The sequence below is a fragment of the Daphnia pulex genome, chromosome 5, assembly GCF_021134715.1.
Source record: "Daphnia pulex isolate KAP4 chromosome 5, ASM2113471v1".
Taxonomy (NCBI): Eukaryota; Metazoa; Arthropoda; class Branchiopoda; order Diplostraca; family Daphniidae; genus Daphnia; species Daphnia pulex.
Window position 1 is genome coordinate 307913 of NC_060021.1, and position 547917 is coordinate 855829.

The 547917-nt window shown below is 40.3% G+C and overlaps 64 protein-coding genes, 21 long non-coding RNA genes and 2 other non-coding genes across 167 annotated transcripts; 45 read left to right on the plus strand and 42 right to left on the minus strand.

The window, feature by feature from the left end:
- Positions 1-5295: 5295 nt before the first annotated feature.
- LOC124193846 (titin-like) lies at positions 5296-10215 on the minus strand. Its single transcript, XM_046587823.1, has one exon. It carries the CDS (start codon positions 10213-10215, stop codon positions 5296-5298), a length of 4920 nt encoding a protein of 1639 aa, XP_046443779.1.
- A 6180-nt stretch (positions 10216-16395) lies between these two features.
- On the minus strand, positions 16396-21315 carry LOC124193847. The gene has a single exon (XM_046587825.1). The coding sequence runs from the start codon at positions 21313-21315 to the stop codon at positions 16396-16398; it is 4920 nt and encodes a 1639-aa protein (XP_046443781.1).
- A 6710-nt stretch (positions 21316-28025) lies between these two features.
- LOC124193916 lies at positions 28026-30060 on the plus strand. The gene is made up of 3 exons (XR_006874537.1): positions 28026-28972; positions 29194-29481; positions 29568-30060. It is a non-coding gene; the product is annotated as an uncharacterized LOC124193916 (long non-coding RNA).
- A 399-nt stretch (positions 30061-30459) lies between these two features.
- On the plus strand, positions 30460-32658 carry LOC124193902 (beta-1,3-galactosyltransferase 1-like). The gene is made up of 2 exons (XM_046587892.1): positions 30460-32192; positions 32275-32658. The coding sequence occupies exons 1-2, from the start codon at positions 30982-30984 to the stop codon at positions 32474-32476; spliced, it is 1413 nt and encodes a 470-aa protein (XP_046443848.1). The 5' UTR covers positions 30460-30981; the 3' UTR covers positions 32477-32658.
- An 800-nt stretch (positions 32659-33458) lies between these two features.
- On the plus strand, positions 33459-36061 carry LOC124193913. The gene is made up of 7 exons (XR_006874532.1): positions 33459-33707; positions 33774-33862; positions 34327-34404; positions 34467-34963; positions 35025-35103; positions 35157-35436; positions 35806-36061. It is a non-coding gene; the product is annotated as an uncharacterized LOC124193913 (long non-coding RNA).
- A 272-nt stretch (positions 36062-36333) lies between these two features.
- Positions 36334-40994, plus strand: LOC124193910. 2 transcript variants are annotated; one of them, XR_006874527.1, is made up of 9 exons: positions 36334-36386; positions 36451-36530; positions 38016-38179; positions 38282-38750; positions 38823-38978; positions 39151-39396; positions 39461-39605; positions 39770-39952; positions 40050-40994. It is a non-coding gene; the product is annotated as an uncharacterized LOC124193910 (long non-coding RNA). The 2 variants fall into 2 exon arrangements; XR_006874528.1 differs by having other exon boundaries at positions 38829-38978; positions 40050-40431.
- On the plus strand, positions 36551-37899 carry LOC124193906. Its single transcript, XM_046587897.1, has 2 exons — positions 36551-37639; positions 37706-37899. The coding sequence occupies exons 1-2, from the start codon at positions 36575-36577 to the stop codon at positions 37724-37726; spliced, it is 1086 nt and encodes a 361-aa protein (XP_046443853.1). The 5' UTR covers positions 36551-36574; the 3' UTR covers positions 37727-37899.
- A 1855-nt stretch (positions 40995-42849) lies between the features above and the next one.
- On the minus strand, positions 42850-43701 carry LOC124193919. The gene is made up of 4 exons (XR_006874540.1): positions 43465-43701; positions 43249-43399; positions 42969-43185; positions 42850-42907 (listed from the first exon to the last, which is right to left on the minus strand). It is a non-coding gene; the product is annotated as an uncharacterized LOC124193919 (long non-coding RNA).
- A 1656-nt stretch (positions 43702-45357) lies between these two features.
- On the plus strand, positions 45358-46332 carry LOC124193917. The gene is made up of 4 exons (XR_006874538.1): positions 45358-45717; positions 45783-45933; positions 45997-46213; positions 46275-46332. It is a non-coding gene; the product is annotated as an uncharacterized LOC124193917 (long non-coding RNA).
- A 1855-nt stretch (positions 46333-48187) lies between these two features.
- LOC124193911 lies at positions 48188-51470 on the minus strand. Of its 2 annotated transcripts, none has more exons than XR_006874529.1 (9): positions 51418-51470; positions 51274-51353; positions 51003-51166; positions 50432-50900; positions 50204-50359; positions 49786-50031; positions 49577-49721; positions 49230-49412; positions 48188-49132 (listed from the first exon to the last, which is right to left on the minus strand). It is a non-coding gene; the product is annotated as an uncharacterized LOC124193911 (long non-coding RNA). The 2 variants fall into 2 exon arrangements; XR_006874530.1 differs by having other exon boundaries at positions 48748-49132; positions 50204-50353.
- A 272-nt stretch (positions 51471-51742) lies between these two features.
- Positions 51743-54344, minus strand: LOC124193912. Its single transcript, XR_006874531.1, has 7 exons — positions 54097-54344; positions 53942-54030; positions 53400-53477; positions 52841-53337; positions 52701-52779; positions 52368-52647; positions 51743-51998 (listed from the first exon to the last, which is right to left on the minus strand). It is a non-coding gene; the product is annotated as an uncharacterized LOC124193912 (long non-coding RNA).
- Positions 54345-55145: 801 nt separating this feature from the next.
- Positions 55146-71396, minus strand: LOC124193901 (beta-1,3-galactosyltransferase 1-like). Of its 2 annotated transcripts, XM_046587890.1 has the most exons (7): positions 71144-71396; positions 70974-71070; positions 70187-70289; positions 63689-63922; positions 58323-58610; positions 55612-58236; positions 55146-55529 (listed from the first exon to the last, which is right to left on the minus strand). In XM_046587890.1, exons 6-7 carry the CDS (start codon positions 56820-56822, stop codon positions 55328-55330), a joined length of 1413 nt encoding a protein of 470 aa, XP_046443846.1. In that variant the 5' UTR covers positions 56823-58236; positions 58323-58610; positions 63689-63922; positions 70187-70289; positions 70974-71070; positions 71144-71396; the 3' UTR covers positions 55146-55327. The 2 variants fall into 2 exon arrangements, with proteins under 2 accessions (XP_046443846.1, XP_046443847.1); XM_046587891.1 differs by lacking the exons at positions 63689-63922; positions 70187-70289; positions 70974-71070; positions 71144-71396 and adding an exon at positions 58832-59786.
- Positions 71397-80802: 9406 nt separating this feature from the next.
- On the minus strand, positions 80803-81109 carry LOC124193920. Its single transcript, XR_006874541.1, has 3 exons — positions 81026-81109; positions 80929-80954; positions 80803-80866 (listed from the first exon to the last, which is right to left on the minus strand). It is a non-coding gene; the product is annotated as an uncharacterized LOC124193920 (long non-coding RNA).
- A 573-nt stretch (positions 81110-81682) lies between these two features.
- Positions 81683-84610, minus strand: LOC124193900 (importin subunit alpha-5-like). Of its 4 annotated transcripts, XM_046587888.1 has the most exons (9): positions 84502-84584; positions 84253-84339; positions 84109-84189; positions 83667-83846; positions 83454-83601; positions 83137-83392; positions 82525-83077; positions 82181-82461; positions 81683-82012 (listed from the first exon to the last, which is right to left on the minus strand). In XM_046587888.1, the coding sequence occupies exons 4-9, from the start codon at positions 83821-83823 to the stop codon at positions 81923-81925; spliced, it is 1485 nt and encodes a 494-aa protein (XP_046443844.1). In that variant the 5' UTR covers positions 83824-83846; positions 84109-84189; positions 84253-84339; positions 84502-84584; the 3' UTR covers positions 81683-81922. The 4 variants fall into 4 exon arrangements, with proteins under 4 accessions (XP_046443844.1, XP_046443845.1, XP_046443841.1 ...); XM_046587889.1 differs by lacking the exon at positions 84109-84189 and having other exon boundaries at positions 82093-82461; positions 84502-84602; XM_046587885.1 differs by lacking the exon at positions 84109-84189 and having other exon boundaries at positions 84502-84587.
- A 1660-nt stretch (positions 84611-86270) lies between these two features.
- LOC124193905 (galactoside alpha-(1,2)-fucosyltransferase 2-like) lies at positions 86271-88100 on the minus strand. The gene is made up of 4 exons (XM_046587896.1): positions 87826-88100; positions 86991-87765; positions 86898-86922; positions 86271-86827 (listed from the first exon to the last, which is right to left on the minus strand). The coding sequence occupies exons 2-4, from the start codon at positions 87687-87689 to the stop codon at positions 86433-86435; spliced, it is 1119 nt and encodes a 372-aa protein (XP_046443852.1). The 5' UTR covers positions 87690-87765; positions 87826-88100; the 3' UTR covers positions 86271-86432.
- Positions 88101-88113: 13 nt separating this feature from the next.
- LOC124193903 (NADH-ubiquinone oxidoreductase 49 kDa subunit-like) lies at positions 88114-90205 on the plus strand. Its single transcript, XM_046587893.1, has 8 exons — positions 88114-88316; positions 88456-88681; positions 88756-88957; positions 89036-89223; positions 89291-89574; positions 89634-89860; positions 89923-90063; positions 90132-90205. Exons 1-8 carry the CDS (start codon positions 88213-88215, stop codon positions 90167-90169), a joined length of 1410 nt encoding a protein of 469 aa, XP_046443849.1. The 5' UTR covers positions 88114-88212; the 3' UTR covers positions 90170-90205.
- An 18090-nt stretch (positions 90206-108295) lies between these two features.
- On the plus strand, positions 108296-166773 carry LOC124193899 (protein sax-3-like). Its single transcript, XM_046587884.1, has 10 exons — positions 108296-108316; positions 142155-143063; positions 149271-149612; positions 159357-159534; positions 160881-161011; positions 161670-161956; positions 162108-163599; positions 163674-163789; positions 163862-165025; positions 165100-166773. The coding sequence occupies exons 2-10, from the start codon at positions 142889-142891 to the stop codon at positions 165709-165711; spliced, it is 4497 nt and encodes a 1498-aa protein (XP_046443840.1). The 5' UTR covers positions 108296-108316; positions 142155-142888; the 3' UTR covers positions 165712-166773.
- Positions 166774-166964: 191 nt separating this feature from the next.
- On the plus strand, positions 166965-170160 carry LOC124193307. Of its 13 annotated transcripts, none has more exons than XR_006874150.1 (11): positions 166965-167069; positions 167135-167265; positions 167330-167471; positions 167534-167645; positions 167827-167980; positions 168043-168176; positions 168231-168449; positions 168845-169143; positions 169206-169298; positions 169361-169640; positions 170009-170160. It is a non-coding gene; the product is annotated as an uncharacterized LOC124193307 (long non-coding RNA). The 13 variants fall into 13 exon arrangements; XR_006874149.1 differs by having other exon boundaries at positions 169361-169595; XR_006874155.1 differs by lacking the exon at positions 170009-170160 and having other exon boundaries at positions 168845-168964; positions 169024-169143; positions 169361-169986.
- Positions 170161-170544: 384 nt separating this feature from the next.
- On the plus strand, positions 170545-174176 carry LOC124193310 (apoptosis-inducing factor 1, mitochondrial-like). 4 transcript variants are annotated; one of them, XR_006874161.1, is made up of 8 exons: positions 170545-170597; positions 170664-171013; positions 171121-171587; positions 171666-171815; positions 171991-172236; positions 172298-172445; positions 172600-172782; positions 172880-174176. XR_006874161.1 is itself a non-coding variant. In XM_046587069.1 (6 exons), exons 3-6 carry the CDS (start codon positions 171774-171776, stop codon positions 172895-172897), a joined length of 489 nt encoding a protein of 162 aa, XP_046443025.1. In that variant the 5' UTR covers positions 170857-171013; positions 171121-171587; positions 171666-171773; the 3' UTR covers positions 172898-174176. The 4 variants fall into 4 exon arrangements, 1 of the variants encoding a protein (XP_046443025.1); XR_006874160.1 differs by having other exon boundaries at positions 172301-172445; XR_006874162.1 differs by lacking the exon at positions 171666-171815 and having other exon boundaries at positions 171121-171591; positions 172301-172445.
- A 3669-nt stretch (positions 174177-177845) lies between these two features.
- LOC124193309 lies at positions 177846-184575 on the plus strand. The gene is made up of 2 exons (XM_046587068.1): positions 177846-182983; positions 183044-184575. Exons 1-2 carry the CDS (start codon positions 178202-178204, stop codon positions 184475-184477), a joined length of 6216 nt encoding a protein of 2071 aa, XP_046443024.1. The 5' UTR covers positions 177846-178201; the 3' UTR covers positions 184478-184575.
- A 629-nt stretch (positions 184576-185204) lies between these two features.
- On the plus strand, positions 185205-185770 carry LOC124193311. 2 transcript variants are annotated; one of them, XR_006874163.1, is made up of 3 exons: positions 185205-185422; positions 185488-185638; positions 185731-185770. It is a non-coding gene; the product is annotated as an uncharacterized LOC124193311 (long non-coding RNA). The 2 variants fall into 2 exon arrangements; XR_006874164.1 differs by having other exon boundaries at positions 185698-185738.
- Positions 185771-187297: 1527 nt separating this feature from the next.
- LOC124193312 (apoptosis-inducing factor 1, mitochondrial-like) lies at positions 187298-190929 on the minus strand. 5 transcript variants are annotated; one of them, XR_006874165.1, is made up of 9 exons: positions 190877-190929; positions 190731-190810; positions 190461-190624; positions 189886-190352; positions 189658-189807; positions 189237-189482; positions 189028-189172; positions 188691-188873; positions 187298-188593 (listed from the first exon to the last, which is right to left on the minus strand). XR_006874165.1 is itself a non-coding variant. In XM_046587071.1 (6 exons), exons 3-6 carry the CDS (start codon positions 189697-189699, stop codon positions 188576-188578), a joined length of 489 nt encoding a protein of 162 aa, XP_046443027.1. In that variant the 5' UTR covers positions 189700-189807; positions 189886-190352; positions 190461-190566; the 3' UTR covers positions 188153-188575. The 5 variants fall into 5 exon arrangements, 2 of the variants coding, with proteins under 2 accessions (XP_046443027.1, XP_046443026.1); XR_006874166.1 differs by having other exon boundaries at positions 188153-188593; positions 189028-189175; XR_006874167.1 differs by lacking the exon at positions 189658-189807 and having other exon boundaries at positions 188153-188593; positions 189882-190352.
- A 436-nt stretch (positions 190930-191365) lies between these two features.
- LOC124193315 lies at positions 191366-205474 on the minus strand. 10 transcript variants are annotated; one of them, XR_006874171.1, is made up of 11 exons: positions 205266-205474; positions 204246-205073; positions 203918-204180; positions 203712-203801; positions 203438-203587; positions 193301-193434; positions 193028-193246; positions 192332-192630; positions 192177-192269; positions 191834-192114; positions 191366-191465 (listed from the first exon to the last, which is right to left on the minus strand). It is a non-coding gene; the product is annotated as an uncharacterized LOC124193315 (long non-coding RNA). The 10 variants fall into 10 exon arrangements; XR_006874177.1 differs by lacking the exon at positions 191366-191465 and having other exon boundaries at positions 191484-192114; positions 204246-204293; positions 204978-205073; XR_006874176.1 differs by lacking the exon at positions 191366-191465 and having other exon boundaries at positions 191484-192114; positions 204246-204409; positions 204978-205073.
- LOC124193316 lies at positions 194462-199662 on the minus strand. Its single transcript, XR_006874178.1, has 6 exons — positions 199451-199662; positions 198409-199259; positions 198122-198343; positions 197809-197898; positions 195589-195635; positions 194462-195515 (listed from the first exon to the last, which is right to left on the minus strand). It is a non-coding gene; the product is annotated as an uncharacterized LOC124193316 (long non-coding RNA).
- LOC124193314 lies at positions 200200-201676 on the plus strand. The gene is made up of 4 exons (XM_046587072.1): positions 200200-200392; positions 200796-201028; positions 201096-201263; positions 201322-201676. The coding sequence occupies exons 2-4, from the start codon at positions 200801-200803 to the stop codon at positions 201625-201627; spliced, it is 702 nt and encodes a 233-aa protein (XP_046443028.1). The 5' UTR covers positions 200200-200392; positions 200796-200800; the 3' UTR covers positions 201628-201676.
- A 2996-nt stretch (positions 205475-208470) lies between the features above and the next one.
- Positions 208471-235446, plus strand: LOC124194096 (protein sax-3-like). Of its 2 annotated transcripts, XM_046588130.1 has the most exons (10): positions 208471-208544; positions 208710-208806; positions 209005-209215; positions 220057-220422; positions 229352-229520; positions 229658-229788; positions 231238-233019; positions 233092-233207; positions 233279-234385; positions 234457-235446. In XM_046588130.1, the coding sequence occupies exons 3-10, from the start codon at positions 209083-209085 to the stop codon at positions 235252-235254; spliced, it is 4602 nt and encodes a 1533-aa protein (XP_046444086.1). In that variant the 5' UTR covers positions 208471-208544; positions 208710-208806; positions 209005-209082; the 3' UTR covers positions 235255-235446. The 2 variants fall into 2 exon arrangements, with proteins under 2 accessions (XP_046444086.1, XP_046444087.1); XM_046588131.1 differs by lacking the exons at positions 208471-208544; positions 208710-208806; positions 209005-209215 and adding an exon at positions 210234-210648.
- A 45-nt stretch (positions 235447-235491) lies between these two features.
- Positions 235492-237921, minus strand: LOC124194098 (F-box/WD repeat-containing protein 11-like). Its single transcript, XM_046588135.1, has 9 exons — positions 237589-237921; positions 237384-237523; positions 237176-237307; positions 236928-237116; positions 236702-236845; positions 236505-236630; positions 236124-236440; positions 235988-236056; positions 235492-235916 (listed from the first exon to the last, which is right to left on the minus strand). Exons 1-9 carry the CDS (start codon positions 237620-237622, stop codon positions 235655-235657), a joined length of 1413 nt encoding a protein of 470 aa, XP_046444091.1. The 5' UTR covers positions 237623-237921; the 3' UTR covers positions 235492-235654.
- Positions 237922-238581: 660 nt separating this feature from the next.
- On the plus strand, positions 238582-246591 carry LOC124194097 (UDP-N-acetylglucosamine--peptide N-acetylglucosaminyltransferase 110 kDa subunit-like). 3 transcript variants are annotated; one of them, XM_046588132.1, is made up of 26 exons: positions 238582-238801; positions 239033-239183; positions 239242-239264; positions 239336-239365; positions 239431-239621; positions 239682-239750; positions 240555-240615; positions 240694-240780; positions 240847-240895; positions 242366-242453; positions 242535-242601; positions 242665-242711; positions 243081-243316; positions 243385-243538; positions 243638-243710; positions 243779-243987; positions 244110-244355; positions 244442-244523; positions 244590-244684; positions 244757-244846; positions 244919-245059; positions 245129-245182; positions 245243-245515; positions 245587-245839; positions 245945-246068; positions 246128-246591. In XM_046588132.1, the coding sequence occupies exons 1-26, from the start codon at positions 238729-238731 to the stop codon at positions 246291-246293; spliced, it is 3132 nt and encodes a 1043-aa protein (XP_046444088.1). In that variant the 5' UTR covers positions 238582-238728; the 3' UTR covers positions 246294-246591. The 3 variants fall into 3 exon arrangements, with proteins under 3 accessions (XP_046444088.1, XP_046444089.1, XP_046444090.1); XM_046588133.1 differs by having other exon boundaries at positions 238582-238762; XM_046588134.1 differs by lacking the exons at positions 238582-238801; positions 239033-239183; positions 239242-239264; ... (4 more) ...; positions 240694-240780; positions 240847-240895 and adding an exon at positions 241542-241948.
- Positions 246592-248919: 2328 nt separating this feature from the next.
- LOC124193599 (alpha-soluble NSF attachment protein-like) lies at positions 248920-250892 on the plus strand. Its single transcript, XM_046587506.1, has 6 exons — positions 248920-249056; positions 249124-249229; positions 249290-249486; positions 249552-249716; positions 249770-250017; positions 250109-250892. The coding sequence occupies exons 2-6, from the start codon at positions 249135-249137 to the stop codon at positions 250283-250285; spliced, it is 882 nt and encodes a 293-aa protein (XP_046443462.1). The 5' UTR covers positions 248920-249056; positions 249124-249134; the 3' UTR covers positions 250286-250892.
- Positions 250893-253285: 2393 nt separating this feature from the next.
- Positions 253286-257239, plus strand: LOC124193506 (4-coumarate--CoA ligase 3-like). The gene is made up of 9 exons (XM_046587362.1): positions 253286-253664; positions 254028-254317; positions 254624-255031; positions 255098-255138; positions 255200-255309; positions 255375-255541; positions 255606-255783; positions 255849-256177; positions 256240-257239. Exons 2-9 carry the CDS (start codon positions 254036-254038, stop codon positions 256528-256530), a joined length of 1806 nt encoding a protein of 601 aa, XP_046443318.1. The 5' UTR covers positions 253286-253664; positions 254028-254035; the 3' UTR covers positions 256531-257239.
- Positions 257240-257529: 290 nt separating this feature from the next.
- On the plus strand, positions 257530-261569 carry LOC124193505 (DNA mismatch repair protein Mlh3-like). 3 transcript variants are annotated; one of them, XM_046587358.1, is made up of 12 exons: positions 257536-257679; positions 257799-258172; positions 258229-258356; positions 258417-259026; positions 259102-259222; positions 259298-259425; positions 259497-259776; positions 259855-259995; positions 260057-260356; positions 260441-260652; positions 260721-260868; positions 260935-261569. In XM_046587358.1, exons 2-12 carry the CDS (start codon positions 258131-258133, stop codon positions 261153-261155), a joined length of 2331 nt encoding a protein of 776 aa, XP_046443314.1. In that variant the 5' UTR covers positions 257536-257679; positions 257799-258130; the 3' UTR covers positions 261156-261569. The 3 variants fall into 3 exon arrangements, with proteins under 3 accessions (XP_046443316.1, XP_046443317.1, XP_046443314.1); XM_046587360.1 differs by having other exon boundaries at positions 257530-257922; XM_046587361.1 differs by having other exon boundaries at positions 257530-257898.
- LOC124193507 (endochitinase-like) lies at positions 261352-266393 on the minus strand. The gene is made up of 18 exons (XM_046587363.1): positions 266210-266393; positions 264348-265997; positions 264162-264279; positions 263884-264083; positions 263648-263813; positions 263386-263552; positions 263264-263319; positions 263047-263173; positions 262915-262962; positions 262776-262846; positions 262635-262710; positions 262491-262572; positions 262318-262415; positions 262189-262242; positions 262046-262111; positions 261764-261955; positions 261650-261686; positions 261352-261564 (listed from the first exon to the last, which is right to left on the minus strand). Exons 3-18 carry the CDS (start codon positions 264232-264234, stop codon positions 261479-261481), a joined length of 1599 nt encoding a protein of 532 aa, XP_046443319.1. The 5' UTR covers positions 264235-264279; positions 264348-265997; positions 266210-266393; the 3' UTR covers positions 261352-261478.
- A 1101-nt stretch (positions 266394-267494) lies between these two features.
- LOC124193504 (arginine-glutamic acid dipeptide repeats protein-like) lies at positions 267495-278600 on the minus strand. The gene is made up of 9 exons (XM_046587357.1): positions 278423-278600; positions 277563-278361; positions 268923-269746; positions 268708-268862; positions 268483-268648; positions 268241-268382; positions 268073-268168; positions 267902-267997; positions 267495-267835 (listed from the first exon to the last, which is right to left on the minus strand). Exons 2-9 carry the CDS (start codon positions 278358-278360, stop codon positions 267719-267721), a joined length of 2394 nt encoding a protein of 797 aa, XP_046443313.1. The 5' UTR covers position 278361; positions 278423-278600; the 3' UTR covers positions 267495-267718.
- Positions 278601-279448: 848 nt separating this feature from the next.
- LOC124193508 (bone morphogenetic protein 7-like) lies at positions 279449-281469 on the minus strand. 2 transcript variants are annotated; one of them, XM_046587365.1, is made up of 5 exons: positions 280951-281469; positions 280516-280887; positions 280178-280456; positions 280039-280109; positions 279449-279878 (listed from the first exon to the last, which is right to left on the minus strand). In XM_046587365.1, the coding sequence occupies exons 1-5, from the start codon at positions 281339-281341 to the stop codon at positions 279618-279620; spliced, it is 1374 nt and encodes a 457-aa protein (XP_046443321.1). In that variant the 5' UTR covers positions 281342-281469; the 3' UTR covers positions 279449-279617. The 2 variants fall into 2 exon arrangements, with proteins under 2 accessions (XP_046443321.1, XP_046443320.1); XM_046587364.1 differs by having other exon boundaries at positions 280039-280115; positions 280951-281466.
- A 271-nt stretch (positions 281470-281740) lies between these two features.
- On the plus strand, positions 281741-284676 carry LOC124193509 (endoplasmic reticulum-Golgi intermediate compartment protein 3-like). 2 transcript variants are annotated; one of them, XM_046587366.1, is made up of 10 exons: positions 281741-282149; positions 282307-282332; positions 282391-282523; positions 282608-282858; positions 282923-283097; positions 283168-283296; positions 284001-284040; positions 284236-284302; positions 284361-284455; positions 284518-284676. In XM_046587366.1, the coding sequence occupies exons 1-10, from the start codon at positions 282056-282058 to the stop codon at positions 284651-284653; spliced, it is 1146 nt and encodes a 381-aa protein (XP_046443322.1). In that variant the 5' UTR covers positions 281741-282055; the 3' UTR covers positions 284654-284676. The 2 variants fall into 2 exon arrangements, with proteins under 2 accessions (XP_046443322.1, XP_046443323.1); XM_046587367.1 differs by having other exon boundaries at positions 282129-282243.
- On the minus strand, positions 283389-283891 carry LOC124193511 (reactive oxygen species modulator 1-like). Its single transcript, XM_046587370.1, has 2 exons — positions 283634-283891; positions 283389-283565 (listed from the first exon to the last, which is right to left on the minus strand). Exons 1-2 carry the CDS (start codon positions 283768-283770, stop codon positions 283457-283459), a joined length of 246 nt encoding a protein of 81 aa, XP_046443326.1. The 5' UTR covers positions 283771-283891; the 3' UTR covers positions 283389-283456.
- A 70-nt stretch (positions 284677-284746) lies between the features above and the next one.
- On the minus strand, positions 284747-286265 carry LOC124193510 (transcription termination factor 3, mitochondrial-like). The gene is made up of 4 exons (XM_046587369.1): positions 285465-286265; positions 285281-285404; positions 285129-285219; positions 284747-285064 (listed from the first exon to the last, which is right to left on the minus strand). The coding sequence occupies exons 1-4, from the start codon at positions 286049-286051 to the stop codon at positions 284787-284789; spliced, it is 1080 nt and encodes a 359-aa protein (XP_046443325.1). The 5' UTR covers positions 286052-286265; the 3' UTR covers positions 284747-284786.
- LOC124193503 (phosphatidylinositol 4-kinase beta-like) lies at positions 286221-297588 on the plus strand. Of its 2 annotated transcripts, none has more exons than XM_046587356.1 (12): positions 286221-286420; positions 292341-292568; positions 292642-292875; positions 292965-293396; positions 293466-293733; positions 293818-294105; positions 294182-294416; positions 294513-294908; positions 294981-295099; positions 295168-295338; positions 295425-295618; positions 295691-297588. In XM_046587356.1, exons 2-12 carry the CDS (start codon positions 292357-292359, stop codon positions 296346-296348), a joined length of 3207 nt encoding a protein of 1068 aa, XP_046443312.1. In that variant the 5' UTR covers positions 286221-286420; positions 292341-292356; the 3' UTR covers positions 296349-297588. The 2 variants fall into 2 exon arrangements, with proteins under 2 accessions (XP_046443312.1, XP_046443311.1); XM_046587355.1 differs by lacking the exon at positions 286221-286420 and adding an exon at positions 287613-289061.
- Positions 297589-298986: 1398 nt separating this feature from the next.
- LOC124193514 lies at positions 298987-301938 on the plus strand. The gene is made up of 4 exons (XR_006874295.1): positions 298987-299621; positions 299737-299778; positions 299842-299979; positions 300052-301938. It is a non-coding gene; the product is annotated as an uncharacterized LOC124193514 (long non-coding RNA).
- Positions 300192-303874, minus strand: LOC124193512. 6 transcript variants are annotated; one of them, XR_006874288.1, is made up of 10 exons: positions 303789-303874; positions 303561-303733; positions 303217-303495; positions 302533-302632; positions 301434-301690; positions 301178-301370; positions 300967-301112; positions 300830-300870; positions 300595-300764; positions 300192-300522 (listed from the first exon to the last, which is right to left on the minus strand). It is a non-coding gene; the product is annotated as an uncharacterized LOC124193512 (long non-coding RNA). The 6 variants fall into 6 exon arrangements; XR_006874289.1 differs by having other exon boundaries at positions 302533-303152; XR_006874287.1 differs by having other exon boundaries at positions 301238-301370; positions 302533-303495.
- Positions 303875-303958: 84 nt separating this feature from the next.
- Positions 303959-305811, minus strand: LOC124193513. Of its 3 annotated transcripts, none has more exons than XR_006874292.1 (6): positions 305720-305811; positions 305287-305411; positions 304614-304876; positions 304418-304519; positions 304095-304335; positions 303959-304028 (listed from the first exon to the last, which is right to left on the minus strand). It is a non-coding gene; the product is annotated as an uncharacterized LOC124193513 (long non-coding RNA). The 3 variants fall into 3 exon arrangements; XR_006874293.1 differs by having other exon boundaries at positions 305099-305411; XR_006874294.1 differs by having other exon boundaries at positions 303961-304005.
- Positions 305812-306111: 300 nt separating this feature from the next.
- Positions 306112-308256, minus strand: LOC124193518. Of its 2 annotated transcripts, none has more exons than XM_046587376.1 (5): positions 307170-308256; positions 306909-307088; positions 306569-306724; positions 306346-306457; positions 306112-306276 (listed from the first exon to the last, which is right to left on the minus strand). In XM_046587376.1, the coding sequence occupies exons 2-5, from the start codon at positions 307036-307038 to the stop codon at positions 306240-306242; spliced, it is 435 nt and encodes a 144-aa protein (XP_046443332.1). In that variant the 5' UTR covers positions 307039-307088; positions 307170-308256; the 3' UTR covers positions 306112-306239. The 2 variants fall into 2 exon arrangements, with proteins under 2 accessions (XP_046443332.1, XP_046443333.1); XM_046587377.1 differs by having other exon boundaries at positions 306590-306724; positions 307170-307307.
- A 137-nt stretch (positions 308257-308393) lies between these two features.
- LOC124193515 (mediator of RNA polymerase II transcription subunit 16-like) lies at positions 308394-313136 on the minus strand. Its single transcript, XM_046587372.1, has 13 exons — positions 312886-313136; positions 312646-312801; positions 312383-312581; positions 312067-312307; positions 311848-312012; positions 311429-311772; positions 311195-311351; positions 310916-311123; positions 310713-310855; positions 310448-310647; positions 310187-310379; positions 308816-308922; positions 308394-308742 (listed from the first exon to the last, which is right to left on the minus strand). The coding sequence occupies exons 1-13, from the start codon at positions 312975-312977 to the stop codon at positions 308482-308484; spliced, it is 2466 nt and encodes an 821-aa protein (XP_046443328.1). The 5' UTR covers positions 312978-313136; the 3' UTR covers positions 308394-308481.
- Positions 313137-313351: 215 nt separating this feature from the next.
- LOC124193517 (delta-aminolevulinic acid dehydratase-like) lies at positions 313352-315434 on the plus strand. The gene is made up of 5 exons (XM_046587375.1): positions 313352-313569; positions 313640-313886; positions 314500-314620; positions 314692-315041; positions 315108-315434. The coding sequence occupies exons 1-5, from the start codon at positions 313448-313450 to the stop codon at positions 315264-315266; spliced, it is 999 nt and encodes a 332-aa protein (XP_046443331.1). The 5' UTR covers positions 313352-313447; the 3' UTR covers positions 315267-315434.
- A 446-nt stretch (positions 315435-315880) lies between these two features.
- LOC124193516 lies at positions 315881-318206 on the plus strand. Of its 2 annotated transcripts, none has more exons than XM_046587374.1 (7): positions 315881-316087; positions 316337-316620; positions 316690-316744; positions 316838-316948; positions 317080-317225; positions 317349-317549; positions 317648-318206. In XM_046587374.1, exons 2-7 carry the CDS (start codon positions 316342-316344, stop codon positions 317972-317974), a joined length of 1119 nt encoding a protein of 372 aa, XP_046443330.1. In that variant the 5' UTR covers positions 315881-316087; positions 316337-316341; the 3' UTR covers positions 317975-318206. The 2 variants fall into 2 exon arrangements, with proteins under 2 accessions (XP_046443330.1, XP_046443329.1); XM_046587373.1 differs by having other exon boundaries at positions 315881-316079.
- LOC124193519 lies at positions 316615-318410 on the minus strand. Of its 3 annotated transcripts, XR_006874296.1 has the most exons (4): positions 317626-317742; positions 317298-317537; positions 317073-317232; positions 316615-317007 (listed from the first exon to the last, which is right to left on the minus strand). It is a non-coding gene; the product is annotated as an uncharacterized LOC124193519 (long non-coding RNA). The 3 variants fall into 3 exon arrangements; XR_006874298.1 differs by lacking the exons at positions 317298-317537; positions 317626-317742 and adding an exon at positions 318310-318410; XR_006874297.1 differs by lacking the exon at positions 317298-317537 and having other exon boundaries at positions 317626-317756.
- An 8654-nt stretch (positions 318411-327064) lies between these two features.
- Positions 327065-331234, minus strand: LOC124194100 (vacuolar protein sorting-associated protein 51 homolog). Of its 3 annotated transcripts, none has more exons than XM_046588140.1 (14): positions 331038-331234; positions 330114-330344; positions 329804-330040; positions 329620-329739; positions 329416-329556; positions 329043-329314; positions 328921-328970; positions 328528-328853; positions 328239-328463; positions 328023-328172; positions 327768-327949; positions 327513-327681; positions 327341-327453; positions 327065-327268 (listed from the first exon to the last, which is right to left on the minus strand). In XM_046588140.1, the coding sequence occupies exons 2-14, from the start codon at positions 330279-330281 to the stop codon at positions 327163-327165; spliced, it is 2259 nt and encodes a 752-aa protein (XP_046444096.1). In that variant the 5' UTR covers positions 330282-330344; positions 331038-331234; the 3' UTR covers positions 327065-327162. The 3 variants fall into 3 exon arrangements, with proteins under 3 accessions (XP_046444096.1, XP_046444095.1, XP_046444094.1); XM_046588139.1 differs by having other exon boundaries at positions 327513-327684; positions 331038-331233; XM_046588138.1 differs by having other exon boundaries at positions 327513-327684; positions 328023-328463.
- Positions 331235-331340: 106 nt separating this feature from the next.
- LOC124194099 (cap-specific mRNA (nucleoside-2'-O-)-methyltransferase 1-like) lies at positions 331341-335697 on the plus strand. Its single transcript, XM_046588136.1, has 19 exons — positions 331341-331545; positions 331634-331716; positions 331871-332181; positions 332246-332401; positions 332460-332627; positions 332696-332863; positions 332927-333119; positions 333211-333326; positions 333393-333489; positions 333549-333681; positions 333770-333960; positions 334026-334167; positions 334231-334277; positions 334353-334481; positions 334541-334760; positions 334857-334973; positions 335038-335156; positions 335263-335371; positions 335552-335697. The coding sequence occupies exons 2-19, from the start codon at positions 331683-331685 to the stop codon at positions 335676-335678; spliced, it is 2577 nt and encodes an 858-aa protein (XP_046444092.1). The 5' UTR covers positions 331341-331545; positions 331634-331682; the 3' UTR covers positions 335679-335697.
- Positions 335698-336065: 368 nt separating this feature from the next.
- LOC124194101 (integral membrane protein GPR180-like) lies at positions 336066-338383 on the plus strand. Its single transcript, XM_046588141.1, has 6 exons — positions 336066-337050; positions 337123-337385; positions 337462-337545; positions 337608-337703; positions 337774-337913; positions 338009-338383. Exons 1-6 carry the CDS (start codon positions 336288-336290, stop codon positions 338190-338192), a joined length of 1530 nt encoding a protein of 509 aa, XP_046444097.1. The 5' UTR covers positions 336066-336287; the 3' UTR covers positions 338193-338383.
- A 20-nt stretch (positions 338384-338403) lies between these two features.
- Positions 338404-339173, minus strand: LOC124193849 (peptidyl-tRNA hydrolase 2, mitochondrial-like). Its single transcript, XM_046587827.1, has 3 exons — positions 339060-339173; positions 338888-338994; positions 338404-338776 (listed from the first exon to the last, which is right to left on the minus strand). The coding sequence occupies exons 1-3, from the start codon at positions 339171-339173 to the stop codon at positions 338404-338406; spliced, it is 594 nt and encodes a 197-aa protein (XP_046443783.1).
- Positions 339174-343968: 4795 nt separating this feature from the next.
- Positions 343969-345662, minus strand: LOC124193850 (dystrophin-like). Its single transcript, XM_046587828.1, has 5 exons — positions 345647-345662; positions 345401-345564; positions 345129-345330; positions 344989-345068; positions 343969-344929 (listed from the first exon to the last, which is right to left on the minus strand). Exons 1-5 carry the CDS (start codon positions 345660-345662, stop codon positions 344225-344227), a joined length of 1167 nt encoding a protein of 388 aa, XP_046443784.1. The 3' UTR covers positions 343969-344224.
- Positions 345663-347433: 1771 nt separating this feature from the next.
- Positions 347434-347675, minus strand: LOC124194102. The gene is made up of 2 exons (XR_006874596.1): positions 347538-347675; positions 347434-347467 (listed from the first exon to the last, which is right to left on the minus strand). It is a non-coding gene; the product is annotated as an uncharacterized LOC124194102 (long non-coding RNA).
- A 7253-nt stretch (positions 347676-354928) lies between these two features.
- On the minus strand, positions 354929-357653 carry LOC124194104 (dystrobrevin alpha-like). Its single transcript, XM_046588143.1, has 7 exons — positions 357137-357653; positions 356817-357066; positions 356593-356704; positions 356361-356527; positions 356089-356290; positions 355949-356028; positions 354929-355889 (listed from the first exon to the last, which is right to left on the minus strand). Exons 1-7 carry the CDS (start codon positions 357466-357468, stop codon positions 355185-355187), a joined length of 1848 nt encoding a protein of 615 aa, XP_046444099.1. The 5' UTR covers positions 357469-357653; the 3' UTR covers positions 354929-355184.
- A 190-nt stretch (positions 357654-357843) lies between these two features.
- Positions 357844-358985, plus strand: LOC124194105 (sorting nexin-12-like). The gene is made up of 5 exons (XM_046588145.1): positions 357844-357991; positions 358070-358231; positions 358343-358438; positions 358503-358627; positions 358687-358985. The coding sequence occupies exons 2-5, from the start codon at positions 358073-358075 to the stop codon at positions 358790-358792; spliced, it is 486 nt and encodes a 161-aa protein (XP_046444101.1). The 5' UTR covers positions 357844-357991; positions 358070-358072; the 3' UTR covers positions 358793-358985.
- LOC124194103 (cullin-5-like) lies at positions 358979-362890 on the minus strand. Its single transcript, XM_046588142.1, has 16 exons — positions 362736-362890; positions 362356-362565; positions 362084-362272; positions 361875-362016; positions 361599-361813; positions 361439-361532; positions 361229-361359; positions 360996-361163; positions 360752-360901; positions 360533-360657; positions 360343-360473; positions 360106-360278; positions 359804-359965; positions 359597-359715; positions 359407-359530; positions 358979-359340 (listed from the first exon to the last, which is right to left on the minus strand). The coding sequence occupies exons 1-16, from the start codon at positions 362754-362756 to the stop codon at positions 359146-359148; spliced, it is 2349 nt and encodes a 782-aa protein (XP_046444098.1). The 5' UTR covers positions 362757-362890; the 3' UTR covers positions 358979-359145.
- Positions 362891-364509: 1619 nt separating this feature from the next.
- Positions 364510-382405, plus strand: LOC124194930 (glycosyltransferase 25 family member-like). The gene is made up of 10 exons (XM_046589330.1): positions 364510-364958; positions 365436-365664; positions 365749-366091; positions 366156-366275; positions 366339-366528; positions 379909-379983; positions 380056-380113; positions 380616-380743; positions 381157-381400; positions 381473-382405. Exons 1-10 carry the CDS (start codon positions 364765-364767, stop codon positions 381758-381760), a joined length of 1869 nt encoding a protein of 622 aa, XP_046445286.1. The 5' UTR covers positions 364510-364764; the 3' UTR covers positions 381761-382405.
- Positions 366135-370832, minus strand: LOC124194931 (5-hydroxytryptamine receptor 1B-like). The gene is made up of 5 exons (XM_046589331.1): positions 370249-370832; positions 368437-368600; positions 368057-368163; positions 367568-367984; positions 366135-367490 (listed from the first exon to the last, which is right to left on the minus strand). The coding sequence occupies exons 1-5, from the start codon at positions 370623-370625 to the stop codon at positions 366951-366953; spliced, it is 1605 nt and encodes a 534-aa protein (XP_046445287.1). The 5' UTR covers positions 370626-370832; the 3' UTR covers positions 366135-366950.
- On the minus strand, positions 382345-386367 carry LOC124194934 (adenylate kinase isoenzyme 1-like). Its single transcript, XM_046589335.1, has 9 exons — positions 386108-386367; positions 385802-385877; positions 385555-385625; positions 385329-385421; positions 383396-383464; positions 383089-383209; positions 382903-383015; positions 382727-382754; positions 382345-382609 (listed from the first exon to the last, which is right to left on the minus strand). Exons 1-9 carry the CDS (start codon positions 386108-386110, stop codon positions 382569-382571), a joined length of 615 nt encoding a protein of 204 aa, XP_046445291.1. The 5' UTR covers positions 386111-386367; the 3' UTR covers positions 382345-382568.
- On the plus strand, positions 384490-392904 carry LOC124194935. The gene is made up of 6 exons (XR_006875086.1): positions 384490-384940; positions 391112-391348; positions 391724-391866; positions 391935-392040; positions 392291-392378; positions 392438-392904. It is a non-coding gene; the product is annotated as an uncharacterized LOC124194935 (long non-coding RNA).
- LOC124194933 lies at positions 386671-390163 on the minus strand. Its single transcript, XM_046589334.1, has 6 exons — positions 389887-390163; positions 389450-389746; positions 389234-389344; positions 388974-389116; positions 388683-388865; positions 386671-388620 (listed from the first exon to the last, which is right to left on the minus strand). Exons 1-6 carry the CDS (start codon positions 389906-389908, stop codon positions 388276-388278), a joined length of 1101 nt encoding a protein of 366 aa, XP_046445290.1. The 5' UTR covers positions 389909-390163; the 3' UTR covers positions 386671-388275.
- Positions 392905-393317: 413 nt separating the features above from the next.
- LOC124194932 (pre-mRNA-splicing factor Slu7-like) lies at positions 393318-397125 on the minus strand. Its single transcript, XM_046589333.1, is given in 10 exon segments — positions 393318-393543; positions 393607-393685; positions 394185-394269; positions 394337-394639; positions 394823-395285; positions 395352-395539; positions 395605-395999; positions 396063-396078; positions 396080-396720; positions 396779-397125. Coding segments are annotated over 5 exon segments (1299 nt in total). The 5' UTR covers positions 396942-397125; the 3' UTR covers positions 393318-393543; positions 393607-393685; positions 394185-394269; positions 394337-394639; positions 394823-395285; positions 395352-395455.
- Positions 397126-397618: 493 nt separating this feature from the next.
- LOC124193865 (cuticle protein 3-like) lies at positions 397619-399554 on the minus strand. Its single transcript, XM_046587852.1, has 4 exons — positions 399388-399554; positions 398348-398569; positions 398091-398281; positions 397619-398020 (listed from the first exon to the last, which is right to left on the minus strand). Exons 2-4 carry the CDS (start codon positions 398432-398434, stop codon positions 397681-397683), a joined length of 618 nt encoding a protein of 205 aa, XP_046443808.1. The 5' UTR covers positions 398435-398569; positions 399388-399554; the 3' UTR covers positions 397619-397680.
- Positions 399555-401529: 1975 nt separating this feature from the next.
- LOC124193644 lies at positions 401530-406750 on the minus strand. Of its 2 annotated transcripts, XM_046587568.1 has the most exons (6): positions 406539-406750; positions 406408-406474; positions 405975-406263; positions 405643-405913; positions 404038-405579; positions 401530-403960 (listed from the first exon to the last, which is right to left on the minus strand). In XM_046587568.1, the coding sequence occupies exons 3-6, from the start codon at positions 406224-406226 to the stop codon at positions 401655-401657; spliced, it is 4371 nt and encodes a 1456-aa protein (XP_046443524.1). In that variant the 5' UTR covers positions 406227-406263; positions 406408-406474; positions 406539-406750; the 3' UTR covers positions 401530-401654. The 2 variants fall into 2 exon arrangements, with proteins under 2 accessions (XP_046443524.1, XP_046443523.1); XM_046587567.1 differs by lacking the exon at positions 406408-406474 and having other exon boundaries at positions 406539-406710.
- A 396-nt stretch (positions 406751-407146) lies between these two features.
- LOC124193754 lies at positions 407147-410976 on the minus strand. Of its 3 annotated transcripts, none has more exons than XM_046587718.1 (5): positions 410171-410976; positions 408241-408704; positions 407853-408167; positions 407688-407779; positions 407147-407613 (listed from the first exon to the last, which is right to left on the minus strand). In XM_046587718.1, exons 2-5 carry the CDS (start codon positions 408559-408561, stop codon positions 407436-407438), a joined length of 906 nt encoding a protein of 301 aa, XP_046443674.1. In that variant the 5' UTR covers positions 408562-408704; positions 410171-410976; the 3' UTR covers positions 407147-407435. The 3 variants fall into 3 exon arrangements, with proteins under 3 accessions (XP_046443674.1, XP_046443675.1, XP_046443676.1); XM_046587719.1 differs by lacking the exon at positions 410171-410976 and adding an exon at positions 409290-410023; XM_046587720.1 differs by lacking the exon at positions 408241-408704.
- Positions 410977-414665: 3689 nt separating this feature from the next.
- Positions 414666-440084, minus strand: LOC124194962 (epidermal growth factor receptor-like). 2 transcript variants are annotated; one of them, XM_046589372.1, is made up of 11 exons: positions 425075-425333; positions 421192-421427; positions 420511-420846; positions 419982-420307; positions 418553-419421; positions 418207-418486; positions 417962-418123; positions 416402-417823; positions 415850-416315; positions 415586-415777; positions 414666-415490 (listed from the first exon to the last, which is right to left on the minus strand). In XM_046589372.1, exons 2-11 carry the CDS (start codon positions 421373-421375, stop codon positions 414985-414987), a joined length of 4743 nt encoding a protein of 1580 aa, XP_046445328.1. In that variant the 5' UTR covers positions 421376-421427; positions 425075-425333; the 3' UTR covers positions 414666-414984. The 2 variants fall into 2 exon arrangements, with proteins under 2 accessions (XP_046445328.1, XP_046445329.1); XM_046589373.1 differs by lacking the exons at positions 421192-421427; positions 425075-425333 and adding an exon at positions 439389-440084.
- A 3061-nt stretch (positions 440085-443145) lies between these two features.
- On the plus strand, positions 443146-443712 carry LOC124193615. Its single transcript, XM_046587527.1, has 2 exons — positions 443146-443476; positions 443545-443712. Exons 1-2 carry the CDS (start codon positions 443165-443167, stop codon positions 443614-443616), a joined length of 384 nt encoding a protein of 127 aa, XP_046443483.1. The 5' UTR covers positions 443146-443164; the 3' UTR covers positions 443617-443712.
- A 5528-nt stretch (positions 443713-449240) lies between these two features.
- On the plus strand, positions 449241-451792 carry LOC124194084 (nudC domain-containing protein 1-like). Its single transcript, XM_046588115.1, has 8 exons — positions 449241-449714; positions 449777-449962; positions 450033-450159; positions 450226-450501; positions 450573-450928; positions 451018-451143; positions 451213-451426; positions 451492-451792. Exons 1-8 carry the CDS (start codon positions 449445-449447, stop codon positions 451734-451736), a joined length of 1800 nt encoding a protein of 599 aa, XP_046444071.1. The 5' UTR covers positions 449241-449444; the 3' UTR covers positions 451737-451792.
- Positions 451793-453029: 1237 nt separating this feature from the next.
- Positions 453030-456816, plus strand: LOC124194083 (nucleolar protein dao-5-like). 4 transcript variants are annotated; one of them, XM_046588114.1, is made up of 6 exons: positions 453030-454030; positions 454154-455043; positions 455108-455359; positions 455444-455821; positions 456034-456195; positions 456357-456816. In XM_046588114.1, exons 1-6 carry the CDS (start codon positions 453266-453268, stop codon positions 456376-456378), a joined length of 2469 nt encoding a protein of 822 aa, XP_046444070.1. In that variant the 5' UTR covers positions 453030-453265; the 3' UTR covers positions 456379-456816. The 4 variants fall into 4 exon arrangements, with proteins under 4 accessions (XP_046444070.1, XP_046444069.1, XP_046444067.1 ...); XM_046588113.1 differs by having other exon boundaries at positions 453038-454030; positions 456031-456195; XM_046588111.1 differs by having other exon boundaries at positions 453038-454030; positions 456031-456816.
- Positions 456817-457304: 488 nt separating this feature from the next.
- Positions 457305-465069, plus strand: LOC124194088. Of its 3 annotated transcripts, XR_006874593.1 has the most exons (7): positions 457305-457735; positions 457815-458395; positions 460989-462017; positions 462109-462175; positions 462311-462598; positions 462785-462924; positions 463023-463116. XR_006874593.1 is itself a non-coding variant. In XM_046588119.1 (5 exons), exons 3-5 carry the CDS (start codon positions 463777-463779, stop codon positions 465055-465057), a joined length of 1140 nt encoding a protein of 379 aa, XP_046444075.1. In that variant the 5' UTR covers positions 462451-462598; positions 462785-462924; positions 463604-463776; the 3' UTR covers positions 465058-465069. The 3 variants fall into 3 exon arrangements, 2 of the variants coding, with proteins under 2 accessions (XP_046444076.1, XP_046444075.1); XM_046588119.1 differs by lacking the exons at positions 457305-457735; positions 457815-458395; positions 460989-462017; positions 462109-462175; positions 463023-463116 and adding exons at positions 463604-464050; positions 464130-464920; positions 464983-465069 and having other exon boundaries at positions 462451-462598; XM_046588120.1 differs by lacking the exons at positions 457815-458395; positions 460989-462017; positions 462109-462175; ... (1 more) ...; positions 462785-462924; positions 463023-463116 and adding exons at positions 464130-464920; positions 464983-465069.
- A 1550-nt stretch (positions 465070-466619) lies between these two features.
- On the plus strand, positions 466620-469217 carry LOC124194085 (adenosine deaminase 2-like). Its single transcript, XM_046588116.1, has 10 exons — positions 466620-467023; positions 467133-467170; positions 467260-467476; positions 467563-467732; positions 467832-468014; positions 468159-468275; positions 468341-468523; positions 468601-468690; positions 468775-468887; positions 468976-469217. Exons 1-10 carry the CDS (start codon positions 466702-466704, stop codon positions 469091-469093), a joined length of 1551 nt encoding a protein of 516 aa, XP_046444072.1. The 5' UTR covers positions 466620-466701; the 3' UTR covers positions 469094-469217.
- Positions 469054-471607, minus strand: LOC124194086 (polyglutamylase complex subunit TTLL1-like). 2 transcript variants are annotated; one of them, XM_046588117.1, is made up of 10 exons: positions 471300-471607; positions 471020-471085; positions 470676-470940; positions 470314-470604; positions 470200-470250; positions 470005-470125; positions 469872-469908; positions 469733-469805; positions 469540-469649; positions 469054-469452 (listed from the first exon to the last, which is right to left on the minus strand). In XM_046588117.1, the coding sequence occupies exons 1-10, from the start codon at positions 471407-471409 to the stop codon at positions 469302-469304; spliced, it is 1275 nt and encodes a 424-aa protein (XP_046444073.1). In that variant the 5' UTR covers positions 471410-471607; the 3' UTR covers positions 469054-469301. The 2 variants fall into 2 exon arrangements, with proteins under 2 accessions (XP_046444073.1, XP_046444074.1); XM_046588118.1 differs by lacking the exon at positions 471020-471085 and having other exon boundaries at positions 471300-471380.
- Trnat-agu lies at positions 471601-471673 on the plus strand. Its single transcript has one exon. It is a non-coding gene; the product is annotated as a tRNA-Thr (tRNA).
- Positions 471674-472053: 380 nt separating this feature from the next.
- LOC124194082 (AP-3 complex subunit delta-1-like) lies at positions 472054-478026 on the plus strand. The gene is made up of 20 exons (XM_046588110.1): positions 472054-472396; positions 472468-472563; positions 472638-472766; positions 472842-472982; positions 473054-473183; positions 473242-473381; positions 473713-473786; positions 473945-474044; positions 474128-474322; positions 474387-474535; positions 474606-474851; positions 474912-475074; positions 475147-475364; positions 475432-475913; positions 475993-476146; positions 476248-476758; positions 476826-477098; positions 477175-477342; positions 477417-477542; positions 477614-478026. The coding sequence occupies exons 1-20, from the start codon at positions 472301-472303 to the stop codon at positions 477701-477703; spliced, it is 3681 nt and encodes a 1226-aa protein (XP_046444066.1). The 5' UTR covers positions 472054-472300; the 3' UTR covers positions 477704-478026.
- On the minus strand, positions 478020-480750 carry LOC124194089. The gene is made up of 3 exons (XM_046588122.1): positions 479730-480750; positions 478432-478542; positions 478020-478371 (listed from the first exon to the last, which is right to left on the minus strand). The coding sequence occupies exons 1-3, from the start codon at positions 480438-480440 to the stop codon at positions 478213-478215; spliced, it is 981 nt and encodes a 326-aa protein (XP_046444078.1). The 5' UTR covers positions 480441-480750; the 3' UTR covers positions 478020-478212.
- A 1082-nt stretch (positions 480751-481832) lies between these two features.
- Positions 481833-482692, plus strand: LOC124193746. The gene is made up of 3 exons (XR_006874440.1): positions 481833-482142; positions 482239-482369; positions 482434-482692. It is a non-coding gene; the product is annotated as an uncharacterized LOC124193746 (long non-coding RNA).
- An 835-nt stretch (positions 482693-483527) lies between these two features.
- On the minus strand, positions 483528-484579 carry LOC124193745 (TM2 domain-containing protein CG10795-like). The gene is made up of 4 exons (XM_046587712.1): positions 484299-484579; positions 484006-484087; positions 483783-483913; positions 483528-483726 (listed from the first exon to the last, which is right to left on the minus strand). Exons 1-4 carry the CDS (start codon positions 484504-484506, stop codon positions 483572-483574), a joined length of 576 nt encoding a protein of 191 aa, XP_046443668.1. The 5' UTR covers positions 484507-484579; the 3' UTR covers positions 483528-483571.
- Positions 484580-485779: 1200 nt separating this feature from the next.
- Positions 485780-490807, plus strand: LOC124194977. The gene is made up of 5 exons (XM_046589395.1): positions 485780-485795; positions 486135-486421; positions 486483-486753; positions 486817-488325; positions 488403-490807. The coding sequence occupies exons 2-5, from the start codon at positions 486170-486172 to the stop codon at positions 490679-490681; spliced, it is 4311 nt and encodes a 1436-aa protein (XP_046445351.1). The 5' UTR covers positions 485780-485795; positions 486135-486169; the 3' UTR covers positions 490682-490807.
- Positions 490808-491182: 375 nt separating this feature from the next.
- Positions 491183-496392, plus strand: LOC124194976. 3 transcript variants are annotated; one of them, XM_046589392.1, is made up of 5 exons: positions 491183-491277; positions 491615-491901; positions 491967-492237; positions 492301-493905; positions 493969-496392. In XM_046589392.1, exons 2-5 carry the CDS (start codon positions 491650-491652, stop codon positions 496269-496271), a joined length of 4431 nt encoding a protein of 1476 aa, XP_046445348.1. In that variant the 5' UTR covers positions 491183-491277; positions 491615-491649; the 3' UTR covers positions 496272-496392. The 3 variants fall into 3 exon arrangements, with proteins under 3 accessions (XP_046445348.1, XP_046445349.1, XP_046445350.1); XM_046589393.1 differs by having other exon boundaries at positions 491237-491340; XM_046589394.1 differs by lacking the exon at positions 491183-491277 and adding an exon at positions 491441-491459.
- Positions 496393-496904: 512 nt separating this feature from the next.
- On the plus strand, positions 496905-501721 carry LOC124194978. Of its 2 annotated transcripts, none has more exons than XM_046589397.1 (5): positions 496905-497030; positions 497181-497458; positions 497519-497789; positions 497853-499352; positions 499416-501721. In XM_046589397.1, the coding sequence occupies exons 2-5, from the start codon at positions 497210-497212 to the stop codon at positions 501692-501694; spliced, it is 4299 nt and encodes a 1432-aa protein (XP_046445353.1). In that variant the 5' UTR covers positions 496905-497030; positions 497181-497209; the 3' UTR covers positions 501695-501721. The 2 variants fall into 2 exon arrangements, with proteins under 2 accessions (XP_046445353.1, XP_046445352.1); XM_046589396.1 differs by having other exon boundaries at positions 496933-497057.
- Positions 501722-502120: 399 nt separating this feature from the next.
- On the minus strand, positions 502121-502204 carry Trnal-cag. The gene has a single exon. It is a non-coding gene; the product is annotated as a tRNA-Leu (tRNA).
- A 1305-nt stretch (positions 502205-503509) lies between these two features.
- LOC124195131 lies at positions 503510-505313 on the plus strand. The gene is made up of 3 exons (XR_006875142.1): positions 503510-503717; positions 503873-503997; positions 504244-505313. It is a non-coding gene; the product is annotated as an uncharacterized LOC124195131 (long non-coding RNA).
- Positions 505314-510646: 5333 nt separating this feature from the next.
- On the plus strand, positions 510647-514715 carry LOC124195130 (aquaporin AQPAe.a-like). Its single transcript, XM_046589641.1, has 5 exons — positions 510647-511412; positions 512432-512575; positions 512821-513030; positions 513696-513776; positions 514367-514715. The coding sequence occupies exons 1-5, from the start codon at positions 511197-511199 to the stop codon at positions 514532-514534; spliced, it is 819 nt and encodes a 272-aa protein (XP_046445597.1). The 5' UTR covers positions 510647-511196; the 3' UTR covers positions 514535-514715.
- A 5595-nt stretch (positions 514716-520310) lies between these two features.
- LOC124195120 (Y+L amino acid transporter 2-like) lies at positions 520311-523062 on the plus strand. Its single transcript, XM_046589625.1, has 7 exons — positions 520311-520776; positions 520857-521613; positions 521680-521848; positions 521936-522136; positions 522220-522369; positions 522448-522625; positions 522703-523062. Exons 2-7 carry the CDS (start codon positions 520877-520879, stop codon positions 522771-522773), a joined length of 1506 nt encoding a protein of 501 aa, XP_046445581.1. The 5' UTR covers positions 520311-520776; positions 520857-520876; the 3' UTR covers positions 522774-523062.
- Positions 523063-523445: 383 nt separating this feature from the next.
- On the plus strand, positions 523446-525629 carry LOC124195123 (FK506-binding protein 2-like). Of its 4 annotated transcripts, none has more exons than XM_046589631.1 (6): positions 523446-524012; positions 524084-524150; positions 524211-524307; positions 524367-524479; positions 524627-524857; positions 524965-525121. In XM_046589631.1, the coding sequence occupies exons 1-5, from the start codon at positions 523840-523842 to the stop codon at positions 524813-524815; spliced, it is 639 nt and encodes a 212-aa protein (XP_046445587.1). In that variant the 5' UTR covers positions 523446-523839; the 3' UTR covers positions 524816-524857; positions 524965-525121. The 4 variants fall into 4 exon arrangements, with proteins under 4 accessions (XP_046445587.1, XP_046445589.1, XP_046445586.1 ...); XM_046589633.1 differs by lacking the exon at positions 524965-525121 and adding an exon at positions 525273-525388 and having other exon boundaries at positions 523688-524012; XM_046589630.1 differs by having other exon boundaries at positions 523688-524012; positions 525048-525121.
- Positions 525630-525760: 131 nt separating this feature from the next.
- LOC124195121 (Y+L amino acid transporter 2-like) lies at positions 525761-528814 on the minus strand. Of its 4 annotated transcripts, XM_046589629.1 has the most exons (11): positions 528412-528814; positions 528084-528341; positions 527894-528000; positions 527451-527669; positions 527143-527371; positions 527020-527064; positions 526843-526966; positions 526565-526765; positions 526359-526508; positions 526115-526292; positions 525780-526045 (listed from the first exon to the last, which is right to left on the minus strand). In XM_046589629.1, the coding sequence occupies exons 2-11, from the start codon at positions 528101-528103 to the stop codon at positions 525975-525977; spliced, it is 1344 nt and encodes a 447-aa protein (XP_046445585.1). In that variant the 5' UTR covers positions 528104-528341; positions 528412-528814; the 3' UTR covers positions 525780-525974. The 4 variants fall into 4 exon arrangements, with proteins under 4 accessions (XP_046445583.1, XP_046445585.1, XP_046445584.1 ...); XM_046589628.1 differs by having other exon boundaries at positions 525796-526045; positions 527894-528330; positions 528412-528522; XM_046589626.1 differs by having other exon boundaries at positions 525796-526045; positions 527894-528341; positions 528412-528520.
- Positions 526597-527104, plus strand: LOC124195124. Of its 2 annotated transcripts, none has more exons than XR_006875140.1 (2): positions 526597-526733; positions 526798-527104. It is a non-coding gene; the product is annotated as an uncharacterized LOC124195124 (long non-coding RNA). The 2 variants fall into 2 exon arrangements; XR_006875141.1 differs by having other exon boundaries at positions 526621-526733; positions 526806-527104.
- Positions 528815-529169: 355 nt separating the features above from the next.
- On the plus strand, positions 529170-533744 carry LOC124193575 (extensin-like). 5 transcript variants are annotated; one of them, XM_046587473.1, is made up of 10 exons: positions 529170-529328; positions 529520-529709; positions 530069-530272; positions 530584-530817; positions 531111-531341; positions 531490-531633; positions 531688-531765; positions 531885-532924; positions 533137-533233; positions 533481-533744. In XM_046587473.1, exons 1-8 carry the CDS (start codon positions 529305-529307, stop codon positions 532046-532048), a joined length of 1269 nt encoding a protein of 422 aa, XP_046443429.1. In that variant the 5' UTR covers positions 529170-529304; the 3' UTR covers positions 532049-532924; positions 533137-533233; positions 533481-533744. The 5 variants fall into 5 exon arrangements, with proteins under 5 accessions (XP_046443429.1, XP_046443428.1, XP_046443430.1 ...); XM_046587472.1 differs by having other exon boundaries at positions 531490-531504; positions 531538-531765; XM_046587474.1 differs by having other exon boundaries at positions 531490-531504; positions 531571-531765.
- The last annotated feature ends 14173 nt before the right edge of the window (positions 533745-547917 follow it).

Here is a 547917-nt window from a genome sequence, read left to right on the forward strand (position 1 = left end):
TGCTTCTTTGTTCCCTTTATCGAATTCAAGTTCAAGACGAATTCAAGATCTCCACCTCAAGATAAGCTTTGCCGATAGGATAGAAATTGTTTTTGAACAGTTGCAGTTTATAGACTTGATTTACTTCCAAGGCGGAGACGTAAATTCTGACGGAGCCGACCGTGGACGTCTTCAAACCCAATTTCGATGACTTTTTCAGTTTAATTGTTATTAGGCACGCTTCCGGATTGAGAGTCTTGATGGGAAAGTCTTGATTCCATTCCGGCTGGCTGCCGCGGATCGTTTTGGTTTTGCTGACTTTCTTGTTGTTCTTGTCCTGTTCGCGAATCTTGCCGTCCCATTCCTGGACCCGCGTGGAAACTGAAAGGTAATATTTGTCAGAATCCTTTTCCTTGGCTTCTGGAAGGTTTACTCCTCTCAGAACTCTGACATTGAAATACTTTGGTGTCTGGTCTCCTTCCTCGCATTCAGACTTTTCGGGATTTGGGGGCAATGAATGGGGATCTCCACGATTATCACGATATTGATCTTTTTGTAGAAGTGACCACGGATAGAGGAGTTCTTGTGGAATTTTCTCATCCGATAGATTAGCCATGGCTACTTCTTCAGTTTATTTGATTCGTCAAGCCTTGAAAATGGAAATCACAGACTAAAAGACGATATAACTGCAGACCAACTGTCAACCCCCTTTATACCTTCGGAACAGATTGTTGACGCGGCAGCTATTGGAAATTCACTTTTTGTTAGGCATTTCATAATTTAGAATTGCCAAATCTTGTTATTTTGATTGAATTCCATCTTTTTTTATATTTCGAAAAATGTTCAAAAAGAAATTTCGGTTTAATTCTATTATCTTTTTTTTACGTTGATTTGAATGTAGATGATGGGCCAAGACTTGGGTTAGATTGTAGAGGTTGCGAAATCAAGGTTGCGAAATATTATTTCAAAAATGGTTCATAGATGGCTGCTCGAAAAATATCAACTTTCATGAAAATTAATTAATTAAAAATTAAGCCTCTTACCTCATAGTTCGATAAACTATGTTATTCCCCGTATGAAGCTTAATTTTCAATAATCTTTATAACCAAATCTCTGCAAATAGAAATTGTGAGTTCATGTTTGGATGTCAGAACTAGAAAAATTGTGAATTAAGATGGAGCAAAGGCAAACTACTCATCAATTGTGTCTCCTTTTAATTAATTAATTGGCTCACTAAATTTCCTCCTGCAGGCCTACCACAAACAACAAAGTGCTGCTGTTGAATTCAATGCAAGAGGGCTGACTTGAAATGCTGTGCAACTGTCGTCAACAGCTTTTTCGACTCTTTGTGGCAACCCAACTTGGGTAAGCCAAAATGTTGGAATCATTTTGTTTTTAGTATCTCCAAAGATTTTGTATCTGCTAGCGAATTTCATTAAACCTTTTAAAATATCTTAAAATGTAAGCTAATTGTTTGCTTATATAATGACAATAGTTTAGTTGGGAATCAGGGATGAAATTAGCAGCTCTATTTCGATGGCCATTTTGGCATCGACTCGAGCCTTCATTCTTCTCGGGACTCCCTGAACAAATTGACATCGCAAATCAGCATCGCAAATTGCCAAGTCGGCCGCCGGAGAAAATCATATCGCCACAAATCTGGATTATTTTCTCGGAAACCTTTGACGATCATGAAGTTCGCGGACACAACTGGGCTCAACATTTACCTCGCGTCCAAGGGCGGAAAAAATACCAAAGCAAGTCCCGGCCTTTACTAGTTCAGTCCAGCGGCCATTCTGGACAGCTCCAGCATCACCCAGTGGTACAGCGGAGTCAACAGCCAGCACTATTTCGGCTTCCGCGTTCAAATGTACGAGACGATCTAGCAAGCTGTCTAAATCTATCTAATCTAAACCCATCTGACGCAGGTAACAGGTTAAGAAGGTCTGAACATATACCAGGTCCAGTCGATCCCGTTTGACCGTGTCATTCTGACCAGATCAAGCGACGGAGAAAAGGACGAACGTTACCACATTATATACATACGTAATTATACAAAACGTTTCCATTACTATATATTGGGCCGGTCTTAAAGTAATAATCTCTGCACGGGTTTCGTGCAAATTTTATTTGTATTTTTATCTTGAATGTGGTAGGGGGGCTCAGTGTAACTTGTTGAGATGACAATCAATAATTAGATACGTAAATAATCCCATTCATTTTTGATTTGTTTGTTTAATCAGGATCAGGAGAGCTGGAAAGGGGTCGATTGTTTTTTCTATCGATATCTTATTTAGAAAATGAAAGTGTCGTCTGCTTTCAATTTGTTGAAAGTTTCAGTGATTCATTTTTTAAGTTTTGGAGAAAAGTCAGAAGACTTAAGAGAGATGAAGTATGATTTCAAAGCAATTGAAACGATATGTGGCTGCACGAAAAATAGCAGTTCACATCAAATTTAAAAAAAATGTGTTCGTCGAGTAAACTTTGTGTCGTGGCTCTTTAATAGAATCGCCTAAATCACACTCCATGCTTTTTAGCGGGTAAATAAGATAAAGTTTACATAAAAGAATGTTCATGGGAGCTTAAGTAAAACAGTTAAGCCTGTTACAAAGTTGAGAAATGTATTTCCTGTGACTAGCCTTTAACTGCATTTAACTAGCATTCGTGATGTAAGCCTTCTGTCAATGCATGGCAGTTTGTTCACACTGTCTAACCTTTTTCTTTGTGCAGATTTGAGTACTGAACCATGCACAGCCATCGTGACAACAAGATATTCCAGTTTTGCTTCTGCTGGATCTGTCATCTCAGCAACAACCTCAGCATCATCATTTGGGTAAATAATTTTCAATACTTTTATTCCTGTGACTTGCCAGTTAATGTTTCATTTTCAACTTTGCCTTACTTGTTGTCCAAATATTTTTCGTGACTAAATTTTTATTTATTTAGATAAACAGCATCCCTGTTGATTGGAGATTCTAACCATGGCCGAGCTACGTATCTCTTCCTTCGTCTCCCTTTCTTAAAATGTCCTCATGTACACTTCATGTGAATGTGGGTGTATTCACGAGGACTCCCTTTTCTCCCTATCCCGCCTGGTGGACTCAACTTTTCAGCGGATGGATGGATCACTTGTGGAAGGATACCTGGCTGAATTTCCAAAGTTCAAAAGTAGGAAAAACATTTATCTCTATTCCTCTTTCTGGCTTGAGGCTTGAGTGGGCGTTGATTATGAATCGTAACCGAGTACGATTATTTCTGATCTATATGCGGTTATTGACTGGAACTGTTATCTCTTGCCGTTTTCGTCGACTTGTTCTGGGTTCATTAAATAGCTCATAGTACGACAACAGATCAGGCTTGTTTTTTCCAAAATATTTCAAACTTGAATTCAATCAAAGTTCAACTAGGAGATTTTATTGAGCGAGAGGGGGACCTGCCGCCACACTGCGTTCAACTCCTTGTTTACAGATGCTGGTCGGTCATTGTCGGTTTACCGGTTTTGATTGCAGTTACTTTTTTTCGGTTCATCTTTCCGGGAAAGGAGAATAGAACAAATGAACATTGTACTGCGCACACGTTGATTGTTTGCGCTGCAATCGATCGGTCGTTAGTTTTTTCGTTTGAACAGGAAAGAGATGAGACACAAATATCTACAGCACAATTTGGGACCATCGTGATGGGACTTTTGGTGCCATTATGGTACGGTACGGATCATCCACACTAGACTTTTTCTTTCTTTTTTTTCCCGTTTTTTTCGGGAAAGAATAAAAGGGTACCGTGAATTTTTGATTCTTTTTTTTTTTCTCTGTGTGTGTGTGTGTACTGAAATACCGGTTTTTTATTTTGGCGGCGTGTTGCTTTTGTGGCGTCCTGTTTTTCCCTGCGTTTCTTTCATTTCTCTCCTCCATTCTCGCTGTTCCATCAAAGGATGTGATGATGATGACTTGTCGACTGATGAATGATGATCGAGTGGCTAAGCATTACAGGGTCACGAGCTCATCGGTTGGGCTTCTGGAACTTGCTGGCCGACATTTAAAAAAAATGAGAAATAACAGCTGTTTTCTTATTTTTATTTTTTACCCCTCTGGCGGTGTATATACCAATATGCACGGAAGATTATATGCTTTTATAAAATGTTGACGGTATGGCATCTGTTGTTTTAGCTGCTGCCAGTTGCTCTGATTCGATTACGTATTAGGCGGGGGGGTCCTGTATATTTCACTTTTGCCTTGTATAACTTAATGAGAATAGATTGCCTTTTACCACCCAACGAATACGGTACCTGCTATAGACCTGATCAGTCTGATGCCACGAAACGGCAATCATGAAAGGCCATGGCTTGATATGAAGATGCCGTACTCATTAAAGCAGCCGGCCAGCCGGTATAAAGGAAAGGTAGGTAATGGAGAGTGGGGGTTAAAATTGTTTAAAATTTGAAGTTTCAAAGCTAGAAAAGAGAAAAAAGGTATAAATAGTAGAAAAGAAATTGGGTCGGAATTACTAACACGTTCACCCAACAAAACTTAATAATTCGACACCAATTATTCGACGCTTCAACAACAAGCAAAGCAACTACATTTCCGCAATGGTGTGAAAATATTTCGACAACGGATGTAGCGTACAAATACTTTGACCTAACCTAACTTAAACTTAACTTAACTAACTTAACCTAATCTTAAAAAGAATTGTCAAAGTACTTTTGCTACACTGTGTCGACGTATTTTGTCACCAGTCGAAATGCAGTTGCCTTATAATGTTGAAGGTAACATCAAATGGAAGGTGTCGAATTAAAGTTTGGTCGGATGAAACTTGCAATATCTGACCCAATTATGAAAGAAGATGATGAAAAAGATAAAAAGAAATGATGAAGGAAAAGTATTAATGGGTAGAAAAAGAATAAGAAAGAAAGAATACACGGGTCATCAATTTTCTCATCTTCCGGTCATCCACCCGTCCTGTCTACTTCCGGTCATCCACCTGTCCTGTCTACTTCCGGTCATTCACCTGTCCTGTCTAATTCCGGTTTCCACCTTCCCTTCATTTCTCAGATCCTCAATTCTCTTTTCTTTCAGTTCCTTCCCATCCACTCTCGATCTCAACTTCCTCATCTCTTCTTCTCTTGGCTCCTGGTCCAATCCGCCCTCTCTCCGCCCACCCTCTACCTACTCTCCTCCCATCCGGTACCCAACTGGACGAAACCTAAAAGTTTACCCTGAAATCAATCGAACAATGGCCCTGTAGATTTGTACTGCCGACGCGTGTAACGACCATCTGGGTATCAGATCGGTATCAGATTCTCCACTGTTGGAGCAGTCGTCATTTCGCCTTCCTTGTGAGCTTTTGCCTTTTGACCTCTGCCGGTCTATGAATCTCCACCTCAAGACAAGCGTCGCCCACCCGATTTTTGGACTTGTCGTACAGTTGCAGCTGAGTGAGGCCTTCGTCACAGGTGGACATTCTAAGTTTAACGAAGCCGACCGTGGACTTCCTTAAACCAAAATTCGACAACTTTTTTACTTTGGCGATCAATTTAAACCTATACTGATATCTAGTCTTTATGATATAATCTTCGTTCCATTCCGGCTGGCTACCACGGATGGTTTCGGTTTTTATTTTCTTGAACAGGGTGGGGAACAGGCCGTGCCATTCCTCGACCCGTATGGAAACGTAATATTCGTCTGAATCCTTTGCATCCGGAAAGTTGACTCCTCTCACAACTTTGATTTGGAAATTCTTAGGTGCTGTCCGGTTTCCTTCCTCGCAATCAGGATGGCCGCATACTGATTGCTTTGGTGCTGCTTCCGGTTTCTCATCCGTTGCCCGATTCTGTAGAAGCTGAGATTTTTCGCGATTTGGGGGCAATACGTGTAGGTCTTTTGTTATATGACCAAATTGATTATCAGTGGTATTGGATTGAGCCTTTGATGGCTGTTCCTCAACTTGTTCACTTTCCTCAGGTATAATCGTCTCTTCGGCTATTTCAAGTAGATCAGTTTCACCCAGCATCGGAGTGTCCTTGTGTTCAGAAACGATCTCTGGTCTTGAAATAACTTCCGTCAGCGGGTACTTTATCTTTATCTCCAGCTCAACACAAGATTTACCCACTGGATTGTCAGACTCGTCGTAGAGTTGCAGCGTATTGACTTGATTTTTCATCAAGTTGGACACTTTAAATACGGCGGAACCGACCGTGGACGTTTTCAAACCCAATATCGACTTTTTCAGTTTAATTGTGAACATCCAATTTTCCGGATACTGAGTATGAGCGATGATCATTTTTTTATTCCACTGTGGCTGGCTGCCGTGGATGGTTTTAGTTCTGAATTTCCTGGACTGGACGTGTCTCAAACCGAACCATGATTCGGTTGCCTCGGCACGCAACGAAACGTAATAATTGTCCTTCGCTTCCGGAAGGTTTACTCCACCGATAACTCTGATTTTGATCTCCTTATAAGGGTTCCGGGGTTCGCAATCGCACTTTCCGGGATGCCAATCAGACTTTTCGGGATTTGGGGGCGATGCGTGTGGGTCTTTTGGTACATGGCGGGGCTGATTGTCCTTCTTGTTGAACAAATTAGATTTTTCGGAATTTGAGGGCAGTACCTGTCGATCTCCAGGCTTATTTCGGAATTGATTATCAGCGCTCTTATTGGATTTAGCTTTTGATGGCTGTTCCTCAACTTGTTCACTTTTCTCAGGTATAATTGTCTCTTTGGCGATTTCAAGTAGTTTAGTTTCAACCACCGGATCTTCGTTTGTCACATTTCCGGTGTCGTCAATCGTCTGCTGCAAATTATCGGACAGACTCTCCGGTTCCGGCCTTTTCTCGTCTATTTCAAATCGTTCGTTAGACGAAGGTATTTCAGCCGAAGTCTCCTTGGGTTTAGAAACGATAACTGGGCTTGGAATGACTACCGGCAGCAGGTACTCGATCTCCACTTCAAGACAAGCTTTGCCCACTGGATTGTAAGACTTGTCGTACAGTTGCAGCTTATTAAGGCCGTCGTCCAAGCTGGATAAGTCAAGTTTAACGAATCCGACCGTGGACGTCTTCAAACCCAATATCGACGACTTTTTTACTTTGATGGTCATTCGACACTCTTCCGGATTATGAGTCTTGATGGTAAAGTCTTTGTTCCATTCCGGCTGGCTACCGCGGATGGTTTTAGTTTTAATTTTATTGTCCTGGACGCGGTTCATGCTGCGGCATTGCTCGACCCGCATGGAAACGTAATATTGGTCAGAATCCTTTGCTTTCGGAAGGTTATCTCCTCTCAGAAATCTGATTTTGAAATGCTTCAAAGGCTTCTGGTTTCCTTCCTCGCAAACAGGCAGCGGCTGTGGTACTTCCCGTTTCTCATCCATTGCCCCATTCTGTTTCTGTGGAAGTTGAGATTTTTCGGAATTTGAGGGCAGTACCTGTCGATCTCCAGGCTTATTTCGGAATTGATTATCAGCGCTCTTATTGGATTTAGCCTTCGATGGTTGTTCCTCAACTTGTTCAATTTCCTCAGGTATAATCGTCTCTTCGGCGATTTCAAGCAGTCTAGTTTCAACCACCGGATCTTCTTTTGTCACATTTCTGGTGTCGTCAATCGTCTGCTGCAAATTCTCGTTCAAACTCTCCGGTTCCGGCCTTTTCTCGTCCGTTTCAAATTGTTCGTTAGACGCAGGTTCTACAGCTTCAGGCGTGTCCTTGGGCTTAGAAACGATCTCTGGGCTGGGTTCTTCCGGTTTCTCATCCATTGTCTGATCATTAAGAAGTTCTGGTTTTTCAGGAATTTGGGACTGCACCTGTGGATCTCCATAATTATCACGGAATTGAGCCTTTGATGGCTGTTCCTCAACTTGTTCACTTTCCTCTAATATCGTCTCTTTGGCTTTTTCAAGTAATTCAGTGTCACCTACCGCATCTTCATTAGTCACATTTTTGCCGTCGTCTATCGTCTGCTGCAAATTCTCGGTCGGATTCTTCGGTTCAGGATTTTTCTCATCCGTTTCAAGTTCATGTTCATTAGACGGAGGTACTTCAGCGGGAGTCTCCTTGGGTTCAGAAACGATCTTTGAGCTGGGAATGACTTCTGGCAGGTAGTCGATCTTGTACTCAACCTCAAGACAAGCATGTCCCACTGGAGAATAACAGTCGTACAGTTTCAGCCTATTGATTTCATTGACTTTCAATTGGGATACGCAAATAACGAATGAAAAGACCGTGATTGACGTCTTCAAACCCCATTTCGACAACTTTTTGAGTTTAATGACCAACACCCACTTTTCCGGATTTCGAGTCTTGATGGTAAAGTTTTGATTCCACTGTGGCTGGCTACCGCGGATGATTTTGGTTTTGATTTTCTTGAATTGGACGCGGTTCATGCCGTGCCATTCCTCTAACCGCATGGAAACGTAGTAGTACTTGTCAGAATCCTTTGCTTCCGGAAAGTTTACTCCTCTCACAACTTTGATTTGGAAATGCTTGGGCGTCCTTTTTCCTTGCTTGCAATCACGCAGCGGCTCTGGTGCTTCCGCTTTCTCATCCATTGCCCCATTCTGTTTCTGTGGAAGTTGAGATTTTTCGGGATTTGAAGGTAATGCGTGTGAGTCTTTTGGTACTTGGCGGGGCTGATTATCAGTGGTCTTGGATTGAGCCTTTGATGGCTGTTTCTCAACTTGTTCACTTTCCGCAGGTACAATCGTCTCTTCGGCCATTTCAAGTAGTTCAGTTTCACCTAGCACCGGATCTTTGTTAGACATATTTTTTCCGTCGTCAATAGTCTTCTGCAAATTCTCGTTCAGACTCTTCGGTTCCGGCTTTTTCTCGTCCGTTTCAAGTTGTTCGTTAGACGGAGGTACTTCAGCCCGAGTTACCTTGGGTTTAGAAACGATCTCTGGGCTGGGTTCTTCCGGTTTCTCATCCAATGTCTGATCATTTAGAAGTTCAGGTTTTTCAGGAATTTGGGACTGTACCTGTGGATTTTCAGGCTTATGAAGGAATTGATTATCAGTGCTCTTATTGGATTGAGCCTTTGATGACTGTTCTTCAACTTGTTCACTTTCCTCATTTATAATCGTCTCTTCGGTGATTTCAGTTAGTTCAGTTTTACCCAGCACCGGATCTTTGTTAGACATATTTTCGATATCGTCAATGATCTCGGGCAAACTCTCCGGTTTCGGCTTTTTCTCGTCCATTTCAAGTTGTTGGTTGGATGGACGTTCTTCAACCGGAATGTCTTTGGGTTTAGAAACTGGCTCTTCTGGCGCTTCCAGTTCCTGATTCTCGGCTTGCATTTCGTTGGATAAACTCTCGGTGGCGTAAATAGCTTCCCGTGTTTGAAAGTTGAGACTCTTCGGGTTGTTTTGGAGCATTTCAAATTGTTCTTTCACCAGCTCATTTGGTTTTTCGACTTTAATGCCGACTTCCTCGCCATTCCTCGGGGTCAGACTACTCATTTGATCTCCCAGTTGCTCGATTGTGTCGGTCTGGTTGTTAAGGGATGCTCGTAGTTCTTCCACTTCCGCCTTACTGGATAGAAGAAGACGATTGGTATCTTCCATTTTTCGCCTCAATTGTGAATCGTTTTCGGCCAAACTGCGATTTTTCCTTTCAAGTTCAGAAATGGTTCTACTCTTTAACTCAAGCTCACGTGTAGCCACGGCCAACTCGCGCGTGTCTAATTGTTGTTCGGCAAGGCAAACGCGGAGATTTTCCAATTCCGCCCGACTGGATGCGATAAGGTTATCCTTGTCTTTTATTTCTCGCCTTAGCTGCGAATGCTCATTTGTCAAGCGGAGATTTATCTCTTTTATGTCAGAAATTTCTCGTTTATTTTCTTCGAGTTCGCTCTTGGTAGTTGCCAACTCGTCGTGTACGTTCTGAAACATTTGCAGCTTTGATGAGGAGTCTGTCAGTTTGGATTGAAGCAGACTCAACTCATTCTCCAAGCGTTCATTTTCCAATACAGTCTGGTTTTTATCATCGTCTTTCGCCATCAAAGGAAGACAACTTTGTTGGTTCAAGTCATCTCCGCTGGGAGTCGAAAGACCTTTGTCAATTGCAAGTTTGGTTGCGCATAAAACGTCAGGTTCAATCATCTTCAGGTTAACAGCCGAAAGCCGAGTTTGTGATTCGGTCGATCGACTGAATAAATCCATCAAGTTGCAATCTCTGCCTATATCCCAGCAGACATAAGCAAAAAGCAAAGCCAATATAGTGACTGCCAAAATGTCTATAACGATCATTTTCACCACTGGTAGTTAGGGTGTTTGCAATTGAAAACTGCTGTGTCTGCTATTGCTGTTGGGGTTGCCTATATAGACTTGCCAGGGGAATCCCTTTTCGCACTGTCTATTTCCACTGTTTTTATCAGATTTCTAATTACGAAAATGGTTTTTAACTTTTCGTATTGAATTGTATTCATACAGTAAGGGCTAACGCACATTGTTCAATTAGTTTAAAATGTATTGCAATTCATTTTAATCTTTTAATTGGATTTTGAAATGAAAGTTTTCGGAATTCCGGTTGGGATTCAAATGTTGCCGGTCTGGACATGTCTGGGAAACGACAGGGCGCCCGTAGCGGTAAGTCCACCAACTAAGAAGAATAAAAGTTAAAGGAATCATTTTTCATTGAATTGAGATTCTACACGGCAATTATTTTGTTTCTAGTTGGGTTTGCCCTAAAAAACCGATAACGAAATGATAAATGAAGTTACATGAATACATGACCCCAAGAAGTCGTTAATTTAATCGTCTGCGTGTTGTCTAGCCTAATGGAAGTGTGTAACGAGGTAGGCCTAAGCCGTGTTAAGCTCGTTAGGGCGTTAAGATCGTTCAGGTTATATTTTAAGAATTCAAATTTCAGTTACTCCATACTCCACTCGATGAGAGACGACGTGAAACTTTTGATACCATATCTGACCAAATATTGTTTGACAACCGTTTTCCCGTAAACTAAAATCAGTAACAAAACTCGTTAACGTTAATCACTTTTTCTTTTAATTGGTTTATTTCGAGATCTTTTTGGTGTTTGTTTTATAATGGAAATAATTGGACATTATCATGAAAAAAGTACCTTCCGTATAATCAATGAATATTGCAAAAGTTGCCGGGAATATGCGTGTTAGTTGCTTCTTTGTTCCCTTTATCGAATTCAAGTTCAAGACGAATTCAAGATCTCCACCTCAAGATAAGCTTTGCCGATAGGATAGAAATTGTTTTTGAACAGTTGCAGTTTATAGACTTGATTTACTTCCAAGGCGGAGACGTAAATTCTGACGGAGCCGACCGTGGACGTCTTCAAACCCAATTTCGATGACTTTTTCAGTTTAATTGTTATTAGGCACGCTTCCGGATTGAGAGTCTTGATGGGAAAGTCTTGATTCCATTCCGGCTGGCTGCCGCGGATCGTTTTGGTTTTGCTGACTTTCTTGTTGTTCTTGTCCTGTTCGCGAATCTTGCCGTCCCATTCCTGGACCCGCGTGGAAACTGAAAGGTAATATTTGTCAGAATCCTTTTCCTTGGCTTCTGGAAGGTTTACTCCTCTCAGAACTCTGACATTGAAATACTTTGGTGTCTGGTCTCCTTCCTCGCATTCAGACTTTTCGGGATTTGGGGGCAATGAATGGGGATCTCCACGATTATCACGATATTGATCTTTTTGTAGAAGTGACCACGGATAGAGGAGTTCTTGTGGAATTTTCTCATCCGATAGATTAGCCATGGCTACTTCTTCAGTTAATTTTATTCGTCAAGCCTTGAAAATGGAAATCACAGACTAAAAGACGATATAACTGCAGACCAACTGTCAACCCCCTTTATACCTTCGGAACAGATTGTTGACGCGGCAGCTATTGGAAATTCACTTTTTGTTAGGCATTTCATAATTTAGAATTGCCAAATCTTGTTATTTTGATTGAATTCCATCTTTTTTTATATTTCGAAAAATGTTCAAAAAGAAATTTCGGTTTAATTCTATTATCTTTTTTTTACGTTGATTTGAATGTAGATGATGGGCCAAGACTTGGGTTAGATTGTAGAGGTTGCGAAATCAAGGTTGCGAAATATTATTTCAAAAATGGTTCATAGATGGCTGCTCGAAAAATATCAACTTTCATGAAAATTAATTAATTAAAAATTAAGCCTCTTACCTCATAGTTCGATAAACTATGTTATTCCCCGTATGAAGCTTAATTTTCAATAATCTTTATAACCAAATCTCTGCAAATAGAAATTGTGAGTTCATGTTTGGATGTCAGAACTAGAAAAATTGTGAATTAAGATGGAGCAAAGGCAAACTACTCATCAATTGTGTCTCCTTTTAATTAATTAATTGGCTCACTAAATTTCCTCCTGCAGGCCTACCACAAACAACAAAGTGCTGCTGTTGAATTCAATGCAAGAGGGCTGACTTGAAATGCTGTGCAACTGTCGTCAACAGCTTTTTCGACTCTTTGTGGCAACCCAACTTGGGTAAGCCAAAATGTTGGAATCATTTTGTTTTTAGTATCTCCAAAGATTTTGTATCTGCTAGCGAATTTCATTAAACCTTTTAAAATATCTTAAAATGTAAGCTAATTGTTTGCTTATATAATGACAATAGTTTAGTTGGGAATCAGGGATGAAATTAGCAGCTCTATTTCGATGGCCATTTTGGCATCGACTCGAGCCTTCATTCTTCTCGGGACTCCCTGAACAAATTGACATCGCAAATCAGCATCGCAAATTGCCAAGTCGGCCGCCGGAGAAAATCATATCGCCACAAATCTGGATTATTTTCTCGGAAACCTTTGACGATCATGAAGTTCGCGGACACAACTGGGCTCAACATTTACCTCGCGTCCAAGGGCGGAAAAAATACCAAAGCAAGTCCCGGCCTTTACTAGTTCAGTCCAGCGGCCATTCTGGACAGCTCCAGCATCACCCAGTGGTACAGCGGAGTCAACAGCCAGCACTATTTCGGCTTCCGCGTTCAAATGTACGAGACGATCTAGCAAGCTGTCTAAATCTATCTAATCTAAACCCATCTGACGCAGGTAACAGGTTAAGAAGGTCTGAACATATACCAGGTCCAGTCGATCCCGTTTGACCGTGTCATTCTGACCAGATCAAGCGACGGAGAAAAGGACGAACGTTACCACATTATATACATACGTAATTATACAAAACGTTTCCATTACTATATATTGGGCCGGTCTTAAAGTAATAATCTCTGCACGGGTTTCGTGCAAATTTTATTTGTATTTTTATCTTGAATGTGGTAGGGGGGCTCAGTGTAACTTGTTGAGATGACAATCAATAATTAGATACGTAAATAATCCCATTCATTTTTGATTTGTTTGTTTAATCAGGATCAGGAGAGCTGGAAAGGGGTCGATTGTTTTTTCTATCGATATCTTATTTAGAAAATGAAAGTGTCGTCTGCTTTCAATTTGTTGAAAGTTTCAGTGATTCATTTTTTAAGTTTTGGAGAAAAGTCAGAAGACTTAAGAGAGATGAAGTATGATTTCAAAGCAATTGAAACGATATGTGGCTGCACGAAAAATAGCAGTTCACATCAAATTTAAAAAAAATGTGTTCGTCGAGTAAACTTTGTGTCGTGGCTCTTTAATAGAATCGCCTAAATCACACTCCATGCTTTTTAGCGGGTAAATAAGATAAAGTTTACATAAAAGAATGTTCATGGGAGCTTAAGTAAAACAGTTAAGCCTGTTACAAAGTTGAGAAATGTATTTCCTGTGACTAGCCTTTAACTGCATTTAACTAGCATTCGTGATGTAAGCCTTCTGTCAATGCATGGCAGTTTGTTCACACTGTCTAACCTTTTTCTTTGTGCAGATTTGAGTACTGAACCATGCACAGCCATCGTGACAACAAGATATTCCAGTTTTGCTTCTGCTGGATCTGTCATCTCAGCAACAACCTCAGCATCATCATTTGGGTAAATAATTTTCAATACTTTTATTCCTGTGACTTGCCAGTTAATGTTTCATTTTCAACTTTGCCTTACTTGTTGTCCAAATATTTTTCGTGACTAAATTTTTATTTATTTAGATAAACAGCATCCCTGTTGATTGGAGATTCTAACCATGGCCGAGCTACGTATCTCTTCCTTCGTCTCCCTTTCTTAAAATGTCCTCATGTACACTTCATGTGAATGTGGGTGTATTCACGAGGACTCCCTTTTCTCCCTATCCCGCCTGGTGGACTCAACTTTTCAGCGGATGGATGGATCACTTGTGGAAGGATACCTGGCTGAATTTCCAAAGTTCAAAAGTAGGAAAAACATTTATCTCTATTCCTCTTTCTGGCTTGAGGCTTGAGTGGGCGTTGATTATGAATCGTAACCGAGTACGATTATTTCTGATCTATATGCGGTTATTGACTGGAACTGTTATCTCTTGCCGTTTTCGTCGACTTGTTCTGGGTTCATTAAATAGCTCATAGTACGACAACAGATCAGGCTTGTTTTTTCCAAAATATTTCAAACTTGAATTCAATCAAAGTTCAACTAGGAGATTTTATTGAGCGAGAGGGGGACCTGCCGCCACACTGCGTTCAACTCCTTGTTTACAGATGCTGGTCGGTCATTGTCGGTTTACCGGTTTTGATTGCAGTTACTTTTTTTCGGTTCATCTTTCCGGGAAAGGAGAATAGAACAAATGAACATTGTACTGCGCACACGTTGATTGTTTGCGCTGCAATCGATCGGTCGTTAGTTTTTTCGTTTGAACAGGAAAGAGATGAGACACAAATATCTACAGCACAATTTGGGACCATCGTGATGGGACTTTTGGTGCCATTATGGTACGGTACGGATCATCCACACTAGACTTTTTCTTTCTTTTTTTTCCCGTTTTTTTCGGGAAAGAATAAAAGGGTACCGTGAATTTTTGATTCTTTTTTTTTTTCTCTGTGTGTGTGTGTGTACTGAAATACCGGTTTTTTATTTTGGCGGCGTGTTGCTTTTGTGGCGTCCTGTTTTTCCCTGCGTTTCTTTCATTTCTCTCCTCCATTCTCGCTGTTCCATCAAAGGATGTGATGATGATGACTTGTCGACTGATGAATGATGATCGAGTGGCTAAGCATTACAGGGTCACGAGCTCATCGGTTGGGCTTCTGGAACTTGCTGGCCGACATTTAAAAAAAATGAGAAATAACAGCTGTTTTCTTATTTTTATTTTTTACCCCTCTGGCGGTGTATATACCAATATGCACGGAAGATTATATGCTTTTATAAAATGTTGACGGTATGGCATCTGTTGTTTTAGCTGCTGCCAGTTGCTCTGATTCGATTACGTATTAGGCGGGGGGGTCCTGTATATTTCACTTTTGCCTTGTATAACTTAATGAGAATAGATTGCCTTTTACCACCCAACGAATACGGTACCTGCTATAGACCTGATCAGTCTGATGCCACGAAACGGCAATCATGAAAGGCCATGGCTTGATATGAAGATGCCGTACTCATTAAAGCAGCCGGCCAGCCGGTATAAAGGAAAGGTAGGTAATGGAGAGTGGGGGTTAAAATTGTTTAAAATTTGAAGTTTCAAAGCTAGAAAAGAGAAAAAAGGTATAAATAGTAGAAAAGAAATTGGGTCGGAATTACTAACACGTTCACCCAACAAAACTTAATAATTCGACACCAATTATTCGACGCTTCAACAACAAGCAAAGCAACTACATTTCCGCAATGGTGTGAAAATATTTCGACAACGGATGTAGCGTACAAATACTTTGACCTAACCTAACTTAAACTTAACTTAACTAACTTAACCTAATCTTAAAAAGAATTGTCAAAGTACTTTTGCTACACTGTGTCGACGTATTTTGTCACCAGTCGAAATGCAGTTGCCTTATAATGTTGAAGGTAACATCAAATGGAAGGTGTCGAATTAAAGTTTGGTCGGATGAAACTTGCAATATCTGACCCAATTATGAAAGAAGATGATGAAAAAGATAAAAAGAAATGATGAAGGAAAAGTATTAATGGGTAGAAAAAGAATAAGAAAGAAAGAATACACGGGTCATCAATTTTCTCATCTTCCGGTCATCCACCCGTCCTGTCTACTTCCGGTCATCCACCTGTCCTGTCTACTTCCGGTCATTCACCTGTCCTGTCTAATTCCGGTTTCCACCTTCCCTTCATTTCTCAGATCCTCAATTCTCTTTTCTTTCAGTTCCTTCCCATCCACTCTCGATCTCAACTTCCTCATCTCTTCTTCTCTTGGCTCCTGGTCCAATCCGCCCTCTCTCCGCCCACCCTCTACCCACTCTCCTCCCATCCGGTACCCAACTGGACGAAACCTAAAAGTTTACCCTGAAATCAATCGAACAATGGCCCTGTAGATTTGTACTGCCGACGCGTGTAACGACCATCTGGGTATCAGATCGGTATCAGATTCTCCACTGTTGGAGCAGTCGTCATTTCGCCTTCCTTGTGAGCTTTTGCCTTTTGACCTCTGCCGGTCTATGAATCTCCACCTCAAGACAAGCGTCGCCCACCCGATTTTTGGACTTGTCGTACAGTTGCAGCTGAGTGAGGCCTTCGTCACAGGTGGACATTCTAAGTTTAACGAAGCCGACCGTGGACTTCCTTAAACCAAAATTCGACAACTTTTTTACTTTGGCGATCAATTTAAACCTATACTGATATCTAGTCTTTATGATATAATCTTCGTTCCATTCCGGCTGGCTACCACGGATGGTTTCGGTTTTTATTTTCTTGAACAGGGTGGGGAACAGGCCGTGCCATTCCTCGACCCGTATGGAAACGTAATATTCGTCTGAATCCTTTGCATCCGGAAAGTTGACTCCTCTCACAACTTTGATTTGGAAATTCTTAGGTGCTGTCCGGTTTCCTTCCTCGCAATCAGGATGGCCGCATACTGATTGCTTTGGTGCTGCTTCCGGTTTCTCATCCGTTGCCCGATTCTGTAGAAGCTGAGATTTTTCGCGATTTGGGGGCAATACGTGTAGGTCTTTTGTTATATGACCAAATTGATTATCAGTGGTATTGGATTGAGCCTTTGATGGCTGTTCCTCAACTTGTTCACTTTCCTCAGGTATAATCGTCTCTTCGGCTATTTCAAGTAGATCAGTTTCACCCAGCATCGGAGTGTCCTTGTGTTCAGAAACGATCTCTGGTCTTGAAATAACTTCCGTCAGCGGGTACTTTATCTTTATCTCCAGCTCAACACAAGATTTACCCACTGGATTGTCAGACTCGTCGTAGAGTTGCAGCGTATTGACTTGATTTTTCATCAAGTTGGACACTTTAAATACGGCGGAACCGACCGTGGACGTTTTCAAACCCAATATCGACTTTTTCAGTTTAATTGTGAACATCCAATTTTCCGGATACTGAGTATGAGCGATGATCATTTTTTTATTCCACTGTGGCTGGCTGCCGTGGATGGTTTTAGTTCTGAATTTCCTGGACTGGACGTGTCTCAAACCGAGCCATGATTCGGTTGCCTCGGCACGCAACGAAACGTAATAATTGTCCTTCGCTTCCGGAAGGTTTACTCCACCGATAACTCTGATTTTGATCTCCTTATAAGGGTTCCGGGGTTCGCAATCGCACTTTCCGGGATGGCAATCAGACTTTTCGGGATTTGGGGGCGATGCGTGTGGGTCTTTTGGTACATGGCGGGGCTGATTGTCCTTCTTGTTGAACAAATTAGATTTTTCGGAATTTGAGGGCAGTACCTGTCGATCTCCAGGCTTATTTCGGAATTGATTATCAGCGCTCTTATTGGATTTAGCCTTTGATGGCTGTTCCTCAACTTGTTCACTTTTCTCAGGTATAATTGTCTCTTTGGCGATTTCAAGTAGTTTAGTTTCAACCACCGGATCTTCGTTTGTCACATTTCCGGTGTCGTCAATCGTCTGCTGCAAATTATCGGACAGACTCTCCGGTTCCGGCCTTTTCTCGTCTATTTCAAATCGTTCGTTAGACGAAGGTATTTCAGCCGAAGTCTCCTTGGGTTTAGAAACGATAACTGGGCTTGGAATGACTACCGGCAGCAGGTACTCGATCTCCACTTCAAGACAAGCTTTGCCCACTGGATTGTAAGACTTGTCGTACAGTTGCAGCTTATTAAGGCCGTCGTCCAAGCTGGACAAGTCAAGTTTAACGAATCCGACCGTGGACGTCTTCAAACCCAATATCGACGACTTTTTTACTTTGATGGTCATTCGACACTCTTCCGGATTATGAGTCTTGATGGTAAAGTCTTTGTTCCATTCCGGCTGGCTACCGCGGATGGTTTTAGTTTTAATTTTATTGTCCTGGACGCGGTTCATGCTGCGGCATTGCTCGACCCGCATGGAAACGTAATATTGGTCAGAATCCTTTGCTTTCGGAAGGTTATCTCCTCTCAGAAATCTGATTTTGAAATGCTTCAAAGGCTTCTGGTTTCCTTCCTCGCAAACAGGCAGCGGCTGTGGTACTTCCCGTTTCTCATCCATTGCCCCATTCTGTTTCTGTGGAAGTTGAGATTTTTCGGAATTTGAGGGCAGTACCTGTCGATCTCCAGGCTTATTTCGGAATTGATTATCAGCGCTCTTATTGGATTTAGCCTTCGATGGTTGTTCCTCAACTTGTTCAATTTCCTCAGGTATAATCGTCTCTTCGGCGATTTCAAGCAGTCTAGTTTCAACCACCGGATCTTCTTTTGTCACATTTCTGGTGTCGTCAATCGTCTGCTGCAAATTCTCGTTCAAACTTTCCGGTTCCGGCCTTTTCTCGTCCGTTTCAAATTGTTCGTTAGACGCAGGTTCTACAGCTTCAGGCGTGTCCTTGGGCTTAGAAACGATCTCTGGGCTGGGTTCTTCCGGTTTCTCATCCATTGTCTGATCATTAAGAAGTTCTGGTTTTTCAGGAATTTGGGACTGCACCTGTGGATCTCCATAATTATCACGGAATTGAGCCTTTGATGGCTGTTCCTCAACTTGTTCAATTTCCTCTAATATCGTCTCTTTGGCTTTTTCAAGTAATTCAGTGTCACCTACCGCATCTTCATTAGTCACATTTTTGCCGTCGTCTATCGTCTGCTGCAAATTCTCGGTCGGATTCTTCGGTTCAGGATTTTTCTCATCCGTTTCAAGTTCATGTTCATTAGACGGAGGTACTTCAGCGGGAGTCTCCTTGGGTTCAGAAACGATCTTTGAGCTGGGAATGACTTCTGGCAGGTAGTCGATCTTGTACTCAACCTCAAGACAAGCATGTCCCACTGGAGAATAACAGTCGTACAGTTTCAGCCTATTGATTTCATTGACTTTCAATTGGGATACGCAAATAACGAATGAAAAGACCGTGATTGACGTCTTCAAACCCCATTTCGACAACTTTTTGAGTTTAATGACCAACACCCACTTTTCCGGATTTCGAGTCTTGATGGTAAAGTTTTGATTCCACTGTGGCTGGCTACCGTGGATGATTTTGGTTTTTATTTTCTTGAATTGGACGCGGTTCATGCCGTGCCATTCCTCTAACCGCATGGAAACGTAGTAGTACTTGTCAGAATACTTTGCTTCCGGAAAGTTTACTCCTCTCACAACTTTGATTTGGAAATGCTTGGGCGTCCTTTTTCCTTGCTTGCAATCACGCAGCGGCTCTGGTGCTTTCGCTTTCTCATCCATTGCCCCATTCTGTTTCTGTGGAAGTTGAGATTTTTCGGGATTTGAAGGTAATGCGTGTGAGTCTTTTGGTACTTGGCGGGGCTGATTATCAGTGGTCTTGGATTGAGCCTTTGATGGCTGTTTCTCAACTTGTTCACTTTCCGCAGGTACAATCGTCTCTTCGGCCATTTCAAGTAGTTCAGTTTCACCTAGCACCGGATCTTTGTTAGACATATTTTTTCCGTCGTCAATAGTCTTCTGCAAATTCTCGTTCAGACTCTTCGGTTCCGGCTTTTTCTCGTCCGTTTCAAGTTGTTCGTTAGACGGAGGTACTTCAGCCCGAGTTACCTTGGGTTTAGAAACGATCTCTGGGCTGGGTTCTTCCGGTTTCTCATCCAATGTCTGATCATTTAGAAGTTCAGGTTTTTCAGGAATTTGGGACTGTACCTGTGGATTTTCAGGCTTATGAAGGAATTGATTATCAGTGCTCTTATTGGATTGAGCCTTTGATGACTGTTCTTCAACTTGTTCACTTTCCTCATTTATAATCGTCTCTTCGGTGATTTCAGTTAGTTCAGTTTTACCCAGCACCGGATCTTTGTTAGACATATTTTCGATATCGTCAATGATCTCGGGCAAACTCTCCGGTTTCGGCTTTTTCTCGTCCATTTCAAGTTGTTGGTTGGATGGACCTTCTTCAACCGGAATGTCTTTGGGTTTAGAAACTGGCTCTTCTGGCGCTTCCAGTTCCTGATTCTCGGCTTGCATTTCGTTGGATAAACTCTCGGTGGCGTAAATAGCTTCCCGTGTTTGAAAGTTGAGACTCTTCGGGTTGTTTTGGAGCATTTCAAATTGTTCTTTCACCAGCTCATTTGGTTTTTCGACTTTAATGCCGACTTCCTCGCCATTCCTCGGGGTCAGACTACTCATTTGATCTCCCAGTTGCTCGATTGTGTCGGTCTGGTTGTTAAGGGATGCTCGTAGTTCTTCCACTTCCGCCTTACTGGATAGAAGAAGACGATTGGTATCTTCCATTTTTCGCCTCATCTGTGAATCGTTTTCGGCCAAACGGAGATTTTTCGTTTCAAGTTCAGAAATGGTTCTACTCTTTGACTCAAGTTCACGTGTAGCCACGGCCAACTCGCGCGTGTCTAATTGTTGTTCGGCAAGGCAAACGCGGAGATTTTCCAATTCCGCCCGACTGGATGCGATAAGGTTATCCTTGTCTTTTATTTCTCGCCTTAGCTGCGAATCGTCATTTTTCAAGCGGAGATTTATCTCTTTTATGTCAGAAATTTCACGTTTCTTTTCTTCCAGTTCACTTTTGGTAGTTGCCAACTCGTCGTGTACGTTCTGAAACATTTGCAGCTTTGATGAGGAGTCTGTCAGTTTGGATTGAAGCAGACTCAACTCATTCTCCAAGCGTTCATTTTCCAATACAGTCTGGTTTTTATCATCGTCTTTCGCCATCAAAGGAAGACAACTTTGTTGGTTCAAGTCATCTCCGCTGGGAGTCGAAAGACCTTTGTCAATTGCAAGTTTGGTTGCGCATAAAACGTCAGGTTCAATCATCTTCAGGTTAACAGCCGAAAGCCGAGTTTGTGATTCGGTCGATCGACTGAATAAATCCATCAAGTTGCAATCTCTGCCTATATCCCAGCAGACATAAGCAAAAAGCAAAGCCAATATAGTGACTGCCAAAATGTCTATAACGATCATTTTCACCACTGGTAGTTAGGGTGTTTGCAATTGAAAACTGCTGTGTCTGCTATTGCTGTTGGGGTTGCCTATATAGACTTGCCAGGGGAATCCCTTTTCGCACTGTCTATTTCCACTGTTTTTATCAGGTTTCTAATTACGAAAATGGTTTTTAACTTTTCGTATTGAATTGTATTCATACAGTAAGGGCTAACGCACATTGTTCAATTAGTTTAAAATGTATTGCAATTCATTTTAATCTTTTAATTGGATTTTGAAATGAAAGTTTTCGGAATTCCGGTTGGGATTCAAATGTTGCCGGTCTGGACATGTCTGGGAAACGACAGGGCGCCCGTAGCGGTAAGTCCACCAACTAAGAAGAATAAAAGTTAAAGGAATCATTTTTCATTGAATTGAGATTCTACACGGCAATTATTTTGTTTCTAGTTGGGTTTGCCCTAAAAAACCGATAACGAAATGATAAATGAAGTTACATGAATACATGACCCCAAGAAGTCGTTAATTTAATCGTCTGCGTGTTGTCTAGCCTAATGTAAGTGTGTAACGAGGTAAGCCGTGTTAAGCTCGTTAGGGCGTTAAGATCGTTCAGGTTATATTTTAAGAATTCAAATTTCAGTTACTCCATACTCCACTCGATGAGAGACGACGTGAAACTTTTGATACCATATCTGACCAAATATTGTTTGACAACCGTTTTCCCGTAAACTAAAATCAGTAACAAAACTCGTTAACGTTAATCACTTTTTCTTTTAATTGGTTTATTTCGAAATCTTTTTGGTGTTTGTTTTATAATGGAAATAATTGGACATTATCATGAAAAAAGTACCTTCCGTATAATCAATGAATATTGCAAAAGTTGCCGGGAATTCAAGTTCAAGACGAATTCAAGATCTCTACCTCAAGACAAGCTTTGCCGATTGGATAGAAATTGTTTTTGAACAGTTGCAGCTTATAGACTTGATTTACTTCCAAGGCAGACACGTAAATTCTGACGGAGCCGACCGTGAACGTCTTTAAACCCAATTTCGATGACTTTTTCAGTTTAATTGTTATTAGGCTCGCTTCCGGATTGAGAGTCTTGATGGGAAAGTCTTGATTCCATTCCGGCTGGCTGCTGCGGATCGTTTTGGTTTTGCTGACTTTCTTGTTGTTCTTGTCCTGTTCGCGAATCTTGCCGTCCCATTCCTGGACCCGCGTGGAAACCGAAAGGTAATATTTGTCAGAATCCTTTTCCTTGGCTTCTGGAAGGTTTACTCCTCTCAGAACTCTGACATTGAAATGCTTTGGTGTCTGGTTTCCTGTGTTGCAATCAGACTTTTCGGGATTTGGGGGCAATGAATGGGGATCTCCAGGATTTTCACGGAATTGATATTTTTGTAGAAGTGACCACGGATAGAGGAGTTCTTGTGGAATTTTCTCATCTGATAGATTTGCCATGGCTACTTCTTCAGTTAATTTTATTCGTCAAGCCTTGAAAATGGAAATCACAGACTAAAAGACGATATAACTGCAGACCAACTGTCAACCCCCTTTATACCTTCGGAACAGATTGTTGACGCGGCAGCTATTGGAAAGTCACTTTTTGTTAGGCATTTCATAATTTAGAATAGCCAAATCTTGTTATTTTGATTGAATTCCAATTTATTTAAATATTTCGAAAAATGTTCAAAAAGAAATTTTGTTTAATTCTATTATCTTTATTTTTCCCCTTTATTTTGGCCGGTCTTAAAGTAATTATCTCTGCACGGGTTTCGTGCAAATTTTATTTGTATTTTTATCTTGAATGTGGTAGGGGGGCTCAGTGTAACTTGTTGAGATGACAATCAATAATTAGATACGTAAATAATCCCATTCATTTTTGATTTGTTTGTTTAATCAGGATCAGAGGAGAGCTGGAAAGGGGTCGATTGTTTTTTCTATCGATATCTTTAGAAAATGAAAGTGTCGTCTGCTTTCAATTTGTTGAAAGTTTCAGTGATTCATTTTTTAAGTTTTGGAGAAAAGTCAGAAGACTAAAGAGAGATGAAGTATGATTTCAAAGCAATTGAAACGATATGTGGCTGCACGAAAAATAGCAGTTCACATCAAATTACAAAAAAATGTGTTCGTCGAGTAAACTTTGTGTCGTGGCTCTTTAATAGAATCGCCTAAATCACACTCCATGCTTTTTAGCGGGTAAATAAGATAAAGTTTACATAAAAGAATGTTTATGGGAGCTTAAGTAAAACAGTTAAGCCTGTTACAAAGTTGAGAAATGTATTTCCTGTGACTAGCCTTTAACTGCATTTAACTAGCATTCGTGATGTAAGCCTTCTGTCAATGCATGGCAGTTTGTTCGCACTGTCTAACCTTTTTCTTTCAAGTGCAGATTTGAGTACTGAACCATGCACAGCCATCGTGACAACAAGATATTCCAGTTTTGCTTCTGCTGGATCTGTCATCTCAGCAACAACCTCAGCATCATCATTTGGGTAAATGACTTTCAATACTTTTATTCCTGTGACTTGCCAGTTAATGTTTCATTTTCAACTTTGCCTTACTTGTTGTCCAAATATTTTTCGTGACTAAATTTTTATTTTTGATTTAGATAAACAAACAGCATCCCTGTTGATTGGAGATTCTACCTGATGGCCGAGTTATGTATCTCTTCCTTAACGTCCCACTTTCTTAAAATGTCCTCGTGTACACTTCATGTGAATGTGGGTGTATTCACGAGGACCCCCTTTTCTCCCTATCCCGACTGGTGAATTCAACTTTTCAGCGGATGGATGGAGCACTTGTGGAAGGATACCTGGCTGAATTTAACAAGTTCAAAAGTAGGAAAAACATTTATCTCTATTCTTCCTATTTGAGTATTGAGTGGGCGTTGATTATGAATCGTTACCGAGTACTATTACTCCTGATCTATATGCGGTTATTGACTGGAACTGTTATCTCTTGCCGTTTTCGTCGACTCGTTCAGGGTTCATTAAACAGCTCAAAGGACGACTACAGATCAGACATTTTTTTTCCCCCAAAATATTTCAAACTTGAATTGTTTGCGCTGCACTGATGATCCGCAATCGATCGGTCGTTAGTTTTTTCGTTTGAACAGGAAAGAGATGAGACACAAATATCTACAGCACAATGGGACTTTTGGTGCCATTGTGGTACGGTACGGATCATCCACACTAGATTTTTTCTGAATTTCCACCATCTAAAATCTCTGCCAACGTTTTGTACATAGATAAAAGCAAAACGTGAATGCCAACCCCCTGTAAAATGAATGCGATGGAGAAGAAATGCCATCTGTTGCTTGGCTACCGTCGTCTTATAGATCGAGCGATTTGGACAAGTGGTTTTGGGGTCCCCAGATTTCTTGTTTAAAAGAATAATCCAACGGCAGCAGCAGCTCCTTGGCGCACATGCAACGGGTGCATGTGCGTGTCACCAATTGGCCCAATAGGCAACACAACGACGAGGGGACTCGGGAGAAATTCCGATTGCATTAGAGAGAGAGAGAGCGACTTGTTATTATTCGTTGGCTGGCCGCTGCTGGTTGGCGTGTCTGTGTGTGTTTGTCCGTTTTGTTCTTTTGATTCCTTTTACGTGCACCGGAGTTGCGGGTTTTTCTGGTGTGCCGTTGTTGGTCGGTCGGTTGGTTGGGCCATTTTGTTTCTCTGCTGCTGTTTCTTTCTGCTGTGAATAATGCGATCGAGTTGAACACATGTTAGCATACAAACAACTAGCCCTTTTTCTCTTTTCTTTTCTTTCTTTTCTTTTTCTTTTCTTTTTCTTTTATATTGGCTGGTTGTGGCTGCGATCCGTCCGCTACAGCTGCCCGCTTCTACGCTGCCTCATGTTTAGATTAATGACAGGCCAGTCAGGCCACACAGCATCGGCTTGCCAGCAGTTGAACTCGCCGGGGTTCAAGAGGTCGGACCTCACAGCACCAACACCCAAAAAAGAAGCTTTTCAAGTCCCGAGGCTGTGCTGAATAAATGGAGACATTGATCAAGAGAGTCTCGGCTGTTGTGTATGGAGCAGCCCATGGATGATGCAGCAAAACGTCTTTGTCTGGCCACACATTGCCCAGTGATTTTGACTCTGCTGTGGCCGTCTATCACTTATAATATTCTTTTGGCTGGCGTTGTTGGCTGTGTGTGTGTGTGTGGGAGCCTCTGATGTTTTTTCCGAGGGGGGAGCGCCGTTCTTATATTTAGTTAGCTTTACAAAATATGAATGTGCGGTGTATACTCCCCTCCTTGTGCTATGGGTTTTAATTTTCCAACAATCAACACGGAATGAAATGGAATCAAACATCAGGAATGGCCAGCCAAAGAGAGGGAAAAAAACAAATAGCTGTCGAGAGTTTGGCTGGGCAACACCTTGAGTCAATTTGTTCGTTCCTTTTTTTATTTTATTATAAGAACCAAGACGCAAACATTTCAGGAGAAGAAAACAAACAATTGGGACGAACTTGACGGACATTCACGACTGACATAACCACAAATGCGACCGTCGTCATTTCGTTTGTCGTTTATTTTTTTATTTTTATGGTCCAAGTCCAAATTGGCACGTTAATTTCCACACACTTGATTGTCCCATTATTTCGTTGAATCGACACTGCCTAGATCTATTTAGCCATTGACAGTTTCATATATAAACAATGGCAACCGTATAGCGATTGGGCCAATTTTTTTTTTTCTAAATGGGAAACCACTGGACTTTCTTCGGGGCTGGACTTTCAGCTATGGGCTTTCTGTTGGAATTTTTGGGTTTTCTTTTTTGGGCGGCCAGCAGCACTATGTGGTGGATAGGCGACGATGGCAAATTTTTTTTCTTCTTTTTTCCGTTGCTTTTTTCCAGGTGTGTGCCCGGCGCCCCGGTGGAATCTAATTGACCGACGGGCGATCCATCCAATAATAATTTTACATTTTCTATATCCCCCCCCTCCCCACTACTCTCTCTCTTTTCTCTTTCTTGCGCCATTTTAGTTGAGATCCACGAGTCCGATACGGCACATACAAATATGTGTGTCCATTGCGTCACATCTGACAACTGCGCACGAGTCGATGCGTTCAACTCCCGAGGGTCTAATTAAAGTGACACATGTGAAGATGTTGCAGACCCAAATTCAGACCAAATAGGCAACAACACGAAATAGCCTAACAGTTTAGACAATTTCCAAATGGGAATCTCTCTCGTCTCCATGGACAAACAATACGTAAATCTTTTTCTTTCTTTTTCTTTCTTTCTATTTCTTTCTTTATGCACATTCCCGGATAAGTAGAATACGCCACCGCCGTCCGGGTATTTAAATCGCATCGTATATAAACAGGAAGAAGAAAAGGCTCCTAAAACAAAAGGAAAGTATTTCCGAGTATATCTGCTGTGTTATGGGCATTCCGTTGTGGATCTACCCCGAGCACGTCTGAATGCCGATCAAAAGAGAGAAAAAGTCGAAAATGTTTCAGGCACGACAACTGGGCGCAACATTAAAAACGGGAAATAAAATTAATGAGTTTTTCTCTGCTCCTGCTGGATGGAGCTCCTTTTTGTTTTAACTACAGGCTCAACAGTCTTATCGGTGGGATTCCTCTTGTTCCTCTTACCCTCTTTGCGAAATAGAGAGAAAAGCAAACAAAATAACAAGCTGTCGCGTGTGTGGATGTAGGGAGGACGGACTTGTTGGTGCTGTGTCCTTATGATCGTTGGCGGCGTTGGCGGACTATAGAGATGGTCTGTGCGCGGGTTTGTCCGTTCCCTCCTTGTTTATTCATCCGAGTGAGACAAATGACATACAAACAGCAGCAGCAGAAGAGCTCACAGTCGAGAACATGAGAATATGAAAAAAGGCCAAGTCTCCTGAGACGGGGGGAGAATAAGAAGAGCCGAGGTCTTTTTAGCCACCCTCCCAAAAAGAAGAAGAAGTTGATCATCCACAAGAGTTTTCTCTCTTAAGTAAGTCCTTCTTTGTTTTGACTGGGGAGATATGGGAGGCCGAGGTACTGGAACGAGAGACAAACCAAAAAAGGGCCAGCAGACGAATTGAGAGGCGGCTGTGCGTTGGCCATCAAACGACAACCGGAAGGAAGTGACCCTGTCCAGTTAGCGCTAAAAAAGAAAACCCACAATCTTTTTTCTTTGTGATTTTTCCCTCAGTCAAGTCAAAGAAAAAAGAATAGACAGCGGCGCAAACAGCGTCGAAATGTCTCGCGGGAGACAAACACAGGCGCGGATGTCTTGTAGCTTCCGAAAATGGACTTAACAGTCACGTCAGTTGTTCTACTTTTGTGTGTGTGTATTGGGCCAATACAGTCCAAAGTACTTTACTCTTTTCCTCCTTTTTTCAGACTTTTTCTCTTGTGGGGGTCGAACAAAGGCAGGATACATCATCTGGCTGCTGCTGCTATGCATAACCCAAAAGCAGACGCCGATGCAAAACCTTAAAGAAATAATAAAAGACGACGAGTATAGTCATATAGAGGGGGGAAAAACGTGACGCATTTCGGTGGCGGTGGCATTTCATTCTTCTCTCCCCCCTCCTCTTCTTGTGTTCCTTGTGCCGAGTCGCCGACCGTCGCCACCGCCGCCGATCTGAAAAGGAGTGGCACAGATGCCATCAAGTTCGCCGAGGTTATCTTCTTTTCTTTCGACGCCATAGACTCCCCAGTAATCCACCCCCCACTCCCGTGTATATACCTCATCACACTACTACACCCTATACTTCTCTTAAGCTGTTGTCGTACGCTCTTTTTATCAGCTGCCATCCACTTGGCTGCCGTCGCCACCGCCGCCGCCGCCAACATATCGATCAGCGTCTTGTTTCTTTTTTCGCGGGGGGTTTTCATCAACTGATTTTGAATTGACCGCCACCGTCGAAATACCTTTTTTCAATTGCCAAGTACAATTTAGGAATTTCTTTTCTATTCTTTTTTCATTTATTGAATAGCAACAGAATTAAAAAGGCAATGTATCAACGGAATTTTAAAGAATGGTCATTTTTGAAGCGCTTCAATTTCAATTTTTTTCCGCAATCAATATTCCACTCTTTGTTGGCAATAACAAAAATCTGTTTTTCATTAAATTGAGAAAAACGAAAAATTAGTTTAAAAGCTATTAAAACAATACCTGTCAACTATGACTTGGTTGATTATTCGACCATTAAATCATTTTTCAAAAATATCACACCAAAAGATTTCTGCCAGAAAATCGAGACGTAAATAGAACGCGTACAGCAAATTTTTATTGACGTGACGTTAAATTTTGATTTAATTGTTAATGCACTGCCGAATTCCGTTATTATTACGACGTGGTATGGAAAAAGAAACCATCAATTTAGAAAGGTGATCTGCTGTTATTTGAGGAGTTGCCACTTTTGGAAAGGGTCGCATGGGTATTCTATGGAAATCATGATATCATCATGCACGCTTGCAAATTTGCAATGCAACTATTTCTAGTTCTCTGATACACATTCCCCCCCCCCCACATAGCCCATGCTAATACTTTTCCCAATAGAGACGGCATTGAATTGGTTGAGCCAATTACAGAGCAACACGTCGATAAAGAACTGTGCTACCTGATCTTTTGACTCCACCCAGCACAATCGCCTCGATTGGGCTACAACTCACATTTTTTTTAGTGAATAGTATTCTGGTGGCTTCGGTCTTGAAAGGTAAGAATTCCAATGCTAATAAAATATACTGTTTGCGCTTATTGGGTTTACTGTTTTAAAAGGGTTTAAACAAACTGAAGGTTTGTAACCTTCAGTCGAAAACCCAAAATTTTGGTTTATTCATTTACTTATACCCTACGTTAAATTGCTAAACAATCGCCTGTGATACGAAAAAGAATCCCACCTTAATCTATCGTTTTGTTTTTATAATAACATTTCAGAACGTTAGGCCTTACTACATTACCGGTATTCTTGGCATTAGTACAACTGCTGTCGGCCAGCTTTTCATCTCCAGTTGACCTCGGCGCTTAAAATGAAGCTTTCGAAAAGAAAAGAAATTGGTTGAATGGCACTTGAAAAACATAGACAATCATCAACGAGAACATAAATGTTATGTTGGGAGTAGAAAAGAGAATCGATCCCGTTCGAGGACGTCTTCCTAACTGGAATGTGTTAAAAAAGGGGAACAGCCTAGGTCAAGAAGCAATATTCTACACAGGCACTCACAGGTTTTTATTTTATTTTCTATCCATCAATCCCCAAAATAACTATTTAATTTTCTTGTAAAAACATTATTATTTATTTTTGTCTCAAGTGTCTTTTATCGTCCTCTGCCAACCGTTCCGCCTCCGTGTGATTTGCGAAAATTCGTCGGGTGGCCGACCGACAATCAATCAAAGACAATAAAGAAGACAGTCAGCACCTGTGCGTGCTTGTGTAGAATATTGCTTCTTGACTTTGGCTTTTTCCCTTTTTTTACACATTCCAGTTAGGAAGACGTCCTCGAACGGGATCGATTCTCTTTTCTACTCCCAACATAACATTTATGTTTTCGTTGATGATTCTATGTATTTTTCAAGTGCCTTTCGACGATTTTCTTTTCTTTTCGAAAGCTTCATTTTACGCGCTCTTGTTTCCCCCCCCCCCCCCATTTCTCTATGAAGAGCACTTTGCTATTTCAACATCAGTATTTTTGGCCGGTCATCGATAATTCCAAGGAGATGATTTTTTGTTTCACTGTGTTCATCGGATTTGTTTTTTCTCTTTTGGGAGATCATGTGGAGATGACATATACAGATTTGAAATTATTTGATTCCTTTTTATTCTTGGTGAAACAAACGCAATTGAATGTAGATACGGTGGCTCCATTCATTCATTGAATGGATGACATCACCACAGGATTCCACTTGCATATTGACAATAACAAAAATCTGTTTTTCATTTAATTGAGAAAAACGAATAGGTAATTAATTAAAAAGCTATTAAATACCCGCCAACTATGACTTGGTTGATTACTCGACCAATAAATTATTTTTCAAAAATTTCACGCATAATGATTTCTGCAAAAAATTCGAAACGTAAATAGAACGCGTATTACAGCAAATTTTTATTGACGTTAAATTTTGATTTATTGTAATACTCAACATGTATTCAGAAAAAGTAAAGTGCTGAATACTGTTGTTATTATACGACGCGGTCTGAAAAAGAAACCAACAATTTAGAAAGGTGATCTGCTGTTATTTGAGCAGTTGCCAATTCTGGAAAAGGTCGTATGAGTATTGTGTGGAAATCATGATATCATCATGCAAGCTTGCAAAACACATCCCCCACATAGCCCATGCTAATACTTTTCCCAATAGAGACGGCATTGAATTGGTTGAGCCAATTACAGAGCAACACGTTGATAAAGAACTATAGGCTACCTGATCTTTTGACTCCACCCCACACCTGTGCAATGACGCAATCTGTACATGAATCGAATCGAATTGGGCTACAACTCACATTATTATTTTAGTTAAAAGTATTGTGATGGCATCGTTCTTGAAAGGTAAGAAAAGAATCCCAATGCTAATAAAATATACTGTTTTCGTTTTTTGGGGGGTTTACAAATACTGTTAAAAAGGTTTCTCCATTGCCAAACAATCGCCTGTTATGCGTAATAGAATTCCACCTTAATATAGTTTTGTTTTTCAAATAACATTCCAGAACGTTTTATTGATAGAAGAAACATGATTGGTAAATTCATTTTTGTATCGTTATGCCTAACTGTATTCGTACAACTGCTGTTGGCCAGCGGTTCATCTACATGCAAAGAACAAATTCCTGCTGTCGGACAAAAGTTGTTTGGGCTCGGGTGTCATAATGAGAAAAAACGAATCGATCAACTTGTTGGAACTATCGATGCCTTAAAAAAGGTCCCGGCCAAAGACACTATTGCTGATGTGGAAAATTCTCTTCGTAGAGAAAGAGCAAATAATCAAGAGCTTCAAGTTTTGGTACAGAAATTAATTAAAAAATTAGAATTGTGCGACGACAAACGTAAAATGTTTAATAACTACGTGCTAGAGTCTTTTTTACGCAATTCGCCTTTTTCTGGAGTAGACAATTACACTCGGTACACAGTGGCTCGATTGGGGATGTTGCCAATCAAAAATGCCAAACCTTTGATACCCAAATTCGGAACAGTCATCAACGACGTTCTTTCTTTTCGATATCCCATCAACATTCCGTCGTGTCCAGCAGCAGAAATAACAAATAACACTTGGTCGAACCCAAGTGTTTTCATAGCGATTATATCGGCTCCGGAACATTTCAAAGAGCGAAATAACATCAGAGAAACTTGGCTGATACACCTCAAAAGTGCCCTGGAAAAAAATCTGCTGGGCATTAGCACCCGATTCGGTTTCTTTCTCGGTCAGACTCGAAACGATTCGATTCAAAAGCGAATCGAAGAAGAGAATCAGAAACACGGGGACATCGTCCAAATCGAAATGGACGATTCGTACCACAATTTGACGCTGAAAGGCATCGCCATGCTCAACTGGGTGCGGCAACAATGCGCCAGCAAGGTCGACCTCGTTTTCAAAGTGGACGACGACGTCTACGTAAACGTGCACAATCTCGTTCATTTCGTCCGGTCCAACTATCAATCGAACAACAGTTTGTTTGGCTACGGCAATTTCGGCTTCTACCCAATCAGGATGGAGCTGGGATACGCGAAAGACTACGCCAAATGGGACATGACTTTCAAAGAGTATCCGTGGAGTCATTATCCCAATTACGTCAACGGTCCGGCCTATTTCATGCACTCAAGCGTCGTTATTCCGTTATTGGCTGCCAGTCAGACCACTCCTTTGATCCCGTTCGAGGACGTTTTCCTGACCGGAATGTGCACGGAAAAAGCCGGTGTCAAGATGCGATATTCCGCAGGCACTCACAGGTTTTTATTTTCTATCTATCAATCCCCAAAATGACTATTCCATTTTCTTGTATTTAAACATTATTTATTTTCTATCCATCAGTGTCTTTTATCGTCCTCTGCCAACCGCTCCGCCGCCGTGTGATTTGCGAAAATTCGTCGGGTGGCCGACCGACAATCAATTCGTCACCCACTCGGCCGTCGACGATTTTTATCGGAACAAGACCCAGTGCGTCGTCACCGAATCGGATGGAACCAAAAAGACAATCGACTTCACCGCCCCCGTTGTCTTCAAGTTCACTTAGTCTGTTAGACAAGACAATGAAGACAAGATTAAATCCCTTTTGGAAATAACGCTGAAAAATCGACATACATTGGCCTAATATATTAGCAACAACAATTCGGCGCTTGATTTAAACTAACATTATTAATCATTTGTCATGTACAAGAGAACACTAATAGTAAAATAGACTTGCTTTATCCGGTATTAATTGTTGTTCATTATTTTATTTTTAACATCCTGGGCGATCCTGGGGTCAGGGGTGCAAGTCTATCTCAGTCGTACGCTCTTTTTATCAGCTGCGATCCAAATATTTTAAATAATTTTCAAAAATTTATTTGTATGCGAGTATTGGACAGTAGAACTCCAGTGACAGTAGAACTCCAAAGACATAAGAACACCTTTTTTTTAAGTATTATTAAAAATACCCGACAATAGAACACCAGTGCCCGACAGTAGAACTCCACTACTTTGTCGAACATGAAAATACGTGAAAATAATTAAAGAATTCATTGGAGTTCTATTATCGTGTAGTGGAATTCTACTGTCGTCAACGGTCCAGCGCAGAAATCATTCGTTGTTTTTTCTGAGAAGGAAAAAAAAAACGACCAAAAAGGAGCTTGTATGGAAATGAATTTCGTTTCGTTTCGGTACAGAAGTCGGGGGCAGTAGGATATGCACTATGCAGACAGGATCGGATGATGGATCCATGACGCGATTAATGGGCGGCCATCCGCCATCCCATCACATCCAATAGATATCTTAATAGCTTTAATAAAAAAGCTATTTGTAGATTGAATATAATTTTTTTCCAAACTTTTATAGTTCATATGCTATTTTGATTTTTTAAATAGGAAAACTAATCACAAACATCCTTTCGGTACCTTGCTAACGCAGGTAGCTGATAATATTTTAACGTGAATGTTTTATTTGTCCCTAGATGGCGCATGGCGAATAAGTTTCAGCCATTGAGCAGACGCCAGACAGCATTTTACACGTCATTTTGTTCTGGATAGAAGGAATTGAGTTTTCCAGAAATCAAAAAATCATCGTTCGGCTTTATTTAACGCGAAGCTATTAAAGAATACTCCAGACGATACAGAGTTCAATCAAAACTACGTAAGGAGGAAGGAGAGAAAAGAAAACTCAAGTCAAGTGTGGCAAGATAGAAACGAAACAATGTTGGGAGGGTCGAGAATCTGTGGAGATATTACTAATGAACTTAACACTATGAACAGGCTGAAATTCTCTAAATTGTAAGTTGTGTGACATTTTTTGCATAGAAATTAAGCAATAATGGTAAAGTCTTTGTATTCTCTTAGTATCGCTCATTGGCCTACATGCAACAAGGCAACATCTGATGATTCTGATCTTGCATGAATGGAAGAGAACATTTGGCACTCATAATTTGGTAATATGATTTGATAAATTAATTGATTCCTTGTTTTTTGTTGCCATTTCTCCTTGACTCCTAATAATCCAGCTGTTAGTCATGCTTCCACTGTGATAACCCGGATGGGAGGGTTTTAGTTTATTCAGGGAATTTTTGCCGTTAAAAATTGGCACTCCTTTCAATTTGTTTCTGAATCTTTAAGTCTGTGCTGGATTCAAATTTTTAACACTGGTCAAGAGAGTAGTTTCTCCGTTTCATATAGAATATTAAAATGAAACGAGAACATTTAGTTTAGTTTTTAAAATTTTTATTTACTGTCTTTATTGTTGTACCAAAAATGTTTTAGCTTCACCACACACTTAAAATTCTTTTTAATTTTATAATATATTTTGAATAAAGTTGCAGATGTCCTTCATAAGTGATGGAAATGGTATTGTGTTATTGTCATTGTGATCTAATGAGAATATTTATTTTTATTTCAGGTTAACTTTTGAAGAGAAAGTGAGGAGAAAATACTCCAAGGATCTCATTCCTCCAACAACTATGGCAGATTGTTCCCGGTATATTCCCCTGATTTTATTTATTTACTGCATTCGTAATTGATCTCATATTCTCTTTTCAGGTTTACCCTCGCCGCTGTTCGATAGACATTATCAATTGGTGGAAAATGACAAGTGGTCGGCCGCGCTGAAATTCAAGATCGATAAATTATATCGATGTTTAGAAATTACAAGTGCATATCTGGGCTCCCTTCTCAGTGGCCCCGTTTCCCTAATTAACCACTAACCAACGCCCACCGGTGGTCACTCACTCGCTGCGACAACCAGGAGGAAGGGAGTAGACTGGTCGAACGGGGACTTGCAAGGCGCATGATTCGATGAAATCTGTTGGAGGGTCATGAGTCTAAGCCGGAAGCCTACTAAGATTAATCGCTCTCGTAATAACTGTTCCTCGGCTCTCTTCGCTCTTTTTCCGGTTTCTCTTAACCATGGCCCGGTAATCTCCCTGGTCGAGTCAGTGCGGGCAATAAGAATTTTAAGCTGGAACAACGCCTCCTTTGAGCGGTCCGGACAATCCTGAATCCTTTAGGGTTGCCATTCCATCGAGGCTTAAACGAGGGTACGTAATTACACGTTAGTCAATTGCTAAAGCTACAAATACGATTGTTTGTATTACCCAGATGACGCGGAGGTGTTGCCCATTGAGTGGTTTTTGTGACAAGGAGTCACTGAACGAAACGCTAAACCCAATGAAAAAAGGTAATGACATGAAGCTTTTGCTTTCGCAGAAAATAATGTGAATTTGTTTGCAGCCAACCATCCTTTATATATCCGAGCCGAGTCCTTTCCGTCTACATTCGGTGTGAAGAGCAAAACCCAAATTTCAACACATTTTACTGCTTAGCAACGAAAACAAAGCGAGTGTCAAAACATTGTTTTACTTGCGCATACTTTATTGTGGCAGAAACGCGTTGGTCATGTAACAGGGTGGAATTTTTTTCCCTTTTGTTCATGCAGCATCAAACGACACGCGATAGGTTCCGGCGGTAATCAACTATTCAAGATGGTAGACATGTCAATGTAAAAGACAGGGTAAGGGTAGCTCCTGTAAATGTTATTCATTTATGTTAAATAGCTGCTAGTAGGATCTCATTGTTGATTTGCGGTTACAAAATCCATAGCCCTAGAGTTCAGGTATTGTCAATCAATCATTTGATTTGCGTTTTAAATCCTCCTAAATCAGTTGTGGAAATACGATTCCCCCCGCTTCTCCTGGGTGGTTACTTAGGATCATTTAAGTTCATTTTTGAGTTATTCGTTGTGAACGTAGCGGACGAACTCTGACAGTCTATCGAGCTTTAGCAATTGCGTCTAATTTCTTATTTTATTCAACCGTTCTATGAGAAGCTTTGATTTCTATTTTTTATATTAATAGTTTACCTTTTTTTTATCTTTTTTTAGATTTTCTTCTCCGACCGCAGGTGCAAGGAATATGTTTGAAACTTAGAAAAGTTTGCAGTAGAATATTTAAAAAAAAGTCAACTGTCCTTCAAACGGTTCGAAATGGAAGATTTATTCATTTGACACCGAAGAAACGAGTCAAATGTCAAATGTGGTATTTTTAAAGTGACTAAAATTTAAGCCATTATCATTTATGATTTGATATTTATTTTGATAGTGGTTTTTGTTGACCCATCCCCAGCAACGTCAACCTGCAGAAAGAAAAAGGCCAGTTTCTATGACCTTGACGCTCGAAGGTCACGGAGATCATTACGTAAAACGTGTCATGCAGTGGTGTAGAGGATGGGTGAGAATGACACGTGTTGCTTCATTATCAAAAAGGTACAATAGCCGCAAGTGTAAGCTTTTTGGTATTCATTTTGATATTGGTTATTGTAGACCCATCCCCGGCAAAGTCACCTGCAGAAGGAAAGGCCAGTTTGCATTTCAATCGAAGGTCATGGAGATCATTACGTAAAAGGTGTCAGGCATTGGTGTAGAGGTTGGGTGAGAACGGGACGTTTTGCTTCATTATCAAGAAGGTAAAATAGCCATTAGGCTTAAGAGGAGGGGTGAGAAAAAATTGTATAAAAGGCGAGAGAAAAGTTGACAGGGATCAGTCGAGTGAGCATCTCCGACACGGCAATAACTCCATATTTCGTCGTAATAACAGTTTGCAATCATGGGTAAATCAACGGCAACAGAGGCCCTGCTACGAGAGACGGGCGAAATGCCCTTGCACCTTAGGAGAAATCTCGCCAGCGTCAAACATTATTTAAGGTGCTACGAGGTGAAGTCTGACCTGCTAGCAGAAAAAGAAGAGTGGTTCAAAAACGCCGAGCAGTGTTTTCTCTCCAGAGTCGAGTCCGTTACAAACACCTTGGACCATCATCCTAAATCAGTCGAGAAATTATCCATCAGCAAGCACCCGCCATGGCAGGCTTTGCTTCCGGAAGTCACGACGTACACACCAAACGACCTGAAATGGCAAAATGTGGTCCACATTTACACAGACGCAGCAAAATCAAAAGACGGGCGATGTGCTGTTGCCTTTGTGGTACCAGAGAAAGTCATCGTTGAGCAGAAGCGTCTGGTGGACGGTTTGGCGACAGCAAAGTGTGAACTCGTAGCAATACACCTGGCAGTAAAGTGGGCAGAAGCACACGCAACACTGGGGAGCTTTGTTATCCTAACAGACTCAAAAAAGGCATTGCAAATACTCCACTCAAGTAGTGAAAACAACAGTGTCAAAACAAGCACCGTGGACACCTGGCGAGCACTCTCCAGAGCTGGCACAACTGTCAGTTTTTCGTGGGTAAAAGGACACAGTGGAATATCCGGTAACGAGCAAGCTGATCGTGCTGCCAAAAATGGGCTGGAGCTAAAACCCAGCCTCAGCTGCAGAAGAGACACAAACGACATCCGTGAAAACGTTGAAGACCTCCTCCTGAAAAAATGGCAAGGCCTCTGGGACAAGCCGAAAACGGAAAGTGGACGTTTCACCCACAGACACAGTCCAGTCGTGTCAAGAATCGCCTCCCTGTTCGGCCAGTCAAGAAGTGAGCAAGTGTTCTTATCGCAGATTCGCCTCGACATGCTGCCGCTAAACTATCGTCTGTTCAAACGCAAAAAACATCCGACCGGTCTCTGCTGCAACTGCGACGCCGAAGAAAAAGAAAATGTCGAACATGTACTGCTGGCCTGCCCGGCGTACGCAAAGGAGCGAGAAGAAATGGTGTACGTAGTGAGCGAAAACACTCCCACACTGCAAGAGCTGCTAAATTTCAACGACGAGGTAACTCTCAAAGCCGTTTTGGACTTCTTTAATGCCATAGGCATCAAAGCCCGAATCGGTTTCTAGCAAGAGAAACCAAAAACCTAAAGCCGGTGCCCAGCTTTCTCCCTAAAACGCATGTGCAAGTGGCGTAAATAGGCCTGCCGGCCTGGAAACGTCAAACCCCCATCCCCAAAAAACCAACCAACCAACCGACAGGGATCAGTCGAGTGAGCATCTCCGACACGGCAAACTCCATATTTCGTCGTAATAACAGTTCGCAATCATGGGTAAATGTTCATTTTTATTTCGAGTTGTAAATCTATTCTATCTTGTTATTAGTTGTTGATACGACTAGTTAACTTCGAAAACTAATTTCCCGTTGTTTATTGCATAGTTAATTATGGCATTGTGTTGCTGTTGGGTGTTGTATCGTTGATGTCGACCACGAGAGAAAATCTTTTAAAAGGAAAGAGAAAAGGCAACAGAAGTCAATCGAGTGAGCATCTCCGACCCGGCAACAACTTCATTCTTCGTCGTATTACCAGGTCGCAATCACGGGTAAATAATCTGTATTTCTACGTGGAATTTTGTATCAATTTTCATTTTTTTTTTCTATTTGATAATATGTCCGTTATATTGTTGAAATTTAATATTGTCTAGTTAACAATGCCGTCATGCTGCTATTGCTTGTTGTATCGTCGATGGCTGGGTCGATCACTGGTGTACCAACGTATCCTGGTTAAGGCGGATACCAAACCGCAACGCAACCGCCTTACTAAACAACATACGCAATGACCAGATACTACACCGAGGTTGCACTGTTGGGTTTACAGTTAAACCACCAAGGATCCAGATGATTACACCACAACTTGTGCTGCTCCTCGAGCTACACTACCAAAGCGCTACAGTACTACACCGAGGCACCTACTGAGACTACGCAACTACGTATGCTGCCCCAACCTACGACACCGAGGCTCCAGCGTATTACATCACCAAGGCTGTCGAATTCTACACTGGAGCGCCCAAGTACGACAGAAATCAGTCAAGTGAGCTTCTCCGACACCCAACACGGCAACCCCGAAGTTTCGAATTAACTTCGTTTCAAACAGTGGAACGGCAAAGAGTGAAGGTGAGTTCTTTATTATTGTAATTTTGTGCAACATGTACTAATGACTTGTTTTCCTTCCTTGTCTGTCTTTAGAACAAGACGAATTCGACTGCAATCGCGTCGAATTGAATAGTAAAGATAACATATTCGTACGTGTACACCGCGCCGTTAAACTTGACATTTTCGGTCGGCAAGCCGCACTTGACGATGGCCGTACCATCACCTACGACAAGTGCGTTATTGCCACAGGTAAACATTTTATGCCAAACGAAATTATGGAATGCTGAATAACTTTGATAATCTTCCTGCTCGATAGTATCTAAGAGTCTATTTAAATTGCTAGCAATTTATTTCTGTGAATTAGTTCTACGAATAGAATTAGTTCTACGAATTCCTCTAAAAATGGCCTTTATTTTGTTAGGTGTTAAACGAAAATCTTTTCCAATCCCTGAGCGGTGCCCTAAAAGATGCCCACGAGCACGTAGCGCTGTTCCGCAACATCGATGGCGGTAACATAGGTCCAGTTCCCCGTTCTCCTAAATATTTGAGCCAATGGACAACCGAGAAGGTGAAAGCGGAAAGTGTTAATGTTTTGCCCAAAACTAATGTTGAGGGTGTAATTTTGGAAGACTACAAGGTCGCATTGACCTTAAACAATGGTCAAAAGGTAAACAGTTATTTCTGTACATGTTTTAGCGATGTTAATTAAAATCTAAAAATTATTTCAGCAGATTTAAACTGACAATGTCGTCGCTGCTGTCGGTTGGGACGCAAACACGGATTTGGCTGTTGCTTTTGGTTTGGAAATAGAGGAGAGGAGATTTTGGTGGTTATCGAGTGAATACCGAGCTTGAAGCATGATCGAACGTTTGTTTGGTACGGTTTCGTAAGAATCCTTGAACATTTTATTTCATATTAATTGTGCTTTTGTGATTAAAACTTGACCAACATTGACTGCTCTAATGTTGTTGTTAGATAGTATATGAAGTTCTTGTTAAATTAGATTCTAATTATTGGGTTTGGACTTTATTTTTTATTAGACTGGAGATGTTACGTTCTTTTGTGATATCAAATTGGGTCGCTGTTGTATGGAACATGTTCACCATGCTGTTGTATCTGGGCGATTGGCTGGAGAGAACAATACTGGCAAAGAAACATGGATGAAAAACTGCAGTGCACTGTTACCGAGTGCATTCTTCGTCGTATTATCAGTACGCAATCGGGTAAATATTCTGTTTCACGGAGTTTTTATAAATTATTTGTTTTCTATCTGTTTGTGTACCATATTGAATATTAATGTTCAAATTATTTACCGCACAGTTGATGTGATGTCGTGATGTTGCCGTTTGCCGTATCGTTGAAGGCTGGGTCGATCACTGGTGTACCGATGTCTCCTGGGTATGGCGGATACCAAAGCACCACGCCGCCGCCTTGCTACACAACGACAACATTCGCAAAAACCGGTTACTACACTGAGGCACACTATTACTACACCACCAAGGCTCCAGAGTATTACACCGAAGCTGATGCTGCCCCGAGTTACAACATCAAACGTACTACACCGAGGCTCCAAAGTACTAAAACCACCAAGTCACCGGAGAATTACACGTATGTTGCCCCAGCTTGCTGCACCGAGGCTCCCAAGTATTACCTAGTTCCTAGGTACTACACCGAGGCTCCAACTTATTACACCACCAAAGCGGCTGAATACTACACCGAGCCGCCCAAGTACTACACCAACAAGGCTCCAGAGTATTACACCACAACTTGTGCTTCCCTGAGCCTCTACACCGAAGCCCCGAAGTATTACTCTGCCCTAAGCTACACAACTACAACTGAGCCCCAACTTACTACACAGCGGCTGCTCCTTCGTACTACGTTGAATCGGAATACTACACCTAGGCTTCAGTTTACTACACCACAACCTATGCTACACCGAGGCCCCTATGTACTACACTACCAAGGCACCTGAGTATTATAACACTACTTACGCTGCTCCGACCAACTACACCGAAGCTCCGAAGTATTACTCTATCCCGAGTTACTACACCACTAAGGCACCTGAATATTACACCACACCTTACGCTTCTCCAACTTACTACAGGGACGCTCCTAAATATTATAAGTATGTTCAGATTTGTCGGTCATATCTTAATAGTTTCTAGTCACTGGGAATTGTTGATCTTTAATAGGGAAATAATTTTTTTAAAACCTGGGTTATCATTGTGTACGACTTCTCTTGCCACCTAAAAGCCTTAAGACATTGCGACGTTTTCTTATTTTGGTTGGGTCTTTCCTATTTCGTATGTTGGAGGTGATTATTGCTCTAGTCTCTCCGCATTCCGACATATTCTAGTGTTTAGACAACTTTCATTTACAGGGCAAGTTACGAAAGAGACGTACTGTGTGGTGTTTACTAAAATTGATTGATGTTGACAGCTCTCTTTTTAACTTAAGTTGGTGTAACAAAAGAGTTTGAGATAATGTGTGGTTTATCATAGAAGTTTATTTGAAGAATGTGGAGTTTATCAGTTGCTTGCCTATATCTTATGTAAAACTTGAAAGTTGTAAAAAATACATAAAGTTGTAAACTAAACATTTTTTTATTACAAGTTATGAAAAATAGCAAACAAAAACATTAAAAGGAATTGCTTTATTGTCCCACCTCCACCCACAATTCCACCACATTTTACAATCACATACATACAAGTTAACCCGTTGGCTGCCACGCCATACAACCCGTAGGTTGCTCTCTACTACTCTACGCGCCACGTCTGAAGGATCTATGACCAAGGTGGAACTTGCCATTGCTGACAAGTCCGGGCTGACACGGTGACAGAAGAATCCATCACCGCATCGACAAAGGGGAACTAGGTATGGTGCATTGCCTAATAGGCGCCTTGCGGCAAGTTTTGGGCTGGTGCGACTTCCCGACCCCTCGGCATGAAAACCACGAGGCCGAACAGCGCACGCAGCCCGTGCTAAGGAGCAGGGGAGAACAAAGGCGTGGCAACCAACAAGTTAACTAACACTAACACATATTACCAACAACAAATAATGATCCGCGCTGACACTTTGGAGATACCGGCGATGTTTTGGTGTCAATCTTCTCGACGTCTCCTCTGCATCATCTGAAGAAAGAGAAAAAATTCTTATTAGAGTGACATGCCAATAAAAGTTACATAATACATGTAGGTACATCGATCTGTTATTTTTGGCTCAAAACTTAAAAGGCACGCTTTCAATTTCTTAAAATCTAGCTAACAATATTGAAAACTGTACACATAACAAAGCTCACTTGCTAGTCTTTAAAAAAAATTCCGGAAGTCAACCGGAAGTAGCCACAGCTCCTCAACCATTGAGCTGTTGTCAAATTAAACCACATATTCGTGATCTCCATGAAATTTGGGGTCGATTAAGTGTGATTTAAACGAAATCCAAAATTTGGCCAAAATCGAGAATTTTCCTGAACTATAGTTCAGGAAAATTTTCAAAGCCGGAAGTACGAAAACGTACAAAACGAAACATGAACTTTACCACAAATTCGACGAGGATCACGAATATGTGGTTCTTTTGTGCGTCAGATGAATATTTACTGAACTACTGACTGAAAAGAGTAAACCGGAAGTAGAAAAAAAAAGCAATTTTCGAAAATTTAACAAGTGAGCTTTGTTGGGGGAATAATAATCGTCAGTTATCACTAAATATTTCAACAAAATAACTGTCGATAAATGTTTAAAGAGATGTTCAAAGTAACAGAAACTGACTGTTTTGACAGCTGTTTAGACTGCAAATTATCAAAAAGCCATCTAGCGTTAGAAAATAGAAACGTCCAAGTAAACTGTTTGCGCGCAAGAAGGGCCTAATTTTGGAAACTATTACACAGACACAGTCTAACGCAACTAGACTATTGGTAGATAACCTAAGAAATTAAGTCAATTGTCGGTACCTAGGCATAATCCCGTGGTGAGTGACTGCAGGTGTGTAACAGCTGACGGAAGCGATCTTGAAGTGGTCCAGAAACTCGCCAAGTCGTCAGTGAAGTAAAACAAATCTTGCTTAAAAGCAGTGAAGCTAGATGAGCGTGCGTCGCGAAGATAAGGATGGAGAAGAATGTTGTTGAAAATCCTTCTTCCGTCATGGACAAAGGTCAGCATTGGCAAAAGAATCTCCGTGCTCTGTAAAACAAATTTTTACATTATTGAAAATATAACAATGAATAAAGCATTTACCATTTACCTTTTTTTAAGAAGCACACTGAAATGCTCACGATGAAAAAACTGTAAAAATTGAATTCACAGCAACAAACAGCATTACTCCTTAGGTTGATGTAAATTTCCTGATGTCAAAGAAAGTGTCATGAAGTATTGCAGTAGCATCCATAACAACAAACATGGTGTTGCAGGGTGCGTCACAAAAATTGCAAGATTCAGAAAAGTCTTATGGTTTAGGATACCTATGCAATAAATAATAAGAAAATATGAATTGTAATGGTCTGGTAGCAGTAATGGGGAAATACCTTATCTCGGCAGATTTGTATTCCACTACATGTGATCTTCAAACATGATTTTTAGGCTTTTGACAGCATGATGGGCCTAATGGATGGAAATTGACTGAGCGCTAAGTCAACTTGTTGGAATGACTGACACTGACAGTATGCATCTAGAAGACTAGAATTTGAAGAAATAAGTTGGTACAGTATAAAAATAAGGAAACTAGGTCAAGATAAACCTACATATGATACGAAATTCAATTTGGTAATTGAAATCACAGGAATATCAGTATAAATTAGCTACAGTTTGGTTTCGCCCTTTTCGGCTTCGCCTCGTTTGTAACAAGCTAACAACAACAAAGGCGACACTGGCGACATCTTGAGTTTTGAATCCTAAGTTGGTTGCACAGTCGCAGTTCAAATTATCGGAGTTCTACTGTCTCCGTGTCTCGTAGTGGAGTTCTACTGTCGAGCACTGGAGTTCTATTGTCGGGTATTTTAAGATAAAATATTGGGGTTCTATTGTCGGTGGAGTTCTATTATCGGGTATCTTTAATAATATTGCAACCAACTTAGGATTCAAAACTCATTACCAGATGTCGCTAGTGTCGCCTTGTTGTGTTTACATCGTGAAACCAGGAAAAAAGGGGTGAAACAATTGGATGCGAATTAATACTTATATTCCTGTGATTTCATATACCAAATTGAACTTCGTAACTTGTGTAGGTTTAACTTGACCTACTTTACTTATTTTTATACTATACCAACTTATATCTTCAAATTTTAGATGCAGTTGGTCTGCAGTTATATCGTCTTTTAGTCTGTGATTTCCATTTTCAAGGCTTGACGAATAAAATTAACTGAAGAAGTAGCCATGGCAAATCTATCGGATGAGAAAATTCCACAAGAACTCCTCTATCCGTGGTCACTTCTACAAAAAGATCAATATCGTGATAATCGTGGAGATCCCCATTCATTGCCCCCAAATCCCGAAAAGTCTGAATGCGAGGAAGGAGACCAGACACCAAAGTATTTCAATGTCAGAGTTCTGAGAGGATACCTTCCGGAAGCCAAGGATTCTGACAAATATTACCTTTCAGTTTCCACGCGGGTCCAGGAATGGGACGGCAAGATTCGCGAACAGGACAAGAACAACAAGAAAGTCAGCAAAACCAAAACGATCCGCGGCAGCCAGCCGGAATGGAATCAAGACTTTCCCATCAAGACTCTCAATCCGGAAGCGTGCCTAATAACAATTAAACTGAAAAAGTCATCGAAATTGGGTTTGAAGACGTCCACGGTCGGCTCCGTCAGAATTTACGTCTCCGCCTTGGAAGTAAATCAAGTCTATAAACTGCAACTGTTCAAAAACAATTTCTATCCTATCGGCAAAGCTTATCTTGAGGTGGAGATCTTGAATTCGTCTTGAACTTGAATTCGATAAAGGGAACAAAGAAGCAACTAACACGCATATTCCCGGCAACTTTTGCAATATTCGTTGATTATACGGAAGGTACTTTTTTCATGATAATGTCCAATTATTTCCATTATAAAACAAACACCAAAAAGATTTCGAAATAAACCAATTAAAAGAAAAAGTGATTAACGTTAACGAGTTTTGTTACTGATTTTAGTTTACGGGAAAACGGTTGTCAAACAATATTTGGTCAGATATGGTATCAAAAGTTTCACGTCGTCTCTCATCGAGTGGAGTATGGAGTAACTGAAATTTGAATTCTTAAAATATAACCTGAACGATCTTAGTTAGTAAGGCATTAGACGTGGTGTGGTTGGTGTAGTAGCAGTAAGAGGGAAATACCTTGTCCCTGCACATTTGTATTCCACAATATGTGAGCTTCACACATGAGTTTTAGGCTTTTGACAACATGATGGGTATATTGGATGGAAAGTGAGCGCTAAGTCAACTTTTTGGAATGACTGACAGTATGCATCTAAAATTTGAAGATATAAGTTGGTATAGTATAAAAATAAGTAAAGTAGGTCAAGTTAAACCTACACAAGTTACGAAGTTCAATTTGGTATATGAAATCACAGGAATATAAGTATTAATTCGCATCCAATTGTTTCACCCCTTTTTTCCTGGTTTCACGATGTAAACACAACAAGGCGACACTAGCGACATCTGGTAATGAGTTTTGAATCCTAAGTTGGTTGCAATATTATTAAAGATACCCGATAATAGAACTCCACCGACAATAGAACCCCAATATTTTATTTTAAAATACCCGACAATAGAACTCCAGTGCTCGACAGTAGAACTCCACTACGAGACACGGAGACAGTAGAACTCCGATAATTTGAACTGCGACTGTGCAACCAACTTAGGATTCAAAACTCAAGATGTCGCCAGTGTCGCCTTTGTTGTTGTTAGCTTGTTACAAACGAGGCGAAGCCGAAAAGGGCGAAACCAAACTGTAGCTAATTTATACTTATATTCCTGTGATTTCAATTACCAAATTGAATTTCGTATCATATGTAGGTTTATCTTGACCTAGTTTCCTTATTTTTATACTGTACCAACTTATTTCTTCAAATTCTAGTCTTCTAGATGCATACTGTCAGTGTCAGTCATTCCAACAAGTTGACTTAGCGCTCAGTCAATTTCCATCCATTAGGCCCATCATGCTGTCAAAAGCCTAAAAATCATGTTTGAAGATCACATGTAGTGGAATACAAATCTGCCGAGATAAGGTATTTCCCCATTACTGCTACCAGACCATTACAATTCATATTTTCTTATTATTTATTGCATAGGTATCCTAAACCATAAGACTTTTCTGAATCTTGCAATTTTTGTGACGCACCCTGCAACACCATGTTTGTTGTTATGGATGCTACTGCAATACTTCATGACACTTTCTTTGACATCAGGAAATTTACATCAACCTAAGGAGTAATGCTGTTTGTTGCTGTGAATTCAATTTTTACAGTTTTTTCATCGTGAGCATTTCAGTGTGCTTCTTAAAAAAAGGTAAATGGTAAATGCTTTATTCATTGTTATATTTTCAATAATGTAAAAATTTGTTTTACAGAGCACGGAGATTCTTTTGCCAATGCTGACCTTTGTCCATGACGGAAGAAGGATTTTCAACAACATTCTTCTCCATCCTTATCTTCGCGACGCACGCTCATCTAGCTTCACTGCTTTTAAGCAAGATTTGTTTTACTTCACTGACGACTTGGCGAGTTTCTGGACCACTTCAAGATCGCTTCCGTCAGCTGTTACACACCTGCAGTCACTCACCACGGGATTATGCCTAGGTACCGACAATTGACTTAATTTCTTAGGTTATCTACCAATAGTCTAGTTGCGTTAGACTGTGTCTGTGTAATAGTTTCCAAAATTAGGCCCTTCTTGCGCGCAAACAGTTTACTTGGACGTTTCTATTTTCTAACGCTAGATGGCTTTTTGATAATTTGCAGTCTAAACAGCTGTCAAAACAGTCAGTTTCTGTTACTTTGAACATCTCTTTAAACATTTATCGACAGTTATTTTGTTGAAATATTTAGTGATAACTGACGATTATTATTCCCCCAACAAAGCTCACTTGTTAAATTTTCGAAAATTGCTTTTTTTTTCTACTTCCGGTTTACTCTTTTCAGTCAGTAGTTCAGTAAATATTCATCTGACGCACAAAAGAACCACATATTCGTGATCCTCGTCGAATTTGTGGTAAAGTTCATGTTTCGTTTTGTACGTTTTCGTACTTCCGGCTTTGAAAATTTTCCTGAACTATAGTTCAGGAAAATTCTCGATTTTGGCCAAATTTTGGATTTCGTTTAAATCACACTTAATCGACCCCAAATTTCATGGAGATCACGAATATGTGGTTTAATTTGACAACAGCTCAATGGTTGAGGAGCTGTGGCTACTTCCGGTTGACTTCCGGAATTTTTTTTAAAGACTAGCAAGTGAGCTTTGTTATGTGTACAGTTTTCAATATTGTTAGCTAGATTTTAAGAAATTGAAAGCGTGCCTTTTAAGTTTTGAGCCAAAAATAACAGATCGATGTACCTACATGTATTATGTAACTTTTATTGGCATGTCACTCTAATAAGAATTTTTTCTCTTTCTTCAGATGATGCAGAGGAGACGTCGAGAAGATTGACACCAAAACATCGCCGGTATCTCCAAAGTGTCAGCGCGGATCATTATTTGTTGTTGGTAATATGTGTTAGTGTTAGTTAACTTGTTGGTTGCCACGCCTTTGTTCTCCCCTGCTCCTTAGCACGGGCTGCGTGCGCTGTTCGGCCTCGTGGTTTTCATGCCGAGGGGTCGGAAAGTCGCACCAGCCCAAAACTTGCCGCAAGGCGCCTATTAGGCAATGCACCATACCTAGTTCCCCTTTGTCGATGCGGTGATGGATTCTTCTGTCACCGTGTCAGCCCGGACTTGTCAGCAATGGCAAGTTCCACCTTGGTCATAGATCCTTCAGACGTGGCGCGTAGAGTAGTAGAGAGCAACCTACGGGTTGTATGGCGTGGCAGCCAACGGGTTAACTTGTATGTATGTGATTGTAAAATGTGGTGGAATTGTGGGTGGAGGTGGGACAATAAAGCAATTCCTTTTAATGTTTTTGTTTGCTATTTTTCATAACTTGTAATAAAAAAATGTTTAGTTTACAACTTTATGTATTTTTTACAACTTTCAAGTTTTACATAAGATATAGGCAAGCAACTGATAAACTCCACATTCTTCAAATAAACTTCTATGATAAACCACACATTATCTCAAACTCTTTTGTTACACCAACTTAAGTTAAAAAGAGAGCTGTCAACATCAATCAATTTTAGTAAACACCACACAGTACGTCTCTTTCGTAACTTGCCCTGTAAATGAAAGTTGTCTAAACACTAGAATATGTCGGAATGCGGAGAGACTAGAGCAATAATCACCTCCAACATACGAAATAGGAAAGACCCAACCAAAATAAGAAAACGTCGCAATGTCTTAAGGCTTTTAGGTGGCAAGAGAAGTCGTACACAATGATAACCCAGGTTTTAAAAAAATTATTTCCCTATTAAAGATCAACAATTCCCAGTGACTAGAAACTATTAAGATATGACCGACAAATCTGAACATACTTATAATATTTAGGAGCGTCCCTGTAGTAAGTTGGAGAAGCGTAAGGTGTGGTGTAATATTCAGGTGCCTTAGTGGTGTAGTAACTCGGGATAGAGTAATACTTCGGAGCTTCGGTGTAGTTGGTCGGAGCAGCGTAAGTAGTGTTATAATACTCAGGTGCCTTGGTAGTGTAGTACATAGGGGCCTCGGTGTAGCATAGGTTGTGGTGTAGTAAACTGAAGCCTAGGTGTAGTATTCCGATTCAACGTAGTACGAAGGAGCAGCCGCTGTGTAGTAAGTTGGGGCTCAGTTGTAGTTGTGTAGCTTAGGGCAGAGTAATACTTCGGGGCTTCGGTGTAGAGGCTCAGGGAAGCACAAGTTGTGGTGTAATACTCTGGAGCCTTGTTGGTGTAGTACTTGGGCGGCTCGGTGTAGTATTCAGCCGCTTTGGTGGTGTAATAAGTTGGAGCCTCGGTGTAGTACCTAGGAACTAGGTAATACTTGGGAGCCTCGGTGCAGCAAGCTGGGGCAACATACGTGTAATTCTCCGGTGACTTGGTGGTTTTAGTACTTTGGAGCCTCGGTGTAGTACGTTTGATGTTGTAACTCGGGGCAGCATCAGCTTCGGTGTAATACTCTGGAGCCTTGGTGGTGTAGTAATAGTGTGCCTCAGTGTAGTAACCGGTTTTTGCGAATGTTGTCGTTGTGTAGCAAGGCGGCGGCGTGGTGCTTTGGTATCCGCCATACCCAGGAGACATCGGTACACCAGTGATCGACCCAGCCTTCAACGATACGGCAAACGGCAACATCACGACATCACATCAACTGTGCGGTAAATAATTTGAACATTAATATTCAATATGGTACACAAACAGATAGAAAACAAATAATTTATAAAAACTCCGTGAAACAGAATATTTACCCGATTGCGTACTGATAATACGACGAAGAATGCACTCGGTAACAGTGCACTGCAGTTTTTCATCCATGTTTCTTTGCCAGTATTGTTCTCTCCAGCCAATCGCCCAGATACAACAGCATGGTGAACATGTTCCATACAACAGCGACCCAATTTGATATCACAAAAGAACGTAACATCTCCAGTCTAATAAAAAATAAAGTCCAAACCCAATAATTAGAATCTAATTTAACAAGAACTTCATATACTATCTAACAACAACATTAGAGCAGTCAATGTTGGTCAAGTTTTAATCACAAAAGCACAATTAATATGAAATAAAATGTTCAAGGATTCTTACGAAACCGTACCAAACAAACGTTCGATCATGCTTCAAGCTCGGTATTCACTCGATAACCACCAAAATCTCCTCTCCTCTATTTCCAAACCAAAAGCAACAGCCAAATCCGTGTTTGCGTCCCAACCGACAGCAGCGACGACATTGTCAGTTTAAATCTGCTGAAATAATTTTTAGATTTTAATTAACATCGCTAAAACATGTACAGAAATAACTGTTTACCTTTTGACCATTGTTTAAGGTCAATGCGACCTTGTAGTCTTCCAAAATTACACCCTCAACATTAGTTTTGGGCAAAACATTAACACTTTCCGCTTTCACCTTCTCGGTTGTCCATTGGCTCAAATATTTAGGAGAACGGGGAACTGGACCTATGTTACCGCCATCGATGTTGCGGAACAGCGCTACGTGCTCGTGGGCATCTTTTAGGGCACCGCTCAGGGATTGGAAAAGATTTTCGTTTAACACCTAACAAAATAAAGGCCATTTTTAGAGGAATTCGTAGAACTAATTCTATTCGTAGAACTAATTCACAGAAATAAATTGCTAGCAATTTAAATAGACTCTTAGATACTATCGAGCAGGAAGATTATCAAAGTTATTCAGCATTCCATAATTTCGTTTGGCATAAAATGTTTACCTGTGGCAATAACGCACTTGTCGTAGGTGATGGTACGGCCATCGTCAAGTGCGGCTTGCCGACCGAAAATGTCAAGTTTAACGGCGCGGTGTACACGTACGAATATGTTATCTTTACTATTCAATTCGACGCGATTGCAGTCGAATTCGTCTTGTTCTAAAGACAGACAAGGAAGGAAAACAAGTCATTAGTACATGTTGCACAAAATTACAATAATAAAGAACTCACCTTCACTCTTTGCCGTTCCACTGTTTGAAACGAAGTTAATTCGAAACTTCGGGGTTGCCGTGTTGGGTGTCGGAGAAGCTCACTTGACTGATTTCTGTCGTACTTGGGCGCTCCAGTGTAGAATTCGACAGCCTTGGTGATGTAATACGCTGGAGCCTCGGTGTCGTAGGTTGGGGCAGCATACGTAGTTGCGTAGTCTCAGTAGGTGCCTCGGTGTAGTACTGTAGCGCTTTGGTAGTGTAGCTCGAGGAGCAGCACAAGTTGTGGTGTAATCATCTGGATCCTTGGTGGTTTAACTGTAAACCCAACAGTGCAACCTCGGTGTAGTATCTGGTCATTGCGTATGTTGTTTAGTAAGGCGGTTGCGTTGCGGTTTGGTATCCGCCTTAACCAGGATACGTTGGTACACCAGTGATCGACCCAGCCATCGACGATACAACAAGCAATAGCAGCATGACGGCATTGTTAACTAGACAATATTAAATTTCAACAATATAACGGACATATTATCAAATAGAAAAAAAAAATGAAAATTGATACAAAATTCCACGTAGAAATACAGATTATTTACCCGTGATTGCGACCTGGTAATACGACGAAGAATGAAGTTGTTGCCGGGTCGGAGATGCTCACTCGATTGACTTCTGTTGCCTTTTCTCTTTCCTTTTAAAAGATTTTCTCTCGTGGTCGACATCAACGATACAACACCCAACAGCAACACAATGCCATAATTAACTATGCAATAAACAACGGGAAATTAGTTTTCGAAGGTAACTAGTCGTACCAACAACTAATAACAAGATGGAATAGATTTACAACTTGAAATAAAAATGAACATTTACCCATGATTGCAAACTGTTATTACGACGAAATATGGAGTTATTGCCGTGTCGGAGATGCTCACTCGACTGATCCCTGTCAACTTTTCTCTCGCCTTTTATACAATTTTTTCTCACCCCTCCTCTTAAGCCTAATGGCTATTTTACCTTCTTGATAATGAAGCAAAACGTCCCGTTCTCACCCAACCTCTACACCAATGCCTGACACCTTTTACGTAATGATCTCCATGACCTTCGATTGAAATGCAAACTGGCCTTTCCTTCTGCAGGTGACTTTGCCGGGGATGGGTCTACAATAACCAATATCAAAATGAATACCAAAAAGCTTACACTTGCGGCTATTGTACCTTTTTGATAATGAAGCAACACGTGTCATTCTCACCCATCCTCTACACCACTGCATGACACGTTTTACGTAATGATCTCCGTGACCTTCGAGCGTCAAGGTCATAGAAACTGGCCTTTTTCTTTCTGCAGGTTGACGTTGCTGGGGATGGGTCAACAAAAACCACTATCAAAATAAATATCAAATCATAAATGATAATGGCTTAAATTTTAGTCACTTTAAAAATACCACATTTGACATTTGACTCGTTTCTTCGGTGTCAAATGAATAAATCTTCCATTTCGAACCGTTTGAAGGACAGTTGACTTTTTTTTAAATATTCTACTGCAAACTTTTCTAAGTTTCAAACATATTCCTTGCACCTGCGGTCGGAGAAGAAAATCTAAAAAAAGATAAAAAAAAGGTAAACTATTAATATAAAAAATAGAAATCAAAGCTTCTCATAGAACGGTTGAATAAAATAAGAAATTAGACGCAATTGCTAAAGCTCGATAGACTGTCAGAGTTCGTCCGCTACGTTCACAACGAATAACTCAAAAATGAACTTAAATGATCCTAAGTAACCACCCAGGAGAAGCGGGGGGAATCGTATTTCCACAACTGATTTAGGAGGATTTAAAACGCAAATCAAATGATTGATTGACAATACCTGAACTCTAGGGCTATGGATTTTGTAACCGCAAATCAACAATGAGATCCTACTAGCAGCTATTTAACATAAATGAATAACATTTACAGGAGCTACCCTTACCCTGTCTTTTACATTGACATGTCTACCATCTTGAATAGTTGATTACCGCCGGAACCTATCGCGTGTCGTTTGATGCTGCATGAACAAAAGGGAAAAAAATTCCACCCTGTTACATGACCAACGCGTTTCTGCCACAATAAAGTATGCGCAAGTAAAACAATGTTTTGACACTCGCTTTGTTTTCGTTGCTAAGCAGTAAAATGTGTTGAAATTTGGGTTTTGCTCTTCACACCGAATGTAGACGGAAAGGACTCGGCTCGGATATATAAAGGATGGTTGGCTGCAAACAAATTCACATTATTTTCTGCGAAAGCAAAAGCTTCATGTCATTACCTTTTTTCATTGGGTTTAGCGTTTCGTTCAGTGACTCCTTGTCACAAAAACCACTCAATGGGCAACACCTCCGCGTCATCTGGGTAATACAAACAATCGTATTTGTAGCTTTAGCAATTGACTAACGTGTAATTACGTACCCTCGTTTAAGCCTCGATGGAATGGCAACCCTAAAGGATTCAGGATTGTCCGGACCGCTCAAAGGAGGCGTTGTTCCAGCTTAAAATTCTTATTGCCCGCACTGACTCGACCAGGGAGATTACCGGGCCATGGTTAAGAGAAACCGGAAAAAGAGCGAAGAGAGCCGAGGAACAGTTATTACGAGAGCGATTAATCTTAGTAGGCTTCCGGCTTAGACTCATGACCCTCCAACAGATTTCATCGAATCATGCGCCTTGCAAGTCCCCGTTCGACCAGTCTACTCCCTTCCTCCTGGTTGTCGCAGCGAGTGAGTGACCACCGGTGGGCGTTGGTTAGTGGTTAATTAGGGAAACGGGGCCACTGAGAAGGGAGCCCAGATATGCACTTGTAATTTCTAAACATCGATATAATTTATCGATCTTGAATTTCAGCGCGGCCGACCACTTGTCATTTTCCACCAATTGATAATGTCTATCGAACAGCGGCGAGGGTAAACCTGAAAAGAGAATATGAGATCAATTACGAATGCAGTAAATAAATAAAATCAGGGGAATATACCGGGAACAATCTGCCATAGTTGTTGGAGGAATGAGATCCTTGGAGTATTTTCTCCTCACTTTCTCTTCAAAAGTTAACCTGAAATAAAAATAAATATTCTCATTAGATCACAATGACAATAACACAATACCATTTCCATCACTTATGAAGGACATCTGCAACTTTATTCAAAATATATTATAAAATTAAAAAGAATTTTAAGTGTGTGGTGAAGCTAAAACATTTTTGGTACAACAATAAAGACAGTAAATAAAAATTTTAAAAACTAAACTAAATGTTCTCGTTTCATTTTAATATTCTATATGAAACGGAGAAACTACTCTCTTGACCAGTGTTAAAAATTTGAATCCAGCACAGACTTAAAGATTCAGAAACAAATTGAAAGGAGTGCCAATTTTTAACGGCAAAAATTCCCTGAATAAACTAAAACCCTCCCATCCGGGTTATCACAGTGGAAGCATGACTAACAGCTGGATTATTAGGAGTCAAGGAGAAATGGCAACAAAAAACAAGGAATCAATTAATTTATCAAATCATATTACCAAATTATGAGTGCCAAATGTTCTCTTCCATTCATGCAAGATCAGAATCATCAGATGTTGCCTTGTTGCATGTAGGCCAATGAGCGATACTAAGAGAATACAAAGACTTTACCATTATTGCTTAATTTCTATGCAAAAAATGTCACACAACTTACAATTTAGAGAATTTCAGCCTGTTCATAGTGTTAAGTTCATTAGTAATATCTCCACAGATTCTCGACCCTCCCAACATTGTTTCGTTTCTATCTTGCCACACTTGACTTGAGTTTTCTTTTCTCTCCTTCCTCCTTACGTAGTTTTGATTGAACTCTGTATCGTCTGGAGTATTCTTTAATAGCTTCGCGTTAAATAAAGCCGAACGATGATTTTTTGATTTCTGGAAAACTCAATTCCTTCTATCCAGAACAAAATGACGTGTAAAATGCTGTCTGGCGTCTGCTCAATGGCTGAAACTTATTCGCCATGCGCCATCTAGGGACAAATAAAACATTCACGTTAAAATATTATCAGCTACCTGCGTTAGCAAGGTACCGAAAGGATGTTTGTGATTAGTTTTCCTATTTAAAAAATCAAAATAGCATATGAACTATAAAAGTTTGGAAAAAAATTATATTCAATCTACAAATAGCTTTTTTATTAAAGCTATTAAGATATCTATTGGATGTGATGGGATGGCGGATGGCCGCCCATTAATCGCGTCATGGATCCATCATCCGATCCTGTCTGCATAGTGCATATCCTACTGCCCCCGACTTCTGTACCGAAACGAAACGAAATTCATTTCCATACAAGCTCCTTTTTGGTCGTTTTTTTTTTCCTTCTCAGAAAAAACAACGAATGATTTCTGCGCTGGACCGTTGACGACAGTAGAATTCCACTACACGATAATAGAACTCCAATGAATTCTTTAATTATTTTCACGTATTTTCATGTTCGACAAAGTAGTGGAGTTCTACTGTCGGGCACTGGTGTTCTATTGTCGGGTATTTTTAATAATACTTAAAAAAAAGGTGTTCTTATGTCTTTGGAGTTCTACTGTCACTGGAGTTCTACTGTCCAATACTCGCATACAAATAAATTTTTGAAAATTATTTAAAATATTTGGATCGCAGCTGATAAAAAGAGCGTACGACTGAGATAGACTTGCACCCCTGACCCCAGGATCGCCCAGGATGTTAAAAATAAAATAATGAACAACAATTAATACCGGATAAAGCAAGTCTATTTTACTATTAGTGTTCTCTTGTACATGACAAATGATTAATAATGTTAGTTTAAATCAAGCGCCGAATTGTTGTTGCTAATATATTAGGCCAATGTATGTCGATTTTTCAGCGTTATTTCCAAAAGGGATTTAATCTTGTCTTCATTGTCTTGTCTAACAGACTAAGTGAACTTGAAGACAACGGGGGCGGTGAAGTCGATTGTCTTTTTGGTTCCATCCGATTCGGTGACGACGCACTGGGTCTTGTTCCGATAAAAATCGTCGACGGCCGAGTGGGTGACGAATTGATTGTCGGTCGGCCACCCGACGAATTTTCGCAAATCACACGGCGGCGGAGCGGTTGGCAGAGGACGATAAAAGACACTGATGGATAGAAAATAAATAATGTTTAAATACAAGAAAATGGAATAGTCATTTTGGGGATTGATAGATAGAAAATAAAAACCTGTGAGTGCCTGCGGAATATCGCATCTTGACACCGGCTTTTTCCGTGCACATTCCGGTCAGGAAAACGTCCTCGAACGGGATCAAAGGAGTGGTCTGACTGGCAGCCAATAACGGAATAACGACGCTTGAGTGCATGAAATAGGCCGGACCGTTGACGTAATTGGGATAATGACTCCACGGATACTCTTTGAAAGTCATGTCCCATTTGGCGTAGTCTTTCGCGTATCCCAGCTCCATCCTGATTGGGTAGAAGCCGAAATTGCCGTAGCCAAACAAACTGTTGTTCGATTGATAGTTGGACCGGACGAAATGAACGAGATTGTGCACGTTTACGTAGACGTCGTCGTCCACTTTGAAAACGAGGTCGACCTTGCTGGCGCATTGTTGCCGCACCCAGTTGAGCATGGCGATGCCTTTCAGCGTCAAATTGTGGTACGAATCGTCCATTTCGATTTGGACGATGTCCCCGTGTTTCTGATTCTCTTCTTCGATTCGCTTTTGAATCGAATCGTTTCGAGTCTGACCGAGAAAGAAACCGAATCGGGTGCTAATGCCCAGCAGATTTTTTTCCAGGGCACTTTTGAGGTGTATCAGCCAAGTTTCTCTGATGTTATTTCGCTCTTTGAAATGTTCCGGAGCCGATATAATCGCTATGAAAACACTTGGGTTCGACCAAGTGTTATTTGTTATTTCTGCTGCTGGACACGACGGAATGTTGATGGGATATCGAAAAGAAAGAACGTCGTTGATGACTGTTCCGAATTTGGGTATCAAAGGTTTCGCATTTTTGATTGGCAACATCCCCAATCGAGCCACTGTGTACCGAGTGTAATTGTCTACTCCAGAAAAAGGCGAATTGCGTAAAAAAGACTCTAGCACGTAGTTATTAAACATTTTACGTTTGTCGTCGCACAATTCTAATTTTTTAATTAATTTCTGTACCAAAACTTGAAGCTCTTGATTATTTGCTCTTTCTCTACGAAGAGAATTTTCCACATCAGCAATAGTGTCTTTGGCCGGGACCTTTTTTAAGGCATCGATAGTTCCAACAAGTTGATCGATTCGTTTTTTCTCATTATGACACCCGAGCCCAAACAACTTTTGTCCGACAGCAGGAATTTGTTCTTTGCATGTAGATGAACCGCTGGCCAACAGCAGTTGTACGAATACAGTTAGGCATAACGATACAAAAATGAATTTACCAATCATGTTTCTTCTATCAATAAAACGTTCTGGAATGTTATTTGAAAAACAAAACTATATTAAGGTGGAATTCTATTACGCATAACAGGCGATTGTTTGGCAATGGAGAAACCTTTTTAACAGTATTTGTAAACCCCCCAAAAAACGAAAACAGTATATTTTATTAGCATTGGGATTCTTTTCTTACCTTTCAAGAACGATGCCATCACAATACTTTTAACTAAAATAATAATGTGAGTTGTAGCCCAATTCGATTCGATTCATGTACAGATTGCGTCATTGCACAGGTGTGGGGTGGAGTCAAAAGATCAGGTAGCCTATAGTTCTTTATCAACGTGTTGCTCTGTAATTGGCTCAACCAATTCAATGCCGTCTCTATTGGGAAAAGTATTAGCATGGGCTATGTGGGGGATGTGTTTTGCAAGCTTGCATGATGATATCATGATTTCCACACAATACTCATACGACCTTTTCCAGAATTGGCAACTGCTCAAATAACAGCAGATCACCTTTCTAAATTGTTGGTTTCTTTTTCAGACCGCGTCGTATAATAACAACAGTATTCAGCACTTTACTTTTTCTGAATACATGTTGAGTATTACAATAAATCAAAATTTAACGTCAATAAAAATTTGCTGTAATACGCGTTCTATTTACGTTTCGAATTTTTTGCAGAAATCATTATGCGTGAAATTTTTGAAAAATAATTTATTGGTCGAGTAATCAACCAAGTCATAGTTGGCGGGTATTTAATAGCTTTTTAATTAATTACCTATTCGTTTTTCTCAATTAAATGAAAAACAGATTTTTGTTATTGTCAATATGCAAGTGGAATCCTGTGGTGATGTCATCCATTCAATGAATGAATGGAGCCACCGTATCTACATTCAATTGCGTTTGTTTCACCAAGAATAAAAAGGAATCAAATAATTTCAAATCTGTATATGTCATCTCCACATGATCTCCCAAAAGAGAAAAAACAAATCCGATGAACACAGTGAAACAAAAAATCATCTCCTTGGAATTATCGATGACCGGCCAAAAATACTGATGTTGAAATAGCAAAGTGCTCTTCATAGAGAAATGGGGGGGGGGGGGGGAACAAGAGCGCGTAAAATGAAGCTTTCGAAAAGAAAAGAAAATCGTCGAAAGGCACTTGAAAAATACATAGAATCATCAACGAAAACATAAATGTTATGTTGGGAGTAGAAAAGAGAATCGATCCCGTTCGAGGACGTCTTCCTAACTGGAATGTGTAAAAAAAGGGAAAAAGCCAAAGTCAAGAAGCAATATTCTACACAAGCACGCACAGGTGCTGACTGTCTTCTTTATTGTCTTTGATTGATTGTCGGTCGGCCACCCGACGAATTTTCGCAAATCACACGGAGGCGGAACGGTTGGCAGAGGACGATAAAAGACACTTGAGACAAAAATAAATAATAATGTTTTTACAAGAAAATTAAATAGTTATTTTGGGGATTGATGGATAGAAAATAAAATAAAAACCTGTGAGTGCCTGTGTAGAATATTGCTTCTTGACCTAGGCTGTTCCCCTTTTTTAACACATTCCAGTTAGGAAGACGTCCTCGAACGGGATCGATTCTCTTTTCTACTCCCAACATAACATTTATGTTCTCGTTGATGATTGTCTATGTTTTTCAAGTGCCATTCAACCAATTTCTTTTCTTTTCGAAAGCTTCATTTTAAGCGCCGAGGTCAACTGGAGATGAAAAGCTGGCCGACAGCAGTTGTACTAATGCCAAGAATACCGGTAATGTAGTAAGGCCTAACGTTCTGAAATGTTATTATAAAAACAAAACGATAGATTAAGGTGGGATTCTTTTTCGTATCACAGGCGATTGTTTAGCAATTTAACGTAGGGTATAAGTAAATGAATAAACCAAAATTTTGGGTTTTCGACTGAAGGTTACAAACCTTCAGTTTGTTTAAACCCTTTTAAAACAGTAAACCCAATAAGCGCAAACAGTATATTTTATTAGCATTGGAATTCTTACCTTTCAAGACCGAAGCCACCAGAATACTATTCACTAAAAAAAATGTGAGTTGTAGCCCAATCGAGGCGATTGTGCTGGGTGGAGTCAAAAGATCAGGTAGCACAGTTCTTTATCGACGTGTTGCTCTGTAATTGGCTCAACCAATTCAATGCCGTCTCTATTGGGAAAAGTATTAGCATGGGCTATGTGGGGGGGGGGGAATGTGTATCAGAGAACTAGAAATAGTTGCATTGCAAATTTGCAAGCGTGCATGATGATATCATGATTTCCATAGAATACCCATGCGACCCTTTCCAAAAGTGGCAACTCCTCAAATAACAGCAGATCACCTTTCTAAATTGATGGTTTCTTTTTCCATACCACGTCGTAATAATAACGGAATTCGGCAGTGCATTAACAATTAAATCAAAATTTAACGTCACGTCAATAAAAATTTGCTGTACGCGTTCTATTTACGTCTCGATTTTCTGGCAGAAATCTTTTGGTGTGATATTTTTGAAAAATGATTTAATGGTCGAATAATCAACCAAGTCATAGTTGACAGGTATTGTTTTAATAGCTTTTAAACTAATTTTTCGTTTTTCTCAATTTAATGAAAAACAGATTTTTGTTATTGCCAACAAAGAGTGGAATATTGATTGCGGAAAAAAATTGAAATTGAAGCGCTTCAAAAATGACCATTCTTTAAAATTCCGTTGATACATTGCCTTTTTAATTCTGTTGCTATTCAATAAATGAAAAAAGAATAGAAAAGAAATTCCTAAATTGTACTTGGCAATTGAAAAAAGGTATTTCGACGGTGGCGGTCAATTCAAAATCAGTTGATGAAAACCCCCCGCGAAAAAAGAAACAAGACGCTGATCGATATGTTGGCGGCGGCGGCGGTGGCGACGGCAGCCAAGTGGATGGCAGCTGATAAAAAGAGCGTACGACAACAGCTTAAGAGAAGTATAGGGTGTAGTAGTGTGATGAGGTATATACACGGGAGTGGGGGGTGGATTACTGGGGAGTCTATGGCGTCGAAAGAAAAGAAGATAACCTCGGCGAACTTGATGGCATCTGTGCCACTCCTTTTCAGATCGGCGGCGGTGGCGACGGTCGGCGACTCGGCACAAGGAACACAAGAAGAGGAGGGGGGAGAGAAGAATGAAATGCCACCGCCACCGAAATGCGTCACGTTTTTCCCCCCTCTATATGACTATACTCGTCGTCTTTTATTATTTCTTTAAGGTTTTGCATCGGCGTCTGCTTTTGGGTTATGCATAGCAGCAGCAGCCAGATGATGTATCCTGCCTTTGTTCGACCCCCACAAGAGAAAAAGTCTGAAAAAAGGAGGAAAAGAGTAAAGTACTTTGGACTGTATTGGCCCAATACACACACACAAAAGTAGAACAACTGACGTGACTGTTAAGTCCATTTTCGGAAGCTACAAGACATCCGCGCCTGTGTATGTCTCCCGCGAGACATTTCGACGCTGTTTGCGCCGCTGTCTATTCTTTTTTCTTTGACTTGACTGAGGGAAAAATCACAAAGAAAAAAGATTGTGGGTTTTCTTTTTTAGCGCTAACTGGACAGGGTCACTTCCTTCCGGTTGTCGTTTGATGGCCAACGCACAGCCGCCTCTCAATTCGTCTGCTGGCCCTTTTTTGGTTTGTCTCTCGTTCCAGTACCTCGGCCTCCCATATCTCCCCAGTCAAAACAAAGAAGGACTTACTTAAGAGAGAAAACTCTTGTGGATGATCAACTTCTTCTTCTTTTTGGGAGGGTGGCTAAAAAGACCTCGGCTCTTCTTATTCTCCCCCCGTCTCAGGAGACTTGGCCTTTTTTCATATTCTCATGTTCTCGACTGTGAGCTCTTCTGCTGCTGCTGTTTGTATGTCATTTGTCTCACTCGGATGAATAAACAAGGAGGGAACGGACAAACCCGCGCACAGACCATCTCTATAGTCCGCCAACGCCGCCAACGATCATAAGGACACAGCACCAACAAGTCCGTCCTCCCTACATCCACACACGCGACAGCTTGTTATTTTGTTTGCTTTTCTCTCTATTTCGCAAAGAGGGTAAGAGGAACAAGAGGAATCCCACCGATAAGACTGTTGAGCCTGTAGTTAAAACAAAAAGGAGCTCCATCCAGCAGGAGCAGAGAAAAACTCATTAATTTTATTTCCCGTTTTTAATGTTGCGCCCAGTTGTCGTGCCTGAAACATTTTCGACTTTTTCTCTCTTTTGATCGGCATTCAGACGTGCTCGGGGTAGATCCACAACGGAATGCCCATAACACAGCAGATATACTCGGAAATACTTTCCTTTTGTTTTAGGAGCCTTTTCTTCTTCCTGTTTATATACGATGCGATTTAAATACCCGGACGGCGGTGGCGTATTCTACTTATCCGGGAATGTGCATAAAGAAAGAAATAGAAAGAAAGAAAAAGAAAGAAAAAGATTTACGTATTGTTTGTCCATGGAGACGAGAGAGATTCCCATTTGGAAATTGTCTAAACTGTTAGGCTATTTCGTGTTGTTGCCTATTTGGTCTGAATTCGGGTCTGCAACATCTTCACATGTGTCACTTTAATTAGACCCTCGGGAGTTGAACGCATCGACTCGTGCGCAGTTGTCAGATGTGACGCAATGGACACACATATTTGTGTGTGCCGTATCGGACTCGTGGATCTCAACTAAAATGGCGCAAGAAAGAGAAAAGAGAGAGAGTAGTGGGGAGGGGGGGGGATATAGAAAATGTAAAATTATTATTGGATGGATCGCCCGTCGGTCAATTAGATTCCACCGGGGCGCCGGGCACACACCTGGAAAAAAGCAACGGAAAAAAGAAGAAAAAAAATTTGCCATCGTCGCCTATCCACCACATAGTGCTGCTGGCCGCCCAAAAAAGAAAACCCAAAAATTCCAACAGAAAGCCCATAGCTGAAAGTCCAGCCCCGAAGAAAGTCCAGTGGTTTCCCATTTAGAAAAAAAAAAATTGGCCCAATCGCTATACGGTTGCCATTGTTTATATATGAAACTGTCAATGGCTAAATAGATCTAGGCAGTGTCGATTCAACGAAATAATGGGACAATCAAGTGTGTGGAAATTAACGTGCCAATTTGGACTTGGACCATAAAAATAAAAAAATAAACGACAAACGAAATGACGACGGTCGCATTTGTGGTTATGTCAGTCGTGAATGTCCGTCAAGTTCGTCCCAATTGCTTGTTTTCTTCTCCTGAAATGTTTGCGTCTTGGTTCTTATAATAAAATAAAAAAAAGGAACGAACAAATTGACTCAAGGTGTTGCCCAGCCAAACTCTCGACAGCTATTTGTTTTTTTCCCTCTCTTTGGCTGGCCATTCCTGATGTTTGATTCCATTTCATTCCGTGTTGATTGTTGGAAAATTAAAACCCACAGCACAAGGAGGGGAGTATACACCGCACATTCATATTTTGTAAAGCTAACTAAATATAAGAACGGCGCTCCCCCCTCGGAAAAAACATCAGAGGCTCCCACACACACACCCACAGCCAACAACGCCAGCCAAAAGAATATTATAAGTGATAGACGGCCACAGCAGAGTCAAAATCACTGGGCAATGTGTGGCCAGACAAAGACGTTTTGCTGCATCATCCATGGGCTGCTCCATACACAACAGCCGAGACTCTCTTGATCAATGTCTCCATTTATTCAGCACAGCCTCGGGACTTGAAAAGCTTCTTTTTTGGGTGTTGGTGCTGTGAGGTCCGACCTCTTGAACCCCGGCGAGTTCAACTGCTGGCAAGCCGATGCTGTGTGGCCTGACTGGCCTGTCATTAATCTAAACATGAGGCAGCGTAGAAGCGGGCAGCTGTAGCGGACGGATCGCAGCCACAACCAGCCAATATAAAAGAAAAAGAAAAGAAAAAGAAAAGAAAGAAAAGAAAAGAGAAAAAGGGCTAGTTGTTTGTATGCTAACATGTGTTCAACTCGATCGCATTATTCACAGCAGAAAGAAACAGCAGCAGAGAAACAAAATGGCCCAACCAACCGACCGACCAACAACGGCACACCAGAAAAACCCGCAACTCCGGTGCACGTAAAAGGAATCAAAAGAACAAAACGGACAAACACACAGACACGCCAACCAGCAGCGGCCAGCCAACGAATAATAATAACAAGTCTCTCTCTTTCTAATGCAATCGGAATTTCTCCCGAGTCCCCTCGTCGTTGTTGCCGGTTGTTGCCTATTGGGCCAATTGGTGACACGCACATGCACCCGTTGCATGTGCGCCAAGGAGCTGCTGCTGCTGCCGTTGGATTTTTCTTTTAAAAAGAAATCTGAGGACCCCAAAAACCACTTGCCCAAATCGCTCGATCTATATAAGACGACGGTAGCCAAGCAACAGATGGCATTTTCTCTCCATTGCATTCATTTTACAGGGGGTTGGCATTCACGTTACCTTTCATCAATACACAAAACGTTGGCAGAGATTTTAGATGTTGGAAATTCAGAAAAAATCTAGTGTGGATGATCCGTACCGTACCACAATGGCACCAAAAGTCCCATTGTGCTGTAGATATTTGTGTCTCATCTCTTTCCTGTTCAAACGAAAAAACTAACGACCGATCGATTGCGGATCATCAGTGCAGCGCAAACAATTCAGGTTTGAAATATTTTGGGGGGAAAAAACAAGTCTGATCTGTAGTCGTCCTTTGAGCTGTTTAATGAACCCTGAACGAGTCGACGAAAACGGCAAGAGATAACAGTTCCAGTCAATAACCGCATATAGATCAGAAATAATCGTACTCGGTAACGATTCATAATCAACGCCCACTCAAGCCTCAAGCCAGAAAGAGGAATAGAGATAAATGTTTTTCCTACCTTTGAGCCTGGGAAATTCAGCCAGGCACCACATCCACCAAGATCCAGGAAGTGCTCCATCCATCCGCCGAAAAGTTGAATTCACCAGTCGGGATAGGGAGAAAAGGGAGTCCTCGTGAATACACCCACATTCACATGAAGTGTACATGAGGACATTTAAAGAAATGGGAGGGAAGGAAGAGATACGTAGCTCGGCCATGGTTAGAATCTCCAATCAACAGGGATGCTGTTTATCTACTGTAAATCAAAAATAAAAATTGAGTCACGAAAAATATTTAGACAACAAGTAAGGCAAAGTTGAAAATGACACATTAACTGGCAAGTCACAGGAATAAAAGTATTGAAAGTCATTTACCCAAATGATGATGCTGAGGTTGTTGCTGAGATGACAGATCCAGCAAAACTGGAATATCTTGTTGTCACGATGGCTGTGCATGGTTCAGGACTCAAATCTGCACAGAGAAAAAGGTTAGACAGTGCGAACAAACTGCCATGCATTGACAGGAGGATTACATCATGAATGCTATTCAAATGCAGTTACAGGCTAGTCAGAAACTAACTATTCAAAAATTTGTAACAGGCTTAACTGTTTTACTTAAGCTCCCATGAACATTCTTTTATGTAAACTTTATCTTATTTACCCACTAAAAAGCATGGAGTGTGATTTAGGCGATTCTATTAAAGAGCCACGACACAAAGTTTACTCGAAGAAACACATTTTTTTGTAATTTGATGTGAACTCACTGCTATTTTTCGTGCAGCCCACGTATCGTTTCATTTAATTTGAAATCTTAAACTTTGACTCTTTTAGTCTTTTTCGAAACCGAAACTGTTGGTAAACTTGCAACAAAATGACTGAGAGCAGACGACACTAATATTCTAATCAGCTTAAGATATCGATAGCAATTGTTAGAAATCGACCTTCTCCTAATCAAACAAACCAATCAAAAAAGATCAAACCTTTTTTCTCAGTTTAGCTCTCGACATCCTCGACAGCTGAACGGATTGGGATTATTTTAGTATCTAATAGTTCGTGAACAAGTTACACTGAGCCCCCCTACCATAGTCCAGATAAAAATACAAATACAAATTGGCACGAAACCCGTGCAGAGATTATTACTTTAAGACCGACCCAAAATATAGTAATGGAAACGTTTTGTATAATTACGTATGTATCATATGGAAACGTTCGTCCTCTTCTCCGTCGCTGGATGCCTGGATCTGGCCAGGATGACCGATGACCCGGTCGAACGGGATCGACTTAACCTGGTAGGTTCGTAGTCTTCGGACCTTCTTACCGGTTACCCGTCTGAGATGGGTAGCGACAGCTTGCTTGTGTGTGCTGGCTGTTGACTCCGCTGTACCACTGGGTGATGCTAGAGCTGTTCAGAATGACCGCTGGACTGAATAACTGGTAAAGGGACTTGCTGTGGTAGTTTTTCCGCCCCTGGACGCGGTAAATGTTGAGCCCAGTTGTGTCGGCGAACGACATGACCGTCAAAGGTTTTCCGAGCAAATAATCCAGATTTTTCCAAATTTAAACCAAATTTGTAATTTAAAGAATTGAATTGAATAGATATTATTCAAATTTTGTACATATTTTTTACACCATATTTCATACAACACCACCAGCCGGTATGATGCATGATGCATTCGACTCTATGAGACAACAATCATGAGCTAGTCTCCCAAATCTTCATCGTTTATCCGGGAATTAACACAGTTATCGAACTAGGAGGTAAGAGGCTTAATTTTTAATTTATTCATTTTCATGAAAGTTGATATTTTTCGAGCAGCCATCTATGAACCATTTTTGAAATAATATTTCGCAACCTTGATTTCGCAACCTCTACAATCTAACCCAAGTCTTGGCCCATCATCTACATTCAAATTGACGTAAAAAATAAAGATAATAGAATTAAACAAAATTTCTTTTTGAACATTTTTCGAAATATAAAACTAAGTTGGAATTCAATCAAAATAACAAGATTTGGCTATTCTAAATTATGAAATGCCTAACAAAAAGTGACTTTCCAATAGCTGCCGCGTCAACAATCTGTTCCAAAGGTATAAAGGGGGTTGACAGTTGGTCTGCAGTTATATCGTCTTTTAGTCTGTGATTTCCATTTTCAAGGCTTGACGAATAAAATTAACTGAAGAAGTAGCCATGGCAAACCTATCGGATGAGAAAATTCCACAAGAACTCTATCCGTGGTCACTTCTACAAAAAGTTAGATCAAACTTTGAGTCTCAAACGAAACCATGTTTGAGTGACCAGAGTTTTCTGGTACCATCCAGTCCAGAACAACCTGATTTGGCGGTAGGCTTACAGGCAGATAATCAATTCCGGCCTGAAGATCTACCGGTATTGCCCCAAATTCCCGAAAAATCTGAACTTCTAAATGATCAGACAGTGGATGAGAAACCGGAAGGACCCAGCCCAGAGATCGTTTCTAAACACAAGGAAACTCCGGCTGAAGTACCTCCGTCTAACGGACATGAACTTGAAACGGACGAGAAAAGGCTGGAACCGGAGAGTTCGCCCGAGATCATTAACGATATCGAAAATATGACTAACAAAGATCAGCAGGTGCTGGGTGAAACTAAACTACTTGAAATCGCCAAAGAGACAATTATACCTGAGAAAAGTGAACAAGTTGAGGAACAGCCATCAAAGGCTAAATCCAATAAGAGCGCTGATAATCAATTCCGAAATAAGCCTGGAGATCGACAGGTACTGCCCTCAAATTCCGAAAAATCTAATTTGTTCAACAAGAAGGACAATCAGCCCCGCCATGTACCAAAAGACCCACACGCATCGCCCCCAAATCCCGAAAAGTCTGATTGCCATCCCGGAAAGTGCGATTGCGAACCCCGGAACCCTTATAAGGAGATCAAAATCAGAGTTATCGGTGGAGTAAACCTTCCGGAAGCGAAGGACAATTATTACGTTTCGTTGCGTGCCGAGGCAACCGAATCATGGCTCGGTTTGAGACACGTCCAGTCCAGGAAATTCAGAACTAAAACCATCCACGGCAGCCAGCCACAGTGGAATAAAAAAATGATCATCGCTCATACTCAGTATCCGGAAAATTGGATGTTCACAATTAAACTGAAAAAGTCGATATTGGGTTTGAAAACGTCCACGGTCGGTTCCGCCGTATTTAAAGTGTCCAACTTGATGAAAAATCAAGTCAATACGCTGCAACTCTACGACGAGTCTGACAATCCAGTGGGTAAATCTTGTGTTGAGCTGGAGATAAAGATAAAGTACCCGCTGACGGAAGTTATTTCAAGACCAGAGATCGTTTCTGAACACAAGGACACTCCGATGCTGGGTGAAACTGATCTACTTGAAATAGCCGAAGAGACGATTATACCTGAGGAAAGTGAACAAGTTGAGGAACAGCCATCAAAGGCTCAATCCAATACCACTGATAATCAATTTGGTCATATAACAAAAGACCTACACGTATTGCCCCCAAATCGCGAAAAATCTCAGCTTCTACAGAATCGGGCAACGGATGAGAAACCGGAAGCAGCACCAAAGCAATCAGTATGCGGCCATCCTGATTGCGAGGAAGGAAACCGGACAGCACCTAAGAATTTCCAAATCAAAGTTGTGAGAGGAGTCAACTTTCCGGATGCAAAGGATTCAGACGAATATTACGTTTCCATACGGGTCGAGGAATGGCACGGCCTGTTCCCCACCCTGTTCAAGAAAATAAAAACCGAAACCATCCGTGGTAGCCAGCCGGAATGGAACGAAGATTATATCATAAAGACTAGATATCAGTATAGGTTTAAATTGATCGCCAAAGTAAAAAAGTTGTCGAATTTTGGTTTAAGGAAGTCCACGGTCGGCTTCGTTAAACTTAGAATGTCCACCTGTGACGAAGGCCTCACTCAGCTGCAACTGTACGACAAGTCCAAAAATCGGGTGGGCGACGCTTGTCTTGAGGTGGAGATTCATAGACCGGCAGAGGTCAAAAGGCAAAAGCTCACAAGGAAGGCGAAATGACGACTGCTCCAACAGTGGAGAATCTGATACCGATCTGATACCCAGATGGTCGTTACACGCGTCGGCAGTACAAATCTACAGGGCCATTGTTCGATTGATTTCAGGGTAAACTTTTAGGTTTCGTCCAGTTGGGTACCGGATGGGAGGAGAGTGGGTAGAGGGTGGGCGGAGAGAGGGCGGATTGGACCAGGAGCCAAGAGAAGAAGAGATGAGGAAGTTGAGATCGAGAGTGGATGGGAAGGAACTGAAAGAAAAGAGAATTGAGGATCTGAGAAATGAAGGGAAGGTGGAAACCGGAATTAGACAGGACAGGTGAATGACCGGAAGTAGACAGGACAGGTGGATGACCGGAAGTAGACAGGACGGGTGGATGACCGGAAGATGAGAAAATTGATGACCCGTGTATTCTTTCTTTCTTATTCTTTTTCTACCCATTAATACTTTTCCTTCATCATTTCTTTTTATCTTTTTCATCATCTTCTTTCATAATTGGGTCAGATATTGCAAGTTTCATCCGACCAAACTTTAATTCGACACCTTCCATTTGATGTTACCTTCAACATTTTAAGGCAACTGCATTTCGACTGGTGACAAAATACGTCGACACAGTGTAGCAAAAGTACTTTGACAATTCGTTTTTAAGATTAGGTTAAGTTAGTTAAGTTAAGTTTAAGTTAGGTTAGGTCAAAGTATTTGTACGCTACATCCGTTGTCGAAATATTTTCACACCATTGCGGAAATGTAGTTGCTTTGCTTGTTGTTGAAGCGTCGAATAATTGGTGTCGAATTATTAAGTTTTGTTGGGTGAACGTGTTAGTAATTCCGACCCAATTTCTTTTCTACTATTTATACCTTTTTTCTCTTTTCTAGCTTTGAAACTTCAAATTTTAAACAATTTTAACCCCCACTCTCCATTACCTAACCTTTCCTTTATACCGGCTGGTCGGTTGCTTTAATGAGAACGGCATCTTCATATCAAGCCATGGCCTTTCATGATTGCCGTTTCGTGGCATCAGACTGATCAGGTCTATAGCAGGTACCGTATTCGTTGGGTGGTAAAAGGCAATCTATTCTCATTAAGTTATACAAGGCAAAAGTGAAATATACAGGACCCCCCCGCCTAATACGTAATCGAATCAGAGCAACTGGCAGCTAAAACAACAGATGCCATACCGTCAACATTTTATAAAAGCATATAATCTTCCGTGCATATTGGTATATACACCGCCAGAGGGGTAAAAAATAAAAATAAGAAAACAGCTGTTATTTCTCATTTTTTTTAAATGTCGGCCAGCAAGTTCCAGAAGCCCAACCGATGAGCTCGTGACCCTGTAATGCTTAGCCACTCGATCATCATTCATCAGTCGACAAGTCATCATCATCACATCCTTTGATGGAACAGCGAGAATGGAGGAGAGAAATGAAAGAAACGCAGGGAAAAACAGGACGCCACAAAAGCAACACGCCGCCAAAATAAAAAACCGGTATTTCAGTACACACACACACACAGAGAGAAAAAAAAAAGAATCAAAAATTCACGGTACCCTTTTATTCTTTCCCGAAAAAAACGGGAAAAAAAAGAAAGAAAAAGTCTAGTGTGGATGATCCGTACTGGCACCAAAAGTCCCATCACGATGGTCCCATTGTGCTGTAGATATTTGTGTCTCATCTCTTTCCTGTTCAAACGAAAAAACTAACGACCGATCGATTGCAGCGCAAACAATCAACGTGTGCGCAGTACAATGTTCATTTGTTCTATTCTCCTTTCCCGGAAAGATGAACCGAAAAAAAGTAACTGCAATCAAAACCGGTAAACCGACAATGACCGACCAGCATCTATATACAAGGAGGTGCACGCAGTGTGGCGGAAGGTCCCCCTCAAGGTCGATAAAATCTCCTAGTTGCACTTTGATTGAATTCAAGTTTGAAATATTTTGGACAAAACAAGCCTGATCTGTTGTCGTACTATGAGCTATTTAATGAGCCCTGACCGAGTCAACAAAAACGACAAGAGAAATCAGTTCCAGTCAATAACTGTCTATAGCTCAGGAGTAATAGTACTCGGTAACAATTTACAATCAACGCCCACTCAATACTCAAATAGGAAGAATAGAGATAAATGTTTTTCCTACTTTTGAACTTTGGAAATTCAGCCAGGTATCCTTCCACAAGTGATCCATCCATCCGCTGAAAAGTTGAATTCACCAGGCGGGATAGGGAGAAAAGGGAGTCCTCGTGAATACACCCACATTCACATGAAGTGTACACGAGGACATTTTAAGAAAGTGGGACGTTAAGGAAGAGATACATAACTCGGCCATCAGGTAGCATCTCCAATCAACAGGGATGCTGTTTGTTTATCTAAATCAAAAATAAAAATTTAGTCACGAAAAATATTTGGACAACAAGTAAGGCAAAGTTGAAAATGAAACATTAACTGGCAAGTCACAGGAATAAAAGTATTGAAAATTATTTACCCAAATGATGATGCTGAGGTTGTTGCTGAGATGACAGATCCAGCAGAAGCAAAACTGGAATATCTTGTTGTCACGATGGCTGTGCATGGTTCAGTACTCAAATCTGCACAAAGAAAAAGGTTAGACAGTGCGAACAAACTGCCATGCATTGACAGAAGGCTTACATCACGAATGCTAGTTAAATGCAGTTAAAGGCTAGTCACAGGAAATACATTTCTCAACTTTGTAACAGGCTTAACTGTTTTACTTAAGCTCCCATAAACATTCTTTTATGTAAACTTTATCTTATTTACCCACTAAAAAGCATGGAGTGTGATTTAGGCGATTCTATTAAAGAGCCACGACACAAAGTTTACTCGACGAACACATTTTTTGGTAATTTGATGTGAACTGCTATTTTTCGTGCAGCCACATATCGTTACAATTGCTTTGAAATCATACTTCATCTCTCTTTAGTCTTCTGACTTTTCTCCAAAACTTAAAAAATGAATCACTGAAACTTTCAACAAATTGAAAGCAGACGACACTTTCATTTTCTAAAGATATCGATAGAAAAAACAATCGACCCCTTTCCAGCTCTCCTCTGATCCTGATTAAACAAACAAATCAAAAATGAATGGGATTATTTACGTATCTAATTATTGATTGTCATCTCAACAAGTTACACTGAGCCCCCCTACCACATTCAAGATAAAAATACAAATACAAATTTGCACGAAACCCGTGCAGAGATTATTACTTTAAGACCGGCCCAATATATAGTAATGGAAACGTTATGTATAATTACGTATGTATAATGTGGTAACGTTCGTCCTCTTCTCCGTCGCTTGATCTGGTCAGAATGACACCATGATGATGACACGGTCGAACGGGATCGACTGGACCTGGTATAAGTTCAGACCTTCTTAACCTACCCGCGTCAGATGGGTGGCAACAGCTGGCTAGATCGTCTCGTACATTTGAACGCGGAAGCCGAAATAGTGCTGGCTGTTGACTCCGCTGTACCACTGGGTGATGCTGGAGCTGTCCAGAATGGCCGCTGGACTGAACTAGTAAAGGCCGGGACTTGCTGTGGTATTTTTTCCGCCCTTGGACGCGCGGCAAATGTTGAGCTCAGTTGTGTCCGCGAACTTCATGATCGTCAAAGGTTTCCGAGCAAATAATCCAGATTTGTGGCGATATGATTTTCTCCGGCGGCCGACTTGGCAATTTGCGATGCTGATTTGTTCAGGGAGTCCTGTTGAGGTTTGTGTTGAACTCATTCAGCACTAGATGGCAGTGTTTGTGTTTTACTGAGAAAACATTGAAGACAACGTCGGTGGAATGACGCTGTGGCTCTCGACGTTGATTCAGAGAAGTTGAAAGATACTTCCTTCTCTTTCTGTGTGGATCGTGTGACAAAGAACAAGTGTGTTGAAGTACTGTGTGAATTGAATTGATGTATTTGGTAAGACTGATATACAACTTATCTCCTATGCTAATCAGGAGTCTAAATATACACTCTACGCGAGTATTCAAACTGACAAAACTCTTCTCTGATAATTTGTGTTTTAACAAGTCCCGAGAAGAATGAAGGCTCGAGTCGATGCCAAAATGGCCATCGAAATAGAGCTGCTAATTTCATCCCTGATTCCCAACTAAACTATTGACATTATATAAGCAAACAATTAGCTTACATTTTAAGATATTTTAAAAGGTTTAATGAAATTCGCTAGCAGATACAAAATCTTTGGAGATACTAAAGACAAAATGATTCCAACATTTTGGCTTACCCAAGTTGGGTTGCCACAAAGAGTCGAAAAAGCTGTTGACGACAGTTGCACAGCATTTCAAGTCAGCCCTCTTGCATTGAATTCAACAGCAGCACTTTTTTGTTTGTGGTAGGCCTGCAGGAGGAAATTTAGTGATCCAATTAATTAATTAAAAGGAGACACAATTGATGAGTAGTTTGCCTTTGCTCCATCTTGATTCACAATTTTTCTAGTTCTGACATCCAAATATGAACTCACAATTTCTATTTGCAGAGATTTGGTCATAAAGATTATTGAAAATTAAGCTTCATACGGGGAATAACATAGTTTATCGAACTATGAGGTAAGAGGCTTAATTTTTAATTAATTAATTTTCATGAAAGTTGATATTTTTCGAGCAGCCATCTATGAACCATTTTTGAAATAACATTTCGCAACCTTGATTTCGCAACCTCTACAATCTAACCCAAGTCTTGGCCCATCATCTACATTCAAATCGACGTAAAAAATAAAGATAATTGAATTAAACGAAATTTCTTTTTGAACATTTTTAAATATAAAACTAAGTTGGAATTCAATCAAAATAACAAGATTTGGCTATTCTAAATTATTAAATGCCTAACAAAAAGTGACTTTCCAATAGCTGCCGCGTCAACAATCTGTTCCAAAGGTATAAAGGGGGTTGACAGTTGGTCTGCAGTTATATCGTCTTTTAGTCTGTGATTTCCATTTTCAAGGCTTGACGAATAAAATTAACTGAAGAAGTAGCCATGGCAAATCTATCCGATGAGAAAATTCCACAAGAACTCCTCTATCCGTGGTCACTTCTACAAAAAGATCAATATCGTGATAATCGTGGAGATCCCCATTCATTGCCCCCAAATCCCGAAAAGTCTGAATGCGAGGAAGGAGACCAGACACCAAAGCATTTCAATGTCAGAGTTCTGAGAGGAGTAAACCTTCCAGAAGCCAAGGAAAAGGATTCTGACAAATATTACCTTTCAGTTTCCACGCGGGTCCAGGAATGGGGCGGCAAGATTCGCGAACAGGACAAGAACAACAAGAAAGTCAGCAAAACCAAAACGATCCGCAGCAGCCAGCCGGAATGGAATCAAGACTTTCCCATCAAGACTCTCAATCCGGAAGCGTGCCTAATAACAATTAAACTGAAAAAGTCATCGAAATTGGGTTTAAAGACGTTCACGGTCGGCTCCGTCAGAATTTACGTGTCTGCCTTGGAAGTAAATCAAGTCTATAAGCTGCAACTGTTCAAAAACAATTTCTATCCAATCGGCAAAGCTTGTCTTGAGGTAGAGATCTTGAATTCGTCTTGAACTTGAATTCCCGGCAACTTTTGCAATATTCATTGATTATACGGAAGGTACTTTTTTCATGATAATGTCCAATTATTTCCATTATAAAACAAACACCAAAAAGATTTCGAAATAAACCAATTAAAAGAAAAAGTGATTAACGTTAACGAGTTTTGTTACTGATTTTAGTTTACGGGAAAACGGTTGTCAAACAATATTTGGTCAGATATGGTATCAAAAGTTTCACGTCGTCTCCCATCGAGTGGAGTATGGAGTAACTGAAATTTGAATTCTTAAAATATAACCTGAACGATCTTAACGCCCTAACGAGCTTAACACGGCTTACCTCGTTACACACTTGCATTAGGCTAAACAACACGCAGACGATTCAATTAACGACTTGACGGGTCCCTGTAACCTAATTTATCATTTCGTAAATATCGGTTTTATAGCAACAGCAACTCGTCAACCTTTTTGAAAATCCAAATAAAACCAAAATAATGCTCCAGAAAAACACGGAAATGATTGCCTTAGAATCTTAATTCAATGAAAAATTAAAGGTAATTCTTAAACTTTTATTCTTCTTAGTTGGTGAATTCACCGCTACGGGCGCCCTGTCGTTTCCCAGACATGTCCAGACCGGCAACATTTGAATCCAAACCGGAATTCCGAATAAACTTCATTTCAAAAATGCAATTAAAATATTTAAATGAATTGCAATAAATTTTAAACTAATTGAACAATGTTCGTTACACCTTAAAGTATGATTACAATTTAATACAAAAAGTAAAATAGTATAAACATAAGTAGAAATCTGATGAAAACGGTGGAAATAGACAGTGCGAAAAGGGATTCCCCTGGCAAGTCTATAAAGGCAACCCCAACGGCAATAGTCAACATCGCAGTTTTCAATTGCAAACAAACCATCTAACAGCAGTGAAAATGATCATCCTTTTGGCAGTCACTATATTGGCTTTCCTTTCGCTTATGGCTGCACTGTATATCATCTTGGAGCTCATATGGACAGTGAATGCACTGTATACCTTCATCATCAATGCACTGTCCCTTACGGAAAAATCTCATCAAACTATATGAGAAATCATATGTTTATTAATGACATCAATGATTTTTTAATAATTTTTGATGATCTCATATATTTCTCATTAAATTGATGAGAATTTTCACCCTCATATTTATCATTAAAAGTGTTTAAAATATTTTTGTCTCATTTTATATGAGATATAACCCAATCCGTAGTAAGAAATCAGAAAGAAATCATATAAATTTCATGATTTTACCACAGACTTTTCGCATGAGAAATATGCAAGAAACTGGTGATAATTAACCATAAATATCATGATATTTTCTTAAAATAAATCAGTAATATATCATGTATTCTCAGTTTTTAATCATTAATTTCTATTGGTATTTTGTAATGAGATACTTGTATAAAATCATGTGGAAATCAATAAAATGTCATGATTTTCCCGCAGTTTTTTTCGCATGAAAAATCTGCAAAAAATCAGTGATTATTAAGCGGGAATATCATGATATATTCTTATAATCAATAAGTAATTTGTCATAAATTCTGAGTTATTAATCATTAATTTCTATTGATGTTTTGTCAAGAGATTCTTGTATAAATTTATGTGAAAATCAATAAAATCTCATGATTTTTCCGCAGTTTTTTCGCATGAAAAATCTGCAAAAAATCAGTGATTATTAAGCAGGAATATCATGATATTTTCTTATAATCAATAAGTAATTTGTCATAAATTCTGAGTTATTAATCATTAATTTCTATTGATGTTTTGTCAAGAGATTCTTGTATAAATTCATGTGAAAATCAATAAAATCTCATGATTTTTCCGCAGTTTTTTCGCATGAAAAATCTGCAAAAAAACAGTGATTATTAAGCGGGAATATCATGATATATTCTTATAACAAATAAATATTTTATCATATATTCTGAGTTATCAATCATTAATTTCTATTGATGTTTTGTATTGAGATACTTGTATAAAATCATGTGAAAATCAATTTTACCTATGACATTATACGATTTTTTTGGTTTTCTTTTATACAGTTTTTTGGCTTAAAAATCATGAAATTTATTATTAAATGTCTATCAGAAATCAGGTAGATTTAGGTGTGAGATCATGATATTTAATTATAATTATTTTGTATATTATCATTTATTAAGAGCTTTTTATCAATAATTTCTCTAATGCTTTATAGTGAGATTTTTCATTAAAATCATGTGAAAATCAGTTCCCACTAAGGAATCAAAAGATTTTTTGGTATTATTTTCACCCAATTTTGGGCTTTAAAATCTTCAAATTCATAACAAAAAGTCAGTAATAATCAGCTACAATTCAACAGCAGATCAGATGTGAAATTATAACTATTTAATCGTCAATATTTTCTTATGTTTTGTAATGATGTGTGAAAAATCAAGGGAAAATTTCTACATATATGACATCAAAATATTTTCTTGTATTCTTTTAATACAATCCTAAAAATATCCGTTAAAATCAGCAAATAAGTATATAGGCCTACCTGGAATGAAATATTCTGACTTTAAATTCTTTTTGGACTTTTACATTTTTTATTTTTTACCTTTCGTAAATATATGGTAGCTATCTAATTCTCACAAAAATTACACGATGTTTTTATAATCACAAGATAGGCTGGGATAACTATTTTTTTTAACGCGCTAAGTAAATTTGAGTGAAAGTTCTATTTTACTCTGGTGTGTTTTTTTGTGTGTGAATTATTCTAAGTCCCGAAATCTGGCTTTTATCTAACTAAACTAACCAATTGATTATATGGTATGTCAAAACGCATCATAGAAATTTTTACTAAGTTTTTTCACGCGCTAAGTAAATTTGAGTGCAATTTCTATTTGACTCTGGTATGTGTTTTTTGTGTAAATTATTCTAAGTCCCATAACCCTGTTGTTATATCACTAAACTAACCAATTTATTAATTTCCACGTTAAAAAGCTTCAATTATAACATCAATTGGTGGTGTAGTGGTTAGCAGATTGGCAAGCCACCCTGGAAGTCGAGGTTCGATTCCTGGTCAGGGCAATTCTTTTTTCAATTTATATAATTAAAATCTCATTTAAAAGCGCTCAAATTCTCATTCAAATTTTAGTGAGAAAATCATTAACATTTTTGTGGAAAAAGAGAAATTAAGCGAGATTACAGTAAACCCTCAGTCAGAAATCATTATATTTACGCGACTAATCATTTATATTTAGATGAGAAATAACATAATTCTCACTTTGTTCACATGAAATTAATGATTAACGGCTGATTTTAAACTTGAAAATGTCCCAAATTCTCATCAAAAGTCATCAAATAAATGATATTTTGCTGTTAATCTCACCAAAATATCACGACAAAATGAATGAGAATTAAGGTTATTCTCATGTATTTCTTTATGAGTTTTAATGAGATTTTTCCGTAAGGGGTGTGCCTTCATCATCAGTCGACAGACCGAATCACCAACTCGGCATTCGGCTGATAACCTGAATATGATTGAACCTGACTTTGCATGCACTAACCAGCATGCACTTCCCCGACCTGTAATTAACGATGGATTTTCGACTCCCAGCGGAGAAGACTTGAACAACCAAAGTTTTCTTCGTTTGATGGCAGAAAACCACCTGATCGTATTGGAAAATGAACGCCTGGAGAATGAGTTGAGTCTAGTTCAATCCCAACTGACAGACTCCTCATCAAAGCTGCAAATGTTTCAGAACGTACACGACGAGTTGGCAACTACCAAAAGCGAACTCGAAGAAAAAAAAATTGAAATGACTGACATGACAGAGAAAAATCTTCGCTTGGCAAATTATGATTCGCGTCTAAGACGAAAAATTGAAGACAGGGATAGACTGATCGCATCCAGTCGGGCGGAATTGGAAAATCTTCGCGTTTGCCTTGCCGAACAACAATTAGACACGCGCGAGTTGGCCGTGAATACACGTGAGCTTGAGTCAAAGAATAAAACCATTTCTGAACTCGAAGCGAAAAATCTCACCTTGGACGAAAACGATTCACAACTGAGGCGAATTGAAGAGCCCAGCACTCCAGTCATTGAAATCCCCGAAATCGAAACTGCATGTTTAGCATCCAGTCCCATCGCATCCAGTCGAGCGATTGAGAATAATCTATTTGTTTTGGATAAAGAACGTTTGGAGAATGAGTTGAGTCTACTTCAATCACAATTGACAGACTCCTCATCAAAGCTGCAACAGTACCAAAATGTACAAGACGAGTTGGCAACCACCAAAAACGAACTCGAAGAAAAGAAACGTGAAATTACTGACATTACAGAAGCAAATTTCCATTTGACAAAAGAGAATTCGGGGCTAATGCGAAAAATTGAAGCCAAGGACCGACTTATCGCATATAAACGAACGAAATTGCAGGAACTTCATAATTGTTATGAAGAAAAAAAATTGCACAAGGTACACAATGAGCTAGCTTCAAGTCAACGTGCTCTGGTATCCAAAAACAGAGCCATTATTAAACTTCAAGAGCAAAATCAAGAAAGTCGAGTAGAATTGGAGAAACTGCGGACTTGCCTAAGTGAACAACAATTAGACACCTCGCAGTTGACCGTGGCTACACGAGAGCTGGAGTCAAAGAGTAGAACCATTTCTGAACTCGAAGCAAACAATCTCCGTTTATCCGAAAATGATTCACAGCTGAGGCGAAAAATAGAAGAAACCGATCGTCTTCTTTTATCCAGTAAAGCGGAAGTGGATGAACTACGAGTATCCCTTACCAACCAGACAGACACAATGAAGCAACTACTGGATCAAGTAAAAAGTCTAGAAAAGGAAAAACACGAGGCCCTCCAGAAGTTGGCAGAAATGGAAAATAATCAGAAAGAAATGAAACCAAAATTGACAGTGGACGTTGGATGCAGCACCGATGAGGAGGTATTCAACCAACTCCAAATCGAAGAGACCATCATCCCTCCAGACACAGAAATTACTGAAATCTTAACGCCATTCTTAGCTTGTAATTCCACTGCAGTTCAAGCTAAATCACCAGTGGCCGAACCACAGCCTCTAGTAACTGACGCAATGGAGAATACCCCGGCCAACACCTTTAATGAAAAGAAAGCCGTCAAGCAGTGCACTAAACAACCGCAGGCTTCATTACCCGAATTTTCCATCACAACCACTATAGAAAAAGAAGTCTACGTCGATCGAATTGTCGTGACTGGAATATCGAATAAGGATTGCGGGCGAGTTATTGGACGCCATGGAACAAATGTAAAAAGGCTAGAAAATGAATATTGGGTAAGTGTCTACTTTATCAATGGGAATCTTTTCATAACCGGCGGAGATGCTGAAAGCCGACTGGCCGCTTGCTCCGACGTTATCGACAACCTGCCAGTCACCATCGAGTGTCCTACAATCAATTTGAGAAGAAACATCTTTTCCGAGGATTATTTGTTGAGCGAATTAGCGTTTAATCATAATGTACAGATTTATCGTCCGGGTCGAGAAAATAAGTACGTCACGATCTGGGGTGCACTAGCCAATTGCAAAAGAGTGTACGCAATTCTTCAAAACGGAACTCGCTAGTTTTTGATAATTTTTTTTTCTTAAATTAAAGTTAAGTTACAATTGAAGCTGGACGTCAGTTTTACCTATCAGAATAGTTGTTATCTTGCGATGACGTTACCTCCTCTCTCGACAATCCAAAGGGATTGGCGGATGAACCCGTCGACGGAGTTGATGAGCTGTCGCTGGTGTGATGTAATTGAAGACTTTCCAAAATTCCCGACACTTGTGTACGAGTTGAGTTATCATGACTTCTCTATACACGGTGAAAGGAATTAGATCATCTTCACTCGCACGCCAGTGTACAGTTGACTAACACCTTGACGGGGGGGTTTCAGTAACCTCAAACGAGTCCATCAGTTTCTAATGTGCGTTTCGGGTGGAGGTAGCCGAGCAAGATGACGACTATATCGATGGTAGGGCTGGTCCAGTAGTTTCTTTTGTTTACCCTTTGATTTTGTTTTTCTTTCTTTTTCGACCCAAATAAAATTTCATTTTTAAATTTCAAATCTTTTAGTTTCGTTGTGTCATTCATTTTACTAGACCAAGGGGAAAAAGAAAAAACAGATTCCTAGCTGATTTTATGTTTAATATTAAACGAAAATGGTAAAAAGGAGAAAACGTCAACACGAGGTTGTCGTATTTGCAATGTCTAGATTTTTTTTCCATCAAAGCGAATATTGAGGAGGAATAAAAAAGTCAAGAAGCAGAGTCACAAGATCTTGACGAAAAGATGAAACGATTTACTTTTGATTAAAAACAAAGAACAAAAAAAGGTCTTCGTCTTGTGCTGTTCGGCTATTGCACGACAATGTGGAAGGCTAGTTTCGGGCAATTCGACAATAAAACTGTTATGAAAATGGCGATATTGAGCTGTCAACAATTTACAATTTGTGATGGAACGCCATCAACAGAAAACCTTGGGGAGCAACGTCGAAATTCCCGACACGGAATTGATTGGCGATTATTCCTCTTTTGAAAATCGGCAAGGTTTATTCGTGCCATAAAGTGACACAATGAAGAAAAGATAATTAAAGAGCAAAGTTTTTTCCCCCCAGCAGCGCCAAACCTTTTCCAAGAACGAAAGACAACCAGAACGCAAATAAGTCCTTTCAAGAACGTGGACAAGAAAATCAATTCAATTATATAGGGAATAGGGATGGAACCTTCCACCAAAATGGCGAAAAAGCTATACACATTATCCTCGTGTCACGGCAAATCGTTATTGCTTTTGATCAATGACTGATTTCCTGAGTTTTAAAGTCTACACAAAAAGGCGCTATATTACGCAACGATCAACGAGAACGGCCACGGTGAAAAAATTGCCAATTTGTTGAAAGAGAAAAGCGCAACGGAAAAAGAGAAAACAAACCGGCGAATGCGATGGTAATAATGAGAGTCTACAATAAACGTCCTACGATAAACGTTCGTCAACAAATTCAACTGGGAGCCGACCCCGGCATTGTTAACAAAAATGGATTCATCACCTTTCTTGGCATGGCAACGTCTATATGCAAACATTGAACTTTGAATTTCCAGGGCAATTAACTAAATAATGTTACAATAGATGACCTGTTTTCGCTTTTCAAAACCAAAGTCATACAAAAGTGTCTGTGTCATCGAACAACTAGGAGTAACATGCACCAGAAGTAAATAAACTGTTTTCACCTGAACAAAGGTATAGTGGCGGTGTGTATCAATCACAGATTTCGTGGTCGAGGAGCACAGGCGGGAACACAACAAGTTGAAGAAAACACAGGGCGGAATCAGAAGTTGAGGTCGGGATGAATATTTCCTGGAATGAATTGTCGTTGTTAATATTAGGGCATTGAACACAATATCCTATCAAGAATAAAACGCAATCGTGTTAAACAAAGTTCCATCTTGATTTAAACTGGATAGAATTCAACCAACAAAAAAGTATAGCCGGCAAACCAACGAAAAGAGCTCTAATAATACCTCAGAGAGTCCCGATCCGTCGTCCGGACAACTTAAAATAATCCTAGCACAATGGTGAAGGGTGAACCTGAAATTGGATAAAAAGACTAATTAAGAGTGCAGTAAAAAAAAAAGATAACGAGAAGATACCTCGAACAAGTTCAGCATCTCCTGGTCTATGGAACAGCAACAACCCAACAATTTCCGAAATCAATTGATAAAAATTGAACTTTAATACTTACATTACCGAAGCGAAAAAATAGGACAAATCTGCCCGAAATCCCATATTTTGACAAAACTGGATCACCAGTTGCGCAACCTGTGATATCTGGATGGGTGATTGGGGAAATTGAGTGAATGGGTTGGATGGGGATGCTGGAAAAGGAACCGATCCCACCATACGCGACGAGAATGGAATCCCTCCGTTTCATTTGCAAGTGGCAACGACACGAAAAAAGATTTCGAGATTCTCTACTTAAATAATTCTAGCAAACGAAGTTGACATCAAAGACGGTGGCAAATCTGAATTGACTGTCCTTCATTTGGCTACAGGTCGTGACACGCAGTCGAAAAAGTTTTCCTCCCAGTTGTTGCATTTTTTATTTTTCCTGGTTAATGAGTCCAACAGAAGGACTGTAGGAACTGCCGTAAGGATCGATAACTACTTGATGCTCAACTTCAGAAAGGAAATGAAAGTCCCTAGTCCAGTAAAATATTAGCAAACACTTTTATAACAAACGTCGAAAAATTAATTTGACTTTAGTTGGTAGGCCTAATAAGCGTCCAGACGTGGCAAGATAATTCCTGAATTCGATTGCAACATCAGATGAAATGACTTCCCCAAAAGATTGGGACACAAAACAACTTGCAACATCAAACGACCCCAATGCAAAGTTGATCCATGTTTGATTGAGTTGTTTTGTATTGCTCTTTTGTCGCGCATTCAGAAAGAGGAAAGAAGACATCGTGCATAAACAGAAATGAAAGCAAATGGAAACTTTAAATTTAAATAAATTTTGAAATCTTAAAAAAAGGCCAAAACTAGTTAGGAATTAGGATAGCGTGGAAAGAAGTGAAAAAAATATTTACCGTTGTAAAAGCAGAAAAAAAGAATTTTGGATGACAAAATTTAGAATTATAAACCTCATTCGGGGGCTTTTAGAGATGGATGGTTGTTGAATTCGCAATGGGCACTCTGCGATGGAGATAACGCCAACTCGGAATCTTCATCCCTCTGTCGAAATAAAAAACAAAAATATTACATAAAAATGAAGGGGATTTCAAAATAAAAATAATTTTTGAAAATCTCAGTACATGGTGAAGTTGTCAGCACAAACACTCTGAATGTGAACAGTTGTGATAATCATTGAAATAAAACCCAAAAGAAAAAAGAATAATTTACTTCAGTTGAGAAGTACTGCTCCAGAATGTCCAGAAACTTGTGATAGATTTCAACATTGTCGTGGCTTTCCAGAGCTTCGATGCGATCCAAGCCACCACACTCTTCGACGTGAAGGGTAACTTTCTCCAGTTCGCCCATTTTCTCGGCAGCGGCCAAAATATTAGCCAAGCCATCCAAAACGACCAAGATAGTCTTGCTATCTTCCTTGGCCTCTAGCAAAGCGCACAGCGGAGCGATGACACCAAACTGGCGCAACAAAGCGATCTGCTCCACATTGCCACCTGAAATTATAAAGAAAAAGTTTAAAAATATCAATCAGCACCAGTTAAACTGAAATGTTTTACCCAAGGTAATGTTGGTGATGGCCCAAGCTGCTTCCTTTTGGCATTTGAAGTCACCTTTGCCCAGCACGTCCACCAACGGACGAACAACGTTGTTGGTGAAGAGAGCCTGAATCTGGATGGCATTGCCGGCAGCAATGTAAGACACGGCCAAGGCAGCTTCCTTGACGATGTTCATCTGTGAATTATTAAGCAACTTGGCCAGCAACGGGCAGGCACCAGCAGCCATGACGGAATCGATTTGGGAATCACTTCCTGCAACGATGTTGCTGATAGTCCTTAGAGTGGGGATGACGACGGCCAATTCATTATGGTCCAACAAAGCGACAAGCCGAGGGACGACTCCGGCGTTGACTATTTCTTGAATCCGTTCGTTCGGGCCAACGGTGAGGTACGACAGAGCCCAGCAAGCGTCGGCTAGGATCTCTTTGTCGTTCTTGTGGATAAGCTGGGATAGAGCGGGAAGAATCTGCCGGACTGCATGGACACTGGGTGGAAATATCTTGTAGCAACACAAGTTGGACAAAGTCCAAGCGACATTACGCAATAATGTATACTAATAATAAAATAACTTATTAAATGTTCACATGTATTTAATTTTAAAACTGAACTTACTGGAGAACCGGGTTTTATTAAGGTGATCAAAGGCTTAATAATGCCTAGCTCGATGACGTGATCTCGAAGCTCTGGTCCGTCTCCGGCGATGTTACTGAGAGCCCAGACAGCTTGCTCGGCCAGAACTGAATGAGGTGAACCCATTAAAGAAATGAAACCAGCAACAGCCCCAGCACTGACGACAACTTTAGTCTGATCAGATGTGCCGGACGCAATGCTGGTGAGAGCCCAGGCCGACTCAAACTGAAGGTCTGGGCTAAGACATAAAAGCATCATGATGAAATGTTCAGAAACCAAGTTATAAAGACACAACATACTGTTTGACACGACTGAGAAACTCCACCAGCTTGGGAATGACATTGGCATCGATGAAGATGTCAATTGGTGGGTTACGTTCCTTGCTGAGGATTTGACGTGCAGCGTGTGTTGCAGTAATTTCCATTTTTTCATCACCACTATGGATACCTACGTGATATAGAAAAATATGAGAAAATAGGCTTAACAGAAAAAAAAAGCTGCCACAAACATACCATTAACTATGTCCTCAATACTCATATGGGCTGCAGTCACACGATTTGTGTTTTCAAGAGGGCTGAGGGGCTCATCATCGATTTCAATGTTGCGTCGCTTTAGGTGGTCTTCCTTCTTTGATTTCCGCAACTCAACATTCACCTCAGTACGTCTCATTTCCTTTACACAAAATGAACAGTCTGTCCATAGATTTAAAAATATATGTTAAAACATATGGTATCAAATCGTCATTTCCAACCTAAGAATGCCCTATCTTTCAACTACTAATTCAGCCCCTACCACAAAAAGAAGGGAAAAGGTAGAGAGAAAAAATTGAGAAGGAAGTCGGGAGCTAACCAGCACAAAAAGAAAACATTTCCCTACTGATCTACAGCGTTGGTTTAGGTCTAGTATTACAAAAACCAAAATATCCTACGCAAAACTGTCCTGGTTCTTGTGTACCTGGAAAATGAATAACTCAACACCAAAAACCCATCCCGATAACTTGAAATCAAGGCTGAATCACCTGAATTCTGTTGGCATCTTTGGTAAATAGTGAAAAATGGAATGAAATTAACTTGACAGTCAGTTATGTCATGTGAATACCTAACATGGGAACACCAAAACAGAAAACCTTGCAAACTTTGGCATAAAATTAGTTTCCTCGTGTTCTAGGCATCAGTCATATCTGAACTGTTAATACAAAGGAAGTTGAACAGGTGTTAATAACTGGGAAGCGAGCAACGTTTGATGTGGGAATTGAAAACGTCATAATTCACAAAGGACATTAGAGAATTTGACTATGTGAACAATCTTTTAACAGCTGAGAATTCGATAAAAATAAAAAAATATTACCTGTTTAACGAGAAAATCGTCAGTTTACCACACCCAACGAGGAACAAAGGAACAAACTCGAGACTTCACACCCGAGTAGTTTCAAAAAAATGCAGCAGACTGCAGACGACACGAGTCACGATTCCTGATCGTAGCCATCTGGCGCTAAAAACTACATCAATCGCAAATTAATCGACGGCAATCTTAGAAATTAAGAATCAAGCTTAAGCGATTATTATATCGGCGATATAATAATCAAAAATTAACTTTAACGCAATAATTTCTTTTGAACATTGATCGTAAAATTCTGCTGATTACATTCAGAAAAAAATTTTGAAGTAATTACATAGAAAATTGAAATATTGAACAAAAATACGAAAATTCCTATCGTGCTCTCCATTGTCGGCCAGAGTCTATAATGAAGAGTCAAAAGCTGTAGGCTAATATAGCTAACTAACTAGAAGTACTATACTACAAACAATTCGTATTTTGAAAAAATGGCTCTTTTAGTATTCGTTTGCGCAACCATATTTGCTTGGGTCTGGTTTCTACTGGTCAAAAATTCTGAATCAGATACCACAACTGAAACCAGACCAGAACCTAATCCGGAATCTTGTCACAATCAAGTTCCGACAACCAAAGTGCAAGAGGCAACCAGCCGGACCCACATAACACCCCAACTACCTGTTATGTGGAAACCGATTATTGAAAATTAAGCTTCATCCGGGGATTAACACAGTTTATCGAACTATGAAATAGCCTAAGATGCTTAATTTTTTAATTAAACTTTAATTTAATGAAAGTTGAGATTTTTCGAAAATTCCAGGCCGACTTTTGACTTCTTTTTCGAGCAGCCATCTATGAACCATTTTTTGAAATAAGATTTCGCAGATGGCGCGGAACCTTGATTTCGCAACCTCTACAATCTAAATCAGTTTGTTCTGGCTCTCACAAAACCTAATCGTTATCTATTTAAAGTCTAATTTAAATTTAAAGTCTAATTTAAATAACGGTTTAAATTTTAGTTATTAAATTTCAGGCAGACTATGCTTTTTTAATGCAGCGTTTCATATATTATACATTTCATATATTTCTCTCTACAAAGTACAAACCCTTTATAATGTGCTTCGCTTCACTTTCAAAATTTGGTGCGCGACTTTTCATACTCAAAGCAAAGAGAAATAGGATAAAAGTAAAAAAGTTGGGTGTTTCGTCACGGAACTTCCTCGATTCCCCTTTTTTGTGGAACGTTCTGCATTTTGTATTTTAATATCTCCTTTAAATGATTTTTGAGAAGAAATATAACGGTAACTATTGGGGGTAACGGAAGAGCAAAACCAGTAAACAAATATAGATTGGACCAGAATTCTCGACGAAATTACTGGCGGCGTCATACCGTGCGTTTACACAACTCACATGAGCAGCCCACAGACAGTTCCGGTTTCATAAACGAAAGAGCCTCGTCTCATTGGCACATTGGAACAATTACCAGAAAAAGACTGTATGTGCACTACGAAAGGTGAAATAACAAGAAAAAATAATATGACAGTAGAAGACAAGGCAGAAGGCACATAGAAAACAAAACTGTCAACGTAAACCTGTAACAATGCAATGATCCCAAATTTTACTATCTAGGATATTATTTGTTTCTGCCCTACCGTACGCCCATTTTTCAACAATTGTTTTCTAAAGAATAAAAAGTTAACTATGTCAACTAAATTGTGAGGCGGCTGATCGATAGTGATAAATACTAGGGCTTTCGACCTTTCTCGAAGCGCATATCAGCTACATTCGATTTTAGTTGTGTATACGCGTTTCATCTCATACAGTCTCATCAGATTTAAAGGCAATGCGAGTATTGAATAGTGATATTAGTAATACGTGTGCTAATGAAAAAAATCTTTAAAATGAGCACCAAGCGACATTTAACTGTTATTAAGATTCAAGCAAAATTAGAATCCAGGAAAGAATTGCCAATTGGAGATATTAGCTGAACGAATGGAATGTTGAAGTTCTGTCGGGACACTAGAGATGTTACCGGCTAATACGACCTCTCCTCCACCCAAATACGCACTCCAGAATCCAAAGTTGCCGTAGGATATGATGGTGTGGTTGCAGGCTGCTAGTAATGCCATATCCTCGGCCGGATTTTCAGTATTTCGGTTCCCAGCGAATACGACATCGTTGTTGATCGGTTTCAGATGACTTCGACACCAATCCATATCATCGCTGGCGACGACAAACAAGCTTGAAGGAAACTTTTTTCGAAAATAATCCATGGCACGTGTGAAGTAGACTTCTCCGACTAGTTGCGCTTGGAAACGCCCTTTTAGGAACTGGCTGTAATCTACGTAATTGAAAAGAAAAATGGCACATTTATTTCCGATGTTTCATCATGAAAAATTATAAAAACTCACCTGTTCGGCGGACGTGCACTCCTACCTTGAATATTATAAAACAATTAATAGATTTGAAAAAAAAAATCTTTTCGATAAATTTAAATAACTTACAAAAACAACGTTTTGGCGATTTTCTCTGAGTCGATATAATTCTGCTTGTGCTCGTTCAACGAACTGCTTCTTAAATCGAAATTCCTTCATGATTTCATTCCGATGACGATGAAAAAGAGACACCGATGTAGGATAACCATCAATGTAGATGCCTTCTTCAGCAATTTTCGAGCGCTCACCCTTGTTCAATTTGTTGTAGACATGTAAATTCATAGAGTTCCACACGAGTGAACAATTTAGGTTGACAATTGTGGGAATTGAAGTTTCAAGGAAGTATTTGGTCAATGTGGTATAAGTTCGATGCTGCAAAATGGGGAAAAGGCCATCTCTCTTAGCTAATGCCCACAGTGTGGCATATTCTCCCATAAGATTTCCTAGGCGGCCTCCAGATTTGACTGTCAAAATACCACCTTTCCCACAAATGAAAGTTGAATTCTGGAAGTGCAATTGATGATTAAGGCTGGGATTGTTTGAAGTTAAAAGATTTTTGTGGGGTAATTTAATGACTGGCTTGACGTGGAATGATTGATTATTTGAGATTTCGTTGATTGGTGCGACAAGTTTGACATCCTTTTCTTTTTTTAGCTTCCATGGATCTTGAGTGAGAAAATTACTTGTTCGACAAGAGAGTATCAGAAAGAAAGCGAATCCAATCAGGAGTAGAGAAAACACTGTCCGTTTTATGTTGCATCTAGGCATTCTTCTTCCATTATTTTAATTGCATTAGAAAAATTGTTAATGAGTATGATATCATTTGTAAACAAATCGCGGATGCCTGAAAATACAAGGAATGTTATGATTACAACTGCATAGGGAAATTTAAAAAACTGTTTACCTTATTTTCTGAAAGAGATGACGACAAATATTAAAACAGTTGTTGAAATCATTGCAATTTCCTGTGCGTATCTTCTGTAACTCCTAGTTTTGTTTTTAGTTTTTTTACATGAAATAATTAGGGGGTGGATACCACCGGAAGACTTGACTAACAAAGTCTCGACTCGACTTTGACTGGACTGTAAACCGGATGGCTGAGAGCCAGATCAGCCAGACAAAAAAAGAAATGATTGTTCACAGCACATGCTGTCTGATGCGCGGAAAGACAAAAGTAGCTAGTTACCAATTGTACTCCTAGGTATCGCTGTTCGGTAAATGTGCTACTTCAGAGCCATCTAGCAACTAAATGTTACATTCGGGAATTTTTTGTGTATTTCTCTGAAGAAAAATGTCTGCCGTTATTGGACTTGGGTTGAAAAAGGGAACTATTTCCCTAATTAATTCTGCACCAAAGTCTCTGTTACCCCATTTTTCCTTAGGATTCTTTGCCAAGTAAGATTTGTGTTTAATTTATTTTAAATGGTCTGCTCAGCAACTTTATTTACATGAACCTAAACCCTTACATAATTTCTTGTAGGTAGTGGGTTATTCTTTCTTTCGTGTCGGTAAATGATTTTGTTTTCTTTTGCAGCCCACGGCGACATGGGGCAACATGGAATCCTGATATGGAATATTACAAACAATATGATATGCCATGTCTAATTCCGCAAACCAAAGCAAATGTATGGAAAATGCCTCCTTTAAACCACTATGAAGCTCCAGTAGAGAAATCGGTCACCAATATCAACCTTAATTTTGGTCCACAACATCCAGCTGCCCATGGTGTATTACGTTTAGTCTTGGAACTTGATGGAGAAGTAAAAACCGATTTTTTCTCTTTTTAGTGTGACTGCCTTTGTATTCACATTACCATTACTTTTTCATTTGATAGACTGTTGTCAGAGCTGATCCTCATATCGGCTTGCTGCACAGAGGTACAGAAAAGCTGATTGAGTACAAAACTTACACTCAAGCTCTTCCCTACTTTGACCGTTTGGACTATGTTTCGATGATGGGAAATGAGCAATGCTATTCACTGGCTGTTGAAAAATTGTTAAACATTGACGTCCCACTAAGAGCCAAATATATTCGAGGTGAGGAGTTATTTTTATCGCAATTCTAAATATCATATGACTAATGACATTTTTAAAAAATATTTCTCAATTATTTAGTGCTCTTTGCCGAACTTACGCGCATTCTAAATCACTTGATGCAAATCGGTACTCACGCCTTGGATATCGGTGCTTTGACGCCCTTCTTTTGGCTGTTCGAAGAGCGTGAGAAGATGATGGAATTCTACGAACGTGTATCAGGAGCTCGCATGCACGCTGCCTATGTTCGCCCAGGAGGAGTGGCTCTGGTAGAATTTTCTTTTCAAATGTCCACTAAAAACATTTCTCTTATCGCCAACGTTTTGATCTTGACAGGACCTCCCGTTGGGTCTCATGGATGACATCTACGAGTTTTCCAGCAAATTCGGAGAACGTATCGATGAAATGGAAGACGTTTTGACTGCCAACCGCATTTGGAAACAGCGAACCGTCGACATTGGTATCGTTTCCGCCGAAGACGCACTTAATTACGGTTTCAGTGGTGTCATGTTGCGCGGATCTGGAATCAAGTGGGACCTGAGGAAAACTCAACCTTACGACGCCTATGATTTGGTTGAATTTGACGTTCCCGTGGGACTAAAAGGCGACTGCTATGACAGGTAATGTCACATCACCTCGTCTTCGCAGCACAAGATAATAAATTTCATAATTTTCTTAGATACCTGTGCCGTGTTGAAGAGATGCGGGAATCTCTCCGCATCATCGAGCAATGCCTGAATAAAATGCCGGTGGGTGAGGTCCGTGTTGACGATGCCAAAATCATGGCGCCCAAGCGATCCGAAATGAAAACGTCGATGGAAGCTCTCATTCACCATTTCAAGTTGTTCACACAGGGCTATAACGTTCCTCCAGGAGCCACTTACACGGCTGTAGAGAATCCCAAAGGTATCTTGTTATTATCTATTGGCTTAAACCAAATTTCAATCTAATTCGTTGTTGATTTCCAGGTGAATTTGGTGTGTATCTCGTTTCTGACGGTTCTTCACGCCCATATCGCTGCAAAATCAAGGCGCCAGGTTTCGCCCATCTGGCCGCGTTGGAGAAAGTCGGCCGCAACCACATGCTCGCCGATATTGTCGCCATCATTGGTTCGTTTTTAATTATATGCAGATTTCGTCCTGGAATATATGACCGTCTAATTAAATTTGATTCGCAGGTACACTGGATGTGGTTTTTGGAGAAATTGATCGCTGAATGTGTTCCACGCCCTCTTTATCTCCACACCGGTGACTTGAATAACTGGAAATGGAGTTTGTATATGTAAAGCCGAGTTGAATTAGGTGATTATATAATACACATACAGTGGTTGAAATGTGTATGGGAAAATTTAATTCAACCTCTACCATGAAACTCTTGACTTTAGTTGACGTAAAATGCTATTCATGTTCAAGTTTTAAGCAGAAATGGTTCGAAAATGTATTCATTTTCCTCCTGGTTTCGTGTTGTGATGACTTAGAAACACGATCATTGGATATTAGAGAACCCCAGTCAAAGTAATTCGTGGGCGGATAGGTATATTCAGCCTTTTTATTATTTCTTCAAGGAAATAAAAGTAGATTTTCTGTTTTCTTTTAATTATTTTTCTTATTCAGAAAATCTTTGGGTTTTCCTCCTTTTTGGCGCTTTCTTTAATAGGGTCGAGGCGTAATCTCGGTAATGGTGCCTTTTAGCTTTTTCGTACACGCGAGAGTCATGTGCATTTGAGCTCCATTACTTGGTTGCATGACACCATTAATGCAGTTGGCTACTGCTTCCATTGCAACGACGACGACGCTGTCACTGGATCGAATGTAATCTTGACATTGAGGTGTAAGCTCTTTCTTAGATATATATTTTTCCTTACTCCTTTTATCTGAACCGGAGAAGGAGAGTGGGCTGCGCTGGTTCTTCTTTAGCTCGGCACTGTTCAACTAGCATTCAGGAATCGATTCACAATGTTTGGATCGCTGCTGGTGTAGTAGACTCGATGGCGTGGTTCGGTGGACTCGGGAAAAAAAGGTGAGCTAGGATCCACTAGGCACTAGTGTAGGCAGTAGGAGTATCAAGGAGGATCCTGTGATCTATCCGTAGGGGGGAAAGACGAGCGTCAGTGCCCGAGGGAACGCGCTCGTGTTCACGAGATCAATACTCGACGGCCGGGCCGCCGCCGCCGCCGCCAACCCACGCCAAGCCCCACTCCTAATCATTCCACCCACCGTCTTTTGATTTAAATGCATCGAATCGCATGGAATTTGGGCCTAATCTAATGCAATATCATTCATTTCTTTTGACTCGAATCAACAAATGGAACAGCCCAAGAAATAAAAGATTTGTGAAAGAATTTGTTTTTGACATGTCCAATAATTACAGCTCGTCTATTATAATACAGAAGGTATAGGAAAAACCAATTGGGATTTAAGTTGTTGGCTTTTGGGGTTGTATATCTATAAAACTGCTGGCAGTCGAGTAATATATGTCGACCGTACGTCGGTGTAGTTCTATTCAGTTGGTTTGTCTTGAAAAGGACGTGGTGGTAGAGTATCGATTTTTCGGCTGCAATGAAGGGGGCGGACAACACTGTACGAGTGGTGTATAGGTGGGAGGTTTTCGGACGTGAAGCTGTACCCCACCATCTTTGATGAGATATATCGCATGTAACCCATGCATGCCCATACACAGCAGCCGAATAGACGCGGGGGGACCTTATGGCGGGGTGGTGGGCGAGAGTAACTGTAATGACTATTGCCGGGCATATGTAGAAGAGATGGGGGGGACGGACACGTCAGACCCGATATCACCGCGCACACAAGAAAGATGGTTAAAGCATATCGTCCTTTTTTCTTTCTTCTTTTGTTGTGGCGCACACACGCAAGAGATAATACCAGCAAGCCCCTCCTGTGAGCTTGTAAATTGTGGTGACTCTTTTCATTATCGTTTCTTCTGAGACGTCTAAGCGGTTGGACGTTTGATGGGTCGGTCGGGCGTGGTGGTAGCGGGGGGTTGTTTCATTTCTAAGGCCCGGTTATCGCGAGGAGAAGACGGCCTGGCCGGCGTGATTTAACGATATGGAGGCGGTTGCTCTTGTGCACGGCATCTAATAGTACCCGCAACACCAATTTATGCAACGACCATATAGTCTGCCAAGCATGAAATTTTCCCTTCTTCTTTTCATCACTTTTTCTTTTGGGTGATGGTTGTTGTTGTTGTTCATGGCCGTCGTTGTTATCGTACACGCACTTGAACGTCTGCTGCACCGCGTTCTATAGACAATCTATCCGCCACGTCTATTGGCTGTTTTTTATTTTTTTTCTTGTGTCCAACAAAAGAAAAATCTGGGAACGTTTTCCTGGTGATTTTTCATGAAAAATTGCCGAATGTACGTACCATAAGCCAGCGGACAGAAATAATAAAATAAAAGTAGCCATTGTCGTGAGATGGTTCTGATAAAAATTTGGCCAGTCGCATTTCCTTTTAAGGTGCTGGTTCCACAAATGTTTTTTGTTAAATATTTTTAACGTCTGCCAACAAGGGTTCATGCCAACTTGACGCCCAGAGCGCCAAAATCGTAATATTTAAAAAAACTTGTTTTGATTATACATTGCTCGATTTATGTACCTCAGACGCACAGACAGGAGAAACATCCAACACCTTCACACAATAAATTCGGCGGTGCGGACGAGAGAGAAAAGATTATCTGTTGTAATAATGTGGCGTCTCTGCTCTGGGGATTGTATACAACTGTCGGGGCTCGACGATGGAATTGTGCTCATAGTTACTATAGGGTCTCTCAACAGCAACCATATCTTCCGTCTGTACTCTTCTTCGGCGAAACAAATAAAGAAGGGGAGCATATCCAATATTATTAGATATAACTCTATATTCTATCCTGCTATGTAGACGTGTACACGTGTGTGTGTTCTCTCTCCCTGGCATCTTGCGCCGAGTTGATTCGATTGCCCTGGCATCTCTCCGTCTTGTCTCTTGTATTCCCGTTTCTAAATAATAATAATAAAAGGACAGCGACACGGACGTTCTTGTAATTGTTTATCGTCTCGATTGTATCAAACGAAACGTTCCGGTTATTGCGGAAGCGTGCTCCATTTTCATCCATCTGATGCGGTTGTTTGGTCGTCAATTGTTTTCCCGTTGAAAGCCAGCAGTTGCTGCTGGATCGGATTTTCCGTTTTACTTTCAATCCTTGTCGTCACGTAGATATTATATAAAATGGTACATGGGTATAGGCTCCTACGGAATGATTACTGGACGCAACCTTGATGGCCAGACACATTTACAGCTCCTTATTCTTCGGCCAATGAAAAGCCGATGCTGCTGCTGCTGCTGCTGCTGCAGCACTGCTGGGTCTGTAATCTTCTTTGGGGTCTAATCTTTTGGATATAGTAGAGGGCCGGGTGCTGATAGCTCTTGCTACTACTACTAGCCTACTATAGACTTGTCTCCTCTGCCCGTTTAGGCCGCGCTTTTGTATCGCTATCCACTTGAAATTGCTGTTGTTGTTTCTTTTCTTATTATTGGACGAGTATCGCCCAGCTGTGGCCCGCGTCTTATATAACGCGCACCCGGAGCATTGGCTGTGTATATAAGAGGCCAGACGTTGAGCTACGGCCTCGTCTATACACAGCAAGAGAGCCCAGCAGTCTAATACAATAGCCGGCAATAGATCCCTGTAGCTTATATAGACGGGCCCAGCAGCACATATAACTGTCCGAGTGCTGAATGAAAGTGTTGCTGCTGCTGCTGCCCGTTCCGGCATCAGCTCATATAATCGCCTGCTTGCCTTTTGCAACGCCGCCGAACTTGAGAGAGAAGAATAAGCTGCCGGCCTATGCCCGCCTACTTCCTTCGTGTAATAAATCAGCTCCCAAGACAACGCCTAGAGACAATTGGCTTTGGGGTAGTACATCGCCAAAGAGGCGCAAGAGCTTTTCATCGCGCTTATATCTTTGATTGCCCCTTGCAGCAGCATCAGGCCGGCAGCTCTCTCTCTTTGATATTTATTCGCCCGTCTATACCCCCTGCAGGCATCGCTAAGAGTCTCGCTGTTAAACGTCCTCCTATATAGACGAGAGAGATAACATTTCATGTTCCGCATCTTATACATTTATCTAGAAAACGCTGGAGCGTTTAGATAGTACAAGACTAGACACACCTCGTAGCCATTTTGCCATAGAACCCTATAGACACACTATATCGCAACTCTATTGCGGATAGACTCCTTTTGAAGACTGCTGGGGCCCCCCTCCAAACTAGATATTATACCAGTGCTGTAGACGCGTGAATAGAATACCAAATGGCCATCAGACCACTATACAGCTATACCATCATATGCCTATAAACTAGGCGAGTCGCGGTGTATTGGTTTTTCCTTTGGCGTAGTAGTAGAGAAATGCTGTCGTCCTTTTTTATTTTTCTCTTCATTATTCCGCGAGCTGGATATCAACTCTTGGGGTTTAGGGTTACACACGGATGGAGTTACGGCGGGTCTTGTCGACCGAGTTAATATCGGAGATTCGGTATAGTACCAGACTCCCCGCGCTCGAGTGCTCCTCCGTATTTTGCCATGGATTATAGGCAAGCGCAGCACGTGACCAGTATTATATATTGTGCAGTCGTTCTGTCGAGAAAGCGACCGACTTGATGATATTCTACAGGATAGAAGAAGATGTTTTGATGGATCGACCGGAGCATCAACTAATATTACGGAATCATCATCGCTCACGCTGCTCATCCAGGCGTATAAGGCAGCACTCTCGACTACTATGTGATGGCACATGTATAAGCGCTAAGTATATTCGAGAGTCGACTGTCAATTCAATCGAATCAATCATAATACTATACACCGCAGTCTTGCACGTTCTTCGGTGATTTCAAATCAATTTTATTTGCGGCGAATATTGCTGTGCCGTTTCAAAAGTCAACATTCCAATCTCGACAATAGTACATAGTCAAGAATGTGCATTATTAAACAGTTGAATATATAAAGTATTGGAAATGTCGACGCAAGAAATTTTATTTCATCCCTCCCTATACCCCCCATAGTTTGTATGGGGAAAGATATGAATATAAGAAGAAGAAGAGTGCTAGAAGAGACGGCCAGCTTCCTGTTTTGGCCGTCTATAAGCCAACTCTCGGCGGGGATTTTTCTCCCCCATGAAAACGATGGGGTCTCCCTCCATATAGTTTTGAATAAGACGAGTTGTATGTCAAAAACCACAGCACGACAGAGAGGCTCATGCCGGACGAGTATAGTAGGTAGTGCTGCCACTGTATATGGATTGAGCTGGCCAGCAGCAGGAAAAGCAAAAGAGCTTTTTCCCTTTTGCTGTTTTAAGGCGTTACGCCATCACAGCGCTCCTCAAAAAGTCTATTTTCTTTTCCAAACTGCTGGCACGGGCGCTGTCGCCTCTGAAAGCATTATCAGATGCTTGTTATTGGAAGCAGAGACTATGGGGATTGTCAAAGTTTATTCAAAAAACGCCAGGGCCCACATCAGCGTCTATGCACCATCCATTCAAAGTGCTGGTGGCGCTCCTGTTCTTGTCTAAACACAAAAATCTTTTTTGTTTAGACGACACGCTAAATGGCATGGCAAACAACACACAGACCACATGCGGAGCTAGAAAAATAAGAGGGTGGAATTTTTATGGATTATTATACAGAGAGTTGTAAACGATGGAAACATTTATTTATTCTTGTAGATTTGAAATCAACGGTGGAAAAAAACGGAAATAGTTGACTGATGTAGGCCTTTGATATACATGGTGACGGGTGCTATAATATACTGGCGTTTTGTGTATAGATGTGACGATTGGTGATGAATGTCGGGGGGTTGACACAATGGAGCGTGCTGCTGAGTGTCGGAAGACAATCGGCCGCCGGATGTGTCGGATGAGGTGGAGGAATAAAGATTGTAGGGAGGAAATCATCCATTGATTCACACACAGCAATAGTGAACGTGTGTATATAGATTAAAGGGATATATCGCGGGTGAGAGAAAGGGGTTGTGTATAAGGGGGAAGTGTGAAAAGCAGGAGAGATCAAAAATCTAAAAAGATTCTTTGATTAGAAACGCGTGAAAGGAGGGGCTGCTGGATATGATGGCAACCGCACCAGCACCAACAAGAACAAGAAGTCAGTGGGGTGTGTGGATGGAGGAGGAGGGTGGCAGCAGCAGCAGCGACGTTATAGACTTTGATCACAATTTCCCAACAAAGACTCTGAACGCTCCAAAAGTCGCAGAATGAATGGCACCAGCTTCTATAAAAGATAAAGGGACTCTATATTCCTTCTTTTCACCATATGGATTTGTAACGGCAACGGCCAGCAGTAGAGAGGGTGGCTGGCCAGAATGGGCCGCGTAATTGAATCGACTAATGGAGGTCACCCTCCGCCTATACACACTGCGGTAGAAGAGAACACGACCAGCAGGAGAGAGAACAGGAAAAAAGTGAACTGTATACTATCAACTTATATACATCAAGTCTATATAGCTCCTATATACTCTTTTATATAGTGAAACGTATATATCCGGCGCACGGTCCTATACATGTATTATAAGACCCAGCACAGCACAGCTGTCGAGAGATCAGCCAAGAGAGGGAGGGAGGACCTATATAGCACCGCCGTCCAATTAATGAAACGAAATACAACCCTCCCGCACCATCGTCGTCGCTTATATTTCCTGCAGCAGGTTTGGATTTCATCTCTCTGGCTCCTTGATTTTTTGTCGAGCGGATCTAGATCAATTTAATTCTGATTTATATCTCTCTGTTTTAATTTTCTTTGATTATTTCTTTCTAGCTGCTGCTGTATATATTCCCCATTGTGTTTTACATTAATTTTGGGGGTTTGGCCGGGGTTGCTGGTATATAAGAAGCTGGATGAGAGCGAGAGAGAAAAAGAAAAATCTGTGATGGATGGGAGGTTGATAGATTCATCACCCGGTGCGCACGACGCGCGGTCTTTGGGTTGACGTGCAAGAATGAGGAAGTTAGACCTTCCTCCTTCTCTTTTAGCTCAGCTCCGGCCATGTTGTATATGGCTTGTGGGTTTTAATAGGCCATAGCATGTACAAGGACGTCTCTCTTTCTATTTCCCAGCAGCTATAGTGCATGAACAGGGACGATATACTCTACTACAACATGCTGTATTGGATACAAGTTGCACAAGAGCAGAACCGTCATGGAGCCGCGGGTCTGAGGACCGCGTGCTGATGCAAGAGACGTCTCATTGTCGGTAATGGGTCCATTGATGGATAACAAAACGAGAAAGAAGAAGAAGAAAAAGGAATTGACACTGAACATGCACACGTGACCGTCAACAAAGTGCTAATAACTATAGAGCTATGCAGCATATGTAGAGAGACGCCCTTCCGGAAATACATTGACGTCATCAGTGCTCTCCATATCATTTGCTATTTACGCCGAATTTGTAATTATAGTTGACTTTTGTGCTATTATATTAATTCTGGACAAGAGCAAATAACACGTGAATTTCAATTACAACAGCCTCAGCCAACATTTGAAATGTCTGTAATTATTGGACAGAGTCTACTCTGTTTGTGCTGTTTTCTCTGCAACACTCGTCCCGGCTGATGTTGCGTAACACGAACCAAATTTAGACGCAACGAGCCGGGCCGAATAATATTAATCGGATGCGCACGATTCTTATTCCACTTTTGAAATGAGCGCGCGTGGGCCCGCGCGCGCTCTGAAATGTTTCATCTCGTCTCCTTGCTGCGTGTTTAATTGGATTTGGACTCGCTCAGCCAAAATCCTGCACAGCAAACACAAAAAACAACAGACCTCCTATGTATAAATTCAAAATGATGAGACATAATATAATAAAATGAATCCAAAGATAATAAATCCAACCAAGGGCATTAGATTTTTCTATTCTTTTTCATTGTTGGTTGTGTGGCGCAACTGAGACGTGAACACGCAGGAGAGGTGAAATTACAGACGGACCAGTAGCAGTAGCAACATGGCGGGCTTCTCTCTCTGCTAGGCAAGGGCTATACCAACTACGCGGACGCGGATGAATTGTTTGCGGCTGACCGAACGCTTTGGTTTCTTTTAATATCAAATCTACTACATCGAAAACATCTTCCACTACAGCAAGAGCCCACAATCCAAAAGGGGTTTATATATTTACGAGGAATAATAATCATCCAACATTCTCTGTTCGTGGTGGATCATGTTTTTGTCGCTCTGATCCGCGCGGCCCAGCAATGCTGCTGGGCATATATGTCTCCCCCTCTCTCTTGCTTCTTTTCTTATGTAGACTGTGCACAAGAGCAGAGCAGCAGAGAGTCTATTATAAATGTATAAGGCGCGGACAGCAGCAGCGATGCGATCATATTTCCTGGTAGAATTACTCCCGCTGAGAGCAGATTGGATTGGAGGTCGTCGTCTTGGGTGGGAGCGCATGTGGGAAATAAATAGACACAAAGCAGCACAACATCTATACAAAGCGTCCGATATATATAGAAGCCAGTGATGTGCACGTCATACGGTGACTTATTCGAAAATTTGACGTTACGTCGTACGTTACGTCAATTTTCCTTGTTTTTGAAGTTTACGGTGACTTCTACGTAAGTGAAAAAAAATACTGACTTTTTACGTATACTTTTGACGTGTAAAAAATCCAGTAATGAGTTATTACCGTAAAAGTCAAGAAACAATTTTAAAAATTTGGCAACATTTGCTTTGCGAAAATTCGTCTGCCATTTTAAATTTTTTAAATTTTAATTCTTCTAAAAATAGCCCTCCATGTTTAATTTTCATTCTTATTTTTTACAAATGCAATCTGTGTATATTATGGGCAATAGCAATAAATAATGTAATGATGTATATGTGACGTAACGTCATACGTTTGAAGTATGAAAAAATTTACGTTACGTTGACGTTTTTTTTTTGACTTATTACGTAGCACTTTTAAAATACGTATGACTTCTACGTTTTTTTGATACGTCAACAAATCCCGTTGACGTGCACATCACTGATAGAAGCAGATCTATATACTATAAAGCAAGAAAAAAGGATCTAGAAAATAACGCTGGAGTGAATTGAAAAAATGCATCTCTCAGAAACTGCTGGCCAGGAGGGAGACCAACAACATGTATTAGAAGACGGCCAGCCGGACATACAAGTTTGTTTTTTTCTTCTTTTTTATGGATCTATATCGAATAAGAAGGGCGAATGCTTATATATAGAGATAGAAAATAGACGACGGACCTCTCTCTAGACTGAATGGACGGCCATCAAGGGCCGCCGAGAGTGACCATCAATAGACTCTTCTTTAGCCCCGGCCAGCCGCACTGTGTGTGTCTCTTTTTTCTTTCCCATCACTATATACTACAGTATATGCACTTTGGTACACTCCTCTATAATATTATGAGGGGCGGAAGAGACTCCATCAAACGCAGAGACGAATGTACATAGTCCCTTTTTTTTACTTATTCCTTTCCCTCCTGGATGCGCTGGACCTTCTCTCACAGGACTAGTGTGTATGTGCTGGACGTCAAAGCCGATTTGCTATAAAAGACTTATTCATTGGAGCGCAGTAGAGACGTGCGTACACGTTTTAGCGCGGCCAGCAGATGTTCATCGTTGACGGACGTGTGGGCTGTTTGGAATTCAATTCCAGCACAGCAGCAAAACTCCCGGCGAAAGAAAAAAAAGGAAAACCGATGCATTTCCACCACGAATTTCATCGATATTATTACACATCTATTTCCAAGAGGAGTAGATATCAACAGCTCGATTGAGATTTTGATGTGGCCGGCCTGATATGCCAGCGGCTTCTTTAGTCGCCACTTGTTCCCAGCAGAAACTTTATCGGAGAAAGTTGCTGCTGCGCTGGAATCGAATTTGATCGCTGTATAGTGCTGCACTCAAAGCCGCACCGCTCGCCGACGACCGTCGACTATGCCAATCAGCTAATTAAAAGAAACGTTGAAAGCTATTCCCCCCGATGGCTGTTGGTATAAGTCGGAAAGTCTATCGAGCAGGGTCTTGACGTCGTTTGCTGCTTATGGCTGGGAGATAGAAAACGAGGTTGGCAAAAGAGCTCAAGGGGCCACCGCGCCGCCGACACTGCTATATGCTCCCACCGGCTCCTGTGTGTGTGAAGGTGCCAAGTTATAATATTACTTTGTCGGGTTTTGAGATTTCCCCCCTAGACGAGTTGGCTGACAGCAAAGTGTACGCAGAAATATAAAAGAGAAAATGTTGTCTGATGATATTGGGCGCTCATCATCACGCGTTTGCTGGAGTAGTGCGCGTAAATCAACAACCTGGGCGCCAAAGTCCAGCAGCAGTCGCCGGACAAGTTTCCATCTGATACGCCCTGCTGTCGACAACCGTAAGAAGTTGAGAGACCTGGATGCTGTGCACCCGGACGTCGTCGTGTTGCTGTTCGAACGCAAAAGCCTAGCGATGTGCTGTGGGGATATCAACTCCCACGAGAGGGACTGTCAAGAGCATAACGTTGCGCAGCTCTCGGTTGATCGGAGATGTTGTGCTGCTCGTCGGAGGACCTCTCCCTCCCACCGCCGATGGACGGAACTGAGCGCAACTCGCAATAGACAATACCAAAGAGGATATACTAGTATTACCTTATGAAAGTTGAAACTCGACTGTTAAGTGAAGAGTTCCATATGTCCATATCAAGATTTCTAGTATATAGAGCAGTAGTTATTCGGTAGGCTATATAGGTCATAACTTGATGTGCCTGTATAGAACTTAGGTGAAATAAATAGGCCTACATGGCTGCTTCTATAATAAGAGCCAAAACAAGTCGATCTCTCCCCAGCAGCACTTTTCATTTTGAAACTTTAGCTCGTCGTCCTTATATTCTCTTTTAACCTTTATAAATGCGCCTGTTGGAGCGCTACATAAATGAGCAATGATTCCAAAGTACTAAATAACAAATCAGGATGAGAAATGCTACCAGAGAACTGTTGGCTTCTATTGCGTATAAATATAGTTCATCTAGTTCCTACGCTATTTCCCGGTTGCTGCTGTGTCTATAGCCGAAGCGAGTGGATGTATAAACTTTATACTTCAAAAATGCATCGACGCTGGCAAAACTTTATATAGACGACGCTCGCTCAGCCAAACTGTGTACCTACTAAGCTCAAAGTGAAAGGTTAGATTTCCGGCGAGCGAGGAGCTTTTCAGCTATTCACGTCATGATTTCATCATGGCTGGGGATATTCATGACTTTCCAAACAAGCAAACGCGCGATAGGATTGACGGAGATATATACCAACATGGGCGTAGGCCGTCTTCATTGCACCGACTCTTTTCTTTCTCTACATGTGAGGCTGCTGGTGGATGCTGTGGAATATTATATAAAGGCATCAGCCAATCATTAATATAGCTCCGCTGTGGGTCTCGCTATAGACTTGTATACCATAGACATGGGCGCACAGCGGCGGTAAAGTACTTAATTGGGGTACTAAAACGGGGGCCAGGAAGTACTTAATTTTTTGGGTACTTAAATTTTGAAATTTCAGATAATTTAAGTATGTTGTTTTGTGAGTAATATTTGCATACTGAATAGTATCAGCGTACTTAAACTAAAATTTATACTTACATTTTTTCCTACTTAAAATACTTATTTTCAAAATAACAGCCAAGACTTTTTTGGGTATTGAACACGGGACTCCCGGGTCACAGTCGGATGCTCATCCGCTGTGCCATTCTATTTGTTTAGATCAAACTTCACAATTGAATGGTTTTACACGACGGGCCTTGGGACTTTGATTGGAATTTTTCCAAATGTTCAAAGTTCTCTTCCAATTCGCTTCCTACCAGCTACTACCACCCTCTTTTTGCACTGAACATTTTTAGTACGTGTTTTAGGGTACTGAAAAGGAGAATTTTTGCACTTAGCCTAATGTAAAAGTTTGACACTTTATATGGAGAACATACTTCAATAATCTTAAAATAAGTGTCCTTTAAAACAATTAAGTACTTAAAAAAATTTAAGTACTCTTTGGCAGTATACTTAATAAGTCTTTACATACTTAATAAGTTTTTTCAATGGATTTAAGTACCTTACCTAGTACGTTAAGGAGGAAAAGGTACTTAAATCCATTGGGCACTTATTTAAAAAACTTATTAAGTATGCAAATTAAATTAAGTACATTGCCAAAGAGTACTTAAATTTTTTAAAGTACTTAATTGTTTTAAAAGACACTCATTTTAAGATTATTTAAGTATGTTCTCCATATTAAGTGTAAAATTTTTACATTAAGTGCAAAAATTCTCCTTTTCAGTACCCTAAAACACGTACTAATAATGTTCAGTGCAAAAAGAGTACTTAAAACACCCGAATTAAGTACTCTACCGCCGCTGTGCGGGATCACAACAACAACAACACAGCTCGAGAGTTGTTTATATTCGTGAAAGAAATCATTCAAAAAGAGCACAGTGGAAAATAAATGGCTTTGTGGTTTTGGCTATGTGATTACACGATGTGAAACAAATGGCTCGTCCATTTTATTTTTCTTTCTACGGGATCAATCATATCGGACCGAATACTCACGGCGCAGCGCAGTCGTGATGCTTTTTATATTCTCATTCCGAAATTGCCTGGTTTTTTCTTTTATATATTCCTTATTCGGTTGTTGTGTTGTGTACAAATATTTGACAGTAAAAAAAAAGGCTTATACAAGTACTTGTTTGCTTCTATATACAACGGGGAAGAAAAACAGGTTGGTGGGCTCCCGGCACACAGCGGGAGTGATGCCGCCGATGTGCGTTTTGTTTCTGGGTGTCAATCGCTCCACCTTTTTTCGACCCTTTTTAGACATTTTTTTGTTTTCCTGTTTTTCTTCTTTTGTTTTTTTTACTTTTTTAGGGTTGGGGCTGGGCGCGTCATGTGTGTGGTTCTCGGACCGCACACGTCGAAAAAAAATCCCTTTCGCTATGTATATTATTTTTCAATTTGGGTTCGTCTGTGTTTGTGCTAGCTGTCTGTAGTTTGTGTTGTTGTTGTTGTTTCATCATTTTCCCATGTCTTTCCTTCTTTCGCTAGAATAACCAAAGATTTTTTTTTTTTAAGTTATTCTGTTTCTTGTTTCTTGTTGAAGGGAAAATGAAGACTAACGAGAAGGGAATGAAGCTAGCCAGGCAATAATCTACTGTACAATGATACACGGCGGCGGCAATCACAGCAGCGGACCTGAGTATACTGATGCCGAGTGTATGACTTGGAACGGGTCCAGCCGCCGCCTCGTCATTTGGCTATTTCATCGTGAACATAACCCAAAAGAAGAAGAAAATCAAGAAAAAGAAATAAGATGAAACGATATATTCGTCGGGGCCTCGCCGTGTATGGCTCGAATCGCACAAGCATATAGACACATTGAATCAATCACTGCTGCGACGGCCAACAAATAACCATCCCAGCACCGTCGCTATACACAGCAGCAGCGCATTGGGTTATTTTTCTCCGGTTGTGTGTATAAACATAATAAGTTTCCGTATCGCGGATCACGTCCGCGCCAGCTCCCTGCGAGAGCTTGGCGCCACCAGCCAAAACAGAAAAGAAAAAGAGTCTAAACGGCCGCGTGCGCATATCTAAATAAGGGAATCGAGAACGACTATACAGAGCAGCATAACCCATTCGTCTCATTCCAGTTTGTTGTTGTAATACAAGAGATGAGAGACGTGTCTGTGTGTGTATAGTCGGCGCTTCTATAATAAGAATCACAAAGTTTATGCACCGGAAAAAATCTCTTTGGGTGGTGGTGGTGGTGATGTTCATCTTTCCTATTCTTCTTTTTGCTTCGCTTATTTTTCTTTTCTTTTCATCGTCAAAAGAATAAAACTAGAACTGGCTACAGGGTTGCAGGATCATATCTATTTGATTATATAGCTATGTTTCATATGAATTCCGTATTTTATATTACAGCCATCATCACGCTGCTGCTTGGCTCTGAAGGTTATTTGTCGCGACTCGCGACGGCACGAGTTGTCCCATTTTTCGCCAAAAAATCGCAACTGTAGAAATAAATGAGTTTTAAAAATTTGTATCCTGAATCGCTGCCGTCAGTTGGCCTGGCTCGTTGCCAACACGGAGGGAATATAAACACACAAACGAAAGCAACATGCTCTCTCGAATATAGAACTGCAAGTGATTCGTCTTGTATAGACTCATTCATCAGCGTAAGAAAGAGTAGCAAGTGTATAGCTACAAGTCGAGCAGAGTATATATAGTCTACTTTTACTATAGCACAGATATCTAACTTTTCGGGAAACAGATGCTTGATTGGAAAGTTTCTCTCGTCGACAAGTTCTTCATTCGCCCCGGCAAATGAAATATGTACGAGAGAAGAGAACGACGAGTTTCTCCCGACATTCCCCCCTCCAATCCCTGGCGCTATATAACTGATGCTTTCAGTAAATATATATCAATTGAGCTCCAACTTACTGCAGATCTCCAGGCACTCTAATACACAACAACATCTCTACCGGGATGTATATCTGATATAGATTATACAACAGGTACCTCTAAAAAAAGTAGAAAAAAAGCAACGACTATGTCGACCTTTTGAAAATGTCGCCAACTATATCCAATAATATCAGCTTAATCGATATACACTCTTGGCACATAAAGATATGTTTCCGCTCCATAACTAGATCTAGGATAGAGTTCACTGCACAGATTTAGAACGTAGATAGTAGTTGCCTATGTATACGTGACTCATTTGTCCACAGACACGAGCCGGAGGGGGGAATAGCATTGTATAAACTTGTGGGTTTACAATCCAACGACGACGCTCCTTTAATGAGTTGCCATCAAACTGCATGTGCTGCGTCTATAAACTGCACATACAAGGGCGCCCGTGCCGTGCCGTACTGGGAGGACTATAATACAAGGGGGGCGATGTGTCGCCCAGTCAAGTGACGCAAACACACAGCACTAGCTTGTGCAGACTTGGATGACTTGCTGTGCGCTGCTGTGACTAGTATTTAGCGCTGCTTATTAGTTGCTTGAAGATGAACAGGCCTCGGAGCGCGCAGGGGTCGATGCATATAATAATAACATCGGCGACTCCTTCCCCAACTCGAATATGCATAGATATACGCGCAATCCGCGTATGCTAATTGGATGTCAGCTGACATCTATAAAGGCGTTTTCCTAATGAACAGTTTCGTCAACAAGAGGAATTTCAGGATCCAATCCTGCTCTATAGGCTATACAATATAACCTACGATGTTCATTGTCCATAAGTCACGGAGACAATGTTTTTGTTTGCCCCGGCGCAGCATGTTTGAATGCCCCGGGTCGTTGTGTGTGTGTGTTCAACTGCTGATATGTGTTTCTCTCTTGTCTCTATAGCTATAGACTGTGTGCTCAAATAGCACAAGTATAGCACATTTATTATAGAGGCTGATATTTGTACTACTATACACTTTTGTGCGATATAGAGTTACTAGTTGGGAGCAAATAGACAACATTATCGGGCGATGTGTATACAAGAGTCGTTCAATTTTCTCTCTTGTATAATATAAAGAGATATAGAGAGAGGCCAGGTCACCGGTAGATAGAATTAGCAGGGGTGTGTAAGAGAAATCGACATGCTGGCTCCATGACTCGAGCGATAGATCGTCTCCCAATGTGCTGTTGGATGCTGTTGTGACGAGGCGTTTTCTTCGATATCCCCCAAAGATACTACGGTATATTCCCGCTGCTCTTTCACGATAGAGCCATGCACAGCTCATGCATATTTCCTACATCCACGTCGATGCTGACTAGGCGATATACGTCGAAGGCCCTCGTCTATTTTCCCTTTTCTTTTTCTCTCTCTCTGCTGCTGCGGTTATTTCTTCTATTTTCCTGTTGCTGAGCGCGTCAATGCCTCGCCAGTTTTTGAATCTTTGTCACCGTTTTTAAATAGACATGTTGTCTTGTTCGACAGTCGCAGACTCTTGTGTGTGTGTACACCTACACATTCTTCGACTCCATCAGGCTCTCTTGTATATAAAGAATGAGACGGGCCTTCTGCCTTTTCTATGTCCATTGCGTGATGGAGAGACGTGAGCGTTCCAGAATGCGGCGTCTATTATACCAAGCATCTCCTCGACTAGACCTAGTGGCGCATTATTCAACTCGAAAAAAATATAACTTTGATAGAATGCGCTACATGTAGAAATCAAGAGACCCTTTAATTTGTTCAAATTCAAATTTATTTTTATAATTTTATTTTGTCTCGTTGCAATATCAAAAGGACATTTTTAATGACCCTCTTTTCTACGCAATACTAGCCGTAATATACACGACTCTTTGAGTGCGAGCATATTATATCCTCCCCCTCCTCTGAACCCTATAAATAAACCTTATACCAATACGAAGCTATTTCCGTCATTTGAAAAATCTGATTAAATTGCTCGCTCAACACGCCAACCAGTTTTACAAATACTCGAGTGGAGAAACCCCAGTGACACTCGTTTGATTGGTTGATAGTTGCTCGGCATATCGAGTGGTTGAACTCGAAATTATAATGGCGAAAATATATATAAGAAATGTCTGCGTCTATTTATAGTCTAGAACTTGAGTAATGATTTAGCTGAAAGAAATGAAATCAAAAGGGTATGAAGAACAAACTCCATTTTTATATGTAAATAAGATATATTATACAAGTATTGATCCGACTCTGGCTGATGTGTTTAATGAACTCGGACTGCACGGCACGTCTATTTGATTTGTTCAATGATGAAGAATCTGTTACGAATGAGATCAGTGAATGGCCTCGACTCGGAACTCCGTCACTATGGATGCTGTTGCTGCGCCGTGTAATTCCAATAAGTTAACCGTTTGCCAGCAGATTGGGGGTCCATCACTTTCTTAATTGGAAAGAGAACTGTTCAAATAAAGTTGGCAGTTGTCGTCGTCGCTGCTGTGTATAGGAAAGCCTATTGAACCAGAATCCGGAAATTATAATGAAGGAAGGCAAGCGCATTCGTTATATTTGTTCGTGGGAAATTGTAAATCAGCTTGAAAATTTAGCCGGGAAATCCCCCTTCTCTTGTATCCAGTTAATTGCCTATTTATTTGACATTTTCAATTACACGTACGGTGAATGCGGGGTTTTAATTGTAGTACTCAAATGATGTATTATATGTGATTCAAAGTTATACGCCGCTCGTATTTTTGTTTACCGATGTAACCCAATATCACCTGCTTGCCGATGCACAGCCACAAATATTTATTTGTTCCCTCTTGGATTCCCAAGAGGGTCCTGGGGGGTCTTATTATTGGGCCGGTTTCTTACCAAACGGTTTTGTGGACATTTTAAATTTTAGCTCATTGCAGCAACTTGTTGAGAAAAACTATTAAATACTAAATAATCCCAATCCATTCAGTCGAGAGTTAAACTGAGAAAAAAAGGTTTGATCATTTTTGATTGGTTGGTTTAATTAGAAGAGGGTCGATTTTTTAAATTGCTATCGATATCTTAAGCTAATTAAAATATTAGTGTCGTCTGCTCTCATTTGTTGCAACTTGCAAGTTTACCAGCAGCAGTTTCGGTTCCGAAAAAGACTAAAAGAGACAAAGTTTAAGATTCCAAAGCAAATAAAACGTTACGTGGCTGCACGAAAATTAGCAGTTCAAATCAAATTACAAAAAATTGATCGTCGTGTAAACTCTGGTGTCGTGGCTCTTAGAAATACAATCGCCTAATACACACTGCAACGACTTCATGCTGTTTGGCGGGAAAATAAAATGAAGTTGACAAAAAGAATGATGATGGGAGAAAAGGTAAAAGAGTTAAGCCTGTTCCAAATTTATGAATAGTTAGTTTCTGACTAGCCTTTAACTGCATTTAACTATCATGTATGCTGTAAGCCTTTTGTCAATGCATGTGGCAGTTTTTTCGCACTGTCTAACCTTTTTCTTTGTGCAGATTTGATTTCTGAGTTAGCCAACGTAACAACAAGATATTCCAGTTTTGCTTCTGCTGGACCTGTCATCACAGCAACAATCTCAGCATCATCGCTTGGGTAAATAATTTTCAGTACTTTTATTCCTGTGACCTGATAGATTTTCAACTTTGCCTTACTTGATGTCCAAATATTTTTCGTAACTCAATTTTTATTTTTGATTTAGATAAACAGCATCCCTGTTGATTGGAGATTCTAACCATGGCCGAGCTACGTATCTCTTCCTCCCCCCTTTCTTTAAATGTCCAAGTGTATGCCCATGCGAGTGTGGGTGTATTCACGAGGACCCCCTTTTTTCCCTATCCCGCCTGCTGGACTCAACTTTTCAGCGGATGGATGGAGCCCTCTTTGGAAGGATGCCTGGCTGAATTTCCCAGGCTCAAAGGTAGGGAAAATCTATACTCTATCTTTCCTTTTTGACTATTGAGTGGGCGTCGATTCTAAATTGTTACGAGTACAACTACGAGTACGATTACTCCTGAGATATAGGCAGTTATTGACTGGAACTGTTTTCTTTTGCCCTTGACTCGGTCAGGGTTCATTAAAAAACTCATAGGACGACTACAGATCAGGCTTGTTTTGTTTTTTTACCTTACAACTTTTTCTGCTTGTAAGAAATCAAATTTCAAATTACTTGAACTTGAACACTTTGAGCAGAGTGGAAATTTGGTGGACAATAGTATCCTGCCGTTACACGGGCGCACCTCCTCGTCCAATACTTTAGTTCCTTTTAAAAGATGGTCCCCAACTCAACCCAACTCAAAAGCGAAGAAAATGTCACAGCTGCATTGGAATAGACATTAGACATTCGTCAATGATGGAGATAGCACGCCAAGTATTTCCCCTGTTGGCCGCAGCATCAGTTTTTCAGCTCTCTCGCGAGACTCGTCGTCGTCCATCACGCATGTTTCAGTCCCGTGTATTTACGTAAGAAACAATAGGCTGTTATGTGTGTGTGGGTAGAGAAAACAGGTTTTCTTATTTTTCTTCTTTTTTTGGGGTCCTTTCTCAAAGATTCATCGATCCACTGTGACATATCTTACAACTTTGTGCCTTCAATTCGTTGACAAGGGGACAAACGCTGGGGCCTGGGGATTACTGGGAATGCCTGGAACGTTAAATCCGTGACCGAAAACAAAACGCGCTTTCTCCTCTCTCTCTCTCACTGCCTTTTTTCGATCTTGGCAGTTGTCGACGATGAATGATTCAAAGCCAAAAGACGAAGAAAAACGTGTAGATATTTGCTGTGCTATACAGACACCCCCACACGTATGTATTAATATACATATGCACTATGCCTGGTATTAGATATACCTACGCACTTACCAACTTTTGGGAAGACATAAGCTATATCGTCTATTATGTATATAGACGTGCTTGATGGTGAGGAGGAGGAGGACTGATTTTCTATTTCTTGCGGAGAAAGTCTCAGCCACCGTGAGATTGCGCCCAGTCACAAATCACGTCGCCGAGTCCTTCATGTGCTGTGTGTGCGTTGGAAATCATTATGAATCACCCGCCCTATGGCGAATCATATTTCCAAATCATTTTCGATATGAACATTTGACGTCATCCCTCCCCCCTCCCCCCATTCACCCACAACAATCAGCCATAGAAACCTTTAACCTAAAACCTTTTTTGAAAAACAACCTTTTTGACTGCGGGATAGATGCATTACATATGGGTAGAGAGTTGACTTTGAACATTTTATGATGGGGAGAGAAAAATATGAATAGCCACAAAACAAAACAAAAAGGAGGAGGAAAGAATGACACGGGACTTTATCAAACTCTCCAGCTAGAAATAAAACAATATTCCCTTTTTTCTATAGAGAGAAGAATGTTTTATTCCCTTTTTCGTTCTTTTTTGACAAACATAAAAATGATAGAGTTGTCAATAATGACGTAGAGGAATCACCATCACCGCAGTAATGCATGTCCACCCTCGTGACTTGTTTGTCAAAAAGCGGTATCAAACTGTCTACACTTTGATTTCCCACTAAAAAAACGAATCGCTAAATTCCTAAACTCTTTCGTTTATAATATCGCCCCCCAAACGCTCTTGTCGATACGCCATTTCAGTGTATCATAAACCTTGACGTGTTTTTTTTGTTTTTAAACGTTAAAGTATCAAAGGCAAATCCTGATTTATAGCCCAAAAAAGGTTTCAACATGCTGATCTCGATAATCTGGAAGGAGATCGACAAGCATCTCTCGGCCGCGATCGATCCATACACATCCGCACATGTCTTTTGGCATGGAACGACACTGTGTTGGGTCTCTTGATACCTGCGTTTCTCTAGCGCTGTATATCTAAGTCTTATATAATCGAAAAAAGCTTTTGGGGGGAGAGGAAATGCTGTACGCTCGGTATAAATGGGACCATTATTCATGATGAGGTGATTTCTAGACGGGCGGGGATCTAATACAGCGAAGGCAGGAAGAAGAAGAAGAAGAGCCGTTTGTTTCGACTATCTGCAGTCACCGAATAATCCGCTCCTTCTCTTTTTCGTATGGCGATTCGGTGCGTGATAAGAGGGTAGGGGGGAAAACCTTGTCGTTGATGAGGGGACACAACCAGTGAGGGGGTGGAATGGGGAGGAAAAAAATATAGCTTTTTTTTTCTCCCGTCGCCTCTTATGTGAAAGAGCTTCCAGTTGGCAAAACCATCAGGAAAGATAAAAAGAAACGAAAGAGGAGAGAAAATCATAAAAATATAAGAGTCTGGTGTATAGTATTATAGAGGGTGAGGAGAGCTATTATATATACAACGCTGGGAGTATGAAAGGATATAGATATACAGCAGCAGCACACTTGCCGGTGGGGGTAAAGTCTAAAAATGTTACGCTATATAATATCCACGTATGTTTTCGGTCCAAAAAGCCGATAGCGCTCACGCAACAGAATGATTCATCAAAGCTTATATTTTACACCGAAAGTCTAACCACTCGACGCTTGATTCCATTTAAGAATATAAGGGTGTGCGATCTTTATACATTATATTCCCTGTTGAATTGGGTTCCATCAAAACCTCTCTGCTCTAATATTCCAGTTAGATTGTGCGCGCGGAGATTCTCGAAAGGAAAAAAAACAGACAAGATAAGACAACGAGGATTGGATGAGTATTTGATTCCGGCCCAAGTCGACGAGAGATGCCTGAAAGCAGAGGGAAACTCTCTGGTGCTTGATGTGCAAAGCTGAGGCTGCTGCTGCTGCTGGCAACAGTGCTAGGGATTTCCCTATATAGCTTCCATTTGAAAAGCCTCTCCTTCTTTAGTCATACGTGTGTCTATCTCTCTCTCTCCAGTATCTCTCTCCCCTCATTCTTACTGTCCTTCCAATTTGAGCGTAGGAGGACTGGGCCGGAATAGACAATGAACTGGATTACATGACCCCCCTCTATCTCTCTATGTATGCTCTTCGGCGTCTGTATGTGTACTATCATGCACTACATCTCTCTCTATACCTTGATGCTCTTGGCCGCACCTCACGCCTTAGATTCTCCGCCTTACATTTATCCGAATCTCGCCTGTGCGCCAGCTTGTTTCTAGAGAGAAAGAAAAAGAGTCTACAAAGCTTTTCGGATATCTCTTTTTTCTTTCTCCCTCTGCTCTCTTTTCTTCTTCAAAGGGATCGACAGGATATGTCGTCGTCGTCGCAGCCGAGAATATAATGCAGCGCGCCAGTGCTGGCATAATATATCTACACATATACATTCTGATTTGGACGGCATGAAACATTCATGCAGCACTCGGCACACACAGCGCAGCGCATACGCCGACGAATCACCAAATAGATGTGACTTGAATCGTTACAGATTTTTCAGTGGCTCAGCTAGGAGAATTGAGGTTTATTCAGTCTGGAATAAAAGATGCTCGATGCGAATCATTTCCCTTTTTTTGCTAGAAATTTCCCGCAAAAATTGGTCAACGTCATTTTTCATCTTTTCGGCGTCGTCCTAAATAGATCAATGCGCTATAACATCTAGCTTAGACATTATGATTGTGATTTAATATTTTTGGGAAGCTTGTAGCTATGGATACATTTTTGGAAAAAAAGAAGAATGTCAATTAAGTTGCCTTGGAGAGAGTAGATAGACAGTGATTCAAGGGAAGCTAAAGTTGATAATGGAGCCCAGGATTTTTTTCTCTCTAATGAAAACGGCAATCTTGAGTGTGTACTAGACGATGGGAGCGCGCGTTCCTGGCTAATTTCCAAGTTTGCCGGTACTACTACCATGTAGAATAGAGGGGACGACGGGTGTGTGTGTACAGCTCGATGGATGAGAGAACACCAAGAAGACGAAAAAGTAAAAGAAAAAGAATCTGGGCGATGGCGGAAGGAATGGAGGTGGAATAGGGAAAAAAGAAAGAAGAGCTCGTTATCTCTTATACATTTTAGGTTGCAGCTAAGGGATCGAAAATCTAAACGAAGGGAAATTCACTGGCGCGCGCGAGTATATTTCGTCGTCGTCGTCGTGAAACAAATTCAAGAGATTCTTTAAATACATCTCCCAGCGTTCAAGACGTACTATATACCCCTCGTCGCTACGGGAAAAGTAATGTTGTTAAAGGAAGAAATATAATGGGACAAGGCTAAGAGGATTCAATCAAGGCGTCAAAAATAATGGCAACTCTCTTTTGATCCGGTTTCTCTCTCAAGAGTGCATCTCTTATATACCAATTTCTATTACGTATAAGGGGGGTTAAACAAGAAAACAAAAAGATGGATGAAGAACTATCGTCGTAACTCATATTCTCGTCGGTATTTAGAAGGAAACAACCGCACGGAATGAGAACTAGAAGCTTAGACGAGCTGCTAGCCTAATTGAATGAGTCGCAAGCCTACTTGTTACTGCGCTGTGGCTAACGAGAAGACAACTCTTATATAGATAGACTAGACTATAATACATCCACTTCTGCTGCTGCTGCTACTGCCTATTTCCCGAGCCAAGATTCCTGCGCTTCAGCTTTCCCGAAACATTGATTCGAAATGACGTGATTAGAGTTGGGAGTCGTCGAATTTTTGTTAGCGTTTAGTTCACAAGTCTATAAATATAATCATCACCCGTGTGTGTCTATAGATTGGGTCTCCTGTCTGCTGGAAAAGGAAATTTGTCTGATTATTATATAAGACGAAATATACATAACGAATATAGATTTCTATAGACAGTGGTTTGATTAGTCTAGAATTTAGGGACGACTGACCGAGTTGCGCTTGGTTGCGCTGGACACTGCTGACATGTGGTAGACCAGCCAGTTTGATTGATCACCCAAAAAGTCTGGGAAAAAATAAAACTAAAATAAAAAATCAAGGCAACTAATTTTTTTTTCCGTCAGCGCCAAGTAGCCATCACTTGGTCCATTATCGAACACGAAAGAGAAAAAGGCGAAAAATAGATGGTGGTTGCTGATTACAAGACAAAACTTGTTATACACAGACAGCAGCAGCAGTGAAGAAACAAAACAAAAGGAACTTTTCGGTTGAGAAAAAGAAAGTGAAAAATCGTGATGTGACGACTCTGATAAAATAATGGTCGATCTAAACCAGTCCCTCTTGTTAGGAGAGATTGTCACTTTTATTTCCCCCCCCTCAACCTTGTTAGTACTCTGATCGTATAAGACGCTCACGAACATCTCAAACTCGGGATTTTTTTCTTCTTTTTTCCTTGAGCCAATTGCTGTGGAGACACAAGTACTAGATGGACGTGAGTTCACTGTTTGATCTGGTCTATAACTTTTATAGTTTCTTCTTTCATTTTCTAGTTTTCTGATTTTATTTTTTTTTCTATTTGCTTGATTTTTCCTCTTCAGAATTTGAGAGTTTTATATCTACTACCAGTGGCGAAGGCACCAGTATGTGTGTGCCGTCCGTTGCTATCAATTATGTAAATTCTCCGATTCCCCTCTCTATACTCCCAACTAGTTCTCTGAGATCCATCCAGTTTCTCTCTCTCCCCCGCTCCGTTTCGCTTCCAGTCTCTTGATTTTTCAAAAAGTAGATTGACTCACCCTCCTCACTCTTTTCCCCATTGCTGCTAGGGGGGAGATATCTGTTAGGTAAGAAAAATGATGATTGCTACTCCGGATGGAATCGAGTGACTATAGCCCACCCCAAACGACGACAGCATCAAACACCATTTCAATTCCTAATTGGGTTTGTCGATTTCTTTTCATTCCTCCCCCTCACTTTTTTCCTCTCTCTCCTCTCATTTCGTGTTATTTTTATTTCTGGGTCCTTGTATGCCTTCGAATTGATGGCTGAAGAACTTGCGCGTCATAATAAGATGAGCTCGACAATAGGGCAACAACTGCGCACGCTGTGATGGTGCGGAGAGATCAGATGGCAATCAGTTGATGGTGTACGGGTCAAACATGTACTTTGACGTCCACTTCTTACGTGTGTTTATGTTTATATTCCCCATCGCGATGGAGACAAGAGTCTTTCGGAGAATGTTATGTCCCCCCTTTTCGTCTATGTGATAGCGCCGCTCGTTTTTAATTAAAAAGAGAGAGACGATACCTTCATCATCATCGTAGCAAAAACATCCAAAACTGCGCTGTGTCTATCGATCGGATATAGGTATGGGTCGCCCAGGATATAATTTAGCGTTAGGGGTATTTTATTTGATGGTTATGTCATATCGTATAGAGAGACGATTATTCAACAACATGAAAATAAAGTTGGTGTTTTTTAAATATTCATGGACGAAATTGAAAAAGAAAATGAACGACTCGTAATAACCGGTTATATAGTGATCCTTAATCTTTTGACGATCATCATCTTCTACCTAAATTATTCATTGGGATATTTCGTGAGAGTTGATAAACAAAAGGAAATGACGCTGTTCTCTTTGTTGGTTGTTTTTTCAAATATTTATTTTGATCCCCCAATAGCAGATGAGATGGATGTCGTCATCCAGCAGCATCAGTCGGAACAACCAATAAGCGATTAAATTTGTTATATAGCCAATCTCTGTTTGATTTGATATGGCAGAGTGACTCTTGAGCCACAAAACATCAATGCATTTTCAATGAAATTCAGTCGGATGTCGGAGCTTACCGAGTTTGCCTTATATATCTACGACTTCCAGTAGAATGCTTGACTTGTCTATATCTCTTCTTTTGTGATTCGGCGGCTTGTTTCTTATATTATATGAAATGTATATATTGTTCTTCCCCTCGTTCACCCTCAAGGGTCGATTTGATGTATTTTATTCCTCGGCGATCTATTTCTCTCTCTCGAAAAAACCACCGAATTTCCCTGTGTGATGTTTTGACGAGATCAGCCGCCGAATCTTGTCGTGATGCCGGCTACCGTACATATCATATAATATAATAACACCCCTTGAAGTTATACTACATCTGTGTTATATTTAAGGCTCTTTTTTACAATTCTTTTTCTACCCGCCTGCCATATACAAATTGTTTCATGCCAGCGCCTCAAAGGGTCTCGTCTATATCATATAAGAAGGGAGGGTATACTTCATAGACCCAACCCAAAAAAAAGTTGAAGAGGGTCGAAATCATAACCGTGGAGAGAATAAACTTTAACATCTCTCTTATTCTCTGATGGCCATAGATTTTACAGTAAGAAATTTGGAACGCCCGACTTTCGCTGTGGGGGTTGAAGGGAGATTCCATAAAACAAGGTCGAGGGGGTTATTATATTTATTATTGGACGTGTATAGCGATAGGCATTGCGCAGTTGTACTCTGCTGGGCAGAGATCAGTTCGATGATGGCAATAATAGCAGACAATAGAAAACCTTGTGTAGTACAACAGCGCGGTTGATTATTATACGTATCCTATAGGCCTATTGAAAGAGATGCTGTCGGCTATTATGTACACACACAAATGGAGAGAATTGCGCAGGAGGATGGAGGGGAATAAGAGATCAAGGGGGAAAAATAAAGGCCTGGTTCGACTGTGGGTTCGACTGAAGGGGGAAAATGGAACTACCAGGTGCTGTGCTCTTGTGAGACGAGCTGTGTGGCCAGGGTTGCGGCTGTGGCTGCTGCTGGAGGGTTTTCTCATTTTCCCTTTTTGCTTGGTCATTGATGACACAGTGAGCTGGACTCTGTGCTGTGTGTGTGCAGGAGTCTCTTTTTCAATCTCTTCTTCTTTCTTTTTGTTTTCTTTTCCTCTGTGTGTGACGTGAACTATGCACAGAGCATTTCTGCTTCCATTTTCTGCTGCGTCGACTTGGCATATAGGAAAAGGGGCGACTGGAGCTGTCGCTCGCCTCTTCTGTTGACTCTTTTCTTTCTTTCCTTTTTCCCCTCTCCAATATTTGGTAAAAGCCGGACGCACCCGAGCCATCAAATGATGAGCTATAGGCCGGTCCGTGCTGGGCTCACTCTCCCCCCGTGGCCACAGCATCTGAGCCACCGGAAAAACTCAAAAAAAGTGATGCCACAGTTGAAGGCGGGTGGGCAAAAGAAGAAGAAGAGTCTATACACAAGGGTCGGTGCAATCCGATCTGATTTTGTCTTGTTGACTTTTCACGAGTTCATCAAAACGAAAACGGTCGTCGTCGTCGTCGTCGTCGGAAGAAGAAAAACATTACGGAGAACCAAGCAATCCAACGACATGCCAACGATATTGACTCGGCCATAGACTTGAGAAATCAATGGTCCTCCCAAGTGCTCTGGCCGTCGTTGCTGGAAGTTGTGTTGTCTAGTCTCTCCAACTTTTGAATAAGCCCCGGTCGTATTATATTTATATCAAATCGACGACGTATTTTTACCTCGACACCGATCCATCTTTCGCCCTGTGCTATAGTTGACGAGTCAAAGAAAATAACTTGAAAGTGTATGTACATTTTAACCCTGGCAGAAAAATTGGACAGCAAATAGAAATGCATTTTACGACGAGATTTATGCTACTGGTCTTTTGTGTCGCATTGATATAATGAACTGGAGAAGAGCGTCGAGGAGACACACACACACACGGCCTCTGGCTGGTATATAATTAATAACAAGTCGCAGACAAATGATGAACGCGTTCGCTTTCTCCTTTTTCGCCCCCGTGTTGACTCTCTCTGAAATACAAGGAGCTTCTCTCTATAATTCTCGACGCTTTTGACAAGAACATAAATAACAACTATAGTCAGCTTCTTTTAAAAACTAAAGAATTCTTTTTTTAGATTGGGTTTTTTAAATACGTCCTCATTCTATTCGATTGAGTGTCTTTCAGCAGTTTCACGTCAACTGCTGAGATGTTCCTATAACGCAATAAGGCGACCCCGCCCAACTGCATGTCGTCGCGATATCGCGCAAGGAGACGCTCGCCATCGTCCGGCTATTATATGGGAATTTCTCTATAAAAATCTATGCGTCAATGCCTTTCAACCGGGTGAAGACTATGTGGACCTGTTGATGACGCGGTCGTATTATCTGAGGCTTTCCATCAGGACAAATCACACGCCCACCATTTCGGAAGCGAATAACCAAAACAAGAAGCCCCAACAAGAAAATAATCCAAGGGGCCACCACCGGTTTGTTAATGCGTTAGAGCTGGCCCACCGCGCGTGTGTATTATATAAGATCGGCTTTTCTCATCATTCATGCAACTTTATTCAGAAAATAAAAAAAGAAGCGGTTGCTGGCGCCAATCTATATAAACCTTGTGATGCGGTGAACTCTCTCTCTCTCTCTAGTAGACGTTAGATATTTTCTCCCACGAAAATGTTCCGTGTGGCCTCCTCCCGTATTAGGCAATTGATTGAAAGGTGTATATAGGCAGCAGATAAAGGCGTTGTCGATTTTAGACGGAGCTATAGGGGGAAAACAAAATAAATCCTTGGAGAGTCGCAACATTTCGCCGCCTGCCTGAAACCCCAAAACATCCTCAACTCTTTTTTAAAAAATTTCTGCGGTTAGCGTGAATATGGAACTAATATTTACTACTGTGTAACATCATTTTCCATTTCCTGTTGTCGTATATTTCTCTCTATATTTCTCTTTCTATGATGCGCCGGGTGAAGAAGCAAATAACTTAACGCCAACGTGATGGAAAAGTGGTGGAATAAATCACTATTCAATCAACTCGAATGTGCCAAAAGCCCATTATAATGATGAAAAATGTCGTTGACGTCAGAATTTCAAGAGTTAAGGGAAGGAAAATCCAAATGGGAAGAAGAAGAGATGAAAATAGGAAGGGGGGGACCGTTCAAAAACAGCTGCGTTATTTACCGTCGAAAAATGACATTGGCATTTGCTTTTCCCTCCCCCCTCCATACGTACACATAGAAGAGATGCGGTGCAATATTCTCTGTTGCTGCAAAAAAGGCCTCGCAACAGCTGCGCCATGGATTTTTATATCCACGGCCATTGTTGCTGCTGCTGGATCCGCGAGCGCAAATGAAGCCGCCGCCGCTGCCGTTCAACTTGTGCGCCGACGAGCGCATCTCTCCTGGTTTTTCCACCAACAGCGTCAACAAAAGCCAAGGGGACCCAAAAAAGAGTTAGCTTCTGCTGCTGCTGCGCTTGTTGCAACTTGATTGTGTGTCATAAATTGTTGGGTCGTCCCTTTACCGAGAAAGAAGAAGAAAACGAGTTGAGCAGAACTCAACGACGGCGGTGGCGGCCGAAGGAGATGGTTTTGGGTTGAGAGTGTCGAGGGCCCCTTCTTGTTGGCGTGTCTGGCGTTGCTGTCCAAACCATCAGGACCCCAGCAAGACTCTCTCTCTCACAGCAGCCGAGCTCTTTTTAAGAGAGAGATGGAGAGGTTAGAACCCTCTTGGCTTGACTTACGGTATATAGAGCTGACATTTATTCTACATGGGCCTTTTTTTCTTCCCTTATATGACACCCCACCTTCTTTCTTGTTTCTGGCTTAAATGCTCTGTGCACTCTGCAATCTTCCAGCACATGAAATCGGACACCGAAATGTAAAATAGGGGGGAGCCACACGACTCATTGACAAATTGACATTCATCCAGTTTGGGGAAAACGAATCTGGTTAGTTATCTGGCAAAAGAATGAATGACAGCTACAGCAGCTCTCCTATTTTAGATCCTTTTAGATCCTTGCTAACTATTTCTGCATAGTTGTAAAGTCGATTCCGATGCGTTGCTAATTGACAAGTTAAATGCCAAAGCCTTTTTGTGTCATTATTACATGTAGAAAATGAAAGTTGGATATTTTTATATTTAAAAAAAAAGAGAGAAAAGTGGAGGATAGATATAGAACAGCATTGTGTTGCAGCCACATCAAGATCTAATCGGGGGAAAAAGTCGAGCTGTTTTGAATCAACAAGTAGACACGACGAGAGAAAAAGGAGGGTGGGAGAGTGCGTGCGTAAATGTGCTCTGCGTGTCTCTATTTAAAAAAGGGAAGCGTAAAATCAACACGAGCTTAGTGCATAAACAACGTCAGGCTGTTTGTCAGCCATTCGCTTTGACTCTCGACATCATTTCAACTTGTTTGACTTATTCTTTTTATTTTATTTTTATTTTTTACATGAAAACATTACATCGCCAATTAAGGGCGATGCAGCTTTTCTTTTCCTATAGTTTATTTTTCGAATCAATTGAATAAGATTGCAATATTCAATGGTTGGGGGTAAAAAAAGATGACGTGATTGACGGAACTGAATTATCGACGGAAAATTCCCCTGTGAGCTGAAGCGACAGCCAAATATCGGCAGCTGCTGTTGCCTACAAACATTTACAAGAATGGCGGGGCTGTGCAGATACACCACCACCATCCCAATCGATTGAAAACGAAAAAAAATCTCCTAACCAGAGTTTATTTGAAAAGAAAAAAAGAAATGAAAAACCGTTGGCCGTGAATGATCAACAAATAATGATCGTTTGCTGATTCTTATTTGCTGTGATGATTGCGGCTGAGATATTTGACGCGCATTGTAGTTTGGTGAGTTCGTTATCAGTATATAGTTCCCCGCATCTCCTTCAATCATAATTCTTCGCAAGGCCCCCCACCACGTCTATATTATAGTTGAAGCTTTTTTAGAGATAATATAAAGGAGAAGCGCTGACAAACTGTTCCCAGTTTGTCTCTTTGAACCGGGAAAAGCTACCTGGAAAAGCCACTCATGTCTCGTGGTATATTGCAAGTAGTTGCTGCTGCTAGCTAGCTGCTCCGCTGTTATAGAAAACGCTCCAAATTATTCCGACGACCGATTTCGTCTATATTCCATCTACCGGGAACTCTCTCTCTCTTCTATATACTTGCATGGCTCTTTATATTCCTTAAGGGCGCGGGAGAAACAAACTTTTTTTCTTTCCTTCTTTTTGTCTGATTGGTGAGAACGTGACTGTCTGCCGAAACGACCAACATCCACTCGTACAATTATGGGCTCGGAGAATGTCAAGTTTCCTCGGCGGAACACGAAGCGGCAAGGCAGCAAGGAGCAAGTCTATCCGCAACAGAAGAAGAAGAAGAAAACAAAAGAAAAGGAAAGAAAGAAAGAAAGAAGAGGTGCGGAGCTCTAGCGCATACACAAAAAAGACTTAATATTCCAAGATAGAGAGAATGAGCTGACGAAAAATAAAATAAAAAAAGAAGGATGTGCAGGGGGGTAAAAGATCAATATTGAGGCTCTTGCTTTATACATATGGAGGAACGCGCTCGAGTCCAAAAAGAAGGAAAAATAAGAAGAACTAGATAAAAAGAGGATATGGAAATGTATGGATAAATATGCGACCGAGCTAGAGAACCCCGCGATATCACGATCTGATTTCCAGACCCCGCCGGCCGGTGGCTGCTGTTGGGGAAAAAGTTTACAGACCTCCGACAGATTGTGCGGCGGGATTTATTTTTTATTCTGTGAGAGAGTAATCAATGAAACTACACACGTCGTTACACACACACTCTGTACACTGTTATTTATCGATAGACACGATGAAATGATGATGGGACAGCGTTTGACGTTTTGATTTGAAATCGAAATGATTGATCAACACATTTAAGACTCGCCTGTCCAGATTGGGTTATTGCGTCACTGATAACACGGCGCATTTCCGCTTCTCTCTTGTCAAGCGCAATTTACCGCTGGCCACAAAACGAGCGGCAAAATTATTTTTATTTGATCATAAATAATATTCTTTTTCGACTATGATCGAGTCAGCTCCTCCTCATCTCCGGCCATGTTTGTGCTGACGCCATTACCATTGATGGGCCATTTCCCCCCTTCTTTCTTCGACAAAATTGAGTGCATACACTTCATTCGGTAAAAAAACTCCCGACTGCGGTTATTATTGCGTCATTCCCGCCGCCGCCGCCGTCATTCTAAACGTTCATTTATGGGCATATTGACTCAAGAGACGCTCAACGTCTTTCACCTGTTTTACGCGTGTGCTGCAGAAAAATCTTTGGGTCGGGGTTTGTATAATAATAAACGGATGGAGGAACATGTTTCTCTTCAACAAAAATGGTGAAATAAAAATTCAAAATCTTCCACCCACCCAAAAATAAATTTAAAAGGCGATAGTTGCGAAGAAAGACTCAAGTATCTAAGAAGAAATTACCGTCTAACATGTCGTGTTTTTCATGTTCATTATACGACGAGGTTTAGGTATATCCCATCCTTTTGATATGCAAACAGTTTAGCGATATGTTGTTCCTGCCGAGCCCTTTTTCCGCCTCATACGTGCACGAGAGAAGAAATTTACGACCAGTGCTGTTGTTATTATATTCATATATTTTTTGGGGGCTCTGTTGTTGTTGTGGTTATTTGTGCTGTTGTCTGCGCCCCCAAAATTTTAACCTATTTAAATAGTTGGATGGCTCTTTTGTGCCATGAGGAAAATGTTCGATTGGGAAAAAAAAGGTGGAAGATCTCTCCAGCAACAGGCCCCAATGGCCCCATAGAAACGGCGTGTTTATGTTAAAACGCTCGGCTGCATTCAGCATCTCAGAGAGCCGACGATAGGAATAAGAAATCATAAGAACTACAGCACACAACACGTTGTGGGTTTATTGCGAGTTTGAGAATGTGCTGGGAAAAAAGGCGCAACGAAAAGAATGAAAGAAACATTTCGGTAAAATGAGAAATAAAATAAAATAAAAACTAAAAGAGTCGACGCTGTTTTTTTCGGCCGACTGCGGGAGTTTTCTTGGGGTTCTTTTGTTCAAATCAACAGGGAATAACATCGTTTCGTCTACGGCAGCGGATTCTGATGCTGAGATGATTGTACATAGTACAGCCATCTGTAGCCCATGGCGTCACGGTCGTCGTCGTCGCGTGGGAGAAATCCAAAAAGAAAGAAACGGGACGGGTATATACTATCACGAAATGAAATCAAAAGTGCACGCGGGAATCATCCAACAGTCGCACTTTTTTTTTCTCGACTGTGCTGTTGCTGCTGGATGTAATATCGACGAATTCAATTGCCTCTCCCAACCGATTGCATTTCCTGTTTTGTATAGCGGGGCTGTCTGGGTTATTATTATTGTGTTTGTTGCCAGTTCAGTAGATTTAATCCGAGTCTAATATACCCTCTCACAATAAGTCACATGTTTTCTCAGCTATTTGAAATGCATACTGATTTAACAGATTACCCCTGCGCCTACATATACTGGGTCCGTCCAAAGTATGGGACCGTAAGTTTACTGAAGCCCTAATGTAGCAAAAGGGCCGCTTTTCCCTGTGTGTGCGGTTTTTCTTATTTTAACAAGACGAGGAAATACACAATGACGATCTGATATTCCGGCCACTCTTCAATGAACACGCCGCCGAAGCCACAGCACAGAGAAACGAGTTAGGCAATTTTTATGACTAGACTATAGAGACCCAAGCGGCTGCAGATTATTACAGGACGTCTGTGCCTTGAACGGCCTAAAAACCCATGTAACATTGTGTGTCTGTGTCTGTTAAAAGATTTAGCATATAACTATAGAGACAAGCGTGCTGCTGCACCGGCGTAACATCACAAAGAAACGCACTCATCAGGTACGGCTTATAGATTGCACAATAACAGCATATTGATGGCCCAGCAGCGATCGCTAACGAGTCTCGACTATATTATATACAGCCGGGCCAGCAGTCACCTCTTTTAGCATAGCTAATGACTATAGCTTTTCATGGCTTTTGTTTTTAGAGTGCTGAGCGAGCCATGGACCATCTTTTTTGACTCTCCTAGACAATCATTTTTTTTCTTATTTTTCTTTCTCAAATCAAAAAGTCGAGAGAATCGTGAAAGCTTAATTGAATAGGTAACGAAAACGCTGGCAGTTTCTGGCAGTCGCCAAAGTTGGAAAACTGAGACTGAAGTGGAGGGAAATGAGATTGCCATCAGCTGATAAATGCCAACATGTCACTCTCATAAGAAATAGACTGGGTAATCGGGTCAAATTCTCACCGGTTTATTCTGCGCGCCATAATAGAAGCGAAAAAAGTAAAATGTCATTGAATGTCACGGCGCACGGCTGCTGGCATCTACCTTGATTATCTAATGGGAAAAAACGAACTGCTGAACACTGCTGTTGTGTGCCCTGCTGCCTAATCATGAAGTGCATTGCATTAGTCGGCCCGACATTTCGTAATAGAGCTTGTCTCCGCCGTGTCTATAGCCTCTCTCTCTATGAGCTATTATAAACAAACACACAGGGAAAAAAGAAGGAGAAGCTACACGAATCTATACGAATTCCCATTTGTGAGAGTGTCTACTACTACTACTAGTATAGCTCTATACTACACAGCCGATGGTCTTTACGTGTTGGGACGTCAGTGAAATCCCGCAAGAGGGGGGTATTGACGCTGTATATATTTCCTTTTTTGTTCACCAACAGCAGCAGCGCCTGTTGTTTATACATCTAGACGTGAAGCTATTCAGGTGGATGAGCATCATCACCGGCAACACGCGCGTGCGGCAGAAAGTAGGAAATAAAAGAAAAGAGCGAGAGAGGTGGATATATATAACTGATCAATATTAAAGGCGCCTTTGTCGATGTGCAGCACGCAATAGACATTCAAGGCGACTACACATATCTAATACGCTATACGTTGTGTATGAGAGAGACAGAAGAAAAGCTCCAAGTTGCCGGGCCGGGCCGGCCGGGAGGTGCGCTGAGACCGTCGAAAAATGGGGAGAAAAAAAGGAACTTGAGTGGCCACTGAATAATGAATGACAAAAGCCGGTGAGGACGACGTGAGGCAGTAGAAGAAGAAGAAGATGCGGAGCCCGCCATGAAAGCGCATCAGAGAGTCTATATTCGCCCCCTCCATCCACCGAATATTCCGTCGCAACCAGTATAATAAAAGCAATAATGAAACGAGCTTTCGCCCCATAGTGTCTACCATCTCCGCTTCTGCTGCCTTATATTCCATCCATGAGAGATATATTACCGCACGGCGCTTTATACATGCATCGCGTATGTTGCGGGACCCCCCCCCCTCCCGTATATGGACTTTAGACGACAAGATGGATATTGTAGAATGCTACATATACATCTAGAAATACGCAATTCTTAAGCCTCATCTCGTTCTCTCCTCCTCGGCGCCCTCCCGAACCAACGGATTTGATTACACAGTACGGCAACTTATGCTGCTATTTTACGTTAGTTCCTTCTATAGAGATGAGAGTACACACAAATCCGGCAGCACAGTCAATAATTACACAATTTCATTTCGACAAGCAGAATTCAAATTTTAAAGCTCCTGCTGCTGCACACATCATATTGTCGTATTTCAACCGGTATAGGATGGTTATTCCCTCTTGGAAGCCCTGAGAGTCGTATGAAGGGTCTTATTATATTGGGCCGGTCTTAAAGTAATTATCTTTGCACGGGTTTCGTGCCAATTTGTATTTGTATTTTTATCTTGAATGTGGTAGGGGGGCTCAGTGTAACTTGTTCACGAACTATTAGATTAGATACTTAAATAATCCTAATACGTTCAGCTGTCGAGGATGTCTAGAGCTAATCTGGAAAAAAAAGGTTTGATCGATTTTTGATTGGTTTGTTTAATTGGGAAAAGGGTCGATTTTTAAAATTGCTATCGATATCTTAAGCTAATTAGAATATTAGTGTCGTCTGCTTCCATTGTGTTAAAAGTTTCATTCATGGTGTGCTATGGTTTCTGTGGTTTCAGCATGGTTTCAGTTTTGGCTAATAAAGACTAAGAGACAAAGTTTAAGATTTCAAAGCAAATGAAACGTTACGTGGCTGCACGAAAAATAGCAGTACAAATCAAATTACAAAAATGTGATCGTCGAGTAAACTCTAGTGTCATGGCTCTGTAAAAGAATCGCCAAAATCACACTCCATGCTTTTTGGCGGGTAAATAAAATGAAGTTTACAAAAAGAATGATGATGGGAGCTTAAGTAAAAGAGTTAAACCTGTTCCAAATTTTTGAATAGTTACTTTCTGACTAGTTTTTACTGCATTTAACTATCATTCATGACGTAAGCCTTCTGTCAATTCATGTGGCAGCGTTTTTTCACATTGTCTAACCTTTTTCTTTGTGCAGATTTGAGTCCTGAACCACAGCCAACGTAACAACAAGATATTCCAGTTTTGCTTCTGCTGCACCTGTCATCACAGCAACAATCACAGCATCACCACTTGGGTAAATGACTTTCAGTACTTTTATTCCTGCGACTTGCTGGTTAATTTCTCATTTTCAACTTTGCCTTACTTGTTGTCTCAAAATTTTTCGTAACCCAATTTTTATTTTTGATTTAGATAAACAAACAGCATCCCTGTTGATTGGAGATTCTATCCATGGCCGAGCTACGTATCTCTTCCTTCCTCCCCCTTTCTTAAAATGTCCTCGTGTACACTTCATGTGAGTGTGGGTGTATTCACGAGGACCCCCTTTTCTCCCTATCCCGACTGGTGAATTCAACTTTTCAGCGGATGGATGGAGCACTTGTGGTTGTGGTGCCTGGCTGAATTTCCCAGGCTCAAAGGTAGGAAAAATCTATACTCTATCTTTCCTTTTTGACTTTTGAGTGGGCGTTGATTATAAATCGTTACCGAGTACGATTACTCCTGAACTATAGGCAGTTATTGGCTGGAACTGTTTTTTTCTTGCCGTTTTCGTTGACATTAAATAGCTCAGAATACGTAGAATAACTGAGATCAGGGCCATCAGGCTTGTTTTTTTCCCCAAAAATATTTCCAATTTGAATTGTTCAATCAAAGTGCAACTAGGAGATTTTATTGAGTGAGAGGGGGACCTTCCGCCATACTGCGTGCAACTCCTTGTATACAGATGCTGGGCGCATTGTCGGTTTACCGGTTTTGATTGCAGTTACTTTTTTTTTCGGTTCTTCTTCCCGGAAAAGGAGAATAGAACAAATGAACAATGTACTGCGCACACGTTGATTGTTTGCGCTGCACTGATGATCCGCAATCGATCGGTCGTTAGTTTTTTCGTTTGAAAAGGAAAGAGATGAGACACAAATATCTACAGCACAATGGGACTTTTGGTGCCATTGTGGTACGGTACGGATCATCCACACTAGACTTTTTCTTTCTTTTTCTTTCGGGAAAGAATAAAAGGGTACCTCGTGAATTTTTGATTCTTTTTTTTCCCTCTCTGTTTGTACTGAAATACCGGTTTATTTTGGCGGCGTGTTTTGTTGCTTTTGTGGCGTCCTGTTTATTTCCCTGCGTTTCTTTCATTTCTCTCCTCCATTCTCGCTGTTCCATCAAAGGATGTGATGATGATGACTTGTCGACTGATGAATGATGATCGAGTGGCTAAGCATTACAGGGTCACGAGCTCATCGGTTCGGCTTCTGGAACTCGAAACTTGCTGGCCGACATTAAAAAAAAATGAGAAATAACAGCTGTTTTCTTATATTTTTTTAAAACCCCGTTGGCGGTGTGTATACCTATATGCACGGAGAGTATTATGCTTTTATAAAATGTTGACGGTATGGCATCTGTTGTTTTAGCTCCTGCCAGTTGCTCTGATTGGATTACGTATTAGGCGGGGGGGTCCTGTATATTTCACTTTTGCCTTGTATAACTTAATGAGAATAGATTGCCTTTTACCACCCGACGAATACGGTACCTGCTATAGACCTGATCAGTCTGATGCCACGAAACGGCAATCATGAAAGGCCATGGCTTGATATGAAGATGCCGTTCTCATTAAAGCAACCGACCAGCCAGTCTCCCGGTTGCAATAACCCCCAACTCCCAACTCATCTTCACAACCCCACCCTAGTATAAGATCTCTATCGTCGTCGTCTTGGCCGGGCATGATGTAGATCGGGGGCGAGCATTCACGCACAAGTTGATGGCCCAGCCCAGCACACCAATAACATCGGCCTGTAAACTTGTGCGCAACGGTAATCAGCAGCCCAAGTGAATTGATTGAGGAATTTTCCCGAGAAATTCGTGGGGGGATTCCGTTCAAGTTGAACAATTTCCGCATCTCTCAAGTCGTACGTTTACGATTCTTCCTGTCTAACATCCATGTCGGAAAAGATGATGGCAATCACACACAAAGCTCTATGACTTTAGCCTGTAGGTAGGTGCCTTGTAAGGGCATCTGAATAACTTGAAGACGACGGGCAGCGCTTTCAAATAAATACAAAGACAAAAACCCTCCGCTTTGTCTTTCAACAGTTTCCGATGACGCCAGGGAAAAGTAAAAAAAAACTCCCGGAGCTTGTGGAAATAATCACATGCTGATGTGAGGAGACCCATTGACACGCCACATTTTTTGGGGGGTGTTTTTTTTTAATATTTTTTCTCCCTGGAATAAAATTCAAAAGGTTTTTTATTTTAAAAAGGACGATCGTGAATCGGAGTAGAGGGTTAAAAACTGTATAAAGAAAATATTTATTGACATCTCTAGTCGTATTCGTTTTATTTTTATGGTTGACCGTTGACAGTTTACCTGTTGGCCGCGGTCCTTTTTCTGATACTTTTTTCGGTTGTTTTCTCTAGTCTCATTTGATTCTCTTTTTAGTGGCGTTTCACGACCCGTCTAGAGTGTCAGACCGCGGTGTGAACCTTTTTTCTTCTCTCCCCTCTGCATCTCTCTTCACTTTTGTGTTTTTCTTTTTTCCCGTTTTTTCCACCGGAAACAACCCAATACATAAAAATAACAAAAAGAAAAAGAAAAAAACCGCGATGGAAAATGGTGGAAACTTGTTTCCTAGTCTGACGCCATTTCCATATTTCTATTTGTTACTGCGTATAAATGCAAAGCCAAAAAGACACAGGAGAAAGGAGACAATGTTTCAAGTAATTCAATCGTCTTGCCGTCAATTCCCATGTAGTACTTCCGTTCAAAAAACCCGAATCGAAATGTACATTACCACATCTTACGAAAAGCTTTTTCAAATTGCATCAGATTAGACCAGGTGTACATATACAAACACTCGAATCTTTGACATGTTCACTCCCTTTCTGTAATACTTGAAAGAGTTTAGGTCTAATCCCCTGCGTGAGTAGGGATGTATTTTTCCCGAATGTGGGTCATTTGAGAGTCGCCCGGTTGTACGACGCCGGTGGTAAGGCGATACGCCCGGAGCCCCGGGAAAAAAGAAAAAAAAAACGAAGGCGTAATCAAATCTACTGGCGGAAAAATGTGAAGCAACCAGGTGTGAATAATTCCAGGAGGGATGAGGAATAAGAAAATAATTTAATCTCCTATACGCTGTTGTTGTGTGTACACCGCAAGTAAAAAAGAAAACAGGAATCTCTTTTTCTTCTTTTCGGAATGAATTTCTCATCGTCTTTCCGTTTCATTCGAAAGTTGTCTGTTGTGTGTGTACACGCTCACGTCCGTCAATCTGTCTTGCTTATAATCCGCGCCGTCTAGTATAGTACTAGACACATCCGAGTGTGCTGTGTATGTTTTTCAATCAATTAAGCGCAGCTCAACCGTGCGCTAATGGATCGATTTGGCGGATTGTTTCCTTTGGCTGGATGGCCCTGCTGGATTGTTCTTTTGACTTTTATTTTCTGTCTACGGTGGCCTTTTCTCATAACTTTGATGTATAAGTTGGACCGAAATGTTCACGTCTCTCATCCCCTGTCTCTTTATCAAGGGGGAAAAAACCCAAATAGTTTCGGCGTGTCAAACTTTTTCTTTTTGTGGCCTCTCTCTTGAGCCCATCCGACTTTTGTCAGTTCAGCCAATCTTTTGTTTCCATCACGCCCTCAAACCGGCCCATATTGTTCTCGGTCTAATCTGTCGGGTCAGGGACAATTTTTCCCTCCCCCCTTTTTTGGGTTGGTGGGTGGGTGAGGATCGAAGACGTTCATCAATAAATTTTAATCTGATTGGAGACGCTATCAGATCGGGGGGATATTTGAAATGTTCTTTCTCGGCTTATTCAATTGATGGGGGACGCGATACGACAGACAACCCGATTGTTTTCTATGGAATTTTTATCTATCGATTTCTACTGGCCCTTGGGATGAATGTTGTGCAGAAATTGTTGACACAGGGAAATCGACACAAGCCAATCAATTAGCGCAAGTGAGAAACATGGATAAATCGATAATATTGGCAATGGAGTAGAGAGAGGTCTGGCGTCAGACGCTATTCCAGACCAGACGACCATGATGAATGGATGGCAACGCGTGTTTTCATAAAGTGCTATACATATGTTAAAGTAATGGGATGATGAATGCATTGGGAAATTTGCCAATATGCAAGTCGCCCCCCGTATATCCTGTCTGCTGCTTTTATATAAACAACTTGTTTATTATATCTGACGACTGAATGACTTGTTGACTTTTGATATCCGATCTATCCCGTATAAAGTGGACTTGCACTTCGATTTATATAACCGCGGGAGTGGCTGGCGGGCGGGTGGGTGGGTGGGTGCTTGGTTATCGCTCAATTTTACAGTTCACCCGTCTTGAAATTTCATGCTCCAACTGATTCATGCTCAACGGGTAATTCACCCAAAAAGCATCAGTGAATATTCCCACAAATTCTTCTAATAACTTTATGGAGACGATAATATGTGGCGCAGGTATAATATAATATGGGGGATAGAACGACCTGATTTTGGCCGACTGAATTTCCACCATCCGAAATCTCCGCCAACGTTTTGTACATAGATAAAAGCAAAACGTGAATACCAACCCCCCTGTAAAATGAATGCGATGGAGAAGAAATGCCATCTGTTGCTTGGCTACCGTCGTCTTATAGATCGAGCGATTTGGGCAAGTGGTTTTTGGGGTCCCCAGATTTCTTTTTAAAAGAATAATCCAACGGCAGCAGCAGCTCCTTGGCGCACATGCAACGGGTGCATGTGCGTGTCACCAATCGGCCCAATAGGCAACAACCAGCAACGACGACGAGGGGACTCGGGAGAAATTCCGATTGCATTAGAGAGAGAGAGACTTGTTATTATTATTCGTTGGCTGGCCGCGGCTGGTTGGCGTGTCTGTGTGTTTTTCTTGTGTTTTTCCGTTTTGTTCTTTTGATTCCTTTTACGTGCACCGGAGTTGCGGGTTTTTCTGGTGTGCCGTTGTTGGTCGGTCGGTTGGTTGGGCCCTTTTGTTTCTCTGCTGCTGCTGTCTCTTTCTGCTGTGAATAATGCGATCGAGTTGAACACATGTTAGCATACAAACAACTAGCTCTTTTTCTCTTTTCTTTTCTTTTTCTTTTATATTGGCTGTTGTGGCTGCGATCCGTCCGCTACGGCTGCCCGCTTCTACACTGCCTCATGTTTAGATTAATGACAGGCCAGTCAGGCCACACAGCATCGGCTTGCCAGCAGTCGAACTCGCTGGGGTTCAAGAGGTCGGACCTCACAGCACCAACACCCAAAAAAGAAGCTTTTCAAGTCCCGGGGCTACGTGCTGAATGGAGACATTGATCAAGAGAGTCTCGGCTGTTGTGTATGGAGCAGCCCATGGATGATGCAGCAAAACGTCTTTGTCTGGCCACGCATTGCCCAATGATTTTGACTCTGCTGTGGCCGTCTATCACTTATAATATTCTTATGGCTGGCGTTGTTGGATGTGTGTGTGTGTGTGGGAGCGTCTGATGTTTTTTCCGAGGGGGCAGCAGAGCGCCGTTCTTATATTTAGTTAGCTCTACAAAATATGAATGTGCGGTGTATACTCCCCTCTTTGTGCTATGGATTTTAATTTTAAAACAATCAACGCGAAATGAAATGGAATCAAACATCAGGAATGGCCAGCCAAAAGAGGGAAAAACAAATAGCTGTCGAGAGTTTGGCTGAGCAACACCTTGAGTCAATTTGTTTTTCGTTCCTTTTTTTATTTTATTATATAAGAACCAAGACGCAAACATTTCAGGAGAAGAAGACAAACAATTGGGACGGACTTGACGGACATTCACGACTGACATAACCAACAAATGCGACCGTCGTCGTTTTTATTTTTTTGTTTTTATGGTCCAAGTCCAAATTGGCGCGTTAATTTCCACACACTTGATTACCCCATTATTTCGTTGAATCGACACTGCCGTACGGTATATCTATTTAGCCACTAACAGTTTCATATGTAATCATTGATTACTAATCAATGGCAACTGTATAGCGGCTGGAGTCAAATTCCAAATGGGAAACCACTGGACTTTTGGCTACGGGCTTTCTGTTGGAATTGTTGGGTATAGGGCGGTCAGCAGCACTATGTGGTGGATAGGCGACGATGGCACACTTTTTTTTTCTTTTTTCCGTTGCTTCTTTCCAGGTGTGTGCCCGGTGCAATCTGATTGACCGACGGGCGATCCATCCATTATTATTTGATATTTTCTATATCCCCCCAATCACTCTCTATCTTTTCTCTTTCTTGCGCCATTTAAGTTGAGATCCACGAGTCCGATACGGCACATACAAATATGTGCGTCCATTGCGTCACATCTGACAACTGCGCAGGAGTCGATGCGTTCAACTCCCAATAGTCTAATTAAAGTGACACACATGAAGATGTTGCAGATTCGATAAGAGACTCGCTCCACTCGGACCCGGTTGTATAACCAATGGCTTTGCGCTTGGAGACGAAATTGGCACCGAATTTGGACAATTTGATTAAGAGATTCAGCGACGTCATCGACACGCAGGATCACGGTCGTCTGTGCGTAACGAGTTGTCTGTAGATCTCTTCCATATCCAGAGATGCCATGCAACTAACTCGATAGGGACACACGACACGCACATGGACAAACCCGAATTCAGACCTAATAGGCAACAACACGAAATCTAACAGTTTAGAAAATTTCCAAATGGGAATCTCTCTCGTTTCCATGGACAAACAGTATGTAAATCTTTTCTTTTTTCTTTCTTTCTATTTCTTTCTTTTCCTATGCACATTCCCGGAAAAGTAGTATAAGCCACCGCCGTCCGGGTATTTAAATACGCATCGTATATAAATAGGAAGAAAAACAGGCTCCTAAAACAAAAGGAAAGTATATCCGAGTATATCTGCTGTATTATATGGGCATTCCGTTGTGGAACTACCCCGAGCACGTCTGAATGCCGATCAAAAGAGAGAAAAGAAAAAGTCGAAAATGTTTCAGGAACGACAACTGGGCGCAAAATTAAAAACGGGAAATAAAATTAATGAGTTTTTCTCTGCTCCTGCTGGATGGAGCTCCTTTTTGTTTTAACTACAGGCTCAACAGTCTTATCGGTGGGCTTCCTCTTGTTCTTCTTCTTCTTACCCTCTTTGCGAAATAGAGAGAAAAGCAAACAAAATAACAAGCTGTCGCGTGTGTGGATGTAGGAAGGACGGACTTGTTGTTGCTGTGTCCTAAGTGTCGTTGACGGCGTTGGCGGACTATAGTCTATAGAGATGGTCTGTGCTCGGGTTTGTCCGTCCCCTACTTGTTTATTCATCCGAGTGAGACAAATGACATACAGACAGCAGCAGCAGCGGAGCTCACAGTCGAGAAGATGAGTATATGAAAAAAGGCCAAGTCTCCTGAGACGGGGGGAGAATAAGAAGAGCCGAGGTCTTTTTAGCCACCCTCCCAAAAAGAAGAAGAAGAAGTTGATCATCCACAAGAGTTTTCTCTCTGAAGTCTTAAGTAAGTCCTTTCCTTGTTTTGACTGGGAGGCCGAGGTACTGGAACGAGTGACAAACCAAAAAAGGGCCAGCAGACGAATTGAGGCGGCTGTGCGTTGGCCATCAAACGACAACCGGAAGGAAGTGACCCTGTCCAGTTAGCGCTAAAAAAGAAAAGAGAAAATCCACAATCTTTTTTCTTTGCGATTTTTCCCTCAATCAAGTCGAGAAAAAAGAATAGACAGCGGCGCAAACAACCGCAAACAGCGTCGAAATGTCTCGCGAGAGACAAACACAGGCGCGGATGTCTAGTAGCTTCCGAATAATGGACTTAACAGTCACGTCAGTTGTTCTACTTTTGTGTGTGTGTATAGGGCCAACACAGTCAAAAGTACGGTACACTACTCTTTCTCAGACTTTTTCTCTTTTGGGGGTTGAACAAAGGCAGGATACATCATCTGGCTGCTGCCGCCGCTGCTGTGCATAACCCAAAAGCAGACGCCGATGCAAAACCTTAAAGAAAGAATAAAAGACGACGAGTATATAGTAATATAGAGGGGGAAAAAACGTGACGCATTTCGGTGGCGATGGCATTTCATTCTTCTCTCTCCCCCTCCGCTTCTTGTGTTCCTTGTGCCGAGACGCCGCGACCGTCGCCACCGCCGCCGATCTGAAAACGGAGGGGAATAGTAGACGGACGCCATCAAGTTCGCCGAGGTTATCTTCTTTTCTTTCGACGCCATAGATTCCCCAGCACCCTACCCCACCCCACCGCCGTGTATATACCTCATCACACTACTACACCCTATACTTCTCTTAAGTTGTTGTCGTACGCTCTTTTTATCAGCTGCGATCCACTTGGCTGCCGTCGCCACCGCCGCCGCTGCCAACGTATCGATCAGCGTCTTGTTTCTTTTTTCGCCGGGGGTTTTCTTCAACTGATTTTGAATTGACCGCCACCGTCGAAATACCTTTTTTCAATTGCCAAGTACAATTCAGGAATTTCTTTTCTATTCTTTTTTCATTTATTGAATAGCAACAGAATTAAAAAGGGAATGTATCAACGGAATTTTAAAGGATGGTCATTTTTGAAGCGCTTCGAATTCAATTTTTTTTTTGCAATCAATTAATTCCACTCGTATGTTGACAATAACAAAAATCTGTTTTTCATTTAGTTGAATTAATTAAAGCTATTAAATATCTGTCAACTATAACTTGATTATTCCATTCGACTAATAAATTATTTTTCAAAAATATCACGCCAAAAGATTTCTGCCAGAAATTCGAAACGTAAATAGAACGCGTACAGTAAATTTTTATTGAAGTGGCGTTAATTTTTGATTTTTTGTTAATGCGCAATATATATTCAGAAGAGGTAAAATGCCGAATTATGTTTTTATTACGACGTGATCTGAAAAAGAAACCAAGATTATATTCAGGAAGGTGATCTACTGTTATTTGAGACTAACGCTGCAGTTAAGCCTAAATGAATTTGCATATGTTTTTTCTATTGATAAAACGTTTTGAAATGTAATTTGAAAAATAAAATTTATTTTCCCGTTCTGGCGATTACTAATATTTTCACAATATTTTATGCATATTTTTCAACTAGCCAAAAATGAATGGCAAATCATGGACTAAATTACAGGTTAAGAGTAGTTTCGCTAATTTGATATAAAAGCCTATTTCTACTTTATTTGCAAAAACATATCTCTTCTTTTTATTCATAAATAAAAACATTCAAAAAAAGAAGGTTCCTTTACTTTACTACACTTTACTTTACACAAAAAAAAGAAGAAAGACTATTCATGAAATAAAACTAAAGGTTAAAACCAAAGGTATTAACATGTAAATTCCTTTAAATGGAAAACCCTTTTTAACAGTGTTTTGTAACCCCCCAAAAACCACAAACAGTATTTTATTAGCATTGAGATTCTTACCTTTCAAGACCGAAGCCAACAGTATACTATTAACTAATAATGTGAGTTGTAGCCCAATTCGATTCGATTCATGTACAGATTGCGTCATATTATACAGATTATTCCATCAAGTTCATATTCTTTTTTTACATGTTCGAGAATTGCTTTTTTGAGCTCTTGACTTTTTTTCCATTTTGCTTTTTCAACATCAGTATTTTTGGCCGGGTTCTTTTGTAGGTTTCGATAACTGTAAGGAGTTGATTGATAGTTCATTTTGTTGATTTCATTGGGCTTTTTTTCGTTTTGGGGCACCCGAGCCCATGTGGAGTTGAAATATACATATTTCAAATTATTTTCTTTCTTTTTATTTTTGGCGAAACGAGCGCAATTGAATATATATACGGTGGCTCCATTCATTCCCATTGAATGGATGACATCATCTCAGGGAAGTGTGGTGTACACTATAAACTGCGGTTGTTATTATTGCTGGATAGTGATGTGTGTACGATTTATGCGCCATGACCTAATCGAGATGAGAAAAGAAAAAAAGGGAACAAGACGGACGGACGAGATGTGAAATGCCTCATTTAGGGATAGAGCTGACAAGTCGCCATATTCCTTTTTATGGCGTTTGCTGGATGTTATACATATCTGAAAGGCATTGGCAAGTGGCAAGGAATAGCCAGCCGGCTAGCCAGACTGACTGTGCCAAAAAAGAAATAAATACAACACAGTCTATGTGGACGAAGAAAAGAAGGAGACTACGCCAATAGAGCACGTTATATCCTTTTCGATGTATACAAAAATGTTGCAATATGTTTGATAAAAGAGTCTCGCCATCCTATTGCGGGATTTGTACACTTGGAAATTTAAAGTGACTCTGTTTTTTTTAATTTTAATTTTTCTCGAGTGTCGCACTACAACCAGAAAATATTCCTATAAATTGTGCTGCATTACATTTTCTGTATATTTTTTAAATTTTGACTGGCGCTGCCATCACCTAAAATGGCAATGTCGAGAAACAAGTGCGCCGCTTGAACCCCGACAGTCCAACATTCACGTTGATATTCTGGCGACCAAGGGCGAAAGAGGTTCTTCCTCCGCACGCTCCAACGAGTCGCGTGTATCAGTTGCATTTTCCTTTTTATTTCCCTTTTATTTCTTTTTCCGGCTATTTTCAGCTAAAAAGAAAAGAAAACGGGAAAACCATAGACACTACAGCAACACCGGACTTTAGTTTTTTAATGGTCTTTTGAGCCCAGTCCATTCTCTTGTGGTGGGGTTATAGAGCGCGCGGGTGGTTTGAAACCAACCCAAGAGCGCCCAAAAAATAATAATACATTTTGTTTTTTTTTTCTTTTGGCCCCCCCTTGGCTGTTTTTCTCTATGTGCGTCTGGTATTTGGATCAATTTGCGCACAGCTCTCAAAAGGCTGTGTAGAGGAACGGCCGTTTGGTGGTGTGGCTGTTTGGCTTGGTGGGGAGGGTGTAAGTGCTGGGGAGAGAAAGAGGAAATGGGGGCTTCTAAATCGATTTCAGTTCCAAAAAAGTCACACAGCCCCTCCAAAAGAAAAGTTATAAGCGAGCAAAGTACTTGACACTAGAACGCCGACGACCAAAAGAATCTCTAAGCGCAAAAAGAGACACACAGCACAGCACAAACTAGCAGCTGACCGTTCATTCATCAGCTGACCTTTTGACAGGTATCTACGAAAGGGCGCCCTGAAACTTTTTGAGCCCCGGCTCCTGCTGGAACTGCACGCAGTGTGCGCCAAAACACCCGTTCCCCCCTTTAAAATGTTGCTGGACAGAAACAAAATTCCTCCTTTGATTTTTCTGCTTTGGTTGTTTAGTCACACTTGACTCGTATCATCTCCTGTTGTGCAGACACACAAGAAGACCAGAAGATGTTTGCCCAGTCAGAGTAAGTGAAATCGAGCCAGAAAATCGATGGCAAGAACAAATAGACGTGCTGTGCTATAGGGTCATCCCAGCAGTTTGGCGGAGTTGACCCTCTTCAACTCTTTTCCCCCCACCCGGCCCCCCTGATGAACTTTTCTGACGGGGGCTGCTGACCGTTATGGCCTCATGACGAATGGATATAAAACTGTCATTTGTCAAAATGTCTTCGTCGTGTCCTTGTGTGTTTCTTTTTGGCCAGTAGCTCCGCTGGGCCAAATCTATACACAAACGAGAATAGTCCAGCGCAGAAATCATTTCCGAGAAGGAAAAAAGAATCGACCATAAAGGAGCTTATAAGGAAATGGATTGCATTTCGTTTCGGTACAGCAGTCGGGGGGTAGGATAGGATATATGCACACGGGATCGGATGATGGATCCATGGCGCGATTAATGGGCGGCCATCACATCCAATTATCCGCGCTCAACCCCCTACCTCATCCGCATTTGAGATTGTAAAGAGCTGCTGCTGTTGCTGCTGGCCAGTGTCTGTTTCCCCCGTGATGTTGGCCGGATCGAATGCTGGTGTAGTGGCACACAGACTCTTGTCTCTCTCTAGCAAAGTCAGACACGCGCCGTGCGCATTGCACACACACGCATAGGAGCCAAAAGCCAAAACAATTAGGTATCCGAATTCAAAAGCCTCGGCGCGCGTTCGTCCGCCCAGCAGCAGAGACCAGCAGCAGAGAGAGGGGGAAGAAGAAAAGAAGAAGACGGAAAAAAGGGGGGAAGCTGCTGGTTTCATACAAAAGAATGGAAGGAAGACGTCCAAGGACTTTTTACCCTACGACTTTGAAACGCCAAGAGAGAAATAAGAAATGAGAGAAACAGAAAAAAGAAAAGAAGAAGGTAATAATCAAAAGAAGTGTGTGTGTGTTGTTCATCTCGTTAGTCGACAGCGTAGTTCGTGCCATCAATATTCAATTTCTTTTCGTAGATATTTTCTATGATGTACACTTTTGGTTTTTTTTTTTTTCATTCTTTCTTTCTCCCAACCGGAATATATACGAAACAATGGATCACGTCAACAATGCAGCCAGGAGGAGTATAGAGAGAGAGAGAAGGTGGAAGGGTGGAAGCTCGGCATTCAGCTCTCGCACAAGATGGATGGGCATTGTGGGAAAAAGGAAGCCGACCGACGACTAGGACGAACGAATAACCAGCAACCGATTCGTATATTTATGCATCTTCTTTTGTTTTGCATTTCTTTCCCGTCGACAACCGGAGGAATCAAAAGACTCGACGGCCAGCAAAAGACGAAAAAAGAGAAAAGAGAAAAACGATAGAAATGTTTGGCTGGATCAGCAGCAGCACGCACCTCTCTCTCCGAAAATAACACACGGCAGCTACTACACAACAATGGATGACCTGTTCATTTATCTCCCGACGCAAGTGTTAACTGTGTAGAGCTAGACTCTTGCGGGACAAACTTCCCGCCCGCATAGCACATCCCGCCCGTCCGTCCGCACGAAATGAAATATACGAAGGAATCAAAGAAAAGAAAAGAAAAGAAAAGAAAAGAAATATTTGAATGGAATTTTATTATTCGTATTATTTTCTTTTCTTCTTTTCTTTTTCATTTTTGGCCGTACAGAGACGACCCAGGGGTTTACCCATAAGCTGACGGTCAGCATCTGCTTTGAATTTCTATCCAACAATGTGCGCCTATATAGCTATGTACGAGAGAGACTGAATGAGAGAAACGCTCCCTCTTCATCATTGACCATAATAGGTCGTCGGAGCTCTTCCTTTTGCCAATTCCATTCCAGCTGACTAGTCACGTATGTGCCGGCATAGATCGGCAACAAGTTTTTAACCAAAAAATTCTCCCAAGTTATTTTTATACCTTTTACCCATTTTTCTATTTGACTGAACTGCCACAGATGAAAGGGGAAAAAAAATTTTTTTTGAAATAAAAGACGAGTTACAGTTAAGCACGGGCCATCTGCTTTAATGGCAAACATAACGATAAGGAACGATCCCCTTTTACAGTCTGACCTGGAACACCCACACGCTCTAGCTGCTCGTCTAAGCGACAAACGAATCGTGACCAAATGATTACAACCATTTCATCGCCGCATTCATATAATAAGAACAATCGTTTTAAAAGCCCAGAGGATATTTCACAGTCCTAGAAATAGATAAAAAATGGTTTCCCCTTTTTTGATTTGTCTTGGATTTAACGACGTTTTAGCACAGGACAGACTTTTTTTTATTTTATTTCGGGTATTATTATTATACACGACCCCTTGAGCCTATTTCATTCCATTGGCTGGTGCGATCTAGTTTTTTCGGGGGCTGCCTGGTGGGTATGGTGGGTGGGTGAGGGGTGGCTTTAAAGAAGTTTGGACGAGTCGGAAGTATAACTCTTATGTCTGCTCACGAACGATAAGTCTCTTTTCTCTCTCTCTTTTTTCGTCTACACTATTGATCTTGGGCGCTTTCAAGTTTCTCTCTCTCTCTGCTGTTCAATGTTTCCTGATAGTTAGTTTTGCGCGCAGAGAAGAAGAAAACTTTGGGGGGGAAGGGCTGCTGCCCGGCCCAGCAAAATGTTTACGATGGCCGCTTGCTGCCCTTTTGATTCGCCCGCCGGCCTTTTTTCCAGCACCAGAGTCCATCCACATATGGCCACAGCCGGATTTTTTTTTCGATTTTCATTTTTATTTCGGGGGGAAATCAAAAACTTTTATTCCAGAGTTAGTCGCCTTTACAAAATTCTTTGCTGGGCAGAAAATCTATCCCCGGTGAAATGGCGGTGCGCACCCCCCATCAATAAAAAAAAGTAAAAAATGGCTAGAAATTCCAGTTTTGTTAGTGTCAAAAAGAAATAACTAAATATGGCGGTCAACTTTTTTTATTTTTATTTTTGTGTGTGGGTCCGGTCGCCGAGGATTTTCCTCTCGGATGTTGCGCGGTTGTGGCTGCAAGAATCGTCGGTCCACGTACGTAGGTATATGTACGTGTCGACTGGCCAGGAGAACTCCTCTCCCACATCCTTGTAAGGGTCCTAATCAAATATTCCGACATCTCTCGGTTGGAACATTCTTGTTGGATATGGCGTCCGTCCTATGACTACGTTCCAGCAACACACAAACCGGACAGCGATTATTATTCATGGACCTTATGGTTTTCTCTCTCTTTCCTTTTACCCTTTTTTTCTTTTCTTTTTTACGATGCGAGCTCTAGACATGCACACTGGTAGAGAGAGTATAAAAGGGCCATATGCGAGAGTCAGAGAAGAGCGAGAGAGCAGCCAGGAGCCGAAATGAGCGAGTCAGTTGACGTATACCGCCGCGGTCGACCCACAAAACATCACAGGTCGAATTGAGATGCTTTTTCCGATCGGCTCTTACTCGTACCTCTCCATCCAGTCTAGAGCTCTTTCAAACGGCGAGGGGGGTTATATTCCAGGCTCCCAGTAAAAAAAGAAGGTTCTATGTACATGTACCGTATACTACTAACCCCCCTATAGTTATTATACGGAAACTTTTATTTTTTTATTATTATTATCCGTGGATGGATGGGGTCGGCAGCAGCACAAGCGAAAAAATAAAAAGAAGCGAGGGAGAAAAAACTGTCAGTCAGGAATCTTTTTATATTGCTGCTGCATGTTGTGTATAACCCCGTCAGTCTGTTACTTTTCTTTTTACTTGCTAATGGTCTCTATCCTCTATCCTATCCAGTGTATATTTACTATATAGTAGCTCTCTCCGATTACAATCTTCGCCCCCCCCTCTCTATTCCACCTCCCACTCTGTCCTTTTCATCTCTCCTTTTTCCAGTTGAGTTTGGTGGGGAGACTCACAAAAGTTGTTGGGTAAATGACTTGTTAGATGGGAGCACAATGTTACACCTGGTACACTATGTGTGTGCAGTTTGGTCTGTTATTATATAGAGGGGGCAAATAAAAAAGAAAATCTTTCGGTAAAAGTTTAAGACACTGACAACAATCTAACCTTTACCGGCTATTATCATCCATATCCATATCCTTTTATATATAAGTGTGCCAATAGGAGGAGGCCCCATTAAGAGCAGCGCACCTATAGAAATAGAGTAACTAATAGGCCATGTCTATTAGTTTCGATTCGCTGTGTGCAGTCGTAGAGTTTCGCAGTTGTTAATGCAATCGGCTTTCCCTCTACTATATATACGCACAGGGTCTTCTCCTTCTCCTTGTGATGTGTGCAGCGATATAAAAGCCGTAGATAATGATCTGTGTGTGCTGTACACTCAGACAGTGAGTGCGCGGTCTGCTGGCACACGGGAATCCGAGATGGTTCATATAATAAAGCTTTTCTTCTTCTTTTTCTTCTTACTCCCATTCTTTTATATCCTTTTCCTCTGGACGGGTCTCTCTTGTACGTAGGCTGGAGGAGCAGTTCCGGTGTGTAGAGATGCTGCTAGGCAAGATTGTTGTTACTAAGGTAACGAGCCGGCTCAGCTTCACAGTTCTAGTTATATTCGCCGCTGTCTAGTACTCCATTATTTGGATTCGTCGAGTACTATATGCGCCATATAAGACTTATATAGTACAGAGGGGCTGGTGTAGATATTTATACATACGCCGCTGCTGTATAGAGAGAGTTTGAGACCCATTACGTATAGTGGGTTGCTGCCGCCGTATTGTATCGTTATTCCACTGTGGCATCTCTATGGCCAGCCAGCCGGCCATTGGGTCGGTGTAGAAGAAAAAAGGGGCCAGCGGATTGCATTGAGATTCCGGCGGACATCAATCCTCACATATTGCTTCACGTCTCTGTGTGTACGGCAGAGAATGCGGAGAGAGAGAGAGAGAGCTTGACCCAATACGAACGTGTGTAGCTATAGCCCCACAATATATACCAGGCGCAGTCGGACGGGCGGGGGGATATATGAAATCAAACCAAAAGGCTCACACATGTTGGAGAAAAGGAAAAATACACAAGTGGAGGGGAAATTGGATGTGAGAAAGAGTCGCCAAAAGACGACGAATCGATAAGACCTACCCACTAAAAAAAGGAGTCGATATAAATTTATTCCCAGGATGTTTCGTCTTGTGGTGTGCACAAACACAGTCAGCCTTGTTAGCGGCGGCTTTAAAAATAAAATAAATAGCACCGAAAAGATTTCTATAGAGTAGGTCGAATGCAATATATAACTTCATTACTCATGGGCGCGTATTACGCCCACGGGGCCAGCAGCAGCAGTGTAGAGTTTTTGGTGTGTGTTCCTTTTGTCTTGGACATGTATAGTAGTGATGAATCCAAATCAAGGACTATTTAGTAATTTAATCCGAGCGAGAAAGAGTTGTTCGATTCAATTACATTAGTGTCGTCTTCATTTCCTCCGAAAATTTATTTCTCTTTTTTTTCTTATATTTAAAAGATCAATAGTGATTGACTTATTGATTAGATCATATAAACCTTGTGTGTTGTTGTATAGGCTCTGGCCGGAGAGACGGTTGCTCATTCTTACCGCCACCGGTAGAGTGGCGCTATCGTCTTGGGTGGGAGGAGCCAATCGTTTTGAGGGGGAGAAGAAGAACTGTCGGACCTTCAGTCGGCCGTCAGCCCCAGCCAAGGACATACGTCGTGTGTCGAGTTTAATCCAATCAACTGAAGAAGCAGTAGAAAGAAAAAGGCAACCAGGGACATAACAACAATTTTTCTTATTCTAATCTGCTGGACGATCGTTCGATTGTGCCAGGGGATTTTTCCGCGGATTTGCAAGTGTTGCGTGAGTGAGTGAGTGAACGAGTCGAAAGTATGACTACCTGAGTGTAATAGTTTCAGTTTGGACACGGATTTGTTTTTCTCTGTTTGTCCACACACGCGGGCTTCTTCCATTTTCAACTTATTTTGGGCTGTGTCTCTTTTAGTCGTTGAGCCGTTTGGTTTGAGCGGCTCATCATCAGTGTTGTCGATTGTGAAACAACAACAACAACTTGTCAGTTGTGTGTGTCTGTCGTGTGTGTGTCTGTGTGTTGCGTGTGCCGAGTGAAACAGGTAGTGTCTGTGTGTGTCTCAGCCCAAAAGTGCAGTTTATACCAACTAGTTGGCCATTTTCACCACTTGTGATTGTAACAAATTTTACTGGAGATTGGAATCGGCGTTCACCTGGGCTCTAGTTCATACATGACGCAACGGAGGATTTGGCACTAGACTTGGGCAGGTGATATGCATCGGACTGATGTTTTTGCTGGCAACAATCGTTCAACCGCCGCCATCGATAGGTCGAAAATGTCGCATGCACCATCATCATCATCCTGCCGACTCACGCCCGCCGGATTACTTAACCGTCTCGTCGTTTTGCTCCTCCTCCTCCATCAAATCCCGTCATCTGTCGCCAACGGTAAGGTCCCGTCTCGTCTCGTCTTGTCTTTCTTCTTCTTCTTTTTCATTTGTCTGGGCGCGTTCGGGCAAGAAAAAACACAAAACAAAATGTCTGCCCTTGAACCATCAACACAATTTTCGATCTGTCCCGACATGTCCAAAGCAGATGCTCCCCCTCCCTTCTATCCAACTTTAGTTAATGAGAAACACGAGAGAAATTTCGAATCAAAAAATGAAGAAAAGATTCAGAAATTAGGCCGCTCCAATGATGGGCATCTGATGTGGTGATGGGCCGGTTCCTCCAATCTGACGTGAGACACATGTTCACAATAATGATGGATCGATGGCCGCTAGTCTGTTGTTGTTGTTGTTGTGGCCATCTTTTTCTTTTCTTACCTCACCACCCAGGTGTGCTGCTCGGCCCCTTGGAACTTTTTTTAAAGTTCATCTTCTCTCAGGGTTGTTGTTGGTAATTCCAACGTTTCCTCCGCACGGCTCGTTCAGATGGTTGCATAATCAATAGGTAATTACACACAGGCGCAGGTAGTTTTCTTCTTTCAGATTCCGTGAGAGACGTCAGCCAGTCACAGAGATGAGTTTCTGATGGCTAAGAAAATCCAATTTCATTTCCCAGCTCGACGTCGTATAGATAAGAGCGTCTCTTTATTTTTTAAAAGCGACGGCTCTTGTATGTACCTCATACTCTTCATTAACAGTTAATTTTGGCTGATCAGTTTGTTTGTTTTTTCCCCGTTGGATCGCCCACGTTTTTTCACGAGCAGTTTCACACGCTCTCGTGAAAAATTGTTGACTCATTTTTGTTTTTCCCGTCCGATCGCCTCGATTGTTTGCCTATAAGAAACAAACGGCGTTTACATTTTTTCGACGTGCCGGGACGAGAAATGGCCGTTGGTTACCTCAGCAACGGATCCTCCTCCTCCCCCACTAACTCGGCCGCCGTGTAGAGACTTAAAGCCCCGGCTCCTCTTTTAAATGCCTCATCACGATGTCTCGTCTGCATTCACGTGATTCTTTCCCTCCACCAACCAGAAAAAGAAAGAAAAACAAAAGAATCAAAAATCAAAACAAAAGCCATCCGCATGTTTTGTGCTCCGAGGGATTTTTCTTTTTCTTCGTGAAGGAACGTTTCCGGTCACGTCTTTTTTTCGGGACTGGGTTTCGGGGATCAGATGAGAGAAGCAACCAACAAATCAGTCCGTTTCTTCTCTCTTTCCTCTTCTTCTACTTTAGCCACTTTTGTGTGTTGAGCCTCTTGTGCGCCAGCAGAGAGTCTCTCTGCCCAACGCAAGTCGTTAGCTGACACGCGACATGGTCTTCTGCATCTGAGCCAAAGTGAAGAAGTCATTAAGAACTAAACAACTTCGAAAGAAGGGTGGCGGGCCCAAAAGAAAAACGTGAACGGACCAGGGAGCTCGGGACCGCGTTTGGAATGTCAACAGCCCAAGTGAACGTACAGGGGGGCGGCCAGCCCAGCTAAAAAAAAAAATCCTTTTTCTTCCCCAATTTTTCCTGTTTGTTTTATTTTCTCTTGTCTCTTTGACGTTTTTTCGCTCTTTGTCTAGTCTCCCCTCTCCATCTTTCCTCATTTCCACACTTCGTATATTAGTCGGTCGTCCGTTTGCACGATAGTAGGGGAGAAGGTCTACGCTGGCCGTGAGCTGCTAAGCGAGTTGGGAATACAAATATGCCCAGCAGAGTGATATAATAACTCTTGTGCTATTGATATATATATCGGCGGTGGTGGAGCCGTGCCCAGCCCCTTCTCTGCTCCTGCCACCCTGTAAATGTGTCGTGACGCTCTGACGCGGAGACTCGAGGTGACAAGCGCAGAGAAACGGTCATCACTCCGTCAAACCAACTGCGACGGGTCCCCTTCTTATTATTCTTCCAACTCTTTTTCTTTCTTTTTTGGCACGGGACTATAGCAACAGTAGAACTCGACTCGATTTGGCTTCACCGATAAACTACCAAAACAATTGGCACGCGGAAATGCCTTTAGTCTTCTTCTCTGTAGGCCGAAATCAAGACGTTATTTGAGACTCTTGCTCGTACCTCACTCTTGGATATCTTTTTTCGTGAGCTGTCTGCCTCCCGTCTGATTGGGAACGAGCCGAGATTCCACGAACCTCCTCTTCTACTGTTGCTGTTGCTCCTGATTTATTGCAATTGAGAATTGGTGGGGGGTGCCTTGGCGTGAAGGAAACGGGCGGGTCTCTTATCTATGCATACTATCCCCCCTGTAGAACAAGGCTAACTCTCTACAGTCGTTTCATTTCCAATGCAAATATTCGACACTCACTCCAACCTCATCTATATGGCCGAGCGTGGCCGAGTCTCTTTTTGTTTTTCTGCAATTTGCCTATACGAAATTGTCAAGTGTTTTTTTGGGCTGGACGAATTTTGTTGGAAAGTTGCGCCACTGGGCCAACGTCTATTGTAGATATGAATCATGTGCCGACCGGATGGGCAGCAGCAGCAGCCCGGCGTGAGTTGAACGCAACTGAATAATTCATCTGCATACGGATCACACACACACACACAACAGAGTGAGAGTATGTGTGAGAGAGGGAGGGAAAGAGAGAATCTACATGTCTAGTCGATACATCCATAAATAACTCTTGTGAATAAATGTGAGCGACAGCGCTCGTCTGCTGTAAAAAAAGCAGCCAGCTGTTGGTTACGGAGGCATAGCTAATCAAAGGCACACACACATCGACATGGGCGCGTGTCTAATAGCAACAAAAAAATGCATTTTGGTGTTGGAACGACGAGCTGCGTTTTTATTTCTTTCTCTCTTTTGTGTGGTCGTGTAAAAGGTTAGACTCTGATTGCCGTATAGCTTTTTGTATACACATCGAACGACGTGCTTGTGTGGCACACGCAATAATTGCCGTGCTGTGCTACAACACAAGGGGCGTGTGTGCTGTGTGTGCTTGTGGGTTGCCTTGGAATATCAATAGCGCCGTCGTCGCGATGGTGACCGGTGGCGTTGACTTTCTGTCTCACACGTATGCACCAAATGGGGTAGTGGGTGGGGTTGGGATATTTTATACAGTATGAGCTCACGACTTGGCCCCCTCGTCTCAATAAAATGATATTTAAAAAATAAAAGAAACATGGGTCGTATAATATGTCTTCCTGTTGTCGTTATACGTCGCCCGAACAATAGACCACCGATTGTGAAATTGTTTCATTTAGAAAAAAAACGAAAATTGGCTAATATAAATGGCAGTGGCTCATTTTTCCAATTGGGTTTCAGGTCTAGTAATGACGCCATCGAATTGTCGTCTGATTTTGTTTCTTTTTATTTTTATCTGGGCGATATCGAGGAGAGAGAGGCCATTCGCACCCTTGGTCTAATGTACCGTGTACCGATTTTTTGGTCGTCCCGGATTCTCTCGAGGGAAAATTGGGTTCTATATGGCACGACATGCGCATTGGTCGCAGTCATCCGTCTACTACACATTCAAAGTACATTACCGGAAATGTGTACATGCACCGATCAACTGTCGACTGTGACTAACACGACGTGAATTGAATTGATTCCATTCCCAGCTCACGATTTCTTCGGTACATCTTCCGGTGTCGTCGTAGACCCCCCTGTAACATTCTTTTATACCAAAAGATATCTCTCTCTGCCTATTGATGTAAATATTTGATTGTTGAAACCGACTAGTTGGGTGGGTGGGTGTTGAGCGTAAGTGAGTCGAAGGAAATCGATTGCATCGCTGGGTGGGTGGGGACAGAGACACAAAGACAAAAGTGCCAAGTCGAATAGGAGAGACGAGACGAGAGAGAAACGGAGCGTCTAATTGCGCTGTCGTCGTCTGTGTCTAGTCTCTCATGTCTGTTCATCGATTCATTTATGTGTAGGAGCTAGTGGAGCGTGTTGGCATCGCCACTCGATATTATCGATCCGCTCCTACTACTCGCTCTTCCTTCAAGAAAGGGCAAAAATCGATGCAGATCATATTAGATACTGTACATATAGCGGGTAGGGGGAACTGTACTTGTATGTCGTCCGCCTCTCTCGGCCGCCCGAGTGTCACGCCGGCCAGCTCTTCTCCTTCTACTTTTGGAATTTTTGATATTTTGACACGAAAATGCAACTGTCGGAGGAACGATGATGCGAGAGATCATGGCCGTCGTCTTGTTAATGTTTCGGATCAGATCGATACATAGTAGAGCGACTGCTGGTACTGTATACAGTGCGCATTTCTTATATAAAAGCCCACCCAAGACTCTCACGACACCGTCCACTGTACAACTGCAGATGTCTCTGCCGTAGGTGCTCTGCATGTGACACGTCGAAAGATAGAGGCTACTCTCTTTCTATTATTATTGCCCAGGTGGCCGTGATCGTTTAACACCCTCGTTTACGGTTCAATGCGTTACACACATTTCGGTGTGTGTGTGCTTGGATTATATACCTGGCCTTGTATACAGCAATGAATTGCTTCATTAAAAAGAACTGGTATACTTCTTTTATTGTTAGCGAGCGCACAACCACCTTTTTAGAATAAAAAAGGTGTCTGGAAGTGAATGGGGACCATTTTCAGGTCGGAAGGAGACGGGGGGTGAAAAACTAAACGAGGGAGAGAAAGAACAACCACACGACGTAAAGAAAAAGAGACGAGTTATATAACGTGGTGGAAGCCATATAGCGGTCGTAATGTCTAGAAGAGCAAATGACGATGGAAACTGACAATCCAGCCAGCCAGCACCCCTTTCAATGGAATGCCATTCTCCAGTGCCTAGGAAAAAAGGAAAAAATCTGGAGAGTTTTTCTTTCTTTCTTTCTTGATCTTTCCTCGTGTTGAACAAGAATCGGGCGCGGACAAAAGTAAAAAAAGGTTCGAAAATGCGCAAGTTGTTCACTTCCAGGTAAAAAGGGGCCAGCAGCAGCAGCTCATTCATTCCCTTTTTCTCGTCCAGGAGTATTTTTCCTTTCCCTGGAACATATCGGACACGCACACATAGACATAAAAGAAGATAATACAAGAGAGAGTCGCGACTCTCCCGCTGGCCGAATAATACACACATGCATATCTCCCAGAGTTGTCTGAGGTGACGGCCCTCAAACGACTTTTTCCTTCTATTCTTTCCCTACAGATAGATCCCCCCTTCGATATATTTTACCTCTTGTCGAGTACCTCACCTGGAAGGAATAATAACCCACACACTCAATATCGAACTGTTATTACTAGACATTGTTATTATTACGATTTTTCTTCTTCTATTGAGAAAAAGTTGAAGTGGGGGGAGAAAGTGTGTGGGTTGGAACGAACCGGGGATGAATCGGTTTGGTCGGAGAAGAGAGAAAGAAAAACCGTCGTCGTCGTGCATTTTTACAGCTGAGAGGTGCAGGGGTGGAGGGTCTCGTGAAATCGATGACGACAAGGGAGGAGGAAGAGGAGGCAGCACAACAAGAAGAAATAGGCGCCGGTGTATATTTATACACACGGACACACACGCAACATCATCGTGTATAGCCTTGGCTGGGTCCCCCCCCCCTGTCATCGTGATGAATGAAGTCAGTTGGGACTCTTTGAGAGAAGAGAACTGGGCGACTTCTCTTGTGTGTTTGGGGTGGAGTCGACGACGACGAGGAGGGGTTCATCATCCGAGTGTATAGAGTGGGGCACAGCAGATGTTTTCAACTTGGTAATATATATGTGTACAACTACTACACTCGACAGAGGCCCCCCTTCTTATAGTTCCAAACATGTTTCGACTATTGAGTATTGAGTCGCTGGATATTCCCGACTCTCTTTTGTCCGAATCTACTATACAGGAAATAGAAAAAAAGAACTCGTACATGTAGTAACTTGTAGCTTTCATTCAATTCGATTATTGATTCAATGCCGACTAATGAAAAGTGCAGAGTACCTATAGAGAAAAGTACACATCCAATCCATCGTCGTCGTAATTTTTTTTCAATCAAGTTGATTCCGGGCTGTTGGGCCAAATAAAAAGGGGGAAAATGGCCAACTTGATCATTTTGATGGATATGAAAAAAAGGAGTTTTTTGTCAGTTAAAGATGGCGGCAATCCATCTCCATTTTGGCCGTTTCATGCGCCAGCGCGTTCGTGTTTGAATTTTATTTTTTTCTTTGGGGATTTGTGAACGATTCAAGTGGTATAACGGATAAATATCTAATCAACTTTTCTTTTTTTTACTTTTTCTTATTGTAATGGCATATAGGCGTGATGCGATCACCGCGCATCACCGAACACCCGACGGACATGACGGTGGCGCGCAACGATCCCGTGACGCTCAAGTGCTCGGCCGACGGCAGTCCGGCGCCGACCATCGAATGGTACCGCGACGGCGAGCTCATCATCAGCTCCAACGGGCAGCAGCAGCACAGCAAAAGCGGAGGTGGAGGTGGAGGCAATAGCCACCGGGTGATGCTGCCGGGCGGCGATCTCTTTTTCTTCCGTGTCGTTCACGGACGCAAGGAAAGCGACGCCGGCCTCTACTGGTGTTTGGCTCGCAACCCGCAAGGCTCGTCCCGATCACGCAACGCCACTCTCACCGTCGCATGTAAGTGCAATGTCGAATCTCATTTTCAATTTATCCTTTGTTGGTTTTTCCCCTCCTTCTTTCTTGACTTTATTCCCGCGTGCTACGATCGTGAGAAATGGGCGATTGCCCATCTGCTGCTGGACAAGCTTTTCATTGTGAATAGTAGTTGCATTTTGAGGGGGGAATGTCGGGATTCGTTAGATCAAATTTTTATTTTTTTTCGGCTCCCGAATCAAACGCAACGGGCTGCTAACCAGTTGGGTAAACTCTGTTGGTCAATTGTTGAGCACGAGTGGAGAGTGGGACGTCATTTAATGGCTGGCCAAAATGAGGAAGAGAGAGAAACGTTTGCGTGAGTAGAGATGAAGAGAAAAGATCCGGGAGCCTGATGCTGTGAAATTCGAATGAATAAATAATTGCATTTCGAGAGACAAGATGGAAGGCGAAAGAATGTCGATGGGGGGAAATCAAAAAACGCTTCTGTGCTGCTGCATGTTGCGTAATCGCTTCTTCTTCTTCCAACTGGAGGAATTTAAGGACGTTGACGCCATCCGGCGGCTGCCCGGCATGAAGAAGGGAATCCCTGGGCAGCGACGAATAACCAACTTTAATGAGACGCGATAACAATCAACTTTTTTAGACCCATCACCTCCCCTCAGCCATTTTTCAAACGTAAAAGAACCGCCGCCGATCAAGAGATTTTCCATCTTGTTTGTTCGTCTGACGTTGGTTTGTGTTGCGGATGGTCTGGCGAGAAAAGTGCCGGTATTGTTCACGTTCGAGCCGGTGGCCATAACATATTTCATTGCTGGCATCTCAACCGTATAGGCAACGCTAGCAGTCAAATTTCGTTATAGGAGAAAGTCCGGTCCGGTTATATTTATTTTTTTGCACGCGCCCAGTGTTGCCGCTTGATTTCGTCCGTAAGAAGAGAGAGAGGGAGAATGAGAGTCGACGGCCCATTAAGATCAGTGACCGCAGGGGACAGGTGCGCGTGTGTGCAACGTGTGAAATAGCCGAGCGATTTATGAGCCCGCCTCTATTCGCCCAGCTAGTGGCCAGTCGGTTAGCAATGAGAGTTCTTGATCATCCCGGCCGGCAATTAGATTTCCACGTAACATCTGAAAAGGAAAAATAAATAAAATAAAATGAAATAGTCATCCGTAGAAGAAGATAAGAAGTGAGAGGGAAAAAGAGATGCGCTCGGCCGGGTCCAGGTGAGAGAATTTTCGGGATCGGTTCCACTACGCGGACTCGGTCGTCACGCCTCTTAAATCTTCTTCTTGTACACACGCCGGCCACATCCCCCCTCCACCACCACCAGCATTTCATTTCAAAGAAGGGGGATAGACGTAGGTTTTTTACATTTTTCGGCGAGTCCATTCAGACATGGCTGTGTGGGCTCTGTGAGAAAAAAGAACTCGGTTGGCTATTTCCTTGACTTGAGCAGTTGAAACAGGGAAACAACCCAAAAATCTTTTAATAAAATCAACACTATCGTCTCCGGCGTGTTTTTCTCTCTCTCTTCTCATTTCCCTGTCCCATTTCATTTTTATTTAAAAAAAGACAATCAAAAAGGAGGACATGTAACGATCGTTATCGGTCCCCTAAACGGTAAACTCAAAGAGAAAAAATCGGAAAAAATATTTTGAAGAGAGAAACTATGGGTCTAAATAATAGGCAGAGGGTATAGAAAGAAATGTGTGTAAGGCTCGGCTGTTGATGATTTGACCCCGGTGCCCGTTTCGGTTGCAAATCATCGGGATCTTTTTTCTTTTCTTTTCTTTTCCCCCTTCACGAAACAAGCGAGAGAGGCAGAGAGATAAGTTGTTATTTCCTATCTAGCTCTTTTCTCTCTTTTGTGATGTCAGCGCCCCCTGGCCGCCCTTGTATATTGTGCCGTGTCCGCGTCTAATTTGAATGAGAGAGTTATGCAAGGGCCGGCCTATCGTTTCGACAACTGGGCGCGCGTGCGTCTATTCTTTTCCCCTTTTTCTTCATTGGATTCGTGACCTCATCTCGCCTTTTGATCACGACCGATCACGGCCCAAAAAAGAAATAAGGGGAATAGACGTGGCGACGCGGTCGACAGACAAGACATTCATCATTTGGCCCAGAGGAATGAAGGAGGAAAATATTTAAGGGGTCGGGAATGATTGGAACGGCTGGACCGCCAGCCAGGGCTCTCGCCAAAAAATGAAACTAACGGCCCCGCACAATCTCTCGTCTCTATCATCGCCCGTTTTTCCCCGTCGCGTCATCTATTATTAGAGAATATTGACCGCGCGCGTGTGCTGTGCCGACATTCATCAAACTACCGACCTGTCCGACCCTCTGATTACTCTTCTCTTTACCAACTTTCCCATTTACCGATAAAACAAAAGAGTAAAAAGTTTAAAAAGAATTTCGTTAGTCTATAGATAATGCGATTAGACCAGTACCAACAGACTTTTATGGGAGATTCGGCAATTGCAGTGCGCGCAACTCTCGACTCTTTATTTACCCCCAACTTGTGCGTGTGCCGATGGCGTCCAAAATAAAATACAAACTTTTTGGTATTTTCCGCTGAAGCCAAACTCAATCGAGACCAAGTTTTTTCCTGGCCGTTTAAATATAAAAGATCCTTTTGGGCAGCAGTTAGACGGGACTGTGATGTAGTTTGATGCGCCGGAGGGATTGGGCTTGTCGTTGCAGCAGTGCCCCTATTCCAGCCAAACAGCAATAATCTCGTCAAGGCAAAAGAAGGAAGGAAGACGAGGTGTCTGCCAAAACGTGATCATCCCCCAAACACAAGAAAAGGGAAGCGAACGAAACGAACGGGGGGCTGTCAGCCGCTTGTGACACGACCGCCCTCCTTTTTTATTTTTATTTTTCTTATTTTTCTATCCCGCGCGTGCGCTTGTTTTTCTTTCTATTTTGCCGCTCGTCTCTTAATATACAAGGTGAATACACCTGGGCAAGTGCATGTCGCTGATGGGCGCACACGATATGTACGTATGTACACCTGAGAGTTTGATTTCGTCCGCCCTAATTGCCCGCCCATCTCTTATTCTCGCCCACCCAGCAGCGCCTCGGTCGGGAGATCAAAGGTTTTCACAGAAGTTTCTCTCGACTCAAACCCAATTTAACACTTTGAAAAGACGACGGTGTCGGGTTGTCAATCACGCAAGTTTCGGGATTGACGGAACAGCTAAAGTTTTGCTCCCCCGCCACCGCCGCCGCCAACTTTCAAACGTTTCAAATTACATCGCAGGCCTCTCTTTTATATTACGTCACTGTCAAAGTGCGCCCTGAGTCATTATTTATACCGTTAATCGATTATTATCAACAAGTTTGAATGCGCAATCATCTCAAAAGTTTGGCGAATGTCAGAGGTGTGTCTGTGTGTGTGTCTGTATTTCTTGGCTGGCAATTTATGATCGCCTGGGCACCAGAATGTGTACATGTGACACGCGCACGCCAAACAAAAAAACAGCTGGCCGCCGCCGCTGCTGCTGCTGTTGTTTGGTTGCACCCGTGCACAGCGGCAGTCCAGCAACATAACCAGCCGGGATTTTCATTTGAAAGAAAAATATAGGGAAACACAGAGAGAGAGAGAGAGAGAATTATTTGGTGTGTGGGGCTCCTTCAAGTCCAGCCAAGTTGTGTCACTGGGCGTCCCTCTCTCGACTTTTACCCCCCCTTGTGGGTGTCCCCCCTCACCCGGATGAATAATTGATATGACCAAGCTGGCGCTGCTGCTGTGATTGTTTGGGGTTTGCAGATTGCAATGACACTCGCTCTCTCTGTGTACACACAAGTCTATATATTCTCAATGCAACTAATAGACATGGCCAGCAGCACACACAAAAGCCGCTTTCTCCTCTTATATACCCTCTGTGGATAAGGGGAGCAGCTCGATGATGACGATCAAGATGATGTGTACATATAATCCATTAGTATTATAATAGAAATAAATTGGCCGTATTGGTTCAGATGGTCTCTCTCGTTTCGGATGTTATTAGGGTCTCTATCGATTTGGACAACTGTCCACGACGAATCGATTCCGCACAGTTCGACGCAATGAATGACAATAATAAATATTAAGGCCCCCCCCTTTTATATCTATTATCATTAAATGTAATTTAACCAACTCGCCATTTTATTGATTGAATTTTTCCTTACCACTTTTGCTATTCTCTTCTACGCTCGAAAGAGGAAGAGAATAGAAAGTTCTGGCGCCAAGTGACGCCTCGTAAAATCCATTTGAAATGGCGCAATCGTAAATCCCGTGTGTAAACAATTCAAAACATAAATAGCGCCAAGCAGCAAGTATAATTGAATTCCCTCCCTCCCCTCATCAGCAACTCGATTGCGGTTGCATGTAGTAACATAGCCAGCCGAAAAATCTATCAGATCACAGCGCCGGGACGCATCTATTACACGCGGACGCAAATCCCCCCACCACCAATTTTATCGCGGACTTTCATGTGGCATGGCGTGGCGGATACATATTTCAACGTGTGCCGGCTCTTTTCTATACGAAAAAACAACCAAATAGTATAACTTGTGGATGGGCCGTATATATATAAAGCTGTAATGTATATTATGGTGGGGAGATTTCTTTTTATTTTATTTTATCGCTGTTGTGCTCTCCTCTATATTCTTTCTAATCTTTCATCCTCGGTTGTGTTTCATTGCCGCCAGACGCTTAAGGACATGTATCCCGAATCACATTTCCCCGATATATAAATGCTGGGCTATAGGCCGCTTTGTCCTCCTCCTCTTATCCTCTATCCGGCGTGCTGTGTGTAATATAGTGTACATTTATGTCTTTCTTTCCCCCACGATTTTATTTCGTTTGGGGTTTTTAATGGCCCTCACCATCGAATGGGCCTTTTTTTACTTTTTTCTACTGGGGACGAATGACTTTTAAAGGGCCGGCTGTGCTGTCCAGTCAAGGAAGAAGACAAAAAATAGACCCGTTTTGCAGATGGGAAAGAAACGACAAGATGCCGATCGACTCGAAGTGATCGGAATCGCTCAAGATTTATTGGCTCGATTTTGCCTTTTTTTCCCAAACGACTTTGTTATCCGCCCGTAGAGACTAGAGACAACTTTTTCTTTTTCCGGCCGTTTGTCGATTTTCTTTACTCCCAAATGAAGGGGGAAATAAAACAAAAACAGCTGTACGCCTAAATAGACAGGTGCATGTCCGTCAGCGGTAAAAAAAGAGTAAATAGAGTCAGACTACTTTTTAAAATAAGTCGCCAGTTTGTTAAACTGTGCGCAAAGGGAAAAGGGAATAGCCCAGTCGGCGATATTGTTCCAGTGGAGAAAATAACCAAGCTGGCGATGGCCTATTAACTCTTACCTCCTACAGAGACAGAGGAAGGAAGGAAGGAGAGAAAGAGGCAATAACAAAAGAAAAATTAGTCAGAAAGATAAAGAAGAAGAGAAAAGTAGCAGCCGAGTCGAGAAGAAGAAGATTGGAGAGACACCCCAGAGTACAAGTCAATTTAACGGCTGTTAATTGTCTACTAGCCAGAAGAAAAATAGGAGGCCCCATTTTCTTCTTGGAATATCATCACAACTTTTTCTTCTTCTTCTTCGAAAAAAGACCCACTCGTCTATTTACCCCCCAAAACCAACGGACTCGGCCCATTAACACCCGTCATTTGTCGGGAGAAAACGAGCGAAAATGACGGCCAGAAACATCTTGGCTAGGGGAGAAACTGTGCAACCCATCGACCGATTGCTAGAGCCCATGCCAAACGATCACCAGTTCCCCATTTTCTTTTTAAATTATATCCCGTGTATAGTCCAGCAATGCGCGTGCGCCCATCACAGGGACTTTTGCTAGTAGCCTACTAAATTATATGACGTTGGCACTAATGGTCCTCTACGTCAACTCATCAGCCGCTCCTATTTCCGTCTATAGCCTTTTTTCCTTCAAAACTGGATTAGAGAGACTTAGAGCTTCGTCGTCGTCGTTAGCGGACGTTTGACGATCAAAGGGCCCAAGATCTTTAACCGAAAATGTTGTTGTCGTTTTATTTGTTTATTATTTTTTATCTTTTTCGCGCTCTCTTGTTAATTGCCAGTCGTGTGTGTTTCAGGAAATCTCCGATTCTCTCACGTCCAGTTTCTCTCCCCAGCCGCAAAACCCCAATAATAGGAAAGATATTTAAGGTTCTATTTGGTTTTTATTTAAAAGTCATTCCCCCCTCCTTAGATATTTCGTGTGTGTCGGGCGTCGGAATGAAAAGCTCTCGCCGGCCCATCTCCGCACGTACACACATAAACATAAATACTATACGTAGATATACAAATAGACGTCGAGAGAGTAGGGACGACACACAAGTATGTACACACACGCACACAAACACACACAAACACACATAGCTAGTGGAATGGGGGCCCAGATAATGAAGGTAATCATCTCTCTAGTCCACCCTATATATTTCTTTTCTTTCTTTTCTTTCGCCCGTCCGTCCGCCCGTCTCGACTATATAGCCAAAGTTGCCAGGCACACGATGTCACGACCGACACACAATGGCACTCGAGTTGAATGTATATAGCAGACGGATCGATATACTTTCATGCTGTACGCCCGGCAGTCCTTCTATCTCTTCTCGCTTTGTTTTTTCGTTTTTCATTTCATTTTACGACGACTATTGCGTAATGGATGTGAAATTCGACGGATTTAGATGACTGCTGGGGCGCCAGGTAAAAAACGAGCGCACACGATGGATGTGTGTTATTTCTTTCTTTCTTTTTTAAATGAAAATGAAAATGCGCTTTGATGTCGTTCCAAGTCTGGTCGTCCGGCGGCGGCGGCGGCCAGTTGTGACGAGCGGCGGCAGCGTCAGTCGAAGCGCCGGCGGATGCGATGGATGGCGCTGGCCGAGAGAGAAAGAACCTTGAAACGATGGATGACGACGCTGCTGCTGCTCACATGTATATAAGCCGCCGGAATATGTGTGTGTGTCTAAATGTCTATACATCTTATAATATGGACAACCTCATTTGTCATTGTCTGGATGTGAGCCAGACGCGCCGACAGACGCGTCGCCGTATCCCCCGACGACGTCGCCCAGCGTCGCCCCCACCCAAATCTACCGACACGGCGCCGTTTCTTCCCAACTTGAGTGACTCAATCTCCCGAGACGGACAGAAGAAGAGAAGAAGAAAATGAGCTAATCGGATTAAACGGGCAAGGAGCAACTGCCGTACGTGATGGATGGGTCGTCTGCTACTGAGCTCTTCATTTATTCCCGCGTTGATTGTGAAACCTTGTTCTTTGCCAAAATAAAGCGCGCTGGCATATCGCTCATTGGAGAAGCGTGTCAGGTATTTATCTCGTCACACCGACCATCACATCGTTCAATTCCCTTGCAACTGTTGATGGCCTCGTCGTCTGGCGCTCAAGCGACGCCAGGAGAATTGCGCTCATCTCTCCCACGTGCCCACATGGATGATGATTATTACTAGTCGACAAATCCTCATGAATAATCATCTCAAGGTGCCTCTACATGTTTAGAGAGTCATGAAACGTGGGTGTATCAGTCGGGATGATCCGCCAGCAGACGAAATGCTGCGTCGTTTAGAATTGTCACAGGAAATTCCTATTCTTTTTTGAATTTATATTTTTTGCGCAATAAGCGCGTCCTATTTTCAATAAATTTGTTGGCCCATTAGGGGAGTGTACATTTTAGATACAGCCAGCTGGGGGAATTTGACTTCAAATTTTGCAATTTCCTTTTTTCTTCCCACCCTTGAATCTCTGGCGTCCAGCTGGACCAGCAGCTGGAGATTGGCACGTTGTTCTTTCTTTCGCAGTTTCCATATCTTATCTTTTGCCGGTCAGACTCTAATGAACAGAAGCGCATTGATGAGAGGCGGCAATGGCTGGTGACAAACCTTTCCGTCAACGACATTTTTTTGATTTATTTTAGAGTTGAATTTTTGTCAAATTCCTTTTTTTCTTTTTCTTTTTGGGTTGGTTGTGTGTGAGCTGTCGAATGTTTTGTCCCTTTTTGTTGGTTGTTATCTCTCTCCTGGTTGGCCATTGAAGAGACACACCGAGTCTTTTCGGGGTTTTATCTTTTCATTCCTCTGCTCTGTTGGCTGTTATCATTCTTCCTATTTTGGGCTTCTTCTTCTTCTTCTTCGTCCCTTTGGGTTGTTGCTGCAGGTATGAAGATTCGATAAGATGGGCCATGATTTATTACCACCTCATTTGGGAGTGATGGGACTAGGAAAAAAACCTGGGCTCATCAGATTAGCATCCGTCCACCTTCATTGAATTTTCGACTTGAGGAAAAAGCAGAGCAGTGCTGTTGTGTGACAAGAGGCTGTGAGATGTTGGCTCAACATGGGCAACTAACTAACCCATGTTTCATTTTTGGTTTATTTCAATCCTTTTTCTTTCTTTTATGGTGAGCCCGTCCATTTTTAAACCGAAGGCAGTGCCAGCAAAGTTTGAGCTGCAGCTGCAACTGTCATATTATATAATAATGCATGAGCAGCAGCAAGGGCCCCCACATAGAAAGAGAAGAAGAAGAGAAAAGGTTGTTGCCTCGATAATAGCCAATTGACAAATTTGACTGGCGCTCGACTCTTATGTCGCATTTTCTCTGCGGCCGTTTTTCTTTTTCTTCTTTTTTCTTATTTTCTTCTTTACGATCGGCAGTCATCGCCGCAGAGTCGTTACCGTTGACGATAAGTGCAGGGAGCCGAGCAACGACACAGTGTAGAGTTTCGCCAGTCGATGGGGGAAAGACAAAACGGTTCATCGGATGGCTAATGCAGCGAACCGCCAACGGGTTGGCCGTGCCGTGTCGGGCTGCTGTGCTCCCCGGATGGCTGAACTTGACTCTCTCGCCCGGCTAAAAAAGAAAACAACCGGGCGACCCATTACTCGACATTACTGATGTGGGGATCAAGCACACAGTCACCATCCTCCGTATGGACTATATACGGAGATATATCGCGCACACACACATAGCACTCGACGCTGTCGAAACAGCTGCCATGTTTCGATAAATATGAGACGGACCCCACAGCAGCCAGCAGCAGAGGATCCGGACGTTGTCGTCGTAAATATCCTTCCCCCGCAGCCAACTGGCTGTGTGCTGTGCTGCGCTGTGCTGGCCCATCTCTCAATCCCTTTTTCTCTCTTCTTTATTGCTCTGCCTTTATTTTAATGGATCGCCGGAGCAGACGGGCAGCATGGCGAGTGTCGTCCCCCCGTGAGTGTGTGTGCCCCCGTCTACATATCAAATGCTTGTATACGTATATATATGTGACGGCTGCTGATGATGATGACGACCATCAGGAGCTGCTGGCTGCTGGCGGGCTTAGCTTAGTGCCTTCAGCTGTGTGTGTATCGCTGCACAGGATCAAAGAACACACACACAAGACAAAACAGAACAAACAAAAGAGGATCGTTAAGTCACTTTTCTTCAGTAACAGAACCTTCGTTGGGGACATCTTTTTCCTGTCTAGTGCACAACATATCAGAGATCCTCTCACTCAATTTTGCGTCTTTCTTTCTTTTGCTTCCATCGCTCCCGGCCTATTTACCCCCCACTGGCTGCTCTCTCTCTACTTCCGGATTGACGGCGCTACTCTTCCGTATCTTTTAATGAGACTCTTATTGTCATGTTGGTTTCATCTGTTTTATTTTTGGCTTTGGTTAGCCGAATTTATTTGATCTTTTTTATTTTAGTTTGAAACAATAAATTAACCGCGCCCATTTTATTTTGTCTTGATCATTAGATTTGCATCCGGAATTCCGGACTGTTCCTTTGGCGACGCGCGGGATTATTGGCGAGCCGGCGACGTTGGAGTGCGAGCCGCCTCGCGGACATCCCGAGCCGCAGGTGCGCTGGAAAAAGAACGGCCAGCCGCTGGACAACCTCGCAGTTGGACTACCTCAGCGCGATCATTCTTCCAGGTATTTATTTATTTATTTATTTCAGTGTTGTAGACGGCCAGCTTCTTAAACTACTTTACATAACTTTTAAAAAATGACTGGCCAAAAGGATTTTTCTTTTTCCCCAGTCTGATGGGCACCAAACTGCTTCCATTAATATTTATTTCTTTCGATATACTTTGGTTCTTATTACCTCGATATCTTTCAAATGTTTCATCTTTTTCTTTTTTAAAACAAAAGATGAAGGAAAAAGTTGTTGTTATGGTTTAGCCCGTCTAGTAACTGAACACCGTGCGCCGTGCTGGGTTTGGCTTGAAAGTTTTGATCCGCATAGCTTTGCTGCACCGGATGTGGTCCGCGTTTGGTTATTCATTTTCTTTTTTCTCTTCTCTTTATATACATGTTGGATCAGAAACGGGCCGGCTGAGCCTTTCTCGCATGTTTTAAAAAATAGTCAAATAAAATAAAAAAAGGGTTCCCACCGTATTCAGGAAAAAGAATAGGATATTCTCTCTATAGTGTTGCACCTATACACGCCGACGGTGGCAGTCCTGGTGGCCGCAGCCGAGTTTCCCCATTTTATTCTTTTTTCTCAGAGGAAATTGATATGCGGTCATCCGCAAACTGTCTATGATTTCTTATTTCATGCCTTGCAACCGACACGAGACTTTTGAGAATAGAGTGAATCCCCTCGTTTGCACTGGCCATGTCCAAGCGTGAAATCGAGTCGGATGGGGGGGGGGGAAGCAATCGAAAAATGAAGTTTTTTCAATTAACCCAACTTAGACAAGTCGTTCAGAAAACTGGCGAGCGTCGGCAAACCTTTTTGACAACATCAATTCGTTCGCCTGTTATTTTTGTTTTCTGTTGTCCAAACAGGAAAGAAAAACCCAGATCTCAATGCCCAGTTCTATTTTAGTGTGTGTATGTACGGCCCAGCGATTCCCCCCTACTCCCTTTAGTAGTAGTCTAGTACAGCACATCGAAATGACCCAGCGATCAAAAGCGACCGACCGGAATTTTTATTTCAAACGGGAGAGAGAAACGGGCCCCCAAATTCTTTATTTATAGAAAAAAGGCCCAACGACTAGCTGTTAGGCGTTGACTGCATGTGTAGTAGCACAGGTCTAGAAAAATAAAACGACATATCGAGCTTTGAGTTTCTCATTCCGACTTCCGAAACACATACACACACATCTGGCTAAATCAACAAATAGAACGCGGGCCAGCGTGTTGAATCTCTCTACGATGGGACTAGATGATATTTATTTCGTGTTTGTTTGTTGTTTGTGACTTTGTTACCTATAGATGTGTTTTAACTTGTTTTAACTGTTTTGGTTGTTGTTGTTGTCTCTGCTCTATCTTAGAATCCGGATGGACGAAAATGGAAACCTGATCTTTGCCAAACTCATGTCGTCGGACGAGGGCCGTTACCAGTGCTCGGCTCAGAACGTTGTGGCCACCAGAGAAACGGCCGCCGTTCTCCTTTCGGTTCACGGTAGGTTATGCCGAGACTTTCTGCTTTTGTTGTACTGCCACCACCACCAGGGATGACACACACCAGCGTTTTGATATGATTCGTGCCGACATTCTATCGATTCCTCTATTGATCTTCTATCTATCCACATGGAAGAAGAGCCCAGCAACTCTTGTGTCTCTCCTACATGTCTGCCACCCACTGCGGATCAAGGGGAATAAAAGGAGGATGGGATGGGTGACTTTCAGCGTTCCAGGGGGACTGCCCTATAGTGGAGGGAAAAAAATGTAGAAAAATATTGAATGATGTGAGATGAATCAAATTGGATTTCTCATATTTCAATAATAATAGCAGCTCTCTCTCTCTCTCTGTGTACATACCTTGATCGCGGGAGGGGAAATATACTTGCGACTAATGCATCCGAGCGAATTGATGCAGCACAAGAGTCCACACCAATTCATATCTTTTGAACTACTCTCTCTCCAGTTCCAAATCCATTGCGCCCGGATGACGCAATGGAATGATATTGAATCTAGGCCCCTGTACCCCCCAATAGAAAAATGTCTGGCCGTTTCATCCAAATTGGACTTGAAAAATATTGCCCAGTCTTGAATCAGCCCGTCATTCAACAGTTGCGTCATGTTTTGTTATCAAATTATTTTTCTTGACCCAATTTCAGTTCGGCCGGTCATAGTTCGCCCGCCTCAAGATACGACGGCCCTGCTGGGCGGTGAAGTGAGTCTCGAGTGCGGCGTCACGGGCGATCCGCCGCCGCACGTCGAGTGGCGTCGACAGGACGGCGCCAAAATTCCCCTCAACCGGATCCGGCCGGCCTCCAACGATCAAACGCGAACCAGTTTGAGGCTGGAGCGACTGGTGGCCTCCGACGCCGGCCGTTACGTTTGCGAGGTCGAGAATTCGGTCGGCTCCAGCTCAGCCTCGGCCCAGCTGGCCATCTTAATTCCGGTATGTATACATGAATATTTCATTCCACCGGCGGAATTCATGAATGTTTCGCCCGCTTAATTTTTATATTAAAACAAAAATTATGCATTTGGTTTTATGTATTTAAATCATTCAAATGTTTTAAAATGTTTTTTCTTTATATAATTTAAAGCCCACGTGGAACAGCAGCGCCGGAATCAGCAGCAGCGGGCAGGCCTTTTTGCCGCGGGAGGTGCGCGGATTCCTGGAGCAGAGCGTCTTTTTAGATTGCCCAGTTCACGGCTCGCCGGCCCCGCTGGTCTTTTGGCAGCGGGAAGGACAAGGCCGCGATGGCGCTGGCTCGAACGTGGAGCTCCTGACATCCGACTCTTCCGGCCCCAGCGCCAGGTGGAACGTGTTCCGCAACGGAACGCTGGTCATCAACCGACTCCGGCGAGAGGATGCCGGCGGCCTGTGGTGCGGAGCCGTCAGCGAGGCCGGTGGACTGGTGGCCCGGACTCGGCTGGAGATTGTCACCGTCTCGGCTCCGCCACCGCCCGTCATCGAAGTCGGCCCGGCCAATCAGACCCTACCGCTGGGCTCGCCTGCCTCGCTGGCCTGCAGCACCACCGAGCCCAGCAGCCAAAATCTGCCGCTGCGGTGGTGGAAGGACGGCGCCCCGCTGGCCCTGTCCGTCCGCATGACCCAATCTGGCGAGACGGGCATGCTGCGCATTGAAGATCTACAGCCTTCCGACGCCGGAATTTACACCTGCTGGATCGGATCCGGAGATCAGTCGGCGGCCTGGACGGCCTCCCTGACTGTGGCCAGCCAGAGCAACTCGAACGTCGCCTTCTCGCGCAGCCCCAGCGATCCAATGGCTCTGCCCGGCTCTCCGTCCCAGCCACGGCTCCTTCACAAGACGGCCAATTCGTTGACGGTCGGCTGGCAGAGCGGATCGAGAATGGGCGCCTCGCCTCTGCTGGGCTACACGGTCGAAATCTTCAGCAGCGGTGACCCCGATTCGAATCAAGAAAACAGCTGGACGTGGGCTGGACCGACGATACCGAACCAACGGAGCTGGCGGATCATCACCCGTCGTCTCAAAGCGGATCAGCTGGTCTTGACCGACTTGCAACCCACCACGTCCTACGCGGTGCTCGTTAGAGCCGAGAACTCGCACGGCCTGTCCCTGCCCAGTCCGGTGTCTCCCTGGTTCACGACTCTGCCGTCGGGTGGATCCGTCGGCAGCGGCAGCAGTGGTGGCGGCATCCAGGAATTGGAGGAAGGTCGACAGCGGCTCTCTTCTTCTCTGGCGTGGCTCCGGCTGGAGCCCGTCCGTCCGCTCAACGCCACAACGGTCCGGTTGAGTTGGCGCTGGTTAGATGGCGCCGATGGCAGCGAACCCACCGAGTCGGCCTTCGAGGGACTTCACATTTGGTACCGGCCCATCCGCAGCTCCCGCTCCGGCTCAGAGGAGGATCAAATCCATCAAGAAAGATCCTCATCCTCGACGTTGGCTTCCTTCCGAGTGGTCACAGTGTCCCAGCCGGCCGTGTCCAGCTCAACTTACACGCTGGCCAATTTGCTGCCCTCGACGCGCTATCTCTTCTTCTTGGTCCCGTTCTATCGGAATATCGATGGCCGCCCGTCCAACAGTCAAACGCTGACGACCTTGGAAGCCGGTAAGTTCCGCATTCCTTCCAGCAATTTAAATTGAATTGATTTAATTTTCAATTTCTTGTTTGATTTTGTGCAGCTCCTGAAGGACCTCCGCGGGATCTGATTGTGCGCCAATTAAATTCCAGCAGCTGTTTGGTGAAATGGAGTGAGCCGTCGCATAACCAACGTAACGGAATCATCACCGGATATCAAGTAAATCAAATCAATTTGATCCTTTTCGTCCTTTGCCATTAATAATTTTAATTCATGTTTCTTATCTTTTAGATTTACGTGTTTATGGACGATTCGGAAACATTGTTAGCCAACATGACGTTGCCGCCGACTCCGACTTCCGTCATTATCGGCAATCTCGTGGCCGGATCGTCCTACTCGATCCGGGCAGCAGCATGGACTCTGGCGGGAGTTGGCCCGGCTTCTGAGCCCGCCTCTTTCAGCATGGAGGTGTTGAGCTTCCAGCAACATCCACAGGTCCCGGCCCTTCATGATGATTTGGACTCCGACCTGGACGATCCGTTCACTCGTTTTGACAGCGACAATCGTCCGCCCAGCGGCGAAGTCACCACGCAGATGGTCAAGGAGACGTGGTTCATTCTTGCCATCGGCGGAGTTCTTTTGGCCACGCTGTGTCTTCTGGTGGCCGCCCTGATTGTCCGTCGCCGATGGGTCCGCAACAAGGCCATGTCCTCTGTGCAGAAAGTAGAGCTAGGCAGCGGAACGGACGGCAATTTACTCCACAGCGTCTGCAGTGGCAGCGGCGGCGCCAGAGATTTGCTCTGGTCACGCGGATGGCATTCCGGCAGCACTGGCAACCACCACCACCATCCGTCGCGAACGGGGACGGTTTCGGCTTCGCAGAAAGAGGAGGAACTGGAAGCCCAGGCCTCGCTACTACCCCAACAGCCGCAGCAGTACGGCAGCAGCGGAATCGCTCCGCCGGAATACGCCGAGCTGCTCAACCAGCACGGCTCCCAGCAGCAGCAGCACCAGTCGGATCAGAGCCAACTGAGTCTCAGCTCGTTCCTGCCGCGTCGCAACAACACCAACAACATGATGCTGATGCAGGCCCAGATGCAGGCGCCTCCGTCCGCCTACGCCACCACAACTTTGGTCAATCCGTCGATGCGAGGGCAGCAGCAGATCCACGGCCCTTATTCCAGCAAGTCGTCGGGCGACTCGAGCAGTGGCAGCTACGTGGTCGAGCATCAAGATCGAATGGGCTGCGGGAGCAACAGCCGCAACAGCAACAACAACAGTCACCACAGTCGGAAGAACAGCAGCGGATTCTTGTCTAATGGCAATGGAAACGGCCATCTGCAACAGCAGCAGAGAATTCCCAACTGGGCAGAACTTTTGCCTCCGCCACCGAGACATCCGCCGCCACCTAGTCCAGCACCTAATTGCGATCGATCCACTTCCGCTTCGAAAGACGTAAGGACATTTTTTAAAATCATCATCTATTAGCGCGCGAATTTCAAATTTTAAAATCTGAACGATTATTTCAGGGATCGCTTCCGCTGCCAAATTCCGTCAAACCGTCGCTGAAATTCAGTTCGGCCAATCCCAGTCCGGCCTTGTCGAAGCGTAGTGCTCCTGCAGGATCGACTGGCATCTCCAGCACGTTCAAACCTCCATCGCCTCAGTACAATGTCAGTCTTGGAGGAGAAGAGACGGTGCCGAATGGCAACCGGAATGCAATCCGAACTGGGCGGACGAAAGCCATAAGGTCGACACCGTCCCAGAGATCCGGCACCTCCGGATCGCACACGGAACTCGATCAACCGGCTCTCAAGGGATACTCGGATTCGGGATCAGAGCGAAGTTTCCCGCCGGGCAGCTGCTACACGACGGCGCCCATGAATTACCAATCGAATCCCCTGGACAACATCACAACCCACTGGGACGACGACGTCGACGACTACAGCCGCAGCATTAGCGGCGGCCACGGAGTCGATTACAGCCATGGCGACGACGACGACAGCCATTCAGACGGCGACGACTTGGCCTCTTCCGTCTACGACAACAGTCCCGTCGTCTATCGGCCACCGTGCGGGAAACCACCGGCCCAGGCCAACGCTCCTATGCCTCGTCGGAAACAATTAATGACTTTGACTTGATGCGATCCTGGGACCCTGCCAATCTCTCCATCCTGTCTAACTAGTCACTACTGCGAATCATGCTACAACACAGTACTATAATATAATATGAAAAAAAAAAACCACACAATCGTCGCCTCCTACCGGATGGTCGTGGAAGTAATTTTTTAAACTTTTACTTGATATTATAATTGTATGAATTTATTGCCACCCTCCACTCTTTATATAAAATCTTTTAATTCTTGATGCAGATAAAAATACCGTGCTCTATTAATTCTATTTGGCGGAATAAAACAACAAAAAAAAATAAATGAATTCCGCTAATCTGTGATACCGCCATCAATTCAATTTTGCCCCATTTTTGTGTGTCAGTTCGATCCTCTTTTAATTGCGCTGCTCTCTGGTCGCGTTTCAATTTCCTTTTCTTGCAAGCTCATTTTTTGACCACTTTTGAACAGCAGGGCGTTGTATCTTATTGTTGTCTCTCCGCTTTCGTTATATTCATGTGATCCATTCGCACTTTTTGATAACAAAGCAAATCGACGAAGAGACGGAAAAAAAACTAAGGTACTTCTACACTTGGCAACACAGCACATATCTCACCTCCCTTTTTGAATTCGTGTGTATTGGTTTGTTTTTAGGGAAGACCTCCCCCCATCGCCATCTCGCCCACTGAATGTTTGTGTCAAAACTAAATGTACATTTTCATTTCGATGCTCGTTAACCGTGTATAATAATAATAATAATCTCTCGTGTTCACTTTTCGTTCGAATCCTGCGTCAAGTATTTTTGTGTGTGGTCGCCATTCTGGTTGCGGATTTTATACGTTGAATGTTGTAAAACTTGTAACATTTTTCATCATCAAACTACAGCTGAATGTAGGATATATATATATATGTGTATACATTTTATACCTGTAATATTTTCTTCTCCGTTTGAATTCGGTTTCAGTCTCGCCTATTTTTGAAGCCGATGAAGAAGGTGACAAATCTATGCCCCTCAATCTATTGATAATCCTATTATACCGTCTTCACGTGTCGTCAATGTCGATTACATTGAAACTATGCCAGCGATGGCTCGAAATGGTCTATTTTGTGGTTTATTTAATTTGGCAACATCAAACTTAATTGAAATGTTGTTGTAATTACAAAGACACTGTCGAATTTTTGACTGAGAAATAGCGAAGCCAAGCAACAGAGAAATTCGCGATTTTGACGAAATGTAAGTAGTTCCAAATGATCCCGTTAATGAACACTAGATGGTGCTTGAAATTGTCGTCTGTAATGAATGACGAAAAGTCGAACAACAAACACGTTACGTTATTAGTGTTCTTCTTTAACTTCTGTTCGTTTTTTTTAAAAGAATATTCAACTACAAATGTAAGTTTATCTGTAACTATTATATACTATATATAACACCACCATACTTAATTGCCGAACCAAAGTTAATACAGGTCAAAAACAATAATAGGTTAGTCACAGTTTTGTGAAGTTACTATTGATCTTGCTAGGCGGACATGCTTTATTTATTCTGACTGAACATGATTTTTTCTACAAATATTGCATTGACAGACAAGTATTATTCTTCCTTAACAAATTTTAAACTTTTTTGATGTTATAAACAGTGTTTTCTGTCATAGAGAAAGCTACGGGAACATAATCAAGGCCATGGGTAATCTTCAGATTTTTTGCTGCAACTTTGGGGAAGGAAGTCACACGAAAAGATTCAGGGCACGTACCAGCATGTGTTGTATTTTTCTAGATGTTTTACTCAAGCAGTATGTAGCAATTAACTTTAGTTTATTGCATTAATGTTGGAATATTTATTGGAATATTTCCTTTAGATTCAACATGACTGTTTGATGCCAAAGTTAGTCGGAACTCTAACACCGATAACCGTCGCTGCTGCTGCCTTACAGCCACAGACAGGAAAATTGTTCTTTTCTTCAGAAAATTGTAAGTTTTATTTTTTGTCTAGACCCCCCATACCACAAATCTCATCAGATTTTTTTTTGTGATGTTTATTTGTTTGATTGTTCATTTCTCGTGAGTCGTGATGTTAAGCTTCGGAAAGCAATCCTTCCGTTCCGTACAGTCAAACGTAGTAATCGTGAGGGAATCTTTTGGCTGTCGGTAGGTGGCTTAAATGGATTGTCCCCCAGCCACCAGGTGACGCGAGTGTCTTTGTGAGGACGAAATATTTGCCATTTGTTCCCGAGACGCTGACTGAAAGTGTATTCCAAATCCATTACGGAATTGCGGTGTCGATCTACATTTTCAGCCATGAAATGGTAATGCTAGTTTGGAATTCTTAAATTTAATTATTCTTAGACGTTTCTGTCTGAATTTACAGGCTATCTGGGATATAATTTCACTTGGCCATTAATAATGTGACGACTTGGGTCGAAACTGCTGTCCAATGTCGGCCATTGTTAGCTGTACGTCTTGGCTGTACGTCTCATCTTGTGCAGAAACACTTCAGACCTAGTAAAGTAATCTTGTTGATGAATTTCCCTCTTATAATACAATTTGTTTTATTAGTTGATGTTAAGGTTGGAGATAGAGATCCCTTTGCTCAACTGTTGCAGAAATTGAGAACACGACAAAGTCTGAGCTTCATGACTGTTGTATCATCAACATGGTTTTCTTGCAGCCAGCTGGTGAAATATGCGATCAAGTCAAGTTGAGCTGCAGCTGCTGCATGCAGTTTATCGAGCTGGTGTTATCCCAAGTGTCACTGAAGGAAGACTCATTGAATTGGTAATGTGATTGATGTTATAGGTTGTAACTTGGAAAGTCTTGTGTTATTTTGTTTTGTTTTTTTATATTTTGTATTCAATTGACAAGTTTAAAATTTGATTAAATTGTAGAATTGTAGAAAATTAGGGGTAATATTTCTTCCTTCCAAATAATTGTTTCCATTCAAAGATAGCCCTGTTAAGTTTTTTTAAAATTGTCTTTCAATCAATCTAGAATAAAAATTCCCACTCAGTATTACCAAGATTTGTAACATATTGGAAGTATTCTTGTTTATTTTTCAATTTTAATTTTAAAAATATTAATTTTAAATAGAAGTAAACTTTATTATTGGTACCCTTTTTCACATTTCCAAATGTTATTGCTTATTGGTTCATTAATGTTCTTTTGCTTTGTAGGAGTTAATGGTCAATTGGATGTTTGAGCTGTTTATGGTGTTGCTGTTTGGTGTACAGTGGTTTTGCAGCCCCCTTCCAATTGAGAGATGCTCTGAAATGGAGTTTGGTGCAGACTTGCAGGTCAACATCACACTTAAATCGACTTAAATGTGGATTTGCCTATGTTGGTGTCCATGCAGTATATGCAGTGTTGAACGGTTGGGTAAAATAGTTCATGCTGCCTGATGGCTGTCCAACAGTGACGGCCCGGACAATCCTGAATCCTTAAGGGTTGCCATTCCATCGAGGCTTAAACGAGGGTACGTAGTTACACGTTAGTCAAATTGTTAAAGCTACAAATTCAATTGTTTGTATTACCTAGATGATGCGGAGGTGTTGCTCATTGAGGGGTTTTGGTGACAAGGAGTCACTGAACGAAACGCTAAACCAAATGAAAAAAAAAATAATAAAAAAGGTAATGCTAGGTACGACATGAAGCTTTTTCTTTCGCAGAAAATAATGTGAATTTGTTTGCAGCCAACGATCCTTTATATATCCGAGCCGAGTCTTTTCCGTCTACATTCGGTGTGAAGAGCGAAACCCAAATTTCAACACATTTTACTGCTTAGCAACGAAAACAAAGCGAGTGTCAAAACATTGTTTTACTTGCGCATACTTTATTGGGGCAGAAACGCGTTGGTCATGTAACAGGGTGGATTTTTTTTTCACTTCTGTTCATGCAGCATCAAACGACACGCGATAGGTTCTGGCGGTAATCAACTATTCAAAATGTAGACATGTCAATGTAAAAGACAGGGTAAGAGTAGCCTTATTCATTTATGTCAAATAGCTGCTAGTAGGATCTCATTGTTGATTTGCGGTTACAAAATCCATAGCCCTAGAGTTCAGGTATTGTCAATCAATCATTTGATTTGCGTTTTAGATGCTCCTAAATCAGCTGTGGAAATACGATTCCCCCCGCTTCTCCTGGATGGTTACTTAGGATCATTTAAGTTCATTTTTGAGTTATTCGTTGTGAACGTAGCGGACGAACTCTGACAGTCTATCGAGCTTTAGCAATTGCGTCTATTTCTTATTTTATTGATTATATTCAACCGTTTTATGAGAATTTTTGATTTGTATTTTTTTATATTCATAATTTACCTTTTTTATCTTTTTTTTTAGATTTTCTTCTCCGACCGCAGGGGCAAGGATTATGTGTTTGAAACTTAGAAAAGTTTGCAGTGGAATATTAAAAAAAAAGCCGACTGTCCTTCAAACGGTTCGAAATGGAAGATTTATTCATTCACTGAAGAAACGAGTCAAATGACTCAAATGTCAAATGTGGTATTTTTAAAATGACTAAAATTTTAGCCATTATCATTTATGATTTGATATTTATTTTGATATTGGTTTTTGTTGACCCATCCCCAGCAACGTCAACCTGCAGAAAGAAAAAGGCCAGTTTCTATGACCTTGACGCTCGAAGGTCACGGAGATCATTACGTTAAACGTGTCATGCAGTGGTGTAGAGGTTGGGTGAGAATGACACGTGTTGCTTCATTATCAAAAAGGTACAATAGCCGCAAGTGTAAGCTTTTTGGTATTCATTTTGATATTGGTTATTGTAGACCCATCCCCGGCAAAGTCACCTGCAGAAGGAAAGGCCAGTTTGCATTTCAATCGAAGGTCATGGAGATCATTACGTAAAAGGTGTCAGGCATTGGTGTAGAGGTTGGGTGAGAACGGGACGTTTTGCTTCATTATCAAGAAGGTAAAATATAGCCATTAGGCTTAAGAGGAGGGGTGAGAAAAAATTGTATAAAAGGCGAGAGAAAAGTTGACAGGGATCAGTCGAGTGAGCATCTCCGACACGGCAATAACTCCATATTTCGTCGTAATAACAGTTTGCAATCATGGGTAAATGTTCATTTTTATTTCGAGTCGTAAATCTATTCTATCTTGTTATTAGTTGTTGATACGACTAGTTACCTTCGAAAACTAATTTCCCATTGTTTATTCATAGTTAATTATGGCATTGTGTTGCTGTTGGGTGTTGTATCGTTGATGTCGACCACGAGAGAAAATCTTTCAAAAGGAAAGAGAAAAGGCAACATAAGTCAATCGAGTGAGCATCTCCGACCTGGCAACAACTGGATTCTTCGTCGTATTACTAGGTCGCAATCACGGGTAAATAATCTGTATTTCTACGTGGAATTTTGTATCAATTTTCATTTTTTTTTTTTTTCTATTTGATAATATGTCCGTTATATTGTTGAATATTTAATATTGTCTAGTTAACTATGCCGTCATGCTGCTATTGGTTGTTCTATCGTCGATGGCTGGGTCGACCACTGGTGTACCGACGTCTCCTGAATAAGGCGGATATCAAACAGCAACGCCACCGCCTTACTACGCAACAATATACGCAACGACCAGATACTACACCGAGGTTGCACTGTTGGGTTTACAGTTAAACCACCAAGGATCCAGATGATTTCACCACAACTTGTGCTGCTCCTCGAGCTACACTACCAAAGCGCTAGAGTACTACACCGAGGCACCTACTGAGACTACGCAACTACGTATGCTGCCCCAACCTACGACACCGAGGCTCCAGCTTATTACATCACCAAAGCTGTCGAATTCTACACTGGAGCGCCAAAGTACGACAGAAATCAGTCAAGTGAGCTTCTCCGACACCCAACACGGCAACCCCGAAGTTTCGAATAAACTTCGTTTCAAACAGTGGCAAAAAGTGAAGGTGAGTTCTTAATTATTGTAATTTTGTGCAATATGTACTAATGACTTGTTTTCGTTCCTTGGCTGTCTTTCGAACAAGACGAATTCGACTGCAATCGCGTCGAATTGAATAGCAAAGATAACATATTCGTACGTGTACACCGCGCCGTTAAACTTGACATTGTCGGTCGGCAAGCCGCACTTGACGATGGCCGTACCATCACCTACGACAAGTGCGTTATTGCCACAGGTAAACATTTTATGCCAATCGAAATTATGGAATGCTGAATAACTTTTTAATCCTCCTGCTCGATAGTATCTAAGAGTCTATTTAAACTGCTAGCAATTTATTTTCTGTGAATTAGTTCTACGAATAGAATTAGTTTTACGAATTCCTCTAAAAATGGCCTTTATTTTCTTGTTAGGTGTTAAACGAAAATCTCTTCCAATCCCTGAGCGGTGCCCTTAAAGATGCCCACGAGCACGTAGCGCTGTTCCGCAACATCGATGGCGGTAACATAGGTCGAGTTCCCCGTTCTCCTAAATATTTGAGCCAATGGACAACCGAGAAGGTGAAAGCGGAAAGTGTTAATGGTTTGCTCAAAGCTAATGTGGAGGGTGCAATTTTCGAAGACTACAAGGTCGCATTGACCTTAAACAATGGTCAAAAGGTAAACAGTTATTTCTGTACATGATTTAGCGATGTTAATTAAAATCTAAAAATTATTTCAGCAGATTTAAACTGACCATGTCGTCGCTGCTGTCGGTTGGGACGTAAACACGGATTTGGCTGTTGCTTTTGGTTTGGAAATAGAAGAGAGGAGATTTTGGTGGTTATCGAGTGAATACCGAGCTTGAAGCACGATCGAACGTTTGGTTGGTAAGAATCCTTGAACATTTTATTTCATATTAATTGAACTACTGTGATTAAAACTTGACCAACATTGACTGCTCTAATGTTGTTGTTAGATAGTATATGAAGTTCTTGTTAAATTAGATTCTTATTATTGGGTTTGGATTTTATTTTTTATTAGGCTGGAGATGTTACGTTCTTTTGTGATATCAAATTGGGTCGCTGGTGTATGGAACATGATCACCATGCTGTTGCATCAGGGCGATTGGCTGGAGAGAACAATACTGGCAAAGAAACAAGGATAAAAAATTGCAGTGCACTGTTAACAAGTGCATTCTTCGTCGTAATATCAGTACGCAATCGGGTAAATATTCTGTTTCACGGAGTTTTTATAAATTATTTGATTTTTATCTGCTTGTGTACCATATTGAATATTAATGTTCAAATTATTTGCTGAATAGTTGATTGTGATGTCGTGATGTCGCCGTTTGCCGTATCGTTGAAGGCTGGGTCGATCACTGGTGTACCGATGTCTCCTGGGTATGGCGGATACCAAAGCACCACGCCGCCGCCTTGCTACACAACGACAACATTCGCAAGAACCGGTTACTACACTGAGGCACACTATTACTACACCACCAAGGCTCCAGAGTATTACACCGAAGCTGATGCTGCCCCGAGTTACAACATCAAACGTACTACACCGAAGCTCCCAAGTACTAAAACCACCAAGTCACCAGAGTATTACACGTATGTTGCCCCAGCTTGCTGCATCGAGGCTCCCAAGTATTACCTAGTTCCTAGCTACTACACCGAGGCTCCAAATTATTACACCACCAAAGCGGCTGAATACTACACCGAGCCGCCCAAGTACTACACCAACAAGGCTCCCACCACAACTTGTGCTTCCCTGAGCCTCTACACCGAAGCCCCGAAGTATTACTCTGCCCTAAGCTACACAACTACAACTGAGGCGGCCAAGTACTACGCAGCCCCAACTTACTACACAGCGGCTGCTCCTTCGTACTACGTTGAATCGGAATACTACACCTAGGCTTCAGTTTACTACACCACAACCTACGCTACACCTAGCTACTACACCGAGGCCCCTATGTACTACACTACCAAGGCACCTGAGTATTATAACACTACTTACGCTGCTCCGACCAACTACACCGAAGCTCCGAAGTATTACTCTATCCCGAGTTACTTCACCACTAAGGCACCTGAATATTACACCACACCTTACGCTTCTCCAACTTACTAAAGGGACGTTCCTAAATATTATAACCATGTTCACAAATTTTCGGTCATATCTTAATAGTTACTAGTCACTGGGAATTGTTGATCTTTAATAGGGAAATAATTTTTTTCAAACCTGGGTTATCATTGTGTACGACTTCTTTTGCCACCTAAAAGCATTGAGACATTGCGACGTTTATTTTGGTTGGGTCTTTTCTATTTCGCATGTTGGAGGTGATTATTGCTCTAGTCGCTCCGCATTCCGACATATTCTAGTGTTTGGACAAATTTCATTTACAGGGCAAGTTACGGAAGAGACCTACTGTGTGGTGTTTACTAAAATTGATTGATGTTGACAGCTCTCTTTTTAACTTAAGTTGGTGTAACAAAAGAGTTGGAGATAATGTGTGGTTTATCATAGAAGTTTATTTGAAGAATGTGGAGTTTATCAGTTGCTTGCCTATATCTTATGTAAAACTTGAAAGTTGTAAAAAATACACAAAGTCGTAAACTAAACATTTTTTTATTACAAGTTATGAAACATAGCAAACAAAAACATTAAAAGGAATTGCTTTATTGTCCCACCTCCACCCACAATTCCACCACATTTTACAATCACATACATACAAGTTAACCCGTTGGCTGCCACGCCATACAACCCGTAGGTTGCTCTCTACTACTCTACGCGCCACGTCTGAAGGATCTATGGCCAAGGTGGAACTTGCCATTGCTGACAAGTCCGGGCTGACACGGTGACAGAAGAATCCATCACCGCATCGACAAAGGGGAACTAGGTATGGTGCATTGCCTAATAGGCGCCTTGCGGCAAGTTTTGGGCTGGTGCGACTTTCCGACCACGAGGCCGAACAGCGCACGCAGCCCGTGCTAAGGAGCAGGGGAGAACAAAGGCGTGGCAACCAACAGGTTAACTAACACTAACACATATTACCAACAACAAATAATGATCCGCGCTGACACTTTGGAGATACCGGCGATGTTTTGGTGTCAATCTTGTCGACGTCTCCTCTGCATCATCTGAAGAAAGAGAAAAAATTCTTATTAAAGTGACATGCCAATAAAAGTTACATAATACATGTAAGTACATCGATCTGTTATTTTTGGCTCAAAACTTAAAAGGCGCGCTTTAAATTTCTTAAAATCTAGCTAACAATATTGAAAACTGTACACATAACAAAGCTCACTTGCTAGTCTTTAAAAAAAATTCCGGAAGTAAACCGGAAGTAGCCACAGCTCCTCAACCATTGAGCTGTCGTCAAATTAAACCACATATTCGTGATCTCCATGAAATGTGGGGTCGATTAGGTGTGATTTAAACGAAATCCAAAATTTGGCCAAAATCGAGAATTTTCCTGAACTATAGTTCAGGAAAATTTTCAAAGCCGGAAGTACGAAAACGTACAAAACGAAACATGAACTTTACCACAAATTCGATGAGGATCACGAATATGTGGTTCTTTTGTGCGTCAGATGAATATTTACTGAACTACTGACTGAAAAGTGTAAACCGGAAGTAGAAAAAAAAAGCAATTATCGAAAATTTAACAAGTGAGCTTTGTTGGGGGAATAATAATCGTCAGTTATCACTAAATATTTCAACAAAATAACTGTCGATAAATGTTTAAAGAGATGTTCAAAGTAACAGAAACTGACTGTTTTGACAGCTGTTTAGACTGCAAATTATCAAAAAGCCATCTAGCGTTAGAAAAAAGAAGCGTCCAAGTAAACTTTGTTTGCGCGCAAGAAGGGCCTAATTTTGGAAACTATTACATAGACACAGTCTAACGCAACTAGACTATTGGTAGATAACCTAAGAAAATAAGTCAATTGTTGGGTACCTAGGCATAATCCCGTGGTGAGTGACTGCAGGTGTGTAACAGAACAGCTGACGGAAGCGATCTTGAAGTGGTCCAGAAACTCGCCAAGTCGCCAGTGAAGTAAAACAAATCTTGTTTAAAAGCAGTGAAGCTAGATGGGCGTGCGTCGCGAAGATAAGGATGGAGAAGAATGTTGTTGAAAAATCCTTCTTCCGTCACGGACAAAGGTCAGCATTGGCAAAAGAATCTTCGTGCTCTGTAAAAACAAATTTTTACATTATTGAAAATATAACAATGAATAAAGCATTTACCATTTACCTTTTTTAAGAAGCACACTGAAATGCTCACGATGAAAAAACTGTAAAAATTGAATTCACAGCAACAAACAGCATTACTCCTTAGGTTGATGTAAATTTCCTGATGTCAAAGAAAGTGTCATAATGAAGTATTTCAGTAGCATGGTGATAGGTGGTATTGATGCTTACCTTTTGTTAGGAATATTCCATTCCAACAGACGACGACGAGATCAGGACGCCGCACAACAACACCGGCGCACCTACGCGACTATTGCCTTGGGGGCCCCCGATAGGTGGCCCCAAATTCAGTCGTTGTTACCCTACCCCCTATTGTTTATTTCCCCCCAATTTACTGTACAATATTGAGTGTGTTAAAATAGACGAGAGGTAAAAGACACGGTTTTGTTCGTGTCTAATTTATTCAACTTGGAAACTGTAAGTAAACGGCCCGACACGCCGAACATCCCTATTACATTTTCTACATGGTCCTTCGAACGGTTTTTAACCCAGTGCATAACCGTGTCCTCCCTCTCAAATCACTCAAATCAACTCACTCAAAACTCAAAATTGTGAAGCCGGTTGGGGCTACACAATTCTAGACCCCCCAAACGTTTATCTTTGTTTCTTTCTTTTGTTGTTGGGTGGTTAAAATCTGCCCAAACTAAAACTACTAAATTGTAAAAACAAAAAAGACGTAGAAAAGGGGGGAACCTATGCCCAAAAATTCCATTTTTTTTCTTTCGACTTTTTTGTGCCTTTCGTTGTCGGGCTAGCCTGAGGGGGCGGCCATTGAACACGCCGTCCCAACCTCTGGCCCATAGATCGGCCTGGGCTAAACTACTGGGATTTCGTCTCCTCTTTTCATTGCACGTGTGTCCTCCCGTATCCATTCTTCGCTTGCTGATGGTATCGAGTCAGAAATAATCTTTCTCTTTCTCTCAACATTCACAGAGGAGCCGAAAGGTCTCCAAAACAACCAGCAAAATAGGAAAACGTTCGCAAAGGATCAAGCGGTTTTGGCTGCGCAAGGCGGGTCTGGTGCCAGCGTGGGTGGAACCGCCACCGCGTCCACCACCAAGGGAGTTGATCCCGCTTGAGCAGCTGCCAGCAGGTGCCCTAGCCCCTCAGTTGGCACCGTTCTTGAATATTGCTAGGAGGTGCCTCAACGTGGAAGAACTAGCAGAGGCTCTCCGCCCGAGAGAATACGGCGACATACGCTACCGTAATCGACAGGAACCGGCCCCACAACCGGTTCCACCACCGGCTCAAGATTTACCGCCGGTCGTGATTGAAGAACCGGAAGCTGATCAGGAGCCGATCCAGGCACCTCCGCCCGACATTCAACAACGCCAAGTACGATATCGCGAGCAGCACGTTGAAAGGGGTCTACTTCGCCGAGTAGTCTTCCTTCCAGTGAGACAGGAGGAAGCAGCCGCTGCTGCAGCCCCAAACCAGCAGTCGGAAAGCGAGTCGGAGGAGGAAGCAGCCGCTGCTGCAGCCCCAAACCAGCAGTCGGAAAGCGAGTCGGAGGAGGAAGCAGCCGCTGCTGCAGCCTCAAACCAGCAACAAGGAAGTGAGTCGGAGGAGGACGAGATCCAGCTGTGCCACGAAAGCTCGTCAACGGACGACAGCTCGTCAGAAGAGTCAACAGACGAAGACAGGCGCCATTTTGAAAGAGAATTGGAGGCCAATCCGGATCTGAGAAGAGCGTACGAGAGGAGCGAAACAGCAAGGAGAGAGCGAGGCCGTTTCAACACCCGTCCGGGCCACCTCTACACAAGAAGAAATACCAGAGGAAGGGAGCAGAGGAACCCAACCAATTAAGTAAATCTAATTGTATTCTTGAACATGGCGGCTCCAACCGCTAAATACAATTATTGAATGAATATTCTCTGTCCATCTGTCCTTCCTTAAAAAAAAAAAAAAAAAAGAAAAAAAACCCTCTTACATAGGATCCCGAGACATCGGTGCATCCAAACGAAAAAAAAAAAACTATTTCTCGCTCACGCTCAGTGTAGTGGCACGCCGCAAGGGGCGCCACCAAAAAAAAAAAAAAAACTTTATTTCCTCTCTCGCAAAGTGTAGTGGCACGCCGCAAGTGGCGCCACCAACAACAGAAAAAAACCAGATTCACTTAATTGAGTCATCCAGCCCGGATTTTTGCAGGAGCCTGGGTATTACCCTAGCTCCAAATTTAAATCGATTCTTTTTCAGATACATCCAAGGGATTTCAAACAAAGTGGAAACAAAAAACGGAAACTCATCCGTTCCACGAAACCCCAAGGAAAACAGGAAAAGGAAACGGGCAAATCAGTCGATAAGTGATCGAAAAAAAAAAATTAAATTAATTCTCTATTTCATCTCCTTTTCCCCAGTCAACAGCTCTTGAAGAGCTACACAACCAGGAAGAATGGTTCAGTCAATGAAAAACACAAGGTCAGCCACCAAAGGCCACATAACAAGAGCAATAACCCGGATCAACGGATTTGCAAATCAAGTAATGGCCCAAGAAGATGTTAAAGAACTAGAAACCTTAGAAACAAGATTGAAAAGTCTCTTCGAAAGCTACCAAAGCGCAACAAAAGAAATCAAGGAGAAATTAATAGCGACCAAGGCCGCGCAGGAGGAGATTGATGGGGATCTGGACACCTTTCTCCAAGTTCAAGATGAAGTGTCTGGAGCAAGATCAATCATCAAGCAGAAGAAGCAAGAATGGTTGGACGACGTGAAAGAAAAGCAAGAGGCAAAGAAAGAAGAGGACAGAGACAAACGATTGTTAGCGCTCTTCCAACAACAGGCAACAAGCCAAGCAGCAAATCAAGCGGCAAATCAAGCAGCAAATCAAGCAACAAATCTAGCAACAAGTCAAACACAGATGGCGCAAATTATTGCCCAAATCATGGCGGCCATTCCGGCACCTCCCGCGCCAGTAATCAACGTGACGGCAGCACCAGCCCCAGCTTCAGCCGTACAGTCGATACGATTGCCGCAGCGACAAATTAAGCACTTCAAAGGAGACGTACTGGAATGGACCCAATTCTGGGAATCCTTTAACGCAGCTGTCCACTCTTCATCTCTTTCAAACGTCCAAAAATTCGATTACCTCAAGGAATATCTTAAAGGTGAGGCGTACCTGTTGGTTAACAATCTTGAATTAACAGATGCGAATTACCAAGTCGCAATCGACGAACTGAAAAGGATGTACGGGAAGACGGACGTTCTAATCGACGCGCACATTGAGAAACTGGATGCCTTGCAGCCCGTAAAGGACGGGAACGACGTTCCAGCTCTGAGGAGCTTCCAGCTGAATCTCCAATCGCACATTAGCGCGTTGGAAACGTTAGGAGTCCCCACAAGTTCCTTTGGCGGACTCCTCGGAGCAAGATTAATCAAATTAATTCCTACCAGGCTCCAACAAGAATGGGCAAAATCGCCAACAAACAAATCAACGGACATCGAGATGGTCATCAAATTCATTGGAGATCAAATCGACGCGGCCGAAAGGTTCAACCGAATCAAAGGTGTGGAAAAGGAGAAATCGTCTCCAGCTCCTAAACAGCCCAAACCGGCAAATCCACAGCCGGCAACAGCATCACAATTGGCAGTAGGAGCCAAAGCAAGTCCAGCTCCTCAGGTTAAATCCGCCTTAAAAAATAAAAACGTTAAATTTAACCCAAGTTGGATTGTGTGCGAAAGGCCCTGCATCTTCTGCAGCCAAATTCACTGGCCGACAAAATGTCCGAAAGGGCTGACGGAAAGGAAAAAGATAATCTTTGATTTGAAAAGGTGCGTCAACTGTTTTGGAGACAAACACGCGCTGAAGGATTGCACATCCGCCCGGAACTGCAACAAGTGCGGAGGGAGGCACCACACCGCTCTCTGCGACAAAGGAGACGTCAGAGTCACCAATCCCACAACAGCAGCAATAATCGTGGCCAGCGATCCAACTTTGACAACCACAGCCTGTGCAAGCAGCTTTGGACAATTGATGCTGAAAACGGCAACAGTCATCATCAGCGGCCAAAACGGTAACGAAACAAGAGCGATTTTATTTGCAGACGACGGAAGTCATCGTTCTTGGGTGCTGAAATCACTCTCATCGCAACTTAACATGAAGACAGTAGCGGTGGAAAACATCAGCACAAGAGTGTTTAAGAAAAAGGAACCCAACAAGCCCGAAATGACAAAAAACGTCGAAATGCAAGTAAGGGGCACCTGGCAAGGCGCCCCAAAAGTTACACTAATGGCTTTAGAATCGGATCACATTTCAGATACCGGCCCGTACGTAGGATCCGAATTTGCAAACAGCCTCTGGATCCAAAACGAAAAATTGGCCGACGACAGATTCGAGATGGCACACACCGAAGATCAGCCAATTGGAATTTTAGTCGGAATGGACCAGATGTTCCAGATCATGTCGAATGAAGCCGCCATACAGAGTCCATGCGGATTGCGCGCGTTTCAAACGAAACTCGGAAGAATGATTGCTGGACCATCTCAAGAAGCAAAATCGAAGACAGGAACTCAAGTAATCCAAAATTTAATTTTAACATCAAGTTACCCGATTCCACAGATTACGTCAACATTCGCGACAAGTAGCCAAAAAAGAAAAATCCTTTCAACTCAAGCAAACAAAACTCCGATGGAAAAGGAGACTGGAACGGCCAGTCCCCAAACTACGCCAATAGGAGCGTCATTCTCAGATGCCCCAATCGGATCCAGCGGAGAAGAAGATAGTAAATGGTTTGAGAAGGAAGAACAAGTTGCTGCTAATTTCGACCTTTCTCTTTTCTGGAAAATAGAAAATTTTGCGAACCTTGAAGGCGCTGATGCAGTGGAATCGGATGATCGCTTCGATTTCTTTGACGAAAAAATAACGAGATGGCCAGATGGAAGATACTGTACACCGATCCCTTGGACAACTGACAAGTGGAGACTTCAGAAAAATCTCCCGTTGGCCACCGGAAGAGTGGAGAGCACAATAACAAGATTGAGAAAAAATCCAGGAGATTTGGTGAATTACCACGCAGAAATCCAAAAGCTCATCGACAGCAAATTCGTCGAGGAGGCGAACATGGACTACGAAGAGCTTCACACCTATCTCCCACATCATCCGATCTTCAGAGGCGACAAATCAACGACGAAAATCAGACCCGTCTTTGATGGAGCAGCAAAAACGAAATTCGGCCCAAGTCTGAACGACGTGTTGGAGACCGGACCAAATCTCAATCCGGATCTCCTATCAGTGCTAATACGCTTCAGAAAGTACGAGATTGCCTGGATTGCCGACATTGAAAAGGCTTTTCTAAACATCGCCCTGCAGCCGGAAGATGCCGAAGCAATCAGGTTTTTATGGCCCAGGGATCCAGCAGTGGCTGGATCGCCTCTAATTGCCTACAAGTGGAAGAGAGTGCCCTTTGGCCTTAGTTCTAGCCCCTTTCTCCTACGTGTTACAATTAACAAACATTTCAAATCACTAAAGTCTCGTTTTCCAGAAACTATTCAACAGCTGGAAGAAAGTTTGTACGTTGACGATTACCTCGGCGGAGCAAACAATTTATCAATCGCCAAGAAAAGAGTCGATGAGACGGACGAGATCTTTAGTGACGCCCAACTCAACATGAGAAGCTGGGCAACCAACAACGAAGACCTCAAACAACACCTGAAGGAGAAAGGACTGTCGAATCAAGTCGTAGGCCTACTCTCCCCAGCCTTGGACGGCCAACAGAAGGTGTTAGGAATCCGGTGGGACACCGGATCCGATTCGTTCAAATTCGACCCAGCATCCATCATCCAAGCAGTGGAAGAAGTGGGAACGGAAATCACCAAAAGAAAGATACTCAGTATCTCGGCAAGAATTTTTGATCCAATTGGATTTTTATCTCCCACTGTACTTTTATTAAAGATTATTTACCAGAAGCTCTGGGAAAAGGAGATAGGTTGGGACCAAGCAGCTCCAGCCGATATCCAAAAATCTTGGAAGATAGTGATGACTGGTCTCGCCGATTTCACCGAACTACAAATTCCACGATGGATCGGACTATCCGAAAAAGTCACTTCTCACGAAATTCACGTCTTCGGAGACGCTTCTGAAGCAGCGTATGGAGCCGTAGCCTACGCCCGACTCCAAAAAGGACAAGAAGATCCACTCATCATCCTACTGGCCAGCAAGACGAGAGTTGCACCTCTACCTAAGAAAAAAGTAACTTTACCGCGTTTAGAATTGCTGAGCTCACTTTTAGCCGTACGTTTAGGTGAAGTCGTAAAAAATGCAATGCAAGTCCAGTATTGGAGAACTATCTACTGGTCAGACTCCTTGGTTGCACTAGGATGGATTAGAGGAGAGCCGAACAAATGGAAACCATTCGTCCGAAATCAAGTGGAAACGATTCGAAAATTTTCACAACCCGAGTGGTGGAGACACTGTCCAGGTCTCCAAAATCCGGCCGATCTTGCCTCGCGGGGAGCGCCAGCGCCAACGCTGGTAACCTCAACTCTTTGGTGGAACGGCCCGATTTGGCTCAAAGGAGAAGAAACGGAATGGCCAGATTCTCCCAACGACCAAATTCCACAAACAATCCAGTCCGAAATGGAATCGGAAGCTAGGAGTACGACGGTCAGCACAACAGCAGCCATCGCAATTCCAACAGCCTCCGTCGACTGGAATCTCGACAAAATTTCCACCTGGAATCGACTGTTAAGACGTACAGCCTGGGTCTCACGATTCCTCAGCAGGAGTCAAAAGAAGCTCAGACCTCCCGGTCCAGAACGAATGGAGTCGATAAAGGCAATTGGACCAGATGGAAAAGGAAGTGGAAAAGTTATCCGGATTACAAGATTATCCAGAGAGGAGCTGGATGAAGCGGAACTAACGATCTACAGACAGCTCCAACGAGAGCGGTATCCTAAGGCGTTTGAATCGCTACAGTTAGACAACACAATCCAGCCCAAGGAGAAAATCGCTGCACTTTTTCCAATCTGGGACGCCAGAGACCGTCTCGTTCGAATCCATGGGAGAGTATCACTTGCCCTAAGAGATAGAAACATCGATCCCCCAATTTTGCTTCCTGCATCACATATAGTAATCACTTTCTTAATTACAGACAAACACGAGTCGCTACTACATGCAGGAGCAAAGGTGACACTATCAGAGTTGAAAGAAAAATTCTGGATAGTTAAAGGACGACAGCAAGTGAAAAAGATTCTGTTTACTTGTGTGGAATGTAAAAAACTGACATCGCCACCATTCCAGGAACTAGCAGCCCCTCTTCCTTTAAACCGACTCAAACATGCGCAATCTTTTCACGTTACAGGAGTCGATTTCGCTGGACCACTGCTGTACAAACCAGCACAGCGAAGGAAGAAAAGGAAAGCTCCACCAAGCGTCCAGGATCCGACGCCAGCAGACGATCCAACTGAAGAGCGAATCGAGGAGCCACCCGCTGAAGGAGACGCTCCAATCGAAGCTCTAATCGTAGGCGAAGAGGATTCAGTCGAAGAAGATGTCGAAATCCAAGACATCTTAATAACAACAACTAAAGCTAAGAAAACGAACCATCTTAAAAGTTATGTTTGTCTTTTTACGTGTGCAGTCACTCGAGCGGTTCACTTGGAACTACTACCCGATATGACGGCGCGTTCCTTCTTACTAGCCTTTCGAAAATTCGCAGCTAGACGAGGACCCGTCTCAGTGATGTATTCGGACAACGCGCAAACGTTCCGATGTGTCGACCGATTCCTGAGAACTATTCACGCCGATCCCATCATTCAAGACTTTCTCGCGTCCAGAAAAACCCTTTGGATATTTTCCGCCAGCCTAGCGCCATGGTGGGGAGGATTCTGGGAACGGATGGTGAGGAGCGTCAAGGATCTGCTGCGACGCTCCAACGGTCGAGCCTGCCTTGACTACATGGAACTGGAAGCGAGTTTAGCAGAAATCGAGAGCGTAATCAACGCCCGCCCACTCAGCTATATTGGGGAAGGAGCTGACGATCCACTTCCGATAACTCCTAACCAATTTCTAAACAACAGACGTTCTACTCGTGCCGATCCGGAGCCAGCCGTTAACTTGCTGGATCCTACATCGACCAGCATCGTACTACAAGAGATGGACAAGAACAGGAGGGAATATGTCGCTGACATCTGTGCTAGATTCGTCGACGATTATCTACTCCAACTAGACAACTTCCACTCCAAAGGAAAATCCGGAAGGAAGATCCGCCTAGGAGAAGTCGTTGTTATCCACGACGAACACTCCAAACGACTCATGTGGTCTACCGGAGTAGTGAAGGAACTGATTCCAAGCCGCGACGGACTCATCCGTTCTGTCATGCTCAAGATTCCAAATGGTAATTTAATTAATAGAGCCATTCAATGTCTTCACCCTATAGAGCTGCGAGAAGATCTCGCCGAAGACGTCGAAATTGGAAATCCGGAACCGATCCAGGAGCCGGAAGAGGATCCAAATCCAACTCTGCCAGAACCAGAAATCGATCTCGCTATCGGAGACGCTATGCCAGCTCCCGAAGAACCGGAAGACGTCGTCGAAGATGTCGAGCCGGATGCTACGGGCTCTGGTGGGGAGTGTGTTAGGAATATTCCATTCCAACAGACGACGACGAGATCAGGACGCCGCACAACAACACCGGCGCACCTACGCGACTATTGCCTTGGGGGCCCCCGATAGGTGGCCCCAAATTCAGTCGTTGTTACCCTACCCCCTATTGTTTATTTCCCCCCAATTTACTGTACAATATTGAGTGTGTTAAAATAGACGAGAGGTAAAAGACACGGTTTTGTTCGTGTCTAATTTATTCAACTTGGAAACTGTAAGTAAACGGCCCGACACGCCGAACATCCCTATTACATTTTCTACACCTTTATCACATGGGTGAATGGTGCTGAATTTAGTATTATTAAGGCATTAGACGTTGTGTGGTTGGTGTGGTAGCAGTAATGGGGAAATACCTTGTCCCCACACATTCTATTCCACGATATGTGAGCTTCACATATAAGTTTTAGACTTTTGACAATATGATGGGTCTATTGGATGGAAAGTGACTGAGCGCTAAGTCAACTTTTTGGAATGACTGACAGTATGCATCTAAAATTTGAAGAAATAAGTTGGTATAGTATAAAAATAAGTAAAGTAGGTCAAGTTAAACCTACACAAGTTACGAAGTTCAATTTGGTATATGAAATCACAGGAATATAAGTATTAATTCGCATCCAATTGTTTCACCCCTTTTTTCCTGGTTTCACGATGTAAACACAACAAGGGCGACACTAGCGACATCTGGTAATGAGTTTTGAATCCTAAGTTGGTTGCAATATTATAAAGATGCCCTACAATAGAACTCCACCGACAATAGAATCCCAATATTTTATTTTAAAATACCCGAAAATAGAACTCCAGTGCTCGACAGTAGAATTCCACTACGAGACAATAGAACTCCGATAATTTGAGCTGCGACTGTGCAACCAACTTAGGATTCAAAACTCAAGATGTCGCCAGTGTCGCCTTTGTTGTTGTTACAAACGAGGCGAAGCCGAAAAGTGCGAAACAAAACTGTAGCTAATTTATACTGATATTCCTGTGATTTCAATTACCAAATTGAATTTCGTATCATATGTAGGTTTATCTTGACCTAGTTTCCTTATTTTTATACTGTACCAACTTATTTCTTCAAATTCTAGTCTTCTAGATGCATACTGTCAGTGTCAGTCATTCCAACAAGTTGACTTAGCGCTCAGTCAATTTCCATCCATTAGGGCCATCATGCTGTCAAAAGACTAAAACTCATGTTTGAAGATCACATGTAGTGGAAAACAAATCTGCTGAGATAAGGTATTTCCCCATTACTGCTACCAGACCATTACAATTCAGATTTTCTTATTATTACATAGGTATCCTGAACCATAAGACTTTTTTTTTTACAGAGCACGTAAAAGATCCTAATAAGCCAATGCTGACCTTTGTCCATGACGGAAGAGGGACATTCAGCAACGTTCTGCTCCATCCTTATCTTCCCGACGTTCACTCATCTAGCTTCACTGCTTTTGCTGCTACAACTTGTCTTACTTCACTGACGAGTTGGAACACTTCAGTGGTCGCTACCCCTTTGCTGTTAAACACCTGCAGTCACTCACCACGGGATTATGCCTAGGTACCCAACAATTGACTTATTTTCTTAGGTTATCTACCAATAGTCTAGTTGCGTTAGACTGTGTCTATGTAATAGTTTCCAAAATTAGGCCCTTCTTGCGCGCAAACAAAGTTTACTTGGACGCTTCTTTTTTCTAACGCTAGATGGCTTTTTGATAATTTGCAGTCTAAACAGCTGTCAAAACAGTCAGTTTCTGTTACTTTGAACATCTCTTTAAACATTTATCGACAGTTATTTTGTTGAAATATTTAGTGATAACTGACGATTATTATTCCCCCAACAAAGCTCACTTGTTAAATTTTCGATAATTGCTTTTTTTTTCTACTTCCGGTTTACACTTTTCAGTCAGTAGTTCAGTAAATATTCATCTGACGCACAAAAGAACCACATATTCGTGATCCTCGTCGAATTTGTGGTAAAGTTCATGTTTCGTTTTGTACGTTTTCGTACTTCCGGCTTTGAAAATTTTCCTGAACTATAGTTCAGGAAAATTCTCGATTTTGGCCAAATTTTGGATTTCGTTTAAATCACACCTAATCGACCCCAAATTTCATGGAGATCACGAATATGTGGTTTAATTTGACGACAGCTCAATGGTTGAGGAGCTGTGGCTACTTCCGGTTTACTTCCGGAATTTTTTTTAAAGACTAGCAAGTGAGCTTTGTTATGTGTACAGTTTTCAATATTGTTAGCTAGATTTTAAGAAATTTAAAGCGCGCCTTTTAAGTTTTGAGCCAAAAATAACAGATCGATGTACTTACATGTATTATGTAACTTTTATTGGCATGTCACTTTAATAAGAATTTTTTCTCTTTCTTCAGATGATGCAGAGGAGACGTCGACAAGATTGACACCAAAACATCGCCGGTATCTCCAAAGTGTCAGCGCGGATCATTATTTGTTGTTGGTAATATGTGTTAGTGTTAGTTAACCTGTTGGTTGCCACGCCTTTGTTCTCCCCTGCTCCTTAGCACGGGCTGCGTGCGCTGTTCGGCCTCGTGGTCGGAAAGTCGCACCAGCCCAAAACTTGCCGCAAGGCGCCTATTAGGCAATGCACCATACCTAGTTCCCCTTTGTCGATGCGGTGATGGATTCTTCTGTCACCGTGTCAGCCCGGACTTGTCAGCAATGGCAAGTTCCACCTTGGCCATAGATCCTTCAGACGTGGCGCGTAGAGTAGTAGAGAGCAACCTACGGGTTGTATGGCGTGGCAGCCAACGGGTTAACTTGTATGTATGTGATTGTAAAATGTGGTGGAATTGTGGGTGGAGGTGGGACAATAAAGCAATTCCTTTTAATGTTTTTGTTTGCTATGTTTCATAACTTGTAATAAAAAAATGTTTAGTTTACGACTTTGTGTATTTTTTACAACTTTCAAGTTTTACATAAGATATAGGCAAGCAACTGATAAACTCCACATTCTTCAAATAAACTTCTATGATAAACCACACATTATCTCCAACTCTTTTGTTACACCAACTTAAGTTAAAAAGAGAGCTGTCAACATCAATCAATTTTAGTAAACACCACACAGTAGGTCTCTTCCGTAACTTGCCCTGTAAATGAAATTTGTCCAAACACTAGAATATGTCGGAATGCGGAGCGACTAGAGCAATAATCACCTCCAACATGCGAAATAGAAAAGACCCAACCAAAATAAACGTCGCAATGTCTCAATGCTTTTAGGTGGCAAAAGAAGTCGTACACAATGATAACCCAGGTTTGAAAAAAATTATTTCCCTATTAAAGATCAACAATTCCCAGTGACTAGTAACTATTAAGATATGACCGAAAAATGTGAACATGGTTATAATATTTAGGAACGTCCCTTTAGTAAGTTGGAGAAGCGTAAGGTGTGGTGTAATATTCAGGTGCCTTAGTGGTGAAGTAACTCGGGATAGAGTAATACTTCGGAGCTTCGGTGTAGTTGGTCGGAGCAGCGTAAGTAGTGTTATAATACTCAGGTGCCTTGGTAGTGTAGTACATAGGGGCCTCGGTGTAGTAGCTAGGTGTAGCGTAGGTTGTGGTGTAGTAAACTGAAGCCTAGGTGTAGTATTCCGATTCAACGTAGTACGAAGGAGCAGCCGCTGTGTAGTAAGTTGGGGCTGCGTAGTACTTGGCCGCCTCAGTTGTAGTTGTGTAGCTTAGGGCAGAGTAATACTTCGGGGCTTCGGTGTAGAGGCTCAGGGAAGCACAAGTTGTGGTGGGAGCCTTGTTGGTGTAGTACTTGGGCGGCTCGGTGTAGTATTCAGCCGCTTTGGTGGTGTAATAATTTGGAGCCTCGGTGTAGTAGCTAGGAACTAGGTAATACTTGGGAGCCTCGATGCAGCAAGCTGGGGCAACATACGTGTAATACTCTGGTGACTTGGTGGTTTTAGTACTTGGGAGCTTCGGTGTAGTACGTTTGATGTTGTAACTCGGGGCAGCATCAGCTTCGGTGTAATACTCTGGAGCCTTGGTGGTGTAGTAATAGTGTGCCTCAGTGTAGTAACCGGTTCTTGCGAATGTTGTCGTTGTGTAGCAAGGCGGCGGCGTGGTGCTTTGGTATCCGCCATACCCAGGAGACATCGGTACACCAGTGATCGACCCAGCCTTCAACGATACGGCAAACGGCGACATCACGACATCACAATCAACTATTCAGCAAATAATTTGAACATTAATATTCAATATGGTACACAAGCAGATAAAAATCAAATAATTTATAAAAACTCCGTGAAACAGAATATTTACCCGATTGCGTACTGATATTACGACGAAGAATGCACTTGTTAACAGTGCACTGCAATTTTTTATCCTTGTTTCTTTGCCAGTATTGTTCTCTCCAGCCAATCGCCCTGATGCAACAGCATGGTGATCATGTTCCATACACCAGCGACCCAATTTGATATCACAAAAGAACGTAACATCTCCAGCCTAATAAAAAATAAAATCCAAACCCAATAATAAGAATCTAATTTAACAAGAACTTCATATACTATCTAACAACAACATTAGAGCAGTCAATGTTGGTCAAGTTTTAATCACAGTAGTTCAATTAATATGAAATAAAATGTTCAAGGATTCTTACCAACCAAACGTTCGATCGTGCTTCAAGCTCGGTATTCACTCGATAACCACCAAAATCTCCTCTCTTCTATTTCCAAACCAAAAGCAACAGCCAAATCCGTGTTTACGTCCCAACCGACAGCAGCGACGACATGGTCAGTTTAAATCTGCTGAAATAATTTTTAGATTTTAATTAACATCGCTAAATCATGTACAGAAATAACTGTTTACCTTTTGACCATTGTTTAAGGTCAATGCGACCTTGTAGTCTTCGAAAATTGCACCCTCCACATTAGCTTTGAGCAAACCATTAACACTTTCCGCTTTCACCTTCTCGGTTGTCCATTGGCTCAAATATTTAGGAGAACGGGGAACTCGACCTATGTTACCGCCATCGATGTTGCGGAACAGCGCTACGTGCTCGTGGGCATCTTTAAGGGCACCGCTCAGGGATTGGAAGAGATTTTCGTTTAACACCTAACAAGAAAATAAAGGCCATTTTTAGAGGAATTCGTAAAACTAATTCTATTCGTAGAACTAATTCACAGAAAATAAATTGCTAGCAGTTTAAATAGACTCTTAGATACTATCGAGCAGGAGGATTAAAAAGTTATTCAGCATTCCATAATTTCGATTGGCATAAAATGTTTACCTGTGGCAATAACGCACTTGTCGTAGGTGATGGTACGGCCATCGTCAAGTGCGGCTTGCCGACCGACAATGTCAAGTTTAACGGCGCGGTGTACACGTACGAATATGTTATCTTTGCTATTCAATTCGACGCGATTGCAGTCGAATTCGTCTTGTTCGAAAGACAGCCAAGGAACGAAAACAAGTCATTAGTACATATTGCACAAAATTACAATAATTAAGAACTCACCTTCACTTTTTGCCACTGTTTGAAACGAAGTTTATTCGAAACTTCGGGGTTGCCGTGTTGGGTGTCGGAGAAGCTCACTTGACTGATTTCTGTCGTACTTTGGCGCTCCAGTGTAGAATTCGACAGCTTTGGTGATGTAATAAGCTGGAGCCTCGGTGTCGTAGGTTGGGGCAGCATACGTAGTTGCGTAGTCTCAGTAGGTGCCTCGGTGTAGTACTCTAGCGCTTTGGTAGTGTAGCTCGAGGAGCAGCACAAGTTGTGGTGAAATCATCTGGATCCTTGGTGGTTTAACTGTAAACCCAACAGTGCAACCTCGGTGTAGTATCTGGTCGTTGCGTATATTGTTGCGTAGTAAGGCGGTGGCGTTGCTGTTTGATATCCGCCTTATTCAGGAGACGTCGGTACACCAGTGGTCGACCCAGCCATCGACGATAGAACAACCAATAGCAGCATGACGGCATAGTTAACTAGACAATATTAAATATTCAACAATATAACGGACATATTATCAAATAGAAAAAAAAAAAAAAATGAAAATTGATACAAAATTCCACGTAGAAATACAGATTATTTACCCGTGATTGCGACCTAGTAATACGACGAAGAATCCAGTTGTTGCCAGGTCGGAGATGCTCACTCGATTGACTTATGTTGCCTTTTCTCTTTCCTTTTGAAAGATTTTCTCTCGTGGTCGACATCAACGATACAACACCCAACAGCAACACAATGCCATAATTAACTATGAATAAACAATGGGAAATTAGTTTTCGAAGGTAACTAGTCGTATCAACAACTAATAACAAGATAGAATAGATTTACGACTCGAAATAAAAATGAACATTTACCCATGATTGCAAACTGTTATTACGACGAAATATGGAGTTATTGCCGTGTCGGAGATGCTCACTCGACTGATCCCTGTCAACTTTTCTCTCGCCTTTTATACAATTTTTTCTCACCCCTCCTCTTAAGCCTAATGGCTATATTTTACCTTCTTGATAATGAAGCAAAACGTCCCGTTCTCACCCAACCTCTACACCAATGCCTGACACCTTTTACGTAATGATCTCCATGACCTTCGATTGAAATGCAAACTGGCCTTTCCTTCTGCAGGTGACTTTGCCGGGGATGGGTCTACAATAACCAATATCAAAATGAATACCAAAAAGCTTACACTTGCGGCTATTGTACCTTTTTGATAATGAAGCAACACGTGTCATTCTCACCCAACCTCTACACCACTGCATGACACGTTTAACGTAATGATCTCCGTGACCTTCGAGCGTCAAGGTCATAGAAACTGGCCTTTTTCTTTCTGCAGGTTGACGTTGCTGGGGATGGGTCAACAAAAACCAATATCAAAATAAATATCAAATCATAAATGATAATGGCTAAAATTTTAGTCATTTTAAAAATACCACATTTGACATTTGAGTCATTTGACTCGTTTCTTCAGTGAATGAATAAATCTTTCATTTCGAACCGTTTGAAGGACAGTCGGCTTTTTTTTTAATATTCCACTGCAAACTTTTCTAAGTTTCAAACACATAATCCTTGCCCCTGCGGTCGGAGAAGAAAATCTAAAAAAAAAGATAAAAAAGGTAAATTATGAATATAAAAAAATACAAATCAAAAATTCTCATAAAACGGTTGAATATAATCAATAAAATAAGAAATAGACGCAATTGCTAAAGCTCGATAGACTGTCAGAGTTCGTCCGCTACGTTCACAACGAATAACTCAAAAATGAACTTAAATGATCCTAAGTAACCATCCAGGAGAAGCGGGGGGAATCGTATTTCCACAGCTGATTTAGGAGCATCTAAAACGCAAATCAAATGATTGATTGACAATACCTGAACTCTAGGGCTATGGATTTTGTAACCGCAAATCAACAATGAGATCCTACTAGCAGCTATTTGACATAAATGAATAAGGCTACTCTTACCCTGTCTTTTACATTGACATGTCTACATTTTGAATAGTTGATTACCGCCAGAACCTATCGCGTGTCGTTTGATGCTGCATGAACAGAAGTGAAAAAAAAAATCCACCCTGTTACATGACCAACGCGTTTCTGCCCCAATAAAGTATGCGCAAGTAAAACAATGTTTTGACACTCGCTTTGTTTTCGTTGCTAAGCAGTAAAATGTGTTGAAATTTGGGTTTCGCTCTTCACACCGAATGTAGACGGAAAAGACTCGGCTCGGATATATAAAGGATCGTTGGCTGCAAACAAATTCACATTATTTTCTGCGAAAGAAAAAGCTTCATGTCGTACCTAGCATTACCTTTTTTATTATTTTTTTTTTCATTTGGTTTAGCGTTTCGTTCAGTGACTCCTTGTCACCAAAACCCCTCAATGAGCAACACCTCCGCATCATCTAGGTAATACAAACAATTGAATTTGTAGCTTTAACAATTTGACTAACGTGTAACTACGTACCCTCGTTTAAGCCTCGATGGAATGGCAACCCTTAAGGATTCAGGATTGTCCGGGCCGTCACTGTTGGACAGCCATCAGGCAGCATGAACTATTTTACCCAACCGTTCAACACTGCATATACTGCATGGACACCAACATAGGCAAATCCACATTTAAGTCGATTTAAGTGTGATGTTGACCTGCAAGTCTGCACCAAACTCCATTTCAGAGCATCTCTCAATTGGAAGGGGGCTGCAAAACCACTGTACACCAAACAGCAACACCATAAACAGCTCAAACATCCAATTGACCATTAACTCCTACAAAGCAAAAGAACATTAATGAACCAATAAGCAATAACATTTGGAAATGTGAAAAAGGGTACCAATAATAAAATTTACTTCTATTTAAAATTAATATTTAATTAAAATTGAAAAATAAACAAGAAAGACTTCTGTACATCTACTTTCAATATGTTACAAAAACTTGGTAATACTGAGTGGGAATTTTTGTTCTAGATTGATTGAAAGACAATTAAAAAAAAACTTAACAGGGCTATCTTTGAATGGAAACAATTATTTGGAAGGAAGAAATATTACCCCTAACTTTCTACAAATTAATCAAATTTTAAACTTGTCAATTGAATACAAAATATTAAAAAACAAACAAAAAACACAAGACTTTCCAAGTTACAACCTATAACATCAATCACATTACCAATTCAATGAGTCTTCCTGCAGTGACACTTGGGATAACACCAGCTCGATAAACTGCATGCAGCAGCTGCAGCTCAACTTGACTCGATCACATCTTTCACCAGCTGGCTGCAACAAAACCATGTTGATGATACAACAGTCATGAAGCTCAGACTTTGTTGTGTTCTCAATTTCTGCGACAGTTGAGCAAAGGGATTTCTATCTCCAACCTTAACATCAACTAATAAAATAAATTGCATTATAAGAGGGAAATTCATCATCAAGATTACTTTACTAGGTCTGAAGTGTTTCTGCACAAGATGAGACGTACAGCCAAGACGTACAGCTAACAATGGCCGACATTGGACAGCAGTTTCGACCCAAGTCGTCACATTATTAATGGCCAAGTGAAATTATATCCCAGATAGCCTGTAAATTCAGACAGAAACGTCTAAGAATAATTAAATTTAAGAATTCCAAACTAGCATTACCATTTCATGGCTGAAAATGTAGATCGACACCGCAATTCCGTAATGGATTTGGAATACACTTTCAGTCAGCGTCTCGGGAACAAATGGCGAATATTTCGTCGTCACGAAGACACTCGCGTCACCTGGTGGCTGGGGGACAATCCATTTTAGCCACCTACCGACAGCCTAAAGATTCCCTCACGATTACTACGTTTGACTGTACGGAACGGAAGGATTGCTTTCTGACGTTTCTGTGAACTCTGTTTACGAAGACACGAAGCTTAACATCACGACTCACGAGAAATGAATTATTGACTTGTCAGCAACCTGCGTTCGCAAGGTACTCGAAGGGGGTACCTCCCGATGAACAATCTATTGAATGTGGTATGGCGACAGTAGATTTCGAAAGACAGAAGAACTCCACCGCCAATAGAACCACAATAGTTTAAATAATTTTTTAAAAATTCACTGTACGCGACAGTTGAACTCAAACGAAAGTAGAACTCCTTTTTAAAATGTTATTAAAAATACCCGACCATAAAACTCCAGTTCCCGACAGTAGAACTCCAATACGTGACAATAGAACTCCAATAATTAGTTTAATTATTTTCATGCCCGACAATAGAACTCCATTGAATTTTAAATGTTTTAATGTCCGACAATAGAACTCCAACAAAAATTGTTCGCATACCCGACAGTAGAACTCCACTTTTCTTAAATTATGCAGTGCGCTCTAGTGGAGTCGTTCTATTAACGGACATTTAAAATATTTAAAATTAATAGAGTTCTACTATCGGGCATGAAAATTGTAAAATCATTACTAAAAAAAACTGAAATCGAACTAAAAATAACCGTTATCGTTACCAATGCCAATACCTCGGAACAGATAAATTCATTTAGTCTGCTTAATCAGAGATTCCGATTCCAATCCAATTAATAATTATAGTTAGTCCCCCTCATACCTGTAAAGAAACACAAATTTTTACGTATATATATGAAAAAAGTTTTAATTTAAGGAATTTCAAAAATTAAACTCGGTTACTTGAGCTGTTAGCAGTAAATAGGGTATAATTTACTATAGGGAAGGAGATAAAATATTACTGTACGATTTTGATTTATTATTAACAAATCCGTTAAGTATACGATGCAAGGCCATCGTTGTTTACGAGGGATTAGGATCAGTATAAAATGCCTTTCAGAACTTATTAAATATGGTGGGCAGGTGGGTGAGTCGAACAAGGCGTCGCTTAGTGATCGGGGTATTTTGGTACCCGAGTTCGACTCTCCTTGTGAGCATTGTTGCTCCCATACCTGGGCACGCACCACAACGCATACAGACAACAAACTTCTTGGATAGGGATGTCTGCAGTAGGTCGGTCTAGTGAATAAGGTTCTATGCAATCCTCGTGACTGCATACTCTGGTTGATTCTGTTCCCAACTAAAAATCTTAGCAATGTAGGTGAAAGGACTGGATACCGGATTAACTCTGAATTTATCATATATTGGAGGAGTTCCGTCTTTTCAAATAGCCGCTTGGTTAAAAGAAATCAAGTTAACGCAGATAGGTGGAGCTAACAATAAGCCGAACGACCACAGCTCACATTCCTTCCCTATTATTATATTTTTTTTATCTCAAACATCAGTGAAGCTTCAATCCTTTTCTACGATTTCTATCTTCTACAAATGTCAAAAACTGATGTCGTCAAAAAGATAGAAATTTTCTTAATTGATTATTCTACTGTTAGCAAGACTAAAATATAATCTTCCAACCAACGGAAACTGAATTTAAAAAACCACATTTAGGTTTAAGTAGTTGTTAAGTTAGCCACATCTTAGTGCACAGCAGGTTCAATAAATATTCAACTTTTGATGATGACTGTAACAATCAAGGAAAAACCATACCTGACAAATTGTCTAGTAGTAGTAGTAGACTAGCAGTAGTACTCTAGTGAACTAAATGGCTTAAATTTGCCAGGAGTTGCCTCAGCGGCTGGTGGGCAAACTCTCAAGCCAACAGGGTGACGGGCGACCGGCGACTACTAAAAAACACAAACATAAAAAATGTAATTATCAAATTAATCAAAATTAAACAAATTCTAAAGAATTACCTACCCTGTTCCTATTATTTAAAAACATCACCAGAAAATAGTCAGTGAAACCTACAGGGAAAAAAGAATAGGTTAGCACAAGAATAGATAGATCACACGAAAAGACATCAGCGATCTAAAAAAAAAGGATGGTGTTCTGTTTCATTCATTCTTTTTTTTTAAAGAAAAATAGAATGACTAAGTACTATCAAATAATCAAATAAGTTATTAATTTATTGCTGTTTAATCATGAATTCAAGCATTCGTATGATTACCGAAAAAACACCTTTGATCGCTTCAAAGCAATTTCCACGATTCAGGCGTAAAATCGACCAAATAGGAGTATAATACATGATTAACTAGTCAGTTTCATTACAAAATGACCGTTGAATTAAATGCGTAATAATCTACTACACGAAACTGTTATTTAGATAAAAATCCGACTATAATTATGTAGCAATAATTAGCGGAAAACAGCATTGGAGCTCTTGCGAGTATGTTCCGCATGACCGATGGCACATAAATAGGGAAAATGCCGCGATTTTATCAATTAATGTCGATGATTCGCCGAATCCTTGCAATGGAGTTAAAAGGGAAATTTGATCTTGAGTTAAAAATAAATGGTCATTTGGTGAAGTTGAGATTAGATTCCGGGTGTGATAAACCCGTTATAAGCAGAAGCCTTTGGCAGGAAATTGGACAACCCAAATTGGACCAAACAACCGACATTCGCAAATGTGCCACAGGTACAATCCCGCTAAAAGGCCAGTTTATCGCAAAAGTTCAATTAGTGGGAATCGCGGGAATGGATTTCGATTGTCCGTTTCAGGTGTCGGATAATGACACGACCAGAAATTTGCTGGGACGAAGAGCATTTCCTGGTTTACTCGATTTCAACTGGGAAAAATTCTTTCAAGACGGAACTGTTATGATTGAGGGGTCTAACTTTCTTATTGAAACGAAGAGGAAACTCATGAGCGATGCTCTGCATTACAAAACACTCGCATTCCACATAGAAGTCATTGTAGACGGGCAAAAGATTCAAATGTTACTCGACACTGGGGCAACCTCCTCCATCACTGGATTAAACAAATGGAGAGAGATGGGTAGACCAGATATCCACCCGGTTGATCGTAAAATGTCCAGCACTTCTAAAGAACCTGTTCTTCTGTTAGGTGAGTGCACCATTAACATAAAATACAATGGTAAAGACGTTCATCTTCCTCTTCTTGTAGCCGACGACGTGAAAATGCCTGCAATTATAGGTGCTAACTGGTTTTCTGCTTTAAATTTCAACTTTAATGCCATATTTATCGGCATTCAATTTTGCAGACCCATCACCAAAGAAGCAACAGCTGAATCCACCAGTAAGTCACTCTCCGAAGCAGAAAAAAAATCGAAAATGAGAGCGAAAATCGTTTACGACCTGGATGACATCAAACCATCCAAAGATCTCGCTGTTCTACCAAAAAAGGACGATCCATCTCTCACAAAGTCGACGGAATCTCCGTCACCACCTTCGAAAAGAACGAAAATAGTTTTTAATCTGGAAGACAGCACCAAACCGAGCCGATCGTCACAACCTCAGAGGAAAACCTTAAGAGGCGCTAAGTGTAATACCTGGTTCAAAAAGAAATACGGATAAAATTATTGAAGACTTCTCTCTTGCCTGCCCTTTTTCAGTTTTTATCGTCCTGAATCAAATTCGTTAGTTTAAAATCAAAATCTAATAAATAAGCTTATTAATATTATGCAAAAGGTTCGATCCTGTCTGAATGGCGGATGTGGATCTTCATAAACCTGCCACCTGGCGATGAAAATATTCTGAAAAACATTACCATCAACGATGCCCCGACCCCCAGAGTCTCTAATGGGACAGGGATGTCTGCAGTAGATCGATGTAGTAAATAAGGTTAAGGCAACATGTGCAAGACGCACTGTATGAGCAAACAAGGTAATAAGCAAAAGTAATAAGCGACGAAAAAGAAGAAGAGATTCAATTGAGGAACTAACTTTCCGCCTCGGTCAACGGACCAAAAAAGGGAGCATGGGACGAATGGCCACCGGAGTAAGAAGATTCAAATTCTATACCGGGGAAGAAGATGAAAAAAAAAAGTGTGCTCCGAACAGAAAACAAGCACTTGACTCCGCGTGTCGTTAAAAGATTACATCATCAGCGTAGATGAGAGTGGTGCTAAAATTCGATGATAAAAGTAAGCTTAAAGAGCGGGAGGGTAGCACTAACCTGACTTTTAAACAAAAATTTGTTGGTCCACTTTTTGGTGGTGTTGTCCAAATGTTTTCATTATCGACATTTTAGATCCGAACAACGGATCTAAAAAAAAATCATCAATAAAAAAGAAACGAGATTAAGGAAATGTTCAATGGTATTTGGTTAGACGATAGGTCTATTCACAGTTTCCCGGCATCTGAGTGAACAACAGGAATTTTAAAATAAAAGCGCAGCTGGAAACTACTTCGATTTCAACAAGCTAACTCAAAATGTCTCCCATTTATTTTCTCGGCCTCGGGGATTCGGCCGCCAAAAATATAGTCACCTTTGATACGTGCGATGATGGCTTTGAGCAAAAACACGTGACGTTGGACGCGTGTAGCCCGGTCAGGATTTCCGCATGCATCAGCTTCTTCGACACGTCCGAAATGTAATGACATGTACAGTTGTACACTTTGCTAGTGATAACGGGCCAAGTATTGGATTGAAGATTGTCAATAGCAGAAACGAGAATAGACCAAGTCTCAGCTAAACTGCGGTTTTTCTCCTGTAATTGTAAATTAATTCATTCTAATTAGAGAAACAAGCACAATAATTGTAATCATGTCATACCAAATCGGCACGGACGAGTTCTTTTCCTACGGCCAGGATTATCGATGGCTGTCAAATAACGGATATTCGTTCAAGCACTAAAAGATAATTAGTCCATTCCACGTCATCTTTCAAAACAAATTCGGGGATTTCGTTAGGTGCCAAATCTTCTGCAATAGTACCGCCTGTCGATCCAAAAACGGCAGCCACATCAAATATTTAGATGCTAATGGGAGGTGAGCTGGTCGATCACGTGATCACGAATATTGAACATTTTCTGTGGGCAGGTGAGCGTACAAAGACTCGGTCAAAGCTGCTACACTGTTACAAGAGATACGAACACGACGAGAGCCTGCCCGGCAAAGAGGCTGGGTGAAATTTGTGATAACAATGAATGGCGCGGCTTTCACGGCGTAACTCAATAGTCGACAGCTGAATGTAGTCTCGGGCAATTTACTGCTGGGCGCTGGCACAAATCAGGATTACAGGAGCGTTTCATCCAAAACGACATCTAGCAGGAAATTCAGGAGCGGGAAAGGGAAGCACAATAGGCCATTTCTGGCCTAATTACGAAATGTCGATTTCCAAAGAATCTTCTAGGCCAAGCTAGAAGTTTCATTTGTCAGCAGATATTGGTGGAATGCTTTGGGCAGTCCAGCATGTCCAAAGTAGTCCAGATTGTCCAGTCCAAATTGGTATCTAATTCTACATCCAGATTTGTCTGCTGAATTACCAGTCGATAAAAACCATTTTCAAGTTGGCATCAAGACAGGTGCTCGTTTCACCTGAAAGCCATGGGGTGATCTGGATCTCGTCTTCTTCCACAGTCAGGGGATGTGTGCATTTCCTTAATCAAGACTTCAAGAGGGATGCTGTTTATCAAATAAAAAAAATTTGTTACAAAAAATATTTACGAGTAAATAAGGAAAAGTTGTAAATGAGAAAGTGGGAGAGCTTTCATTTTTAAATAATGGGAGAATTGAAAGGTTTAATGTAATACCCAAGTTATGTGTCATAAACATATCTAGCAGGTCACACGAAAAAAATGAAGAAAAATCATTACCTAATTGATGATTCTGAGATTGTTGCTATGATGAAGCAAAGCTTCCTTAGCCTATACAAAAATGTGCTATGATTCGGCTTCTAACTTGAAAATAAATTAATTGTCTCGTCGTTTAAGAAAGCGTTAATTGAATAATAAATTTAGTAAAACCTAGTAAAACCGATGAAAAAAGGTCGGCGCGACTAGAAAATGCAGAAGCAGACGACAACAAATGGACAAACGTTGATACGTTAACGGCATCTAGTGTTGAAATATTAAAATACGAGAAAAACTAATTTGTTTTCAGCGTAAATTTAGGACGATAATGGATAATTTCTTTCAGCAATCCTTCATAATCATAATTAAACTGAATTAACATTTAAACCATTTGCTGTCAGCGAATTCAGAATAAATAAAATTGTTTGTTTTGTTTTTTAATTTTTTCTTTTAGGCGCTAGATGCCTGTTTCTACGCGCTCCGTAGAAAATACGGATGTGATTCAATATATAAATTTATATTCTCAACTCTGTGGGCCATCGTTAAAGGGGTTCCATCATGCTCGTTGCAATTATATCGCTATTACGAAATATACCAGCAGCTTATCTTTCTCATGAACCGTCAGAAGCAAGTAATTTTCCCACGAAATAGAGGTTGATGGCGTAGCACCATTTTGTGTGCTCTCTAACTCACACATTTTTCAGTTACAACATGTGGCGCCACGTTGAACCATGGTTGTACACTTGTACTTATCCCCATAACGATGCGTACTCGAAAACATTGTGAACGCGCCCAAATTCCCAAACCCACTACCCCATCCCTATTTCTCCATTTTTCTTTTCCTCTCCTACCACCTTAGTTGGGTTTCAAGTCAGCCATTGCTAGCCTCATTGCTTCTCCCGTTTTGGTCGCGACAAGAGATACACTTGAAGAAAATTCTTCTTTCCAATTCTAATTGATCATTTTGTAAGTAAAACTGTCTCATCTGAGCAGCAATAGTTTATACAATTTTTAATAATATGTAAATTTGATTTGATGTATGTATTGCTCGCACAATGGCAGCAGTTTGTAAAAATTCTCAAGTTGCTCTCACCACAGCAACTGTTTGCCACTTTAAATGTATTTAAAAAGTGTATTATCCAGAGATGTTGCTCTTGTAGCAATTTTTTTGAAGTGTTTTATCCAGAGATGTTGCTCTTGCAGCAATTTTTTTTAAGTGTATTATCCAGAGATGTTGCTGTTGCAGCAATTTTTTTGAAAAGTGTATTATCCAGAGATGTTGCTCTTGCAGCAATTTTGTAATTTGTTTGCGCTCTCGTGGGTTTTCAAAATGTTTCAATTATTTTCAAAATCTTTCAATTATTTCTAGGAACAATGGAAGATGTCGATATGGATTCAATTGTTGAGAAAAAAGTTAGCCATAAGGAACAAGCAGAGAAAAAATATGGTCCTGAAAAAATGGCAGAATGGAGGTCAAATAAATCTCTTCGGAATCGTCGGAGAAAAATGAGAATAGAACACTCCCAGGAGATTGCGAGGCTGGAGGCGATCGATATTGGGTTGCATGGGAGGATTCGACATTTAGAAAATCGTAATCAAAATGTAATGCTAAGTTATTTTTTTTTATTTTTAAACTGCTATTGACATATGTTTGCTTTTTGTCGTGTAGCTACTCAACGAAGGTCAACAGAGAAAGCAAACTGGAAAAGGAAAGTCAGCTGCAAAGAAAAAGGTTGTGGTAGCACCCAGTGGGACCAAAAGGTTGCTGGATGGCAATTGTGAGGCATCGTGTTCGAAACGCTACAGAGAGCAGTCGGAAAGTGAACTGGCAACGAAAGTAAGTGATTCAAATTAATGTAATGTCTGCAACAATTTGTTAATTTTTATTTGTTTAGTCCTTGGCAGAGTACGAGAAAGCCAAAGCGAATCTTGAAACTCTGTTTAAAACGTGGGAGACGAAATTGTCAAAGTGTATTACATCATCAGAGCTACCAGGTCTCTCAAAGGACGCTGTTGCCATAAAGGAAGCTTTGAGGACTGTTACGAGAAAGTCAGCAGATAGGCTCACACATGCTAAAGGGCAAATGCCGAAGGTAGAAGAAGATGCTTTGAGGCAGATAGTCGCTGGTTATCAACAGAGGTATGCCATGGTTAAAGACGACTTGGAATTTGAATTCCTTTGTTCAGGATCGTACGATTAAATCATTCTGTGTCCAAAAAATTTAAAATTTTTATACGTAAAATAAAATAAAAACCATTATATTCGTTATAATTTCCCTTTATTCAATTGAATTAACTTATAAAATAAATTTAAAAACTTTATTAAACAGACCGTCTAGTCCAAACTGCTGCCAGTCAAGCAGGGGGAAACACTGCCTTACTGACTCGACCAGGGAGATTACCCGGCCATGGTTAAGAGAAACCGGAAAAAGAGCGAAGAGAGCTGAGGAGCAGTTATTATGAGAGCAGTGTATCATAGTAGGCTTCCGGCTTAGACTCATGACCCTCCAACAGATTTCATCGAATCATGCGCCTTTTAAGTCCCTGTTCGACCAAACATCTCCCTTCCTCCTGGTTGTCGCAGCGAGTGAGTGACCACCGGCGGGCGTTGGTTAGTGGTTATTTAGGGAAACGGGGCCGCAGAAAAGAAGGGAGCCCAGATATGCACTTGTAATATATCTACATAAATTATCGACGAGTCTTGAATTTCAGCAACCTCGCCTCAGTTTTGCCAATGGTTCAAGTCAATGGAACGGCAACAAACGATTTAACTGAAAAAAGAAGAGATTTTATTTTAATAAAACGTCAATAAATGAACGAAACATCAAGCATTACCTAAACGCCGATACAGGTAGCAAGAGACGACATATCGACAAAATGCCGCAAATAAAAAAAGACCGACAGCCATTGGGCAACATTGACTATTTAACCCAACTTGCATGGACACCAGAAAAACAAAAGGCACATTGAAGTGTGATGTTGAATGACAGGTCTGCATAAGCTTCATTTCAGAACAACTCTCAACTGGAAAGGGACTGCAAAACCACTGAACACCAAACAGCAACACCATGAACAGCTCAAACATCCAAGTGACCATTAACTCCTACAAAGCAAAAGAACATTAATGAACCAATAAGCAATACAATTTTGAAATGTGAAAAAGGGTATTACCAATAATAAAGTTTACTTATTTAAAATTGATGTTAAATTCAAATTGATAAAGAAACCAGGAAAGAATAATTCTGTACATCTACTTCCAAAATGTTAGAAAAACTTGGAAATTCTGAGTGGCAATTTGTGTTCTAGAGATTGATTGAAATAAAATTGGAAAAGAAACTCAGTGGAAACTGACCAACAATGGGGCCCATATGATGGGACTATCTTTGAATGGAAACAATTATTTGGAAGGAAGAAATATTACTCCTAATTTTCTACAATTTAATCAAATTTTAAACTTGTCAATTGAATTCAAAATATAAAAAAACAAACAAAAAAACACAAGACTTTCCGAGTTACAACCTATAACATCAATCACATTACCAATTCAATGAGTCTTCCTGCAGTGAAACTTGGAATAACACCAGCTCGATAAACTGCATACAGCAGCTGCAGCTCAACTTGACTCGATCACATCTTTCAAAAGCTGGCTGCAACAAAACCATGTTGATTCTACAACAACAGTCATGAAGCTCATACTTTGTCGTGTTCTCAATTTCTGCAACAGTTGAGCAAAGGGATCTCTATCTACAACCTGAACATCATATAATCAAACATATTGCATTATTGAAGGGAAATTCATCAACAACATTACTTTACTAGGTCTGAAGTGTTTCTGCACGAGATGAGACGTAAAGCCGTTTAGGTACAGCTAACAATGGCCGACATTGGACAGCAGTTTCGACCCAAGTCGTCACATTATTTGGCCAAGTGAAATTATATCCCAGATAGCCTGTAAATTCAGACAGAAACGTCTAAGATAAATTAAATTTAAGAATTCCAAACTAGTATTACCATTTCATGGCTGAAAATGTAGATCGACACCGCAATTCGTACACTTTCAGTCAGCGTCTCGGGAACAAATGGCGAATATTTCGTCGTCACGAAGACACTCGCGTCACCTGGTGGCTGGGGGACAATCCATTTTAGCCACCTACCGACAGCCTAAAGATTCCCTCACGATTACTACGTTTGACGTTTGACTGTACGGAACGGATGGATTGCTTTCCGAACTCTGTTTCTGAAGCATAATAATCTAATAACTCACGAGAAATGAATTGTAAGCTACCTGCGTTAGCAAGGTACTCTAAGGGGTACCTCCCGATGAACAATCTATTGAATGTGGTATGGCGACCGTAGAACTCCAAAGACAGTAGAACTCCACCGACAATAGAACCACAATAGTTTAAAAATAATTTTTTAAAAATTCTTTGTATGCGACAGTAGAACTCCAACGACAGTAGAACTCCTTTTTTTTAATATTAATAAAAATACCCGACAATAGAACTCCAGTGCCCGACGGTAGAACTCCACCGTCACGTGCGATGATGGCTTTAAGCAAACCAAACACGTGACGTTGGACGCGTGTAGCCCGGTCAGGATTTCCCGGGATTTCCGCATGCATCAGCTTCTTCGACACGTCCGAAATGTAATGACATGTACACTTTGCTAGTGATAAGGGGCCAAGTATTGGATTGAAGATTGTCAATAGCAGAAACGAGAACAGACCAAGCCTCAGCTAAACTGCGGTTTTTCTCCTGTAATTGTAAATTAATTCATTCTAATTAGAGAAACAAGCACAATAATTGTAATCATGTCATACCAAATCGGCAAAGACGAGTTCTTTTCCTACGGCCCGGATTATCGATGGCTGTCAAATAACAGATATTCGTTCAAGCACTAAAAGATAATTAGTCCATTCCACGTCATCTTTCAAAACAAATTCGAGGATTTCGTTAGGTGCCAAATCTTCTGCAATAGTACCGCCTGTCGATTCAAAAACGGCAGCCACATCAAATGATTAGATGCTAATTGGAGGTGAGCTGGTCGATTACGGGATCACGAATATTGAACATTTTCTGTGGGCAGGTGAGCGTACAAAGACTCGGTCAAAGCTGCTACACTGTTACAAGAGATACGAACACGACGAGAGCCTGCCCGGCAAAGAGGCTGGGTCGGGTGAAATTTGTGATAACAATGAATGGCGCGGCTTTCACGGCGTGACTCAATAATCGACAGCTGAATGTAGTCTCAGGAAATTCACTACTGGCGCAAACCAGGATTTCAGGAGCTGTTTCATCTAAAACGCCATCAAGCAGGAAATTCAGGAGCGGGAAAGGGAGGTGCAATAGGCCGTTTCTGGCGTAATTACGGAATGTCGATTTCTAAAGACTCTTCTAGGCCAAGCTAGAAGTTTCATTTGTCAGCAGGGATTGGTGGAATGCTTTGGGCAGTCCAGAAATTGGTATCCAATTCTACATCCAGATTTGTCTGCTGAATTACCAGTCGATAAAAACCATTTTCAAGTTGGTATCAAGACAGGTGCTCGTTTCACCTGAAAGCCATGGGGTGATCTGGATTTTCGTCTTCTTCCACAGTCAGGGATGTGTGCATTTCTCCAATCAAGACTTCAAGAGGGTGAAGAGGGATGCTGTTTATCAAATAAAAAAAAATTAGTTACAAAAAATATTTACGAGTAATTAAGGAAAAGTTGTAAATGAGAAAGTGAGAGAGCCTTCATTTTTAACTAATGGGAGAATTGAAAGGTTTAATGTAATACCCAAGTTATGTGTCATAAACATATCTAGCAGGTCACACAAAAAAACTGAAGAAAAATCATTACCAAATTGATGATTCTGAGATTGTTGCTACGATGAAGCAAAGCTTCCTTAGCCTAAACAAAAATGAATGTGCAATGATTCGGCTTCTAACTTGAAAATAAATTGTTGTCTCGTCGTTTAAGAAAGCGTTAATTGAATAACAAATTTAGTAAAACCTAGTAAAACCGATGAAAAAAGGTCGGCGCGACTAGAAAATGCAGAAGCAGACGACAACAAATGGACAAACGTTGATACGTTAACGGCATCTAGTGTTGAAATATTAAAATACGAGAAAAACTAATTTGTTTTCAGCGTAAATTTAGGACGATAATTTCTTTCAGCAATCCTTCATAATCATATTTAAACTGAATTGACATTTAAACCATTTGCTGTCAGCGAATTCAGAATAAATAAAATTTTTACTTTTTTCTTTTAGGCGCTAGATGTCAGTTTCTACGCGCTCCGTTCAAACTTTCTAATTTTTCTATGCTTGCAATTTAAACCGTTTTTCATTTCCAATGCGCACAGTTAAAAAAAAACGAAAATCCACCAATTGGGTGGGGGGGAAGTATTTTAGGAAATTTTATTAGATAAAACTGATTAAAAGAAACGAAATGAACCAGATGGGTTAACTTGAGCTAGCGCCCTGAAAAATCGATTGCTCCTATTCACTCTCGCTTTCCGTGTGTTTGTCTATCCTATCCAAAAGAACAGCCAGGAAAAAGTCAAACACGCATAAAACATCCTATACTTGTTACACAAGAGTGGTTTGCCAACCCAATAACAAAAATCTAATACCCAACTATTCATATAGAAAACTAAATAGTCTGACTTAATGAATCGATTATTGTTGTTGCCACAGCTGGCCGTAACATTCAAAGTGTCGACTTATACCCTCAACCCTTGACATGTACAGAATTGAACGCATGTTCTTCTTCTTCAGTCCTCGCCTCTCCCATACTATATACATACAGTTGATGGGGCTGGATGTCAATGTTTTTTACATTTTACCCTGGACGGACAGAGGGTCAGAAATGCGATGATACCAACACGACTCCTCCCAGCGATTCACATCCAAGAGCATGTGAGAAGTCATGTCTCGGAAGATGGAAGACGGAAAAACCTCCCTATATACCAGCAGCACAGCCCTTGTAGGATAGTTTGGTTTTGAAATGAAAAAGAGCCCACTTGACCTTGTCTCGGACTCTCTACACTGGAACTCTTGGAACAAGTTTCATATATATACTAAAGCACTCGTGTTGATTCTCTCAAAAAACATGCACCTCGTACACACATACTTGTATAGTATAATATACCCGTTTCTATTTTATTCTGGCGCTATAGTCCATCACAACAGACTATATAGTAAATAATAACCATAACAATCATCGTATTTCTATCTGTTTTTTCCCCCAAATACACACACAGGGCAGCAGTTTGGAGAGAATATAACTGGCGAGTCGACAAGGCGTCGCGGCCACGGGCCAACACGGATGTAGCACGGCGCTTACACCGCTGTCGACCGATCCATCATTTCTATGGATGGATATTTCCAGCAGCCATGGAAGGAAGAAAAAAAAAACTAGCCGAAACATTGAAATGCAATATACACACACAGTGGTGATGAAAATGGGAGGAAAAATAAAAATTCTGGATGGAAATTCATCTGTTTCTAGTCACCTCTTCTTTCTCTGTCTCTTATATTTTTTTAAAATTAAGTTCATTTTACCCCCATCTTTTTTGATGGCGCGCATCAAACTCTATATAGGAAATCTCAGCTGCTGTGACGTTGACTAATGACTGCTGGCCCATCATATGCCCGGCGTCGCCATCCCAGTTGCTGGCACAGTGGAAAAAAGGAGACAAAAAGGATTTTCGATACTTGTCACTCTTCCATCAAATGGCTGATTGCTCTCGCACTCTTGTCGCCCTATCGAATAACAGCTTTTCTCTTTCTTCCAAGAGAAACGCGGAACAGCAGCCGGATGGAAAGGATGAAGATGGAATTGACATGTTGCTGCTAGACTGGCCAGTTAGATGTTAAAAATTCTTATCCGAGAAGACGCGCAGCTCAGCATCGCCAGTAGAAAAGACGTACACGACGTTCAGGAACTCCCGTCACTTAGCAAGTTCATTTGACTCGTCGTTTTTATTTTCTGGCTTGACGGGCAGCATCAAAACGGTTTCGACTTACGACTGTGTGTGTGGCTATAGAAAAGTCATCGACTGGCTGGGGGACTATTATATTTTACAGCAAAAGGGAAAAAGAAGTGCTGGAAAAAAAGAGGCGGTCATCTGCAATTAGCAGTTGTACTCGTATTCGTTGGAGCGTTTCATGTTCCTAACGGCCTCGTAAACTACCGGCTCGACAGTCAACGCTTCTCTCCTATAATGCTGATTATACTTCAACTCTTTTTTCTCATATTTTTATTCGAGTTTTTGGGGTCTATATATATATAGGATGTCAGGCTTTAGTGATCGATAATGTGGACTAGAAAACCGATTAACGGGACGCAAATGTTTGTTTCATTTCTCCCAGGGGGATCGATGAATGGATGGCGCGGCGGCCCAGGATGATGAAGGGGCCAACCAAGTGCTATGCTATACAAAAAGAAGAAAAACCTGGGAATATAACCTTGATGAGTTTAGAGTTTGATTAACAACTGGCGTGATCCAGAGACGGCGTTCTATTAAAAATAAAAGAATATGTTTAAATGTATATATGCATATAGGGACGGCCGCCGCTGGGCCGCGCCGCGTGCTGATTGCAATGGCGTTTTCCATTATCATTCTCTCTTGTGGCTTCAAACGGAGTCCTGGAGGCGTTCTTATTGTGCCGCTCTTAAAGTAATTATCTGCACCCGGGTTTCGTGCAAATTTTTTACTTTCATTTTCACTGTGCGTAGGGGGTCTTAACTTGTTCACGAACTATTAGATACTGAAATAATTGCGATCCATTTCGAAGCGGATGTCGAGTGCAGGTGAGAAAACCGATTTGATCGTTTTCGCGGTTTAAATTTAGAGGAAGGGGTCGATTTTTATTCTATCGATATCTTAAAACGAGCTAATTAGAATAAAAGAATCGTCTGCTATCACTTGTTTTCATTTGGCTTAAAACGACTTTCGATATAGTTTACAAAGAAAATGAAACGATTAGCCTTCTGGAAAATTGCACGTGGCTGCACATAAAATAGCACAAGAAATAAAATGACTAAATCACGATAATGTGGTCGTCGCTCGTCGACTCGTGTCAATTTTCGTGTCGTGTGGCTCTATGCCTTCCACTCCATGCTGTTTAGCAGGTAAATATTAAAACAAAGAATACAATTAGAGAGATAATGGTAGCTTAAATAGAAGAATTGAAACTGTTCCAAATTTGTGAAATGCTAGCTATGTCTAGCAATCATGTATGCCCCCGTCTAATGCATAGCAGAATGTTCACACTGTTAATCTTTTCCTTTGTGCAGATTTGAGACCTGAGCCAGTCATCGTAACAACAAGATAAGCAAGTTTTGCTTGTGCTGGACCTTTCATCACAGCAACAATCCCAGAATCATTGTTTGGGTAATGAGTTTTCGTTACTTTCACTAACCTGTGACCTGCAAGATATTTTAATGACACATGACTTGTGTATTACATGGAAACCTTCAATTCTCCCATTTATTATACAAATTAGGGTCTACCCACTTTCTCATTTACAACTTTTCCTTACTTTGTGTCTGTAAATATTTTTCGTAACTCAATTTATTTTTTTCTATTTAGATAAACAGCATCCCTGTTGATTGGAGATTCTACCGATGGCCGAGCTACGTATCTTTTCCTTCGTCTCCCTTTCATAAAATGTCCTCGTGTACACTTCATGTGAATGTGGGTGTATTCACGAGGACCCCCTTTTCTCCCTATCCCGACTACTGGATTCAACTTTTTGACGGATGGAACGCTTATCGCCTGGCCGTATTTCCCAGGCTTCAAGGTAGGAAAATCTCCCATTCTTCCCATTTGAATGTTTGTTGGCGTTGGTTATAAATCGTTACCGAGTACGATTACTCCCAAGCTGTGCGGTTACTGACTGGAACTGTTTTCTCTTGCCGTTCTTGTTGACTCAGTCAGGGTTCATTAAATAACCCATTTGTAGAGCGACTGCTGCACTTCAGGCTTGTTTTTGTATTTCACAACATTGTCTCTGGGTAAACAATTCCAGAATATTTTAAATTTAAACACTTTGAAGCAGAGTGCAAGTAGAAAACCATCACAGGACGCCATCCTATAAAGTTGTACACAAAAGAAACGTCCCAACTTTCCTTTCTTCAATTTTCCATTTTCTTGGAGGCATTTTCGATCGTCCAAGAGTTCACGCTCAGTTGGTACACGAACAATGAGCCCTGCGGACCCTTTGGTTTTTAATCTACGCCCCTCTCTGTCGATTAACAGACCCTTCTCGACGCATATGATAATCGATAGAAATCGATTCACAGCGCCTGCTGTCCCCCCAATGACTCTCCAGACTGTAATCTCATTCGGCCGCCGGACATTTATTACACAGCCCCGTTAATTGTGGACTTATATATGCCTTTAAATGACTATATAAATCTACAGAGCCCTTCATATCAGGTAGAAAAACTATCACACCCAAACAAACGTCAAATGAAAAAGAAATATACTCTTGGCATTTAATATGGCAATACCTTTTTCAAAATATTTTGAATCCCGCGCGTTTTTTTAAAATGGAGATTTGAGCTGTACACATCAATACGAGAGGTGCGGAATGCCTTGCTACATGTATCGAATGTTGTGTCTTTGTGTGAGCCACGGGAGCAGCAGCAGCAGCAGCACTTCTTATATTCGGGTAGGAGGGAACGATAGAGGAAAGTGAGCGAGTCATTCATTGGGGGGTGGCGCTTGCGCTGGTTTCTCTTGTCGCCATGGCAACACCCTACCGACTACCCAAGGAAGAGAGACCCACCACCAAACAGCCAAAGAACCGACTCCTCAGTCTTGTAGTGCTGCCAGAAGGAGCAACTCGTATGTAACTCGCTCTCAATTTTGATTTGGTTATTCTTCTCCGCTCAGTCTGTTTCGTTGGCTGTTTTTCGTTCATTTCGCAACCGAAATTCCAATTGGGAAACCGTTTTCTTTCGATTGTTTTATTTCGTGACAAGAACATGGACAACCATTTGAAGGTGTTTTATAATTGATTTATATCAATTCCGGTTGAAACTTGGGTTGTTCTCCCATCTCTGAAAGTGGTGTAGTGCGATTCTCTTTTCTTTCTTTTAATAAAAAGAAAAAAGGAAATACACGAAGAAATAACACCGATGCGGATGACTAGGAAAACGGCGTCGGGCTGGCTCATTCGGCTGGCCCTGACGGCCGCCCTTCTTCACTGGGAATACGCCGCCGCTAATGGTACGAATATTCTTCTTCTTCTTCTTATTTAAAAAGAAACATACACAAATCTCTTTTTTTTTTCTTAACGTGTATTTTTACACGCGCATTATGCGCTTATTTGTAGATTTCTCTTTTTTTGGGTATGTGTGCATGTTTCTTTTCGTGATAAATGATCCCGAAACCGTTATCGATCGTTTAAGGCATGTTTCCGTGTGTGTACGGCTCGTTGAAACGCGCAGCATTGCCGCGGGTGGTAGTAGTGTCTTGCCATGGAGCAGCGGCCAAAAAGTCTATCGTCTATATCGGGTACTTGTGAACAGATTGTTGTTGAAGTGGATGGAACTCTGGCGACCCAAAAGAAAATGGAGAAAGGGCCGTTTTCTGTCGACGTCAGATCTATTCGGCGGCCGCCCTTCCCAGTCCCACCATTGCGCCGACATCGCGTGAAACAAGTGGAGAGGGGGGAGGAGGAACAATAATACGGGAAACGCATTACCAAAAAATAAAAGCCCGACTGTCACTAGTAGCTTTAAAGAAGAAAAACCTCAACACGCCTCTTTGATTTTTCGACATCTGTTTTGTTTTTCGGACGTTGGCCATTTTCACGTTTTCGGTTGGCGTTGCAGTTCGTTTGAACAGATGGCCCAGTAATTTAACGACGAGGTTGGATAGATGGTCATCTCTAAGACGGGAATAGGTCACGTGATTGGCAGAGGATTGCGACGTGTTATGCATTCAATGAAGAGGAACAACCCGCCGAGAGATAATCGGAATCGACGTCGTTTTGACGTGTGAGTTGTAGGGGGTCGGCCGACTCTGTGTGTCTTTCATATAGCCACCCATCATTTCCAATAGGCATAGGCATATCCCAACAACCCCAAACCCCAAAAAAAAAAGATTGTGAGTGACTTGGAACAAATGGGATTCCTACTCGGATGATGGGGCTCCTGCCCACTTAACTCGCTTTTCTTGAGACTCTTTTACATATCTTTCTCCAGAGAGAGGGCGTCTTCTCATGTCTTTTGGGAAATTTTCTCTCCCCTCTTATAGTATAACTATTTTCCCGTTCTTTTATATTTTTTATTTTCAACTCGATTGACCTTTGGGTTAGAGCCAAATCTATCCGGGCAGTGGTGTGCTGGGCAGACACACATCACCTGTCGTAAAGTGAAAGAGACAAGTGAAAGACGCGATGGTGTGTCTTATCTCTCTTGTATCATTTTTATGTTTTTTTTTTCACTCTCAATTCCGTTATGAAATTTTGGTATTGGGATGATTCTCAACTCGGATCACGACTTTTCCCGTTCTCGGACGCGGCCATCCGTCACAACTTGTCGGCGTCGAGCTATAGACTTTGAAATGACGACAATCTACACAGACCTGTTTTCCTTTTTCATTCCAAAAATAAAATCAAACGAGTCACCAACTCTTTTGATGACTTTTCCTAGAAACAAAACTTCAACTGGGCACACAATTGGATAGGAAAAAAGGCGGATGCAACCACGACAACAATTTGTTGGGAATTACATCACACAAGTGTATAAAGCGCGACAGTCGATCCGGCCATGCAGCCGTTTTTATATGGACGCTGGTGGTGTTTTATTTCTTGGTAAATTTTTATTTTTTTTTGAGTCCGAGAAGCGACACGACACCCTCCCCTCCTCGGCTGGTCCTTTTTACTAAAATAAAAAGAAGAGGAGAGTGCTTTCCCTTGTATATATTTGTGTGTATGTATATATACAAGGCCAGAGAGGCGGCTAAAGAGAGACCAGCTGTTCAATTGCCGTCGTAAAATTCTTTGGGCATAGGGAAAAAAAGTGAAGAAGAAGAAGAACCCCTTGAATTTCTTCTTTTGAGCCCATCTTCTTTTCTTGGTGTGTTGTACACCTTGTGTGATTTATGATTCAAATGACTAAGAGTCAGTGGGTCCGCCTACTACACCCGGACTCTCTTGTATTGTACATAGCTCAGCCAGCCCCAGTCTCAGCAGCACTCGTATAGAAACTGGCGCAATCATAAAAAGGAGAGAGATTGTTGTTGTACGTCTCGTATGACATCCACTGTGCCAGCCGGGCCTTCTGGTTGGTGTCCGTCCCCGATTTCCGTCCCTTTTTGGTGGTAGAAAAAATAGAAATTTTCGGTGATCGATATTGGGGAGCAGCGAGAAAAACAAGACGGTCGCAACTCTTGCGGAAACCTCGCGGAAAGTGGGTAAAGAGGGTGAGCCATCTGCTCAACCTCACACACTAAAAAACAACAACCCACAAGGCCTGGAATGAGGGAGAGATGGGCTCGTCCAGCCAAGTCATCACATGCCGCCGGGTTGGTAAAATCACAAAAAGAAAAGAAAAAAATTGTTGAGCGCTTGTTTTTCAATAAAAGTGTTACAGTTGAATAAAGACAAGGGTCTATGAACATGTGAGGTTTTTTTTGTTAGCTGGCCCGCCCGTTTCAGCGTCGGCAGATTATTTCCACAACAACAACAGGAGAAGAAGAAGCTCATTAGACGCAAGTCGAGCGACTGGGAGGCGTGTACACCACGACCGAACGAGTCTTATACAACCCGGACTACCATTTACCTTTTTGTTCTGTTCCGGAGGCGCGCGTGTAGACGTTTATATCTCCCGCGTTCTTCTACTAGTCTATAGTACGTCCCAAAAAAGGCCGACCTAAATCGGCACACGCGGGACAACGCCTCTGCAACAACACACGACCTGCATGGGCAAGGTGGAAAAAAGCGATTCGACTCTTATCTGGTCCTCCTTTTTTCTTCTCAGCTTCACTCAAAAAGAGACGAGAGTCTCATCATTGTTTCTCTCTCCCGAAATATAAAAAGGAACGTGACAAAAAAGTGTCGCTTATCACTTGTCGCCTCCATTTTCTAGATGGGCTCAGGCACTGGGAGAGACACACAAGAATTCAGAAAATAGTCGAGAAAGTGTTGAGTTGAAATTTTTCTTTATTTTTCTCTCCCCCTATCGACTGACGGCCATATTTGGGTGTGCCCAGCCGTTTTTCTTTGCCTTCGCCTTCGATCGGGCAACCCAATACATCAACAGAGAAAACAACAACAACAACAACATAGGGATATCGAGACTATTAAAAATCTAAAAAAAAGACATTTCTTCTTTAAAAAACAACACAGAGAAACTATACAGCCATCAGGGGGTGAATAGAAAATGGTGATGGATGTTTTGGATGCGACGACGACCGGATGAGTTCACTTTCCGTCCATTTTATTTTTGTTTTTTTCTCTCTTCCGACTTTTCTTATCTCCGCATACGCCTCGCTCTGTTCGTCGGCGATAAAATATAAAAAGAAAAATGGCGGGTAATGATCGCATTCTTTTTAAAAAATGGCAAAGTCCTTTTCCATGGCGTTGGTTTAAATGTTCAATACTGGCGCATTTCTTTTTTATATTTTTTAAAATTTTACATTTCGAAATGATTCCCTTAAAAGGGAATAAGGGGAGCGCCTATTTCGTCTCTGGTCGATAAGAGAAGTAACGTGTGATCCTTGGGTGATTTGACAACTTCAAGCCGGTAGCACGGTGCGTGCTGGATCTAAATTTTGATTTAAAAATAGTAAAAAGAATAAAATCTTTTTTTATTCTTTTCTCGACTCATAACAATCATCATCAGAGTAATAAAAGAAAGGGACGGAGCGTGTCTCTGATGGCTCACCTTTTAGTCTTTTTCGAGAGGGTTGGGTCTATCCATCAGCTGTTGGGCCGGGGCGAAATAACAACACGGAAATAGTGTCGCGTTCTCGGCTTCATTTGTGAACGTCAGTCCCTTCTTCTCTCAGATCCCTCCACCAACACACACAACATTTTTTCTTATTTCTCCTATAGGCAATCTGATAATTATCAGAGCTGGAAAATATATAAAAGGGGGGAGTCCCAATGATCGAATGCACCACCATCAAGGCTGCACACACCCCGAGTGGTGGTAGCAGCAGCATCAAGCCTTTTTTCTTTTATATCTTTTTGGAATAACTATTGGTGGGGGGACCTGTGGGTGGGCAGCTCTCGGTTGGCTCTCGTCCATATTTACATATACCTGAAGGGAAAGAAAAACCCTATGATTAGCATTCATCAGGCAAACACATCTCTCTCCCTTGGAAAAAAGAAAGAAAACTCGTGGGCCAACACCCTGCTGCCACTTGTGTGTGTGCAGCCCAGGTTGATTCGATTCATTATACTCGCCACGATATCTCCCAACCTTTTTTTCGTATAGGGGGGGGCCAGACTTTTTGTTCATTTTCTTTTTCTCTTCAATCGATATGGAAAAGAGACGACAACGCCTCGACGATCATTATCACCCGGCCGCTCGTTGTTTTTGTGTGTGATATAGCGGACGCCTTTTTTTCTTATTATTATTATTATTCCTTCCTTCCTCCGTATAATGGATGATGGATGGCCACGATGATGGCCCTAGTCGTGTGTACATGTTCCTATTCTATACAACGCTGCCAGTGTAACGCCAAAGTACTTTAAGAGAAAATTTCTCGTTGTAGGAAAATCAATAGGTAAACAAATGAGTGTGTATAGTTTGCCCTTTGGGAGGTTATTGCGTCTCTGCGGAAACAACTGGAGGTTCATCCGGCGTCCTCTACGTAGTAGTAGACTATGCCTTGCATATTTCAACACGTACGAAAGGAGAAGGAGAGAGGGAGAAGCGCAGGATCCATTTGATGGAGATGGATGGGAAATGGGGTGCGCAGCAGCATAACGTTAACTCAAGAAGTAGACGAAGAAGAAGGGGAGAAAAAATACGAAAGAAAGTTCAGAAAATCTTTTTTTAAAAAAGACGAGTGAGAGAGAGAGACCTTCATTTCCTCCGGCATTCCACACTTTTTCTTTCTTATTTTCATCCTCTTCTCTCGTTCGTTGTTGTTTCGCCGGCTCCCAATGGCGCTTGGCTCTAGCCCGTAGTCATTGTGTGTTAAAAACCAGTATAAATATCTCCATAGCGCAGCACAGCACACAAGAAAGAAGAAGAAGAAAAAGGGGATCGGTTGAGTTGGGTGTCCGTCTCCATCCCTCCCATGATGTGTGTATATTTATGTATCAACAAACCAACGTGCCGAGCCGAAGCCCAATAGATGACGGCCTACAGCGGAGCTCGTAGAGATGAGCGGAAATGTCAGCCGAGAGTTTCAACATTTTCTTGGCTCAGATTTTTGTGTTTAACTTCAAAAGAATAAAAAAAAGGGGGAAAATCTTGTTGTGAATGCCGTCCGTTTGTTCTAGACCATTGACCATATATACTTCCGAGTTCCTCTGTTTATGAGTGACTGGCCATCATGTCCGCGTCTATAAGCTCCATCCGAAACGGGCTACGCAGTGCTGTCGCCGTGACGACGCCAGCATCGACCCGCTACTCCGCCAAGAGCTGCAACTTCCCCCCCACACAAAGATAAACATGTCCCGAGTCGTTGCTTTTGCCGATGCCCAAGAATGTTGCTGCCGGCGCCGCCCTCTCCACTACTATTCAGAGTGCACAGCTCTTTTACAAAGACATTCTCTTTAAGAAGAGTTTCTTTCCTTTTAGCCACACAGCCCAGCAGCAAAACGACACACAACTTTTTTTAGTTTTTTATTCCTAGATTTTTCGATGGCGTCCGTCGAACACTTGACAGTTTCTCCTATAATAAGCTGCCCCTGCTGGTTTCTTCACTATTATCTTTTTGTTTTATTCGTCCTTTGGAATCATAAAATACGCCCCGACACACATCTTTTTTCGGCCCTGCCGCGCGGCTGTCAGCGCTCACGCCGCCAATTTTGTCTATTTTTTTTAACTGAAAAAGGACCCGCCGCGCTATTACGCCAAAAAAATACAAGAAAAAACAACCAAATAAAAACGTGTTTGGGAATGACGGAGATTTTTTTCCCCGATAGGCAACGCCCATCATTTGCCTATTTCACTCTGCCATGTTCGTTTTTTTTTTGGTTGTGTCTGCCAGTCGGGAGAAAAAAAATAAAACTGAACGACGAGTTTCTATTTTTTGTATTTCGGGACTTGTCTGTTTGTTGTTCACGTCGTTTGACGGACGAGTTGGAAAAAAAGAAGATGGGAGGAACGAGTACACGGTCGTCCAGCAGTTGGTGGGTGGAAAAACAGGGTTGCTCATCTGTTAGCGCACCACCCAACTAGCCGTGTGTGTCTGATGGTCTCACGACGACTAGACACACATGTGCGTGTAACTCTCTCGAGTGGCAGAGGGGAGGGGAAAAGAGCTGGAAGGGAAATACAGCGAGTACCAACTGTTGGGTAAGAACTCTGTACACCCGAGGAGGAGGAGGAATAACAACCCAAAAGCACAAAAAATTGGGCAATGAGCTGATGCTGATGGCAGTGACGAGAGAAAAGAGTCGACGACAGCCCCAAAATCAACCCCCAACAAAATTCCTCCCCACCCAAAAAATTCAAAAGGAACAAACCGGGGCATCAATCACGTAACAACAAAAAAAGGAAATATCCGTTGCCTTAATAATATTATAGGGGTCAGTCAGTCAGTCAGTCATTTCAACTGTTGAATTGATATGTTGGATGATGATCATCGATGTGACAACAGGCGATCGAGAGTCACAGGGGCCCCCCATTTTGTAAACATTTTTCCGACATCCGTCCGTCAGCAATCTCGGGGCGTGCGTGTCACCAACGCCTCATCCCCCCCCCCCCTTCCATGTCAGACCGCCAGTTGTGTGTGAACGCACCGAACGTTGCCGACTTGAAATCAATGCCGACGAACAACAATAACAATGAGCCGCCACCGGCCTAGCCCCAGCGTGTAGAGATTCGAATGGGGAGCGTCGCCCAGGAGGAGTAGTAGTAGGGAAATCACATGGCGGATGGCGCATGGCTTCGCCAATGAGACGACGTCAACCGACGCCGCGGCTATATACTTTGTGTGTGTGCTGTGCTCTTTCCCTTTCCCTCATTTCTATTTTTAGACGGGCCGAGAGCACAGAGACAATCGAATGCGCGCATACATAGCCTCCGGCGTTTGGAACATGATAATAATATGGCATTTCCATATCGGCACACACAGACACGCACACACCCGCGCATATTATAAAGATTCAATCGTGCTGCTGGACCCATTGACAAATGCAAAAGCGGAAATGTCAAAGCCCGTCTATTTTCCCCTTATCGGACCCCCCCTAACGGCGGCCCCACCCACGCCGCTGGGCATTCATTCAAAAAGTCAAAAGAGAGACGTTTCGCATTACTTGCCGTGTGTGTCTTTCCCCCCTTTCACGGATGACTTTCCGTCCACCCCTATACGTACACACACGTTGAAATGGACCGACGTCTCCATCTGGCAGCGTCGGCCACCACCGGTCCAGCACGCGCCATTTCCAGAGGATCCGGATCGTTTGCCACCGATCTGATGGATTCGCCCCAATCGTCCAAAAGTTGTTGGCAAGTTTGGCTCAATTGAAAGATATCGAAAAATCTATATCGGCCAGAGTCTATATTGATGGGTCCCTTTTTTCTTATATTTCTCTCCCCCCTTGAGCAAAGATGGATGCATCCAGCCGTGCATTATATTTGCTCTGTCTGTCTCTACTCATCCAGCATTTGCAGCTGCTCCGTCCTGGGCTCTGCCATCCCCACTTTTGTTATTAGAATAGACGTACAATCTAATCCATCCTTCCTTGTATAGATTGGCGGAGTGGGGGAGGCCGCCAACTCTTTGTCAGTTGATATGTTTTTGTTCTCCATGGGTAGAGAGTTATACTATACACCAGCAGCAGGAGCAGACGAAAGCTTTTTTCAAAAAGGTAGACACTGCTGGCACCGGGCCAGCACAGCACCAGGTTTTTCTCCTATTGAGGTTTTTCCATCCCACGGCGTTCCTTTATACTTTTGTAGAAAACCCCCTGCCCCAGTCTCTCTCTCTTATCTATCTATAACCTCCAAGGCGAAAAACTCAACGGAGAGAATACCAAGTACAGTACAACAAAAGGAAGAATATCAAAAGAGAAATGTCGAGTATATAGTATAGATGATTGTGTATAGCCGGCTGATGCCCCCACCGAGATGAATAGATTGGGGTCGGGCTGGCCTGGGGTCGGGCTGGCCTGGCCTGGCCTGGTATGGTGGAAGATATTGAACTTGGTCGATCTCTACCGACACCTGGCCATCTCAGTTTACTTATAAAGGTGGACTGTGCACAGTGTCACATTGGCAATCTCTTGGATCAACGACCCGGCCAATTTGATATCTAGCCATAAAACACACAGTCAAAAAACTAAAAGATAAAAACACACCCTGACCTTATATTGTCCATTGATCATATCAGTCGGAAAAGTCGAGGGTGTGTCAATGATTATTTAGAAATAATCATGCACCATTTTGTTGCTGACAGTCCGTGTGTCTCTCTAGAGAGTCTAGCTTGGCTCTCAAACCCCAGAGTATAAAAGCCTCTCACTCTTTAGCCTTTTTTTTCCCATTCTATTAGGTCTCTCTGCGAGTATGAGGCACCGCTGGGAGTCGTGTGGCTTTTTTCTCTCTCCCCCGTTCCATTACGTCCACGTCCCATGGCGATCAGCACAGCAGGCGATTCTTTTTTCAGCTAGGGGAATATCGAATGTTTTTCTTTTAAAAAAAAAGAGGGTGAAAACGCACAGTTGCAAGTTCAGACCATTTCTCCTTGGGTACATAATAATAACCCCCAATAGTCTAAAAGCGCTTGTTTGCTCGGCTGATTCAACTGATGTTTCATTCACTTTCCTTTTCTATTCGGCCGGGGAGATGATATCAACTGCATCATCTGCCCAATAAATTCGTAGAGATACACACCATGTGTGTGCACTGTGTGTGTGCACGTGGTGTCGAATATGGCCGAGGGAGTGTCACACACATCGGACACGGTCCGATCCAACGGCGACAATTTACGATCTAATAAAAAAAAGGCCTATTTTTCGACATCTTTCGTCGGCAAAGGGGTGAAATCAGTTTAGACTCTTTTTATTATATCTTATCTCTTATCAGATAAATATGGAGGGGAAGGTCAATAACAGACCAACTTGTATATGGCAGCAGTTTCTTTTGTCAATAGAGAGAAACCGATGCGTTTGACAGACTCGAGCCCAAATAAATCTCGAAGCAAACACCAAGTCGATTGGCAATGCAAATCACCCGTTGATGGCAGATTTGAAGTAGGGGGGGATACATCCTATTGTTGAATGGAACAAACCGACAGGGGTGGGGGAGAAGGTGAAAAGAAATGACAATAGCAGAGAGTCGATTTTTCTATTTACTTTTTTTTGCTAGCCGCATCTGTGGTTCATTATCTGTCCATTATATCCAGCCGCCATATTGACTATTCAAAAATACCCGCCAAAAAATATTTTTAAAATAAATTCAAAAATGGCACTTAATAATTGTTTTGAATTGATTTATTTCTTTTTAGTTGGTAAACCTCCGCGGATCACTGAGCATCCGTCGGACGTGACGGTGCCCCGTCACGATCCGGTGACGTTGCAATGCTCGGCCGACGGCTACCCGCCTCCAGTGATTGAGTGGTACCGCGACGGCGAGTTCATCATCAGTTCCAGCAGTTCCAGCAGCGGGGCCGTCAGCGCCACCAGCAGTTCCAGCAGCTCGTCCATGTCGTCGTCGTTGACGGGAGCCTCGCGAATTCTCCTGCCGGGCGGCGCCCTCTTCTTCCTCCGCGTCGTCCACAGCCGCAAGGAAAACGATTCCGGCGTCTACTGGTGCCTGGCCCGCAACTCGCAGGGAGTCGCCCGCTCACGCAACGCCACCCTCACCATCGCCCGTAAGTCGCGCCAAATTTAAAATTCAATTCTATAAATTAAGAAATGAAATAAAAAATGATTTCAGTTGACACAAAAGTAGGAAATTTAAACTTGAAATGATCGTCTAGACTCTGGGTCGGTTTTGTGTGTGTGTGTTGTCTATTATTGCCGCCGCCGGCGGCCTCTGCATCTCTTTGCCAGTTGTTCCGCGCCGTCTATTTCGGACTCGTGTTGCTCGAGTCACTTCCGCTCCCAAACCCAAACATTCCTTCCGCTCTTGTGCTCAGTTCCTTTTTCTCTTTTAAACGATCCATTTTAGAAGAGAAAAAAGAGACGCAATTGGTCGGCGCCTCCAACAACAACAACAACACGTCCGTTTATTGTCGTAGCCGCGCTTCTTTTGTTTTCCTTATCGACTTTTGTCTTTTTTTTTAGTTTTTTAACGTCTTGTTTTTTCTACCGAAAATAAAAATCACTTGCAGCAGCATCAGACTAACTCTCTGCACCTACTAAAATGAAAGTAGCTATACTATACAGCCGGGCGTCGTTTGATGATTTCCCGTTGTTGGCCCGCGCGTCTATAATCCGCCTCGCGTGTAAAGTCATAACAAGCGAGAAAAAAACCGTCAAACGGACCGATTCCCACACACGCCTCTCTAGACTTGCATACAGTCACGACCGTCATGAATCTCCTCCAACGGGGGGTCCCTTTTCTCTCTCTCCTCGGCCGAAAAAAGAAAAGAAAAGACTATCGCCATGTCTATAATAAAATATCGAACCGCCATTCAAACTGTGCGCGGTTGGCAGCAGCAGCAGTGGCGGCTGGTTAGTGTTGGCTAGTTGACGCTGATTTTTTTTTCGCCGTTAACCGCTGGATATGAGAGATCTAACGGGTTGTTGTTGTTGTCCTTTTTTTTATATTTTGACTGAGGAACAAGAAGAAAGAATCCCACACGTGCCATTTAAGAAATGATTGCAAGTGAACAAGCCGCTAAATGAATAGGAAACCAAACCGTGTCAAACCTTTGGCCTACATTGTCGCATTATATCTGGTACTACTCCTGTTGTCATTATATATAGAAACAGCAGACCCATTCTTTCTTTTCCCCCCGTGTCTTTTGGTTTCGGTTTTGTGCCACTCAATGAATTTGAACGACCGGAAATAACTCATCTAGCCCGAGACTTGATTTTTTAAAAAATAACCGGTGAAGTGATATAGAACATCATCAAAGGCCCAATCACGAAAAAGAAGCCGAGTCTCGCTAGCTCACTAATGCACCCGATACACCAATTCGTGTTTAGATTGCGCATCTCTCGTAATTTTCTAGTCTATAACAACCGACTTGTCGGTTTATATCGGGAGCCAGCCGGAGCTGTAGACGGTGAATGAAAGGTCTTTGGCCTCTTTTTTTATTTTATTTTAGTGCTCCCACTATATGGGGGTAGTAGCTGTGTGGGAGGGGGGGAGATGAAGAGCAGCTGCTCCATCAAAAGACTCTTACTAGATGGTAAAAGAAAAAAAGATGTTGACCAACTCGTATAGCGAATTCATCCTCATTAAGGACCTATTTAACGACACCATATAGTCATATTCAATTGCCGGCTAGATAGCACCGCATACATTCGCTTGCTGGGCGGCGTCCGTTTTTATATTGTCATTTGAGTTATACATCACATTATTCGTCGACTACCATCTGTGGGTGGGGGGGTAATTCATTTTTTTTCTCTCGTTTCTTCCTTATTTTTTGGGTTGCTGAACAACTTGAAGGCCGTGCTAACTGCCCGTCGCTATACTATACAAGGGTTCATGTCGTTCTCAACCTAATTCAATATCGTCCCCCCCTCCAGCAGCACCTTATTCTCCACTTCTACGTATATATAATCCTGCGCTGCATAATATAGAGACGAGGCGGAAACACGCTTCATGAATATTTCAAGTCTACGACGCCTCCGTCCGTCCCTCCGTCCGTGTGTGTGTCTTTGAATGAAGCGGGGGTCTTTCTTCTTAGCTATTGTTTGACACTCCCCCCCTCTCTTTTGTGTGTGTCGCCCAGTAGTAAAAATCCCATCGCCACACTTTCTTCTTCCCCAAAGTGTTTTTTCTTCTTCTTTTTCCCTTTTGGAAAAATTTCTGCTGAGATTTTTCCTCTTGCGTCAGAATAGAGAAAACGGAAGGAGAGTCTTGAGGGAGAGAGAGAGGGAAAAAAGGAGGGGGAGCGATTGAATTTCACTCTAGTCGATTGATCCACCCTCGGATGTTGTGCGCCGTGTACAACTTTTTTTGAAATAGACCCAATGCTCTCCATAGACACACACATTTCCGCATCTCTGGCGCTGGAGAGGAAACGGAAAAAATCAAATAAAATCAATACGAATTGTTCTGTTCGTCGTGTATCGAATTTCCAGCATCTTAGCAACGGCTTAGAGACGCCAACACACAAGTATATATACCTTTTGTAACTGTGGGACACTTTTATTTCACTTTTCCACCCCTGCGCATGGTCGCTAGTGTGCAGCTAGCACTCGTCAAATCATAAAATCGAGGGTTGTGTGACGTCTCAGTCGACATATAGCTCCCCCTTTATATTCCATTCTCTCTCTACATGTCAGTATTATTATATCCTCGGTGTTATTTTTCTCAGTTGGAAGAAGAAAAAATCCCAGGCGAGAGGGGGAGGAGGTACCCTGGACAAAATCCACTAGGACGACATTTTTTTATTTTTTGAAAAAGAAAAATGTTTTCAAAGCGACACCCTCGATTGCCTCCATCGCGTCAGATAAGAAAAGAGAAGAAAAACAACCCCGGAAAATTCCTTCAAGACTTTCTGCGCTTATAGACGTGCGTGGTGGGTAGTGGATGTTGCGTCGATCGAAAAATCGCTGACGCAACGATCTAGAATGGGGAAAACAAAGGGACAAAGAACAGCCCATCGCTGTTTGAATCTGTAGCACGCGCATTTGAGGTACCTAACCGAGCTGGAGTATTGGGCGCAATCTTTGAATATCTACACACTGTGCTCTTTGGCACAGCCTTTTTTGGGGACCCCACCTTTTTTGTATTTTACGACTGAGGGTATATTCGTCATCGTGTACACGCAGTTTTCAGGGGCCGCTTGGTGGTGGTGGTGGTGGCAATTGAGTGAAGCCGAATCGGATCAATACGTAAGGCCCTCGACGACATATAGCCCCAGCAGCCATTCCATTTCAGCCATCAAAATGGGGGAAACAGTTCGACTTTTGTACATTCCTAGATGACGAGGTCGAAATATCGATTGGCATCTTTTTTCTTTCTGCTGGCCATATAGTCGACTATAGTTCAGTTGCTTATTCACTGATATTTGATTTGATTTCCTTTTTCTTTTCTCCCATCGGCCAATGATTCGCAGAAGAAAGTAATGAAATACCGACGAGGGTCAACCTGGAGTTTATCGATCGTCCTCATCTATCTATCTTTTTTGCCCCCACTAGCTAGCATTCTCCCTACTACCAGCATCTATGCACATGTATTATGTATATGGCTGCTGCTGCACATAGCGCAATATCTCCAAAAGTCTGTCGAGTATCTATTCAGACTATCTGACTCAATTCGAGAGTCATCGCGGGGCAGTTGGATAAGAGAAGACCTTTCTCCTTCTAGATTTTTGTTATTAGTTTTTCTTCTTTTTATCCTCTCTCACAATATTTTGCCGACTGAAACGGATCAATCTCCATGCAGCCGCGAGCTCAGCAAACAAATGCGCTCACAGATATCCGTCAGCAGCAGAAAAAGTTCTTCTTCTCCATTTCCTTTTCATTTTCTTATATACGAGAGCGTGTTTTCTTCAAAATAACAAACATCCCGTCGTCCATCTCTCAATGTGCATCAGCAGGGCTGGGCTGCTGGGCTGGGCTGCTGGGAAAAATGGCCGGCTCATATCAGGTTGCCTTCATCGCCTTTCCCCGGCGGGTCACCCAACCCTTAATTCTTTTTATTATTTTTCTTCTTCGTCAGAACATCAGCCTTGAATTCCTCGACTCGATTCAGCTGGAATCCATTCGATTGAGGTCGATCTGATCATTTCTTCTTTTTGTATTTGGCGCCATCTTTTTTTATTTTCTTTTACTGCTGCTGCTGCGTTCGATTCTAATCATCTTGTTGGCCATGTCAAGAAGCAAATCATCTGTCCCATGTTCATGTCCCGTCAATACTATCGAGCGTAAAAACCATTGCCAGCAGCTCCATATCGATCCAATTGATCGCTCAGCAGCCCAGCTATATAGTATAGTAGTAGAGACGGACAGAGATAATGGACTGACCTCCTTACGGTTGGTCTGTTCAACTTGACGGAACCTACGCCACATCTAATGGATGCCTACACACATCCTCTCTTTCTTTCTCTCTCTGTGTGTCTCATTTCTTCTTCCACGTCCATGTAATCAGGCAAGCTGCCATCCAAGGGGGTCGTTACATGAGCCAGGCCAACTGTAACATTCACAAAGAACACTGTAACCATAGTCTGGAGCGACAAAGACTATCACAAGGCTCATCACGGCTAGTTGGGCCGCTCGCTCGACGGGAGGTCAGCTCGAATAATCTGTGCCCAGCACAACCGAAATAAGAAAAAAAAAAATGGGGAAACAGCACACATGGGTGGGGGGTTCAAAACGTGATGACGCGATCCAAAAGCCAAAAGCTGGATTTTTTCATTGTTCCGGTTGAAGAACAAATAAAAAGGGAAATAAAATAAAAGGTGGACTCGCACAAACGGTCAATGACGCCAGCAGTAGCCAGCACAGCACAGCACCAGCCACTTGTATAATTATGAAAGGGCCGTTAAAGCACCACAGCTCAGCTCAGCCAGCAGCAGAGTCGTCAACTCGTTTTTAATGATTCGGGAGGGAAGGCGGTTAAAGCGACGAGCTCATTTGGTGGGGAAAAAAAAAAAAAGAAATTTCCAAAATGTCTCAACTGTTGAAAAAGGCAAAGTTTATCGTCTCGACACCATCATCGCGCTTCCAACAGAAAAAACCGTAATGACCCCAACGACTTTTTATTTTCTTTTTTCTTTCATAAAATAAATATCGTGAGACTGTGTCTGATGATGTCTATATACTGAGTGATCGTCTCTACTGTACACACACAGCACCCGAAAGAGTGTGTCTTTGACGTCACTGGAATTATTGTGTGTCAAAACGGAATTTGGCGTGTTGGCTACACACAGCACACGTCATTTTGGTTTGTTTCACTCGGCGGATTTTTCTCCCTTTAGTGAAAACACAAGTCGACAATGCACCACAATGGGCCTCTCAGTTCTAGAGCTGGTCCGTGATAAGGGCAGACGCGCTTTCTTATGTAAGTGCACGCAAAAGGGCCACGACCCAGCGCAAGAGAGAAAAGCAGAGAGAGATAACCACGGCTCATTGATTTCACACCCAGCCGAGCTGCTGCTGCTGCTGCAACTCCCCCCTTCATTGCGGCAGCTTCTCCACACATTCCGCCATTGTGTCAGCTCCCGGCCTGCGTATACAGTCTAACTTATTCGGCCGGCAATCTGGAGGAATCCAGTCACGCTCCTTTGTCTCTTTTGTCTGCTGCTGCATGCCAGATTCTTTCACCCTCAGCACCACCACAAGTCAAGATATTCACAGCATTCATTTCTTTTTGACTATTACACAATCTATCCGGTTGCGTTTTCTTCTCTCGGTCCGGCACTTGCACACAGTTGTGTGGAAGCGCAGTAGCAGAAAAGGAGAGAAACCAGAGGGGAGAATATTTTTTGTATTTTATATTTTAAAATAAAATGAAGGCGGCGAAAGGCGAAAGAAGAAGAAGAAATGAAAAAGCTGAAAAACAAATCAAGCCAACTTGATTGATTCCGGCGTGCCATTGATGATTATTCAAATTCTCCCGCGCGCGATGTGGGATGGATCACAGCTGCTGCTGCTGGGCTGGCAAGTGATGGCGGAAAAAGGAGGGTGTTCCATCACTGTAATCAAAAAAGAAACAAAAAAATAAAAAAGTTAAAAACGAGATGAAGAAAATACCCCAGCTGTGTCTAGAGAGAGAGAGGGTATGTGGAAGTCGCTGGGAATATTTTAAGGCGGTAGCCAATCAACAGCCCTGTGGCTGATGGCACGGTCGGTCGCTTTCTTTTGTGATTAGCAGTAGGGGGTCCGTAACGAAATGATCATTTTCCCCCTTTTTCATTTTTTTAGATTCTTTTTCCTTCTTCCAAGGAAGAATTAAAATTTCTTTATTGCTATAGACTCGGCTGCTTGATTCTCTCGACATTCTTTTGTGCGCACGATATTCCGGCCGCTGACGCCGGACGAGAAGAACCAATAGAATTCTAAGAGACATTAGACTTGGTGTATTTGGTTGAATTTCCTGTTCTGTTGATTAGACGCTGGCTTTTAATCGGAACAAAGTGGTTAAATGGCACGTAAAGGTTGATTCAATTACGCTCCATTTCCGTTTTAAACGAGCGTCTCACAAAGTCAAATGACCGCAGTTGAATCACATTGAATATCATCAGCCGAGCGTGTGTGCTCAATTGAAAAGGAAGGTCATATTATCTGCAATTGCCACATATGCGGATGACGACAACGCCGCCGCGCGGTGGGTCTCGATGGCTTTTCACTCCAGCGCATTCCGGCCACCACTGAAAAAGAGATGACGCATTGAGCTTATTTTTCCAGTTCAATTTATTATTATTCCATTTGCTTGGTGGTGGTGGTGGTGTGGCGAGCCAGAGATTTCGAGTAGACAGACAGACAGGGATGACATTTTAATAGCTCGCGTGTCCTTTCAAGTGGCCGTTTCCTTGGTCAACATTATATCCAGCACGTCTAGAATGGTTATGGTGAATGCCTCCCGCTTCTTTTTGACACGAACGAACGCGCATTAAAAGACTTACCGACACTCTTAAAGACCCAATTTAAGTGTCAACGCGCTCCTATAAGGCCCACCCCGAAGAAATGAAAAACTAAACGCTGCTGTGTTGAATGTATCAACATCTTTTATAGATTCCGGAATGACTATTAACATCATCACCATTTGAGACTCGACATTTGAACGTTATAGCGGGTTATATAACGTATTATATTATTAGTTTAAATATGGCGGCCACAAGTCAAAGTCTTTTTGATGAATACCAAAAGTTGTGTTGGCTGCGCCGAGTATAGTTGTGCTTCATCTCAATTGCGGACGAGGTTTTCTGGCTGCTACTTCGTGACAAATGACCGGATGCTTGAGCCAACTTTGACCTTTACACACGTAGTAGTAGTTATACATGTACTCGCAAGTACTACCTTCCCTTTTCCGCCCATATACTATCTATTTCTTTTCTCGACCCCCCAGCTCAGTACAATCCAGATGTGTCCGCCATGCAGCCCCCAAAAATAAACCCTTAGCAGTTACGTCAAAATCATTTCGACTCTGAGAGTGACCTTTTGCCATTCGACAGGGGACTGTATAATAATAGAAAATAGACAATTGTCGCAATTGAAAAAAATATACAAGCATATAGAGTCCCTTTTATAATACTATTTGGAAAAAAACTCAAATGACTGCTTTGTTATTTATTCCCTCGTCCGACTTCCGGCACGTGCGGTTTTGGTATTATTCTATACACCGTCGAGAGTCAATATTATACCGTCTGTCATTTTTTCTCTTCTTAATTCAACTGTGTAGGGTTCCCCTTTTTATTTGTTGACGAGAAGGAAAAAGATAATTTTCTTTTACAGGAAAAAAAAGTCAAAACAGTCGAGGGAAAGTTGTCGTTTTCCTTTTTTAAAATTGACTTATCTTCCAACTAGGAACAACAATCGATATGTTAACGAACGTCTCAAAAACATTGCGTCTAAATTATTTTTTGGAGACGACAGACTTGAATGCAATCTAACAAAGGCTATGTTATAATAATGGGCTGCTGCTAACGTGATGGGGCTGGACCCGTAAAAAGAAAATGTTATCTTACCATTTCCTGCATAGTGTGTCAATGACAGCAGGGGCTCAGTATATCCGAGTTGATGGTTCAAACTGATGAAGCGAGAAATGGGCGGGGACTCTGAAGAAAATATTTCTGCCTAAGTTGCTGCTGCACGCTTGGTGACACACGCGCATCTCGTCCAACGTTTGACGTGATGAACATTGAAGAGCGTTCCGCCTCCTGTTGGTTTCGTCTTTTGAAAATTCCCGCCTCTCCCCGAGTGATTTCTGTTGACATTTTCTACGCTCTTCTCTCCCGAAAACAAGCACAGTAGCACTCACTATACAGCTATTGCCCTTTAAAGTGTAGACACATGTACACAGTTTATATTTATCCGCCTGTGTGTATATTTTCTATGGACCTGCAAACACACACACACACATGGTGTACTACAGCCAAACCCTTGGCCAAACCCTCGGCAGTATATCTCATCTTGTCAAGTGGCATTAGCTATACTCGTTCCAATAATTTATTTTTATCCCCTTAACTCTCTTCTCTCATCTCTCTTTTGGCTATTGTGTGCCGCAAAAATCTGTTTAAAAGAAAAATAACGCTCACTGGCTAAACAGAATCTTTAATGCGCAGGCTCTTCTTCAGCCATGCTGGGAAACAGCTATGTAATTTCTGTGGCTGCTGTTTTTCTCATTCGAGCGATAAATCAAAACATCAAATGCCCGGAATAATAAATAGCAGCGGGGTCGAGTTACCCAGCACTAAAGTCCAACAGTCGTCTAAGGAATCGGAATCTAGGCGACGACAAAATGGCCATTAGACTCTGCTGCTGCTTTCGCTAGTTAACAAACTCTCACTCTTATAAAATGTCCTGGTGTAGCTGTTTTTAACATGAGCACTGCAGAGTGACATCTTTGAGACGTACTGAAACCAGATAATATGCACCACACGGTTACAACTCTGAGCTAATTATTTATCTGTTTTTGATTTTATTTTTATGGTACGAATGTCGCTGATGGACGACCAGATTTACAAACCGAGTTCAGGACGACGCCGCAACCGGTGCAGGGGATCGTTGGTGATTCAGTCATCCTGGAATGTGAGCCACCTCGCGGACATCCGGAGCCGCAGATTCGCTGGAAGAAAAATGGCCAATCGCTGGAGTTGGATCTCGACCTCGGCGTCGATTCCGAGCGGTAAATACAAACAGCGCACCCAATTTGAATATACATGCAGAATAATAATCAATATTTGTTTGTTTGTTTGTTTGCTATTTATTCATGGGGGTGGTCTGGTCCGTCTACTGCGCACACCATCTTGAATAACCAAACAGGATCCGAGTGGAGGCGAGCGGCAACTTGGTCATCACCAAATTGGCGGCCAGCGACCAGGGACGATACGTTTGTGTGGCCCAGAACACGGTCGGCATCCGCGAGACCTCGCCCGTCTTGTTGACAGTCAACGGTAAGAGAGATTCTCCGAGCAGCAGCATAAAGTGCACAGCTTCTGCCCTTGCACTACGGCTCTACCCTTCCTGTTTGGGATGTTTGTCTTGGCCGCCGGCTCTCTCACTTATGATGAAAGATAACCAAGCCAACTGCGCCTTCCATTCTTCCGAAGAAAGACAACAACACACAGACACAGACAGACGGGGTGATCTCGTTTCACCGTCAAATGTGTGTCGGAGGAAACCTCTTTGTTGGTCGGGTGAACTGGGGCCGACTTTATTTTAAAAAGAAGATTCTGCGCTTGGCAGTTGGCCTTTATCTCTTTTTCTGAGAACCGACGCCGCCGTGTTTGGGTTCCAAAGATAAAACTTGAAAGTTCAAAGACAAACACACGACGACACCCCCCATATCCTCCTTGGAGGCTTTTTCCAATCGGAAAACAAGCCAACCCTCTCGCGCTAAACGAAACTAATAGAGACCAAAAACAAACAGTCGAGTTTACATTAACACACACGGCCAGTTGCGCTACGAGACATTTTGAATAAAGGAAGATGTTATCAATTAGATGTAATCAAATTCACTTCATTAAATAGCCCAAACCCTTTTTACTTTTTGTTGGTGAATAGATTTTTCGTCTGATTAAGACAAATATTCACATAACTGTCGATCAAATCATTATTGACACGCACGCCGGCCTCACGATCTTCCAAGATTACATAATAAATTGCGTGAATATTTGAATCAATAACGTCATCTCACGTTTTTTTTTTTTTGTTCGTGGTTTGGTGGGAGGGAATAAGAGCTCGTTTGGCTAGTCCAGCAGTTTCTCCTCTTTCATATGCCAACGTTCTTGATTCAAATAACATAAATAAAAAGAAACGCGTGTGTGTGTGTGCTCAGACTGATGTCCCGACCGCGCTGGATTCATGAATATTCCCCATTTCATCATGGAAATGAGACGCTGTTAGTGGAGGGAAAGTCGTCGAAAAAACACATGCATGAATTTTAATGGAAAACTTGTAGAGAGGTGCGGCCAGGATGCTACTCAACACACAATGATGCAATCGGAGAAATATAAAAGACAATCTCGAGACCCAGTAGTCTCGACTGTCGAAGGTCTGGACTTGTTCGTCCCGCTTGTTTTGGCTATAACAATATCTTCATATAATATGAATACATGAATACGGGTTGAATGGTCAACTGATGAAGAGGCACCTTGTTATCTCTCTCTCTCTGTCTGTGTGTTGGTCTAACCCAGGGAAAAAGTCATGAAACGCACAAAATAAAAACCAAATAAAAACGTGTTGTTTTTCATTTGATTTTTATGCGTTGGCTCATTATATTTCTCCCTATCCAGCTGTTGCCATGCCGACAAAGTTGAGATTCGATAATTTTTAACTCGTCATATTTTAATTTAAATAGAAATTAATTTTTTTCTTTTCAAATTTTTATTTATTTTCAACAGTTCGACCGGGAGTCATTCGCCCGCCACAAGACGTGACAGCTCTAGTGGGAAGTGACGTCAATTTCGAGTGCGGAGTGACAGGCGATCCGGCTCCCGTGGTCACTTGGCGGCGCGTTGACGGATCACCCATGCCACCCAACGGACGGACCAGGCCGGTCGACCACAACAAGTCTGGGCTACTTTCCATTCTGCGAATCGAGAGAATCAGCGCCTCGGACAGTGGCCGCTACCTGTGCAACGTTGAAAACTCCCTGGGCTCCAGTTCCGCCTGGGCACAGCTGACGGTCTTGGTGCCGCCCACCTGGGATTTCGGTGCCACCACCAGCAGCGGTAGTAACCAACCCAACAGTAATTCTCCGCTGCCAAAGGAAGCCAGGGCTCACGCTGGGCAAACAATCAGCCTGGACTGCCCAGCCGACGGATCACCCAAGCCGCTCATCTTTTGGAATCGCGAAGGCCGGACGGAACCGTTTTTCGCCAACGCTGCCGTCGACGGAGATTCCCAATCCAGCAGGTGGAGTGTCCTCAACAACGGGACTCTGGTGATCCGTGACGTGCGCCGAGAGGATGCCTCCGCATTGTGGTGCGCCGCCGTCAACGAAGCTGGAAGTTTGATGGCCCGCACACGACTGGAAGTGACGTCCATCTCGACGCCACCACCGGTCGTGATCGAAGTCGGCCCGGCTAATCAGACGCTGCCAGTCAAATCACCGGCGTCGCTTCCCTGTCAGGCAGAGGGCCAACCGGTCAAATGGACCAAAGACGGCCGACCAGTCAACGCTAGTTTGGTCCCTGAAAATGTTGGCAGTTTCCAGGCATCTTCTCGTCCACGCATCAGCCTATCCGAGTCTGGCATGTTGATGATTGAAGACTTGCAACTCAGCGACGCTGGAACCTACACGTGCGAAGTCGGCGAGGAGGATCAATTCGCAGCCTGGACGGCGTCCCTGGCAGTTGCCAGCCCGACCAACCCCAACGTGGTGTTCCACCGCAGCCCCAGCGACCCAATGGCATTGCCAGGATCGCCATCTCAGCCTCGACTTCTCCATAAATCATCGACAAGTTTGACGGTCGGATGGCAGAGTGGATCCAGGATGGGAGCCTCACCTCTTCTCGGTTACACCCTTGAAGTGTTCAGTTCAGCTGAAGACGATCAAGGTCAACCTCGGCTGGGAAGTTGGACCTGGACCGGCCCTTTTGTCCAGGTCAAACGAGCCTGGCGTATCATCACCCGTGGCTTGAAAGCCGATCAGTTCACTCTGAACGACCTCCAGCCGGCCACGTCCTACACTTTCCTGGTGCGAGCTGAAAACAATCACGGACTTTCTCTGCCCAGTCCAGTGTCGCCCTGGTTCACGACTCTGCCCGCCATGAGACACAGCGGACAAGTGCAGTGGCAATCGGCCGCCGAGTTGGAGGATGTCCGGCAAAGGCTTTCCGTCCCACGACTCCGCTTGGATCAGGCCCGCTCTCACAACTCGACCAGCGTCCGTCTCTCCTGGCAATTGCTGGATGGCGACAGCGATCCAGCCCTGGATGCCATTCACATTTGGTACCGCCGGACAGAAGCCAATCCGAATTCCGACGAAGAGGACGAAACGCCAAACGAAGAAGTCGTCATTCCCATGAACAGGATCGCGTCGATTAATCATCAAGGATCGTTTTTCCACACGCTGGGCTCACTGTCTCCTTACACGCGTTACATCTTCTTCTTGGTTCCGTCCTTCCGGAATGTTCTCGGACAGCCGTCCAACAGCAAAATGGAACGCACAATGGAAACCGGTAAGGACGACTATTAAAAATCACGAAATATATTTCTTCAAGGTAATCTGAATTTTAAATTTTAACTTTTAGTACCGGCTGGTCCACCATTGAATTTGGCTGTTCGCCAATTGAACGCCACTTCAGTTCTCGTTCAATGGCTGCCGCCACCCATCGCCTTGAGAAATGGAAACATTACTTCGTATCAGGTATTTATATACACCATCTGTCGATAAAATTCTGGCACGAATTCATCAATCATTTCATTTATTATCAACAGATAAGCGTGGCTCTGGATGGCACTCCCACCAATCCTAGGACTTTACTGGCCAATTTAACCATCCCTGCTCTACCCACGTCCGTTGTGATCGGAGGATTGGTCATGAATACAGCCTATTCAATCCAAGCGGCCGCCTGGACATTGATGGGCCTGGGACCGACAAGTTTACCGGTCGTTTATCGAATGGAGCCCGTCATCTTGGCGACCAACGTCCGTTCAGATTCATCACCTTCACTGACCAAATCGTCACTGGACGACGAGAATTCCGGAAACGGCGGATCAGATTCAGCGCCGCAAGGAGTCACGCAAGTGGTCCAGGAAACGTGGTTCATTCTTCTCCTGGGTGGAATACTCCTGGCCATTCTCGTCCTGGGCATCACTGCCATTTTCGTTCACCGGAGTTTGGCCAAGAAAAAAGCCTTGTCGGCTTTGAGCAAATCCGACCCGATTGTCGACGCCAGTTGTCACGGAATGGGCGTAGGAGTGACGGGTACCATCCGAGGTCGCGACGCCTTTTGGTCCCGCGGTTGGTCGACATCCATTGGCAACACCAAAGAAATCGATGCTCAAGCCACGCTTTTGCCTCACGGAGACGGAACGGCCGCTCTGGCCAATCGCTCACTGGTTCCACCGCCGGAATACGCCGAGCTCCTAGGTCACAGCATGATGAGTCACGACCACCTGCAGCAGCAGCCGCAACATATGCAACACCATCAGCATCCGGGTCAATTGAGTCTCAGCTCGTTTCTACCCCGCCGGAACGCGAACGTTCCGCAGCCCCACCCGGCGGCCTATGCCACCACGACGTTGGTCGCTCATCGCAACAACAACATGCAACAACAGCAGGTTGGCGGCAACCACCACGACCCTTACATGGCTTCGTGTTCGGCCTTCTCCGCCTCCGATTCGAGCGGTTACACGACGGACGAATTGGGCGAGCGCTGCCGCCGGGCCTATCCATCAGGGAAGAGCTCCAAAAGCCGACAGAGTAACAATAGTAACGGTGTGAAACTGCTGCCCAACCTGGGTGAATTATTACCTCCTCCGCCGCGTCACCCCCCACCTTCCAGCCCTTCACAGAGCGTGTTTGATCGACCGAATCACGAGGTATAGAGTATCATATTCTCACGCATACAACTATTTCATTTAATCAATTTTCTTCTTTTGGAACTTGACAGACGTTAGCCAGTCATTTCGTTTTCAAGAACGCATCTCACAATAACGGACCTTCACTGCCAGTTCACAATTCGCCAGCCCTATCCAAGCGAAACGGATTGACTCCGACGGTTACTGGAGTGAATCCAACCAGGAGGTCATCAGTCTCCCCATTGGCCAGCAACAGCAGTGCCACCGGTTCCAACGGTTCAAGATACTCCCCCGATCACTACCAAGTTGTCGCCGAGGAGGAACCAAATTCGCCGGAAGACAACGAAGAGGTCAGCGACTCTGGAAGCAACGAGTACGCTTACGCCTATCACAACCCCATAGAAAATGTAAGGCCAACTGGAGTGATGCCCCCAGTCAACCAGGATCTTTGCAATATTGCCTATCCACGGCTCAACAGCTACGTACGGCCGTTTAACTCGCATCAGAACTATCAGGGACCACCTAATAAGCATCCCAACAGCAAGTGTAGTAACTACGATCCACCTCGCAGTCTCACAAGTCATTTGCTACCCAACGGCTCCTGTTTCGTCGACCGGACAGTCCAACCCATCGAATCGCCAAGGATTGCCATGAAGAATTTCTCGACTGGCAAACATTTTTCATACGAACCTTCTCATCATTTCCCCGAACGAGGAGCCCAGTCAGAATGCAACAACTTTGGAGGGGATGGCGATGATGAGGATGACAGCGGATCTGACGATGCTGGATGCCAAATGGTTTTGCAGAACGAGAACATCGATAACGAGTCTTCGCTCTATGCAGAGGCTCACAACTACGATCTGGCTGTTCACCAGCAGGCGAGAGAATAATATCATTCAGAGCTAATTTGTGAAATTATACGCACTTTTCTTGTGAAAAAAAAAATCAATAATTAATAATGACAATGAAAAATGTTCCCTGTAAATAATCTCGTTCAATTTTAACAAGTTATTGTCTAGTCATGTGGAAGCTTGTTTGTATGATACGTGTACAGCTACAATAAACGCGGGTCATTCCATGAATGCACTAGTGATTTTTAAAAATTATAGATGATTTTACGACTTTAGTTTCTGAGTTGGAAATTCAATTTATTTGCAAGAAAATGTTAGGAATTTGGATCAATAACAAAAGTAATGACATATCTGTATTGACTGATTTTTTCATTTAGCCCGAGATGAATGAAAGCAAAGTTGAGCAACAGCTGCAACAGGAAAAATTCTGCTGTACTGACTATTTGGCAGCATCCAAAAAGTTTTTCACACTTAGACGGAATGATCGACGATCAAATTGACTAACAAGGACTATCTGAAATTCGTCAACTGCTAATGATGGGGGAAACAGTATATCCAAGTACGGTACTGGAGGAGGTGGGATTGTCTTCATTAGACATCCAGGATTGGGACTACGATTTGATTTGAGAGCAGTCTGGAGATCCCAAATTTTTATTTTACACGAATTTTCGCAGCCAACGATGTATTTATTTGAAACAAGCCTAATTGAATGAATAAATTGATTAAATATGTATCAGACATCGAATTTTATTTAATATTTAATGTAAAATACCGGATCGAAGCGAGAGTTTCACGATGGGGAATTTTGACAATACATTGTCCCGTAACTACATCCCAAATTCTATTTTAAGAAAGGGCCAAATTATTCTGGTTAATGTTTTAAAATGTATGAATTTGAACGTGGTTACCTAATCGATTTTCCCCGGTCACCAGGGCCAGTAACTACCAATCCGTTCGCATAGTGGAAGCCAGAAGGGATGTCTTTGGAATTTAACTTGATAACGGATTTTATTTCAAAAGATGTCGTACTCCGAATTTCAACAGTCACATCTTCTGATAGTGACTGATAGTGTAAAAAAAAAATTACGGTGTAGATTTCGTCCACGAAAAGTCCCCACATAATTCCGGGTCCCACAATGACTGTCCTATGTAGTATTACTACTTCTTCACCCATGAATGGTGATAAGCATCTCAAAGTGAGAATCCAAGATAGACCTATTAATGACTTTAAGAAGGAAATTTGAATTAAATTAGCTTGAGCAAGCAAAATTGCAATAACTTTTCTTTACCCTAGTGTAACAGGATAACAGAAGGTTTTTCCATAGACTCAGTCCGCATTCTGAATGATATAATGATTCTTCGTCGTTTTCTTCTTCTTCTTGAATGCCACAGGAATCCATATCTATCACGTAAAGCTAGAGAAATAAAGCATACATTTCATTAAACTTGATGAAAAAGCATTAATTTTATATTGCAAATAATATACTAGATCCCTAGTTTTCGTATCCCAGACACATATTTCCGGATGGTGAATAAATGAAGCCACAATGAAGCTGTCGTTGATTTTAACGGATTTCAAAACCGGTATAATTTCGTTGAACTGAATTTGCATGATCGGGATTTCAAGAACCTAAAATATAAAAAATTATAACACATAAATTAAAAAAAACTATCAAATACCATATTCTATGGGTCTTTAATCAGAAACATACATCTTCGATTTCAAGGGTCCATCTATTTCGTATAACAATTCTGCGATCTGGCTGTACTCTGACAATCCAATCTCCATTCAAGTCATAATAGTCTGCTGAATTATAAAAAGTTGATAAATTATGGGAAATGCATCCAAATTCACTTTTGCGTTCAGAGTATTTCATCTTCTTCCAATTTGATTCAAGCACCTATTATCAAAGAAAACTTGATAAAGATGATAAAAAGATGACAAAATAAAATGTTAGACCTGTAATTCAACTTCAATTAAACAGCAAATTTTACGATAGTATTCAGCAGAGTCATCTTGAAAATCCAAACTTTTATGCTTCATTCCTTTCAAGGCAACAAACATATCCTTCCAGCATGGAAAGAGACGCATCTGGATACATAGCAAAATTATATTATAACATGGTTTGATACAACATAATAATCACTGCCATAATAAGCCTACTTACATTTCTACCGAGTAATGTTTTCCAGATTTTCCCTTCCAACAAAGCTTCTTGCCAAACGACGGATACCAACTCAGCCCGTCGAAGACAATAATAATCCAAATATCCAAAAATTTGATCCAATATGTGCTCTAGACCTCGCCCTGGAAACGTATAATAAGAAATAATAAAGTATACGAAAATCCCATTTTGATACTGTATTGCTTACGATGAAGGTTTTCAATCAAGTCCCACTCAATCATAACTGTAACAGAGTAAATCTGATTCGAGTGAATCTGAATTTGTTTACACTAAGAAATCAGTAGCCTAACCACAAATTCACAACTAACACAAACAAGTTGTTTGAATTTTTCACACATGTGATACCATGCAAGTCGTCTGCTTTGATAGAAAGCCGGAATGCTAAGTTGCAAAACTGCTGAGAAAGAAAATTTATACGGAATATTGAAATTGAGCTAATTAAACTAATAGAGGATAAAACGAAAGTGGGAAATTTAACGATTAAACTCACTTATCCTCAGTTTTGGAACTAACCATTTTGCCAACTTCTAGATCTAGACTCCTTTGATTTAGCGCGGGCGGACGGACGGCGGCGCGGGCCCAGATCACTCAGAAATTACCTATTGTTTTCTTCTCAAAGTAACTAAGTTAATAATAAATTTATCTAACTAGATAAATATAACAAATTTGAATAAGCTAAACAACAAAGCTAGTTTTAGACCGCATCCGCCTATCCCAATTTCCCCACCTTTTTTCACAGGAAGAGTTTCAAAGCTTGGCAACTCAGCATCCGTTACCGGTCTATAACTATAAGTGTTTTTGCTGTAATTTTTTTGTTTTTTTGTTTATTATAATGTCGTTATAATTAACGGCCGAGATTTTTACTGATGTATTAGTTATTCAATTACATCAATTCATTTACCCTTTGATATAATATTGGCTGTGGAAAATGAGATGGCGGCGCCACTTGACTCGCCTATCAAGGGTTCGCTGTTTAATTAATCGAGGGAAATTTAATTTCTATTAAAATTGTTTTTCAAATTTTTTCTATTGACTATTACTAAACACTAGTTTGATGAACGATAATAGCCTCCTACTTACCACTCAAATGCTCAATCAAACATTGCTTATCAGGGGCACGGCAGATAGAAAAGAGATGCGCCCTCTGGATTAGTTTATGGCATAAAAAACGCACTAAGTCACTTGAGGCTTTGAGCAGCACATACACTTGCTTACAGTGAAGCAGTCATTCCATTGTTATCGAGTCTCTTTTCCAAACGATCTAGACTCATCGTGTAGCCATTACTTGTTCCATCTTCCCATCAGTGTCAAACTTTAACACAGGAAAATGCAGTCACTTCAAAATCAACAAATTGCAGGAGGTATTGTTCTAAAGATACCTGATCAACTTTCATCTTTCAGTAAGTTAATGTCAAAGCAAGTTTCTAGTATCTTGCCCCATTTGTTTTGGAACATTGGAAGGGCAGAGATTAGATCAAACACGCGATAACAGGATGATGTTTTTACCGTCTATTTTTTTCAATTTTTCAAAAAAGTTATACATTCATAAACACATACCAAACATTTCTGTCAAAAAATTTTATTTCAAAATTTGCATTGATAATATACTAACTTTGTTGTTCATTCTTAAGGTTTGGCTGAATTAGCCCACAGAGAATACCAGGCAGGTGATTATGAAAATGCTGAACGTCACTGTATGCAGCTGTGGCGTCAAGATCCAACAAACACTGGAGTCCTTCTACTCCTATCTTCAATACACTTCCAATGTAGACGCTACGACAAGTAATATTTTACACATTTTGTACAGATTTCAATGTTTACAATTGTATTCTCGTTTCAGGTCTGCTCAATTTTCTACATATGGTAAGGAATTAAGGATATTTTGCAGAATTAATGCTGAGTTTTGTACTAATCTAAAAGTTCTTCCCTTCTAGCAATCAAGCAAAATCCACTATTAGCTGAAGGTAGTATTAAATTGTATTTGTTTTTGGTTTATGCACAATTTCTATAACTTTTCTTCTGTTTACAGCATATTCAAATCTTGGAAATGTTTTTAAAGAACGTGGTCAATTGGCTGAAGCACTTGATAATTATCGTCATGCAGTTAGACTGAAGCCTGATTTCATAGATGGTTATATTAATCTGGCTGCTGCCTTAGTTGCTGCTGGAGATATGGAAGGAGCAGTCCAAGCATATGTCTCAGCATTGCAGTATAATCCAGTATGTTGATTACTTTTGTTTTATTGAGTGCCTTTACTTATTAAGGATCAATCTTTTTAGGATCTTTACTGTGTCCGTAGTGACCTAGGGAACTTGCTTAAAGCTCTTGGAAGATTGGATGAGGCCAAGGTAAAGAAATCCAGTAATTGATCAGAAATATGGGATGCTCAGCTCATTTGTTTAATGTTCATATACAATGTGCTTCAGATTATTATTATTGTGTAGTACTATTGTTGATAATCATCACATGATAATGGCCCCAAAGTGGAATTTTAAATTTTTAGGTGGAAAAGACTTAGGACGTAATGTCTGTGATATGTTCATCCCGACACTCCATAAACTTTCTTGATATCTATAGGAAATGTGGTGGAAAATTCTGCAGTAATCCATTCTTCTGTTCAACGATTATGTTAATAGTTTCAGTTTTCAGCATATTTTCATCGAGATTTTCACGGAGAACCAACATATCGAAAATTTGTATGTGCATCTTCTGCTCCGAGCCATTTTTCATATGCTCCTCCTAAACCTTCTGCCTACCACATAGGATATATCCATAGGTTCTATCCAGCTAGACGTCTAAATGCAGAAAGCTAACCTCGTGGTGGATTCTACTTGCTCTTTTCGGTAGGCGGTAAGTGCAGCCGCGATGAAAACAACTCTAAACGCGCTCAAGCTCCCATAGCATGCGAAATTATTCGCCGCACCAGCCGCTATCCCTTACCCATGCTCCCTTGCGATTGCGCGCGCGCGACCCTTTACCCTTGTCAGCTAACAGCAGCGCATTGCCCATGATAAGTGTAATCTCCAGTGTAAGCCACCCAGAATATGGGGCTTACTAATATTCGAAACACTGATTAATAATCATAATTTGACATTCTTCAACATTTAACTGGGAAAATAATTTTATCCGTATTTTACTTCATATGTGGAAAGGCTTGCTATTTGAAAGCAATTGAGACTCGGGGTGATTTTGCAGTGGCGTGGTCCAATCTTGGTAATGCGTTTTAGTCAATTATTCAGAAGTTGTAAAATGCTAATTATCTATGCGTGTTTGTTTTCTCACGAAACGTAGGATGTGTGTTTAACGCGCAAGGGGACATTTGGCTAGCCATTCATCATTTCGAAAAGGCTGTCACTTTGGACCCCAACTTTCTTGATGGTAAAATACTTTTAACATTTGAAAATGTGAATTTACCTCATTTAACCATCATATTTCTTTTTACAGCTTACATAAACTTGGGCAATGTTCTGAAAGAAGCTAGGATTTTCGACAGGTAAGATTTAATAATATTATGATGTCGAAGTTCTTATATCGATAGGTTAAATAGTGTGAGGGATGGAAATAGATATTTTAAGAGATGTTGTTTATGGACGAGAAAAAAGTTGTTAAGAATGTTGTTAGTTTCGGTGATTGTAAATTTCTCGTCTCGTGCGTTTGTAGCTTGCGTCATTTCGAGTTGGCTCGTATGTGCTCTTCTTTTTTTTTATTTTCCTCTCTTGGTTTGCCACTGTCTTGCGAAAAAAAAAAATGCACAGGAAACGTGCCCTCATTTCGGTAGGACCCTTCTCCTTCTCCCACCCAAACATCACCTCCGACGTATTTATTTTTTATTTCTATCATTGAGGACTCTCCAGCCAGTTTTTTATTCTGAATGATGATCATAGTATTTATGATAACGATAGCTATGTCCAAGTTTCGTATTCGCGATCAGAAAATTATTTTTTAACTTTAGCGTTAATTTTGTGTTAAATTTTCAAATTATTTGTGCTAATTCTGGTTGTGCTTTTATTTTTTAGTTTATTTTTTATTAATGGGGAGGAGGAGGGTGGTAGTTAGAGTGTTAAGGGGCGGGGTGACCAGTCTACCGTAGATGATGTGGGGAAAGTTGAGTAATCGAAGGGACTGCGCACGCTCATTCCGATCGGTTACGCTCCACTCACGGGAGGTGGGATAAAAATGGCTTGGGCATCCTTGACGAGACACCAGTTGCCTAGCTTGAATCGTTAGGTTCGTCATGAAATTTTTTACATCTCCAGACACGTTCACTTATTGTTGAAAACATTTACCTGTCAACTAATTGTTTGACCAAAGTCAGAGTCTTCTTTCTTGTGATGCCCGTGTAGTATTCCTTTAGAATTCATAGTAACTCTGTAACGTTGGGCAAAGGTCATGCCCACGTTATCCAAATGGACTACCAGTGTGTGGTTATCTACACGATTGTCAACATTTCGGCTGATGAAAGTCGTTACCACTCTCTAGCTCAATCAGTGAATGACAGTAGTCTGCGCAGTGGATGTTTGGTTTGCGTGGTTTCTCGTCTTAAACGGTATGTCGATCTATTTGATGCAGTATAGTGTTTACAACATTCGCATGCGAACGAGGAGTGTCCTCCTTGCTGTTTTCTGCGATGACAGTGAAGAGAAGGATATCTAGTATGTAGTGCTATCTCTTCTTTCAACGCACGATATCGATTGATTCGCTCGAAACAACGAGGGGTAGGACAAAGGAAGTGCGCTGGAATCTGCGCGTCTCAACACAAGCGTCGGCAGACTAACCGAGTTGACAATTTTAGCCAGTGGGCATCTAAAATAATGTTAAAAATAGCTTTAAAATAAACTCTGGCCAGTGTTGGAGACTTATTTTGCCAATGTTTATTACTTGGCTGGTTTTACTTCCCTGTCGTTTAAATATTTGTAGAAGGGATATAAGTCTTAAGGTTTTTTTTTTTTTTTTATTATTGCAGGGCCGTTGCAGCATACTTAAGGGCGCTAAATCTTAGTCCTAACCATGCCGTCGTTCACGGAAATATGGCCTGTGTGTACTACGAGCAGGTAATTGAAAACTTAAATGTGATAAAAAAATGTAAATGCCTAAAGGCTTCTTTTTACTTGCTGCTTTATGGTACACTTTAGGGTCTTATCGACCTTGCCATTGATACCTACCGACGAGCAATTGAATTGCAACCGCATTTCCCGGACGGTAACTTGAATATTAAACGTTACTCTTAAATCTGTTATCACATTTCTACGTTTTTCTTTTCAGCGTACTGTAACCTCGCTAATGCTCTCAAGGAGAAAGGACAAGTACAGGTAATGAAATGATAGTTTCCAAAAATTCGAATCATTTTCGTTTTTATTGCTTGAACTTAAAATGTCCCTATGTTGTGTAAAATGACATTTCGTGTCTTAAAAAATTCATACTCTTGTTAAATAAGTTATCATTTTAAAAAGGAAAAGTTTCTTATTCTAAACTATAGTGAATGAAAGAGGGAAAAGGTTAAACCCTTCCCAACCTCCATAGTCTATTAATATACATATTCCTTTAATGAAGTAGGACAACCAAGTTTTGGTGGGTCGTTCCTCCTAACCAAGTCTTCCTTACTCGTTTTTAGTTCTTTATTTTTTTAGTTTCACTTGCCAAGAAAGCTAAAGCGAGTTTTTTTTTCTTGACTGTAATAGGATGCCGAAGATTGTTATTCGACAGCTTTGCGTCTATGTCCAGCTCACGCGGATTCGCTAAATAACCTAGCCAACATCAAGCGGGAACAAGGATTCATTGAAGAAGCTACACGGCTTTATCTTAAAGCTCTAGATGTCTTTCCCGACTTCGCGGCAGCTCACAGTAATCTCGCTTCCGTATTACAACAACAAGGCAAACTGAACGAAGCCCTCATGCACTACAAAGAAGCAATACGGTATGATTTAAAGTTCCGTCTTGATAATTCATGTCTAGCTTACTTGAAATATGTAACTTGAAAACTAGGATTCAACCGTCATTTGCCGATGCGTATAGCAACATGGGAAACACGCTCAAAGAAATGCAGGATATCAATGGTGCTCTTCAGTGTTACACACGAGCCATTCAGATCAACCCTGCCTTTGCCGATGCTCATTCAAATTTGGCTTCCATTCACAAGGTACGGTATTCACTCCCATTGTTAAGATGCTTCTAACGCTCTCATTGTTGCTTGTGGAACACACAAAATAATTCTTCTCTTATTTTGTTTCGTTAATAGGACAGCGGACAAATTCCAGAAGCAATACAGTCCTACCGTACAGCTTTGAAACTAAAACCAGATTTCCCCGATGGTAAATTTTATAATTAAAACCATTATTTTTGAAAACTGTTACTTATTTATTTATTTACTTTAATTCAGCCTATTGCAACTTGGCCCACTGTTTGCAAATTGTCTGTGATTGGACCGATTATGAAACCCGAATGAAACGGTTAATCCATATTGTGGGAGAGCAACTCGAACGCAATCGATTGCCGTCAGTTCACCCGCATCATTCAATGCTATATCCGCTCTCTCATGAATATAGAAAAGCTATAGCTGCTCGACATGCAAATCTCTGCGTCGAAAAGGTAAATATACTTAGACAATGAATTACTAATCGCTAGCTTACCGGTTAAGCTTCAGTAATCGCCGTGAATAACATTGACTTTTGGTATTATAAATGTTTTCTTTTTTTCCTATGTATTTGAAGATCCTAATCCTTCATAAGGCAAATTTCAAATATCCCAAAGAACTTGCAACGAATGGACGTTTGCGTATCGGCTATGTCTCCTCCGACTTCGGAAACCACCCAACAAGCCACTTAATGCAATCAGTTCCAGGATTTCACGAACGCTCCCGTGTTGAAATATTTTGTTACTCTTTAAGTCCTGACGACGGAACAACTTTCCGGGCCAAAATAGCGCGCGAATCTGAACACTTTGTTGACCTATCACAGGTAAACATACAACAAGAATCGATTATATTGCTGTATTGTGTATTCCTTATTTGGGAAATAGCATTAATGTTGAATTTCATCCTTAGATAATTTGCAATGGCAAAGCAGCAGATAGAATAAATGCTGACGGCATCCATATTTTGGTGAACATGAATGGTTACACTAAAGGTAAATAGCACAGAATTCTTTTATCGAAACATCTTAATTGAATAATTCTATATTTGTTTGTTGTAGGTGCTCGCAACGAAATTTTCGCAATGCGCCCGGCTCCAATCCAAGTAATGTGGCTCGGCTATCCCGGCACGAGCGGGGCTTCCTACATGGACTATGTAAATGCTTGAAATCTTACAACAGTTGGACAAGTGCTTAAACGATTTTTTTTTTTTTTTTTTAATATTTAGATTATTACGGATCGAGTGACATCGCCTCTTGAGCTTGCTTCTCAATTTTCAGAAAAACTTGCTTACATGCCAAAAACTTTCTTCGTTGGGGTAATTTGTTGATTTCTATTACTGGAAAAAGCCGTTGATTTCATTCCAACTTCTTTCCATAATTGAACCCAGGATCATCGACAAATGTTTCCTCATCTTAAAGAAAGACTGATAATAACGTCGTCGTCGGATAAGGGTAAAGTAGCCGACAACGTGGCACTTGTGAATGGCACCGATCTCTCCCCAATTCTTGAACGTACAGAAATTAAAAAGGTTGGTTTTGATCGACTGACAAAAAATTTGCTTTTTGTTACATACTGTAATACTAACGACTTTTTGTAGGTAACAGAAGTTGTTACACCAACCACGACAACTGGATTGGATGCCCCTGTACAGGTAATTTAATGTTTTTATAGGTCATGTCATTCGCAAAAGTAATTATTTATCAATTTGTAGGTCTCTTTAACTGTAGCTCAGCTGACCACAATGGATCCTATCGAAACAATGATAGGTTCGGGGCAAGTTCAAACATCAGTAAATGGGGTTGTCGTTCAAAATGGATTAGCTACCAATCAAGCGAACACTCGCGCAGCAACAGGCGAAGAAGTACCACAGTCAATTGTTGTTACTACCCGTCAACAATACGGGCTCCCTGACGACGCTATCATTTATTGCAATTTCAATCAACTTTACAAGATTGATCCCCCTACCCTTCAAATGTGGGTCAATGTAAGTCCATCAATTAGCATTACCTTAACGTTTGTGGAGAACAGAAAGTAATATTTTCTCAATGTCCTTAGATTCTGAAACGTGTGCCAAATGCTGTTTTGTGGCTCTTGCGTTTCCCAACGGTTGGAGAAACGAATATGCTAGCAACTTCACAAGCTCTTGGTCTCGGTAGCGGGCGCATTTTATTTTCCAACGTTGCTGCCAAAGAAGAGCATGTTCGTCGTGGTCAGCTTGCTGACATTTGTTTGGACACTCCTCTTTGCAATGGGCACACTACAGGCATGGACGTCTTGTGGGCCGGCACACCAATGGTGACTCTTCCTGGTAATACTTTATGCTTTGATTTAATTTTAAAAATCCTAAAAAATAATAAATAAAATAGAAAATAAATTTCTTGTAATCTTTCTTATTTGTGTTTTTACTTTTTAGGCGAGACTCTTGCTTCTCGCGTTGCCGCTTCCCAGCTCACCACTATCGGTTGTCCGGAACTTATCGCTTCGAGCCCTCAGGAATATGAAGATATTGCAGTAAAACTTGGAACTGATTCGGAGTAGTAAGTGTTGCGTTCATCTTTGTGTTTTTTTCAGAAACTTAAATTATAATTCTTTCTAGTTTGAAAGCCATTAGAGCTAAGGTATGGATTCGTCGTTCGGATAGTCCGTTGTTCAACTGCCAAATCTACGCTCATGATATGGAACGTCTTTTTGCTCGAATGTGGCAACGCCATGCGTCAGGAGAGAAGCCTAATCACATAACACAATGGGATGATGCAGAATAAAGTTGGTCAAGACAGTACTTAAAGTTCACAATTTAGGATAGGAATCGCTAGATTCTTTTTGTAGTAGTCTTTTTATGCAGCTTATTTTTTGCAAATTTTCTTCAACATGAAAGTTTTCTACTACTTTCTAAATGTTTACTTTTTGGTTTAATATGAAACCAAATAAATGAATAAACAAATAAAATAACGAAAGCCAACACGAAGAATATTTTTGCGCGATACCCATACAATATCATTTGGAAATTTTTGTCTCTTCTTTTATTTACTGCGTGTTGCAATAAACGAATTTCAACACCGATCACAAGCAATTACAATTATGCTACCACTGACAACGGAGCCTCCGGAGACAAGAGTCGCTCGTGTCCTAATTCGGATAAACCAATGAATGCAACAACACAAAGGATCTAATCCCGCTCGTCTTTCGATATGTTGAGGTTGTTCTGTCATATCTTATTGTTCAAGTATTTTGAGTTAAGCAGGAACTAGTTAAGTGGAATCTCCTACACTATTTTTAAAGGTAGGAGAAAAAGCAAGTTGCTGTTCGAGATGCTGTGAATTTCCCTCACTGATGTGTTTCTGTTTCGTCTGAATGTCCTTTAGCTGTAGCAGATTAGGCCGTCACAATCATTTGCAATATCTGATTGTGCATTAAGGTTTATAAGTGAGTAAAGACGAGTAAAAATTCATCATGGGTTTCCTTTTCTCCAATTTTAGATACGGAAAGTCAAAAGATGTTTCATCAATCAATCCAAACAAAGTGGAAAAATCTAAATCTTAAGATTAGATATAAATTCAATCGAATTTTATTTATTTTTTGTTCTATCGCTAGGAGGGAGCGGCCAACGTGGAACAAACGGTGCCTCCTGTCGACCAAGCTACCAGTCCAACAACTGCTAGTTTTACCAAATCTGTTTTTGGTGAACTACCAGTATCTGATGCGCCGTACTTAAAGTTCACCATTTTAATAGGATAGAAAATCGCTAGATTTTTTTTGTGGTTGTCTTTTTTTATGCAGCTTACTTTTTGAACGTGGTCTTTTTCTGTGGTCACAATGGCCAGTCCTTTTCAAATGCATTACCGGATACGGATAGTCCGGATTCCGGAAGTAGGCCTACCTAAAAAAAGAGCTCGTCAGCTGTTGAGCCGACATCAAATTCGACCATTAGAATACTGTTTCTAAAATAATTGAAAATTTCTAAAAATTTATTCCACCTCACTGCCGACGCCGGACTACCTTTTGGCCTTTTTCTTGCTTTTTATAAACGAAATCGGGATACTTTATTCATCAAATTAACAGACGTAACAAAATGGTCCGTTATCACTATAAAATTACAAGAACTTTAAATTACTCCAAATGAACCTGCATTTGAAATTTTCTTGATTAGGCATTGATTTACACATGAAAAAAAGCCTAAAACTAAAATTTCTTTATTTGTTTAACAAGCGATCCACGAATCAAGTAGACCAAAATCCCGGAGCGGCTTTCCTGATCTAAATCCGGAAAAGGCATTAAAAATCTAAAAAAAATATAGCCATGTTCGTCTTCGCACGCCGGATTTACCTGCGTTTGCAGAATGACGATTTTCCCCCCCGTTTAGGAGTTATTTAGCTCTAAAGTTTGATTTTTTTGAATTTTGTCAGAAAGTGGGGGGGCTTTGACATCCATTTTGGAAAAAGTGGGGGAGCTAGGGAAAAAACTAATTTTTTGAAAAGGTTTATTGCATACTCAACCACCGAAATCCAAAAGGAATTTCCTTTCCGGATTTTATTGGTTGAGATATTACCAATTTAGTGAAAAGATAATTTAGCTGGTTTCCCTCCCTGGCTTGCAGCCATTTTTTCGTACGGTCCGCTGCGCTCCTGGTGGAAGCCAGCAGAAGGTCTTATACATCGGCCTATAAGAAACCTGGGTTCACTATATATGAAGGCCTGTATAAATGCAATGGGTCTAATGTGAAGGCCGATATATAAGACCTTTTGCTGGCTTCCACCAGGAGCGCAGCGGACCGTACGAAAAAATGGCTGCAAGCCAGGGAGGGAAACCAGCTAAATTATCTTTTCACTAAATTGGTAATATCTCAACCAATAAAATCCGGAAAGGAAATTCCTTTTGGATTTCGGTGGTTGAGTATGCAATAAACCTTTTCAAAAAATTAGTTTTTTCCCTAGCTCCCCCACTTTTTCCAAAATGGATGTCAAAGCCCCCCCACTTTCTGACAAAATTCAAAAAATCAAACTTTAGAGCTAAATAACTCCTAAACGGGGGGGAAAATCGTCATTCTGCAAACGCAGGTAAATCCGGCGTGCGAAGACGAACATGGCTATATTTTTTTTAGATTTTTAATGCCTTTTCCGGATTTAGATCAGGAAAGCCGCTCCGGGATTTTGGTCTACTTGATTCGTGGATCGCTTGTTAATACCAAAGTCCGGTTGTCAAAAATTCCATCAATCGGTGAAAATGGCGTGGTTCAATAGCGTTATGAAGTGAAGATGGCATTTGTAAGGAATCGAATTTAATTTTTTTTTTTTTTTTTAATTGGTCCGACTTCTGACAGTTTTACCGCTTTTACTGTATTAGGAGACGCCACTTTACCTATGTTGCGTTGTTGCCTTTACTATGTTGTCAGCAGGTGGCAGCACGTACTGACCAGTAAAGGACTAAACAATACTAGTTCGCCGGCCTTTGTTATGCAGAATGTCATGATCGATATACGTAATATTGTCTGACAAGAGAAGTGCAGCTGTATTCATTTGTTGCAAAATGTACGTTTATTTAACGTCTTATCATTCACATTTGTTATGTACACGCAAATAATTTTACTTACTTTAGAGTAATCCACAATGGCCGACAACGAGCAAAAAGCAGCCCAACTAATCGCCGAGGCTGAAAAGAAATTGAACTCGGGAAAGAGCTTTTTTGGTTCTCTATTTGGAGGGTAATTCATTCCAGTATGTTGCATTATCCTCCCATTCTGATTATTGAATTATTTGTGTAGAGGATCATCCAAAGTTGATGAGGCTATAGAATGCTACCAACGAGCAGCAAACTTGTATAAAATGGCAAAAAAATGGTCTCAAGCTGGTCAAGCCTTTTGTGAGGCAGCAGCTCTACATCTTAAAGCTGCTGGACGTCATGATGCAGCCACCAATTACATTGACGCAGGCAACTGTTATAAGAAATCTGAGCCCAATGGTAAACATTACATGTTATATTCTATTTTTATCTAATATCAACTAATATTTTTCTAAATTCAATAGAGGCTGTTGCTTGCCTCCTCAAAGCTATTGAAATATATACTGATATGGGAAGGTTTTCTATTGCTGCCAAACACCATCAAACCATTGCAGAGATTTACGAAACAGAATTGGCTGATCTCGAAAGAGCTGTGCAACATTATGAACAAGCAGCTGATTATTTCAAAGGTAGTAGAGTTTTTATTTTTTTAAACATTTTAATTAAAATATTGTATTCACAGGTGAGGAAAGTAATAGCTCTGCCAACAAATGCCTTTTGAAAGTGGCTCAGTATGCAGCCCAGTTGGAAAACTATCAAAAGGCGATTCAGATTTATGAGCAAGTTGCATCAGCTTCTCTGGATAATTCACTGTTGAAGTACAGTGCTAAAGAGTACTTCTTCCGGGCTGCCCTTTGCCACTTGTGCATTGATTTGTTGAATGCCCAACATGCTGCCCAGCAATATGAGAACATGTATCCAGCTTTTCAGGTATGCCATTTATTTCTGATCAACACAATGTTGATTTTCAATAACAGTTTGGATGACCTCAATTAAATAATAACTTCATTTGTTTTTATAGGATTCCCGAGAATGCAAGCTGATCAAGGCACTCATTGGTCACATGGAAGAACACAATGTAGACGGATTCACCGAAACGGTCAAGGATTATGACTCCATTTCACGGCTTGATCAATGGTACACTACAATGCTTTTGAGGATCAAGAAGCAGATGGCTGAAACACCTGACTTGTGTTAAGTCAGAAGATCCAAAACCACTCGACGATCGGAAACCTATAGGATATCGTAGCTTTTTTTGCTGGTTTATGGCACACCCTTTAATCTTGCGCATGTACACATTAGAAGCTCCCCCATACACGATTATTCTGTTGTAATATCTTTCGATTGTCTAGTTCCATACGTTTTTAGCATGATCGCGAAGTGTACTATTCTATACATTTTTCATTCCACATTAATTCTTTTGCTCTCTGTCTTACACTGTTCATTATTATTTTTTTCAAATTCGTTCTTGTCCATTGTTCTCTTACGTTACAGTGTACAGTATATGTTCATCGTTGGACTTCACTCGGTTTTTTTTCCTAATTTGGTATTTACTATATACTCCGCGATATAGTTGTTCTTTTCACCTTATATTGTCTTTATAGAGGTTGATCTTTCAACTGCAAAATGTGTTAAAAGAAAAGGCAAATTCGTTTAATTATTCGTAGATGAATAGGCAAAAAATTTCGGTACTGTTACTTTTCTTCCCTTTTTCTTGCTGTCGGATAAATTGTATGCCTCAACCAAATTTGTATTTGTGTGTATCAATGTTTGTAGTTCAGAGAAATCCAACGTGGTGAAGTTTACCTTTGCGGTTTTTTTTTGGCTAAAGTTATAAATTAGTATAGTTCTTTTAACATTTAAAATCCTTGCAGTCCTGTAACAGATTTTTAAAAGAATTAAGAATTCAAAGTTTTATTGTGTGTTGTCAAAATATAGGCTCATAAAAGCTTGATTAATGCTACAGATTTTCGATTTTACGAACATATTGCAGTATCTTTTTATCTTTCCAAAATGACAAATGTTCGCAAAGCCGTACCCTATTGAAAGATGGCGCAAGCGTCAAGGTAACTTCACTAGGGTTTTGTGGGATTAATGAACCAGAAATGGACATATTGCGAAAAAACAACTTACAAGTTTTTGGTATTTCGGTCAAGTGTTGATTCCAATTCCGTGTTGTACTAAATCGTACACAATAGCTATACATAGTAGTGCTATATTTAAAAACTAGTAGAAAAGGAATGCAGTATAGGAAGTATACTCGTATGACTGTGCTAAGTCGATTGAAAAGTAACAATTTGGCAGTTTCAGATGAAAGAGGAGACGATGAACCTTGCGTTCAAATTTTATTTTATAATTCATTTCTATTATTATTTGTGCACGGAACACAGAAGAGAATGTGTAGTACAGTACATAATGCCCCAAAGTTCAGAAGGGCCGAGCGGACTTTGTAAAATTCAAAGCGAATAATAATTGTTGCGAGTAGCGCTTGGCAGATGTTAGATTGTCTGAACACACAGAAGGTTTTCTTGAAGGCCATTAGTTATATTTTCAAACCCTTTTCGCCTTGATTTTTGCTTGTGGGGCAAGAGCAAAGGTCTTTTCCTGCTGCCCAGCATATGATTTGCTGAACCACCGTAATATCCTTGTATTTAATATCTCATACTACCGTAAGCTTTAGATCGTAACTGGCTGTTTTTTCATCTTGTTCTTTCCACTTTTCTGTGAGAAATAGCGTTTGTCAATCTGAATCTTACTGGTTCGCGGAAGCTTTATATTTCATCTCTGAATGTTGTATCGATCCAGCTAGGCAACTTCGCAGTTGACAATCGATCGTTGCTGGCTCCTTTCCCATTGAACATTTTTTTGCGTCTCAAAAGATTTAATCTAAATAGTAGTCGGAGCAGGTATATAGCGGAACTAGTCACACATTCGATTACGACATTGATAAACACAGTTAAAGAATTATAGGAAGGGCCTTGAGGTCCCGAGGTGTAACCTGATTCGCTCGGTTATCCGTAATATCAGCTGACGGTGTTCTAATTCGGTTATTAAACAAAGTCGAAATCGTAATTTTTTAAAGCTGGGTCTATATTAATCAAGTTGTAAATTCATTCCTTGCACGCCTTTGTGAAGGATCTTGCATCAAGGGTATCAAAACACGCACCGTGTGTGGATTCTACGTGTCGCAGCGTTTGTCGTGACGTAAACGCGGATAAAAAGCAAAACTAAATTCATAACATTCGTATTCTTCTCGAAGGAAGGCGTGGATCTAACTGGATTGGTCGGTTCAATATTCCAGCCTTTCGCGTGCTTTTGCCAACAACACAGGGAGGCGGAGGTCGTTGAGTTTGAGATGACGTCACGACTGCACACGACTACGATTCACGTTCATCTACCGTTTTCGCCAACTTTTATTTTTCGCCTCGCGCAGTTGCAGAACCGCATAACGGGGTGGAGCTAAACCCAAATGTTTTGGACGAATATTTCAGTGGCGAAAGTCCAAAATGAACGCAGCCACCACCATCACCTTCCTCCCGCCTCTTTTCCTTTCCATTTCGCTTTTAGCGACGATTCCATGTAAACAACAACAGAGAAAAAGTTCACAGCGAACGTTTCAGCACCATATACGGACGCCACTATATACACGTAGCCAAATTTGCATCCAACGGATATTTTTCTTTTCGCTAAATCATTATCGATAATATTTCCGGCGAATTCAATTACAATCGTAACAGCACAGCGTACTCATTATTTGATTTGAACATTGGACTTTGGACATTAGTAACACAAGAACTATGAATTGAACTAAAAGATATTTTGTTTAGCCCATATGTTTAACAAGTCTCGTCTTGTGAATTACATAAATCCTTTCTCTGTATTTTCTTAGCCACAACAAGTTTTTGTGAATCGCTTTTTTTCCAACCCACGTAACATTTTGTTTATTACAGAAGAAATTTTGCCCGCGAGCAATGAGTATACTCTGCTCAATGTAACCAACGAAAGATGACGTTTCAGATTTCAGCGTTCTTTAAACGTTTACATAAATACAGTTTAAAACTCACATGAATAATTGAAATGGTGTTGACAAATTCGACAATTGTCTGTAATTGACGTCTGTTAAGTAATATTTAGTAGTCCTAGGACTCCTAGCGGCGTAGTGACGCAGTGTGCAGAAACTCGCGTGGCCCGGGTATACTTTTGTCTATATTGAGCGAGAGAGACCTGCCTCCAGTCGACGTCATTGCGTTTCAAACGTGCTAAACTTCTTTTTTCTTTTTCTCCGTTATTTCACCACGTTTATTTTTCTTTTTTCCTGAAGGTGTGTGTACTACTAGAAGGTAGTTGTCAGTGTGTGTGTGTGTTATTAAGAATTGGGCGGGTTTTTGAGAAACTTGGTGCGATCCCAAAGACGTAAACTCGACACAGACTCAAAAATTTTCCCCTCCCCTTCCTCACCGTTAGTGGTATAGCTCAGGGCATTGGGCTGAACAGGCATCAGAGAACAACCAGCCGCCGACTAGTAAGCAACCGAAATTTCCAAGTCTCCCTTCAACTTTCCAGAACAATTATTACAGGTAAGAAATATTGTTTCACCTATTATTCTATACATGCAGGGTCAATCATTTTGATTGTTTGAAACTGTGGGGGCATATTGGGGTTGAAAGATAAGTAAATGTTTAGCACACTCCTGTCATTCTTAAGGGCATTTCAATCTTATTTATATGGGCAACGAATTTCACTACAAAAGTGGGTCATGAGTGGAAAATGTACGGTCCCTATATATTTTTCCGTCCCTTTCTCTATCCATAATCTAGCAGCCCCCTAAAACAGGGCCACGAACGTTTAAAACCTGTTATCATCTCTGTAGAATATAGGCAGCATAGTATGGGTTCTTTTTATAAAACAATTTAATGTAGTTAACCAACTATCGATTTTAGGCAAATCAATGGCTGGTTTCCGCTTGCCGTGTTTCAAATCGTTGGCCAATTTGAGTGGACTATCAGCTCGTGTTTCGACGGGCCCCCAACATCTCCAACAACTTCAAAAGCTCCAGAATTCACTCCAGTCTAGACGCAGGAGCAGCACCGCCTCGAGCGTCAACTTATCATCGGAAAGAATCAATGACAATGTCGTCTATTCCCGTCACGAGGATTGTTTTCTCCACAGTCAAACGGTGGTGCAGAGATTCTTTGACCAGGCTTCCCTATGGCCCAATCACACAGCCGTGGTAAGACAAGTTTTGATATATTTTATTCACCATTCAAATTCTCGGTAAAGGAAGTGTGTGTGTGTAAACACAAACACGTTGGCTGATTTTGTAATAATGTCCAAGGGCATTTGTTGTTACGGAGAATTAAACAATTGGTGGCCTCACGCCCATCCTCAAGGGTAAATTTGGCAAACAAACAATCCAGACGTAACCTTGTGCACGTTGCTAAACTACGAAGCGGGAAGTTGTGACATGCGCTGATCAATGTTACCTTGGCTGGTTTCCATATACATAAGCTTCATTTTCCTATTCATATATTTCCAGGAATGCGGGATAACTGGACGCAAGTATACGTACGACAAAGTGCGCATGCTTACCCGTCGTTTCGGCTCTGCCCTGGTCAGAATGGGATTCAAAAAAGGCGAAGTATTGGGATTGGTCCTGCCCAATCTGCCAGAGTTCCCGATTACTATGCTTGGAGCCGCTGGCATCGGTATGCCCGTCACTACTGTCAACCCAATCTACACTGCCGAAGAAATTGCGCGCCAGATGCAAAATTCCGGTACATCCGTCATCGTTACTATCCCACAAATGGCCGATACTATCCGTGAAGTGGCCAGCATGTGCCCGTCAATTCGTCAACTCATTGTAGTTGGCGGACCTCAAGAAGGATTTGTTTCCCTGATGGAAATGTTCCAAGATTCTGGTGATCTTTTCGATGAAAACATTGAGGTATTTCATTTGCATTAATTTGACATACTATTCATTATAATAATTGTTGCTTTTTTTCTTTGACAGCTTGATCCATTTGATGACATGTTTGTGCTGCCCTATTCAAGGTATTTTGGACTTTAATTTTCTGTCGGGTAGTGAAATAATTGCTATTTTTTAACACTTTAGTGGAACAACCGGTCTTCCGAAGGGAGTCATGCTCACCCATTCAAACATTTGCGCCAACATTCAGCAAATCATTCATCCTGGAACAGCTAGAGTTATTCCAACAACATCCAGTAGGGATTTCTTTTACCACATTTTATTTTGTTTTCGTAATTTTAATTCGTTATGTTTGCTACAGATAACGTGTCAGACTCGTTTCAAGAAGTTTACATCTGCGTTCTTCCATTTTTCCACATTTACGGAATGGTCGGCTCTATGCTCACCGGTTTGGATCACGGTGCCAAACTTGTGACCCTGCCGCGTTTCGAAAGCGAATCATTTCTCAATTGCTTGTACCAACATCACGTAAGTCGTGTTTTAAAAAACGCAAATAATCGACATTACGTGACTAGTTATATTTTGATTGTAGCCAACCATGCTGCAGCTGGTTCCCCCATTGGTTTCGTTCCTTGGACATCGCCCTGACCTGAAATTAGACGCCTTTCACAGATTGCACACAATCTTTTGTGGAGCCGCTCCATTGGGTCCTGCTGCGGCCAATAAGCTTATGGATCGATTGGGAAGACGGGATATTCTAATGCAAGAAGGTACATACAATAAATTCGAAAGTAATGTTGAAGTAGATTTTCTACATGTTGATTTGTTTATTTAGGTTACGGAATGACAGAGTCATCTCCCGTCACTCATATGAGTCCAATCATCAACAACGAAATCGGTTCATTCGGAGAGCCAGTATCACGTACCCGAGTGAAAATTATGGATCTCAATACTGGCGAATCGCTTGGACCAGGACAAGAAGGAGAGATGTGCGTTTTTGGTCCTCAAGTCATGAAAGGTTATTACAAAAACGAGAAGGCCACCGAAGAAACCATCGACAGCGCGGGATGGCTCCACACGGGAGATATCGCTTATTACAATGAACAAAACCAGTTCTTTATCGTCGATCGTCTCAAAGAGCTCATCAAGGTTAAAGGACTGCAGGTATGTTTTCCCTTATGTGGTTTTACTTAGTTTCAAATTAATAAAACAAATCTGCCCTACAGGTATCACCATCTGAACTGGAAGATGTTTTACGGCGCCACCCGGCTGTTTTGGATGTAGCTGTGATCGGTATTCCCGATGATATGTCTGGTGAACTTCCTCGCGCTTATGTCGTCAAGAAAAATGGCGTCTCTGTCACCAAGGAAGACATTGCCGAGTTTGTCGACGCCAAAGTAGCTCCTCATAAAAGACTCAAGGGTGGAGTCATGTTCATCGACGCAATCCCCAAAACGAATACAGGTAAATTACTGCGCCGCGAATTGAAAAGCATGCTATTGTCTCAGATCTCATGAGGCTAAACTCAAGTTAAAGACTATATTATTGCTTTTAAAAAAGCTGTTATACCTTGAGAAAATCACACAAATTATTTGCAGGAAATGACTGTCGTTTGAAATTTTTACCTTTCTTTGGTTATACGTATAACTCGATACTTAATATTCCATTGTAAAAGCACTTAGTGCCTTAATTTTCCCCTTTTTTTTCTGTACCGACTGGTAAGGTGAAGCTTTCACTTTTCAGTCATTCGAAACTCTTGTAAAACGGATAGTTTTCTCAAACAGCTTTTTTTCTTTTTCAATTCCTGGTGCGCGTATAATTTACTCTATATATTATTCGGGTGAATGTGTTCTCTCGTCGTCCTCGTGTGGACTGTCAAAATTACTAAATTCGAATGCAAATGCATATTCAATGCAAAGTTAATTTTGTTATGTCAGTTGTCACTCGATCGCACTATATATTTGGTACTGTTTATGTGACACAGTTTTAAGTGTTCTTGTATGTAAGCTAATTTGATGTGAAGGTTTATCATTTTAACTTGAAATAGCATTTTATTGGAAAGTTGATCGTTTGATGCGATAATTGAAATTATCCGTAATCTAGCTATTAAAATATGTGGGGAATTTAGTGAAAGGTTTTGTTGTCGGAAAGTGTCTAGAAAGGGAATGCGGGAATGCCCCTTTCCGTTGATGTCGAATGTAAATACATAATATCGGAACATCTCAACAACTTGTACAGTTTACATTCTTATTTTTTCCTCCTAAACATTTTATCGCCGTGTTCTTGTGGATTATTCGATTGACGTATCTAAATCCTCGTTACGTAAGATATTTTCGAGCAGCTGTGCGGTGTCCTTACATGGTTTCACAATATTTCACAATGAAACGCTGAAGTTGTCGTCAGATAATAGTAGACCCCTCTGATTTTTGAAGCTTTTTAGAAAAAGCTTAACTGCGGTTTATGACTGGACGGGGGGTACCAGATTACTGGTTTCCCTTTCTTTCTTTTAAGCCCTTACACTTGTTACATTCGTTTCTGAAGAGACGGTAGTTTTTCTACAAACATTGTTTATACATGCTCCTTGGGTAGCTTGCGGCTAGACTGGATCTGGGAAGGAGTTGTACGGCTGGAATCGCTGGATAAGCTGGATATGCAAAGACCTAAGGGTCGATTTTAAGCATGCGACGCCTTTTATTTATGCTACTCACACCCAGCCCCCATAGATTAAGCTCCATTTGCTTTATTTTAATGTTTTTTCCTGTTTTCGGTGAAAACCTGTTTCTAGAACTTTCCCAAAATTTGTCATGGAATTCAAAAACTGACCGTCAGATGGCGTTTCAAGCACATGTCTGGAAAAAGATTTGTTTACGTTTGAGTACTGGTTGGTACGAATTTTAAAAACTTCTAAGGTATTTTCTTCGAGATATATTCCCCATTAGTTTGTTTAATGACATTAAACTGAAGGGTGTTGCTCAATCCCGATATTTCAAGTGTAGTTTAAACAACTTTATTTGTAAGATGTGTCCAAGCAGGTAGTTGGCTAGTTGGCTTACACATTCTTGTTGGACTTGGTTATGTTCTTGGATTCTTTGTTGGAAAAATTAACCATTGGTAGAAATGTGTGAATCAATATTAACACAGAAATATGTAGAAGAACTTGTATGTATTTCAAATTACAGATTTGGATGCAGTTTATTAATTTTTCGTTTCTGTAGGTGTTAAATTCAATTCATGGTAATGCAACCTGCATCGCTGTACGCCTTGATTGGATGAGTAGATTTTTACAAGTAGTTGACAATGGAAGAGGAATTGGATCAACACAACTTCAGCTGTTATGTTCAAGGTATGTTTTTTTACTACTACAGGGACAAGTTGCTTAGTATAATTATTTTATATATTCTAGAAATAATCAAAATGTTGAAAACATGGTTGATAACAAGCATCTAGAAGAAGCATTACATTTGATTATCAAACACTGCAGTTCTCTTGAAATAGAGAGCCAAGTGAAAAACTCAAGTGTGTCGTACAAAAGACTTTACCAAAATGGAATGTGGCGCAATGTTGAGTGTGTTGGAACAAGATCTACATCAGGAACAACAGTTTCTGTGTTTGATTTTTTTAGACCACCATCATCAGAAGAGACATTTGATTTTGACTACCAATCGCTAGAGAAACTAATTGCAAGTTTCTTTTTACTGCATTCACACATATCATTCTCACTGCGAGTTGATCCTTCCAAACCCCCTTCTCTTCAAACTAAGAAAGTGAAGAACACAATGCTTGCTGCTCAACAGTTGTTTAAATCTGAGAGCATAATACCGTTTCGTGGCTCAAGTCGGCATTTCAAAGTGAAAGGTCTATTCATCAATCATCCGGGAGAAAGTTCTAGCTGGTTTATATTTGTTAACAGCCAGCTTGTCGAGTCCAAAGAAATTGTTGATTTGATCACATCGGTTTTATCGAATCTAACTTCTTCCGAAGAACAGCGTTTCGCTATAATTTTGAACATCAAGGTAAGGCATTCAGATCTTATTTATTCGCGGATCTAATCATTAAAATTTTATCCAATGTTTGCAAATTATTTCTAGTGTTCCCGAACTGTATGCAAATTTACCGTTGATTCGAACGGCAATAGAGGAGTTGCGTTCTTAAATTGGAATGAGCTGCTATCGTTGATTCAGAGTTCGCTTGATCAATTTATTTCTCATGGTATGCCTAATTTATTAAGTATATAAATGTGGCATTGCACACAAGAATCTAATTCAAATTTAATTTATATTTCAGCTCCCATAAAAAAGACAGCGTTCGTATCGCGTTGGCTTATCGCCGCTTATGGTGACGGGAATTCAACAACCTCACCTCTGACAATCAAAAGTTTAGACTTCTACCCTCCTCAACAGGAAATCAAAACAGTATGTACAATTCAGTTAAAATTATTTGCAAAGTTGTGCGTAATATCACGTGTGTTTGCGCGTTTGTACAGGAAACCTCAGAAATCTCTTCGCCATTCCGTTGTGAACAAAGCGGTTCTTCGGAGCAATCGTTTTATGGAAAAATCACTAATTCAATTCCGATTCCACTCGTGAGCCATGCACCAGAAAACCTCGAAATGCGGGTTAAAGAATCTCCAAATGTCTGTCGGGTTTCCTCGCCGCCGTTGTTACTAAGCCCAAACCACCTTGCTAGTTTATGGGAAGAGGTTGAAGAAGCGGCAGAGAATACTCAACTGGTTCAAGAACCGGAAAATGGTAACTTAGAAAATGGTATGTTAGCATTTTTAACTGACGGGAAATAAATCAACAAATGCTAAAGTAATTATTAATTATTATTTAAATATACAGGAGTTTCATTACCATCTGATATGGGAACTAGTACCTCAACTTGCAATCTGCAAGAAAAAGATACACAGATTGAAGACCATTCTTCCTTGAATTCTTCAAATCGCCTAGCGCTGAAAAGAAGATACGTCTCAACTGATAGCGGTAATTAAAAATTAACAATCAATTTTATTTTATTTAAAATTTATCTACATCATGAAAATAGACAACCGTTTCAGCTCTAAAAGAGAATTCAAAATTGGCCGAAATTATCCCACAAATGCGTTTTGGGTTCAACCGAAAATGCCACCGAATCTTGCTGTCAAGAACCTCAGTAGCCTGTTCGCATCGGCGTTGCAAAAGGAATGCACATTCACGAAATCTGTGATGGCAAACATTCACGTAGTCAGTCAAGTTGATCGAAAATTCATCTGCTGCATCACTCGGGAAGACGAAAAACGTTATCTCGTCCTCATCGATCAACATGCCGCTCATGAGCGAGTTTGCTTGGAAAGGCTTATGCAAAGTAGGTTCCTATAAATAATCCTGCCTTAGAAAATGTACTGCCTTTTCAACGAACTAAATTGATTGATGGAAATTTTCCTTTTAGTGCATTCAACCAAAAATGATGATGGCTACATTCAAGTTTTATCTTCGCCACTTCACCCGCATCTCCAGTTGACATTTCCAATCGGAGATCTGCAGTTGATTCAAAAGTTAAGCGTTGAATTTACTCGTTTCGGCTTGCACCTGCAATTCAGCGATTCGACTGTTTCAGCGACCCGTGTTCCTTCTTGTTTTTTGGCAAGAGAAATAAATGAGGTAATAGTTGCAAAATGTGTGTAAAAATTTTAAAGATAATAATTTTTTATGTCTTTTTTATTTTTAAGATCCAAAGGAAAAGAAGTTCGTTGTACAAAGACTTGGTGGTGGCCCTCATCGACGAGACTATTGCAGAATTCACAAAAACCGGAAGACTTTCCAGCTGCTTATTGCCTGCACAAATCCGGAACGTTTTAAATTCATTGGCGTGTCATGGTATCAACGAGAGAAAATTATTTTCATTTCCTTTCTAGCCATAACTTTGTTATAATGTTTTCTTAGGTGCGATCAGATTTGGTGATGAACTAACTCTGACACAATGCTCACAATTGATTAAAGCTCTTGGCCAATGTGATGTGCCATTCCAGTGCGCACATGGGCGGCCTCTCCTGGCCCCATTGCTGGAAATTGGCGACCTTAACGGACTGACCCCATCGCTAATAACTCCTGACAGTACTAAACCAAAGTACGTTCGTTTGATGGAGTATGGCGAACTGACATAACTGTTGAAAATACTGCCCTTTCATCTGTTAAGCTTCCTCAAAGTTAAGTCATCAAAATTTAATTGTTATTCCCCCTTCCTGTGCCTGGTTGAAAATCCGATTGTAAATTAACTTCCCCATTTTGTTTGAAGTTTCATCTAATTGGTTTCTTTTGAATTAAAAAAAAAATTAAGTGACGAAGTAACAGTGAACGGAGTAACAGGTAACCATCCTTTATTCATCTCTGGTTGAGAGTACGCACATCCATACAGTTCATACATTATCCGGTATAATTAGCAGTCATAATTTATTAATAGATTGAGGGTGAAAGCCGTTTCGTTAACTTAGAGTGTGCAAGTAGAAGTGTCCGTGTTCTTCGCCCAATCGCAAAAGTTTCCTACTCTATTCCAGACAGATCCGCCGGGGCATTCTAAAGAAACAATAGGCAAACACATTGAATTATTTTGTTTCGAATTTTGAACTTGTTCTATTATTTCAAGTTATGATAGTTTTACCTAGCAAACGTGGAGATCCTTGAACACACCAATAGTACTGTTTGAAAAAAATAATTCAGGAGCCATTAATACTTGATCTAATAAGAACCTATGATATTTCTGTTTTTTTCTTACCTTGGCGCATTTTTCGTGAGGCCAATAACTTTGTTTGTTACAATCTAGTCCGGCGACATCGACTGGCTGAACTGTTTCTTCTGGCTGAACTGTTTCTTCCAGCTTAACTGCTTCTTTTGGCTTTTGTGTCGTGGACGGTACCGAGTCAAGTGACTTTGTGGGATCGGGACGCCAAGGTTTCCACCATGTTACCTATTTCCAAATGAATTAAGTATTGCATTACAGAAAAAGTTAAAGTTAATGACATTTGCATCGCGTAAGGTAAATCAAATGTATACTTACAGCGGTAGTAGTTGTCATGGGAGGTGGGACTGGAACAATATAGTCTTTCATTCCATCATAAAGAACCTGAGGATTAAAAAAAAAATAATAATTAATGAAGTGACTTTTATGGGGGTTTCATAAAAAGTTTTTCGGACAATTACCTTCATCATTGAATGATGGCCCTTTCCGCAAAGGTTGTGGAAATCGTCCATGTCCTGATAAAAATTGGATTGTGTCGGTAATTAGATGATCAAAATCTAAAATGTGTAAGCACAAGTAGTTTTACTCACAATTGCCCACGTCATTGCTCCGCCGTATCCTCTAGCTCGAATAAAGTCCATTTTAATCTTTAAGGAATCTTCGTCTTCATAGCCGATCCATTGGCGATCTAAACGAAGTTGAAATTGTACATTATTAAAGAATTGAATGTCAATTAAAAATTTTATGACAATAGAAGACATACCTTTGTGAGTGAAAGGTACTTTGCCGACATCGTCGTATCGCTTAACCCATCCATCAGCTGGATCCAGATGTTTCACGCAAATCTAATTCAAAATTTTCCTAATGTTTAAATATTTCACGAAATTATCTAACTCACAAATATTACCTCGTAATGAGCCATAAATCCTGACGCATTGGTAAATGGACCAGGTTCACCGCCTCCTGCCCACTTGACGATGTATCTATTCATATTTATTAAATAGTTAGTTGTTCACCCGATTTGTTGAACAATGTAAAATGAACTTACGCTCCCAAATCGGTGCTTTTGGGGTCACCCAAAGTATACGTGCGGCCATAAAATGGAGTTCCAACGACAAGCTGATTGCGAAGAAATAAAATATTACTTTTTTAAAAAGTTCAAAATTGAACAATGAATATTAACAAACCTTATCTCTCGGGCATCCGAATTCTTCCCAGAGCAACAGGCCATCGTTCTAATTAAAATTTAAAAAAAATGTCCACTGAGTTTCTGACACAATAAAATCACATTTCTGATCCATGGCATTGTGTATAATTACCACGTTAAGTTTTTCGTATGCGTATTGATCAAGGCCAGGTCGTCGGTAGAGTTGAGAATGAACGTCAGCAAATCCTACCCAATTTCCTCGCAGATCATATGTCATAACGTGAATAGCATCAAGCAATCTAAACGGTTAATTAAAAAAAAACGAATATGAAATTCTATCGAGAACTGGAATGCAAGAAAACAATAATTAGGATAATAATTCAACTTACTGGCACAACTCTGGGACATGATATCCCTCCTGCAAACGGAACTTGGCAACTGGAACCTAATTATGAATAGCACAGTTGATTAATTCCGCTAATACTATTTTTGAATTTGCCGCGCAACTTACCGCAGCAGTCAATTCCCATCCCTTGCCAACAGCATCGAAAGCAGCACGCAATTCTCGAACAAGGGCAAGGAAGGTTTCCTTGTCGGCATAAGTGCCTCCACGGTCTGCAGCGCCGGGGTATTCCCAATCGAGATCGAATCCATCGAATCCATACTGATTCATGTACTCTATAATTCAAGCGAAAAAGAAACGAAAATTAATAAAACAAGTTACACAAAATAAACGAGAACACGTTGGATAAGAATTTAAATTATTTCTTTACCTACGACACTGCTAACAAAGGATTGACGGCGAGCCGGAACAGATGCCATTTGCGAATATTTCTTACCACCTTCACCCCATCCGCCTACTGCCAACATGGGTTTCAAGTTGGGATATTTGTTTTTCAGGGCGACAAATTTGGCATAGCCTCCATTGTCGATGTCTCGCTATTGAAATCAGGATTTTAAAACATTAGAATTCAAATTTATAAAATAAAAGTAGAAGAAAAGGCGTTACCTCTTGATCCAAAACCAGAACACCCCAGGTGACGTTACTAACGCCGCAGAAGGAATAGATGATGTGCGTACACATTTCACCGGGGATATCGTCGATGTCGTACGATCCTTTTCCAGGACGGTAGACGGCCCAGTTGCTAAAGTAACATACTCGTTTGGCCAGACGATCCGGCAATGCATTGGCCTTTATTTCATTTTCGTCTACAGAAATATGGAAAAAGAAGATTGTCAATTATTTCCGCTAAACAATATAGGATCAAATTTCAAACTGTCAATTACCTGACTCACGAGGCTGTGCTGCCAAGGTAACTTGGAGAATCAAGACGGTGACGATAAACAAAGTTTGCCACATTTTAATCAGTTTTTCACCGAATTAGAATGAGCTTATTAATCCACTCTGTTGATACAAGATATTTAAAAAAAATGTTCCTTAATTATCAAATGTATCAAATTAAATTTATTTACCGACTGCAACTGCTATCTCTCCTCGATGGCAGGACGGTCAAGCTAAGAGGTGGATGGAGCCAGAGAAGCGAACTGAGTGAGAACGGTGACCGTCCTGTCCTTTTATGCAACCCCGCGTGCACCTGCCCCCCTCCATTGCTGGACGAACTGGCTAACCTGTCCACGTGTCGCTTTTAACCCGGGAAAAACCAATACAAAAAAAAAGAATAGGGAATCGACAGACGCTCCTGTATTTCTTCTATTCTTTTTTTTTCAGCCTAATTATCTAACGTAACTGGATGGAAATATCTCAATGCAAATTAACACGAGACGTCACCGTGTGAAACTGCAATGTATGACAGTGTCTATTTGAGATCTAACGGGAAATGTGCCCTTTTGCAACGCATAGGAAATGTACGAAAAAAGCAAATAAAATCAAACTGGTCCAGCAAGTATGACATGAATTAATGAGACTGATGACCTTACGGCCAAATATTGCGGTTCTTTTATCTACGGTTGAAATGTAACACACCTAAAGCAGGATGCAGATATTTTCCAAAAATACGGTAGATGTTGGGCGAAACCAAATAAGAATTCACTGTTTTAATTTGTTTTAAAATTAATTAACAGCTTTACCTTTATATGAGCTACACATAATGCACAAACCAATTCCATAACCGAAAATAATTGTTTTATTTGAAACACGTGCCTTCGTTTAGATTTAAGCACGCATCAATCATTTTTAAGTTGTAGAATTACAGCAAGTAATGGGCTGCTGTGGATGATAGCTCAGTTTTGTGTTTATGTTCATAATCAATTAATTTATTTATAGGTGTTTATAATTGTTCGTAATGGGTTCATAATCTTTAACGAAATTGTTATTCTACACTAGAACAGGAGGAGGGTGGATATAGGAATAAAGTAGTATAAGCCCTCCCTCTGGCATGAATGATAAACAGAAGATAAACAAGATCCCGGAAACGATGGTTTCGGCGGCAGCTGACCGCTAGTGACCTAATTCTTCAACATCAGGCGACATATCATAGATCTCCACCTTTTGCTCTAAATTTTTAGGTCAATGGAACATCTTTCAAACGACTCATTTGTCTTGTGCTTCAGTTCTAGCCGGGTAGTTACAGATGCGGATGCATAACTAATAATCAGCAAATAGCAGGTCCCTCTCGGTCTTAAAGTTCTAGTTGTAGTCCTACTTTGCTTGAAGTGTGTAAAGTTAAAATATTTTGCATTTGATAGTTTACCCACAGACATAGTTGTGTGGTATAACACCGCCCTTATCTGCAGTACAAGAGTTATTTTTTAATTTAAATTTTCAATTGTAAGTTTCCCACTTCCATTGGTTATTTAATGACCCCCCTACTACCTCAGGAATAATCGAACTCTCTAACGATTTATAATCAACGCTACCCAATAGTCAAAAAGAGAAGAATAGAGATAAATGTTTCTTACCTTTTAGGCTGGAAAATTCAGCCAGGCATCCATCCACAAGTGATCCATTCCATTTGCAGAAAAGTTGAATCCACCAGACGGGATAGGGAGAAAAGGGGGTCCTCGTGAATACACCAACACACGAGGACATTTAAAGAAAGGAGAAGAAGAGTAACTCGACCGACATCATGGGTAGTTTTTCCAGTGGAACCGGATGCTGTTTATCTAAGTAAAAAATAAAAATGTGTTTACGAAAAATGTAGACAGAAATAACAACAAGCAAGGAAAAGTAACAAATGAGACAGTGGGTAAGCCATAATTTTTAATAAACAGAAGAATGAAAGGTTTTCATGTGTTACACTGCTTTCAAACAAATAATGCAACATTATTAAAATATCCCTAGCAAGACAATTAGTAAGTATTCTGGTTTTATTTACCTGTCAAACAGCAGATAGGGATCCATATTTCGAGTGTGTATGAAGCGACTCAATAAAGAGCCACGACACCCAAGAGACTCCAAGAGTTCACACGGTGATGACATTTTCGTAATTTTTGATTGCTATTTCTCTTGCAGCCACGTTTCCAAAAAAAGTTATCCTAAACTTCGTCCGTCTCTTTTTCAAAAACAAAACGAGAGCAGACGACACACAATAATTATCTAATTAATTAGTCTTGCTAAGATATCGATATAAATATTTTTAAAAAACTCTTATTCAGCACTTCAGGATTTTCTTGGAAGCCAAGAAGAAATAAAATTATTTTGGACATAAATAATTATAAGGTCATTCGTTGGAATCGGAATAAGTTATAGATGATAATCCTATCCGTTTCGCATGGCTATGAGGACGTTCCGGGAGACGGGACACAGTTAATAAATAAACGCGGTAGTCCTACGCATGATGCTTAATTTACACGAGAAAAATCGCAACATGGGCCGGTAAAACAGGAATAATTTGGCAACAAATAATTTTACCACCAGCGACGACAGGAACATTTAGGCTATCTGGGCTACCCTAATAAAAATTGTTTCTTTGGATGGAAATTGTGAAACTTGACGTGTTTTGTCTGTCGGTCATGAAAATAACTTATAATAAGTTCTACTGTCGGGCACTGGAGTTCTATTGTCGGATATTATTTTTAATAATATTTAAAAAAAGGAGTTCTTATGTCTTCAGAGTTCTACTGTCGCCATACCTTTTGCTCTCATATGTGCGTAATTAACTGTGGCAAAATGCCACTGCAATTTCGCTTTAGGCGCAGCCTTTGCTAAATAAAAACTTGTTGTTCACAGAAAACATTTAAATTTCCCTGCGTTCCTAAACTGCTGGCTGCTGAGAGCATATCGCTTGTGGGGGTTTCTTTGTTGGTTTCTTCCTCTTTTGGAATGTTACCCTCCAGAAACTCAGCATAGGTAGATCAACGTTTATTAAACAGACGTGAGTTCTCTGCAACGCCTTAAAAGGAATCAAACTCAGAGGGAAAGTCAACGGAATACACACCTTTTCAAATAACAAATGTATACTATCGTTTCTTTTTTTTAAAAAGATGCCGCTAACTGTTTACGGAGTCAACAATATCTAGGACTCACAGTTTGGGTTCGTTGCTTTTACCCCCGTTGACATAAGAAATCGGTTCACAAGAAGTTAATGCGCTCTGGATTCTTAGCATCAAATGTTTGACTTTATCCATTTCGTTATTCATAAATCAAGATTTAAAAAAAAGTTCCATTTTTATATGTATATATTTTTTTTTCACGACACGAAACAGCGGTTGATTTCTTTAATTGCCGATGTCATTGTCAAGCAAGCAGTACAACAACAACACCACATCATTGAAAAAAAACCGAAGTAAATGTGAAATGATTCAAGGCCTTATTTTTGAATATGCCTTTTTATAAACACGAAGTTATGACACGCCAATAAAAAGAAAAAGCTTCACAAATTGCATCACAAGAAACGCACACAGATCCCCGGAGTGTTATGATTAGTAATGAAATTATTGGCTCCACTGGAGGAAGAAAATCTCACAATCGCTTTACCTTCCTGTAATTTAGGATAAACCTCCTAATAAGAACACATAAAAATTCATTAGATAATTGAGCTCAGATCAATTTTTAAATAAAAACTCACTTGAACAGGACCAAACATCTGGCACAGTTTCCACACGTAATCTTCGGTAGCATTCATATTCAAATTTTCGATAGTTACGGTTTCACTGATGCGAGCCTTCAGTCACAAGAAACGTCAAATCCATTTTTATTACTGTACACTGAAATTCACAAATTTTTATTCAGAAATTACCGGAGTCTGAAGTAAAGAGGACGGGGGAGGGTGAGTCATGTGACCTAAAGGGTTGTTGTCATGATTATTGCCTGATGAGGGTTCATCAATGGGAACCTGAAATTATTTGGATTCAAACGGGATTATAATCAGTTATTTCAAAGGTTTATAGAGAATGGGTTTATTTACCCTTCTTTTTTCGAGAATTTTTCCGCTTTTATTCTTGACTATGATGATTTTATATCGTCGGTTGACTCCGACAGCAGCTTGAGGAATCGCCCGAACCGAATTTTGCACTGTCGGCGTTGGTTTAACTAAAACAGTTTTTCGTCTGTAGAATGAAAGGGAAAATAAATTGCGGTCAGATTAAACGTGTTAAAGATGCATCAATCCGTGTGATAATTGTTAAAGAAAAAAAGAAAAACATTTACAAAGTTGGTGATACACTGTTTTCCTTGACAGTAGACGATCCCGTTTGCGGGAGTGAAGAACCCCCGTCCAAGCGTGAAAACGGTGAATGATGTACATTTGTGTTGGGTGGCTTGTTAGCTTCGGGTAATCTAGACGTCGGCGACACAGTTGTAGTCGATGGATTAGCTAAATAAATTAAAATTTAATTAAATTGCCCGACAAATTGATTATTCATTTAAATTTACCAGTTCCGCTATTTCCAGGTTGTGTGGGGAAACTGGGGATTGCAATAAACTCAGCTTTGCCAGCCATCGTAGCTAATTTCTGACGTCTCCTTTCTTCTTTCATTTTTAATACTTCTTCACGTTTCTTCCGTTGTTCCTCCATCTTTTCGAGATAACTGTAAATACAACATGTTAGTTAAAATGACTTGATAGTGAATGATTCCAGTACAACTTACTCTTTCATTTCTGACGAGATATCTTCTGTGACGTTGCTGGTGCTAGCACTAGTTGATTCGGACACGATTGGTGCAGGCACCACAGAAGACTGAATTGTCGATGAAGGTGAAACCGTCGTTGGTATGACTGGTGTAGCAGAAGAATTCATTGCAGGCTTTCTGATTGGGGCTGAAAGCTGCGGAGGCCGAATGTTTGGCGGAGGAACCTGTGTGAGAGCAGCACTTCCGGGTGGTAATACATTGGTTACGGTTTTCGGAGGCGGACAGGTGAGCGAAACATTTGGGGATGCAAAGGTTCGCATAACCTGGATGTTGCCTGTCGGTCCAAGTCGCAGTTGCTTAAGAGGAGCAGTAACTGAGGCTTCAGTTGGGGCAGGTCGTTTAGATGCTGTTGAAAGTGGCGTAAGGAATCGCACGGGCTGTGAAGACGAAGGATCGTAAGAATGAGGAGGAGGAGGGTCAAACGAGTTAAACCGAAATCTTTGGGTCCGTTGTTGTTCAGGATGGTATGGGGCTCGTAATGGCCCATCGCCGAAAGGAGCTGGTAGGATCATATCCATTAAATTCTGCGGATGGGCATTCTTGAAGCGCGGGGGAGAGATTTGGTCGATGGGTCCATTCAAGCGAGGCGGAGGCAAATTGGACTGAAGGGTAAATCGCATTGGGGCAAAAGATGCAGGTCTTGGGGCATTCGCTAAATTTGGACCAGGAGGAGGACGCTGATGTCGAGCTTGAAACGCAAAACGAGGAGGAGGTGCGTTGTCAGAATGTGAGAAGTTTAACCTGGGCTCAGTTAAAGGAGTCACTCGAGTGGCGCAACCATTCTGTACTGTAGAAAATGTAATAGGGATGTTCGGCGTGTCGGGCCGTTTACTTACAGTTTCCAAGTTGAATAAATTAGACACGAACAAAACCGTGTCTTTTACCTCTCGTCTATTTTAACACACTGAATATTGTACAGTAAATTGGGGGGGGAATAAACAATAGGGGGTAGGGTAACAACGACTGAATTTGGGGCCACCTATCGGGGGCCCCCAAGGCAATAGTCGCGTAGGTGCGCCGGTGTTGTTGTGCGGCGTCCTGATCTCGTCGTCGTCTGTTGGAATGGAATATTCCTAACACACTCCCCACCAGAGCCCGTAGCATCCGGCTCGACATCTTCGACGACGTCTTCCGGTTCTTCGGGAGCTGGCATAGCGTCTCCGATAGCGAGATCGATTTCTGGTTCTGGCAGAGTTGGATTTGGATCCTCTTCCGGCTCCTGGATCGGTTCCGGATTTCCAATTTCGACGTCTTCGGCGAGATCTTCTCGCAGCTCTATAGGGTGAAGACATTGAATGGCTCTATTAATTAAATTACCATTTGGAATCTTGAGCATGACAGAACGGATGAGTCCGTCGCGGCTTGGAATCAGTTCCTTCACTACTCCGGTAGACCACATGAGTCGTTTGGAGTGTTCGTCGTGGATAACAACGACTTCTCCTAGGCGGATCTTCCTTCCGGATTTTCCTTTGGAGTGGAAGTTGTCTAGTTGGAGTAGATAATCGTCGACGAATCTAGCACAGATGTCAGCGACATATTCCCTCCTGTTCTTGTCCATCTCTTGTAGTACGATGCTGGTCGATGTAGGATCCAGCAAGTTAACGGCTGGCTCCGGATCGGCACGAGTAGAACGTCTGTTGTTTAGAAATTGGTTAGGAGTTATCGGAAGTGGATCGTCAGCTCCTTCCCCAATATAGCTGAGTGGGCGGGCGTTGATTACGCTCTCGATTTCTGCTAAACTCGCTTCCAGTTCCATGTAGTCAAGGCAGGCTCGACCGTTGGAGCGTCGCAGCAGATCCTTGACGCTCCTCACCATCCGTTCCCAGAATCCTCCCCACCATGGCGCTAGGCTGGCGGAAAATATCCAAAGGGTTTTTCTGGACGCGAGAAAGTCTTGAATGATGGGATCGGCGTGAATAGTTCTCAGGAATCGGTCGACACATCGGAACGTTTGCGCGTTGTCCGAATACATCACTGAGACGGGTCCTCGTCTAGCTGCGAATTTTCGAAAGGCTAGTAAGAAGGAACGCGCCGTCATATCGGGTAGTAGTTCCAAGTGAACCGCTCGAGTGACTGCACACGTAAAAAGACAAACATAACTTTTAAGATGGTTCGTTTTCTTAGCTTTAGTTGTTGTTATTAAGATGTCTTGGATTTCGACATCTTCTTCGACTGAATCCTCTTCGCCTACGATTAGAGCTTCGATTGGAGCGTCTCCTTCAGCGGGTGGCTCCTCGATTCGCTCTTCAGTTGGATCGTCTGCTGGCGTCGGATCCTGGACGCTTGGTGGAGCTTTCCTTTTCTTCCTTCGCTGTGCTGGTTTGTACAGCAGTGGTCCAGCGAAATCGACTCCTGTAACGTGAAAAGATTGCGCATGTTTGAGTCGGTTTAAAGGAAGAGGGGCTGCTAGTTCTTGCTGTCGTCCTTTAACTATCCAGAATTTTTCTTTTAACTCGGATAGTGTTACTTTTGCTCCTGCATGTAGTAGTGACTCGTGTTTGTCTGTAATTAAGAAAGTGATTACTATATGTGATGCAGGAAGCAAAATTGGGGGATCGATGTTTCTATCTCTTAGGGCAAGTGATACTCTCCCATGGATTCGAACGAGACGGTCTCTGGCGTCCCAGATTGGAAAAAGTGCAGCGATTTTCTCCTTGGGCTGGATTGTGTTGTCTAACTGTAGCGATTCAAACGCCTTAGGATACCGCTCTCGTTGGAGCTGTCTGTAGATCGTTAGTTCCGCTTCATCCAGCTCCTCTCTGGATAATCTTGTAATCCGGATAACTTTTCCACTTCCTTTTCCATCTGGTCCAATTGCCTTTATCGACTCCATTCGTTCTGGACCGGGAGGTCTGAGCTTCTTTTGACTCCTGCTGAGGAATCGTGAGACCCAGGCTGTACGTCTTAACAGTCGATTCCAGGTGGAAATTTTGTCGAGATTCCAGTCGACGGAGGCTGTTGGAATTGCGATGGCTGCTGTTGTGCTGACCGTCGTACTCCTAGCTTCCGATTCCATTTCGGACTGGATTGTTTGTGGAATTTGGTCGTTGGGAGAATCTGGCCATTCCGTTTCTTCTCCTTTGAGCCAAATCGGGCCGTTCCACCAAAGAGTTGAGGTTACCAGCGTTGGCGCTGGCGCTCCCCGCGAGGCAAGATCGGCCGGATTTTGGAGACCTGGACAGTGTCTCCACCACTCGGGTTGTGAAAATTTTCGTATCGTCTCCACTTGGTTTCGGACGAATGGTTTCCATTTGTTCGGCTCTCCTCTAATCCATCCTAGTGCAACCAAGGAGTCTGACCAGTAGATAGTTCTCCAATACTGGACTTGCATTGCATTTTTTACGACTTCACCTAAACGTACGGCTAAAAGTGAGCTCAGCAATTCTAAACGCGGTAAAGTTACTTTTTTCTTAGGTAGAGGTGCAACTCTCGTCTTGCTGGCCAGTAGGATGATGAGTGGATCTTCTTGTCCTTTTTGGAGTCGGGCGTAGGCTACGGCTCCATACGCTGCTTCAGAAGCGTCTCCGAAGACGTGAATTTCGTGAGAAGTGACTTTTTCGGATAGTCCGATCCATCGTGGAATTTGTAGTTCGGTGAAATCGGCGAGACCAGTCATCACTATCTTCCAAGATTTTTGGATATCGGCTGGCGCTGCTTGGTCCCAACCTATCTCTTTTTCCCAGAGCTTCTGGTAAATAATCTTCAATAAAAGTACAGTGGGAGATAAAAATCCAATTGGATCAAAAATCCTTGCCGAGATACTGAGTATCTTTCTTTTGGTGATTTCCGATCCCACTTCTTCTACTGCTTGGATGATGGATGCTGGGTTGAATTTGAACGAATCGGATCCGGTGTCCCACCGGATTCCTAACACCTTCTGTTGGCCGTCCAAGGCTGGGGAGAGTAGGCCTACGACTTGATTCGACAGTCCTTTCTCCTTCAGGTGTTGTTTGAGGTCTTCGTTGTTGGTTGCCCAGCTTCTCATGTTGAGTTGGGCGTCACTAAAGATCTCGTCCGTCTCATCGACTCTTTTCTTGGCGATTGATAAATTGTTTGCTCCGCCGAGGTAATCGTCAACGTACAAACTTTCTTCCAGCTGTTGAATAGTTTCTGGAAAACGAGACTTTAGTGATTTGAAATGTTTGTTAATTGTAACACGTAGGAGAAAGGGGCTAGAACTAAGGCCAAAGGGCACTCTCTTCCACTTGTAGGCAATAAGAGGCGATCCAGCCACTGCTGGATCCCTGGGCCATAAAAACCTGATTGCTTCAGCATCTTCCGGCTGCAGGGCGATGTTTAGAAAGGCTTTTTCTATGTCGGCGATCCAGGCAATCTCGTACTTTCTGAAGCGTAATAGCACTGATAGGAGATCGGGATTGAGATTTGGTCCGGTCTCCAACACGTCGTTCAGACTTGGTCCAAATTTCGTTTTTGCTGCTCCGTCAAAGACGGGTCTGATTTTCGTCGTTGATTTGTCGCCTCTGAAGATCGGATGATGTGGGAGATAGGTGTGAAGTTCTTCGTAGTCCATGTTCGCCTCCTCGACGAATTTGCTGTCGATGAGCTTTTGGATTTCTGCGTGGTAATTCACCAAGTCTCCTGGATTTTTTCTCAATCTTGTTATTGTGCTTTCCACTCTTCCGGTGGCCAACGGGAGATTTTTCTGAAGTCTCCACTTGTCAGTTGTCCAAGGGATCGGTGTACAGTATCTTCCATCTGGCCATCTCGTTATTTTTTCGTCAAAGAAATCGAAGCGATCATCCGATTCCACTGCATCAGCGCCTTCAAGGTTCGCAAAATTTTCTATTTTCCAGAAAAGAGAAAGGTCGAAATTAGCAGCAACTTGTTCTTCCTTCTCAAACCATTTACTATCTTCTTCTCCGCTGGATCCGATTGGGGCATCTGAGAATGACGCTCCTATTGGCGTAGTTTGGGGACTGGCCGTTCCAGTCTCCTTTTCCATCGGAGTTTTGTTTGCTTGAGTTGAAAGGATTTTTCTTTTTTGGCTACTTGTCGCGAATGTTGACGTAATCTGTGGAATCGGGTAACTTGATGTTAAAATTAAATTTTGGATTACTTGAGTTCCTGTCTTCGATTTTGCTTCTTGAGATGGTCCAGCAATCATTCTTCCGAGTTTCGTTTGAAACGCGCGCAATCCGCATGGACTCTGTATGGCGGCTTCATTCGACATGATCTGGAACATCTGGTCCATTCCGACTAAAATTCCAATTGGCTGATCTTCGGTGTGTGCCATCTCGAATCTGTCGTCGGCCAATTTTTCGTTTTGGATCCAGAGGCTGTTTGCAAATTCGGATCCTACGTACGGGCCGGTATCTGAAATGTGATCCGATTCTAAAGCCATTAGTGTAACTTTTGGGGCGCCTTGCCAGGTGCCCCTTACTTGCATTTCGACGTTTTTTGTCATTTCGGGCTTGTTGGGTTCCTTTTTCTTAAACACTCTTGTGCTGATGTTTTCCACCGCTACTGTCTTCATGTTAAGTTGCGATGAGAGTGATTTCAGCACCCAAGAACGATGACTTCCGTCGTCTGCAAATAAAATCGCTCTTGTTTCGTTACCGTTTTGGCCGCTGATGATGACTGTTGCCGTTTTCAGCATCAATTGTCCAAAGCTGCTTGCACAGGCTGTGGTTGTCAAAGTTGGATCGCTGGCCACGATTATTGCTGCTGTTGTGGGATTGGTGACTCTGACGTCTCCTTTGTCGCAGAGAGCGGTGTGGTGCCTCCCTCCGCACTTGTTGCAGTTCCGGGCGGATGTGCAATCCTTCAGCGCGTGTTTGTCTCCAAAACAGTTGACGCACCTTTTCAAATCAAAGATTATCTTTTTCCTTTCCGTCAGCCCTTTCGGACATTTTGTCGGCCAGTGAATTTGGCTGCAGAAGATGCAGGGCCTTTCGCACACAATCCAACTTGGGTTAAATTTAACGTTTTTATTTTTTAAGGCGGATTTAACCTGAGGAGCTGGACTTGCTTTGGCTCCTACTGCCAATTGTGATGCTGTTGCCGGCTGTGGATTTGCCGGTTTGGGCTGTTTAGGAGCTGGAGACGATTTCTCCTTTTCCACACCTTTGATTCGGTTGAACCTTTCGGCCGCGTCGATTTGATCTCCAATGAATTTGATGACCATCTCGATGTCCGTTGATTTGTTTGTTGGCGATTTTGCCCATTCTTGTTGGAGCCTGGTAGGAATTAATTTGATTAATCTTGCTCCGAGGAGTCCGCCAAAGGAACTTGTGGGGACTCCTAACGTTTCCAACGCGCTAATGTGCGATTGGAGATTCAGCTGGAAGCTCCTCAGAGCTGGAACGTCGTTCCCGTCCTTTACGGGCTGCAAGGCATCCAGTTTCTCAATGTGCGCGTCGATTAGAACGTCCGTCTTCCCGTACATCCTTTTCAGTTCGTCGATTGCGACTTGGTAATTCGCATCTGTTAATTCAAGATTGTTAACCAACAGGTACGCCTCACCTTTAAGATATTCCTTGAGGTAATCGAATTTTTGGACGTTTGAAAGAGATGAAGAGTGGACAGCTGCGTTAAAGGATTCCCAGAATTGGGTCCATTCCAGTACGTCTCCTTTGAAGTGCTTAATTTGTCGCTGCGGCAATCGTATCGACTGTACGGCTGAAGCTGGGGCTGGTGCTGCCGTCACGTTGATTACTGGCGCGGGAGGTGCCGGAATGGCCGCCATGATTTGGGCAATAATTTGCGCCATCTGTGCTTGACTTGTTGCTGGATTTGCTGCTTGATTTGCTGCTTGATTTGCCGCTTGATTTGCTGCTTGGCTTGTTGCCTGTTGTTGGAAGAGCGCTAACAATCGTTTGTCTCTGTCCTCTTCTTTCTTTGCCTCTTGCTTTTCTTTCACGTCGTCCAACCATTCTTGCTTCTTCTGCTTGATGATTGATCTTGCTCCAGACACTTCATCTTGAACTTGGAGAAAGGTGTCCAGATCCCCATCAATCTCCTCCTGCGCGGCCTTGGTCGCTATTAATTTCTCCTTGATTTCTTTTGTTGCGCTTTGGTAGCTTTCGAAGAGACTTTTCAATCTTGTTTCTAAGGTTTCTAGTTCTTTAACATCTTCTTGGGCCATTACTTGATTTGCAAATCCGTTGATCCGGGTTATTGCTCTTGTTATGTGGCCTTTGGTGGCTGACCTTGTGTTTTTCATTGACTGAACCATTCTTCCTGGTTGTGTAGCTCTTCAAGAGCTGTTGACTGGGGAAAAGGAGATGAAATAGAGAATTAATTTAATTTTTTTTTTTTTTTCGATCACTTATCGACTGATTTGCCCGTTTCCTTTTCCTGTTTTCCTTGGGGTTTCGTGGAACGGATGAGTTTCCGTTTTTTGTTTCCACTTTGTTTGAAATCCCTTGGATGTATCTGAAAAAGAATCGATTTAAATTTGGAGCTAGGGTAATACCCAGGCTCCTGCAAAAATCCGGGCTGGATGACTCAATTAAGTGAATCTGGTTTTTTTCTGTTGTTGGTGGCGCCACTTGCGGCGTGCCACTACACTTTGCGAGAGAGGAAATAAAGTTTTTTTTTTTTTGGTGGCGCCCCTTGCGGCGTGCCACTACACTGAGCGTGAGCGAGAAATAATTTTTTTTTTTTTTTTTTTTTTTGTTGGTGGCGCCCCTTGCGGCGTGCCACTACAGTGAGCGTGAGAGAGAAATAGTTTTTTTTTTTTTCGTTTGGATGCACCGATGTTTCGGGATCCTATGTAAGAGGGTTTTTTTTCTTTTTTTTTTTAAGGAAGGACAGATGGACAGAGAATATTCATTCAATAATTGTATTTAGCGGTTGTTTTGGAGACCTTTCGGCTCCTCTGTGAATGTTGAGAGAAAGAGAAAGATTATTTCTGACTCGATACCATCAGCAAGCGAAGAATGGATACGGGAGGACACACGTGCAATGAAAAGAGGAGACGAAATCCCAGTAGTTTAGCCCAGGCCGATCTATGGGCCAGAGGTTGGGACGGCGTGTTCAATGGCCGCCCCCTCAGGCTAGCCCGACAACGAAAGGCACAAAAAAGTCGAAAGAAAAAAAATGGAATTTTTGGGCATAGGTTCCCCCCTTTTCTACGTCTTTTTTGTTTTTACAATTTAGTAGTTTTAGTTTGGGCAGATTTTAACCACCCAACAACAAAAGAAAGAAACAAAGATAAACGTTTGGGGGGTCTAGAATTGTGTAGCCCCAACCGGCTTCACAATTTTGAGTTTTGAGTGAGTTGATTTGAGTGATTTGAGAGGGAGGACACGGTTATGCACTGGGTTAAAAACCGTTCGAAGGACCATGTAGAAAATGTAATAGGGATGTTCGGCGTGTCGGGCCGTTTACTTACAGTTTCCAAGTTGAATAAATTAGACACGAACAAAACCGTGTCTTTTACCTCTCGTCTATTTTAACACACTGAATATTGTACAGTAAATTGGGGGGGGAATAAACAATAGGGGGTAGGGTAACAACGACTGAATTTGGGGCCACCTATCGGGGGCCCCCAAGGCAATAGTCGCGTAGGTGCGCCGGTGTTGTTGTGCGGCGTCCTGATCTCGTCGTCGTCTGTTGGAATGGAATATTCCTAACATGTACTGTCACTGAACCTTGATAGTGGGGATTGATGAACAGTCGATTGATACTATTGTTTCTATCATAATCCATGAATTGGGGATGATTGACTAAGTGATGATCTTTAATGGGGAATCTTTGAAATCTTTGTGCTGGGAAACCATGATGAAAATCTTGAACGAATAATGGCTCACATCCAATCTGCATTGAATGTCTTGAAAACCCACTGCGAGCTCCATGGTAGTCCATCATTGATGGAGCTCTTCCTATCAGAGGTCTATTTGGACCATCAAAATGTGGTCTTTGATGATGAAATCCTGGAGACGTCATCCTGGAAGGAGGTGCATTACGCATCTGAACAGGGATAGGGAAATTTGGTTGGCGTTTGAAGTTGAAATTTTTGAAGGAACTGGCAGGCTGTCCACTCCTGACGCTAACATTTTTATGGGGGCTTTGAGTCGGAGCACTGTCAACAGTACCAGTTTTCTGACTGGTTGAGCATGTTTCAAGTCCTTGATTGGGTTGTGCTGACGTGTTCTTTTTCAACTCCTTGGAGGCTTCTTGTCGATTTGTGGATACTTCTTCGTATTCAATAATATCTTCATTGAGTCCCAGATCTAAAATATCCTCCTCAACTTCAGGGGCTTCGTATTCAATGTCGGAAAGGTTTTGTTCACTCTCATAGGCGAATCCATGTTTGCTCTCTGTTATTTCATTATCCTCGAGAAGCCGTTCTTCTTCTTCCTCAGCGATATCGTATTCGCTGTTCCAGTTTCCCATTTCCAGTACGTCTTTTTCCTCTAGCTGATCCTCCATTCTACAACACAAAAATGTTTTCATTCAACACACAATAAACGGATGGACGTTCGATTTGTTACCTTATTTAAAAGTGAAATATGAACTTTAGAAGGAAGTACTGGAACAAATAATGCAGAAACTATACCAAATTGTAAACTAAAAGTGTCACATAAGAAAAATGTAGCAAGATTTCTATGATATACAAGCCATTTTTTAGCGATTGAAAAATGAAACACCATACACATAGAAGGATAGTAAACAGTGGGAAGGAGCTATGGGTAAATGGAGGGAAATGTGGTGTGGAAAGATCTTTATGCTTTATTTTGTTTTGTGTTTTATTTTTAATGTTATCTAATTAGGTTGTATTCTTGTAGCCCTACCTGTTTCCAGTTTTCAAGGGATTAGAGGTAACACGCAGAATTTTTGCGGCAAAGTCTTCAAGAAACAAAAATACAAAATGAGCTTAGCTTATTACATCATACACCTAATTTGTGGGAGCCAGGTTGCTTAAAAATGTGAAAAAAACTCAACGCGTTATTTTTTTTTGTATCATCACCTTCTTAACCAAGATTTTTCTGCTTTATTAAGAAATATTTCCGTTGTGGCTTCTATGGATAGTTTATTATTATTAACATTAAATTATTCATGCCTAGTCACTAGATGCCATCGTCTGGCCATTGTGTAGACAACAAAATGACTAGGACACGCACGACGAGAATCAAGATATGCAAATTTGTATGTTATCAGAGTCGAAATAGAAGAATCTTTAAATTAACACTTTACTTACAACGCACCAGAAAAATTTCACTAATAGTCATAGGAATAATAAAAATCTTTGTTATTTTTCTGTGCCACTCAGTGCTCTTCTAACTCTTATTCTTGCCGCCAGCCTCCACATATTTTTTCATAACCTTTCACTTTATCGTTTTCAATTATACGCACGACTATTCCTGCAGAAAAAAAAAATAGATTTTTCGAGGATTTGCATATTCCAAAACTAGTCATTGAGTTCCTATTCCTATTAATGGGGTAGAAAAGTAAAAGTTTTGCTTTAATAAATAATGCCGCTCCCACACCTGGGTACGGCAATAAATAATTAAAGTGAGTTACGTAAACGAGGTGAAGCATTTATTTACGATGTTATGAAACATTATCGTTTGAAATTATTAATTGCACAGATATTTACAATGTCGTTTTTCAGCGTAAAGCACGTATGAAACAAAGATGTGCTAAATGGTAAGCTAGTTATCAGGAAAGGTAATAAAATTAGAATATTCAGTGGCAACCGCAAGATTTCACGACCATATTGCGATATTTCTTTAAAATGACATTGGAATTGTCATCGAAATAAAGTACCGAGATTGAGGACAGTTTGATCGGTGCGCAACAAGGCTTGGGAACACGATACGGATTCATTAAATGAACAAGCGTTTGAACAATGGCATGATTTGAAGCGTTCATGTGCGCGTTCAATGGAAACGAACACTCTCCATTGCAATAAGAAGCAGCATATCCATCGGGAGCAATAATCCAATCCTGGCAAGAAAAACGTTATTAAATTTAACTGATAGCCCACATGGGAACACAATAAAGCTATTTTATTTAATTATTTTAGCCGGTAATGCTTCGAAATGGTTAATAATTAATTATCGCCACCTTAAACATCTAGTTTTGTGAACTGGTTTAAAATAGTTACCTGCCATCCCAAATCACGGAAACTGACGTAGAGATTCTTTTTTTGACAGCTACGCCTCGATAGTCTGGCATCTAAATCTAGTATGGTCAATTAAAATCACAGTTGAAAATTTATTTATCTACATCTAGTTTAACATTACCTGCATATGGATTCCAACCTCCAAACTCTTCGTTATCTTTGCTGCGCTTTTTATTATTGTTTGGAGTTTGCCTTCTGATTCGGCTACTTCTCTTTGGAACTTCATCGTTTTCAAAATCTTCATCGTCAATTAGTTCTTTGGGAGGAACTGGCAATTGTTGGCCAAGCTGCTTTTGGGTTGAAGGCATCGACGATCGAAAAAATGCTACCATAAAAGGTTGAAGTTTGTCATTGCCATGAGACCCAACTAGTCCAACTTCCCTGGCAGAAATTTGTTTGCCTATAAAATAATTGTCATGAAATACTAGTTTAGCATAAAATATTTAAATTATCAACAACCTGAAGTAGATAAACGACACACCAATTGAAGCCCGAAATTTTCTTCAGGATTCACTAGCCATTTCTGAAGAGGCACAGACACATTGACTGCTACCCAACCTTCTTGATGGCTGTCAATTTCCATTGAATCAATGTAGATCAATGAATCTTCCAGTCCAATTTCATACACAGTAATAGAAAAATTTTGGCTTTTTCCTTCAGTTTCTTCTTCATCTGCTTTTTCAGTAGTATTCATATTTTCTTGAACCATTGTTAAGTTGATGTATAATCTTAGTTCAGCAGATATCACTGTTGTTTGTGCTGGAACTTCCGAAAGATCAAACCAAAATCTGCCAAAACTGTGGTGATGTCTTATTCCATGTAAGTGCTGTCCTGTTGGGAAAATACTATGTAATTAATTCAAAAATTATGTATAAATTGTAATTTGTCTGTTACCTCTGTTAACAAAGCTCATAATAATATCAGCTTCATCCATAGAGTGTACATCTGAATCGGAAACATTAAATTCCCTTTCAATCAGATCGGGAGTCAGTTTAAGTTCTCCTGAATCTTCTTCCGTAAGAGATTGGTACACATCAATAAGAAATCGAGGTGCAGAGCTAAGGCCATCATCCACCTCAAGTTTCTTTTTGGATGGTAGCATCAAAACGGGTCGAGGACGATGCTCTAAACCCAAGAGATGCAGTATTTCACTCTGCATTTCTTTTTTCTCACGTTTGTTCAAATGCTTGTGAACCACTGTTTGATCGACGCCATTGTCATAGTAAAAACCAGACAATGCAGTACACGAAGCAACGAAAAGAAAGGCAAAAACGAAATCCTTCATTATTAAATCATGCAGGTAACCGATTGAACAAAAAAGCGACGAGCAAGACAAAGCCTAATGCCGCACAGAAAGACAACTGCACATAACTGAGACGTGAAGACGAACCCAGGTTTTTGGAATTCAAATAGCCTCCAGGTATCATTAGGCAGTTGCCATTTTATTAGTCACATCATTACAATATTATAAAAATGCACAGTGTTGATTGAATGATTGAACGCTGAAGATTAAATTTTTAATAAAACGAAATGTACAGTAAAATAACCCGTATGAAGTAATTCGAATTTTACAAAAATGTTGTTTTTGAAAGAGTCAAATAGACAAACATAGATGGGAATCTTGGGATGGGATCGTGAAGCAGTTGCGACTTGCGACGTTGTACGCTACTGCAGTACAAGTGAACACATCTACAATGGGAGCCTTAAATTTTTGCAAATCAAATTTTGCTACTTGTGTCAATTTACTAGGTGTTGTTTTTATTTTATTTCATTGTAGTTGAATGAAAATTGTATGATAAAAACTTATCGAGTTAAGAATTGTAATCCAAGGTGGCGCAAAAATCCATCTTGGTCTCCTATCTAACATTATCTGAACATCGAGACTCAAGAAGTGATCAACACAGCTGTCAAAATAACCCCACAATATTATACATACATTAGTGTTTTGTGAAGTCCCAGTTTATATAAATTCAACACACCAACATAGATAGCATAAAAGATGATTAAGAATCTAGGAACTGCTTTTAAAACAATTGATGCTTATCCAAAAACTTTAGAAGATTTTACAATAAGAACAGCAACTGGTGCTATGGGTATGTATTTTTTTGTAAATTTGAAAATCACTTAATGTATGTATTGGGAAGCTTCTATCAAACAAGATGTTGATACTTTCAAACTGATCCTGAGGTTTGCAATGAAGAAAGATTATAAGTATTTCTATTTACTATCTTGTTTCATCTTTCTTTGCAGTCACAGTTTTCAGCAGTATAATTATGGTATTTACAATTCTTATATTCTAATATCTTAAAGTTACTAAAATTTTCATTGATTCAGGCCTTCCTATTTGTGATTGAATTTCGAGATTTTCTATCAATAAATGTTTCAGAACAATTGTATGTGGATACAACTAGAATTCCAAACATGAAAATCAACTTTGATGTCACATTTCCAACAATTTCTTGTTCATGTAAGTGTTGTATGAGATATAACTACAATTAGTCCTAATGCTCACTGCAAAATGTCAACAAAAGTCAATCTTTTTTTTCTGTAGACTTGAGTGTGGATGCTGTAGATTCATCTGGTGAACAGCAGTTTGGAGTTGAACATAACATTTTCAAACAAAGACTAAACTTGTTAGGGGAGCCTTTACAAGCTGCTGAATTAGAAGAGATTAACAAAACTCACAACAAAACAGAAACATCCACGGAAGAATCAGCGTCAAAACCCTGTAATAGTTGTTATGGAGCTAAAGAAGGTTGTTGTGAAACATGTGCGGAAGTTCGGGAAGCTTACAGACAAAAAGTAAAGGATCTCAATTAGTCTTACATTTCTGCATCATGTAGTGATATTTTGAATACTTGCTTAGAACTGGGCTTTCAGACCGGAGGAATTCGAGCAGTGCCGTAATGAAAAAAATTTGACAAGAGACTATTCTGCGTTTAAAGAAGGCTGCAAACTTTACGGTTATTTGGAAGTCAATAGAGTCAGTGGTTCATTTCACATTGCTCCAGGGAAAAGTTATGCTATTAACCATGTTCATGGTGAGTTCTTTTTTTTCAATTGTCAAACTGAAGAATGAAAACTTAAAAGTATCACATTTGACTTTCACAGTGCATGATGTCCAACCTTATTCATCTGAAGATTTTAATGTCACACATCACATTAATTCACTATCATTTGGAACTTCTCTAATTGGAAAGGAAAACCCTCTAGATGGTTTCCTCACTACTGCAGACAAAGGTAAGACAAATGACCTGTAACCAGTAGGGCCAAGAATAAAGACTGTAGAGGATACTAGGATAGTTAAAATAGTTATAGGAAATTTAATGATCTGATTTTCATTACAAATGTATTGATGCTTTCTACTAAATTTAATTTCAAATTGGGATTACTATTAGCTTCAGCATCTTATTCCTGTTCCAATAGCCATGAATGTACCGAATGTACCTCCACCTTGGACCATGATTTTCCCAACAGTGTTGATCAGTTCTCTCCCTCTCAGTCCTTGTCTGCAATAAGTTAAAAGAAAAATAGTATTAGTAGAAAACTTTGCCATGTGTGTTCAAGTTGTCATTACCTTAGTGCTCCAAAACCACCAAATAGAGCTCCAGTTGCCATGCCAATACTGAAACCCATTATGAAGCCAACCTTCATTTTGTCAAAGCAGCTCTGTTGCTGGCCTTGTTGGTATCCACCTCCTACGGGCATAGGCATCTTTCTTGATTTTAAGTTAGCGAAAAACGGATAATAAATACAAGAATCTGATTTTTTCCCTGTACGTAGTACAGCTAAGCGTGACTGTTGCGATAACTCTTAATAGCTTCGATATGTCGTCTGCTTTTATAGGAAGACAGCGTTGTGACTTAAATTCAATTTAAACAATGTTGCGCTAAGAAAATTTGCCAAAAATAAAAACTTATTTCTGTTTGTTTGTTTTTTTACAGGAGCTATGATGTTTCAATATTACATCAAAGTTGTACCGACGTATGTATTAAAATATTCCTTTTAACATTTTAGTATTTAGTCATGCTTGTAACTTGTAAGTTTTTTAGCAGCCCCGTGCAGTGCGTGCACGCGCGAAAAGCTAAATTACTTATTGATAGTTGCTAAAAAATTACTTTATCAAGAAACTTCCAGACATGATTTTATAACAATCAATAACATTAACAATTGCTTTAGATGGTACGTCAAGCTGGACGGAGAGGAATTTCACACCAACCAATATTCTGTCACACGCCATCAAAAGGTAAATTTGTTTTAGCTAAAACAACATCTCAACAACTGACCACGTTTTTTTCTTCCAGGTTGTTTCGTCTTATGGGGGTGAAAGTGGAGTTCCAGGAGTGTTTTTTACTTATGAAATGAGCCCTTTACAAATTTCGTACAAGGAAAGTAAAAGGTAATTTTTCAAAATATCCAAATGACATTGTGCTTTTCTAGAACATTTATGATTCATAACAGATCGATCGGCCACTTTGCCACTGATGTATGTACAATTATCGGCGGAGTGTTTACTGTTGCCGGAATTATTGATTCCCTACTATACCGGTCTTCAAAACTTTTGCAACAAAAATTGCAACTGGGAAAAGCTACATGAATAAAATTCACTGTCTCGATTAATTCTTTATTTCTTACACAGCCATTTTAATTTGTTTAAATAGGTTTGCAATAAAAATAAGTCCTAGTCAAATCATTTTTAGGTCGCTATTATTATTATTAAAACGATAACATCACACAGTTTTACAGAAATCATTGAATTCTTGAACGGAAGCTTTAGCAACGTGAACAGCAAAGTTCGAATCCGAATCACTTATTAATTTTAGTGGACTAACATAGTTTGGCAATTTAGGATCGTATTGAGCACGGTTCAAATAACACAAAAATCCGTGGCGCTGTTTAACCCGGAAACTTCGACTGGTCAGTACTCCAGGGAATTGTAGCATGGTTTCATGATCCATCTTAACTACATTGTGAAGATAGTCAAACCTGTCCAACAGCATTGGTTTGTCTGAAAATAATTGAAATCTTGAATTTTTTGAAGTATTTACACGAAATGAAAGAGATACTCATACTCATCAACCACAATTTTGGCTTTGTCAGAAGCATTTGTTTAATTTGCTGATGCTCAAATCCCATTTCTTCTTTGAACCCAAAATTCATCAACTGAAAGTTAAGAGCTTGTTAGATTGTTGATCATATTTAAAAAAAAAAAAAACTTGTATACCTTAATTTGTTGAATGTTACTTGTGATAAGCCGAGGCTCTCTTGACGCCAAAGCTCTCAGTTCATTACCGGTTAAATCGAATGTCTGTTGTACAAATCCAAGTCTAGTATCTATTCGTTGAGTGCTAAAAATACAAGATTAACAACTCTTTTAAAAATGTTAAGATACCTTTGAAATTATGTACCTGAATAGTAGCCAGAATGGATTTCTGGAAAAGATTCTAACAATCATTTCTGAAGTAAACTTTTTTGATTGTAAATATTTAGTTCTAATTTCAAGCTCTTCAATACTTGTCTTTAAAAGCAATGGACTTTTAGTGAAAATAGTTCCTAGAGATTCTGGTGAAACACCTTGATCTACCAGAAATTGGATGATGGGTTGCACATCTTTCTTGAAATCGAGCTTCACTATCCAAGAGTGTATGTTTCCCTTTTTTTCCCAATCATGAATAGATACGCCAAGTTTAACAAACGTCTGAAGAAGTTCTGACTTGTTTACTAAAGACGCTAAGTTGAAACTGGGGGCCACAATAGGTACAACTCCATCAAAATTAGGATCTTCCAATAATGGATTATTCTTTTCTTGAAATGGGATTAATTCTGTGCTGTCATCTAAGACATCACTCCCTGATTTGTTTATAGGAACAACAGAATGATTTCTTCTTACATTAGAAACTAGAATCCTATGCTCAACAAAATCTGCCCCATTTCTATTAGCAGTACTTTTTAGTAAAAACTGAATGTTCTTCAATCGGAGACACTGCCGTAACATTTTTTGTTGTGTAATTTGTTTTCAACTAATACGAATCAAATTCTACTGGAAAAACAGCTTAATTTGAAGAGTTGAGAACATTTACATCCGAAGTAATTTTAAACTTCACACAAACACAACAAACACGTGAAGAATTACTAGCAGAAGAAATCGTGTGACGACGTGGTCAATAAACTAACCGTTAGGTGGCGTCATGTGTTTTCTTTTTGATCGGGAGATGTGAGAGGCAAGATTCTTTGGTGGTCTCAATTCTCTAAACTGTGAAGCAAAATCGTGCAAGAAATAAGAAGAAAACTTGTATCTGATTGTTTGACATCCATAGGAAAACAATGGCGTTCGGCGCCCAATCAATCGAGACCCAATTCCACTGTAAGTGAATTCAAAAGTATTCTTTAGTTGAACTGTTAAGGTGCATAGCGACAACAGCCCTTTGCACAATATGTGACGGTATGTGTCAGTAATGGGGGCCTAATCTAATTGTCCCCCACAACAAAGCATAAAGATTCACGAATATTTTCAAGTAGAAAAAAACTTAATTGAACAGCTTTTTCGCAATGATGGTCAAACATCATCGATTATAGAATTGGTCACAAAAAAGAAAACGACAATCAAAAAATAAGTTGCCGAGTTCCTTCTTTTAGTGGAGTGAATACTCTTTTCAAGTACACATGCACTAGCCGTTTCCTTCCATTATTCGACTAGAAAGTTCCGCCGTTGGGTTTTGTATTTTAACCCATTAAGACTTATTGACTGGCCTCTTTTGTTGTTGTTTCTTTTTTCTCTTGTGTGTTATTTTACTTGACTGTCTCAACTGCCATGGCGGTCGACATTGTCTCCGCGCGTCATTATTTTTCAACCAGCCACCCCCCCTTAATGGTCAATTCATGTCTTAATCTTTTCGAGTTGAGTGAAAACAATATCGTCTGGAGCTGGATTGGTAAAAATTTCTGGAGGAATAGAAAGCGAGACCAACACTTGAAACACGAGAGCTTGCCGAATCGAAAAGATAACATGAATTAACCACGCCCCTTTTGAATTGCTTCCGCACATTGAGAAGGCCCTAGAGTGTGTGTGTCTGTCTCTAACTTGAAAAGGTCAATGAGTTTGATCGTTATTAGAGACTCTCTCTACTTTTTTACTGGCCTTCGGATTTCCATGAAAAACGGATGTTTGTGAGGACTTTTTTCCGACGTCGGATCTTCTCATGCGTGTGACGTGAAGGTCCTTCGGGACTTGACAAGAGTCTGTTAGGGCTACATCAAGGGTCCGAAAATAGCTTGAGAGAATCAGCAGCTATAGTACTGCTACTACAAGTGAGAGTGTTTGAGAGATAATATAAGCCAACGTGTGGGTTATATGGCGCGGTTTTTCTCTCGAGTCGGTACACACATAACCCAATTCCGACCAAAGTTTTGACTTTAATTGATACATTGCCCATTCTTTTTTCTACAACAATTTCGGTTGTTGACCATTTCATTATGTGTGTGTGTGTGTGGTCAAACCTTGGTCTAGATTTCTACAAGCTGATTGTTTCGTTGGAATGCGGAGGGGCCGCTGTCTGTGAGTCATCTCTCGTGGGTGTATGAGAATCCAAATTTCTTCAGAAGTGATTTTCATCTGAAAACCAGCAGCTTGGACACACAATATGTTGGTTGAAGATGAGAGAAACTGACAGGATGCTGGAGGCCCTTTTTGCTTTGCGTTTATAACGAGAAATGCCGTCATCTTATCAAGACCCCGAGATTATACTAATATCACCGAGGCTTGTGATCTCTGAGCAGCTGTACACAACTTGTTGAGTCAACCCCAGAGTCTTCCAGTTTTTTTAAAAGTCTCGAATAAAAATGTTTCCGTCCGTTCGGTTAGAAAAGGTTCTCTTACGTCATGGTAAGAGGGCGGAATTGTTCGCCATTCTGTCGAGTAATCGTTTCGCATTTGGCCAGAAGCGGTTGGGCAACTCAATTTTTGCAAAGGTGGCATTGAGATTTATAATACGAATATTCAATCAGTTTAAATGACGTCAGCTTGTAAAACCGAATCGTGATTCATGCATCTTTTCAAATGTCAAGCTTAAAACCGCTTTGAATCATTTCGATGTTGTTGTATATATTTTTTAACGCATTGCGTGGGTGAGTGACGTTGACATGGTGGAATTTTCAAAAGAATACGAGGGCTAAAATCGTGGGTTAAAAACTTGTCGAAATAACCCACTTTTGGGTCGTCTAAAGTGGCGCCTCTGGTGGCTGAAAAGTGAACCACGTGCTCCACCCTCTTATTGGGCGAGCTGCTTTTTAGCCTCGACTATTTCCACGGCCGTTCTGCTTTCCACCGTCAGTCTCTGGCCGCACCGTCAACTCTACGCTAGTTGTTGGGTTGTTGGCTGTCATTTCGTGTTGTATTTCCTTTTCTCGTGTGTGTGTGTGTGTGTGTGTAAAGATTTTTTGTGTGTTTCGGCGTGGCTTGGGCATTGGAATTCCAATCAACTTTCGACACATTTCCCTGTGTGATTTCCAAAACGTTTTTCCTGCTCGTTGTCTGTGTGTTTTTATGTTTTTGATTGGACCAAGTGACGGCTTTCCCTCCTTCGAGCTAGCAACAAGAGTTTTGTTTCTTTAACTCGAGTGTGTGGTGGCTAGGCGTTTTCTATTTCCTCCTCAGTGTGTGTGTCGCTTTTATTATTAACAAAAAAAAGAGATATTATATTCTGCCATTTTCTGGCCATTTTGGGAAAACTCTGATCCAGCACTTTGAGCTCACCAAAGTTTATTTTTTTCTCGTCAGCCGAGTATCGATCTGTTCTTCCAAGGGTGGGGTTTGAGCTTCAAGCCGGTGGGGGTTGGCAGCTACTACGCCCAGCGACTCTTTTAAACCCTCTGCTCATCACCTTGCGAAAAAAGAAGAAAATACGAAGCCAAAATGACAGATGTCAAACAACATGTCGACTGCTGCTAAATAAGTAATGGGCGACTCACGGAGTAATAATACAACGACTGCTGTGATATCAACAAAGGTATTTTGACGCCATTTTTACTCTCTTCATATATTTCCCACCTTCTTTTTTAAAAGAAGAAATGGCTACCAATTCATGTGTGTAAAGCCACAGCTAAGAGTCAACACATGTAGAAGGGTGGAAGAGAATGCTGTCAAAGACCTTGGTCGATGGTTCCCTAGTAGTATAGTACGTTCAGTTCTATGGGCATAGATATTTTACAAGGACGTACAAGAATGAATGAAAATGATTGTTATTTTGCATATTCGTGTGTACGGCCTTGTTTTAGCAGTAAACACACACACACACACCGCCGTGTAACCTCGTCGCTGGTGGAATTCAGGTCTAGGCTTTGTGCTTGGCATTTCCGATGAGTCCAAAAACAATTTTTTAGGTTTACGGTACGTGATCAGGTTTTTTGATGATGTTCCTTTTTTTGAAACAAATTTTCTTTTTATTTTAAATTTCCATACCGGGAGGAGAGCCACACTTTTATGGTCAAGGTTTTTGTGGCGTCTGGAATCTGTTCCGCACATCATTCAGCTTTTTATTTTTAAATATCTTTCTCACCCTTTCGACTTCCTGTGAGATGATGAACTTGACGTTTTTTTTTTTTAATAATCTAAAGAAGAGCAAGTTAAATCAACAACATCCGGTCGTAGCCCCAAACCCTCCTTTTGTATTTGTTGTTGTTGTGTTTGTTATCTATCATTTCTGCTATGTAGTGAGTTCTCTCTTTGACAATTCCAACCGGATGGACCGAATTATCTCTAGCTACCCTCCTGCAGGAAACTTGGTGGCAAATTGTTTACCAGTTGCTATACCAACTGAAACAGTTGCAGCTAGCTAGCTAGTTGGGGGGGGAAACCCACCCTTGCTCTGGGGGATATCTTTAGATGCTATGACTAATTCAATTAGGGGCTGTGGGTCGAAGAGAATTTTTTTTGTTTTTCCAGGGGAAATACCAGCTCAACAAAATTGTCATGCGATCTCACTGGGTCGATTTTTGGGTTTTTTTTTTTTTTAACGGTACAAATCCGTTTTACGGTTCACCCCGATTTCCGTTTCTCACGGCCTGTCTGCTGGCGCTCAACGTTTTAAACCATCATCGTAGAAAGTTGCCGAACCTCGATTTCTTCTTCTTCTGTGAACACTCACGTTGTTATGGGTCATCGAGAAGCAAAGTTAGCCAGTCAGCTGTTGCGCAAAAATGTCCAGCCATTTAAAGCTTTCTTTTCTCGTCGATCTAGTTTAGACATCCCGCTGTTTTGAGAAGATTGGCAGCAGCAGCAGATATTGTACAAGAAAGTCTCTCACGCTCCGATTACCGTCGTCGTCGTATTTTTACGCCCAAAAAATCTGGCGTGTGTGTGTGTCGCGCGTGCTCCGTTTACGACCAAAGATTTGTTGATTCATTTTTCTTTTCGGTGGGGAGAAAACTCTGCAAGTTGTCAGCTGTTGATTTTGGGAAACGCGCGAAGCATCCGTGTGAAAAATCTGTGGCGCTTCCGGATAAAATGGGAAAAACATTTCTAACGGGCCTGGGAAATTGATATCAGATTGATATACGATCGGATACGCAGGTATTTCGACTGGTGGACCCAATTTCGTCTTTGTTTTTTTGTTTTTTGAGATTGTGGTAGAAGGAGGGTGTGGAATTTCGAATGGCACGCTTGGAATGAAACAGAAACAAGGAGCCCCCATCTTGTTGATTTGTTCGAACCTCATTCTCACACAGTTGCCTATAAATCTATTTAGGATTTTCGAGTCGGGGGGAATTGAATCTCTTTCGTCCGTCACTATCTCTGTGTGGAACCAGAATTGGGCTAAACGTTTTTATCGTAGAAAATTTGCTGGATAAATTAAGTTTGGGGGGGTTTTTTCCTGGGTATTGTTCTCATTTTTGGAAATGATGTCTTAGCCGAATGGGTGGAATTTATTTTTTAAAAAAGAAACGTGGAAATAAACTTTCGTTTCACTTCCCGATTTAGTACGTCTTCTTCCGTCCACTTAAACAAAACGCCCCAGATGGTGAATGTCGTCTACCACAAACAGTTTCGACAGAATTTGTTTGAAGCTATAAATTCCTCGGCTTTTTGTTTATTTTACAATTTATTTACTTTTTTTCGGCGTGAGGGGTTGGTGGGCGTGTACGTCTGGAAAACGGATCGGTCTGGCATCTATACAGACGGGAATAGTTGGAGTGGATCGTCCTTCACCACCTAGGGGATCAGGACCGTTTCTTTTTTTTACGTTTTTGATTTTGTAGGTGAAGGTCGCCATTGTAAAATGTTGAAAGAAAAATAGGCAAAAGTCGGATATCGCATGCTCAACCGACCTTGTTTTATTGGCTAGGCGGGACGGTTGAGGGACGTCTGCGAAACTCTACGATATCAAATCGATGGCTTTTGGCATTCTTCCGGAATTGCAAATTAAAGTACCATACTATAGGGAAGTTGTCTGTTTAATTTGCGTTCAAGGTTGGCGGCGGAACGATAACCACATGACCCACTCCATAATCTGATACATCATTAAACCTAATGATATTAGATTTGTACATTTTTGTGTCGTGCTAATTTCCGAGACAACCTACAAGGTATGCACAAATTAGGGCTTTGAGCACGTTGCTACCGAAAATCGTGACATGGTGGATCGATTTCAAAGTGCAAACAAACTAGAGTTGCGTGTGTTCAATTGATTTTTTCTCTTTTTAAAAACCAAAATTGTATTCGTTATGTGACACATTTTCCCGAAAAAATGAGGCCAAATAGATTTACAAGTTAATCCTGCCCGAGAGGTACAGTTAACACTTGAGCAGCAATTCGCATTCTTAGTTTTCAAATCTACGCAGCCAGTCTTGGCATCTTGTCGTCTTCTCCCTGGTGCTGGTGCTGGTGGTGTCTGATGTTTTCGTCTTCCTGCTGCGGAGGGTTATCCGATCGATATTATAGCGGCCGGAGGAATGCTCAAATCCATCAGCTCTACTCGTGTTCTGGCAACGTGACGTGAATCTAATGGCTCGCTTGTGGTGTCGATTCAACTATATTAGGCATCTCTTCAAAACAACTTTTGATCAAATCTTTTGGAGGGGGCGTAGAATTTAATGGTCAGCTCATGTTGGGATTCCGGGCAACGGCGCTAGTTTCGTGACGGGAATGGACGAAATCAGAACCAAAAATTCTAGTTGAATCGGGAGTTTTTTTGATTCAGACCTTTTGTTCATTGGGATGATGATGTGTGACATGTGATCAACTTTCTTTATGAAAACTTGATGATTCACGTCATGTGATTAACCTACAGTAAGTCCTCTGCTGCCATGGAGACGATTGGCGTGATTGAAGCAGTCCGCCCCCGATTGGAACCCACATCACGACCGCTGGCTGCACCTTTACCTGCTGTCCACCTCCACACACCTTCTCAGAGTCCCATTTCCACTCCAAAGTTTGGCCACCAACGGAATTTGAGTTTGGATTTTCGCTCAATGGGCATCATTCTTCCGCCGCTATCTGCCACCATTCAGCCCCACAAGTAAAAATTACAATTATATATCAATGCAACTAATTGTTTCTAAATTAACTTTTTTTTTTTTTAAATTAAATAGCGGATCGAGACATCAGAGAAATCGGAGTTTAGACTCTGTGCTACAAAAGATTCCCGAATCAGAGCCTGACGGACCTGTTTCGGTCGCTACTGGAGACGGGCTTCACCATCACCCGCACCACGGGTCGGTCGACCAGGCCAGTCTTCCTCATCACGGCCATCCGCCGCTGAAACCCTCGTTATCCCTCTCGCTCGATCCGTGCAGCAATTTATTTCGATTCAAAGAAACCCGCAGGTATCACCAAAAATGTTTTTTTTTTTTTTTCATTTTTAAATCATCTCATCAACTAATCATTAAAAAATTATCTCTACCCCCAAATAAAGAGAAAGGTTCGGCAACATCTGTGGCAAAGCCGAGCCGGTTATTCAATCGACCGGTCGACTGCTGCTGGATTCGGCTTCCTCCAGCCCTGTGCTGACTGCCCGCAATCCCGAATCACGAACTGGAGGAGGAGTGCTGGTAGCTGCCGAAGTGCCCATCACGACCGCTAGTTCATCGCCCAACTTTGATCAATCAAGTCTGGGCTCTGATGATTCCGGCATTTGCTGCTCGGCCAGCGGAAGAGGAGACAAATTGCGTCTGACGCGCAGCAGCGCCGAATACCTGGAGGACGATGACGCCATGATGCAATTCGACGAATCGAAAAGTCTCGAGTCGGACGAAATGGAATTCACGGCCGAAACTTCAGCCTCGTCGTCTCATCCGGAGCCCGCCTTGGCGGAAGAAGAAGAAGCAACCACCAACGATCATTCAAAGTATATCTCTACTCTTGTTAAAAATCATTATTACCCAAATGTACGTCATTGATTTAATTAATTAATTAGGATCTCTACCACCACCGCCGTGCCAGGAGCCAGCGAAGATGGCGCCGGAGGGAAGCAATCTTTGCTGTTGCGTTGGTTCGAGTCGAAATTGTTCGACATGTCGTACGCCGTCATGTACCTGTTCAACTCGAAAGAGTCTGGAGTCCAGACGTACATTGGCAATCGCGTGTTCAGCTACCCCATACGCGACGTTGACTTTTATCTACAGCAGCTCGTCAACATGTACATCCACATGCACGACGTGGCCGAAGTCATCCATCCCTACCTGGTACACGACAATAGTAGTGCCAAGCAAAAAAGAAATGAACTTGTAATTATAACCAATTGTTGGGTTGGTTTTTATTTTTGGCAGGTTCATCGCTGTCGCGAATCGGTGGATTTCTCGCTTCAGTGCTCCTGGCTCCTGGATGCCTATTCCTCGGATGCCTCGCTGCCCACTCAGAAGAAATCGCACGGAACCAAGCTCAAAAACTTGATTTTGTCGGAAGAACTGCGTCCGGTCGCCGTGGCGACGACCACCAAGCTGGCCAGCCGGACCAGCAAATCGTCTCATTTGACAGTCAAAGTTGCCCCGCTGTCGACCAAGGCAATTCATCAGCACTCGCTGGAGAAGGAGAACGTGACCAACTTACCGCTTCAAGTAGACTTTAGATTTTTCCTTTTTTATTTCATTGGCGAAATTCAGTTTTTACAACGTTTGATTGTCTCTGTGGCAGCTGGCCAAGAAAACGCATCAGCGTTCGCGCAGCGATGCGACCGTCATGATGAAACTGGGCCATCGGCGAACACCCTCGAGCGGCAGCACCAAGAACTGTATCGGCGATTTGCAATCGGGCCGCGCCTTTGACAATGGATGCACTTGCTTCGATAACGAAAGCGCCGAATTCGCTCGCAAAACGGCCTGCAATTGCTTGGCTCCCCGCCTCCTTCCACAGCTGGAATTCATCAAAGGTACTCAATTGGCAACTTTATTTATCTAGCGCTAGTGCCGGCGGTGCGGATGTAATTCAATTGTTTCTTTTCTTTCTTTTCTTTCCGGCTCGACAGCGCTAATCAATATTGGCAAGCGACTGGGCAAAGCGCAGCAAAGCAAAGAAGAGAAAACTAGTCGATTGGTGGCTGAGTTACGGACGCTGAATCTCAACCTGCCGGCCCGCGTCTGGCTGCCCATTCATGCCACCGATGCTCCGCATTTGGTGGTGCGCATCCCACCCGAATCGGCCGTCGTCCTCAATTCCAAAGACAAAGCCCCTTATCTGCTCTACGTTGAGGTTTTGTTGGTCGAGCAGACGCAAACTTGCTCCATTCCGGCCAAAATCAGTGCCACGGCAGCTGCTTCCTTGAGACACACGCGCTCCGAGGAGAACCTCCTCGATCATCATCCCCTTCACCACCATTTGGCCGACTCTAGCGCCCTCAGCAGTCTCGCCCCTTCCATGAAAGGTTATTCGTATTTGCATTTTTGATTCAAATGAAGCCTCCCCGGCTAATAATTATGTTGCAATTGATCCACAGAGTCCATGTCGGGCATTCCGGTTACGGCCTTTCAGATCTACGATGATCTGAGCGACGCTTGGTCTCAAGAAGATGACGAAATCTCTGATCAATATCTCCATCTGAGATTGTCTCACAAGGTTGGTATTGATATATATTACCCTAACATTTGTCAATTAAATTAAACATTATTTTTTAAATAAATCAGGATCGAGGTGATACGCTCTCTCAAATGAGCCAGGATTCCAGTGATTCTCGTGAACGGGAACCCATTTTCATTCAAGCATCCGACATTCGACGCCGATTGACGGATAGTCTCAACGCCCCCACTAAATCCTTCCAGCGTGATCCGGAAGATCCTTCGGCCGCCGCCCTCAAAGTAAACTTATACCCCGCATATTATTTTATTTCTACCCAAAAGGGGGGAAAATGGGAATTTAATTGTTTTGTGATTTTGCTTTCAAGGAACCGTGGGAGGAGAAAGTGGCACGAATTCGAGAATCGTCGCCTTACGGCCATCACAGCAATTGGAAACTTTTGCCGGCCATCGTCAAGTGTGGCGATGATTTACGCCAGGAGCTGTTGGCCTACCAGATTCTACTTCAATTGCATCGAACCTGGGAAACGGAGCGTGTCCCTCTTTGGCTCAGACCTTATCGGTATAATCACATCAATTAACTTTATTAATTTAAAAACAACATTTTCCTTACGGCTATTCTGTCATCATTTAGGATATTGGTGTTGTCTAATGATTCCGGAATGATTGAACCCATCATCAACACGGTTTCTCTGCACCAGATCAAGAAACACAGTCGCATGTCGTTGCTGGAATACCTGCTCCGGGAGCACGGACCGACCAATTCGGAGGCTTTCCTCACGGCCCAGCGACACTTTGTCGAGAGTTTGGCCGCCTACAGTTTAGTCTGCTACCTCGTCCAGGTCAAAGACAGACACAACGGCAACATCCTCCTGGACACGGAGGGCCACGTCATCCACATCGACTTTGGTTTCATGCTGTCGACGTCGCCCAAGAACCTGGGCTTCGAGAATTCGCCGTTCAAGTTGACGCAGGAATTTGTCGACGTCATGGGCGGCCAGGGCTCGGACATGTTTGAATATTTCAAGATTTTGATGCTGCAGGGTTTGGTGGCGGCGCGCAAGCACTCTGACAAGATCGTCTCGCTGGTGGAGATAATGCGTTCGGGATCGCAGTTACCTTGCTTCAAAGCTGGAGCGGCCACCGTGTCGGCCCTCAAGAGCCGATTCCATTTGGGATTGACGGAGGAAGAGCTCCAGCTCAAGGTCGACCATATGGTCGAGACTTCCATGCACTCGCTCACCACCCGGCTCTACGACGGCTTTCAATATTTCACCAATGGAATTCTCTAATTCATTTAAACAGGGCCCCGTAATTTTCCCAAATGTGGAACTCGCCTACGAAAAAAACAAAAAAATGTTGCAACGCTGGGGACCATCTTCATGTTGTCTCTAAATCGATAAAAAGAAAAAAAGTTTAAAACGGCTACCAGGGGAGGATATTAGTTGTTAGTTCTATCGCTGGCGTTTCTTCAAAACGATTGATTTCACGATTAATGAACCATTTCCTTTTTTTTATTGCTTGGTTTTCTCTTCCTCCCCTCCCGATTTTCTTGCACGTCTCATTTGTGTCGTCGTCCTCGCGGTCACGTTGTGCTCAATTTTTTTGGAAGGGGAGTGGTTAATTCTAACCCAAACTGCGAGATTCAGTCAAATGAAGAAAAAAAAAAAAAAAAAGAAAAGAAACGTGAATTCCACGTCACATGAAATGCGGATCAAATCACTCTTGGCGGCGGCGTTGGCAAAAGTTCCCAATTTCATTCGTCCTTTCAACATTAACCAACGATTTGGCTTGTTGTGTGTGCGTGTGTCTGTAGATAAGGTTTTTCTTCGTGCCGAGGTTTATCGGCCCCGTGTTCCTCTTCCGTTATGATCCTATGCTGCCTTCTCTTTCAATTTCTTTCGCTTGCTCTCCCAACTGTCATTTTTTTTTTAACTTAATATCATTATTATTATTAATTTTTTTTTCTGGGGTGGGTTGTTTTTCAAAATGGGGGAAATGGGCCACCGTCGTTTGAAACGTTTGCAACACCTTGTTGGCCTGTGATGATTACAATTTCAGACAAACAATGCAATTAGAAATATTCTGTAATTTTTTTTTGTTCCCCCATTTAAATAACCCAACCGGCTGCTTGCCCGGCATTATATAATGAAGCAGGAATTTGTAATAAAACGTCGATTCGGATCTAGCACGTCCGATCGTGGTCAACATCCGAGATGGAATATCAACGGCGCTTAATTAGCGCATAATTATCATAACGGCCAATTTGTACCGTTGTTGCACTTATTCTGATATGAGTATTTTTTATTCAAACATGCGTTTGGCTATTTTTTCCCATTTTGTGTTGATTCTTCTTTTCTTGAGAGTGGTTTTTTTTTCTCGTACGTTATTTCAAATCCCTTTTTCGTCCGATCGCTTGCCCTTCGTTTCCCGTCATTGTCGCTACCTCTTTTTCGACTGTATATTTTCATTCGCATGGATCGAAGTTGAGCTGGGAAATGGTTGAAATACAAGTGCCAATATTTCAATGAAGGTCAATTTCATCTGTTTTGCTTCGTATTTTATTTATCGACTAACAAAAAACTTACAAATAATTTTAAATTGACTTTTTTTAAAAGTGGCGCCAAAATTTAAGTAGAGGACATCTGGCGGCCAAATTTATCTTCAGCTGTTGGGCGTAGGCTGCTAGCCCCTAAGCCCCACCTTTCCCTTGGTTATTTTCAGTTGATTGGCTTTTTAGAGAAAATGACACCAGTGTCACGGTCCTTTTTCGGGATTTTGGCGTTAGCTGGGTTGCTTCACAGATGGATTTGTTTTTTATGTGTTCCAGTTGGATCTAACGTCATCTAGTGGTTGTTTTATTAATTTGAAAATTTGAAAAATAGATGTCGCGTCGGTTTGTTGTCATTTTGATGGAAAGTTTTTGTTCGTTTCTCGGAGAAACACATTGAAATTGTTACATCAAGCCCCAAAGGACAGCAGCAGCAGCTTTAAGCACACTTTCACCATCACCATTAACAGTCATCAATGGGCAATTGCCCTGAACATCACGTTTTGACAGGAATGAAGTTAAAAGTTCAAAAAGCGATACGTAAAGGTAGCAGCAGTAAACGATATTTCGTCAACAATCTGGAATCGCTAACAGCTGTGATGTAGAAGCACTCCTCATTGTGGAAGCATTATATCAAATTATATCTTGGGGATTTCGTCTGTTGTGATGTGTGATGTGTGTTGCTGCGCTGTGGTGGCTTCTTAGTGAAGACGAGATACCTGCGAGATACAAACTTGAAGCCTGGGAGATTATTACGTGAGTATCAAAGTTATTTGCCTTTGTTTGTTAGTTGTTTCAAGTGAATCATTCCAGTGGATCAACGAGCTAGAGCGGACATTGTTTCCATGTTACTGTTGAACGCTTCTTTTTTCTGACGCTAAACAGCATAGCTTTTGATCACTTTCCACTCAGTTTAAATACGCTTACTTTGCACATCTCTGCAGAAATTTTTCGCTGCTACTATTAGATAAGTTTGGATGATAACTGTCAGTTTGTGTTTCAGCAACAAAGCTCACTTGTTAGATTTTTAATAATGTGTTTTTTTTTACTTCCGGTTTTCTACTTTTCAGTCAGTAGTTCAGTAAATCTTAATTCGACGCACAAAATAACAACATATTCGTGATCCTCGTCAAATTTGTGGTAAAGTTCATGTTTTGTTTTGAACGCTTTCGTACTTCCGGTTTTGAAAATTTTCCTGAACTATAGTCTATAGTTCAGGAAAATTCTCGATTTTGGCCAAATTCTGGATTTCGTTTAAATTACCTATAATCGACCCCAAATTTGATGGGGATCACGAATATTTGGTTTATTTGGTCGGCAGCTCAATGGTTGAGGCGCTATCGCTCACTTCCGGTGTACTTCCGGAAAATTTGCATAAAAATAGCAAGTGAGCTTTGTTCTCCGTACAGTTCTCAAGAGCAACTGCTAGGTTTTAGCAAACAAAAATGTGCTTTTCAAGGTTTTGTAAGTATCTTTAGACCAGTCCTTCAAATACTGATTTTTGAGAAGTGTCATAACTGTCATATAGATGGCGTGTTGATTGTGTCAGTTTTATGGTCTTGTGGAGTTTGCTGTCAAAAGTTAAGGTATCTTTTCTTCGAAAATTACCAATGAATTCATGGGTAAATTCGAGATATTTCATGTATAACTTTTTGGTGATGTGTTCTATAACGTGTACAGTACATGTTGGAATATAACCGTAATGTTTCTATTCAACTTACAGGAGGAAACGTGAAAGCAGTGAAAGGTTCGTGCAGCCTACCGTCAACTATTTTGTTCAAAATCATTGTATTCTATTGAATATGCCATCGAAATGATACAGGTACTAGGTACCAACACTAGCTTTATTTAACTATTGCTGAAATAGATATTCTTTTTATCTTTTATTAGGATTCATCATAAATATTCACCGTTTGTATTGGACTTGCTAGATCACCAACTCCAGCATGGACCAATCTCTCATTCCATCTTCAGAGAACCTTGGATAACTGATTGGTGGTTTCATCTTTCATGTGTAAGTTCACTTGTCATGTCACTGGACTTTCTTTGTTGCAGTATAATATTTGATCTGCGCTTACATGTTTGAGAGACGATTTTGGGTGTTCATAACTGTTTAATTATTCTTTTAGATCATAGACAGCAAAGCACATTATGAACAAATTATAAACAAGGTGAATTTTTTAAAATTATTATTTACAGATTTTAAATTATAAGTTTCTAAATTGGCATGACAGACTAAGAAAAGCCATGCTGTCCATTGAAGAATAAGGACAATGACTATACATTCAACAAGGTTCCTTGTTTGCTAACCCGTTGGCTGCTACCCTTGAATCTCCCATTTAACTTCTTTACACGGGTCTTCTATATTTGAGGTAATGCTTTCTGTCATCACAATCTTGTTTGATTATAATTGCCATCCAAGTAATTCTTCATTTTCCTTTCAGGTTAATCCTTCCCCGCTATTTAATAGACTTCATCTGCTGCCAGTAAAGCAGGGGGAGACACTGCCCGACTGACTCGACCAGGGAGATTACCCGGCCATGGTTAAGAGAAACCGGAAAAAGAACGAAGAGAGCTGAGGAGCAGTTATTATGAGAGCAGTGTGTCATAGTAGGCTTCCGGCTTAGACTCATGACCCTCCAACAGATTTCATCGAATCATGCGCCTTGCAAGTCCCCGTTCGACCAAACATCTCCCTTCCTCCTGGTTGTCGCAGCGAGTGAGTGACCACCGGCGGGCGTTGGTTAGTGGTTATTTAGGGAAACGGGGCCACTGAAGAAGGGAGCCCAGATATGCACTTGTAATGTATCTAACAACTACACAATTTATCAGTCTTGAATTACAGGATTCTCTCATCAGTTTTCACCAATGAATGAAGTAGGGTCCAGTGGATGATCAGTAGCGAAGGAGTTACCCTGTAAGCAGAATGAACATTTATTTGGATGACAATAAATTTTCAATAAGAGTTTAGCGACAGAAAGCAATACCTCAATTAAGAGGGCCAGTTTAAAGAAGTAAAAATGGAGATTCACAGGTACCAGCCAACGGGTTTTCAAACAAGGGACCTTGTTACCTGTGTAGACATTGCCCTTTTTCTTCAAACGACATGACTTCTCATAAATCTGGCATGCGAATTTAGAAACATTTAGTTTAGACCCTGCAAATTTATAAAAAGAAAGTCATTTTGTTTATAATTTGTTGTCAATGTGCTTGACATCTCACCTTGTTTATAATTGGTTATCAATGTGCTTGATGTCTATAATCTAAAAGATTAATGAAACAGTTATTAGTATAAACTCCCAATCGTCTCTTATAAACATAGATAAACTTAATTGCAAATTAATACTTTTAACACTCACAAGACTTGAACAGTACACTTTAATTAGCTTCAGCCTAGACTGACACATTGAGAACACTTCAGAATGACACCAGCACTACAGACTGCTTGCAGCAGCTGCAGCTCAACTTGAACTCCCTTTTCACGAGGTGGCTGCAATAGAACCATCTGCATGACAACAATGAAGATCAGACTTTGTTGTGCTCTTAAATTATTTGATAGAAAAGCCCTACCTGAACATAAACTGATAAAATATATTGCATTATTGCAGGGAAATTAATCAACAAATTTACTTTTATTTCTCTGAAGTATAGATTCTGGAAATCTACAGGCAGCAAGACGCTCGAGGCACGACAATTTGGCGAAATGTACAGGCACTTGAGCTACGAGATGATTTGGTCATTAACTGTTTACATGCTAATTCACCTGTAAATTTTATACATAAAAAATTTACATTAAATAACCCTAAGATTTTAACAAGAAATGTACCGTTTCATTTTCAGCATGGGAAACGTCACGATAAACATTCAACAATCAACACTCATTTCGTCTGCGTCTGTTAGAAACAACATGGCGCTACCTGGTGGACATAATTTTAGCCACCTAGCGACAGCCAATTGGATTGCTTGCTTGCAGACAGCACGCAACACCTCAATTTGAATTCGTCACGCCTTTCAAGTTTCACTAATAACTGGCACGAAATGAATCAAGTGGGGATGAAGACTAGATTATTCCCGCAGCTTACCCTGTGACACAAAACATAAATTATTAAGTTAGCTATTTCAGACTTTCCTTCACTCTTGCAACATAAAAATCTATAAATATTAACAGAAAGTATGGGGGGGTCAAGACAAAAAATAAAACTTGCAATTTTCTGAAGAAAAGAATTATTTTCCTGCCTGTGGCTGTAAGGCAGCAGCAACAGTTATCTGTGTCTGATTTAGTGTTCAAACTAACTTTTGGCATCAAACTGTCATGTCAAATCTAAAGGATATTTCAATAAATAAAAACTTAAGTAAATTGCTGATAACCGCATATTCATTTAAACCACATTACTTTTGGTAAATGAACATCACGCCTCCCCCCTCCCCCGAACTTCCTCTTCGTTTCTTCCCATTTTCAGTATCAATGGAAATGCTATAAAAAAAAATTAGTACTACATTATATCACTTCATACAGTCAGCCCAAATATTCTATAGCAGAATTATCTGATAATAATTGTTGAAACAAAAGTTGACATTAAACTGGATGACTCAATTAAGTTTCAAATACGCATCATTTAAACTTTGTTGAGTACTCTAAGAGTGAAACAAGCATTCTTTCAGTATCTACCAATCCAGTTTACAGCACATTTCCCTTTACAAAATCCATGATTGAAGGAAATAGTTTACGCAAATAGTGAAAATGTGTCCACACGACCTCCCCTCCCCAATGATGATGAAAAATCTACTTTGGTCCTACCAATGGAAAATAAATATACATATGTGTATAGCATTATCAATATCAACATATTAGAACTTTGAATATAGGAAAGAAATGGAGACTTGAAATTAACAAATTAGGAAGATATTCACAAATGAATAAGTACCGAATGATCAATTCACCATCCAAGAAATCCACGCGTGAATTAAACAGACATGAGAAATGGGATTCCATGAAGTAGTACAACATTTCTCTACCAGGTGCCTCTGAAAAAGAAAACAAATTACGCGGCTTTTTTTTCAAAAGCGGTGATAGATTTAGCAGTCATCAAAAACTTGTTGGTCAAAAAAATTGATGGCTCTGGTTTTAGCAGTTCACATGTGGGTTTTGCAACAAAAATATGAGTAGCATTATAATCGTGATGACGCAGTTAAAAACCAAAAAATGTCCGGCATCTTTAAAAAAAAAGGGTAGACTGGGAAAACTCGTGTCATAATTTTTTAAAGAAAAGCGAACATGGGACTCCTGAATGACAGTTGAAAATCTATGACCAGTTAACTATTGTTATCACTTCCTATTCAAAGTAAAGATTCCATAACGATCTCAACTACGCTCTTTTAAGTATATGATCAACTCCCGGAGATGGTTCATACAGGATGTGCGACCATAGTATAACGGTTAAGACACCTAGTGTTGATTCCAAAGGTACGAAATTCGATTCCTACTCCATCACATGTCCCTCCATATTGTCTCCCACTGTTTACCATGTCTGTCTGCATAATATCCCTGCATGTACCAACTTAACATAACTAAGCTACTAACTGTTACTCACACAACTACTAACACTCACACTGAGCAGATGAAGTTGAGCAGTCCAAGGAAACAACAGATGAGGTAAACGACGTGGTAGCGGATCTCCGTGTCCATGCAATTTGCCTTACGCTCAGCATATATACGTCCTTCAACACTACCGTGGCGGTGCCAAGGAGCATCAATTTTGGTTGTTGAGGTCCAGTGGAGCAAATAAGTCGGAGAATGACTGTCATGACGAGAGTTCTGATGTACGACACGGTTTAGGTAACGTAATGGCCACAGCGGCCGAAAGGAGCATGAGATGCCCAGACAAGACCTGAGTATTTATAAAAAAGATCGTTGAAAAGATGAAAATTAAGTTATTATATAAGTTATCCAGACCTAAGAGGTGAGTGCCAGGATCAGGAACCGGTCCGTCAGTGTCGAACGGGTAAAAGACGGTGACAATCAAGTTGATAATGACTGCCAAATTGAAGAGGATTTGACTTCAGATGGGCATGTGCGAGCTGACCAGAATAGGAATGGCTTAACTGCTTTCCGCGCAATTTCTTGTGCTTAAGCAAAAATTTGTCAAAAGTTGAAGAATAAAACTTACTTCGACGCAAATACCTGAACGAGTGGTGTAAATTGGTTAATTTTCTTGGCCAGTTAGAGTTCCACAACTCCAACTCCAGGAAAAAGTCGACCGTCCATAGACAACATTTTAAAGTTGTAAAAAATGAATTCAGCCGCTTTCCGCTATTCTAGCACATGCTATTGGCTAGTACAGACAGTGGCTTCACCTACTGTCTGAGGCTTGTATCGGAAATGCTACTCTAGGCTCTCCCTAGAAAGACGAAGAGTAGAAAACTAGCAAAAAATTAACAAATAAATTCTCGGCCATTTCAAATAAAATATGATAAATTAATCTTTTACCGATCACTGGAACTGGAGTAGTGGCTTCCGATGTGGAACGGTGAACAACAACTTCATTTGGTACGATATCGGAAAATTCGGCAATAAAGTCCCCAAATGGTGGGAGTGAATAAGCGAGTTGATCCTGGACAAGAATGTGAGCTGTAGCGCCAGGTCATCCTAGAGAACCGAGATCTTCTTCAGCCAAAGGAATGATGCTGTCCACGATCCAAATTCGGCAGTACTTCATCGAATTCCAAATCTATCAATTTTCAAAGTAGCCACAAAATAAAATAAGAGTTCGAATTTAATTGGAAGTTCCAATAGGTAGCATTTGTACCCACCAATTAACATGAAATAACTACAAGATGTTTCCGGCTGCGACGCATTTTCTTCAGCCGGATTGACTGGGGGGAGAACTAGGCCCACACTGATAAGGACTCGATCTAATGTAAAACCCCAACACAATCGAATAAATTTAAGCCACACATAATTCTAATGGAATTTTAACCGGTAGAATATCTTTTGTAGCTTTTTCACCTGATACTTCTTTGTCAACTGTATTGTGGGAGTCACCTGCTTCAAATACTGTAGCTTGTGATACAGGGGTTTTCAAATTTCATCTTGATTAGAACTGCAACAACAGTTCATTTGATAGGGGCTCGAGTAGTGTCCAGTACTACTTTCCTCAATGAGAACATCACCGAAGCCAATTTCTTCCGGAACGTCAGTTCGGCTAAGATGCGTTTTATATGGAACCAGCATTCGTGTCAATGTCGGTCGTGACCCAAAGATTCCAGAGTCTAAATGGATAAATCAGGAATTTTGTTTAAATATCAAGAATAAGTTATTGTTACTTAAACACGCAATCACAAGTTGCTAAAGTCTAACTCAATAATCTTGTGGCCACGGGTAAAAGACTGGCTGTAGAATATGTTGAATGAAAAGATTTGAAGTTCAATTTCAACTTCTTTATCCATTGAACCTTAAACATGCAAGCAAAAACTGGGTTGCACTTTACACACTTTTTTACACCAATGTTGAGTTCTTTTCATCACTGATATTTTATTTTCTGATGTGGAACTGTAATCCATGCCGATCCCCATGTAGACTGAAGATTGGAATTTGTCTAATTTTAGGCAATCATTGTGTCTGGTAGTCACATGGGTAAGTGTAGCTAACACTAAATGTTTAAGTTCACTTAATTACATACTTGTTCTACACGTTCTACATCATTGGATTAATTGCAAGCAGAGGTAACTTCAACAGCAACACTGTACTTGAAAATCTTAGACTTGCTGCTGTTGCATCAGATCGAAGTGGTGGGATGATTTAAACCTAAAAAAACACACAGAACAAAATCTTGTAGTAGTACTCGTTAGTTTTAGCAAGGAAAATTCCTCGCCGTGCATCATTGCGTCAATTTGATCTGGACACATGGACTGTTTCTCCTTAATTTGCCTGCTTTGTTTCAACCACGTTAGGTGGTAACGGGACACCCGTGGGTAAGACAGGTTTTAGACCATCGAGGAACAAAATCAAACTTTTTCGTCAACGGACTCGTTTACCAATTGCTCATTACAATCAAACAATTCGATCTCTGAAACTTTGATACAATATGGAATGTAGCAATATGCTGATCTCACCATCAGTGCTGTGGGGCGTGGGCCTATCCGCCTGTGGACAAAAAACTTGTAGCTACACAAGAGAGTGCAGAGACTGCAGACGAACTTCCGTGAGAAATTGGAAGCGGTGTTGCCCTTTTAAATTTTACGAAGCTCACTCAGTCGAAGCTTTTTAAAAATTTTTAAATGTTCTCTTGAATCTTGATCTTGAATGGAACTCTATTTTCTATTTAAAAAATTATGAACCAGCCCTGCCATCTTACACGCCGAACAACCCTCCCACACCGTAAGAAAAACTAATTTTTTTCGATTTCCATTCTAGAAACTAGCAACTTTTTTTTTTAATTTCAAATAGATTCAATCTCTTTCAAAAAATGGTACTAAAAACAGCAATCAATAGTCAGCAGAAAAGATCACAATGTAGTACAACGTTTATTATAGTACAATATATGAACTAGCGTTTTAAAGAGTCATCAAGATAAAGTTTTAACGATGTTTTCTCTCCTTTTAAGCAAAGCTTGGATAAAACACTGTTTAGCTTTCATGCTCCTTCTTGATTTTTGACGTTTCCATTTTTTCTGTGAAATCGTATGATGAAATATCGATGAAGTAATTTGTTTTTTTATACCAGTCAGTCAATGAACAACCTTTCAATGCAGTGGTAAAGCTGCTCAATCCCTATTGGATTACATTCAAGAAATGTCTCCTTTTCTTGGCTATTGGAAGTCGATTCATCCACCTGCGGGGACGGGACGATTTCTTTTAAAAAAACAAAACACGTTTTAGTATAAGAGAATAATAGCCTTTAATTAATGAACAAGTTATCAAAATATTATGCAGCTAGTTTGAAGACTAAACACCAAATCTTACGTTCCATTTCACTACGTTTACCGTAGCGACTTCCGATGAAAAATCTTTCCGGATTACGGGCGTCCAGTTCACTGTTGCCAAGAACGATTCCGCCATTACCAGAGCGGCCAAATCGGGGCCCTCCGAAGAATCTTTCGTCAGCCGAACGGCTAGCGACTAAAAAATTATTATGCAATGAAAAAAATAATTAAAAATCAACAGATTCTTTTCAAAGGAAAATTTAGAAAAAAGGAAAAATAAAGACATCCCCATTCCTTTCTATCATTCGCAATGATCATACAAAGATTGATAAATTCCAGAAACATAAAAAAATATTTTAAAAGAAAGGCGTGCAATTTACCTCGAGAACGAACTTCAGACCGCTTCCCATAACGTCCATTCGTAAAAAAGGTCTGGGCATCAACTAAGACCACACTCATCATTAACGCCAACGTGCAAAATAGCCAAAATACGGATTCCTTTCTTGCCATGACGTGAGGTTTATTGAGTTGTTGAATGTAATACGCTAGTCTAGCGCAAGCTGAGAAAGAAGAAATTTGAAAAATAATTAGTGTTACTACGTTTTCTTCAGGTTTTCTTTAAAATATTTACGAATACTTGCCAAAATGAGTGCTAAAGAGCGGATGCAACAACTACTGAGGCTGAAAACGTCCGACAGCCCGTAAGGTAGATACACTGAATGAAGAAAACTGTATCCGCTGAACGGTATTTATACTGAACAGCACCGCGCGGGTTTACAGCGCAACCGCTGGAAACGCAACAACATTCGAACAAGAGTGATTCACAACGCTGGCTAATCTATTTCACTTTTAATTATAGCTCCATTTTTGTATTGCTAATAAATGGTTTATAAAAGCTTCAACATTTATTGTTAACTTAAAGAATAAATTTTGTACTTGAAATTCTTCATTCGGCCTATAAAATCAAAGATAATTTACTCAACTTTTTTATTTTTTATTAACACAAGAATTTAAAAAATAACCTTGAATCAAATATTTTTCTGATTCTTTTCTTCTCATTTTATAACCAAATTTCTAGACTTTCTGTGGTTTCTGTATTTTGCGGTTCTGCCAGCGTAAATCGCGAAAATGTTAGTGCCATACCCGCGCATTAGTTTACAAAACAACAACATTAAGAAACTTTAGAATAACCAAACGCACCGTATGGACGTCGAGGGAACATGAGCCAGATTGCATTACGCCAGATAAACTGTATTGCTTAATCTCGATAAAAACCCATTCAACCGAGCACCAGCAACAGGTGCGATCCTCCCTTGTATTAGTTTGTTTACGTCAACCAACTATAGTCTAGATGCCTCAATAATAACAGGAAAGTTATTACGCCGCCCACCCAACGTCAACTACGCAATAGATAATTCCAGTTATCTTAAGCAAACAACAAATTTATTTAGACCTATAGTATCCCAGCATTACTACCGCGTCACCGGAAGAGAATCCTTTATCCGCCCACTCTGATCAGAAAACAAGTGCAAATTATACCGATAATATTATTATAAAGGTAACCAGTAATGTTAAGACCACGTCCGTATAAAACCGAATGATCCTAAATGATAACTGAACTAATATTACATTGAAAGCATCTCGAGGAGTAACACTTTTTGACACATAACCGCGCTCCATCCATCTCTTAATTAGCGAGGTTAACGTCGTTACTATTACAACGGCAAGTAGTAAGTTGTTGGTGGTGGACAAAAGCACAAAGTTGGCTGATGGGTTCAAGACAATGTTACGCTATTACACCTCTTTCTTTTGTATCTACGTTATTTTAAGTATAAAGACATATTCGATTGTGCCATTATAATTAGTAATTGTGCATGAGAGTGTATGATATCCAACCACGAAATGGAATTCAAAAATTGACAGCCGTACAAACGCGTTTAAATGAACTACAAATTACTGGACTTCTTGTCGGCTCCATTTCCCGCGACATATGCACGACATCTGCCATCGCATGTCCCACGATTTGGCAGCGTTCGATCGACCCACCCGCAACCCCTTAACGACGATGCTGATGCCCTTGCAGCGCGAGCAGTAGCGAACATTATGCGGTTTCGAACCAAGGTAGACGTGGCGAATCGAGTCGACTTTGCTCTCGCCTTCGACGCCGTCGTACTTGGTTGAACTGGGCTCTTCTGGATGGCTTCCGTATTCGTACTGCATTTGCAAAAACAACAAATAAGGATGACAATCCTAATGGAAACTGGGAAAAAAGAAACTTGTATCGTACCTGTAACGGTAGCTGATTAAACAAAGTAGGGCTGGCTATTCCACGCGCTGGCAACGAGAGCCCAATGTCAGGAATAATGAGTTGACTCGAAAGTTGGCAACATTCGTCTACAAGTATGGGCACGCACAAATGAATAAATTAGCAAATAAACACACTGAAAACACGTTGAATGACACAAAAACACAGTTTGCATAATCGGCACTCCGGGAAAGAGACACTAGAACAATCCAAAGTCGAAAGAATAACAAACTGATGCCGAAAAATGAAAGTTCATTCAGATTTCGTCAAGTTAATGTCACTTGTATCGTCATCTTCCATTTCTAATGCGGGGTTTTCTACACCAGAAGAAGGATTTGCGAATGAAGGCGAATCAGGAGGAGATCCGGTCGGCGTTAGTTGATAAAAATCCGAGCGATATTCAATCCCAAGAGATTGGCGTTCACCATCTTCTTGCGAATCTTCGCTTTCGGGAGGCTGAGGGCTACTAGCTACAGAATCGATTTCCAAAGTGATTTCCAAGTCTCGTTCTGCGATGCTTATCAGATACGATGGCGATGTGATGTCACCGTTTTCACTCATCCAAGAAATGTCCTCAGTGTCCCATGTAAAATCGCTTTCCGACGGTCTAGACGGGGGCATAGTTTTCAACGTTAGCGGTTGCACGCGTTTAGACGTAACTTCGGCTTCAATCATTTGGTTCTGACGAGGTGTGAAGGACTGAAGGGTTGTGACTTCGTTATCGATTTTCTCAGTAGGGATGTAATATTTAGGCTGGATTGGTAACGTATTAAAGCTAAGTGGGATCGTCGTCTTGTTGGGTTGAGAAGATAAAAGGTGCTGATCAAATCCCGAATCACTCTTTTTGTCAACTTGTTTCTCCTTCTTCCACAAATAATACGCTACGAAGAAAACAATCGCCCATATTGCGGCTGCAACCACCCAGTATGCAAAGAGCCAAAGGTTAAACTCGGAACGATCATTACCGACTAAATGATAGCGATTCCAAATAGCCGGACACAAAACAAACCAGTAAGTAACAAAGAAAACTAATGTGAATACAGGAACACCAACGGTCCAAAAAGGCCTCGTGCCAATGAATAAACTGCGAATGAAGCCCATTTGCTCGCCAAGAATTCCAAGAGATGTTTAAATATGGGTCTTAAAGGGGAGCACCTGCTAGTCACGACTAGAGAAAAATATATTCTGATTTTCTGGGCTACGAGAAACGAATTTTTATCGAGCAAGGAAGTGGTCGATCCTTCCGGACGTGGCTGGCGTTAACCACAGCCACCACTGATTTGTAACTTAAACCTGACAACCGTTGTCGGTGCAGCAACAATCTCTTGAGGAAAAATTTTGAATAAATATTACCTAAAAGGCTTTCATCAGGTTCTGATGTTTGAAGAAGTCGAGTTAGAATGCGAAACAGTGTGGCAATGACATCAACGTTCTCCATGTAGCTGAAAGTAGGCAAGCACGAGTGACGAATCAAGCCCCAAATCCTGAATATGACCAATAGTTCTCGAAACATATTGAGTAGTTTAGGGTCACGTAGCATGTCGCACTGAAAGAATTCCAACCGATTTAATAAAACGCTTTTTATTACGAATAATTTGAAACGTCAAATATTACCATTGTTCCTCGTGTAGTGGTTGCAGTTCGCCAATCGGGCAAATTGTTCAATAACCTCAAAATAAAGGTGACTGTCCATTGAATAAGATGTTGCACTGTGATGAGAGTTGATGCCTCAACTGTAAATTCTTTGACTTCCAAGTGTAGCAACACTTTGTCAACTTCAGTGCCGACCTCTGGAACTTTGGAACTCAACACAGCTAATTGAAAATATTGAGCACATGTTACATGTATAGAAATGGATGTTTAATCATTAATTATTTACCAGTAAGGCTATCTGCAGGAGCTCTATCTTGATTAAAGAGCTCTGATGGTGGCCTCAGCAGCGATTTCAGTGCGTAATATACTGAGTTAAGCATAATAATACCGTATTGCAATCCGGCCTTTGAACTCGCAGTTGGACCCAACCTTTTAACCAAAAATTGTATCAATTACTAATGGCACTCGTAACAAAATTCTATTAGTTACCTGAAGATAGCCAATTTAATATTGAGCAATCTATATTGCAGCAATTGCTGTAATCCAATAGATTGCTGGTTGAAGGAGTCGGTTAATCGTTCACACAGGGAATCCAGCATCGTCGATCGCAAACCGATAAGAACGTCCCAATAGTCGATACCAGTCAGCAGACAATACTCCAATGACATTAATGCATAAGGAATGGTGACCGAAGCTCCTACACATAATTTGTACAGTTTAAAACTTATTTCATTCAGATATTTGCCGAAGACTATGCCAAAATCTTACCAGGATCTGTGATGGGAGAAAGTTTGCAGACAAACATTGTCGCAGTGTTATCGAAGGCAATCAATGCATTGCCAGTGGCAGTGAAACACGCCGAGCTGACCGTTTTCGATTGGGCGCTTTCACATTTCGACCTATCCACAATGCTGAGGTGTCCAACCTGAAAACGTACCGTGTCCACATGAAATGTTATTAATTTTTGCGCTATTCAACGTAATCTAGATAGACAATATCTACCTGCTTCATACTCTCGCGATATAAGCACAATAACTCTCCACATACTGTGGCGATGACTAAATGATGCTGTGGAGGGCTACCCGCTTCTTGGCCGTTTACCCAGACATTGCGTGACGGACAGACGTAGGTGATTCGACTGTTGCAATTGAAAACGGACATACACTGCCACTGCAGGAAGCGACTCATGGCAGCCGAAGTGGAGAAGAGTGAATGAATCGTTCGTTCAACTTCTGACAGCTCCCAATACTGCAGAGTTCCACTATTAATTCCATTTACTACTAGGAATATTCCCGATGGATCTTCTCGTGAACTGAAATTCACACCACATACACGCATTTCGTTGGCTAATTTTGAAAAGAAAGACACCTTCAGTATTTAAAAACCAAAATCAAAATGTTCGATATTTCAAGCAAATTTACCTCCTGACTGCAGGGGGAAAAGTCCAGTGAGTGTTTCAGAACGAAGACGATATTCATCAAGAAGGCAACTGAATTCCACTCCGTCATCTTTTTGAATGGTAAGCTTGCAATATACAATCGGGTCCAAAGGGATTCCCGTGCATGCTACGGCTAATATTTCTCCATCTGAAAGACCGTACATGAGTTAAGAAACTGGTAATGAATTAATTACTCAACTACCTTTTGTCCAGGCAAGATCCACAAAGGAATATGCTAATCGTATTCCGCCAAGAATTTCTACATTTGTTGTTTTCCCTTTAGTACCACCCATCACAAAAGCTTGCACAAGGCCAGTCATTCCAACAACAAGAAAACCTTGTAGAGGACGACCTCCGAATCCGCGAATAGTTGGTTTCATATCTACTTGAATATACTTGTCCAGATATGACACACTTTCCCGGTTTTGGCAATTTAAAAATGTCTAAACAAATTTGAAAAAAAAAAAAAAATGTAAAGGGTTAATTTGAAAAATAAAATTACTTCAACTGTATATTACTTTCTTTCCGTTAAAGAAAAACATTCCAGCCTGGATTGGCTCATCTGGAATGCAAATGTTAGCTACTCTGGTCCATTCATTCAAAAGATGTGTGAGTGTTGTCCAGATTTCTGCATTTCCCGCAGTATCACCGATAAGCAAGTAATGACCAGATTGGTCCCATTCCAGAACAGTTACTTGTGCCACACAGCTCTTAACACTAGAAAATAAAACAGAATAACTTTTCAAATTTTCTGAACTAGTTGTTAACATTTCAAACTCACATATGCGTATCCCATGGGGTATTAGCGTCACAAACAACAACATTCATGTTTTGGTCACTTGGACCTGCTGTACTACTCTTCAGTGTTCCATAACAAGCAAATGCTATAACATTTTGAGGAGACACGGCACACGCTGTGACCCCAATATCAGACTCACTGCAAAAGATAACCACATTTTATTAAGAGTTATACAATATAATATTAAAAATAGCACTAAATAGAATGTGAAGGGGTTATCACTTTTCCCACGGAGAATTGCCCGTGTTTAATCGTTGGCGTTTCCTGGGGCTTTCTTCATAATGACTACGTCGGACAACAGCGATCAGATCCATAATATATGGAAACACGAATTCAATGCAGAGATTAAGACAATCTGCAAATCAAGTAAATATTTTTTGGATGACAGAAATCAACGCGACGAATAGATAAACATTCAAACAACGTTAGCAGCCATTCCAAAAAGACCTAGCAGACGCAATATTTCTCTGAGCTCTGCGGCGCCATCTAACGGAGCACATTACAAATGCGCTGATTTGATTTTGATTATTTTTTCCACATGAAACTCGCACGAATCGCAAAAAATTATAATTTGATGTATACGTATAAATGTTTTTGAATAAATTATATTAAATAATTATAAAGTACATTTTATTTGGTATAAATTTTCCGAAATTAGTAATATGCAAATGTAGTACGAGGATAGATTGCAAGACGGGAGTCTGAGTAAAGAAGAGCAATCTAGTTTGGGCATTCAGTGTGCTCAGTTGAATTGATTCAGTAGTCACCACAAGATTAGTTAAGAATGTCTGAAGTCCCAATAACACATATCTTACACAGCGGATATTCTCACGCGACTCTACGAGCATGGCAAACTTCCGATACAACAATTAAACCGAACAATTTGATGTACCCTTTATTTATAGTGTAAGTAACTAAATGCAATTTCATTATAAAAATTTAGCCAGACATTAATTTACTCTTATATAACATAAAGAGATGACCCTGAAGCAGAACAGGAAATTAGTGGGATGCCTGGCATTTATCGATTCGGAGTTAATCGTCTCGAAAATCATTTAAAGTCTGCCGTCGCAGCGGGATTAAGTTCTGTCTTGTTATTCGGTGTGCCATTTTCAATGCCGAAAGACGAATTCGGTTCGGCGGCTGACCATCCTGAGAACCCAGTCATTTTGGCCATCCAAAAGCTTCGACAACTTTTCCCCGATCTACTCATTGCGTGTGATGTAAGTTGTAGCGCAATTTTATTTAAAATCTTAAGTAATTCCACTACAATGTTATAATATTAAGGTTATACAGATTGAGGATAGAAAATTCAGGATAAATGTTTAGAGATAATTCTTTGGAGTTTTAAGTTTTGGTTAACCCTGATAGTCAATCTTATCTAGTTTGCTTTCAAGTTCATCACAAACTAGCCGGTGGCGTATCAAGTAACACAAGTCAGGCACACACAGATGTTCCATGAATAAACAAAAAACCCTACAGGCGTAACTGTCATCCAACAGTTTTTCGATAAATAACGTAGCAAAATGTTGATTAGAGTTGTTGCTGGACAGGCTACATATTTCTACTATGCAATGCCCGCTAAGATCTGACTTACTTTTAGAATTATTTATCCAAATTGCCAAATTTCGCTACCGCTGAAATCTGACATTTCCAGTACCGCAGTGCGGTGCTTCAGTAGTGCAGACTAATATGAATATTGTCAGCTACGATCGGTGTCTGGGCTAATTCGAACACAGACCAGCTTCAGTCAATGTTTGAGAATTTTCTTTATCTAACGGAACCCATCCTTTTTTATTCTGTGGGAATCACGCCTTGATTTATCTGTAAATGCAGGTATGCATTTGCGCATACACCATCCATGGACATTGTGGAATCCTCTGTGACGACGGTACCATAGATAATGCTGCCAGTGTTGCAAGGTTGGCTAAACAAGCATTAGCATATGCCAAATCAGGTATTACTTCCATAACTAGATAGAATTTTATCCATTATTTTACCTTTTTAAATTGCAAATGGTTCGCAAAGGGGCCCACGTAGTAGCCCCTTCCGACATGATGGACGGCCGTGTGGGCGCCATAAAAAAGATTCTGCAGGACAACGGTCTGGCCAGCCGAGTCTCTGTTCTCTCCTACGCTGTCAAATTCTCTTCCTGCTTCTACGGGCCCTTCCGTGATGCCGCGAAATCGGCTCCAGCATTCGGCGATCGTCGTGCCTACCAGCTTCCGGCCGGAAGCAAAGGCTTGGCTATGCGTGCTGCTGAACGCGACGTTTCTGAAGGCGCCGATTTCCTGATGGTGAAGCCAGGATTGGCTTATTTGGATTTGGTTCGTCAAGTCAAAGATAAATTCCCCAATCATCCCATGTTTATCTACCAGGTAAAATATATAACCTTATTACTTTGGTGCTGTGCGAATTCCGTTTGATTGTTCTGATAATTCCAGGTCTCGGGAGAATACGCCATGTTGTACCATGGCGATAAAGCCGGTGCATTCAACCTAGACAACATGCTTATGGAAATTTTATGTTGCATGCGACGATCTGGCGCCGATGTCATCATTTCTTATTTTACACCCAGGATTTTGGAACTGCTCGCCAAATAAGTCGTTTAAAAGATCTGCAGATACCAAAACAAATCAACACTCAGAAAGTACATATGGTTAAAGAATTAGTGTATCCATCTATTCTTAGAAAATTATTATATAGTTAATATTCTAGTTGTAAGGTGTTATCTGTTAACGGGAATTTGAAATACATTAAACTGGTCTTAAGTTTTACTGATTAAATTGAATATGGTACCTGCAGATCAAACTTTTGCGTGTTTTTTCGTCACTCCGTCATGTTGGGTCGAGTGTAGTTTGTCATGTAAGCCACAGGAACCATACGTATTAAAACATTGGACCTATATAGAGAACGACCATCGTATAATTTTTAATCACGCCTTGACGAGCGCGCAATATGTCTCAGCGCAGAACGTAAGTTTCTGGTGCTGCAGTGTGTAACTTAACGAGGCATATGGTTCGCTCGACCTCGATTCTCAAAATCAGAAAATGATTTTGTATTGATCTTGCAGTCGGAATCTCTTACTGTGCGTGACTGGCTAGATGTATTGATGGATACCGCATTATCATTCATTCATCAGAAAATCAATTCTGAATTCTCCCTTGCTTTTGGGACATTCACGACGCAACGGCTCTTTGGTATTTTGAAAGTTTACGTACCTAAAGCTCATTTAGTGCGTAGGCACCGCTTCGCAAGGTAAGGTGGCTCCTGAAATCAAACAAACTAATTATTAGTTTTCAGATAATTAGCCAGTCTGTAGTTTGTATTTGTTTAGTGATAATTTGGATTGCCAACTATACAACGTGTAATCATACAAACAGCAGAAGAAACAATGGGTATCTGCATGACTACTGGTAAGACTGTAAGTCTAAATTTTAAAAAAATTTAACAGCAGATAATTGTTTTGGCTGGACGCTCATATGTAAATTTACGTTTACAAAATCGATTGACAAAATTTTAACGAGAATAATAGCATTCCTGCAAGAAATAATTAAAGAAACTATATTAAATTACGTTAACAAAACAACTACCTCCAGACTACCTCACGCAAATAGAATAATAATGAGCTAATAGTTTGCATTTACAAATTTCCGCAAATTTCCAATTAAAGATACGATGACACCGGATTCAGTAGAAAACGACACTGAAATTCAGACTATAAGTAAATCAATTCCATCAGCAAAAGGCGTACCTTTGGGGATACCATTCTCCAAATTCAATTGGAGTGATGAATCCAACAATATTACCACCTCCGCTGGGGATTCCAGTGATCCAGTCTTTGTTATTGATGCTTCTGCAGTGGCCAATTTGCCCACATTAAATGACTCCCCAATAAAAAAAAACTACAACGAATTACCAAAACGGATACCGTTGGTAATTCAGAGAACTATCAAGGTACATTTAAAATCTTGGCTTATTAGGCAATGGCAATAAAATTAATTCATCAAATCAAATTTGAATCAGGAATCGGATATTTACAACATTCCGAAAATTAATATAATTTTCGTTTTGGACGCAGGTAAAACTGTTCACTGATTAAAATTGCTTTTTTCTAAATCTATTACATGACTTTTTTTTTTTTTTAAATACGAAAAAATCCTTATTCACAAAGAAATGCAAAGATCAGAAATTATAACCAATTTAAAACATCTTACGGAAATCAGCGGAAGATTACACCATGTTGATATGATGCCGATATTTCTTGAAGTCGTTTCTACTATTGGTAAATCCGTTATAAAAATTAAGCTGAAGACTTCGGCACTGTAGGTTTTGATGACGTCTCTGGCACACTAAGAAAAAAATTAGAATTTCAATTGGCTGATAAGATTTAACGTGATGATCTTCACATTTTAGGCAGCCAAGATACAGACATGATTCCGCCCTCCAAAGCTCTTGAAGTTTTTATCAATCGAATTTCATCGGAAATCATAAACGTTGATGCCGTTCTCGTCACGGGATATCCACGAAATATGCGAGATGTAGTCGAATACATGGCAAGAGTAAGTCCTGGAATTAAGTTTAGTAAAAAAAAAAAATCAGCATTCTTCATGCAATTTAAAATGTTTTAATACTTTCTTAATTAATGATAAATGAGTGACGGAATTATTACATTTCTCTATCAGGTTCAACGAATCAGCGGTGTTATCCTTCTAAAGGACCCCAACTTTCAGTTATTTGAATGTGATGACGATTCTACATCAAATGACGATGTCAACCAGGAATGGAAAATGACGTCGAATGCCACTGATGAACAGCTGAGTCATTTTCGATCAAGCATTTTCCCTGTTATTCAGTTCTTCAAACAGGAAGAACTTCTCCACATGGTGAGATAGACATACGCTATATACAGATATATATTCAAGACGAAAACACCGCCGGAAAAAACAGTTTCACATATACCTATTTATATTCTTATGGTTAGGTCACTCTTGAACGATCTTTTCTGGAAATTTTCCACGATATTTACGATAAAGTTCTGTTGATCCTGTCACGACTTCCTCAGTCACCTACACATGAAATTATGACGGAAGAGAAAGAAGTTGTGGACGCTACTACACTCACGTCACCTGTTCGTAATAACTCTTCAATTAGCCGAGAAGTCAGTTCGAAAGAGCGATCAAGGATCAAGTCTTCAAACCTACACCAAAAGGCCTTGAACAAAGATGTCAGAGACGTCCTTTCGTTGGTACAAGCTGGGTCCATTATGGAGAGGGTGTCTTCTGTTAATGCAAAATCAAGGAAGAAGTAAGGAGCCCCTAATAGTGTGCTGAGACATTTTTTTTTCTTAAATGGACGCCCGTCAAGGTTAATAAGTTCAAAGTATCAAGTTTCGCAGCACATCATTAATAATAACACAGAAAAAAAATCGCTTTCCGCACTTTCGTGTAGCCCAAATGACAAACAAGATTAAATCCAGGATTGTATATTAGCTACCAATATAAATACTTAAGAAATAATAATACACGATTATGTTAACCAAATTGTGTTTGAGGATTTATTTTTGGGTATATTAAGACAATCCTTATTAAGGCAATCCATAAGGCAAATAGAATAGAGAAAATTTTATTTGAAGGAAAAAGTTACCTCAGAGTTTCTTATTTTTTTCTAAGAGGAAAGAGTGCAACTTCAAATAGAATGAAATCATGACAAATTATAGCAGTCGACGTATAGTAATAAAAAATTTTGTGGCCACGCATAGAAAAATAAAAAAAATATAAAAATAAACAATGTTACGCGGATACCGTAATCAGTATTCCGTAAGCTATAGTTCCATAAGCCACCTAGCGCTCGCGAAAACAACATTTCCCCCTCTTTGCCTTTAGGGTCTGTTGGGGTGGCCCTCGGTGGCTCGCGCTAGGTGTAGGCTGACGTTTAATATTAGGACATTAGGACTCCTAATGTTATCCCGGCTGTGTGATGACGCCACATCTGGCAACTCCGCATCTATCCCCCCCCCCCCCCAATCTTGATGTGCCCAGGAACAGAGACGCTCTCGCGGGCTCAGTTCAAGCTTGCCCCTCTTGAAGTGACGGTCACGTCGCATCTCTCTCCGTCTACAAGATTGCATTCCACTTAGTCTCATCGCACTTCATTTCATCACAGACTGTACATCCTAAAGACACCCTTAAGTGTGAAGAAAAGGGAATGGGTATGAGCTTTACCGGGGAATTTGACACTGCGATAGAGAATAGCGGACGAGGGAAACGTTTTCAGGAAGATAACGCGCGATGGTGACGAATTAAAACCGAGTAGAACGACCATACAACACAACCTTAGTCCTTGTCAATACTCTTTTCGTCCACGGCAGAGAGCACTAAATTCGCTGCACCACATTGGCCAGAGCCTTCCGCTTCAGGATAATGAACCACATCAGAGAGGTGGCTCTGGCTCGACACCAAGCCAATACACAGAAAGTTCTAGAGTCCTTTTAAAATGAAATGAATTAGATAATAAATTATTAGTTTAGGCCTACATTAAAAATACTCACTCCCCAGCACCGACGCAATTTTCCGCAGCAATTTCCGCAGCAATTTTCTGGAACTAATCCAGAAATACTACTAAAGGGGGCTGCATCTTGTGCGCTTCCAAGTTTTTTCCACACTCTAATTTTTCCGGTCACACCTCGTAAGACGTCGTTACCCTTTGTGAAGTTTACCCACAAATATTTGGTTCTGGTCAACTACATTCCTTCGTTCTTGAAAAAAAAAAACAATGAAAAAAAAATCTTCGTTACCTAATAAGAAAAACTAAAGAATAAGACATAATTTCTTCAGCCGTTACGTAATTGTTTATCAAGGTCTTTCAATGCAATCTTTAGTCGGTCCTCGTCCAAAGGTAAAGTTGCGTCCTTCAGCAATTTTGTGAAATACTGGGCTAAGCAGGATTCCTAAGAAATTTCGCATACCTATGAGATGGCTATTATGAACTATAAAGTAAATGACTAACCGGATCCGTCATCATCAACGTTGCCCAGGAATCTGCGGAAGCAGCCGAGAATTCCAAGGTGGTACGATACTTAGTTGTAAGTTCAAGAGGACGCAACTATAATTTTTCCCCCTGTAAAAGACATGTAAAACTAATTAGTTTTAAATTTAAAAAAGTAAGATACCGGGTGCGTGTCCATTTCAAATTCTGTGTCAAACGAAGTAACATGTTCGAAATCAGATGGCAAAGGAGATATAGTAGTTGAAAGGATAGTAGGAAGAAACACCCTAATAATGAAATACGGCGCGGTTATTCGTGTAAATTACTCTTTCTAAATAAAACACTTGCTGTTTTTCAATAGTAGTACTGAGTAACCCAGATTTATCCTTTGGCATACTCAAGGGCAACCGCCAATTGAAGCTCTGGATTGGAGCAATTTAGCTTGTACTAGTGCTCTTTGTATCCAATGACTTTCTGCGACGAATCGTAGTCCCAACGGCGTTTCACTGCTACTATCGGAGGGATGGTGTCTGCGTCCACCTCACTGCTTGAGGACCCTGGTTGGGATTCCAACTGAAATGTCTCTTCGCGGTTCCATGGTACTGCTAGGGGTTCGGTAGATGTGATGGGAACAGGGTTTTCTCTGTTCACTTTGAGTCTTTTCCCACCTTTCGTGGGAGTCCTGAAACAAGTAAGGAATTTAAGTATTTAACCCCATGAAACAAAAAACATTTTACTCATGATTTTTACGACTTTTAAAACTTGTTTTATTTAGCTTGGGAAAAGTCACGTAGAATTAGCTTGACTCGGCCCCAGTTGATGGATCCACTAGCCGTTAGATATCCCTGAAACATAAAAGAACTGCATTACCACACTAAGTGTAAAAATAGTTCAAGGAAAAACCTTTGATGATTTGTAGACTTTTTTACAGGTGTAATGATTCGTATCACAAAAAACACTAACACTTAACTACAAAGGAACACCGAACACACAAACGCTGAGTATAGTTTTATAAAGGATACTTATATTTGATGCTTTTGAGGGATACACGCCACCATAAAGCACATGTCTTGTGTTACATTCGTGGCTAGTCATTCGATAGCACGCTGATGTCTGGTGAATTCCATTATCTTATGTTCCCCTTCACCGGGGACATTGGTGTCGGATACAATTGTTGACACATTGTCAAATTGATGAGGGTCTTCTCGCATTATACGATGGACATAGTGGTAAAAACATTTCGACAGACGAGTCATGAACGGCGTAACCTGCAAGACAAAAGGAAATGGAATAAAGAATTTAAACTAAAACCTTTTTTGTTTTGGGGTAATGTTGTTTCCATCAAATTTCGACTGTTAGTTCGACTTAATCGACGAATCCGCTGCTGATTCAATTTTGCCCTTGGTGCCTAATCAAAATAAAATATTTGAAATGTTGTTCTATTTATTTAACCAGATGTAGACTAACTTACCACACCACCGAATGCAAGGAATCACAATTTTTGGGGGTGGGCCACAGAAAGAATTCTTTCAACTGTTTTGAACATGGACTCTACCATAAATTGCTCAGTCTTGTTTTTACTCCTAAAATTTGAAATGAAAACATAAGTTTATTTAATGAAGATTATGATAAACTAGATAAAATACCCATAGGTGCACTGGTTTTTCATGTCCTTCCCATCACCTTTAGCTTATGTTTATACACAAGTCTTGGTAAATTTTCAACTCTAAAATTTTACTTATACCTCTTGACTAACCTCGGTATCTACTGATTGTAAAATTTCAGGGTACTTGGCTTTTAAAAACAACAGAAACCCTTTTATCCCCTTGTGTACCCTTATGTATAAGGTTAAAAGGTCAAACACGGTTAACATGGGCAGGTTTAGTCCTCATCATTTCTTCTGTGACTTTCTTCTTGCTTGAAATTGCTACATTGACCAATCCGCAGAGCCAAGTTATAACTACTGTTGATTAAAATAAATCGGAAGTTAGATTAGCCTTTCATTTTACTGATATTTTAAAACTTTAACACTTAGCCTTTTCTTCTTTAGTTTTTTCTGCAAAATTCTTGGGCACATATTTTGAGGAGGAGGAGGAGGAGCATTTTTATTTATAGAAGGAGGAGGAGGAAGTTTATTTTTTGGAATAGGAAGAGGAGGAAGCTTATTTTTTAAAGGAGAAGGAGGAAATTAATTTTTTGGAGGAGGAGGAGGAGGATTTGTATTTATAGGAGAAGGAGGAGGAGGAAGTTTTTTTTAGGAGGAGGGAGAGGAGGAAGTTTATTTTTTAAAGGAGAAGGAGGAGGAAGTTAATTTTTTGGAGGAGGAAGTTTATTTTTTGAAGGAGAAGGAGGAGGAAGTTAATTTTTGGATGAGGAAGAGGAAGAAGTTTATTTTTTGAAGGAGAAGGAGGGAATTAATTTTTTTTTGAGGAGGATTTTTATGTATAGGAGAAGGAGGAGGAAGTTTATTATTTGGACGAGGAAGAGGAGGAGGAAGTTTATTTTTTGGAGGAGGAGGAGGAGGAGGATTTTTATTTATAGCAGGAGGAGGGAGAGGAGAGAGAGAAGGAAGTTTATTTTTTGGAGGAGGAGGAGGAGGAAGTTTATTTTTTGGTCGAGGAAGAGGAGGAAGTTTATTTTTTGAAGGAGGAGGAGGAGGAATTTTATTTTTTGGAGGAGGTGGAAGAGGAGGATTTGTATTTACAGCAGGAGGAGGAGGAGGATCTAGTTTTTTTTTTGGACGAGGAAGAGGAGGAGGAAGTTTATTTTTTCGACGAGGAAGAGGAGGAAGCTTATTTTTTGAAGGAGAAGGAGGAAATTTATTATTTGGAGGAGGAGGAGGAGGAGGAAGTTTTTTTTTAAGGAGGAGGGAGAGGAGGAAGTTTTTTTTTAAGGAGAAGGAGGAGGAAGTTAATTTTTTGGAGGAGGAAGTTTATTTTTTGAAGGAGAAGGAGGAGGAAGTTAATTTTTGGAGGAGGAAGAGGAAGAAGTTCATTTTTTGAAGGAGAAGGAGGGAATTAATTTTTTTGAGGAGGAGGATTTTTATGTATAGGAGGAGGAGGAGGAAGTTTATTTTTTGAAGGAGGAGGAGGAGGAAGTTTATTTTTGGAGGAGGAGGAGGAGGAGGAGGAGGAGGAAGTTTATTTTTTGAAGGAGAAGGAGGAAATTAATTATTTGGAGGAGGAGGAGGAGGAGGAAGTTTTTTTTAGGAGGAGGGAGAGGAGGAAGTTTATTTTTTAAAGGAGAAGGAGGAGGAAGTTAATTTTTGGAGGAGGAAGAGGAAGAAGTTTATTTTTTGAAGGAGAAGGAGGGAAATAATTTTTTTGAGGAGGATTCTTATGTATAGGAGGAGGAGGAGGAAGTTTATTTTTTGGACGAGGAAGAGGAGGAGGAAGTTTATTTTTTGGAGGAGGAGGAGGAGGAGGAGGATTTTTATTTATAGCAGGAGGAGGGAGAGGAGAGAGAGAAGGAAGTTTATTTTTTGGAGGAGGAGGAGGAGGAGGAAGTTTATTTTTTGGTCGAGGAAGAGGAGGAAATTTATTTTTTGAAGGAGGAGGAGGAGGAATTTTATTTTTTGGAGGAGGTGGAGGAGGATTTGTATTTGCAGCAGGAGGAGGAGGAGGATCTAGTTTATTTTTTTGGACGAGGAAGAGGAGGAGGAAGTTTATTTTTTCGACGAGGAAGAGGAGGAAGCTTATTTTTTGAAGGAGAAGGAGGAAATTAATTATTTGGAGGAGGAGGAGGAGGAGGAAGTTTTTTTTTAGGAGGAGGGAGAGGAGGAAGTTTATTTTTTAAAGGAGAAGGAGGAGGAAGTTAATTTTTGGAGGAGGAAGAGGAAGAAGTTTATTTTTTGAAGGAGAAGGAGGGAAATAATTTTTTTGAGGATTTTTATGTATAGGAGGAGGAGGAGGAAGTTTATTTTTTGGACGAGGAAGAGGAGGAGGAAGTTTATTTTTTGGAGGAGGAGGAGGATTTTTATTTATAGCAGGAGGAGGGAGAGGAGAGAGAAGGAAGTTTATTTTTTGGAGGAGGAGGAGGAGGAGGAGGAGGAAGTTTAATTTTTGGTCGAGGAAAAGGAGGAAATTTATTTTTTGAACGAGGAGGAGGAGGAATTTTATTTTTTGCAGGAGGTGGAGGAGGATTTGTATTTAGGGGAGGGCGGACCCATGTTGGACACTGTTTCAAGTCGGACAGTGTCTTAAAATATAGGAAAAATTGCTTTAAAATTCTAGATTTCACACGAATTGTTCTAGATGTGATGATGCTGGATCCTGTGTAGTTAATTAATTTCCCGACAGTAGAACGGGAGTTATAGGAGGAAGAAAAAACACGATAAATTATTGCAAAATTTTACACCCGAATTATTGATCTTGCTCCAAGTTTGTTTGAGTAAAAAAATTTTTAAACACATCAGTGTGTAAAACAGTTTATCCTTTACAATTGTGTGTAAGAAAATTATTTTTAGGTGCTTTGGTGTACCTAAAATTAATGAATTTGCGGGGGGCATGATTTTGGGGCCATTTTGGACAATTCCATGGGGTAATATTGGACAATGGGTAATATATGGACTTCAGCGCCACCTACATTTTTTCCCCATCTCGCCCCATTTAAAAGTTGTAATTCTTTCCCTTCAAGAAAACTTTTTCAGTTTTAAAGATATAATTTCCAAAATTTGTTTGGGGTTAAACTACATTACCATCTACATTTCCTGATTTTTTCATAATTTTTAATTCATACTATCCCTCTTTTAATACCCTGTCCAACTTGGTACAGGCCCCTGTCAATGTCACCCCGGATCGGTAAAAAAATACCGAAAAATGGAAATCAATGTAAGTTCTTAAATTTTAAAGTTACACATTTTAAAAAAATCAAGGGGGTGGAGGCAAGGCTAAAGAATGACCTTAGCCAAAAAAAAACTCTTTTGCCTAAGGGGATCGGGAGATATGCGGGAAAAACCGCGACTGTCCAAGATGGGTCCGGTCTCCCCTAAAGCAGGAGGAGGAGGAGGATCTAGTTTATTTTTTTGGACGAGGAAGAGGAGGAGGAAGTTTATTTTTTGGAATAGGAAGAGGAGGAAGCTTATTTTTTGAAGGAGAAGGAGGAAATTAATTTTTTGGAGGAGGAGGAGGAGGATTTGTATTTATAGGAGAAGGAGGAGGAGGAAGTTTTTTTTTAGGAGGAGGGAGAGGAGGAAGTTTATTTTTTAAAGGAGAAGGAGGAGGAAGTTAATTTTTTGGAGGAGGAAGTTTATTTTTTGAAGGAGAAGGAGGAGGAAGTTAATTTTGGGAGGAGGAAGAGGAAGAAGTTTATTTTTTGAAGGAGAAGGAGGGAATTAATTTTTTTTTAGGAGGATTTTTTTATGTATAGGAGGAGGAGGAGGAAGTTTATTTTTTGGACGAGGAAGAGGAGGAGGAAGTTTATTTTTTGGAGGAGGAGGAGGATTTTTATTTACAGCAGGAGGAGGGAGAGGAGAGAGAGAAGGAAGTTTTTTTTTTGGAGGAGGAGGAGGAGGAAGTTTATTTTTTGGTCGAGGAAGAGGAGAAAGTTTATTTTTTGAAGGAGGAGGAGGAGGAATTTTATTTTTTGGAGGAGGTAGAGGAGGAGGATTTGTATTTACAGCAGGAGGAGGAGGAGGATCTAGTTTATTTTTTTGGACGAGGAAGAGGAGGAGGAAGTTTATTTTTTGGAATAGGAAGAGGAGGAAGCTTATTTTTTGAAGGAGAAGGAGGAAATTAATTTTTTGGAGGAGGATTTGTATTTATAGGAGAAGGAGGAGGAGGAAGTTTTTTTTTAGGAGGAGGGAGAGGAGGAAGTTTTTTTTTTAAGGAGAAGGAGGAGGAAGTTAATTTTTTGGAGGAGGAAGTTTATTTTTTGAAGGAGAAGGAGGAGGAAGTTAATTTTTGGAGGAGGAAGAGGAAGAAGTTTATTTTTTGAAGGAGAAGGAGGGAATTAATTTTTTTGAGGAGGAGGATTTTTATGTATAGGAGGAGGAGGAGGAAGTTTATTTTTTGAAGGAGGAGGAGGAGGAAGTTTATTTTTGAAGGAGGAGGAGGAGGAGGAGGAGGAGGAGGAGGAAGTTTATTTTTTGGAAGAGGAGAGTCAAGTTGGCTGGAGTGGCAGTACAAACAACAGCTATTACCCGGTTCGAGTATGAATATTGTATATTAGTATTTAGGTGATAACTGATAAGTAGCGCTAGTTTAAGCCCAATTCATACTTAAATTTTAATTTTAGTCGCTAGAGCCTAGATGCCATTTTCGAGGCGCGCAGCCGCAGTTCAAACCGTTTTCCATTTTCTACGCGCGCAGTTCAAAATTTCCACCCCGCGCGCCTTTAAGAGGGGGTGACAACCCGGCGTGGGTAGAATGGGTGGGGAAGAAAGGGACAAAAACGGGCAAATAAATAAAAACTGTTTTTAATTCACAATTGACTAGATTAAATATGACGCGAAAAATCTGAAAATGTAGACTTCTGTTGAGCTTGCGAAGTTCTTCATTTCAGAGTTTTCCGCGTCTTCTTAGCTCTACCCGTTCTTTAATTATTCCCCTTCAAAGTACCCTAATTTGCATGGAGCACTATAGAGTGTTCCCAAACTTAGGGATCCATTTTTAACCTACCCTCCTCTTGATAGGAAAAATCTGAAAAAAAATCAGCTTAATGAATAATGATACCCATAATGGCTACGGCCAAAAAATATTCGCTGCGATCCGACGAAAATTTGATTTTTCGGATCGCCGAGAAAAAAAAGTCAAACTCCATAAGGTTCTCTCTCTCGCGCGCGCGCGTTCCCAAACTTTAGGTAGGTACTGTAGTATAAACAATGTATATGCTAGTGAAATTATAATTATTTTTCTGTACGACAATATCTTATACATGCACATTTCTAAGAATATATTGGAAGAAAAATAGAATTACTGTTGGAAAAAATATCCAACCGTTCGTCAAATGCGAGAAAAAATTGGAACTCACTCAACTACAAATAGATCAGCTACAATTACAGCATTTGCCATAAAGAACGTAATATTTTGCTGTGCCTATTAATCTTAATCTTTCAAAGAATGATTCCTTATCTATTTTGTCTTTAAAAATGAAGCAATAAGATTTGGTCCGCTTTGTGTATAACGTGTTAGCTATTGATGTAGTATACTTACTATACATGTAATTTTTTTTAAAGGTAACATAAAAACATGCTGAAACTGGCGATCATTATACAGAAAAAAAAATGGTTGAAATCAATGTAATGTCTTGGGTAAGAATTGAAATGAAACAGCACACGAACTTAGTAAAAATGTATAAGGAAAAAAAGAAAGAAATACCAGAAATACTTGGGATAGAAACACAGATAGGGTCCCTATCTGTATGTATTCCTATCATAGGGATACACATTACAAGAGGATACAATTTAAAAAAATACTTGAGGATAGAAATACACAGTGTATTCAGACATAATTGGTGAAAACCAGAAATATATTTATAAGATTTGAAAACAAACGAAATTGTTAAATTACTCTTCTAACGTTCACAGATGAGCTCCACAACGCCCGGCTCCATCAATACAGGTTCCAAGCAGCGTTGGACTGCACTCGACAAAATTTCGTCCAGCAAACTGTGAACCAAACTGGAAAACAAAAATAATTAATAAATCATCTTTAGGATTAATTATCACTGACAAATTTAAGCGCTGGAATACTTCTCATCGAAGGTGAATCGCCACAAGAAAAGTTGCAAGTAGTAGCAATCTACTTGAATTTGCTGAATGCCATACTTTCCAAATGTCTTTAGACGAACACATTCCAAGAATCCCTAAATAGGCCCAGACGAAATGTTAATAAGCATAATACAGAAAAATTAATTTTTCAAACCTTAAGGCAGATTTTAATAATGGCCATGACGACAGATCCTTTATTGGGCTCAACGGTTCCCGACAAATCAATTCGTTCAGAAAATAATTTCTGTATATTATTCAGTAATGAAGAGTCCAGCTGAGAAGGACCCAATGATGACCAAGATGATTTTTGTTGCATTCTGGAGCTACTGTTAAGTGTAATTAATACAGAAAAAAAAAGAAAAATAATCCTAAAACTTTGTAAATCGTATTCATTTGAAATAATTCAAACCTGTGATGTGTTCGGCGGGAAGAATCTGAGCTCCTTTCTTTTCTTGATCCTTCTTCGTACAGTTGAGCTGCATGGGAATCTACTCGACTTATCTCTTCCAACACACGCTTGATGACAGGTCTAACGCCACGAGGTTCACTAGCGGTTAACCAATCGCGAGAATCCATCGACTTACGAATCATCTTCCAAGCAAAAATAAAGCGGTGAACGCTATTGCATAACTATCCCATAACCAACATTAGCAAACACACTCACCTGAACGAGAACGTGACTTTCACTTTGAACATAACTTTGCAAAAGCGACTGTGAAGTTTGTTTGAAGTCGAGAGTTATAACAGATATCGGAGTCAGATGGTCTCCTTGAAAACCGACTGGAATGTCAAACTGTTCCTCTATTAAAGACAACTGCAAATCACACAAATTTACGTTAAAATTCTGAAGAGATATTTTGTTTGAATTCAATTCAATTACCAAGGATTGAGCCAAATTTTGACTAAAATCGATTGCCACCCGAGAGAGGACAAGAATTAGAGTCGGAGACGCGCTATCTTTCCCCGTTACGTTGCTCAGATTTGCTAACATAGTGGAAAGTTTACTCAACGACTGTACTAATACTTCTTCCCGTACGTAACGTCGACCAAATGTCTGACGGAATTGAGAATCTTGAGAAAAAGTAACGTGATTTCCTACAAAGGCCTAAATAAAAAATAAATGTTGAATTTTAACGGGTATAAAATGACACAGAACCTTACGATAATACCGTTAGAGCAACAAAAGCACGATGAATGTGTTCCACGAGAGCCCCTTCAATAAATTTGACCGAACCGTGTGGCTGATTATCGTTATTCCAGGAATCACGCCAGCCTTGTAGTTCACTTGTCCATTTGATAACAAGAGCGTCGGCTGTTCGATGTGAAATTATTCGAGCAATTTCAGTAATGAGAGTGAAGCTCCATTGCTTATCCACCAGTAATAGTCGCTGAACGGCCAATAGACGACGATGAAATTTATCCAAAGCCGCAACTACTGACAAACAGCAGGCTTCACTTATCTCGAATCCGATGATTTCGACAATTTTACTTTCCACTACAGGGACGAAAAGGAAATTTTATGACATGAGCTAATTTCTAGGGTGAAATATATAGCTCCTTACCTATTGGGCAAAGTTGATTAATAACATCCGTGGCCATGCTATTCATCCCCCTGTTAATTCAACGTATTATGATGAAAACGCAAAAAATTTAAACCATAAAATCAATAAAAAGTAAAACATACTCATTATGTTTCGATATGGTTGAAGGGAAAATGTTGTTGAAGGTTGCAATGGTAAGAGCAACGTTATTCAATGCTGTATTGCAGCATTTTTCAATGAATATGAGGACCACTTCTCCATTATTTTCACCAGACCACACATATGAGGATAGATCTTCCAAATCTTTTTCTAACCTCACTTTATTGATTTCAAGAAATTCTCTTGCAAGGTCAGTGGAAGATTCACCTAGTTTGCATAAAAGAGATGCAGATTCTTCTAGTTCCTGGGAAGTTACCTATGAATTCCATGAACATGTCATGTAAAATTCCACAATAGACATTTTGGTTAGTTTCTTATTATCTTACTTTCCAACATAATATTTTTTTTACAGCTTACCTCAGCTCTGCTGAATTGCACCTTTAGGCATTTCCTGAGTGTTTCAACAATTTCTTTGCAATCTGATTGGATTCCACTAAAAGAAGGATGATCTCCAAAATCTTGAAGAACTTGCTCAGATTTTGCATAATACTTAACAGCCTAAACAAGAAACATTATAGTTTAATACAGGAAATATAGACAGATAATGTCAATGAAACAAACCAATGAATAATTCTTTTCTTCTACACATGTTTTCAGCTTGTTGGGAAGATCAAACAAAAATTGCAAATTTTTTAGCAGTTCGTGAATGTTTGAAAGCTTTGTTATTTGTTGGCGCCGATCCTAAAAAGACAGGGTCATTATTATTAAAAATTTAATCAACTCTAAACTCAAATATTTCACCAACCTGTAAATTTGAAGATATATTGTTGGCAAATGTTGCAATATGAGACATGTCTTGAACTAACTTCTCCATTTCATCTTCCATAGTTTTGAAATCACTTTTCATTTGGCGGATGGTATCAGTGGCAAGGATAAATTTATTATAATTTTCATAAACCAAAGTTTGCATTTCTGAATCAAGTGATTGAATTTCACGAACAAGTTCCTGTTCTTTATCTATAAGTTGCTTTAAGCTGGTTTCCTATTGAAAAACATCCAAGCACATAAAAGTTTTATTTTATTATTTGGCAAAATAAGAAATAGAATATGATTACCTGAACCAGTTTGTCAACATAGGCATCAGCATTAAAGTGCTTTCCATCCACGTCAAAAAGGTTTTCTACATCCTTTTCTTCTGTTATCCCATAGTATTGAGAAAGAAGATTGTTTCTTTTTCTTTTATCGTTTTCATTTAGTTCTTTACTCATTTTGACGTTTTTCATTGGCACTGTTCACCAACTGATTAGTGATTACACATACCGCACATACATTTCTTTAGTTGTAACCACAGACTAAGAGGGTAAAGACCACGAACGGCTATAAACCCCTTGAAGCGATGCTCGTCCTATGCCGTATGGTGGCGCGTCGAGCACACAAAACGAAAGCCATTATTTTTCCTCTTTCCCTACTGATTAGAGTCTTCACACACCGTAAGTTTATAATTGAACCATTAACATATCAATAGTGATGTTTTGTGTAAATATAGCTTAGATATCTCCCATGTTGTGGGAATTTTTTTAAATTTCTATGTGATGTCTAGATACAATCCATAAATTCCTTTATTAAACCCCCTTTTTGCCCATTTTCAGGCCCAGGAAACAGCGTTTCAAGATTTTCTGAAATGGGCCTGAAAATCGTGAAACGCTGTTTCCTGGGCCTGAAAATGGGCAAAAAGGGGGTTTAATAAAGGAATTTATAGATTGTATCTAGACATCACATAGAAATTTAAAAAAATTCCCACAACATGGGAGATATCTAAGCTATATTTACACAAAACATCACTATTGATATGTTAATGGTTTAATTATAAACTTACGGTGTGTGAAGACTCTAATCAGTAGGGAAAGAGGAAAAATAATGGCTTTCGTTTTGTGTGCTCGACGCGCCACCATACGGCATAGGACGAGCATCGCTTCAAGCATCCCTCTTTAGCCCTATCCCTGATCGTAGTCTTTACCCTCTTAGTCTGTGGTTGTAACTGCAAATCGAATGGTTGGGGATTGGATAGCGTTAATGTAAGTTTTTGACGTTTCGCGAGCTGATGTCAGAATGTCTTAACGCTTCAAGTCTCAAACCGCCAACCCAAGGCATAAAAATAACAGGTAAGAAATTATGACAGGCCGGCTTGCTTTAGGTTTTGGATATGCAGTCTGCAGAGAGCTGCTGGCTGATTAGCTCATTACATTACACAATAATACCACCACACTAACAGCTGACCCCACCTTATCTGCTGCCCTCTATGTACTGATACTAAACTCAAAATATTTTCATATCAGCCAATAAAAATGAAAGACCCAGACTGTAGCAGACATCGCTACAGATATCAGATTATGCTAGCGTGAGCAAGAACGAGCGGTGTTTACTTTCTTCCGTTCGGTCATTCGATCGTTTTATTAAATCATTCGTCAGACATTTTTTTTTGTGTATTTTCAAGATGCTTGCATTTTGACTTCTATAGCCACATGTCAATGCGTACGTTTAATTCTGGTGAGTCATATATAAATCATGGAAATCAACTTTTGGAAGCTTTTGGCTTTTGAATTAACTTAAAAATTTGGAAACGTTATATTATTAGGAACGACGTCAGTCATCAAATAGTCTACACAACTACAAAACGCTAAACAATGGCTTCGCAAGGAAAAATAACATCACTGAGTGGTTAGTATGAGACGCTGTTTAAATTTTTTTATAGAAAAAAGTTGGTTTATCTTCAGCAATAATTAACCTAGCTTGAATAAATTGGTGGAACCCGTTTTGCAACTAATGGGTTATATATATATAATATAAGTAATTTCCTGCAAAATTTCTACAGATTCCAGTTCAGATGATGATAGTTACAGACCTCCTTTGAAAAAACCAAACACACAGTATTATAATAATACAGGAGAAGTTAACTCAAGAAAGAAACTAAATGACATTGAAACATGTGAACGTAGCACTGTCATTGTTAGCCCATCCAAAAGTAATGCTGATGGAGGATATGGGTTTAATGCACCATCCAGTAGTCAAGATTCTGATTCTAGTGATGATGATCAGCCTATCATGCCTTCTGTACATAAAACACTCATCAAACCTAAATCTGCTGCTGCTCCAGTCATAAATCATAAAGCCACAGCAATGATGGTCAGTTTAATATTCTTACAGTGCATACTATGTGGCTGCTAATAGATTTCTGAACTACTTAAAGGCTAAAATGGGTTGGGCTAAAGGAACTGGACTTGGTAAGAAATCCCAAGGTATGACACAGCCCATCGAAGTCTCTAAACAACGCGGAAGAAGAGGATTGGGTTTGCAGATAAAAGGATTGGAAGCTGAAGATGTTGAATGGGACTCAAGTAGAGAGGTTGTTAATGTCTACATTTATCTTGATTATTTCATTCATTCATTCTGTTGTCTTCTAGACTGTTGTAGTGGAAGAAGAGATTTCATGGCTTCATCTAGATTCCACTCCTGCACCTACTTTGCCAGAGTTAAAAAATTGGGTAAAAGAGGGAACCAAAAAATTAACAATTGATGATGAGACAACATTTTGTAGCAGCGACATTTTAAAACAAGTTCTTCAGTGCAAAGTAACTTAATTTAGGATGATTAATGTCATTATTAAATATTTACATTCATGTTCTTTGCTCTTTTCAAGTCGATATTTGATGTGTTGGAAGAAGAAGAACTAAGGAAAGCACGCACCCGCTCTAATCCATTTGAAACTATTCGGGGAGCTTTTTTTCTTAACAGAGCGGCGATGAAGATGGCAAATATGGATGCTGTTTTTGATTTTATGTTTACTGATCCTAGAAACGAAGATGGGGTAAGTTTTGTACATTGGTAAAGCAGAATTTTACTTTGTGATTTTGAGTGAAATTCTTTACAGACCCCAGTTCTTGGTCCGAACGAATTACTTTATTTTGCTGACGTTTGCGCTGGCCCAGGAGGATTTTCTGAATACATACTGTGGCGAAAAAAATGGGAAGCCAAGGGTTTCGGCTTCACTCTAAAGAGCTCCAACGATTTCAAGTTGGAAGATTTCCATGCCGCCCCTTGCGAATGTTTTGAACCCCATTATGGTAAAGAAAAGTGTTATAATTTTAATTTAAAAAAAATCAGATCAATCAATTGAAATCAGTAGTCAGTTATAGTGAATCATTTTTATATTAGGTGTTGGTGGAGTTGAAGGAAACGGAGATGTGTATAATCCGGAAAACATCCGTGAATTCCAACGTTTTGTTATGGCTCAAACCGGAGAAGGCGTACATTTCATGATGGCCGACGGAGTAAGCTTTTCTATGTTCCCACCTAGTCTGTATGTGTAACTTATCTTTTTCTTTTCAACACTTTAGGGATTTTCTGTTGAAGGGCAAGAAAATCTTCAAGAAATTTTGTCAAAACGACTTTATCTTTGCCAATTCCTTGTTGCTTTGTCTATAGTTCGAACAGGTATTTTATTCCTACGTTTTCATGTGTGTAGTTTATTTATCGAAGAATTCTGTTCATAGGTGGCCACTTTGTGTGTAAGTTATTTGATTTGTTTACACCATTTAGCGCTGGGTTAGTATACTTGATGTATCGTTCCTTTAAACAAATTTCCATCCATAAACCAAATACTTCCCGACCGGCCAATTCGGAAAGGTAAATTTATTAGTTTGCGACATTGAGCGCTATTAAATATCATTTTTCCAAATAGTTATTTTAATATTTTTTTTTGAATTCCTGGTAGATATATAATTTGCAAGTGGAAAAGAAGTGACACTCAAGATGTCGAGACTTACCTGTTTGAAATCAATCGTCGCCTTGATAAGCTTAGTAATTCTAAAACGGAAACGGATGTCATGCATATTGTACCATTGGATTTGATGACAAACCATCATGACTTTTACAATTATTTGTTTGAGTCCAACAATGATTTGGGTTTGATTTATTGCCTGGTATTAAAATATGCAACATTTACTTCATGTATGTATAATGTTCAATAGGTGAAAGACAAGTTGTAAACCTCGCCAAAATTGCCGCATTTTGCAAAGATGTCACACTAAGAGAGGACCGGCAATCTGAACTTAAGAAACAGTCATTAGAATTTTGGAAAATTCCAGAAAAAACTCGCACAGCCCCATCCAGGTTGTCTTTGCAATAACTTTTCATTTCGGAAATTTTTAAACAAATGTGATAATTTATTTACAGGACGACTCCCGTTGACAAATCGAAAGAGCTCCTCACAAACAATTCCTGTAGGAATTTTTTTTTTTTATCTCAAAAGTAAATTAAATAACGCAATTTATTTACAATTATGTATTTTTCCCTAGGTGTATTAGACCACAAACTTGAAGATTTGGACATGCCAAAGTTTCAAGACGCTGTAAAATCCGTTCATGATTGGAGGTGTGTCGTTCTTGGATTGGAAAAAGACAATCCTATGCAGGCATTCTTTCTAGGTATATAATTATTTTAGTTTTCCATATTGCACGTTGCTGATTGATGTTTGCAATTACAGGATTAGGTCGTAACAATGTGTTTCGTTGGGACGCAACTAAATGCCGATGGTTGAAATTGGTTGAAAACGTAGAGCTTGCGCGTGATACGTTAATCTTTGGTGAACTTATCCAAGAATTGCGAGGAGAAGGGCGATCTCAAAAACGTTCGACTGCTCTCCATGTCATTGACGCTGTTTTCTTAGGAGGAGTCGATATTAGTAAGCTTCACCTGAAAGATCGGTAGGCTGATATGCTATTAACAATCATTTTTTAATCGAAAATATGTCTTTCATTTTTCTTCATTTCTTTGAATTAATTTCTTTATTTTACCAACAGGTCTGAAAAAATTCGACAATTTTGCAAGGCTTTGAATAGGGTCAGTCGGACGGATCTAGTCACTGTCAGAGCGAAAGAAAACTTTAAACTGGAAGATGTGGAACACATTTTTCACCGGTTCGCATACACACTAGTATAATTTTACTTAACATTCTAATCTTTCACATATCATCTTTATCAGGTTAACCCCAAGAATAATAAAAAATTCCGGTTGTCAAGAACGTCTAGTCTTCTGTTTAGAGGATGACGACCAAAGAGCATTCCTACCATCTGGATTGATGTTGTTTAAAGCTACAAAAAGTTAGTGTATTTTTTCAACGCTTTTATCTGCAAATATTTAAATACTGCGATTAAACTGTATTTTTTTTCCCTTTATAATTAATCAATTTATTTGTCATTGGATTAGGTCCTTGGATGTTAGCTCTCAGTAAGAGCTCCGGACGAAAGTATTGGTTCCATGTTATGTCACGAACCTCCGTTTATGATTGTCCTCAGGATTCCGTAGCCAATTATTTGTAAGTAAATTGCCTATATCGATCATACTAGCCGTTAGCCACATGCCTGTACGATTGTACATATGAGAAAAGATCTTCACATGTCTCGTGATATTAAATTTACATTAGACATGCGAAACGTTTCCTCTCGGTAGAAATATGTATTTCAGTCGGTTATTTACAAGAATATTATTTTTTTAGTGATTGCCACAAAAGTCGGATTGCATGGTGGTGGAAAAATTGGCTTCAAGGATCTCGCCAAGGAAGTGATGATCAACTGTCTAAAGATGAATTTATTAACCTTATTCACTCAGTGAGTGGTAAATAAACTTTCAATAAGCGCGGAATGACATATGCTCCGTAATTCTAATTCATGTTGATGTTCACAAAGAATTTTTTGCAAAAAAATGAAAAAATACATTAATTCAGGAAGAAAAAAATAAGTATTCCTTTTCTTCTTCCGCAAAACTATATGTATTATGTAATCCAAGTAATCAGACGGTTGTGTAATGCAAAGTTCCGCATTCGCGAATGGAAGAAGCAGTGTCGACAGTGTTTGTTATTTGCCTATATCATTAAAAATTCTCGTCATTTTTCATCAAATAAAATCATTTAAAGAAATTACATAAGAAACTAACACAAAAAGAATAAAAATAAACAATAAATTGTGACGTTAGCGTTAGATTACCTTGAACGATATTTGATAAACGCGGCAATGCGACAAGGACGCCCCAATCGCCTGCAGCAGCCTCCAGTCATAGTTCGCGTTTCAGTTGTCTGTTGTTGGGTAGATTGTTATTTACCGATTCCTATGGATAAATGAAACGCTTAATGTGAATGACATGGTGCAATTTGTTTTAAGTGCCAATATTCAAACGACAGAATCGTGAACATTTTAGTGGTTTCCACCTTGAGTATCATAAAGGAAGAAACTAAAATGGCCAATACCCTTCGAACCACATGTTTTCTCTTATTAGTCGTCTTACTCTTTTTCGATTTTCCATCTGTTATTTGTTTACACCTTTCAGGCTCATGGAAAACAACAACTTTTTTTCAGTTTCTCGCCAAATTTGGATTTCAGAAGACTAACTTGAAGGACAGGAGTCAGACACAAGGGTATATTTATGGAAACATCACTGCTCAATTCAATGTGACTCCCTATGTTACACTGGCTGTACTGGATAGAGGCTACTTTTTGGAATATTATGGGAATTCCACAGTGACACAGAAAGCCACAGCCTGCATGGCAATGTTTAAAAAGATTGATGGTGTGGCATATGACTCGCAATGCAATGATGGAGGTTCTCAAGACCTCCTGCGAAAAATTCCATGTCCACAAGGCAAACTTTGCCCTGATGAAGACAATCCCAAAAATGTTGTTGAAAACTTCCAATTCAGTTTTCATGTTGAAGATCTTAGTCAACCTCGTTTCTGGTATCTCAGTCTAGTTGCTTGCTACAGAGACTCAAATTGTTCCTGGAAACCGTTTGAAGAAGAAGTAATTTTAGACTATGATATTTGGTTAGTAAATGGAAATCCCAACTCAAAAAATCAAAATCCATTAGAATACCAATTTAGTTTCGACAACCAGGATACTGTTGAAATCTATTTGGTTTTTCTTGCTTGCTATATGTTTTTAACCCCTCTGCAAGTGTATGCTGTCATGAGACAGAAACATCCAGTTACAAAACTTTTTACTGGTTAGTTAAAAAATTTACTTCCCAACGACTTAATATATAGCATACTAATAACATTATACTTTTTCGTTTTAGTCGGATTGGTGTTTTCCCTTTGTGGTGTATTGCTGAATATGTTTCATTGTTTAAAATTTGCTTTCGATGGCAAAGGAGTCGAAATCGCTGCTATTGTCGGGGGTGTTCTCGACATATGCTCTCAGACCCTCTTGATGCTCCTACTTTTGCTCCTCGCAAAAGGGTGGGCTATAACCCGAAAAGAGTTAAAGAATATTACCATTCTATTTTCAGTTTGGGCACTCTACGGACTTGTCCATGTTCTTCTTTATGTTTGGGACTTGGTAATCACAAAATCTAGATATTTCATTTTTGTCCTAATTTTGTTTGCTAATCGTTTTTAATTTTTGTCCTTTTTAGACGGAGCTGGATGTCATCGATGATGTAGATGCTTACCAAACATGGCCAGGTTGGCTAATGCTCATATTACGCACAGGAATAATGGTTCGATAACAAACACTTTATCCTCTCATCCTGTTTTACTCAATTTTTTTTTATGATTACAGGCATGGTTTCTATTCTGCCTAAGAGCGACAATGGCGTTTGAGCATCAGAAAAGCAAGTTAGAATTCTTTCTTCACTTTGGAGCAGCTTCTTTAGTGGTGCGTGTTTTTCTTACCTTTATGGTGGTCTACTTTTACCGATTCAAAATGTTACATTCTTCTGTTTTAGTGGTTCATCTATCTCCCAATTGTGGCTTTGATTGCCCTTCAAGTCCCAGTTCTATGGAGAACAAAACTGCTATTGGGTATAGTTCATTCTGCCAATTTCCTGGCCTATGCAGTCATGGCTCATCTTCTTTGGCCAACACGGTAACATATTTCTTATTGTCTTTTGTGCGAATCCCGAGGACGTTCAGCTCAAATATGATTTGTTACTGTGTACAATTGTTTCATTTTATCTGTAGGTCGCAGCAGTACTTTCTGTTAGCAAATGAAATTGATTTGGGAGATGAATTAGAAGAATTCGATGAAGCGCCCCACAACGTTGAAAATCGTCAAGCGCCTTTTATTAGGAAAAATTCCAGATCCTTGAGCGACTCTGACGTATTTTCTACTCATGACCTTGCAAATCAACGCATCGCTGTTTGAATTGCCCGAGCTTAAAGTGTTAATAATGCTCCGATTCTAAGAATGTTCGTGTATATGTTGTGACGTCTGTGACCCGCGAGTTTATACGCATGTTCCCCGTGTCAACCGTTCCTGTGATACATTTCGTGCTTTGTTCATCAAAGTATTATTTCTTTATAGGAATAATAGTACACTAGGTTTTTGCAAATCAATCTTTTTATTTTATTAACATTCAAAGTAACTTCAAGTGGCCAGTGACTAAATCGATGTCTTGCTTCTTCCCTGGTCCAATCCCCAGAACTGTGGTAGTGTACGGCTCTAATTGGGTCTTTCCAGCATCTTTGATTAGGCAGTTGATGAGACCTTTTTTGGTTGAAATCGCGGCGATTGAGAGTAACTCTTCTTCAGTGTCCACTTTGACAACTACTTTGGGTTGACCACTAGCTAACCATATTTTCACTATTTTATGATCTGTCTTTAAACCAGTCTTGTAACACTCAACAGCTGCATGTGCACATTGAGAAGCTATTTTACCTTTGCCCATACCCAAATTGTTTCGAACTACAACAACCATTTTTGTAGGTTGATTGAGATGCACTAAGACTCTATTGTAAATCACTGACTTCAATTTAGGTGTAATAAATCCAACCACAATTCCAAAGGCAAAACCTCCAAAAGCGAAGTTGAAACATGGCCACTCCATTCCTTTCATTTACTTGGATGTTGAAGCTGCTTTGTTTTTTTCGTGACTGACCATACAATTTCTGAAGTCATGAACTTCTTGTTGGCACTTCCTCCAATCTTTATGATGATCCCAACATTCCTAGAATGAGATTGTTCAAGGTTAATAAAAACGTTAAACGGTTGCAAAAAATTCAGCTAGCCTACCAAGACAGCGTAATGTTTTTCTAAGCAACCCGTTTTCTGGAGTTTAGCTATAATAGGATCTGTTTCTTCTAGATCAGTTTCATTGACGACCGGTACACCTGATTGAGTCGACATCGTAATTAAACTTCGTCTGCTGTTTTCAGTTTATCTCCAGCACTCTACAGCGCTCCGTCTAGTGGATAGTGCGGAAGTGTTTTCTCTATCGCTCTATGGGTCCTATTCCGAACTACCATGCTGTTACCGCGTCCGCAATTCATCTTAATCAATGTTAGTTCATTGTTAGTCTTAGTTACCTGCGTTAGCAAGGTAGCCGAAGGACTAATTGTGATTTTTGTTTCATATTTAATTCAAAATAAAAATCTTGTAGTAATAATAATAATGTTTGTTATTATCATGGTAGTTAGCCAATTTCCGTTTTTAAATTTCCCGTTATCCTAAGTCCTAACTATTAAGTTAATTTTTTACAAATAGTTTCGGTTATAATATTTACCGCTCCTAAATTACATGGCGTTATTTGCATACTCCTTCTATCCGGCGTTTAAAAAATATTCTGTGATTACAGATTCCTTCTGAAAAACTGTAAATCTTAAAATGAAATGTATTTAATGAATTTGACTATTTATTTAATTTACATTGGAACTGGTTTTTCTTGGGCACTTGAACTGACCAAAATTTCCCCGTCGTTAACGTTGCACTGTACGGCTTTGTAGAATCATGCAGCCGAGCAGCACTCATGCTGTCAACACTCGTGTCAACACCTAGACGAACGAGTAATTCAAATGACATTTTTTATGGTGCCATTGAGAAGTATGAGAACTCGAATCGCCCAGATGTGTGTGTTCCCTCCCAGTAGCCTAGTGCTGCAGCTATAGTAGAAAAAAGAGTTAAAACTGGCAATCACGAAACTCCAATCCAAATATTATTAAATTGAATTATAAATTATAATCCTTAACTGACCAGTAGCTAACCTATTTTCTACGGGACTGGTACCTGTAGAATAGTCGTTACTTCATATTTTGTAAAAAAACTGATGTGTCACGCTACACAGCACGCTAATGTAGTTCATTAAAAATATTTTGAAAAACGATTTGATATTCTCCCTGCTCCCTTATGTCCGTTTTTGGGTTCCTGGAAATCAGGTAGAAGTCATCTTTTCTCTAAGCCCAAAAATTCGCGTGCACCTAATAACACAGTTTTTTTACTGCAATTTGAATTTTGTGTCTTGATTTTTTACAAGACGTTACAGGGATAGTATGTAAATGTTCATTTTCGACGTTAAAGCCATTTTTAAGGATGTTCTCTTGTTTAAGCAATTGATTTGTTTAAAGAGCTGTTATAATTAACGTGCGAAGAAGCAAGTGCAGTTGAACATTTTAATTTAATGTATTTTCGGAGGTGATGTAATTACATTTGAAGTGATTTGGTTGTCACTAGTCGTTTGATGTCGGGATACTATTAATATTCTGAGGTAATTCTCAGTGATCTCGAGTAGCACTGATGCTTGATTCAATTCTCTTTCGATTGATGAATTATCAACTGAACGTTTAACTTGGTTAATTCTTTCAGTATCAATTCATTATCGAAGAACTCTTTATTTTAATGTGAATCTTAATATTAATTCAAAAGGTGATAGCAGTTAACAAATTGTCTGCGCAATCGGCACCTGCAAACCAATTGTTTCTTTGCAAAGAGTAAATGAATCTGACGTATTATGCCACACAGTACGTTGATGTTTGCTGTTCATTTAAAATATTTATATTTTTCGATAAATTAACCTCCCCAACCTCAAGTAAAAATTGATTTTTTAAAAAAGGGCGCGCTTTAACAAAAAGTTACCGATAGCCCAAGGGCTATATTACGAGTTATGTAGTTTATTCATTATTTATTTATTACGAGTTATTACAGTTGTGTATCTACCCACAACTTGACTCAAACTCCCCCCCCCCAACAATGTTCACGACACGCAATCGGATATAAACATGTGATGCGAAAAAAAACCGCTACGATTTGGAATAAAAATGAAATGTTCAGTCAAACGGCAAGGGAGCATGCCGAGCATCACTGACTCACTGTTTAGCGAGGTGGGACTGTGGGTGGTACTTTGCGTAAATAAACGGCGAACAATTGTTTTTGCTATTATCGTGCACAACCCTGACACATTTCGCTTGATAGAGAGCTAGAGAGTGAACACAACACAGTTCAAATTTATGCCATTCAGATGTAAATATGTTTTTTAGGGAAACAAGACTTCCCTGCGGCATTTAATGGATCTGCAAGATTAGTTTCATGTGTAATTTTTATTCTGAAAGTACTTAGCCTCTAGGCTCTAGCTCTAGTACCGAGTCGAAAGACAATGGCGATTCGATGATGATGCGAGAGCCTATAATTTTAGGTTTAGTTAGTCGTCTGACGAACACGCCTTCTCAACTAATTATATAGCTAAAATATGTTAACCGTTACTTGTTCGAGAAGGACGGTGTCAACTTCATCTAAATCTTGTTTATAACACCTAATTATATGAGAATGTGCACAATGCGTGTGTGCACTTTACTACGCATCATTGAAAGGCGTGCCGCAATTGAATATTTTCGTCTATCGTCATTATACTTTACTGAACACCTTTACAATTGCTGCCTTCTTGGAAACAATGCAGGAATGCGCGCTGTTAATATATCTATATTCCGTTATGAGGATGAGTACGAATATTGTGATGTAATTGACATGAGTGGGACGCAATAATTCAAATGTAAGGCTGTTGATTATGAAAATTTATCTTCAGCTATAAGTAATATTGAGGTGGTAGAGAGGTGTCAATAAAGTTCGATCACGTTCGTGAAAAAATAGCTGCGTACGAGTGATGTCTGATATTTCAACACCTTGTACTAGACGAAACAATGTTCACACAGACAAATCAAGAAATGATTTCTCGCTGCAGATTCAGAAATATTTGTCCACCCTTGAAAATCGCTTTTGTTATTTGCTATATTGACGAACTTTTGTGCGATATGTTAAACGAGTGTGCACTGCGGGATAGCACAGCGTTAAAAAAGAGGAAGACGTGATAAATTGTTAATTGATATAAATAAAATGTATTATTGGTTTTTTTTATCACGAGCTTGATCCATTGAATCATTTGTTCTTCTGTGGTGTACATATTACCAAACTTTAACTGCAATTTTAAGATGTGACACGATTTTCAGTGCCTCTCTTTTGTTAGATGTGTTTAGGAAACATTAACATACAAGGGCAGGATATTATTGTATTAAATTTTGAGCATTGACGACGACTCTGAAATCCAGAAACGTTTAGCTGGCATTACGTCTTAAGCTCTGTAACTACCAGCGAATTTTCTGATCTAAGATCGTCGTCTCGCCCAGCTGGACCACAAACCCAGCAGCTCGAAATCAGTTAAAGACAAAAAAGAATATAATTCAATATAATGTTCTTGTGACATGGATCATCTTGCATGCCCATGACGTGTGAAAAAGCCAATATATATAGCAAAGCTAAGACCGTTAATGAAATGATAAAACTGTAAGTACACTAAAATGCTTAAAAAATAAACAAGTAAACAAATAATGATAAAACTATCACATTTAGACCCTTCACGTAACAAGCAGCAAAGCTCATTTAGAAAAGAAAAAGAAATCGATGCGTTACATTAGGTATTATAATTACGTACCTCAGTTGTTATGCTTTATTAGTGGCGAAGCGCCGCAAATAAAATCGGGAAATGTTTCACACTGCAGTTTAAGAAATATTTGTCCACCCTTGAAATTGAAAATCGCTATTACGTTTTGTATATATTTACGTTATGTACGTTTTTTGTTCATACGTTATGTATAAAAAAGAAGATGTGATAAGTAAATCTTCCGGTAGCAAAGTCGCTGGAAGCAAAAATGACAAACTGAGAATCCCCGAATCCCCAACACAGCTGTGGACGCATAATCGGATTGCGCAGCTGCACACAAAGTAACTAGCGAGTTTCATCCCAACTCCCAAGAATTTATTATTCCGGTGGAATTTCCGCTGATTAAATAAATGAACATTATAAATTGACACACACCAAGATAGATTTGTTCATTTTCAATGCATTAGCCCAGTATTTATGTCGTCATATTCAAGACAGTGGTTGAACCACCACATCTATCATCTTCTGATAGCCAACACTTATAAGACTTTATTATAATTATCCATTTTTCAGACAATTACTTGATCCTCATTAATTCAATGGTATTTACCAAGACTTAAATAGATTCCAATCTAGCATTTGGAACCCTATTTTATCTTTGCCTTTTGTCCAGTCAGAAATTGAATTGTGGGAACAAGTAAATGTGTTCTAAATTGCTGAGACTGACCTCGGAATATTAATACTCTGATGCCATCGAACGAATGGTGGCGACCAATTCACTTCAAATGTGATTACATCACATCCGCAATTCAATGAAAATTGAAATGTTCAACCGCGCTTGCTTCTTCGTACGTCAATTATAACAGCTCTTTAAGCAAATCAATTGCTTAAACAATAGAACATCCTTAAAAATGTCTTTAACGTCGAAAATGAATATTTACATACTATCCCTTTAACGTCTTGTAAAAAATCAAAACACACAAATCAAATTGTAGTAAAAAAAATTGTGTCAGGTGCACGCGAATTTTTCGGCTTAGTGAAAATATGACTTCTACCTGATTTCCAGGAACCCAAAAACGGACATGGAGGAAGCAGGGAGGATATCAAATCGTGTTTCCAAATATATTTAATGAACTACTCTAGCGTGCTGTGTAGCGTGATAGGGTGACGCATCAGTTTTTTTACAAAATATAAAGCAGAGCTTCTCCTCCGCCTCAACTCAATACAGATAAGTCAAACCATGTGGTGTATCATCCTAAATAATTTATAGGCCTTATGTCCAAAATTAACGAGAAATTGTATTGAAAGTTTGAAATCTCAAATATAACATAGCACAGCAATTGATTGTTTTTGTTTACGACAGAAAATTTGAAGTTGTCTCAGGCTCACGATTGTCATGGTATGAAACTAGTTTGGCAGGATGCAGTTCGACACGACACAAATACATAAATGTGACTTTTAACTGAAATCAAAGTCATATGAAACGAAAAAATTCACATAACGCACAAATTGAGTGTGCTGTAATTAATGCACTTCACTCATTAAACCCATCAACAAATTCTGCTAAGACTCCGGCTACTTGATTGGTAGCTCTAACAAGAGTTGCATTTTCAGGTGGAGGGTTTACCGCTGCACAACGCGCCACTGCAGAACAAGGAACACCATTGAATGGCTGAGATGGGAAAAGCTGATCAAGCTGAGCCAAGATTTCTTCTAGTTCAGCATTTAGCTGTGAATCGACAGTTGAAGATGATGATTGCGCTAGACTACTGGGGGCTGTAGGCTGCTGTAGGTTGCGGCTCAAATCCCGCAGGCTAAAGTCGGTTGCAAAGCGTGGTACGCTCTCTACGGTTCCGTTGTAGTTTTTGCTGTTGCTACTACCATTATCTGTCGTCTTCCTCTGTAAGCGCGGCGTGCAATAATTCAAAGTTCCATTGGTGACAATATTTGCCTTAACTGAAGGAGTGCGCAAGCTTTGTCTTTCACGGGCGGTGCGCTGCATAATGCTTTTGGGTTCGTCGATTGGGCTAAAATTGAGTTGTTCAAGTTCGTTCTTCCGTTGTTGACTGGGTAACACAGGGGTGCTCTCGAGGCGAGTAAGCATTCGTGGTACATGAGGCAAAAGGTTATCTTTTGGCGCTTCTTTCTGGGCAACTAACTGACGCAGTCGTCGTAGCTGTAGTTCAAGTTGATCGCAATGTTCTTTTACGACTGGGCCCAAACTGTTGGCGAAATCACTCTTCAACAACAAATTGTTTAAGCATCATTAATGCTGCAATTTAATTTCACGAAATTTACCTGTTGTACAACGCACTCAAGTTTCCCCTTTCCTTCCATTAGATGACCAACCACACTAGCGATTTCTCGTGGTTGATGGCCTGACAACGCAAATCAAAAAATCATTTGCGTCTTGTAAATATTGTGATTATTAAACTCACCCAACTGATAAGTGACTGTGTTTTCTGTGACCGTACTTTGGCTGTCACCAAGTTGCTCACTGAAAAGTGACATTTCGGACGACTTAAACTGGTGACCCTTCTCCAAGGGAAGATAGCGCGCAGAAGGAGAACGATTCTTTTTTAGAGTTAGCCAATTACTCATCTTTTTCCAAAGTGTTTGTGTGGCTTCTTTTGATGTGGTCTGTCATAGAAATTTATTTTTTTATACTTAACTAGGGTAAATATTAGGCAAATAACAACACTAAAATTACCTTTGTGCAATATTCTTGCATCTGATGAGTCACTTTGTGATTTTTGCTGATCAACCCGAGCCAGAAACACTGTTGGCATTGATTGTATGAGAGGCATTGCAAGCATTGGTAACGCCCTTGAATGGACTGAATATTGCAAACTGAGCAACGAACTGGGTGGATAACTAAGAAAATTAAAAAAAAATTTAAATTATGATCTAAAATAATGAAACTAAAAAGTAAAATACACGATAAAGTCAGAATTACACAGATATTTAACCATCTTATAAAGTTCAATTAATTTAACTCGATATTAATTTGTATCGGTCTAATGGCTAAATAAATATATAATTTCAGTGAAGCACTTGGTGCCTGCATAAATCTTTTAGCATTACGTGGTATTACACAACTCTGGTAAACATTTTTGATGGTGGCTAATCTTGCAGCTTTCGAAAATATGTGCACAGTTCATTGATTAAAATGCACATTTTCTTCTTTGATCTTTCAGAGCACCTTGAAAAATATTTGGGCGATTAATACTGATGTGTGACTGACTGTTTCTCATCATGGTGTTTCTGACACTCATTATGTTGGAACGGGTATAACAAATACACCAATTTGACCTCGCGGAATGCTTTTTTTGGATTGCAATAGAAAAATCCTAAAAATCGAATAAAAGACACTTCTACGGGGTTCTTAGGCCATAGTAACCTTTTGTTAAAGGGCGCCCTTTAAAAAATCAATTTTTACTTGAGGTTGGGGAGGATTTTTTTATCGAATGTGTAAATATTTGAAATGAACAACAAACATCATCGTGCTGCGTGTCATAATACGTCAATTCATTTACTTTATACCAAGTAACAAGTATTTTACAAATACCGATCTGGCAGACGATTCGTCACCTGCTATTACCTATTAATTTAATATTTAGTTTCATATGTAATACATTTTTACCATGCTTGCTTGATCTCATTAACTGTCTCGGAATAGATGAAAAGCCGATCATTTAATTACAGGAATGGCGGCTATTATCAATCTCCACGAGAATGAATCACACTGACCAATTTCATAGAATTAGAAGAGTCAGCTGATGATTCTGTTGGACATTTGAATCAAGCAATAGCACATTTCAAATTTACTGAAAAAGACTTCAGAGTATTAATATTATGATGGCATCAAACGACTAGTGACGACCAATTCACTTCAAATGTGATTATATCACCTCCGCAAATTAATGAAAATTAAAATGTTCAACCGCGTTCGATTCTTCGCAAGTCAATTATAAATGCTCTTTAAGCAATTCAATTGCTTAAACAAGAGAACATCCTTAAAAATGGCTTTAAAATCAAATTGTAGTAAAAAAATTGTGTCAGGTGCACGCGAATTTTTTGGCTAAGAGAAAAGATGACTTCTACCTGATTTCCAGGAACCCAAAAACGGACGTGGAGGGAGGGTATCAAATCGTTTTTCCAAAGAATAGACCGAGAATAGAAGGTGTTTTTTTTTCATGAAAAATGTAACTATTTTTAATGAACACCTTACATTTGCGTGCTGTGTAGCGTGACACATCAGTTGTTTTACAAAATATAAAGTAACGACTATTCTAGAGGTACCAGTCCCGTAGAAAATTCGTTAGCTACCAGTCAATTAAGGATTGTAATTTAGAATTAATTTAACTAACACATTCAACCACAGGGTTTTCGGAAAGGTAGAATAATTAGGACTCACTTTAACACTGATAAAGCATCAGCACCATCTGATTAACTGAGATTACCCGCAGAACACAAATTTTAAGTCATATTAAACAATAATTAGCGATCAAATATAACAACGAAATATTCAACAACGTTCGGTTCTTCGCACGTGAACCATATCAGCTCCTTCGTTTATCGCGGACCATCGTTTATTCAAGAAATGGGAGGAGAGTTAAACCATAACTCGCGGTCTTCTTAATTCAACTCAATACAGATAAGTCAAACCATGCGGTGTATCATCGTAAATAATTTATAGGCCTGATGTCCAAAATTAACGAGAGATTGTATTGCTTGTATTGCTCCAAAGTGCTTGTGTGGCTTCTTTTGATGTGGTCTGCCATAGAAATTTAATTTTTGTTACTTAACTAGGGCAAATATTAGGTGAATAACAACACTAAAATTACCTTTGTGCAATATTCTTGCATCTGATGAGTCACTTTGTGATTTTTGCTGATCAACCCAAGCCAGAAACACTGCTGGCATTGATTGTATGAGAGGCATTGCAAGCACTGGTAACGTAGCCCTTGAATGGACTGAATATTGCAAACCAAGCAACGAACTGGGTGGATAACTAAGAAAATTTAAAAAAATTTAAATTATGATCACATTCAACACATTCATCACATTAAACAATGTTCACATAGACAAATCAAGAAATGATTCTCGCTGCAGATTCAGAAATATTTGTCCACCCTTGAAAATCGCTTTTGTTATTTGCTATATTGACGAACTTTTGTGCGATATGTTAAAAGAGTGTGCACTGCGGGATAGTACAGCGTTAAAAAAGAGGAAGACGTGATAAATTGTTAATTGATATAAATAAAATGTATTATTGGTATTTTTTTATCACGAGCTTGATCCATTGAATCATTTGTTCTTCTGTGGTGTACATACCAAACTTTAACTGCAATTTTAAGATGTGACACGATTTTCAGTGCCTCTCTTTTGTTAGATGTGTTTAGGAAACATTAACATACAAGGGCAGGATAATATTGTATTAATATTTGAGAAATGACGTCGACTCTGAAATCCAGAATAATTTAGCTGGTACTACGTCTTGATGCCTGTAGTTTAACTGACTAGTAGCTAACGAATTTTCTACGGGACTGGTACCTGTAGGATAGTCGTTACTTTATATTTTGTAAGAAAAATCATGTGTCACCCTATAGGGTGACACATGATCGATAAACATGTGTCAAAACCGGAAGGAATCGATTGTTTCTCACCGCCGAAAACGTCAATGCGACGGGAAGGGGTCCTTCACGTCCGCCTGTAAACATCCGAACAATATAGCTTGAACCTCTTTTGCAGCGCACTCTTTAAAAAACATTTAAACAATGAGCGTTATTTGCTATTACACTTGGCAATGGAAATTATTTTCATTTTGCTTATAAATTATTTACGATGATGCACCGCATGGTTTGACCTATCTGTATTGAGTTGAATTAAGACCGTGAGGTCGGGTTTTACTCTCCTCCATTTCTTGAATAAACGATGGTCCGCGACTCGGTCCGCGATAGACGAAGGAGCTGTTAAGGTTCACGTGCCAAGAACCTATCGTGGTTTATTCCAGTTTTCATATATTTGCGGCATTGAAGTCTATCACTTGCAGATTGACGGCGACTCGATATATATATGTTCTGAGATAAATCTCAGTTTTCATTATTCAGGTGACATATCAACCAAACTTTCACGTCGGTCATAGAAAGAAATAATTTTTTGACTGAATGTAGCAAAGCTATGATAAAATGCTGTAAGTAAAAAATTTGAATTATAAATTATAATCCTTAACTGACTACAGCTAACGAATTTTCTCTGCGACGGTTACCTGTAGAATAGTCGTTACTTTATATTTTGTAAAACAACTGACGTTTCACGCTACACAGCACACTAATGTATGGTGTTCATTAAAATATTTACATTTTCCATGAAAAAATCACCCCTATTCTTCGGAAAAACGATTTGTTATCCTCCCTCCATGTCCGTTTTTGGGTTCCTGGAAATCAGTTAGAGCTTTTCTCTAAGCCGAAAAATTCGCGTGCTGCTGACACAATTTTTTTCACTACTATTTGATTTTAAAGCCATTTTTAAGGATGTTCTCTTGTTTAAGCAATTGATTTGCTTATAGAGCTGTTATAATTGACGTACGAAGAAGCAAGTGCGGTTGAACATTTTAATTTTAATATATTTTCGGAGGTGATGTAATTACATTTGAAGTGAATTGGTCGTCACTAGTCGTTTGATGACGGGATACTATTAATATTCTGAGGTAAATCTCAGTGATTTCGTATAGCGCTGATGCTTGTATATGGTTTTCCGGGTTTTCTGAATATCCTATTTAACCGAAAATGTGTCCCGTTTGTAAGGATTCAGAACCCGAGAATTAACGTCTACAAGAATCTGTGTTTAACAAGATAATAATATAAACTTAAATTTCAAATCATAAGGTAATAGCAGTTAACGAATTGTCGGCGCCATTAGCTCCTGTAAAATAATTGTTTCTTTGCATGAAGTAAATGAACTGACGTATTAGGCCACACAGCACGATGATGTTTGCTGTTCATTGGAAATATTTACATATTCGATAAATTAACCTCCCCAACCTCAAGTAAAAATTGATTTTTTAAAGGGCGCGCTTTAACAAAAATTTACTGATAGCCCTAGAAGCAAGAACCTCGTAAAAGTTTCTTATATTTGATTTTTAGGATTTTTCTAAAGCGCGCCCTTTAAAAAATCAATTTTTTTTTTCAATTTTTTTCTGTTACAGGCGCGTCAAGACCTGATTATTGCCGGATTTCGACAGGGAGGTAGGCAGATAGCTTTCTTATGCAGGGCTTTGCCTTCTGCCTTTAAATTATTTGCATGAACTTGCAGGTGTTTCGCCCTTGCCACCATTTGGAACCCAGTTCTTTCTAGTAGTTGGGCGAAGTCATATTCGTTCTCCTTATTTGTTTTATCGGTCTTGCGTCTGGCAAGCAGTTTGCCAAAAAAATTACCTTTTTTCCGGTCTAGTGCTTCGGTCGCGCCTTCGGAGTTCATCGATTGGCGTTCCTTTTCCGTCACTGCTTCAGATGAGTCTTGGGTATCTTTCACTGCTTCTTGCAGTGCAGCCAGAGCTTCCGATAGCGCCTTCACTTGCGCTTCAGCCAATTTTTCCCATCTTGTCGCCGTCTTGTCGCTGATTCCAACACCGCAGCTCGAGTGGTCCGAAGATCTTCATTCTCTTTTTCTAGTCGCTCGAGTTTTTCTCGGAAATCTTTAGCCTCCTTCATCAGGGTCTCATTTTTCGTTTGATTAGCTTTCAAATAGGCCACTTCATTTCGAAGCTGAATTTCGGTGGCTGCCCACGTCGAGGCTTTGCTAAGCTGAACGCCTTTCTTCTTCTTGAGCTCGTCGATTTTACAATCGGATGCAGACAACTCTGTTTTTAATTGAGTTATAGTCGACTGAAGGAGATCGTTTGCAACTTGCTGTTTTTCGGCTAATATTCTGGTTTCTTCCGCAGACAGGATAGCAGCATCGCGTGCCTCGGAAATGCGTTGGTTTTCCGCCTTATTCATTTCCGTCAACTCAGTTAAAAAAAAGTTAAGTTCCTGTTTGTGGTTCTCCTCGAGCATGTGATCGGTAATTTTTTTTTTCCTGTAACATTAACTCCAAAGTCACTTCCTTTTCTTCCAATAGTTTATGCTGAATGATCAGCTGAATCTTTAATTCGGTTAAATCTTTGGTCAGGTTTGATTCCATCTTGTGGGAATCGGTTTGACTCGTTGATTCCATGTTTCTAGAGGTCGCCAACTTCATAATCAGTTCGTCGTTTTTCAACGACGTTTTCTGTAATTTCTGGTTCAGTTCGTTTGTCACAGCCGTTAGTCGCTATATTTCCACACATTTTAAACTCAACTCAGTAGCTGACGTCTCCAAATCGGTTTTCAGTTTAGAATTTTCTTTTAGGAGTTGCTTACAAGGTTGCTTAATTCTATCATCTGATGTATCTGGTTTCTCTTCATTTTGTGGCTTGAATTTCCGGCCATCCGATTCGCACTCGGGTAAGGCAGTAAGGCTCTAACTGCTATTGGGTATAGTTCATTCTGCCAATTTCCTGGCCTATGCAGTCATGGCTCATCTTCTTTGGCCAACACGGTAGCATATTTCTTAATTTTTATTGTCTCTTGTGCGAATCCCGAGGACGTTCAGCTCAAATGTGATTTGTTACTATGTGTACAATTGTTTCATTTTATCTGTAGGTCGCAGCAGTACTTTCTGTTAGCAAATGAAATTCATTTGGGCGATGTTAATGATTACGAATGATTACGAGTTATGTAGTTTATTATTATTATTTATTATTTATTTATTACGAGTTATTACAGTTGTGTATCTACCCACAACTTGACTCAAATCCCCCCCCCACCCCAACAATGTTCACGACACGCAATCGGATATAAACATGTGATGCGAAAAAAAAACCGCTACGATTTGGAATAAAAATGAAATGTTCAGTCAAACGGCAAGGGAGCATGCCGAGCATCACTGACTCACTGTTTAGCGAGGTGGGACTGTGGGTGGTACTTTGCGTAAATAAACGGCGAACAATTGTTTTTGCTATTATCGTGCACAACCCTGACACATTTCGCTTGTTAGAGAGCTAGAGAGTGAACACAACACAGTTCAAATTTATGCCATTCAGATGTAAATATGTTTTTTAGGGAAAAAAGACTTCCCTGCGGCATTTAATGGATCTGCAAGATTAGTTTCATGTGTAATTTTTATTCTGAAAGTACTTAGGCTCTAGCTCTAGTACCGAGTCGAAAGACAATGGCGATTCGATGATGATGCGAGAGCCTATAATTTTAGGTTTAGTTAGTCGTCTGACGAACACGCTTCTCAACTAAATATATAGCTAAAATATGTTAACCGTTAATTGTTCGAGAAGGACGGTGTCAACTTCATATAAATCTTGTTTATAACACCTAATTATGTGAGAATGTGATGTGCACAATGCGTGTGTGCACTTAACAACGCATCATTGAAAGGCGTGGCGCAATTGAATATTTTCGTCTATCGTCATTATATTTTACTGAACACCTATATCATTGCTGCCTTCTTGGAAACAATGCAGGAATGCGCGCTGTTAATATATCTAGATTCCGTTATGAGGATGAGTACGAGTATTGTGATGTAATTGACATGAGTGAGACGCAGTAATTAAATGTAAGGCTGTTGAATATGAAAATTTATCTTCAGCTATAAGTAATACTGAGGTGGTAGAGAGGTGTCAATAAAGTTCGATCACGTTCGTGAAAAAATAGCTGCGTACGAGTGATGTCTGATATTTCAACACCTTGTACTAGACGAAACAATGTTCACACAGACAAATCAAGAAATGATTCTCGCTGCAGATTCAGAAATATTTGTCCACCCTTGAAAATCGCTTTTGTTATTTGCTATATTGACGAACTTTTGTGCGATATGTTAAACGAGTGTGCACTGCGGGATAGTACAGCGTTAAAAAAGAGGAAGACGTGATAAATTGTTAATTGATATAAATAAAATGTATTATTGGTGTTTTTTTATCACGAGCTTGATCCATTAAATCATTTGTTCTTCTGTGGTGTACATATTACCAAACTTTGACTGCAATTTTAAGATGTGACACGATTTTCAGTGCCTCTCTTTTGTTAGATGTGTTTAGGGAACATTAACATACAAGGGCAGGATATTATTGTGATAATGTTTGAGCTAAGACGTCGACTCTTAAATTCAGTAAAATTTAGCTGGCGTTTTTTAACTTCCAGCAAATTTATTGAACTAAATTTGTCGTCTCTTCCTGCTGGACACGAATCCCTTACGGGTTTGGCAACGGCCCAGCAGCTCGAAATCAGTCAAAGACAAAAACGAATTAAATTCATTAAAATGTTCTTGTGACATAGATCGTCTTGCATGCCATGACGTGTGAAAAAGCCAACATATATAGCAAAGCTATGACCGTTTATGAAATGATAAAACTGTAAGTACACTAAAATGCTTTAATATTACACAAGTAGACAAATAATGATAAAACTATCACATTTAGACCCTTCACGTAACAAGCAGCAAAGCTCATTTAGAAAAGAAAAAGAAATCGATGCGTTACATTAGGTATTATAATTACGTACCAAAGTTGTTCTGCTTTATTAGTGGCGAAGCGCCGCAAATAAAATCGGGAAATGTTTCACACTGCAGTTTAAGAAATATTTGTCCACCCTTGAAATTGAAAATCGCTAATACGTTTTGAATATATTTACGTTATGTACGTTTTTTGTTCATAACGTTATGTTTTCAAAAAAAGAAGATGTGATAAATAAACCTTCCGGTAGCAAAGTCGCTGGAAGCAAAAATGACAAACTGAGAATCCCCGGATCACCAACACAGCTGTGGACGCATATATCGGATTGCGCAACTGCACACAAAGTAGCTAGCGAGTTTCATCCCAATTGCAAAGAATTTGTTATTCCGGTGGTACTTTCGCGGAATAAATGAATGAACTTTATATATTGACACACACCGAGATAGATATGATAACCTTCAACTTATTGGCCCAATATTTGTAACTTCATATTTAAGCCAGCGGTTGAGCCACCACATCTATCATCTTCTCAAAGCCAACGCTTATAAGATTTTATTATATTTTTCCATTTTATTGACAAGTACTTGATCCTCGTTAATTCGATTCGTTTGTCCCACTACTTAAATAGATTCCAATCTAGCAATTGGGACACTATTAAGGTTCTGGTATTCATCCAGTCGGAAATCGAATTGTGGGAACAAGTAAGTACATTCGTAATTACTGAGACTGACCTCAGAAGATTAATACTCTGATGCCATCGAACAAATGATGGCGACCAATTCACTTCAAATGTGATTACATCACATCCGCAAATCAATGAAAATTGAAATATTCAACCACACTTGCTTCTTCGTACGTTAATTATAACAGCTCTTTAAGCAAATCAATTGCTTAAACAAGAGAACATCTTTAAAAATGGCTTTAACGTCGAAAATTAACATTTACATACTGTCCCTGTAACGTCTTGTAAAAAATCAAGACACAAAAATCAAATTGTAGTAAAAAAAATTGTGTTCGGTGCACACGCATTTTTCGGCTTTTTAGAGAAAAGATGACTTCTATCTGATTAATTCCAGGAACCCAAAAACGGACATGGAGGGAGCAGGGAGGATATCAAATCGTTTTTCCAAATATATTTAATGAACTACATAAGCATGCTGTGAAGCGTGACACATAAGTTTTTTTACAAAATATAAAGTAACGATTATTCTACAGGTACCAGTCCCGTAGAAAATTCGTTAGCTACTAGTCAGTTAAGGATTATAATACATAATTCAATTTTTTAATTACATATATCTTTGCCATATTCAATTAATCAGTTAAAGGATTTTATTTCTTCGACGGAATAGGAACAATGAAAGTTATCACCTGAACATTGAAAGAGAATCGGCACCATCTGATTAACTAAGATTAATCTCAGAACATAAATATTGAGTCGCCGTCAAACTACAAGTGACGTCGAACTCACTTCTAATGTGTATAAATCATTGCCGCAAATATATGAAAGTTGAAATATTCAACCCCGTTCGGTTCTTCGCACGTGAACCATAACAGCTTCTTCGTTAATCGCTGATCATCGTTTATTCAAGAAATGGGAGGAGAGTTAAACCCGTCTTCGTGGTCTTAATTCAACTCAATACAGATAAGTCAAACCAGGCGGTGTATCATCCTAAATAATTTATAGACCTGATGTCCAAAATTAACGAGAGATTGTATTGAAAGTTTGAAATCTCAAATATAACATAGCACAGCAATTGATTGTTTTTGTTTACGACAGAAAATTTGAAATTGTCTCAGGCTCACGATTGTCATGGTATGAAACTAGTTTGGCAGGATGCAGTTCGACACGACACAAATACATAAATGTGACTTTTAACTGAAATCAAAGTCATACAAAACGAAAAAATTCACATAACACTCAAATTGAGTGTGCAGTAATTAATGCATTTCATTCATTAAACCCATCAACAAATTCTGCTAAGACTCCGGCTACTTGATTGGTAGCTCTAACAAGAGTTGCATTTTCAGGTGGAGGGTGTACCGCTGCACAACGCGCCACTGCAGAACAAGGAACACCATTGAATGGCTGAGATGGGAAAAGCTGATCAAGCTGAGCCAAGATTTCTTCTAGTTCAGCATTTAGCTGTGAATCTACAGTTGAAGATGATGATTGCGCTAGACCACTGGGGGCTGTAGGCTGCTGTAGGTTGCGGCTCAAATCCCGCAGGCTAAAGTCGGTTGCAAAGCGTGGTACGCTCTCTACGGTTCCGTTGTAGTTTTTGCTGTTGCTAATACCATTATCTGTAGTCTTCCTCTGTAAGCGCGGCGTGCAATAATTCAAAGTTCCATTGGTGACAATATTTGCCTTAACTGAAGGAGTGCGCAAGCTTTGTCTTTCACGGGCGGTGCGCTGCATAATGCTTTTGGGTTCGTCGATTGGGCTAAAATTGAGTTGTTCAAGTTCGTTCTTCCGTTGTTGACTGGGTAACACAGGGGTGCTCTCGAGGCGAGTAAGCATTCGTGGTACATGAGGCAAAAGGTTATCTTTTGGCGCTTCTTTCTGGGCAACTAACTGACGCAGTCGTCGTAGCTGTAGTTCAAGTTGATCGCAATGTTCTTTTACGACTGGGCCCAAACTGTTGGCGAAATCACTCTTCAACAACAAATTGTTTAAGCATCATTAATGCTGCAATTTAATTTCACGAAATTTACCTGTTGTACAACGCACTCAAGTTTCCCCTTTCCTTCCATTAGATGACCAACCACACTAGCGATTTCTCGTGGTTGATGGCCTGACAACGCAAATCAAAAAATCATTTGCGTCTTATAAATATTGTGATTATTAAACTCACCCAACTGATAAGTGACTGTGTTTTCTGTGACCGTACTTTGGCTGTCACCAAGTTGCTCACTGAAAAGTGACATTTCGGACGACTTAAACTGGTGACCTTTCTCCAAGGGAAGATAGCGCGCAGAAGGAGAACGATTCTTTTTTAGAGTTAGCCAATTACTCATCTTTTTCCAAAGTGCTTGTGTGGCTTCTTTTGATGTGGTCTGTCATAGAAATTTATTTTTTGTTACTTAACTAGGGTAAATATTAGGCGAATAACAACACTAAAATTACCTTTGTGCAATATTCTTGCATCTGATGAGTCACTTTGTGATTTTTGCTGATCAACCCAAGCCAGAAACACTGTTGGCATTGATTGTATGAGAGGCATTGCAAGCATTGGTAACGTAGCCCTTGAATGGACTGAATATTGCAAACTGAGCAACGAACTGGGTGGATAACTAAGAACATTTAAAAAAAATTTAAATTATGATCTAAAATAATGAAACTAAAAAGTAAAATATACCTTTATTTGATGCATTGATTCTATAAAGGGTGGACCACCAGACTAAAGACTGGGGTTCACGAACCATCCAACCAAAGACAACATCTTCTGGCACACCAACAGGGCTTTCACACTTTTAAAAAATTGATCAAACCAAATTATTTTGTTAATATTAACAACCAAAAAATAAATTTGTCTAAATATTCTTTTAAATTGATTTGGAGAGGAGAAAATCAGACATTCACCTGTTCAAAACACTGCTGAACAGCAGCCAATACAGTCCAATGTCCAAAAGCAGGTGCTTCATTGACCAAATGAGCTAGGCTGGCAATAGATTTAAGCAGTAGAGCTAGACTGCGCCTCTGAATGCAGTTGTTATGGTCTGAAATAAGATGCAAGAGTCTTCTATATTTTTCTCCTAGAGTAGTCTCTCCACAAAGAATGGTGAAAAACACCAAAAAATCTAGCAGAGTGCATCCTTTCTTTCGACAACTTCTGTAAAAAAATAAACAAAGAAATAGAAATAAATTATAAATCTATCATTAAGTGAGAAAGGTTAACTTACTTGTCAAATGTTTCACTTATCAAATCTAAAACAATTCTAGAAGAAACCTTGTAGTCTAGATGAACTAACTGAGACTTCTGCGCCAAAAAGTAAATGTTTAAAACCATCTGTCTAATCTCATCCATAGTGAGTATCAAGTCTTTTTCTGATGATCTCAAGCCAAACTCATCAATAATTCGAAAGATTTGAGTGAGTTTAATGCAGTCTAATTTTGTTTGTGATTGAATAAATTTCAGTTTTGCGGCTGTGCGGTAAGCTACGTAACGAATGTTGGCAAATTGATTTAGGGCTGCTAGCAGTTCTCGATGTTCGTTGTACATTCTTTTATGCATTGCAAAATGATACAGGAAACGTCAGTAGTTAAAATGGTTAGGATTACGATGTCGAGAAAAAATATTCGGCAAACGTTCACGATTAAATGTCTATGACAGGTGTAAAATGAAGTTCTACCCCAATCTACCTGTTCACACCATCAAACAAAACTTGAAACTACGTTTTGTTCAGTTTCAAATGACAGTAGGCTGAGTTGCCACACTCTGATTATGGGAATTAACGCCCTAACAAACTTAAAAAAAAAAAAAAAAAGAAAATAGTCCTTGGGCTTGAAGTCCTTAAGCATTGGTTATCTAAAAATTTAACACCCTAAATATATTAGTAAATATTAAAAACTATTTGTTTTGTTCTTTCAAAATATTTGAATTGCACAATTTTTTTTTCACGACTTGTGTGGGGCTTCACTGAGTTCACTCGTCTGTCGTAAGAGTTGTTTGACGTTTAATGGTTAACATAAGTTCCTGAGTGTGGGAGGTGTTTTTTTTCTCTGCAGAACGGAACTCGTCTTACCGTTTGAAATCTGTAGGTTCTACTATTGATACGTCTATTTTTCAGCACATTGTAAAAGAACGAAATAACATGAAGAGATTTTCTTTGTAGATTATGGATAACACAGAAGCAACTAGACGATTGCATACCAAAAAGCAAACTTTGGACGACGCATATGCCGCCCCTGCCAATTTTTTGGAAATCGACGTAATAAATCCTATTACTCACGGTGTTGCAAAAAAACGATACACGGATTATGAAGTCCGAATGAGGGTAAGTGCAATTTGCATTTTGCTAAATGTCATGAATTGAATGACGTGCCTTTTTTCTTTTGCAATGTTGTTAAAGTTGTGTGTAATCAATGTTGACCATTATTTTTCCCAGACAAATTTGCCTGTTTTTAAGATCAAAGAGTCCAGTGTGAGGCGAAGGTACTCAGACTTTGAGTGGTTAAGAAGTGAGCTTGAGAGAGACAGCAAAGTATGAATCTTGACATAAGGAAGAGATTATGGATTTTAATACCGGTTCAAATTTTTTTTTTCAGATTGTGGTTCCACCTCTACCTGGAAAAGCAATCAAACGCCAGCTCCCATTTAGAAATGATGATGGTATCTATGATGAAGAATTCATTGAAGACAGGCGTAAATCTCTTGAAGGATTTGTGAACAAGTGTGTTTCTATATTAACATTCAAGCATCACAACCTAAACTTACTCAAATAATTTACAGAATTGCAGGACATCCGCTAGCACAGAATGAACGCTGCCTCCATATGTTTCTCCAAGAGCCAGTGATTGATAAGAACTATGTACCAGGCAAGATCCGACCTAACTAACTTGTGGTTATACCAGATGAAAGTTGTCACTCATTCCTTCATTACCTGTTTCTCTTTAACATCCTCTTTCCCTTCTGTTGGTTATAATGAATTTATCGTGAATACATTCGTAGCGTCTTTAAAACTGTCAGTGCTATAAAATTGTGAAGATCTGAATTGTTCCGTCAACGCGATTACACTGCATCATGACATCGCCGATCGCAATTTTATTTTTATCGAAAATATTTACACGACAGGATTTTGGCTTGACCAAGGAATAAGTAAGGAGTTAAGAGAAATTGCAAAAGAGAAGAAAGATGTACATATGAAACTTAATTAGATTCAACTGTACAGTTTCAGTAATATTGTTATTATTAGGCTAGATAAATAAAGGTATTAATATCCTTTTCAGAACGTTTCATGTAACGATGTTCTATCAGCCACTCCACTTGTTCTTTTATCATTTTCTTCGAGGGGATGAAAAGATTCTTCAAAATTTCAACAAGCTCAGTTTGCAACTGGGCATTGCTAATCTGTTTCCTCATTTTCAGAATTTTGACTATAGCCTCCTGAAAACGTAAATGACCAAATTTATAAGGTTAACGATACTAAATTTTGTTGAAATTCTTTTATACCTGAGTGCGCAAAATGCGCAACTGTACAATGCCTTCGTTTTCTTCTTCTTTACTTTTCTCGGTAGACAGCTGGAGACGACCAATTAAATTAATCTTACCCCGCTTTTGAACTTTTCCATTTTTTCTGCGATTGAAACATATAGATTTAATTTTTTAATTAATATAAACTACGATTTAAAAAAAGACGTACATTAGACTGAAGTCTTGATTGACAGAAAAAATAGAGTTTTCAGTGAAATCTCTTGCGGATTGGACTTCCGGTTGGCATATTAACAACTGTCGTTTCAGTTTTGGAAAAGCCACCAAAGACTGAAAAACCATGTCATTCCATAAAATCAAATGTGAATAATTATTCCAATTCTAAACATTTGTAAACAATTTTAAAACATTTGTATACCCCAAGAGTTCGTCGAAGTTCCGCATCAGGCAACTCAGTTGCTAAACGCAAGTTTTCAAGAGAAATTTTTTCTTTCGGTCGTTCGTTCCACGCAAATAGGACAGCCATTTGAAATGTTGTAACATCCAGATCAAATCTTCCAACTGAATTGGCAAACTGAATCTAAAATGAAATACAAGGTTTAGAATCGGCTGCACTCGGTATTAAGTAACGATAATCACATATTCGGTGATTGATTATTTCTTCCAAAGATCTGGATGTGAAGAATTTTAAATAATTTATAAATTATAAGGAAGACTCACAGTTCCATTTGACATATGATGATGCCACTGAAGTTTTCGTCCACTATGCTTTTTCCTGTAGAAATCTTCCACTTCTGGTATGTAGTCTTCTAACTCCAACGGCAACGACACTGTCACTCGGTCAGATCCACGAGCCCAAGCTCCAGCATTCAGGATTTTAATGTTAATCGAGTCTGGTAATCGTTTAAAAAAATTAATCTTTATGTTAACTTATGCGCCCTTTCTATGAGGTATTACCAGCAATGCTTCCTTTGGTCTTCCTATATTCCTCTTTGAATTGTTGATTCAAGTCTTCGCTGATCTTGATATCTTGGAACATACGGGCAAGCTTGTGAACATAGTCGGCTGGCATGCCAACTTCTCTCAACCTTTTTCATGAAAATAATTGTAAAAAATGCAAAATGAACGTAAAAATTAGTTAGTGTACCATTCAACCATGTTTTCTTCTTTTTCGCTGTCAGCTGAGGTGTCCAAGATCAATCTTCTAGTTAAATGCGCTTTGTGGAACCGCATGAACACATCTTTGTTTTGAACGTATTTCAGAACAAGTAGCTAAATGGCAACAAATGAAGCATATGAATAATTATTTAATCAAACGAAAACATTACTATGCTAGCGTGACAACACCAACTTTTTTTTATCTTACCACATCCTTTAGTTTGCTTTCAATTTCATCGGAAGTGAGTTTTTTGCTTAAAGGTGTCTTACGCAGAAGCATGTCACAGAAATTAGCTAGCAGCTCTGGGCAACGAGATTCAGGTTGGGTTTTGACTCCTCCACTGGAGCCAGGTCCTTGCTGAAAACACAATTTTAATTTTAAAGTGTTAGTTTAATGTCAACGGAAAAATTTTTTTGGCATAAAGCAAAGGTAAACAGAAACAGGAAATTACCAATCGAGTGGGTAAATCTAATCGAAAGACTGAAGTATCATTCACAACATGTTTATAAGCTTTATCACGAGCAGTAAGGAACCGCGGGTCATCGTCGAAAGCTTCCTTAACCAAGAGGCTAAACTGATTGAACAGTGTCAAAAGTCGTTCCACATATTTTTCAGAATCCTACCAATAGCATTAAAAAATTATGAATGAGTCATGAAGACATTAACACTAGTCTATCAATGTACTTGAGTAATTAATTCAGCTGCCACCATCATATCCGCCAATCCTGCGTGAATAATGTGATCTTCTAAATATTTTAGCATAGGTGCAATTCCATCGGAGACTCGATCCATCAACCGGAACATCATACGCAATTCTGTGATTAAAAATTTAAATGTTACTCAAACTCCACCTACGACACTGTAAATTTTCAATATTAAATGTGGTAAACATACTTTGAGTTTCGTCTTGCTTAATCATAGAAGAACATTCAGCTAGAATGGTTTCCTTGAAGGCTGTCACCAAGACATTTACGCAACATCCGTTAAGCTTGAAAGAAAGATTTAAAAAAATTATAACCAAATCTTAAAATAAGTAATAAAAAGCCATTAGTACAGTAGCAATGGAACACGATTCTAGATATTTATTGGCTCGCTGCTCCTCTTCGCGTAGTTTCGATTCTGCGTATCTCATGTAATTCTGAACACCATTGATTTCCAAATATTGAGGAGCTTTCAACTTGTAAAAAGCTTCGGTGGAATCTATATAAGCCCTCTCAAAGTTATCCATATAAATGGTCAACTTATCTTCAGAATTTGAACAAAGGTTAACTGCAGGAAGTAAGTAAATATTAAGCAGTTGAAACAATATCTTGCCATAGAAATGTTTTACCATAGGACTCTCTCACTCCAATGACCAACTGTGAGTCAAAGGCTTCTCCATTTCTTTCAGCATGGACTAATTTCATTGCTGAGTCTTGTAATCGGTTTTTAATGTTGGAGAAAATACTAAAGTTCCAGGAATCCAACATTAGCTAAAACACAGAAACAAAATATTTATCAAAAAACAAGTTATTCATTAAAAATGTATTTATTGTTTACCTTTCTGACTAGACTGTCATCAGTGTTTTGCTGGGGCTTTTTCTGTATTGAGTTGTGTGTTTTACCTTGAAGTGCAGTTTCAAGCTGGAAGAAAGGCATGGGCAAATATGAGCACTGGGTAAAAAATTTACGCCATTCACTGATGTAAGCCCTCAACAGTGACTGGTCTTCTTCATGAGTTAGTACTCTCTGATATAAACAAAGAGGATTAATAGATGCATCTCAATTATTTTAATCATTTACACCGATTGCAACAGGAATATGTAACTTACTGTCTGTGCTTGCTTGATGAATTCCAGAATATCATCCTGCAATGCCTTGTACATTTTGGCATGTGATTTTTCATCCCACAAACACACCATGTGTACAGACCAAAACAGTTCATGCCATTCAGCTCGACTAACAGGCTCTTGACGTAACAGTTTCAAAATTGTTGGTCTCATAAGAGGCCATTGTTCTTCAAATACCAATTGTCCTTTATCCTTAAAAGTAAGAAAACATATTTTAATTGGTTAATGTTGATGCGATATATTTCGATCGACGAATTTGTTGATGAGGTTATGAATCATGACACTACTTGCAAGTGCATAATCTAAAGACTTGATATTTCTTTCTCATAACAAATAAAAACATTTACTAGTTCTTTATTTACCTTCCACATTGATGCTGCCATTTCTATTTCTTGATGGTCTAGCCGTTTTTCAGTGCTCCTGTTCTTAACATCGGCTCACACACACACTCTACCAGTAGGCTGTCGAAGTTAACCGGTTAATCGGAATACCGGACTGAAGCCCCGTCTTGCCACGACATCTGCCATGACCTTTTTGAATTTTGATTTTTTAACGAGCGCCAATGAGCGCATAGAAACGGGCTTGGATTTATTGCTTTGTTTGATTCTTCATCTATTTGTGTGGTAACGACCACTGACTAGTGAATCAAGAACATAAGCGACACAAGTATTTAAAACTAATTAGTAAAAATTTTGTCGCTGACTTTTTATTATGTCTCGTAGTTAAAGATTTCGAATTTATATTAATTTCGTTGAGATCTGAGTCTTATCTATCATCTATCCGGATGGATCGAGGAATTTATCTGTGGCTAAAATGTGTCTCTCATATTTATCCAACATTTAGTAAGTACTCTTGCAACCAGTAGATGGTGGGCAGCTCATCATGGCTGTTGCGTCAATGCTACATTAATATGTTATGGCTACTATCCCAGTTCCCAGGCTATCCCCGTCTGTTCTTCCACTTCACGTTATTTCCTCGTTTACTCATGATAAAAGCGTACGTGAGACGCATTTGGCCAAGTATACTTGCAGGACCGGCTACAGCTTATAATTAAACTGCAACTGGTAGTGAATGTGATAATTGATGTGGCATTCAACATTATTATTATACGCACGTATCAAGGTTACTTTGATCACAAGCTGCTTTGATAGTACGCAAACAAAACAGTCAATTTCCGCACTCCCTTTCAATTGCTTGCTGCAGGCTACTCAATCTCTATAAATAGTTGTTTTTCCTCTTTCCAAGGCTTAATCTCGATATGACCTTACAAAAATGATTTCCAAAACAAAAATGTTAACATTACATATCAAAAGAAAACGCCGATGAGTACTACATCAGAAGAGTTAAATTTTTCTGCTGCTGATGTTCTTATCAAGATCCTATAAAACTACGCGGACTATTTTGTTTTCATTATTCGACAATCGCTAAAAGCAAAAATGCAAATGAGCATTGAAGATATTTTCGTCCGTATTCAAGCCTCGTTCTCCATTTTTTTTTAAAAACCTTATAAAGAAGAATTGCGTCAATCTTGTATAATGTCTGGCTTTCCAAGAGCAGTCAGAATTGCCCAGTACGAATGTAACCGCAAATTTTTGTAATCAAGAACGTACCATGTCGAATCATCCACCCGTCTCGCATGTCATAAACAAAAATTTTTGTTTTCGCTTAAATAAATCGGAATCTACTATTTGAGAAATGCATTTTTTTTAAAATCGAATTATCTCTTATTTGATTTTCCCACCCCCCGCATCAAATTTTCCAGAAAACGCTGGAACCGTGTAAAGAGAACTAGAGAAGCTTTTCCAATGTTTAGATTTCTCTTTTTCTTTTATATTCTCCTCAGAGACAGATGCCCCGGTCAGCGTCCGGCTTTTTTAATATGTGTGTGTTACGCTATGTGTTCACATAAGCCAGCAGAAGTCGCACAGAAACGGCGCTAGAGTTCGTTTCCGATTTCTATAACATTCCTACATCATCTTGTGGATATTTCTGATATATTCAAAATCGGGAAAACTCACGATCAAGAGTTAATAAATTTCAAAAATTAAACTTGGTCGAGTAAGAGTCGTGTAAACCGCTGCTTTCACTTGATATCGTGTTGTATAAATGGGGGAAAAGCTCACACGACGGAATGATTAGAAATTGCGCGGACTCTTTGTTTCTAAACAAATCGTCCCAGACTCCCGTCTTCTGTTGTCGACAGTCTCGAGGGGTGCGTCAAAAAGTTTTTCTAAACGTGGACGGAGGGGGGAAATCGTTGCAGCAGATGTAAAATTCCTTATCAGACATAGATCGTATTTCGTGCACTCTACCCTTGAGAAACATTTGAGTCCTAGTCCCGACTTCATTCTTACTCGTGGCGTCAACGTGGCAGCTCGCTTCCTTAAGAGAATGAGAACGTCCATCGGGGAGTTTATTACAGTGGGACTTTGCGTCTTTTTATTTGCAAGCTGCACACAGGCCACCTTTCGCGATGATCCCACTGTTCTCGTTACTTTGCTCGTCAGAAACAAAGCTCACACCCTACCCTATTTCTTAAAATTATTCGAAGAGTTGGACTACCCCAAAAATAGATTGACATTATGGTAAAGTGTTGATTATTCTTCAAAAATTTTTCTCTCCATCTTTTCCTCTTGTTCCAATGTTTCTTAATTGTGTCCATTCTTTTTAACAATGTTGGTGAGTGGCTTTTTCTATACTGCTCAGCGATGATCTTGTTTTATTCTGGGTGAAAGTGGATGGCCGTACATGTGTGTAGGAAGACCTACTTAAACTTTCTAGAATTTCCAAGCCCAGACCATGGCGTATTACTTTTATCAATGCTTCGTTGGTGAAGGAAGTCATTTAAAACATTTGCTCTAAAACTTTCCTTTGTCTATGACACTGCCCACACAGCGTTTATAAAAATAAATGGAAGCTTCCTCTATCTGTGTACCCTTCATGGTGGACTAGTAATACAAACAAAAAAATGTTGCATGAAACCGCTGACTCACATATTTCATATAATAATGTCAATTAATAACACAATTTTTGATGTTGATTTGTCAACATTGCCCCAACAGGATCAAGAGCGATCAGAACCAAGATCAGAGTCTGGAGATTATGAACAAATGGGTTTCTTCTGTCGAAAAATCCTACCACCACATTTATCACGAATTGACCACTACCTCCCCTTCCGCAGTCGATGATAAAATCCCAACCAATTGGACCGAGGAGCGATTCAAACACATAATCAATTTAAGAGAAGAAGCCCTGGATAAAGGGCGAGAACTTTGGGCCGATTTCGTTTGGGTAAATTGTTAAAACACGTCTAAATATTTAGGGATTTAAAAGTGGACATAATAACTAACACGTCCACGCCCTTTGTTTGTATAGTTTGTCGACTGTGATGTTTTCCTGACAAACAACCAAACGCTGAAGATTATGGTCAACACGAATTACCCTGTCGTCGCACCCATGCTCGACACGCTAAGTCTGTATTCCAATTACTGGTGCGGAATGGGCCTGGACTATTATTACCGACGAACCGATGAGTACAAACCGATCCGCGAGCGTGAAAACAAAGGCTGCCATCGCGTCATAGTCGTCCATTCCTGTTTCATGGTTGATCTCCGTCAAGTCGAATCCCAGCGGCTCACGTTCAAACCCGATAAAATCAACGGCTACAACGGGCCTCACGATGACGTCATCACCTTTGCCATTTCCGGATACTGGACTGGTACGTTATGCCTTGTCACTAAATAACATTACATTTCATTTCATTTTTGGGATTGTTTATTCAGATGTTCCAGTGTACATTTGCAATCAAATCAAGTTTGGCTACCTTCTCTCACCACTCGACGAGACTATGACGATCGAAGATGACTACGCCCAGTTGACCAACATCATGCTGGAAGCTTCGGGTAAATAATAAATTCTTTAATTAAATAAGACGATTGTTTTTGTAATGTCATCTTTTTGTATAGTGGACTTCCCAACCATGTCTGCTCACCAACAGCTGACGGAATTCGTGACGCCACCAGTCAAAAGCACTCTGGGCTTTGACGAAATTTTCCTCATCAATTTGGAGCGCCGTCCGGAGCGTCGACAACGCATGGAATGGTCCCTCAATCAGCTGGGCCTTCAACACAAATTGATCAACGCCGTCGACGGAAAGTAAGATTAAAGCCTTATATTAAATAAATATAATCTCGGGCCTGTCACTGGCAGTTATTCACGCCAGGGTGGAGTAGGAGGAGGATAGAACATGTATTACATTAATGTTTTTACACCGCGTCGATTGGTGCAAAAACAGAGGGGGAAAAAAGCAGCTGGGGACACAAGATCATGTCGATAAAACAATCGGGTTTGCTGACATCCATAAGGGAACACAAAAGAGAGAGAAATGTGCGCACCGAAACGTGAAACGACATTTTTTGGTTGTTGTGGGTGACTAAATATTGATATAGAACGCGATTGGTTGGTTCTAGACGCTTTAACCAACTTGTTTAGCTCGACAGTGTGAAGCCTCTTCTTTTTTCCAACCCATTTGTTTATTTTGTGTGCGTGTGTGTACGGACAAAGTCCCGCGAGCGTTTTCACTCTTGGAGGCGTTCGCTCTGATCGGCGACAACGGGCGGGTCGCGTTGGCGTGACGGTCCATCGTTGGCTGCCGGACCGCCGTTGCTGTTTGTCCGATTGATTTTCGGTTGGCTGAAGCGAATGGAGCGACGCGTTTGAACCTGCGACGGCAGATTGTGCATGGTTGACTGGGCCATTGAATTGTTGCCCAGCAGGAGACTGCGATTAAAATGAACCATGGTCCCGTCGTCTTCGGGTCCGCCGCCGCCCGTTTCGCCCCACCATCGGCAGCGGGGGAAGCATTTCGACAACAGCTGGTAGCGCATCCGGTGGAAAGCTACTTTAAAGTCTTTCATGCGGGCCGTGTAGATAATGGGATCGAGAAAAGATTTCAAAACGATCAAACAGTTGACGGTGATGCCGATGGGCAGAGTCACAATAGGATCGAGACTCTCGAACGTCACGATGCAATCCTTGCAGTAAACGATGAACCAAATCACGGCCGGCATCCAGCCCAGGATGAACGTGCCGACGATGAGCAGAGTAGTGATGATGGCCTGTCATTTGTTTTCAACGTTTATTATTAACTACTTTTAAATGGCTTATTATTTTGATTGAGTTTGTGGTGGGTTACCTTGACGTTTCGGTTGACGGCGTTGTTGCTATGATCGATACTCTCCGAGTTGGTCGAGGCGGAAGCTGGATTACGTTGGCGGTGGAGCGACGGCTTATTTCCAACGGTGGGAAAACGTCTGGCGGATGAAACGGATGACTGGTGATGCGAATGGTAGCGCAGACTAGTAGCCGATCCAGCTGCTGTTTCGACTGTGACGGTCGTGCTGTGTCCTCCACCCGCCGTTGTTGAGGAGATGGGCGTCGCGTGTCGAGAGCCGTGCTGGATCAAGGCCCTCCGATTGGCCTGGTGACGTCGGATGATGATGAAAATGTGGCCGTAGATGAAGATCATGAAGATGAGTGGAGCGAAAAAGAAACTGGCGTATTGTCCACGAAAGCGCAGCTCTCGGATGAAATCCGTTTTGCATCTCTGAGACTTTTTTTTTGAATCGATCGCGTTTTTAATCATCACCTGTTTTTAATTGAATTTGATTTTTTAAATTTTTACCTGAAATCCTTGATTCTCAATCGATGAGAAGTAAGCGAAAAGGGCAGCGTTCGGGACTATCCACAGGATGGCCATGCAGAAGCTGGCAGTCCGTTTGGTCATGATGGCTATAATAGAGATATAGATTGGGGATGGATAACACAAACAAAGCAATATGCGCCGAGTCGTCAATATTAGCTCGCCATTTGTTATCTTGGACTATATACGATATAGCAGAAGAGTACACACAATAACCAGCCTGTCCATCTCTTTTCTACACAAACATGGCGCTGGTGTTTAGGATAGGAAATGACCAATCAGACAATCAGTGGCCATCATCAAAGGCCCTCATCATAAAAGAGGACGTTCATTTCTATTTTTCTTTTTGTACGTGATTATACCGGCGTAGTGAAGCGGCCGGGCGATGCCGATGTAGTGGTTGACGGCCAGAGCTAATAGGTGGAAAACGGTGACGATGACAGCCGCCAGTCGGATGGCTTCCATGGCCAGCATGCTGCAAGGGCCCCAGTCCGGTATGTCAAGGTTGTACACTTTGGGCAGTAAACTTGAAAAAATAGCCAAATTGATCATTGGTTAATTTTGGTATGGTATGGGACTGACTACACATTTATACGATTCTCGTGTGCAATTGATTGACAATATTTTTCATTTATTTCTTGACGGTCTGCCTATTGATTTTTTCTGCGACCCCCCACTGCGTATATTTTGGTGCCTGGATAGATGATGGGGCGTGGTTGATTACTCCCCAACGCCATAAAGTGTCAAAACTGTTTATGTGGTCGCTCTGACATCGTACTGTAGGGCCCACGCGATCAGTGTTTGTCAACAGGCCCAGCAGCTGCAGATAGCACTTGTAACACTCATCTTTCTAGTCGTCTATTATATATGACGTGTATTGAGTTCGTCATGTTGTCTTATTCATCACAAGTGTCGATTTCCCGCTGGGTTTTCAGCTGTTTACTCTATCGACGTTTCACACACTTTTCTCACAAATCTCTTTTTCTCCTACCAACTTTGTTAGTTGATATTTCAGAGCCGAAAGTGCAGTGCTTTGCCCATCTATAAATAGAATTCGCCGAAGGAAAGATCCGACATCAATTTCCAGAGCCAAAGAAAATGCCACCATTTATACTAGTCGAATGAAACAGAGAAGATGTAGACGGTAGCGTTACAACTTGTGATTGGGTCGTTTCCTTTTCCCCCCGGAGGACAAGCATCCATCTGGATCGTACTGTACCTTTTTTCTCTCTACGCACTCGCTGATGTATTAGCACGTAAACGAGACAATCGATCGCATTGGGGGGACTTGTTACGTGTATTATATTTAGACCGCAGTCTGTCTAGATACCTTTTCGTGCGTACTGTCCGTTTCATGTGAGTTTGTGTACAAGTTAGATGTCTCTCATCCCCCCCTATGTGTAACAATAGGATTGTCGTTGGAGCGAAATGCCATCCAGCTGCGCGTTCTTGTTTTTTCCATCAAAATCTAATTCTCCGGTCGCGAATCGCTAGGCTTTTGGCGGTCAAACGTCATCGTGTGCGGCTACCGGAAAGAAACACGCAACCCCTAAAAAAGAATGAAACAAAGCCCAAATCCTACATGTAAGATGAAGTATAACCTTCATTTTCTTTTGACGTCGAGTGGGGAGGTTGTGCGTCTCTTTTGTTGTGTCCTAATGGATCCCTCGGAAATATTTTTGGCCCTCCCGTATCTCTTTCCCATTTGGGCTAGCGGGAGTAGATGGAAGAAGAAGACATGTTCTATTAATTGGACGATCGTTCGATTCATCCTCTGGCACACTAATGGAATCAATATTCTCACTTCTCGTGTTTCTCTCCGTCCATTCTTTGCGTCATTTTCTACTTTGTCCCATGTCAACGAGCTGGATAGAAGAAAGTGCCATCCAGACTCGTCATAATGAGCGTCTCGTTAGATCCGCTGTCCCAAGGTTGAACGTATTTCAATCCCATCGCCATATTAAATAGACTTAAATTCTACAGTCTGGAGAGTTGAACGATATCACCATGGATATCACAGGTATTGAGTTGCATCAAAGCCAACAACCTCGATTCGTGACGTAAAACTTAACCATGGAGATTCTCCATGATTAAGTTTCCATTGGAGATCCATCCATTGGAGCAACTTTCATGAGACGGACAAATGAGCGTCGAATGAAATCGATGATGTTTACCTGTTGAAAACGAGTCCCAGTCCGACGGTGAGTGAGGCGACGGCGTCAGCAGCGGCCAGACTCAAACTAAAGTACATGGTCGGCGTGAGCGGGCGGCGCATCCACCTGGCCGCCACGACGATGAAGACGTTGAGCAGAAACGTCAGAGCGCAGAAGAAGATCAAAACGGGCGTCCACGTCTGGTAGATTTCCGTAATGTTTTGCGTCGACGACGAGTCCCGGCCATCATCGTCCGCCTGAACGACTCGGCTCTCGTCGTCCAGCGCGTTGCTGTTGCAGTTGCCAATGCCGTGACTGCCGTTGAACCACAAGCACGGCCAAATCTCGCCGTCTCCATTTTCCAGTCCGGTGGCCGGCGAGGCCGAAGACGACCACATCACTGATGCCCCACTCAAATGTTTTAATTCAACTCTGGGCGACGTGACATGACGTGGGCGGCGGAATTCACTTTTCCACGCTCATAATGAACGACTTGATGGGCGACCTTTCAACAATCAACTGATTGGCCTATTAAGAGAAAAGTGAAGTTGCTGGCGCTTGGCTGGAAACCTGTCCGACTATTGACGGTTCCTCCCGCTGCTGCTGGATGTTGCCCGCGCTCCTATATTTGTCCGCCTACACTCTCAGTGGCACAATCTTGCCAGGCTGGACTCTCGACTGGGCGGGAACATTTAATATTCCATGGCGTGGGGAGGGGATGCTGAATAGACGCGCATGCCCGACGCCTTTTCTCATCGTAGAAAATAAAAAAGTTGATCGCATTTTCTTTTTTTTAAAATTACTAGAGAACAGGCCGGTCTATAAATATATATTTCCAATCTATATAGCTGCTGCTGTGCGTACGCGGATAATGTAAGCCCTTTCACTTGTGTGTTCTATGTAGACAAAGGCTGACCGCCCACCGTGCTGCCCGCGTCTCCTTTTTGACTAATAGCTTTTACATCTTGGCGGATAGGTTCTATAATCTAACAATTTTTTGGATGTGTTGGGCATGTCAAAGTCTTCTGTTTTTGGGCATCGGCGGCCCCGTCATCGCAATTCGCTTCTTTTCCAGCAAATGACGGAATCTTTCAAGCCCCCTTTGACTGGTGGCATTGTTCGAACTAGCCTATTGCGTCGTGCGCCCAAAGTGGTGTCCGATATCTATAGACGTTTTTCCCACTTTATAGTAGGCTCGATGGACCTTTTAGACCTTAGATATTATTATACTGCACTCTGACTCTTCTTCTCGACGAGCTAAAATCAGTCAAAACATGCGATAAATCTCTCACTCGATGCTTTGCTCTCCGGGCCAGCCGCCATCTGAATTTACTATACCCCCCTCCAGCAGCAGTCTCAGCAGTCGCTCCCGTATTTTTGTGATAGCGCCCGCCTTTTGTTGTTGATGCATCAGGCGCCTGACGACGTCGGATGCGAAGACGCCGCGCCTTATATAAACTCCCCTCACCCCCCACTAGCTAGCTAGCAAAAGTCGTTTGGAATGCATTACCCCAGCAGCTAGCAGCTAGCAGCTTTTTCGACAACCAAAAAGGCGATGACGAATGAAACGACATGTCGAACGCCATATCGTCCGTGCTTTTCATCTCGATTGAAGGCCTACACCACCGCAACTTTTTATTTTTAGTTTCAATCATGTCGGCGTGGTAGATCAAGTCTACACGCACCATTTCACTCCCCATGGGTCTCTCTTTTTAACAGTCTAACCCCGCCACAAAGTACACATCTTTGGCATTTCATTCCAACTATGTGCTGCTGCCACTAGCTAGCCTATATTTGATTAGGCTTTAGATGCAAGTTGAACTGTGTATAACTGTCACTTTGTGCTGCTGTCTGGGTTCCTTAAACAAATATGCGGCTCCTGCTGCCAGCAGTCGACCAATCTTTTACATCTTCCAACTTTGTGAAACCGAGTGACTCTCGGCATATTCCGGCGGTAATAAATCGGGGTGGGGTCGGGGCCATTGTGTGTGTGTTTAGTCGGCACGTGAAATGTCTTCAACTTGTTGTGTGGAAACCTTGGGACGGCTGCTGGCGATATTGTGCGGAGCTCGCCCGACGACAATCTATATATTTCACCGTCTGCGTCCATCACTGAAGCAACGGGCGCAATTCTATAATGTTGGCGATTCATCCGCAAACAGAGACTCGGACAATACGGTCGGTTGCCGGGCAGGTTGCTAGGATGACAATATTATTTTGATTTTTTCAAAAAGATATCCCCAATATTTTAACTATATACTTTCACAAGGAGAGCCGCTCTTGTGTGTGCGCACACACATTCTATATATTATACCGTCGTCGTCGGCGGTATACGGATAGCCAAAGCTCTTTTTCAAAAACTTATTTGCATTTCCATTTATCAAGTGGTGTTTATGTAAATATGCCGATATACCCCCACCGTCCTGTCGCCGGAGGCCTATGATGTAAAAGGTTTCGTCAAATTGAATATGTGGCAAACAACCAGCATGTTGTTGAATCCTCTTACTTATTGAATTTCCCTTAGCATGAAACCAATAGTAAAAGAGACACATCTTTACGAATTTCATCCGGAAAATTCTGGCGAAAAAAAAGATGCTGGCACGCTTCAACAACATTCTTAGAAATTGCATGTACAGCGGGCTGTAGACATTGAACAGACGCCCAGTGAGGTGCGTTGCGCGTTCTTCTATATCCTCCATCGTCATCGACCGGTAGAAAAGAAATAAAAAAAAACGTGAAAGTTTGATATTGTCAACCTGCGCACATGTAGACAGACACATTTTGATGAAAAAAAGTGGAAATAGACGATGGAATTGTGCTGCATGGTTCATCCTATCACAACACTGGATTGTTTTCTTTGGGTTTTGATCAACGTTTTTTTTTCATTACACGAGGATAGAGGATAGTCCAGGGTAGCGTCGTTCAACCCCCACCCACCAGCAGCAGTTTCCTTCCGCTCGGCTCGCCTCTATCTAACCCACCATGGATATAAGCCGGAATTGTGTGTGCTGGCCAGCCGGTCACACAATATAATATACCAGGGCTTTCTTTTCTGATATATTCTTGGTCCCCGCGTCATAAATAAATATTTCTATGATAATAAGACCGAATGACAGGAAAAAGGGGGCGAACGAATAATATATACGATAGAATCTTAATCTTTTTTATAGAAACGGTTGAATAATCGATAACAAATGGGCGGCATACCTTAATATCTCCTACATAAATCACAATGAGGCAACCACCGACTGTGCTGCCTTTGTCAAAGAATCTAATTCTTTTCCTTAGAAAAATGTGTCAATGTTGTACACATTTTATCTTTTATTTCACATCGTCTCTAGTTGTTCCTTTTTGTCTTTCATCTGCAACAAGAATATTGGTGCACCATCTACTTGACATGTATAGCGTCATACCTTTTTCCCATCTATCTACCATGTTTCTTATTCGCAATCGGCTTATAAACTTATCGGCTTGGCTTCTCTCGTCGATCACGCAGACTGGCAGCAGGCGAAATTTGATTGACGCCGTTGCTCTATTCAAGTTGATAGACTTTCCAGCATCTATACGATAATAAATGCACAGTCTGTCTTTGTTCAAACAGTTCAAAGCGTTCGCTATAGCTCTCTTGATACAAGAGCTTGATGACACTTTCCATTTTTTGGAAATTTTTCATCTCTAGTTTTATAGGCTACCCACTTAGGTATAAGACAAACTTTTTGACAAGTTGGGAGAGAGATAGTGACAAGGGGCCATTGATTGAGCCCCCAGATATAGTCTGTGGCGTCCTTTGGGATGGCAAACGAATTTTCGAACATGTAATAGAGAAACTAAACGACACCCAGGGTCAACAATCTCAAAAGTTCCTTGTTTGTGATTTCTAAAAGGCTCTTTTTTTCTGCCAGCATCATCACAATATGCATTCTGTGTATATCCTTTTCTTTTTATAAACTATACTTTTTCTATTTTTGATTTCTCCCCGAATCTTAATAGTCATCAAAGTCTTTTGTTGATACGCACAACAAGGGGGCGAATCAACATCCATCGAATATTGCCGTTTTCTTTTTTGGGTGGAGATTTTTCCGATCGTGTACAGCTTGTATAAAGACGCATCGACATATACACGCCAATGAGGAAGTCGAACGACAGCAGAGAAGCCTTACAGCAGTTTGTCTACTACCAAAATTCCAGCGAAAGTCTAATTGAATTTGAGCGCGCCAAATTCAAACGAGCTTGTATAGATGATACGCAGTGACCTAGAAAAATGATGTATCATCTTCTCTTTTGGTTTCTTTTCTCATTGCGCTTTCTTCCACCCCTATTACTCTTGACTCTAAACGAGATTGCTGGGCGGACAATTGTTTTATACAGAATGGGGAAAAATAAATCACAAGCACTCGGCGCATCAACTGCGCATATAGAGGAAAGACGGGGGGCGCTGGCTATTTGTTGGCGTCGATTGTTTAGCAGCTGTGCCCACTCTTCTCCACGGCTCTCGTTTAGTTATTTATTTTTAAAAAACGTGTTGATCGAGTCGATTTGGACACACGGCACAAAATAAGAAACATATCCCGAAGCATAAGAGACTAGAGAGAGAGAGTTTACCTTTTCTTCTTGTTCAAGGAAGACAGCGTCGAGCTAGATACACACACCCATTAGCCTCCTCCTCCGGATCTATAACAGAGGCTATCACCTAAACAAATCCGACTAAATAACGAATGTCTATATAGCCTAGATGAAAGGAGTATATCAGAGCTTAACTTTTGGTCTTTATACATTTCAAACATGAAACCAAGAGATATACGAACTATAACGGAGTGACGTCTATCGAAACTGAATTTGCATGCGTGGTTCATACGAGACGGGGAAAAAGCCAAGTTAAGAGGAACGTGTAATCCATTCTACGTTCTATCCGGTTCTATCTAATCTTTTATACGTAGTATCATTCCGAATCGGATCGGCTGATTTAAAATTCTCAGACTATTCCGATCTTAATGGAATAGAATCTTAGTTGAGACTTTGTCAACCGGAAACTGTCGTACCGGTACACCTAATCTATCGAATGTCATGAGCCTCCCACACTGTCGTGATCTATACTTCCTGTCTTCTTTTGTTTTTCATTCGCCGTCACTTCGGCATATTGAAGTAAATGAGCTTATATTTGGTGTCACTATAGTTGACAGCAGGCTATCGAAACAAATGTCAACTGGTGATTGACAAGCCCCTTCCGTTCTTTGTTGATGCCTCATTATTGTTATGGCTTCATACAAGATAAACCTATACGGCGTCTATTATGGATATCAAACATATAGACTTTGCTGATGGAAAACTTGAGCTCCGTTACATCATTACTTGATGAGACTATAACTTTATGAATAACATGCCAACCACTGCCATGAGTTTTAGCACCTTTTTTTCCCGTCTTAAATTAAATTTAAAAAAGGGTCGTATTATACGCGTATTGTACACTTGCATGACGCCATTGCAAAATTGAAATTCGCGCCAGATAATGTTGAGTGACATTTCCGTTGTGACCGCCTGATATAATATAGGCTGTTTGGACTGCTGCTGCTGGCCTTTGGCTTGGCTATACGATATCAATGCAAGATCCTGCTTGGCTTTTCAACAGAGTTTTGTGAATGACGCGTCCTCCCTAAAGTATTGAATTCGAAATTCTACGAAATTGAATGACGCAAGTTCATTCAAAAAAAAATGACGGAATGTTTTTGTTTCAAATTTTAGATTTTTAATGATGAGCAGAATCAACGTCAAGTGTATCAAATAAAGATTGTATTATTCAGTCTACAGTTAACTCTTAACGTCATTCGAGCGTGACATCAATGGGCAACAGAGTCTAAGGGGGGCGAGACTTTTTCACGCGACTCTCAATATTTACGAGTGCGAGAGAGTTGTCGAGTAGTTGAGTTTTTCTTTGACGCCCCTCTTCCTTTTGCCGTCGAGCTTGTTAACGATCCTTCCCCACTTGATTCTGCAATTATAGATAAATATAGATATTCTGTCCTGACTTAAATTATCCGCACTTTTGGGTAGAGCTTGATTCCACGTATCCTGAAATAATGGATCCATGTACTAAACAGAGCAAAACATCTATTCAGGCCCTGTGACTCTTTTGCTTCAATAGATGAAATGAGCCGTTCAAACTGGCGGCCTTGTTGTGAGACGCCATGTTTATTTTATGCCCCGTCATTAATGCCATCACCTTATTCCCAATTTCGGGATCCCTTTGGGCGAGTCTTTTCGGTACATCCCAACTGCTGCTGCTGCTGCGTGTATAACGTCCTCCATCTATCCAGGCCTTTGCGCTCCTCTCGTTGGCATACTGCCTTATTCAGCATGCAAACGGCTCCGCGGATGAATCTAAACATCCAACAGCCTTTGCTTGGATGTGCTGCTGCTGTACCAAAATGTCAACAAACGAGATAGACCTTGTTTTTCTTTCTTCCGCGCCTTTTTTCCCTTATAGCCCATCGTGTTTTCCATATGCTAAACAACAATTTTTGGACTCGCGCCTTTTATATTATTATTCGTCGCTTTTATTTTGTTTTTTGTTTTTTTCACGCTGCTCCCGCGTCACACACGCTATGCAGGATCTGCATACTGCGAAAACACACAGTTGAAAATAGTGTTGCTGTATATTCCGTCAATGGCGCCGAATATATAAGAACCTATATCGCTTTAGAGATTCGTATATTAGTCGGTCGCTTACAGATGCTGGCCAGAAATGACCTTTCCTCTTCATGTCCCATAGGAAATTGGATCACTTTTGGCTGCTGGCCTTTAAAATTATGTAACAGTTTATCAGGGTATCAAAAAGAAAGTCACTATATTCAGTGGAAACGTTTTAATTTCTGATTAAACATCTCGAAAAAACCACTTGTGACTTGTGTGTCTGTTTTAGCGACACAACTCGACTAGCTATTAGAGTATAGTTGTCCGGCATTTTTCGTTTTATTACCCCCGCGGTTGCTGGAACTGGAAGGTTCTCCGCGTATTATTTAGTGTCGGCTGTATATACGCGGATGTAATGGATTGAAGCACTTGGATAAATTGAGCTCACCGGCGCTCTTTCGTGCGGATTCGCTTGCCCAAAATGAAAAAAAAGGCTCGAAAGGAGAGGGACGGAATGCGGACGACGAATTTTATTGAACGATCGGCATCGGCACGTCCGCAGGGGGGAAAGGTTTCACGATCCGTCGAGAGATCGACGGAGTGTATGGGTGAAACCCCCCTCGTCTATTATAGACCCCCAATTCGATTTATTTGATTACGTGATCGTCACGCAACCGACATTTGCTGTTTGCTGTTGGCTCAGCGGTCGTTCACCGACTGCCAAATCGCACAAAAACTTTGTACTTTTTTAGATCAGGTCACCGGGAACTCTACGGATCGAATCCATCAGCCGAGCGAACTTAGCTACCAATCAAAGTCGGAATCCTCTTTTTTCCTTTTCCCGTCTATTCATTATCGCCGTACCATTTCCGTTCCGCGGATCCATGCGGAACTAGTCGGATTATAACGGAAGATGTTGAAACTGTGGCTGCGAAATCGCACAGGGACAATATAAGAGTACCGTTCACCGGTAATGAGAGAAGAAAATTATTTTCTTCATTAGTTGGACTGGTTCCACCGCCAATCCTTTACGATTATGAAAATAAATATATACGAGTTAGACTTTTTGACGTTCAGACGACAACTTCAACGATCCCTTTGTTCCTAGATTCTAAAGGATTATATTGTCTTTTTGTTTTTCAAGTTCTTGATTGAAAAATGATGGTACTGAAATCAGGTCCTCGACATTCTTTCTCTAAACTTCATTAAAGCCAGATATTCAAATCATGTCATTCCAATATAGGCGACTATACCTCTGAAATCGTTTTTCACAGTCAGAAGCAGAGTCGGATTTTTTGAAACGACCCAGACATGTCTGGCTTAGGCTATTCAAGTTTTGTCTTCGATAGAAAAAAACTAATCAAAAAATGTCAATAACAAACAAAATTACAGATGGAACGTTGATGGATTGATTTTTCCAAGCTTCTGTTGGAATATAGAATCGTGCAAAAAGATATTTAGACTTTTCAATGTTGATCCAACTCTATCGCACAACCTCCCTGACCTACATTTGTGTTAAATAAAGAAATGTACGGAGAGCCGATGTCTTGGTCGTGTGGTTGACGCATCGACGCACACACATTTATACATTGCTATGTGCTAGAAACAGCGCGATCGATCAATCCCAACGACCGCCGGATTTACGGTTCTTTTTACCCCAGCCATTCTCAGCAACTGAATTGAAAGATTGAATCGACGTGACATTCGGCGACCATCCGGATCAAAAATATTTTTATAAAACTCCCAACTCAAATATTTTCCTTTAGTCCATACGAATCGATTTGAAAAAACCGCCAAATCTATTTTTTTTTATTTTAATATTAATAAGGTCGATTGCAATTGGTGCCAATACGAATTTCACCTGTTATCTCGTGTTGTGAACTTGGAATTGATGTTCTACTTTTTGACTTTGGTAAATCTAGGCTTTTCGTGATGTATCTCACACTGAAAAGAAGCGTCTTGAATATGCCTAAGCTTCTATGTTGGAAATTGAATCAGCTGTCACTACAAAGGCGTACAAAGGCTGCTGTTTAACCTAATCATTCGAGTTACTGGGATTCAGCTGCCCTTATATTTGCATAGAATAATGACTGCAGCTGATGTAACTTTCACGTTTTTCCTTTTGTGAAAGAAGAAGAGATGTCGGAAAGAATCACGATGGGATACGTGCGTGAGGGGGATCGATTGTGTCAAAGAAGAATAGGCCTAGAGAAAAGGAAACTATATACGGTTATATATATTATTTGACTTGTTGAGAGAAACGCGATTTTTGGTTCCGCTGAGCCGACGTAGTAGCGTACGTAGTCGACAAAGGATATAAAGAAAACTAGACATGTGCATTGTGTTCCTCGTGTATGGGCATACATGTATTCCTACTCTATTATTATGTACGGGAAATATTCCTGCACACTGGGAATTGTCAAACGACAATGCAATTGGGACGTCTTTGGCTTTTGTATTATAGTACACGAACTTATTGTAGCCCAGTAAGATGTATAAAAATAACCCGATATTATTACAGCAGAGCTACTTTTGTAGTACATTGTTAAAAGGCAAAATCAATGGACTCCGCGTGTGCCACTCGCGCTACCAGCTCGATGCTATTGTAATTACCAGCAACGTGTTGCATCTTGTGCGTCGCTATGGCGACACAATTCGACTCAAGACACTCCCGTTCGATATAAAAGTCAAAAGTTATTTCTAAAAGACCCAGATTTTGTCGTTGCCTGGCTCGGTGAATTTATTTAGTCCATAAATCGCAACTGGATTTTTGTTTTCTGCAACATTATTAAATGTGTATTTTTAGCTCCGTTACGTGTGTCTTACGTGTTGACTGCGTAATAGTTCAAAATTCGTTATAAAAGGCATAACTGCTAAAGTTTAAAAGTTTGGGTTGAATTTCGCTCTTTTATGAATTGGAAATGGCATGTGGAATAATTTCCTAGTCAAGTGCGTCATATAGGTTAAGTAACAAGTGACAGTCAAACGGAAACCGCAATCTCATTCAAAAATATTAAATTTATTTTCTGTGTAAATTTTTGATTGGATTTCCAGATCGCTGAATGATTCATATGTCGCCTCGTTGGGTATTCGGATGCTCCCCAACTTTGCCGATCCCTATCACCATAGGTATTGTATAACATATGTAAACTAACCTATCATAGATGTAATAGATTCCATTTCCCCCTCTCATCAATTCAGGGCCATGACCATGGGAGAAATCGGATGCTTCCTCAGTCACTACGCCATTTGGCAAGAGGTACTGTGAATAATTCAACTTCAAAAATCTTAGTTTTCATTCAGAAGTCGAAGTTTGTCACTTCCGTTTTATTTTTATTTTTTTATTTCGGCCATCAATTTCATTTCTAAGTTGAAAATCTGAACTTATCGAAGATTTCTTATTAAAAAAATCAAAAGTTCATAAGTAAATCACAAGTTATCGAATATTTCTTTTGCATCATATCATTCCCCTGTCAAATAATCGATTTATTACGTCAGCTTTTGCGATTTTGAATTTCAATCAGCGTCACTGGTGTGGAGTTGACTAAGTGATTGACGCAAAAATTATTCCTAAAGTCCAAAATCTTTTTACATTCGACCATCAATTTCATTTTTCAAGTGAAAGTCTAAAGTTATAAATTATTTATTATGCATCACATAATTTCCCTGTCAAAAAAATCGATTACGTAAACTTGTATATAGAGTTGACGACTCAAAAATTATTTCTAATCCATTCCTCTTTTTTTATTTCATTTCTTCAGATTGTCGACCGACAACTTTCATCCAGCATCATCTTCGAGGACGACATCCGCTTCGAATCCAACTTCGTCAAGAAGCTGGCCGATCTTGTCAACGAGGTTGATCGTTTGAAAGTCGACTGGGACTTGATGTAAGCCAACAGAATAAAAATAACAGTCACCGCTGTTCTCTTTCTCTCTGATTTCCGCTCCAACTCCGATAGTTTCTTTTCTTTTTTCACCGAATTTTATTGATTTTCCAACGTAACTTTCGCGCCCCCCTATCAGTCGCCTTTTTCTCTTTTTTGGGCCATTTTTATTGCCATCATTTGTTGTTGTTGTCGCTTTCCTTTTATCCTATTTCCCAGCAGGCTATCAGTCTTATTGGTTAGAGCTTTCAGTGTTATACTGTCCAACTATTCGTGATGGTAAAAAAAAGAAACGTGTTGTCCTGACGCTGAGCTCGACGGCTCCCAATCCGTGTGATGTGTCGAAGCGAAAAAAACAAAAATAGCGCCAACCATTTGCTGATTATCTAATCGGTTTCATATTAAACATTATACAGTTACCTCGGCCGCAAAAGACTCAAGCACGAGAACGAGACCTGGGTGGAGGGCAGCCAACTCTTGGTCAACGTCGAGTATTCCTACTGGACTCTGTCCTACATTCTGAGCAAACGCGGAGCCGAGAAGCTGCTCAAGGGCGAGCCTTTCGGCCAGCTGGTCCCCGTTGACGAATACCTGCCCATCATGTTCGACCGGCACCCGGAAAGCCGCTGGAGGGAAGCGTTCCCCAATCGCAATTTGAAGGTATTATATTACGCTATTTTTAAAAGCTGGCCAATAATTGTTATACAATATTTTATTATTTTTATAAAAAAGGCTTTCTCCATCGCTCCTTTGCTGGTCTATCCGACCCACTACACCGGAGAGGCCGGCTACATTAGCGACACGGAATCGTCGGAAATCGTGCCGGACAGTGTCAGAAACGCGTCCGGCAAAGACGCCAAGACGGGCAAAGGTTCCAAGGAAATTGAAATCGAAGACAAGACCCCCAAAGTCGAATTACCGGCCCTCGGCGAAACCGGGTCCGTCACCGACACCACAAGTGCATCTTCTTCTTCTTCGACTATCGAAGAAATCGGCAAGGAATTTCATTCCGAGCTCTGAATAAGTGATGATTCGCAATAATTAATCAAACGGATAAATCAGATGAATGGAAGAGAAAGAAATCTGACTGTAGCAGCACATTTCCCTCGTATAGTAATGTCAATTTGATTTTGAAAATCCTTCATTTTCCATTTAAAAAAAAATTATAATTCAAAAAAAATTGTGAAATTCCTCCCAATCCTATCATTAGTGTCCTAATTGGCTATGCAAAAGTCACAAGAAATATTTTTTTGTTTAGTCCACATGAACTCTACTATTACTACCGGCGATGGATGTGGGCGATTCCGCTTATGATCCAGTCACCCAGTTTTCTGAATCTATTGGCCTGTTTTGTTTTGTTCTTATTGTCTCCATTTCTGCCATGTCGTCGACGACGAGCTCTGGAGTTCGTTATTATGCAAATTACCTGGGTCTCGATCCCTTTTGACCGTTGCCCATCTACAACCTGACTCTCTCAAAAGGAATCTTTTTTAAAAATTTGAAATCACGTCAGGACATCTCAGCGCGTTCATTGCAGGCAGTGCTTTTATATACCAACTGCTTATACTCGTTCATTTCTATTTTAGTGCGTATGCCAAAACCAAAACTCTGTATTCGTGTATATGACAAACCTGTCCATCAGCATCACATACACTGCAGTACGAAGGAAGACAAAAGCAAAAGAAAAACGAAACAAATCTTTTTATTTTTTTAAAACACTCTTTTGCTGCTGATGCTGGAGGCCACCTTGATATTATTAAGTTGGGTGTGTCTACTGAAGAAGTCTATTTATAGAGGAGTCACCAACCAAAGGGCAAAGTCTTCCGGTTTATGACAGGGTTTCTAAGGCTTCCGAAACTTTCTGGAAAACTAAAATAAAGTGCAAAAGTAAGTTAGTGAACTGCTTGTCGTTTGTCCCCTGGGGCATATCCTATATGCCTTCAGAGGGTGAAATAAAATTTAATTGGGTTTAGTCTGTCTATATACCTTCGTCCGGGTGAGCTTCGGCCGAAATCTGCCAAAATAATAAAATAAAACATCACCGTCAATTTATCCTTATATATTATAGCTGTGATTATATTATTAAACTAGGTCCAATATGATTAAAAGATATTTTTTTAAAATAGTCAGCAGGCTTTATTTTTCTAACTTAAATAATTTACCGTTCGACATTTAGTGCCGTAATGTTCGACAACGGGCAGCGAGTGTTTATGGAAAGTGTCGAGCCGCTTCCGGATGGTTTCTTCGTTGTCGTCGACGCGCCCGGATGTCAAACCTTTTTTCCAACATATTCAAACGAGAATTTAATTTAATTCTTAAAACGAATTTTTGTTTTTAAAATTGCTCACCGCGATTCATCAAGCGCGCAGTCATGACGTCGTCACTGACTTCAAAGTAAATGACCAAGGCACACGGATTGATTTCACTCTCAAACTGAATTCCCTGTGCCACTTCACGCGGATAGCCGTCCTTGAATTGGTCAATGAAAGATTAGATGACTTATTGGCTTTGGGCGATAAGCACGCGAAAACTAAATATCTAGGCGAATAAAACCGCATTGAAACGAAAATTGAATAAATTCGCAGGGTTACGCAATGCGGTAAATGGACATGTAATTAGCATATTTCAAACGGTAGTCAACGAACAAATACTTACGATAAGGTAACCCTTGGAAGTTGAGAGTTTGGACAGCATTGCCTCCTTCAGTAGATCCAACACGACGTCCTGGAATAAATTAAACATGTCGTTATTATTTGGTATGTACTTACGTATACATCTGGCTTTTTATTTTACCGAGCCATAATTAATTTCAAATCCTGACGCACAGTGCGGTTGTTAGTTATTAAAGGCTTATAAATGATAACACGTGGAGGAGATGATTAATTTTTCACCTTTTCTGCGAACTTGAATAATTAATACACGTATGGAGATTGCATAAATTACTTGGAGTTTCGTTTTCAGTCGAAGCTTCTGGCTTAGCTTTGCATCATAATTAATTAATTAAATTTTGATGACTTGAGCCGAGAATTTTATTTTTCCTCATTCAGAAAAACCTTGAGAATTTACCTACTGGAAAGCTCAGTTATAGTAATTATTTGTTGCGTAGGTTTTCTTTTAAGGGCGTAAGCATACAGAACCTACGCAATGTTCCTGGTATAATGTTCCTGGTAATGTTCCTGGAGGATCTTATTGTGGCAGTTTCGGTCTAAAACTAATTATCAGCGGGTTTCGTGGGAATTTTTTTACTGTGTTAAGGGGGGCCTAGTGAAACTTGATGAGACGAACTATTAGATACTAAAAGGTCGATTTTTAATCATTTCTATCGATAGACGATATCTCATTAAGCACGGCTCATTAGAAGAAAGGTGTCGTCTGCTTTCCCTTTCGTTTTGTTTACAAGTTTCGAAACGGAACGAAAAAACCGTGGCTGCACGAAAAATAGTGAAACAAATAAAATGACAAAAATGTGGCCGTCGTGTGAACTGTGGCGGTGTCACCTCATGCTGTTTAGCAGGTAAATATTAAAACCAAGAACACAAATGGAATGATTTTGGGAACTTGGAAGAGTTAAACCTGTTATGTTAGTTCCTGACTAACTATTTTAATTTAAGCTCCCTGTCAATGCACAGCAGTTTGTTTACACTGTGACCTTCTCTATTGTGCACATTTGAGGCCGTGAGCCATCCATCATAACAACAAGATATGTATAAGTTGTGCTGGTACAGTTGCTGACGTGCCAATCTCAGTATCATTGCTAGGATAATGATTTGTGTTACTATTATTCCTGCGAACTGCTAGATATTTCAATTATGCATGATTTGCATCAATGCAGTGTGTTGTGTGTATACAGAAACCTTAAATTCTCCCATTTATTAAAAATTGAGTTTACCCACTTTCTCTTTTTCAACCTTGAGACTTGTTGTCGAAATATTTTTCCTAACCCATTTTTAATATTTCTTTAGATGAACAGCCTACTTCTTGATTGGAAGAAACTATACCGATGTCGATCGAGTTTTTAAAGGATCTCTTCTTCCTCCTTTCCTCAAATGTCCTCGTGTACACTTCATGTGAAGTGTGGGTGTATTCACGTGGACTCGTGTGGGTGTATTTCGTGGACGTTTTCATATCTCGACTGGTGAATTCAACTTTTCTTCCAACGGTGAACTTGTGGATGCCTGGCCGTATTTCCCAGGCATAAAGGTAGGAAAGTTTGATTCCTACTCTTCCCTTTTGACTATGGGGTAGGCCGTAGGCGTTGATTATAAATTGTTGAGAAGTACGATTACTGCTGAGCTATGCGCTGCGGACTGAAACTAATAACATTTTTTCACGAGAAAAAATCTTAGCAAGACTTATCATAAATGTACGCTGTCGCTAATGTCGCTCGGACTTTTCCAATTACCCGCGCCATTGCACAAGCGCCTTTCGAATTTCTCTATTTCTAGTTTTGAATTAAGGGCGAATTCAACGACATCTAGCGGCCATTTTCCGAACGAGCGTTTAGGGCCATCAAAAAAAAGGGAAAACCGGGGAAAACCAACAAGGGGAAAATAAAAAATGAAATTCGATCAAACAATCGACAACATACCAAAGGAACAAGTTCTCCGCGTTGCATAATATCCGTCAGCTGTTTACCTCTTTCTGACCCAGAGGCAACTTCATCTCGCAGAAGGTCACCCGACTAAAAATATAAAAATAAATTTAATTATCATCCATTCTTTTCTTTTAAAAACAAAAACGTGAATAGCATTAGATACATTTTTGTATTAAAATCTCTTTATTTCGTCAAATAAAATTTGAATGCCAACACTTACCGACAGGTGGGTGTAGCCGTACTTGTTCACGATTTTTTCGCATTGAGTTCCTTTGCCAGAGCCCGGTCCACCTGTATGTCCATAATTTTGAAAAAAAAAACCAAAACAAACGACTTTTAGAATTTACCCTTCGACATTTAAGGTCCGTCCTACTTTAGATAATGTCTCTCGCCATTGTGTACGTGCTCAAGTGCTCAAGTCCATTACAACAATCATGCATAACATTAGCAATTTCTTCTCTACTAACCAAGGATAAAAATGATTGGCAAATTAGCCTGGCGGAGGGGTGTGATGTCAATCGTAGAGCGAGCTACTGTAGGAGCCTTAAGAAAAACACACCAATCAACATTTGTAACCTTGAAAATATCTTTAAAAATTTACGTAGTGGTAGAAATTAAATAACAAATCGTATAATCAAAAATTCTTGAGATAATAAACTAGCTATAGGCTTTCTAGACTACGGCTGTGAACTGTGATAACGTATATGCGATATCACACAGTCACCTTGAAGTAAATATGTATACAAAAAAAAACATTAGAACTATACAGTTACCATGGTGATTGCAGCAGGGACTCTGGGCGTGTAGCAAATCGGGAGTGAAGAGCACTGGGTTCTTCTCGTCCGTTTCGTCTGAAAAATGGATGCGAAGGACAAAAGTGTTGCCGGGATTCGGTGGCGTTATACGTGCTCGGTCGATGGCCGGCAATCTGGTATGCCGACACCAGAGTTTGTTGGCTGTTGTTGGCGGTTGTCCAGTGATTCTGCGCAGTGTAGTAATACACACAGTCGGGAATCAAGAAGACGACTGAAACTATATATTTCCTCCGTTTAGCCTTGTCTTTCACGAGCTCTTTTTCTCCAACGCATCTCACGTCTAAATTTAGGTCACCGAGCGTTTCTTTTTTTTTTTCTCTTTTTTAAATAATGTTGGATCACGGGTTTTTGAATGGAAAGCAACACAAATCTGTGTGGGGCTTCTATCTTTTCCTGGTATTATTTTATCTCTTATGTCGTTGACATCTACCTCAAGCATTCAGATGATGGCTGGTTAGTTTGTGTAGCGTGAGAGTTTATATTAAGATAGAGGAGAGAAGAATAGCACAGTAGCTGGAAGAGAAATCAACAAACAGAAAAGTGTATTAGATTGAATAGTAATTAAAGGACAGTGTTGGTCATCATATTAATGAAGGAATGGATTAATAATCTGCGACGAGGTGTAGACACCAAGCATGTGATGTGGCATAATGATGAACAAAGTTGGGACATATATTTTTTTTTTAATTCTTCAAACTATAGAAATAAATCGACCGCCAATATGGGTGGCTATTATTATTACGGGTTTACTGTTAATTTCATAATTTCGCGCTAACATTATAAAAGGTTATTACGTTTCCTACTAAGGATAAATTTAATTCAGGTCTTATTTCTTTATTTCTAAATCGATCAATCTAAATCGATTGGATTTAAAATTTAATTTCCTTGAGATCTCACAGAGCATTTATGTAAAACGGTTGTTGAAGGCATGACTAATATAAATTTGTTGAGACCAGTACGTTATTTCTGCAATCAACCTTCATTGAAATACAATGTTGATTTTTAAGGCATACGGTGAACCTGCTGGTTTACGAACATAGTGTGGTGCGTAAATGTCTGTAGTCCATCATCCTAATTTTTTGAATTTAAAAATATGGTATAAACATCCCATCAGTCATGAAGTAGGAAAGGAGGAGGTCAGTAGACTAAAATAGTTAGTATTGATTGTGATTTGGCTGTAACATCCGTTCTGATTTCATCACCAGGAAGTATAGCTAGCTATCAGGTCTTGTATGTTTCTAACTGTTGCCATCGTTACGTTTTTGTGCGGTTGACTGTGAGTCATTGATCGTTGACTGGCTTGGCTACCTTTCCACATCAATTCACTATCGGTGGTAAAATATTAACGAAAGTGTGGCCAAATGACAATCGGATAATTCCATATCTAGTTTTCCATTCCTACTTAATGCACAAATCCATAGTTTAACCTGCTCTATATTTTCTAATTTTATGGGAAACAGAAAACAGTATGATGTATGAGCTTAGCAACATTTAACATATATACTGACGACTAAATAAATAGAATTCCGAAGGTCAAATGGAGCACCTAAAATTAGGATTTGCCAAAAGTTCGGAATAAGAAAGCTACGTACAAGTACAACATCGATCAGATCCTGATAATTAATTGATTGCAATATTATAACTTTGATTTGAAAGTGGATTAGAAAAAAGAACAGATTCGATATGAGCATCGGCATAATGAGGGAAGTCTAATACGGTACTTTAATAATCAAATAATCTGTGATTAATAAATTGACCGGAAATTAATCATAACGGAAAATTTTGCAACGTATTAAGTAATAAGCTTCCGTGCAATGTAGTCTATTACGGACCGATCTCAGCCGCGTCTTTATAGCTTTAGTTCTAATATAGAGCTAAAAATTGTGCTGCAAAACCCATGTTACATTGCTAGTTAAATAGTTAAATTCCAAATAGTTCCTATCATTAATTTACATATTTAACAAACGATTTCCTAATAGAGATGAGATAAAATTTTTTGTAGATGTGATGACTATTTAGGAAATGTCAAAGTTTCGACGGGGCGGGCTGAATATTTTTTAGGGTTTTTTTTTTTTTAATTTTAACAGATTTTGGATAAAGCTAATTGCTAATTGAGTGGCTTAATTTTAGGCATCTTCAACCTTGATCTCGTCTTCATCCTGTGGTTTTGGGGTTTTCTCTTCTTTCTCATCATCCTGATCTCCCGTGATATGTTTGATTTCCTCTTCTATCATCAAGTCGACACTGTCGATGCTTTGCTTGCGTTTCACGTTAGTGTCGTTCAACGTGTGAATGACCACTTTGGTTTCTTCCGGCTCCAAATCGATGTCCTTTGCAGCACTTTCGGGTCGATCGTTCTCTTTATTGTATGGCGAAACCGGTGGCTCACCGCCCCACGAGTGTGAAAGAATGCCATTGATTTCTTCAGCTAAATCATCGAATATTTCACTCGGCGATCTTTGCCCGGCCACCTGAAAAATCATACGTCAGGTATTTATATTAGTACGCGTTAGAATTGTATGGCAATTATTACTATATGAAGTTGTCCTTGTTGGTCGAAGAATTGAGCGACAGGAATAATGTTAGATCTGTAGTTGGTCATTTCGAAACGAGCTAAATTGATATCTATGTCGCCAGTCCTCGCGCCCAACTGAATTTGACGCTCTAGACTACGGTCACTCCAATCCAAAAGAATAACGCCATCAACACGTTGAACCTTTTTTTTCCGAAATAAGAAATTCAAGCGCAAAACTATCAACTCGATCAAAGCCATTTTGACTAGTTATTACATAAGAGACATGATAGCACAAAGAAAATAGCATACCCTTGCCATGTATTCAACAACGTCTCTCATATTCCGAGGATATCCGGTGACGATCAAGGCGCTCGTTTCCTTTGTGTTAGACATTCTTTCAATTAAAATTTCCAGAGCTTTGTAGGCTGGAACGATGTTAGGATCCCGACTGCCTGTAATCGTTTATTAAGTAACTATAGTAAATGCTCACTATTTATTTTTTAAGTCTAGATAGATTAGCTATTAGTGTAAGAGAATTCAATAAAAATAAATAAGTTATGCAATCGTACCAATTTCCGAAGCTACTTCCAAAAATGTCGCTTGCATGTTTAGGTGTAAAAGGCGATCATCAATTCGAGTTAAACGGTCGCAATGAGTTATTTTCCCCGATCCTGGCCCACCTTTAATTTTAGAAACAATCACAACAAAACAAAATAATAAGCTTGAATATAAATAATTAAATAATAATAATTAAAACAAAAAATTATTTCCGGTTAAGTACGCACCTAAAATAAATATGATGGGATTGTCCGGTGGATTTGTATCGATGGGTATGGTTTTCCGTTGAAGTGTTAGAGGAATTCGCTTTGGTGGCCCTGGACCGGAACTAGATGATTCAGTCATTATGGTGCCAGCTTCTTTTACATTCTCGCTGACAACCATGATTGGTTCAGACATTGTTCGAGTTTGCGGTTGTATACGCTGGTACCGCAATGAGCCGTTCAGTTGTCTCGGCCATGAGCCAAAGGTAGTTGGACTAGCATTTATGTCTTGGCCATTAATTAGGCCTAGTTGATTTCTACCTGTGAATCAGCAAACGACATACGATGCCAAAATTTGTAACAATTTTTAAATAGCATTTTAACAAGCAAACAAACTACATTTAGAGATTGCAAACAAAATTTTTTATGCTGTTTTGTACATGTAGAAGCCAAATTCTCACCTGTATCCATGCATATACCCATGTCTTTGGCCACTGTAACTTCCTCACAGATTGAATACCGTGACTTCCGATTCCAGAGACGACGATCGAATGAAGTGTATCGTCGGATATATTCTCGATCCACTTCGTGTTGTGGGCAGAGATGTCGTTTTCGTATTGGTTACCACCGATCTGTAAGAGAGGAGCAGGTATAGACAACGCTCCTGCAAATGGAATATTAATGGATCACGGTCTCTCTAAAGTCACGAGATTTAGCCAGAAGCCCAATAGACCACCTAGATCAGATCGATGTTTAATAATGCCTGTATTCACAGGTATATACTGGTCTTGGATGCTCCAGTACACCAGATGATCGGTTGCTGGTATTGACATTGTTGTTGGGCATCGTATCCACCCTTATTTTGTCATTGAATTCAAGCCGCAGTGACATGGCGTATACAGGGTTGCTCATTCATTTTTGAACAGCTTTTGGATGGAGACCCTGCAATGTGCGTCGGATGTTGTTTCCAGTCAATTGGATCAAGGTCTTTCCACAGGAAATGTGGAGAGAAGCAAGTCATACAACATAAACATTATTTCAATACAGCTCTGTGTGCTTAATAACATACTTGAGCCAGTTCACGGTTTGAGCATACATATTCACTGATAGGTGGCACAAGTAGACAACGACTTTATAACAAAATTTAGCAATCAATTATTCAAATTTTCTTTAACTTAGCGATAAAAAAAGCGATCAAGAAAAAATTGTTCCCAGGGCATGTCATGGTTATAGACTCCGGAGACTGGAGTGCGATAGCGTCTTTGAGCACTAGAGCGCACTGCATATTTTAAGAAAAGTGGAGTTCTACTTTCGGGCATGCGAATAATTTTTTTTAAATTGGAGTTCTATTGTCGAAAATTTGAGAAATTTAAAATTCAGTAGAGTTCTATTATTGTCAAACATGAAAATAATTAATGAATTTATTGGAGTTCTATTATCGCGTAGTGGAGTTCTACTGTCGCATAGAAAGAAATTTAGAATTTTTTTTTTCAAATATTGGGGTTCTATTGTCGGTGCAGTCTCTACCCCAATAGGATAGCGCAACGTTAAACGCTCCAGAAATATGTTATGTAGGAATAGATAGCGCAACGTCAGATTGATTCTCTCTGTATTTATACATATTCCGCAGCTATAACATATTATACATAATTTGAAGCATGAAATGGTTTGTTTACGTTGCTCCAGGCCTCCAGCATAGCCGTAGAAAAGGACTCAGTGCGCTGAGATAGCGCGACGTCAAACTGCAGCGCACCTAGCGGCCTGACGTTGCAACAGCGACCGGGACCGGACGCCCGGACCCGGACGTTTCTTACTTTCTTCTGAACATGGCAATGTTGGCCGTTCTTTCTAAGATGGCTGCTGGCAATCGACACAAGAAGCGACTGCAAGTTGACAGCATTCCCGGAGGGACGGATCACCCTGGTTTGTATATTGTATTTTCGATTAATGATTTTGCTATGACCACCAGTTCAACAGCCGAAATTTATTGTGTAGTTGTCAGTTCATGTGAAAATTATGGCTGTAAGCCAAATTCCTAATTGTATTATTGAGTTATGTAGATCTGCTTGTTGTTGCTGCTGTTGTAGATCTGCTGCTGATTGTAGTTGTAGATCTGCTTGCTGCTGCTGTTGTTGCTTGCTCTTATGTAGATCTACTTGTTTATTGAGTTGATGTAGATCCCCAACTTTCTTCACTTGACTTCACGCACTATTGAGAGACAATGCCAAGCACTGAAAAGTGAGAACCCTTCAGAATATTAGCTATTTTAATAATGCTTTAACCATTATTTGTTTGTAGAGTTCTGCACAGAGTGCCGTAAGAGTTGGATATCAATGAAAAGATTGAAAATCATTTACCCATCACAATCACAACTAGTGATTTAATACCTCAATTCTTTCCCCTCATTGAGTGATGCCCGAGCCAGAATTGTAACACTGCAGGTCTGAAAAGAAGAAAAAAATTGTATTTGATTTCCTGTTTTAAGTAACTCTTTTCTTCCCTTATGTAGGTGAAATTGAGCTTTTTGAAGTTGGACAACCATGCCTGGAAGGATAAATTCTTCTTTTTCCTATACCGGCTGTATGTTTTGTAAGAAACACTTCAGAACTATTAAGGTACATATGTTCAACTTTCTAACTGTGAGATTACAGACTTAGTTAGTCGGTGACTATCTTTTAACGAATTTGTTGTAGAATTTGCAGTTGTCTACCTTGTAAATGCTTGCTAGCTGTAGGTTCTTTTGCAACTTTTATTCTGAAGAATTGTGTTTGCATAGTTTACTTTAACTTCTGTCATTTTTGTGTTTGTAATTTAAAACATTGTTTCCTTGATAGTTGATAGTAATTGAGTTTTTTTTTTGAATAGGATAAATGTCTGGTAAAAGTATGAGCTTCTTTGTTGCTGCCCAACGTACACATGGATTTGATGCAGCCAGCTGAGGGCTTTAACTCTTGTAAATAATATAAAGTGACATTTACTCATCTAGATTAATTCATTTTGTTTTGGTTACAGTTTTATCGGTTTTATTCCACTAGTTGCTGCCCAATGTGGTACGTTGTTGCAGCCTATGCCGGTGAAAGATCTTTCTACAACAAGTTCAATTGGCCGTTCCTTGGTGATGTGTCAGCGAGGTTGTATCGTTATTTTGTTAAATTGTCATCGTGACTATGCAGCAGTTTATCGTAAAAAACAAAAACAAATATGGGATGTTCATGTCAAACAAATAATAAACATGTCTTTGGGGTTGGGAAAGGAAAGTGGAGGAGGATATTTCAAGTTTGGATAAAAAACAGTTCATGTTTAACCCTACAAACATATCCCTACCAACTAATCTGCAAACCCCACAAACTTATACCTTCCAATTCTTCAAACCCCACAAACATAAACCTACCAACCTCTCAATTTATACCCTAAACCCCATAAACCAATGTGAAACCTTAACTGTAATATATCTATAATAAATAAAAATATTCTTTGTACTAAATTCTATTTTCATTTTGAAATGTTGAAAAATTTAATAAACAGAGCGTCCGGTTCAATGCGGTTTACTACTGCACGAGTTTAAACGCAACCCGCCACCACCGCTGCGGCAATGAGACAAAAAGCGATGGTTTAGTTTTGCGGAAATCTTTGTAACTTGACTGACGGAGATTTCCACAAAAAATAAACCATGGCTATTTGTTTCATTGGGTAGTGGATGCATTGTTTTAACTCGCACATGCTGTTATAGGAAATGTCTACGGCCCCCAGAGATATTTATCTGGACCGAGAAGAAGAGAGAAGTACGAGGCAAGTTTTTCCGGGGAGATGTAGTCATACTAGGCTTCCGGGTTAGACTCATGACCCTCCAAAAGTTTTCATCGGATCATGCGCCTTCCAAGTCCCCGTTCGACCAGAGCCCTCCCCTCCTCCTGGTTTCACAGCGGGTGAGTGACCACCGGCGGGCGTTGGTTAGTGGTTAGTTAGGGAAACGGGGCCACAGAAAAGAAGGGAGCCCAGATATGCACTTGTAATTTATAAACATTTACATAATTTGTCGATCTTGAATTTCAGCGCGGCCGACCACTTGTCATATTCCACCAATTGATAAAGTCTATCAAAAAGCGGCAAGGGTAAACCTGAAAAGAGAATTAAGAGATTAATTACGAATGCAGTAAATTAATAAGATCAGGGGAAAATACCGGGAAAAAATCTGCCATAGTTGTTGGAGGAATGAGATCCTTGAAGTATTTTCTCCTCACTTTCTCTTCAAAAGTTAACCTGAAATAAAAATAAATATTCTCATTAGATCACAATGACAATAACACAATATGCCATTTCCATCACTTAAGAAGGACATCTACAACATTATTCACAATGTTTTATAAAACTAACAGGAATTTCAAGTGTGTGGTGAAGCTTAACATCTTTGGTATAACAATAAAGACAGTAGATGTAAATTTGAAAAACTTAACTAAATTCTCTCATTTTATTTTAATGTACTATGTGAACCGCAGAAACTACTCTCTTGACCAGTGTCATAAATTAAATTTGAGCAGACATAAATCCAGCACAGACTTAAATGGATGGCAGACAAATTGAAAGGAGTGCAAATTTTGAAAAAATGAATTTGAAAAAATTCCCTGAATAAACTAAACCCCTCCCATTGTGGTTATCACAGCGGAAGCATGACTAACAGGTGGATTATTCAGATTGAAGGGGAAACGGCAACAGAAAAAAGTAAGCCCTGGAATCACATTAATTGATCAAATCATTTTACCAAATTATGATCTTGCACCAGGTATTCTCTTCCATTTATCAAGATCAGAATCATCAAACGTTGCCTTGTTGGCCAATGAGCAATACTAAGAGAATAGAAATACTTTCACCATTAATGCTTAATTTCTATGCAAAAAATGTCACACAACTTACAATTTAGAGGATTTCAGCTGCCAGGCTGTTCAGTGTTAAGTTCAGAAGTGATATCTCCAGATTCTCGACCCTCCAAACAATATTTTGTTTTCCATCTTGTCACACTGAAGTTTTCTTTTCTCTCCTTCCTCCTTATTATGAGTTTTGATTGAACTCTCCATCGTCTGGAGTTTTCTTTAATAGCTTCGCGTTAAATAAAGCCGAACGAAGATTTCTGGAAAACTCAATTCCTTCTGTCAAGAACAAAATGACGTGTAACATGCTGTCTGCTGTCAATGGCTAACATTATTCGCCATGCACCATCTAGGGACAAATAAAAACATTAACGTTTAAAATATTGTCCCGAAATAGCAAATAATGTTTGGAAAATTTGGAAAACAAGTTATATTTTATCTACAAATAGCTTTTTTATTGAAGTTGTTTTTATCCTTCGGGTAATTGTAAAATTATTATAGATTATAATAAGAGAAACAAGCACATAATTACTTTAATTTGTAGATAATTTTGTCATACCAAATCGGCAAGGATGAGTTTTTGTATTTGGGGCGGAATGGACGATGGCTTCCAAGCCATATAGATCTTCGCTCTAGGACTACCAGACCCGATTCCATGTCATCTTAGAAAACTACAGCTTAGTTACCTAGAGTTGTTCAGTTGGTCACCAGGAAAATACCTTTATTCATGGAAAAATCATGATCAGCTTAGAGAAAATGTCGATCAGTTTATGTACCAAGCTCTCACGGAGCAAGAAGTCCAATAACTAGAAAACTGATACTGGCGCTCGTATGCTTAAACTCTCGAAGAGTTCGAATGGTTGAAGTTGAGATGCACCTGGCGCAGTGTAAACTCCTTGTGTTAACAAAACACAAGTCTTGCGAATTGGTATCATGTCCACGTCGATCAATTTGAGGGCGGTGTGTTAAAACTAATGAGAATCTTCTAGAAATAACTGATTTGTAAAACACAATTGTATCAGAGATTTATGTGGAATGAAAAAATGAAGGCTATTCATTACCAGATTTATTAAATTTCAAGGTATTGCAAGTCGGTTTCCCATCGGCTTTAAAGTTTGCTGAGTTATCTCGATTCACAGTTTCAATTTTTCAATTTTTTGCTTCTTTAACCAGTGCAATACGAGTTCTTCATCACAGAGTAGCAGCACTGGAATCCCCATGGGTCATCTATCCAATAAGAGCCCCAGACCTAAATGATACATTTTTTTAAATTAAATATGAATAATCCAGAGTTATGTGTTTTATGAGAGTTACTGATTGATGGTTATTTATGTAAACATCCTCTTCGTAGCGGGAACTTACAACTGGTTTCTCAGCCCCTTTAATAATTTTCCCAGCTCGAGAGTACTCCACGTACTTTTCCGTTTGAGCAAGAAGGAGGGCTATAGGTGGAATCTCTAAATGTTCTTTACCGCCGTAACGCTCTAAGATACTCTCTTGAATGGAGCTTTTGATTTCTTCTTTCTTGCCAACACACGCGACTTTAAGTTTCTCAGCCTTGGTGGGTTCAGCCAACAAATGTACGTCAACACCGGCATGTTGAGCTTCCCATGCAAACAACTGAGCCTGTGCATGTTTTGAAGTATCCCCACTGAAGCGAATGATATTTTCACCAGCATATGCAACCTGTTCAGCTTCTTTACCAGTATCTTGAAAGAAAGGAAAAAAACATTTAGGATTTCAAAATAAATCATTCCATTAAAATTAGGTACCTTTATAGGGATTTTTCTCTCATTGAACGAGTTTTTGGATCGTAGTAGGCTGAATTAGAATCCAGATTTCGTAAATATTTTGCGGTATCTTCACGGATCCTTAGATTACGGACAGTAATTCTTTGCTTAGAATCAACTTTTGTTCCTGGCATGTCAATTTCATCAACATATTTATCTTCATCAATATCCATTTCTTCTTCTCCTCCATCTTTGTCTCCAGTGTTTAGCCTCTTAGCTTTGAGTTGTCTCTTAGTGTCTTCAACTTTTTCAAATTCTTCTATAATGCCCAAGTGTTCTGTTGGATCATAACCATTCCAACGGTCATGCTTCCCATCAAAGTCAAGTTTAAGTTCAGGCTGGATGAACTCATCTGGGGCTATTTCAGCAGCAGTGAATTTCGCCAATACTTTTCTTGGTCTTTCCAAACAATTATTTTTTCGATGAGTCACTGCTCCACAGTTTTCACATGCACCTCTTCGGAATTTGGTTGTTAAGGAATCAAGGTTCACACCTTGTTGAAACTTTTTGCCAACCTTGGTCATAAGTTTTCGTTTATCATGCTCTTGAGGTCTTTGATGCTTTAGTGTTGGTCCAACAGTGTTGTAATACCACGGAGCAGATGAAATATATTGTGGAATGTGAGGATTGATATCTTTGCCTGTGTAAAAGTTAAAGTGATAGAGCATGTCTATATACTAATAATTGAGAATAATTACCTTCTTCATCTACTGCAGCTGGTGCAGATCCTGCTTTTCTGGCCTCGTCTAGCTCTTTTGCTTTTCTCCAGTCTTCACGAGTTTTTCTTTGAGGTTCATTAACTTTATCCTGAGATTTGCTAGCTATGAGCAGTGAAACTGGTAAGCTCGAAGTGTTCGACATTATATGAAATGGTCACACCAACAAGCTTAAAAATGAATTGAGACAATTCTTATGCTACAATTCAAATAAATGACGTAAAATAGGACCGCTTTGTAGTTAGCTTATTTATTAACCCGTTTTATTACGAATTCACAAACTACGTCCTTTTTAACACGGAGAGATTGTGAATTCACAAAGTACGTACACGTAACAACGTTTGCAGACTGCAGACAAAATTCCGTGGAAGGAAGTCATGTTGCCTAGCGACTGTTGGTAGTACTAAACAGTCGCTCCGCCGCCGTCGCTTGTCGTTTCTTTTAAGCGGGAAAACCAAATTTTGATTAGTAAACAGAAACACAGAAGAATTTGAGAAAAATTCGAAGATTGGAAAGAGGGCAATAAACCAATAATAAACTAATCAAGTTGAACGTTGAATATGACATTTATAAATTAATCCACTTATTAGTTTACTGGAATATGTTTTATTGTTAAATTCTTTTTCTTATAAATTGATTACATTCGTATTGCTTTTTTAAAGTGCGGATTTGAAGTATTTGGAATAGCCGAAACCTCCAATGGTTATCGCTAAAAAGCCAGTTTTTTTTTTGTTCTGGCAATGCCAAAAGGAAATCATTTTATGAGCTATTTCTGGTGGAACCACATAGAAAGTTTAATTATAAATATTGAAAGTGTGGAAGTAATATTTGGAAAGTACTTTATTAATTTAATCAAACTTTGCAATTGTGCAGCTCTAGATAATTTAATAGGTATTGTAGGTTTGGCTGCCTGCACCAGTGCGCTGGTAAGGGAGGGCGGGGGCAACTGGGAGTTCGTAAACGTGAACGGGAGCAACTGGGAGCTCGTAGACGTGGACGGGAGCGACGGGCAAGTGGTCGCCCTTTGGCCTGAATCCGTTTTCATCGGCGGTCCAGGTCAGAGTGAATTTCTCGCCCTCGGGGGAGACCCAGTAAGAAGATCCAGTGTTGGTGTTGCCATAAACGTCCTCGTAAGTGGCTTTGCCATAAGAATCGTAGGCGACACCTTGCATCTTCTTCTGCACCTGCGATTCCTCTCGGGTCGTGTAGTCGGATCCAGAGTATCTGCAAAATGAATAAAAACCAATTTTTATTATTATTTTTCTTAATAAATAAAAATAAAATAAGAACTTGCCCCCATTTGCTGCTTCCGTCGAGATTGCGGACGTCGTGTTGGCTGGTGATGGTGATTCCACCATATTTGCTGTCCTTGTTGTAGCCGGAAGAACCGTAGCTGGGAGACGTCATGTAAGAGGAATCTCTATGGGTTGATTCATAGCCGGAAGGTGCGGCAACAGCAACGGCAAGTAGAGCAGCGACGATAAACTAAAAGAAAAATGAAATTTAACCAGTAAAAAATGAAATTGAATAAAATGGATTATTATTAGTTACCAGCTTCATGTTGATTCGATTGATTGACGACGAATGATACTTTGAATGGGTAATCGCTGGTTTTTTATACTCGCCGGAACTTCCCATGTTAACTATCTAATGTCTCAGTGAAAGGCCGTCACTTTGCTTTGACCCGATTTTTCGTTTTTGGAATTTTCTGTCACACCTTGTGGTCACCCAACAGCAAAGCCTGGCAACGCCCTTTACGAATTCAAGTCCATTCTAATTGCAAAATTTAAGAGTAAATATCTTTACTGTGATTGTTTGTTAAGAAGTGCAGAATTGAGAGATGGAAAGGGAAGGGCAAACGAAATTTCAACTGTATGAAATTGAATTGAAAAATGTACACATCGACAACCGGTATTTTACGTTCAATAAGAAATCTAAATGGGCATGCACTTTCAAAACCAAACAAGTGACGGAATTTCATTTTCTTTAACTACTCCTCTGCAATGATCATAAACTAAGTGAAAAAATTAAGAGGAAAGGATTTATCGAAATTTTTAGAAATAAAATGAATTAAAGTGACTTTATTCAGCGATGGACGTATTGAACACCAGTAGGGGATTCCCCCGGTTTCCCCTGATTGAAAGTTTTGCTTTCATCTGAATTTAAAAAAGGGTAAACAGGTTTAAAATAGTCAATCAAACTGCCCAACGCAAGTGTGGACCAGCTACAAACTTGTTAAACACAAGAAAGGAAGAAGTAAAAATATGTAAATATAATACTTTTGAAAAAGACTCGTGGACCTTATCAAAAGCGCCAGATTGATGACAAAAAGATTTGATCAGAGTGTAAAAATGATGAATTATTATGAATTTCGGCACTACAGATCGCCGAATACATATCAGTACAAGATAGCCTACTTCAAATTTCTATTATTTCTTTGACACAAATTTAACGAAGTTCAGTAGTCTGTGCAGTTTGGAAGGGAAAACCTCAACTTCTTGTTTGAAAAAAAAAAAAAAAAAATATTGGCGTATTCAAACTAACCCTGGTGTAGCTAAGCTAATATGACAGAGGTTTGTAGTATAAATTACCCCTTCAAAACCGCAACAGGCTGGCGTGTAAGTTAGAGGACCTTCACGTTCTCTTCAAAGTCTTCATACGAGTGGACGACTCCACAGGTGGAAAATAAAGATGTGATAAAAATATGTCGTGTAACATACTTCCGGTGGCAGTTCGGACCGTATATCTGCGAACGCAGTAAAACCGTTACTTACTCCTAACCTAAGAAAATGAATCCGAATGAATCACAAATCTTAAGTGAAAATGTAATCTACTAACACTAAATAACTCTTATTCACACAACTACTAATACTAGTGTGTTGTAGCATCTAATACCATTGAAACAAATTTAATGATTAACAGTTCAAGGCCAGCCAGATCAATTACCTATCGTAAGACGTGGGACAATCTATTGTACGTACTCGAACGTTGTTGACTGCTGTATAGACCCGAATGAGAGATGGCGAACCGTAAATGGACAACATTTAATGAACGAAAATGTAAGAAACGGGGGAGGGGATAAATCTCACGAACAACGAAAATGCAATCGAAAGCACATGAATTACCTCAGTCAATCAGATTTTCTCCAGCGACGACGGAGCCATCGTTATTTGTGGCAATGCGACGGACGTAGAGTGACGTAGACTATAGCGACTTCATTCTGCTGGGCCAATACGCCCACTGTCTGACGCTGCTTGCCTGCCGCGCTCCATCAACGGACGAAAAAACTAAAAGCAATCAAAAATAACTAATAATTCAACAAGACAATATAAAAATTCATTCAAGTTTCAAAGTAAAAAAAAGAAGAAAACAAAATCTAATGAGAGGTTAAAAAAATTATATCTAATGTTTCGTTGCTAGATAATGTGATTTCAATAACGGTAAGGATATGAATGAATGAATTTGAAAAATTTGAATTGAAAAATGAACGAATGTTGTAAGGTAATGCAAGTAGGACTAACTCTGATTGAAACACACACCAGGGTTCATCCACCTAAAAGAGAACATTTTAAATAACATGAACATTGTAAATCAGCGACCTAGTGTGTGGTAGCTGGTAGGAACTTAGCAGATGTGAAAACAGGAAGATTCGAGCAGGAAATTCTGGAAAAAACAAGAACATTTAATTATGTTCATAACCATCAGTTGTGAAAATAACTCCAATTGAAATGTGCTGACCAATCTTAATTTATAGGCCAACAGAATAGATATTTCTGAATCGTGAACATGCAAGCAAAACTGCACATCAGGGTTCAACCATTTCAAAAATTTTCACAAATATTGTCTAAAATCTGGAACAAATCCATAAATATATTAGAACAGAGTCAATATACCCTAATATGCTGTGCAGTCTAAGATTAAAAGCGACAAATGTTGGGACGAGAGCTTATTAGTGGCAAACAGAAATGGAAAATGTTATTTTAGATCTTTGGTCTTCACCCTGTCATGCTGTTACCAGTTTACAGTTCATGCCAACAGCATTCATATCAAATTCATTTCATACATTCAAATGTAAGTTATCTCGATCAAATGCATTAAAATTTAAAAGCACTAATACGCTAATACTGCAAATTCCTATATATTCAAGTTAATCCAAGAGAACTGTAAGAATCAAGACTGCTTTATAAGCCATTAGCCATGGCCTATTTAATCCTAGGCCTTTTGCTACTCATTCCCTCCCGATCAACCTATAACTGTGGAAGATGGCGCATCTAGCGCTAAGAGTTTGCACACTCGAGCTCGATATGCCATGCACCGTCACCGCTAGATGTACAACCTCCCAGTTAGGTACGTCCGTAATTTAGTAGAAAGTAGAAAACTCAAACGTTAATTTAAATCTCTCCTCCAAGCAAACAAAATGTTTTCCTTGATATAAATATTGTTTTATGATATGACCCAATTCGCAATCGGTATTCGATAATTCTACGGTAAGTGTAATAGTATGATATGTTTTTTTTTAAATCTTCATTTAATGCGGTTCGTCCGTGAATAAGTAGAAAGCCTAAACGTTAAATCTCTCCTCCAAACAAAAACACTTTGCCCTTAATGTAAATACTAAACATCGCTGTTTCGAGCAAGGAAAGAATGCTTTCAACATATAATCCAGAAAGAAATACAGGGTTTGTTTAAAACACGAAAACCAACAGCTAAAAATTAAAACAATGGAAACGAGATAAGAAAAGACAACGTATGATGTTTTTATTCAAACAAAAATACATTCTGAGTTATAACTAAATGGCTGATGAAATCAAGCAAGAGTTCTTATTTAAAAAAAAATTAAACAACACAAAACATGTCTTCATTCGAGTTCAATTACATGTATGTCGAGCTTGGGACGCTTAGGTGGAGGGACGACACAGACCTCGTCAGTTGTAATTGGTGTTGAAGAAATCGCAGCAGCCAATTGTTCCGCTTGAGCAATTTTTTGGCCGAGGCGGTTACGAAGTTTTATCAATTTAATCAATTCAGCTTTCCTAAAAAAAATTATTTGTTTTGAGCGTTCACAGTAATTTCGATTTTTCTTTATGTCACACCGAGAATTTTTTCCACTACCAGACGTAGTAATTGAAACGCTAAAATGGTTAGACTGTTCCATGGCCTGGAGACTGTCGGCAAAACGACGAGCCTCGGCAATTCCACTAAATTTCATGTAGGTCATAGACTCTTCAGGTGACCGAAGAAATGCTTGGACTTCAGGATTATTCGGTACAACGGCTTTGGACTGCTGCCAGCTAAATGCCGGTTCCTTCAGCTTTACGGTTCGTTGATCCCAGTGGTCCACGATGTGCACGAAAGCAGCAAAAGCAGGAGCGAAAGCTTTAAGTGCTCGCTGGATAGAAAGATCCTTCAAGAAGATTTGCACAAAAAGATTGCCTCGCGATGAAAGAAATTTTTTGCAAACACTCTGTGCGAACTGTTTCCAAGACTCTTCATCTTCAAGCCACAAGAGGCAATTAACGATGCGGGTTGCTACGTCCAAGTTGACAAGCGACACAAACTCCATAGTGAACAAGATTCTGCATGTGCTGCGATACCAATCCATGCAGATGGGAAATTTCTTGATGTTGGGACGGGGATAAGACTCCGATTTGTAGAGCTGCAATACAAGATCCAAGAGTTGAGAAACATTTAGTTTCATGATAAGTGGTTGAAAGGCTTCGGCGGTGATCTTTTGTTCTAAATCAAATCTGTTCTTCTCTCCCAGAAAGAACAGTTGAACACAATCGACTATGCTTTCGGTCAGTAGTTTAGGTGGAGCATTGATTTGGATGGCAGTCGATTCAATGAGGGAATTCAGAGAAAGTGAAATATCCACGATCCAAGAATTTACAAGCGAAGCACAAGTATCCATGATTATCTGCCTTGATGTGGAATCCAATTTCCCCAACACGTAAGGGGAAGAAATAATATCGCGGAGTAAGCTAGATTTGTTTTGTTTGCTCCAAGATCCTGTTCCTTCCTTTTCGTAAAATTGCTGGAACAAAGTTCGTGTAAGTGACTCGTCATTCACCTCAATTACAGCCTCCATCGACTGCAGAATAGTGTTTCTGCTGAACACAACAGTGTTGGTTTCATTCAATCGCGAAATCAGGAAAACGCAAATTTGGCGAATAATTGTTGCGGTTGACGAGGGTTTTTTCAAATGCCTGGAGCTTGATTTTAAAATATCATGGACGAAGAGTAGTTGATGAACATTCATTATCGACAGTAATGATGAAATTAACGACAATCTTTGCGCAGTGGTGTGGCAGGAATTTTTTTCCGTGCGAATTAAAATTCGAAGACAGGACAATAAACTAAGCAGCAGTTGTAAATCGTCCGGCTGGTACGATTTTTTGCAGTATGAGAGACTCTCGTACTGAAATCTATTGGGGTATGGTGAATGAGCCTTATCTTGAAGAATCTTCGGACGCTGGCTCGTTAGGGAAATCAGCTGATTATCAACTAGCGATAGCACAACAGATAAGCCTATTTCAGAAGAAAAAGCCAATTCCAATATTCGTGGGGATGAAATAACCTTTTCCAATGCTTCCTCTGAAGAATGAGATTTGTTTTCTCCAGGGGTGGATGGAACGTGGAAAACGTTGGATATCAAAGTTTGAAGCAATTCTTCGTTTCCAATTCTAAAGAAACAGAAAATCAAGTCAACTATCACATTTTCCTTCATCAACGGGGGACGAAGATCACAAAGAGGCAGGGCTTTGCACAATTCCAGGAACATTAAGTTGCACGATTCCAAGTTCTTCAACCGTGAACTAACTTGAACTTCTAAATCCAGAACGAGGTAGCACTGAATTAAGGATTCCAGTTTTGAGAATAGAGTTGTAAGTGACTTGGGTCTCAGGGGATTTGCAGTCTTGGCATTTTCTTCCAACGAAATCATGAACTCAACGTAACTTTGAATTTCCGATTGTTTTAACTTCTGGGCTTGTTGCTTGTTTATGTTTGTCAATGAGGACGAAATGCGATCTCCAACTAATGCCGCTCCTTCTAAGCAATGAAAGTTCAACAAGTGCTGAGCTAAACTGATTATCGGTACCAGCTGCTGGACGATTCGATCAGGAGAAATCATTTTCTGAATTAGATCACCGGAATCCTTCCAACCTATTACAAACAGTAAGTAATTAGACAAAAGTAATAAGACAGAACAGAAGTCATGAAGAATAGGGAATTAATCTTACCAATGACTAGACATTCCAACTCAGCGATCGCCTTAGCAACTTGTTCTGTTTGGATACCTTCAAAAGTTTCTTGCATGCTGCTGACTCGTTCTTGTGGCAAGGGATAATCGGATGCAATAATCTTCAGGAGACTGAGACCTTCCTCAGGCGCTCGTAAAACAATACAAAGACGAAGCAATCTTCGAGTCAATTCACCTTTTGCTAATCTTGTTTGGGTCCACACCTTCCAAGGTTCAGCACAGTAAAAAGAAATGATCGTTCGTAAATTCTCAGTTGCCTTCTGCTTGTTTATCGTAAGCAATCTATTTGAAGAACATTTAACTTCCATGTTATCTAGTAGTACGTGAAGACCATAGCGAAAATATATCTGAACCGATAAATGCTTTGGCCAAATAACCAATATAAAATAGTATGAATGTTCTTCAGTAGTGGTCGTATTCCTATCATCACACCCTCCACGTTCATCCTCCGAGTCAGTTATTTGGCTGTCTGATGTAGGCAAGTTTCTAAGAGGTCCAACACACTGATTCTTCCAATTTAAATCAATGCTCAATTTCTTTGAAACATCTTTTGAGTCTATCAATCGCGAAATTTTGGTGGAATATTTTATTTCCGTGTCTTCATATTCGTCATTCCATCCAAATGAATCATCCATGTCGACACGAGTTGTTGAAACGGTTCGAGTAACCACGGCTATATGTGTGTCGAGGAAATCACAACATTGAAGAAGTTGCGCCAATTCTCGATCTTTCCCTTGGAGTCGACGAAACGTGAAGTCATCTTCGACATATTTTTCTTCCAGAACAAAAAACAAAACATTTTCTTTTAAAGTATCGACTTCATTTTCTTCCGTAGAATCTTCCTCGTCTTCATCCTCGTCTTCATCATCGTCTTCATCCGACTCTTGATAATCGTCTTGATCTTCGTCACAAGCATTTACTTCCATAGTGCATACACCATCCTGAATCGCTACGCCCAACGTTGTTTGCTGTTGAATTTGGTCGTGATGATTATCATCACAATCTTCGGACAATTTAGAGGTAGAACCTTCCGTGGTTACAATTTCAAAATTATTTTCTTCAGCTTCCAACAGCAAAGAATTTGAATCGGGTTTTTCGTTTGAATGATTTTCGGACGACCACACGACTGCAAGGGATTCAAAAGTGAATGATGCGTCCGCCTCGTTTGTCAACGTGTGATTTGTGTGATTCTTGTTTTGGTTATCACCTTTTCGATTACGAATCCAAGTTGGGAGAGATCCTTTAATATCCTTCAGGGCGGTAAGAAAGACAGGGAAATCTTGCGGAACTATATTCTTGGCATTTGTCCAAACAAGATCAAAGACTAACGTCAATTTTGCTCCTTTTGTTATGGGTTCCATTGAATGCTGACAATTTCCATAAAAAGACGATGCGTAAAAACATCGATCGCTGTCTTGATGATTGTCAAACACTTGTTCTTCTCCTCGATACTGCACTTTGAAACGTCCACCTTCATGACCACCTTCCACGGGTAACTGAAGAATAAGAGTACCAAACGAACCTAAACCGTCAAATGGAAATGAAATCAATCGCGTTATAAAAGATAAACATAATATCTATATACCATATTCTTTCTCTGGCTCTGAGGTACACTGGTAATGACCATCTGATTCATATAAAATCAACTGGTGAAGAATTGCTTGAACATTCATCATATCAGAAGGCAGGTCTAGATGACGCATAACCATTGACAGCAAGTTGAGATCATCGATAATAGTTGAGGTAAGTTTTGAAGCATCAATTTGTAAGGCCAATCTTTTTGAGGAGTCGAAAAAGCTATTTAATCCTTTTCCATACAGTCCTAATTCAGATTTTTCCTTAAGCCTTTGAATATCCTGTTTCAATTCAAATGATTAACACAATTGCCCTAATAGTTTTTGAATCAGTAATCAATACCTTAACAGAAACTGGAATTGGAATGTCTCCAAGTTCGTCAACTCTTAGAGGATTTGAGGTAGTTCTATCAAGAAACAATTTTTCCCCAAATGCAAAGTCAACTTCAGCACCTTTTTTTCGAAGATTAACAGCTTTGAACAGGCGTTCTTTGTCAACTCCAGTGCTTTGGACAGAGGAAACAAGACCATTTTCCGAGACACCAGGCATATTGTGTGATGCTCCCTGAGGCATAACATCTTTAAAATTTGCCATCCTTCAAATGTGGATTGGCCAGTGATCTTATTTTTACCTAAACCACAAGAAAAAAAAAACTAACAATCAATACAAGAAAAAGGATAATAAATCTAGTATGGCATGGATGAAATTTGAATGGAAAAATTAAAGGAAGGATCAAGAATTAAAAACTGAACGACACTTCTGACAAGCTTCTAACCTTGTAACATCCAACCTGATGGGACTGATGGCTGATGCAAAGAATAATTTCAAATGTTATAACTTCTCTGCAAAAATAGTAGATGATAGTAGAAATGCAAGGGAGCCATTAAGTATAAAAATGACACTTACAATTGATAATTTATCGCAATTGAGAAAAGGACACAAATTAAAAGAATAAACGAACTAGGCAACTAGCAGTTAGCACATGTGAGAAAAATGGAGGAGTCGCTAACTCAACCATAGGACATAGAGGTAAACACTCCACAGCCTACGGATACTGTATTTAAGCCATTGGAACTTCCGGTGGAAGCTAAGCGGTGTTGCCTTGCCAAATTTTACGAAGTTCAGTTGGTTTGGCTTGATTCTTCGCACTAGATGGCTCCAAGATGTGAAAGAAAGTTCAAGTTTTTAGCACTAGGTGGGGAACACCACAAACATCTCCCTCCAAACTCCTTCCAAATTTAAAAACAAAAATATCTAAAAATAACCAAATATCTCCGACGTTAAATCCCCCCCCCCCGTAATAAACCATTTTTGAGGCTATATTTAATCTTTAAAGTCTATTAATAAAATAAATTCAAATAGGTAGCCTACATAAGAATCGTCTAAAAGCTAAAAGCTCCAAGGTCGCTAGTACGGCACGCTTTTCACGCTGGTTGATTATCCTCCAAGGTAAATCCATTAACAAAGAACCATATAAGCATCCTATTACTCTGAAAATCTGAAATCACATTTACTTCAAAAGTTCAAAAGTTTTATTGGGTTATTGGGCTCGTCAAATAAAGGTATCAAAAGCAAAGACACAGTTTCAATTGGACATGGTCCCAGGAGCACGACATAATAAATTAAGAAAATACGCAATTAAACAAAAAAATTCTGTCGCACTTTTCGTTCGTTTTTTCCTCGCCTAATAAGACGTCAGCGATAGCTGGGGGGCAGTGATTCAGGTAATTAAGTCACGTGATGTAACCGAGGCAGACCAAATCTGTCTCTTATTTGGTATTCAAGTAGTCGAGATTATCAATTTCATTTTTCTTTTTTAGCCATGAATTTGCCTAGCAATTTCGGAGCGAATTTCCTGGCCTCGTCCATTGTGATGTAGCTGGGCTTCCACCTGATTTTCAATAACGTTTGGCCGTTCACATTTTCTTCGCCTAATATTTTCGCAACTTCCCAGTGCTCTTCTTCGGCTTTGGCTGAGTACCTGTTACAACAAATAAAAACCAATAGATAAATAGATCAAAGCCAAATTATTACTTAACAAATTGACGCATTTACCAATCCAATTTCTTCTCGTACATCGCAATCGTCTTCCTAAGATTCCTTCCGGCAGTTTCAGATTTCTCCAGCCATTGGTCATACACCAAGTCCTGAATTTATCACACAAAAATTTAAATGAATGAAATGATATCCCAAATTATTAATTATGTAAACTATAGGTACCTTGTCTGGTTCTCCGAAGGTGGTGGATGTCGACTGTGTCGATGTGGAGGGACGACATCGATTATTCATCCCGGGAGTCTCGGTTGAATCCAGGTCATTCATTATTCCGGTTTGGGTAGCAGCCGACGTATTGCTTGAACTGGTGAAAGTTTCCTCATCCGTCAGGATTTGAACCTGACTCCCATTTTCTTCCATGGAGGTGTGAGCTGGAGAAATGCAAGTCTTTTCTCCTTCATCCATCCGATCCGTCTTGACTTGAACATCATCACGGCCGGCGATATAAGTAAACTGCAGGATTGTCGACACGATTTGACCCTGAAAATAATCACAGATTAAAATTTTTTAAACCAACTAAAACCAATTAAAAAACTGTTGTAGTTTTTCTTACTTGGTGGTGTTTTGTGTGTGTTCGGAACCCAGAATCGGACATGAACGTCTTCCGGCACACGCTACACACCCGCAAAACCCCGCAATTTTTCGAATGATTGCATTTGGCTTTGATGTTGGGAAACACTTTGTTACACTTGGCGAAATTCGGGCACTTGAACATTTCTCCACAAAATAATAAATTTCGACCGGAATAAGACAGGCACGCAGAGTTGCGATCGGATGAGACTAGACAACGGCCAACGCGTTGCAGAGAGGTTTGAACGCGCTCTCTCGGTCGACCATAGCTTCCGTCGTTGTCTGCCAACCCCTCGAGCTTCATTGCTCCCCTACGTTCCTCCCCCCTACCCCCTAGACCAACAAATATCGATTATGTTTATTTCGAGCGTTTGTATGGTTGTAAGCGCGCGCGCAGAACACACAACAGATGCGACAACTTCATCTGTCAGTAGACGTCAGCGCCACCTAGCGGTAGAAAATAAAAGCGTTTTCAAAAATTACAATACCGTAACTATACGAATGATTAAATAAATAAGAGTTGGTTATTTAAAAAAAGTACACAAGATCTGAGACGTTTGATTTAATCTGAAATCAAAATGTCGACGCACCAACACAATGGACTCGTTGTCAAGACAAATATGGAAGGGCGGATGGAAGCTGGTTAAGATTCCATCATTTGGAGTTTCTTTTTTTGGGGTTTGCCTTGGTTGTTTTTTTTTTTTTTTTGTCTTAAACGATTCGTGTTGGCCTCGTGTAAAAGGGCAAGCGGGTCGCATAATCTAATATTCATAAAGTCTTTGACGGCCGGCTTTTGCTGAGAGCCACACACGCAGTTGAGAAAGGCCAGCGCCAGCGCCAGCCAAAAGAATAAAAGAGAGAGAAAAAGAAACGAGGTAATGTGTTTTGACAGCGAGAGATATAAGTCGTTCCGGCGCACAGTCTAAAAGAGTTTCAGCGAAAAATAAAATGAAATTTACATATTCCTTGTCACGTTTCGGCATTGGCTTGCAGAGCTCTCAGCCATACACTTTGAACACGTACATATACTACCTTGACTGTGTATAGAAGCCGGAGACCATGAGACTCTCCGATTCGCATTGGAACTCAAAAAAGTCGAAATGACGTCAAACTTCGTGGCCTCACACCCGGTGGCGTCGCTTTTTTTAGAATTTTACGATGATTTACATGTTCGAAAAAATCTGTGTTTGTCTTCAAAGCGATTTTACAAATCAAACGTCATTTCCAAGTCAAAGTATATCCACCTCCCTCCAAAGGCCACCAGTTGTTCTTCCGCTACCCACCCATAATAATAATAACTGTCGATTAGTTTGACTTAATGTAGACGGATATACCCGAAAGGCAACCTTAAAATATGGGTCACCACTTGTAGATCTAGTCCCTGACAGATAATATTATTTTCATGTGTATGCACTTTGCTCAGCATTTCTTTTTAAATTTGGAAATCATTCAGCATTCTTAACTTGTGAAAAACAGATGGCTGTCGTAAAATCATTCCTGTGTATGTCAAGAAGACCAGAATGTTTACAGTATTGCAAAACATGATATGTTTGCAAAGTCAAACTGTGAAACTAAAACAATTAGCACTGCAGCATGAAACACTTTTTAAGAAAACGTTTGCATGAAAATGTGAGAATGTTATGTTTACCATGTTCCCTTATACCAACCCAACTGTTTACCATATTAAATTGTACACTAGAATGATTTGCTGACAAATAACAACTTGTGTTTGTTTCACAAATTGGATTATTCAAAGAATTTCAAATTTAAAAAGTTTGAACTTGAAAAAGCAAAGAGCATATTGAAAATTTTGTTTACCAAGATGTTTTTACATGATTGTGTTTTCCAGATTGACTTTCAACATTTAAAAAACACTTAGGCAATACATTTAGTAATTTTAAATTGGATTTTACCTTCAGCTGAATTCCAACTGTCATTCTGTTTTGTTCTCAACAAAACAACAGCAGACGACACTATTCTTCTTTGACACAGGAAAAAATCCACGAAGGAAATAAACTTGGAAAATATTTCAAGTCTCGTGACACGTCAACAACATGTGAGAAAATAATGATTAAAAACACGAAAGAAAAAGGGAGTCAAAATAAAATACGATCACGTTGGTGGTGGTCGCCATTAAAGTTGACAGTTGAAACACGTCCTAGAGTCACCCGAATTTTTAACGAGTTGAAATAGATCATTGGCGTCTAATTGCCTGTCGTCTTATTCTGACGTGTCTGGATTGCTCAATTTCTTTCTCATGAAATATTAATGAAGGTTGAGTCTAGTTCAAAGGCCTTGGCGTGCTTTTAACTCGGATAATATACGGAATCCGTTTTAACTAGAAACGAGCGATTTCCCAGGTAGACGCAGTGGAGATTAAATCTGATTTGTATCTGTCGACTGGACTTGGCAGACAAATTAATACGACCGTTATTACGAAATGGCACAAACTCCATCTAGTAAAAAATCTCAAGGAAAGTTTGGAGCAACACATAGTCACCTGGTTGCCAAAAAACTTTCTTCTTCTTCTGCTAAAACACCGCCAATGTCGCTTAAATTCTGACGTTTATTCTGACATCATTTCACCTTTTTTTCTCTTTCTATTTTACTACTCTTCTTTTACGAACTCTCAAATGAGAAATGACACACACAAACCCAAAAGCGGGGAAAAATAAAACAAGACTTGTGACTCTAATAAAACCGCGTGTGAAAAGTCGCCAACGACAAAAATGACCAACCACCACCACAGCACCGCCATATTGTCATAATATATGACGACTTTTATACTACTTTCCCGTCCGCGTGTGATTATTAACGATCTAGTCATCCGTGTCAGCACGACACGCCAAAAAATAAAAAACCGCCAACCTCCCAAATGTTGCCAGTTGACTAGACATTTTTTAAAACTTTTTTATATTTTCTTTTATTAAAAATCAAACCCCTCGGGGGGAAATGGCGAAATAAATCAATTCGAGTAGATATGAGAGAGATTGTAATATGATAATGTGTATGATCACCGTTGATCGAATCACACATAAATTTTTATGTATATAGACTGAAACTACAACATTGATAAAACGTTGGGATTTATTTATTTTTGTCACGGTTGAGCGCACTTGGGAACTGCCCCCAAGGCCCTGCCCGTGCTCCTTATTTGGTCCGTAGACCGAGGCGGAAGTTATTTCCTCACAAAGAAGAAAGAATTAGTCTGACATGATATTCGTAGGCTACCACTTTCGCTGGCAGACAGCGATTCTGATACCTCTCGATGAAGTATTTCTTTACCTGCCAAACAGCAGCCAAAAATATCATCGATGGAACCCATAATCTCGTTACCGTTATCGAAATTATGGGAAGAAGAAACTGGCCGACTGGAAATGATTTTGAAAATCATCCTCTCCGTATGACCGTATCAACCACCAACCCCCAGACGAGAGATTGTAATATGATAATTAATGCGTGTATGATCACCGTTGATCGAATCACACATGTATTTTGATGTACGTAGATACTGAAACTGCAAAAAAAATCAGCCACCGCCGTAAAGCACGCGTTCAAACACAACTTGACAATACTAATTAGTATTGGCTATAGTGTTACCACTTAGCCAAACCAATTAGCTTTTAAAATAATTTTTTTAAGGCTTTTAACAAATGGCGAAAGCAAAAAGGCCATTTCGATTTCTACAATTATTTTCGAAAAATGCGCTCAACGTATTTTTTGAATGATGGACTGCTGCTTGACCTCCAACAGATTTGGCAGCAGTGCCCTCAGGAAGTAGATTTTCGTTCGTTTTTTCACCGGATTTTTCCCAATTTTCCCCGCGTGACATGATTTCATTTTGTTCATTCACATTGCCCCCCCCCCCCCACCCCACCCTCGGTAGAAAAATCAACCCCTCCTTATTGTCCTCCCACCCACCTTAACCAAATGGCTGCCGAAGAGGCAAAGAGAAGTTTGGCTTCACGCGGTTCAGTTAAAAAATATCCTCACGGATAGCCTACAGTACAGGCTCCTGCCCCGAAATGTGCGTGACAGACACAAAGAGAAGAGAAGTTTGGCTTCACGCGGAATAAGGCGATAATACTCCAAATTACACGTGTCATAAAGTGTAACCTAATCATTTATATATTTCCAACCGCGCACAATGGTTGGGTATTATAAGATGGTGTTAACTGGTTAGTTAAAGTCATAACCATTTTCACCTTCTACTTCTTCTTCTACTTCAACACCCCAAAAACATTAAGTTTTTAACCCTATACCATATATACGCATATACAGTCATATATAGCCTCATAGTCATAGGCAAATATAGCCTCGCATATATAGCCTCAGTAGAGAAATCAACCCCTCCTTGTCCACCCACTCACCTTCTCCCCCTCCTCCCCTCCCAAAAAACCCTTCTTACCCATCTTCAAACTTTCAAAAATTCCCGCCAATCTGAAAAACAGCATTGCCGTTTTTATTCGAAATTTTATTCGAAATGGCTATCACCGCAAAAAATCCCTCCCTGCCCGAACTTGGGTGGTATGGCAATAAAGTAAATTTTAGCCCGTCCAGGGCCGGTCATCAGTGGGCCTAGTGTAAAGTAGGCATTTTATGCAAGTTCCCTTTCCCGTGACAGTCTTGCCCGTGAGCGATCGTACCCATCCCCTGTCACGCCGATATACACGATAAACGATGTTGGCGGGAGGCGGACATGTACCACCTTTTCTTTGAATCGTGAAGCCAGAGCCATAGCCATCACAGATCACACCAACAGCAACTACTATGAAGCGACCTTTGCAAGAGTGCATTAGCCTCCGGCGGTAAATTTGCAGGGTAGAGGGGCTTCACGCTTAGTCTCTTGCGTTACATTTGCACGACAGAGGATATTCACGCATGGCCTCCGGCGGTAAATTTGTAGGGTAGAGCGGCCTAAAATAATTTAAATATTTTAAATATGTCCGTACAGGTTATAAAGCATCACAGACCGCACACATATGTTTTTTGGCGGAGCGGGTAACTGGCTTCGATAAGAAAGGTCATATTATCCCCTTATATAAGGTAAATTTGTAGGGTAGAGCGGCCTAGCCTCCGGCGGTAAATTTGTAGGATAGAGGTGGTGACGTATTGCCTCCGGCGGCGATAATACTCCAAATTAACAAATTACGACGCAAACGGCTACGTCTTAGGTCCAGATAAGACTGGGACCCTGATTTCCGCCAAAGCAAGAAATATTCAAATCAGCCTCCCCACCCCCCGGTAAAAAATCAAACCCCTCCTTGTCCACCCACCCAATAAAAGAAACCCTTCATACCCATCTTCAAACTTTCAAAAATTCCCGCCAATAGAAGTTTTTCGGCCTCAAGAGAAGAAAAGCAAAAGAAAAACTCTGAGTTTGATTTTCAAACTCATCCAGCTATAACGGTATAACCAATACAAAAAAATTGCGCTAAATATGGGACATGGGTATTGCTTTATTGCTACCCCAAAAAATTAAAATTTTGGAAATTACATCCATTACAGATACAGTTAAAAGATCAACCCCAAACTTGTGGCGTGGTATGGCAATAAACTCAAATTGCAGCAACTGTGGAAAATTATTCCACACATTTGCTGCGACTTGACTCGCCGACAACAACCCAAAGTTTTTTAGTTTTTTTTAAATGAATTTATATTTAAATTCAACCAGCCTACCCTGTTGAGAGCACCGGTGATGTGGCAATCAAACTCAAATGGCAGCAACTGCGGAAAATGATTCCGCACTTGCTGCGACTTGACGCGCCGACACCACCGACTACTCTGAATCGTTGGCCCGTTTGACAAGTCAATATTACCCACACACGCATGGCGTGAATCAACTGCAATACGATAACTGTAGACCTCCTCATCTATAGTAACAGACCCAGCACCTTTGGACGAAATTGGAGTGACTATTGTTGTTGCTGCTGTTTAGAGTAGGAACGTGGGTTTTATTTAGGTTCTTTTTTCAACTTCGATGTTGGGAATCAGCTGAAATCTGAAACTCGTTCAGCAGTTCAAGACCCTCCCCTCCCCTTTTTCCCATTTTCAGGTCCAGTTATAAGAGAATAGTTAAACGCTGCATTGATATCGAACACTAATATGTAAATAAAATGATAAAAGACTTTTATTTATATAATTGTTTTATTTTTGGCGTGTCACACGTTATATACAGTCACGCTTGAAAGTTTCTGGAGCAGTAGTCAAATTTGCTCTATATGAATGCAAAGAAGAAAATGGCGGCAATTTCAAATCAAACCAAAAAAAAATGAGAATAAAAACGAGACAGATTGCGTCACAGTTGAAGGGGGGGGGGGAAGAGGGGATTGAAATTCATTTTTTTGAGTATCACTGGGAGAAACTTCAAACTTGTTCGATTGGGAAAAGATGGAAAGAAATGAAAGATAAATTGGCAAATCAAATTATTATTCAAAATCAACAAAAGTATTCATTTTGGCACACTTTGTCGCACACTCATCCAAGTAATCCAACGGGGGGGTATAAAGAAAAAAGAAATTTTTATCATTTCTGGTTGCGTAACCCAATCAGACACACACCCACACGACACACACACACATTAATATGTATAGCAGATGTCAAATAATATAAAAATGGATATTTTAATTAATTATATAAGATGTACAAATTTGTCTCTTCAGTTTTGGTCAGATGGGAAAAATAAAAGGATGGCAAGGAGGATCATCATTCCGGCGCGGATGCTGGATTAGACTGTCGTCTCGTTCCTTTTGAGCGGCTGCAGCGGCTGCAGTTCCCGCTGGAGGTCGTTGTAATAGTCGTGGTCCGATCCTTCCTCCTCCGACGAGCGCTGCGTCAGGTAGCGCGGCCCAAAGGCGCCCGTCGGGAACTGGATCGGCCCGGCTAGCGGACCACCGGAGCCACCAGCCGAGGGCGTGGCCGACGACGACGAGCCGGAAGACGAAGACAAGGAAGTGCCGACGCCCAGGCTGTTGACGGGAATGCCCAGGGTGGCGCCGTTGCCGACGGGCAGGCCGCTCGAGACGGACGAGGTCGGTGAGAGCTGGTAGCTGGGCGACGATGGGTTATACAGCGTGTTGACGTCCTGGTTGTTCATCATGTGGTACTCGGGATTGTCCATGCTCAGCGGAAGCGTCGGATGCATTCCGGACATCCGCTTGATGGCCGGCAGGCTCTTGACAAAGTCCGGCATCGACCGGGCGTGATAGTCCCCACTGCTCAGTTCACCATTGTCTGTAAAATCGTCAAAAAATTGGTTAAAAATTTAGAATTTTTGAGAAGACGGCCTTAAATAATTTTCAAATTTGCCGGGCAGGAATTGTTTTTACCTCCGAGTTTGGCATCGCCAATCAGATCCATGTAACCGGCGTGGTGGTGGGGTTGGGTCGACTGAGGAGATGGCATCAGGTAGTCATCTTCGTCGACGGGCAGGTCCAGCTTCAGGTTGCCCACTCGAGCTCCCGTCTTGACGCCCGGCAGGTAGTGGGGTAACCGTCTGTCTTCCATCGCCGCTTCCAATTCTTAAATAATTAAAATTTAATCCAATTAAATTTAATTCAATTAAAGTTAATTCAATTCAAATTAAAATTTACCTTTGCCGATGAGCTGGAGCGGATCGCTGCAGTAGCGGAGACTGGGCCCGCCACTGTCGCGCTGGGAGTTGGGCTGCAGCTGCTGCGGATGCTGCGACGGATGGAATGCGGATGGATGATGGCCCGCCGGCAGTCCAGCCAAATGATGGTGGTGGTGGTGGCCCATGGCGGCCATGCCGGGACTGGCCGTCCTCTGACTTCCGGCGGCGCTGGAAAATCCTTCGGCGCCGTAGACTCCGGCGTGTTCCGATCCGTTGGCCAGACTTCCGCCTCCGCCCGTACTGCTTCCGCCGGCCGCGTATTTCTTGACGGGCGTGGGCGGCGGCAGCGGCGTCTCAGCCGTGATGGTCGAGCTGCTGGACGGCAACGGGCAACGAGATTTGGGTTGTAAATATTCTTCGGCATCCATGATGACTTCCGGGCCGTCCATCGACGACGACAAATTCCGGATCAATTCTTTTTCGTCCTGTATCAATCAATTTAATTTAGTTTAAAACAAAGCTGGGCAGAGTAAATTTTAAATAAAATTTAAAAATGGACGGGCAGACGGACCTGAGGAGAATAGGAAGGTAGGCGCATCAGTTTATCGCCGGGAATGACGAGATAGCGGCCAGGATCACGGGCCATTTTGGCGAATTCATCGGCCAGCTCTTTGAAGCTGGGCCGGCTCTCGGCGTCCAGCATCCAGCACTTGATCATAATCATGTAGACGTCAATGGTGCAGGTGGGCGGCTGGGGTAGTCGCTCACCCTTTTCCAGCAGGTCGGGCACTTCACGGGCCGGCACGTTCTCGTAAGGCCGTCCACCGTAGGTCAGCAGCTCCCAGACGGTGACGCCAAAGGCCCAGACGTCCGACTTGTGGGTGAAGATACGATGCTGGATGCACTCCAGGGCCAGCCACTTGATGGGCATCTTCCCACCGGCCGCCTTGTACTCGTCCTCGTTTATGTCCAGCAGCTTGGCCAGCCCGAAATCCGTGATCTTGACGCAGGCCGGGTTCTGGACCAGGACGTTGCGGGCGGCCAGGTCGCGGTGGACCAGCCTCCGCTCTTCCAGGTAGGCCATGCCGCGGGCGATTTGGCTGCACCAATTGAGCAGCGGCTTGGACCCGATCTTGTCCCGGTTGTTGCGCACATAGTCCAGCAGGCAGCCCAGCGGCATCAGCTGAGTGACCAGCATCATCTGCGACGTCATGCAGACGGCCAGCAGCTGCAACAAATTGGCATGCTCCACGCTGGCCATGATGTAGGCCTCGTCCAGGATCTCGCGGTTCGTGTTGGACCCGGTCCCTTCGCGCAGGACTTTGATGGCCACTGGGATCTTGACGTTTTCGCCCTCGGGGACCCAGACGCCCTTGTAGACGGTCCCGAAAGCCCCGTAGCCCAGGATGCCGCCCCGTCTCAGCTCCGCCTCTTTGACGATGCGCAGTTTGGCCAGGTTGGGCTTGACATGACTGGGCCGTAAAGGTTCGCTGTCCTCGTAGCCGGACATGACCATCGTCATCTTGGCCGTGTTCTCCTTAGACTTGGCCCGCTGGTGCCAGTGGTAGCCGAAACAGGCCAGGAAAACGCCCAGGAGAGTGACGCAACCGATAACTCCGCCCAGGATGGCCGCAATGTGCTCCTCGTCGCCATTGCCCACCAGGGGATTGACCACCGGCTCCTTGGCGCAGTAAGGATCACCTCCATCGCCTGGGAAAATCTTGTGCGGGGCTTCAGCCGGGCAATTGGCCGTGCAGTTGAACGGCTGGGTGGAATTGGTCAACGGGTCCAGGATTGTTGATGTTGTTCCAGGGGATAAGTAGACGCGGTAATTGCGGCAGCTGAGACACTGGTGGACGTTGGGGCCGGTACAGCCACGGCACTCGCTGGCGCACCTGGAACATTCGTGTCGCTCCTCATCGGCGTAGTGATCCTGCGGGCATTCATCCTCGCACTGCTCTCCACGTTTGTACTTGACGCACTCCTGGCACACCTGTTGAATTCCGGCCGGAAGGAAATTTAAAAAAAAATTGTAAAAACTGGAAATTTGATGGAAAGGTGAAGACGGGCCAGTTGTCAACAGACGGACCAAATAAGGATCGAGGTCGTTTTGAATTTGAATATGACGAACCTGTTCGTGAAAGCCGTAGCCGTTGCACCTCTTGCAGCGCGGATGACATTTGCGGCAGACGGCCTTGCCGGCCAGCGGCTTGAGCGGCCCTTGCTCCTGCGGTCCCACCCACTCGTAGTAGTAGCCATCCGGGCACGTTTCCGTCTTTTTCAAACAGCGATCCTGAAAGTTTTGAAATTTTAATTTAAATTTAATTCAATTAAAATTAAAGTTAAATAGATCGTTTTTACGGGTGTTGTACTGACCACTTCGACGTCACCGTTGATGACGGCCTTCTCGCAGGATCGGCAACCGCGCGGCCCAATGTTGTTCTCCGGCCCGGTGCAGCCGCCCACGCAATTCTCGTGGCACGAAAGACACTCGTTGCCGCTGTCGTTGAATTTACTGGTCGGGCAGGCCGGCACGCAGTAAGGGCCGTCTTTGACGTGCTTGCAGATGGTGCAGTTGCCCGGCCCTGGACCGGTGCACGTTTCCTCGCACTCGTGGTGGCAGTGCTTGCACAGTTTAGGAGTCAATTCGTAAATCCTGCCCAGTCAAAACCCCCAAATTAAATTTTGCTGGACCAAATTAAAAGCTGGACAGGACACTTACCCTAAATTCAAGTCGCAACTCTCGACGCACGTCTCGTCCAGCTGGAAATGGGCGCAGGAAAGACACTCGTTGGGTCCCAGGCCCCAGCAGCCCTCGACGGAACACTGGGCGCTGCAGACCAGTCCAGCTTCCAGGCACTGGGCGGCCAACTTGTTGTTCTGCAACAGAGTCCCGTGCTGCTGCGACTTGATGATCTTGGTCCAGCTGATGCTCTCAGCAAAGCACAGCTCCTTATTCTCCAGCACCGTCACGCTGCCGGCCCGGATCATTTTCAGCGATCGCAGGTGGAGTGAATTCAACGACGTTTTGACAATGTACAAGGCCGAAAAATATTCCGTCAGCTGCCGTCCGCCAATCGTCTCCAAATTCCGGAAGTAGGATAAATTCCGGAATTCCGGATGCGAAGCCTGGACATTAATAAACCCCGTAATCTCCTGGAGGGTGGCGAATATTTCCAGCCGGTCCGGATGGAGTCGTGGGTAGCGCGGGCCGAAGGTAAAATTGGGGTAAATCTGCTGGAATCCGGCGAAGGAATGATCCAGGATCGTGATGGATCCCTCGATGACGGTGCAATCGCGGAAGCTCTCGATGTTTCCGGCGTGGACGATATCGACGCCCTGGCAGGTCTTTGGACAAGGGCCGTCGCAGACGACGCACTCGCCGTTGACGGCCTTCTTCTTGGGCGGGCAGATGCGGACGCAGGCCCCGTTGTCCTTGAGCAAATGCTCCGGACACGTTTTGACGCAGGTGGCGCCGTAGGCGTATTTGCCCTCCGGGTTGATTTCCCAAGAGTACGTGATGGGGTTGTAGCGCTGCATGGCCGGGCATTCCTGCTTGCACACGCCGTCGTCGAAGAAATTCCGGCAAGCCTGTCCGTCCGTCCGTAGCAAAAATTGAACAATTCAATTGAATTAAGAATTCCGGATCAAACATTCCCAGCTGGATATGTATATCATTCTTGACCCAATAACTTCATTAATGAATAATTATTTGATTAAAATAATTATTTAGAAATAATTCCAAGATGAGATGCAAAATTTTATTTTAATGATTTGACTAATTTAATTAGTATTTTCTTATTTCATTAATTAAAAAATTATTGATAATTCTAAGATTAGATGCGAATTTGATTTTAATCATCAATTCATTAATTGATTATTATTTTTCAAAATAATTCTAAAACTTGATGAAATTTGAGATTTCAGACAATCGCCTTGGGCATTGCAAATGCCAATGTAGCATGTCAAACGACCCCAAAAGAATTTGGCCCATTGTTCTGTAAAATGATGACGTCACATGGTGACGAATGCCACCGTGACAGATTTATTTGTCACCGGCGGCTACCGGTGCAGAACCGATCAAACTATGCGGCCATTGCTGGGCAATGTGTCAAACGGTAGTAGTTTAGGAATAAGAATCAAATGCTTACGAGACAGTCGCTCTGCTTGGGTCCAGTGCATCCGCCGGCGCAAAACAAGTGGCAGCACTCGCGCGGCTTGGGTCCGAAGCAACGCCCCTGGTGGCACTGCGGACTGCAGTTGATTTTGGAGAATTTCTGGCAATTTTCAGGTCCTTCGCCCCAGCAGCCGGCCTCGCACGACTCGTGACAAGCCGGACACTCACGCTCCGGCTCCGTGAAATTGTAAACGTTGAAAATCTTGGAATTGGAGCCCGTGATAATCTCCTCCCAGTTGATCGTCTTCATGTGGCACAGGTTGTAGTTGTTGAACAATCCGCAACTACCCGCCAATATATCTGCAATATAATAAAATTTCGAATCAAATTACAAATTTCATCAATTTTACGAAAAAAATTAAAATTAAATGAATTAAATTATTGGAAAATTCAAATTTCAAAATTTTACGAAAAATTTGAAATTAAATGAATTAAAGTTAATTTTAAATGAATTAAATTTAAGTTAATTGAATTAGAGTTAATTTTAATTGAATTAAATGTACCTCTGAGGGCGGGCATTTCGAGGTTGTGCATTTTGGAGAGGGTGACGACGAGGGCGAATTCCTCGTCGTGGACGTTGAGTTTGAACAGAGTCCGTCCGCGGATGATTTGCAGGGCCGGCAGGACGATGCGGCGGACGTCGACGTGCGAGATGAGGACGTAGCCGGTGACTTCGCGAATGTGCTGCAGGAAAGTCAAGTCCAGGTGCTCGTCCTGGAGCCAAGTCAGTTCCAGGTTGCCGTCGACGTACGTGCAGTTGGTGTAGCGGTCGCGCAAATTCCGGTAGTGGTGCTCCCGGTTGGACGGCACAGACATCCGCCCGTTCGTCCCGATGCAAACTGGACAACAATTAATTACACAAGTTAATTTAAAATCTAGTATTTCTATTTTTTTACATTAATTGAATCATTTTAATTTATTTATTATCAAACAATTATTATTACAAATCTATTTGCATTTGATTTAAATTGATAATTTTTATTTATTAATTTACTGAGCATTTTAATTTATCTGAATATCATCAAATATTATTATTTAAAAAAATCAGTTTTTATTTGAATTAAATTCATCATATATAAAATTTATCAAATTGGTTTTAATGAATTGAATTCACTTACCTGTTTGGGGGAAATTCCAATTCGAGTTGATAGTAATAAAAAGTTAATAAAAAATGATTCACTTACTTTTGCCTTTAAAGACTTCGTTGGCTTTATCGGCGGGACTAGAGTGATGGGACGTGACGTTTGAGGCTGTCGGTCCGGCGGCCGAGCTGGCCGGCCGACACCAGCAGCACAACAGGACGACACTCAAATAGATGTGGACGGCCTTTGACGGCCAACGCAGTTTCGGCCCGGGCGTCAACGACATTTTTGGCTCAGTTCATTTTATTAAAATTTCAGTCCCAGATCGTCTCTCGTTTCTAATTCATTAACCCAAAATTCAATTAAACCGAAAAATCAAAAATTTCATAAAATCCGACGCTTTTTTTTCAATTTTTCAAATGGCTCGACCGGACAAAAAGTGCTGGACATCACAACTGGTAGCGTGGGAAAATAAAAAGAATTGCGCGGTTTCTCTGAGCTGCTGCTGGCCGGCCCGGCGACATGATCTCCCATGTCCGTCCACTTGAGTGAACAGCGTCACAATTTTGTAAAATTTAAAAAAATATTTTTTTTTTCTTGGCTGGCCCAGCCGGGCAGCAATAATCCTTACGGCGCCTCTCCTCACACAGTTGTGTGTACATGACGTGTCGCTCGTGAGGTATTCAGCCTTGAACGGCCCTGGCTGCTGATGCTGGATCTCTGATCGTTTTCTTCTTGTATAAAACATTCTTATCTTATCTTATCTTAACTATTTAGTTGGCTAAAGAATTTTTTCGAGTTTTAAAAATAAAAACCAACCACGCCCCGGCGCCCAATTCTCATTAGCTCATTTGGAAAATGATGTCCTCACGCAGAAAGATATTCCGCAATTTTGTCTCTCCTGGAATCATAAATCCAGGGGACAAAATTCCAGGGGGACGGCCATTAAATATCCGAAAATTTCAGAATAAAAATTGTAGAGAGGAATTTTGGGCCAGCAAAACACCAGAAGAAGAAGAAGAAGAAGTGGAGGAATGAGAAAATGATGATGAAGAGGAAGAAGGGGGAAAGGATGATAGCCCGAGGCTTGGCACCTTCTTGTTGCTTAGGCTGCTGCTGCTGCACGGTATATATAAATGCCTTCCAGCTAAACAACACAAAAATGGGTTTTTCTTCTTCTTCTTCTATTTTTGAATATTTCCAGCAAGAGGAGGAGGACCCCCTGCGGACAAGGTCTTCTGCACGAACAAGAAGAAGAAGTAGGTAAAGAAGGAGGGGGGAAGGAAATTGGGGTCGAACTGTGCCTCGGGGGTCCAACCTAAAAGGTGTACCACTGGGCTGTGTTGCTATTGGTCTAGCCGGGCCTATAAGAAGAAAATAAGTTCCTCCTGGAAAGAAGAAACATTTTTCCTTTGAGGGGGCAGAAAAAAAAACAGCTGGACACAGTGATTACATGTACACCAAGTAGTTGTGTGAGCTGGGCCAACAACAAGAGAAGCTAGGCGCCATGTTGCCCAGCAGCTGGGAAAATAAGAAGAAAATGGCCATCATCATTATTTTCCAATGTAAGATGACGACAAGGTCGTCGTACCTTCTTTTAAACTTGTTCTGTTTTTCATTTTTTTTTTCTGACGGCCAAGACATTTGGCCGGCCAGATGCAAATGAAGCCATTTGGGAAGAAAAGAGAGTGGAAGACCTGGCCATCTTTCTGATGATGATGATGAGGCTATGCTGGGACTTTTATATTTTATCTTATATAGTATATAGAGTTGGCCGGCTGTTGAGATTTTTATATGACGGGCCGGCAGCAGCTGAGACATTCCATCGGGCGGCTGCACGACCGCTGCTGCGGCCGTGAATTGAGCCCCCTGGACTTGTGTGTGTTGTACATCAAAGATACTCGATCCTCTCCTGTTGCTATACGAGGCCGCCGCCCGTCAGGGCCGTCTCTCTAAATTGCCGCCGCCAACGATATGACGGGCCAATGAGTGAGGCCCTGCAGCATCAGGAGCCAAAAGAAAGAAACGTGTGATGTTTACGATCCCGGCGGACTCTATACAAAATATAAGAAGCTGGGCAAGAAAAAGAAAAACATTGTCCGTTTCTCTCTTGATGAGGTACCGTCGTGAGCCAGCGGATGACGGACCTTATACGGATGATTGGAATCCCCTCCCAGTCGAATTCCTACGACGATTTAGACATTCGGGAAACAAAAAACGGACAGGTGCTGGCGATAGTTTTAAAAGAAATGCCGGGCAAAAGAATCTCTCAACGGGTTGACATGGTGACGGATGCTTCTCTCTCTCTTCTATCCATTCTCTGATGTAATGTCTAACAAATGAGCGACGATTTATATTGTCTCCTTCTACCGTTTGTGTGGCTCTGGGCTTTTTTCCCTGTCTTATCTTGTCGCCCAGTCATTGGTATTCCAGGCCAGCGTTCAGCTTCTTTTCTTCTACTTGATCTCTACATCAAGTCTGGGCTATTTCTCTAAACACACGTCTCAATCCAAACGCAATTCTATTCCATCCGTTTGATACTAAGAAGATGGAAATTTTATTTAAAAAAGAGCCGGACATTGTGTGAGATATATTTCCGACATTTCCGTTTTAAAAATGGGAATAAAAAAGATGAAAACAATCGGACGAGACAGAGACAAAGGGCCATCTGTCAACCCCCTCTGGTCAAATAAAAATAAAAATAAATAAAATGTTATTTTTGTTTTTTGTTTTTTTGGCCCAGCTGCTGCCCGTCTTGATGATGATATTAAGTCGCAGGTAGTTACGACAGCAGCGGGTGACTTGTAGTAGTAGTAGACGAGTCCCTTTTTATTTATATAAACATGGCCCGTCTCGTCCTGGATGGACCCAACCAAAAAATATCTAATCCTAATAGGGGAAAATGGCTGGCCCTTCGTCGCCCGTCGTCGCCACGGTGAAAAATGAGCGGGACGTGAGGCGAATTTCCAATCACATCAAACGACAACAAACAACAACCACAAACGAAAAAAATAAGAGAGTTGTCCGTCTGGACTCCCAATTAAGTGACATATTCCGTCTATAAGGGGTGGCTGGCCGGCCCAGTCAACTTATATTTTTCTCCCAGACGCGTTCAACTCTCTATTTTTTGTTGTTTGTAGAGTGACATGAATGCGCGGGCAGGGCCGTCTGACTCAGAGACAATCAATTTCAAAAGAGAAAAAAGAGAAAAAATATTTTTCCAGCCGAATTTGGAAAGCCTATTCGTCTGCCCAGCAAAGATATGATGAGATGGTTGCCAAGTATTTTCTTTTTTTCGCTGTCATTACGTACACAGACGGACCAAAAGGCAACACACACACTGAGCTGCTGTGAGAGCTGAGCAGGTGAATATTTTATTTTTTTTCTTCTTTCCCGCTAAGTCACGGCGAACGCGCCCTCCTTCACGAAAAGAGCCAGAAGCGCAGATGAGTCAGCAGCAGCTCGGCCGGCCCTCCACCACAAGGAGGAATGTATATATGTTTCTTCTTCTTGTTTAATTCTGCCATGGCACCAAACGCATCACAGTTCAGACGGGCCGAGATAAATTGAACTGCGAGAGAATCTGACTGGAGAATCTCTCTCGTCCACTTGGCTTAGTTTCATGGCCGTCTCTAACCTAATACCTAGCTAGCTAGATAGCTAGGAGAATCATTACCTCGTAAACATTTTTTTTCCAGCCCAGCTCAAACAGACTTTCTCGCCCAGTTGAAATTCATTTGATTTCCTCCCCAAAGCTCAAACGAAATGAATTTCACACGACCTTTTCGGCTGCCCATCAATCTGTTTGCTGGACATATTTTATCTATTTTTTTGTGTGACGACGGCCAAGGTCGATCCTGCCCGTCTATCACACCTGTTGAGCTTCTCTAATCCCAACCGATCTTAATAAATTAAATTGTGTCCGTCGAGCCATTGATCAAATTCAAATTTAGCGCCATCGAAAAATCAAACCAAAAAATCTCACCTGTTGGCTCCTAACTCTTCCTCCTACCGCTGTTAAATAATCCAACCGAATTTCAATTTAATCCAAGCCTCCCACACTATTTAGTCTTCACTTTAAACTAAAAAAATGAACTTGTTCACTATAGACACAATCTGTTGAGGCATCCAACCACACACACACACAGGTGAGAAGACACACACAACACCAAAATTTAAAAAATGTTATTTATATGTGAGAGTCGGTAAGACGACGTCCTCGACACACGGACAACAAACTCGAGACTGAAGTTGAGAAAAAGCCAGTCGCTCATTTCCCCCCCACCACCACCTGAAAGAGAGAGAAGCCTCGTCTTACCTTTTTTCTACCTGTAGCTCTCCCTCCTTTTCTTATTTGCCCATTTTTTATTTCTACCTGTAGTTACAAGAGTCTGCCCTGGGGCCTTTTTTTATTTATTTTCTTCTTCTTCTTCTTCCATTCTTGTACATTTCCCCCCCTTTTTCCTTCTTCTTCTTCCTATTCTATTCGGCATTTTATTTTTTAAAAATAATCGAAATTGATCCGAGTCAATTCTGTTCACTTTATGCAGATCGACTCGTATTGCTCAAGAGTGTCCGATTGTTACGTGCAAAGGTGTGCTCAGCCTTGCGTCATCAGATAACACACCAAGTTATAAGACACTTGGGAGTCCCTTAACTTATTGTGCCGATCTATACCAGCAGTCGAATAAGGTTCGATAGCCATCGTCGTCTGCTGTAGTCATCAAACAGGTGAAAAAAAGGGCCTGGACATTTTCTTAAAATAAAATAAAAATAACACCCAGATTCCAAATAACATTCAAACGGGAAAAGAAGAAGAAAAAAGGTGAAAAAAGTCACAAGTCGGCGCTAATTTTCACGAACGTCTCGTCTATGTGTGCCTGGAAAAACCTGTGCAGCAGCTGAAAGAACTAACCAAAAGGTGAGAAAGGTATTAGATGTGATAAGAAAGAAAAGAATAATTTATCTTTTTCTTCAGAAAAGAGAAAAAAAATTAAAAAAATGGCTGCCGGCTATATAGACACACCGACAGGTAAACACATGGCAGATTTCTACATCTACTGGCGTCCTTCTCTATTTTCTATTTTTTCTCCCCCTTCCTCCATCCAGAGGCCTCCTGACTTCCAGGCGCCGCCATCTTGGAAAGCGCGCGCGAGCGGCTTGACTTTTCATCCCAATTTCCACCTTTTTCCTTTTTTACCTTCTTTGCCGTATATCTATTCAAATTGGTTAAAAAAAAAGGACAGGGGAGGGAGGGTTATTTTAAGTAGAGATCAAACACCGAGATATTTCCAACCCAAAAAGGTTGATATTTCTTGAAAGTTTGGTGGTGTGAGGCGACTGTCGCCAACCCTTTTAGCACAAAGTCCAGGATATATCTGTGAATATATAAAACTTGCCGGCTCTCTCTCTGATAAGATTCAAATGAAATAGGCCTCAATGTTGATGGTTTTAACAAAATAATAATAAAAAACACGAAAATGCTTTCGTCTTTTTTGGGTTGGGACTCGTTGGAAATATCATTTCATTAATTTGATTTTCGACGGCCGCCATTTTGTTTTAGATCCTACTCGGGCAAAACTCATCAAAAGTAGAGAATTGATGAGCTCAAAAGAAATAACGTTTTCTTTTTTCTTTGAATACATTTTCTTATCGAAGGGGGGGAGTAAGGGGTCCGAAAAATGGGCGGGATCTACAAGTCTTTGTGGTCCCTATAGAAAACCGACTGGACCATCCAGTTGTTCCAGGGCCAAACAAAAGAATAAAGAAACAACAGGGGGAGAAGGGTGAAAAAATAAAATAAAAATGAAACTCACTCGCACCTCCGCCATCTTTCTTTTTTTTAAAACTTACCTGTGTCTGGAGGGTTTTTAGATTTTCTTTTGTGGTCAAGATGGAGGGGAGGGACGTGTGTCGTTATGGCCGCCCAGCATCCCTCCACCGCAGTCACTTCCACCGAAAATTATTTTAAAAAAGTAAAAAGAAAAGAAACCCCTGGAATATGTACATTTCCAGGAGATCGACTTACCTTGACCTTTCGATGGTGGAGGAACGTCAAACAAAAGACTCTGGGCGAAAAAATAAAACAACCCGCCATTTTCTTTCTCTTTCTGGTGTCTTACCTGTCAAAAAAGAAAAGAAAGAAAGAAAAAGCCATAAGTCAACAGTTGGAAACAAAGAATAATATCGATTTATATAAAACAATTGGCTGCTTATATATGTTATATGTTCTAGTTGAGAAATTGGTTCGTAATACAAAAGTCTTCCATCCACGTCGTCTGCGCCTTTAGTTTCTTTTTTGCGCGTTTTATATACTTTGATTCTGCTTGTTTGTAGTGTTTTACATGTACGTAGACAATCGTTAACATCTAGACATGCACAAGGTATTTTTCACGTTGATCAAAGAGCGGCTCTCTCTTGTTTTTTGTTCTCTCTGATATGCAAATTGAGATTTGAAATGACGTCACACACACCACCCCCACATTCGATGTCGCCCAAGGAATCCATCCATCCATCATGTCCGGAAGAGAGAGAGAGAAAACTAAATTTCGGCCTTCTAGTGTATGTACCTATTTAGAAATATATATACACAGCACCAACGCCATTTTTATTCTAATAATCATTCCGCGCAGCGCTATGGCGCAATTCTTTTATGATATCAAAAGGTGTTACCATCTTTTTTGATCGTCTACTATTATATTATAAATAATAAAAACGCTGTTGTAGTATATATGTACATGGTGCGACTTTCTTTTTATATATTTAACGATTATGTCGGTCACACATCCCGACCCGCCACCGCCGCTATCAACCCCAAAAACGGGCGATATTATATAATGACGTCGCCTTTTTTTTTAATAGGCCAAAGTAGTTGCTGCTGCTGTTTTAACACCGGGATTTTTTTAAAAAATATGATAATGGCGTGCCGGGGCCACACTCTTTGACCTTTTATTTTTTAAAACTCATTTCGCTTTGCTTATTATAAAAATGAAAAATTTTAAATTTTAAAAAGAAAAATATAATTTCTTTTAACTTTTCTGCGGTTAGTGATACATAGTATTATTTAGGTGATCACCGAGTCGAACGAAGGTATAAGAATGTGCAACGCGATGACGGCGGATATGTACAAGACGTAACGCAATACCCTATATACGAGAGTCATCATCTTTTTTCTTTCTTTCTTTTTCTTTGCCCGGCGCGTGTAATCGAATATCCTTTTTTGAATGTAATTCAGCTGCCCTCCTGCCTTTGCTGGTCGGCCATTTTTCTTTTTCTTATACTACATGTCCGCGCGGTGTAGATTCTATAATATCCCGGCGTCATTTTCTTTTTTTCTTCTTCTTCTGGGAAACTGACGCGATTTGTAATGATGTCATAGAAAGAAAAAACATAAGAAAAATATACCCACACAACCAAAAGGGAAAAATAGAGTCTGCTGGCGCCGGCCATCTCGAGTGGCAGCCCGTCATCAAATAAAATTTAAAAAGTAAAAAGTCCAGTCACCGCAAAAATATAAAAGAAGAAAAATTGAAATGAAAGTCGTCGGTGTGCTGTTGTGTCGTGTGTTGTTGAGAGTTGGCGGAACTACTCTCTCGCGATGAAAACAATCTATCGTCCACTTTATTGATTGGCTCTATACCTGTGACTGGGCTGCTGGACGAGAATTTCACGCAAATGAGAAACACAAAAATGCTGACGGGCAACAATTGGGAACTTGATTTTGCTGGTCCACCGTATAGATCGAAATCCAACTGAAATTTTTAATTTTATTTTTCCAATTGGGTTGCTGGACACGACAGAAAGACTATAGCCGGCCAGCTAGCCATAACTGGACGGGAATGTAAATCAGTTAACATCACAATTTGGCGCGGCCATTAATCCCGAGGAGTTGAGTGGACCGCGTGCGCAGCAGCAGCAGAAAAAAAATTTCACCGTGCCGGACTCACACGACGACTTTGATGACCCAATCTCAGCTGGCCAGCCAGCCCAGCCCAGCAGCTACTATACTATATACACTATTACTCTGTTATTCTCTTGTTTCATTTCCATTCCAAAGTGACGCGCGACCGTGCGGACGTGCTCGGAATTTCTTCTACTGGACCGTCGTCCAGCAACCCGGGAAGATTTTTTAGTTTTATTTTTTGGGGGGTGGCAGCAGCCGTTTCAGAATGGATTGCTTCATCATCACGAAAAAATGTTACCAAAAAATAAAATAAAATAAAATAAAATAAAAACTTTCTTTTCATTTGTATTTCCCGCCTTTATAGTTCTTGTGGGACATGGAACAGGTTTTTGATTTGATTCCATCATCCGTCTTTGACTCTGTCGAGTTTCCCCCCCCCCTTTTTTTCTGATTATTTTCCAACTCATTTTTCAAATTTAATGTGTCCCTGCTGGACCGAATCCGGTTGACAAGTTCATCAACGGATACAAAAGAATGTCCCCCTTTTTTCTTATAATAATAAAATAAAGAAAAATAATTTTAAATATAAAGCTGGTTTGGGTTGCTGGGCTGGTGGTGGTATATAGCCCAGCATTGCTGGCCGTGATAAGCCAATCAGAGCTACGGCATCATTCGAGAGATGTTGTGTGCCGTGAACGTGTCTGTCTATATACCCAACCGCCGCCGCCGCCGCCCGGCTGTCCCTGGACAGATGGCGCCTGGACCTCGTCTCGCCCGTCTCTCTCACTCCGCCAGGAGTTTCTCTACTGGACAATTGACAAGTATATAGTGAGGTAGCAAGTATAGCTATATAAAAGAGACGGGCATGTCGAGCTCCGATATGTATCATTAAAGATGGTGGTGGGCAATAAAAGCACAAAACAGCTTTCGTGTGGGTTGGTTGCTGGTCTAGCTACTACTACACCAAGGGACCTTGTTGCAAAGAGACGCCAGAAGGCGTCCAGCAGCACAGCAGAAAAATGTCTCGTCTTTTTGGCCAACCAGATGGGCTTCTGGTCATCATCTCAAAACCCCCATATGAAAAAGAAAAATTGAGTGTCTTGTGTATAAGTTATTTCAAGTTATACGCGATGAAGAAATTCCAATTTTCTAGTCAGTTGACTTTTTATTTTCCTTTTTCTTTTCCAGCTCGACATGCAATTTCCATTCTGCACTTCATTATTTCTACATTGTTGCATTTTTGGGGGATATTTCGATTTTTTCCCAATTGGAACATTCACAAAAGTTCGAAACGGTTCATCTCCCCCACCAGACCCTGGGCACTACTGACATGACAGGCATCTATACTGGTATACACACAAGGACCAGATATTATATTTTTTTGTAAAATGAACAGAAAAAAAAAATAATCTATCCATCCTACAAAGTCACAGCAGGGGGGTTTAGAAAGGGGGGTCCACCAGTCAAGTAAAAAAAAAAAGATTTGGCTGGGCGGCGCTGGGATCTGGCGGTGGTGGAATAAGAAAAAAAAAAACCAAATCAGTAGGAGGGCCGGAGAGTCTCAAAAGGGGCCACGACTTTTTTTTCTTTTTTTCTCTCAGACTTTGGCTTGTCCATCGTCCAGCAGCAGCACCAGAGAGGCTTCAATCAAAAAAAGAGAAAAGAAAAAGGAAAGAAAACCGGTAACCCAAAACCGCATTCCACCTAGCTCACAATCTATACTGTATAGCCCAGCAGCCTGTATATATACAGCTAGACTCTAAGGCATATATACCAGCATATACAACAACAACAACAACAACAACAATAACGAGTGGGACGTGAGTCACGTCGAGACAAAAAACGAGTCAAATATAATTCCAACTTGTAATCATTTCACTTTTTGGTTGTTGTTTCGGGCTCTTAATCGTCCCTCACATCCAACCAAAATGCCAAATAATCCGAAATAATCATTTCCGTGTTTCATGTCACAGCCAAAGGGTTTTAAATCGATAATCGAACGAGAGAAGAAATAAGAAATAAATTGGCTAATGTCCGAAAGTTGAGATGACCAACGCCATTTTTTTTAAATCCCGCCGTCTTTAATATTATAGACATGCGAGTGCCGTTAGGCAGTTGTCAACGAATAACCGTGTCAACGTCGACATATAATTCTTATCTAGCACGGAAAATCTCATCAAAAATACAAGAAACTTTCTACATCTCTTGATATGTCTACTAATAAAACAGCCGGCCCAGCGTTGCCATAGAGAAAATGAGCGTCTATATGGCCTACAGCGAAAAAAGCAGAATTGAGCCTCATCTTGTATTCCCAAATAAAATAGTATTTTTTCTTCATATATTTTATATATTTTTTCCAGTCGGGTGTCGGTTGTTTGGCCGTCGGACGGACGATGGAAAATGAGCTGCTATATCCAAAGGAAAAATGGGGGGAACGATGACGGGCCAACTTGATGGATATACCTACACTATGTGCAGTCGGCATTTTCTCTCTATAGAACCAAGCCAAGCGCCAAGCCAGTTGGCTTTGATTTTTTGGTTTTTTCTTGTGCCCATTTTGGTTCAGGGTAGAAAAAACAAAACAAAAGACGAACGAATAAGAAAAAGACCATTTACAGACTCGGATATATTTTCTTTTTTGTGTGTGAGTCTACTTGTTGGATTGCCGAAGGAGTTGTGGAATGATCAACACACTCAGAAATTCAAAAGGTAGAAAAAAGAAAAGAAGAATCTAATAACAATAAACCTTTGCTCGTACATAAGAACAACCGGCGGCTGTTGGCGAGCGGCGCGAGAAACCACTCAACGATCCAACACTTTTTCTTCTTCTTTTTGTTGTTGTTGTTGGGTTATGTTGTTGGCTGGCCAAGAGAGAGAGAAGCCTGGCAGCCATGCACACGACATTCCAGACGGGCCGAATTTTTTGAGCTGGAAATAAGAGACTCATCACTGGAAAATGTCGGCATTGCGGGAAAAATATCCGCAATGAATAGAAAAAGAAGAAAAAGTTGGACTCCATCAACATTTTTTTAAAAATTAAAAGAGAGAAGAAAAAAACGGAACCGTGACGACAACATTTTGTGCGCGCGGTAATAGAAGAAATACGCGCATAAATTACAAGACGTGATGGCGAATGAAATTTTCTCTAAACAACATTTTCGGTTGTTGTACATATCGTCCAGCTCGACGGGTGACTCTCTCAATTTCTTATTTTTTAAAACATTTAGAGGGTTGCGACTTGACTAACTAGACAATCAACCCAGGGGGGTTAAAATTTAAAAAAAGAGAGGGAAATTTGAAATGTTAAGAAAATAAATATAAGAAAAACAGTTTGAAGCAGGTGGCGCCCGAACTAGTCACTAACCCATCATTATATACATAGGGTCAGAAACGAAAAAACTGACCAAAAAGGTCTGTCTTCTTTCTTTCTAAAGAATATGTAATTATCCTGTTGTTGCGCCATCTCTCCTCGGTTAGTTTATTTTTTACCAGCGCTGGTAGACTGACGCAAGTCAAGGGCGTTCAGCAGCTATCTAATTGGAGTTTGTTTCCCAACTGTTTTCGACATTTTTCCTTCCAAAATGTGACACTCGACGACATCTAGCGGTGGGAATTACAAACGTAGTTTGCCACCTAGCGGTCGATGAAACAACCACATTTAAAAACACCCAAAAATAAAAACCCACCGGTTGAATCCAAGATTTTCACGGTCGAACAATTTGAGGTCGTTTGCCCCTTTATTTCGCTTCCAAAAAAATAAGAAAAAGAAAAGGACAAAAGAGAAGAAATAAAGAAAGCTTCGTCTTCCAGCGGATAGGAAGTGTAGATATCAAACAAGAACAATCTGCGGGGGGATTACGGGACACACCCGAGACGGATTAGTACTCGATTGTTTTTTTTTCTTTTATCTCCACTCCACAAAAGAAGAAAAAAAACACAAACAACAAGAGAAATAAAAGAAACAAACACACAGAAACCCAAAACGATAGGCAATCGAGGCGCTTCTCCGGTTACTCGGAGAGAAGAAGAAAGTTTTGATTTTCTTTTTTTTACTTTTTTCCCAATCTCAGCGAAATCTGAAATGTTATTTTATTTTGTTTTGTTTTTTGACAAAATGTTTTCGCAAAAACACACAAACAATAGAGTTCCACGCCATCTTCTCGGCCTCTTTTCCCTGATGCGGTGCTCTCGATTCATCAGCTTCGACCTCAATTCCCCATTTTCTTTTGATCATTCCCCAAACTAATCTGATTTTGTCTATTATTACGTTCATGTTTTACCTTATTCACCAATCAAACGCTGCGAACTATATTTTCTGCCATGACATCACCAAGTTCAATCTCTCGCTGTGTGTGTCTATAATTCACGCCAATGGATGACAAAGTCGAAAATGTGTCGCCCATAAAAGGCCAAAGCCAAAAAATCAAATCCAAATTTTTCCAATTCTAAAAGCAAAAAAATGACACCGTCAAAAATAGACACAAAAAACGTGTTTTTCTAATCGCTCGACTCAAAAATTTTGGATATCGATTGTTTGATTTTCTTTCCTTTCTGCTCCGTCTGACGTTTTGTTATTGATTGAGCTGTGCTGATGGGAAAATTTGGAAAATTTGTTGTTCCCAAAAAATATTTCAAAGACAAAACCCAACTCTTTACGGGCAAATGATCTTCACGTTTTTCTTTTCTTTTCTTTATTTCTTTTTCTATTTTTTGGCGTGTCAACCACCGGGAGAAAGTTCTATAAGATAGACAAGGGGAAGTCTATGTGCAGTTGCTATCTATCTGCTGTTGTTGGCCGGTAGTCTAGCGTGAAGCCGGCCCAGCCCGGCCCCCTCGAGGAAATTCACCCGCTCCGGTTCGATTGCGCACACGCAACTGAAAAAATAAAAAAGGCGACCGTGGCCCTCCCCGGATTTTTGGAACGGCCAACCCAGCGTGACCGTGGCTAACTTTCGTTGCCAGGGTGGTGGTAATACTTTTTCATTTTGATACGATCAACTTTAATGTTTTTGTGAAATGTGAATAAGATGGGGGGAAACTTGTCGTTTGTGTGTTCCAGTAACAGGTTGTTCCAGCGATCCAATTTCTTATTATACGACGGCCTATATAGTAGCCGCTTTTGGCCATCCATAAAGGACGGCCCTTCCACTCGAGATCCGTCAGAAAAATCTACACATGTCCACACCCGGTGTAAAATATCCCCCCACCAAACAACCCCCCCCAATGGCAAAGCTTCGAGTTCATTAAAAAATAGAAAAAGAGAGAGAGAATACATCTATTGGAAATTTAAGCAGTCCAGCTCTATATTTGGAACCCCCCCTTCTTTCTCTGTGACATATTTTTTCCCACGGACAAGAAGAAGACGAAAATAATTTGACCCTGGTCGACCTTATCTCTCTCCTTTCGCATATGTTGGCCATCCTCTTTTTATTTTACTTGGAAATTCTAATTTTCAGTGTTCCAGCGCAGCTGATGTCGCCGTTGGGTTCATTTAGAAAAGCTTCCGCTTTTGCCCGTTTGATTTCTACCGCTCTTCCAGCAACAACCCGCGTAATTAGATTTGAATGTCAATTAAGGCCGGAGAAGATTTGTGTGTTCCATGAATTTTTTTTCTGCTTTTCACTAACGAGATGCTCATTTAACGAGTTCCATCAGTTTCGTCCGTCGTCGACTCTCTACCAACCAACCTCATTTGCATCTCTGAAAAATTCTTGTCTAGTAAATCAAGGAGTGTTGCAACAAACCCCCACACCCGTTTTTCTTTCTATTTAAATTTATATTCAAGAGTCACTGCTATTAAAGGGCGTTGTCCCTTTAATAGTTTGGCTGATATCACAGTCGAGATATAAACGGCCGGGTGATGTATACACATGGCCGTTATGTATTTATTTCTGGATTTGTGTAAGATTCGACCGTTTTTGATTGGCGCATCTCTAGAACAATGCGGTGAATTTCGATTTTGATTTTTAAAAAATTGAAAAAGAGAACAAAGAAACTGGGAGAGATGATTTAGGTTCCCACAGTATGTATACGTAGAAGAACCGACCGAGTTTGGGTGTAAAGGCCCCCCTCTAAAAATAAGAGCAGTTCTACACATCTATGTACCAAGAAAGAATTAGGATGGGGGAAATCGGAGATGGCGGCCGTTGCGTATGGAACACGACTCTCTCGCATCACGTCGTTTGGAAAAAATAAAAAAACTTTTTTTCTCTTCAGACGAGAGAAAGTATTGAATGACAAGCTGCTGGCCTTTTTTCTCTCTACCCAGAAAATAAAAACTTGCTCCTCATTTCCCAGTCATCTGCAAGTGGTTTACCAGCAACTCTGCCATGGGTCCAACTAAAAAACAAAAGAAAAAAAAACCCCAACAAAATTTCCCCTTTTTTATATTATATAAACCACCGCGGTATATTCCTCTGCGGGTTTTAAAAAATAGGAAAAAACTTGGCGTCTAGAAAATCATATAATATAAAAATTGTGAAGTTGTTTTCAACCCCTCCAGCAGCTTTTTTGAGCTTCCCCCCCTGCAGCCCCATCGTACACATATATACTTGAACGAAAAATAAGAAAAAACCGTGACTGCTGACTTCCTGCTATTAACGCAATGACCTCAACAACCCGGACTCCTTCTTCTTCTTCTTACGAGCACCTATTTTCCAACTCCCCCCCTCCTTTTGTTGTTGTTATTATGATGATTATATATTTTTTTTTCACGAGAAAAAATAAAAGAAAAAGAAAAAGAAAAAGAAAAAAGCTTCGCTGGATTGTTGTTGCTTCACTTTGTCTCTCTCCACTTTTTCCACCCTCCACCGCAATGTCTAAGACGCCTCCGGTTGATTGTGGCGTGTGTAAAATAAAATAAGAAAAGAGCGTCGGCGGCCGTCGCCACACACTGGGTATCATTATGTATAAAGGCGCACACGGCACATTTCTCCTAGCTCGGTTGTTGCAGGTTTTTGAGACATCCGCTTTCGTCTGGGTTTTCAAATATAGCGCGCGCATTTCAAATTTCTTTTATTTATTTGGGAGGGAGTTGATCTCTGGTGAAAAAGAAACGGAATAACCCGCATCCATCGGCGGATGTAGGACGTGAGATTTCCGATATTTTGGCAGAGAGGGGTGAGTAGGACAGCATCCGGAAAAGATTGAAAACGAACGGAAACTAGGCTATTTCAAATTTTCTTATCTCTCACACAAATCTCTCGTGAGACACAAGTGTTGATCCCACGAGGCCTTCCGGACTGGGGGTCCATCCCATCTGTTGTGCGGATGAATCGGAAAAAGGAATTGACACGGAGAGACACATCGACAGAGATATCCGGTCATCCGCCGTTTCCATCTTTTTTTTTCAGACACACACAAAGTGGGTGGGAGTGGGAGTGGGTGGGTGGCGTATGGGAGAAATAACCCTCATCACGAACATCCATAGTTTCCAACTCCTTCCTGTTTCCAACTTTATTCCAACCGAAAATTTTTCATTTTTTTCCCCGCCGGAATTTATTTTTTTTTAAATTTCCGGTTTTCATTCAACTTTTTGTTATGCAAATTTTACAATGAAAAATAAAATTGAAAGCAGCCGCCCAGATTTCGATCGGAGAAAAAATGGCGTCGCTGTGTGTGTGTGTGCCTATATAGGAGAGCGTCGGTGGTGAAGAAGGAGGAAATGAGACGCCGTGGGTGGAGGAGAAAAACAAGAAAGAAAAGAAAAGAAGGGGAGGGTAGAGACTCCGACCGACGCAACCGCCCGAAGGACGTGGGAATCTTCTCACGGGCCAGAGAGCCGGAGCTCCGCCGCCGCCGCCCGTCTTGTATACTACGCCGTCCAATAAGACGTCCAACAAAACAAAACCCAAAAAATTTTCTTCCACCCACAGATGGACGGTATACATGTATACAATAACGGATGCGTCGTTGGAATTCCGCTCCACCGGAAGGAAATGTTTCGTCATACACATCCATAAGACGAAGGAATGTGCAATCAAAGTTCAACCCAATTCAAATCTCGCGCCCAATTACTCCTCATCGTTTCAAATTAAATTTTACCAAGAATTTGTCTAAACAGCAACCAAATTGAAAATACAAAAATAACACAAATGGTTAAATGCCTCCAGGCCATTTCTTCCGGCGTACTACCTTAAAAGTTTCTCGACAATAGAAGAGAAAGAAAGAAAGAAGAAGGTGGATATAAGACATGTCGTAAAAAAAAGATAACGAGTGCGCACAGACACAAACAACAATTGCACCGGTGAGCTTAATATAACTCTCATAAAATCAAATAGAAAAAGAAGAAGAAGAAGAATAAAAAAAGGGCCTTCCGTTGGTGCGACCTTTCAACCCGCCGGCCCGGCCCGGCCCGGCCGCCATTTTTTCCGTCACCAGAAAATTCTTTTGCGCTCATTTCGTGCGTTGTGTATAATTTCGCCAGCCAGTCAGCGCCATTGTTTTTATTCTAAGGGGGGGGAGAAGGAAGAAGGACGTCTGGTGTACAACATCCAGCGGAGGGAAACTTTAATTTTGTTTTGAGAATCGGCTGCTGCCTACCACCTGTCACTTTGTTTTTCTACTTTTCCAGTAAAAAACGACCCGCCCTGAGGCCGTCCGTCTCTCACCCACACACAACCGTTATACCCAGTCATCTACTCCGCGTCGATTCCGGAATGAAAATAGGAAAATAAAAATTAAATCAAAAAATCGAAATGACGTCAAAGATGGACGACTTTGATCCAACCAGACAAAAAGAAATGAGAACTCGACTATTTGCGTTTCTTCCAGTTTGATGCCCAGTCTCAATGGAGTTACTGCTGGACAAGAAAAAGGGCCATCCATCAATAGTTCACGGCTATCGAACGATTCCAACCTTACAAACGGCGGTGTGGGGGTGTCTAACAAGACCATCGTCCACAACTAGTCAATGGAGGAATCAATTTGAAAATGTTTAAAGTCGGAGGGGGTCCAGCCATCGACTGGAAAATAATAAAAAAAGGTCCTGGTGCATTCCAGCACCTTTCCAAGATATAGAAAATAATTTTTTTTTTCCATCCTGGACCATCCATTTCCCTGGACAGAAGAGCGAAGCAGTCGAGCTTGTCCTCTTGTTTCTTTTATATTTGATTTATTTTTCAATTCTCTATGTGTGTAGCCTCCCACTCATTTTCACCCCCACCACCTTGAACCTTTTTCCTTCTTCTTCCCCTCTTGTAAAAATGAATAGAAAAAGAGAATGAATAGAATAACCCTGCAGGTAAATATATCAAGGATAGAGGGGATATACTATCCACATGTACAGCAGCAGCAGGAACCCGGGAGCTCGCGGTTGGAAGTTACCTTCTTTCTATCCACTCTGCCCAGCCATTTTCTTATTTTATTTTTTTGAATGGACTAAAGTTCCACACGATTTATACATTTCCCCCCTTCAAGTGGCAAGGTGGGGGCTATAAAAGAATTTCTGCCCACTTGACAATGTCCTCCTCCAGTCATTTTCATGTATGCTGGACTCTCTGGCCAGTTGGTGGACCCAAATGGACACAAGATGATGAGGAGGGTATATCTATCCAGTCGACCATTTTCTATATCTTTTATTCTTTAGACAAGACAATACGATCGGTTCTTTCAGGTGTGCAAAAGATGAAAAGAAGAAGAGCGGCCCTGGACGGACACAAAAATGCGCTCGGCCGTGTCCGACTTGAATCTATACAGGCGCATATAATCAACTTGCTGGCCATCACCTCTTAAACAACCGACAAACCTTCCAAGGTTTTTTTCTTATTTAAAAAAAAAATAAAACAAATTCTATTGATTTAAACTGTGGCTGGAAATTGACACTAGCGCAATGCATATAGTTCGTCGACTTTTGGTGATGGCTGAGCGTTCTCTCCATGTTCCAGTAGACAAGAACACAAGAGTTGAAAAAAAGAATAAGAAGAAAAAAAAGAGTTGGGAATAGTTTTAGCTTGGCCGCTATGCTGCGATAGGACTCAGGCATCCGAGACGGAAATCATTTTGTGCGCACCAAAGCTCGCGGGCTCTCTTTTATCTAATGATTATTTATATTCCCTTTACAACCGTAATGCAGCTGGAACTCAGAAGAAGAAGAACAAAGAACAAATCTGGAAGCCGATCCTGACTGATGGCGGCAGGAATCCCCCCAAAAAAGAAATTCGGGAACGTGTTGGAGCATCGAGATGAGGCCAGCAGCGCCATTGTTTTATAGTTATAAACGGCCTTATGTAATGTTTTACTCAAATAACATTTCACCTTCTCAAATGTACATCACGTTATCTTTTGAATAGAAAAATTCCAAACGAGGATCGGCGACTTGTGGGTGATAATAGACGGTCAATTAAGATAGGCCCGTTTAGTAGATTAGCCATTTTGGGGGGTTTTATCAGTGACTCACCTCTTTCTTCGATGAAGGCGGCGGCGTCGACGACGGCGACGGCCAAGACGGCCAGCACCACCAGCAAGGCGTAGTGGCGTCGCTCCGCAGATGAACAGGACATGGCCGATGAGCCTGGCAATCGACGGTTATCCATTTTGGGCGAAATTAATTCAAATGCTCCGGCTGTTGCTGTTAGGATAGACACGCACCGCGGGCGCCTTTGGGCGGGCGGAAGTGCGGAGTGACTCGGCGGACGGAAAGTCTCAGATTCCGACAGTCCACTCGGATCGACGACTCATACTTACTCCCGTCCACAATCCCAATGAACCACCGATTTCCAATTATAAATCACAAAAAGAAATTAAATAAAACCACTACGAGCGCAACACGGAATCCTTCCAGCTGGACGACACAATACCCCCGCACCGGAATTGTCCAAAAATCAAACTGGAACAAATCCTGGCGACATCCGCTTTTTTGATTACGAGTTGATAATTAAAAAATGGCACTCGACGCACTTTGTCAAATTGTTGTCAAATTCAAATGATTTCTTTAAAATAATTTCCGGATGTGTTTTTAAAATTTAAGTGTTGGATGGTGGTGGGACGCTACTGAGAAATGAACGTCCTGACTGGGCGGCGACTGCACTGGGAATGAGGGCCGTCGAGTGCTCGACACTTTGGTTCCTTCATTTCCCCTTGGGAAAGAAAAAAGATTGCGAGCAACACACAGCGCAGTGGTTTTTCTTCTTCTTCTTCTTTCATTCTCTCCCCCACCCAACCGCAAAGGGAATGGAAGACGGCCCCAGGGGAAGGGGGTGTATAAGCCACCACCCCGACCTGTTGTTATATCCACCCACTTGTGGAAAATGGGGGGCGGCGGGTGGATGGAAAAGGAAGCGGCGAGGGACGCCAAAGAGCAGTTGAGCGCAATGGGAGAGTAGCGAGCAGGAGGGGAAATGGCAATCGACAACGGCGTGTCACGACAAGCGCACGACGACGACGACGACGACGCGCTTTTTTTTTCTTCTGTTCAATGAACTCTGCACGGAGAAATGATCGTAAAAAAACGGGAGAAAAAGAAAAGCAACAACTCCCGGTTGTTGTTGTTGTTTTTTGGCGCCAGCGTCGTTGGAGAAATGGCGCGACACACAAGAACGGCGGCGGCCCCCGGTCGGACGAATATTCACGACGGGGTTCAACGGAATCGGCTGACATGTTCTTCTTCACTTGTCTATAGAATGTACACTGTACATGTGACGTGTAGAACTAGCGTGTATAGGAGACTCACTCGGATGACACACATCCCGGACGAGTAATGATTTAGAAATTGTTGCGCACACATTTCTGACATTTCGTGAATGTCATAGAGATGTGAGAAATGTTGGCGTGAATAATTGCCGAGCTGCTGCTGGGTGCTGCACCTTTGGCTGGCTGGCTGATCTAGTTGATGTTGTTGGTGGATACACACACGGGTAGAAGAAGCTGTCACGCCAGATTTATATAAGACTGCGAGATGTGTGGTGAGTCACACAAACAACTCTCTTTCCAGGTCCAGGTGTTTTGTTGCCACAAATTTTTAAAAACGATCGTATCGCAACAACAACCACTCGGATCCATCCGCATCCAGCAGCAGCAGCTTCGTCATCAGCAGCAACCAGGCCAGCTCAATCGATGAGTCGATCGCCCAGTTGATTCTCAGCAACAACTCGATCGTGACTCACGGCTATTTTGAGGGCCGGGAATTTCTATTTCACTTTTTTGGGAACAATTGACTTTTCCAATTTTCGATCGCACAGTTGCTCTATACAGAGTGACGCAAATTTGTACAAGTAACAATCAGTTGGGATGGACGAATTTTGTGAACCTTGTGTCGAGACTCAACTTAACACTTGTTGAATGCCAGACTTTTAATAACACTTTCGTAATAAACTGATCCTCTTTTTAAAAATGACTAATTCACTGTGGATCTGTCAAACGGAATGACAGTCATTGGTCTTAAAATGTACAGTCAAGCTACACACAACAACAACAATTTTGATTTTGATCTCGATTTTGATTTCGAATAGAGTTTATTACAGAAATAAATTAATAAAAATAATTATTTGTATCAATAAATTACGAAAATAATTTTTTAACAACATTTTTTTTAAAACGAAGATTTCTAAAATGTCGAATTTTTAACGGGACAAGTCTAAAAATAGATGACATAAATCTAAATCAATCCGACCATCTGATTCAAATAGTCGAAGTTCTTAGAAATACATTTTTCCAATATTTCTTCTTATTTTTTTTTTTTTTTTACTGTACTACTATATACTTCGTAACATTGCAGATTGTGATTTCAAGTCTATTTTTGACAAGAATAAAAAAGAAATTGTTCCACTTTTGGCTGAAAAATATTTTCTGTTTATATTTTCGCTCCGGAATTTACCGGTCTAGATGGCAATCGGTCTGACTGGTTGCAATTTGCTAGACGGGGTGTACATGATTGCTCGTGGAGATTTTCAGTAAAATTTCAAGTGAAAAAATAACAATTTGATTAAAAATTGAGAAAATTGAAATGCGCTAAAACTACAAAATAAATCATTTCCACTTTGATTTGATTTCGCAAAGTCCCACTGTCAGAAATAAAATATAAAATAACGAAAAGAAGATATAAATCAAATAATAAAATCGACGATGATGCGGAACGAATAAAACCTTGGTGAATCAATCATTCGCGATCTGAATATTTTGTCCTCGAAATAGTTTGGGCGTTTGTCCGCGATTGATAAGAAATTGAAACAAAAGAAAAAACAAAAAAACAAAAAAATAACAAATGGTTTTGTGAAACATTCCAGCGAGAGCTGAACCGTTTCGCGTGCTGGCCTTGCCAAAGTCGTTACGATGTATTGTATATAATAGACGGATACTTTTGTTGGTCTAACTGCGCGCTGTTAGACATTTTTTTTTTTAAATGCGCTTGTGTTCTCTAGTGCGTATTACACGTTCGCCGTCTTATTTTTCTCTGTCCGTCAGTCATTCACCGCCAAGACCCGAGTGGTTTTTTTCGATATGACATTTTTTGTTTTCTTCTTATATCTCAATTGTTTCTTTTTTCTTTCAAGATATGCCAATGTATAGATGCAACGTGGAAAAGTGCAAGTGGAAAATACTATGGCGATATCTGTCTATTGAATGGACAACCTTCATACACTTGTTTAATACATCAAATAATTCAATTTTCTGAGACTGGCGATATAATACCGCAACTCAAGCAAAGTCTATAGTCAGTCTGGCGTGATTGACGATTGACGACACTTTTCAGTTGAGCCTAATCAGCGCCGACGACACAACTATGTATACAGCCAGAAAATGGCGAATCTCTCCCACACAGCAGCGGTAACATACTTAATTTCCAGTATGTTAGTAGGTTAAAAGTACTGAATTTGTCAAGTAGGGCTTTTTTCATACTTAATTTGGAAAATTTCCTACTTGAAATATTTTTTAACGTACTTACAACTCATTTTCATACTTGCAAGCACTATATTTTTTAAATATCAAGTAGTTTAGGGAGTTGTAAGTATGTTCAACTATTTGTAAGTATTGTAAATTTGTAAGTATATTGGACGAACATACTTATACCTATTTTTCATACTTATTTTCGTCGTATACATACTTAAACAGCTAATAACATACTTGTACTTTGTACTTGTGCTCACTTTTGAAATTTGATTGAGCTTAGCCTATATATATCGACTACTGGATTCAACTTGTTAGTCGACGAGGCTAGTGATTCCACGTCCATTGAAGATGTGGTTGTTGCTAGTAGTAACACAACTGATGGCGTCAGGGCTGGTCTTGAACAATCATCAGCTGAAGATAGGCATGATTTTGATCACGAACAACAACCCCAACATTTTGGCCAGCAAAATTTGGTTCCTGCTGCTCATCGTGAAATTGAATCCCTCCTTTTCACTCATGGTGCTGCGTTTAGTGAATTTGAATGGGAGGCTGGCTTGCTATCTTATGTTGCGACAAAGATATTTCCTGACCTACGAGGCCCTGCTCTTTGTTTCTCAGTCCATCCATGAGCATTATTCAAGAAATATGGCCATCGTTCAGGTAGAACTCTAGAATACATGTAAACTACTTGTTTAAGGAATCTAACTACTTTTTTTCATTAATTGTAGGAAAAACTTGCTGCCCTATTTATATCTACTGAAGGAACTGGTAGTACCGAGTTTAAAGCAGCTTTCCTGTAAATCATTTTTGTGAAAAAAATGAATAAGGGCACATGCTCGCCGCTTTAGGAGAGAAAATTGAATATGATGTTTGGACATAAAAATCTCTAAGTCCTAAACCCCTCCGTTGATTAGTAACGGTTATTTAATTGGTAAAATCAAATTTAGAATGGCACAGCGGATCAGCATCTGACTGTGATGCGGGAGACCCGTGTTCGATTCCTACAGAGGGCTTTTCTTTTATTCAAGTAAGTATGTTGGAGGCACATACTTACATGCTTACTCGTTACTTACAAAATGTAAGTATGAAAAAACTATTTAAGTATGTTAAGCTCGTAAGTAGTTTCGTCTTGTAAGTAATCCTGGCCCACTAAAGTATGTTAAGGTAAGTATTCTACCGCTGCTGTGCAATTAGAAGAAAGAAAGAGATTGATTATTATTCTAATGCGAAGATGCTATAACACAAGATGACAAGGAAACCGGTTGGCCATCATCTGCTTCTGTGTCTACAGTAACAGCAACAAAAAAACACAAGGACGTCGTGTTATTGAACAGAAAATTGCACGATTCGTCGACTATAAAAGTCGATTGATTGATCAAGGGATATCGTTCCATTTGGCAGTGTGATTTTCTTTCGCCCCAGCTCTCACATCACAGCATTCATCTCGTTCGCGCCAACACCTTTCAAACTACATAACCTCTATAAAAAGAATAGTAGATTCTTGACCGTAAAAGTCGTTAGCTGGGTGCTGTTTCTTTAATATAATGGTCATGAAAGAGTTCGTATTTCGATCATTCGATTTGATTTCCAATAACTGTGCGAGTCGTGAAACACGTCGAACACGAACTATATAAGCACAGAACAGGAGTTCACGCTGTTCAAGAGTGTAGCTATAGATTTATCAGATGGTTAAGTCCCGCCCAATCGCATCCATCAATAAAAAAATACCGTCAGAATTTTCTGTTCAATCGAAACTTCGCGGTTCAAACGCGTGAAAAAAATGCGGAAACTGGAAAAGTTTCGATTGTTTTTTTGATAATTTATTCCTCCCATGTATATTATTATTATTATTTGTAAATGAATTGCACAGGTCGTATAATATAATGAGTCACGGGGGTTTTGGGCAATGCGGCTGATTCACTTCTTGGTCAATTGCGCAATATACCACAACAGTTAAAGTGACCTAAAACTTAACACAACAAAGAGAAACATGTAATATACATTAATGCTGAGAATATAGAATTCGATTGACAAGTGAATGATCTAGTTGTGTTTCAATTGGGAAGTCAAGACGACGTGAGGAGAGCTTTACAATATATATAATAATCAAATCAACCATCACTCGAGATGAAAGGCAGCTGAACTGGGCGGTATATTATCGCTTGATTCGACTCATCCTGTTTTGAAATAACGACGCCATCCCGTGTTATTGATATATACTAAGCAATTATCTCTCTTTCTCCATTTCCTCGTGAATATCTTCTATATACCCATCTACAGAAAAGTTTATTCTTTTCATTCCTTCTTTGCGCTGGTTTAAGCATACATAAAAGTAAAAAAAAAGAGTATTATACTGCTGGACCCGACGGTGCAATCAGACTGCACTAACTGCAACTCTCGCCGTCCTGCGGTTCATCATCCGACGCGGCCGCATATGCCCGCAAGTGCTTTCCATTTCCGCGGGTCATTTGAACTCTTACCTGACCCACCTTCTGGCTATTAAAAATCCCAGCAGAGGGAAAAGAAGAAGAAGAACCCAAGGATATACACTCAAACATCAGCTGTTGCGTATATAGACACTCACCATATTTCTATAACTTTAGAAATAATATACAAGTTCTTATTCGGATTTTTGGCCGGGAAAAGAGATAGATGTACACCTACAGTATATAGTAACGCTTGAACAATTCTCTCGGTGCCGCACAAATAACGAACGAAATATACAAGAAAAATGAAGACGAATGTGAAGAAGAAGAAGAAGAAGTATAAGGAACTCTATCTATACACACAGCACATACACGTACACACATAAATACATAAGAGAGAGAGAGAGAGAAAAGAATAGAAGAAAAGGAGAGACCCACATCCGGTCCAAGTTGCTGTGCGCACTGTTCATCCACTTGGAACGATATATAATGAATATAAGGAGAGAGGCGGCAGTGCTTATGGCGGTTATAGTCCTTATATTCTTTCCCTTTCAGGTGCCTTCTCGTCAGGTATACAGACGAAAAGAATATATATAAGAGAAGGCCAAAAAGAAATATAGAAAAATTAAAAAAAGAGCCAGCCGGAGCTGCTGCTGCTGTGCTGTTGCTGGCGTGCTAAACACAGGGTTCGGTTGATGGGCCATACACAGCAGAGCCCCAGCATGTCGTGAAACCAAACTCTTGACAGCGCATGTGATGCGTGGACGTCCGTCTTTTTTCATTCGATCAAAAAATTCAGAACTTTAATTTCTTTTTTTTTGTTTTTATATAATGACAAAATTTGATAATTATTTCCAACGAGTTCCTTTTCATCGTGTTTTCCGTGAGTTTTTTCTCATCGTTATGTGCAATGGTGAAGGGTTTTTGCGCAACAGCTTGATGAAAATATATGTTGATCTATTTAAATGTTATCGCAGGCAGATAGCGGCTGATGCAACAAGACAAATGACCAAAATTGCAGTGCTCTTTTATGAATATCTGTAAGAAATGCGCTGCGTTATTTAGTGCAGCGTCAAGTGACTTGACGCAATTTATTGTTTGTCGCTGACACTGATAAGTGATGATAAAAGTCGTTCGTTAAAAATCCAAATGATGGAATCTTACACGATATTGTTAGTTTGTTAAACAGATGCAATCTCCGCTCGTTACTTTCCTGATCGAAATCAGCGCCACAATAATAAACGCGCACGTTCTATTCCTCCCCGTCTGTTTGTTTGTCTATACCAAGTGAAAATGGGCCATCTAGAGGCTGACAGTCGAACTCGGTAAAAAATTGAAACTTAAATCAAAAAGATTGGCTTGAAGATTGGCAATTTACAAAAAAGGAAATCAAAAGAGAAAAGAAAAATGCGCATCAAATAAACTGGGATGCATTTCCTGAATAATTGTCCATAAGGTTATTCGAGTAGCGGATGCAGAATCCGCTAGACGTCTGCGATACATAAGAACACGTATAAGCTGCACTGCTTGTAATAAAATCTAGTTTTGAAAATTGGCGGTGGTGGACTGGTGGATACGATGAAACCGGAAAAACCATCTGGAATCGCTTCATATGCATTACGACAACGTAAAAAGTTATACACCACCTCAACATTTCTTAAATACAAAAGATTGAACAACAAACACCCGGTCTTCACTCTATACTACGCATCACCCGGCGTCTTTTTCTTATATCATGCATTCAAACAAACATCGCTCATCCGTTGTGAACAGTTTTGAAGAATAATAATAAGAAAAAAAAGGTATATAGTATAACAATATAACAAATATAGATGTGCTTGTGTAGTATATACATGTACATGTCTATTCAAGGCTGTGCTGGGGTCACATTGTGGTCGATTCAGTTATTGTTCGGTGGGAATCTGTAACCAAACAACCTTCGCCTTCGTCGCGGTAGCCAATAACGGTTGGTTTATTTCGTCTCTTCTCTCACTTGTGCTGCGATCTTATAAGTTGTTGTTGACTGTCAGAGCGCGCGCAGCATGCAATGATGTGTGTGAAAGACCATGAAATTCTATCCGTATGCATCTGACCAGAAAAAAGGCAGGTATACATATATGGTCTTTATAGTATGTATTCCGTATTATTTCATAGTTGTAGCCAGCGAATATCAATATATATAGATCTACGATTTAATCTCAAGCACTAAATATAACTATACAAGGTAAATTCTGATATACTATGTTTGGTCTACAGACTTTTACACGCTCTTTATTCTCTTATTTCATCATGTTCGCCATCATCATCCCTTCGGCATCATTTGCAATTCGTCTCACACCCGATAGGATTTATTCAGAACTAATTCATATTTTTGCGTTGATTCATTCGTCAATGGCCGATTTCGATTAGCAATGGTGTGTTATTCTAATTCTTTTCTCAGGTATAACGCTTCTTGGATATTATGTATATACGCAGCAAGCTGCTGCTGTGTATACTTTGGTTATTTGCTATATAGAGCGGCCTGACAGCGTTTGAGTGAGCTGTTATGCGATCGGTGTTCAAAGAAATTCAATCCATCATCGCGTGGCTGACCCGTCATATAGTAAGAAAAAGGGTTAGGTGAATAAGGGAGAGCTTATATTCACAGAGAATAATACTATAGATGCCAGCAACGTTAAAGCTTGATGCCTGGTGTAACTCGGTTAGACTGGCGAGATGCCTATCGATTACTGATCGAATTTCTTGATTTACGCTGACCCCTACAAATTCCTATCGTAGAAAATGCATTGCCACAATTGAGCCACAATCTAACACAACCTTGAAAAGAAGGTCATAACGGATACGATTCAGACTGCTGAAAAAGACACACTAAAAAGATACAACAAATTCCGGTTCGTTAACCAGTTAGATTTTATTCCCCAGGACGCCAGGAGCGATCAAGTTTTGTATTCGAAATTTTACTTTTCAAAATTCCATCCCATAGCTTTTTTCAAATGTATTACTTAAAAAGTATAAACTGTGCAATATATTCATCATCAATCTTCACAACTACAAAGATTAGTAGTCTGCCATAGAGTTGAGTTCACATTTGGATTATTGTTTAAAATAGGGCTAAAAAAAGCACATGAATCGATACTTACTTTTGTATGTCCTCGATAGTATAGTGGTGAGTATCCCCGCCTGTCACGCGGGAGACCGGGGTTCAATTCCCCGTCGGGGAGGATTTCTTTTTAACTTTTAAATCGTTTTTAACTTTTTATATATTCCGTTATTAATATCCATACACCATTTTAATCTTCTCTTATTATTCTGTCGAGTTCTCAGTGTTAGTGGTTGGTTTCTCTTCGTCGTCAAGGCACCCGACATTTTCTAGCCTGCACTGTTTGAAAAAAGATTTCTTGAAGTAACATTTCGGACTTGACAAGTCCTCGATAGTATAGTGGTCAGTATCCCCGCCTGTCACGCGGGAGACCGGGGTTCAATTCCCCGTCGGGGAGGATATCTTTTTTCATGTTGATTAATCTTCATTTTATCACTTTTATCAATATAAAATTTAAAAATATGCAAATGTATTATCTACGTAACATTAAATTTAACCAAAACACATTTATGCAACAACCGCTTCATAAAAAATAATTAAAGCGCACCAAACATTTAAATAATATTTCTAACTACAATTTGGTTATCGACTTATCATTGAAAAGCACAATAAAAATAGCAGATCGATGTTATGCGAAAAATAATTAATTATTTGGTAGGTTATGGTCTTATACTCTTATGGAACGTGCATGATTAAGCTGTATGCTTGGGGAAGTTGGGCATACTAGAGTACTGTCATTAAATTCGCATTGCTCGGATTCTTTTTCATCATATTTTAATTACTGTAATCGTTATTCACGATCTATCCCGAACGCAGAACACGAATTACATAAATGACCCAATTTCGTTTTTTCTTTAATTGAATTCATGTTTCGCCATCTAGCGAACGATTGTCGATTAGTCAGCAACAGACCGACAGACGGCTCTCAATCCTTTTGAGCAGACGGAAGAGCGCGTACACAAAAATACGTTTGTAATCGTTTGTCAGAAGTACACATCATCATTTAACAGCGAAAGTATTTCACTTCGTATTCATTCTGTCGTTTGTATAACTTGTCTCAGTTTCTTGAAATTTATCGCGAATTAAAATTCCTGCCGAGAAAATGGAAAAGATATTTGAACTCCGCCCGAAAAAAGATTTGCTAGATCCTACTTTCGAAGGATACAAATTGAGTTTGGATGCTTTACCTGTTTACAAACATGAAGTACCTGTGGCTGTCGAACATTTAAAACCAAGTGATGAGCAACTTTCTTATTCACACGTGAAAACATTCGGTCTTCACAATCATTTGATAGAAGATCCTTGGTCAGATGAAATTGCCTTTTTCATATCAAAAGATTTGCAGATCTTCAAAATCAACCTTCATTCTCTGGTTTGTTGGATTAATATTTATTTTTAAAATCCAGAATATTTATTCTATGAAATTTTTTGCAGGCAAGTCAGAATCCTGAGTTTACGTCTGTATGGCAAATCCCACAAAGATCTGAAAGAAGAGATGGCTGGTTTAATGCATCTTTGAGTTTTGCTTCGTCAGAATTGGCAGTTGTTACAGATGGGGGAGGTGTATTACATATAATCGATACAAACATCCGTACTTCAACACATTCTCATACTTGGGAGGTAAGCACAGTTTTATTTTTGCAATTCACTGCCATTATAGATTTCTTGTTAATTTCATACATTTTTAAAGGTCAAGTTGTCCAACCAAATTATGGGAAGTGGTGAACCCTTCAAGGTTATACATTCCATCCTCAATGCTGAAGAGGGCAGCCAATTGGAGACTCTTTCTGTTTTGGTTCTCAAAGTTGAATCAATCGGTATGCATAACAATTTTTAAAAGTAATGATTTTGAACAAGATTAAATTTTGAAAAGATTATTCCAGATCAAGTTGAGAGCCAAATTGCTTTGTCAATATTTGGATGCAGTGAGAAAGAGACTCCTTTCATAAATTGCCTTGAATGGATTGAGTATGAACACAAGGATGGAAATTGGTCCTTCAAACAACTTAAACGTTTAGCGATACCTCACGGCTTAGATTATGCTTCCATTTTGAGCCCTGGTAAATCGATATGCCTTATTGCTCGGGAGCCTTTCGGAATCATATTCGATTCCACCAGGAATGTCGCTGCTCCCTTACCAAGCCCACAAATGGATGAAGGTATAACAAGAATTATTGTAGACATGTCTCATTATACTATCTGATTCTAATTTACTCTTCTTGTTTGCTAGATGAATCTGAAAATAAAGTTGCATATACTTGGGCAGAAACTCCAGAGGAGGTGACTCTATGGGTCAATTTTGACAAACAGACGTCAAAGCACGACTTGGTCGTTAAGATTGAAAGCCAAACTTTAAAAATTGTACACAAAAACCAAACTTATTTGGATGGCGAATTAGCGCATGCCATTTCGGTTGATACGAGTACGTGGACGTTGTCGGATGGAAAACTAGAGATCATCTTATCAAAGAATAACCAATCCCTTAACTGGAGTCATTTGGTCCTTAATGACCTTCGTGGTCGAAAAGTTCTTGACGCTGAAACAGCTGCCGAGTATGAAACTGTATTGAATACCACGAAAGACAAGGTAATTGCTGCAATCTTGTTAATCATGTTTTATAATCAAGTATCAATATTGTTTGAAAACAAGTAACTAATGTTCCAATTTCTCATTAGCAATCAGGAAATGGTGGACGACCTCCAATCTTCAGCAGTGAACAACTAGAGGAATGCGATGATGATATGATGGACGAAACCTACATCTTTCGTTTCGATGGAGAGACTAATCAATTTACACACAAAGTAAATAATAGAAACAAATTTCGATAAGGTTAAATAGCTAACTAATTATGTATATATTTTTTCCAACAGGCCATACTGAGTGGTCAGCTACTATTCTTTACTGAGAGTGCTCCAGGATTAGCCCCGGCGTTCTGTTTACGCCATGACGTTGATGGACTTATTTGGCAGCCGATGGGAGATGAATTAGAACAGCCATGGGGATGCCTTCACACTGCTGCGCTCCAAGCACTTGGTTACATCCAGGCTTCAAAAGAACAACGGAAGTTTACTGTAGCACCTCCCGGTAAAATATTTCGATAAGACGACCAATTGAATATTTAACAAAAAATTCCGTTCAAATCTACGTAGATATGACTTACGCAGCTTTGTGTGATGCATTCACTCACGTTTACATTTACCGTCAACCCAATTGCTCGTCGACTGGCGTGGAGATGGTACATCGTCCAACAGGCAGGAAAGTGGGTAATATTGCTCGTCAACAAGTTCTCAATATCGATAGTTCAGAAGAATGCCTTGGAGCCATGGCCACCAATACTTTCTTACTCATTCTCACTTCTTCGTCACTTTTTGCCATTCGTGTGAACAGCGATTAAAGTCTCACACAGTTTCCTTAATGAACGGCTGAATACAATTACTGATTCAGACTGTACGTTGAATGTAATTTTTTTTTGTAACTTTGCCCAGTTTGAAATTTAGGTATGGGGTGCATGATACCATGATACCATTAATAGGCGTATTCGATTCGTAATGGTTGAAGAAGTAATTTTACTAAAGGGTTGTAAAAATAGATCGTTCGGTGGGAAATTTGAATTTTAAATACTCCACCACTCACGATCAAAACATGTACGTACTAAGAATACACTATTTTTTAAGACCGCGAAAATCAAAGGTGGGCCCGATTATTTAAAAAATGGAAAATCCTAAAGTAGATTTGTGAAAATTGGTGGGAATCTAAATAGGTCACACATTATGTTGTTTGTGTATGTATAATTAAAATTTCAGATTCCTAAAGCTGCTATCTTATAAAATTTTACCGTATCAAAACAACTTTTGATTTGAGGTTGGCCTCATAATGTCTTGAGCTACAGAACGAAAATTGACCTATTTTTTTTTTGTTGATAGGATGTTGATTATCTTATCTCTTGTTTATCACACCATCAATTGGTGATAGTTTTTTGAGAGCTTGCACAAGGTCTCCTATTGATGTACGGGAAATAACAAAAAAAAAAAACAAGGAAGGGAAACGAAACTAGAATGCCCGCTTGAGCATAAAATAATTCAACCAATTTGTTACAATTATTATTTCAAATACTCTCTATTATCCTGTATTTTTATCATTTTTATTTTGTTACAAATGTAGGCCTACCAATTTTAGCATTATTGTTTTTCACTTCAGTTAAAACTATGATAGAGTTAATGTTTTTTAAAGGGGTCGCACACTTACTTAAAACTAAACTATGAATAAAGTTCATTTTAAAAAAATACAATTTAATTTGCAATTTGTTTGGGGTTTAAATCTTTTTTTTAGTCTAAAATAAGTAACTGTACTCCGGTCTTTGGTGTCGGGTGTCCGGAGTCCGGTAAGTGAAGAGGCTTTCGTAATTTCCCACCCTGTTGGTGGCTCAGTTGGATATAGCAGTTCGACTAGGCGTTGCCAACTAGCGCCAGCACGATCAACTTGTGCACCAGGAATGCAAGATATTTGAAATATTAAATAAAAAACTTTATAAATTAATGCTAAGATAGATTAACGTTAAAATAATATCGTTTGTAAATCTCAGACAAATAGTGGTGGTCGAAAAATAGTTTTTAGTTTAAAAAAAAAATGATCCAAGTCACCAGAAGGCGCTAGTAACGCCATCAGTCTCGAAACGATGAAACGTTGCTTTTTGAAGGACGGGAGAGTCGAGTTGAGTTTGTAAAGTGGTCAGAGTTTATTGGACTGTTGGAATATTGGGCTTATCTGCTATCTTTTTCATCTGTTAAAAGTTTAGTTGACCAGTTCTTCAGCAATCAGTTGGTTTATGAGGGTTGGTAAATGTCGGTTACTTGGGTTTAGTGTCGGTAAAGATTTGTAGCTAGTTGAAGTTTTCACAAATTTGTATTAAATTTAATTATTCTGATGACCATACTGGCACCTGTCGAGAAAGCAGGAACGATGGAAAAACTTACGGATCCCGTCACGAGCGACAGCGAGTTAGAGGAAGGAGAGATAGCGAACGATGAGATAGAAATAATCTCCGAATTCATACGCCACCCTCCAATGAAATCGCAGAAGTCAAGTCCAAGAAAATCCATTCCTGGAAGTAACTCAATTTCATCTAGGAAATTAGATAGTTTTGCACATAGGTTGAAGCATTCTGTGTCTAACAGTAGTGGTGGAGGGAACGTTGAATTGAAACATGTCAGTGAATTGAAGCCAGTTCCAAAAACTAGCAGGGAGAAGCCATCAATTTCATCGAAGAGAAAATCACCTGCTCGAACTCCCAAAAGGTTAGGCCAATCTAGATCTAGATCTACTTCTACTTCCAAGCCTGACACCAGTAGAAGTTCAAGGACTCGATTGAATAGTACCAGATCCAGCAGAGGAAGGCAGTCATCAAATCAGGCTAAGAAAGAAGAAAAGTTAATAAATTCAGTAACCTATGAATCAGAAGAATCTAAAGAAAAAAAATGGAAGCAATCGTTTGAAGAATTATTAGTTACCCCAGGTTCTGTGGAAAGCATAGATGATGACTCTGGTTCAGAAGGTGATGAAGAACTTAAACTGCGGATAGAAGCCCTTAACTCAGTTGTTGTGAATGCAAAGCCAAAAGATGTTTCAAATGATGTGGTTTCCTCCAAAAGTGATTCTACACCAGAGCCAATAATCTCTAATGGAGTACAGGTATATTTGTATTAAATATTTGAATTCTAGTTAACATGTGAAATGTTTTTAATTGATGGATTTTACTTTGAAGTAAGTTTATTTTAGTATAAGTGTTGAAACTTGTAAACCATTGTTATTTAGGAAGAGGATGAAGGAGATGATGAAGATGAGGAGTTATTGAGAGCGCAGTTGTTGATTGAAGTGGCACGGAAACAAACGAAGGAACTAGAAGTGCAAATGCAGCCCGAGGAAAAAGACACAAAAGCCGAAGAACCAGCCGTGCCGAATCTTGCTTTTGAAAGGCGAAACCAAGCGACAAAGATTCCTTCCAAATCCGTTCATATCCCAAAAGCTGATCGACTTGTAATTGATTTACGGAACGATTCTTCTGATTCAAGTGACGAAGACGACGGCGTGCAAAGTTCGATTACTGCCCTTCTTAAATCGGCCCGGCAAACGGTAGAAGAGAAAAGTTCTATTGTTCCAAATGCCCTGTCTCATCTACCTCGCAACCAACAAGAAGAATATCAAAGGCTGAAGCAAGAAATTGTTCGTCGAGAAAAAATGAAGCAAGGAGCGTCAAAAGTTTCCCCACTCATTCAATCCCAATCAGATGGTCTTTCTAAAATGGATTCAACTTCAGGAGCGTCCACCCAGCTTCTGTTACAACAGCCGGTAGTGATTTCTACGCATTCCGAGAAGTCTGTTAATACCGTTCCTCCTCAGGTTGATTTTGTTCCGTCAATGGATCAAGAAATGCTCATCTGTTCCCCTATAAATACTCTTGATTCGACTACACCATCTCCTATTATTCTTCCACATTCTGCGTCTCCGGGAAGCATTGTTAAAGAAAGCGAAAAAAATGAATCTATCGCTATTACTAGTGGAAAATCTGACGGAGCCTCAGTTACAAGACCCACCACAACATCGACCCGCCCTTTGGATAGTTTGAAGAAGGCCTCTCCCATGAAATCCAACGAATCCAATTCACCCAAGCTTATTGCTCTGAAGCAACAGCTACTTCATAAAAAGTATTTGGAAATGACTGTATTCTTAGTTTGTACTTAAAACTATTATCACTTCATTGCTGTACAGGCGAGATTTAGCATCGACCAAAGAAGCGCTGAAGTGTCAATTGGGATTGGTGGACAAGAATCGATTACTGTGGTTAAACAGCAGCCAAGAAGTCAATCGGCTCAAGGCTCTTCTTCAAGCGGCCGAAGGAACTGAGCGCCAACTCCGCACTCAGCTGACAAACTCTCAGCTTCAAACGCAACGTTTAAAAACAAAGATGCAGTCGGTGGAACGTCAAGTGACTGTACTTCACAGTGGTATAGGGGCACATCGGTAATTGAGAATAGCATTTTGTGTAATCAGCCTAGGCATTCAACTGTTCAATTGCTGGTATTATCATTATTTTTCTCTCTACAGAACACGACGCATTTCCGCTAAATTACGACCGAAATTGACCAATCAACCTGGATTGAACAGTTCGACAACCACTTTTACTTTACCCTCTTTAACGCCTCTTCGTGTCAAACCCCGTGTCTTTGCCAAAGCATTGGCCAAAACCAATCACCTGACTTATCACAGACCTACAACGGCCGCCGTTGACAGCGAAGTGTCAATGTCTGTTAAAGGAAGTGTTCAAATTAAAGAAAAACAGAACTTTTCTGGTGTTTTAGAAGGAAACAAAGCTCTTCACGACGAACAGTGGCTGTATGGTACCTTAGGCGATGATTGGAGTCAGTCAAATGTTGTCAGCGATTTCCCAAAGTGGTCTCCTCATGGACATGCCAGCCGATTCCTGTAAGTATCACATTCTCTTTGTTGTTTTCGTTTAATTTTCCTGCTTAATCAATTGACTTCACTTCTACAAATTTCAAATCAATCTCTTGTACCTTCATTTCGTTAAAGTTGTAAAACAAATTTTGACTAACTTCGAAATTGATCGTGTTACACCAAAAGAACATAGTAATATGCAACATTTAAACTCGCTGCTACTGCTTATTCCAAAGTAGCAACGAAGGGTTTCGTGTAGATTCGTCACTCGTAGTCTGCCGCTATCAACTGGATTCGACGCCTTGCCAAATTGTGCCGTGCCCATTTCAACACCTCCTCCCTCAGAAGGATGTGCGCCAGTTAGAAAAATCATCTCCTATGGTCTCCAAAAGCACAGCCAGGTTGGCAACGTTGGCCCTTCTGCAGCTCTCATGTTTTGACAAACCCGGCAGCAGGAGAGTCTATACTCACTTATGTTTGCCCTTGCAATAGTGTTGAATCAAGTTGCTGAATGAGCGTCTAAGGTTATATAATTCACACTAATTCTCTCTCTTTTTCCTAGTGCGAGCCGCGGTGAGGTATGACCTTGTTATGAGCTTAACAAGATAAAAAATACGGGATGTAATCCTACAGCAAGTTAGTAGCTTACCTCATGCGCTACTGTGCCAAACTTGTAACTAAGAGCGTAAGTATAAAGTTTACTGTTTTTCGTCTTCCATTCGTTGAGGAGTGATCAAGAAAAGAGAAGTTTTGTGATAATATATTTAGCAACTAAATATGTCTGCTGATCTTATGTCGTTCCTTCAGACATTTGTCTGACCCGAACGATTTCGCGATGTCCGAAGAATCGCATGGAAAGCAGTCAGTTAGTGTGTGTGTGTGTGTGTGTGTTTCGAGCCAGCCTTAATCGCAGTGATAATTCCTGCTCCATCGTATTTCGAGAAATTGTCTTACCTCATCGGTGAATCATCTGTGTACGACGGAAAGAAGAGAAAAAAAATAAATGTACAAAGAACTGGTCACTTGTTCTGTTTTTAATTGTGAATTTATGAATTTAAGGAAATTGATTTTTCTATTTATAATTACTTGGGCAGAAAGAAGGAAGGTTTCTTTTTTTAACTAAATAGGGTGTCCAATGCGTAGTGTCATTGTCAGACAAAAAACACGAGACAGTCTGTTTGAAATAATCGTAGTAAATTAGCTTAAAATAAATAAGTCTAAAGGTATGCGTTCGCATTGGTAATAAAAATATAAGTAATTCATAAACAATTTAGATTAGAAATTAACAGTAATAGTCAATATTCGAGTGACAGCGTGTGTGTTGGGATTTGAAAATATGGGATAAGTCCATCTCCATCTCTTCAAAGAAAATTCATCCAACAAACCCATAAAAATAAAATTATCTTTTAAAATTTTTTTATTTATTTCGGTTCAAACGCATTTTTGTTTTTAAAAAGTTTTAAGTTAACGAGTTAACTCTTTAATTCTTTACAGGCGTTGTTGAGTTTCATAGTGGCAACACCGAATTCCCAGTTCTCATGAAAGTTCGTCTGCAGCAAAAATCCAGTCTCCCTGTCAGTGATTGGCTCATCCCTTTTCTGTTTTGATTTTTGAATTCTGGGCTTATTTCACTAGTTAAATTGACGTTTATCGTGCTGCTGATAAAAATGGTGATGAAGTGCTTTGTGGCATGTTGCTCTGCCGGGTATGCCTCAAATAAGGTGAAAGTTACAAAATTTCGTGCTCCAAAAGACGAAAAACAATTCATTCTCTGGCAGAAAGCTATTCCCAGAACCGATAGAAAGTTGACAAGAAAAGACTATGTGTGCGCAAACCACTTTGAAGAGAAATATTTAACGAAAGTAAAAACCATTCTTGATCAAGAATTTCCTCTGAAGATCTGGAAGTTGGCAGCTGAAGCCATTCCTACTCTAAATCTATGTAAGTGTGCCAAACCTCTTTTTATATATTACGTCTATAATATTATGTTCTAATTACTTATTTGTTACACTGTGTGTAGGGAGTGACACGGATAATCAACTCGAAATTCTAATCATTTTGACTTGATACATTCTAGGAGCTCACTGCGAGTAGAACTGCCATGTTCTTACACGGGGAAGTGATCAGATGGAAATGACGGCCTTGAATGCTGGACTTTTTATGTTGTGGCGCTTTGGGTTTTTCCATTAGGGACGATTCCTGCTGCCACACCCCTTATCGAAAAATGAAACAAATTCAAACAGGTCATTGACAGGTCAGTTTGTAGGGGTCAAAAACCTATCCGGCTCCAACCTTTCCGGCCGCCCTCTTATCCTACATGTCATTTCAAATGTCCAACTTCCACCTGCAACACAGCAGGAGGATGTCTAGTATTTAGTAAATCACCGCACCATATTGTATAGCACCCGGTAGATTTATGGTCATATTTTTCCGTCCCGTTTTAATTTGAACTGGTTTCAACGGGTTTCATTCTTCGCCAAGGTTAAACCTGTCTTCCAAATTCATGCGCATTTGCCGCCACGATATTTCTGCACGCGCCAACTTGTCGGATGTGTCCTCGTCCGCTCCGGAGATTCCCATCAAAGAGTGCGCTATTCACAGGTATGAATGTATTTGATGACCTTTAAAAAACAAACGAAAAGAAAAATATTTCAGAATAGGAATATGGGTCAAGATTAGTGGCGGGCGATTTTGTATTGTTTGAATTTTTTTTTTCAATAATTTTAGTAAGTCATTTGTGTCTTTTTTTTTTAATTTCTTTTCTCTGGAACAGCGATTTGATATCCTCCCTCCATGTCCGTTTTTGGGTTCCTGGAAATCAGGTAAGGGTCATCTTTTCTCTAAGCCGAAATATTCACGTGCACCTGACACATTTTTTTTTTTCACTTCAATTTGATTCTTGTGTCTGGATTTTTGCGTTACGTAAGACCGGTAAGACGTTGTAGGGACAGAATGTAAATATTCATTTTTGAATGATTGGTTGAACTTTTTAACTTTTATAAATTTGTGGAAGTGATTTAATCACATTTTAAGTTATTTAGTCGTCACTAGTCGTTTGATGGCGTTCACAAATTTATGTTCTGAGGTTTTTCTTAGTAAATTCTGTTATTTTGATTGTTTGTTCATACCACTACTGATTCAGGTGTTGTTCTAAACTTTGATCGGGGTTGGGCGCTGAATGAATCTAAATTTTAATCCTTAAGGTAACTGAGTTAACAAATTGTCTGCACGATCAGCACCTGTTAACTAATGGTTACTTTTTATATTGTAAATTAATTGAAGTATTTTGCTACACAGGGCGTTGATGTATGCTGATCATTTAAAATATTTCCATCTTCGATAAAAAACCTCCCCAACCCCAAGTAAAAATTGATTTTTTGAAGGGCGCGCTTTGACAAAAGGTTACTGAAAGCCTAAGAACCCCGTAGAAGTTTCTTTTATTCGATTTTACGATTTTCATATGGCAATCTAATTATATAAAAAACCTCCCGTGAGTTCAAATTGGTTTATTTGGAATGCCCGTTCCAACATTACCAGTAACAACACCATGGCGAAAAACCCTCACTCACTTGTTTGACAGGATTAATTGTGCAACTATTTCTTGAGGCGCTAAAGAGTCGTTATTTCTGAAACATCAAATTTTAATCAATGAACTATGACTTAATCTCGTTGGCTTCTAGATTAACCACCATTAAAATGTTTGCCAGTGATGCGTACACAACACCCAATGCTGGAAGAATTATGTAATCATCGTCTGCATCACTGATTAAAGTAGTGAATTTAAATAAGTTTAGGAATGGCAACGGTACAGCGCTCATAGTTTCTGATATGTTGGAGCGTGGTTTCTTTTGATTCTGGTATTTTTGTCTTATTTGCCATTCTCTTTTATGTCGTAAAAACTTTGAAATGAATGCAAGACAGGTATTCTTAAGAGACGTTTAATTCGAGACCAATCGTACGAACCTTAAACAAATACTAGTAATAGAGTTAGATGGTTAAACAGAAGTTTATCTAGTTTTTATTGCGATAAGAGTAATTAATCAAACTATTAAAAAGTTGCATTACGCTGACGTAGAGTGTGTGACTTCATATAACTCAATTGGAAAATATTTCATGTGCTGAATCTGAATGACATTTGAAACGCAAAAGCCTAAAAACTCGCGTGCACCTGAGTCAATTTTTTCGCTTCAATTTGATTCTTGTGTGGATTTTTACAAGACGTTGGAGGGACAAAAGATAAATGTTGATTTTGGACTTTAAAGTTAGTTTTGAGGATGTTCACTTGTTAAAGCAATTGATTTGTTTAAAGAGCTGTTATGATTCAAGTGGTAAGAACCGAACGCGGTTGAACATTTTAACTTTTGTAATATTGTGGAAGTGATTTATTCTCATCTCTACTGATTAATTCGTCATCTCCCGTTTGATGTCACCTCAATTTAAAAATTCAGAGATTTCCCTCAGTTAAATTAGGTGGTAGCAATGTTAACTTGGATATTGCAAACTTTAACACAAATCTTGCACTGCCATGCAAGATTAAGCGAAGCAACGTCAGTTAGTTAATTATTTAACTAAATGGTCTTATTAAGTGAATTCTTTAACTAAATGGTCGAAGTTACACACCGTTAAGTAAAAGTATAAATCAAAGGAATCTAAATTTTAATCCTCATCTGACTAGTAGCTAACGAATTTTCGAAGCGATCGGCACCTGTAGACTAGTCGTTACTTTACATATTGATAAAGAATTGGCGTGTCACGCTACACAGCACACTGATGTATGTTGTTCATTTAAAATATTTACATTATCCTTAAAAAAACCTCCCCAACCCCAGTAACAATTGATTTTATAAAGGGCGCGCTTTAACAAAAGGCTTCTGATAGCCCAAGAACCCCGTAAAAGTTTACCTTTATTCGATTTTTAGGATTTTTATATTGCAATCTAATTATTCAAAAACATCTTCCGTGAGTTGAAGTTGGTTTATTTGAAATACCCGTTCTAACATTATCAGTAACACCATGACGAGAAGCCGTCAGTCACACACTTGTTCGATTAGTATAAATCGCGCAAATATTTCTCGAGGCGCTAAAGAGCCGTTATTTCTTAAACATAAAAAAAGAATCTGTGCATTTTAAACAATGAACTGTGCACTTACTATCGGATGCTGCTAGATTACATACCAAAAAAATTGTTAACCAGAGTTCTGTAGTGCCAGGTACTGCTGAAAGATCCAATCAGGCACCAACTGCATCACTTAAGTAAGAAGTGTATTTAAATTTTTGTTTTCGTTATTAAGTTTAAGTAAGTCTATAGAGTTAGATTTCAAGAATGTTTAATTCTTGTTTTCTTCGGTAGTGGAGTGAAAGAATTCCATTCTTGGAAAAATTCTCTTTTTCGACCTATTAAATAAAACAAACGGTACGAAACTTATATTAGTGCATATTATAAAATACGATAGTAAAACAGAAGTTGAACTAGTTGTTAGCACGATAAGAAAATTAATCTAGCGATAAAGTAGTTACATTATGCCGACGCAGAATGTACGGCTTCACATTACTCATTAGAAAAATATTAAACGTGTTGAATGACATTTGAAAAATTGACGCTTTAATTGTTTTGCTGTACTATTTTGTGTCTATTTCGTTCAATTATTTACATTGTCACCATTTTCACGTCAGTGCTGAAAAACGCCAACGATCTCTGCTACGTATAGTCAATTCATTTTGAAAGATTTCGGCATCATTTTTATGATTTTATGGCGATTAGTTTCCTCCTCTTCCGCAGGACCTGCATCTTCCCCGCCGGATGCGGCAGCTGCAGTTGTTGGAGCGGCCGTTGAAGCCACTGGCGCCGTTGAAGCGACCGAGGCGGACGCTGAAGGTGGCTTATTCCCTCCTCCTCCGGCTATTCCGGATGGATTGGTGTTGTTATTCTCCGCTATAACAGGAAGAATCCCTGGCGGAAAGAAACCTGGCCCTACTCCCGGATAGCCAGCACCAGGTAAGATTCCTGGATAGTAAGGATTATTCAAACCAACACTGGGATAGAATCCTTGTCCGGATCCAGCACCGGGGTAGAATCCCTGTCCCGGAATCATTCCTCCGCCACCTCCAAATTGAGGATGATGTGGATGAAACCCTCCTCCGCCTCCTGCTGGAAATTGTGCTGGATATCCTGGTGGGAAAGCTCCTTGCTGGTACGGATTTGACCCGAATCCGCCGGCGTAAGGTGGGCGATTCCATTGTTGTGCATCTGCAAATTCACAAATTTCCGCTTTTAACAATTTGCTATTCAATTTCATTTCAAATTTTCAATTCAGTGAATTAACTTGGACGAGGTACGAGCGAGAAGAGAAAACTGATTTTGTTGTGCAGCAAATTTTCCTTGTAAGTAAGCGCGTCGAAATTGCGGAACGGGCCGAATGTCCGGCCGTTAGCCTCCTGCTAATTATTCATAATTCACTTGACTAATTTAAACAAATTTTAATTTTTTTTATGTTACCTCCTCTGGTGATGGGATAGCGTCAGCTTCTTGGAACACTTCAATGACTTGGGCTTCACCCTGGGCATCGACGGATATCCCGCCGTAAGTCGCCAGTGCCAACAGCAGCAGAAGAAACGCAAACACTCTATTACTCATCATGATGAGTGGATCCGACGAGTACTGGACTTTTGATTCTGGTGTCCTTATCGATGACGAGTCGACTTTTTATACCTGTGTGATACAGAGTACCACTATAGTGCACGTTTCATCGATTCGACCCAAATGATCCTGATGCAAAACACCAGCATTTTCCAACCGAGTTGAATGTGAGTAATAACCTAGCTTTCAATCAATCTCATTTTTTTTGTTTATTTTGCTTTTTGAACGGAGACATGGGGGATTTCTTTTTTACATTTGTATTACATTACATAACGATGGGGAAGAGTGTATAAAATAGATCAATCGGGGCATTGAGATACGCACGCGCTAAAACACATTTTGATCGGTTTTAGTTTCAATCAGCGATGGACGGCGACGAGGAACTTGCACAGCGATAAATAAAGGCGAGATGTGCAACACACGCAAGAGGTCACGGACAAGAGTTTCAAGCCGGGAAGGAGAAATTCATCGAGAAACTACGCCAAAAATAAAAGTGAGTAAGAATTAAATGCTTTGGGCGATTTTAGCGACGATCTTCGGTGTCGTAGAAGTAGTCGTATTCAAAGGATGATTTGAGTTTGCGTTTAGCAGCTTTTAAAATGACAGAAATGGCTTCTGTTGTTGGCGTATTTCGAGAAATTGTCTTACCTCATCGGTGAATCATCTGTGTACGACGGAAAGAAGAGAAAAAAAATAAATGTACAAAGAACTGGTCACTTGTTCTGTTTTTAATTGTGAATTTATGAATTTAAGGAAATTGATTTTTCTATTTATAATTACTTGGGCAGAAAGAAGGAAGGTTTCTTTTTTTAACTAAATAGGGTGTCCAATGCGTAGTGTCATTGTCAGACAAAAAACACGAGACAGTCTGTTTGAAATAATCGTATTAATTAGCTTAAAATAAATAAGTCTAAAGGTATGCGTTCGCATCGGTAAAAAAAATAAGTAATTCAGAAACAATTTAGATTAGAAATTAACCGAAATTAACAGTAATAGTCAATATTCGAGTGGCAGCGTGTGTGTTGGGATTTGGAAATATGGGATAAGTCCATCTCTTCAAAGAAAATTCATCCAACAAACCCATGAAAATAAAAATAAAATTATCTTTTAAATTTTTTTTATTTATTTCGGTTCAAACGCATTTTTGTTTTTAAAAGTTTAATTCTTTACAGGCGTTGTAGAGTTTCATAGTGGCAACACCGAATTCCCAGTTCTCATGAAAGTTCGTCTGCAGCAAAAATCCAGTCTCCCTGTCAGTGATTGGCTCATCCCTTTTCTGTTTTGATTTTTGAATTCTGGGCTTATTTCACTAGTTAAATTGACGTTTATCGTGCTGCTGATAAAAATGGTGATGAAGTGCTTTGTGGCATGTTGCTCTGCCGGGTATGCCTCAAATAAGGTGAAAGTTACAAAATTTCGTGCTCCAAAAGACGAAAAACAATTCATTCTCTGGCAGAAAGCTATTCCCAGAACCGATAGAAAGTTGACTAAAAAAGACTATGTGTGCGCAAACCACTTTGAAGAGAAATATTTAACGAAAGTAAAAACCATTCTTGATCAAGAATTTCCTCTGAAGATCTGGAAGTTGGCAGTTGAAGCCATTCCTACTCTAAATCTATGTAAGTGTGCCAAACCTCTTTTTATATATTACGTCTATAATATTATGTTCTAATTACTGTTTTGTTACACTGTGTGTAGGGAGTGACACAGATAAAGTTAAAAAGAAAAAAAAGGAGGGTAAACAGGATAGTGATGCTGACCAGGGGCAGAATGAGCTTGACTTGCCGAACACTCCTCAGCCAATTCAATCGACTGACAGTCATGAGACACTTGAATTTCCCAGCACAACTGATAAGTTAGCAGCAGATGTTGAGATGGTGGATCCTCTAGAAATTGTTGATCAACCCATCAAAGAAGCAGTCAACAACATTATCTCTCATCCCACACAATTGAAGCTTCCTAAGGCATGGCAATGGTGTTCTGTTAATGAAGATCTCCAAGAGGACAATCCCATAGCTTACAGCAGGATAACTGCTGTTAGATTTGGCGTTGTTAACGAATTCACAATTCCAATTAAAATGATTACAGTTGTTGGAGGTGAAGTGTTTTACACCGTCAAGGGTGTTTTAATGACACCACCTCATTTCTTGCCAAAATCCTTCAGCACAGTAGAGGAACTCAATGATCTCTTGTCTCGCTTTGACTCGGCAAATATTTGTAGTGGTTTCAAACTGGTTGGGAAGGGAGTGCTAACACCCAACCTGAAAAAAACAACAGTCAAGCAGCTTGGTGAACGAAGATCGAAATTCTGCATTCGGCTTATCCAAAAAGGGTTCACTTGCTACAGATGCGAACACCTGACTAATTTAGTGGCTGGAAAGTCACCGAAGCCAACTAATATGGAGCGACTTCTTGAACAAATCAAGAATTCAACTTACAAAAATCGCCTGTTAACAAAACAGTTAGAACGTAAAGGAATGCTGATCAAGGTAGCCAATATCAGTATATTTAATTTATTATCCCTGTTTTAATCATTCCTTTGTATATTCAGGAACTAAGACAAGAAATCAAAAGTTTAAAAAAAGACCGAGACGTTGTAAATGCGTGTGTGAGCCATTCAACATAAATGATTCTGCCTTACCCTTAATCATAAGGTAACATTTAATTTCAATTAGCAATTTAGCTACTGCTTGATTGACCACGTTCATTTCTGAGCCTTCTCTGTTGTTTTCCAGACGTTTGAGCAGTGCTAGGAAAGTGCTGTAAGAAAAAATATCCATTCGATGAGGCAAACCTCCAAGTTATTCGGAAAATTTTTAAATTGATCAAAACAAAATCACCGGGAAAAGAGGAACGAACTATAACTATACGGTACTTTAATTAAATAATTTGTTCTTTCTTTCGCAATCTTACCAATTTGGTTTGTACGATGGGCTAGAATTCAAATCAAATAAACGGAAATCAAATGCAATGTTCAGCCAGTTGGTTGTTGGACGATATTATTGTACTGCGAGGACGTGTCACACAAAGATGGCATCCCCGTTCATCCCTGACTCCGAGAAAGTTTGCATCATCCATTCGAATTAACGTTCCATCGACACGGAAGTGGAGGACTGAAGGTCAAGAAACAAGAATATCGATAACTCGTCTCAAATGTAGAATTTTTTCGGTCCGCAATTTCCTTATCAACAGTCTCCATCAAAAGTAAGTCTACTAGTCTTCTTCATTTGTTTATTAAATTATTATATTCTGTCAAATTCAAAAGAAAATTTCATAATCTTGAACTTGATTAATAATTTTAAATATTCGACGCAGCGATCGTCATTCTTGCTTGTTCTATTTGTTATCGAAAGAATTGACGTATAGAAACACTTCATGGCCACAAGTTAGCAAAAATAACATCGCAAAATCTGCACGTCACACCTGTTAATACCTGTTAACATTCACCGCATTCCCATGAATACGTACGTACACGCAGATTCTTACTGCACAGGTGAGGTCAAGTGATGACGCAACTAATGAATTCTCAATTGCACCTTTAGAAATTCGTCCGATGGAAATGCTTCCATTATACACCAAACTGCACTCGTTGTACGAAACTGCCGTAAATAAAAAGGTGGGAGCTCAAAGTTCGTTTCTGAAGAGCCGCACGCTATCATCGCCGTTTGCGTCATCAGCGCACTCCAAGTTAAAGCTATTGCAGGTATAAACAATACATTTAATCATGTCGTTAGTAATTAGAATATGTTAGTCAGAACTATAATGAGTAGGCTTAGCGGTAAAAGTAGGCCTAATTTGATCATTTTCGATCATTTCAAGAAAAAAGGAAATCAGAAGATTTTTTAATAGGGAAGTTAAAAACCAAACGCCGTTTTTGTTTGCCATGCCATAACCATTTCGACCGCTTATAAGGGATAGATATCATAAAGCTTTATTATGATTATTGTTCGACTTCGAACATGTGAAATAAGAGACTACTTCCTTTCGTATCAGTTTTAATCCTATGTTACTGCAGTATATACTACAGAATAGTTATCGTGCATCGTACTCGAGCTGATGTTGCCACAGCATGTTGCAGCAAGCGAGAATTATAATAATCGTATTGCTTTCAAATGATAAGCACTGGGTCATATCTGGTGACAGTTGTACAGCTCGCATAAACAGCATGTATATAAACAGGAGTCTGCTGGAATCCAAAAATCAGTCGCTTGTTCACAGGTCGTCGGGACGGGTTGAGCGTTCGTTATTGTCGACCGACAAAATTAACAAAATGCCACGTTTAATTGCTATTTCAGCTTTAGGCCTACTTGCTGTCTTGTTGTTAGCTCACAGTGCCTATTCGGTCGACGTCAACGAATTTCTTGCCCAGCGAGAGCAATTTCTAGCAGAGGAATCGTCCCGTATTTTAGGTGGCAGTATAACGTTGAATGCCGACGAGCAATTGGTCAACAATATGTTGATGACTGCCAAAACACTGGAATACGACCAATCTTTTTCTAATCTCGATTTTGCACCGGCCACCAATTTCTTCCTTTCTAAACCGTCAATGCTTCAATCAGAAGTCTTCAAGTTCATTCAACAAATGCCTAAAGGTAAAAGATTTTTCTCACTTACTACCTCGCTTACTACATGTCAATCATTTTTCTGTTATAAACAATATGCACTACATACTATACTAGGACATTTTATTTTATAAAATAGGCGGTGTTTTGCATATTCACGATATCGCCGTTACTCCGGTACAGTAAAACCATCAGCGTTTTTCCATGTCACTTTTCTGCTGTCGTTGTGTGCATTAACTATATTCATTCATCATATTATAATTTAGTTGGAATTCCTCATTAATGACGCAAGCTACCGCCCGAATCTTTACGTTTGCTCTCCACCCAAAGATCCCGTTTTCTTTCAGTATGCTTCATCCGCTCCGGCTAATCTAGTAGACTGTCAATGGACTTTGGTGTCGGACAGACGAGCACAAGAAGGTCCGGAACAATTTGATGCTTGGCTCCGGTCAAAGTTATCACTCTACACCCCAACCCCGCAAGGTTTTTCTCTTTTATATACTTTATTCCACTTGAGAAAATGCGCAGTAAAGCTATATAATAATGTCTATATCTGTTTTGCCTTTTAGAGACATATCCGAACATAAATTCTGTATGGACTGCATTCGAAAACACGCTTATCGCCGCCAGTGGAATAATTACTTATGCTCCAGTATTTACGGACTATTTTTATCAGGGCCTTCAATCTTTTTATGACGACAACGTGCAGTATATAGAAATCCGCACCACCTTACCCCTGGTTTGTTTGATTTCAACCCAGTAACAAACTGAACAAGATTTATGCAATTTGGGTTGATAACAAAAGGAATGCGGATCAATGTTTGCATTTGTCTCATAGGTTTATGACTTAGACGGCACATTCACGGACGAAGTGCAAGTGACGCAACTTTATAAGGACACCTTTGATCGCTTCAAAAATGACAATCCCGATTTCAGCGGGGCTAAAATAATCTTTGCCCCGTTGCGTCGGGTTGACACTGCAACGATGACGAAATATTTGGAGTTGGCGTCTCAGCTTAAGGTCATACATACAGATATAGCTTGTTTTATGATACTACTGTTTATAAAAGGATTTTTTTTATTGCACTAATTTCACTAATTTTTTATGAGATGTCTGTCATCTGAAATCTTTAAAACCACAATTTTCTGTTTTAATTTTTCACAGGCTCAATTTCCAGATGTAGTTGCTGGTTTTGATTTAGTTGGTCAGGAAGATTTAGGCCCTCCCCTTAAAGATTTCTTGAGCCAATTTCTCGCAGGCGCTGCTGACCCAAATCTTCATGTAATCAAAATTATAATTCAGTTAATTTTTTAAAAAATCTATTCAAACATTCAAATTATTTACAGTACTTTTTCCATGCGGGGGAAACCAATTGGCATGGCACGGATGTGGACGAGAACCTTATTGATGCCATTCTCCTGAACGCAACTCGTATTGGACATGGCTTCGCTGTCGCTAAACATCCAAGCGTCATGGACATGGCCAGATCTAAAGGAGTTCCGGTGGAAGTTTGCCCTATCTCCAACCAGGTCTTTAAATAATAGATCTAACCGTGTAACCGTTTTAAAGAACAATTCGTGAATGAGTGCGCGTAATTTTTGTTTAGGTGCTTTCATTGGTGGCCGATTTGCGTAATCACCCTGCCGCAATGCTTTTTACCAGCGGATTTCCGTTAGTTATCAGCTCGGATGATCCGGTATTTTTTTTTAAATGGAAACCTATTTTCATTCTTTTCTGACTCTTATTCAAAATATTTAAAATGTCGTTTCTCTGCTAATAGGCATCGTGGGAAGCAGTTGCTCTAAGTTCGGATTTTTACATGGCTTTCATGGGCCTGGCCGGAAGGAAGGCCGACCTTCGAACCTTGAAACAGTTAGCTATCAACTCGATTATGTAAGATACTTTCCTGTTTAATGGTTTAAATGTCGTGGGAATATTATCGATAATGTTTCTAACTAAAAATTTAACAATAACTGAGCAGGTTCAGTGCCATGAGTACCGACGAGAAAAATTCAGCCATGGCAGAATGGTATAAGCGTTGGAATACTTTTATCCTCAATCAGTACAATAATTACAAGACCAAACACAACCTGATTTGAACACCCCTACGAAAATAATTCAAGACATAAATTAATCGACACAGCAATCATTATCGAGAGGCTTTATTGTATTGAAATGAAACACATAATTCGTAGCAGCTTTAATAAACACAGTGCAATATTATAAATCATTTCTATTTGTCGTTGTGAAAATTGAAAAATATCTATTATAGGCCTACCATTTACAACAGGATGAAAGAATTTTACTCTACTTATTCCTGCTAATATCAGATCGGGATGACTTTGCTTTGTTGGCTTTGTTTTGACGAGCATAAGCAGAACCGACTTTAGCTTCCTCGTCAATTAGCACAATCCAACCTCGCAGAGCTTCGGCAGATGGACGTTTATTCCATTTGGCACTTAAAAAAAAGGTGGATAAATAAAAAATAATTTCCACGGTGAATTTACAAGATTTAATTTTAATTAATTATATAATGAGAAATTACTTTGGAACTCCATCAGGAGGTAATACAACGTTCAGGATGGCATCGATTAAGCTGAGTTTAAGGAAGTGATCTGTGTTGGTAGTTGTCGACAGAGAAGGAGATGCATTCACCTTTTAATGAAATTCAAATGAAATTCAAAATTCAAATGAGAAATTTCAAAAATTTAATTCAAGCTTGAATTTTCATTACATACTTCAATCAGCCAGGGTTTCAAATTGGCGTCGATGATAATATCATAGCCATAACACTCGAAGCAATGAGGATCGCTGCAATAAATTAAGATATGGTAATCACAATTTAAAATTATTTTCAGAACGTAAAGCAGAATTCACCTTAACATCATTGGTGCCACGGCTTTCAGTGAGTGCCCTATCCGCAAAAAAAAAAAATATATAAAAATAAGTTATTCTTTTCTTCTTGGTATAATAAAAATGTTCTAGTTAATTCTTCGACCCATTAATTTACCAATAACCCAACAAATTTCTTGCCACAGTAAATCGGCAGCATCACTGCCTCGGAGACTTGCGATGTAAAAGAGTAGATCGTCAACACTCCATTTCCCTCCGTGATGTGGGTTGTAATCATCCTGAACACATAGTTCCAATTTAATCCATTTAAAGTTAAGAAACACAAAATTAATTCAACTGCTGATTGAGTTACCCCTTGTTTTTGAATGGCTACGTTGGTTAAATGAACAAGCATGTTATCCATCTAAATGATAAAACATGAATGTTGATATCATTTTAACAGTGCTGCAAAATTTAAAACACAGACCTGATGAGTGCTGCGATCGTATTTGGCGCTGCAAAACCGACAGAATCCGCGCCGAAACAAATACGCCCGAATGGGTCGGAACGACGTCACCAACACATAAAGGCGAAGGTCGAATTTCTTGCCGCCGATCAGGAGGGGCGATTCAATGTACTTTGAAATGACGTAAGATTCGCGCGGCGGTGCCGTCGGCTGCGCACCGCCGCCCCCAATCGCGGATGATTGAACGGCCGCGTGACGGCCGAACGACGATGCAGAATTTCCCTCATTCGACCACTTTTTAATTCTCGAAAGCTGCGAATTAAGTTTAAAAAAATAAAATATTAGACCTATAGCGTTAATTTTGATGGAATTCACTTTATTACCTTGGTGACAAGGAAGATGCCCGATCCTTGAGAACGCCCGCAAGGTTTCATGATCCAAGTGCACGTCGGACAGCGTCGATACTCTTCGGCAAAGAGATTGTAATCGGCAGGTAAAACAAAAGTGACTGGCACAAATTCAAGATTGAACTGCGATCGCTCTCGGGTTTCTCGTTCTTTGTCCTGCTCACGTTTGTAGCGCTTAATATTCTTGACCATCAAGTCTTTTCGGGTTAGTTCGTAATGGTTAGGAAAATGGTTAATCATTCTGGGGAAAAAATGAAAGACAATTGCCTGTTTATTTAAAGTTGAATTTTTTAAAATATTTGATTTGGTTATTCGTTTACTGATAGTCACCGAGACGATATGAACTTTCAGCTGAGAATAAACTGCGACATGTTTGAGTATTTGCCCTTCATAAAGAAATACGACACCAACATTTTAGTGAAAACATTCGACATCTAAGGTCGACAATTTTTTTTGGTGTTCTCGTGTTAACTCAAGACAAATTGAATTCTTTACATAGGAAGATAAAGTATGACTGTCCAAGTGCAAAAGTGCGGTTTGCATAATAATCACGGGAAAAGTACGTTTTAGCCTCTGTGATGAAATGAATAAGATCCATACCAATAGAAATTCCAATCTTCATCTGATGTTGCTGACGTCCAGCCGCGTTTCAAGAAATTAGCCGTCACAACTGACTTTTCCATGTCAGTAAAATAACTAATTCTTGACATGATGAGTCGATTAAATGTGAAAATAGTAGCAAATTTGAAAAGAAACTGTGTTATCAACAGTACGCCAACTTCCCCAAAAACTGTAGTCAACGAAACGTTGGCCGTTGGTTATCTATTGATTTAACTGGTACTCGGCGACCAGTAGTCAATCTTGATAAGATTTCTTTATAAAATCTGTTCTTATTTCACAAGGTCTCATGGCTTAGATGGCAAAGCGCCTGCCTAGTAAGCAGGAGATCACGAGTTCGAGTCTCGTTGGGACCTAAATTTTTAATTTCAATTTATCTGTAATTTTGTTTAAATCTCTCTTAGATTGCTCTTACATGATATTTTTATTGTTTATTTGTTTGTTCTGTGATAAGCCTTGATAAGCGCCACCGATTTGAAAACTAATTACCGTTCGGTAGTTAATGATAGTCTTTACACTTCAGTCTTCACCATTGTCTTCATTCGCCAATTGCTCAATTTTCCTCTAATTTCAAAAATTATTAGAATTACCACTCCCTCATTCCGACTGTAGTCGATGGCAAGTGTCACGATCGTGTTAATAAGAAACTCGACGTGTCTTTTCCGTGCATTTTTTTCCGTTTTGGAGGGGGCGGCGAACTCTAGAGATGAAGGCTTCTGTTCATGTCCGCTAGGTGGTTGCCAAACCAGATTTACGTGGTGTGTGTTTCTTCTGTCATTTTTCCCTTCAGAAGGAACTTTTGGGGCTTTTCCGCCGCCTCCGCTCATAGCACATAATATCTTTATTCCTAATTTGCGATATTAGTTGGAATCTTTAAGTGTTTTGGTGACTATATCCTAAGTTGTGAGACACCTGTCCGACATTTGAAGGGTGTTTATTCCAGGAAGATTGCGCCTCTTCAGTGAAACCATCATCTTATAATCATGGCTCTTACTAAATTAAAGGGAAACCTTGAAAGGATATTGGACAAAAATCTGGCTGATTTAGTAAGAGGCATCAGAAACAACAAGGAAAATGAAGTATGCAAAAATTTTCTTCAGTCTTGTTCCCAAAAGTTGGATGTATACATTCTGTCTGTGCTATTTTTCAGGTCAAGTATATCGCTCAATGTATTGAAGAAATCAAGGCAGAGCTCAAGCAAGAAAACATTGCAGTAAAAGCTAACGCTGTGGCAAAGCTGTCATATGTACGGTTATTTGATTTATTACATTGATAATTGTGTCATTTTTAACGTAATCAATATGTTTACTTCCTTGTTAGCTTCAAATGATTGGCTATGACATCAGCTGGGCTGGCTTCAATGTAATTGAGGTTATGAGCTCTAATAAATTCACTTTCAAAAGAATAGGATATTTAGCTGCATCCCAAAGCTTCCATCAAGACACTGAGGTACTGGATTATATTTAATTGATTTTCTCTGTTTGTTTTTATAGCTAATTTTTTGTTATTACACTTTCTTAATAGGTACTCATGTTAACCACAAATATGATCAGGAAAGATTTGAGTAGTCAAAATCAGTACGACGCTGGTGTGACATTATCAGGATTGGCATGTTTCATCAATCAAGATTTAGCCAGAGACCTAGCAAATGATCTGATGACATTGGTATGTTCCTTTTTGTTCTCTTCTCATTCATTGGATTTTTTATTGATTTTCCCTTGAATGTTTTTCTCCAGTTGTCTTCAACTAAGCCTTACATAAGGAAAAAAGCCGTGTTGCTTATGTATAAAGTTTTCCTTTCGTTTCCCGATGCCTTGCGGCCTGCATTCCCCCGTCTAAAAGAAAAGCTGGAAGATCCGGATCCCGGTATCGTATCTAGAGATACGTGACTGAACGCAGCCCATTATCGATTGCTTTTGCGTAGGTGTACAATCGGCCGCTGTTAACGTCATTTGTGAGCTGGCCAGAAAGAACCCCAAAAATTATCTCAGCCTGGCCCCAATTTTCTTCAAATTGATGACATCATCTACCAATAATTGGATGCTCATCAAGATCATTAAATTGGTAAGCCTCCGTAATGATGGGGTACAGTATACTGGGTATTCTAGACTAACAAAGTTTAATGGTCGAAAAAGAATCGATGTTTTCGTCAAAATTGTTCCATAATCCGATACGTTCTTATTAGTTGAATGCAATGACACAGTGCGATTCTCGCCTAAGCAAGTGCATAAGCCAACCACTTATAGCCATAATAAAAAGGTATCAGTCGTGAAAAGAGCGATAAAATTGTAAGGCTTGACTAGGATTTCATTTCCTCCCTTAGTAGATCAATATTGACCGCATTCCCTTGAAATTTTTTTTGTTTTCACTTGCTTATTATTTTGTGTATTTACAGTTTGGAGCTTTAACACCCTTAGAGCCTCGCCTTGGCAAAAAGCTGATTGAACCTTTAACTAATTTGATTCACAGGTAACAACAAAAAATGTCAACACCTTCCTATTTGATTTGTGCAACACTAGCTTTGCGCTAGACTATCAATTTTGATCTGTCGCCATATTTGATTATTTGCTGCTTTCATTCATTTTTGCCAACATTATTTTTAATCGATATCGCATAATTTTTTCCAGCACTTCAGCGATGTCGCTGCTCTATGAATGTATCAACACTGTCATTGCGGTTCTAATTTCCATATCGACCGGCATGCCTAGTCACAGTGCATCTATTCAGGTACCACCAACCGATCCCTTATCGTTTCAACATATTCGATATTTTCAAAAGAAATCAACTCATTTTCCATTTTTTTAATTTAGCTGTGTGTTCAGAAGTTGCGTATTTTGATCGAAGACTCTGATCAGAATTTGAAATACCTTGGTCTACTAGCCATGTCCAAGATCTTGAAAACGCACCCGAAATCCGTTCAAGCGCACAAGGATTTGATCCTGCTTTGCCTTGATGATAAAGACGAATCGATACGGTTACGCGCTCTAGACCTTCTCTACGGAATGGTTCGCTTCACATTTTCTTTAAAAATAAACCAATTTTTAAATTGTTTCTTTTGGTTTTGTAAAGGTGTCAAAGAAGAACCTCATGGAAATTGTCAAGAAACTGATGGTGCACATGGATCGAGCAGAAGGAACGCAGTACCGTGACGAGCTTCTTTCTAAAATCATCGAAATTTGCTCTCAAGATAATTATCATTTCATTACCAATTTTGAATGGTATTCTAGAGTACTCGTAGTGAATGAATTGATTGAAAAACTCAACCGCTCCATCTCTTCCTTTTTTTAGGTACATAAGCGTTTTGGTGGATTTGAGTCGAATGGAAGGCCTCCGCCAGGGTCACGTTGTGGCTTCTCAGCTGATGGATGTAGCGATCCGCGTTCCTGCCATTCGTCCATTTTCTGTTGAACAAATGGCTCTCTTGTTGGAAACATCGAGTGGCTTTGCTATTCGTGGAATCACCGGACAAGTGGCCTTCTCTTCCATGTGCGAAGTGCTTTACGCAGCCGCCTGGATCTGTGGAGAATTCGCATCGTAAGGATTTTTTGTGTAACTCCGTTGGAAACAATTAAATAATATCTTTTATTTTTATAGGCATCTTAAAGAGCCCGAAGCAGTTTTAGAATGTATATTGAAAAGCAAAGTGACTGTACTCCCTGGTCACATTCAAGCTGTTTTCATCCACAATCTGATGAAGCTTTACGCTCACATTCTTCACAAAGCATCCACGGCGGATGAGAAAGAGAAAGCACAATTGGTACTAAATTTTGTTTATGGCTTCATCCAATTCAAATTCTATTTCAACATTTCCCTGTTTTTGTCTTGAAAGATGCTGTGTGTCCTTCAAGAGCGACTGACTCCGTTCATGCAAAGTGCCGATTTGGAGGTTCAGGAGCGCGCCAGCACCGCTGTCCACGTCCTCAAAGTGATTTCCAAATTGCAGGACGCTGGCGAAGGAGACGTTGTCAACGAATTGATGCAGCTCTTCCAAGGCGAGCTGAATCCAGTAGCGCCTAAAGCTCAGCGCAAAGTTCCATTACCTGAAGGGTAAGCCACAAATTTGAAAAAACCGTTTCGTTGAGAAACTTTTGGTTTACAATTTCTGCTCGTTTAGTTTGGATTTGGACGCCTGGATCAACGAACCGGAACCAGAGTCGGACGAAGAACCCAAAGCTGACGGAGGAGGGTCCCTTGATATTTTCTACAAGTCGAGCACATCCGCGCCCGACTTCCGCGACGGCTACCAAGGCGAAGGCGTTTACGACGAAGGTGACCAGGCCCAGTCAGACGACGTCCGCCAGCAGACGCTTCGGCAGCAGCAGGTGCGCCGCGAAGCCCTTCGCGTCGAGCAGGCCAGCAACCCGCATTATCTCAAGGGTTCCAGCCAAGCGCGACGGTCACCTTCGTCTTCCTCGCAATTATTATCTCCGACCGAAGAGATCCCCGTCATGTCCATCAACTTGTCCGTTCCACTTCAGGTCTCCACTAGTAGGAAACTCTCCGACAAATACTTGGAGCTCGAACGAAACAAGGAAGCGTCTTCCGATTCCAAGAAACATCGATCCAAGCGGGACAAGAAAAAGAAGAAAAAGAAGGGTAAATACCTGTTCAATTCAACAATATTTTTTATTGCAGTGTAATAACGTTTGATTGTTATCCTCTCTGGTTATAATAGGTTCCAGCGACGAGGAAGAGGCCGCCGCCGAGATTGTTGCTCCACAAGTGATATCTACCATGGAGTTGCCGGAAGGAGCGCGATTGTCGGACTCTGAAGACGATGGGCGACCACAGACGGACCCCCACCGCGCATTGAACATTGATTTAGAAGAGTATGTTTTTTTTATTATGGGCTTGGCTTTCATTTGGTTGTTATGTAATTTCACGCTCTACTTTTTGGGAATTTCTTTGCCATTTGCCATTTTTCCCACAGCCATTCTTATCCGAAAGAAAAACCGGTGGTGCGAGTAACCCTGGAACCGGCAGCTGCGCCACCAATCCCAGCCAAATCCAAGAAACCCAAGTCGAGAAACGGGGTAGAAGGTCTCAAGGAAGAGAAAGCCAAGAGAAAGAAAACGAAACAGGAGAAAGAGGAGAATGCACCGCCGCCGCTGCCACCGACGACTAAGGGCGTTAACCTCAATGACGATCTTGACTTTTGGTTGTCGGCCAGCAACGGCAACGACGCCAAGGAAAAGAAAGTCGTCGCGAAAGGTGAACTGACCATCGATGAAACTGCCACGGCGGCCGACTCCCAGAAGACGGCCAAGAAGACAAAAGACAAGAAGGAAAAGAAAGACAAGAAAGAGAAGAAAGCCAAAAAAGAAAAGAAGAAGAAGGACATCAAAGACTTTGATGACCAAAACAATCATCTGTCGGATAGTGTCATTGCTCCGGTCGCGATTGCGTGGAAATCCTTAGTAGATGACAAACGTCTCGTCATGGTAAAAATTCAACCATAGGTAACCCGAAATCGTTTATAGTTGTTCATTTCACTTTTGTTTGTTGCAGAAATATCGTGTTGTCGCTGTACCTCACGATCAGCACCAAGTATTAGTCCCGGTACAGCTCCACAATCGCAGTGGCAAACTGATTCATTCGATGATCTTTAATGTGGTCGACTCTACCAACGCCCGTCTATGCCGTGGGCAGCACGAGCAAGACGGGGTGGAATTGCCTCACCAGTTAGCCAGCCAAAGCCGAGTCGAAATTCCATTTGCTTTCGCTGTCGCCGACAGCACCATGCTGCACCAGCTCAGAGGTGTTTTGACCTACATGACTCAGGTATCAAGTCTACCAAATACTACTAATTTTCCCCCTCGGGTGATATTAATTGAATTCTTTTGCTATAAATGTGAAGGGAGAAAACGGATCTGTCTCGGAAAAGTTGGATTTCAAACTGCAAATTCCATGTAGCGTCTTCCTCTCTTCTGACCCCATCAGTGGCGATCAATTTGCCGAATTATTGGCTTCCCAGGAACTGATCGGCAAAGACAAGGCAGTGTGCGAAGGAATTGCTTTATCTCAGGTACAGCCATTTTTTAAAGATTGGTCTTTTAATCTATTATTAATTTTTAATACGTGAATTCTAAATGTCTATAGGCGATTGATCGTGTCAGTAGAGAGCTTAATATGCGTTTAGTCGAAATGGATAGTTCGGGAACATCCGCCTCGTTATACTGTCGCCACTCCACCGCTCATCATCTCTGCATTCTCATGAAATCACAGGTATTTGCAGCTAGAAAATGATTTAGGTGTGTTGCCAGATTTTTATTTAATAATCTATCAATTGTAATTAGGCGGATGGTCGGCTGAGCATTTACGGAAAGAGCAGTAACCCGTCGTTGGTATCGTCGGTCATGGAAGAAATGCGGCAAATGTTTGCTTAATACAAAACGTGTCGCTCCTGTCGATCCGGTTTGACGCATTAAACCTAAGATGATGTTTCAATGCAAAACCTGAAGGGAAGTTTATAACCGAAAAGCCGAAAAGAGAGAAAAAAAAAGAGCCTTTTTGAAGTTGTTAACCTATTCCAAGTTGAATTCTAATGTCAATCCAATCTTAACATGTTACTGTATTTTTCTAAGTGGATAAGGGTTGGGCGAGATGGTGAAGCGCAATTGGATCGGTGGTCATGAATCATCTTGTGCTCAGCTTCCGTAAACTTCAAAACAAACAACAGCGAAAGAGAAATATACAATTTGGTTGATTATCTTAATGTATAATTGGCGTCCTTTTGAGACTGTTTAATCTGAGATACAGAAAGGAAAGAAAGAAAAAAAACAAACAGTACAAAAGCGTATATAAATCCGATTACAAGCATGCATAGTAAAATCCAGTTTTACTACAATGGGTATACCTGCTAGAGAAAAACTAAATACCTGGGCGTAACAAACTTTTAGTAGCATAAGAAAATGAGAAATTCAGTATTAGATATGACTGTCGCATTGTGGACATCCACCGCCTCACAGATGTAAGACCCACAATCTTGGGGTTTCAATTGGCGGATGGTCAGGTAAGCCGAGTCGGAAACGACGGACACTCCATAACGGGGATCCTATCAAATGAAATTAATTAAAGTATAGAACAAATTAAATATTTCTAGATAATAATTTACCTTGTGGATCATTTGAGTTCCAAAAGCGATCGGTGTTTTAATTGTAGATTCCAGCAAATTGTTTTGCGTTTCGGCCACACTTCTGTGTTGCGTTTTGTACCATTGAAACTCCTGCATTGTAATAAAACAAATAATTATGACTAGACATTTTACGAAGAGGTAACTTTTTTAAAAGTTGACAATGTCTTTATAATAATCTAGGTTTAGTATTTCACGCTTTCTGATGCGGAAGGTCCTTTAGCTACCAACCATTAGAAAAACGAAATCGCCAAAAAGGTTTTTTCCATCTTTGAGACTGACATCACAAAAAATGTTAACTTTCTTGCACGTCGTCTAGACGAGCTTTCTTATTATGCAAGTAAGAAACTTCTAATTTGCAAGTTGTGAAAATACTAGCAGGTTTCAAGAATTAGGAGTCAAGATGTAGTAACAGCTAAGGAAATGCTTCGTCAATCTAAAAGAATAAGATGAACAGAAGTGCAATATAAAAAGATATTGTGTTGTTGCGTTCAACCATCCAGCACACGTTCTCCCTGGACATTTCTCTTTCGTTTTTAAAAAACAGAAGGAAAAAGTCGAACGAAACCATTGCCACTTATTATTTCGCCTCCGGTTTAAGGATAAACTAATGGCGTGTGTTTCACTAATTAAAATCTAAGAATGAAATCGTTTAAAGTTCCATTTGGGCCCCCATTTTTCACTCTTCCAAACTATCCAACAATTTATTATTTAAATGGAGTTTTTTCGTGGCGTTATTATATAACTTGAAGCACAGCATATACAGACGTGGGTAATGCAGCACCCCATTACATGCATCGCACGTTCTCCGCCTACAGCGCCAGCGCTGGAGAAAGTGTTGGAGAAAGTAAAAATCCCCCGGCTGTGTCTATCGCTGCCGCTTTTGGAGTTGCTGGCCGCTCTTCAAATACTATTCTTCAATTTAGGTGATGGCTTTTGGCTATATGCAGTCCATAGATAACCACATGTTTTTTTTTTCGCATTGCCAGCAATGTAAATATCCCTTTTCACGCATAAGCAAACAGCAATATCCATTTCCGTGCTGGGACATGCGTAGAAAGCCGCAGCACACTATCTACACAGCTGGTTCACTATATATTTCTCCTGACCAACACAACTTATTGCCACCCATAAAATGTTTCTTTTTGGACATGACGGAACTTTCCTCGAACAAGAAAATGTAGGCTAAAAATTAAGTTACGCTCTAACATATCCGCTCTTAAAGTAATTTAAGTAATAGCCAAATAATTCAATGCAATAATTGGAAAATTCAAATTTACCACTGGTTGCTGAAGTTGCTGCTGCTTTGGCCAAGAGCAGGTAATGGTCAAGTCGTGCAGCAGTTTAGGGCAAGATGAAGTTCTGGTTAGCAGCCGATAAGGTTTGGCCACCGATTTTTTGACAATTAAAGATGGAGACTGTTGCTGGCGACTCTGAATATTCACCGCCTGTTTGATGGGCTTCGAGTAAGGCCATGGCCAGCGATCCTGAGCAGGACTACCAGTGACCGAAGTACCGATGGGAGATTGATTAATCTCTGGGCTTTTGGCCTGTCTGACGATAGTGGTGTGATCGGGATTCAAATTAGGTGAATTGGCCCTTCTCCCTTCAGTTTGAGCCGCCGGTGGAATGAATTCGGAATGCGGAACCGGCGAAAAATTAGGGACGAAAAACTCATCCGCATCCAGGAAGCGAATTTTAGAGACGCCAACTGCTCCACTGTGAGGCGAAGAAGCCAAAGTCGGACTGGGATTGGCTGGCCGGAAACTGGCCACGACCGGCGATTGGATGGAATGCTGCTGGTCGTTGTCTTCCGATTGCGATCGGAAGAGAATATCTTTCAACGATCGGTACTGAACTAAATCCCTGCTCGTTTCCACCGGGAAAAAGACATTGGGCGCCACTGATTGGATCAACACTGATGCGATAAGAACAAACAGCAGCAGCAGCAGCTTAGAAAATACGGCGACGTAACACACGGAAGAGGACATGCTATTGACTTGCGCTGCACAACTCTTCTCAAGACGTTCTGACGAGAAAGCTGTTGCTTTACAAGTCCAGCAAAGCCTGCAGGATGACGGCGACAGCACACACACTCACAAACATTCAGCCCGGAGATGAAAGTCGCCTCTTAGCTCTTGTTGTTGTTGTACACCCTGTTGTCCGATGGAATCGAGTTGAAATGCTTACAAAAGGGAGGGGGCAGTGCTGCGGAGAAAGTTGACTTGGATGATATTGTATGTATTTTCACTTGTGTATTTCTTTATACAAGCCAAGGTACCTCCTTTTTCACAAGACAAAATAATCTGAAAAAAAAATTCCCGGAAAAAATTCGCGGTGAACGCAACAGTAAATCAAAGTCTGAAATCGAAAAGAAATTGGTTTCACGTTACCTTTTTTTTTTCGTTCGACCATTTAGGAGCTATAAAAGCAAACAATCGGGCTGTTATCAAAAGAAAATTCTTTAAACTCAAAAGAGAAAACTTTAATTCCATACAGCTAGTTTTTAGTGAGATTATTTACTTAATTGAATTAAAATAGAAATAACTAGCCAATTTTATTTTATGGGTGTTTAGAGAAACGTCATATCCACTAAGGATTAATTTTCCGGGAGCGGGAGTTTCAATTCTTGTCAATTTAGTTTGATACCACTTGGGCCACTGTGCACACAGAAAAGCTATATGGAGAATAAACTTACATACATGTTGTTTTGTCACTACAATATGTGAAACCAAATGAGCTTTGAGAAGAGAAACTTGTCGGTTGCGCTCGGCACATGACCAAGCAATCGACCGCATACTTTTTGTTAAAAAATACAACCCATATATTGATTGATGATATGATTGGATTTATATAGTACAGATATTATACGTTGGGTGAATTTGTCTATCGTTTCCCATAGAGAAAAGCTAATCTAGAAAATAACCAATAATACAGGTTGCTAGTAATGCCGAGTGATTTGAGTCCAAAGAGAAAGTAACTATATGGTAGTCATCATGTGGTAGTCACCATAGCAGTCGTCAACTACATATTGTTTACCAGTTTATTGATTATAAGAAATGCAAAAATGAATAATAGAAAATTTTTTAATGTCGAAATAATAAGAAAGATTTTCTGACATTAGCAAATAAAAATCTAAATTGCTACCTTTAGAAGATTAGAAGTAATGAAATCCGCAACGCTGAAGGAATAAATGAACGCGAAAACGGAAACCCTTTAGTGTTTTGCGTGAGTTTTGACTAGATTATACGTAAATTGATAACTTATTATAAATTACTATTTTTTCTAAACCTTTGGAACGGAGCAATCATCTATGTTAGTCCATAGCAGCATGATAGCAGGTCCTTAGTCGTTCAAGTCCCTGCTCCCTGGGCGGGCATCCCAGACGTTTTCCAATCCAGATTTAATTCTTATCCATTTATTTATATTTTCGTGATATGTGCTATTTACAAAATATGATACTGTTACAGGTTTATTAAATTTTTAATTGGTTAGAGTTTAGGTGCGCAACGAGAAGATTGCCCTAATGCCCTACTCCAGCAATGTCTTTGATATGAGGCTCAGAGGTGGCAGCACTTGCACGAGCAGACTGATGTTTACAAAATAAGTCACACCGACTCGGCATCGTCTGCAGCAAAAAAAAAAAAAAAAAAAAACTACTAAACTCTTTTGGCCAATTGTCATCCACTAAAGGTTTGTTAAATTAAAAACTAAGCTTATAGTCTTTGTTTGGCATTTGTCATCTCTTAACCAGCATTTAGCCATGTAACGGTTATTTCTTATAAAAAGGTTTTCACTAGGTTTTTATTCCTTTGCTGTTCTGCCTTATGGATCCTAATCAGCTTCAATCTTTTTGGCTTCCAATAATATTTGAAGCTGGAGCACAAATGGAAGAAATTGACAAACAACAGCAATGGCAGGTAAATTTGTGCAAACCATAATTATATTCTCATTCAAATGATTAATCATGCTGAAATTACAAAGATTGTAGCTGCCATGTTAGGATGCAGTTCTCATCTTGAATGGAACCTAAAATGATTGCATCACCTCCCTGGTCCAATCCATCTCTGCTCCCGCTGCATTGACCGATGTCTAAAACCGAATATGTGGAGCGCTGCATGAAGCAAACTTAATTTATTCACAACACTATAATGATGCTTTTTTTGCTGCTGAATGATGATTTTTTAATTATTAAAATTTCTTTAACATGACTACAGACTGCACAAAAACTGAGTGATCATCACTTATTCTTTTATTCCCTTATTCATTTACATTGCGTGTAAAACATTTTTATACAGTGTCTTGGAAATTTGCAACTTGCATCAGTCCTACGTTAAAATTTACCTACTAGGATTGTGACCCGGCTATATGTGCGTAGACCTGATTCAGCTGACGGCTTTGGGGATTTTTATGTGATACCAAAATTTATGTAGCTAGCAAATTTCGAAAAAAATAAATAAATTGTGTTGGCATCTCCGCTGAATATCTGACCACATTCAATGATGAGCTAAAGCTTCATCGGGCACGGCATGGGAGGAAATAAGGTTCTTTGAACGAGTTGCAGTCTTTTTCTTAACCTGGAATTCATCCCCTGGTTAAAGTAGTTTGTAACATCATACGGATGGCAGCTCTTAAATGTACCAGAAGGAAAAGTGCCCACTCTCTTCTACTGAGTATTAAATAATTCCATGGTAGTAATAGTCTATAACAAGCATTATATCATTTTTTCATTGTCACTGTTTCAGGAGTTTTTCGGGGTGTACACGAATTACTTGTTAGATCCAAGTTGGTATTTCGCCTGAAGGAGGGATTAGCCTACTATATGCAGTTGTCTGTGCTTTTTGGCGACGCATCAGAGATGTTCGACAGTTCGAGTATTCCGCTTCATTTGTCGGTTAAGTAATATTTGCGTATTCAACATTTGTACGTTATCCAATAGTGTTTTACGTACATCATCAGGGTACTATTAAGTCAGAAAACATAACTTGAGCTATAATTTTGTTAAAATTGAAAATTAAGTTTATACATATCACAGAAAATCTAATTATTTCAAATCTAAATTTTTTGTTTGAAACAGGAAAAGTAAAAAAAAAAAAAATGTATGAATTAAAAATTCACAATCTCAAAGTTCTGGCCAATCAAACTGAGGCATTCGGTAAGTATCATTATCAAGTTCTAGACGTGAAAGCCTGGGTCCAAAGTAGTTAATTATATAATGAGATCCATCAGCAGGTCCAACAGTTTGAGTAGCAATCAATATGATGTCCACAATTTGACCTATTTTTAGGTTAATGTTATTCAAATGTTTATTAAATGTTGTATAAAAATATTACCTAGAAACATGCAACCCAATGTGCACAGTTTAAAAAGACCTATTGCTGGGTACCCCAGGTAGAATCGATCAGCACCAAACATTCCAAGAAACACTGAGAGTAGCAACGATGTCTCAAATGAGTATCCATTTCTGAAATATATAAATAATCAATACTGGTAAAATAGATTGCAACATAACATTTGCATAGGTGTGCAACTAAAGGTAAATTTGAAATTTCATACGTCCATAAACATGGAATTTCTTTTGGAAAAGTGTTGTTTCCACTCTCCACACATTGGATCCCATCTGCTGCCATGCATATAGCTGTGAACAACAATACAGATTAGTGTAAATTTATTGTTACAATTCAGTCTTTATAGATATATTTCAATAGACTTCATTCAACAGAAGAAACAAACAAGTTTCTTCATTGTATACAAAATAACAGGCCCCTCTGAGTAAATTACAGGCTCTATTCTAGTGTTGTATGATGTCAACAAATAATTATGTTTTATTAGGTGGTAAAATCATATACTGTGAGCCAAGTTGTTTTTGCTACATCCTTTAGGCTGTTGAGTTGACGGATCGATTTCGGGACTGCAGAAATACTGCTCCAGTTGCAAAGACGAACAATTGGTTTCAAAGGTACTGGTTGAAAATGTACGAACTTCACTTTCAACACCTTGTAATGTTCTTAGAAACACAAAAAACACGATTAATGAAGAAACACGAGAAATCGGCATGATTTGAAAAGAGCACTTTTGATCATAATAAACGATAATAATTTCATGGTCTGACAGGCGATATATTATCAGATAATAATCGATTTCGTACATAACGGATACCGATTGATACTACCACGCCATCTAGCAGTTTAACGAACAACTATGCACCTGAGTCCAGCCCAAGGGGGGAAATCAAAAAGACCCTTTGAAAAAAGGAGGCAGACCGCAGAGCCGCTGAGCTGAAGGCGTCAAATGAACTGGCAGTCATCGGAGTAGTGATGGCAACCTAGTTTTTTTTGAAAACTAGGTATTACTATTACTAAATACCTAGTATTTGAGAAAAAGTAGGTATTACTAGGTAGTAATACCTAGTAACAAAATAAATTAAACTAGGTATCGGAAAAAAAAACTAGGTTTTTACTATTACTAGGTATAAACTAGGTAACTAGGTAAAGTAACTAACTAGGTAAAAATACCTAGTTACCTAGTTACCTAGTTTGGATATTTCTCTGTTTATACTTCGAAATTACATAAACAACACAAATACAAAACTTGCAACTGAATTTTTTTCTTTTTATTGCAATTTCTGTCCCGCTAAGATCAATGATAGGATAGAAAGGACTAACGACTAAGCGATAAGAACGGAAATTGAAAATTAGAGACTGAGAATTCAGATTCAGAAGTCAAAGTTTTTGTTGAATCGGCAAAGTGTTTGCGATTCTACCAAGACAGGGGAGACATTTATTTTCTTGCCTTTGCAAGAAAGACCACTACACGAAAAAAGACGCTCTGCAGAGGCAGAAGTAGCTGGCATGGCGAGATACTGCACGTAATCCCCGATTTTCAGACATTTTAGGGCGGGGCCTGTCAGAATTGTGAAGTGAAACAGAGCCATCTAGGCTCTCAAAAGTAGCTGAGCGTAGTAGCTGACACACTCACTAGAGCGCTCATTCCAGTTTCCAAATCGGACCACGTTCACCCTGAAACCGGGATTGGGAAGCCAACACAGCCGTGAACCGACCAGGCATCTATAGCTATGCAGAAACCAAAGAAGCCTAGTAAAATGAAATAAAAGCAGAGTTGCCATTTATTTGACAATGCTGCAAAAAAATGGAAAATACCTAGGTAATTACCTAGGTAATCATTTTTCAAAAACTAGGTATTACTATTACTAGGTATACCTAGTAATAGATTTTTTCCCGAAAACTAGGTAAAAGTAGCTGAAAAAAAACTAGGTATTACTAGGTAACTAGGTAATACTAGGTATTACTACCGAGTAATGCCACCACTACATCGGAGTATGTTATGTGAGTGACCCCGCAATTTTTCTCATATATGCCTTGCTTTTATTCTTTTAATTTGTCCTTTTCTCAGGTGTAATTTGTAAGTGTCATTTTTATACCTTATCGCTCCCTTGCAGTTCTAAATCATATATCTTTTTGGAGAGTTATAACTTCTAACATTTGGAATTATATTTTTTGCATCAGCCATCAGAGCCATCAAGTTGCATGTTAGAAGTTTGTTTTAAGTGTAACTCAGTTTCTAATTCTTGATCCTTCCATTAATTTTCCCATACATTCATGCTACATGAAATCTATTATCATTTTTCTTACTTGTATTGACTGTTTTTTTTTCTTGTGGTTAAGGTAAAAATCAGATAACTGGCCAAACCATTTGAAGGATGGGAAGTTTTGAAGATGTTATGCCTCGGGGAGCATCACACAATATGCCTGGTGTCTTGGAAAATGGTCTTGTTCCCTATGTCCAAAGCACTGGAGTTGACAAAGAACGCCTGTTCAAAGCTGTTAATCTTCAGAAAAAAGGTGCTGAAGTTGACTTTGCAAATGGGGAAAAACTGTTTTTCGATAGAACTACCTCAAATCCTCTAAAAGTTGACAAACTTGGAGACATTCCAATTCCAGTTTCTGTTAAGGTATTGATTACTGATTCAAAAACTATTATGGTAATTGTGTTAATAATTCAAATTGGAACAGGATATTCAAAGGCTTAAGGAAAAATCTGATTTAGGACTGTATGGAAAAGGATTAAATAGCTTTTACGACTCCTCAAAAAGATTGGCCTTACAAATTGATGCTTCAAAACTAACCTCAACTATTATCGATGATCTCAACTTGCTGTCAATGGTTATGCGTCATCTAGACCTGCCTTCTGATTTGATGAATGTTCAAGCAAATCTTCACCAATTGATTTTATATGAATCAGATGGCCATTACCAGTGTACCTCAGAGTCAGAGAAAGAATATGGTATGTAGATATCATGCTTATGTTTTATAAAACGATTGATTTCATTTCCATTTGACGGTTTAGGTTCGTTTGGCACTACTGTTCTTCAGTTACCCGTGGAAGGTGGTCATGAAGGTGGACGTTTCAAAGTGCAGTATCGAGGAGAAGAACAAGTGTTTGACAATCATCAAGACAGCGATCGATGTTTTTACGCATCGTCTTTTTATGGAAATTGTCAGCATTCAATGGAACCCATAACAAAAGGAGCAAAATTGACGTTAGTCTTTGATCTTGTTTGGACAAATGCCAAGAATATAATTCCGCAAGATTTCCCTGTCTTTCTTACCGCCTTGAAGGATATTAAAGAATCTCTCCCAACTTGGATTCGTAATCGAAGAGGTCATAAACAAAACAAAAATCCCAGAAATGACACGTTGCCAAACGACGCGGACGCATCATTTACTTTTGAAGCCTTAACAGTCGCTTGGTCGTCTGAAAATCATTCAACCGAAAAACTTGATTCAAATTCTTTGCTGTTGGAAGCTGAAGAAAACACTTCTGAAATTGTAAGCACGGAAGGTGCTACCTCTAAATTGTCCGAAAATTGTAATGATAATCATCACGACCAAACTCAACAGCAAACATCGTTGGGCGTATCGATTCAGGATGGTGTATGCAACACGGGAGTAAATGCTTGTAACGAGGATCAAGACGAAAATCAAGACGAGGAAGATTCTGAAGTGAATGAAGTCGGGACTTTCAAAGAAAATGTTTTGTACTTTGTTCTCGAAGGAAAATATGTCGAAGATGATTTCACGTTTCGTCGACTCCAAAGAAAAGATCGGGAATTGGCGCAACTTCTTCAATGTTGTGGTTTTCTCGACACACATTTAGCTGTGGTTACCAAAACCGTTTCCACAACTCGCACTGACTATGATCCGTATGATTCATGTGGATGTAGGGACGACTCTGATCACGAGAAAAGAAAATCTACCACCAAAATTTCGCGATGGATAGACTCAAAAGATGTTTCCAAGAAATTGAGCATGGATTTAAATTGGAAGAAGCAGTGTGTTGGACCTCTTAGAAACTTGCCTACATCAGACAGCGAAATAACTGACTCGGAGGATGAATTTGGAGGATGTGGTTATTGGAATACGACCACTACTGAAGAACATTCATACTATTTTGTATTGGTTATTTGGCCTAAGCATCAATCGGTTCAAATGTATTGTCGCTATGGTCTTCACGCACTTCTAGAACACATGGAAGTTAAAAGTTCGTCAACTAGTTGGCTTAAGAAAAACCAACAGAATGCTACTGAGAATTTACGAACGATCATTTCTTTTTGCTCCGCTGATCCTTGGAAGGTGTGGACCCAAACAAGATTAGCAAAAGGTGAATTGACTCAAAGATTGCTTCGTCTTTGTATTGTTTTTCGAGCGCGTGAGGAAGGTCTCAGTCTCTTGAAGATTATTGCATCCGATTTTCCCTTGCCACAAGATCGAGTCAGCAGCATGCAAGGAACTTTTGAAGGTATCCAAACAGAACAAGTTGCTAAGGCGATTGCTGAGTTGGAATGTCTAGTCATTGGTAAGATTAATTCCCTATTCTTCATGACTTTTGTTCTATCTTATTACTTTTGTTTAATTACTTACTGTTTGTAATAGGTTGGAAGGATTCCGCTGATCTAATTCAGAAAATGATTTCTCCTGATCGAATCGTCCAGCAGCTGGTACCGATAATCAGTTTAGCTCAGCACTTGTTGAACTTTCATTGCTTAGAGGGAGCGGTATTAGTTGGAGATCGCATTTTGTCCTCATTGATCAACTTTAACAAGCAGCAGACCCAGAGGTTAAAACAATCGGAAATCCAAAGTTACGTTGAGTTTATGATTTCGTTGGAAGAAAATGCCAAGACTGCAAATCCTCAGAGAGCCAAGTCGTTTACAACTCTATTCTCAAAACTGGAATCCTCAATTCAGTGCAACCTGGTTCTGGAGATGGAAGCTCAAGTTCGTTCACGGTTCAAGAACTCGGTATCTTGCAACAACATGTTCCAGGAATTGTGCAAAGCCCTGCCTCTTTGTGATCTTCGTTCTCCGTTTATTAAGGAGAATGCGATAGTTGAGTTGATGTGCTGTTACTTCAGGATTGGAAACGAAGAATTGCTTCAGACTCTGATATCTAAAATTTTCCACGTTCCAGCCAACCCTGGAGAAAACAATTCTCTTTCTTCGGAGGAAGTTTTGAAAAAAGTTATTTCATCCCCACTAATATTGGAATTGGCGTTATCTTCTGAAATAGGCCTGTCTGTTGTGCTATCGCTAGTTGATAAACAGCTAATTTCTATAACGATCCAGCTCCAACAAATTCTTCGAGATAAGGCTCAGTCGCCAGCAAACGTTAATAGATTGTACCAGCGGAGCGAAAGTCAACTACTCCTTAGTTTATCGTCCTGTCTTCGAATTGTAATTCGCGTAGAAAAGAATTCCAGCAACTACACTGCGCAACGATCGTCGTCAATTTCATCACTGCTGTCGAAGCTGAGTGTCCAGCAGCTAACCACCGTCTTGAATGATATATTTAAATCAAGCTCCAGACATTTGAAAAAACTTTCGTCAACCGCCACAATTATTCGTCAAATTTGCGATCTCCTGATTTCGCGATTGAATGCAAAAACGTCTTTTATGCTTAGCAAAAGCACTATTCTTCAGACGGTAAAGGCCTTAATTGAGGTGAACGACGAGTCACTTACACAAACTTTGTTCAAGCAATTTTGCGAAAAGGATGGAATAGGAATATGGAGCAAACAAAACAAATCTGGCTTATTCCGCGATATTCTTTCTTCCCCTGACGTGTGGGGGAAATTGGATTCCACATCAAGGCAGCTAATCATGAAATCCTGTGCTTCGCTTATACATTCTCGGATTGCGGAAATTATCAAATCTCTGAATTCCCTTACTGGATCTACTACCACCCAAAACCAATCTTTACGGAAACTAGTGATCGAAGGCATAGTCGAATGTGTTCAACTTTTCTTTTGGGGAGAGAAGAACAGATTTGATTTAGAACAAAAGATCACCGCCGAAGCCTTTCAACCACTTATCATGAAACTAAATTCTTCTGTACTTTTGGAACTTGTATTGCAGCTCTACAAATCGGAGTCTGATGCCCGTCCCAACATCAAGAAATTTCCCATCTGCATGGATTGGTATCGCACCATATGCAGAATCTTGTTCACTGTGGAGTTTGTGTCGCTTGTCAACTTTGAAGTAGCAACCCGCATCGTTAATTGCCTCTTGTGGCTTGAAGATGAAGAATCTTGGAAACAGTTCACACAGAGTGTTTGCAAAAATTTTCTTTCATGGCGAGGCAATCTTTTTGTGCAAATCTTGTTGAAGGATCTTTCTATCCAGCGAGCACTTAAAGATTTCGCTCCTGCTTTTGCTGCTTTCGTGCACATCGTAGACCACTGGGCTCAGCGCACCGAAAAGCTGAAAGAACCGGCATTTAGCTGGCAGCAGTCCAAAGCCGTTGTACCGAATTATCCTGAAGTCCAAGCCTTTCTTCGTTCACCTCAAGAGTCTATGGCCTACATGAAATTTGGTGGAATTGCCGAGGCTCGTCGTTTGGCCAACAGTCTTAATGCCCTGGGACAGTCTAACAATTTCAGTGTTTCAGTTACTACGTCTGGAAGTGGAAAAAATTCTCGGTGTGACATTGTGAAAAATCGAAATCACTTTGAACGCAGAGCACGAGATTTTTTTAGCAGGAAAGCTGAATTGATTGAATTGGTAAAACTTCGTAACCGCCTCGGACAAGAAATTGCTCAAGCGGAACAATTGGCTGCTGCGATTTCTTCAACACCAATTATAACTGACGAGGTCTGTGTCGTCCCTCCACCTAAGCGTCCCAAGCTCGACATACCTGTAATTGAACTCGAATGAAGACATGTTTTGTGTTGTTTTATTTTTTTTTAACTAAGAATTCTTGTTTGATTTCATCAGCCATTCAGTTTTAACTCAGAATGTATTTTTGTTTGAATAAAAACTTCACTCGTTGTCTTTTCTAAATCTTTTCTATTGTTTTAATTTTTAGCTGTTGGATGTCGTGAAACAAACCCCGTATTTCTTTCTGGATTATATGTCGAAAGCATTATTTCCTTGCTCGAAGCAGCGACGTTTAGTAATTCACATTAAGGGGAAAGTTTATTTTCTGTTTGGAGGAGAGATTTAACGGTTGGGTTTCTACTAATTTACGGACGTACGTACCTAACTGGGAGCTGGTACATCTAGCGGGAACGATGCGAATGGCATATCGAGCTCGACTGCTCGAGTTTGCAAACTCTTAGCGCTAGATGCGCCACCTACCAGTTATAGGTTGATCGGAGGGAATGAGTAGCAAAAGGCCTAGGATTTTAATGGCTTAGAATGACTATGGTTGGTTGGAACTTGCCAACTTGGAACTCGCTAGTGTCGCTACTTCACTAGGGAACAGGCTATGGATTGAGTGGGTGACTGGGTTACCCCGCCATTTTTCTCACGTATGCCGTGCTTTTATTTATTTATTTTTTTTTTAAATTTGTGTCCTTTCTCAATTGTAATTTGTAAGTGTAATTTTTAAACTTAATCGCTCCCTTGCATTTATAAATCATCTACTCTCTTTGGAGAGAAGCTGGACGGATTTGAAATTATATTTTTTGCATGAAGCCATCATTGCTATCAGGTTGCATGTTAGAAGATTATTTTAGATGTGTAACCAGTGTAACTCAGTTTCTAATTCTTGATCCTTCCATTAATTTTCCCATACATTCATGCTACATGAAATTTATTACCCTTTTTCTTACTTGTATTGAGTGTTAGTTTTTTCTTGTGGTTTAGGTAAAAATCAGATCACTGGCCAAACCACTTGAAAGATGGGAAATTTTGAAGATGTTATGACTCGTGGAGCATCCCACAATCTGCCTGTTGTCTTGGAAAATGGTTTTGTTCCCCCCGTCCAAAGCACTGGAGTTGACAAAGAACGCCTGTTCAAAGCTGTTAATCTTCGAAAAAAAGGTGCTGAAGTTGACTTTGCATTTGGGGAAAAATTGTTTCTTGATAGAACTACCTTAAATCCTCTAACAATTGACAAACTTGGAGACATTCCAGTACCACTATCTGTTAAGGTATTCAACACTGATTCAATAACTATTATGGAAAATGTGTTAATCACTTATATTGGAACGTTCAGGATATTCAAAAGGTTAAAGAAATATCTGAATTAGGACTGTATGGAAAAGGATTAAATAGGTTTTTTGACTCCTCAAAAATATTGGCCTTTCAAATTGATTCTTCAAAACTAACCTCAACTATTATCGATGATCTCAACTTGCTGTCATTAGTCATGCATCATCTAGACCTGCCTTCTGATTTGATGAATGTTCAAGCAAATCTTCACCAATTGATTTTATATGAATCAGATGGCCATTACCAGTGTACCTCAGAGTCAGAGAAAGAATATGGTATGTAGATATCATGCTTATGTTTTATAACGCGATTGATTTCATTTCCATTTCACGGTTAAGGTTCGTTCGGCACTACTGTTCTTCAGTTACCCGTGGAAGGTGGTCATGAAGGTGGACGTTTCAAAGTGCAGTATCGAGGAGAAGAACAAGTGTTTGACAATCATCAAGACAGCGATCGATGTTTTTACGCATCGTCTTTTTATGGAAATTGTCAGCATTCAATGGAACCCATAACAAAAGGGTCAAAATTGACGTTAGTCTTTGATCTTGTTTGGGCAAATGCCGAAAATATAGTTCCGCAAGATTTCCCTGTGTTTCTTACCGCCCTGAAGGATATTAAAGGATCTCTTCCAACTTGGATTCGTAATCGAAAAGATGATAACCAAAACAAGAATCCCACAAATCACACGTTGACAAACGAGGCAGATGCATCATTCGCTTTCGAAGCCCTTGCAGTCGTGTGGTCGTCCGAAAATCATTCAAACGAAAAACCCGATTCAAATTCTTCGCTGTTGGAAGCTGAAGAAAATACTTCTGAAATTGGAAGCACGGAAGGTGCTACCTCTAAATTGTCCGAAGATTTTAATGATAATCATCACGACCAAACTCAACGCCAAACACCGTTGGACGTGTCGATTCAGGATGGTGCATGCACGATGGGAGGAAATGCTTGTAACGAGAATCAAGACAAGGATCAAGACGAGGATCAAGACGAGGATCAAGACGAGGATCAAGACGAGGATCAAGACGAGGAGCAAGACGAGGAGCAAGACGAGGAAGATTCTACGGAAGAGTATGAAGTCGGGACTTTCGAAGAAAATGTTTTGTACTTTGTTCTTGAAGGAAAATATGTCGAAGATGACTTCACGTTTCTTCGACTCAAAGGAAAAGATCGGGAATTGGCGCAACTTCTTCAATGTTGTGGTTTTCTCGACACACATTTAGCCGTGGTAACCAAAACCGTTTCAACAACTCGCGGTGAATATGATCCGTATTATTCGCGTAAAAGGCATAACTACTGTGATCACGAGAAAACAAAATCTACCACCAAAATTTCGCGATGGATAGACTCGAAAAATATTTCCAAGAAATTGATTATGGATTTAAATTGGATGAAGCAGTGTGTTGGACCTCTTAGAAACTTGCCTACATCAGACAGCAGAACAACCGGAACAACTGACTCGGAGGATGAATGCGATGACTGTGATGACTGTGGAGGGTGTGATAGTTGGAATACTACTGAAGAACATTCCCACTATTTTATATTGGTTATTTGGCCTAAGCATCAATCGGTTCAGATGTATTGTCGCTATGGTCTTCACTTACTACTAGACAACATTGAAATCAAAAGTTCTTCAACTAGATGGCTTACGAAAAACAAACAGAAGGCAACTGAGAGTTTACGAACGATCATTTCTTTTTGCTTCGCCGAACCTTGGAAATTGTGGACCCTAACAATATTAGCAAAAGGTGAATTGACTCGAAGATTGCTTCGTCTTTGTATTGTTTTACGAGCGCGTGAGGAAGGTCTCAGTCTCCTGAAGATTATTGCTTCCGATTTTTCCTTGCCACCAGAAAGAGTCAGCAGCATGCAAGGAACTTTTGAAGGGATCCAAACAGAACAAGTTGCTAAGGCGATCGCTGAATTTGAATGTCTAGTCATTGGCAAGTTTAATTCCCTATCCTTCATCTTTTTACTTTTTTTAAATTATTTATTGTTTGTAATAGGTTGGAAAGAATCCGCTGATCTAATTCAGAAAATGATTTCTCCTGATCGAATCGCCCAGCAGCTGGTACCGATAATCAGTTTATCTCAGCACTTGTTGAACTTCCATTGCTTAGAAGGAGCGGTATTAGTTGCAGATCGCATTTCTTCCTCATTGACAAACTTAAACAAGCAACAAGCCCAGAGGTTAAAACAATCGGAAATCCAAAGTTACGTTGAGTTCATGATTTCGTTGGAAGAAAATGACAAGACTGCAAATCCTCAGAGAGCCAAGTCGCTTACAACTCTGTTCTCAAAACTGGAATCCTCAATTCAGTGCAACCTGGTTCTGGAGTTAGAAGCTCAAGTTAGTTCGCGGTTCAAGAACTTGGACTCTTGCAACAACATGTTCCAGGAATTGTGCAAAGCCCTGCCTCTTTGTGATCTTCGTTCCCCGTCGATCAAGGAGAAGGTGATAGTTGACTTGGTGTGTTTTTACTTTAGGATTGGAAACGAAGAATTGCTTCAAACTTTGATATCCAACGTTTTCCACGTTCCATCCACCCCTGGAGGAAACAAATTGAATTCTTCGGAGGAAGCATTGGAAAAGATTATTTCATCCCCACTAATATTGGAATTGGCTTTATCTTCTGAAATGGGCGTGTCTGCTGTGCTAACGCTAGTTGATAAACAGCTAATTTCCTTAACGAACCAGCTTTCGAAGATTCTTCAAGACGAGGCTCAGCCATCTTCGTACCTGAATAGATACCAGCCGTCATATTTCAATCTTATGTACCAGCGGAACGAAACTCAACTGCTGCTTAGTTTATCGTCCTGTCTTCGAATTGTAATTCGCGTAGAAAAAAATTCCAGCAACTACACTGCGCAACGATCGTCGTCAATTTCATCACTTCTGTCGAAGCTGAGCGTCCAGCAGCTAACCACCGTCTTGAATGACATTTTAAAATCAAGTTCCAGGCATTTGAAAAAACATTCGTCAGCCGCAACAATTATTCACCAAATTAGCGTTTTCCTGATTTCGCGATTGAATGAAACCAACACTGCTGTGCTTAGCAGAAGCACTATTCTACAGTCGATAAAGGCTGTAATTGAGCTTGATGATGAATCACTTACACGAACTTTGTTCCAGCAATTTTGCGAAAAGGAAGGAAGTGGATCACGGAGCAAACAAAACAAATCCGGTTTACTCCGCGATATTCTTTCTTCTCCTGACATGTGGGGAAAATTGGATTCTTCATCAAGGCAGATAATCATGGATGCTTGTGCTTCGCTCGTTAATTCGTGGATCGCGGAAATATCCCAATCTCTGAATTCCCTCATTGAATCGACTACCACCCTTATCAATGCTCCACCGAAACTACTGACCGAAAGCATAGTCGAATGTGTGCAACTGTTCTTTCTGGGAGAGAAGAACAGATTTGATTTAGAACACAAGATCACCGCCGAAGCCTTTCAACCACTCATCTTCAAACTAAATGCTTCTCAACTCTTGGATCTTGTATTGCAGCTCTACAAATCGGAGTTCGATGCCCGTCCCAACATCAAGAAATTTCCCATCTGCATGGATTGGTATCGCACCATATGCAGAATCTTGTTTACTATGGAGTTTGTGTCGCTTGTCAACTTGGACGTAGCAACCAACATTGTTAATTGCCTCTTGTGGCTTGAAGATGAAGAGTCTTGGAAATATTTCACACAGAGTGTTTGCAGACATTTTCAATCGTCTCGAGGCAATCTTTTTTTGCAAATCTTCTTAAAGGATATTCCTATCCAGGGAGCTCTTAAAGCTTTTGCTCCCGCTTTTGCTGCTTTCGTGCACATCGTGGACCACTGGGCTCAGCATTCCGTGAATCTGAAGGAACCGACATTCAGCTGGCAGCAGTCCAAAGCCGTTGTACCGAATTATCCTGAAGTCCAAGTCTTTCTTCGTTCACCTAAAGAGTCTATGACCTTCATGAAATTTAATGGAATTGCCGAGGCTCGTCGTTTGGCCGACAGTCTTCATGCCATGGGGCAGTCTAACAATTTCAGTGTTTCAGTTACTACGTCTGGAAGTGGAAAAAATTCTCGGTGTTACATTAAGAAAAATCGAAATTACTGTGAACGCTCAAGACTAAATTTTTTTAAGATGAAAACTGAATTGATTGAATTGATAAAGCTTCGTAACCGCCTCGGCCAAGAAATTGCTCAAGCGGAACAATTGGCTGCTGCGATTTCTTCAACACCAGTTGCGACTGACGAGGTCTGCGTCGTCCCTCCACCTAAGCGTCCCAAGCTCGACATACCTGTAATTGAACTGGAATGAAGACATGTTATGTGTTGTTTAATTTGTTTCTAATTAAGAACTCTTGCTTGATTTCATCAGCCATTCAGTTTTAACTCAGAATGTATTTTTGTTTGAATAAAAACATCACCCGTTGTCTTTTCTAAATCTTTTCCATTGTTTTAATTTTTAGCTGGTTGATGTGATGTAAACAAACCCCGTATTTCTTTCTGGATTATATGTCGAAAGTATTCTTTCCTTGCTCGAAGCAGCGACGTTTAGTATTTACTTAAATGGGAAGTTTGTTTGTTTGGAGGAGAGATTTAACGTTAGGCTACTTATTTACGGACGAACTGCACTAATATAAGGGTTTAAAAATAGTCACACTATTACACTTACCGTAGAATTATCGAATACCGGTTGCGATTGGGTCATATCATAAAACAATATTTATATCAAGGAAAACATTTTGTTTGCTTGGAGGAGAGATTTAAATTAACGTTTGGGTTTCTACTAATTTACGGACGTACCTAACTGGGAGCAGAGCTGGTACATCTAGCGGCAACGGTGCGAATGGCATATCGAGCTCGACTAGTCGAGTTTGCAAACGCTAGCGCTAGATGCGCCACCTACCAGTTATAGGTTGATCGGGAGGGAATGAGTAGCAAAAGGCCTAGGATTAAGTAGCCAGTAGCCACAGCTATGGTGTGCCGTTTGTGCCGTTTGGAGAGTAGTTATAACATTTGAAATAAATTTTATTGCATCAACCATCAGTTCCATCACCCATCAGAGCCATTTCAGGTTGCATGTTAGAAGCTTTTTAGAAGTGTAACTCAGTTTTTTATTCTTGATCCTTCCATTAATTTTCCCATAAAAATTTCATTCATGCAATATGAAATTTATTATAATTTTTCTTACTTGTACTTACTGTTTTTTTTTCTTATGGTTTAGTTAAAAATCAGATCACTGGCACTTGGAGGATGGCATATTTTGAAGATATTGTGCATCAGGGAGCATCACACACGCCTGGTGTCTTGGAAAATGGTTTTGTTCCTCTTGTCATTAGCACTGGAATTGACAAAGAACGCCTGTTCAAAGCTGTCAATCTTCGAAAAAAAGGTGCTGAAGTTGACTTTGCATTTGGGGAAAAACTGTTTCTTGATAGAACTACCTCAAATCCTTTAAAAGTTGACAAACTTGGATACATCCAAATTCCAGTTTCTGTTAAGGTATTGAATACTGATTCAAAAACTATTATGGTAATTGTGTTGATAATTTAATTGGAACAGGATATTCAAAGGCTTAAGGAAAAATCTGAATTAGGACTGTATGGAAAAGGATTAAACAGCTTTTTCGACTCCTCAAAAAGATTGGCCTTACAAATGAATGCTTCAAAACTAACCTCAACTATTATCAATGATCTCAAGTTGCTGTCAATGGTTATGCACCATCTAGACCTGCCTTCTGATTTGATGAATGTTCAAGCAAATCTTCACCAGTTGATTTTATATGAATCAGATGGCCATTACCAGCGTATCTCGGAGTCGCAGAAAGAATTTGGTATATAAATTTTATGTTTATGCTTTATAACGCGATTGATTTCATTTCCATTTGACGGTTTAGGTTCGTTTGGTACTCTTATTCTTCAGGTACCCGTGGAAGGTGGTCATGAAGGTGGACGTTTCAAAGTTCAGTATCGAGGAAAAGAGCAAGTGTTTGACAATCATCAAGACAGCGATCGATGTTTTTACGCATCGTTGTTTTATGGAAATTGTCAGCATTTAATGGAACCCATAACAAAAGGAGTAAAATTGACGTTAGTCTTTGATCTTGTTTGGACAAATGCCAAGATTATAGTTCCGCAAGATTTCACTGTCTTTCTTACCGCTCTGAAGAATATTAAAGGATCTCTTCCAACTTGGATTAATAATCGAAACGGTGATAAACAAAACAAGAATTCCAGAAATGAAATGTTGCCAAACGACCCGGACGTATCATTCACTTCTGAAGCTCTGACAGTCGCCGCATGGTCGTCTGAAAATCATTCAACCGAAAAACTTGATTCAAATTCTTTGCTGTTGGAAGCTGAAGAAAATACTTCTGAAATTGGAAGCACGGAAGGTGCTACCTCTAAATTGTCCGAAAATTGTAATGATAATCATCACGACCAAATTCAACAGCAAACATCGTTGGGCGTATCGATTCAGGATGGTGTATGCACCACGGGAGTAAATGCTTGTAACGAGGATCAAGACGAAAATCAAGACGAGGAAGATTCTGAAGTGAATGAAGTCGGGACTTTTGAAGAAAATGTTTTGTTTTTTGTTCTCGAAGAAAAGTATGTCGAAGATGACTTCACGTTTCGTCGACTCCAAAGAAAAGATCAGGAATTGGCGCAACTTCTGCAATGTTGTGGTTTCCTCGACACACATTTAGCTGTGGTTACCAAAACCGTTTCCATAACTCGCACTAATTGCAGATGCATTTGCGACTGTGATTACGAGGAAAGAAAATCTACCACCAAAATTTCGCGATGGATAGACTCAAAAGATGTATCAAAGAAATTGAGCATGGATTTAAATTGGAAGAATCAGTGTGTTGGACCTCTTAGAAACTTGTCTACATCAGACAGTGAAATAACTGACACGGAGGATGAATGTGATTGTGGAGGATGTGATTATTGTAAACCGACCACTTATGAAAAACATTCATACTATTTTATATTGGTCATTTGGCCTAAGCATCAATCGGGTCAGATGTATTTTCGCTATGGTCTTCACGTACTAATAGAAAAAATGGAAGTTAAGAGTTCTTCAACTAGTTGGCTCAAGAAAAACCAACAGAATGCTACTGAGAGTTTACGAACGATCATTTCTTTTTGCTCCGCTGATCCTTGGAAGGTGTGGACCCAAACAATATTAGCAAAAGGTGAATTGACTCGAAGATTGCTTCGTCTTTGTATTGTTTTACGAGCGCGTGAGGAAGGTCTCAGTCTTCTGAAGATTATTGCTTCCGATTATCCCTTGCCACAAGAACGAGTCAGCAGCATGCAAAGAACTTTTGAAGGGATCCAAACAGAACAAGTTTCTAAGGCGATCGCTGAGTTGGAATGTCTAGTCATTGGTAAGTTTAATTCCCTATCGTTCATCTTATTACTTTTGTTTAATTACTTATTGTTTTTAATAGGTTGGAAGGACTCCGCTGATATAATTCAGAAAATGATTTCTCCTGATCGAATCGTCCAGCAGCTGGTACCAATAATCAGTTTAGCTCAGCACTTGTTGAACTTTCATTGCTTAGAGGGAGCGGTATTAGTTGGAGATCGCATTTTGTCCTCATTGATCAACTTCAACAAGCAGCAGACCCAGAGGTTAAAACAATCGGAAATCCAAAGTTACGTTGAGTTCATAATTTCGCTGGAAGAAAATGCCAAGACTGCAAACCCCCTGAGACCCAAGTCGTTTACAACTCTGTTCTCAAAACTGAAATCCTCAATTCAGTGCAACCTGGTTCTGGAGTTAGAAGCTCAAGTTAGTTCGCGGTTCAAGAACTTGGATTCTTGTAACAACATGTTCCAGGAATTGTGCAAAGCCCTGCCTCTTTGTGATCTTCGTTCCTCGTCGATCAAGGGGAATGTGATAGTTGACTTGATATGCTGTTACTTTAGGATTGGAAACGAAGAATTGCTTCAGACTCTGATATCTAAAATTTTCCACGTTCCAGCCAACCCTGGAGAAAATCAATCTCGTTCTTCGGAGAAAGCATTGGAAAAGGTTATTTCATCCCCACTAATATTGGAATTGGCTTTATCTTCTGAAATAGGCCTGTCAGTTGTGCTATCGCTAGTTGATAAACAGCTAATTTCCATAACGAGCAAGCTTCAAAAGATTCTTCATGGCGAGGCTCAGCCGCCAGCAAACGTCAATAGATTGTACCAGAAGAAAGAAACTCGACTGCTGCTTAGTTTATCGTCCTGTCTTCGAATTGTAGTTCGCGTTGAAAAAAATTCCAGCAACTCCACTGCGCAACCATCTTCGTCAATTTCATCACTTTTGTCGAAGTTGAACGCTCAGCAGTTAACCACCGTCTTGTTTGACATTTTAAAATCAAGCTCCAGGCATTTGAAAAAACCCTCGTCAACCGCAACAATTATTCACCAAATTTGCGTTTTCCTGATTTCGCGATTGAATGAAACCAACACTGCTGTGCTCAGCAGAAGCACCATTCTACAGTCGATAAAGGCTGTAATTGAGGTGAATGATGAGTCTCTTTCACAAACTTTGTTCCAGCAATTTTGTAAAAAGGAAGAAATTGGATCATGGAGCAAACAAAACAAATCCGGCCTACTCCGCGATATTATGTCTTCCCCTGACGTTTGGGGAAAATTGGATTCCTCATCAAGACAGATAATCATGGATACTTGTGCTTCGCTTGTAAATTCTTGGATCGTGGAAATTTCACTTTCTCTGAATTCCCTCATTGAATCGACTGCCACCCTTATCAATGCTCCACCAAAACTACTAATCGAAGCCATAGTCGATTGTGTGCAACTGTTCTTTCTGGGAGAGAAGAACAGATTTGATTTTGAACAAAAGATCACCGCCGAAGCCTTTCAACCACTCATCTTCAAACTAAATGCTTCTCAACTCTTGGATCTTGTATTGCAGCTCTTCAAATCGGAGTTCGATGCCCGTCCTAACATCAAGAAATTTCCCATCTGCATGGATTGGTATCGCACCATATGCAGAATCTTGTTCACTGTGGAGTTTGTGTCGCTTGTCAACTTGGACGTAGCAACCCGCATCGTCAATTGCCTCTTGTGGCTTGAAGATGAAGAGTCGTGGAAACAGTTCGCACAGAGTGTTTGCAAAAATTTTCTTTCATCGCGAGGCAATCTTTTTGTGCAAATCTTGTTGAAGGATCTTTCTATCCAGCGAGCACTTAAAGCTTTCGCTCCCGCTTTTGCTGCTTTCGTGCACATCGTGGACCACTGGGCTCAGCATTCCGTGAATCTGAAGGAACCGATATTCAGCTGGCAGCAGTCCAAAGCCGTTGTACCGAATTATCCTGAAGTCCAAGCATTTCTTCGTTCACCTGAAGAGTCTATGATCTACATGAAATTTAATGAAATTGCCGAGGCTCGTCGTTTGGCCGAAAGTCTCCAGGCCATGGGGCAGTCTAACAATTTCAGTGTTTCAGTTACTACGTCTGGAAGTGGAAAGAATTCTCGGTGTGACATTGTGAAAAATCGAAATCACTTTGAACGCAGAGCACAAGTTTTTTTTTGCAGGAAAGCTGAATTGATTGAATTGGTAAAACTTCGTAACCGCCTCTGCCAAGAAATTGCTCAAGCGGAACAATTGGCTGCTGCGATTTCTTCAACACCTATTACAACTGACGAGGTCTGCGTCGTCCCTCCACCTAAGCGTCCCAAGCTCGACATACCTGTAATTGAACTGGAATGAAGACATGTTTTGTTTGTTTAATTTGTTTCGAATTAAGAACTCTTGCTTGATTTCATCAGCCATTCAGTTTTTGATTTTCAGTTCTGGATTTTTGTCGAAAGAATTATTTCCTTGCTCGAAGCAGCGATGTTTAGTATTTACATTAGAGGAAAAGTTTGTTTGTTTATAGGAGAGATTTATCGTTAGGCTTTCTACTTTAATAAAGATAAAAGAAATTTAGCATATTAATACATCACTAAACGATGAATTACAACCAATCACATGTAGCCGCCAGCCGCTGAGATAATTATAAGTGATCAAGTGGGAATATAACTTGCTTTTGCGATTATGTTTTAAAGAATTTATCAACGCAAATGATAAAATCGCGATTAAAACAAGTCAGAGTTGCTGCAATATATGGTTGAGTTTTCAAAAGTAAAAATTTTGTGTCAGAAGTGGGATTCGAACCCACGCCCAGAGAACTGGACTGCGACCTGAACGCAGCGCCTTAGACCGCTCGGCCATCCTGACTTATACTCAACAGTCAGCGTTTATTCAATAAATGAAAATATTTCAGTTGGGGGAAAAGGACCCATAAATTTTACAAGGCAACTTTCTCCCTAATACAGTTTTACAGACTATTTTTTGCACGGTGCGTAGCACTATGACGGAATCGCAGTAGTAAAAAGGCGCTTAAGTATCGTACTATAGTAATTTGTATCACTAGTAAAATTGAAAATGGCTACAGTGTATCACTAGTAAAACGTATCTCAAATAATACCGTTCGGTAGAAAATCAAAATTTTCTAAATAATTTATTAATTTCATACCAACAAATGGCCAATAGTAAATTGTTTCATAATTCTTTTTCAAAATTTCGTGTGAAAAGGGAAAGTGATACAGTAGTATTTTGTAGTATAACGACAACGTCTCGTTAGTAACAGGCATCAACAGTAACACCCCCTATGAGCCAGTATGATATTCACGGCTTCGCCGTGATGATCCCGAATGTAAATTTCACGGCTTCGCCGTGGATGATACCGAATTTAATTTCACGGCTTCGCCGTGGATAATAATAAAATTATGTTCACGGCTTCGCCGTGATTGATAATAACTTGACGTTCACGGCTTCGCCGTGGATGATAATAATATATGATGTTCACGGCTTCGCCGTGATTGTGATTCTGGAATTACCAATTTTATAACCTAACCTAACCTAACCAAACCTAACCTAACCTAAACTAACCTAACCTAACCTAACCTAACCTAACCTAACCTAACCTAACCTAACCTAACCTAACCTAACCTGATGTTACTTGTGAACAGAAATACTAGTGAGACAATTTATCAATGCAACGAAGTTCTTATGATACAAGAACCACAAGAACTTCGTTCTTATGAGACATTTTACTTAAAGAACTAGTTATTAATGGGTACTGTTTCGAGTTACTAAACAATCAAATTATTAGTGATATATTTTACTTATGAAACACTTTACTTTCAACACTATGTATTTATGAGCAAAAAAAAAAAGCTGTTATTTATGGCCACCTTTACTAGTGCGATTCCGTCACTGTGAGATGCACCCTTTTTCGCACTCAGACGCATTCATTGTATACTAATAGGAAGTCTGGTTAGAATTTAACAATTTGGCATTTTAGCAAATTTAGCTTTCTATCAATGACAAGGGAATAAGAATACAAGTGAGCGCTAGCGATTAAACCGCTTTTATCCTTTTTTGCGGTTTGGATTTAAAGGGGGGGGGGCGATTTAAATTCTAATCGATATCTTAATTTTTAAGTATTGCCAATTAGACGATTAGTGTGTTAGTGTCGTCTGCGTCTGCTTTCGTCTTCGTAAGTCGTAATAAGAGATACAAGTTTCGAAAAGGAGACTAATCGACATTATAAGATTTCAAAAAAAAAAACGGAACGATTACTTTTTTGGACGTGGATGCACAAAATAAAATAACAAAAATGTGGTCAACGTTATGTAAACTTTGTTGTCGCAGCTTTCCATGCTCTCCACTTCATGCTGTTTGGCAGGTAAATACTCAAAATAAAAATGGGGTGACTATAGGAGGTTAAATAGAAGAGTGAAACTTGTTCCAATTTTGTGAATTGTTACTTCCTGCTAGCATTATTTATCCCCTTGCATGTCAGTTTGTTTGCACTATAATGTAACATTTTCCTCTCTGCAGATTTGAGGCCTGAACCCAGCCATCGTAACAGCAAAGTTTTGCTTGTGCTGGACCTCCAGTCACATATGATTTGACTGATGAACTCCTGTCATCAGCAACAATCACAGTAGCCTATCATTGCTTAGGTAATAGTTTTCGTTACTTTTATTAACCTGCATGTGACCTGCCAGATTTTTTTTGAATGATGCAAAGTTCTGACTATACGAAAATGCAGTATATTTCATGGAAACCTTCAATTCACCTGTTTATTACTAGTTAGGGTATAGCCATGGTTTACATCAGCTGTCTTGTTTCCAACTTCTTGCTTTTTATTGTTTAAAGTGTAAATATTTTTACGTAAACTCATTGTTGAAATTTTTTTATTTAATTAGATAAACAGCACCCCATTTAATTGGAGAAACTTCCAGTGCCGACCGAGTTAAGGATCTCTTCAATTCCCCTTTCTATCTTTTTGTCCTCGTGTACACCCATGTGAATGTTGGTGTATTCACGAGGACTCCCTTTTACCTATCCCTGCTGGTAGATTCAACTTTTCAGCGGATGGATAAAGCACTTGTGAATGCCTGGCTGCATTTCCCAGGCTTCAAGGTAGGACAAATTCATTTCCATCTATCCTTTCTGACTATTGAGTGGCGTTTATTGTCAATTGTTGCGGAGAACGGAGTACGATTATTCCTGTGCCATGCAGTTGGCTGAAACTGTTTTCTCTGGCTGTTTTTGTTTTTCTCAGTCAGGGTTCATTTTAAAATAGCTCAATTGCAGATCAGGCCTGTTTTTGTACTTCGCAACTTTATCTGTTGGTAAACGATCAAATTGCGAAATTTGAATTTGAAACACTTGAATCAAAGTGAAACTTGAACAATTTTTTCCAGAATGAAAATTTTTTTTTTTTTTTATATTTTATTTTAAAATAAAGAAGAAAAACGAGAACATGTTAGCTATTTTGTAGTTGCTAATGCAGTGGCAACTGGTATTTGAGTGAGGGAAATGATTTCACCATGCTTATTTTCGCACGGTCATTTGCGCAATGGGGGTGACTTCTCGTAATGTAAAGTGGTAGTATGCTAGAGTGTTCAATCAAATTACAATTAGCGTGGACCCCATACCCGCCAGAGCACTATATCTTTATAGACGAGAAGGGCATCGAGGAGGAAGGACGTTATTTACGCCACGAGGAGTACAGCACTCGACACTCCATTCATCATACACTCCGGCGGACACGTCTCCGGTCGCGCTACACGTTTCATGTGGGTTTATATTTCTATAGGGCCTATATAGATGACTCTCAAAGATTATATGGGCTCTATACAGTAGTGGGAAGAAAGAGAGAAACATTAAATTCATTTTTCGTCTGAATGATGTTTTTCCTGCTTGTGCAATCAACGCTGGCCTATATAATATAGGAACGGGGGGGGGGGAAGAACTGAGGAAGCGGTCGATTCAAAGTCACTATTTGACATGATTTCTCTCGGCTTATCGTCAGAGCCACTCTCAATTAGGCTCTTCTGACAGTTGATGCTGCGCAGCATATTTTCAACGTTTCAAAAATGACAGTTGTTAATCATCAAGAATGACGACTATATTTTTTTTAAATTCGTCAGCCTATATCCCACATTGCAACGCTTTAAAATTAAATTGATTGAATTTTTTCTCTCATCGTGTGTTTAGTGTGATAACCTGTTGCCTATGGTTATACTTCAACGTCTATATATGCTGGCATGTACTATAAAACTGGAATGATAGGTTCTCTATAGTCAAGGACGTCCATCTAAATAACTGTCTGTCTAAGCTGAAAAAGGTGTTTAATAGTGTCTACCGGATAAACGAATTATAGAATCAAAACGACAAATTCGGTAAATCTAGGCAGAGCTAATAGGTCAAGGCTCAACAGATGAGGCAAACAGCGAAGGATAACACCGAGTCAACCAAGACCTCGATTTTCTTCTCTTAATTCTATTTCCACATTCCAGTCGCGATTTGTCCTCACGGCCGCATAACATTATTGCTATCAGCAGCTTCTGCTGGGCAAACCCGCGTATAATTTTATGTCTGCGGGATGCACCCTGTGGCTAAATTACGGATTCACCTTCTGACGTCCGAATCTATCCTAATACGCAAAGTGTTTTTGTATAAAAATCTAACGAGAAAAACCCGGCTTATCTTTATCTTTTACCGCTTATCAGAAAAACGGAATTTTTTTTTATTGCTGGCCAACAGTTGACGTTATTTTCAAAAAAACAAAAATGTGAACTCACATTTCTTGTTGTCGTGGATTTCGTCATGTAGCAGAAGCTTCCAGACTGTTTTTATATGCAAACTGGAAATAAGCGGTTCGCGAGTTCAGTATAAACAGATGTTGACGCCGATGGCAAGGGTGGAACATATAACCGGACCTCGAACGTGATGCAGAATAGCAACTGACGTCAACAACTTTGGCTATAGCCGTTCTTATAAAAACCTACAACAACAACAAAATCACACTAATGGTGTCACACCATTTTCTTTACCGGGGAAAAGAAAAGGTCCAAACGAAAATTGGAGAAAGCCAGAGAAAACTTTTCAGATGAGAACTGAACGTTTTAACTTGGCACGGGTAATACAATTTTGATGCGATCTTTGAACGGCAACCCAATTCCACAGGAATTTGGTTGTTTACTAAACTATATAACATATTGCGGCAGATATGATTTTTAAAGAGCTAGTCCGTCACTTCAAAGTTCTTATTGATACAGATGCACTAATAGAAGAAGCCCGAAGCCATTCTCTCTGCTGCCCAACAGGTCTATATGTAGATGCAAACGTCAATCAAACACTTTATTTGTCGGAGATCGACACGTCTCATACGACTTTTTATCAGTTGGATGTGCATTTTTCCTTTACGAAAAACAAATTAGAGCAGTAAGCGGCAGCTCTTTCACAAGCTGGTGTACATATTAGCTTTGAACACGTCGGGCATAGGTCAGTGACTTATAGGACATTGTATTTTAGATTTTAGATTTTTGTTTTTTGTTTTTTTAGTGCGTGAAAAAAATGTGAAAAAGTAGAGCAGATGCCACCTGTGATAACAGCTGATCGTGCGATTGATATCCACACTCTTTATTGGCTGCAGTAGAATATCTCTTAATAGAACAACAAATACAGAAATTAAATGTTAAAAGTCAGACAGAATAACTTTATTAAAAAATAAAAACATCTGACGAAAATCATGACTTTCTCTTTTTCGTTGGATTAACTGATGATACAAAAGTATTTGTTTCTGGATTTATTTGACGGATTTGATCTAGTCTTACAAGACAAGAGTCTACAGAGTGGATTAAATACAGCTGTCAATGATGAGTATAAAAATTTATGGAAAATCCCAAATGCAAACAGATAACTGAAAAATGCACGGCTGCCCGCAAAACATGTCAATAATCTCGTTAGACGAAAGCTTTTGATCGAAAACTTTAATACATACAATAACAGAACATTCGAGTAGAGTAAAAAACAATGTATCCATTTTCTTTAAATTATTATTTAGGTACCGTAGAGTGTTTTGTACTTCACCTAGATACGAAAACATAACATGCCACGGGCTTATATTTGTCTGCTGTAAACATAGAGACCATTCGAATTCAAATTAACATTCACCTTAGCCTTGGTTTCCCGAAGTTGCAGAGCTCTATATCTAATTCATTTTCAATTACACAACTTGTAAATTGGTTTCTCGGGTTTATTGGCTCCGCCGAGATTGTCCCACTCTTGCTAATTTCCTATATCGTGATCGTGATTGCGTTTTATTTATCCGCCGTTCTATTTTCAAAAGTTCTCATTTCAATTTGTGCATAGCCAAGATAACCTTTGAGCCTAAACTTAAGAGCTCACCGAAATGATAACGCCAAACCCAGCCAAACATAACAGAAAAAAAAACAGCTTTCGTCGACTGTCACTGGGGACGCTCGGTGATGACGAGATATTTCAAATCAGATTAAAACCCCAGCATAAACGACCCATCACAAAAAGTCAAGAATCCGTTTCATTGTCGCCGTGTAACCTCTCCCTGATAACGGCATCGATGGCGAGATTACGAAAACGGTCGATGGTGATGTGGGGTGCCATAAATGGGCCAACTGGCCAATAACAACTGATAAAGATATTTGAACGCAATTTTTTTTTGTTTCGTTCTGAATATGTCTGTGTGACATTGGCCGCTTATCGCTTTTTCTTTTTAACTTTAATTACCGGCGAATGAATCAATAGTGTTGATCTAGAAAACTAAATGAAAATTGACATAAGAAAAATGGAATTTTAATTCTCAAAGATGTTATCAGAATTTAAATGAAAGGTGTTGCCTGTCTATCACACACACACAAAAAAAATAATTAATTGGATTTATTATATGAGAACTTGTTTGTGCCGTGTTGATTTTAAAGTAAAGATACAGCCAAAATCTAGTCTGGTCGCTTATATATTTGGTCGATTGTTTTTTTGGCTGGCGGTCGCAAACACGGCGAGTCGTGTTTTTCAAGGAGAAAGTTCGTTCGTTCCCAACCTTTTTCTATTATGTGATTAGCATTTTTTTTTTTACGTTCGGGAGATAGTATAGTATTATACGCCAACGCGCTTGTCTTCTGTGTGTCGTTTTGCCGGCTTGAAAATGGATAGCGTCAGCAGCGCGTACTTCCCTGATATGGAGTTGTTATTGTTGCGCTTTTTAGGAGAGAGAGGGGAGATTGTTTTTACTTTTATTTTTCTTTTCTTTTTTAAAATCTACTCTACGGGATTCTCAGCTGGGAGATATGTCTCGGCCCAGTGTCGACCGCGCATTATTCAATAAATGTAATCAAATAGTTGAACGAGACTCAAACGGGAAGACTTCAATTGGTGCTGCTGCTGCTGCGGCATTTTCTCTTTTATCTCGTTTGCTTTTCGTCGCTCGTCGCTCATTAACGAAACCACTCGAGAACCATTAGGAAACGACTGACTCTGTTTATAGTAGGATCCAAATGTTTTCGACGTTGTCTTTAATAAGTTGCTGCTGCCATCTGAAAGTGACCCTATTTAGTTATAGGACATGGTATATTCGAAATACTTTGGTCCAAAACACAGTCTGTCTTCATCATTGGCCACTCGAGGAGAGTTATAAAGTAGCTCTATATTATTATTATCCACTCGTGGTCTATATTTCAATATTACATTTTCCTTATTTATTCCCCCCCTATACACACAGCAGAAGTATTAGACCGACATGTGTTGTAACATTAATTGAGCTTTGAGCTCCGCCTTATCTGTCCATGCAGTCAACACGAGATGTTTTTCTCATTTTCTTCTTTCTTTGCGGTTTAAATTAATATTAGTTAGTACACTAAAGCTCCCCCCAAAGCTTTTTATTATCTTTATTTCTGACATTCTTATACTGAATGAACATTGTGTGTTATCGCCGGGTTACAAAAATGTATACATTTATAAACCTGATAAAAATTAATTGATTTCACCAGTATTATAAGCTGAAAGTCAAGCACATGCGTGAAATGAAGGTCGACCAAATTCATTATTTCTACTACTGCTGTTGGCGCACAGCAGACGATCGAATGTTTTCTTTAGTTTCCTTCTGTGTGCTGTTTATTATTACGCAAATGTACCTACTGCGCTGGTCCCTATACCTTCGGCTATGTACGTCCTTAAGAAGACAAGCCAAAAAAAAACGAAAAAGGCATGACAGCAAAAGGCGTGTGATTCGTGCTCCAGGGCAACGGGGAATTTTTCTTTTCTTCTAAGATCGTACGAAAATAAAATGTTACAATAATATACGCGCGCTATAGCTTATATACACGAGAGTAGATGACCGAGAAGGAGGGGAAGGCTATTTATTATGATGGGTGCGGTCATTGGCACACGTTTTTCCTTCCGAAAGAAAATAAAAACCCGGCGCCACTGAAATTAAAATGGAAATGATAATAATTCATTGGTAGATATTGTGTCGGTATTGAAAAACGGACGACGATTTTTCAATGGTCAAATATCATTAAATAATAATATAATAAAAAAAAGATTCCGTGTGTATTTTAGACATTTCATTCATATTGCGGATGGTCTTTTATACATTTGTATCAGTGCCGTTATAAAAAAGACTTGTAATTTTGTATCGCCGCGAAAAAATGCCAACCGGAAGTTGAATGGCACCGAACTGCGAAATGGAGTATGGCCGGACAGTGCGGTGCAATATAATAGCCGGTATGAATCGGTATACTAAATCAAACATTCTTTCAAAATAAAATAACAACAACCAAAAGAAATAAAAAGAAAGGCAAAAATGGTGAAAAAATATAAACCGAGACCATTGCACCGCACTGCTCTCGAAATCCCTAGAAAACGGTCACAACCAGTGCAGACTGCCTGTAGCTCGAATATCAGTATAGGCCGTTGGATTATTTCTCTATCGTCTGACACAGCAGCATTTCTCGCCAACCCTTTCGGGTCGAAAGATCTTGTGATTCCGTGACGTCTAAGTGTTTTTCCGATCATCTTATTAAGTGTCGTCATAATATTATAGACATCTAGACTCACGATCACGTCCCATTGCCGACGCAATCCACCAGAAAACCCTCTCGTCGCTGGTAGGATGGCGACATCATTTGTGTGAGTTAATCTCATTGCCAATTCGTGGAAGGCCAGCAGCAGCATATACTGGCTATCTTTTTCTATACTATATGCGACCAGAACGCGCGTTCGTGATCGCCAGACAAAAGCTGTTTTAAGCCAACAAAACATCAGAAAAACACCTTGGCTCAGTCGACAGCGTTGCGTCATAGAGTGTGTGTGGTGCCACTCGGCATAGGCCTTTTTGAGACTGGGCTATGCGCGTTCGGTGTGTGTGTGTGTAAGAGGGGAGGGCCAATAGTTTGAAGAGGAGGAAAGCCCTTGCAGGCAATGCGATAAAGGGGCCGGGACTGTGCTACTGCTGGCTGGCCGGGATATATATACAGCCCCCACTCAATTCGCCTTTTCATCAGGTGGATTCCCTGTTATCTGGCCAGTGTGAGTCGAGGCAGCCAAGCGAGCGGTGCTATACATCCAGCACACACAAGACAATCTCCCAGTTTCCAATTGAATTTCTTGTGAATAATCGACAAAAAGAAACAAGTCCCTGTGCTCTCTCTCTACTCTTTGTATTGCAAAGGGTGCAGCAGCTATATATCCACGGGTCTTTGCTCCCGTTGTTTTTCATCTTTTTCTCGGCCGTGAGCACCAGAGCGAAACTCCCGAGAGTCGCTTTGCTGTGCCCAGTAACTCTTCTCCACCGCCCAGGTCGTCCAACCAATCCTTTACGAAAATTGGTCGTTTCATGGAATTTTGGGCGAGAATGCGCAACGTATTCGGCTGCGATGAGCTCAACAAGAACCGCGACATCTGGCGCATGCTCATGGCCGAATTCGTCGGCCCGCTCTTTCTCGTCCTCATCGGCTGCGCTTCCTGCGTCGAGGGATGGAACGACCAGTACTCGCCGCACATTGTCCAGGTCGCCCTCTCCTTCGGCGTCACCATCGCAACAATGGCCCAGGTAAATTAGCCATCAGCTAAAACTACCGAAATCTATAGTCCTTTTATTATTATACCCTCCTGGGAGAAATCGACTCTCGGTCGTACCTCGGTTGGTTATTATCACAGCGGGCATTGCGCAAAGGGCCTCAAGTCCTACATGAATGTCGTCACCAACGGTGTGTGTGTATTATATACCTGCGGCCGTTTTTGGTGGCCAAAAAATACGAATCCTTATCGTTCGAAACGAACAAGGAACTTCCTGTTGTCGTTGACCAACAACAACTGATGTATACCCCCCAAAAAAAGTTGCTTTTGAATGCCAAGCTTATGGAAATGGCCGAAATTCTACATCAATTGTGCGTTTCACAAGATGTTTTGAATGGCGTAACTACTTTTAAGTTGACAACTATGGCCTATAGACCTGTGATCACGAGGGAATTTGAGATCTGATGACCTTCGTGAATTGGCTTTTGAATTTCCCGCTGCCAAGTTGGATGAGCGTAACAACTTGGCTGCTGCGATATAGCCGTGATGCTTCTGGCGCTAATTTTCCTTTTTGTTTTTGTATTGGAAATGGTAAAAAACAAAACCAAACAAAACAAAGAGAATAGAGCGTAATAAAAGGTGATTACCTTGAACGAGAGAAAGGCTATACAACATGAAAAAGTCAAGGAGCGACATTTCACCGCAGTTTGGACTTAATTTCGATTTTAACTGCACTATAGACAAACTAATACGACTAACGAATTTTATGGTTTATTGTGATTTGAATTTGGGGTATAGGTCTTGTAACAATGCCTGTAGGGCCTATATATTCTAATGCGGGTTAGACCGAAGTCTAATCACATGCGGAAATCACGTTTTCGTTTAACAGTTATGTAATTATCTCTTGAGGCTATACGACTCAGTGTTATATTCTCGGTACTTATTAATAATTACCATAAGGTCATAGCTAACGTATGTATGTACCGTGTAAACAGGGCTCTCTCATCCGATCTGATTTAATCTTGATTTTATAAATCTTTCAACTCCAAAAAGGCCTTGGGACATGTGAGCGGAGGCCATTTCAACCCGGCCGTGACGGTGGCCTGTCTCGTGACCGGCAAAATCTCCATCGTCAAGTCCATCTTCTACATCGTTGCCCAGTGCCTGGGCGCCATATGTGGAGCTGCTCTTCTCCAGGTATATAATACAACAACAACAACAACAATTGATCAATTCAACATTGTCTGAACAATGCGGCTGTTATTACATCAGCACGAGAGAGGCTTGCGGGAATGACGCGTGTTTGACCTCATCACGTATAGAATCTCAGCTGCATTGACTTTGGTTAAATGTAGTCGAGATGATTACGTTTCACTTTCTATTCAAATTCAAATCTTTAATAATATCAAATTCTAATATCCTTTTTTCTTTCTATATAACAGGCTCTGACGCCGAGCGATTTCCACAATACGTTGGGCGTGACGGAGATCCACAAAGCCCTGACCCCGACGCAGGGCTTTGGCGTCGAGTTCTTCTCGACGTTCACGCTGGTCCTGGTCGTCTTTGGCGTCTGCGACGAGAACCGCAAAGACGTCAAAGGATCGGCCCCGTTGGCCATCGGCCTCTGCATCGCCACCGCCATTTTGGCCACCGTAAGTCATCCGTCGACTCTATTACACTAATGCTCATACCTAATTTTGGTTTCTCATCTTCTCCGTCAATGTTTATATTCCCGTGCTGGAATTGAATGTCGTTTTTTCTTTCTTGTTGGGTTGTATACATTAACGAACGGGAAGCACTCGACTGTGTGCTGGCGGCCGACGTATTCAATTTCACGCACCATGTAGGAGCGCTGTACATGCTCAGTCAATATAATACCGATTGTATAAATACGGTCGACTGCTGGTGTGTGTACGTAATTGGGGTCAAGTGCTGCTCGTCCTCGTTGCTCAATTGGTTGACGGCCTCGACCGACGTTCAATTGTTCATTCTTGAATATCCGGACCCACCAAGCTAGACTCTACCCGCATCTTTCTAATCAAAAAGAAAACCCAAATATATACTTGGTGTGTGTACAATCTAAAAAAAAAAAGTGAAAGTTAACTGCCGATGCGGATCAGAAACTCTCGGCAGCAGCAAACAGAGTTCCGGTTACAATGAAATTTCTTGTCGACTGTTGTGTGACGTGACTGTGCATTATTATTTCTTGCTGGCGGTTGAAGTGTCCTTTTGTATTATTATTTGTTATTCGTTATTTCTTGGAAAGTGTATACAGCTAATAAATTTCATACAATTTTATATATTCCAAAAAATTTAGGGTAATTACACTGGTGGTAGCTTGAATCCAGCCCGCTCCCTAGGACCGGCAGTCATCAGCAACAAGTGGGCTTATCACTGGGTGAGTTAATTATAATTTCGTCGATTATTTTCAAACAACAACTGAGCTGTAATGTGTCGGTGGATATTCATTTGTTGAGCTTTATCACACCATCAATACTTGTCACGTATATAATAGTGTCCAAGTGTCAATCATTCCGAAAAAAGAGCATCACATGTATAGGCTAAGATATTATACAGGAGCGAATAATATTACAAGTCGGTTTATAATGACACCAGTGCAATCGGCATCACGTTTCCCACGCGTGCCTTCAGTTTCCTTCCGTCAGCTGCTGCTGTGCGCTTTCTTCTTCCACGATTTTTCAAATTCAAATGAATCTCCGTGAAAAACAACACTTCGGTGATGGTGCCGATATTCCATAGCCGGACCACGATCGAATGACGTGAGCTGCAACCTTGGCGACGCTGCCCAAACAATCTCGATTATTCATGGAATAACGGAGCTAGAAGCTAGATGTATACAGCGAATCCCGATTCGATCGTCACGATTCAATTAGACCGACATACTTTGTCTATCAAATGTTAATGCGTTCTATGTATAATTATCGTCACATGTCTTATAAATATTGCTTGATTCTTTCTTAATCAAAGGTCTACTGGGCGGGACCGATCGTCGGTGGCGTAGTGGCAGCACTCACCTACCAGAAGGCCTTCAAGGCCCGTTCGCCCGAAGAGGAAGTCGAGCTGGAATCCTACCAGTACCGAGTCGCCAACTCGAAAGAGAGTGAGATTATCGCCGACCGAACGACCACCATCTAATAAGAATTAAAGATGGAAAAACAACCGTATTATCATATCATCCCGAATTCTTTTTTTTATAATTTTTCTGTCCTGTGTTGGCGGATGAATTTCGAACCATTCTGTTGAAACTGAATCAAAGCACAATTTCCTGGCTAAATCCGCATTCATTCACGAATAATAATATAACTTTCTTCGGTTATTATTATGTCACTACATCTTTTATTTTCCAATTTTTCGTATTCTTGTATTCCGTCTTACATTCTTGTGCTTGTTTTTTTTTTAAATCGGTTTTTTTTTAGACTCTTTATAACTTATGTTTGCATTTCTATATTATTTCCACTCTGTAATTTTATTTTGAGTTTTTTCGGCGCACGAATTTCAAATTCCGAATCATTTGAAATTCGAATTTTACATTTTTGGTTTGTTTTTTAGACTTTTTTTTTAGCCATAGGCATGTAGAATTCGTTTCGAGTGTTATTTGGTTTCCAAACATAACAGCGACCGCGTGCTGTTGATCGTCTCCAGAGCAGCAGAGAGTTTTCACATTGAATTCTGAATTCATATCTTCTATTTCCCTATACGGATTTCCTATATAAGGCCAGGGGAACTCGATGATGACCCAAAGTCATCATCCATCTTCCATTCATACCTTTTGATTCTTTATACCACCATCTCTACATTTTTCATTTCTTCAGAAATTTTTTGGGTTCGTAAACTTTGGTACAAACAAAAAACAAGCCAACATTTTGTGACCTAAATCCTACTCTAATAGCGACGATTTGTATTTAACTGGTTCAAGAGTTATAGTGTCGGATCTCACGCGACGACTCTCGACAAACAACAGTTGGTCTAATCATTTTGTTTCGGATGTGGAATCGAAAGGAACTGTGTAAAGGCAATGGCAACATGTGTGCAATACTCTTCAATCATCAGTTATATTCGTCACCGTTGCGTTATATCTTATTGTGTGTGTCTAATAAGATCCATTTCCCACACACGTACGTCTTGGGTTTTACCATTTTCTTATCTATCTCCGATCGAAACGTTTAGACTTTCGTCACTTTTTTGGTTTTTACGTATTGGAATTGAATTTGTCGTCTTGTCTCGACTTGTCCTTTAATTCCCATCTCCCGGTCTTATTCACGTACCAGCTACTCTACTCTGTTTAATGATTTCATCACGATATAGACAAACCGCATCTGATAAGAGAAAAGGGGCTCTCCTTTCTTTCAATCCTATTAATCGATTTCTCATCCTTTTTTGAGTTGAATTTCTTTGGGCTCTTTTTGTTTCTGCTGTTCCCACCTGTCCTTTAAAAAAAGATCGGAATACTGAAGGGTATATGTAGTAAACTATACACTAAACTGCTTGCGTGAAAACCTCATTTCTTTCGATTTAATTTTTACGCTCTGGAGACGATCCGCGTCCTGTTGTATTTGTTTATGTTTTTGTGTTTGCTGTTTATGATTTTGTTTCGTTATTATTCTGTTTGGTTTTAATTTTTTTTTCCCCCCTACGTACTATGGAAATCACAAGTGAACTTTATTTGGGTGACATTTGTTTTTGTGAATGTTCTGTGTTCCAGTTGTTTTGAAAATTTTGTTTTCCTTGTTTGGTGTATAACTTTTAACATTCACTGCGCGTGTGCGGGGGTTGCGTGATGCCATTCTGTGACGCAACAAAGCTTTATCATACGATATAACGTACACACTATACAGCCTGTGTGTGTATAGGCTTCAAGGGCCCAAATGCAGCTGAGACCATACATTTTTTTTGTAAATTATTTTTCCTTTTCTCTTTTGAATTATTTGGTTGATGACATATTAAAATACATCACAATCGCTCTGCTGGTTCCAAAAAAGCTTGTTGCCCATGACAGTGAATTTTTCCTCCCCGGCTCTTGCATTCAGCACGCCCAAAATTAAGAAAAATAAAATAAAAAGTTGAACAAGTCAAAAGAAATTGTCAGAAAGGAACAGGATATACGAATAGATAAGGTGACCCCCCACTGCGCGAAACGCACCTGCACACGGTTCTCGTTACGATCGACTGTTTCCCGCTTAGGGAGTTCTTCGCACTCTGCTGCTGCTGTTTTTCATCGGCATCAACTGGTCGCCTGTGAGGCTTTTTATTTAACTATTGTCTATTGGTTAGTTATACTTTTTTTCTTGGCAGCTGTTTCTCAGCGCCAAATCGGGTCACTTGTTTTCCAGGACACGAGAAATAATGGACATCAGTTCCTACATGGGTATAACTTCATTAAAAAACATTATTCCATCAACATAATAACCTTACTAAAGACAATCAAACAGTCCAAAATGCAGTTCAAAAAATTATTACACCATTTTATTTCCTCTGAATTTATCAAGGAAAACTATTCGTCCCGAAGTGTTGTGGGATATTCTATTGCGTCTGGATAGGCCGCCTACGTTAAATTATATCTTTCCGCTTGCTCTTGACCTCCTTCGTAGATATTTTACCGAATGAGAATGACGACAAAAGAAAAAGAAGGGAAAATGTAAGTTTTAGGTCGCGTCTAAATAGGTTGACCATAATAATAATGGCAGCAGCAGCAGCAGCACGGACGGTGGCGTGATATAATAATCATACTCAAATGCACGCCATTAATCATCAGGCCCATATTTAGTAGAGATAATACATAGGAAGGTCCGCTAGCGGGTCGTAAATACCAACCCGTGATGGATCGGCTGAAAATCACGACAAATGAACCTGTGGGAACGCGCGGGAAAATGACGACGGGAAAACCTGTTTACAGGTCCTACTTCACAGATAACAAACAGGTGAGTACTAGTTATCTTCAATCCCGAAACCCACCTTTACTATCTCCAAAGTCCAAACAATGACATCTTCCGAGTTGAATAGAAACCTTTTATGACGTTGCATAAGTTTCTTTTATTTAAAAATCTAATAAGAAAAGAACTTTTTTTTTTTAATTTGAAGAACACAGCGATTACACAAAAGGAATATTGATGGTTTTGTATAGTTGTAGAGTCATGGAGTTGTATTCTCTGTGGTCAGTTCGGCAACCTTTGGTTTATGGCTGTAGGGGAGTTTTATTGTGTAAGGAACTGCTGATTTCGGCATGCCAACTGCGGGAGCATGCACGGTTTATTAGATATTGCAGATTATGCTCCGTCACGATTTGGGGTTCAGTTCGTCGAAATGGTCAAAGTCCAATTTTCTTTCGTGACGTTAAATGCTGGCGACTCCGTATAGGCCGAAGCAACATCACTAATCATTAAAGTTGAGCCTTCGAAAAAACATTTTTCTTCATTTCATTATTTTATTTTTATTCGCTGATAAAAAAATATTTATTGTTACGCCCATTTTATTGAGAGTAGTTTGCCTAACAAAAAAAAATTTATTTTTTATTTTTTATAATACAATTCTTGGAATAATGCCCGGATATGTGCCGCTATACTGTGAACGATCAACGATTCGATTAAGAGATGGCGCGGTTCACGCGGTATTATAGCTATATATACATACAATACTATAGCGCAGCATATCTTATAGTAAAATTAATTCGATTCAAGCGTGATATCTTATTCAAAATATTGTTACATCGCAAGAGAGGGAAACATAAGGTTTTGCGTTACATAGACGAATTAACAAATGAACGCCTCTGCCGAATTAAATTTGAATGATGCCAAACATTTGTTTTTCTCTCCTTTGTGGAAGCTGCGTGTTCTTTGGCAATGTATAAATAATAATGCAATCGGTGTAAGGCTGCAAGATGTACGGGCAATGTATATACACAAGTCTGTATAAGGGAAACGCGTTGTTGCTGAAAGCGTAGACGAACATATTCATAATTAAATATATTCGTGCGTGAGGATCGGCCAGCAGGCGAATGAATCATTCAGTCACAGGGTCGCACATTCAACAGCACAGCCTATCGATCTATGAGTCATTTCAAACGCCTATATCGCCGTGCCCATATCTATATGATATCCAAATATTTACAACATCATAAGGTGACTGACAGGTTTCAAAAAGTATAGGCACAGCAATTCAAAAATATTAGGTTCCTTCCGGATTATCTATAAATAGAATATCTTTAAATATAATAAAGGGTATAGCTATACACACGGAAATATAAAAGGGCGCTAAATATTCTTCCTTTGAAATTAAATGAATAAACTTGTTGATTTCTGTCGTTATCATTATTATTCTTTGAGTGCTTTTGCTTGCTGATTGTTTCACAGTATTTTCCTTTTCTTACATTCAATGTCACATCCTTATTCACAAAGGACCCTCATTTATATTACTATAACCTCCAACAAAAAGTTGATAGGGTGCGTTATTGACTTTCCTTTTTCAACATGTGTGTGAACCGTTATTGATACAAGGAAACCGCTATACGACACGTGCCGGGATAAGAAATTTCCTGCTGTTACTAGTATATAGATAATAGAAATGTGTGTTATCTTTTTCCGTGTAATATGCTGCGTTCTGTTGTTAACATAGCAGTTTGTTTAAACGTCATCCTTTAATGGGTGAATTGTGATCACTTTTTATTTTCAATCGACGCCTATTCTGAATTTTATTTCAGTATTCAGCGCTAAACGGTTTCTCATTATTCCTGGAAATATTCACCCAACTGTTGCGCTATTAGATATCGCGATATGTACGTATGGCAAGAGGAATTATCGCTCCCATTAATTACATTCAAATTTTACTGTGATACATTTTATTATAAATAAGTGCAATATAAAGAAATGCAGCCTGTGTGTTATTTAACAAAATTAACGACATTTTTACGCCATCTACTGACCGGGATAATGGCTGGACAACACCTGAACCATTATGAGCCAGCAGAGCAGAAACAGGTGGTCTAGTGGCCTATAATTCGGTCCAACTTGACAGGACATCCTGTTTAAATAATGTACCGTGTTACTACTATACACAAGTTGTTGTACACACACTACCACATTTTATTTGCCGAATCTGCCTATACCCATTTCCCCATATTACGTTTTTGTCAATACGATAAGACACGAACTGTGCTGACAACCAACTGTATATAATGACGCAAAAAAAACATAAATATTAGACCTTATTACTTACTGGGTCATACAATATACGTTCACTAACCCGCCTTGCCTGATATTTGGCCATTTAAAAAATAAAAAAACGAAATATAACATAGAAAGTAATGATGCGTATTAACTAGGTCAACTTCCATTACAATATGACCGACAGTTTGATCGCTGCAGTATAAGTTTTGCTCTGGTTCCCATACAAAAATAAATTTTCAACAACCTTTTCTTTTCTTTCGTGTGTTCACATAATGATTCATCGCTGGTTCGTCGTCACATCTCACAAATCACGGTGAGTCGTGTGTTATCTACTCAAACATACCATAAGAGCGCGTACTGCTTTATTATCACGATTATTTAATTTGACCAAGATCCAAATTTATCTTTTCTGAAGTGCAAATAACAAATTTACAGCTACATAGTATAGTGTATACTATACTCCAATAAGACTTTTGTTTTTCAGATGTTGTTACATCCTTTTCTCACGTACTTTTGTCCTCCTTCGTGGCCTCGATTAAACTTAATACATTTTCCGCTGGCCATCAAATTGATGTACAAAACTATAGACAATGAATGAGACGTCGTCTGAGCACTTCAAGATAGAGACGAGTCTATTTTACGATTCTAGACGGCGTTATAACTCATTCCCATTGTATGCGCGGCGGTTGAGTATAGCCATTGCACACGCAGTCGACGCGGAGCGGGTTCGGTTTCCAGCTCACTATGTACTAGTCGGTCGGGCAACTCTGATGGCCGATTTACACGCTCCCGCTCGGCGCGGGACTGTGCTCATTCGAAGGTCGTCGCCTTGGCAACTCGTTTGACGACCGACAGCGGTTGTGTGCAGTGTGCTGCTGCTGCCTTATCGGGAATGTGTTGGCTGCTGATGTTTTGACTCTACTAGGAGATGATTGGCCCTTTCTTTTAGGATATACACAGCCCCGCTGGCCAAAACCGACAAAAACCAGCACATGGAAAAATAAAAGGACAAAATAGACATTCTCCACTTGCTGTTGCTGCTGCGGTGAATCTGCTGCACGATCGGAACAAACGCTCTTTTTCTACTGGAAGCTTCAAACATCTGCGCAACGGCGACCAAAGTGCCAGCCGAGAACAAACAATCCCGGCATCTTTCTCCTATTAGAATTCGTCGACCGCGCCCTCAACGCGCCTGCCAACAGTTGAGATTATAATCCGGTAAAAGTCTTAATTTATTCTGAATTATCTTCACTTGCCTTTGGTAGAATTTATTTGATTACATTTGACAATTTTAAAAGGTTCCCACAATTTTTAAAAAATGTCGAGAGAAAAAACGGATGCCGACGAGCAGGAAAAGGAGCCGATGAACGTCGGAGATGTCCAGGAACTCCAGGAATCTCCTGATGGCCATCGGGTTGTCATGGAGAGGCAGCTGGGCCTGTTGGACGGAGTAGCCATGATCGTCGGAACGATCGTCGGCTCTGGCATCTTCATCAGTCCCAAAGGCGTCCTCCTCTCGGCCGGCTCTTCCGGATTGTCCATCATCATCTGGACGCTGTGCGGGTTCGTCTCCTTCGTCGGGGCCATCTGCTACGCCGAGCTGGGCACGATGATCGACCGATCGGGCGGCAACTACGCCTACCTGAGCGAGGCCTACGGACCCCTACCGTCCTTCATGTTCCTCTGGGCCTCGCTGCTCATTTTCATTCCCGTCACTAACGCCATCAATGCTCTGGCCTTTGCCAATTACCTGCTCCTGCCGCTGTGGGGCACTTGCCTTCCGTCGGAATTCGCCGTCCGGCTGGTGGCCGCCTTCGCCATCGCCTCCCTGTGCCTCATCAACTGCTGGAACGTCAACTGGTCGGCCAAATTGAGAAGCGTCTTTCTGGTGGCCAAAGTGGCCGCTCTGGCCCTGGTCATCGTCACCGGCATCGCTTTTTACTTTGTCCAGGGACAAACTACACGCGGATTCCAGGAGCCGTTCGCCACAACGTCGACCGATCCCAGTTTGATCGCCTTGTCGTTCTACTCCGGCCTTTTTTCTTACGGCGGATGGTAATATCGACAATTTAATTTCTAAATTGATTACTATAATCCACTTATCGTTTCTAATTATCACAGGAATTGTTTGAATTTTGTGGTGGAAGAGCTGAAAGATCCTTACAAGAATTTGCCACGAGCTATTGGCATTTCTATGCCCATCATCACACTCGTTTACGCCATGGCCAATGTGGCCTATCTCATCGTTTTGACTCCAGAGGAATTGCTTTCGTCCAACGCAGTGGCTGTGGTATAATATCTTATAACCTATACGTACACTTAAAATTATTATTTTAAAGTCTATTAATTAATTAATTAATTGAAGAATTTGATTTAGACTTTTGGCGAGCGAGTCTACGGATCCCTAACGTGGATCGTGCAAATCCTAGTGGCCATGTCGGCACTGGGCTCTCTGCACTGCAACATTTTCAGCTCGTCTCGAATCTTTTTCGTCGGGGCTCGAAACGGCCACCTGCCCGGCGCTTTGGCCCTCATTAGTCTCAAGAATTTGACGCCCATTCCTGCCATTATTTTTATTGTACGTTTACTAAAGCTAATTTACGATTACCAAAACCAAATTGGAATTTTGGTAATAATTATTTGAATTTTTATTTCTATTAGGGAGGATTGGCGATCACCATGTTGATCGTTGGTGACGTTTACGTCCTTATTAATTACGTCATGTTCACCGATTCCGCATTCCTATTGGCCACCGTCTCCGGATTGTTGTGGCTTAGGTGGAAAAGGCCCGACGCTGTCCGACCTATTAAAGTAAAATTATTTTTTAAAATTCTAAACTATTTAATTTATTTATTTACAATTTTATTTTTTTAAAAATGTTTATCTTAGGTTAATCTTGCCTACCCGATAGCTTTCATGGTGGTGTCCGTCTTTCTGGTCTGCCTGCCCATCATTTCAAATCCGGTTGGCGCCATAACGGCTATCGCAATTACCGCAACTGCCATACCAATCTTCTGCTTCTGTATAGCGTTCAAGCGCAAACCCACATGGATCTCATCTAGCAATAGTATACCAATCCTGATTTCAATATTTAATTTCTATTTATCAAATTTTAATATGATTTATTTTCAATTAAAAACGCAGGAAGATTCACCGCTGCGTGTCAAAAAGTATTTCTGGCCGTGCCGGAAGTTGCCAACGATAAGCAGTACTAGTTCATCAATCATCACGCACATAATATCCAAATCAGTATACATGATAACAATTTTTATATTTGCCAATCAGTCATTAACACGAACATGTTGAAATTGTAAAGATTTTCGAGCTTACAAGTGTTTTGAAACCAAGTAGAGCTTATCTTGATTGTCTAATAATGTAGTGATCAATTCATCACAGCTATAAAATGGGGAAAAGCCGACTGAATGAGGAAATAGCCAATTTTGTCAAATGTCGTACACAAGTATATTTCTATTCACGAATACACATACCATTTTTGAGGCCTTACAACACTTCATTTAATTTCTATTTGATTTCAAGCAACACATGCTATTTTACAATCAATAACAGGAAGAAGAAAGATAAGAGTTTAATTTTTGTGGTAAGTTTCTACAGGAAAAAAAATCTATACGAAACTTTTACCGAGCTCAAAAAACTGTAAAAATTGTTTCACTTCCCGTCTGCTTCAAAACGGAAATGCTGACTGAAGCCAGTCTGGCAGTTACACGTTAGATTAACAAGAAAGCCCAGCCCACTACTGGCTGTCACGGCCACTGAACTCTGTCCACGTAGCCCACGTATAATAATCAAACAAAATTGGCTTAAAAAGATTAAAAATCAGCATACATAAATTAAATACAGCGTCTACATTTTTTAAAAAAATTCGAAGGTCAGTTCCTTTTCCAGCGAGGCTGATTGACCAATGAACGAACGCCAAGTCGTGTTTCTTTTACCATTTCTTTCGTTTCACTTCCATTCGTTATTTTATCTGTGAGCTAGAATGCCAGTTCAGTCCAAAGACCTGTTGGCCTCACGAATTCTGGTTTTTTAAAAGCTTGTTCCCACCCTTAGAATCAGCGGTAACCATGACAACTAATGCCGCCGGCTGTTGCCGATGGGTGGGGACACAAGTTTGACGTGGCTCTCGCCGATTAGAGCTGCTGGTCGAATGTTGGATAAGAGATTTTCCGTTTTTCCTTTCACTCCGTCGCTTGTCTGTGCGTAGTCATAAGTAGACGTTTGTTTCGGCGTTGTCCATTCCTTAGTTGCTTCCACATATTCAAAATGAAGTTGTTACTGATTTCCTGCCTGTTCATCGTTGCTTCCACTTTTGCCGACGAACTGAAAATCGACGTAATTTCTGTACCTGACGCATGCGAATCCAAGTCGAAAAATGGTGACATCCTGTCAATGCACTACACCGGAACGTTGCTGGATGGCACTAAATTTGACTCCAGGTATGTAATTTCTTATTCTTGCACCAATCTTTCAGTGTGAAATTTATTCGTTTGTCCTGTTTTTTTGGCAGTTTGGACCGCAACCAACCTTTCCAATTCCAGATTGGAGCTGGCCAAGTCATTAAAGGATGGGACCAGGTGACACTTTTTTGAAAATGTAACACAGTATTTGAAAAGTAACATGTTTTTCTTCATCAGGGCTTGCTGGACATGTGCGTTGGTGAAAAACGTAAACTGACTATCCCCGCAGAGCTGGGCTATGGAGATAAGGGAGCTGGAAACATCATTCCTGGCGGTATGACTGATTAAAGCGACTGCAACTGAATGAGTCATTCATGTTTACAAATCATTTAGGTGCCACACTGCTTTTCGATGTCGAGTTGATGGGCATCAACCAGGCCCCACCTCCCCAGAATGTTTTCAAACAGATTGACAGCGATTCCGACAACCAGTTGTCGAAAGAAGAGGTAAACATTTGGACTCTTTGTGTGCTCACTTGCTCATCAGCTATAATTGGTGTTGCTTATTTTCAATATTGGATTTGATTATTTATACTTTCAGTTGACTTGAGTGTGCTTCTTTTATTCATATGCTTATATGGGTTTAATTTTAAGGTGGCAGATTACATAAAAAAGCACATTCCCCCAACTGAGAAAGCTGAAGAGGTCCCTGCTGAAGAAGGAGCACCGCAGCAGCAAGATCCTCTCAAGATCACTGAAGAGATCTTCCAGCACGAAGATCACGACCGAGATGGCTACATCTCGTTCGAAGAGTTCTCCGGACCCAAGCACGATGAACTCTAAGTCTTCCATTCTCGCACACATTTGATCCAGTTTAAATCTCAGGTGTGATGATAGTTGTGTGCAGTACTTAGTTTTTTTTCTTTTGGGGAGGGAATTGGAACTTATTTTTTTTTCTTTGAATTTTTTTAAAAAATCCTCATGGGATCCAGGTGATGGGGTGTTGTTTTTGTTAAACCAGATTATTATATCTTTCACGTTGCGATTCTCGTACTGAAGCTAATTTACTTAACAGAAGTAACTCGGCCCGACGAGGAATGTTGTACAAAGAAAACTAATAATAAATCATGACGTCTGCTCATTCCAAAATCCTCATCTTCACCCATTGGCTAATTCCGTTTGGCATTGCACGCTTTTGTTTTCAAAGGAATGTGATTGGTCTCGCTCAAATGTGTGGTTTTGAATTTTCAGTCTTTTTTAGATGGATCGGTTGAAAAACGTTGATATTTTTTTGTTACAGGTTCGAGCCCACTTTGACAGACAAATTAACAAATTGAAAGTTGATGGCGCCTTTATTACAGACAAGATAGACGAAGACCACGCTCGTCTCGTGGAGCAAATATTTGAAACCGAAGATAAAAATAACGACGGTTTCATTTCCCACGACGAATTCTCTGGACAGAAACATGACGAACTTTAATAGAAACATTTTTTTTTGTCGAATTTAATTTGAGCGAATGCCGCTATAAGTGCCAACCTCGTTCAAGAGGCGACTGTAGCATTCCCAACATTCCACCACATTTATGTGGTTATTTTTATTTGTATTTGTAAGTGTGTTCAACAGCTGGAGATGGAATTAAACTGGTTTCTGTTTTAACTACTTAATTACAATCTAAATAATTCCAAGTAAGTCTTTTGTGTAAACAGACTATATTTTTTTAGATTTACGTCAAAACATTTTATTTAAGTACTTTACGTTTACCTTTTACACAATCCGACTTCCAACACTTTATAGTTATAATTTAGATTTTTATTCACTTCCTTGTATAAATTTATTATGAAATATCACTTTCATTAGATGCACGCGATGATACAGGTTTCCACATAACGACCGCGTTTAAAAGAATGGAAAGCAGTCGTTCAAAACAAACCAGGATCGGGGTTTCAAAAGCCGCGAAAATGAGCTTTTTGAATTCATTGAAATTGCGGAAATTTCTTCCGTTCAGTAAGTCTTGCTTCCGGCGTTTTCCGGGACGGCTAGGAATATTTTCTGGCACAGCAAAGTGAATTTATCTGCAAAAGAAATGTAAAAAAAAAAAAAAATTATCGAGCGGTTATTAAGAACTGGGGGATAATTAATACTGCTGGTCGATGAGAGCCACTTGGGTTTCTTCTTCCAGGCGATGCAAAAGTAGAAAACTGGAACGGCGGTAATGGTGATTCCGACGGCCGTGACGACTTCCATCAGACTGGAAAAAATGGGAAAGCACACCAGAAAGATGGAGACCGCGAAAAACGCTATCGGGTACACCAAACTCACCTGGGCACAAACCGAAAATAAATTAAAAAAAACAAACGTCTATACCAACTAACTAATCAAAATTACTTTAATAGGTCGAGCGGCGTTTGGTCTCGTTCGCCTGAGCCACAAGAGTCCGCCAACAGCGGCCGCTACGAACGTGGCCTCCACAAAGGAGGTGTAATTAATCAACACGTAGACGTCGGTCACGACGAGCATCACCATAGTTAATCCACCCTAGAAAATCGACTATAATTATTTGCCAATTTAAAATGAATAAAATTCAAATTGACCATGAACAGGATGGAAGGAATCGGCGTGAGATTGTTGATGCTAATCAGCGCTATCGAGCCCGGAAGGTGTCCATTGCGGGCGCCGACGAAGAAGATGCGCGACGAGCTAAAGATGCTACTGTGCAAGGTGCCCAAAGCGGAAATAGCCACCAGCAACTGAATGACCCAGGTGAACGAACTGTACACACGATCGCCAAACGTCTGAATTCAAATAAATACATATGTGTGTTAAGTCATCAAGGACTCATCGCGGTTGGAAATAACTGTGTTGGACAAACCACTGCGACGGCGGAGGAATCTAATATCTCTTCGGGCGTTAACACGATCAAGTAAGCCACGTTGGTCATGACGTACACAACCGTGATGATGGGCATCGAGATCAATATAGCCCGCGGAAGATTTCTAAATTTAAAAATTACGTAACAAAATTCATTTTCGATTAAAAATAATAATACTTGTTTGGTTCCCGCACTTCTTCGGCGACGAAATTCAAACAATTCCTGCATTGCGCAATAATAAACGAATATGGATGAGAAAATTGAATTCAATCAATTTGTATAGGGTCCATTAACTTTTACCATCCAGCATAAGAAAAGAGTCCCGAATAAAACGACAAGGCGATCAAACTGGGATCGGTGGACGTGTTGCGGAAGGGTTCCTGAAATCCCCGACTTTCACCTTGGAGAAAGTAAGCGACGCCTCCGGTGGTTATAATGAGCCCCAAGGCAATGACTTTAGCCGCCATGAATACGGTTTGCAATTTGGCGACCCAGCGCATGTTACAGCAATTGATGAAAGCTAGTACGCCTAATATAATCATATATAAGAGAAAATGTAGTAAACAAAATTTTGGTATCAGCAATTTGGGCGATATGAATTTTAATACCGACGGCAAAGGCGGCGAGTAGTCGGACGGCTGAATCCGACGGTGGGCAAGTGCCCCATATCGGTTGGAGGATGTAATTGGCGAAGGCCAAGGCTATAATAGCGTTTGATACAGGAATGATGATGAGCACAGCTGCCCACAAATAGAGAAAGGCCGGCAAAGGACCGTAGGCTTCGCCCAAGTATGCGTAATCGCCGCCCGAGGAATTTATCATGGTTCCTGTTAATCCGTTTGTAGATATTTGTTAAAAATAATAACAAAAATGTGACCATGTCTACTACAATAATCTTTTAAAAAAAATAAAGATAAGGGGCGGGTTTTTTTTTGTCATTTTGCGCAGAACAAAAAATCGGGAATGGGTGCGCAATTTAAAAATGCATATAGCGCTCCCCACCTCCCGCTAAGTTATTGACATTAAAAGGGAGAAGGCGTATTTTAAATACCTAATTCAGCGTAGCATATGGCACCGACAGACGAAACGAGTCCGCACAACGCCCACACAATAATGGACAATCCGGCAGATCCTGTCGACTGGAGGACACCTTTCGGGCTTATGAAGATACCGGATCCAACAATAGATCCAACGATCATGGCTATGCCATTCATTAAACCTAATTGGCGTTCCATCGTTACCTTGTTGTTGTTACTCGCATCACCGCCGTTTTGAGTCATCGGCGAGTGCTCTTCTTGCTCCTCTTCTCTGGAGACTTTAGGCATTTTGAACGAATACGAAGTTGACAAAACGCAGGAACCACACACACACACACAGGTCACAATTTGCGTGTCCTATTTTTTGACGACGTTTTCGGTTGCTACTTTTTTTCCCTGGAATAAAACGACGTTGATGCAACTCTATATGTCCGCAAGACAATTTGATGCACTACAAATAAGCTACAAATGTAGTTAGTCCAAAGAAATTGTCAGGAAACAATAAGCGATTTAGGAAGCCACTGTGTCAAACCTTGGAATAATAAGAGGATATCGGAGGAAATACTGAAAGTGTTACTACTCTGGAACACGTGCCGAAACGAATGAATGTGCGTGATGTAATATTTTAACTACTGGTACTGGCTCTATGGGCAAATTATTCGGAAGGTTTTCTTAGTGACTGTATGCTATAAGTTGATTAATTTCGCGCTAGATGGCTTATGTAGAAAGAAAGAGAAAGTTATTACAAAAAAATGAAAAAAATTAGATTGTGTCAAACGAGAAAAGTAGCAGACGTGATGACCCAGTTTTCACTCGATCCAGGCCAAAACGCCCCTCCCTATACAGTTAACGATGAAAACATTTAACAAACAATTAACGACAGTATTACTTGATTTCCTAACAGAACTTGCAATTTGGGAGAAAAATTAAAATAAACAATACAAAATAAGAATTGAGACATTATGAAGCTATGGCGGTCTCACAATAGCAAGGGCGGCGCTACCGCACCTTTTCATTAAATAGCCTTTTACTCAAATTTAAAAAAAAGGAACATAATTTTAAATATGTTACGTTCATAACTCATAAGTTCATAACGGAAAACCAACTCAGTGTTGCAACACTCCGACAGCCACAACAGCGCAATCTCGAAATCACATCCGTCTAATTTTTGAAACGGAAACCATGTTCTCCCATATCGTTGCAACGTATTAAACAATCAATCATTTTAACACAAACCATAAACCACAAATTCAAGTGATTGCATTACCAACCTTTTGTCAAATTAGTCAATCATTTTATTAGCCTACTATAAGCCTCCTGTCGATATGCATATAGAATACTGACTTCACCTCCTAGCTTTTCACTTGTTTTCTGAAGTTTAACCTGTAGGTAATGCAGTTGAGCGTCAATTCTTCAATCTAAACCATGAACTTCTCATCTCTCAAATTGGTAGGTAAACTAGAATTCGAAACTAACCAAACATTTGAAGGTTGAAAGTGAAAAAAAACTCTCGGTTTGTTCAAATAAGAATACAAATAATTAATGAAACAAGAAAAACCCACATTATTATGCGTACAATGTATAATAGGCTCTAGATATTTGACAGCACTTTTTAAAATGAAATAAACTCGTTTTCACAGGTACTGATGGTGCTGTCCACCATTCTTCTTGAAAATACACAGATCTGTTATACTCGAAAAATGGCACGCCAACATTTCGCACCCCAAGAATTTTTTACACGCCAAGATATCGCACCACAAGATACGAATCCCCAAGAAGTAGAGCCCCAAGTAGTGGATCCTAACGTTGTAGTACCTCAAGAAAATCCAAGTAAGAAAAATTATCGGTCTGGATCTTTAGACCTAGTTGGTTATAATATATAAGAGCCAATTTCGTTTAAGATCATCATATTATTATCACGCAGTCGCACGCAGTCAAGTTATCTCGTTACGACCGCGTCCCACCAAGTTGTCTTCAATAAAAGATCTTATTGTTTTACGTAAAAACTGTAGATAATCAGATTGAGATTATACTGATTTTCTATACAATAATAATTCGCACGAACTATGTAAAAAATGCATAGAATAGATATTCGTCAAAACCTAAAAACTTTAGAAATTTGTGTGTAGTTGTAAATATAAAAAATAAAATCCAGACTGTTAATTCTCAAATAATGACATCCTAATTAGATACACCCCAAGACGTAACATCACAGGATGCTGTTCCACCCCAAAATGTTGCGCCCCAAGAAGTGGCACCCCAAGATGTGACTCCCGAAGTCGTGACACCCCAAAATGTAATACCCCAAGACGTGACATCTCAAGAAGCAAAACCTCAAGATGTGACACCCCAATTTGTAGTACCTAACGTTGTAGTACCTCAAGAAAATCCAGGTAAGAGAGATCATTTGTTATAGGCCTAAAATAATATAATTGGTTTAGAACCAATTTAGCAGGTTTAAGGTCATATCACGTCAATACCTCGGTGCGATCGTCCCATTTGTGTCTCAAATAATTGAGGCTAAGATTTTGTTTTCCGTATGAAGCCGTAGATAATCAGATTATTGATATTACTGATTCTCTAATCTCTATACATCATATAATCCGCATATAATAAAATCCGCATCAAATATATAATTACGTATAGAATATTCGTCAACCCTATAAAAACTTTGAAATTATATGAACAAAATAATTCAATTTAGGCACCCAAGATGTGGCACCTCAAGACGTGACGACACAAAATATGCCACCCCAAGATGTAACAGTTCCACCCCAAGATGTGACTCCCGAAGTCGTGACTCCCGAAGTCGTGACTCCCGAAGTCGTGACTCCCCAAAATGTAATACCCCAAGACGTGACATCTCAAGATGCAAAACCTCAAGATGTGACACCCCAATTTGTAGTACCTAACGTTGTAGTACCTCAAGAAAATCCAGGTAAGAGAGATCATTTGTTATAGGCCTACAATAATATAATTGGTTTAGAACCAATTTAGCAGGTTTAAGGTAATATCACGTCAATACCGTACCTCGGTGCGACCGTCCCATTTGTGTCTCAAATAATTGAGGCTAAGATTTTGTTTTCCGTATGAAACCGTAGATAATCAGATTATTGAGATTACTGATACTCTAAACATCATATAATAATTCGCATCAAATATATAAATACGTAGAATATTAGTCAACCCTATAAAAACTTTGAAATTATATGAAAAAATAATTCAATTTAGGCACCCAAGATGTGGCACCTCAAGACGTGACGACACAAAATATGCCACCCCAAGATGTGACAGTTCCACCCCAAGATGTGACACCCCAAGTCGTGACTCCCCAAAATGATGTGATACCCCAAGACGTGACCTCTCAAGATGTGACAGCGCCCCAAGTTGTAATACCTCAAGATGTCACACCCCAAGTTGTAGTACCTAATGTTGTAGTAGGCCTACCTCAAGAAAATCCAAGTAAGAGAGATCATTTGTCACTATAGGCCTACAATTTATTGGTTTAGAACCCATTTAGGTTAATAACCCATTTGTCAGGCAACTTAGAAATAATATGAAAATTATAATTCAATTCAGACTGTTAATTCTCAATTAATGATACCCTAAGATGTTACACCCCAAGGTGTGACACCACCTGCAAATGTAACACCCGAAGCTGTGACACCACCTGCAAATGTAACACCCGAAGCTGTGACACCACCTGCAAATGTAACACCCGAAGCTGTGACACCCCAAGTTCCAGGACCCCAAGTTCCGGTACCAGTACCGGTTCCCCAAGTTCCGGTACCAGTACCGGTTCCCCAAGTTCCGGTACCAGTACCGGTTCCCCAAGTTCCGGTACCCCAAGTTCCGATTCCTCCCGTAGTGCATCAAGTAAACTCAAGTAAGAAAGGGAATAAATCATTATATGAATATTAGAGATATATATTTACGAGGTGTGAATGGAACTTCAGGCATTAGCCTACATTTAAATATACGTCAATCATTTTACATTTTTTCCAGTGGCAGGATGTTTTTGGAGTGGAACATCCCCATTTTGTGCTGGACATTGTGGCCGATTTTATAAAACCATTGCTTCAGACAAAAGTGGAGACGGAAAAAGATGTTTAACAGGAACAAAGAGGCTGTGTTGTCCTGGAACTGCTGCGTTGCTGAGATCACGTTGAAAATGGTGTCTTGTTGAAATTCACATTTTTTTCCGTGTTGTTACAAGAAATAAATGAATCGAATATGATATGGAATTGCAAAAAAAAAAAAATATGTAAATGTGAAATTGCATGTTTGCTCAGACCAGCAACGCATCACATGATTCCTTTTTTGTATGGTTGATTGTATAGAGATCTATTACCAATATAGGAAGACGACTGCACTGTGCCTTGTTTCAGTTCATATTTCCACTTAAGCAAACACAGTTCCTTAAGAAAACTAGACATTATATATTGATTCATCATTGACGTTGATTGATTCATCATGACAAACATTATTTGAAGTAGCCTAATTTAAGTTCGTTTAAGAGATCTTGGCTTGGCTCCTGCTGCACCAAAACCGCCATATAGCTTCGCTTACCCTCCTTTGGATTTTTCCTTCATTAGCCATCATATTGGCTGCATAAAAAAGATAAAAACGTTGGAAAATCTAAAGCACGACAATATTGTAGCGGTATTAAAACAGAAAATTAACTCAGTATGTTGCAACATTCCCATCAAAGCCACAACAGCGCAATATCTCGAAATCCTATATGCATCTAATTTTGAAAACGGAAACCATGTTTTCGTGTATCGTTACAATTTGAACACAATCAAGTGTTTTATCAGAAACCACAAACCAATAAGCGAGCGACATTTCTATACTCTATATTGCAAAGTTCTCTCTCATCCTGTCATTATACAAGCCTGCTGCTATTGGCCTTCTCTCGATGTAAAGAAAATGCTGACTACACTTCCTTTTCATTTGTTTTCCGAAGTTCAACCCGTCAAGAGGTTAATACAGTTGAGCGTCAAGTCTTCTATCTAAAAACCATGAAGTTCTCATCTGCCATAGTGGTACGTTATTCGTTATGGGCCTATGATAGAATTTGAATTAAGCCAACGTTTATAAGTTAAAACATTTTTTGGTTGAAAGAGAAAAAAAAAGTAAAAAACTCTGGTTGTTCAATAAAAGGGATATAAATATTTAAATATATTTTTTTAAAACTAACAAATAATTAGGCCATGCTAATATGAGAGAAACTTTAAAGAGATCGTGTTATTTTCAGGTACTGATGATTTCTATCACCATTCTTTCTTCGAATGCACAGATTGTTAGTTCTCAATTAGCGACACCCCAAGTTGAAGTTGCCCAGCCAACCCCAAGTAAGAAAAATTATTCCACTATTTAGGCCTATTGCTTTAAAGGCAATTAAATTTAAGTTAATACCACATCGAAACCGCGACAATTCTGATTATTTTTGGCAGATTGATTCTTTACAATCCCATTTAAATCTTGTTTCCAAACTATTAAGAATCAACCAACAAATTTAAATTGGTTAAAAATCACAACATATTTGAATGAATAAAAATTGAGGCAGCAAAATTAAATAAACTTATATTTTTTTTGCAGTGAACGGATGTTTTTGGAGTGGAACATCACCATTTTGTTTTGGACAATGTGGCAATTTTTATAATACTATTTCTGTTCACAAAAGAGGAGACGGAAAAACATGTTTAACAGGAACAAAGAAGCTGTGTTGTCCTCGAACTGATTTATTAACCGGTTAAATATATTTTCTTGTTGAAATTCACCATTTAGGACTTTCGTTCCGCTTTCGTTTTTTCACAAGAAATGTATTATTCAGATTGCAATAAACTATGTCAAAAAATTAAATAACAATTGTGCCAAAAAATTAAATAACAAGTGTGTTTCCCGTTTCCCGTAGGGATTCTGTAGTCTGTACAGGTTTTTTGGCATACAAGAGGATTAGTTCGAATTTCACCAATAGATGGCGTTTTGGAATTTTGAACTGCGCGCGTAGAAAATGGAAACGGTTTGAACTGCGCGCCTGGAAAATGAAGAACGGTTTGAACTGCGTTCCTCGAAAATGGCATCTAGGCTCTAGCGACAAAAAAAAAACTTAAGTATGAATTTGGCGTCAACTAGCGCTACTTTTGAAAGTGGATAGCCAAAGAATTACTCACTCCACGATGTTTTCCCTCGTTTTGGTTGTTGGAGTAGGAGGAGGTGGAGGAGAAGGAGGAGGAGGAGGAGGAGGAAAAGGAGCAGGGGGAGGATGAGGAGCAGGAAGAGGAGGAGGAGGAAAAGGAGGAGGAGCAGGAGGAGCAGGAGGAGGAGGAAGAGGAGGAGGAGTAGGAGCAGGAGGAGCAGGAGCAGGAGCAGGAGCAGGAGCAGGAGCAGGAGCAGGAGCAGGAGCAGGAGCAGGAGCAGGAGCAGGAGCAGGAGCAGGAGCAGGAGCAGGAGCAGGAGCAGGAGCAGGAAGAAAGAAACCATTTAAACTTTTAAAACAATCAATATAGTCATTTACTCATTTCAAATTCATTGAAGTGGTGTTTTTCAGTTCCTGGAAGATTTTCTATCAACCATTATTTCTATTTCTTTTCCTTCATGAATGTCTTAATTGAATCATTGATTTTAAAGACTTGTAATAGTGTACTGGACATCGATTAACATATCCTGTAAGAATGAAACCGTTTAAACTTGTACAAAAATCAAAATCGTCATTTCAAATTCATTGAAGTGGTGTTTTTCAATTCTTGGAAGACTTTCTTTCAACCCTTACCCTTATTTCTATTTGTTTTCCTTCATGAATGTCTTAATAGATTTATTGATTTTAAAGACTATAAATAAGGTATTGGACATCGATTAACATATCCTGTAAGAATGAAACCGTTTAAACTTGTAAAAAAAACAAAATCGTATTTCTGTAACGAATTGGACGGATAGGCTTTCACGTACACAAGGACGGGCAGGAGAGGTGGAGAAGTGGCAGTCATATACCGTAACACAGTAAGATGTCGCCTCCTCTCTCTTGACTTCGTAGCTCAATCATTCGATTTTCTCGCAGTTTCACTGTTTATGAACTCAGTGGCAATTGTCCTTCTCGTAGTGTATTGTCCCCCAACCAACAAAATCAATCACTTTAGTGACGAATTTGCATGTCTACTAGAATCTTTAGTGCCGGCCCCCTGTCGACTACTAATTGTGGGTGATTTTAATTTCTTTCTCTAAGTCTATTGAATCAATTTATTCATAAAGCAATTCACGAGGAAATAGTTGTAGAAAAATGTTCATAGAAAATCTTCTAGGAACTTCGAAAAAACCTTTTTATGAGATTGAAGTTGCTATAATATTTATTTCATAAATATAAGAAGAAACTGAGTACATGTGACAGATTGCATTGGTGTTGAAGAAATACCAAAAAAACATCTAGCCTGAAATATTTCCGGAAAGGTCTCCACCACGATGATAAGAAAGGTCTCCACCACGATTTGGAAATATTTCAGGCTAGATGTTTGGGACGTTTTTTTGGTATTTCTTCAACACCAATGCAACCTGTCACATGTACTGAGTTTCTTCTTATAATAATTGTAAAATAGAGTATTCTATACTGATTCAACTTGAAAAATACTAATACATGTGATAGGAAAGGTCTCCACCACGATTTGGAAATATTTCAGGCTAGATGTTTGGGACGTTTTTTTGGTATTTCTTCAACACCAATGCAACGTGTCACATGTACCGAGTTTCTTCTTATAATTATTGTAAAATAGAATATTCTATACTGATTCAACACGAAAAATACTAATACATGTGATAGGAAAGGTCTCCACCACGAATTGGAAATATTTCAGGCTAGATGTTTGGGACGTTTTTTTTGGTATTTCTTCAACACCAATGCAACCTGTCACATGTACTGAGTTCCTTCTTATAATTATTGTAAAATAGAGTATTCTATACTGATTCAACACGAAAAATACTAATACATGTGATAGGAAAGGTCTCCACCACGATTTGGAAATATTTCAGACTAGATGTTTTGTACGTTTTCTTTGGTATTTTTTCAACACCAATGCAACCTGTTACATGTACTGAGTTTCTTCTTATAATTATTGTAAAAAAGAGTATTTTAAACTGATTCAACACGAAAAATACTAATACACGTGATAGGAAAGGTCTCCACCACGATTTGGAAATATTTCAGGCTAGATGTTTGGGACGTTTTTTTGGTATTTCTTCAACACCAATGCAACCTGTCACATGAACTGAGTTTCTTCTTATAATTATTGTAAAATAGAGTATTCTATACTGATTCAACATGAAAAATACTAATACATGTGATAGGAAAGGTCTCCAGCACGATTTGGAAATATTTCAGGCTTATAGATGTTTTGTACGTTTTTTGGTATTTCTTCAACACCAACGCAACCTGTCACATGAACTGAGTTTCTTCTTATAATTATTGTAAAATAGAGTATTCTATACTGATTCAACACGAAAAATACTAATACATGTGATAGGAAAGGTCTCCACCACGATTTGGAAATATTTCAGGCTAGATGTTTTGTAAGTTTTTTTGGTATTTCTTCAACACCAATGCAACCTGTCACATGTACTGAGTTTCTTCTTATAATTATTGTAAAATAGAGTATTCTATACTGATTCAACACGAAAAATACTAATACATGTGATAGGAAAGGTCTCCACCACGATGTGGAAATATTTCAGGCTAGCTGTTTGGGACGTTTTTTTTGTATTTCTTCAACACCAATGCAACCTGTCACATATAATAAATTTTCTCTTATAATTATTGTAAATCAGAGTATTCTACACTGATTCAACATGAAAAATACCATTATATGTGATAGAAAAGGTCTCCACCACGATTTGGAAATATTTCAGGCTAGATGTTTTGTACGTTTTTTTGTTATTTCTTCAACACCAATGCAACCTGTCACATGTACTGTGTTTCTTCTTATAATTATTGTAAAATTGAGTATTCTATACTGATAATACACGAAAAATACTAATACATGTGATAGGAAAGGTCTCCACCACGATTTGGAAATATTTCAGACTAGATGTTTTGTACGTTTTCTTTGGTATTTTTCCAACACCAATGCAACCTGTTACATGTACTGAGTTTCTTCTTATAATTATTGTAAAAAAGAGTATTTTAAACTGATTCAACACGAAAAATACTAATACACGTGATAGGAAAGGTCTCCACCACGATTTGGAAATATTTTAGGCTAGCTGTTTGGGACTTTTTTTTGGTATTTCTTCAACACCAATGCAACCTGTCACATGTACTGAGTTTCTTCTTATAATTATTGTAAAAAAGAAAATTCTATACAGATTCAACACGAAAAATTCTAATACATGTGATAGGAAAGGTCTCCACCACGATTTGGAAATATTTCAGGCTAGATGTTTTGTAAGTTTTTTTGATATTTCTTCAACACCAATGCAACCTGTCACATGTACTGAGTTTCTTCTTATAATTATTGTAAAATAGAGTAATCTATACTGATTCAACACGAAAAATACTAATACATGTGATAGGAAAGGTCTCCACCATGATTTGGAAATGTTTCAGGCTAGCTGTTTGGGACGTTTTTTTGGTATTTCTTCAACACCAATGCAATTTGTCACATGTACTGAGTTTCTTCTTTTAATTATTGTAAAATAGAGTATTCTATACTTATTCAACACGAAAAATACTAATACATGTGATAGGAAAGGTCTCCACCACGATGTGGAAATATTTCAGGCTAGCTGTTTGGGACGTTTTTTTTGTATTTCTTCAACACCAATGCAACCTGTCACATATAATAAATTTTCTCTTATAATTATTGTAAATCAGAGTATTCTACACTGATTCAACATGAAAAATACCATTATATGTGATAGAAAAGGTCTCCACCACGATTTGGAAATATTTCAGACTAGATGTTTTGTACGTTTTCTTTGGTATTTTTCCAACACCAATGCAACCTGTTACATGTACTGAGTTTCTTCTTATAATTATTGTAAAAAAGAGTATTTTAAACTGATTCAACACGAAAAATACTAATACACGTGATAGGAAAGGTCTCCACCACGATTTGGAAATATTTTAGGCTAGATGTTTGGGACTTTTTTTTGGTATTTCTTCAACACCAATGCAACCTGTCACATGTACTGAGTTTCTTCTTATAATTATTGTAAAAAAGAAAATTCTATACAGATTCAACACGAAAAATTCTAATACATGTGATAGGAAAGGTCTCCACCACGATTTGGAAATATTTCAGGCTAGTTGTTTGGGACGTTTTTTTTGGTATTTCTTCAACACCAATGCAACCTGTCACATGTACTGAGTTTCTTCTTATAATTATTGTAAAAAAGAAAATTCTATACAGATTCAACACGAAAAATTCTAATACATGTGATAGGAAAGGTCTCCACCACGATTTGGAAATGTTTCAGGCTAGCTGTTTGGGACGTTTTTTTTGTATTTCTTCAACACCAATGCAACCTGTCACATGTAAAATGATGAGTTTCTTCTTATAATTATTGTTGAAATAGAGTATTCTTTACTGATTCAACACGAAAAATACTAATACATGTGATAGGAAAGGTCTCGAATACGATTTGGAAATATTTCAGGCTAGATGTTTGGGACGTTTTTTTGGTATTTCTTCAACACCAATGCAACCTGCTGTCAAATGTACTGAGTTTCTTCTTATAATTATTGTAAAATAGAGTATTCTATACTGATTCAACACGAAAAATACTAATACATGTGATAGGAAAGGGCTCCACCACGATTGGGAAATATTTCAGGCTAGATGTTTGGGACGATTTTTTGGTATTTCTTCAACACCAATGCAATTTGTCACATGTACAGAGTTTCTTTTTATAATTATTGTAAAATAGAGTATTCTATGCTGATTCAACACGAAAAATACTAATACATGTGATAGGAAAGGTCTCCACCACGATTTGGAAATATTTCAGGCTAGTTGTTTGGGACGTTTTTTTTGGTATTTCTTCAACACCAATGCAACCTGTCACATGTACTGAGTTTCTTCTTATAATTATTGTAAAAAAGAAAATTCTATACAGATTCAACACGAAAAATTCTAATACATGTGATAGGAAAGGTCTCCACCACGATTTGGAAATGTTTCAGGCTAGCTGTTTGGGACGTTTTTTTTGTATTTCTTCAACACCAATGCAACCTGTCACATGTAAAATGATGAGTTTCTTCTTATAATTATTGTTGAAATAGAGTATTCTTTACTGATTCAACACGAAAAATACTAATACATGTGATAGGAAAGGTCTCGAATACGATTTGGAAATATTTCAGGCTAGATGTTTGGGACGTTTTTTTGGTATTTCTTCAACACCAATGCAACCTGCTGTCAAATGTACTGAGTTTCTTCTTATAATTATTGTAAAATAGAGTATTCTATACTGATTCAACACGAAAAATACTAATACATGTGATAGGAAAGGGCTCCACCACGATTGGGAAATATTTCAGGCTAGATGTTTGGGACGATTTTTTGGTATTTCTTCAACACCAATGCAACCTGTCACATGTACTGAGTTTCTTCTTATAATTATTGTAAAATAGAGTATTCTATACTGATTCAACACGAAAAATACTTATACATGTGATAGGAAAGGTCTCCACCACGATTTGGAAATATTTCAGGCTGGATATTTGGGACATTTTTTTGGTATTTCTTCAACACCAATGCAACCTGACACATATAATGAATTTTCTCTTATAATTATTGTAAAACAGAGTATTCTACACTGATTCAACAAGAAATATACCATTTTATGTGATAGGAAAGGTCTCCACCACGATTTGGAAATATTTCAGGCTAGATGTTTTTTACTTTTTTTTTGGTATTTCTTCAACACCAATGCAACCTGTCACATGTACTGAGTTTCTTCTAATAATTATTGTAAAATTGAGTATTCTATACTGATAATACACGAAAAATACTAATACATGTGATAGGAAAGGTCTCCACCACGTTTTGGAAATATTTCAGGCTAGATGTTTTGTATATGAATGATATGAAATGTTTTAAAAGTAAAATAATTTCTTGTTACACGATATGTTAATTCGATGTCCAATACACCATTTAAAGTCTTTACAATCGATGAATCTATTAAGATATTCATGAATTAAAAGAAATAGAAATAAGAGTTGATAGAAAATCTTCCAGGAACTGAAAACACAACTTCAATGAATTTGAAATGACGATGTAATTTGTTTTACAAGTTTAAACAAATTTCTTGTTAGATGATATGTTAATTCGATGTCCAATACACTATTTAAAGTCTTTAAAATCCATGAATCTATTAAGACATCCATGATGAACAAGAAATAGAAATAAGAGTTGATAGAAAATCTTTCAGGACCTGAAAACACAACTTCAATAAATTTGAAATGACGATATAAATTGTTTTACAAGTTTAAACAAATTTCTTGTTAGATGATATGTTAATTCGATGTCCAATACACTATTTAAAGTCTTTAAAATCAATAAATCTATTAAGACATCCACGATGGAAAAGAAATAGAAATAAGAATTGATAGAAAATCTTCCAGGAACTGAAAACACAACTTCAATGAATTTGAAATGACGATGTAATTTGTTTTACAAGTTTAAACAAATTTCTTGTTAGATGATATGTTAATTCGATGTCCAATACACTATTTAAAGTCTTTAAAATCAATGAATCTATTAAGACATCCATGATGAAAAAGAAATAGAAATAAGAGTTGATAGAAAATCTTCCAGGAACTGAAAACACAACTTCAATGAATTCGAAATGACGATGTTATTTGTTTTACAAGTTTAAACAAATTTCTTGTTAGATGATATGTTAATTCGATGTCCAATACACTATTTAAAGTCTTTAAAATCAATGAATCTATTCAGACATCCATGATGAAAAAGAAATAGAAATAAGAGTTGATAGAAAATCTTCCAGGAACTGAAAATCACAACTTCAATTAATTTAAAATGACGATTCTGATTGTTTTACAAATTTCAAGGGTTTCCCTGTAACAGGATCGATGTCCAATTCACTATTTAAAGTCTTTAAAATCAATAAATCTATTAAGACATCCATGATGGAAAAGAAATAGAAATGAGTTGATAGAAAATCTTCCAGGAACTGAAAACACAACTTCAATGAATTTGAAATGACAATGTAATTTGTTTTACAAGTTTAAACAAATTTCTTGTTAGATGATATGTTAATTCGATGTCCAATACACTATTTAAAGTCTTTAAAATCAATGAATCTATTAAGAATGAATATCCATGATGAAAAAGAAATAGAAATAAGAATTGATAGAAAATCTTCCAGGAACTGAAAATCACAACTTCAATTAATTTAAAATGACGATTCTGATTGTTTTAGAAATTTCAAGGGTTTCCCTGTAACAGGATATGTTAATCGATGTCCAATACACTATTTAAAGTCTTTAAAATCAATGAATCTTTTAAGACATCCATGATGGAAAAGAAATAGAAATAAGAGTTGATAGAAAATCTTCCAGGAACTGAAAACACAACTTCAATGAATTTGAAATGACGATATAAATTGTTTTACAAGTTTAACAAATTTCTTGTTAGATGATATGTTAATTCGATGTCCAATACACTATTTAAAGTCTTTAAAATCAATAAATCTATTAAGACATCCATGATGGAAAAGAAATAGAAATAAGAGTTGATAGAAAATCTTCCAGGAACTGAAAATCACAACTTCAATTAATTTAAAATGACGATTCTGATTGTTTTACAAATTTCAAGGGTTTCCCTGTAACAGGATATGTTAATCGATGTCCAATTCACTATTTAAAGTCTTTAAAATCAATAAATCTATTGAGACATCCATGATGGAAAAGAAATAGAAATAAGAGTTGATAGAAAATCTTCCAGGAACTGAAAACACAACTTCAATGAATTTGAAATGACAATGTAATTTGTTTTACAAGTTTAAACAAATTTCTTGTTAGATGATATGTTAATTCGATGTCCAATACACTATTTAAAGTCTTTAAAATCAATAAATCTATTAAGACATCCATGATGGAAAAGAAATAGAAATAAGAGTTGATAGAAAATCTTCCAGGAACTGAAAACACAACTTCAATGAATTTGAAATGACAATGTAATTTGTTTTACAAGTTTAAACAAATTTCTTGTTAGATGATATGTTAATTCGATGTCCAATACACTATTTAAAGTCTTTAAAATCAATGAATCTATTAAGAATGAATATCCATGATGAAAAAGAAATAGAAATAAGAATTGATAGAAAATCTTCCAGGAACTGAAAATCACAACTTCAATTAATTTAAAATGACGATTCTGATTGTTTTAGAAATTTCAAGGGTTTCCCTGTAACAGGATATGTTAATCGATGTCCAATACACTATTTAAAGTCTTTAAAATCAATGAATCTTTTAAGACATCCATGATGGAAAAGAAATAGAAATAAGAGTTGATAGAAAATCTTCCAGGAACTGAAAACACAACTTCAATGAATTTGAAATGACAATGTAATTTGTTTTACAAGTTTAAACAAATTTCTTGTTAGATGATATGTTAATTCGATGTCCAATACACTATTTAAAGTCTTTAAAATCAATAAATCTATTAAGACATCCATGATGGAAAAGAAATAGAAATAAGAGTTGATAGAAAATCTTCCAGGAACTGAAAACACAACTTCAATGAATTTGAAATGACAATGTAATTTGTTTTACAAGTTTAAACAAATCTCTTGTTAGATGATATGTTAATTCGATGTCCAATACACTATTTAAAGTCTTTAAAATCAATGAATCTATTAAGACATCCATGATGAAAAAGAAATAGAAATAAGAATTGATAGAAAATCTTCCAGGAACTGAAAATCACAACTTCAATTAATTTAAAATGACGATTCTGATTGTTTTAGAAATTTCAAGGGTTTCCCTGTAACAGGATATGTTAATCGATGTCCAATACACTATTTAAAGTCTTTAAAATCAATGAATCTTTTAAGACATCCATGATGGAAAAGAAATAGAAATAAGAGTTGATAGAAAATCTTCCAGGAACTGAAAACACAACTTCAATGAATTTGAAATGACGATATAAATTGTTTTACAAGTTTAACAAATTTCTTGTTAGATGATATGTTAATTCGATGTCCAATACACTATTTAAAGTCTTTAAAATCAATGAATCTATTAAGAATGAATATCCATGATGAAAAAGAAATAGAAATAAGAATTGATAGAAAATCTTCCAGGAACTGAAAATCACAACTTCAATTAATTTAAAATGACGATTCTGATTGTTTTAGAAATTTCAAGGGTTTCCCTGTAACAGGATATGTTAATCGATGTCCAATACACTATTTAAAGTCTTTAAAATCAATGAATCTTTTAAGACATCCATGATGGAAAAGAAATAGAAATAAGAGTTGATAGAAAATCTTCCAGGAACTGAAAACACAACTTCAATGAATTTGAAATGACGATATAAATTGTTTTACAAGTTTAACAAATTTCTTGTTAGATGATATGTTAATTCGATGTCCAATACACTATTTAAAGTCTTTAAAATCAATGAATCTATTAAGAATGAATATCCATGATGAAAAAGAAATAGAAATAAGAATTGATAGAAAATCTTCCAGGAACTGAAAATCACAACTTCAATTAATTTAAAATGACGATTCTGATTGTTTTAGAAATTTCAAGGGTTTCCCTGTAACAGGATATGTTAATCGATGTCCAATACACTATTTAAAGTCTTTAAAATCAATGAATCTTTTAAGACATCCATGATGGAAAAGAAATAGAAATAAGAGTTGATAGAAAATCTTCCAGGAACTGAAAACACAACTTCAATGAATTTGAAATGACGATATAAATTGTTTTACAAGTTTAACAAATTTCTTGTTAGATGATATGTTAATTCGATGTCCAATACACTATTTAAAGTCTTTAAAATCAATAAATCTATTAAGACATCCATGATGGAAAAGAAATAGAAATAAGAGTTGATAGAAAATCTTCCAGGAACTGAAAATCACAACTTCAATTAATTTAAAATGACGATTCTGATTGTTTTACAAATTTCAAGGGTTTCCCTGTAACAGGATATGTTAATCGATGTCCAATTCACTATTTAAAGTCTTTAAAATCAATAAATCTATTGAGACATCCATGATGGAAAAGAAATAGAAATAAGAGTTGATAGAAAATCTTCCAGGAACTGAAAACACAACTTCAATGAATTTGAAATGACAATGTAATTTGTTTTACAAGTTTAAACAAATTTCTTGTTAGATGATATGTTAATTCGATGTCCAATACACTATTTAAAGTCTTTAAAATCAATAAATCTATTAAGACATCCATGATGGAAAAGAAATAGAAATAAGAGTTGATAGAAAATCTTCCAGGAACTGAAAACACAACTTCAATGAATTTGAAATGACAATGTAATTTGTTTTACAAGTTTAAACAAATTTCTTGTTAGATGATATGTTAATTCGATGTCCAATACACTATTTAAAGTCTTTAAAATCAATGAATCTATTAAGAATGAATATCCATGATGAAAAAGAAATAGAAATAAGAATTGATAGAAAATCTTCCAGGAACTGAAAATCACAACTTCAATTAATTTAAAATGACGATTCTGATTGTTTTAGAAATTTCAAGGGTTTCCCTGTAACAGGATATGTTAATCGATGTCCAATACACTATTTAAAGTCTTTAAAATCAATGAATCTTTTAAGACATCCATGATGGAAAAGAAATAGAAATAAGAGTTGATAGAAAATCTTCCAGGAACTGAAAACACAACTTCAATGAATTTGAAATGACGATATAAATTGTTTTACAAGTTTAACAAATTTCTTGTTAGATGATATGTTAATTCGATGTCCAATACACTATTTAAAGTCTTTAAAATCAATAAATCTATTAAGACATCCATGATGGAAAAGAAATAGAAATAAGAGTTGATAGAAAATCTTCCAGGAACTGAAAATCACAACTTCAATTAATTTAAAATGACGATTCTGATTGTTTTACAAATTTCAAGGGTTTCCCTGTAACAGGATATGTTAATCGATGTCCAATTCACTATTTAAAGTCTTTAAAATCAATAAATCTATTGAGACATCCATGATGGAAAAGAAATAGAAATAAGAGTTGATAGAAAATCTTCCAGGAACTGAAAACACAACTTCAATGAATTTGAAATGACAATGTAATTTGTTTTACAAGTTTAAACAAATTTCTTGTTAGATGATATGTTAATTCGATGTCCAATACACTATTTAAAGTCTTTAAAATCAATAAATCTATTAAGACATCCATGATGGAAAAGAAATAGAAATAAGAGTTGATAGAAAATCTTCCAGGAACTGAAAACACAACTTCAATGAATTTGAAATGACAATGTAATTTGTTTTACAAGTTTAAACAAATTTCTTGTTAGATGATATGTTAATTCGATGTCCAATACACTATTTAAAGTCTTTAAAATCAATGAATCTATTAAGAATGAATATCCATGATGAAAAAGAAATAGAAATAAGAATTGATAGAAAATCTTCCAGGAACTGAAAATCACAACTTCAATTAATTTAAAATGACGATTCTGATTGTTTTAGAAATTTCAAGGGTTTCCCTGTAACAGGATATGTTAATCGATGTCCAATACACTATTTAAAGTCTTTAAAATCAATGAATCTTTTAAGACATCCATGATGGAAAAGAAATAGAAATAAGAGTTGATAGAAAATCTTCCAGGAACTGAAAACACAACTTCAATGAATTTGAAATGACAATGTAATTTGTTTTACAAGTTTAAACAAATTTCTTGTTAGATGATATGTTAATTCGATGTCCAATACACTATTTAAAGTCTTTAAAATCAATAAATCTATTAAGACATCCATGATGGAAAAGAAATAGAAATAAGAGTTGATAGAAAATCTTCCAGGAACTGAAAACACAACTTCAATGAATTTGAAATGACAATGTAATTTGTTTTACAAGTTTAAACAAATTTCTTGTTAGATGATATGTTAATTCGATGTCCAATACACTATTTAAAGTCTTTAAAATCAATGAATCTATTAAGAATGAATATCCATGATGAAAAAGAAATAGAAATAAGAATTGATAGAAAATCTTCCAGGAACTGAAAATCACAACTTCAATTAATTTAAAATGACGATTCTGATTGTTTTAGAAATTTCAAGGGTTTCCCTGTAACAGGATATGTTAATCGATGTCCAATACACTATTTAAAGTCTTTAAAATCAATGAATCTTTTAAGACATCCATGATGGAAAAGAAATAGAAATAAGAGTTGATAGAAAATCTTCCAGGAACTGAAAACACAACTTCAATGAATTTGAAATGACGATATAAATTGTTTTACAAGTTTAACAAATTTCTTGTTAGATGATATGTTAATTCGATGTCCAATACACTATTTAAAGTCTTTAAAATCAACGAATCTATTAAGAATGAATATCCATGATGAAAAAGAAATAGAAATAAGAATTGATAGAAAATCTTCCAGGAACTGAAAATCACAACTTCAATTAATTTAAAATGACGATTCTGATTGTTTTAGAAATTTCAAGGGTTTCCCTGTAACAGGATATGTTAATCGATGTCCAATACACTATTTAAAGTCTTTAAAATCAATGAATCTTTTAAGACATCCATGATGGAAAAGAAATAGAAATAAGAGTTGATAGAAAATCTTCCAGGAACTGAAAACACAACTTCAATGAATTTGAAATGACGATATAAATTGTTTTACAAGTTTAACAAATTTCTTGTTAGATGATATGTTAATTCGATGTCCAATACACTATTTAAAGTCTTTAAAATCAATGAATCTATTAAGAATGAATATCCATGATGAAAAAGAAATAGAAATAAGAATTGATAGAAAATCTTCCAGGAACTGAAAATCACAACTTCAATTAATTTAAAATGACGATTCTGATTGTTTTAGAAATTTCAAGGGTTTCCCTGTAACAGGATATGTTAATCGATGTCCAATACACTATTTAAAGTCTTTAAAATCAATGAATCTTTTAAGACATCCATGATGGAAAAGAAATAGAAATAAGAGTTGATAGAAAATCTTCCAGGAACTGAAAACACAACTTCAATGAATTTGAAATGACGATATAAATTGTTTTACAAGTTTAACAAATTTCTTGTTAGATGATATGTTAATTCGATGTCCAATACACTATTTAAAGTCTTTAAAATCAATAAATCTATTAAGACATCCATGATGGAAAAGAAATAGAAATAAGAGTTGATAGAAAATCTTCCAGGAACTGAAAATCACAACTTCAATTAATTTAAAATGACGATTCTGATTGTTTTACAAATTTCAAGGGTTTCCCTGTAACAGGATATGTTAATCGATGTCCAATTCACTATTTAAAGTCTTTAAAATCAATAAATCTATTGAGACATCCGTGATGGAAAAGAAATAGAAATAAGAGTTGATAGAAAATCTTCCAGGAACTGAAAACACAACTTCAATGAATTTGAAATGACAATGTAATTTGTTTTACAAGTTTAAACAAATTTCTTGTTAGATGATATGTTAATTCGATGTCCAATACACTATTTAAAGTCTTTAAAATCAATAAATCTATTAAGACATCCATGATGGAAAAGAAATAGAAATAAGAGTTGATAGAAAATCTTCCAGGAACTGAAAACACAACTTCAATGAATTTGAAATGACAATGTAATTTGTTTTACAAGTTTAAACAAATTTCTTGTTAGATGATATGTTAATTCGATGTCCAATACACTATTTAAAGTCTTTAAAATCAATGAATCTATTAAGAATGAATATCCATGATGAAAAAGAAATAGAAATAAGAATTGATAGAAAATCTTCCAGGAACTGAAAATCACAACTTCAATTAATTTAAAATGACGATTCTGATTGTTTTAGAAATT

What these genes read in the sequence shown, in the direction of transcription:
- LOC124194962 (XM_046589372.1), bottom strand. Translation starts at nt 421,375, where the DNA reads ATGTCGTTGACGCCCGGGCCGAAACTGCGTTGGCCGTCAAAGGCCGTC. An exon ending in CGAAATGCCCGCCCTCAGAG is followed by an intron (nt 420,308 to 420,510) that starts GTACATTTAATT and finishes ATTATATTGCAG; the next exon opens with ATATATTGGCGGGTAGTTGC. An exon ending in TACCTTCCTATTCTCCTCAG is followed by an intron (nt 416,316 to 416,401) that starts GTCCGTCTGCCC and finishes TGATTGATACAG; the next exon opens with GACGAAAAAGAATTGATCCG.
- LOC124194098 (XM_046588135.1), bottom strand. Translation starts at nt 237,622, where the DNA reads ATGATTGAGTGGGACTTGATTGAAAACCTTCATC. An exon ending in TGTTATCCTGTTACACTAGG is followed by an intron (nt 236,441 to 236,504) that starts GTAAAGAAAAGT and finishes TCCTTCTTAAAG; the next exon opens with TCATTAATAGGTCTATCTTG. An exon ending in GAAACTCTCGCTTCGATCCG is followed by an intron (nt 235,917 to 235,987) that starts GTATTTTACATT and finishes TCATTCAATTAG; the next exon opens with GCTTGTTTCAAATAAATACA.
- LOC124194097 (XM_046588132.1), top strand. Translation starts at nt 238,729, where the DNA reads ATGCAGTCACTTCAAAATCAACAAATTGCAGGAGGTATTGTTCTAAAG. An exon ending in TGATCAACTTTCATCTTTCA is followed by an intron (nt 238,802 to 239,032) that starts GTAAGTTAATGT and finishes TTCATTCTTAAG; the next exon opens with GTTTGGCTGAATTAGCCCAC. An exon ending in GAAGCTAGGATTTTCGACAG is followed by an intron (nt 240,896 to 242,365) that starts GTAAGATTTAAT and finishes TTATTATTGCAG; the next exon opens with GGCCGTTGCAGCATACTTAA.
- LOC124193516 (XM_046587373.1), top strand. Translation starts at nt 316,058, where the DNA reads ATGGGTATCTGCATGACTACTG. An exon ending in TAATTCAGAGAACTATCAAG is followed by an intron (nt 316,621 to 316,689) that starts GTACATTTAAAA and finishes AATTTGAATCAG; the next exon opens with GAATCGGATATTTACAACAT. An exon ending in AATTTTCGTTTTGGACGCAG is followed by an intron (nt 316,745 to 316,837) that starts GTAAAACTGTTC and finishes TTATTCACAAAG; the next exon opens with AAATGCAAAGATCAGAAATT.
- LOC124194977 (XM_046589395.1), top strand. Translation starts at nt 486,170, where the DNA reads ATGGGAAGTTTTGAAGATGTTATGCCTCGGGGAGCATCACACAATATG. An exon ending in CAATTCCAGTTTCTGTTAAG is followed by an intron (nt 486,422 to 486,482) that starts GTATTGATTACT and finishes AAATTGGAACAG; the next exon opens with GATATTCAAAGGCTTAAGGA. An exon ending in AGAGTCAGAGAAAGAATATG is followed by an intron (nt 486,754 to 486,816) that starts GTATGTAGATAT and finishes TTGACGGTTTAG; the next exon opens with GTTCGTTTGGCACTACTGTT.
- LOC124194083 (XM_046588111.1), top strand. Translation starts at nt 453,266, where the DNA reads ATGACCATACTGGCACCTGTCGAGAAAGCAGGAACGATGGAAAAACTT. An exon ending in CAACAGCTACTTCATAAAAA is followed by an intron (nt 455,044 to 455,107) that starts GTATTTGGAAAT and finishes ATTGCTGTACAG; the next exon opens with GCGAGATTTAGCATCGACCA. An exon ending in GGACATGCCAGCCGATTCCT is followed by an intron (nt 455,822 to 456,030) that starts GTAAGTATCACA and finishes CTTATTCCAAAG; the next exon opens with TAGCAACGAAGGGTTTCGTG.
- LOC124193754 (XM_046587718.1), bottom strand. Translation starts at nt 408,561, where the DNA reads ATGAAGCTCGAGGGGTTGGCAGACAACGACGGAAGCTATGGTCGACCG. An exon ending in CACACACAAAACACCACCAA is followed by an intron (nt 408,168 to 408,240) that starts GTAAGAAAAACT and finishes GATTATTTTCAG; the next exon opens with GGTCAAATCGTGTCGACAAT. An exon ending in CCTTCGGAGAACCAGACAAG is followed by an intron (nt 407,780 to 407,852) that starts GTACCTATAGTT and finishes TGATAAATTCAG; the next exon opens with GACTTGGTGTATGACCAATG.
- LOC124193510 (XM_046587369.1), bottom strand. Translation starts at nt 286,051, where the DNA reads ATGTTACGGCAGTGTCTCCGATTGAAGAACATTCAGTTTTTACTAAAA. An exon ending in GTAACATTCAACAAATTAAG is followed by an intron (nt 285,220 to 285,280) that starts GTATACAAGTTT and finishes CTTAACTTTCAG; the next exon opens with TTGATGAATTTTGGGTTCAA. An exon ending in GCCAAAATTGTGGTTGATGA is followed by an intron (nt 285,065 to 285,128) that starts GTATGAGTATCT and finishes AATTATTTTCAG; the next exon opens with ACAAACCAATGCTGTTGGAC.
- LOC124193905 (XM_046587896.1), bottom strand. Translation starts at nt 87,689, where the DNA reads ATGCCTAGATGCAACATAAAACGGACAGTGTTTTCTCTACTCCTGATT. An exon ending in ATCGCCAAAACGTTGTTTTT is followed by an intron (nt 86,923 to 86,990) that starts GTAAGTTATTTA and finishes ATAATATTCAAG; the next exon opens with GTAGGAGTGCACGTCCGCCG. An exon ending in AGTGCACGTCCGCCGAACAG is followed by an intron (nt 86,828 to 86,897) that starts GTGAGTTTTTAT and finishes TCAATTACGTAG; the next exon opens with ATTACAGCCAGTTCCTAAAA.
- LOC124194105 (XM_046588145.1), top strand. Translation starts at nt 358,073, where the DNA reads ATGGATAACACAGAAGCAACTAGACGATTGCATACCAAAAAGCAAACT. An exon ending in ATTATGAAGTCCGAATGAGG is followed by an intron (nt 358,232 to 358,342) that starts GTAAGTGCAATT and finishes TATTTTTCCCAG; the next exon opens with ACAAATTTGCCTGTTTTTAA. An exon ending in AGCTTGAGAGAGACAGCAAA is followed by an intron (nt 358,439 to 358,502) that starts GTATGAATCTTG and finishes TTTTTTTTTCAG; the next exon opens with ATTGTGGTTCCACCTCTACC.
- LOC124193310 (XM_046587069.1), top strand. Translation starts at nt 171,774, where the DNA reads ATGGCCGTACCATCACCTACGACAAGTGCGTTATTGCCACAG. An exon ending in CAAGTGCGTTATTGCCACAG is followed by an intron (nt 171,816 to 171,990) that starts GTAAACATTTTA and finishes TTTTCTTGTTAG; the next exon opens with GTGTTAAACGAAAATCTCTT. An exon ending in CCTTAAACAATGGTCAAAAG is followed by an intron (nt 172,237 to 172,599) that starts GTAAACAGTTAT and finishes ATTTTTTATTAG; the next exon opens with GCTGGAGATGTTACGTTCTT.
- LOC124194084 (XM_046588115.1), top strand. Translation starts at nt 449,445, where the DNA reads ATGGAAAAGATATTTGAACTCCGCCCGAAAAAAGATTTGCTAGATCCT. An exon ending in CACATTCTCATACTTGGGAG is followed by an intron (nt 449,963 to 450,032) that starts GTAAGCACAGTT and finishes ACATTTTTAAAG; the next exon opens with GTCAAGTTGTCCAACCAAAT. An exon ending in CTAATCAATTTACACACAAA is followed by an intron (nt 451,144 to 451,212) that starts GTAAATAATAGA and finishes TTTTTCCAACAG; the next exon opens with GCCATACTGAGTGGTCAGCT.
- LOC124193504 (XM_046587357.1), bottom strand. Translation starts at nt 278,360, where the DNA reads ATGGAGGATCAGCTAGAGGAAAAAGACGTACTGGAAATGGGAAACTGG. An exon ending in ATCTCGTCAGAAATGAAAGA is followed by an intron (nt 268,863 to 268,922) that starts GTAAGTTGTACT and finishes TTGTATTTACAG; the next exon opens with TTATCTCGAAAAGATGGAGG. An exon ending in AAATTCTCGAAAAAAGAAGG is followed by an intron (nt 268,169 to 268,240) that starts GTAAATAAACCC and finishes AAATAATTTCAG; the next exon opens with GTTCCCATTGATGAACCCTC.
- LOC124193906 (XM_046587897.1), top strand. Translation starts at nt 36,575, where the DNA reads ATGCCCTTGCACCTTAGGAGAAATCTCGCCAGCGTCAAACATTATTTA. An exon ending in TGCTAAATTTCAACGACGAG is followed by an intron (nt 37,640 to 37,705) that starts GTAACTCTCAAA and finishes ATCGGTTTCTAG; the next exon opens with CAAGAGAAACCAAAAACCTA.
- LOC124193575 (XM_046587470.1), top strand. Translation starts at nt 529,305, where the DNA reads ATGAACTTCTCATCTCTCAAATTG. An exon ending in ACTTCTCATCTCTCAAATTG is followed by an intron (nt 529,329 to 529,519) that starts GTAGGTAAACTA and finishes TCGTTTTCACAG; the next exon opens with GTACTGATGGTGCTGTCCAC. An exon ending in CCTACCTCAAGAAAATCCAA is followed by an intron (nt 531,342 to 531,489) that starts GTAAGAGAGATC and finishes TGATACCCTAAG; the next exon opens with ATGTTACACCCCAAGGTGTG.
- LOC124193865 (XM_046587852.1), bottom strand. Translation starts at nt 398,434, where the DNA reads ATGGGAAGTTCCGGCGAGTATAAAAAACCAGCGATTACCCATTCAAAG. An exon ending in ATCGAATCAACATGAAGCTG is followed by an intron (nt 398,282 to 398,347) that starts GTAACTAATAAT and finishes TTTTTCTTTTAG; the next exon opens with TTTATCGTCGCTGCTCTACT. An exon ending in GACGGAAGCAGCAAATGGGG is followed by an intron (nt 398,021 to 398,090) that starts GCAAGTTCTTAT and finishes TTCATTTTGCAG; the next exon opens with ATACTCTGGATCCGACTACA.
- LOC124193850 (XM_046587828.1), bottom strand. An exon ending in TGCAAGAATATTGCACAAAG is followed by an intron (nt 345,331 to 345,400) that starts GTAATTTTAGTG and finishes TTTCTATGACAG; the next exon opens with ACCACATCAAAAGAAGCCAC. An exon ending in CACAGTCACTTATCAGTTGG is followed by an intron (nt 345,069 to 345,128) that starts GTGAGTTTAATA and finishes TTGCGTTGTCAG; the next exon opens with GCCATCAACCACGAGAAATC.
- LOC124193511 (XM_046587370.1), bottom strand. Translation starts at nt 283,770, where the DNA reads ATGCCTATGCCCGTAGGAGGTGGATACCAACAAGGCCAGCAACAGAGC. An exon ending in GGTGGTTTTGGAGCACTAAG is followed by an intron (nt 283,566 to 283,633) that starts GTAATGACAACT and finishes AACTTATTGCAG; the next exon opens with ACAAGGACTGAGAGGGAGAG.
- LOC124193509 (XM_046587366.1), top strand. Translation starts at nt 282,056, where the DNA reads ATGATTAAGAATCTAGGAACTGCTTTTAAAACAATTGATGCTTATCCA. An exon ending in TCCAACAATTTCTTGTTCAT is followed by an intron (nt 282,524 to 282,607) that starts GTAAGTGTTGTA and finishes TTTTTTCTGTAG; the next exon opens with ACTTGAGTGTGGATGCTGTA. An exon ending in GGGAAGCTTACAGACAAAAA is followed by an intron (nt 282,859 to 282,922) that starts GTAAAGGATCTC and finishes ATACTTGCTTAG; the next exon opens with AACTGGGCTTTCAGACCGGA.
- LOC124194103 (XM_046588142.1), bottom strand. Translation starts at nt 362,756, where the DNA reads ATGGCAGCATCAATGTGGAAG. An exon ending in TGGCAGCATCAATGTGGAAG is followed by an intron (nt 362,566 to 362,735) that starts GTAAATAAAGAA and finishes CTTACTTTTAAG; the next exon opens with GATAAAGGACAATTGGTATT. An exon ending in GAAGAAAACATGGTTGAATG is followed by an intron (nt 360,474 to 360,532) that starts GTACACTAACTA and finishes TTCATGAAAAAG; the next exon opens with GTTGAGAGAAGTTGGCATGC.
- LOC124193899 (XM_046587884.1), top strand. Translation starts at nt 142,889, where the DNA reads ATGCATCGGACTGATGTTTTTGCTGGCAACAATCGTTCAACCGCCGCC. An exon ending in CCCGTCATCTGTCGCCAACG is followed by an intron (nt 143,064 to 149,270) that starts GTAAGGTCCCGT and finishes AATGGCATATAG; the next exon opens with GCGTGATGCGATCACCGCGC. An exon ending in GAATCATCACCGGATATCAA is followed by an intron (nt 163,790 to 163,861) that starts GTAAATCAAATC and finishes CTTATCTTTTAG; the next exon opens with ATTTACGTGTTTATGGACGA.
- LOC124193505 (XM_046587358.1), top strand. Translation starts at nt 258,131, where the DNA reads ATGTGTGAATCAATATTAACACAGAAATATGTAGAAGAACTT. An exon ending in CTCAACAGGAAATCAAAACA is followed by an intron (nt 259,426 to 259,496) that starts GTATGTACAATT and finishes GCGTTTGTACAG; the next exon opens with GAAACCTCAGAAATCTCTTC. An exon ending in AAATGGTAACTTAGAAAATG is followed by an intron (nt 259,777 to 259,854) that starts GTATGTTAGCAT and finishes TTAAATATACAG; the next exon opens with GAGTTTCATTACCATCTGAT.
- LOC124193508 (XM_046587364.1), bottom strand. Translation starts at nt 281,341, where the DNA reads ATGAAGGATTTCGTTTTTGCCTTTCTTTTCGTTGCTTCGTGTACTGCA. An exon ending in AGGTTGGAATCCATATGCAG is followed by an intron (nt 280,116 to 280,177) that starts GTAATGTTAAAC and finishes TGACCATACTAG; the next exon opens with ATTTAGATGCCAGACTATCG. An exon ending in TCCGTGATTTGGGATGGCAG is followed by an intron (nt 279,879 to 280,038) that starts GTAACTATTTTA and finishes TTTTCTTGCCAG; the next exon opens with GATTGGATTATTGCTCCCGA.
- LOC124193507 (XM_046587363.1), bottom strand. Translation starts at nt 264,234, where the DNA reads ATGTGGCAAACTTTGTTTATCGTCACCGTCTTGATTCTCCAAGTTACC. An exon ending in CATGTCCCAGAGTTGTGCCA is followed by an intron (nt 263,174 to 263,263) that starts GTAAGTTGAATT and finishes TTAACCGTTTAG; the next exon opens with ATTGCTTGATGCTATTCACG. An exon ending in TCGGATGCCCGAGAGATAAG is followed by an intron (nt 262,847 to 262,914) that starts GTTTGTTAATAT and finishes CTTCGCAATCAG; the next exon opens with CTTGTCGTTGGAACTCCATT.
- LOC124194101 (XM_046588141.1), top strand. Translation starts at nt 336,288, where the DNA reads ATGGCCAATACCCTTCGAACCACATGTTTTCTCTTATTAGTCGTCTTA. An exon ending in TTCTTTATGTTTGGGACTTG is followed by an intron (nt 337,386 to 337,461) that starts GTAATCACAAAA and finishes TGTCCTTTTTAG; the next exon opens with ACGGAGCTGGATGTCATCGA. An exon ending in TATTACGCACAGGAATAATG is followed by an intron (nt 337,546 to 337,607) that starts GTTCGATAACAA and finishes TTATGATTACAG; the next exon opens with GCATGGTTTCTATTCTGCCT.
- LOC124194104 (XM_046588143.1), bottom strand. Translation starts at nt 357,468, where the DNA reads ATGCATAAAAGAATGTACAACGAACATCGAGAACTGCTAGCAGCCCTA. An exon ending in ATAAGTGAAACATTTGACAA is followed by an intron (nt 357,067 to 357,136) that starts GTAAGTTAACCT and finishes ATTTTTTTACAG; the next exon opens with AAGTTGTCGAAAGAAAGGAT. An exon ending in AATCAATGCATCAAATAAAG is followed by an intron (nt 356,528 to 356,592) that starts GTATATTTTACT and finishes AAATGTTCTTAG; the next exon opens with TTATCCACCCAGTTCGTTGC.
- LOC124194934 (XM_046589335.1), bottom strand. An exon ending in GCCAATCATTTTTATCCTTG is followed by an intron (nt 385,626 to 385,801) that starts GTTAGTAGAGAA and finishes ATGGACATACAG; the next exon opens with GTGGACCGGGCTCTGGCAAA. An exon ending in CTTCCAAGGGTTACCTTATC is followed by an intron (nt 383,210 to 383,395) that starts GTAAGTATTTGT and finishes GACCAATTCAAG; the next exon opens with GACGGCTATCCGCGTGAAGT.
- LOC124194976 (XM_046589392.1), top strand. Translation starts at nt 491,650, where the DNA reads ATGGGAAATTTTGAAGATGTTATGACTCGTGGAGCATCCCACAATCTG. An exon ending in CAGTACCACTATCTGTTAAG is followed by an intron (nt 491,902 to 491,966) that starts GTATTCAACACT and finishes TGGAACGTTCAG; the next exon opens with GATATTCAAAAGGTTAAAGA. An exon ending in ATTTGAATGTCTAGTCATTG is followed by an intron (nt 493,906 to 493,968) that starts GCAAGTTTAATT and finishes TGTTTGTAATAG; the next exon opens with GTTGGAAAGAATCCGCTGAT.
- LOC124194931 (XM_046589331.1), bottom strand. Translation starts at nt 370,625, where the DNA reads ATGTGGTCGTCTTCGGCCTCGCCGGCCACCGGACTGGAAAATGGAGAC. An exon ending in TTGAGAATCAAGGATTTCAG is followed by an intron (nt 367,985 to 368,056) that starts GTAAAAATTTAA and finishes TCAAAAAAAAAG; the next exon opens with TCTCAGAGATGCAAAACGGA. An exon ending in CCGTCAACCGAAACGTCAAG is followed by an intron (nt 367,491 to 367,567) that starts GTAACCCACCAC and finishes AACAAATGACAG; the next exon opens with GCCATCATCACTACTCTGCT.
- LOC124193903 (XM_046587893.1), top strand. Translation starts at nt 88,213, where the DNA reads ATGTCTGCCGTTATTGGACTTGGGTTGAAAAAGGGAACTATTTCCCTA. An exon ending in AAGAGCCAAATATATTCGAG is followed by an intron (nt 88,958 to 89,035) that starts GTGAGGAGTTAT and finishes TCAATTATTTAG; the next exon opens with TGCTCTTTGCCGAACTTACG. An exon ending in GCCCAGGAGGAGTGGCTCTG is followed by an intron (nt 89,224 to 89,290) that starts GTAGAATTTTCT and finishes TGATCTTGACAG; the next exon opens with GACCTCCCGTTGGGTCTCAT.
- LOC124194086 (XM_046588117.1), bottom strand. Translation starts at nt 471,409, where the DNA reads ATGTCAAGAATTAGTTATTTTACTGACATGGAAAAGTCAGTTGTGACG. An exon ending in GAAGATTGGAATTTCTATTG is followed by an intron (nt 471,086 to 471,299) that starts GTATGGATCTTA and finishes TTCTTTATGAAG; the next exon opens with GGCAAATACTCAAACATGTC. An exon ending in GCATCTTCCTTGTCACCAAG is followed by an intron (nt 470,605 to 470,675) that starts GTAATAAAGTGA and finishes CTTAATTCGCAG; the next exon opens with CTTTCGAGAATTAAAAAGTG.
- LOC124193615 (XM_046587527.1), top strand. Translation starts at nt 443,165, where the DNA reads ATGTGGTTGTTGCTAGTAGTAACACAACTGATGGCGTCAGGGCTGGTC. An exon ending in GAAATATGGCCATCGTTCAG is followed by an intron (nt 443,477 to 443,544) that starts GTAGAACTCTAG and finishes CATTAATTGTAG; the next exon opens with GAAAAACTTGCTGCCCTATT.
- LOC124193644 (XM_046587568.1), bottom strand. Translation starts at nt 406,226, where the DNA reads ATGGCAAATTTTAAAGATGTTATGCCTCAGGGAGCATCACACAATATG. An exon ending in CAATTCCAGTTTCTGTTAAG is followed by an intron (nt 405,914 to 405,974) that starts GTATTGATTACT and finishes GAATTGAAACAG; the next exon opens with GATATTCAAAGGCTTAAGGA. An exon ending in AGAGCCAGAGAAAGAATATG is followed by an intron (nt 405,580 to 405,642) that starts GTATATAGATAT and finishes TTGACGGTTTAG; the next exon opens with GTTCGTTTGGTACTCTTATT.
- LOC124194089 (XM_046588122.1), bottom strand. Translation starts at nt 480,440, where the DNA reads ATGTCCTCTTCCGTGTGTTACGTCGCCGTATTTTCTAAGCTGCTGCTG. An exon ending in AGCAACTTCAGCAACCAGTG is followed by an intron (nt 478,543 to 479,729) that starts GTAAATTTGAAT and finishes ATTACAATGCAG; the next exon opens with GAGTTTCAATGGTACAAAAC. An exon ending in GAACTCAAATGATCCACAAG is followed by an intron (nt 478,372 to 478,431) that starts GTAAATTATTAT and finishes TTCATTTGATAG; the next exon opens with GATCCCCGTTATGGAGTGTC.
- LOC124193846 (XM_046587823.1), bottom strand. Translation starts at nt 10,215, where the DNA reads ATGATCGTTATAGACATTTTGGCAGTCACTATATTGGCTTTGCTTTTT.
- LOC124194099 (XM_046588136.1), top strand. Translation starts at nt 331,683, where the DNA reads ATGGCTTCGCAAGGAAAAATAACATCACTGAGTG. An exon ending in ATTTCATGATGGCCGACGGA is followed by an intron (nt 333,327 to 333,392) that starts GTAAGCTTTTCT and finishes TCAACACTTTAG; the next exon opens with GGATTTTCTGTTGAAGGGCA. An exon ending in GTTGTTTAAAGCTACAAAAA is followed by an intron (nt 335,157 to 335,262) that starts GTTAGTGTATTT and finishes TCATTGGATTAG; the next exon opens with GTCCTTGGATGTTAGCTCTC.
- LOC124194930 (XM_046589330.1), top strand. Translation starts at nt 364,765, where the DNA reads ATGAGAACGTCCATCGGGGAGTTTATTACAGTGGGACTTTGCGTCTTT. An exon ending in ATCAACGCCGTCGACGGAAA is followed by an intron (nt 366,529 to 379,908) that starts GTAAGATTAAAG and finishes TTGGATTTCCAG; the next exon opens with ATCGCTGAATGATTCATATG. An exon ending in TCCCCAATCGCAATTTGAAG is followed by an intron (nt 381,401 to 381,472) that starts GTATTATATTAC and finishes TTTATAAAAAAG; the next exon opens with GCTTTCTCCATCGCTCCTTT.
- LOC124193314 (XM_046587072.1), top strand. Translation starts at nt 200,801, where the DNA reads ATGGAAGATGTCGATATGGATTCAATTGTTGAGAAAAAAGTTAGCCAT. An exon ending in TAGAAAATCGTAATCAAAAT is followed by an intron (nt 201,029 to 201,095) that starts GTAATGCTAAGT and finishes TTTGTCGTGTAG; the next exon opens with CTACTCAACGAAGGTCAACA. An exon ending in AAAGTGAACTGGCAACGAAA is followed by an intron (nt 201,264 to 201,321) that starts GTAAGTGATTCA and finishes TTATTTGTTTAG; the next exon opens with TCCTTGGCAGAGTACGAGAA.
- LOC124193599 (XM_046587506.1), top strand. Translation starts at nt 249,135, where the DNA reads ATGGCCGACAACGAGCAAAAAGCAGCCCAACTAATCGCCGAGGCTGAA. An exon ending in TAAGAAATCTGAGCCCAATG is followed by an intron (nt 249,487 to 249,551) that starts GTAAACATTACA and finishes TAAATTCAATAG; the next exon opens with AGGCTGTTGCTTGCCTCCTC. An exon ending in ACATGTATCCAGCTTTTCAG is followed by an intron (nt 250,018 to 250,108) that starts GTATGCCATTTA and finishes TTGTTTTTATAG; the next exon opens with GATTCCCGAGAATGCAAGCT.
- LOC124194100 (XM_046588138.1), bottom strand. Translation starts at nt 330,281, where the DNA reads ATGAAAAACGTCAAAATGAGTAAAGAACTAAATGAAAACGATAAAAGA. An exon ending in ATATATCTTCAAATTTACAG is followed by an intron (nt 329,740 to 329,803) that starts GTTGGTGAAATA and finishes CTGTCTTTTTAG; the next exon opens with GATCGGCGCCAACAAATAAC. An exon ending in GTGCTTTTGTTGCTCTAACG is followed by an intron (nt 328,464 to 328,527) that starts GTATTATCGTAA and finishes TTTTTTATTTAG; the next exon opens with GCCTTTGTAGGAAATCACGT.
- LOC124193515 (XM_046587372.1), bottom strand. Translation starts at nt 312,977, where the DNA reads ATGGATCTGATCGCTGTTGTCCGACGTAGTCATTATGAAGAAAGCCCC. An exon ending in ACCCCATGGGATACGCATAT is followed by an intron (nt 312,582 to 312,645) that starts GTGAGTTTGAAA and finishes TTTATTTTCTAG; the next exon opens with TGTTAAGAGCTGTGTGGCAC. An exon ending in ACCTGATGAAAGCCTTTTAG is followed by an intron (nt 308,923 to 310,186) that starts GTAATATTTATT and finishes CCATACTTGTAG; the next exon opens with ACGAATGTTGCCAACTTTCG.
- LOC124195120 (XM_046589625.1), top strand. Translation starts at nt 520,877, where the DNA reads ATGTCGAGAGAAAAAACGGATGCCGACGAGCAGGAAAAGGAGCCGATG. An exon ending in CGTCCAACGCAGTGGCTGTG is followed by an intron (nt 521,849 to 521,935) that starts GTATAATATCTT and finishes AATTTGATTTAG; the next exon opens with ACTTTTGGCGAGCGAGTCTA. An exon ending in ATGGATCTCATCTAGCAATA is followed by an intron (nt 522,626 to 522,702) that starts GTATACCAATCC and finishes TTAAAAACGCAG; the next exon opens with GAAGATTCACCGCTGCGTGT.
- LOC124193849 (XM_046587827.1), bottom strand. Translation starts at nt 339,173, where the DNA reads ATGTCGACTCAATCAGGTGTACCGGTCGTCAATGAAACTGATCTAGAA. An exon ending in AAAAACATTACGCTGTCTTG is followed by an intron (nt 338,995 to 339,059) that starts GTAGGCTAGCTG and finishes ATCTCATTCTAG; the next exon opens with GAATGTTGGGATCATCATAA. An exon ending in AAAGCAGCTTCAACATCCAA is followed by an intron (nt 338,777 to 338,887) that starts GTAAATGAAAGG and finishes GATTTACAATAG; the next exon opens with AGTCTTAGTGCATCTCAATC.
- LOC124193312 (XM_046587070.1), bottom strand. Translation starts at nt 190,062, where the DNA reads ATGCTGCCCCAACCTACGACACCGAGGCTCCAGCTTATTACATCACCA. An exon ending in AACAGTGGCAAAAAGTGAAG is followed by an intron (nt 189,483 to 189,885) that starts GTGAGTTCTTAA and finishes TTTTCTTGTTAG; the next exon opens with GTGTTAAACGAAAATCTCTT. An exon ending in CCTTAAACAATGGTCAAAAG is followed by an intron (nt 188,874 to 189,236) that starts GTAAACAGTTAT and finishes ATTTTTTATTAG; the next exon opens with GCTGGAGATGTTACGTTCTT.
- LOC124193900 (XM_046587885.1), bottom strand. An exon ending in TAATAAAACCCGGTTCTCCA is followed by an intron (nt 83,078 to 83,136) that starts GTAAGTTCAGTT and finishes TTTTATTATTAG; the next exon opens with TATACATTATTGCGTAATGT. An exon ending in CATCACCAACATTACCTTGG is followed by an intron (nt 82,462 to 82,524) that starts GTAAAACATTTC and finishes TTATAATTTCAG; the next exon opens with GTGGCAATGTGGAGCAGATC.
- LOC124194933 (XM_046589334.1), bottom strand. Translation starts at nt 389,908, where the DNA reads ATGGGTATATGCATGGATACAG. An exon ending in GGAAGTAGCTTCGGAAATTG is followed by an intron (nt 389,117 to 389,233) that starts GTACGATTGCAT and finishes AAACGATTACAG; the next exon opens with GCAGTCGGGATCCTAACATC. An exon ending in TTGTTGAATACATGGCAAGG is followed by an intron (nt 388,866 to 388,973) that starts GTATGCTATTTT and finishes CGGAAAAAAAAG; the next exon opens with GTTCAACGTGTTGATGGCGT.
- LOC124193518 (XM_046587376.1), bottom strand. Translation starts at nt 307,038, where the DNA reads ATGGCAAGAAAGGAATCCGTATTTTGGCTATTTTGCACGTTGGCGTTA. An exon ending in GTCTGAAGTTCGTTCTCGAG is followed by an intron (nt 306,725 to 306,908) that starts GTAAATTGCACG and finishes ATAATTTTTTAG; the next exon opens with TCGCTAGCCGTTCGGCTGAC. An exon ending in CTTTACCACTGCATTGAAAG is followed by an intron (nt 306,277 to 306,345) that starts GTTGTTCATTGA and finishes ACGATTTCACAG; the next exon opens with AAAAAATGGAAACGTCAAAA.
- LOC124193847 (XM_046587825.1), bottom strand. Translation starts at nt 21,315, where the DNA reads ATGATCGTTATAGACATTTTGGCAGTCACTATATTGGCTTTGCTTTTT.
- LOC124193902 (XM_046587892.1), top strand. Translation starts at nt 30,982, where the DNA reads ATGATTGGTAAATTCATTTTTGTATCGTTATGCCTAACTGTATTCGTA. An exon ending in TATTCCGCAGGCACTCACAG is followed by an intron (nt 32,193 to 32,274) that starts GTTTTTATTTTC and finishes TCTATCCATCAG; the next exon opens with TGTCTTTTATCGTCCTCTGC.
- LOC124194088 (XM_046588120.1), top strand. Translation starts at nt 457,462, where the DNA reads ATGGTGATGAAGTGCTTTGTGGCATGTTGCTCTGCCGGGTATGCCTCA. An exon ending in CATTCCTACTCTAAATCTAT is followed by an intron (nt 457,736 to 464,129) that starts GTAAGTGTGCCA and finishes CACTGTGTGTAG; the next exon opens with GGAGTGACACAGATAAAGTT. An exon ending in GTAAAGGAATGCTGATCAAG is followed by an intron (nt 464,921 to 464,982) that starts GTAGCCAATATC and finishes TTGTATATTCAG; the next exon opens with GAACTAAGACAAGAAATCAA.
- LOC124194978 (XM_046589397.1), top strand. Translation starts at nt 497,210, where the DNA reads ATGGCATATTTTGAAGATATTGTGCATCAGGGAGCATCACACACGCCT. An exon ending in GGAGTCGCAGAAAGAATTTG is followed by an intron (nt 497,790 to 497,852) that starts GTATATAAATTT and finishes TTGACGGTTTAG; the next exon opens with GTTCGTTTGGTACTCTTATT. An exon ending in GTTGGAATGTCTAGTCATTG is followed by an intron (nt 499,353 to 499,415) that starts GTAAGTTTAATT and finishes TGTTTTTAATAG; the next exon opens with GTTGGAAGGACTCCGCTGAT.
- LOC124193901 (XM_046587890.1), bottom strand. Translation starts at nt 56,822, where the DNA reads ATGATTGGTAAATTCATTTTTGTATCGTTATGCCTAACTGTATTCGTA. An exon ending in TATTCCGCAGGCACTCACAG is followed by an intron (nt 55,530 to 55,611) that starts GTTTTTATTTTC and finishes TCTATCCATCAG; the next exon opens with TGTCTTTTATCGTCCTCTGC.
- LOC124194096 (XM_046588130.1), top strand. Translation starts at nt 209,083, where the DNA reads ATGTCCTCGTGTACACTTCATGTGAATGTGGGTGTATTCACGAGGACC. An exon ending in CGTATTTCCCAGGCTTCAAG is followed by an intron (nt 209,216 to 220,056) that starts GTAGGAAAATCT and finishes ATTTCTTTTTAG; the next exon opens with TTGGTAAACCTCCGCGGATC. An exon ending in CGTCTTGTTGACAGTCAACG is followed by an intron (nt 229,789 to 231,237) that starts GTAAGAGAGATT and finishes TATTTTCAACAG; the next exon opens with TTCGACCGGGAGTCATTCGC.
- LOC124193745 (XM_046587712.1), bottom strand. Translation starts at nt 484,506, where the DNA reads ATGCCGATTTCTCGTGTTTCTTCATTAATCGTGTTTTTTGTGTTTCTA. An exon ending in GAAATTCCATGTTTATGGAC is followed by an intron (nt 483,914 to 484,005) that starts GTATGAAATTTC and finishes TATATATTTCAG; the next exon opens with AAATGGATACTCATTTGAGA. An exon ending in ATTGGGTTGCATGTTTCTAG is followed by an intron (nt 483,727 to 483,782) that starts GTAATATTTTTA and finishes ACCTAAAAATAG; the next exon opens with GTCAAATTGTGGACATCATA.
- LOC124195123 (XM_046589631.1), top strand. Translation starts at nt 523,840, where the DNA reads ATGAAGTTGTTACTGATTTCCTGCCTGTTCATCGTTGCTTCCACTTTT. An exon ending in TCATTAAAGGATGGGACCAG is followed by an intron (nt 524,151 to 524,210) that starts GTGACACTTTTT and finishes TTTCTTCATCAG; the next exon opens with GGCTTGCTGGACATGTGCGT. An exon ending in ACCAGTTGTCGAAAGAAGAG is followed by an intron (nt 524,480 to 524,626) that starts GTAAACATTTGG and finishes TTTAATTTTAAG; the next exon opens with GTGGCAGATTACATAAAAAA.
- LOC124194082 (XM_046588110.1), top strand. Translation starts at nt 472,301, where the DNA reads ATGGCTCTTACTAAATTAAAGGGAAACCTTGAAAGGATATTGGACAAA. An exon ending in GCTGGAAGATCCGGATCCCG is followed by an intron (nt 473,184 to 473,241) that starts GTATCGTATCTA and finishes GCTTTTGCGTAG; the next exon opens with GTGTACAATCGGCCGCTGTT. An exon ending in ATCTGTGGAGAATTCGCATC is followed by an intron (nt 474,852 to 474,911) that starts GTAAGGATTTTT and finishes TTATTTTTATAG; the next exon opens with GCATCTTAAAGAGCCCGAAG.
- LOC124195121 (XM_046589627.1), bottom strand. Translation starts at nt 528,167, where the DNA reads ATGCCTAAAGTCTCCAGAGAAGAGGAGCAAGAAGAGCACTCGCCGATG. An exon ending in CATATGCTACGCTGAATTAG is followed by an intron (nt 527,670 to 527,893) that starts GTATTTAAAATA and finishes ACGGATTAACAG; the next exon opens with GAACCATGATAAATTCCTCG. An exon ending in ATTCCTCCGCCGTCGCAGTG is followed by an intron (nt 526,766 to 526,842) that starts GTTTGTCCAACA and finishes ATTTGAATTCAG; the next exon opens with ACGTTTGGCGATCGTGTGTA.
- LOC124193503 (XM_046587356.1), top strand. Translation starts at nt 292,357, where the DNA reads ATGGAGACGATTGGCGTGATTGAAGCAGTCCGCCCCCGATTGGAACCC. An exon ending in TGACCAACTTACCGCTTCAA is followed by an intron (nt 294,106 to 294,181) that starts GTAGACTTTAGA and finishes TCTCTGTGGCAG; the next exon opens with CTGGCCAAGAAAACGCATCA. An exon ending in CTTCGGCCGCCGCCCTCAAA is followed by an intron (nt 295,339 to 295,424) that starts GTAAACTTATAC and finishes TTTGCTTTCAAG; the next exon opens with GAACCGTGGGAGGAGAAAGT.
- LOC124193506 (XM_046587362.1), top strand. Translation starts at nt 254,036, where the DNA reads ATGGCTGGTTTCCGCTTGCCGTGTTTCAAATCGTTGGCCAATTTGAGT. An exon ending in TTTGTGCTGCCCTATTCAAG is followed by an intron (nt 255,139 to 255,199) that starts GTATTTTGGACT and finishes TTAACACTTTAG; the next exon opens with TGGAACAACCGGTCTTCCGA. An exon ending in TCAAGGTTAAAGGACTGCAG is followed by an intron (nt 256,178 to 256,239) that starts GTATGTTTTCCC and finishes TCTGCCCTACAG; the next exon opens with GTATCACCATCTGAACTGGA.
- LOC124194085 (XM_046588116.1), top strand. Translation starts at nt 466,702, where the DNA reads ATGCCACGTTTAATTGCTATTTCAGCTTTAGGCCTACTTGCTGTCTTG. An exon ending in CTACACCCCAACCCCGCAAG is followed by an intron (nt 467,477 to 467,562) that starts GTTTTTCTCTTT and finishes TTTGCCTTTTAG; the next exon opens with AGACATATCCGAACATAAAT. An exon ending in AGTTGGCGTCTCAGCTTAAG is followed by an intron (nt 468,015 to 468,158) that starts GTCATACATACA and finishes AATTTTTCACAG; the next exon opens with GCTCAATTTCCAGATGTAGT.
- LOC124193517 (XM_046587375.1), top strand. Translation starts at nt 313,448, where the DNA reads ATGTCTGAAGTCCCAATAACACATATCTTACACAGCGGATATTCTCAC. An exon ending in ATGTACCCTTTATTTATAGT is followed by an intron (nt 313,570 to 313,639) that starts GTAAGTAACTAA and finishes TATAACATAAAG; the next exon opens with AGATGACCCTGAAGCAGAAC. An exon ending in ATCTACTCATTGCGTGTGAT is followed by an intron (nt 313,887 to 314,499) that starts GTAAGTTGTAGC and finishes CTGTAAATGCAG; the next exon opens with GTATGCATTTGCGCATACAC.
- LOC124195130 (XM_046589641.1), top strand. Translation starts at nt 511,197, where the DNA reads ATGGAATTTTGGGCGAGAATGCGCAACGTATTCGGCTGCGATGAGCTC. An exon ending in GTGGAGCTGCTCTTCTCCAG is followed by an intron (nt 512,576 to 512,820) that starts GTATATAATACA and finishes TCTATATAACAG; the next exon opens with GCTCTGACGCCGAGCGATTT. An exon ending in CCACCGCCATTTTGGCCACC is followed by an intron (nt 513,031 to 513,695) that starts GTAAGTCATCCG and finishes CAAAAAATTTAG; the next exon opens with GGTAATTACACTGGTGGTAG.
- LOC124193309 (XM_046587068.1), top strand. Translation starts at nt 178,202, where the DNA reads ATGGTTCAGTCAATGAAAAACACAAGGTCAGCCACCAAAGGCCACATA. An exon ending in TAGTTAAAGGACGACAGCAA is followed by an intron (nt 182,984 to 183,043) that starts GTGAAAAAGATT and finishes CCACCATTCCAG; the next exon opens with GAACTAGCAGCCCCTCTTCC.